The sequence below is a fragment of the Gavia stellata genome, chromosome 1, assembly GCF_030936135.1.
Source record: "Gavia stellata isolate bGavSte3 chromosome 1, bGavSte3.hap2, whole genome shotgun sequence".
Taxonomy (NCBI): Eukaryota; Metazoa; Chordata; class Aves; order Gaviiformes; family Gaviidae; genus Gavia; species Gavia stellata.
In genome coordinates, this window is record NC_082594.1 from 111165175 (window position 1) to 111652761 (window position 487587).

General features: G+C 37.6%; 1 protein-coding gene across 1 annotated transcript; it reads left to right on the forward strand.

Moving 5' to 3' along the window:
- Positions 1-8336: 8336 nt before the first annotated feature.
- Positions 8337-476510, forward strand: ROBO2 (roundabout guidance receptor 2). The gene is made up of 31 exons (XM_059820733.1): positions 8337-8391; positions 8802-9014; positions 58826-59152; positions 328042-328199; positions 330338-330458; positions 340343-340481; positions 355676-355803; positions 359116-359127; positions 373612-373736; positions 378322-378493; positions 384849-385054; positions 389117-389198; positions 389907-390072; positions 391776-391942; positions 397071-397192; positions 403818-404049; positions 410838-410962; positions 413836-414007; positions 419997-420179; positions 422302-422328; positions 429466-429508; positions 431078-431205; positions 435462-435743; positions 436118-436243; positions 440637-440793; positions 446760-447020; positions 450251-450468; positions 460011-460193; positions 464206-464376; positions 471515-471775; positions 476239-476510. Exons 1-31 carry the CDS (start codon positions 8337-8339, stop codon positions 476508-476510), a joined length of 5034 nt encoding a protein of 1677 aa, XP_059676716.1.
- Positions 476511-487587: the final 11077 nt, after the last annotated feature.

Here is a 487587-nt window from a genome sequence, read left to right on the forward strand (position 1 = left end):
AATATAGAAGTCTGACAAATATTGTTAATAATCCACTGATATGTATAACTGATGAGAACAGTGTTGACAGCACCATATTGCAAAAAAGAATCATAGCCTGATGGGAACTTTACAACCCACTGGTAGAAACATGCAACAGCCTCTAATGCTGTTAAGGTTGCCACCATAGTGATGGACCAGATTCTCAGGAGCTGACATCTTCATAAATCAGAAGCTCTGTGGTACCACAACAGGTCCTTCGTTCGACTAATATATGATTACAATTGAGGACTGTAGTACAGCAGAAATCATGCCAAGCAATAACCTATCCATGCCATTGACACTTTGGAGGCCAGAGATAACAAAGGGAACACAGTAAGTCTGGCTGCTTCTTCTACAAAACAATAACTATAAAATCCAGCTAAATTCAAAAGCCATTTAAGATCAAAAACCAATACTGTATGTGTCTATTAGAATTTTCAAGTGAATTGACTTGTTAATGACAATAAACTTGTTTCCTACATTATTAAATTAAACACTACCTATTGTAAAGAATATTTGCCCACCTACAAATGGGTATCTACATAATGGACACTTACATATGGACCTCCTTGTATGAATTTCTGCCCCATTAACTACTTATGTACATATATAGTTACATATTTCCATTTTAAAAGCTGTAATTAAAGTGTAAATATTGTTGGCTAATGTAGTTGGCTGTCAATACGTACTTGTTATGGAAAATGTGACATATGTCATTTAATAAGAGAGCATAACATGTTATGCTTATATAATTATGCATGCATAACATGTTATGCAATATAATTATGCAGGAATTGGTGTTCAGCTTAAGACTTATTTGTGCATTGTTGTGTACAGTTATAAATGTTGTGTTACTGTATAGCTTGATTTTCTGATCCTTGGAAGTCAGGGTGCGGTAACTACACTTATTTTCATATGAATCAGTCTAATCGCACTATGATGAAATACATTTTTCTAGTGAAATTTTCACCTTTGCGTCTCTCATGTAGGCGGGGTAAGATTTTATCCTCTTCCAGTTCTTAATTTTAAATGCTCATTCTTTTTTTGAATGATACAATGACTACCTTATGCCCACTGGAAACCTAAACCGTCTTTAGAAATTAAGCTTGTCGCTTAAGGAATGGTTTTATTTTTTGTATGTAAATTAGGGCAGAGTGCATTTTTGTTAATTTTTAATAAAAATGAATGTCTGGGTAGAGGACTACATTATCAAAGGAATAAACAAAATTACTCTTGGAGTCTTATTTTATTTGTAGTTGATAGAATATGTCTTTGATATTCTTGTTTATGTAGATTAGCACTTTATTCCATAATTGGTGCCTTCATCTGATTAATTGACTTTTCCTTCATTAGACAAAGAAATGCATAACTTGCACAGAGTCCTGGATATAAGAGAGGGAATGGAAGTTCCTGATGTAGCAGACAGGAATGCTCACAATCCTTACAAATGGGAGATGTACAGACATACTGATACAATGAAAATATTAGTGTATAAGGGGAAATTCCTGACATGGGGAAGGCTAGCTAGACATAATCTGTGGAAAGACTGGAAGGGATGCAGTGTGTCCTGTTGCAAATAATGAACTCATGCTACAGTCTACAATGTGGAGACAGACATAAGCTTGATGTGCAACTTACTGCACTTGGTAGAAAGGCTATTAATTTTAGATACTGCAGTTGCAAAGGGAAGCGTTTCCAATCACAAGAGAGCAAGGAATGCTCTTCTATTCCTGTAATATTCACTGTTCAGTCTACATAGGAGTCACTTAACAAAGGCTTCTAATATTGCAACAGGATTGGCTTAAATATAAGGAAAATCAAGCAATTATTTTATTTATAGCTTGTGTGTGCAGTTTTATGTAATTTTATAACAGATGTGAGTACTTACGAACATTTTAGTACATAATTCTCTACTAAGAAACCTTGGTGTTCAGTGTCAAACAAAGCACACTTGCATGCTCAGAACTTTGCCAGTATTGCTAGTCATAGAATCATGGAACCTTAGAAAAATATTGGTCAGAAGAGACCTCTGAAGATCGTCTAGTCCAACTCAAAGTAGGTTCACCTTCAATGTATAGGACGCTGTCCAATTAAGTTTTTAGTATCTCCAGTGACAGCGATTCCACAGCCCCCTTGGGCACCTGCTTGACTGCCCTCATGATAAAAAAACGTTTCCTGACATCTAACTAGAACCCTCCCACACTGCAACTGGTGTCCATTGCCTCTTGTCCCATCCCTTTGCACCTCTGAAAAAGAATCCGGTTCCACCTGCTCTATGCAAGTCTATACAAGTCTATACAAAGCCCAGCGGTTTTGAAACAACTTTAGTGCTTATGATTGTGACAGGCACTGTACTCTTCACAATAGAGGTTTTGAGTTTCAGCCACTACTACAGTAAGTCACAGACATATTTCTAATTTGTGCTATTCTTATCCCTTTAGTATAAAAATGTTGTTGCTTTTTACAATGCCAGCTCCGGGTATCTCAATGGATGGTGTGCTGCCATCTTTTACTCGGCAGGAAAACACAGACCTGTGTTTCACACAGCAGTAAACTTACCAATTCTTTTGTGAATGCCACAACTAGAAGCTTCCTTTCACCTCCCCCTTCTGCCCCCAGAAAGGAGAAATCTGGCCCTGGTTTTATGTATAATCCATTTTCAAATTCTTGTTTAACTAAGAATTATTTCTCTGCTTTCTTGAATTTTTGACCAAGCTGCAAAGTGTGAAAGACGCTGTATCTTTTTTTTATGGGTGGTAAAAGTACATGCATAGAACAAATGGGAAGTAGGATCTACAAAATCTTTACATGGTAAGATTATATCTATGATATAAATATTTGTGCTTATTGCCTACTCTGAATCTCAGTTAAAAATAAAAGAATCATGTAGAATTTATTTTAGGTGAGGCTGTTTTAAAAATTGTCAAGAAACTGTACCATCTTTCTGTTACCAGTTTTTGCACATTTAATGAGCTGTGGCTGCAAAACCTAAATTGAGCATATGAAGTATATCAAAAAACTTGTAATAATTTAATTTACAAAATATTTATCTTACCAACAGTATAGATCATTCTTATAACTGTGTTAAGCACTGTAGCTATACTAGTAATTAAAAATAATGCAGACATACTAACACAGTCTAGCAATGTAAGGACATTTCAAAATACGGATTTTAGTGTTTTTTGATTGGTATTTCCATAGAAACACTGTGAAGTCAGATGCCACAACTCAGGAATTTTTGATGTTGAAGCAGAAGGTGACCCTCTGTGCTGCAAGTAAGAAACACTTGTGAGACAGAGAAAGAAACACATGCTTCTGGCACCCATCTTTTTTTTTTTTTTTTATCCAGAAGAGTAGTTCTAGGAAAGTAGCTTAGTCAAAATTGTGGTAGCCAGGGACAACAAAAAAACTAATTTTCAAGGGCCTTCATGAGAGATATCTAGCCACAATGCTTACACTCTTTCTAGCAACATGTCTTCTTTTCCTGGACTGAGTTCCTAATTTACCTCTCAGTGTCCAGTCTTCCTGTGGAAGACCCTATTGACTGCAGCAGGAATAATAAACATGCTTCAGCATTTATAAGGATTAAAATGTATAAATTCTGTTCTCTCATCATGTATTCAATAGTCAGATGACATCAGAACTCGATGACCTGGAACAGAATAGCACAGAGGAAGACAAGAGTATGTTCTCTGGGAAAGTCCATGCTCATTGTGGCATTTTTTTCATTTTTGTTTTTGTGTTTCTGAGGCTGCCTAACATTAGATGTTCTGAATTATCCTCTGGATCCGCCTTTTGCTCTACTCCAGAGTCTAGAAAGACCAGCCTCCTAACTTAAATACTTACATTAGTTGCCTACCTATAAATTATATGGCCATCACATTATGTGTATATTTTTGGATATTAAAGATCTCTAGTCACTTTCAGCAACTGCCTGTATGAGTAGCTCTAGTGTCCAGAAGAAATTCTGTATGATCCACCTCAACTCAACCTCTCCTCGTTGAGAAGATAACAAGAGGTTTTTATGGCAACCAGGTAATAGAGTATATTATATACATTTGTAACACCATAAATGGTAAGGTTGATGATGGTAGAGCTCACCTGAAAAGAGGGCTAGTCTTAGAACACTTGTACTTTAAATACTGGATCTGATCTTTCATATACTAAATATAACTTTTAATGCAGATATATAAGTCTAGGAATCAAAGGTATGAAATACCAGACTGGGGAATCAATGAAACCTTTATTTGTACCACTTACATATGTCTAATCTTACTGCTGTTTTACCAAATTAATCCTGCCTCATTTGATGACTGACCTTAGTATGAATCAAGGCAATCTTACTGTGCCATTTCCCTGTTCTAAAGTCCCACCTCAGCAATACTCTTTGAACTGAAGCTTTATGTGCACTGATACTGACATGTCCTTTCCTCATCCTGCTCAGACAAGTATTTCATCAGGTGGCATATTGCTCATAGCCAAACAAATAGTTGGCACATTCAGTTCCTCTGTATAGACTTTGTTATTCAAGCAAAGAACATCTGTCTTGTTGGCCATGTTCATAGGAGGTTACTGAAAGACCAGACAGACGAGCATATGTTTTTTTATTCTAGTATCTGGACTGCATCTTGCAATGGAAACACTGTTCAAACTCTGCTCACAGGCCAGTGACTCTGGTCTGTGACATGTCCTGTGCTTGTAAGCCATAACACATGTGAACCTCTACTGTAATGCTCAAGCTGATCTCTAGATGACGTTTTATTTGGAGGGAGAGGGGGTTGACTTTTTTTTGTTTGTTTGTATACTAGCCAAACTTAGCCGAGTTTTCTGAATTTGGGCAAACAGCACCAATTCAAAAGCCAGTTTCCTGACTCTCTCAGACTCTGCTAGCCATTTTGGAGGACTGTTAACTCTTCTCAAAGAAAAAAATCACTGAAATATATATGGGCAAAATTTATGCTTGAAAATGCTTGATTAAATTTGGCTGAAACTTTTCAAAATTTTGCAAAGTGTTTAACAGTTGAAAAGCTGTATTCTGTGGAAGTAAATGAATAAAACAGTAGCACGTATAATGAATAACCCATTGATTTCACTGAGAATGTTTATATGAGTCATTATACACTTTTACAGGTACCTCTGTACCTAAGGGTTTTGAAGACTGTATATATCTATGAAGTGTTCTGGTCTACGTCGGCTATTATTAAATTTACCTTAAATTTGTTTGAGAAGCAGAAAAAGAATTATGCAGTGTAGAGCTATTTCCAATTTAAAACTTTGTAATAAACAAGTCAGCATTTTCACTATCACTGTGTCCTTGGCATGTCCACTACAAAGGGAAATATTCTTTAATATTTCGTAGTTTTTTACACATACTGCCATCAGGTGATTTATGGTTTTCTGGTTTTGCCAATTCACAAGCACACTAACAAAGAATACCATTTTGATCACCTTACCCTAAATAGCCGTAATTAATAGCTTCTTCACAAGGTAGTCTTTAGATGTATTAATAAATATTTATCTGCAGGGCATATTGTGAGTATAGGAGGACATCATTCCCTTATTTGCATAAAGAGGCTTTGGAGTTGTCATCTGGCTTTGTATGGAATAGCAATAATCTTCTCAGACAAAAAAACTACAAACACCTCACACTGTCACGTTTAGCAACAGTAAAATATTTGTCACTAATTACACAGAGGAATCAAGTAAGAAATAACTTGCAGTCCATTTATTTGAGTACGTGTGAGCAGCGTACAGTTTGCAGAAATATGGTTCAGATCCATGAACTTATTAAAAGCGAAGAACTTACTAAAAGAATAAATCTCTAGTATATGCAAAATAAAAAAGCAAGACTTGATAAGAGAAAAATATTTGGATTAGTTGGTTAACAGGTAAGAAGGTAAGTCCTTTCTGTTTAAATAGCCCTGCTCGTCTTAGTGCATCAAAGCGTGACTCCCACGTTTTTATTCACCAGTTAATTTTTATCTAGCGTGACTGTGTTAAAACGATCCTCAACTCCAGTGTCCCTCTAAAACCTAAAAATATAAGCTACCTAAATATGCCACCAACGTCTCTGAACAGGTTTCTTTGAAAAAGTTATGTATAATGCTACTCGTTTCGGGTTCTCTGGTGGAGGAAAGACTTATCGTCTACTGAAACAGCTCCCAGGGCTCGGGTAGCTGCTGAATTTCAGTCATTCCTGTCACAACACCCGCCCTTCGCGCACGGCCAGCCCTACGGGAGGCTCCCCGGGGCCGCCGGGGTACCCAGGCGCCGCAGCCGCTGGGCGCTCCCGCGCGCCGGGGGAGGGCGGGGGCCGCCGAGGGGCCGCCGAGGGGCCGCCCTTCCCGCCGCGCGCGGCGGCCTCCGCCGCCACAAAAGGCAACGCCGGGCACGAGGTGGCGGCCCGCGGCTTGCCAGTAGGGGGCGCTCGAGCTTCACCGTGCGGCGGTCCCGCTGGCCCGGAGCCGGCGCGCGGCGGCAGCGGCCCGAATAACCGTCACCTCGGGGCTGCCGCTGGCTTCTCACCGGCCGCTCCGCCCGCCCTGCTCTCGGCGTCTCTCTGCCTGGTCCCCCCTGTGCTGTTGTAACACCGGTCACTTTTAAATTCCGGTTTCGTTCACGTTGCTCCTTCCTTCGGGTTCCTGGCTCTTTTTCCTGTGGTGGTTTGGGGTTTTTTTCTGCCGTTTGACAGCCTCTGTGGTGCGTGTAGGGGAGAGGGGCTGGTCTCCCTTGTTCCTTGGGGGTGACGGGGCCCCTTCTCTCCTCTCCTCTCCTCTCCTCTCCCCTCCTCACCGCCCTCTTCGCCCGCCTCCGGGGATCGCGGTCGCTCCGCGAAACTTTCCGGCTGACGGGAGTTGCCCTGCAGCCGAGGGGCCGGGGGGAGGGCCGGGGAGGGCGCGGGAGACGCGAGGCGAGAGGTTGGTCGTTCCCGGTTTTCGGCTGAGCAAGCCCGCCAGTCCTACAGACTTTGTAGGTCACGCGTGATCCATTTTATTTTATTTGCCACTTTTCTTTCCTTTTCCACAGAGCGGGTCAACAGAGAAATCTCTGGGGAAGATCCTCTAAAGGGTCTCACACCCAAGTGTCTGTGTATGGGCGAGAGAGGGAATGAATAACTAGAGAACAGTTCCACGAAATCACTCACCGAAAAATTAGCTGCCCATTAAATGGGAAGCGGTGAGGAGCAGTCATGTGAATTCTACCTATGCCCAACTGTAGAGGAGAGGCGGGGGGCACCGCCTGCAGCAAGCCTGATTTCCAGCTCTGTGGCTGTTGCATATCGCCGTCCCCATCTCCCTACCCCGGGAGGAGAGGGACGCGTGGGTGTGGAGCACAGTGGTTTAGTCCACACCCCGCAGCCTCCCTTCCCCAGGCAGCCTCGGGAGCCGCGCTCATTCTCCTCCCTCTCCTTGCCAGCCGGTGTGTCCGCGGCGGCAGGAGGCGGAGGCGGCGGGAGGGGAGCGGAGCGGAGCGGAGCGCAGGAGAGAGGAGCGGAGCGGCGGACGCCGGGCTGCTGCGGCCGCCCGGGAGAGCTGCGGTGGCGGAGGCCCCCGCACCCCCTGCCGCACGCACCCGCGCTGCCGCCGCCACAACTGCACGGCAGCAGTCCGCCGCCGCTCCCGCCCGCGGCGGCACCGCGCTGGAGTTACTGCCCTCAAGCAGTTTCCGCTCTGGTTTTCAGTGAGGAGGGAGGTGTAGGGGACAGGGCTTTATTTTGAGGGGATGCTGAGAAAGCCGTTCCCCTCCTGTAGCACATTGCCTAGGCGTTCCTATTATGGAAGTTAAGTGAGAAACTCTGCAGCTTGAACTGATTTGGTAGAGAAAGAGAGAGAAAGGGGTAGGGGGAGGGCGAGAGGAAAGCAAAATAGCCAAACCAAGCCAATGATTTTCCTGCAAAGTGCCGGGAAGTTTGTGGAGCACTTTCTAGGAATCAGGTCCTTTCTCAGAGTCTCTCCTTGTCTTCCGAAGAAAGAGCTTGCTTTTGGATTGCCATGGATCCTAAAGAGAGTCTTAGACACACTTGAATAATTCGTCTGCTTGGGCTGGATTGGTGGGAATTTAGGAAGGAGCGTGTGTGCAAAGCAGAAGCCTTCGGAGCTCGCTCGCTGCTCTAATCTGTATGGATCTAAAAGTGTCACATTCAAGACCTTTCCATCTGCAGCTTTTGATTTCAAGATTTCCCTTTCCACTTTAAGTAGCTGCTAGGAAACTGAAAACTTTTGGACCTACCTCTTACTGGCTTTGGATACTTTTTTTTTTTTGATCTCTGTGGAATTGGTCTTGCAAGCGATCGGGATTGCTTTTAATATGTCAAAATGGGTCTGCTGACGCCACTCCTGCTTTTTGGATTTGCATTTTTTCAAATCTATGGTAAGTTCGCTTATTTTAGATACACCATTTCCGTGCAGAATTCCCCTTCATCTGAATCTGATTTGCGACAGCACATGGACGGCATTATAAGCTTTAACATTACACAGCCTTAAGTTTGTTTCTGGTATAAAAATGGTATTTCGGGGGGGGGGGGGAAGGGGGGAGGGAGAATATATGTTTCCAATAAGCAGTCCTTCCCGTCTGCTAACTTAATGGAAAAGCAGCTTATGAATGGAAGAATGTCAGCTTGAGGTAACGAGGAAAGAGTAAAAAGTACCGTGCTAAATCTTTTATTTGGGGCGGGGGGGGGGGGGGGGGGGGGGGGAAGCGGGAAGGAGAAAGGAAAGGCAGACAGCTGTTACAGCTGATACTACTTTGCCTCTTTCTATTGTTAAACTTTCCACGGGGAGAGCCAGGTGATGAAATAAATAGGTTAGCTCTGCCTCGGCTCCAGGTGAGGCGAATTGGCGAATTTCCAGAGTCCCTAAACGCCGAGTCCCTTTGGCGCTGGCGGAGGCTGCAGCAGGCGCTGGCGAGCGGCAGGCAAGCAGGCAGGCTGGGTGCGCGCGGGGCAGCGCCGCGCCAACCACCCACCACCACCACCACCCCGCGGGGCCGGACAGGTGCGGCGCGGCGCGGCCGGCCCGCCACCGTGGGGCTCCGCTGGAGGGTGGGGCGGGAGGGTCTTCCCATCATCTTCCCCCTCACCCCCTCATTGCGGGCTTTCTGGAGGGAGTGTTGCCATGAAGCTTAGCAACGTTTGGAGGAAAGGGCGGATTTCTTCCCGCCCCCCCGGGTCTGCTCTACAACACTTGCGGTTTTCAAGTTTTAAGTAATGGATGGGGAACTATAAATTAGCATCTTTGGGAAGTACACTTTAGTAGGGCGGAAACTTCAGTGCAAGGGTAAATTGTCTTTCAAAGCAGTGGTTGGCGCTGTACTGCAGTATAGACGTTAGATGCATTACAGTAGTTCAAGCAGACAACTAGGAAGCGAGTATCTGTAACAGCATACAGTTCTACATGACTGTGTGCTGGGAGCAAATGCTCGGCAGTCCTCCTAGTATTGAGTATTTGCATTTCTAAACAGTCTTTTAGTCTTTAGGTGAATTTAATGTCTGGGACCGTGGCTGGTTTTGCCTGTCTGTTAGAGCAAACTTTGTTCCAGGAAGCTACTGCTTATAGCATTTACTGTATCAGTCCTGAAGCAAGGACTCTAGGTTTATTGTTTGCGATCACAGGCTGCTTTGGATATTTCTCCCCTCCTCTCATCTTCCCCCACCCCCTAGCAAGAAAGGAGGCAAAATAGACGAGAAGAGGGAGACATTCAAGTACAGTTTTATATCAGTTGCATAATATGTTATGCAGTTTAATGTTCAGTTTGGTCTACCGATAAGAAAATTTCTGCGTAGTGCATGTACATGCTAAACAGTAGGAAATTTTAACTGTGAAAGGATTTAATGCAACATTTGTGTCTATCAGCATGGTCATACTTTTGCGGAGACTTTATTTTCCCTTTGCTTTATTTTTCTTACTGTAGCATATCTTGAGCCTTAACTTTAAGACCACCAGTATTGGAGATATCTTTGCATACAAACCGAAAACATCAGGCTGTAGAAATGTAACTATTAGTAAGTGTTTAAAATTGTATGTAGCTAGAAGGAATACAATTAAAGCACTCAGTGGAAGTGACAGAATGAATCAGAGGAGCTTGGTGTTACAGAATGTAATTAATGTACCAGGCTGTTTGGAGATATATGAAACAAATGCAATTAACCAGCTTGCTGGAACGACAGGAGCAAGACATAATTTATTCCGGTTTTGTCACAGGGAATACAAGTAGAACCTTTGTTCTGGTTTAGCCTTATAGGACAAGGGTGGGGGGTGCAGGTGAAGCACATAGCTGATTTACAGCTGGATCATTAGAAAAAAATGCCAAGAAACTGCCCAGAATACATGTGATCCTCCCCTCTTGTGGGAAGATATTGCAGAGACTGTCAAGTTTGCCTACATTAACAACTCTCTTAAATAAATAAATAAACAATAAACCTTGTGGATAGCACATCATGACCAAGTAGAGATAAGCTGTTATTGTCGAAATGACTAACAAGTAGCTTTGAAGAAATACTGGCGTGCAAGCTTGGCAGGCAGTACTTTTGTCTCTTTAGGAGCATAGTAATTACAATTACACTTTAGGGTGACATATCCCACCAGTTGCTTTGAAAATATATATATTAACATTAGCATTATTTGTAATGCTTTAATTTAAGAAAAAAGGCAAACCCAACAGAACACTTGTTTAATAGGTGCTTGGTTTGTTTCCCATGTTTGAAAGTTACCTCTTAGTGCATTTCTGGTTTTGAGGGTTTTTTTGTTGTTGGGTTTGGGGTTTTTTAATTCTCTTGGCATCAGGTTCAGACAGAGAGAGACACTGTAGCATTTGAGGTATGTTAGCCACCCTTTTCCCTGTGACACTAATTTTGTTCAGTGATTTAAAAGTGGTATTACACAGTGCATAGTGGTGTATGTTAAACGGATAATTTTTTCTTCTAAAGTTATTTTCTCTGTCCATGCTTTTATGACACCTGAAAATTGCAAAGCTCAATGAAAATGGCAGAAAGCATACATATATATGTATATTTATTTATTATTGTGCTTATGATTTTCCTGTAGCCCTGCCCATATTCTTGCAGCCTGTTCAGGGAATAACTGTAATTCTCTTTTTCTTCAGCGATTAGTCTTGGTTACTATTTTTGAAAAAACAAACAAAGATCAAACACAAAAAAGCCAAACAAACAAAAAACCACCCGACTAGACAGAGTCTGTACCATAAAATAAAACACTAGCTGTTGGAGTTAAAACAGCTGATTACATGTTTTTTTAATAGTGTTCAATTGATTTTTCTTTCACTGATAAGTGTGTGTGGGTTTTTTGTTATCTTTCTTCCAATCATTAGTAAAGCTTGAAAGAACGAATGTTAACAGGGAAGTTCACAACTGCTGTGAACACAGGTGTGTGGGTGCTACCACAGACACTAGTTTTAGTGGGCCAAACTCTGCCCTGGTAGGACTCATAGTCCTTTCAATGAAAATGACAACCTTTTATGTCAGGGCTGGCTTTTAGCCTTTGTCCCTTGAAAACTGCAAGTGTTATGCTCTTGAATGTGTGATGGTGTTAAAGATATGTGAGAATAATTCTGTAAAAGCAGCATTTTATCTCCATATTAATATTTTTCAAAAGCACTTATTTACTTAATGAAAAGTAAGCATTTGAAACGGTGGGGTGGCTCAAGTAGTCTATCTTTCTTTTCTTTTCCTTTTTTTTAAGTAATTTTATTTCTTCAGACCAGTGAGCTACGCATCTGTGGCCTTGTGCAGGTCTCGGTTGCCTATCAAAGAACATGGCTTACATATAAAGCTAGAGTATATTCTTCCAGTGAGTATTTGAGCTGACAGGGTCTTGATCTCTCATGTGAGTTTTGCTGTTGATGGATAACCTTTGCTTCTGTGGAATGTGTGCATTTTAATGCATTAAGAGTAAAATTCTGAAGTGAAGAGTTTGCATTTTTGTTTCCTTTAGCTTTTTCTTCCGTAGGACCCAATTCTGCAGAGCATTTAAGAGTGTGCTTCCATCACTTATCCAGAATCTCACTGAATATCAGTTAATAAGAATTTAAACATGTGTTCCAAGTTAATCATCTGCTTTAAAATTTTGCTGAGTAGGGACGGATTTATGCCCATGATGAAACGTTTTGCTGAATTAGTCTTAATATTTTGCTTTCTTTACTTCCTGTCTGGTAAGTCGCTATTGCAACAGCATATATTTATGTGCAAAATATAGGCAATGAGAAAATACTGTCATTGCACTTCCAGAGATGGGTATGTTTGAAAACTAATGTGACAATCCAAATAATTTGTTTTGTTCTTTTGCTGATTTGATACGCTGAAAAAGGTCTGATAGCCCACAATTCATTCAGGAAAGGTAGAATAGGGGTTTTTTTGAACTTTTCCATGTGTTGTACTTACTACAATAATCCTACCATCGGGAACTTTCTGGAATGATGAGGTTGATGTTGCTTAAGGAAAGTAAGTTTTAGCACTGTAGGCTAAAGATATGTAATCTTAAAAGTAGACAAAAGAATTTAAGTAAATTTTTACGTATGCATAAAAAGTATCAAGGAGATGCACCAAAAAATTCAGTGAGAGGAAATGCAGGCTTTGGCTAGTCTGCCCAGTCAACTCTGTTTCCAGAAGTTGCTTTTCTATAGCAATGCTATGTAGGCTCATAGCACTAAATTCAAGACATACCCTGTCCACTGCTGAACCATTTAGTGGAAAATACTAAAGAGTATGCAATGGCTTTTTAGCCATTTGCTACCCTTGAATTGCTATTCAAATATTGATCTCAGCTAAATAGATTGCTGACAGGTTCTGTGCGTTCTGTTTCAAGCCACCTAAGAGGAACACTGCTGTCAGGTTTTATCTGTTATCTCAGCTGGCATGGCAGAGGTTGCTTTTCCTGTGGCTGCCATCTGGCTCATCACCTCTCATACCAACCTTGTGGAGGGTACTTAGTAATCATATTGATGCCGTTTCTTGCCAAGAGACTGGGTTACTGGTGCTCTTTTTTCTACACTTCTATAGAAATCTCTTTATTTTGTGTGCAGAAGAGAGTAAGTATTCGCTTTTGCCAAATAAGTGTGTTGTTTTTTTGGTTCTGACTGAACAGACATTTCTGACATGGAACTGCTGAGTTTTTACACAATGTTTATTGTTATCCAAGCTTTTCTGCACTTGCACTTCTATACTACACATGCCTTGTATATTCCAAAAAATTCTTTTAAATTTTGGTACATAGAAGGATACAGAGTCTGATCTTAAATCACTACTTCAGAGAGAGTGTGAGGATATCTTTTATTCAGGACTAGTTATGTGGACTGTTAGTTATGAGATCTTTGAATGCAAAAAAATCACACAGAAATAAAGATTTGTGGATGTAGGTTTTAGTCTTACCATCTTTACTCTTACACCTGGCTTCTACTGTACAATGCAAACTGTGGACTCTTTGCCCTTGAAGTTATGTGTCCAGAAATAAGATTGAGTTTTCAGTGTTGTCCTCAGCTCAAACCTGTCCCTTAACAAAATAACTGATAATCACCTGTGGCTAACACTTTTTATTGTTATAGTGGATAATTAAACAAGGCCCTGTTAATTTAGGACCTGATTCAGCACCACTGAAATCTGTAACAATTTTGCTACTGATTCCTTTGTGCGAAAGACCTTGAAAGCCAGTGATGGTATCTTGACTTACTGTAAGTAAAGGCTCGCATCTTAATTCATGTAACATAATCTTGTTACAAGATGAAGTCGGCTTGTTGCTACATCCTTCCATGGGGATGGCTTCCAAATACTAGAGGGTAAAGTGCATCTTGCAGCTTCAGTCCTGCTTACTCCTTACTTGTTCCTATAGTGCTCTCTTTACTAGTACAGAATATCTCTTTGTAATCAGAAAGCTGCTTCTTATGCTGACTTGTGGATATAATGATATGCATTCTTAATATTTTTTTTCCAAGCCAAAAGTTCATGAAGTAAGCAATGGCTTTTTAATTCCATCTCTGAAGCTTATCTTGGCTTTGCTGCCATGGAAGAGATCCAAGATGTGCTCTTAATGTTATTAAAATAATAACCTTCATCAATAAATACATGAACAACAATAGACAAACTAACCAGTAGTACCCATGTAATAACCTGCTGATACCTATATTGAGCTGCTGTGCTCTAGTGGCCAAGCCTAACTGAGGTTCATCTTCATATTATGGACAAACATGATGTGAAGATACTAATTTAAACAATGATCTGGCAGAAGTAGCTTGTGCACATGCATTGAACTTGGAGTCTTTTCTACTTTACCCCAGCTATTTTTTTGGCTAAGCAAATTGTAAGCTCACTAAATAATGGTTATTATCTGCAGATCTCTGAGAGTTAACACATCTGTTTAACTGGGTTTTGAGCTAGCTTTCTGGTTATGTTCTAGATAGATTTGCAAACATCCTTCCTTGTGCTTAATTTCTCTGTGAGCTTAGTTGCACTACAAAACCATGTCAGTAAAAACCACACAGCTTTTGTTTTGATTAATGATAAAATTACATGTTTGTCCTGATATTTCTACCAGGAAACAATGTCTCTTTGGCTTGCTTATAACTGAAGGCCACCAAACTTCCAGTGATTCCAGTGTATATTTTGGAACCAGTTGAGATTGTGTGCACCCAGGTTCTATTGCAAACTTTTTAAGCTATTTATCTGTCCTGGTTATGGAGATACTCATTCAGCTCTACCTACCTATGCGAGTGATGACTGGAAGAACACAAAGCATTTTCAAATTAATTCCTCACCATTTTCAGGTTTTCATTGTGTAAGACACCATTCCAAGCTTGATTTGGAGCAACCTTAATGATATGTGATGTTTGCTTGCAGAATTAACCGTCTTGTCAGTGAATCTTTGTTGCACTCCTTCAGTTCCAGCAGAATTCTTCAGTCTGACTACAGTGAAAGACAGTGGCCTGCCGTTGTACTATTTTATGCTTTGTTATAATTTACTTTTATTTTCTCTTACCACTTTTTCTCAGATTAATTGGGAGAACAGTTTAATTGGTCTGATATATGGAAGTGAACTGGTGGGGTTGCCAGGAGTTGAAGTATGATCTAAGTCATTAGAATTTACCTAGATGATTATGTCACAATGTCTGTTGCAGCATATGGTCTTTTAGTTTTGTATTTATGCATTGCCTATATAGCTTCATTGTAGAGTGCCAGGGCAAGAAGACTCTCCCTGTAACATGCTTGTCATAAATGCAGATTGGGCAAATACATAAAGAATAAATGACCAGCAGCAAGTTGTAAAACACAGTAAACTCTGTAGTTCGCTTCTGTTAATCACTTGCCATTGACTGCAAGAGAAACTGAGTGGAAAAAATGTAACCTTTTAAAACCAAAATGTCAGGTAACTAACATCAGTCAGCTTGCTCCTGATTCATAGTGAATGAAGGAACTGTTCATGCCAGGGTACCAGGGGTACTTCTTTACTGCTGTGAAAATGTCAGGAGTTAAGGAACAGTTGTGAGAAGTATTTTAATGCTGCATGAGCCGTATAATCATGGATTCTCAAGCTGCCATTCTGTGCAGTTTTCGAAGTCCGCATGTCCTGTAGCCCAGATGACTTCATCCTGGCAAAAGAGTGGTCAACTTTAACAGTTTATGTTGTATCCTAAAGAGAACTCGGTATCTAAGGGATGGGCGATAGTTTCATTTGTATCAGTATTATGAAAAAAATCAAATGGCGTAGCAATGCTGTTGGACTAGGAGCTAGTTGGAAAAGGTGTGTTTTCTTCATGTGGATTTCCTGTCCCTAGTCTACTTGATCTTTTCTTTGGGATTGTCACTCCGTAGTAGAGGCTGCAGAAAAAGAATCTGTGGGCACATCCTCCTTCTTGCTTTCCACAGATGAAATACTGTTCTCAACGCACTATGTCACCTTCAAGATCTGGACATGCTTATTGGTCCTACATGTACATGTACACTAGCACGGCCCTGCTCTGACAGTTTTCTGGAGAGAGAAGTGACACTGTAAGCTGGGAGAAGGAGTGGGATAGTAGCCTGATCTCAGGTCCATAGCTTGATGTGTTAAAGGACTAGCCCATTTTGAAACAGGGAACGAGGGGAGAGAGAATAGCAGAGGAGCTGGGCTACAGAGTGTGTGGCTGGGTCAGGCAGCATAGGGAGTGAAAAGGGTAGAAAATACTACTGTCATGCTTAATATGATAGTGTTGATGCCTAATAACTTTAGGTTGTTTTATACACAGTATGTTTACGCTTTTATCGTTGCTATGTCATTTGTACATCACTTATCCATGACGTGAATAAACCTCTGTTAAGTTGTCTGAGTTCAGATTTGTTTGGAGTGGCTGCACGAAAACGCTAAATTGTGATTTGATACAGTGAACTAGGGTCTTTGCTGGCTTTAACTTGATGCACTGCAGAAGTGCTGTGATAGAGTGGCTGGATTTTTTGTGTATATGTTTTTAGGATATGTAAGAGAAATTCAGTGGGCTAACTAAAATAGTTGGTTTACGTCAAGGCAACAGCTATTAAACAAAGGACTTCCAGTGGAAAAAAAATAACTACCAGAAATACTGCAGGCTGCATTTTACCCTTGATCTATTACATCTGTTCTGTTACCAAACTGGATTGTAAAATATAATGCTTTGATTTTCAGCTAGTCAATGTGATGTATCTATTCAGATGTATGCCTGAATTATAAACTTCTGTGTTCTTTTTCCTTCTGCATGAATTTGATTCATTGTCTTAAACTGTGCAATGTGAAGTTTACCTAATGAGACCAGACAGCTTGTTCTGTAAGACCAAGTCTCATGGAGTAAAATCCCAGCATTTGGAATAGGGGAATTCGGTGATAAAATTATCTTTTAGTACTGTTGTCTTTAAACCTCTAAGAATAGTTCTCTCTGTGTGTACATCTAGGTTTAAAAAAAAAAGTTTTTATCTATGTAGAGATATAATTGTATCTCTACACACTTAAAATGAAAGAAAATTACTTTAGAAACTGTAATGAATAGAATTTATGTCCCTGAAGGCAAAACTGTAAACAGTAGTAGGAACTGTTAGAACACTGAATTAAGAGATGTGTGACAAGTAGACAAACAGATATTTAATTAAATATGAACCTGTGTAAACCAGAACTGTTTATTATTTACTGAATCTTTTTTGACCACTGCTCAGTTTAGGATAAAATGCAAAGGAACATATGTCTGGCTTTGTATGGCCCCAAATTTCTCAGTTTTCCCTTTCAGCAGACAACACGCCTTTTTTTCCTAAGCGAGTTTTGGTTGCTAGGAGAAGTGCAGTAGCCTGCCCTGCTCTTATCCAGCAGTAAAACCGAAGAGTGTATTGAGGTAAAGAGAGGGGCAAAGCACAGTATAGGCCATGAATCACAAGTTGTCTCTAATATGTCCACTTTGTTCCCACTTTTTCTTTGAAAACTTTTGTTTTTACTAATGGTGTTTCTTTTCAGCTGATCTCTCAAAGCCATTCGGAGAGCGAAAAAAATTGTGCTGTTAAGAGTCCACTTAAAGGAACAAAAAAAGGGAGGGGGAGACTTTGAGACTTATTCATGGGGCCACAGTGGTAGCAATGCACAACTCGATGAATAGCTTCAGTCAGCTGCTGTTAGAACTGGATGATTGATACCTTCAGGTTTTTGTAGGACTAGAAAGTACACAGAAAGTCTTCATAGTGGTCCTGCCAGTTTTAATGCAAGATACTGAAGTTGTTTACAAACTATCTTCAAACTTCAGTATATGCAGTATTCCTGAAGTTTGTCTGGAGAATTCAAATAGTAATGTTGCATGCATTTGTTTAAAATTAGAAAGAGATGCTACTCTTGCTCTAGTTTGTGAAACCCTTTATTCACTCTCTAAATTGTGCTTTTTGAATTAACTGTGTACTGTGGCAAGAATTGCTTGACCATCACCTCCTATAATGATCTGAAAGTCTGCTTAACCAAATGTCATTGGCTTCTTTTAAACCTTTGCAGTTAAAAATAGTTTTATGTAGCTAGATATTGTAACAGGTATAAGTGATTAGACAATATTGTCTATATTAATAGACTATTGAAATCACGAGAGTTATGGCAGATTTCACTTGAAATTGATTGCAGGATGAATGTATAGGCAAGGTATTCTTTCCTTAAGTGCTTAATGAAACCTAGCCTTAAGAGCAGCCTTAAAACAATGATTATATCTCTCAAGAAAGATTGCTGAAGAGGTCGAGTGTGAGTCCCATCGATGAGGAAATAGAACATGTGACTGCAGAGAACTGCGATTTGTGCTGTAGAAACAGATGACTGCCTGTGAACAGAGCAGGCCTCTGTATCATTCCTTAACAGGAATAAGTGGTGAATGGCTAAGGGTCTCATTACCAATTTAGAATATCTTGTTGACTCAATTTAGCGACATGCAGATAATAGAGAAATTCAATGATGATGTAATTGGAAAGAGAGTGCAGCAACTTGTACCGATTTGTTATTCCCATTTGAACAAAATAGGTTTCAGCCATATTTCTGAGGGTATTGGGTGACCTGGCAGTACTGGATTCAGTCCGTGTAATTTAATGGAATTTGTGTCTCTTTAGGTCAGGGCTGAATTTGTCCCCGGGGAAAGATGAAGATGGAAGAGTTGTAGGTTAAATTACAGGGAGCTGTCTCTATCTTACAGTCTGCTGACAGGGGTGGGAGTGTGTGTGTGGTTCTTTTGTGTGGTGGTTTTTTTTTCTTTCTGATCCACACAGACTTTAGGAGCAATTTAAATACCATCTACAGTACGACTGAGTCTTCCGTTACTTCCATGAAAGCTGCAAGTCCTGAGACCAAGGATTTTCCCTCATAAATTACAGCAGATGTTGCCTCAGTCATTCTTCAGTGTTAGCTCGAAAGTGCTGTTGTCCTTCCTGCTGAGAACTGTGTGGGAAAACAGACACATTTTTGTTACTGCACGTGTATATTGGTTAGCAAAATCGGATTAACGGTCAATATGTTAATATAAAGGATGTGCCCAGTACAACTCAGGAGCTCCATGTCAGAAGGGAGAATGAGATCTGGTCTCTAAGAACACAGCTGATGGTGGAAGAGGTGTGCTAGTGTTAATGGTGAAGGAAGAAGGGTAACTTGAACTGATGTTGCTGCTGCATCTCTTTACCTGACATTTAAAGCAAGGCAACTTTTGAGGTCCAGGAGAATGAGAATGGTAGAAACACGGACCATGAATCTGTCCTCTAGTAACCATTTTCCTTCCTGATACTTGGTAATCCTGCTGCACTGCATTATGAAAGAGAAAAGAGGTAGAGAGTGATTCTGCACTGCTGGATTTGGGACAGGGGCTAGGGGGGAACAGACACAGATGCAGTGAAACATTGAGCTATGCCTGTCCTTCCTGATCTTTATCCCTCTGTCCTCAACTATGTGTTTCTGGGAGTCTAAATATGCTAAGGAGGGATTCAGGAAAGAAGTGGTAGCTCTGGACCTGGACCTGTCTGAAACGGAGGAAACCTATTGTTGCATAGTGACACTCAGCTGTCTGACCTTCCTATTCTTGCATTTCCCTCTTCTTTCAACTTAGCAGGCCAAATGTAGCATCGTTTCTTCAGAGAACTCATCTGTCCCTCAGAGCCTGATTCATTTGTAGAATAAACTTCTTTCAGATTAAGTAGTATACATCTATTTAAGTAAGGACCAGCTATAGCTACAATATTGAAGTGGAGAAGTAAGGAATGAAGACAAGTGTACATACACTTTTCCTGTCATACAATATGGAACAAATCTATGGCCATTTCTTATTCTTTTTCTTTCTCCCCTCCTGGTAAATCTATTTCCTAGATTTTTGCTATAATGAAAGTTGTGTGTAGCTTGCTTGACAAGTTTCAAATATGAAATCTCCTCACTGCCGGTGTTTTGCATTTGTAATTCTAGAACATTTTCCTCTGCATAGGCCAGAAAATGAGAGACACCTTAGCTTACTACACAGGAATCACTGGAATGAAAATGTCTAGATTTATTCGAGGCCATGGAGGAAAATATGCTCTTGTGTTTACAGTTTTTCATTCCCTGTGCTGCTTGTCTGCTACTTCTGTTCACATGCTGTGTTTCTTTCATGTAGCTTGCCTCATTGTATTTCATAGTTGAACTCTTCTATCTTGTTTTCTTGACAATTGTTTATCTTCCAGCTTTTTTCTGTTCGTCTCAAATCTTCTCTGGTTGGTTTAGGTTGCTGTTTTCTAACCATGTTGCTTGAATATGAAGAATGGAAGGACTGAAATAATACGAAAAGTTGGGGGGAAGGCAGTGTTGGTGATAGAGGAACCATTATAAGAAACTTTGTTCTTTGGCAGGATTACTTGGTGAATTCTGTGTACATGGATAATCTTCTGTGGAGGTAGAATCTTCTGCCAGCCCTAACAAGTGCCTTGAGTAAATAACATTTTAAAAAAAGTTTACAGGCACAAGCCAGATTTCATGTGAAGTTGGAAAGAGGTACCTTCCTGAACATTTAACTGTGTCTCAAGTCTACCTTTTAATTTTGAAGCACATAAGTCTCCACTCTGTCATGGAGAATCCTCTCCTTCAGTCTAGAGAGAATTAGAAATAACTATGTTTAAGTGATTTGTTAGGTTTCCTATTCTTACAAATAGTTGAACTTTATCCGTTTGTAAAATATCCATGCATAGATGGACAATCAACTTTAAATATCTAAACTGATTTTTTAATATCTACGAAGTTATAAACAGTCAATTAACATTAAAAGGCAAAAGATACTAGGTAGGCATAAACTGAATAGTAACAGCATTCAAGGATATTATTGTGCTGGTACTACTGTTCAAATCATTGATATTATTTGAAGGCTTAATTTCTGTTATGTGTATATAATCTATACATGATATACAATATTATACATAATACAATATATACTACACAATACACCTTGTAAAAGAACTCTCAACTTACTAGGTAAGCTGGATGAAATACTTTCTGGATGAAAGTTTAAATTGTTCAGTTTTGGGTTTTTTCTAATTCACAGTTGATCTTAGTTGTATTGAAGAACAAATGTTATTTTTTGTAGTGGGTATGACTTGTAATGTATATGAAATCCTGACTCAGCAGAAGATGCTGGGAATTTTGTCATTAGCATCAGTGGGGACACAGTTTGGGTTTTGGAGTGTTTGGCAATGTGGGAGGCTAATGCAGAGAAGGAAGTTTTGTTGGTGGTTTTGTTTTTTATTTTATAATTACACAAAGCTTAAGCAATTGGCTTAAAACTAAACAAAAAAGCTGTAATCAGGGGGTTCACAGATGCGAGAAGCTTCACTAGATAACTAGTGGGAAGCCAAGATAACGATGCACAACACGTCCAGTGGTAATCAGTGTAGTCCGCAGCTCAAGAAAGAAGTCTGTAACACCATGAAAACAACATTATTTCATCTTCAAATGAAGGTCGGCTGTTGACTTATGGAGAGCACCTTCAGCTGTATCTGCCCTGAGGGCTACAACTTTCACTATTAGGGAAGCCACAAATCTATTTTAAAGAAAATTCGTAATAAATTTGCAAAGTAGAAAGGCAGATACTTTATCTGGCAACACATTTCTTCCATACCTCTTACTAGGCCGCTTGGTATTTCTAGAGCAGTGACGAGGATGAAACAAATTCTGACACTCTTTGGATGAAGAATGATGCAGAATTTATTGGTCGTTTGAAGGGGATGGAGAATAACTGTATGCAAGGCTTGGTCTCTTCTGCTATCTGCAATGGTACTTTTGGCATCTTTAAGGGCCAAAATCCATATTTTACGATATATACTATCATCAAAGTCTAGGCCAGACTTTGTAAAAGGTTACATGACATTAATCCCATGCTATTTCTGTTAATGTACTGTGCAGATATTTTTGCCCTATGGGAAATCGCCAAGAAAGCTTCATGAGAATGGGGCAGTGCCTCCTGGTCTTGTCTTCTAATTGGAGTGAAGGAATAATTCCTGACCACCTGATGTGTTTTGCTATCATGCCCAGGTAGAGCACACAGAGGGAAAAGGGTGGAGCATGAAGGAGCAGAGTTGGAGCCATGGCTCAGCATGCTTCTTGTCTATTACTTGCACTGTGAAACTTTTGCTGCTGCAGATGAGGAATATTTTAGCAATAACTAGGATAAAGCAAAGTGTTTTTCCTGGATGCCCAGAATATCCTTATACCAATTCAGGATTTGGGGTGTTGGAGGAAAGAATTCCAAGGTCATTTTTAGAGGGAGATGGATGTCTGAGAGTTTGAAACTTCTGAAGACAGATATCCATGCAGTCATAGATGCAATACATCTACCTTCCCGCCCCGCCCCCCCCCAGTGCCTTTGGAGATTAATTTCCTAGTGCTCCAGACTTTTGTTTAACACTTTGAACAGACAGGCAGCATTCTCACATTTAACAAGTGTGATATATTAAGCTGGGGAGAGAAAATGTAGAGAAGGTTAATTTTAATACGGACTTGCCTGGAGGCATGCTACCTAATGAATCACTAATACCACATCCTGCAGTGTTATGAGTGCTAGTGGTCTCCTGTCCAAATACAATTCTTGTCCAGCTTCCTTCACTTATGAGCCTCACAGGGTCATAATTCTTACATCTACTTTAGAAAGAAGATAGGTTACAAGTTGGACTAGCAGAGATGGAGCATTTTGAACAAGTTTCTTGGGAAGTGAGACTTCAGTGGAGAAACTGAAACATAGGAAAGAATAGTGCTATGTAGGAGCAAAAATGCTCAGCCTGTACACTGAGTACCTGGAGAGGAAATAGATTCTTTAATACTCTATGCTGAATGTTCAGAAGGCTTTTCAGATTGTATTTTGCTCGCATATATTAAAGGTTTCTTAAACTTGGTATTGAATTGGTTGCATGTGATATAAATAAAACCTAACTGGATGTTGTAAGCCAAAGAAATTAATCAGCCGATGATTCTGTTGCAGATATGCTTGGTACAACTGTCTTGGAGAACTATTAATAGATATTGCTTATTACTTTTGCTTGCATTTATTTTTGTTTTAAATAGCAAATAAAACTATTGTTAACAGACCTTAAAATCACTTGGCGGGTATTTACTTAGATCATTTTGAGGAAAAGAATGAATGTTCCTGTTAAAATATTTGTTAATAGTGTCTGAGTGTTGGGACAAGTAGATAAATTGTCAGTACAAATGACTAAAGACTTTTCTTTCATGTCTTCAAGAAAGAAATTATGTAGAGGGTTTATAAGCACTTTTCCAAGCGCTTGTACTATGAGTTACCTTTTTGTGGAAAAAGCCATATCCAAGAGGGGGGAAAAAAAAAAAGAATAAAAATTGGACTAGTAGTCTCGGTAAGTATCGATTGGCCTAAAAAAGCTTAAAGAAGTAAAAGCTTAGAGAAGTAAAAGAAACATAGTAGAAAAATAAATACCCATCTCACAGACGTATCATTATCTTCTTTTGCTCCTTTCCACATATGTCAAAATCAGCAAAAATATTGCTATAGTTTCAGTAATATCTTCTTTAAAAGTAGGTCTTGCTGTCTTTGTTTTTATTTTCTGGTAATGGAAGAGCTTTTGTTTTGTAAGGATTTTTGGAGGCTTTGCTTACTGCCAGTAAATATGGCAAAAATAGGATAGGAGATCAGTCCAATAAAGCATTTGAGTGTTCATAGAATGTATACCTAATATAAGTGTCACTGGCTCTTGTTCCTCTTCCCCCTCATGGGGGAAAATCAATACGTGTGCTTTGGAATACTTCCCTTGATAAAATGAGATAGATGATGATGATAGATCTGGTTAACTGTCTGGCAGCATGCCTGTCTCTTTGATAAACCAAATATTTGGAACTTTTAGAGAAATATTGTTAAAAGATAATATTCCTGCCATCTGGCACTTCTTGCTCACTTCAGTGAGATGCTTTGGAAGTAAGTGAGAAGTGCTTCTTAAGAAGTTCAATATGACAGAATTCAGAATACTGAGACCTGGTGAGATTCCTTTATTATATAAACAGTTAAAAAAAGTAGTAAGGAGGGGTGGAACAGTTGCTGATTTCTTGTGCTATAGAGTTTTAACTTTTGGTTGTGTAAGCGAAGAAATTCATAGTGTACCTTGCAATCTGTATTTATGTTTATTTTTAATCTTTCAAGTGGTTTGAGCAGTTGGACTAGCCTTGCAATAGAAGTTGCAGAATATGAGCAAACTAGATAGTAGGAAGGATTAATGAAAAAATCATTCTGCTAAGTTAAGCTTCATCTCAGCCTAGGTGTAACTAGGTATAGAAAGCAAAGAAGTTATTTATTTCTTTATTTTCAACCTAGATTTTACAGTTTAAGATGCAATTTCATACTTACCGATCCAAATAAGAACACAGGCAAAACAAGTAAACCTCCTCAGAGAGAGATTAGGTTTCAAAATCCCTTTAAAAATTATTGTGAGCATTCCATGTTTGCAAATAAAAATATCTTTATAAAAATAAAAAAAATTCGGTACTACATATAGGGCTACAGCTGGGTATATCCTCACTAGATAAGATCCATATCTTTGATTTTGTTTAAAAACTTAGAGTGAATGGAATGGAGTTTATGTATAATAAGTCTTAATTGTAATTCTGAGAGCTGTTACATAGCCAAAACAAAGAACCTTTTAGGCCACAGATAAACTAGGCACTTGAACAATACAAAATTCCCTCAATGTTTTTTTTATATTCAGATCTATAGGGTGCAAGTCCTGATATTTTGTGGCATAACTAGACTCATGTGCCTAGGCACATGAATGTAGCCTGTTCACTTGCTGGACACTAACATATAGTAATGTTAAAACACAAAGTGCTAAAAAAGAATTGGTGTTATATCTCAAAACCAGCACTGAAAATACCAAATAAAAGAAGATAAATCTTGACTCTCTTTGCACTCCATTCATTGCAAGACCCCTGAGGATAAAGGTATAGGTGACTATTAGATGACATTAATCTATATTCTCCATGAACTGTTGGGTCCCCGGTTATGATAAAATGTGGATAAGTCTAAGTTGGTTTATTATGGCCCATATATTGATGACATACCTCAGGATTTAATAGGCTAATACTGCTCTAGACATATCTTGTCACATTAATTTGCTTTTTGCAAAGATTGATAGACAGTGAATTACACCAGCTCTTGTATCTTGAGAGGATGCCATACATGAAGTAATTGTCCACTTCTGCATTGAAGTAAGTTTATGACACAAGACGTGTTGGACTTGACCCCTTTTGTATTCTTCTTAATTAGTAGCTCTTGGTCAAAACCATGAGGAATATTGTGGGCTCTAAACTGACAGAACTGTGGGATGTTCTTGCACAGTGTTTGCCTGAAGGCTGAATGAATGACACATTGGTGGGGTTGAGACAGCACAAATGCTGGCTTCATAAATTTGGGGGGATTTTTGAACCTTTAAATTACGGAGGGCTCTTGTCTGTTGAAATATTCTTTTGAGGAATTATTTTAATTCTTTCATTCACTAATCTGTGTTCCTTCATTTATTATTTTATTCCAATGAATTGAAAGGCATTTTGAAACACACACAAGCAGCACTTGAGCGAGTGGAAATATGATGTCGCTTATTGGTGTTATTTGTAAGCTAGAAGTGATCTCCTAATTTGAGGAATTTCAATCAATTATCATCATGCCTTGTATTGATTAGGTTTTGTTATTTTAGGGCAGCTGGCCGTCTTTTCTAACCATAAATAGGACTGTTGAAACTTAGCCACTGATAAAATGACACTAACCATTTTTATATGACATGGAATGCACACAGTTTTGGGGGTAAAAATGTAGTCTGAAAGGTATGATTTTAAACATGAAAGAGAGAGGTTTATATTTATTGTAAATAAGAGGTATGGGTGGACTGTTGGATGCAGTGGTGGCCTTTCACCTCCAAGGCAACAGTTTAAATTAATCCCTAGATCCTTAGTTAATTGAGATAAATGGCTTCAGCTTTGTCCCTGGTGTAAAGTAGTCCATATTACAAAATCACCATACATCTGTTTTTGCAAACTTGGCATAATTGGCATTCTCTTAGGACTGAATTGGCATTGAAAGTGAACTATTTCTTATTGCTTAGGAAGGTGTTCCCTCTAGGTCAGGGTAAATGTCATTGTTGGGTCTGTGAAGGAAATCTGCTCCTGCCTCTGTTAATAATCCATAGCTGAAAGATTTGTCAAAAATGTTTTAAGTGTTATAGATGTTCGTCTGAAAACAAAAAAACAACTTCAGAGTAAAGAAAGTAAATCAGCATGAGACAGGGACCTTATTTTCTTGTATCTGGTAGGAATTCAAATGTTCAGAGATATTAAAATTGCCTAACTTATCATTTGCTCATGACAGGTACCCTAACACTTCAATGATGGTCTTTTGAACTTTATGAAAGATGGACATGTGGAAAGAAATATAAATTCATGTAGACTACATTATTATTTACTAAGGACTAGGTTGAACTTGAGTGAAGGAAAGAATGTGTCTTTCCTTCTCCACTTTCCCTGGAGGATCTCTAGGAATCACAATACCTTCTCTTCTCTTTTATTGTGACGGTGGTGAGGCACTGGAACAGGTTGCCCAGCAAAGCTGTGGATGCCCCATCCCTGGAAGTGTTCAAGGCCAGGTTGGATGAGGCTTTGAGCAACCTGATCTAGTGGAAGCTATCTCTGCCCATGGCAGGGAGGTTGGAACTAGATGATCTTTAAGGTCCCTTCCAACTCAAACCATTCTATGATTCTATTATGTGTAGATGTGGCACTTGGGGACATGGTTTAGTGGAACACTTAGCAGTGTTAGGTTTACGGTTGGGCTCGATGATCTTAAAGGTCTTTTCCAACCGAAATGATTCTATGGTTCTATCCTTCCTCCAAGGGAAAAGCAGTATGTATGTACTGCTGTTGGCTGGAGAGTTTTTGTTTATTTTCCTGCTCTTGCTTTTATGTCTGCTGGACTGAAGCTTTGGAGCTAGAGTCCTGTACCTCACTTTTTTAGTTGGCAGAAGATCTGGAGGAGTGAAGAATCAAATACATAACTTTTAACCAGTGCCTCAGTTTTAACCCCTAGCGTGAACTGAAGTGTTGGGAGGTAATGAAGGAAGCTGTGTCTGCATTTTGGCCAACATGTTCTGTTTGGTGTTACCCAAGGCAGTGTTCCAGATGAGGGCTTAGTGTGCTAAGTGCTGTCGTAGCACAGGTGGAGAACATGCTTTCCAAAAATCTTTAGATTTAGACAAGAAAATGATCGCAGAAAGTATTTATGTAGAACAGAAATTGGGGAAAAATGTTCAGGAAGACAATGGGTCATATTCATTAAGTACTGTTTGCTCTCTTCTGATACCAAGATGGGAAGCAACTTCAAAACAGAGCGCTCTCAAATTGCATATATTTTTATATAAATCTCTTAACTTATTATGGAAAATTTTTCTTAAATTCAGGAAAGGTTACAGCATTTTTTTCATGCTGATTTGGTTATGTTCCTGTTTGAAAGCATAACACGAATCTTATTTGTTTTGTGTATAAAAAAATAGGTTTTGAAAAATTATTTGTAAAAAAAATTCTCTAGTTTATCAGATGTCTGTTTATATTAAGAACTTGAAAAATACTTTACATAGTAGTGTTTGGTTTATTTCTATAAAGTATACAGACATGCATTTATAAAAGAATCGGAGAAACTGCCTCATATGTGTCCATAGCAGGATTTTATATAACAAGTTAACATAGATGTCTTAAATCTTAAAGCTTGGGCTACATATTAGGTCAAATTTAATTATGTTTTTAAAAGTGTGCACCTTTTCTTTCAATAACAGGTGTCTGGGTGGATGGGAAGGGGGAAGAAAAAACCCCTTTTCTCCAATTGCCTTACTCTGCAAAAAAAAATGGAATGAACTGTCTTATCATATGATTCATGCTAGCTAGTTACTGTGATTTCTAGTGATAGTAGATGGATAGAATTTTGTGGTAAATTTTCTTAGCTGAGCAGTTTTATTAAAACACGCATCTCATGTAGTCTTTTGCTGTATCATGTGTAGAACTTATTAGCAGGAATGGCAGATGTGAGCTGTTCTAAGCCTTAAGTAGCTAAAAGGGATTAACTTTACACAGAGGATTTACTAATGAAGACATCACACTTAGATACACAGAAGGAAAGTGAATTGTTGATCAAGAAATCATTCTATCTAGTTGTCCTAAACATTTTCCTTATGCTACTTATAAATGTAGCATATTGTATAAATGTAATTGGATACTAGTCTCATATTTTGTCTTCATGCTTTTATAGTAGTTTCACAGTTTCTGGCAGTCAGAGTAAGATACAATCTACGGACAGGTAGACATGACAGTGAAACTGTAGGCTGTGATGGCAACTTGTGTAGTATTTGTTCCTCTGATACCTCATTTTCATATGCTTAGGGGTAGATCCTACTACTTGAGCCAGTAAATAATTGGTTTTCGAAGGGATGATGCAGTTAATCCTAATCTTCTCTGGGATTGGGACTTGGTTTTAAGAAAACCCACAACAAGCAAAAAGAAAAAAAAAAGAAAATTTTTTTTTATTGAATACTCCTGCTTTGCTTCTATTCTGTAAACTACCAGTTAGTTTCATAGCTGGAGGCCAGGTAAGCATCAACAAGGTTTAAAAAGCGAACAAAAAATCAAAACCCAGGTGAGAAAAAGAAGTTTCTCCACTGAAATGTAGGAAGACTTGGTGACAACTGGCTTCATAGTCAGTCTGTCTTTGAATGTTGACTTGTGTAATTATTAGTTGGAAAGGGCAGGAGGAGGTACACATGTGTGGGAAACCTCCTTTATTAAAATGGGGTTTTTCTGAAAGATTTGTGATCTTGTCAGAACACATTAACTTTGTAGGCAGAGATCAAGCAGGTATCAAAAAGTTAAGAAACATGCCTGTTGCCTCTGATTCCTTCACTTGCTTTCTTATCATATCAACTGCAGGTTCTAGTGAGATAGACTACCTTGATCTATATTTCAAATGCATCTTTGCTGCAAAAGGTTGAAGTAGAGTTTAAGGTATTTTAGACACACCATCCCAAGTGGAGCTGTCCAGGTTTTGACTAATAGAGCATGAGGTAATTTTTTGTGCTCTTTAAAATATACTGTTGTTGATTACTTGTTTTAATATATGTTTATACATATGCACATCCACATACATAATTATAATTATTAAATGAGGTGTTGTAATACAGGTGTTCTATTTTACTTGTTGGGGAAATATAAAGATGCTATTTGTTACAAAGAAAACCCTCTTAATAGGATCCAATATAAACATGAACAGCCACTTATGAAGCAGTGTTCAAATAAGGAACGGTAAAGCTATTGCTCTGACAACCGGAGTATTATCTTTAAAACCATGTAAGCTACTAAGAACCAGTCAGAGTGTATGTTATTCAAATGGAAGTTTATTCTAGCTTTCCCGTATATACTGGATATATACTGTAACTTTGGTCTCATAAATTATTAATGATGTTCTTATGTATAGAAAAGTACATGTGATACGCATTTCTTTTATAGATTATTACTATGGATTATTTCTCTTATAGATTATTGCTATTACTTCAAATTAATGAAAGTTCTTAGCCATTGCTATATATGATTAAATTTTTTTTAAGTCATTAAGGTGTGGCTGGGTCACACCAAGTTATCCCCTTGTCTTTTGTCTTATGATAGATAAAAAATGCATTTTGGAAAGGAAAAAATGGGGCAAGCACTTTGTGAGTCATACCCAGCTTCTAAGTGTTTGTGGCTTATTGACTTCCTGAGGTGCTGTTTTTGCAGTTAACTTCCTTTGTGAATTTAGCCAGGTGTTAGGTTTTTGGTTTTTGCTTTTTTTTTTTTGTTTTAACTCAACACTTATTTGATCTTTGCTTTTTGAGGTCTTTCTCAGTAGAAGTAAAAAAAAAAAAAATCATTCCAGCAAACCATTTCCTGTAGTATAAGCTGATATCTATCCACAGATAGTACTCTTGCCCAGTGTTATTAAAGAGTACTGACAGAACTGAAGGAATTGCTATAGACATTGTTTTTTCTTGCTACAGTCAAATGCAAGAATATTAAATAACAAACATAGACTTGGCACCTGTTGAGCAGAGCACCAAAAAGTTTTGAAATGCAGGCAATTCTGAAGTTTTTTGCACCACTGTAGTGATTTTTGTCTGCAAGTTTAGTGATATAACCATTTGAGGTTGTTGCATTTGATATTGATGTTAGCCTTTAGGATAGCTGATAAACTGACTTTCTTCTGGCAGTCATCATTAATAGGAGGCTCTGTGCTGTCCTGAATAATTTTCCTCACTATTAGCAGCATTGATCTTGCAGGTGCAGCAGCAGCTGAAGTTCCTTGAGGCAATCAGTGAATGAAACTGATTGAAACTCACACTGAACTGCAAGCCGATTGTTCTCATTTGATCGTTACAGCAATCACTTTTTTTCTAGTCCTTGTTTGTTGTTTCTTGAAAGCAGTTTATTCCTCATGCTTAGATATATTTCTCACTTATGCTTCCAAGGCAAGAAGTGAGAGCCTGGATTCACCAAGCTGTTCTCTGTAGGGTCAGTTCTACTTGGTAAGTCATTCTGGATGTGAAGATAATCTGTAAATTACTTTTGTACAGAGACGCAATGTCCTGATAACTCAAATATAATGAAAGCTGTGGGTTTTTTTGTTTGGGGGTGGGGGGAAGTGGTTGAAATAATTTCTAGTTGAAAAGCCACCTTTATCCAATTATAAATTAATATTGATGAATACTAATGGAGTGGGCTCCAGGAGAGCCTTTACATATGTCTTCTGCCTACTAGTAAAATCTCATGTTAGATGCACAAAAGCTATTAAGGAAGTGGGTGATTTGCATGGAAGTTAGAAAAATCACCCTATGCTTTTGTAGTGAGGACACCTTGCCTATTGAGCAGGCTTCAAAGAAAAGCTTGATACTAAAGTGGGGGAATAGACTGGGAGCTGTAGAGCTGCTGAGGAGCATAGAAGAGCTGTAGGGCCAGGGGGACGGTGGGCAGGGACAGTGTGTTGTGTGAGAGACTGTCTTGTAATATGTTAAATGCAGATCTTGATCTGACTGCGGGCGTGAGCCTTCCTTCATTAACTTTATTATCTAGTGTAAGAGTTGGCGACAGTTCATTTTGACAAAAATCCAATCTTGAGTTTTGGTGAAAAATAGCATCTTACTTAAAACGCATTTGAACTAGTATCCCAGCTTTCTGTTGGCCACAATGTTCTATCAAATGGTTCTCTTCACTGTACTACTAAGGGATTCATCAAGTGAGCAGTGCTTTTCTTAAAATTCTATGGGCTATGGCAGAACAATATGGAAGTTATAAGAGAAGGGCTAAAACCAGACAAAAAGTACACAGATGGGGAAAAAAATATTTATACTCTTGAGGGTTACAGTTACTGAATGACTGGGAAATTTTGTGCTAGGACTTGCACTCTGTTATGAGAAGGAGTGCTGGAAGAAGCTGATTAGGAAAGCAGTCTTTAAGTGCATAGCATTTGCTGGGCTTTATTTGCCTTTAAGGGGCCATCTGATGACAGCAGATTCTATTTGTCTTTTTTTAATCAACTCGTTTAAAGTCAAGGATGCTTGAAACTTAATTAGATGACTATTTTTTTTGTTTGAGAAATAGCATGCGGGCAGTAAAGCAACATTTGACTTTTCAGAAAAAGATTATAGGAACACAATATGTAGTCCTGTAAGTAAATATAAATTACAGAGTTTCCATAAATACTTCATTATCGATAGTGCTGTTGATCTTTCTAGTACTTCCTACGTTCTGAGATGTAGTATGAGACACTGCAGTTGTGTTTACAACACACAGAAAAGGCCTTGTCTGAAGTTAAGCCTTCTCTGATGAAGTGTGGAAAGCATCTTAGATTGCTAATTTTTTACCAAGCTACAATGCAAAGTGAAGTGACATAGTTTGGTAATCCTGTCCTATTGAAATCGGTTGTAAAACCTATAAATTGATTAAAGTACAAAAGGGCAAGACTTTCCAGAGTAACTGTATCAGTAAATAAAATAACTGGTGATGCTGTCAGTGTCTTGGTTATTCTATGAGACAAAAATTGTTGCATTATCCCTATAGATTATGGGGGATATGGATATAGAACACAAAAGTCCTGATGGGATACTAAGTTGATTTGGGGTATAAGCCCTGCTCTGAAACATCAAGGATCTTGATTTCTGATATCAGCCTACATGTCTTTTTCTGCTGCATCAATATTATCAATGTTCTTCCAGAATTATCATGCAATAATTATTTTTTTTAAAGCAAATAAACTGCTTTTATTTTGGTATTTTAGGAAACAGAAAATCTTGCTAATCCAGTGAGGAAACTTGTGTGTTTACATATGTATATGTGCGTATATAATATAAAAAAAATAAAGATAATGAATAGATATAGTTCCTGTATAGGCTTTTCACATCTCTAAAGGTATAAATTGGTTAAGGTGTTGTAGTAATAAAAACTGCTACTCTGGGAATTTCCATGTAATGTATGCAAAATTAGTTTGAAATTATGAAACAGTTTCATTTTGTGACTAAAGTAACATTAGAAACATAAAGCCTGGCAAAGTGAAATTGCCTCTCGATGGCTCTAGAAACCTGGAGCTTCCAGGCATTCCAAGAGGACAGAGGGTAAAGCTCAAACACAGCAGATCAAGAACTTGCAGGTAAATCTGGCCTATGACTGTGCAGCGGCACAGAAGGAGGAGAGTGGTACTGGCCACACATTATTGTAAGCCATCTGTGCATGCAGGGTATAGGTCAGGAAGACACCTTAGTAAGCTGACAATACTATTTGCTACATGGGGTTTTCATCAGTGGATCTCAAAATGTTTCACAAAGGAGTTGTGCTATCATCTGCATTTTAAAAATAGCAAAATTGAGGTAAAGGGTGAGTGAAATATCTGCCATGTAGCAGAATGATTATAGAGTCTGGAGTCGAACTCGCATGTTGGGTGTTCAGGAGCACACGTGACTGTACATGGGTGCTGGAGTGGCATATGTACCCTGACAAAATGAATTTGGCTTGGAAAGAATTTGATCAGCATAGAATCAAGCAAATAAATATGTTGCCATCCACAGGGAGAACAAAGGGGTGACAGAAATGGAGAATACTATTTTGTAGCTCCCACTGTGTTTAGCTGTCCTTATATATGATATCCTGTCTCGAAGTGACAGAATTTCTTGTTACTTTGATCCATAGGATAGCAAATCTGTGTGTACGGTGCATATGGTGCTATGCAACAAACATCAAAATTTGGTGCTATTCTATTTCAACACTCTTTCTGTGAGGAAATGTCCAGCTTGCCTGGACAAAAATAAGATTAATGAAAACAGTATCTAATGCCAGTTTAAGTTTGAAAATACTTCCAGGGGAGAACTTGAAAGCGAAATAATATATATGATGTTCAAGGAAGTTATACTTTCTAGAACATCAGAAAAATGAAGATCCAGTTTATGTTGCTCAATAACTGCTTTTTTTTGTTTTGTTTTTTGGTAGGGAAAGAATCACAGGTGCAGTTTTAGGGCACAATTTTTCCTGTTCTGTTACATTTTAATGTAGCCTTTGGAAATCATTAGACTTACCAGTTTTGCTTTGAAAGAACACATTCTGCAGGCTGTGATAATATCACTTCCTTTAGGTAGCAGCAGCAGGAAGAAGCAAAGACTAATGTTAGATATGTGTGAATTTAGTCCAGATGAAAATGTTCTTGTTAAGGATAGTCTTAAATGGACAATTTTACGCTAAAATAGGCAAGAAAACGATGATTTAGGCTTTCAGATCTGAAGTGAGTGAAGTTACATAGTTACTAATACAATGGGACCTCAGGAAGTTTGTAATATGGTTCAGAAAGAAAATGGGTTGTAATCCAGAAAAGTTCAATAATCAAATCATATGCATCAAGGAATAAGATTGCTCATCCTCGTACAGCGTACCCTACATAAGTTTGGGATACATGTGTTAAGTTAGCCACTGCAAGACAGAGGATACTCAGCATGAAATATCAGTGGTGTGGCTTAGTAGTAGAGCATTGCATTTTTAGGAATGACAAGCTATTACATCAGCTTTGCAAGAGAACAGTGAAGCTGAAACTTCAATTGAATGTAAACTTTGTGCCAGCTTTCTGCAGATGGGGGAACTTAACTTTCTAACATGTGCGTCTCTTGATTTTAAAACCATATTAGCAAACTAGGGAAAACTCAAAGGTGATGACAAGAGATTAGTGAGAACTTAAAAAAATTTTATGAGCAACTGAAAGGGAGTATGCCAGAGGAGATAAAAAAAGAATCAGGTGGACTGTTACTGTTGTGAATTGTAGGGGTTTTTTCCTCATCTTTTACATTTTTTACATGTTTCTTCATCTTCTCAGACAAAATACCTAAGATGAGGATTAAAATTTGAAGTATGCCTGTATCTTACAAAAAAAAGATGTAGTGTTGCAACTAATCTAACTCAACCTTGAAATTTAAAATTGAAGGTTCTAATGAAATTGAAACATATGCATGGAAATGCATAGTTAAATGTTAAAATGATGAGCTGTAATGATTACAAGTCTTTCAGAAGTGTAACGATGTGGCTCAACTGGATATAATGCGCTGGCATTAGGCACATGCCATTTTATTCTTGTATTCAGTGTGGGACCCTCTTTCTGGTAAGATAATGGAAAGTACCTGCCATTTAAGTCATTTTAAAGTGGACTGAACAAAGCTAGAGATCACTCTGTAGCTGATGGATGAAAATGCTTAATAGATAGTAAAAGAAAACATGCTGATTTCTGTAGTCATTCTTGATTGGTTATGTGTAGACAAATCCACTATATCCTAAAACATTATTTTAGGCATGATGTTACAGGCATTTAATATAGAGAAAAATGTGTCATACTGTAGTGATTGTTAGGCTGATAGACTCTGAGGAAGATGCAGGTCATGAAAAGGGCTGCTCAAGGCACAAGAAACAGGAAAAAGTTTGCAAAGCATTGGTTAGGTTTGTTCTGATTATTTTGAGAGAGAAGACAGGGAGTGGGTTTACTTTGTTTTTCTCCTCCCCTCTCTGCCCCCCAATAAGACTGGATGATTTTCTAACCATGAAGGCCATCTGTAGCTACACAAATAAGATATGGAGTGCTCAATCAAAGAGTGTATTTCAAAGTGTAACCTGATCACCTGCAGCTGGTTTTGCCCATGTGCAGCTTTGTACAGCTGCAGTGGGTTTGCTGTTTTCCACTCTCTTTACGTGTGATCATAAAGTGGGTGGTGTCCTTCGGGGCAAGATTTACAGGGCTAAAATTTTGAAATGGTCTGACTCCATTAAGTAGCTCTATATGCTGTACTAATTAATGTGCCACTCACTATGGGGAAAACCAGCTTTTTTATATAAATTGGTTTATATCTGTAATTGAAAAGTCAAATCTAGTACTTTATAATGTATGGGGGAATAAGTTTGGAGGAGGGCACAGAAAGGGAAGAGTCAGGGGAAAATACTTTAAGAATTTTTATAAAAAATTTGCAAGTGATTCTAAAATAACTGCATTAAGACATATGTTAATGGTACACAATGATTTGTGTTTTTACTTATAATAGTAATTATAAAATCTGCATATTGTAATTGTTTCAATTAATTTTTATACCACTTTTCTCTATGCTAGGTAATTGGAGTAATGAATTTTTTACCCATTAATTTTTGTAACATAAGAGATGGCTCAAAATTAACATAGATGTGACACAATTTAAAAGAGAGAATAGTGCACGGTGGCACTGTAACACTGTAACTGTGAGGTGAAAATACTAGGTGATGCCCTTTCAATAGAGACCATTTTTCCCCAATAGAATTGAAATCTAATTAAACGGATTTCTTTATCCCACATGAATTAAAAAAAAAAAAAAAAATCGGAACACACATTCAGGCATGGAAAGACCAAGGGAGCTGCATGATTAATCTGAAGTAAAAGTAAAGAAGTCTTTCATTATTCATCAGTTAATGACAGTTAGGAGCAAGCTGCAATCTTTCGATAAATGAGAGATGTAAAATGCTAGTGTGAAGCAGCCATCTTTCTCTCAAAGTAGAACACAAGACTCAACCAAGCTCCTCAATGAAAATGCTAATTCCACATGATTAATCCTTTCTTCTTTTCTGTCAACATGAATATTAAGTAACTTCCTTTCCAGGGTCACTGGTAACTTGTAACTGTTTTACTTCAGGCTCCCCTACCCCAAAACATGTAGCCTGACCTTAGCACTTAAAATGACCCTTATTGTTTGTTTCTGCCCCTTTGAACTATAGTTCTTATCATTCTGGAGAAGGGAGGCAAATGGCAGAACAAGCAGTCAGTGGCAATTACTGATACACCAGGAATAGTTTTTTCTCAACTGCTTTGCAAGTGGCAAAGAGGCTAAACTTGGGAACGGTTGCCTACGGGCAGTGTGATCCTGATCTCACCTTCCTTTAAGGCATTAGCTTCAGTGAAGTTAATGGTATTAAGTCAGCATTGGTTGCTTTTCTCTGGATGTTTACGAGAGTGGCTATGAGTATTTCATATGTCATGTTTGTGTGAGTTACAGTAAATACTTATTCTTGAAAACTTGTCTTTAGAGGCCAAATACTCTAAAGTATTGTACTGTCCAGTGTGATGCAACCATACTTTCACATGGATGTTCTCTCTCAATTCTATTTCAGCTTTATGTATATGCTAATACAGGCTTAAAGGTAAAAGACCCAGTATGTTAGTTGTCATGTACACAGAGGCATATTAGTCACTTTGATTTAAAATCTGAATTTAATTTTTATGGTGTTCATGTTATTTTACCTAAAGACTTGTAATTGAAAGACTTGATGTTTGGGTGACAGATGTTTCCCTTTTCATATGAAATAAGGCTAATAAAACACTTAAAATAGAGTATGCCTTATCTTGAAAGCCTTCAATCTTTCCTTACCTTGCATAAGGAAAAGAAACAAGACCTGGTTTCACAACTCAATCTTTGATGTAGTTCTTCATGGTGTGCTGAGTAAATTTGTAGCATAAAGATATTATTAAATCAATACAGGCATGGCTATTATAAAACCTGATTTAAAAGATGGCTGTGCCCTGTGGATGCATTCCAGATAATAACTTGACCCTCTTTTTTCTTTATACTATCCCTCAGTGACCTCTGCCACCTGCATACACTTTTGTTGCGTTCCTCTCAGCTCTTAATCGTGCACTAACACCAACTGTTTCCTTGGTGTGGAGGAGCTAGCAGATGTGGCACTGATGCTTCATAGGTTCTGTGACTCCTGTTAATGGTTAGATACACTGCCCCTCTTCTTTTTGTGAATATCTGTAATAACTCCAGATTGAGCCGGGTTAGCTAGTGTGTAGCGATGTCTGTTCTGGAGAGTGGAAGTCTTACGATATGGCATAGGTCATCAGTCTCCGGGTTTTTTTCATGTTTATTGTAAAACACAAACTGTTCAAAATTATGATAACTTTCACTTAATGGAAGTTAGGTATTCTTGTTTCAGTTTTCAAATAAACCATACACACCTGAGTTGTGAAAATAAGTGGCAGTTTGCATTGTTTGAGTAATCTGAAAGAGAAGAAAAATTTCTGCTTGTACTTCACTGATTGTAGGGTGGATTCAATCTCCCTGCGACAGGCCATGTAAAATTAGGAGTCTAATCTAAGGCTGTCAGGTTCCTTCTGTAGTCATTGGAGAGGCTTGTGCTAATAGTTCATCCTATTCCTACTGACCTTAAAAACTATGTTAGCACGGTATGACTCTCTGGAGCTGAATTCTTTCTCCATTTACTATCAAACAAGCCTATACGTGTAGGTTAGACAGCTGAACTGAGATGTCTGTTTAAAAACTCATTTCAGAAGAAAGGGTTGTTGAGAAAGGGCTGTTCAGGAGGAGGAGGAGAAGAAAAAAAAATATTTAAATTTTATTAAAATAAATTTAAGAATATACTTCTACCAAATCTTGAGTCATGTTGCAATTAAACTCATTCTTGTGCTCACTCATTCACTGATAATGCAAGTCTTGAGTGTAAATATGTGGTCTTGTGCTTACTAAATGGGTAAAGGAAAAAATACTAATGTTTTGTTCAGCCAAGTGTTTACAAATGCCTTTTATTATGAAATTGAGCTTTGTTTTATAAAACCTGGATCAAAGTTTTACAATTATATAGATAAGCATGGTATGTAGTGTAGATCTATCTGTGAACAAACTGACTTGAGAATTATATTAGCCTGCAAAAATTACTGTTTCCATTTTTTTTCAAAGCATTCTTAGTTCTATGTACTCTCCCCTCTCCTAAGCTTCTATTTACTACTATATTGCTTGAAATAGGTCTTTCAAGTAAATTATGTTCGTATTCGTAGTATGATAGCGTGCTATGGAGTGTTATGTTTAAGAGCTGCTAATAAGTGGGAGGGAGTGCCGCTGGTCAGTTAAGAGGAGCTTGCCTACTTCTGCTTAAGAGCTGAGTTTCAATTTTACTTCAGTGTAAACTGAATTTACAGACTGAAGTTTATGTTAGTCTCTGCTTAGGCTATTTACACTCTGTCAGGATATAGCTTTGATTATGGGGAGAAATCTGTTGTGCTTCTTTTATTATTTCTTTCACTGGTATTGTGGTATTACGTAGGAAGATTGGAATGTCTTGCTTTATCCTGTGTACTACAGTGCAGTCAGAAAGGAAGGTCCAGAGCTGTCCTGTCTGTTATGTGAAACAGCCTAGCAGGGCTCTAAAGTGTTAAGTTAGTTCACTGGAACTGTTTTGAGGTAAAATTTTGCATCTACTCAGCAGTTTTCTAAAGAAAGGACTAAATAAAAAGAAATACTCCATAGATAAGCTCAGAGAAACCTTTTATTACTTATGTGGTATGTGTGGCCACCTGTTTTAGAGAGGATTTGCATTTGGCTTTGGACAGTCAAATGTTCACTTGTACAATCTGGTACTTTTGCAAAGGGAAGAAGACTCTGCTAATATTTTGAGCTACAAGTTGGATTTGTTTTATGAATAAAGGGGTGTGTGTGTATCTATGTGTGTCTGTATTATATATATAAAAATATTTATATCTCTGTGTAAATACAGTGTTAAGTTCCATAAAGTTTTCTCAAACCGTAAGTCTTCTCTGTATGGAGAATTCTCTTATGGCATTCTTGTTTGTCTTTTTCCCAAATATATGCTTTATTGATGAAACGCCATTAAATTTATTTTAATTTCAAAACCTAAATATCAATACACAGGCATTGCATTGTAGTTTTGCTTATCTGATTAATAAAACTGTAGTGCCCTTATTGAAGCTACTGACTCAGAGTAGTGCTCTTGCATTACTTTTTATTAATAAAAATTAAATATTTTTCCCCTACCTATTCCTTGCATAGTTCCCACCGCTGCTAATCCTTCATTTCAAACCCAATTTATAAAACTGTTAAATACATTAAATCTATCCCAGTCTTGCTTTTCCTAATGATTCTGTCTCCCTCTAACAGATTTCTACGAACTGGTTTTAGGTTATGACACTAGAAATAAACACAAATGGTATGGATTTTTCCTGACCAGCATTTAGCAATGATTCTGTGTATATTGCTCAGGAGAGGCAGATGAAACAGGTGAAGCAAGGGACTAGATAGTCTAGTGTGATGAAACAACATGTGCAGTAGATGAGAACGAGGACTTTGGAGATGGGGACAGTTCAGTGTAATTCTACTGTATAAAGTATATCACAACCTTTTAGCTGAAAAAAAAATAACAACAAAGTTGCTTGGATATCCATCCTATCATGTAGATGAACCATTGATTGACATCTGTAAATATAGGGTTACAATAGATAGCAATAAACCGACTTAAAGGCATCAATTGGTTTGCCACAGGGATCTTTTTATTTGGGTTGTGTCTTGTTTAACATCTTCGTTAATAATCTGAATGAGTGGGTAAACTGCATGCTAATTAAATTCACAGATGATACTAAGCGGGGAGGTGTTGCAAACATAGGGTGACCAGATTTTCTAAGTGAAAATCTGGACCACCTGTCATGGCAGGCACAGAGAGGAAGGTTTTTAGCAGGGATGAGGGAGGGGGTGTGCACAGAAGGACTTGACAGCTTGTGGGAGGGGAAGAAAGACTGCCCACTCCACCCCCTCCTTAACCAAGCACACCCTCCCTTTCCTTCTCCAGCATCCTCTGGCTTGGATCCATTGTATTTATACTGTTTGCTATCTTCAGGTCATGAAAAATTTACTAGGTTCCTATTAGCTGAAAAGCGAAACCTCTTAATCAGGGGTAGATGTGATAGATTGAGAGGAGGGGAGGAAGCAATAGCAAACTCCAGGCAAATCATCCCAGTAAGCTCGTCTTCTAGATACTGAAAATTTGGATGACACATGTATGTATTTTTTTTTTAAGATGAAGATTGGAAGCTGGCCTTTCCATGTTAGGCTGATTTATATTGTTCTGACAAATGTGGAGCTACATATTTTATATAGAAGCTGTAATGGCAAAAGGGCACTATGCCTCCCTCTGAATCTGTAGACTGTTGTTTAATAGCTGATCTTATGCAAGTGGTGTGGGCCAACAGGAATGTAGCTCACGATGCAAGGCACTGAGTGCTAAGTAGAAATCTTCTTTCCTCCTCTTTCTCTTGCTTATGTGTGATAGAGAGGCTACTCTTGTGTCTTCTCCACTGGCCCTGTTCTTTCTTGTGCTTTCCTCATTATTTACTAAGTACCTGTTGTATTTTTATCGTATCTTTTCACTTGACATTGCTTGGGAAACATAAGCGGCACATTTAATACTTTCATTTCTGTCCTTCTAGGATTCTGAATAACAGGTTTGAAAAAACTTTGTCTATAACTTTGGCAGTTCTTGATCATGTGAACACTTGACTAACGATATACACTTTGTGCTGAACCTACCTTCAGCTTTCTGGAGATGATGTAGCGTTGATCAAGGGGAAGGATCAACATTGTATTCTTAATGAGGTAACCAGTTTTAAAGGAGTAGCACTACTGTTTCTGCCTTTTACTTTAGGTTCAGAATTTTTAACTGTCCTTGGCTGAGAAAGTTAGCTTCATTCTTAATTTTTTTTTCTCATCCTACCAATGATGTATTGGATAGCCTGTGGCCCTTACTGTCTCGGGGACAGTTTTGGGGAAACCTGAAGGACGCTAGCTTTTGGTAGTCACAAAATCTGGCTCTATTTGCATATGTAGTTGTAGCTGTGTAAAAATACATTTACTTTAGAGAGAGGGTTTGAAGTTTTGGGGTCTGGCAAAACAACATGCTTTCTAATTTTCTCAGTATCATGCATTTTTCTCAGAATTTTGTTTGGACAGCTCCCTTGCTCTCTGCAAATTCAACAGCAGCAATGCCAAAAATCATGCAATCCAATATTGCATGTAGATGTTTGTTATGTATTTAGCTGTAATCCAGTTCCGTATTTGTTACCTCAAACAATAGATGGTTCAAAGTGTAATGGCCATGTGACAAATGATGAGCATGTCATTCTGCCTTCTTGAAGGTTTTTACTCTTGGCTTTTGTTCCCTAGGCATCTTTCCCTGGCAGTGTTATGCAAATTAACCAATTAATGACAGACAAAATGGCCTTCCTGCATCGCCATGTTTGTAATAAGAAGGGCAATGCTGTAAGTCACGTACCTATTCAGCGTGCTCTGTAGGCCACTGCGAGGGCATGATTAGCCTGACTGTGGAAGACAATTGCAGAGGCATCTGCTCGGTTAATTTTGAGAGAAAATTTACCAGATGGAGGCTGAAGATTTAAGTGATTAGAAGGTAGTAGATTGGAATACAAATTGGATTAAAAGAAATTAGATTGATATAAATCGAATTGAGTCACAACAGTTTGTGTTGTTTGTAGCAAGGGGCAATGGATTATGGGAGAAGCAGATGCTCCAATGAGATAGGAATTAATGTGGCTTTGACGGTCCATCTGGGAAGGCCTGAATATCGAGTACATCCCTAATCTCTCTCTCCATTTATCAATGCCATAATGTTAATTAGTACTTCATTCATTAAGTTACTTACAGAGGAAAAAATCTCACCCCTCGCCCGTCTCTGCTTGAGGATTTGTTACTGTGCCAAGAAATGGAAATCTCTCTTTAGCTGAGCTAGTTACAGTTGACTGTTATGCTAGACCTGTGTCATTTTCCTCCAGCTTGCTGCCACTTTTGGTGTAAATAAAATTTATTGAGCTTTGTTTCACAAGAAACTTCTCTTCATAAATCCAGCAGCATAGTTTTTGAAGTCCTGTCTTGAATCCCTACAGCACACCAATCCCTACTATCAGTTATAAGTCTCCTCACAGTTTTAATAAGGTACTATATGTTCTATTTTATGTAGGTGCATAGCATTTTATTTTATGACCAAGATATAGCTATGACATTAATAGTGAGAGGCAGATCTTCTTTGGAAGAAAAACAAGAAAGTTTGCAAGTGTGTGTGCATGTGTGAGATCTCTGTTAAAAAAAGTTGTGTGGAAGAAAAGTGCTGTACCTGAAACACCTGATGTGGGGCTTGTCCTCAGGTCTGCAAAACTGGCTGATGACAGAACTGTTGGCTTTTAAGTGTATTTCTCTTACCTAAGCTGTATTCTAGAAGATAAATGTTTGAGTTTTTAAACTCTGAAAAGTAACATGAAATCATAACTTGAGTATTTTCATTAGATGGGGAAAATTACAAAAGGGAAAAAACCCCTATAAAATAGTTAACAAATATACCAGGATTGTGAAGGCACTGAGTTTAGTTCTTTTTCTAACCACAGTCTTCTGGAAATGAAAGTGAGATAATAAATTTAGAAGTATGCTTAGTGAAAATACAAAAGAGAAGACTTTTCTCTCTTTTCTCCCCCAAGTACATACATAGGTATGCTGCAGTGAAGTTGTATTAAGGTATTCACATAGAGTACAAACATTGGCAAATGTCGGTTTTCATGCAAGCATCTTTATAGTGTCAACCTTAAACTTTTCCATAAATATTTGATTTGTTTTCCTGGATGGCAAAGAATCTTTGATTCCTCTTCATATAGAAAGCTAGCTGCAGTCCTCTAGTTATTAATCAGAAAAACATTTAAGTATAAAAGCATGTTGCTGCTCTACTGATGGAACTTAAAATGTCAAAGACATCTACAAGAATGCCTCACATTATACCCATCTGTTCTGGAGGAAGTAGGTTCACCACAAAGTACTTTTGCAGAAAAAGATTCTTTTATAATGTTTGAGGCTTTTTATCTGTTAAAAAAAGCCATTAAAAAATCCCCTCTGTCTCCTGAAAAATTTAGATTTTTAGCTCTAAACAAAGAATGTGATAGGCATGGGTGGGCCAGAGGCTTGGAGAGAGCATAGCTGGAACAGCTGACTCAAATTGATCAAAGGGATATTCTGTGCCATATGACATCACGTTCAGTAATAAAAACTCATGGAAAGGAAGATAAAGGGGGTACATTCATGGTTATGGTATTTGTGTTCTCAAGCAATAGTTATGCATACTGAGGCCCTGCCTGCCAGAAAGTGGATGGACATCTGCTTGCTGATGGGAAGTAGTGAATGTATTCCTCCTTTTTTTTTTTGCTTATACACACAGCTTTTTCTTTCCCTTTTAGCTGCCGTTATCTCAATCCATAAGTCTCTTGCCTTCCTCCTACTTTCTCCCCATCCCATGGGAGAAGGTGGTGAGCGAGCAGCTGGGTGGGTGTTTGGTGGTTGACTGGGGTCAACCCACCACTATTTAAAGTCGGAATTTTATTTCATTAGTTTGTCTAGACAGCAGTCATCATATTTACTGAAGATAGTGATTTAAAAGTCAAAGGTTACAACCTGAGATGGTGGAATCTACTTCCTCTATATTTTCTGTTTACTTCCTCTACTACAAATTTACATGCTTATAGTAAACAATTTGAAAACTGCCTAGGAGTTTTTGTTTGTTTCACCTACTGTGGTGCCAGCCCCTCTTATTCCTGTGCCTTTGCATAGTGTGGTTTGCTCTAGAACAACATGGATTAAATAAATTATACACTGGAAAGAAGTTTTTAGAAGGTTTTGTCGTAGCAGTACACTTGCCATTCTATAGCTCTGAAAGGTGGTTTTTTATCAGTAATACGTGCTCCGTTACTAGAATCCCTATAAAGATAGGGTAGACAACACAGACTTCTGAGTTGGTGTCTTCAACTTTACTGTTTCGGAAAATCTCCCCCTTTTTAATGTATAAAGGATAAAATAATGCTGCAGAAAGATACTGTGAAAAGTGTATCCCTTGAAAGGCAAGATTCTTCCTAGCTGGGACTGCCACTAGCAACAGCAGGGTTATGTATGTATGGCTGGGTCAGAAATTGGTCCAAGAAAGCCACTCACTGGACTGGTGCCTTCAATCTAAAGTACTATGAGAGACTTTTTTGCTGTGTGCCAGCTTTGGGTGTAAATACATGAAACAGAAGAAGTGACAGAAAAATCAGTGAGAGCTGCTTAAAAAAAGATCCAAGAGTTGGCACAGTTACTGGGAGTGTTTGTGCTCTGTCACCAGGCCTAAGAACATGAAGTTCAATTTTGGATGTGGAAGTTGCAGAATTATATTTTGTAATCTAATGCGACAGATAACTGGATGGCTTCTGCATGAGAGAAGGAAAAGAAAAAAGATTAAACTTGTAAATAGTTGATGAACTGTTTTAGCTAAAGAAACGAGCCATTTTATTAGCTACAGGTATAATGGTAGCAAGGTAGAATAGTGACAAATTAAAATACGCACAATGAGGTATGTAAGGCATTTGTGAAACATGCATGGAGAGCAAAAAGGAAGGAAAGGGCACAAGGAAAGAAGTGTGGTGACTTTTATTTGGGGGGGGGGGAACATGTGAAAGAGGATGTTGGGGGCAAGGGAACTCCAAGTATTGTCTTAACAGAAGATGCTCTCCCAGGTGAGATAGAGATATATATGAATATATATATATATAAAATTGTGCTATAAATGCATCAAGAGAAACTAGAATTAAGATAATAAGATATTTGCACACAAATTTAAATGATGTGTTAAGTTTCTAATTATTACTGGTGAGAACTTCCTTATAGTTACAAAATGAGTCAGTGTGATAATCGTTGAAAAACTTGTGACATTTTGGTGGTTAAACCGTGTAGTGCACAAAAAGATGCAGTATTTGCAGTAAAATATTTATTTTTAAAAACTTAATACCTTTCCACCCCCAAACTTCTAAATAATGTAAAGGGACAAATGCATGCCATAAAGCACCAGTATAAAAATTGTGGTGATCTTTTGTGTTTGGGATGTAAGGTTTTATAAACATGACTTATATAGGTAGAAATAGTGACTGAATTTTCTTTAAAAGTTGGGTTTTTTCAAACATTGGGTGTCTGAATGCATCTTTAAAATGCAAGCTAGTAAAAGGTGAAATGAATACGCATTTGCAAATATCCCTCTAAGTCTTGTACTGCCTGTGCTTATTCACTTGGTTCTTGTACATTGACATAGGTAGCAGAGGTAGTTGTGAGGAAGTTTATACTGATTCCAGAAGTCTTCCACTTTTGAGCATATGAAGGTGTATTTACTCAATATGGGGTTAGAAAAAGTAGAATTTGAAGCTTTCTTCGTAAAGCTTGATCTCACAGAATCACTAACGTTGGAAAAGACCTGTAAGATCATTAAGTCCAACCATCAGCCCAACACCACCATGCCCACTAAACCAATGCCATGTCCACATGTTCCTTGAACACCTCCAGTGAGGGTGACTCCACCACCTCCCTGGGCAGCCTGTTCCAGTGCTTCACCACTCTCTCAGTAGAGAAATTTTTCCGAATATCCAGCCTGAACCTCCCCTGGTGCAACTTGAGACTGTTTCCTCTTGTCCTGTTGTTACTCATCACTTGGGAGAAGAGACCAACACCCACCTCTCTGCAACCCCCTTTCAGGTAATTGTAGAGAGCAATGAGGTCTCCCCTCAGCCTCCTCTTCTCCAGACTGAACAACCCCAGCTCCCTCAGCCGCTCCTCATAAGACTTGTGCTCCAGACCCCTCACCAGCTTCGTTGCCCTTCTCTGGACACGCTCCAGCACCTCAATGTCTTTCTTGTAGTGAGGGGCCCAAAACTGAACACAGTATTTGAGGTGCGGCCTCACCATTGCCGAGTACAGGGGCACGATCACCTCCCTGCTCCTGCTGGCCACACTATTTCTGATACAGGCCAGGATGCCGTTGGCCTTCTTGGCCACCTGGGCACACTGCTGGCTCATCTTCAGCTGGCTGTCAGCCAGCACCCCCAGGTCCTTTTCTGCAGGGCAGCTTTCCAGCCACTCTTCCCCAAGCCTGTGGGGTTGCATGGGGTTGTGGCCAAAATGCAGGACCCGGCCCTTGGCCTTGTTGAACCTCATACAATTTGCCTCGGCCCATGGATCCAGCCTGTCCGGATCCCTCTGCAGACCCTTCCTACTCTCAAGCACATCAACACTCCCTCCCAACTTGGTGTCATCTGCAAACTTGCTGAGGGGGCACTCAATCCCCTCATCCAGATCATCGATAAAGATATTAAACAAGACTGGTCCCAAAACTGAGCCCTGGGGGACTCCGCTTGTGACCGGCCGCCAACTGGATTTTGCTCCATTCACTACAACTCTCTGGGCTCAGCTGTCCAGCCAGTTTTTTTACCCAGCAAAGAGTACACCTGTCTAAGCCACGAGCCGCCAGCTTCTCCAGGAGAATACTGTGGGAGACGGTGTTGAACACTTTATTGAAGTCCAGGTAGACAACATCCAACTCTCCTTATTTTCCTGAGTCCCAGCAAAAGCTCCCCGTTCAGCCAGGCCGGTCGTCTTCCCTGCCAGCTTGTCTTATGGCACATGGGGACTGCCTTCTCCTGTGCCTTTAAGATTTCCTTCTTGAAGAAGGTCCAGCCTTCCTGGACCCCTTTGCCCTTCAGGACTGTCTCCAAGGGCCCTCTCAACCAGTGTCTTGAACAGGCTGAAGTCTTCCCTCCGGAAGTCCATGGTAGTGGTTTTGCTGACCCCCCTCCTTACTTGCCCAAGAATTGAGAACTCTATCATTTCATGGTCGCTAAGCCCAAGACAGCCTCCAACCATCACTTCTCCCACCAGTCCTTCTCTGTTTGTAAACAGCAGGTCAAACAGGACACCTCCCCTGGTAGGCTCGCTTACCAGCTGCATCAGGAAGTTATCTTCCACACACTCCAGGAACTTCCTGGACTGTTTCCTCTCTGCTGTGTTATATTTTCAGCAGAAGTCCGGTAAGTTGAAGTCCCCCACAAGAACAAGGGCTTGCGATTGCGAGACTTCTGCCAGTCGCTTGTAGAATGTTTTGTCCACCTCTTTGTCCTGGTTGAGTGGTCTATAACAGACAGCCAGCAGGATATCTGCCTTGTTTGCTTTCCCCCTCATCCTTGCCCATAAGCACTCAACCTTGTTGTCACAATCATTGAGCTCTATACAATCAAAACACTCCCTATGTTTTCATCCTTGGATTTTTGGAAAAACTTTTCTATAGCTAGTTGAAGCTTGCAAAGATAAATTATTTGACAAATGGCCAAGGTGTAATCCTTAGATTTCTAAACCAAGAGATTACAATGAGCTTTTGATATCTGTCATACTACTTTCAATTTTATTTTGAGTTTTGCTACTGAATTAAAATTGATTGGCTGATAGTTACTTAGAACTTTACAAAAGCTTATTTTAGGATGTTTGGGTCAAGTTTTAAATAAAGTATATATATTGTTTGCTTGGAATTCCCTAGACATCCACAACTGGTGTGGTTCAGAGGAACAGGGTGAGAGTATTTATTGCCAGTGTCAGCAGTGAACACAGTGGCTGCAGGGTGTAATTTAGAACACCAAAGTTAAATGCTTGCTGTGCTTACAGTAGGAATCAATCCCCCGCCTTCCTCAAAATATTATTTCAACACTGCTTCAGATGGGTGAAATTATATTTATTTCTGTCACTGTTGTCTAATGTTCTTTTTGTAATACTTAAAATCAGAGACCTGATTTCCATGGCATGCAAAATGTGTAATTGTTTACATCTGCTAACTTGACTAGGATTTGTCTAGGTTGCACTATGTGAGGATAGCTTTGTTGAAGTCTGAGTGGACCAAACTGTATTGCTTTTGACTTGCAAAACTTGTATTACCTTAACTACCTTGAGGTATGTCTGTCTATTTGCCACTTCAGGGTTTTTGTCTAGCTGTGACATACCAGACTTCTTATTTTCAGGTTTTAGGATATTGGATTGTTAGTAACACCAGAGAGGTTTTCATGAGTGTGAAGATGAAGGAAGAGATAAGAAAGTAAGTTTCCTTGGCTTAAGTAGCTCTATGTATAGTCTTCTGTAAAAGTTAGGGTGTCAGAACTGTCAAGCTTACCTAAAAATATTGTCAGAATTTATAGTACAGTTGTGTTGTGGAGTAAAGATGAGTTATTAATCAGACAGACAAGATTCATAATTGTTTCTAATGGCACAACATTGTGAAAATTTTGGCTTGTATTTCAAAATATTGATATGAAAGGTAAAGGTCAGATAATTTTAAGATTATTTGAAGAGGCTTCTTGAAGACAGGTTGAAAGTTCTTAATTGGTGAAGCACCTTCTTTGATTTTGTGGCATTTATACAACACTTTATTTACAAAGTTAGTCCGATTTCACAGATTGTGGCAATTGTATCCTAATCTGATAGCTATTTGAGTCATGATTCCTGAAGGGATCTGGACCAGACTGTCATTTGAAAGCTTTTTTTATAGGTGTTGTTTCAGTTTAATACTGTTAAAATTGATGCTTTAAAATAATTTATTTTTTAATAATCTCTTAGATGGTCATTATCATCTATCAATAGACGATGAGAGACTTTGGAGATCCTGTGTTTATCAACTCTTTTATGTAAAAGTATAAAATTTACTTGCTCCGAATTAGCCATTGGTTTTTACAGTAGTTATGTGGGAAGATGAAAAGCTTCCCTTTGGTTGAGAAGAAGCTGTTGTTAGTTCCTCAGTGTTAAGATGATAATATGCTAACTGTATAATAAGTTATTGTGTTGTCTATAAACAATGTCTGTTGTTTTTCCTTCCATCCTTGACCTGAAAAAGAGCTGAAAGATGTTTAGTGGAGTCAGGCATACACTTATGCTTTGTTTTGCTAAATTCCAGAGTGGTTTTGAAAGGCTCCCAAGGGAAGAGCTGTTGTGCTTGAGCTCTGCTGGATGAAAAGAGAGAAAAACCCTCTTGCTCTCTGATGCTTTTGTTACATGCCATGTATATATCATAGAATAATTTGGATTAGAAGGGAACTGTGGAGATCATCTGGCACATATATATGTGTGTGTGTATATTGTAAGTGTGTGCATTTCATATATATAAATATAGATGTGGTATGTATCTACACACAGAACGTAAATACAAAGACATATATATACACGCATAAACCTTTTCATTTGTTCTGCTTTTCATAGCTGGAAGTGTTCCTTTTCTCTCCCTATTATTTTCATTTTTAAGTGGTATTTATCATCTCATTGTTTAGAGTCAGTGAACATTAATGAAACCCACACTTGAATTGGAACAGCTATTTTAATTTCAAAGAGTTTTTTTGAGAAAGAAAACCTGTAAGTAAGGGTGGTTTGGTTTTGGTGGGTGGGTTTTTTTGGGGGGGAGCGGGGGTGTGTGTTAAGTACATAGTTGTCTGTTACCTGCTTCCAGGGAGCACAGCTATGATAGATATTTTCCTTCTTGACTGAACTCTAAACCATACTGCTATGCAATAAACAAATCAATGTAACTTTCCCATTGAAACAGTGACTTGTATTTAAAACATGACTTTTCACCTGGGGAAAAAATTATTCATTTGCCTGTGAATATGTACCAATTTTCAGGGATGTCATGCTTCCTCCTCTTCACATAAATGTACCCTAACATGCTATATTCCACTACACGGAGTGAGCTGGAATGCAGTAATTTTTGAGGAGTGGTAAAACTCTGTAAAAAAAAGTTACAAAGCAAAGAGAGCACAAGCATTGAGATGTAAGGTGAAAGAATGTAGCTAACCTATTTGCAATATGAGTGGTATTAATGTCTTTCTGAGAAGTGCTGTATGAAAAAGAAGGGAGGTAGATTTTCTTGTTTCATATTATGCGAGAAACGATCCATTAGCAAACTTCTTAATCAAGATGCAATTTACGCTACTAAAAACAGCACAGAACTGTTCAGCTTTGTGCTGGCTATTCTGATTTTTGGCCTGTAATGCAGATTAGGTTTTCTTATTATTCCCCACCCCAATATTGAAGTGTGACACTTTTATGTTGGTGTGTGAGGAGAAAAAAATTGAAGAAAATTGAATTAGAATAAATTTCCATTAAGTCTTTATGGCAATTTTGGAATGCTTCCCCTGAAATAAATTCATACAAGGAATTAGAGTGCTTATACTGTGGCACTGGATTATTGTCCACATTAAAAAACAAAAAAAATCAGAATTTTGTTTGCAGTGTTCCTTTACGATTAAAGTTGATTACACCTCACTTAGCAAAGTCACAATTTTATATAAGAGAAACTTAACAGAATCAGCCTTCCAATAAGATTTGATCAAATGTTTTTAATGACAGTTATTGATCTCTCTTGTCAGCGTCTCTTGCTATCCCTTCTTGGCAGACGTGCACTGTAGGAAAGGTGGCTTATCTGCAGATACATGTCCTGAGGAAGTTAGGATGTGTGGCTTAATGGATTAATTTTGCTCGAGGAAAAGCTTTCAGAGGACCTTGTCATAACTGACGCAGCTTAGAACAAAAACCTTACCTTGGAAAGGGTCATATCACTGGAGGCTGTTCCCATCCGCCAAATCTCAGGGGAGGAGGAGAGACTGTAAAGTATAAATTTTCGAAATGTAATCTTTATCTTGTCACTTTGCTGAGAGGAATGCGTCTAGGATAATCAGCCAGTGCATCAGCCTGTACTCCAGTTGAGTTTTCTCATTATCTTGAATTTTTTATACACTATCTTCTGTTCAAACTAGGATGTGACTGACTGGATCTCTATTTGAGATCTCTGCTTGCTTTCAGCCAGTTCTGTGGTTAAAAGGGTGGTGAAAGCAACATACTTATTCATTATATCTAACAGATATGTGTAATAAGTGTTTCTGATAAGTACTTCCTAAGTGGAACAGCGCATATGAAGAAGCAGGAAAATGAACAGTAACTGTGACTGTCTTTCAGTAGATTTAACTAAGCAGCTGCAGGAGTGTCTTTTTTCAAGCTTAATCTTATCTCATTCAGAAGTGTTAGAGTCTGCATAAGGAAAAAAAGAACCCAAGCCTGGCCATGTGACAGATCCTACATTGCAAGAAACTCTGCAGAAATTCTGCAGAGACTGTTGTAGCTATGCATCCTGTCCTTAAAGCACATTACTCTTTTAATTGTGATTTTAATACCTTAATTTCAGAATTTTTTTTCTTATTTTGTGCAGTGAAAATAACCCAAGATTCTAGCATAAAAGAAGGCTTTTTGGCCTTAAAATATATCTTTGGAGCTGTCCTCTAAGTAAAATCAAATATATCCGGGCCTTTTCCTTCCTGCATCTATTACTTTCTGTTGCAGGAGATTTTCTTTTTTTTCCTATTACAGTTTTGCTGTTTCTTTTCCTGATAAACAGGCCTTTTGCACTGTCTGAGGGAGAACATGTGTTGTTGGCAAAACTCTTATAAGGAATGCATTCGAAATGCTATCAAAAGCACAGAACAAGCTAATAATACCTCAGACACAATATTGATTGCTTTCATTTGTAGCAGGCGTAAACTTTGAAATGTCAGTTTGGCTTTTTTGGTTGATGTTTCTTTATTCTACTACTGTTTTATAGTAAAGCGTGTATTATGAACTTGTCTTTCAAGTTCAGTTGTCTTTCAGGCATTACTTTTTTTCTGAACTAAATACGTAATACACCTGTTAAGCATGACCTAACAGAACTATTGAACTGAAAATGTTTCAAATGTACAACACAAGAGAATACATCACATCATATTTTAAACTTCCCTTTGCTTAGCAATAAACTGAGAACAGTGGGGGGACAGAATAGTAGGTGGCAGCTCTGTAGCAGGAATGGTCTGGTGTGTGCAGTGTTAAATGGCTGTCAGTCCTGTTATTGAAAATCTAGTCCTGGCTTCCTTTTTTTTTTTATCCAAGTATATTAAACCTATGTCTTTGGAATGTTAAAAAAATCAAAATGTGAGCCTTCAGAAAGGATATAAAAGGAGTAGTAGCCTTAGATCAACTTAGGAAGAGCTCTTCTGTGTGTAGAAATTCAGGTAAGAAAAAGCTGGAAAAGAGGTGAAGAGATGCAAATAAAGGATATGTTAGACAGATGAATCACTGGTGGAAAGCAGTGACAGGTGGAGATAAAGTCAGAAAGGAAGAGGGAATATTGAGGAGGTTCTTGAAGGCAATTCCAAGATCTGTATTATGAGATACCGTATCACAGTACTAATGTTTAAACTGATACAATATTGTTTTTTTTCTTTAAAATTGCGCAGTAGTTATAATAAAATCACTAGCCTTTCTATTAACCACCCCTAGCCCAGTAGCCATGAACATTTTGGTCACTGGAGAAATGAATAAAATGGTTATGAATTTAGTCTGTGCTGTTGCTCTTCTTGTATGACAGGCCATTGGCTTTGTAGCTGCTTATATAAAAAGAAGGCTTAATAGATGAATTAAACTTCTGGTCTTGATGTGAAGCTAATAAATTAAAACCGTAGAAGCGTGAAGTGCAATAAATGAAAAGTCTTTTCCTTGAAATTTGGAAGATGGTGGCCTAGGAGGACTAGCAACTGAATTACCAAATGCCTTTTTCTGTAAAGATATGTGAATATATTATATATGCCTGTACACACACACAACAGAGCACATTACCCTTAGGGTAGAGATTGCATACAGTGGCTTTGTGGAAATGTAGTGAAAAATAATAGAATATTGACTCTTTGTTTTATTTTCCTATTCTTCTTGTTGCTGTGTCTCCATAGCAAGTCTGTTTATTCGATTAATAAAAATTCTTGCATCTAATTTATTTTTTGTGTTATTTGGCTATAGGATCAACGAGGCTAAATTGAAAATAATAGGTATTCTGTTTATATCAGTTATCAGTGTAGCTGTAACTATAAGGTACATTGGATCTCTAAGGAAACTTATGAGGAAGTCTGAGCATATTACAGCAAATCCATGAGACCTGGTAATCGTGAGAAACAGTCTGACTTAGGCAGAACACTGATGGTGCTGAACTGGTCGAAAGGAATGGGTGACCATCACCTTTTACACTTTCCAAGGGAGTAGTCTTGAAGGTGATTCTCAGGCAATGTCTTGTCCAACACATCTGAATTGAATTCAACAGGGGAAGTGGAAGAGCAGAGTGTCTTCAGACACCTAAAGTACAATATGCAGTCCAGATTTTTTTTTTCTTCTGTCAACTTTGCTCACTTTTTACTTTCTTTCACTACTTTGATTAGGAACTATGCAAGTACGTAAATTCATAAGACAGAAATGGAAGTATAAGAGCAGGTGGTGAATATATTTCAATGCATGTGCTGCATCTGGACATCTAAATAACTGGAGCTTCCTCTCGCCTTTTTGCGGCCTTTTTGTTTCCTCCAGCAGCTTCCTCTTGCTCAGCTCTGGTGTGAGGCTGGGCTGCATGTGTTTAGTGTCCTGACCTCTACAGACATTAGCAATGACTGATGCAGAAATGATTCACATAAAGGTAAATATGAATGTAAGAGTGTTCATTACCTGTGAAATGACATTATATCACAAATCTTTAAAGTAACCAATTATTATTATGAGAACTACAGCATTTCCCATTAGTCAACTTCTATCAGGTCAGCAGTTGTCAGTAGTTACCAAGCTCTGGTATCTGAAAATGAAAGCTGTGTTTGTTAGGGTGACAAAACATTGTCTTGCAGTATCTTAGACAATGCAAACTGGTAACTTGATGTTCACTTTAAAATGAAGATGACTTTTTAATTCACAAGTAAACATGCAACAAAATAGCATTATAGCTTAGTGAACAATTTAATACAGGGTTTCATGATCCATATTTTAGTTTTCATTAACTGTGGACTATAACTTAGATTTTACCATAGGAATTTCGCATACATTCTTTATGAAATATAGAAAAATTCTGCATTTAAGTAGAAGCACTAGTATCTACCAGTAGAAGCAAAAATGAAATAATAATATAAAAGCTAGACTTAGCTGATTCAATATTTTAGTCTTTATTTACTCCAAGCAGTGACTAGAAACAGCTTTTCACTGAAATAAATGTTGCTATTGGCTAAGTAGCTTTGAATGTGACTTTTTTTTTTTTTAAATATTGAGTTTTAGAATCTTTTTCTTTTAACTCAGTCCTGGCTTGTGAAGGTGAACAATGGCAAACAGGGTGAAGGTGAACAATGGCAAACAATTAGCAGTATAGTCTTACTTTGCTGTTTACCTGGGAAGAAACCAGTGAAAATATTTTAATCTGTTAAGGTGAAAAATTAACATGTGGGATAAAGCAGTGCATTAATACTGTTCTGATTTATCCACTGAGGACTATCGAACTTAGTAACTTAGGTTACTAATGAAATATTGCTTGACCACCTCGCCCATGTTAGGTTTTCTAGCTCTGGTATCATCTACTCTACTATGACATTTACATTGGTTCACATCTGTCCCAAAGCCATATTTTCTGAGAGAGTCTGAATTATTTCTACTAATAGGTTTCTAATCAGTAGATATCAGAAGCTGCCAAGCAGATGCTGCTTCCTTCCTTCTTTGCCTTATCCCCATAAAAAAAGCTGTTTGAAGGAGACAACATTGAGCTATCTAGTAAAGTAGTGTAAACAGATATGGTGGTTTTGGCTATAGCACGATCTTAGCAAAACTTTATCAGGAACTTCGACAGCAGTAAGGCAGAATGATTTTTATTTATTTATTTCCACCACCACCCCATCAAGGCTATTATATTGCACTAATGTTGAAATCCAAAGACTATAAGATTGTTTATACCTTCACCACATACTGAAAAACATCCTCGTCCATCTTTTTCTAGCTTAGATTCTCACACACAAAACTAAAAATCACACATATATTGCTGGGGTGTGTGATTAGCAGTGTTCCAGACGACACTGAGGTTATGCTGAATGCTGTACTTATTTTCTGTGGTTTTTGTGCTTTGCCTGATAGCATCAAGACAGAATTTCATTATATCTAATTCTTTTATAGTTTCACCTGTTGGGTTTTTTCTTGTTTTTGTATTAGTACTAATGTAGGAGTATCTCATGTTGTGGCAGATGCTAGAAGTGCAATAGAATCACTGCTCTTTTTTTGCTGTTGTATGAGATAATCCTTTTTACTGCTGAATTATGCTGAGTAATGAATTGTAATTGTGAATTACTCATTTTGTGGCAGAAATATTGGTAAAACATAAGATAAGGTTTTAAAGATACACCAGCATAAAAGTATAGAGAGGTAAGTAGAACAGAGATGGCTTGTGTCTTGACTTTTGTTGGAGTAATCTTAGTAACTTTTTGTTTAATGCTGCAGTATGAACAAGGAAATATTAATATTAAAGGTAAGATACTATAATAGACTTGCACAATATTTTTTATTGTGTGTTTTGGGGTTTTTTTTGAACAGTGGTTTTAATTATTCTGTGAAGTAATAAGCAAAAATTCTCTGTGAATTAGTTGGTGAGGCATATATGAAATGAATCTTCTCAAGATGTGTAATAACCACTCATCTGCAATAGCTATGTGAACCTTAAAGTACAGTAAGTATTAGACTACTCTGAGTATGTATTCAAGTAAGTGTTAATGCTCTCCACTTCATAGGTGCAGCTTCATGGCAGCTTTCAGTTAGTCATGATATTGTAGGATTTTTTCCAAAGGCGTGTTTTTGCCCAACAGCATGTAACAGCTAATTTGAAGTCATTGCAGCACATCATAGTAATGACTACTTAGGGACTTTTAAACTCAGGGGTTATTTACATGCTCTATGTATGCATGAGATATTCCTATACTGGAAATCCTTGAGTGAATAATGGAGAAGGAAGCTCAATGGGTAGTCCAGGGTACAACACCAGTTGCCTGCTTCAGTGCAACCACTTATCTTGAGTAGATCATGGTTCCATCTCACGCTCCAGTAAAAGGAAAAGTATCATCTTCTGCCCAGTTAGCTCAGGGGGTTGATAATTTTTCTGTTCCTTCTAAATTAGGTTGTATTTGTAAGAGTACTGGGGGGTGGGGGGGGGAGCCATAGTGAAAGAATCGAAACTCAACTAGGAAAACACCATTGGGGCTGTCACTTTCTGTCATGTAGACAGTGTCTATGTCTGCCAGAAGAGAGGCAACGGAGTCAAGTTTTTGGTTCTGCTTGTTCTTTCTAAATCGGAGTATCCTTCTGGAATAGCTGTAGGTGCTCAGTTCAGTTTTGAAGGAGGGAGTCTGCTGTGCTCTGTGATTGATTTCTTGTGTGTGTTTTTCTTCGCTCCTCTTAAGTGCACGTTGAAGGAAATAACTTGCTGCATGAGATAGCTGAAGGTACACCCAGTCATCACAGGAATGCCTGGTATGAGCCCCTCTCGGAACACAGCCTGAGCCTTTCTCCTTGCTGATTGGCATGATCTCTGCTGCCCTGTCTCAACCCTTTCTTGAGCACAAATTGCTTAATTAGGATAGAGTGAGGTAAACATTAATTTTGTGATAAACTTCAGTTCTGAAGAGGAAGAATTAGTCCTATTATGACCTGAGGAGGGATTTTGAATTGGGCTGTGTAAGGTGGAAAGTTTAACTCTTTATGGGAGAAAGCCTTTTTCAAAGGATTTAACATGACCTGTAATTCTCTGTAGAATGTACTACTTCGAGTTTTGAACATTGTTGACAAACTTTTGTGTATAAGAAGACTAATATTTTGGGTTTGCACTTTGCATTTTTCTGCTACTAATTTTGTTACACTCTACTAATCATTTATCAAAATTTAGTTGTACCTGTTCTCTTCTCTGACTTAAGTCCCTCTAAATTTTCAGAAACATCTCAGCTTTGCTGTTCTTATCAATACTGTTAGTAGGAATTTCTTAACACTAATGGGGTTTTGTTTGTTTCTTTTGAGAACAAGCAACAAAATAAGTTGGTAGACTTGTGTGGAGAGTATTATATATGTCTCTAGTCTTTGTATGAAGTTTGCTTTTTAGTCCCATGTACTGTGAAATTTTTAGTCTTTTACTTTGAAAAAGACTGAAATCACCATTAATGTTGTGTATGGGGTCATGGTCTAGAGATAATATAGGGTCTCCTGTCCGCCAGCACCTCTCTTCCTTATTTCAGGACTTGAGTTACAGGGTAAGGCTTCATTGGAGAAGGTGGACAATGTTCAGGCTCTGCTCCTTCCCTGCCCCAGGCAGTGGGAAGGCAACTGAGTGTAAAGGAAATACAGAAGGGCAGAGGAACAGTGTGTCAAAGTGGCTGCACAGAAAAGTACAGGGCAAGGCACAAAGTTGCTGTTGTAGAGAGCACAAAAATAGTGTTGTAGAAACTTCAGTGTTATCAATACCTGGTAGTCCTGATAGTTGTGAAGGCTTAACGATGGCATATTTGTCATCGGTGTTGTCAAGTAAAATATAATATTCTGGTGGGCAACTGAAAGAAGAAGGTGCTTTGGGTTGTATTACTTTCCAGCGATAGAGGGATTAATTTTTGTACTTAATTCTTAGTACTGAAAAAAATTTAAGTGGAAAAAGTATAACCACATTCTTTCCAAGGTATAGTGCACTCAGGGATAATCCAGGGTGTCAGACCCCTGGTTAGATACACTATGTAGAAATGCTGGAGCTGTAACTCTCAGTAACCATGCAACTAGGTTTGTGATCCAGTGTCGGTAGGAATTTAAAGATACTGCAAATGGGTTAGAAAGTACATTGGCAGATAAAAGGTGATGGACACCAAATAGCAAAGTGAAGAAAAGGATGAATGCAGAGAGAAGAAAAAGGGAAATGGACCTATAATGATTTCTCAGACACTGGTGTTTGCAAGGCACTTTCAGGTGCATGTCTGCCTACATTGTATTTGTATGTGTGTGTATATGCATGCAATCCACTGAAAATTTCTAAAGTGTGGTTGACGTTTGAGATTTCCAAATAAAAATAGAGCTCATGAATGACTTCAGACACTTTGAACAGTTAAAGATGCCAATCGCTGCACTAGAAATTTATGAAGGAAGGAATACTTTTCAGGTTTCAGTTGTGGGGTTTTGTTTGTTTGTTTTGGGATTGTTGTTTTTCTTCTGTTTCCATAACTGGGCTGTTTGTGGAAAAGGGATACAAAGCATACATGTAAAACTACAAAGAACTGTTAACCAATAGGTGGTAAGACACAGTGCTTTTGGATGTCTGTCTGTTGAGTCTGGCAGATGAGAGATGGTAGCCATGAGAGGAATCCTGAAGCACAGGGATCTAGAAGCAAATGTAAATAGAAAGATTATTGGAACAAGGAAAAGATTGTCAAGCATGTATGTGTAAGAGATCATCCTTTGAGCCCAGTCTGCATGTGGTATGGATTTAATAATGCCTTAGAGGTATATATCTGTAGTCCAACTCAGTTTTTTAGCTTTGAAAGTCTCTGATACAGACTGATATCATTTTGCCTGATATCAGATGTGTACAGGTTTTCATATTTTCTTTTCTTTGAAAATTTTTGTGGCATTAAAAGATTAACTTGTGAGAACTCTTTGCGAAGCCTGAAGTTAAAATAAATTGTTTTTTCCTCCCTCTCTCCTTTCCTTTTCCTCTAGGATCCCGTCTCCGCCAGGAGGACTTTCCACCACGGATTGTTGAGCATCCTTCAGACGTGATAGTCTCTAAAGGAGAGCCAACAACTCTGAACTGTAAAGCTGAAGGACGGCCAACTCCTACTATTGAGTGGTACAAGGATGGAGAGCGAGTGGAAACAGACAAGGATGATCCGCGTTCCCACCGCATGCTGTTGCCCAGCGGATCTTTATTTTTCTTGCGTATCGTGCATGGACGCAGGAGTAAACCTGATGAAGGAAGTTATGTATGCGTAGCAAGGAACTATCTTGGAGAAGCTGTGAGTCGCAATGCATCTCTGGAAGTGGCATGTGAGTAGCTTTATATGATTAGCACTGTGTAAAAACTTTATAGTTGCTTTTATGCTGTCATCCAGCACTTGCACACAGTCAGCAGTCTGGGAGATAACCAATGTAGATAAGTATGGCATTTTGTCATTAGCTATAGCTCTTAGTCAAGGCATTTCAACATGAGCTTATACAGTAGCAGTGACCATACAGAATACCTGATTTATACTGAAGCAAGGTTCTAGCCAGTGTATAATCATGATTGGCACAAACATGGACAAAGGCTAATCTTCCTCTAAAGAACAATCTAATTCTTAAGTTATAACTAAAGCTGCTTATACTGAAACTAATGTGGAAAAATACCTACCATTTAATATAAGGTGCACTGTCTGTTTCTCTTTATTTAGTCATCTGTTACCTCAACAGAAGTAGACAGCTTCTTGGTGACTCATGCTCTGTACTGCTGGAAACCTCCATACATACTCCTCTATCATAAACTTGATACAAGCCTCATTCATTATGTGAATGGCAAGTGAAATTGTTGGCCATTTCTCATATCATCCAGAGCAGTCTTATTCTTTATCGATCCTCTTTGTCTTAACAGAGAAGTCATCATGGCTCTTTCAGAGACCACCCAGCATGCATGATCTGCTTCTGGTAGAGTTAGCAGAGACATTCGTTATATTCACATGGCAAACAAGCTCATTATACCTAAAATACAATGTGTTTTATATTATTTTTTGTTGCTTAGTTATTCAGAATATCAACTAAGAGTAGCTGTGTATCTTCACATAAAGGTGTATTTTAGTAGATTTATGAATGTTCTTCTCTTGCTGGACTCTAGGTTCCCCGCCCCCACCCCCCACCCCCCCAGTTCTTTACATGGCAGTAGTTTCACTAAAATATGTTTGACTGAAGTAGGGCTTTAGCAGAAACTTGTATTGCCTAGCTGATAAAGAATTAATTTAAGTACACATTAGAAGGTATGTTGGTTTAAGGGGGGAGGAGGGGGGAGCACAGAAGAGAAATCTTTATTCCTGATGCAGTCTGCAGACTTTTATAGCTAATGTTATGTGATCTTGAGGTTTCAGTCTTCTCAGAAATTGCAGAAAATGCCGGTTTTGAAATATTTAGGTGGTGGTATAGGCCAAGTAGAACAGACTTGTTCATTATCTTTCACTTGTCATAACCTAGATTCAGAATTGTTTCAAACAAAAAATGAAAATGGTTTTGGCACGCATTCAAGGCACGAGTAAATGTGTATCTGTCAGTAAAAGTATCACAGAATGTTACTCAGTTTTGGTAGGTATTTAGGAATCAAGAAGATGATCAATTTAAGGAAGGCTGAAATCTGGGTGAGTATGACTCTAGACAAATTTACTGGATTATTTCTGTCTCTGTACATGTGGTTTTTAAACTGCTGAGAAATCCTTTGGGAGGCATAAACACTTTGAAATCTTTGTTGCAAACCTGTTGAGATTCAGACATCTCCTGTTGAAGTTCAGAAAATCGTTCAAGTTGTACCTGGAGTCATCAAATTAAAATTATTATTTTGAAATTTAAAGGTGCTCTATATTTCGTCAGTTTTCACTGATCCCTACTTCAGTGACTGCTGAGAGACCCTTGTTACAGTATCCCCAGTCTCTGGAGTAACTGTTTTAACCACTATAGCTGGTGGCAGGTCATGCGTGAACTGTATGCGAGATAGTAGAAGACTTGAAAAATAATAGAAGTGTGTGTCTTTGTCAGAGGTATTTTAGAGCAGGATCATAGAACGTGAAACCTGAGATCTGAAACCATAGCCAAAGTTTTTGCAATAGCAACATGCACCTGACACCAGATTATTTTACTGTTTTTATAGCTTTGAAATTTAACTGACTGAATTCCCCAATTAAACGGTTTAGCAGTCTAAAACAGGCACTCCTGTTCCACTTCAACAGTGCTTTGTCTTTCACAGCCATGGTATGGCTCAAGGATTACAGGAAGGTCTTCATTAAAGAAGAAAAACCGTAAATAATATGTACATTGCTTGTTTACTTAATTTTAGAGAAACTGCTGGTTTTAGGTTCACTGATGTTAAAAGCACGTGCCAATGCTCAACGTGTCTATCAAAGGCATCTTCTGGAGGATGATAGCAAAACTAGCCAGTTTCCCTTAGTTTTGAGACACTTGTTAATGTGATTTTTGGTTCTAAGTCAAGTTTTCAAATTACTTGCAGAGAACAATTATTTTAAGGCTTTTAACTGTTTTTCTAATGTCAGCATTTCCGGACTGAAGATAGGCAGGTCTGTAGCAGTCCATTTGCCTGCTAGGGAAATGAGTTGTTGCTGACAGCCTGTTGTCAACAGTGAGTCCTCACTCACCTGTTCTCAACTGCTGCTGAAAAGTGTAGAGTTGCCTGGATACTGCAGCCCTGTCCACAGGAGGTGGGACAGCCGTGTGCCATCGGGTCTTACTTGTGCTATCTGTAATGGTGTTGAAAAATGCTCGTTCCACACTAAGCCAAGCTGTTTTCATCACCAGAAAAAGGACAGTTGTCCTTTGCTGACAACAGGGTTTTGGATTATTATCTAACTGTAGGTGGCCTCAAATTGTGCCATTAGAGGCAAACTGCTGCTTTTTACAGGTTTAAAATGCTTGAGCCTGCTGTTTTAGTGAAAGAATCAGTAATTTGTTTTACTTTGCTTATTAAATTGTCAGTGACCAATAATGTTCATTTGCAACTTTTGAATGGTTTATGAAGAAATACTTATTGGTTTTATGTCTCTGTTAAGTGTGTTCATGCTTATGTATTCAGGTGATAAACAGTGTTAATTATGGTTCGTTCTCTTCTAGTTCCACACACACACACCCACCCCCCGTGTATACCTACCACAAAAGCACTGGGATCGAAAATCTTCTGATGTATTCATATTCATGTGTGAAGACAGAAGAAAAACTCTTAAGTGAAATTCAGTTGAGGCATACAGTGATTCAGAGCATAGTGTGGCCCATCTTGAATGCAATCATTTTGCCCCTTGTTTTTTTGGAGTGATTTTCTGCAAGTTGCTGAAGTCCCTAAGCTCTTTTTTGATCGAGTAGCAGTTAAAACCTTTCCCAAACATGATGAATTTAGGTACCAGGCCATCCAAAGCCTTTAAGTATGCTTTTAAAACCATGCCTATTCAGAGCATGTGCATACAATCAAGGGCAGATGTTTTTGTGTTGATTTATGTCCTCCAAAAAATTTCTCCACGTCAGTGAAACTGTGAAGAACTGTGATTTGGGAAGTTACTTAAAAAATCATTAACATACAGAATGTACTTTTAGAATTTTTTTGCCTTTAATTTAGAAAGTCTTTATTCCAGAAGACATTTAGGAAGTAATAGGAGTTTGTATATGAAGCCACAGTTTAGGATTGATAAGACTTATTCTATTTCGTTCTTCTTTTAATGCATTAATCCATAGTGTGCTTTGTGTGCATTACTTTTTTCATTAGGAGCTTCCTCAGAAGGAAAAAATAATGATAATGCTAGCAGTAAAACCATTCTTCCACTGCATGTGTGGCAAATTCAGATGCAGAATTTGTATATTTTATGGTTAAATCATTAAAAATAAATGTTCTAGTCCTAAAACAACTACGAAGAATTGTATTCAAAAGAGTAAAACATCGTTCTTTTGATTTTGTGTATTATAATTTTTTTATTGAAATTGAACAAGTGTTGGCATTATTAGAAATATGTTGATACTCAGATTTTCTTGGGGGGATTTTAGAAAGAGAACTAGGCTTGAAATAGTTTGATCTTTTGTGAAATTGCTTTAATATTTGAAAGCCAGAAGTTTTAAAATAAAAGCAGTTTTTCCACAATGTACGAATTGACACGATTGAACTTATGTGGTTGAGTTTTCCAGTGGGAATATCAGGAGACACATTTGCAATAGTGACTGTAGCTAGGATTTCAGTTGCAAGCACTGGGGTGCCACATGTAAGCAAGAGAAAGAGCATGAGGGTCCTCACACTGACTCAGGCTGCTTCTGATCTAGCCTGAGTCAGTGGCAGCCCCCAGAGAGAGCAGCTGTAGCCCCAGGTGTTAAATATGTGACAGCAGCTTGATCTATCGACCACTGTAAGAGGGGGCTTTGGCCTAAATGAAAATTCATGAAAAATTGATGAAGTCCCCAGATTATTTTTTTCCCTTTTCCTTTTCCAGTGCTGTGCCAATGCAGCGAGGAGAGATTAAATGAGGTGTTGAACGCTTTAGTGGCAAGGAGGTTGTGGTTCAAAGGTCAGGGGTCAAGGGAGGGGAAAAAAGACCAATTTTCTACCTTACTTTCCGTTAAAAGAAAGCGTGAGGCTTTTTAGATTAGCTGGGATTTGCTGCCATTTTAATGTAAGAATAAAGCTTAGGAATATTCACAAGTAAGATACTGTTCTGCATGGGTTGGCAAAGGGTAGGAGTATGTGGGTTGGTGCTAATAGAAAACAGTGGAAGACTCTGAGTCATAATTCAACTGGAGAACCAGAAATAGATTGAATCTTGTAATGGCAGTATAAATTTGGGCTTCCATCTTTCTGAGTCTGTGTTTGAACTGAAGTCATTTGGAGAAAGAAGAGGTCTTGCATTATTTATATGCCACAGATTGCTTGAATAACAGGCTTTGGAACACTCTCCAAACATAATGATCCTGTTTATGTTAGATCCAAAACTGAATTATGTTTTTATCTGTAACGAGAGGTTATAGTAGTTCAGAGTTTAGTGTGAAGAGTCACAGGTGTATTCCAAAGCAAGCATAAGCCAGATCTTAAACATGGGCAACAGTAATTTTATGAATACAACAGATATATTTTAATATTCGGTGAATAAAGGCTGAGAGGTATAAAATATATGCTATGCAATCATCTCTGTACCATAATGCTAATGACTATTTGCTGGAACATGTGCAAAAGGCTGCAATATGTTCATAATAATGGAGATAATAATTTCATTTGAGATATTTAGGGTAAAGACCACCTGTAAAATAGGATAAAAAAAGAGCACAATGTATGTGACCTGTAAAATGGGTGGATGATTTCTTTCATCTAGTCTCTGTTCAACATAAGACTTAAATATAAAAATTGTTATTAATTCTGTTACTGGCAATTTCAAAGACTGATTTGCTTTGGGGTTACTTTTGCACGTGGAAAGTACATCCTATTCATTTACTTATACCTCTCTTGCCCTCATCCTTCTCAACAGAGTGTGAAAAGCTTCCTGTCTGAGCTGGTAGTCTTTTGCTCTCATGAAGACAGAAGTAATTATTGCAGAAATTGAAATGCTAGAGACTGTGGTCCTGTGGATGAGCCATATCAGAACACTGAAAAGCATCATGCTTTTTCTTACTGTACATTTCTCTAAGAAGAAATATAACAAACCATGACTATTATTACAGCACAGTTAATGAAAATAAAATTCCCCTCATAGAAGAAAATAAATAAAATGGTATCTGATTAAATAATCAGGGAAAAGGCAGATCTCATAAGATGAGGGGGAACACTTCAAACCTCTGTACTTCTGAAGCTTGCAATAAGCAATTTCTGTTGATTAGGATGAAGCCATTGGGAATACCATTGTTAGAAACCATTACATAATACAGCATTTCTGTATAGGTCATAATTAATTCTTACAGTCACTATTAGAAATTAAAGAGGTTAATAAATACCAATGAGTGAAGCTATATCAGATAAATCAAGATCTGACTGATGTCTCATCACAAGGTTTCCTTTTGAGCCAAAAAAGTGGTTCTGATTATTTACTTTTTTAGTTTAGCTTTCAGCTGAGTATGTGTTTCTGCTGCTTCTGAATTCACCTGGGATAAGAAACCTAGATATTTGAGAGGGTGTGATTTTTGTACCAGCAGCCAGAGTGAACTAGAATTTTTATTATAGAGGTGCTTTTCATCAGGATAAACTAAACTGCGTCTCCTGTTGTTAACACATTTCTTAAAAACTGTTTAAGATTGTGCTTCAGCATTGATGCCTTCAACATGGACAAGAACAGTACTTCCCATGATCGTCCACTAGGATTTAGACAGGTGACTGCATTGTTACATCTTCATTTCTTATCCTTTGAGCTCTACTTGGACATGCAGGTTTAAATGTTTAGTTCAAGGCTAAAAATGCTAGTGACCCTTCACATTTAAGAGCTGTCACTCTGATGGTGGATCCAAAGATATTTAACATGATTTCAGTCATAATAACAAGCTCTACAGTGTCTGTAGGTTTCTCCAGACTGTGCTCATGTTCTCTGTTTTCTTTTTCTTGCTCGTTTCGTACTGTGGTCATCTTATAATAGATTTTCTTGGTAGGTCCTCACAGCACAATGAGCTATAAAGAGATACAAGGTTCACACAAAACAAGCAGGCTTGGGTACCAGAAGGGTGTTTGTTGTGAGCACTTAAGTTCATCTGGTCATGTGTGCTGAGAAGGGTACACCAGCCCAGCAAAAAGCTTCCTTAACAGCTGGAAGTTCCGTTACGTGAATTAATTCCTTCAGAACTGGTTAGCATGTCTTTGCAATGTGCTCTCTTGCACCGTGTAGTCATACAGTCTAATATCATCCCCAGCATTCCTGTAGCAGAAATAGTTTCTCACATCCAGAAATGGTTAGAGAAGCTTTCTGTAGGACCGCTAATTTATTCCTTGAATTCTTCTCCCCAGGATCTACCTTTTTTCCCCCACCTAAAAGAAAACTGTCAGTGTTACATTTTTAGAAGCTATTAGCAGTGCGCTCAGTCTGATTCTTCTTCTAATAATCTGTTGCACATTTCCTCATTTCATTTTTGTCGACTTCCTTCTTCTCCTTGCCTTTGATTTTATTTTTTAAAGCAAATCCTGCTGTTTATATCTTTGAATGCTCTACCTGATAAAATGTTGAAAGCTAATGAACTACTGATGACTTTACAGAAACCTTGAAGGAGATCAGCTATTGGCTGGTCTGTTAGTGTGTGTGTCATCATGTACTGATTTTTTTGGTTGACATTTCTCTGATTTTTAGTTCATCTGGGAAATAAAGAAGAACAAGATAACATTGCATTTTTACAACTCTGTTCCCTTTGCTCAGGAGCCTATAAGCACTATTTGAATGTTAATTGAAATACTAGCTATTGTTGGCATATGCTTCAGACATGTACTATTCTGCTGTGTCAGATAGGCTTAAAAAAAAGTACTCATTTGAAACAGTACTTCAGACCGTTCCTTTGCAAATGTTGCATAATCTCAATTCTAACAAAGTTCATTACTGTGGTAATTAACAGTAATTATTAGGTGAGATTGGTGGATGTTTTATATATACACATATATATGTATATAGCTTTTTATTCTGATAATTGTTATATTTGACGACGCCAGACCCTTATTCTTCTTCCTTATTTTTTTCTTTTCTGTCTTTGTTCAGATATGTTCTTCCCTCTGTTCCTGTTCTTAAAGGACTAAAATTTAATTATGGCTTTGGTGATACTTCCACTTCAAATGCTCCCACAGATGTTATACTTTGAATGAGTTTCTAATACTTGGAATTTATGTGGGACATGAAGTGATGGTTTTGTTGCACTCCTCTTGCTTGGATTTTTCAAGTGGCAGTGATGTGAATGTATACTGATACTTTGGAAATTGCTTCATCATGTTAGAGGAGGGAGGTGTACACAGTCACTTTCTGCTGTCTCATAGACCTATCTGCCACTGTACAAAAGGATGTAGAGATGTAAAGAACTGGATCAGTGAGTCCCCTGTATTCTACACAGCTGTATTCTGTAATTCCATTTAGAAACATTTCAAGCTGCACTTTGAAAAGCAGTTTGATTGCTTTCCCCTTCATCCCTGAGCTCACTCCGTTCCCTGTTTCTGTTGGAAACCTGTCTTGGAACTTGTCTTCCGATGGTGAGAAAAATAGTTCTAATGTTTCCAATGTAACCATAAACATGCTTTATTTATGTTTGGTTTTGTGATCTAACTTTCCTTTAGTTCAGTTCTTTTCTCTCCTTTGTATTTATAGACCACAGTGGTATCACTTCTCATCTCTGCTACTGCTAAGTTAAACAAGAAAAGCTCATGTCTTGGAAAAAATTTGCTTGATCCTAGTAGTCATTCTTCACCTGTTCTAGTCTGCATCCATTTTCTGAGACACGGGTGGGTAGATTACATATAATATTTCAAGACTTGTGTGCTGTGCATTGTGAACTAATGTTAATAACTGCCTTCACTGTTCCCTTATCTATCAGTCCTGTGGTCATGTTTAACTTTTCTAAGCATTTGATAGCTCATAGTCATTCTATAGTAATCTGATGCAGATCTTTCTCTTCCTCTACGATTTGTAACAGATGAGCTTCTACTTTACAGCAAACTTCCCTGTGATCAGTTCAAAAGCATATGACCTTGCACTTCCTATTATTATTCCACTTAGTCTAGTGTCTCCTACACTAGTCTTTGATGTCATCCAGTTCTTCCTGTTTAATGTGATCCTCCTGTTGGGTCCTGCTGGGCTTGTTGCCTAATCTTGTATGCTGAAGTAGAAGGTGGCCTTGGCGTTCAAAATTGGCAGTTTCTAAATCCACCTGCATCTTGCTGGAGGACTTTGGTTTTACTAATTGGATTTGAACCTGCCTCTTGCCCAACCCTTATGCAAAATCATTTGATGAAATAAATGGGAAAGAAACAAGTTTCTGTCAGCCTACGAACAGAATGCCAACCCAGCAATGTTGAGCCACATGAACATTGCCTGTTGGAAAGAAATCGTTTCACTGACTCTTATTCTGCTTCTGTTACGATCTCAAAACACCAATTCATACAGGAGAACCTGAGGAAAAATATCCTCAGTTCAAGCAGATAAGGTGAGTAGAAATCTTACAAAAGAATTTACATTGGTTAATACTTTGAATTATTTTTTAGATCATAATGTATGCTAAAAGTTCCCCATCTGCTATATATGTGAATGCACACAAGTATATTTTAAAAGAACGTAGGTGTGGAAAAAGAACAAAGGAATTCATTGCAACCCTCTGACTTCAACTTTTGGAATTATTCAGTGCTATATGTAGTGCACTTGGTGACTGACAGTATTATAAACCCCTAAAGCTGACAGATAATAGGATGATCACTTTGTATTTTAGCAGAGACAGATATTAAATGGAACTTCGAGCATGGTTAGGATGTAAGAATTCCTGTGTTCTGTCCAGAACAGCATCGTTGAGGTAGTTATATAAATGTTTTTAGTTTTTATTTTATATGGAAGAGACAAATTAGTGATGATGAAAGAAAGTAGTGTCCTCAGGACAGCTTTCAATTTATTTCCATGATAGATGCAAATTCTTCACAGGTTTTACATGCACATGTAGCCTTAGGAATACACAGATTATCAGCTGTTAGTGTGAAGAGACTTTTTGGCTGCAATATGGTCACATGGTGGTTTTGAGAAAGATACATTTTTATTGTGTCTTGATTTTGAAAACTTGGACTGTGATCTCAGTTTTCAGGAGACCTTTCCTCTCTTACATTGGAGACAGTGGCATAATGCCCTATGGGGTCACACCAGTTGGTCCATCTACCCCAATGGTCTATCGTGGATAGTGACAAACAAAGACACTGTTTAGGAGAACACATGAGCTTAAACACTTTAAGTGGCTCGTTTTCCTTATGGATTCTGGGGAACTACAATTGTTTTTCCTTCTTAGAATCAGAAAAAGGCAAATATTGTGGAGAACCTGTAGTAGTTGAAAGCATCTGTTATGGGTGAAACACTCACCTTAATCATAGAGATATTTACCTTTACTGCAGGATTGTCTTTATGAAAGAGATGTGTCTGCACCTCAGTTTTCTCTTGAAGTATAGAATATTTAGGATGTTTTTAAATTAAGTTGATAACAAAGCCCATATGAGAGCATAGTTTGGGTATAAATTGGAAGTTACTGAAGCAAACTGGAAAGTCAAATGAATCTTTTCAAGGTATGTCAGGATGGCTTTTTCTTCTAGCAAAGCATCTTGGTTACTAAAGATTAAATGGCAAAAAAAATTAACTGGAAATTATTTTTTGAAAGTATTTGCTTTTGTGTTCCATCTGCATTGTTTCTAACTCTGGCTTCTCATTTTTATGTATTTCTTCTATATTTCAAATTTAGGATCAGCAACTAGAAATCGTGTCTTCCTCAAGTAGTCTAATTCTTGGATTGATTAAATTATGTTCACTTTTTTGGATTGTTGGAGGGGGAGATAAGTAGCCTGCAGTTTGGACACTCAGCTGGGAAATGTGGTTCAAGTCACTCTAGGTGCTAAAGATACATACGGTAGAGCACCTATTCATTCAATTAGCATATATACAATTCTTATTCTACTGTAGAAGCAACTTAATTACCTGAAAAACCTGTAAATTCCACACCTAGAGATGCATGCCTAAAAGTCAGTGGTGGCAATATTGAACATCAGTCATGTTTTCTTTGAGATTCAGAGCCATCTGTTCAAGGTCATGTATCATGTTCATTGCAGAACCATGAGCAGAAGCCAAATCTTTTGATTGGTAGTATGATACCTTAAGAATATGAGGGATATTCTTCATTTTATTTGCCTCCATCTGCCTGCTATAAAAGACAGGTGACTTCTTTCATGATTTTGTTTAGATTGTGTTCCCATTTGAGCAATATCTGATTCTGAATATATTGCTTCCTGTAAATTTTGGACTTTTAAATAGAACTTATACGTGTTATGTAAACTTTGATTCTAACAATCTTATTGAAACATGTGGAAACACCCCACACCCTGGGAGCACTTAATATAAATAAACTTTTCAGAAAGTGGGCCATAAGGAAAGAAATTGCACAAATCCAAACAAAAGGGTTTCCTTTGTGTCTAAGAAACTGACATCTTACAAAAACAAAAAAAAAGCAAACCAACCACCCCCAAAAAAACCCCAAACCACCAAACACCACCACACCCACCACACTCTCCCCCCAAAAAAAGGCAAACAAAAAAACCCAACAAAAAAGGTGGTGGTGGTACAGTTTGATCTGCAAATTGTTGTAGAATTACTTCTTTCCCTACCAGTGTCATTAGTCTAATTGATACCTCCACTGAAGCCCATGCTTTTACATTTGTTGTGAAACTGGAAATGGGGAGTTTGGGACAGAGCCCTGGATTTTTTTTAATCTGGATTTTCTTATCTGATAACTTGGTCAGATTGTAAGGACTTGTTTTCACTTGCTAGAATAAAAGCTTGTCTTTGAGTATTCTTGGTATAATTCACTTGCTAATTTTGCCATTCATCAAAATATTTTGATTGTTTATCATAAATACACTGTGCATATGTGCAGAATCTAGGTTTATATGTCACTTTTCTCATTATACAACTGCATACTGAACAAATGAGAGCTTGGTTTCTGTCATATTAAATCCCTCTCACAGTTGTTTTATTCCAGTGTTGCAGAAGTGTTTAAAGATAGTTTAATAATACCAATTTTCTTCTCTCTTGGAAATAATTTCACTTTTGCAGTTCATTACTAGGAATGGATGTAAAAGTAGAGGTTAAGAGCAGTGAGAAAGGAACAGACTTGTATCTGTATGTCATTAAGTTCCTAACAGTGACATATAGAACTGGCAAACAAACAGGATACAATTACATTTATAAATAAAGTTATGGGAATATGAACTCTAAAATTATGAAGTATTGGCAATATTGGTTAGGACCTGTACAGTATATGGCTGTTTAATGATCACATATATGTTATGTATATTATAGTCTTTTATATATGTAAATAGATGTGTATATATGTGTTAAATACGTATACACTATACACATATATCTTTTAAAAAAGTCGGCTCTATCATTGATGTACATTAAAATTCCTAAGTAACGGACAGCGTAGGAGTTTTAGTGCAATCTGTCACTTTCTGTGCTTCAAAGAAGCTTCATCAGGCACACAGTGTGCACAATACAACTGCGCTATAAAATGTTTGTATTTCCATCCACTCTCACTGTATACCAGAGCCAGTCTATGACATTGTGTACTCTTTTTGCTCCCTTTCCATTAGGCCAGTACGTATGCAAATAGTTACAGAATAAATACTAAATTGATAATTTTTTTCTGATTTTTAGTGGTCCTTTCTTCAGCCTTTGTGCTTCCGGATATTTGTAAAAAAAAAAAAAACCAAACCAAAAAAACCCCAAAAAAAACCCAAAACCAAACTTTTTTCTTTTTTTTTTTCCTTTTTCTAACCAAGTAAACTAGGAAATCAAGTGCAGTGTAAGTAAGGACCTGTACTTGTTTCCATACATAGCATTAACTATAGGGAATATACATACACTTTTGCCAGCCATTTTTCCATTGCCTATCCCAAACTCCTCAGTTGAGGTGACCTCTGAAGTGCCTGCTACAGTGAGTGATGGAGTTAATGAGATCCAGCGACACCATGACCCTGACCCCCTCGTGGCCTTGGTTTCACTCATCCATCTTCCTAGCCCCACAGGCTGTGATGTGCTGTGTGGAGACAGGATTAAACAAGTGTGAATAAATAAGTTCAAAGCTTTCTGTCATGGTTGCCAACACAGAACATCAGGAAAATGAGACATTAATAACCCGATGCTGGGGAGGCATGTTGTTTTGCCATAAGAACACCTGGGGAAAGTACCACTTTCTATGCAATCAGTTTTTTGCACGCCAGGAAAAGTTTGCTTAGGACTTTTGTGATGGGTGCAAGATTTGGCCTGCCATTCTTCTTAGTCATGAAGCTGCCAGCAGTCGGACGAGAGGTAGAATACATCATCCAGAAAGGTGCTGAAAAACCTGCTGTGAAAGCAGCACCCTTTGCTTGTATTGTTTGTTATTTGGGCTTTGATTCATCAGAACTGATTGGAGGGCGTGGTTTTTTTGTGGTTTTAACCTACTCTATTTACAAGAAAAAACAGTCTGAGATGTATTGCCAAGATTATTCTCTAAGCAAAATCTTACAAGAGGAGTTTTGTACTTTGTCATAAACAAAGCTTTTTTTGATATAATGTGATTTTAGGTTGAATTTGTATCTGTGGGTAAGATGCTGAGATAAGATACCTTTTTCTGGTTGTGACTGTGGTTTAGGTAGTGTCTGTCTTCTCTTTGTCAAGACATTTTCTTTACTCTGTGGCACTTTCTGATCAGTTGACTAGTTGGTGATTAAATCCACTCATTTAGTCCAATGGGTCAGAGCTGTTGTGGTGGGTAGAAAATTACTGATGGATTATCAGTTTCATCACCTCTGACATCTGGCCGTAGTTCATCTGAGAATTCATAACACGTTTGCCTGAGCAATAACATGCTCAGCTACCTGTGAGGTCATGGATCTAGGTACTGCGAATGTTTTGTGTTCAGGACTGATAGGACAGATGTCACAGAAATTAGAAGCGCGTCATCTTTTTCGGTGATAAAAACACCCATTAGTACCAACTACTAAAGGGTGTGCTAGGGTCAGTAGCAAGCTTAGTAAGTCACAAAGCTGTAATTCACTGATACTTGTCTTTTCCTGGAGTGTTTCAAGAAATAAAAGTGCTCTTGAGAATTGGAAGAGCTTTGGCATTAGAGTAACTGGACACTTATGAGGCAGAAGATACGTAATGATTTTTGAAGTCTAAAACTAGTGAATTTATACTGAAACAGGTATCTTTTTAGAGACGGGTGTCTTTTTTCATTCCTGTTACACAGTAAATCTTATTATTACTGACTGACAGCCTATCTAAGATTAATTTTTTTCCTAGAGTCCAATCCTGAAATTACTGTAAGACCAGTTAGAGATGGTGCATTATTGTACTTCTAGGTTACAAAAGTCAGAGACTTCTTATATTGAAATTTGTGGCATTTGTGACAGAACAGAAGGATGCCCAAGCGATCTAGTGAACGAAGAGAAAGGACCATTTTAGATACCTGAGCATTGTCAAGGTTAGCAAAGTAACAGTGGCTGTCATGGTGGGGAAGTTATTCCTCAAAAAAATCCTCTAACATTTGAGATCCATCTCCTCAGAGGTTTCTGGGTTTGTTCTTGTAATTTTTATTTATATCTTATTAAACTAAAGATATTTCCACTCTTGTGGGAGTATTACTCTTCTGGTTTGTCTACTTGAACACTAAACAGAAGATCCCTCAAATATCTCTGACTTCATAGAGATTCAGGGAGCACTCATGCCTTCTGTATTCTGATCTTTAGAATACGAATTGCTATTTTTTTCTACTTACTTCTCCATGCTTTCTTGTAGCAATATCTATCCCCGTAGCATCTTCCCACCATATTTCTACAAATCATTTTCAAGTGTGGGGCATAGGGTGTTAAACATAAAGCTAGTTTGAGATTGCATATGTATTCAATAACCAGATATCCAACAGTTCTTTCATCAGTTAAATCTTTTCTTCCACAGAAAAAATTTGCTGCAATGTGGGAGTGGCTGGTCAAACTCCTGCACTTTAGCCTGTGGTTTCAATGAATAATTCTTGTGTTTCTCATCTGAGTTATGCACTTCACAAAAGGATTTGATTTTTTGTGCCACTTGTTGTGTACAAATAATAAGAGAGGAGGAAGATGAGGAGAGAAGGAATGGTAAAAGACTGGAATGAAAAAGAAAGGACAAAGATTTGTTAAGAAAAATACTGTTTGTTCTTCAGCAGTTAAGGCCCTATGATAAGATTTTTCTTTTTCTGGCTTTATTGGAGCGTCTTATGATACTTTATTGTTTCAGAGAGGAAAACAGCTAAAGTTGTTGTTTTGTCCTGATGGCATATCTTATTTTCAGTAAAGACTCAAAATATAAAACAAAATTAGAGGCCCTGGATAAAAGGGAAATACTCTCCCCTGTTGTTGAAATAACTTAATGTATGGAGCTATTTTGGAAGACAGCAGCTATAGAACATAGCTATATTCTTCTTGTTCGTTATGTATCATAGTTCACTGGAGAGACACTTGCAATATAGTTGCATTTATTTACTTTAATTTAAGGATGCTGCTATCCTGTAACTTTGAGTTTACTAGCTTTCCCTGATAATGTATACATCTTGAACATTAAGCGATACTTAAATGTCACTTTATAGGGTTTGAATAGTTATCCCTTCCTTAAGGCATATTTTGTAGTCTTGATAATGAAAGAGTAAGAGGTATAGCTTTTCAGCATGTGTTGTGATGTGCAGTGATCTTCCATAGTGGAACTGAACATCAACTTCGGCTAAAGTTACTGCTGCTGAAGTAGAACTCAGTGACAGAGTAGGTATTTAATAGCTACACAAAGGGGTGTAATATGAGTGTGCTGTCCTACTGTTGCCATCTCAAATATAGCATTTTCTTTGGGGAAATACTTGAAAATGGTATATTCAACATGCCATAGGTTACTTGCAGAGAAACGTCATTAAAACAGCTGAAAAGTTTATATCACACCTTATAGTCCACTTATTTATAGATTGATGAGTTGTTGGTGTTCCTATCCTAAAGTCTTTATTTTCACAAAGATGTATGTACCTACAAAGACTGTGTGTACCTACTTCTGACTTGGTGTCAGAAGGTGACATACAAAGCCCAGTCCTTCCAGCAGATGCTTCATTTAAAGTAGGTGAAAATGTGCAAGTGATTTCGGTCTAATTTCAGTAATAACTTTATTAAAAGAAATAAAAACAGTATTTATAAATAATAGAAATAGCACCAGCTTCTTAGCCCAAGTATTAGATATACATCATGTACTATAAAAGAAGTATAAAGGGAATAATGGACATGATTGCTTCAGAAACAAGTCAAACAAATGTCAGTTCCAAATGGCTTTATATTCAGGAGAATTATGAAAACTAACAGGGGAAAAAATAAATGCCTAAAGAGCAAGGATCAAACATGGTCTGTTTTTTTTCCCCCACTCCCCCTTCATGGCACTCTGTTTTCTATGTTATGAGTGACTATCTAATACTCTTTTCGGATGTTGACCTGAAGGATACAATTGAGCGTGATGATATATGTTGTAGTGAAGTGAAATCTAACATTAGTGAAGAAATTTAAAGGTTTTTTTACTGTCATTATTCTTCATCTTGCAAAATTGTCCAGACAAAGTAGCCAGAATGGGGTTTCATTGTATGTGGCTTTGAGCAAATATAACTTTTAATCTATAACCCACTGGATTTTATAAAAGTTGATGAGAGGGAGTTTTTACAGAAGTGCTACTTTCATCATTTAAAGTGTAATAAAGCTTCTGTGTTGGCATTATACCGACTATTAACAAATTTTTGCTTTATAGAAGCAAAATTGTTTGGTTTACTTCTGTAGTGGGCTAATAGTCATGTTTAAGGTTAAAGGAGTCATAACGCTTAATTCTTACAGTTCTTAATTTAGTGGGTTTTATTTCTGGGAGGCTTAAGAGCCTATTTCTTTTTCCTTTCCACTTTTTTAGATCTTTCAAGTAACTAATTCCTATCCTTCTTTTAAATCATAAACAACTTCAGGATCCATTTAATATAGCAGTTTCATAGAGACATCTTTTAATTCCAAATAGTTTACAAGTATGACATTTGAAACCTTTAATGTCATATGCAGCCAAAGGGGAAAGGTGCTTTGAGAGGAGGTAAAATGATTGATTTTTTCTTTTTTTCCAGAGGATTAAACTACAGTTTTATTATTAGTACTAAAATAAAAGTCAGACCCAAACCTTACAGCCTGTGCTTGTATCAGTTAACAAATGGATGGATCTTGTTCAAGCTCTTAAGTTCTTTCATGGCTTCAAAATGCTGTCACTATCAAAATAAGGCTGAGTAGAAACAGACTGCAGAAACAAATTTTTTTCTTTTTATTCAGTTTGTAATGTCCATTGTATAAAGTATCTGCTAGTAGAGATTTGATTTTCTCCTTTTAGCTACTATTCCTCCCAGGTTTTAATTAAAATGGATGAGAAAGTGCTATGGTTTCAGTTCTTTCTTCTGCTACTGACTTCTATGTAATACAAATCATTAGCCTCTACTTCATTCTCTCAAAAGACTTTGTAAGGCTAAGAATACTGCTGATGTGAAATGCTAAAATAATGCTAGTACAGTGGGTAGCTGTGAGACATTCTGTTCCTGTTGATACAAGAGCACTGTTTACCCATTGGATATGATGAGTGTTTAAATGCATGCACAGCTTTGTACACGAGTTGTTCTTTTAGCCCAGAGTGACTTCACATGCATATGACTGCTTATTTTCTTATGTGTCTGCAAAGGTACCTTTAGTTTCAACTGCCTACTTGATTATTTTTCTTTTGATAAGTGTTTTGAATACATCGAGAGGGGGAAAACAGTAAGAAAGCATTAATCTAGAAGGGAATATCCCAAAGTGTGGAAGAATATACAGAGTACTTGGAATTATTTTTAACCTGAGTTTGACATTTGGCTTGCTTTAGAGTTGATAATATCCTTTTGAGATCTCTGCCTTATAATCAACCTCATTAAGTCTTGTGACTTCTCTTGGTTCTTTTTATTGACACATAAGATGTATTATTTTAGAAAATGAATTCCAGCTTTTTGTCACAATTCCCTGTTAGAAAAATGAAGTAAGGTTCAACTACACATATGCTTATAATATGACAATAGTTCCACTCTTTCACTGGGGGAAGCATGCAGGAATTATCAAGTTAGACCCTAGAATTTGCATCAATTGTTGTGATGTCAAAGCTGCCATATTAATATTCTTAGTTTTCCATTTCAGTGATTAAGTATAATACAGATCAATCTAATGAGGTTTTAGGTACACTAAGTACTTGCTTTTACAGCTCTATGTTCTTGAGTTAAAAATAAGCTTTTTAAAACTTATACTCATATCTGATAAAAACTTGTAGTTTTAAATAAAAGGGGAGTTTAATCAGGAAGGAAATTAAGTACATAAGATTTGTCTGTTTTTCTTAAAACTGAGCACGCTATCTTTGTATTGAGAAATAGTTTTTAAATCTTTATAAATTTATAGTTTGTTTTGACCAAGTTTTTAGGTGGTCTTAGGTGGGCCTAAGAATCAAAACTGTTGTTACAAAAGAGATCTTTAACAGTTATTGGAGTAGAAGATGCTCATTGCACTAATGTCTAGATGTATTAATGTATTTTCCCACCTAAATACTGAGAGGAAAAGTAAGAAACATTCCTAAAAATGAATGCAGTGCTTAGATTGTTAGATTCAGTGCTGCAAAAACAAAGCCTTCTCAAATTTATGTCAGGAGTGTGAATTTTTTTTTATATTACAGTCTAACCCAAGGCTTTGTTCCAGTATACTGTGGTTTACTAATATTATGAGCATTAAAGTGTGTTTAAAAAAAAAAAAAAATTATGATCTCTCATCCTGACAGCACAACGGTCTGGTGAAATAATGTCACAAACCATGTCTGATGGATTTGAATTCAATATGGGTGGCCTGTATTTCCGTTTTCCTAACTTTTCTCCACCTTACTGGTCCACAGGCTGGTATAAGCCTGCATTGCTTTCATTCTATATATGCAACATAGACAATTGTGGATATTTTTGTGGTGGTCACCAGCCAGGAGCCACAGGAAATTGTGTACTCAGAAATGGTGGTGTTGGGGTTTTTTTTAATATAATTAAATCTGAAGAGGAATCAGCAACAGAGAATCAAGCCCTGTCTCCTGAACGTAAACTGTGAGCAGTTTTGATGAATAAACTGGCCTATCTTTCTAATTTACTAGTTTTTAAGAAATTTGACCACTCTATTTCCTTATGAGTCCCTGTGGAGATGCTTTTGAACAGAAGGAATTGTAGTTTTTAGACACTACATGAGTATTGATTATATTTTTTTAATAATATTTTCCTGCTTTCTTCAGAGCTTTAACAGGGTTCTAGTGTAGAAGAGAATTATTTTGCTGCTACACATTTTTATTAGGGAATAAGATACTATTGGTTTATTTTAAGCTATTTAACATTTTTAAAGAATCTTTCCTAAACTTCATTTCGGTAAGAGGCAGGTGTGTAAAGATAAATCAGAAGTTATTTTGGCTCATTATGGTGTGTATGTTTGAAAACTAATACAGCGTGATTTCTAACAACTGATACTTCTTTCCATAGCATCTTTGAAATGAAATAGCCTAGGAGTCTTGAACTATCTTTTAACAAATTTACTTTTGGGTGAAGGTTCCGTTAAAGAAAACTTAGAAATGCATGGAAGCAGGAAGGAGGGTGATTTGTGCATCTGATTTTCTATTTCTGGCTGTTTCTGACTTTTGGTTGGCATGCATGTTTGCGAGGTACTCATGGCTCCTGTCATGCCAGATCTAGGTTGCTTATAGAAATATCAAGTCCTGACTTGTTTGCTGGGGCACTTAAGTATGCTTGGGTGTCAAATCTTAGGTAGCAAGCCCCTCTTTGAATAGACTAGGTTAGCAGAAGCAAAGCCAGGGCAGCTTCATTTGTTATGTAACAATGTAGATCTGTTCTTTTCTTAATTTGGGTATGGCAGAGGCACATTTGCCTTGGTAATGCACTTGTTTTGGACAATGTAAAGTAAAATATTCTGTTGGGGGGAGGGGGCTGTGTGTGGTTTATATATATTATAAATCTCATTTACGTATATATTTATGTAGACAAAAGGTGGCCTGTCAAACATTAATTCTGCATTATTATAGTGGTGTGTACATGACCATGTACATAAGTTTTTCTGATGGACTACAGTCTGAGTCAGTGCCCAAAACAGATGGTGCTTAGTTATTTTTTGTACCTTGCTTGTTCAATGTTTTGCTCACACTTCAGTTGCTGTGTATTACTGAAGTCTTAATTAAGTGGGGTGGCATTTTTTCCTCTTTGAAGTTTTTAGTGCTTATCTTGAGTACAAGAAGTAGCAGTAGAAATATTTTGCAGACATAGACCAAAGGCCAGGGCTAGCAGTATCCTTCATCCTTTTATGACTCTCACATTACTTCTGGCTTATCCAGGGAATGGAAGAACTGTGGTTTGATGTTATGATCATTTAATGTATCAAGCAAAGACTGAAAGGGAACAGTGAAATTTGAACAGCGTAGTAATTCTGTCATAGCTCAGACTTATTCTGTCAAATTCTCAGACTAGTGGTCTGGGCCAGAGGACAGGTCAGTAAATTTTCATTCATTTGAAAGGGGCTTTGCAGTAGATTCTGGAAGACTAAAGGTCCTGTAGGAAATAGGTAGACGGTATCATAGTAAAATTATACAAAGAAATAATACAGGTAGTAATAAAATAGTTCCTTTCTATAATAATTTACTTAGCATAGGTTTCTTTCTCCTTTTGAGCAAAATTTTCTGTGTTTGTAAGAAATAAAATCTAAACTGATGACTCCATAGCTTTCTAGCAAGTAGGTTAATGAATACTTTTTTCTAAGGTATGTAAGTATGAGCTGAAGTATTTTGTCAGACCATGGTCTCCCTGTACATGCATTTTTCAGCTGTTATGCACATTTCACCTACCTCTCCAAGTAAAAGCAGTAGTGAACTATCTGTTATTTGTATCTGTGTTTACATTTACACACACACAGAGCCAGTGAACGCTGATAAGCTATCCATAGATCACACCAGAGAATCCAATGCACGTTAACAGCCTTGCAGAACTTTGAGAACTCCCATTTAATAATAAGCAAAACACAAAGGAATGCATGGATGTTTCTGAGCCTTCATGTTAGGAAGGTTCCCATTTTTCACTTGAACTCCTGATCATCTTCAGTCTTCAGGTAGGAAAGTGGCTTTAGCTTCAGCTTCTATAAAATAGCTGTTGTTATTGAATTTTATCTTGAACTTTTTTCCATATTTCACATTTTATCCGTTATGTCTAAAATTTGTAAAAGTTAGTTCCTTAAAACAAAAACAGAACTTAAACTGTACCTTTATTCTGGGTGTGTAAGTGTATGTGTGCCTATGTATTTAACACGAATGCATTTGTGTTTGTATACCAGTGTATTTAATTTAAAATGCTGAAGTATATTCATCTAAATCAGCTACTCAGGTTATTTCCTTTTGTTAGCCGTAATGTGTGCTGTTTGGAATTGTTATAGTTCAGCAAAGAGAACGCATAGTGCTTACATAATAATGAAACAAATACTTAAAAATTTTTAGAAAACTAATGTTATTTGCTTTTTTCCTATCTGATGAATCAAGATATAGATGTACGAAGCCACGTTTAAGATCACTGAATATCACTTGATACTTAGGCCCTGTGTAGAGATTTGATCCTTGGCATGGATTTCAGCAGCTCTAAAGCAAAACAAAAAAAATATATAAAACCCTTTGAAAACTTACCCAATGGGAAATTACTTTTTTTTTTTTTTAAAGCCTTATTAGGGCCATGAAAGTGGCAGTATGACCCTTGTGTGTCATGAGGAAACCCTGGTCACATTTAGGCAAGTGGCGCACCATCATTCAATCTCAGCACAGCAAACAAAGTATTCCTTTAAAAATTTGGCTATGGTCTCTGAAGAAGAGAAATTCTGGAGACCACTGTGAAGTTGAAGTAAGGCTTCCTATTGTGTATGCAGCTTCCAGCCATTGTACACATTTGACCCCCAAATGACAAAATAAATGAAAGCTGCCTTTCAAAGTAATGCAATCAGTTCAAAAATATTGTGCTAATAAAGTTATAAATTCTAATTGAAAGATTTATGGCAATCCATTTAGTTGTTACTAGGTTATTTGTGACAGACAGATGTAGAGTAACCTGATTAGAGTCAGCATTGTGATGACTTGTAACTGCAGAGGGAAATAAAGCTTTAAACCAATGTCATAGCCCATTCTCTGAGATGCATTTTTGAAGCTGATTTAAAAGAAAATATATGACCATTAAATATAGGTTTGCAGCTGTCTCAGATAGGTTGGCCCAAAGAAAGTGCTAAGATGACTGGCAGGTCTTTCTTTACCTAAGTTTTAATTAATAACTCAGTTTTGCAGATGGATTTAGAAGACATTCTATTGAAACACTATTTTCAATATAAAATTATTTTTACTAACAATTTTATATTTAATATCTCATGTTAGGAAAAATAGTCTTAATTCAGTTAATAACAGAAATGCTATTAAGGAGTTTATGTTTTTGGATTTGATGAACAAACTTTATGAAAATATGCTACCTATATGGACATTCCCTTGAAAAATGTAAAAGCAGTGCTTTTCTTCACATATATCTGTATAACTTTAATTGGAGGAGCTTAGCTTTATTGGAACCAAATAATAGTTTCACAGACGCTACAAAGATAAGGAAGCGAGCTGTTGTCTGGTACATGTTCCTAGTTTTAATACCTAAAATAATGGACATTATTTTCCTATTTTCTTTAAGATATAGTATATTCTTGTAGTGACACCCTTCAAATCATTCTACAAGTGAGAATTAATTCAGTTCTGTATTTGATTCGTTTGACCTATTTATCAGAAGCAGGATTAATTGGTGAAAGGATACGGTTTTGTATAATCAGGAATAAAATGTGTCAAGTTTTTGAATAATGCTGTAGTAATGTGTATTGCAAAGCGGTTCCTAGTCCTAATTTCAGTGCACTTGGATGCTCTAGCACAATACAGGAATAAAATGATCCAAGCTCAAGCTTCTTGGCAAGTGCTGGTCTTAGCCTTTCTGATTAATACAGGTCTTTTCCTGTAATATGTCAATTTATATTATATTCAAAGTTATAATCAAAAGAGATGTAGTGGTTAAAGTTGTCAAAGGGGACTATTTTGACAGAACTGCTTTTGTATTGAGAATTAAATGGTTGTTATGGCTCTAACCTTACAGAATAGTATGCTTTACATGCTGGCATTCATTTAATAAACTCTTTCTCTAATACTATAGGAGGAAATACTAATTTACCAGAACATCTGAAAATAGATGGCGAAATGTAAATCTGATCAATGAATGTATTATTAAATTCTGTGTTTATGTAGAGTAGGGAGATTTCTTTGGCAAGTTGCAATACTGATTAATTTCCTGTTAGTTTTGACTAGTAAGTATATTGAAATAGTAGGAAATACCAAACAGGAAGAATTGTAAAGTGTGTGTCTGTATTGATAAATTTTTGTAAATATGTGTATGTTTGTGTGTGGTACATATGTATTTATTATATTCCAGACTATTAGTGTCATCTTAAGATTGTCTACTCTTTTTTCCAAGATAAGACTACTTTCTGTTGTCTATCACCTTACCAAGGTGCGATCGCTTCATTTGAAAAGGCCCTGTTTGACTCTACCTTCAGGATGACTTCTTGTGAGTGTTGTGATGAGGAAAGCAAAGGGAAGAAACAGGGTAGACATCAGGTAGATTTGTAAAATCAGCTTTTTGTGAACCAAGATTCTCTGAATACCTCCTGCCAATGTCCTTCCTAAACTCTGGAAGGATTTTGGAACAGGTTACGGTCTCTAGATACTTAAGACCAAGGACCTATATATCAGAAAGTTCCCTTTCACTTTGCCATCAAAATCCACTCAAGAAATCATTTTACAAGTGTCAATTACCAGATTCTGAGATCCTAAGCAGTTAGGTACCCTGAAGATTTCATCAGTGTTATGTGTGTTCAGGCCTGGGTGAACAAGAGATTCCCAGCAGTTGCAACTTCTGTAACTTATTTTTAATGGTGTTAGTTGAAGCTCAGGGGCCTGGAATGGTTGAATAATTCCCAAAGTGATGGATTAGCATGCAGAGAGCAGTTGAGGTGGTCAAAGGTGCATGATAAATGTAATTAATCACATGGATATTACTGCTGTGTCTGTGGGGTTTCTAGGAGACTAGCATAAGCACATTTTGGAAACTGGCAGAACTTCTGTTTTTAATTTGAGAGTCCTTATTTTTAAATATTTCTTTAATCGTAAGTAGCAAAATCATTGTGATTAAAGCTATCAGTACGGCTTTGTGTAAAATATATTAGAACTAGGAATACTAGTGTTAGCCACAAACTATTGTAATATAAGAGCAAAAGAAGATCCAGAGCTTGTCATCTCTGTTCAGTTAACTTTTTTGTTCAGCTGGAATATGACCCTTGCATAAAACTGTGAACTCCGAATAGACTGTATTAAGAACTGTAATAATGAAATTTGGTATTTTCCAAGGCTTGTCCACTTTGGAATTTGTAGTGAAGCACAGAATTGTGATAATATGTCATAAATACCTAGATTCTTTAAAATTCTTTGGTCTTGGTGTGTTAGAAAGGCTGTTGAACTAGTCTTGAGATTAGTGAATGAGATCATTAGCTGATGTGCATGGACTCTGTATCATTGACTTCACTTAAATTTTGCCCTTATGCATGCATCTCTGATGGCCTGGCCTACTGTTGCTAATAAAACATATGGTGCAACTTCACTGCATCTGTGGCAGTCAAAGTGATCCGGGAAGGTGCTGGTACACAACTTCCATTAATTCCAGTGATTCTCGCTTTGAAAGGTCAAATCAAGCATCTTTTCTATGCATATTTTATCCCAGTTTAAACACACAAAAACCCCAGTCCCAGGTTCCCTATTAGGGAACTAATTAGGGTCTAATTCTGAATCTAATCAGTAGCGTACTCAAAATGCAGGATAAACATGTGGTATTTTAACTGGAAAGAGAAACTTTGTTTTGCCGGTTCTCATCTTAAATCTGTATTTTCCATCTCTATACTCTACTTCCTTGCTTCCTAATCTCTTAAGTAGTGTTTGTAAAGGCTCATGTTTGATTCACTGATATTGATGATTCTAAAATCTGGAAAACATTTCTTAAATGAAGAGAGATTTGCTGCAAACTGAATTTTGGGTCAGTTTGAATTTGGAGTTGCAGTATGCCACAATCTAAGTCATTCCTTGTCAATCTGCAAAGTGGCTGAGGTACTGCTGAACTGAAGATGGTTGTTCAAGTGTTTGTCTCAAGTACGTGCCATCGTTGTGCTGTTTCAATCAAGGATCAGAAATGCTGCATGTTGTTTTTGTTCACATCCCTGTTTGTCAACACTTCAGGAACCTTTTCAGTACCCTTTTCCTACTGCCTTCCCTGATCAAAGCATGACTTGCTTACTAGGATTTTCATAAAATAATCATATAGTAGCAACTCTGAGCCAGAAGACAAAAGGAAAGATAGTTGAAGAGCTCATTGCTAATTTCTCTCCCAGCGTAATCAAATCAGTACAGCTCTCCAGCCAGGACTTATAACCCTTAATAAGTCACTCTATTCGATTAAGAGGAATTGATTTTCTTCTACATCTTTCTATGTGATTATGACAAATATGGTATCTGCTGCTCACTTCCCTATCTTCCCTGCTAACGTCCATTTGTTTGCAGGGTCGGCAGGTAAACGAGCCAGAGAGATGACGCAGTGTCATTAACTGCAGTTGGTGTCATCACTCTGACAGCTGTGGAATTGAGTGGTTTCATAGATCAGAGCAGAAGCCGGTTGTGAGGGTCTCGCACAGCAATTACGTACTTCTGACAACTCTACTGACAGCCTTAAATGTAAGAAATGATGGGACAGTAATTTGTAATTGCAACTAGGAGAGCAACTTGCAATTGGTGGCGGTGTGGTGGCAGCATAAGGGCCGTAGTTTAGAGGTTAGCCAACATTAAAGCAGGTGGGAGAAGGGGAAAGGAGAGCTGTCAAGCTGCCATGTTTCAAAAGTAAAACAATGTTGACTTTCTCTTCACTAGGAGGTTACCAGTGGAAACATTTCTTGACAAGGTTACCTATTTGTTTGCTTTCTCTAAGCTTATTGGCAGTAGAAAACTTAATTGATTTGAATTAATTTAATTTTGGGGGAGGCAGGGGCTTGAGAGGGAAATTATGTAAATGTCAGTGCTGTTCAAGATAATTTTGGGAATGGTCACATAAAGGCACATAGAGGTTTGTTTAGACATGTTTAATTCTTTGGGCTATCATGAGTGCAGTCAAACAGCAAAAGAAAACATATCTGTCTCGGAATTTTTCTTTCCCCATCACGGTAATAGCAGCCTATACCTGGACAACTTTTCTTCTGAATGCCCTCAAGCTGTAGACCACATAGCAGGTGCAGGTGAACTTTGGGAAGAAGTGAGCCAGTCACATGGTTCAGCTCTTTCCTGTTTATTTTCATCTGTTAAAACTGCAGTAAAAATTAAGTAAAAACATAGCAGAATTTTATTTTTTTTCCACCCAGAAGTATTGCCTAACCCATAGCTGGGCATCTACTTAAGAAGCTTTTCTTTCAAAACTATTTAATTACTTTCTTGCTGAGCAAGGGAAACTAAACGACCATTTCAGTGTTGAATTATATAATCTGAGTAAATTAAGGCAAAGTTTTCAAAATCAATATGATCATATAGTTTGACATCCTGCATAACCCAAGACAACTTCTGTAGTAGGATCAATAATTTGTGGCTGGAAAGATATATGCTCTTGTTTTAGGGCCTGAATTTGGTCCATGTTATCCTGAATAAATATTGAATCCCTGTGTAGAGTTAAAAAGATTTCAAATGAGGGCAATCACATCCCCTGTAAACTATTTTAATATTGAGATGACTCGAAGATAAGCCTACTACTTCATGAATTTTAGTTGTTCTGTTCTGGTTAGGCTTCAGTTCATGTTTCTTTTAAAATTTATACAAACTGAATATTCTGAGGAGGAAAAGGTTTAGATGCCCAGACCATGTGGTATTTCTGAGATGTCATATGTCTTTTAAATATTGCAGCTGCTTCATGCAGTTGACATTTACTTTCCCTGCATGGCTATGTGGAATGGTGGTAAAATGGGGTTCAAATAGCCACATGCTATCTCATACTGTATAAGTGCAGCTTTCAAGCCCTGATTAGATGGCAGTCTGATGATTTTGGAGTGCCTGAAAGCTACAGCTTTTGGATCCAGAGACAGTTTTGAGGGAAGCAAGATAGATTAAAATTTTTCAGGTTTCAGAATATTTTAAGAAACTTGCTTCATTAAAACAAACAATCTAGTTACTTCCATTTCGGTAAAGTATTCCCTTCATTAGCTTTATTTGCAGTTTGAATTTTCTTAGATCCAACTTCCAGCCATGACATATTCAAATCCTGTAGTGGGAATGTCACCCTAAGGAAAAAGCCTTGAAAAATTGCAACTTGCATAAATATTTACTACCTACGCCATCTCTTAGATAGGTCTAGCACCCTGAATTTTTTAAGTATCCACATTCTAAATTGTGATTTTTTTTAAACTTCAAATTATTCTTTTGTCCCTTTTGTGAAAACTGTCAGAATTTTTAGTGTGCTTTAAAAGTGTGGACAGTAATATTGGGCAAAACATGACAGGAATAGAATAATCATTGGCAGTTACACACTGGGTAAACATCTTTGCTGCTATTCTCTTATATCCAGACATCATTTTAGTAATTCTTAGCTGCATTGTTAAATCAGGAGGTTGTGTTCCCTTGGTTATTTCCCTTTTCTTTATCTGTAGGATATAGTCTTCCATTCTGCCATTGTGGGGCTTTTTGTTTGTTTTGAAATAGGATCTTACTATAAATCTTGAACTGTGCCCAGTTTACCAAGCAATGCTTATTTGTATAGATTACTGGATAATGAAGTGGTAAGCAATGTGTGGTGTCTGAAAATTGGATTAGTAGTGACCTTCTATTTTCTTCTCGATTACTGACAGATATTGAATTGTTTTGAGGGTGTGAACCAATGCCAGCATGACTCCACTAGGAACTTGCTTTTTCATCGGTGATTCCCCAGTGATACCTCTTTTTCTGGATTTATCAATTACCAGTTTCAAATCCACTTAGTATGTGCCAGGTTTAATTTGTATGGTGCTAATTTTCTAATGCAAATATCATGTGGTCAGATGCTTCACTGACTATATAACCTCTTTTCTGTGAAAATGTGTTGCTCATAATATAGTGAGAAGTGATATAGTCATCAGCCTCCTTCTGAATAGCAGGTTCAAAGCTTTTATTCTGGATTATTGGACCATTTGGTTTCTTTTTTTTAAAAGCAGTCTTGGCTGTGTAGTGCAACTTTAGTTTGTAGGGTGTTCTCTCTTGGTGTTGCTTTTGAGTGTGCAGTGCGGCTTATGCTGTGAGAGAAACAAGACAGTCTGCTGAAGTATACCAGTGCTGGTATTTTGAGGCTGGCTTAAACGCATATAAAACCTGGTTGTTGTGGATGAGAAAGTGGAATAAACAGCTGTGAGAATAAGATGTTTCCCGATTTTAAAAATGAAGGAAATTCTTCAGCAGCTTCCTTTCTTATGGCTTTATCTGATTGCATTTATTTTGTTATTTTAGTAGCAATGGTTGCTGGAAATAAACATTTGATATTTAAATTATTATTTTGACCCTAAAATTATCTACTTAAATAAAACCTTCTTATGGACAGGTCCTTTCTCTTTAAGGCCTATAAAATGTTCCTCTTCAAGTCCTCTGCATGTTGTTTTGATTCATGCAATTTGGAGATGTTGGAATGTAGTTAGGGCCCTGGGGAACCCAAGGTTAGAGTAATATAGAGGAGGCTCTTGTTCTGTCCTGAATTGACTCTATCTGAACAGTACTTAGAGAATACGGAATGTCCCTGCACCAAACTACTTTCCATCTAGGAAACCTGTCAATGACACTGTATGACCTAAATTGTCACCTACCTTTTATATATTACAGTCTTCATGCTTAATATACTTGTCCTCTTCTCATCACCACTTGAACCTTAAAGATTTCTGATATAAAGAGAATAAGCATGCGGTTTACTTGCTAGAATTTCTGTAATAATGAATGGTTAAGAGCACTTGATAGTATAGAGATGATTGCATTACCAATACCTTACTTAAATAAACACTTTTTTCTGAAAATGTTAGCTAAAACGTAAGCCTCATCTCAGAGTAAAAATTCCAATGTCTTTTGGTAGAATTGGTCTTCAGTTGCTCTCTTAACACTTAGTGCTGGTTTTGTATTGTAGGTCTTGTAGAGTCTAATAGTTCACTGGTAATTTTCCCCCTTTGTTCAGAAATCCAGTAGCCAACTAGAATGAGTATCAACAATTAACACTCCTCCCCTTTCCCCTTGGAATTTCCACTAGGAGGAGGACAGTGTCTGTAAGCATCATAAAGACATAGCTAGGAGGCACTGCTTTTAGAGAAAGAATGCCCTAAATCCCTAGAGCCCCAGGGTGTGCTAAAGAATAGTGAATGCCTCCATTTTTGTACATGTGCAAAACTTCTTTTGTAGAAAGCTTTATTTATGTTGGAAAACAATTTCACACATATGAATACTAGAAATTATAATCAGTATAAGATTACAAAAAGCAGTAGCTCTACTATATCCTTGACTTTTAGGGTTTGGTTTTTTTTTAATTGAATCTAAAGTGAATCAAGATTGAGAATTTCTTTGCCACTTAATGGTCCTAAGCAAAACACTATGGTTGAGTTACGAGCCTTGAACGACGAGTTCAGAGTGGTAATGCGCTCTTCAGTCTAATGTAAAAAATGCTGCTATTAAAATAAGTCATGTGCTTAACAGAATAACAAAGGAGTTGAAGGAATGGTTGAAGAGCATAACTAGGTGGTGGAAGTCAATGCAGATCCTTTTAGACTTTTCTGTGCTTGCTGGCTGCTTTCTATGAGCTTATCTGATACTGGAAGTCAAGAGCAGAAGTCTCTGGACATTTGATGATTGTTCATGATACTTAATATATCTTTAGAATTTTGAATAGAAACAGTTGAGGATATAATTAATTAGTTTATGTTAGTAAAGTGCTCTGTAAATACTAGCTATTATAAAATAAACTGACAGTATAGTCTGGAAAAATGGTACAAGCATCCTCATTACTGTAAATCATTATGTTTGCTAACAGAGTTCTGCTTATTATTAAGGAGAATTTATAACTGATGAAGGGTTCAGAAGTGACCCGGAGCCTTGAGTCCTTAATTTATCACAGGAGCAGGACATTGCTGACAGAAAAAAAAATAAATGCTGTGGTGCTTCCAGTGCACCCTACCCTTGACCTAGAGGAGAATCTCTGGGTATGATCGGGTAATTCTTGCTCCATGCCCTGTAATTCATGACCTTCCTGTTATGATTACCAGTAAGGATATCGATTACTCTGTGCTGAAAGTTGGACTTTGTTAGTATTACCTGTAATGCAGATTATATTAAGGCCTAGAGAAATGGCTTCCCAACACTGTAAACAACGTAAAGGTACAACAAAAAGATATTCTCTGCCCCAGAGAGCTTAATTTGAACTCTTATGCTGTGGACACTGGCACTTTTACAGATGTGAGCCACTCAGGTTATTGTGGCTTGAATTGTTTGTTCATAACACCTGGGTGCTATGGTTAGTGTGGTTTTCATGAAATGTTTTCCCCTCTTACAGCAGGTGTTACTCATATTTCAGTTTAAATTATTACTGCACAGCAAGTCACTAATGTAAATACAAAAATCTGTAGCTGATAGTCTCCATGTGTAACCACAGGGCAAAGCTTTCTTAGGCATTCCTCTTCCTCTGGTGGCTTTAAAAATCTTTACAGTTTTCCTACTTCATCATAAAGTTTGATAACAGTAGCAGCCTTTCTCAAATCACTGTTTTTTTTATAATTATGAACAAAGATCAATTATTTGCCAATCAAGGCAGATTGTGACAGCCTCTTATGTGAGTGAATAAAGCTACTGTTGATGTGCTTGTCAACATTTTAAAAAACCCAAAAATAAAAATACAGAGTACATCTTTACTTCTTCATGGCAAGGTGGAAGTCCAAACCAAACAGAAAACAATTGGGAAGGACCAGTGGTTCAAATACATTGCCTTTGTCAGCAGCATATATATTATGTTGTGAATTATTTCTCAGTTTAAGTTCCAGGAATAAACAGTAATATCCAGGCTATTAAACATGTACTTTCAGTATGTTTTGCATTCTTGAAGAGTGCAAATGCCTCCATTAAAACAAGTCCTTGCAGGGGTCTTTGCTTGAATGCTGTTAGACAGAATGCATACCTAATTCAGAAGCCAGTTCTGATTAAAAAAAAAAAATAGAAAAAAAATGTGCAAGTCATAGGAAAAACTACTAAGAATAGTCTTCTGTTTCTTAGTTTTCATTGTAAGTGAAGAGTAAGTGCCATTGTGTTGTTGCTGCATAAGCATAATATCAGACCTCAAAACATGCAGTATTTCTTATTAGAAAAGGGTAAGAGGCTAGGGTTTCATGTAAAAGTGTGCTGTTTTGCTGTTAAATACCATGTCTACTTTTCTTCGCAAGCTATTGAGATCCAGCTTGAGCTAGCAATAAATCCACATGCAAGAATATATTCAGGTCTCTGATGTGATGCACCAGTGTGCAAAAACATCCATGTTGTCTACTGAATGGGTTTGCTCAATAACTGTAGGCAATATGATCTGTACAGAGAAAATAGGATTAATTAGAGCAGGAGTGAGAAGTCAATTATGACTGTTACTAATTTTGGAATACAATGTATGTTGTCATATTGGAAAAGCAGTTTGGAATAAGTCTGTCAGTGTTTCTCCAACTTTGCTTTGAAGAATTACCTCCAGAGTCACTAGGTTAAATACGTACTTTGCTTTCATTGGTATGTTGATTATGAGCATCAGGAATTCTGAATAGTTGCATAGTAATTTAGGAAAAAAAACCCCTCAATCAAATGAAGGAGAGAAGGAATAAACTGATGGGTGGGGAAAAAGAGAAAAAGCTGAAGTGATTGTAAATCTAAGTTTTCACTGATGGTTAGATGTTGAAGCTGTAATATAGATATTCTGGAAGGGGGTAAAGTGGTAAGACTTGGCATTGCTTTGTGGAGAATTGAGATTTAGCTCCATATTCCTCTTCCCCTTCTTGGACCTCTCCCAGATGTTAACCAATGAAGCTGGCAGTGTGTTCGGAGAAAGAGTGACAGGTTCTTACAGGAATTCTTAAACCTACTCAGTTCTTTCATCTGCTTATCCTCTTGAGAGCATTGCTTTGTGATCCTGTCTCTAAATCAGTATAGTCCCTGTACACAACTGTTGAGGGACTTAAAATGCTTGGTGTTTCCAGGTGATTATTTAATAAGTGGAGGCTTTAGTAACAAACGTGCTGCTTTCTGAATCTGGAATGTACAATGCTGAAAATGCACTTTGTCAAAAGTGAATGAAATCTTGGAAGCACAAGCAACGTAAAAATGTGGTCTTTATTTAGTGCCTTTCAGTCTTAATGTTCCTAGGTTGTATTTACTAAATCATTACCCTTTCAACTGGATCATACACTACAGTATTTCTCAAGTTATCAGTGGCATATGGAAAAACTTATTTTACAAATATCAGTATTAGAAATGTATGGACATGTGTATGAGTTGTATTTATGGATTGATGTACCTGAATCAAAAGACTGAAAGCAAATTCCTCTTTCAAGTTCTGAGCTTGATTAAATTAATTGATAAAAGACTACACGTGTCATTCTTAATAAGTTTCAAAGACAGTGAAATAGAAGAAAAGGTTGTAGATGTTGGGATATTAATAATAGCGAGCCTCACAAGTCATCTTGAAAATACACGTTTGGAGACTTAAGGAAAAAGAGCAGGGAAGCCTCTGTTTGTAGAAATGTATAGAATATAATTTTTGTATAAAATACAAAGTATTATTGGATTTGATGGTCTTAGATTTCCATCACTCCTGTAATTTATAAATAACCCTTTCAGTTTTTCACCTGATGTAGCATGTGGATAAATACAGTCAAACACTTGCCTGGCAATACACAGGTATTTTTTTGACACTTTTTTTCCATGTGAGTTATTCATTATGGTAATGGTACTTTGTGATGTGCAATTTCTGGATTTATGACCCATTCTCGATAAGCGTGAATCCAGCCTGCATGTGCATCTTTGATAAGGTTCTAATTGGATAGCAGTGACCTTTCTGAATGTAATTCTAGGAGGAAGATTAAAAAGCAGTCCAGAAAGTGACAGGTTTGGGACAATAACATATGAATTCAGCTCTGCTGGCAGGCATGAGATGTAAGCCATGATAAATTAGAGGCAGGCCAAGCAGGCTTGCTGAATGATTGCTCATTTCTGCTGCATCCTTAGGTAAAATCCCATGAGTAGCACGAATGGTGCCATATTTTCCCTGTACTCCAAATTCAGTGTTTACTGATTATGCATGCTACAAAATCATACAGTTAGTAAAGTTTCAGAAGGCACTGGGGAGAGCCTGCTGAGCATTTCACATCTGAATGATACTGTCCCTTCATGTGCTAGGGGAGTCATATACTTGTTGTCCTCATTCAACTATTTGGTAATAGCCTGCTTCTGCTTGCTGCTTCTGCTGGCTTTCTGCTCTAATTAAACTACATTTTTAAAAAAGTGATCAGCTTCATCCAGTGTCTGATTAAATAGCTTACAAATTGAAACTAAGATTAGTCAGCTTGACTCTTCATGCATTTTCTTTTTTTTTTTTTCCTTTGAAAATAAGACAACTATGAAGTTGCATTACAGAACTTGTTATACATTCATGCTTAGAGGCCTAAGGTAATGTAGGAATGCACTAGAAGTTAAAACTTAAAAAAAAAAAAAAGTTGCAAATTTATATGGGAAGTTCACTTCAATAAAAGTTTGATGGTTTGGTTAACTTGGCAATTATCCAGAAGAGTCACCAGGTGCTTCCTGTATTGAAAGACACCCTTTATTTCTGGATGAAATTTGGGGTATATTCTAGATGTCTCTTTATATCTGCTTTATTATTTCTACATAATATTTGTGGAGAAAACTTGACAATATAAGGCAGTGGAAGAAAGCAACAGAAACCTGTATATCAAGTTCTGTGTTGATTTTTCAGGTTTTATACATATACAGCTTAAGGGCCTTTTTTACTATTGTTCTTAATACCAGTTTTTGCTTTGTGACAAAAACGTTAAGGGTTTGAAGTCACTTTTTACCTTATGAGAAATGCCTGCTCTGTATGAAATCTGAGATCACCAAACTGAAGGGAAAAGTATTTGTCACTGCAGTAAAGCTAACTATGAATAACCTGTTTTTAAAGCTTTGTAAGCAATTGCTATTCAATCTCCAAACTGCATACTGGAGAATTCAAATGGACATTAGCTTTAGCTTTTGAATTAAAATGGAGGTGAAGGGAGAAAGAAGTTATGAATGTAAATAGGGTTCCGGATAACTATATGAATATCATAGAAGTTACTGGAGTTGTAAACAGGGATTTGTAGTTTTATTTAAGTTTATCAATTTAGCCATATGGGAAATAAAAAATGATTTTTATAGTTTGATGCTTAATCCTATGACAAACATATTTAAATCAGATCCCCCGGTACTAGTGATATCTGTAAGAGGGAGGTGTAATTATTTATTAATGCCTTGTTTTATTGGTGCATGCTGATAAAAGTGAGCTGTCATTACCTCTCTGATTAGTTTGTTTTGGTTTACCTTAATCTGTCTTGAAACATTTAGAAGATGGGTCATGGTAAGAAACTGTGGGAGGTTATAGCACATAGTTGTCATTTAAATCTGTCTGTCTAATGAAGATACTTAAAAGCAGATAGAAAATGAAATATTCTTTGCTTTAATAATTTGACAACTGAAATTGTCTAAAAAGAAAACTTTTTAAAGTGAAAGGCCACATTTTAGTTAACCTAGTAGAAGTGTTTTAGAGAAAGGTTCAAAAGGGGAGGAGTTTCCACTGTTTGTCTATCTTGCCAGCACAAATGTCTATGAATCAGTCAGAATTTGACTGCTTGCACGTAGGAATTAAACTGAGAGAGAGGTAAACTGTGCGTGTGAGAGACATAGGGCTAAAAATGTTCCTAGAATCAGCAGCAACCCCACTGGGCATGCATTTTAATAGTTACAGGTGAGGTGAGAATTCTTCAACATGTGATCTAAAGGCAGAATTGTCAAATACAGTTGCCTAAAGTTAAATAAGGTTCAGCACTTAAATATCAAGATCTTATCTACTTGATTTTCAGAAATTCTTTGCTCCTGCTAAATTCACTGTCCAATTCTGAGCATGGAGCAATATGGGTGCTTTTGCATCATGATATGTACCAAAAAATTGTGGGTTGTTTATCATGTGAGTTACACGTGTTTATTTTGTATTTTAAAGTTTTGAATATTTTCGGTAAATGGTCCTGGTTTTTACAGTTTCTGAGAACAGACAATTTGAACTAAATGGGTGCAGCAGTCAAGGAATGTCCTTCTCTACCTAGGTAGTACTCTCTGTCTCTACTGTTCTTAAACTGATATTTTAAAATATAACTGGAATATGTGGTATGATATCATGTAAATTTTGGTAACTGTTTCATAGTAATTCAGAGCAATGAGATAAAAGTGGCTGTTAATTCCTCAATATGTGTTAAAAAAATTAGATTAAAAACAAGCAGGTGTGCAAAAAATGTTGTACTTCTTGCTGTTGTAAATTGATGCTGTTGCACTTACTGAAGCTGGTGAGCTTGGTGCAGTTTCTGTAGTGACTTTAGTTCAAGCATTTAGGCTTAATTTCCTTGTTATCATACCATACCAATTGGTTGGTTTGTTTGTTTTGGGGGTTTTGTGTATTTTTAATCTGAATGAAATTGCCACTTTAGTATATAACAACTCTGAAAGTGGGCATGTGCTTTGAGATGGAGATAATGCTGGCTCACTGACCAGCATCTAAACATAATAAAGCAGAACCTTGAGTGTTTGTTGAAGTGTTTTGAAATGTCTTGACTCCAAGTCTAGTAGGATGAGAAAAAGCAAAAAGAAAAAAAAAAGCTTTTAAAAAGGAATAGCAGCATGTGGTGATAAGGTAAGACTGTAGTTGAAATCTCTTTCTGATAGAAGAGAGTCCATTTATATGCTTTGTTACTGGAGGATCTCGTTTTATACGGAAAACTCATAATACACACAAAGCTATTTGTTTTATTACAAAGTTTTCACAGTTAATCATCTCTTCACAAGCAGACAACAAGGCTTGTGGGTGAATACGTCCTAATTTGCATTAACAATTTCCCTGATAAGAAAGAGAGTCCGCGTTCCAGATGCTTGTTGCTTTTCTAGCCCCAGTGCTTTAATGTTCTGTGTGGAAAGGCAGCGTTTGTCCCCCACAGGCGAACTCCCATGCTGCTCTTCTGTAGAGAGCCAGGAAAATCAAAGAGGCACCTACTGACCCTACCTATTGTCTGGCCTTGTCGCCTTCTATCAGTAGCATGCCACAATCAGCAAGCTACATGTGTACCTCGTGCTTGCTTGGGGTTTGGCAGCCCCTGTCCCTTGCACCTGTTTGCTTATGCATGAGCTGTGCATGTTTGAATCCAAACAGCTGACGGAGAAGGAAGGGGAAGGGGGAGGGAGCGAGGGAAGGAAGTCACCGTCAGGCGCTTTTTGTCAGGCTGCCGGGAGGAGCCAAGGCACAATGATGCTGTGGAGGCAAAGGAAACATTGGCAGAGTCCACCAGTGTACTACAAAATGGGAAATCTTAATAGATGTGGACAGTTGGTCATGGCACATCGGTAAATAAGCTGTCTGAGGAAAGACATCTGATTTTTCAACTTATTTTAATTCTCAGTTTTGATCTCTGATGCAAAAAGATTGCGTAATATGTGGATGATGGTGGGAGAATCTGTACTTTTCCTGGACAGAACCTTACTTTTTTGTAAGAGTTCATAAAAGTGCTATTCAGCATGAGTAAGGATGACAGAATCTAGGCTGTTACCTGCTAACAAATTTAATCTAGCCAGTCTGCTGGGTCTTGCTGGCATATGTTTACAGTTGTTACAGAGGAAGATCCACTTGTTTTTTCACTACTGTGAGTAGGAGTCACATTTAACCTTGTTCACCAACTGCTTTTTAATTATTATTTTGTTAGAGATTTCTCATACGGAATCTCCTACATGAGTGTGTGGGAGCACAAGCACAAGCAAACAGATTCCACATGCTACTGTATATTTCTTGTCTTTTCAGTGTTTTGAGAAAAGTACAGGAAAAGCTTGTTCCAATTCAACTCAGTAAAAGTGGGTGCAGGGCCGTGTTCTTGCTTTCCCATTTGTACCTGCCCAGAGAGACTGAACTGTGCTCTGCTAAGCAGAGAGATCAAATACCTTCTCTCGGGTCCAACCTTTTTGGTGCTTCATTCATGCACTTCTTTCCTTCTTGCTTCAGGCTGTGCTTTAAAAATCATGCTTTCCCTCAGAACACTGTATATAGATAAAGTTTAATTTGGCTACTGTTACTTACGATATAGCTTTATTGAGGTGGGGGTGATTCTCTGCAAGTTATAGGAACATAATCTCTGTTCTAGAGTTAAATAACTAAATGCTGCTCTTTAATAACTATATATTAGCTATATTAGCTAATGTATAGCCTTGTACAGTAGACATGTCAAGTAATCTTTGCCATAATTCAGAAAATGCCTGAATAATTTTGGTTTCCAGATCACTTATTTCTTATGCATATCTAGGCTTTGTTAATGTCAACTGGACTTAAAATCCTAAAGCTTAAGTCTTTTATGGGTAGTTCTTCAGAGGGAGATAGACGTCTAAATAGCTTTGAGAACATAGGCCCTATGTGATTGTTGCCTTTGAAAGTGGGTTTTGGGATCCAAGAATACTTTTGCAATGTTGCTCTTACTCAAAGGACCCATGGATACATAGAACTACAGAAGAATAGGTAAACTGCAATTTGTCAAATTACTTTAGCTTAGAGCTACTATAAATCTTACTTGCCCTGTCAATGGAAATTTCTACCAAATATGTATCTAATTGCAAGCATTATAGTGATCACTCCTTTCTCCTCCCCTCTTCTTTTTTTTTGTGTGCTTGCTTTATATCTTGATGAGAACCAATGCAAATTTAAGATCACAAAGTTTTATGTTCCTATGAAATAGGAGTGTTTGCTTCTTTTATATGGAGAAGGGTCTTAAAAGCGATTTCCAAAATGAACTCCTGTTAATAAATTCATATTGTTACTTCAAGTATTCCTGTAAAACCCTTTCATAAGGTAAATTTTTCATGCTATAAAATGTAATTTCAGTAAGTACTTCAGCATATTAAAGTGGATTTATTTTATATAATTCATTATTGCATCAGAGAAGTTCCTGGGCTTTTCTTCTAGTGCGAATTGAGCCAGTGTTTCACCTCTAGTCTTTTGTCTCTTACAGCTATTATCTGACAAAAGGGGAAATAAAAAGAAAGAACAGGATGCATTCCTGTGGTCTATTTTGCACATTCAGTTATGGTAGAAAAAATGTGGTCAGTCCTGTAGTAAGCAGAGTCGCATTTGCAATTGAATACATATAATGAATTCCAGGAAGACACCACCTCTTACTTGTGTTACCCAATAAAGTCTTAGAGCTGTTGTCTTTCTGCACCCCACACAGTCTGAACAAATGACCACTTTCGAACTTTGCAGAGTTTCAGTGCTTGGTCAGAAGGTAGTACATCTGCAGGCCCTTGCATGACTAATTTTATGTCAGCAACAGATTTTACTGCCATTTAAACAAGAATTTATAATAACAGCTGTAAAGTTGCCAGATGGTTAGACTGGTAAGTTTTAAGGCCTCTAAGTTTAAAAATGTTTAGATTTCGTTGCATTTGCCTGTCTTCCTTGAGCACAAACACATTTAGATTTTTTTTTTCAATCAGTATTTACCACAATTTTTTTGGTTCCTCGTGCCAACCCATTGACTGTGAAACAGTAGATACTGTCTTTCAGTAGATTTTTCTTTTTTTTCCTTTAACAGCTATTTTGATCAGATTGACTGTATACTTAAGGAGTAGTAATACAATAACTCAATTCAAAGGCATTGGTATAGAACTTCCTTTGAATTCAATGGTAATAATTTATCTGTATTGTGACCCCTTACCAGTGGAACCACTACATACAAAACCAGTTACTTCCCTTTGGGAGTTCATGCAGCATTTAAATCCTGGCAGGTTTAGAATTTCCAGAGCTAATTTTTGCCATCTTTACAACCTTTATGAACTTATGTAATATGCCTCAAAGGGCCATGTGTTTGTCCTCTGTGGCACTCTTACCAGTGCTGCACAGACTGTGGGAGCTGTTGCAGATAATTTTCTATGAAGATATCCATGAGTCTCCACTAGTCTGAACAGAGTTTAAGTTCAATAAGCTTCAGAATTGGAGAAGAGTCACTATATCCCTGTGTTATCTGTTCCTCTGCTTCAGGGGTACAATTCCAAAGGGTACTGCAGTTATAGATTCAAAGACAAAATCAGACTTCAGGTTATGAAGATACAGTGTAATACTGTATGGGTTTGTTTTACAACAAACATTTTTCTACCTGTTTTTGTTTTGTTTTTCTGCTTAAAAAACCAAATACTCTCATTCAGATAAAGATTTTTCTTTTAATTTTTTTTAGCCAAGATACTTTGAGCCCACTCGACCAATTTATGTGAGTTTAAATCCTTTTCTCTTTTTTGCGTATAATAAAATGTAAATAACCTTATCTTCTAAAATGTTTCTGATAGTTAACATTCAGCTATGTTTCTAGCCATCAAGAAGTATTGCTTAGATACCTATTGCTTAGGTACAAAGACTGATACATCTTTTTTTCTCTTGCTGGGGAGCAAATGCAACTCTTCAGTGGTATATACAATTCGTTAGGACTTTAGCTTCTACGGTCTGGCATTTTTAGGTTTGGGGTTTTTTTTTATGGTTGCTTTAATATATATCTAAAAGAAGATTCAATTTAATGGAAGTAGAGAATTAGAAAAGGAGCACAATATATTTTTGTGTTCTAGTAATAGTTGTATTGTTCAAATGCAGTTTTTGTCGAAGTTAAGCAGTAAAGACATTCCTTTTGGATTCTTCTATAGGGCCTGACTAATTTTTTATTTTTCTGTATGTTTTGGGGTTATCCTTCAAGATTTGTAGATCATATTAAATTCATTTTCTCTCTTTGACACTGAAACTTTGTGTATCAACTTGATTTTGAAAGCTGCTTTAAACAGTCACATCATTTCTTAGATGGACTTTTTGCCTCTTCAGCTACAGTGTATCTGTGGGCTTGTTGTCTCAAGAACATAAGATCATAAAGTAACCAAGCATGCAAATGAAGCATTTGGAAGCCCTGTGAATTTTACAGATCTTACAAACATTTTTGTGTAGATAGTAGTATTTATTATAGATTAGCTATAGTGTCTTTGTGGATTACTTTACCTGTGAGATTTTATAGTATTTATTAACATGTTCAGAATATATGGAGATGCACTGATGATCTCCAATGTAAGACAATGTATTTATCAAGAGTCCAGTACTGGTCACGGGGTATATATTCCCACAGTTCACTGTTATTTTACACATCTTTCAATAGATTTAGGTCCTTTACTACCATTACTCAGCCTCTAACATCCCTCTCATCCAATTCACAGCTTGCACTTCCTCACCTACCAATATATGTGCTTGCTGCCTAAAAAGCAAAGTGTTGAAGGAGTGCTTTAAAAAGGATAGATTATCGGCTACGTTACATTCAGCTTTGTCACAGACATGATCTGTATAAAATATTTTGGTGACAGAATCTTTCATTTCCAGTTTATCTCTTCACTTCTCTTGTTGTTTCGACTGTCAATTAGCGTTCTCTTTTCTCATTTTTTCTTTACATTCTGCATATTTTCTTTTTAGCTTAATCACATCTAACTATGCTTATAGATAATTTGTGAAATAACAGGGAGCTGCATAAAAAGCAGGAAAGCAAGGGGAAAATGCTTTCACAGGAAAATGTCAAAATTGGATAATTCCTTTTCTCTCGCTCATCGGTCTGTTTTTTTTTTTTTCTTCCCCCCTTCACTGGATGTATAATTACCTCATTGTTTCAGTAATGTGAAACAAAAATTAGATGCAAGAGAAAAATCTAAATAGAAGGTCTCTAAATGCTTTTTTCAAAATGAAGAATTTAACTAAACCACTCTAAAGTCCCCTGCTGGGCTCAGGCAAGCTGAAATTAATTCAAGAAGGCAGATAAAAATTTTAACCAGCCCAAGTGGAGATGACGGATGTGACAGCTCTCAGTTAAAATGTCTTTTAGTGGCAAATGCATGTATATTAGTCAAGTGATGTGACATAACTGTCCTGGGTGAGAGAAGATGAACCAATGACCATTTGCATTGAGAACAAAAGAGAATTTAGAAGATTACAGTATAGAAAAGAAGAAAAAAAAAATAGTTAACATCCTCTTTCTATATGTAAACCTGTACACATGTGTGTATGAAAGAGGTAGCTTAAAAGATCTTGTGGGTCATGGAAAGTAATTTCTGATGAAGATTTTGAGTTTTCTTTTTACAGAAGAATTCAAAAATGACTGTAGACTTGTTTGAATGGGATCCATTCAAACTAGTGGTTTTTTCCTTTTATCTGTGCATAATTGGCAAAAAAAGCTGCAGTGTGTGTTATTAATGTATACATGCTGCATTTTAGAAGTTTTTCTCTTTTGAAAGATGTTTTTGGCTCTTTCAATGTGTTCTCAGACTGAGCAGATGTACACGTCTAATGCGAGTGGAATTTATTCAAGGATCATCCAAGGATGCAGTTCATTGTGAAAATCTACAACAGAAATAAATAACAACAGGAATGGACCCTTAAGAAAAGAAACTACCTGCAAAGAAAATACTTTAAGAAATCTTGGTCACTTTACCACATGAATTTTTTTTTGTAAGATATGATTTAGGAGCATATGCTACCAAGTCACAGTAGCTCCCAGTTAGAGCTTCCCAGGTAATTGAATTTCAGTACTATTCTTATTTTTCCACACTATAATTGAATTGCATTATCATAATTTTGTTATTCCAATGCACCTCTTACTGTGTACCTCAATAACGTTCAAGGCCGCATCTGGAACTTACTATCTTACATGCTGTAGGAGGGTAGGAGTAGAGGCACCGGAATATCTTTCTAATAACACTTGGTTGCAAAATAAGATGTACTCCCAACTGCTGTTATAGAGGGAATTCTACCAAAAGGTTAATGGTTGAAATCTCAAAACTAATTGGGCATTTGGGATGGTTACTTTTGGTATCTTTCTATGTGAGAATATGCATAAATTAATCCTCAACATCTTAATTTTAATACCACGTCTAAAAAAGGTTTAATGTGTTTACAGTTGTGACATTTTTAAATATGTCCCTGTGCAGCATGCACCATTATAGTATTTCACTTAAAAGAAGCAGTATTCGTTCAATAGTTGAAACTCTTTTAATAAAGTACTCTAAAACAGGGTCAGAAGGGTAGGGACTGTAAACCGCTGACCTGTTCAGAAATAAACTGCAATTCAGCAAGCCTATGGCAAGCTACTCATTAACCCTTAACAAGGGTAGCTAATAGCACAACCACCTTATTACAGCAATGTGTCTGTACACATTTGCTCTGCAGGGTTTTTTTATACCTCTTCTTCATGTTTTCTTTGAAAATAATGTTTAGAATGTTTTAAAAGTTGATCTGAGCTATTATAAGCTATTTTCTAGAGACATTTAGTCAAAAGAGGAGTATTTGCTTCATTTATTTTAATTAAAAACAAGCAAACAAACATGTTATGGGTTATTGGCTTTTCTTTATTCTGATACCCAGTGCAGGTGTTTACTTTGAGAAGATCAGAGTCTAAATCAACTCCTTTTCTAAAGCTACAAATTTTCAGGTTTTCTCAGTGTCTTCATGAAGGTCTGTGTTGTCATAGTTTGGCTAGATACTGGTTTGCAAATGGACATAATTTCAGTTCCCTGCTCTGTCAGCTATCCCCCAACCTTGAGCAAAGCTTCTGTAGCCTTTGTGTGCTTCAATAACCAGTCTGTAATATGAAGACATTAACTTTTCCCATCATCACAAGGACATTAAATATTAACTGCTTTTTTGAGTTATAATGTGAATACAGTTAATGTACACCTTTATAGACAGTATACAGCCTTTCTGGGGAAAGAGACCAAGGTAATTTCTGTAGGCTGGTGCCTGAGAGCTCAGAGTTTTCTGTTGTGTATCTGGACGCGACTGAGGTCTGGAACCCAGCAAGGATGCCTGCAAGTAAACCATTATTCAGTAAACTAAATAGTGAAGAAAGAGTATAAAATAAAATACATGGAGTAAATTGCACCAGAATAAACACCATATGTATAAAATATCTCTGCTTAAGAGTTTGATTGCTTCATTAAGTAAAGTAACTCTTACTTATTGTGCTTATCATGTTACATACCAGGATATTGTCTGCCTGTCCTGCTATGCAATGTATTCATATTTCAGGAGAAGGGATGTTGCCCACAGAGGAGATATCTGTTTGCCTGGCTTTCCAAATTATGTCTAGTTGAGGAGTATCTAGTTTATTTCTCTGTCCCCAGCATAGGGTTATTTCAAACACTAAAAATTATTTTATATGATTATTTGGTATATTTAAAATCCAAATGACACTTTCAAGTGAGTTAGTCTTTATCAAGATTAAAAATACAATTTTAAGACCTTTAAGGCATACATACCTGTTGAACACAACAATGCTGCTTCAACTGTTACATGTACTTGTACTTGGTGGATTTCACCTCCAAAAAAATGCAACAGATGCTGCCAGGGTACCTTCTATAAATAAATTTAAAAAAGCAGACCAAAAAGAGAGAGAGACAACACAACTATCCTAAAAAAGAATACAGGATTCTTGTCATGACTCTGGTAGCTTCAGGAAAGCTGAAGAGTTTACTGGACTACAGTGAACTTGCTGGTTAGTAACAGGTGACTTTCTTTTGGATGCTGAATCTTTTCCACTTGTTCTTGTGGGACTCCTAGTTCAGGCTGACCAGCCTGTAATGTGCTTGTCAGCTACAATGGACTTGTGTATCCAGAAATAGTGAAAATTGGTAACATTGACAGTCATGCTGAGAACAAGAACTTCACTGCAAGCAATAGTTTGAAGCCTATTGTGTAAATGTCTCTTCTTTCATGGTTTTTACTTCTATTTCTCTCAGTGTCAGTTTCTTGTTGGTGAATTATGATGAGATTCTTTTTTTTTTCCTCTTAACATAACTAATATCGTGCCATAGGGTTTGAATACATCACATTTATATGAATGAGATGTCTGGTCTCACAGTAGTTTGGGGCTTGGAAAGTATGCTAATATGTGGAGTTAACTTCTATATAGAAGTATATAGAGCTTAATATATAGAGTTAACTTCTATACAGAAGGATATAGAGTTAATCATTTTCTTGTCCTTGGTTCTAACAAAGTGATAATTTAAAAACTTCTAAGCTAAGATGACTTGGGGTGGGGGAAGAGAAGTTGTGTTTTTAACCATTCATATAGTTTTAGTCCCTGTAGGGAGATCCTCTTTTGTATGTTAGTATTCAATCACAAAGAACGTGACTCTGAAATACAAAATTCATGTAAATGGTTTAAACTTTCATCTGATTTAAGTAAAACCTCACCCCCCACAGTCTCAGTTTAGGGTTTTGTACCAAGCTCTACCTTACTATATACCTTTTATTACTTCATTGTATATAGGTCTAACAAATTTGTAATAACTTAAGGCATTGAAAAGAAAGAAAATTGGCAGTGCTTTTAAGATCTCTGTAGCACATTTGAACCCATGTAGGTCAACAGGCCTGCCTGAAGATGATTATTTTCAGAGACGACTGCCTAACTGAAAAAGAGAAGAACTCATGGCTGGTAGAAGATAAAGTATGTAAGGATAAGCCAGCTTCTCAAGAAATGAATTATGAAAACAGTATCAATGCTGTATCAGGCTGAATTAGGATTTCTCACTATTCTGTTGGCAGTTACTTAGTGATTGGTTGGAGTCTAAACCAGCTAAAACAAGATAGGCATTTAATCTATTTTTCTCTGTACTTGTAGCTTAATTACCAAAGTGACTTACCTTTTAGGGATCAGATTTGGGGTGGGGTGGAGATCCATTTACTTTCACACATGGCTTCAAATGTACTTGTAAAGTATGTATTAAGATAGTGTAGGAAAAATAGTATTGTTAAACTCGGTGCAAGTTCTTATGGAAGAGGAAGGTGATATTTATTTACGAAATGTTTAAGCAAGTTGTTTGTACGCATTCACACTTCAAAGCTACATACTCAAACGAACCAAGATGTTTGTGTCTAGTCTAATCATGATCACTTGTGCGTGACACACAAGACAAGGGATGCCAGTTCCTCTTGACTGACAACAACAAACTGGTCTTTGGACAGATCTTTGGTCTTAACATAAACATCACATTCCTCAACCTTATTCCTGGGAGCAGTGTCCTGGGAATAATGTCCTTCACTATCAATATAGACTATTCTTTTAAATCTTTGTTCTGCTTTTATTCTGGTGCTAACACACAAAGACTTCCAGTCTTGATTTTTTTTTTATTTTTTTTTTTTCCCCCTGGTATAAATCTGTACAATAACCTGTTAGGAAGGGTATATACTATTCTCTCCACAGTAACACTAATTTTAACTTATTGGAGGCCATGGGAAACATTATCTTCTGTAATGTTGGACTACATACACATCTCAGCTAGAAATGTGTTGAAGTTATGGTGATAAGTAGAAGACATACAAGTGAAATGATGAAGTGGCTGTAATTCAGTGTTCCTTTATCAGAAAGAGCCATTTCAGGTATGAAGAATTTCTCAGAACTTTTAACAGTTAACCTGAGGGTGATTTTGCTATTTGGCCTGGTAATAATAACAGGCAAAATATTAAAAATCCTTCTGCTCCTGATGCATTTAGTTTTAATTTTTGTTTGTTTCTCAAGTGATATAGATTACTTTGTTACAAGTGTAGTGCTGCTATTGTCACCCTTTTCACTGGATTAATCTTATAAAAAAAAAAAAATCAGAAAGTTAAGGAAGGGATGGATGTGCTAGATCACTCTTCTAGTCTATTTACTGTGTTTTGGACCTGACTGAAACTCTTAATTAAGCTAATGAGTTTTTCTTTTCATCTCAATGACAGCAGGTTAATCTTTAATTATTTAGCAACTTTGTTTTGCAACATAGGATATTTCCAAGTTACACTTTATTTTATGGGGGACATACAAGCTTTTTTAACCCAGATACTGATATTTATCCATTCTATGTGAAAGTCTGAGATATGAATTGAGGCTGGTGTCGAAAGACCTCATGGAGAGAAACTGATTCAGTGAAGGCTGCCCTGCAACAAAGAATTGTGCTTATCAGAAGAACATTTATTTAAGCAAATGAAACTACCAAACAAACAACAGATCAAAAGATCACTGTTCAAGCTCTTTTCTTTTTCTTTTCTTTCTTTTTTTTTTTTTAAAGCTGGACTGAAACTTAGGGTTTAAAGAGACGTATAAATTCGACTCTCATATTTGTGGGGTATAGCACCTCTAATCTCAGTTGTGGTAACTGGAATGATTGTCATGTCATAGTGAGAAACTGTGGAAGTCTGTATGCCATTTTGGCAAAATCTAGAGTGACATTTCCATTTATCTTTTTCGTCATTACATTTACCAAAAAGATTACTCATGAAGGTGTTTGTGACAGACTGCAAACAAAATTCTGTGTATTGTTGAACGTTCATCAAGTGAGTAATCTCATGAATGGAATACTTGCAAAGTTTATTCAAGCTTTTATTTTTGGCAAATAAAATATTTTAATTGTAGTACAGAGGCACAGATGGCTTTATAGTCATTGAATGAGTTGTCAGGTATTCATTCTTCATTATAGAAGGTTTAAAATTTTGATTACATTTTTGCCATATTCCAGTATTTCACTGGTCCTAAATTGTGAAAAGAAATTTGACAAAGTAAGCCTTGGTTTTATGTTTTTGGTTTTGGGGGAGAACAAAATGATAGATATCAGTTGCAAAGTATAACAAGCCTTCAACTACTATACTCATACTTCTTTACTAAAAAGGGAAATAAAATACAAGGACAAAAAACAAGTTCTGAAGTTACATGTGACATAACATATAAAGCTATAAATTTGTCAAACATTGTTCATTAACAGAGTAATAATATTATTATAATTGGGGGAGTGAATATATTTACTCTTATGATTTCCTTTATACATCTCGTGTTCAGTAGGACATTCGCATAAGCTTATTTTATGATGTTTGTAATTTTTCAGTCACCTGAGGGTACCTTGCAGTTGTGCTCAATTTTATTAACAGGGAAGTGAAGTACAAGGACTTAATCATCATCCAGCTGCTTACAAAATAAGAAGAGAGGCAATATTAATGTGTGGCGCAGCATGAAAGGTATAACAGATGGTTTTAAAAATCGTATCTGTTATGCCTTTTGGGTTCTGACATTCAGCTCTTCATGTAACTTAGAGCACTTGCTGGCTTGTTCACACCATAAACTTGTTCATGCCGTAAGCCTCATTGACCACCTTGAATTGAATCTCAACTTCACAATTTGGGAGATAAGCAGGTTCTTCAGTCTCTGGCATTATTTCACTGTTATCCTCTTAACTGTGGTGCAACTCACCATTAAACCGTTTAAGCAGATGCCACTAATCTTTGCAGTCAATTATTGGATTAGTAAAGATACAAACAAGAATTTTTATGCATCAGAATGTTCTGAATGGTGAAATATTGGCACTCATGAGGGAAAGCGGTGCTTGTGTTTAGTGCTGAGAGTTTTTGTGCTCTATGACAATGTCTGCTTTTTGTTATTGAGTTCTGAATGCATTTATTGATACCAACTTCAGACAGCATTAAGACACTGACTGCTTATTTGTCAGTGTAAGGAGAATTTCATTTTAAGACAAGGAAAGAAATTGAAAAGAATGAAGTTTTTGTTTCAAAGGTTGCTTGACATTGATATAACTTGTGTGTGTGTTTTTAATAAACTCCCATTACCCATAAAGCCCACTAAACAATGTTTTTACTCTTTTTCCAAAATCTTACTTGGCACTAATGTGTCTGGTATCTATTTCTCCTAAATAAGGGAATAGTCTTTGAGATTATTTTGGTTTATGGGGACTAAACTTCAGTTGTGTAGGTAGTTAGGAAGTTAAAGAAATAAAATATTATTAACAAAAGAAATTTGGGGGAAAATTGCACTTGTGGTAACTGTCCAAATTGTTGGTAGCATTGGTGTATGCTGGAAAAGCATTAATGGAAGATCAATCAGATGACATAGGAGTACCAGTGTTGAACAAATATTTGACTGACCTGTCCAGCTGTGAGGGAATAGAGACACAATAGTGTGCTATACTTATTAATATACTGCTAGGAGAAGTCAAATTAGCAGAAGTTTGAGGTGTGACAGCCATACTTTTGTAGTCTTAAATCAGTTTCTTGTATTTATTCAGTTGTTCCAGAACAGATTGTGAGGCCTTAATATCAGTATTCCAACAATCTAAATAGATTTATTCCTAATTATGTTAGTTTTAGTAAAACATAATCGATAGCAATAAGTGTCTTTTGTCTTTAATTTTTTATGACTTAATATGAAGTTATTGAGTAGTATGCAGAGAGATGAGCCCACAGTGGCTTCATGAAATGGTACATTCTCTCCCATGCTCCTCTTCATTTTCTCCTTATGATGATGGCCTATTACCACTCTGAAAGAAAAGCAATATGCTGTCTTATTTAAACACTCTTAAATAAAAGTTAATCTTATTCCTACAGATGTTTGCAGCAAATCTCTTCTATTTTTCCACAAGAGCACAGTCAAATATTTTGTAAATCTTGAAGCAAACTGGGAGGAAAAAAAATCCCCCTGGACAGCACATTATATCACAGTGACTTTAAGAACATTTAAAAATATGGATTATTAACTAAAAATGTTATTAAATGATTTTTGAATTGTGAATTATTGATCCGACAGATTGTGTTCCCTTTGCAGTCATTTTGTGAGGTTCAGAAAATCTCTCCTACTGTAGGTTGCAAATTATTGATCCAGTATCACAAGCTAGTGGCCTGTGATCATTCCTCTGTTTCAATAAATTCTTTCTTTGTAATATATAACTGTAGAGGTAGTGACTTAATGAATTCATCTTATAGAAGTTCATAATCTGTGTTTTATTGTCACAGAGTGTGTATAGCAATTATGTCATATGTTGTCATTGGTTATTTAGATATCTCTAAAAAACACTGTGGTGGGTTAACCTTGGCTAAAGAGTGAGATGCCCACCCACCCTCTCTCTCAATCCCCTCTAGGACAGGGGGGGAACAAATAGGATGGAAAAGCTCATGGGTTGAGACAAAGACAGAGAGATCACTTACCAGTTACCATCATGGGCAAACCAGACTCAGCTTGGGGAAAATTAATTTAACTTATGCCAGTTAAAACAGATTTAGGTAGTGAGAAAAAGAGGCAAGACATTAAAATAACATCTTCCCCCTACCTCCCTTTCCAGGTTCAACCTCATTCCATTTGCAACTCCTCTACCTTCCCCTCTCTGCAGTGCAGGGGATATGGGGGATGGGGGGTTGTGGTCAGTCCACAAGGTGTCCTCTCTGCTGCTCCTTCCTCCTCATGGTTTTCCTCTGCTCCAGTATGGGTCCTTCCCATGGGCTGCAGTCCTTCAGTGTGAACCTGCTCCTGCATGGGCTCTCCACAGGCTGCAGCTCCTTCAGGGCATAGCCACCTGCTTTACTATAATCCCCTCCATGGACTGCAGGGGAATCTCTGCTCTGGTGCCAGGAGCACCCTCTCCCCCTCCCTGTCCTCTCACCTCAGTGCTTGCAGGACTGTTTCACACACTTTACTCCTTACCGCTAGGCAAGATTTTTCTGCCCTTTCTTACACATGTGTCCCCCTCATGCTTTGTACTATCCTCTGTCAGGCCTGTATGCAACATACCTGTATACAGCTGGCAGAACAACATGATTTTTCAAACTGGTGAAGATGTACTCTGTTATGAATATAATTATCTATAGCAATTTGTTCTTATTTTTATTAATTTTGACAGCAGTTACTGCTTTATCAAGAATAAATGCTGATGCCTTGATTCTGAGTTCCATGTTTTAAAAGGCTTGGAGGAGCTGGGCATGGAGCGTGTACGCCATGGGTCTCAGTAAAGTCTCTAATAAGGTAACACTGTAATTTGTGGAACTTGTACCTGCTTTCATTGAACCCATCCAGGCACTTGGAGTAACTCTCTGACATGCATTTTTTTTCTTCCACAATCTGTTCTCCCTTCTTTCGCTGTAATTTTGGCATTGCACTATACTAGGAGGTTCCACGCTGCAGAATGCATTAAGGGAGGATGTTTTCCACCTCACGGTGAAAATTCTCCCAGGCCTTCAAAGTATTTTCCAGAAGGATGATACACTAAGTGTCTTATTCCCGAGTGTTTGTACATGAGATATCTCAAGGCTATGGTTTTGCATTTATTATTACCGGATCAGTATTCAGAGTATAAAATGAGAGCTCTATGCCATTTGGGGGGAGGCAGATGGTATCAGTTTGATGAGTTGTTACTGGTTCAGCACTAATGTTGTGTAACTGTTATCTATGTTTTGCTCATGATTCTGTGCCCTTATACCAAATGTACTCCTATTATGAAGCCAGTACTGGAATTTGCCTCAAAAATCTTAACATACTGGTGAAGGTTGTAATAACAAGCAAGACTGCTTCCCACAGGGAGGATTTGTGGAAGTTAGGAGGAAGGTGGAAATTAAAATCTTGTAGTCACTGGGATGGACTGCACTGATATAATTGCACTAATTTTGAAACTCTTATTGGTACGTAAAACTTTATATCTTTCAAACTATTTTGGTGTACAAAGATTTAAGCCTTGGTTTTCCCCTGAAGTCTATAAACCAGCATAAAGAGCCAAAGGTGTCTCATCTAGTCTCCTCTCCGTTCCCTGTCATGTCTCCCCAGACCTACACTGATCCGCTCTGATGTCAGAAAAACTGTATAGCCAGAGAGTTCCCCCAGACTGGGGAACTAATCTAGGTTAAAGGTCGTCTTTGGCGGGTGAGTGCATGTGTGTGTTTAAATTAGCCAAATTTAAAAGTTTGGCCAGATCACTTTTAAATGGCATTACTTCCCAGGCTGGTTGTGAACAGGTCACAGAAGTGCTTGTATTGGTCCAAGAGAGGGAAGGATGTGGGGCTGAGAGACTGGAGAGCGCTGGGCAGAGAAACTAGACTAGGACTGAGATGAGCCTGCATTTGGCAGTAAGTTTAACTCAGGTGTTGATAAAAACCTGCCCTTAGGCAAGAATGTGCAAAGAGGAGCTCAGAGAGGAGTTTCTTAGCATAAAAAGGTGCCCAGTTTGGCCTGAGGGGTGGACACACAAAGGGTGCTGTAATGCTAAATATGACTTATGTATTCAATAGGTTAATAAAAGAAGATAAAGTAATAATTAGTATGTTACGGATGAACTGTATGTTAGGGAGGGGGGAGGAATGACCTTCTGAAATATGTTACAAATTATTCATATATTTAACCAAAGGTTTAGTGCTGGTTCATCACTGTTTTCTACCTGCTGCTTATTCACAGCTTACCTTTTGTCGGGTCCTATAAATGTCATGAATTCATCAACATCCCTGTTAAGCCTTTTAAATGCCAGAGAATAGCAGTAGGTATTACTGTGAGGCTTTGGTTAGGAAAGCCTTTATGTTTTCTTTATGTTTTCATTCTTCTCGTTGAATTTCCTTCTGCTTCCCAATACTTTTGCTGTTAATCATTACTTAGTAGTCACTATTACTATAATGACTGTATTGTCAAAGTGCTGGTCAGCCCTGTCATTGCCTGTTGGCAAATGGGGGAGCATTCTTGCAACTGCCAGCATGTCTTAGCCTGTCCATGGGTGGTGAAGTCAAATCTTGGTGAGCAGGAATTTATACATGTAATTGCTTAGATACCAAAATAAGATGTCCTGATGTCAAGTGAAATCCTGCAGAATAATTATGCCAGTTTTTCTTGAGACTAGTGTTAGTAGCGGTGCAGGAATGTATTCTGCAATAAAGTTGTTTGTATTGATATATAATAAATCTACCTTTTAATGTTATTCTTAAGCTTCTTTTGTTTATGTTGTGGCAATAACTACAGGTCTACAATACTTACAAGAATCATAACCTCCTGTGCCCTATTTCAACACAGAGCACTACACAATATGTGCTCTGTAGTCTCTAATATTACTGTGTTCCTAATTTTTTTTAAATCTTACAATTATTCCCTTCAAAACCTCAACACTCATTGGTTGTATTAAAGGTGCTGTTAAAAACTTAGATAGCATCATAAATAGAAATAATGCCTAACAAACCATAAAAAAGCTCGTACCATATTTTGCATAAAAATATTGTATTATACAATATATAATAAAATATAATATATGGTATTATTTTACGGTACTTATACTTACATAATTTAAAAAGCACATTACAGAAAAGAGGGACTGTTTAGGTATCATTGGAGAGGGCCTAATGTGGAACTAATGAAAGCAGTTGATTTTAAGGAAGGATTTGAATAAGAAAAACCATGTGGTTGCAGAATTGAAGTGGGGGATATATCAAGCTCTTTTTCTTTTAAGCTCTCAGGAGCAGCATTCTAAAGCATATATTGCAGGTAGTCAGCTCTGAAAATGGAAGTTCCATTTTTGTGAAAAATCATTTAGAACCCATCTATTTATATTTCACAGAAGTGGCGAGCGCAAGACGTATAAATGATCGAAGATTGTGTGACTTGCAAAGGGCAAATGAGTGAATAGGACTGTCTGTTTTACTTCTCTTGGAAAGAGAGTTGCATTTTATAACCCTATGCTTAAAACTGTTTCATCTGCTGCCAAAAAATTAATTAGAATTAACACCCACTCACACACACACTCATGCTAGAGGTGGGATTTTTACAGCAGTTTAGGGGAATAGGGATAATCTTCATTTCGAAATGGAAGTTGGGTGCTAAGGCCTTTGAACTCTTAAAAGTATCTATTTTTAAATGCAGAGGGCTGACCCATATTGTTTTCCTAGTATGCCTAATACAGAAAGAAGGGGAATGCGGAAAGAAAAGGTGCTCTGTAATCCACTCTATAGGAACTGCATAAGGCCCAACAAAGGAGCTAAGCAAGAAACAAGAATATATCTGTAAAACTGCTATTTAATAATTGTTTGTCAGCAGAAAAGGACTGTATATAGCCCATTTCTTAGCCACACTAGGCTGCATCTAGAATACTCTTGTAGGCACCAAATACTTTCTGTGTCATTATAGCAAGTGGCTATAGAAACTCACTACTTAAAGAAGCATCTAAATGACAGGGTGTATTCAGTTTGTGTGGCAAGGTTTTGGTAGCCAGGGGGACTACAGGGGTGACTTCTGTGAGAAGCTGCTAGAAGCTTCCCCTACATCTGATAGAGCTAATGCCAGGCGGCTCCAAGACAGACCCGCTGCTGGCCAAGCCAATCAACGATGGGGGTAGCGCCTCTGGGATAACGTTTTTAAGAAGGGGGAGAAACAACTACACAACTGCAATTGCAGTCGGAGGAGGAAGGGGGAGCATTCATTATTATGTTTGTCTTCTGGAGCAGCCGCTACACATACTGAAGCCCTACTTCCTGGGAACTGGCTGGACATCACCTGCTGATGGGCAGTACAGAATAAATCTTTTGTTTTCCTTTGCCTCTGTGGGCGGCTTTTGCTTTTATTTAACTGCCTTTAGCTTGACCCACAAGTGTTTTTCCATCTTATTTTATTCCCCCTGCCCCCTGTCCTGTTGAGGAGGGGAGGGATAGAGCAGCTTGGTGGGCACCTGACATCCAGCCAAGATCAACCCACCACGCGTGTCAGACTGACGGCTTTTGTAAATCTGGGCAGGTACATTGAGTCTATTCTGATTTATGCTTGCTCTATAATGTTCTATGAGGCTGTGTACTTTGTAGTTACATACAGCACAACATGGTACTCTGTCAAAAAAGCAAAGGATTTGCTCTGACAAATTGTGTGATGTGTCCAGCAGATCTGAGAGGGTATCACTGCGTAAACAAGTATCCTTGAACCTAGGGAAGGTTTTGCATGCTGTTTAGCAGTACTCTTACTTAATATGCTTAAAGGGCTTCTTCATGTAACAAAAGTCTACCTGAAGACCAAGGAAAAACCCCATGCAGCATTTTCTTTCTTCTAGGCCTTTGTGTTTCAATGTTGTTTTTAAAAAAGTCTTGCATTGAGCTGATTTTTACTTAGTGCTGTCCAATAAGGAATGGATACTAACTCATCTTTCCTGCTGCATGGGAGCCAAGGTGTGAGTGGCAGCAGAGAAGACTGGAGAATCTAGAGACTTGGAGAATTTCCTAGGATTGATTACTTGGGAAGTTTATGTGTTTTTATTCTGATTCTGTTGAGTGACAAGCATCAGCCCCTTGAAAGAAAGAGCCCTACCTGACCTATTCTTTTTTCTTTTTAGTCACATACTTATATGTGCACGTTTCTGACAAACATAAAAAGTTATTTCATTTAGTTATCTGAAGAATTGTTTAAAAAAAACCAACACAAAACAAACACATTTAATACTAATACTTAATTTTATCCAACTCTACTGCATCAGCTTATAGTCTCAATGGTTTTATAGACTCATTTTTATCTATTTTACTGAGGAGAATAAGCTCTTAACATTCTCTTTAAAAAAACCCTCATAAAACAAAACCAACAAAATCATCTTATAATTGCATATAGTTAGATAAGATGTTTCTGTGAATTCCCATGAAACTGTCTGCTGGGTTTTTTTATTAGTTATTAATTGTTGTTGTTTAAATGCCTTAGCAGAAATATGCTTTAAAAGTGACCTTTCTAATAAGGACTGATAAAGTAGGATGACATTGCTACAACCTATCGACACTTACAGAGTTCCAATACATTGCCTGCAATGAAAGGGAGATTCTGGCCATAATATCAGTGTTGCATATCTTGGCTAAGAACTAATTAAGGAACAGGAATGTTTCCTGTGTGAAAATTTAACTTTTGAAAAAGTTGTTCATACTTTAAAGGTCATGTGAACTTTAATGACAAGGTTTTAGAAAAGTTTATGGACAAGCCAAGAGTATTGTTAAGAGAACAGATGTCGGAAACAGATGCCATACATTTGCGCATTTAGCAACACCTCTTTCTGAGCTGTGGTTCTCTACAGCACTGTATCGTAAATAATGTGTTGACTCCCTCTTAATCCTTTTGCTGTTTCACTGCAAGTCAGGCTGTATTAGAGTTCAGTAAAACGCATCATCATATCCAAGGGCTGAGCTGGTTAAAGCGGAGACACTTGCATATCCACTGAGAATTTCTAGAATTCCATCATTTCATAGCATGACTGCAAGTTTAGTTCTGAAAGATTGGAATTGGAGGGAGAAGGAGGTGGATTTTTGATTTTTGTTTCCGGGCTCAGTCTTACCTCAATCTATTCAAAGGGAGTGTTACAGTCGCTTAATACACAAAATAGCTTTCTTGATGGGTTTTTAGTGCAGCTGACTGGGTGGTAACCTGGGTGAAATTCCAAGGAAATCTGCAGGAGTTCCAATAGGGATGATTTTCAGCTTTTTATTTCAGTTTAATAAAAAAAATTTAAAGAAAGGCAGATCTGTTTATAAACAATCTCAGTTAATTCAACTACAGAATGAGCATAAACCTTTTTAAGGATTAACTAACATTTGTAGAATATTAAACTCAAAAGTGCCAAAGTACTTGGCTTTCTTTATGTTGATTCTTTTCTATTATGTCTTTCCTCTTGCCTCTTTTTCCTAATGTAGACGTTGGTTTATATGGACTCATACAGGCCATATATACATGTATATACAGGTTATATATACTCATAGTAAAGTTTTATTGATTTAACTTAAAGCAGTTTTAAAAGTAACTTAAGCTAAATAGATACCTCTGTTTAGATTTAAGAACATTTTATTTGGTTTACCTTGATGCCTGGTAGACTGAAAACAACCACAATATGCCCCTTTAACTGAAATGACAAATGTATTCTTTCATATATTCAGGTAATACAAAAAGGGCACCATAGTATTTCAGGGAAAAAAAAGGAGTATCACTTCAAATACATAAATCTTAACACTTATGCTATTCTTGATTTTGCCAAGAGGATTAAGTATAATACAGAAAACCAGCTTTAAACTAAGGTTTTTTGCTCACAAGCACATACGTGCAAACACATAAATACATCAGCTGAAATAAAATTCCAGTTTGTAAATGACAATGTGCAGGTTGACTTCCTAAGATGGAATTCGGTGTTTATTTTGGAGCAATTATGTGCATGGATTTGTATATGAACTCAAAGTGGAAAGCTGAATCTATAATTAAAACAGCATGCTATGGACTTACAGCTGAAAAGACTTTAGTTATGAAGTCTCTAGACTGGCAGAACCTGCATTTCTAGATGTTTGTATTTGCACCCCTGGTATATCTTACTGATGAAAAGGTATTTGATATAGCATGTCCTAGTTTTGAGATCCCTTTACATGCTATATGATACATGTCATAAAAGCAAGGTTCTGGGAGAGTATGATTAGTAAAACTACATCTGAGTTGCTCTGAGGTGGAAGGATACTCAATTTCTTAGCTTAATTGTACTTTTTACATGAATTTGTAATGATTCCCTCAAATTATGAGCATGCTTACTGCCTTATATTTACTTGCTGTGTAATGGTGGTTCTCAGAGTGGAAAATAACGATTTTTGATAACATTTTTGTTTCTATTGCGAAGTATTACCTCTTGTCAAGCTGCAATCAAGTGAAGTTCTCTCTAACCAATGCTCGAATGAACACTCCAGACCTGGGGTTTGTTATGATAAAATATTTATTTCAATTCCCCTGGAACAGGAAATTCAGGATGTTTTATACTCCATCCATCTTCTAACTAAGTAGCAGGTATGGTAGCTACTCTGTAAGGTCAGCCATGGTTTGACATCAGTATTTGGATGCGTGTAATGTCAGTAAACCTGTCAACAGTGTGCTGAATTTGTTTACTATTCCTAATGGGCCTGCGACACATATTCTGACTGCTATAGATGTATAGAAACAAGAGTCCCTGTTTTGATATTATGGATCTATAATGCTAAATACTCAAAAACTCCATAGGAAAAATAATTGTTCTCTATACATGTAAATACTCTTAGTTTGGAATTCAGTTTTTCAGCCAGTACTTTTTGAAGACTGCCTAGCATAAGAGACTCATCTGCAGTAGAAAATAATAAACATTTGTTCATTAGAAGAAGATTGGAAATGCTGCATAATGGAAGAGGGAAGCCAAAGTGTACAGTAAAAGTCCATAGCTATGAAACTGTCAGTAAAGCCTATCAGTAAACTCTAGGAGTAATCAACAGATAGCATACATGTTACGTCCCAAAATGAAGGTAGAAAAGCCAATCAGGAGAAAGATAAAGATAGTTTCCAGAGCGTTCATCTTTGTGTTGCCCTATTTGCATAGAAATACTGTTAACAGCAGACATCACGTGGCCCTAATGAAAGCAGGTGTGTTCCCTCGTGGATCCAAGCCAGTTGTGGGTGGTAATGAAACCAATCTGTAAATGAGATTTTTAAAGGGTACAATACTTCATCACTGGCACTGTTGTCAACGTGCAGACGGCCCTTCCCTCTATTTAGAGTGGAATGCGATTAGTTGCAGATTAAGAGTGATGACAGAATAGAGTTCAAAGCACACCCTCCGTAGTGTCAACAGGCCTTAATGATAACATAGTGCCGCTTCTCTTAAAGTGTTTCATGTCTTATTCAATGTAAATGGTAAAAATGTGGCATTTTAGAACCCATGATTTGTTTTTCTACTGATGCTGTCATAGTACGCAGCTGCTGGGAGAGAACCTGTTTGTCAGATCCCATTTTCCTCAGTGATTCATCAAGCAGTGGCAGTTCATGCATGCAGTATCAGAATGGGAATAAATAACTTGCAGCAATGCATTGAACAGTGTAGTGTTTTATTAATCTCCCACCTACTCTGATGCCACTCAAGGTTTCAGAGATTTTGGGTAGGTTCACCCAAGTATATGTTCAGTATTTTGCAAGTTGCATGGCTGTTTTGCAGGATCAAGACTTATGAAATAGGAGTATTAATGAGTTAATGGATGAGAAAAGCAGAACTACGTATTCCCATTCTTCCTGCTGTAGGAGTTTTACACTCCCCAGAAGCGCCATCGATGCAGCCTTTTCTCTTACTTTTAAATTTGTATTTTTAACAAATTATAGTCATTCTAAGAGGGGAAAAAATCAATTTAGTAACTCTTTGATAACTCAAAATTCAAAACTAATTCAAATCTAATTTACTCACATAGTACCTACTATCACCTTTAGCATGCAAATAGTGGCAATAAAACAAATGTTCCTGGTTCAGAAGGGTATTGGCACTAACAAAACATGAGTACACAAGAAGTTCTGTGTGCATTTCCAGCTGTCATAATATGATCTGGAAGGAAATCCAGATCTTGGGTGTGTTTTAGCTGCTGTCTTGGGAGAGTGGTGTGTGGCTTTAAGTTCTAAAGTATCTGAGAAAGAGTAGTTTTAAGTATTGTCTGTCTTTGACTGTTTAGAATTTGATGTGAAATGACTAGAAAAGGGGAGAGAGAGGGAAGAAAAGCATAAGGAAAGCCAAGTAAAAAGCCTGGCACATCATAGACTTCTCTTTTGAAAAGTAGGTGTTGACCAGTGTTATGGGAGTTGGGCGGATTTTCTAATGGGAAATATTGTGAAGGTTTCATACCTTCTGACTTTGTGTGCCTGAATTAATAGGCTAACACCCAGAGACTGTATAACCAGTCTTAGGTTCCCCTAGAATCTGCCTGCCTAGAGAGGGGAGGGTAATATTGTAGTTTACATGCAAAATATATGAGTTTTTGAATAAAAGGAAATGCCAATCTGTAGCTCACTACTTGGGGTGAAATTTAATTTTACATTAAAATCCTGCTTCGTACTCTGAGTTCAACAGACTCTGGCAAGTTCTTCAGCATGAAATGTGTTCTCCAGGGTCTGCTGGAAGGATAGGCAAAAAAAGAAATTATTTTCTTTTGAATCCCTCTTTGTCCTCAGTAACTAGCGCTCACAGAAATTGTTCTAGGGAGCAGTCTTTACATGGTCTTAAAGGATAAAAAGCTTCTAAAGTATAGTTTAATAGGAATTTAATTGGCATAATGATCATAGTTTGCAGTAGATATTTTTGTGATTATTCATTTTTTTGCTTCATATTCCAGTCTTTCAGCCCACCTGACTGTAAGATCAGTTGGATGACACAGTTTTCCACAATGTCCTGCTACTTTCTTCAGCCAAAACACAGGAGAAAAAAAAAAATCTGCTTAGGATAGTCCAAAGGGCACAGTGGTTGAACTTTCTTGCGACAAATATGATAGTATCCAGCAGGACTCTTTCTCTCTCTAGAGCTGTATAAATTAGCATAATATGAGTATAACCAACATAAGACCATTATTAATTAGTTTAAGAAACAATTATACACACATACATGTGTATAATCATAATTGACATGTGTATGTACCAACACATGTAGACGCCCCCACACAGAGTATACATTACTCATATAGTCACAGCAGGGTAAGTAATTTTTTATGTGTTTGGTTAAATGCAGTCAGGATTTTTTCCATTCTTTCACCTAAGAGCTCATTAACACATCAGCTGGAGAATCACAGGGAACTGTGATATTCCTTTCGGTGTGGCATTAGTAACTGCTTTCATGGAAAACTTGCTGGTAGTTTTCTGTTACATTTTGTCATGTTTTCGTCATAATCCTCAGCACTGTTCTGCTCTGGAGCATCCTTCTAATATGAGTAGTAGGTCAGAAAATGTCACTACATATAAGGTAATGTTTCATCAGTTCGTGAACGGAATTAATGGATGTGTTTGTGAGAATGAGAAACCAAACTCCAGTATACTTAAAGAGGGTTTACTCTTACATTGCTGATCTCATTAGGCATCTTTATCGTTGCCTTTAGTAGAAAAAGGGTCAAAGTGAAGCATCATCAATTTATCCAATACTGAGGAAGTTTGGGGCTGCTAGGTAGGTGATCACAGGATGCAGAGAAAGTAGCTTTTTGGTCAGAGAGCAGCAGATGTATATTGAAAATGAAACATGGGATCCTTTGTCTTCCTAACTACAACTCTGGGTTGTAGATAGTTGTATGTGGTGAGTAGTCTATCAACAGCTAAGTAAAAACTGCAAATTAGACATTACTCTCCTGTGGGCTGAAATCACTAAGTATATACTGTCTTTTCTCAGCAGATGATGAAATGTATGGGTTTCTCAGTTTTTTAAAAAATTATGGCCATGTAAAATATTATTAAAGCATCTTATGTGATTGAATGGTTAACGGATTACACAAGTAAGAGTACTCTGGACTGGGGAAGCCTCATGTGAAATCTATTTCACATAGTATTGTAGCACGTGGTCTTTGAAAGAGGTTGGCTTCAGAAAGCCAGTGAAGCATGACTATCGAGGGCATGCAGGTCCCAGAGGCTTTGAGCTGTTTGTTTACATTTTGAGAAAAAAACAAACCGCAACACATGATGGTCATAATAATAATCATGTATTTTTATTTGGATTTTTGTATCTATATCACAGAGTTGTTCCTTGCATGAAAGTGCAAACCCAGCATAATTTTACAATGCTTCATCTGCTAATGGAGCGATGTAAAACAACTTAAATATAGACGCACAATTGACAGGGAGTGTTATTACAGTTAATTTACCAAATATATTAAGCTTATGAATGCAGTCTTATATAGAAAATTCATAGTTTACCTCCCCTGATCTCAATTAACACCTCACAAGGATCTGACGATCTTTTAAGAGTCAGTGTTTTCCTCTTTTCTCCAGAGTAAGCTCAGTGCAAGAAGATACCGAGGTTCTTGTTCAAAACAGAGTTCAGGAACAGAACTGAAGGCTCAGGTGGGCCAGAAAAAATGCATGTGTGTTTTGCCACGTAACTCAGATAAATCACTATTGCGCACCTCGGTATACTGGGAAGTGAAATGAGGATCATGTACTTTGCTTTGTTGGAACCACTTGTAGGTTAGATGCTACCATGAATTTTTCCTTTCTAATGTTTGTAACTTAACTGATAATTACTGAAGAGATTTATTACTGAAGGCTTTGGCCTTTTCACCAGGAGCTGGGAGCAATAGTGTAAAAAGTCTATGCAGATTTCAAACAAAAGTCACAAGCAATTCACAAGGAGTATTGTTTCTGGTGTGTGGTAGTTTTCTTTGTTTAAAAGAAAAACAAATACAATACCTTGAGAATAATGAAATAGACCCTTATTTCTGAAAATAATCTTGTATGCATCTTCATACAATATTTTGCTCAGGTTGTTTATGTTGTAGATTTTATTTTTTTTTTTAATGTATTCTAGACAGAAAACATGACAAACGCCCTTGATCAGTTCCTATAGGTTTCTCTTGAGGCTTAAATCTTTTCTAAATCCTCTTGAAAAAAATATTTTATATAAGTTCTTTATCATGAAGGTTTTTCAATGATTTCTTTTGGTCAAACAAATCCTCCATATGGTGGTGTACCTGTAAATATTTACATTAGTAATTGTATTAATTTAGACTTTGTTTAGTGAAGGTGATAATTTTTAGTGTATCTTTAATAGAAAGAAAGGAGGATTTGCAAAGGCAGAGTGGAAATATTACTTCTACATCTTGATAGTTATAACTTTGATGCAAGTGTATGTCCTGTATTTTGTAGTCTTCCATTTGAAAAGAAAGTAACTCACCTAAGCAATCCTCCTTAAATGCATATGTATACCTATATATGGGTAGCACAACATTGGCTCATGTTATAGGTAGGTAACTACTGAAAATTACAATGAATATCCTTTTAATCCTTGGCCTCCCCATTCCCTTTATTTGTGTTATACATGTTGGCTTCATCTTAATTGTTTTAAAGGCATCCAGACGTTTTCTTTGTCTTCAAACCCACTCTCTGGAAATTAAGAACCTGCACAAAAGCCTGCAAATGTAACTCCCCATTAAAAATCAAACACCCATGAATATTATATGAGTGAGAATTGACCATTCCCACTAGTCAGAAAATATAATAAAACCAGCTGAGGTCTCGGGCAGAGGATTTTCATCACTTATTAATCCACCAACTTAAAATAGACGGAAACTGTAACAGCGGAGTGACTTATATCACAGTATAACGCCCTATGCCCTGCGTTTTATAATGCCATATATTTTTTAAAAATCTATAATCAATTAACAGAGGTCATTTATTCCTGCTGAAATTCTGATTTTGAACAATATGTAGTCCCATGCACATTAATTTCCACTGACATTTGTGTCTCCCTCTGCCTCTCCCCTTACGCCTCCATGCATCTGTGTTAAGGGAGCCAAAGTTTATTAGTCACAATAGGAGATGATCTTAAATACCTCTTGCTTTGAATTTAAATGGGGCCAGTCTAGCTACTTTGAAATTAAAATTAAATTCAAAATTAGTACCCTTGATTATGAAAGAGAGTGTGAGAGAGCAGTCAAGTGTGATTTTTCTGAACAAATTAACCTTCCTTGATAGTGCTGTATACAGTATTTGGTAGTTACTCACGCTGGACTAGGTTGTGAAAGGTCTTTTGTATACATGGACATATATGAAAAGGACCCATTTCCTATCAGCCCTCAACACAGGCTGCCTGAAAGTCACAGTGCTTAACTTCAGGACATGACACTAGCAGATTCTCCATCGATGTTTGGGAATGGGGTTTTACATATGCTCTTTGGTTGTACGAGGCACCAAGAAGAGAGAGCTTTGAGTTTGATTGTAAGAGGGTCCCTCTTACTGGTTCAAAAACTCTGGTGCCACATGATAGAAAAGTGCAGATTAAGTACAAATTTATGCTGCTAATTCAGATTTATCCAAACATTTTTGATAAGTGAATATGACAGCAGCAGGCAATTAGCCATATTGTCAGTCTTCCCACAATTGGCCTGAAAGTCCACGGCCAGTGCAGACTTCATATGGTGTGCTGTAGTGGAGTTAGCAGCAATGTGCCTGTGCTTGTCCATGCTGATCTGGAGCAAATGCGTAGTGTGAGCAGGAACATGGGTCTGCTATTAGTAGTTATAGAATTGTAGCCTCAGCGGCAGTATTGAAAGAGAATTACTGAGGTATTTGGGGAGATACTGTTGCAGCTGCCATTAGTTTAACATAATTGGACGTCATCTTGTTATGGCATGGCCTTGAAGACGAATGTGTATGCTTACTGAAATGAGAAATGAATGTTGGAATTTAACAGCATTTTGTATTTGCTGCTTCTGAAGGAAAACCAAAGATGTAACAGTTACCTCCAAGTTAAGTGCCTGGGTATCACTTCTGTCATTATTTCTATTTCACTGACAAACTCTGAGTAAGATTTTAAAATCTATTCTTCTTTTAATAACTCCTGAATTCATAAATGGTTCTGTGCATGGAGTTTGCCCAGGCTTATTTCTTGAATAAGTGAATTCATGGTGAAAAACACCCAGGTTTGGAAATTTTAGTTCTTAACTGAAACATGTTAACACCTTTTCAAAAGGCGGTTTTAAACTTTCTTGGAAGAGGTGTGCTGTGCTTTAGTGCGTAACTCTGTATTTTATCTGAACTGATGAAGTTAGAAGGAAGTTTTGGTAAGATACAATTCTCTTCCAAAGCTTTATTAACTCTCCTAAGTACAATATAATAAAATTAGAGAAATGTTTCATTTAAACTTTAAACCTTTCTAAAAGGTTTTAATTAGTAATTTAATGATCAATGTGAAGGAGAATGGGGCTGTGTTTGCTCATTAAATGAAATTAAATTAAATAACACATTTTGGTTTCGTAGAGTGTGCTCTTGTTGTGACAAGCGTGAATATGTTTCTAAGAGGGCTGATTAGCCTTTTGGCCTCTCTGCTTAATATTTTTGTCATTCTTCTATGAAAGTTCCTGTGTGCCTCCCATCAGGATTATTGGAATTTGGAACCTTATCTATAATTGTCTACCAATAGGGGTGACATGATGTCTCTCCACTGCATTAACTTTATTGTTCCCTGTAAAACATTAACACAGCAAAAATCTGAGCTTGTAAATGAGAGCCATGTCTTCATCTTGATCAGAGAAATGAAATTTGTAATTCAAATGAGAAAAGTTAATGAACTTAATGCACAGGCTGGAAAAAATGTTGTAATGTGCCAATTTGGTCTGCCTATGGATGCTTCCAAACATTCCCATTAAGGTATTGATTGTGTCCATTTAGCAAAGTGAAGAGGACAGTGAATTCCCTAATGGTTTACACATTACACCAGTAGTGTCTAGACCCCCAAACAAAGGAAACCTATCTTGATAAGCCTTCTATTTCCTTAAAAAATTGAATTTAAGAATGTACCTATTAATGCTAATATGCGTCTTTAGAAGGCCAAAAGCTGTTGCAGACAGAATAAGCAGCCTTTTGTGTTTATCGATATCTATGCAGAATTTAATGTTCCCAAGTTCAAATAATGGTGGAGGGTCTTAGCACTACAAATGATAATGAAGGTCTCCCATCACATAAATGATTGCTGTAGTTTTGTAGCAACATTTTACCTGAAGACAAAATGTTGTGATCATGATGATAGTTTAGAAATTCAAATTCTGCTCCTTGTACTTCCAGAAAACTTTATTCCTGCACTGGTTACCAACAGCTGTCATTTTATCTGCTGTCAGTAGTTGTTGTTGGTGCACAAAGGATGTTCAGGCACACTTACGTGCACGAAGTTTTATTAGTGGGGTCTGTAGCTGATGGTATACATCAACGTCAAAGTTATCTTAGGAGAATAAAAAACCCCAAAACAAACCAAAACCCAACCCCACCCCACCCCACTCCCCCCCCCCCCCAAAAAAAAAAAAAAAAAACAAACCAAAAACCAACAAACCAAGGAGAAAAAAAGAGGGACAGAGAGGAAAAGGGAAAGACCTCTTCCTAGTGGCTGCCTGGGAAGAGAAGCAAGTGTGTTCTTGGACAAGTGTCCTCTGCGATGCACCAGGTGGTTTCCCCAAACACTTTTTTCACAGTAAGTATATGGGCACCCACTCAAACTCTCGAGTGGGTGTTCCTGCTTGTGATACTGGTAGCCACAGTGAAAGCATGTGTGATCAGGTGCAGGTCTTGTATGGTGGTTGGTAGCTAAGCTTTGTGTGCTTGAACATGATAGGAACCTGCCCACTGGGTTTGTGACTCATGTCTGCTATGCTATCTGCCGTGTGCTAAAGCCCTAAGCTAAAAGACATGAGGGGAATGATGAAGACACCTTCATCTGGATTTGCAGGCTAAAAGTCAAGAGGCGGAGAGTGATTCAGGCATCTGTGCCAGTCACAAGAAACCACCTTAATAGTGGTCAGAATCTGTCGGTGCAAGACTGCAAGGAGAAGAGCAGTTGGGATGGTAGGAAAAGCACTGCCGCAGTATCCTCGGTGTGTGTGCTGATGAAAAGTCACAAGGTTACAAGTGAGAGTCAAGCTACAAAATTAGAAATGGAGGGCCTCTGGCTTTACGAATGTTAAGGCAGCGGGCAGCACAGTCACGCCTCCTGTGGTCTACATAGGAGATTTGGTACTGTAATAGCCCCAACTGATTTCTAGATGACTTGTGTATAGAAGAAATGTTTATGAATGAGACAGTAACAGCTGCTGACTTAGTGCCTCATGTCAAGTAATAGAGTGAAGTACTAATCTACAACTGCAGTTGCAGATTTGCAATTTTTTTGCAAGCTGTGAAGTGAGCCTCCCAACCACTATTTTCTTCCTCCCGTGTTGAGGAATTTTCTCTCAGAAGATTCATGTCCTATGAGTTGTGAATAACCGGTTTTCTTACATTGAAAGATTGTATGTGCCAGCTTGCAATCATTTTACTGTTTTACCAGGCTAATTGTCTACAGTTTTAGGTTACTGGGTGATGTATAAATGGTTGTGGACTTCGTGTTTAACAAACTGTTCTGATTGCCAGACAGCATTTTTGGTATATAAACACATTGTAGTTCATTTTAAATAAGGCCAGTTTCAACATGGTATGTACACATTTCCTCTAAAGCATAGCTATATATAAATGCAAGTCTACAAGGGATAAGTAGTAAAAAAAAATAGTGATTTTACATGTCGTGACTTAATTACACTGTTAAAGAAAATAACATTTAATCAAGAAAATAAACCTGCTAAACCTCCTGTGATCTGAAGTAAATACGCCAAATTAATGGGGGTAAAATATTTTACATGAGAATAGAGGACATTACAAAGGCCCGAAAAGCTGCTTCCTACATTTAAGTTTGAAAGACCTGGAAAGTGTTTGAAAGGTAGTCTGTGCTAAATGCAGACCTTGAGCAGCGGCACGCTTAAACATAGAACAAGTCAGTGTACTATTGATTGGAGTACGGTGGGATAAATGTGTGGCTTCTGCCCTTAATGGAAGCTGATTGTTCAGGGACGTGCAGGCAAGGCTGGTCGATTCTTTAGCTGTTGTTTACTGGGGAGGACGATATCAATTTTCCAGAGGGATGATTGGTGGGATGTCAAGGCTGTCACCCTTTTCTTCTCATCACTGACAGACAGCTGAGTGACAATTACAGTGATGGGACATTGTCTGCATTGGCATATACACCAGAGGATAACTGGCAAACAAAAAAAGGCAGCAGTGCTTTAAAAAAGATATAATCAGCAGTTGTCAGGACTAGTTACATATATGATGTCTGAATAACAAGGCCAGAGTGTCCCGCCTCAGACACTGACATACACTGTACTGTGTATTCCTCAGCTCACATAGAAAATAACCCTGGGAAAGTTGTTGGGCTGTTGCTAGAGGTCACTGGTAATCTAACTGGGAATTAAGCTTCAGGAGACTGTATTTTCATGTGGTTCTCCCTGAAAAAAAGAGAGCGTTGCTGCAGAACTTAAAAACAGTGGAGCTATGTACCAGATTTATAAGCTAAAAAGCCTGTTGAAGTGTATCCCTAGCTCCTTCTAGGAGTCTTGTGTTTGGAATTTCTTCAGAATACTGCCCCAATAGTTAATCAGACAGCAAACTGTGAGTGTGTACTTTGTGTTTGCATTCAGTATTTAACCTGCAAGTTCAGAACACACAGACTAAGCTAAACTTTAGACCTTGAAAGCCTTATTTTACACTACATAGATGTATACTAGGTATACATATGTGAATTAATATCTTATAATAGCTACAAGTCATTATGCAAAAGATTTTGTCCTGCTCCTATGAAATCCCAGGTAAAACTTCTTTGATTTCAGTGGTACATGTGGAGGACTAATGAATCTAGTTGTGCATTACATTAACAGCTGTCACTTCCTCTTGCTTCTGGAAGCTGAGATGAGTATGAGGCTATAGGAAAAAAAGAGATCCAAGAAATGACTTAGACATAGATGTAAGTGCTAGATTTACAGTGCGAAGCACATCTGGTTTCTCTCCAATCAGCTGTAATCTCCTCTTTACTGCTTTCCTTTCCACTCCTCCCAGAAGCTCTAGATTGAGTGGACCTTTTGAAAGGGTGTTTTAGATGTACTCTCTTCAAAGCTCAATTACTGTTTTGACAGTACGCTTAAGTTTATTTCAAACTTTTACCTGAAATATGAGTCCTGCTGAGACTTTTCTCTGGTCTGTTTCTCAAGATCTCTTGCAGGAGGCACAGGAGAGGGCAGAGCACTCAGCTCCCTGCATGCCACTTACTCTGAAACAAGGAGAGATAACGGAGGCAGCAGTTTTAGGAACGATTGTGTTCTTTTACCACAGGCCTATATCGCTGGTCCTGCTTATAATGGATTAAGAAAAAAAATGTAGTAGTGGTCAGTAGTTCAACAAAATTGTGCCTCTCCAAAGACAAATGTATGAATACACTAATGGAATGTGAATGTTGCCTCTCAGACCTACATATTATCAGTGGAAAAATGGTACAGAGAGTCTTTGCAATGAGGAATTGACAGTTTCAATGCTTTTCAGGCTAAGTGGTACGGTTGCATTAAACCCGTTGCAGTAGTGTTTGGCTAGCTTCCACACCTACTGAAATTCTAAGTGCTGGTTATTGTCTGTACCTTGTACAATATACATTTACACAGTCATAGATAGTATATGGTATGAAGGCCACACAAATGTTAATTTTCCTCAGTTTAGGTCCTTCTCCTTTTTTCGCTTTTTAATCTCTTTTCATGTGGTAACTAACTTCCTTTAATCTATTAGATCCTTTCTCTTTTCTATTCTTCCACATCTGCCATTTTTATTTTTTTCCTACACATTTTATATACATGCACGTTCTTTCTAGTTTTCGCTGTATAGTGAAAATTAGAGATTTTATGTATGCTTCTGATTCCCTTATGCAATTAGATCTCTCCAACAACAGAGTCCAAACTTTTGCAAAATTTTTTTTTGCAAAAAAAAAAAAGGTCCCTGATGGCAGCAGGCCAAGTAGGAGACACTGGTATGAAGCACGACTCTGTTGCACGTTCTGGATCTCAGTGGAGCAATTCCTAACAGAGGAGTTTGTTTCTGCTGCTGACAGCTCATGATGGAGACTGTTGAGCCACTGTGACTGCTACAGTAAGATCTTAAAGCTGCCCTCCGCTGATAGCACACAGGTATAGTGGCAACATTGTGGGGGCAAATAATCAGTCCAGTACAGCTTCCCTCATGCATATTAAGAGATATGTAGTTTTTGCCTTTCTGATACAGTGAGTCTATATTAAACTTAAATTAATTTGCTTGCTACCTGAATTTTTCTTGCCCGCTGTCAATCCTTCAGAATTATCTAATGACACCGCTGTTTGCGGAAGTTCACGTTTCTTTTGTTTTCTTGATTCTTGAATATCTAGTGTTCTTCCCCACCATGATAAGGTTGTATTGGTGAGGTTAGAGGAATCTTCACAAGTAGAGGTCATGATTTGAGACCTATTAGTTTCCAGGTACAAGGGAAATTTCATAATAAATTGCACTTTTGGAAGAATTGCCTGCTGTGGTAGAGATATAATAATATGACATATGAAGTTGGCTGTCTCCCAACTGAATGGCATTAGAGAATTACATCAGACACTTCTCTTTTTCTCTTGTTTCTGAAATTGTGTTTTCCTTGAGTGCTTTTTTTTGGCTACGCAATAGCATTTTTCAGGTTGATGACGTGAAAGACTATGATATAGCGATATAGGGATTTTTTGTATTTTTATTTTATAGGAATGATTCTTCAGCCTGCAGAAAAATACCGATGCATGTGATTAATATGGAAGGTTATTTTTGATGGGTCTCATGAAAACGCCAAATAAATGTGATTATTAATTTCTTTTTCTAAGCCACCAGCTAATTGATTTTGCACTGTGCTCATTAAAAATAGATACTTCGCCTTTCAGAGGACTGTCTGGGAAACCTAAGGCAGGGCACGACTCCTCTGGGACACCATCAACTGACCATTCCATCAGGCAGGGAGAGAGTGGTCATGGTGCTTGTCAGAGCTGAAGTATATTTACCTCATGTCCCTGCAGATAAACATTTGCAAGGCAAATAATAAATTAGCCATTAATCAGAAGAATGGCTGTGTTTGATGAACCCTGAATAGAGTGGAGATGTCAGGTAAAGAGACAGAGTAAACCGACATTGTAGACTGAGCCATGTGGAAATGGCTGCTAACAGTTTTGAAAGCTTTTTTGCTGCATTTTCAAGAGACTTTCAAGGTTAAAGTAAAAAAAGACCGAAGATACGAGGCAACCAGCGGTTAGTAGTTTTCAAAATGACAGTATTATGCAGTCTTTCTCCTCCGTTAGATCTGCGGCACTATTCCAGTGCATGGCTGTATGCGATACAGAAAAAAGATGATTTTACAGAAACGGTACAGAATGCCCTATTATTACCAAATTATTCAAGGCATGCGTTTGTTCAGACTTAATGATCTCAATACATCTTCAGGTGAAAGTTCAGATTTCCGACTGACAGTGTTTCTTAAATATTAATTTCTATTACATTAAGTAGACTTTTTTACAGCATTTACAGTGTAAATAAGTGTTTTTCTCAAAACATATTGGGAAAACAGTGGGGAAATTCTACTGTTATTATCCAGACAACTGTCTGGATAAGATAATAATCTTATTAAAGATTGGGTGTGCTTTAATGGCCATACTTGTAAACAGAACTGAAAATAATGGCAGAGCTTCGTAATCGCCATTTATGGGTGCTTAATTTGAGCATCATTCTAGAATTGCTAAATAGTCTAGGGAGACTAGGGAGATAGTCAAACTACTGAAAATTGGGCAATTGGTGTCTCAAAAGAACCAGCCCAAATGAGTTTTTCTTCATATGGTGTAAGTAGAGCTTATAAATAATTTGAAAAGGAAAATACGTAGGGATTCTGTAAGATTTCCCAAACCGAAATAAGGCTTGCAATATTTTTCTTCTTAACTGACAGGCAAAATTGCTATCCTTACAAATTGTACATCAATTGTTTAGTCACACAGTATGATCTCTGCATTGGACATGCTCTTAGCCTTCAAGTGTCACAAAACATAGTCTGAAACACAGATCTGAACCTTTTTTCTTGAATGCATTTTTTCTGAAATAGATTACAAATACAGTTGCAAGTTTTAAAAGTAATCGGAATGTTCAAGACCTTTCATTTTCATCTCCACTCATTCAGCACAGTATAGCTCCTAGAAATTAATTCCCAGGCTTTCAAAGGAACATCTTTGGATTCTAAGATCAGCTGTGTTATTGTTCATCTCAACGCTTGCCTTAGCTCTTGAAATTCTTTAAATCATTAATTTTGAATTAACACTTGTTCAGTTCATTAGCAGGACTTCAGGCAAAGACTTTAAGAAAAAATGTAAGCTATTGTATGTGACTATTTGCTTTCTCACAAAAGTAATAGGTTTGAAAGTAAAAGATTACTGATTACTTGTTTGTTGTTTGCTCATTGCACATGCAGATTACCTGATGAGACTTTGGTTAAGAAGCGTACCTTGTTGTCATTTTTCCTGTTTGAGACAGAATTTTTTTTTTTTCTTGGCAGTCATGTAGCTGACTTCATGGCATGATTTTCTGTATTTGGTTTGGAAAGTAACAAGCTACTTTTCTACAGGGTTGGGGGTTTTTTTGTTGGTTTTTTGTTTGTTTTTTAAAGTATCCTCCTCAATTGTGTTAAAAGCCCAAGATCATCTCTGTCTCTAAAAGGCTTATATTGTAACCTGTCCTGTGTATTAGGAAGCATCATTTTACTACTGCTGGAAATTCTGCTGCAGGTGAATGTCTCAGCGGGAGAAAGGTTTTCCTCCTACAATTCCAATTCTCTTGAAAATTGAAAATAGAGACTTTATGAGAAAGAAATCTCTGAGCAAGAAAGGTTGCTAACCTGTGCATATACAGTAAAAGTAAATTTGAGGGGTTTAGCTAGCAGAAAAATGAGGGAACAAAGATTCAATAAAAATGTTTTTCCATCCACATTGTCTGGGATAGCTACTGAAAGGCTTTTTTTTTTAAGTTAACTGTTGTTTAATAATATACTTGCCTTGAGTTCTCATGTCGTTTTTTTGTAGGTCACAGAAGATCTTTCACTTTATTAATCTGCCCACAGAGAGAGAAAGTGAGTGGAATTATTCTCAAATGTAGATGTTTTCTCTTATCTCTTGCAATCACAGCAAATCTCAACAGTCTTTTATATTATAATAACATACTATTCATTTCTGGTCAACAGTATGATTCCAAAATTATTGGTGACCCTTCAGATTTCAAATTTCTGTGGGTTAGCCAGGTTCTTAACCAAGCCTCAAAATGTGGAGCTGACCTTTACTACCTATTTTCAAGTACAGGATACTATTGAGAAAAAGAAATGTGTACATGTAATAATGGAAGCATGGCTTTGGAGTGAAATGGTGCCTCCAATATTTTTCATAACTCTGGTTTGGTATAAAGTATATTTTTTTTTTCACAATGTGTTGTAGCTAATAAATCTGTAATTTGGGCAGAAATAGGTGAGGCCCCGGAATGTGTATAAGAAGGTCCTCATCAGATAACTGTCAAAAAAATGACCTTTAAAAGATAAGTCTGTAGACGAGTGGACAGAAGACTCATGACTGGGGTGTTTTGGGCTCTCTGGCATTTTGTCTTTGAGAAGGATTTGAGTCCTGCCGTACCCTGACAGGGAGATTAAACGCTGTCTATTGTAACCCAATATTATTATATATTGATGCTGAAACAAGTGATGTTGATTGCATAAGAGTTTCTCGGAGGATTCCTAGGGTTGAACGTCCCTGAGCGGACAAAGGCAGAGGGTGCAGGAACTAAGGCATAGGCTTTGTGTTGCCCCTTGGCTGGCTTTAGGCATCTGCAGAATGGTTTTGCTTTTCTGCAGCTAGTTGCCTTGGTCCCTACCCTGTCTGTATGCTGTAAAAAGAGAACATGGTGCTGGACTGCATAGTATGAATCAGCTCCCTAGAAGGCAGATTTTGAGAGGCATGGCCTTTAAAATGATCTTGATTGCTTCTGACTCCTTAAGAATCTGTATCTCTTTGAAAACAGCAACTTAAGAATATATGTCACTTCAACTTGTTAACAGTTTTGGCTTTGGATTTCAGCCTCAAAAACAGGAATGGCTTTGATGGCAATAGAGGGAAGTTAATTTCCAGCAACTCTTGTTCTGATTAGTATCTCCAGTTTATAAGACTATCAAAACCTTTACATTATTTAAATTATTTTCAGATACTCCAGTTATTTTATAAACGTCTTAATTTTTAGCTGATTATTCTATTGTAGTTTGGTTGTTTTAAATGGATGTTGTTTTTCTTCTGAACTCTTCAACTTATTTAGCCCTTAGGTATTTTAGGCTTTTGTGGAAGACTGTTCACTGTTTGTTATGCAATATTTAAAATAAAGGAGCTTCATAAATAATAGATCTTGTAATTATTTTACTTGAAGGTTTTTGTGAAAAAATAGTCTGGTGCTTAAAAAAAAAAAAGTAAATGTGATTCTCTTATTTTGCTCCAGTTTATTTTTGATGCTTTATATTTTGGTAGTAGCAGCCCTCAGGAGACTACTGTTAAAAAGGATGTGTCTTGCCTGTGCAGTTTTAAAAGTATTTGGAGATAACTTCTTCCTGTGGCTTTTTTTGTTCTTTATTTAATCAATTACTTGGTAATGGTTTAGACACTAAATGGAATGGAAGTTTCAGGCTTTTTTAGTTGAATTTTGAAATCCTTCTCAGATTAACTGCAGCAGCCTTGTGCTTAGCTTTCTACAAACCCCTATACTCAACAGAACAGTGAAGTGTATTCATATGTAGATAACATGCCATGGATTTGTGATTGACTTGGTTAGGTTTCTGAAAATGGCCTTTAGCTTTTCTATTGTTCAGTTGATTAGCAAAGTTTAATAGAGGTTTATGTCAGAGAAGTCTGACCGAATGCTCGTAGTCTTGTCCTTTATAGAAAGATCTTTTAATGCTTTGCAGATCAGAAATTTGTCACTAAATGGAAAAGCAAGATTTTTAATATTATAATAGCATGACAAAAATAGTATGTACATTATGCAGCAAAATAGGCTTAGCCTTAGTTTGTGTAATTGGAATAAAAGTCTGTTGGAGGAAATTATTTGCTTAGCTATTCAAGCATGCCTGGGTCTTTCTTGCTGTAAAGGTACTTTGCACTGATATTAGTGTCTCAGGATCGCTAACTTATATATACATCAGGTAACAAGGGAGTCTGAAATTTGCTCCCTTAATTTATTTCAGACTTTTTGGTAATTCTCAGGTTTTGACTTTGTCACTCTTGTATTCTGATTCCATAATGGTGAAACAGAGGTTATAATTTTTCCCTATCTAACGAGTAGAGGAAAAGGACTATATTAGTCTTCATGGTGTTCTGAAAGAAGAGAGAAAGAAGAGAGAAAGAAGAAAGCATCTCTTCCTTTTCATATTCTCTCAGCACTTTTGCTGGTAAATAGGAGAGAATTATGATAATGAAGAATATCCTTTTATTAAGTCTTTGGTTATCCAAGTAGCAGGGGAACTGGGTTGCTGCTAATCTCGTGTGATGTCCTAGCTGTTAAAGTAGAAAATAATAGTATATATGTAGACAGGTAAATTATATAGTTACTTTGCTATCAGTATCACAATATTTTTAATACTACGGTATAAACTGGTACTACCTTCTTTCCCGTAGAGATCTCAGTGTGAGACTAACTGAGCACATCATAAAGTCTGTTCAGCCTAGTTGTGGATGTATTGCAGTTCTGGAAGCTTGGACTCTGTACCTGCTCTCGCCATCTGTGATTTACCTTTTGCTCTTTTCTTATCTCTGATCCTTTGTTTGTAAATAAATGTCCTAGTGAGTTGAACTTCTGTTAAGTTCATGGTCTTCCTTTTCTCTCATTCATGTTGCAAGTATAGTGGCATGGAATGTACCGTAGGGGGATATTACATTACCTAAAAAGCTAACGTGACAACACACAAACATTGGAGAAAGGCACAAGTTGAAGCTTCTGGGCTTTCTGAATTAATAAATCAAGGTATCTGTTCTTCTGCCTTTTTTATTTCTGGTCAGCTTTAGGAGAAGAGAGGGCACCATATCTTTGGGCTGAATTTGTTGAAATCATAATTCAGCAAATGAACTTCACTTCTCAGACTCACTGATTTTATTAGGAAATCTCCACAGCCAGTACTGCTTTCTTAGTCTGATAAAATACTGGCTTATAATATTTAGGCAGTCATTTCTATTTTACCTTTTCATTGACTAATCTGTAAGTTTTAGTAATGTTTAAAAAGGCAGACAAAGACAGTGTGGAACTTTCCACGTTAATTCAGATGGCTTTTTAAAATCTATTTTTGTTTTGGTTTGGTTTTTTCCTGATTAGCCAGTAACATGGTATAATTACACATATTGCTAACAAGGGCTCTGTAGGACAAACTCAGTAGCATTTAAAAGTTGCTCTGATTCACCACAATTTCACTTTCCCAGCAGTGAGTTTTCATAACGGCCAGTAAGACTAGTGGAAAACATATATATCGATTGGAACAGAGTCATCATACTTTTTCTTCTCTTGGTTTTTCCCTGTTGTGTCTTTTTCTCTTGTGTGCTCTAATACAAGCACTTTCTTTTGTACCTGTCACCATTACATGTAGAAAAAGGTCAGTAAAGCTTGTTAGGTACTGAATTACATTTTCATCCTCAGTCGTCTGATTACACATTTCAGTTAAAACTGTCCAGCTACCTTTAACACTAAAAATTTTTAGCCTTTTAACCACCTTTGGCTTTCCTACAGAAAACTTCTCAGCTTCATCACTATGTTTTGGTCTTTCCCCTTCACATTAAGGACTCTTGAATCATCACTGTGACATGTGTTGACGGGAAAAATAAGGAACTAAAACGAAGATCTTCCCCCTGTTCTAGGTGAGGGTCAGACCTAGCTGTGGGCAGAGAGGCAAGTTCTTAGATCCTCACTGCAGCTCAGCTGCAGGTTTGAAATGTCCCCTCAGGGGCACTGCAAACAGAGGAGTCCTGTCTCCCATGTGAAAACTCCAAACACTGAGCTCTCTCCGCCTAAGCTGCGTTGAGTTACTCGGCTCACTCTCATAAACACATTTGTTTCTCTTGCTGGTTTTGTTTTGAAAGGAATTTGCAACTCCTGTTTATTTGTTGAAAGACAAGACTGAAGTGCCTGTCTTCATGAGGAAGTTCTGTGCGGTATCTTCTGAACAGCGGGAAATGGATCCCAGCAGTGGTAAAACAAAAAAGGGGGGGGGGGGTGGGGGAAGTGATGTGGAGAGTGGTCGAAAGGTTGTTTTAAGTAACTCTGTGCTTACAGAGGCTTTCTCCCATCCACTCACTCTTGTTTTTCTTCGCTTAGTCTGAGGGCAGACTTTCCCCTAAAGCAGAGCGATAACTTCTAACTGGAGGGGCGGATCAGTTTTTCAAACCTTAGCCAGAGAAATGTTCAGCACTGTGATACATTTTTCCAACTTTTAATCTCAGCCTTATTTGAGATCAGATTTAGGCTATACAATTTGAGACATGCTTGCTTGGCTAGGAGGCAGCTAAAAATACGGCATTTTATGTAAGGCAGTTCTGCCTGCTGGCTTTACCCATACCATAGAGCAATTATAAAGTAGACGAAAATGTATACATCGCCCTATGTATACATTTGCCCTATTTCAACTTCTGTAAACTGGATCGGTATCTCCTTTGCTTATAATTTGTATGAGCTGTCCATATGTGGGATGTTTTCAGAGGCTCTGAAACTGTTGTTTTCCCTTGCTGTTACTGAAGCGGTGCTTTTGAATTACTGTGTATTCCGCACAAAACCAGAGATTGCCGAAAGAGTAGCAGAAGGGAATTTTTAGAAGGAGCAGGCCCTGACAGCTGCAGAACAGCAGTATATGTGGGTCAGTCTGTGCTAAAAGTTGCAGCTGAGGTGGACTGGGCTAAGGAGATAGAGTTGCTCTAACTGCAGTCCATTTGTAATTAGATAAGGAATACTGACAGGAACAGTGAGTTAGTGGCTCCCCTCCAACGAGAGCTATTGACTGAACATTAGGTTTTGCATGAGATGGTGAAGCAGTCAATAAAAGCATCAGGCCTTGTTTGGAGTAACACTGCCGATTACTCTCTAATTTGCCACCTGGAAGTGAGCCACAGACATTTCAGCCTTGTGTTTGGTGTTGATGAGATCTAGAGCGAACATTTAATCTTATGTTTACTAGCAAACCACATGTAACAGAAGTGCAGCACCACAAAAGGGTAACTCTCTGATGGCTTTCCAGCAGTAAAGCTTTGTTTTAGCTGTAACCCAGTTCAAAACTACAACTTGATAAGGATTGTTCATTTTGTAAGCTGTAGCTCAAGGCAATCTGTTAAGCCTTTGACGGGTGATTTTATTTTTTTTTTAAAGGTACCTACGATGTTTACCTTGTGACTAAAACATAGTATTAATTTTCCAAATTACAACAAAGTCTCAGTTCTTCAAAGTGCCCTAGGTGGAGAGGGACACCTCTTCACTTGTACAGTCTCACTGCTGTGGGTCCACATGGCTACAGCCGTCTGCCGATGGCAAACAGTTTGCAGGACCAGAGCTCTTCTGCCAGCCTCCTCCTCTTTGCTTTGACAGATTTCTTATCGATAGTGCTTTACCAATGCTGTTAGCTCTTTAGATTAATTCATGACATGATTTAATTTGAAGAAATACTTTCTCTTTTTTTTGGTCTAGAAAGTTATTGAGCCATGTATGCGGTGATATGTGATTTGCCTTATATCAGGACTGCAGGCTAACAACATTTAGCTGAAATATAGCTTCAAGTGTAAGCCAGCAAATGTGAAAGAAAAAAAAATACAGGAGAGGAGGAAGAACTGTAACTCTGACGTGATTTTTAAAAAAACCTTTCAGAAATGCATTTGTGTAACTTCACTGTGGTTCTGTTTTCAGGAAATTGGTTAGTTCAAGTGCCTAAAAGAGAAATCTCATCATATTCTACGGCCAGTGCAACTAAATACATAAGAGAGATTTGGTATGAAAATAGGTTAGCTTAGAAGACAGGGAGTATAAGGTTTTTAACTTCTTGGCTTTTCATGCATTCACACCAATATGGTTTTTTGCTACCTAGTGGTGATTTGGAGCCTCTGTGCAATGAAATATCCAAACTGTAAGTAATTACAGTAGGAAAGAATGATATGACAGACAAAGCAAACAGAGTTCCCCAAACCATCACTAACCCTAGCTGTGGTTTAAATGCTTCAGAAGAGATCAAGTGGCATCCATTCAGGAACTTACCAGTTTCATTACAGTTGACCGGCCTCCCTAAAGATGTCTTCCCTTAGGATTAGGCATGTGAGGAGGTGGTTTTTCCCATAATACCTGTGGCATGAGAATGAATCCAGTTTCTGCTCTTGTTCCATGGGAAAGCTGAGGAATCTGTCTACGACCTATGAATTCTGATTAACCGTACAGATTTATTAGCACTATGAGATTTGGTCAGGCTTCTTTGTGAGTGCCTATCTAGCACTGCTGACAATGGTGGCAGAGCTGGCATACTTATCAGGTGCTTCACTTCAGAACTGGTGTATTAGAGTGAAACCAGCTTGGAGCAATCAATTAGATGAAGTTCAGGAAAACAACATATGTAGGAAGAAGATGTGGTGCAATAAAAAGTTTTGAAAGATAGACTAAGCTCTTAGAAAGAGATTGTTGGAGTTTTGTCAGGAGTCCTTGAAGTTCAGGCAGTCTTCATAGGCTTGCTACACGTCAAAAGAGCTGACACAAATGATAATAAAAATAGCTTTTGCTTGCATCTGGTTTTATTTGCATCCACACCGGTCCATAAAATTTGTTGGAAGTCTTGGGTACACTTGAGTACAGGATTCAAATTCTGGGCACAGAATCTCGGAGCCTTCTCATGTGTTATTGCTGCCCTCTCCAAAAAAAGGAGAATAAATTATTTTTTATAATCCAAATTTTAATGACATTGACTGGGTTTAGAGATGCATTAACATCTAGGTTAGATCACTTCTGTGGCAGAAATTCCTGTCACCCTGGCAGCAAGGTGACGGAAGTTTGGCCCAGTTTTGCAGTTGGGCTTCAGGCTTTGCGTTTGTGTGTGATACTACTTTAGCTAAAAGCAATCTGGATTTGAAAATACTTGTAACATTATATAGCCAGTCTAGGGGTTCTGTTCAGGCTTAAACTACCCTATGCACTCAGTGACCATTCATGAAGAGATCAGTTTTCTCAGCCCTCCTGTAGGTTTGCTGATAGCCTCTGTCTGCCCTTAAAAAAGCTCAAGCCCTTTCAGCATGGGAAAACAGTCATCCTCTGTCCAGTTCATCAGCATAACTTCTTAATGACCGTTCTTGTATTTATCTAAAACTTGAAAAAAAGAAAAAAGTTTGTGTAACATGTGAGCCTTTGGTTTGTAATTTTTGTATATGTTGAAACCACTCAAACACAGTGACAGTCATGTTTCATGAAGCCTGATGTTTATTTTCATGTTTTGGGTGAACTGTGACTAACATGGGCTTTTCAGAGTTACTTTGGCAGAGATGTGTAAACTGGAAGAGCCTCCCAGAAGCTCTGCGTAGGGCAGAATACAAAGAGAAAAATGGCACAATTTCAAAGTGGAAAGCTTGTTTAGGTTGTAAACCTAGGAATACTTATCAGAAGTGGAGAACTGCAAAGGACAGATTTTAAAATCCAGAAACTTGAGAACAAATATCCTGAACTATTCTGGAGACACTGATATAGGGAAAGGAATGTTTCAAGGGAACAAGAAAGGAAACTAATGTAAGGAAATATATGCAAGTCTTATTTTGTCTGCTTCTGGAAATATTTCCTAATGTGAAGGCAAGAACAATTATCTGTATCTCTGCGCGTCCATTTGAATAAGCTAGTATAAACTACAACCTGGTGTTTACTAAGCCCATCCAGAGATGGGATTTGTGGGAGAAAGTGCATTTAATTTTGCCATTTACCATAGAGGCTCATCTAAGTTTGGTTATCATCACTAATGTTCTGGTAGCTTGGTGGGTGGGTTGTATGAGCTTATTTCTGTTGATGGCTAGCTCTAAGAGAGGGCCTATGCACAGCAATACACCAGAGAAGCCATGGACTAAAATAGCACTGCTATGTTAGAGGGAAACTTGAAGTTATGCTGGGCCTGCTTGGCTGGATGCCAACAGAGTCAAGTAGTGAACGCAGGGAGGAAGAGCGTGAACAAGCTGATGGTGTCTAAAACTTGAAATCATCTCTGAAACCCCTCAAATTAGCATTAGAGCCAAAGCCTACTAGAGTCAGCTGGGAGAAGAAAAAGCATTGATTTTATCAGACTTTGAACTGACTTACTAAAAATGCATACGTTTATAAAATTGTAGCAGATTATCTTCCTTAAAGTAAATTGTCCTGACAATTTTTGTTTGCTCTTTTTTCCTTTTAATTTAGTCCTTACTATGTTTCCCAGAGTGCTTAAAAAACCCTCAAAAAATAACAACAACAAAAAACCACACAAAACCCCTCAAAACAAACAAAAAAACCCCCTCTTCCCGTACAAAATGCTTTCAGCTAAGGTAATGAAAGCTTGTGGCTATTGCTACTACTAAAATAATTTTACTAAAACTATTAACAAACAGATCAATTGTATTTATTGTACTGTGTGTAAAGGTCATGAGAAGGTACAGAGGAGTAAAGAGAGATATTGGCAGTAAACAGTGTCCCACTCAAGAGAAGAGCCTTTTGCAGACAAAATTAGGTTGTGAGAGAGGCACAAGAGTAGGTTGACAGTTGGAGCTATGAAAGGACTAAATTAGAAATGGACTAATTCGGAGGTTTAAAGGCTGGAGAAGCCATGCTGCTGGTGAGATTCACAGTGATACTGTTCTCCATTTTTCTGGAGGGTAATGTTTTCCTCAAAACAGAATATCCCTGAGCTAGTGTGGGGGTTATTAAACTCATGCAGACATATTCAGCCTCTTATAGCTGCTCAGTGTAATGATTTAATTAAATTAATTAAGCCAGAACAGTACTTGAGCACTGAATAATTTATCAAAATAGATTTAAGGGAAGAATCAAAACAGTATGTCTCCACAGATTTTGTCTTGCATATGGGAAACTTCTTTGTCCTGTTGTGATCATCCTCTATAAAAATCGGGGCACTGTACAAAAGTCCTAAAAGCAGTCGAGGTGGACTTCACTAAAATTGCTGCTGGATGAATGTAACATGGTACTGAATTTAGAGGCAGGCTTCTAGGCCAAGACAGCTGTAATGAATGATAATATGAGAGTGTACGTGAAGAGATGTGACACCACATAGGGGGATGGGTAGCCTGCCCAGGCTGAGTTTTCTCAGGAGTAAATAATACATAAAGTTGTATTCACAAGCCTGTGTCTGTGGTCTGGGGGAAAGTAAGGGAACGTTGGCTGTAGTATGCTCCAAGAAGATTGGCAACATCACCTGAAAGTGCCACTGAGGGTGGGCAGGGATGACTGGTCTTTGTTAACCTTTTCAGGCCACTGCCAACATGAGTGATGTGTGCTGGACCATTGATTTTCTTGATGCTCAAAAGTCACAGACTAAAACATCAGTTTACATTAAGATATTTCTTCTAGCTTGCTGTACTTTGCTAGTATAAGATTTTTCATTTTATCAACTGGGTCATTTTTGTGTACTTTATAGCAGTTGATGTTTGTAATAAGACTTAATTGAATGGCTAATCATTAATTACATGCACAGTTGATCAACTGTATCTTGGTAGGGCCTATAGGAAAGAGGAGAAGAGTTGAAGTCCTGCAGGAAACCTTAATATTTTTCTCATAATAGATTGCAGCTCCATTTTTGTCACAAACATTTTAAACTTAGTGTCCTTATGCTGCTTCTGACGTTTTCTGCTTTTGCTGTTTTGTGTTTCTTTGGTTTTTTATGATTTTCCTGGGAGACTGGAAGAAATTGTCTGTGGTTTTGGTTTAAAAGTTGGTGCCTTCACCACATTGCCGTAGTGTGCTTTTGTTAGTATCCTGCTCTTTTCTGGAAGAAACTTCAACTATCTTTCACATTTAAGTTGTTTGCCTGCTTGTGTTTCAACAAATATATACTTATCAAGGGATATGCACACTAAATAAAACCTGCCAGTTCATTTGAAGGTCTGGTCAGTAAATAATGATGTACGCCAGGCAACAAATGTATAACTAGACAGTTTTATTATTAGAGCACATACCTTTTTTTTTTTACATTTTTCACAACATTTACTTTATGAAATACTCTTACTAGTCACTAGAATTCACTTGCCACTGACATACAGCTGCCTTCAAGGTGAAATATAACTCCGTAATAGCAACTGTACAGGAATTAAATATGTGTACTTAATAAATTGAACCTATAGGAGATTATTTAGGTACACAGAATGTAATTTGGTAAATTGGAATTTGATCTGGATCCTGAGAATAAATACTATAAAGTATTAAATAGCAAGAGGACTTCATAAAAAAACCCTAGGGCTCCTAGAAATGCAATGCTGCCTCACTCCAGCCCTGAGGTGTAGACTGAATACCACACTGTCTCTGATTCAGTCTCTGTTGAAGTTCATGGGGGAAAAAAATCCCTTGTTTTTAATGGGCTTTGGATCTGTCCCTAGGAGGGAATTGTGTCAGCTTTGAATCATCAAACCGCTTCCTGGTGCACCTGTGTTTTCCTTGGAGGACTCTTATGCAAACAGGGGAGGCATGGTCTTGCTCAAACCTGTGAGATCTGAGAAGATCAAAGCCCAGGGCAGGACAGCTCTAGCGGCAAGAGCAGAACAGAACCAGCTGCAATGCAATGGCTGTGCAGCGGGATTTCCCTTTGGGAAAACTCGTCTGTCCTCTAGAGGTGATGGGCATGAGGAAAACGACAGTTGAGGAAAGAACTCAGGTGATATTGGGCTGGATGCGGCCGCGCTATGGTGAGGGGAAAGGATGGACAGCTCTGTTCATGCCAGTTTGGGTTGCAAAACTAGAAGCGTGCAGACTGGACTGGACAGGGTTAGCAGAAAGTGTAGCCTTTGCACTTTCCTCCCTTTCCCCTCTCCCCTGTAAGTCAGTACCTCTCAAGCACTGAGAAAGTTTTTTGCGGTGGATTGCGTACTGAAAGATTAATAGGATCAGTTAGCTTCTACAAGTAATTGTGGAGTAAGAAATTCTGCTAAAATTTCAGATTCATATAAAACACTTTTAAATCTAGTCACTATAAAGATGACTCCTCAATATCAATCTCTAGGAAAGGTACTGACAATTTTCTTTTTAATCCTGTGTGACTGTGGGTTTACTCATGATACAAAGATAACTGTGGTGTTCTTATAGGGCTACTTTCTGCAGCCTTGTGATAGTGAACTGTATTAAATCTTTCTAAACAACCCTGTGCCCAGAATGCCGGTAGGTAATTAGGATCCTGTTTGTTAAGATTGCTGTAAAGAATAATTACTCTAGAGGCATCCATATTACTGGACAACACACCTGCATCTCAAGAGACAATGGCATTAATTGTAAAGTGTGTATTTTTTTTTCTCCTGTCACAACAGCTTACATCAGCCTACTTTGCAAAATCTAAAATCAGCACGCAATTTAGCTTTCTTTCAGTGCTTTGTGGACTGGAAACTGTGAGGATTTTAATTTAATTTCCTTAAAGGACTAAAAAAAACCCCAAAAAGCAGCCATCATTGTGCACTCTAAAGCCAGTTAAGTGTAGAAGCAGCATGTTCACTGGAGATACTAGTTTGTTCTTGTCCTGTATCCATCATATAGTATTTTTTTGGTGATGAGTTTGCATAATTCATACCGGCTGGCATACTTGTTTCAATAGCCATTGGATTTTATAGTTTATTAGTTGGAAATATCATGTCAATGGACACAGAACTGTTGCATTTTGTTCACCAGTGAAGCCTTTTGACACAGAGAGGGAAAAACGACCTGTGTCATCGTCATCTCCAGTATGAACGTATTGTGGGAATTTTAATGTGAAAGAGTGTAAAAATGCTATCAGAGGTGCTTATAATGTTGGTTACAGTACTAAATCATAAAACTGGAAATGTGTGGTTGTACAATATTTCTAAGAGTTCTTTTTTCTTAATCCCTCCAGGGCCCTGCTTTAATAAAGAGCTTTATATAATGATTTGTTTTGTTTACGATGCACAAAGGCAGTATCACACATTATTCTGATGAGTACAATGTTAGGAGCACATGAACTGTTTAAAATCCATTTGAGAATACGATCTACAAATTAAGACTTTTATAATTTTGTGGAATGTGCTTTTTGTACTGAGAGTGTCAGCTAGATAGCTCACCTGGAAAAAGTGCACCTGGAAGTCCCTATACTGCAGACACTTATTGTTATGAAGTGAGCCTGCAGATGGAGTGACTTTGTATTTACAATTTTAATAGTGTTTTCTTTAATTAATAATTAAGTACATAGTTCAGGTAGCAAAACCTCTAGTACGGCAATTGTTTCTAGCTGTAACGAGCTAATTATTGTGTGATTTTTTTTTATACGCAAAATGACATGTCAGAATCACGGAATGTGTTCTGAATTGCGCCTTTCTGTGAACATGTCCCCCCCCCCCAAAATGTAGGGCAATATAGTGCTGAAGATGAAATTGCATCACTAACTTGGTTTGCCTGAAAAGAGAAAAGCTGCTCTGTGCCATTGTAGCACTTTGTTGCAGAATGAATTCTTACAGGAGTCTGTAAGATTTCATTAAATTAGAGGTTTGTAGAATTTACAATAAGTACAAAGAAGCATTTAATGAAAAACAATAAATAATGATATTGTAGATTGTCAATAACCTTAATGAGGCCAAAATGAAGATAGTAATATATTTAGAACACAATGGTTTTGGGTAGTGAAACTATGAACTAAATTGTTTGTCATAAGCTACAATAAGACATTGTAGATATTTTAAAGACTTTTCAGTATAAGAAGATATCAGACTATCTGAAGTTAAACTAATGTAAATTACTTCACTGTTGCAAAAGTTTAAAATCTTACTTAATGGTTTAAGAACACCTACTAAAGTAGTATAAAATATACCTTTGTCATAAATTCTTGTGTGTCCAAGCCATATAACTTTGTCTACCCACAAAATGTTTCAGTGATTTTCATTTAAACTGGTGCACCTTAATGTGGACCCTCTGAAGTCACAGTTCTCATGTGTAGATTTAGCTTTATTTATGTGTAATCACTTCTGTCAAGTCCAAATAAACTTTGTTCAAATTGATTTAAGTGTGTCCACACTAGCTTTTTAACTCCTTTAACTCAGCATAATTATCACATCTTTGGATACTTCAGTTGAAAAGGGAAAGAAAAAGAAGAAGAAGAAAAAGATAAAGTTTAGCAGCCTGGATATTCAAGATATCAGATTAGGTAGCAGTACTGAACATCTCTTGCTCTGCACTCTTTGAATGTTGCTGGTTGTTTTTATTATGTTCAACCATAAAAAGTCAAGAATATTTATTTTTAACTTCTTTGTTATTATTGTTACTTTTACAATTATTAATTTTTGTCTCTAGGCAAAATCTTGGCCTCACAGAAGTGTGTAGGATTTGTTGCCAGTGATTTCAGCGGAGCTTGGATTTCACATTTAGTTGTGTTGAGTCCCTTGCACCTGATGTGATTTAAAGCTTCCTCCTTTGGTGAAAAAGATCTTTCATGCTTTCCTATCCAGGACACTTAGGATTCTCAAAAGACAACTTAGCCACAAGCACCCTTACCTTTATTTTCTCCAGGCTGAAGTTATGCAGGTGGAGGCAACTGACTGAAAATGATGCAGCTGGCAGCAGCACCTGCATCTCCAAACACTGAGCTGCCAGGACACCTCTCTTGCCAACACTGCAACCCTCTTGGGCACTCAAGCATGCGGTCTGGAGCTGCTGCCCTCACAGAGTGTAACCTTGTGCTCAAACTCCATGTTCACTCCCTCCGTGGGGGCTCTTGATCAGGGTGATCAATCCAATGGCACTTTGGCCAATGTCCATGTTAAAATCTAAAGCCTTCTGAAAAAAGTTGTGACAGATATGATGAGTTTTAAGAGTTGGTGAGTGAGCGGCATGGAGGAAGGTTCCTCATTTGCTTTGTCCTGGCTGCTATGCCCTTGCGTATGTGGCAGCTTTCTAGATAAGGGGCTGTTGCTCCTTCCCAAAAACATGCTGCAGGAGGTCTGTGGGGAGGCAGGGAGAAGGATGTCAGGTGCCTGATGGGCAGCAGAAAAGCAGTGAGTGAAAGGGCAGGACTTCAGGCTGGGAGTTGTCGTAAGGCCAGATCTTGGGAGTCATGGACAGCAAAAGGCTGCCCTACTGCTAGGTATAGAGTTTACTGCAACTGAGGCAGTCATTGAGCAGTGGATGCAGGGCAAACCTAAAGAAAATGACCTGCTCTTGAAGACACAGTTGATAGGGGAAGCGTTTGAAGCCTCCTTTTATGTCTAGCCTGCTTACTTAGTCATCAAATTTTTGCTGGTTTTTAAAAATTATTTGTTCTGGTATCAAATCCAATGAAACTTGGACTTCGGTTTTATAAGCCCTCTTGGTATTTTCATGGAGCTTTCTGTAAGAAAAAAAAATAAAAAATGCAGGCAGTGCTTCTTCAAAGCCCTGGCAGGCACAGGATCCCATTGCAAGAAGGCTTTTCCCATAATGGAACCTAACGACAGTATACTAAAAAAAAAAAAATAAAAATAATCCTGCCCAAAGAATTCATGTTACTAGTTCTTTTGAGGACCCGTGAAAAAGGAGGTATGGCTGTATTGCAAGCCTTGGGCTTTGCATTTTGTACTTTTCATGGTTTTTAGAAATCCATCTTAGCTATAGGCATTTTCTCCATTTTTGTTGCTCTCCTTCTTCTAACAAAATATTATTTATTTTTTCTTAGATCCCATAGGCCAGCAGCAAAAAGAGATACTAGTATTACTGTTGCTGCAAGTAATTCCATGATCTTTGCTATTAGATCAGCAAGTGACCTTATACACAGAAAAAGGTTGCTCAGAGGCTGTTTCCTTCTCTTACTACAAGGCTTCAGGGCTGCTTGTCACTATTATTTCTTCCTGGATGGGCAAATTGTTTCAGAAAGCCAATAACTGTCATAAGAAAATGCAAAATTCTTCTGTGCAGTGTGAATTTTTCAGGATTTTCCTTCTCCATTTCTTGATTTACTTACTTGTTTGTAATAAAATAGCTAAAATTAATAGTCCAAATATGTTTTCCAAGTAAGCGTGACGTGTTTTCAAGGACTGGTCACTCCCAGTATTTTGAATATAAGAATATGGGTTTGAAGTTATAATTGGTTTGTCCATTTTGCCAACTGTTCCTCACAATCTTTCCAAAATCGGACCATGTAAAACAAAACTTGCATAAAGGAGCTCTAAGCTGTTATCTTTCATTTGTATTATAGAAAACTCTTCACATGTTTCTAGGGAAGTAGTATAAATGCTGAAGTTTAGTAATTTAACATGGATGCACTTTTATGATAAACTTAAAAGGGAATGAAGTATCCTAGAAACTGGAGAAGTATGTCATTGTACAGCTCTGAAAGCTACTTTATGTTTCATTTGCAGCAGGTGAAGTTACATGTTAAGGAGCGTGACTACCCAGCCATACAATGCTTCCCTTAAAGAGCTGTGATTTGTAGCTTATTCAACCAGAAATTTCTTAAGACAAGGATAATCATTCTGAAAGAAAAGTACACAAAACCTGACCTACTACCCTCTTTTTTTTCTTTAAGCTTTTATCTCACGATTCATCTGGGGGTGTGTGGGGGAGAATTCTATCCACTTCTCAGACAGACTGTCATAATTTCTACTCAGAGTGCAGCAAGTATACACTGCTACATTTGCTATAGCACACAAAGCCATCCACAAGAGGCACATATCTGAATAGAAAGAAAGAAAGAGTGTTATTGCCACATGTGCTTTGGTCTTTGACCTGCCTGAAACCTATTGAAAGGAATCATGGGAAAGGGAAACAGAGAAGACAATTTCCACTTTTCCCCAGAAATGGTCATGTCCATTTCCAGCAGTTATGTAGACACTGTGCTGCAGGGGTAACTTGAGGAGGGGTAATAGAGAATTGACAACAAGCAAATAATTTTATTTTGCCACTGTTTCTGGCATAGCCATTCTCCTGCAAAGTATCCGAAAGCTGCAAGGTGGTCCTGCCCAGAGGTGTATGGTATTTATTGTTAAAAACATAGTGCTTCATTCCTCAGATATATTGATCTTTTAGAAAAAGATAGCTCTTACTGTGAATGAGGACAGCTCTTCTTTGCCTGCTCCAGGGTAAAGTTAATTATAGAAATGTTTCAGTCCCTTTGTGAAGGACAGGAAAAGAAATAAAGTGGAACTCTGAATAAGGATCCCCTTTTAAGTTGGAAGCTAAGTATGTATTCTTTATAGAGACGCGTAACTGCAGTGCTTATCCCTTACCTCATTGGTAGATGTGGGTGAGATATGGAATAAATTTCATTTTTATGCATGGAACAAGTATAGGTTAGGTGCAGAGTTAGAAGCATTAGTTAACCTTCAACATTCCTTTCTAGGAAGCACTGAGTTCTTTTTTTGTGCATGTCAGCTTGACACTGTTCATAACATTGTAACCTTAATAATTAGAATACGTATGAAGAAAAAAAAACTGGGGAAAAAAAAAGAATTAGAACAAAACCAATAGTGTGGGACATATCTAGCACATGGGACCATGATTCCAAACCAGATAAGATTTTTTTCTTTCTTTTTAGTATTGGAGAAAACAATATCTTTCATCCTTGAAAAGCATAGGCTTTCCCTTATTGCTTCTCTGCTCTCTCAGCACCTCCTGTCTATTTCTGTGGCCAGAAATAATTTTCAGGTCCCTTGACAGAACTGACTAGCATGCTCAGATTCTGCCCTCCTGGCCATCCTGCATCTTTTAGTTGGCTGAGTCCAGCCATGTCGCAGACTGAGGCTCTGCTGGAGTGTGAAGAAGTCCATTTGTGAAGAGAAACTGCATAACCAGGTTTGTGCTTTCCCAGGGCTCTTCCCCAGTGTTCCTTCACCAGAGCTGACAAATCCAAAGCCTTGATGCTTTTCATTTTAGGTTCAAGTCTTCACTTAGCACTTTTTCTGGTGTACTAGTGTTAAGTAAGGCTGCCTTTTACATGCTGTGACTAACCCCTAATATGCTTGGAGTTTTACTGAGGAAAAAAACCTACACCCAAACTTGTTACCATTTGACCAGGGAATGAGAATGCTGACAAAAGCATTCTTTTGCTGGGAAAGAATAAGCAAGGTTACAGTGGAATAAACTTAATCAATGTAAATTGTAATAATCAAAATCAAAAAGCAGTTTTTGATCAGAACCATTGTACTTTGCCATAAAGCTAAATTGTGGTTTTCAGCTGAAAATGCCCCGTCTTCAGCATTGTGCATGCCACTTCATTTTTTGCTATTTAAAACAATCCGTTATTTTTCTTCTAGTATAGAATAAATGAAAATGCTACCTTTATTAATTTCAGTAGTGACAGAATTTTAACCAACAGTACTTGGATAAAAAAGAGTTCCAGAAAATGAGCGTCTTTGCAATGCAGCTTTACCGTGTTGATTTCTGGATAAGAAATAGAGTTGTAATATAATTTTACATCTTTGGAAGAGGTTTTTGTTGAGGAAGCGTACTGTTTGCTTCTTTCCTTACACACGTATCTAACAAGCATAGAAAGTTTATACCATGGAAAAGCATATAAACTACTACAAAATGTCTTAGTTCATGCACCTTAACCCTGACTTGTAAACTACCGTATTTCAGCCCTGTGTCTCAACTTTGGCGGAAATTGCTAATTGTATAGTTGGTTCATGATGGGGCTAAATGTCCACTAGGGATTAAGGCGAGATCACAAATCTCTTAACTCATGACCTCAGATAGACGTGAACATTGGCCTCCAGAGACGAAAGGCTAAATACACAGCCTCACTACTGCCACTACTGAGGCATCGCAATCTTGTCCTCAGTAAAATCAAGAAATATCCGTGCTTTGTGTTTTTAAAAATTAGATAAGTGTGAATGCAGAGTAACTACATGGCAAAGAGAAATAAGAAAAAGTGGACCAAGAAAGTTGAAATAGGGAAGAAAGAAAATTTATAAAGCTCAGTTATGGAAAAACATGCCTTCTGCCTGTTGTGGACAATTCCATTTATTCATGTGAATCACAGGAGATCCAGGCAGTGACCAGTTTCTTTTATAGTTAAGAAACAAAAAAAGCACATGAACAAAACCCAAAATGCTGTCTGTGAGACTTTAATACTGAGCTTTTGAAACAAACAGAAAATGTGGGGTTTTTAAGAATCCTTGTTCCTGACAATAGGGATTACAGTGGATCTTTAAATTTCTTGCGTTGTGATATCAATAAGAGTGACTGGTAAAACGTGCTAAGCAGAGACAGTAAAAGTCATAAATGACATTTCCCTTTTTAAAAGGTGATGACCTGATGATTCAAGGCACAGTCTTGGAAATGACTAAGATCTTTGCTGAAATGGAGATGATGCTAACGATCTTAGCAATGAGTTGAACAAAAACTTTGGGAATTTTCACAGATGACATAAGTTTAGCAAAGTTAGCACAGTGTATTGTGTAAGAATTATTTGCAAATAATAATAATTTAAAAATATTTTAGCTTGTATGTTCCATGCAGAATTGATGGCTATACTAATTTTGAAGATGGCTATTATTCATCATTTTAAAATGTGCATTGAGCTAAACAAAAAGGGCGATTTACCAGGACCATTGGATTGGAGATGATGTAACAGTTTGTAAGGAATTACATTCTAATATAGAGAATCTACCAGAGTGTTTTCAAGCAGCGTGTGTTTTCCTTGGTGCGGAGGTACCACACAAGACCCTTCCTGTATTTGCATGTCAATGTGTGGCTGTCCTGGAAGGGGAGGCTTACAGAGAGGGATTGTTGAAATGAGCCTGATCTGATCCCAAGTCTGATCCCATTGCAGTGGTGGTGGTGGTGGGGGGTGTTGCTCCTTGTTTGGCATGAGGTAAGGCTGTAATTTAAACCAAAACAATGGGCATGCCCCTCTCATTTTTGTATTTAGAATGGCTGTCATGAGAAAGACTGCTGTGAATAGTAGAGGAGGTTTAAGGTAGCTATTAAAGATTTTTATGTTGTTAGGTTGAACGAGCTCTTTTGTAATTTGATAATGTTACTAATCTTGCAAGTCACTTTTTTTAAATAAGCATGATTAGCAATTTGAACCTTAATTTATGATTTAGGAATTTACTGTATCTCTCGTAGTAGCAGAGAAAATAACTTCATTAAATATGAAGAGATCTTCTTGAAATGTTCAAAACATAATGACTGCGTTTCTAGGGTCTTTAGGACATTTGCCAAACCAAAGCACTTCATCAGATCTGATTGCCATGGAAAGCAAGATTACAGACATTTCATATTTAATGTGCAGGCTTTTGTATAATTTTTAAATATTCCTTTTTTATTAAAAAGTCGATGGAGATAATAATTTGTCTTCCTGTCAAGCACCGAAAACTGTCTGAATGGATGGTAAATTCCTTTACAAGGAAGCCTTGTTTTGTTTTCCTAAGGCTGTGTGTTCCTTTAAAGTTATGACTTTTCAAAGAAATCCCTTATAGTGGCACTTACATTTTCTTAATGGAGGACGGAACCATCGTTTCCTTGTACAAATGAGATGAGCCTTGAGCAAGCTTGTTAGTTGTGCTAACAAGTCCATTTTATTAATTCTTTTTTTTTTGACAGAACATTCTCTGAAGATTGTGAAAATAAATCGATTCAGAATGGATAGAGAGTTATCAGGACTCAACAGGAAAATATTTAACCACATGATTAAGTCTGTTTTTACATACTAGAATGTTTCCCATCCACCTCTTGCTTAATTTCAGGTCTATGATTTAATCTTTTGAAGTTCAGCATACGGTTATTCCTCCTAATTGGGTCTATAAATGAAGCTTCTGATGTATATATTTTGGCAGTGCTTCATTTCCCTGTGACACTATGTTTCTGAAAATGTTCATGTTTTGCCAGCACCTCTACGGTTTGTGCCTACCATGTTCATAAATCTCACCATCCTTCGTATGCTCTTTACTTTGTATGACAACTGAAAGGATAACTTCTGAGGCAGCATTCACATGGTGACTGGAGCTTCAGCATGCATCTTTATTTTAATGTGAGTTATGCTATTGCATACCGTAGACAGCCCTTCATAACATCAGAAGTTTAGAGAAAGACGTTTATAAGGTATGATGCAGATGCCGTTATTTTAATGAGATACTACTCCTCTGGTATGTAAAATTGACATGAATATTTATCAACCAGACACAAAATCTACTTGCCCACCTTTCATTATGTTGATGAAATTGTAATGAGATTTCACTCGCCTGTCAAAAAGTTGCTTCCCTTGGATGAATTAGCAAAGAGAAATTTTGCAGCACGGTTTTGCACACAGCTTATTGTCTGGGTTTTCTATCTGAATAAGCACCTCTCTGCTTTCTTACTGAGACTTTACTTCGGAATGTTCTGTAGTTAGAAAGATTCACTGTAGTCGCTGCAGCCTGTCTGTAAAATAGGTGACAAGAAGGAAAGGTGTTTCAGACTGTGTTTAACTGCACGATACAAATGCCGTAAGCATGTTGTGCTCCGGCCTACTCTCTCACCGGAGGCTTGTTAGCCAAGATCCCAGTGCTAGCACCCCCTCTTTAAGGCAGGGTGGGTGTTGTCCTGATGAGTCAGGGGGCAGCCCACCGCTTGGCAGACCCAGTGGGTGATAAATGTCCAAAGCCCTCCAGGCTGACTACACATTTTTCATCATTAATCCAGCCTATTGTGAGCTGGTCACTCACATTGATTCCAACTAGAGGGCATCATCTGCCGTTAAGAGGGTGATGACTCGCTAAAAATGAAGGCCTGAAACTAATCAAATACAGTTAGAGCCTTTGCTGGCAGCTTGCTTGGATAGCTCTAGGGCACTAACAGGAAAGCAGCAGACATGTGGGCAGATCCCTTCAGGCACTGTGTGGCTTTGTATAGGAATGCAATGGTTTCCTTTGACAGCATGTCGTGTTATTATAGCTATTATTGAGCCAAATGCTGTTATGAAAAATTCTTCTGTCTCTTTTTGCAATTTTTTACTCCATGTTTTGCAATAAATACAAGCCAAAAAGAGGGGTGAATTTGGAATCATAACGTAACACCTGTCCTGTCAAGTCAAGATCATGCTAAATGATTGTGCTACAAAGAGAAAAGAATTCCCTCTGAAGAGATCTTTGTCTGCCTATCGAAATCATCTGCCTGTCTTTCTTTCTATTTAGTTATTTATCTAAAGGCTTCATTTCTTTTATTTAAAAGTAACACATATGCCCAGCTTGATGCCTTATTCAGTGTTTGTCTTTGAATAGTTATTTGTTTGTGTGCAGTAAGTCCAGCTGAGAAGTAGAGCCTGAAGATCTGTGTAAATCATAGCCTCAAGTGAAGCTAAATTTTACAGAAATTGTAGCAATTACAGAGTTAGTCTGTTTGTAAGCAACTTGTTCCTCCTGCAAGGCAGTGAGGTTTTTCCCCCATGGTTTTTCCTCCTCACCTCACTGACCGTGTCCCTCTTCTAAAAGTTCACATCACTAGATGTTCCCCTTGAAGGAATTTAACACTGCTGGGAGAGAGGCCTTTTCAAGAATGTATCCATTGTTGGCAGGAGGCTTTCCAAGAGTCCGCACTGCTGGCAGGGGGGCCCACCCCTCCTGGGATTGTTTTCTAGGGCTCTTCTACTGAGAGTTCATGTTGGAGAGAGTCAGTGTGTTTAATTGGTAGCTCATAAAGCTCTCTTGTTGTTGAATGCTTTGCCCACTGTAAAAGGTTCGTAAATACGTTGGACAGTGTTCTACTTTGTTTTTATTACAAGCTGTGCAAATGATGCCTAGTGGCAACTTTTCAGAATGTGAAGCTGTTGCTCATTTTGAGCATTGATTTAGTCCTCTTGTAAGCAAGTTCAGCTTCCAGGTCGTGTTTTCTTAGAAAGCTCTTTATGCTATGGGAGTAAACACTTTATGTTGGGAAGAATTGCTGAGTGTGCCAGTCTTGGCCATTCATTTAAGCATAATGCATTGATGAAGTAGTCTACTAAAAAAACCCCGAACAAACAAAAAGTCCCCCAAAAAACCACCAACACAAACCAAAACAAAACCCAAGGCTGGTTTCCTCAAAAACTGGGACAGCTGTTGATTGGAACTAAGGGGTGAGAGGAAATTCCCTGCTGCAGACTTTCTTAGCCATAAACAATCTCATTGAAAGCAAGCTAATTGAGGAGCACCAAATCTGCTTTGTGACTGGAATCAGTGCATGCTGGGGAGGAGCCGTCAGGGTATTTGCTTCACAAATGCACTACTGCTCTAAACACGAATATAGATGAAGCCCAAGGGTCAGATTTTTGAAAGGATAAGATGGATTTAGATAACCAGCTCCCACTGAACTCATCTAGGCTGCAAACTTTTTCTGCTAACCCAGAAGGTTCAGTGCCTTTACCTGTGCTGCTGCTACTCTGGCGACTCTTCACAGATCTGAAGCAGTATAGGATGAAATTGAGGGCTTTACTGCAATTATGGATTTTACCCAGGAAAAAGCAACATAATTGAATTACTTATGAGACTGTTCACATTTTTAAAAGTAAAAGCACATTCTTCGGTACTTCTTTGGATCGTTTAGTTTTGTGTCATGGCCATTCAGGGTACCCCTCATTTGAATAAAAAGGATAAGAATACTTGGCTGTTAGATGTCAATTTCAGCAATACATGTCTTTTCAGAATTCCAGACATACTTTTTATGGAAATATTTGTTGTTTGCATAACAGGTATCCTGATAAGCTATATAAAGAGTTTCCCAGATTTTCCAGGATTTTATTTCCTTTTCCTCTGTCAAATCCAGATATTGTTGGTCCAGAACAAAGAATATTCATGTTCTACATTGCTGGATTTCTTAAACCACTGTCTTAGGTTTCGCTTTTTGTTTATATTGTTCCAGCATTGTAGATGGTTGAGTATTTTTTAATATAGTTTATGACATATCAGTAATTTAATTTTGAGATTGTTACATGTATTTCTTGTCTATTCAGCATCTTCAATAAAGTGAGCTATTTTAATTTCTCCTACCCACAAGTAAATGAATGAAATATTACTTTGCTCACACATTCAGAGGCCAAGGAAAGATTTTACAAATAATATCAAAGAGAAGTCAGCCAACTGTGAAATTACTGATCATCTGGATTTTCCTTCTAGTTTTGATTGCATATAGTGAACTGGAATAAATGCATTTTCTGCAGTGTACAGCACTTCTACCTTATAGTAGTTTATACCAATTTGCTTCTGTTGATTATGTGTCCATCTTACTAGAGCAGAAGTAGTGTACTGGACGGTTTATAGCATATTTTCTAGTGAACCTTCAGGAGAGGTTATATGGGGCAGGAGAGGGGAAAAGCCTTGTTAATGTGTATTTGCCCTTAATGTCCTTAAGAAAAATACTCTGAGGAAAGATTTCCCTTCTAAAAATGGAAATAGCCATTCTTCATAGTTGTTTAATACAAATAGACACTACAAAATAACTGATGCGTAATAATCCTTTCGCATTTATAGTAGTGTATAATGAAATGATCTTTTGTTGAGTGTTCAGGAGTGCACTGCATGTACTAAACCTTAACTTCAGTTGCTGGTTGGGAAGGAATGAGCTCAGTCATCTAACAAAGTCTGCAGTCCTTCCAGTCAATCAGATAAGCAGAGCTAAGCCTTTCTTAAAGGAGTCAGGCTTTAGGAAGTTATAAATAAGGGAGCCTCAAGACCGATCTGTCATCATGCTTGTGTCAGTTTTTGGCTGCCCTGCGTTACATATGCAAAGGGTGATTGACTACGTATATGACGAAAGGGAAGTTTATCAAAATATCTGTGACCCTGTGACAACAAATACTTCAAGACTAATTTTAGAGTGCGAGTGGTATGTTTATAATAAAATGGGTGAGATACTGTGCTGTGGTTTCAGTCTAGCATGGCCCTTAAGAAAAAAAGCCGAAATACTTTCCTTAAAATGAGGTTGATGTTTTGTAGGCTGGAAGCTGCATTCATTGTATATAGAGACTGTACTATTTCCTTGGTGGTAAAGCTGCTTTAAAAAGCCCCTGTTGCTGATGGCTGAAAGAGTGTAGCGTGGGGCTTCGTTGGTTGATTACTTTTTTGATTATGTCAGCAGTTCAGAGCACAGCTTCATCATGTGCCCAAACAGTTCCACTGGCAAAACTGGGAGAGCCAAGAAACTGCAGCCCGGGGGACAGGAGGACGTAGCTGGGGGAAGGTGTAATGAGAACTTTGGAAACTGGCATTGTGGGCAGAGAAAATACCAGGTCAAATTGCACTCCGATATACTTGAAGTTAAGCATGTGCTTAAATATTTTGCTATTCTGGAACCTGTATTAAGTCACTTATGTACATGTCGCTGCTTGAAACAGTAAAGAACTGATGACTGTGGTGCCACAGCTCTTTAGTTTTTAATGCTGTGTTTGTTTTGGAGCATGTTTAGATTAAGTTTGTAAGTTAAGTTGGGTTAAATGTTATTTGATTTGATGTATTATAACCTCTTTAAGCAAGACTTTCCATTTCTGTGCCTCCTTTCCATTTCTGTGCCTCCTTTCCATTTCTGTGACAGACGGGGTTCTCCCTAGGCCTGCTGCAGTATTCTGCACTTGTTATTTGTTTTGCATGGATAAAGGGAGTTTGTACACACACTGAGGATACTCTTGCGTGCTCGTATAAAGCAATTGTGTCTGGTTCTGTGATGCTCGTGGACCATTCTTTTGTCGGGGAGTGAAGTGTGATTTCGCCGCACCCCAGTGACACTTAGAGGCTGTAGCAGGCTCTGGGGGCTTCGCCCACACCTTCGTTCTTGCTGCAGTGCCCACAGCAGATTACCTCAACTGCTCTGTGGTATCTCCTCATGAGGAGGTCTCTGTTAGCTTGGATCTCCTGGTGAAACTGATTCTGTGACCATGTGCTAACCTGTCTGAGACAAAATGAACTGCCTTAGCTTGAACAGTTTAGGTCTTTGCCAGGCTGATTTAATTTGACTGAAATGTCTTAAAGAACCATGACACTGTCTGTACTGCTAGAATCAGAAAATTGAGCTGTGTAGTGGGGTGTAAGCTGGTTGCAGTTGCATCTTTTGGCCCACACAGCCATTGGCAGGAAAGGATGCAAGAACAGCTTCTGAAGTCATCCTTAAGTGCTGTTCAGTACATTGGAAGTGTCAGACATTAGAGAGGACTTCTTTTGCATTCTTTGCTTCTAAAACATCAATATTTTGTGGTGAAGAAAATAACTTTTTTTCCCATAGTAAAGCAAGGGTATAGCTTTTGTCATGTGTTTTTTGCCTGCTGGAACCACACTTTTCATTCCTCTGCATAAGCAGGACTTCAGCCCAACTGCGAGTATTGCAAAGTATTGAGGACACATCTGCCACAGTGTTTAGCTGAAACTATCATTCCAGAAGAGAAAGGGTAACATCTAGGTAGCCTAATTAGTCACTTCAGTGGGTATGAAAGTGGGAATGTGCCAGGACCTCATGCCAGCAGTTGTTGCCTCATGTGATCTTAAACCAGCTTAATAATCTGCATGATTAGAGGAAGCACTTCTCCTGTATGTGGGGTGTAGAAAGAGATGCTCTGTGACTGTATTAGGGATAGTGACTCTAGAGGAAATAACAGATTTCCTCCTGGCTGTACACATACATCATATTACATGGTATTTGGAACAGATAGATTTCCTCAGAAAGTTTTCAGGGACCTAGGCAATTTGGCACTGAAGAAACAGAAAAAAAAAAAATTACCTTTTGTCCCCTGTATCATCCACATGCTGATGCTTGGATTTTGAGAAGTCCCATTTGGGCATAACACGTTAATATGTCATGCAAATTTGTTGTGTTTTAATCTATTCTGGTGTGTTTGCAGTAGAACAACAAAAGCTGGTAATGGAATGCAGTGATTCCTAGCACAGTGAGGGATAGGATATAATAATTTTCCATTATGTCAGCAAACATTGTGTCATAACAGATGTTTTAATTATGTTTTTAGATGTTCAGTAGGTACATATTGGTTGTGTTAAAACTGTTATCTCTCAGTTGTGTCTTTATATGACCATAACGCTCAGTATCTGGATGTAGGCCCAAGGCCATACATCTTGTAAAGTTTATGTGTCTTGATATGGCTGTGAAGAATGAAAGGTCAATAAACACTTGCAACTTTTCGGTATACATATGGTGTGGCTGCTGGAGCCAAAATGGTGTTATAGAGGAAATTTTGTTAAGATAGTTATGCTGAGAAAGAAAATATGGGTGGCAGTGGTATGTTCAGACTGCATGATGAACAGTATGTTTTGCAGGTGTAGAACTGAGGAGTCCTGCCATCTTTGGCAACACAGCCCCCTGAGGTGGAAGGGTGATACAGCTTCCCACGAGCTTGTTAGAAGAATTCCCCATGCTGTCTGTTCAGTTTTCGTATTGAGTAGGAACACACCAGGACTGTGTAAAGTTGTGTGCCATACAAGCTCCCTGTTTTGAGTGATTGTTCTTACATCGCGGTTTTGATTAATGACTATGCTTACTTGGAAGCTCTAAGGAAACAGAGAGCCTCAGCCTTTTGCAAGACCTACATGTGTAGTCTTTGTGTCGCTTTCCTCCCCGTCCCCCCCTCTGCTAGAGATTAGATTTTCAAAACTTTGATGCCTCTCTGCATTATTCAGCTGTCTCAGATGTACCATATTCCAGGGAGGAGCTCAGTTTGTGCACATGAGCCTGAGGACCAACACCTGCACCTTCATATCCTTCCTGGTCCCAAGCTGTGCCAAGCATCGATAGGTAACTTGAAGGCAGGCAAGTAGTGGTGCGGGGTGAAAGGTAGAATTTAGTCAGTTGTGTATAGACAATTATAAAATAAAACATTTCCTTCACCAGCTATATACACATTTTAAATAAAAGTTTAATTATTTTTTCTCTTTTCTGTGTTACTAGGTTTATGACTGTTCTGTCTCAGATGAGACAATTGTATTTTTTTTTTAACAGGAAGTATCCTTCTTTTGCGGCTACTCTTACATTGTCTCCAGTATGAATTAGTGCATCATGGAAAAAAAATCAGCTTTAACTAAAACCATGCAGACAAAGTTTTCAGAATTGTCTGATCTTTTGGACTTTTTTGCATGTATGAACTGAGGCATCTCTAAAGTATTTGGTTTGCAAAAGGGAGATGATCAGTACTTTTGGAAAATTTTGCCCCTTGAGAAAAAGGGGAGAATAGCAGGTGGGGGATCTTGAAGTAAAAACAGTCAAAATCACTGATAAATTAAAAATAAAAAAGATCGCCAATATGAGCCATACCCTTACAGATGAAATCCTGTTATTCTTGTTAACAGTTGAAATTGATCCCTCTGTAAAAAGCCCCCTCTGCTGTACTTTCCTTCCACTTGAAAGCTATTTTGAGATTTCAAGTGGAACTTAAGTGGTAGGGCAGTGGTTGGGCAGTCCTTCTGCACAGTTTTGAGTTTAATAGTAGCAACAGGAAGAGTTTCATAACATAGCACATGAATAGAAATTTAGTCCATGGAAGGCGCCTGTGTTGTCTTTTGTGAGCAATACAAATAAGAAAAGGAATATGAATGCAGAGTGCTTTTCCAAATACTGTTATGTTCAGACACGTGCAAATGCACTGTGATGAATATGATTAAATGAGAGGGTTAAATTATCTCTGCTTATGAGAATAAAGCAGTAATAAAATGATTTTTAATGCACACCAACATTATTACATACTTGTGTCAAGACATTTGTTTATAAATAAAGTTCACATACTCTTTGCATACTGCTCTTTGAATTTGCAGCGAAAGAAACTTGTTTTCTATTGATCAGAATGTTTTACCGTCCAATTAGAAAAAAATTGAACTTGATCTTTGTGCAATAAGTGTTCTTCTTAATTAGATACATGTCCACGTTCCAAGCTGTACTGCCCAGGGAACATCTAGTGTGGTAACAGATGACAGGCCAAGCAATGAATGAATCCACGTGAAGAGTGAGCTATGAGTGTCCTTTCTTCCTAGGAGGGGGCATTTAGCAGGAGAAGCTGGAGTGTTCTGCCCGAACGGCCTGCAGAGATGTGAAAGGCCACACCTCTGCTCCCCGCTTCCTCCTGCCGCAACTCCCCCAGCCTGATGTTCTCAGTTGCACTGAAACTGCTCTCTGGCTGGAATTTGAAACATTTTTATTAAAACTACTTTACTTAAAATAGGATTTTGGTGTTTCACGTATTATCTGAGTAGTCAAATTGTCTGACCAGTTTTTAGCAATCTGACTTTGAGTGAGGTGCATCGTTACGGTGGTAGAGACATGTGCCATGTGGCCGCAAACTTCAATATATGGTGAATTGTTTACCACCTTTTCATTGCCTCTGACCTGCTAAACAGTCCACTCATGAGAGCCTATTAGTCTTGACCTAATTAATATTAATGGCCTGAAGCTACTTATAATTCAGGTTTAAATGGGCAATCAATCTTACATTTGCTTGTGAATGGTGTGGGCCTCACTGCTTTGTGCCCTGCCCTATGTCAGTATCTTCAGTCATCTGGAGTTATTGTTATATTTGAAAACAAATACCTGCTACGTTTGCCGGTACATAATTTTAGCACTACATAGAAGTTTGTAACAGCATTGAAAAGAAATACGAGCTATACTTGTAAAGGATGCTCAAAAGGCAAATCCATTTTTCCAAATCTGACACTTCTAAAGTTTGACAACAAAGTCGATAAGGTGTAATACTTTGAGCTAGTGATGTCATTTTGCAGCAGTTGTCTTCATCTTTTGGTTTGGGACAGTCACTTGAGTCTTCCTCTTCAGACTTGAAGGTTTGTGGTTAGTGCCTGATACAGTAGATAAATAATCAAATACTTAGTTTAGAATGAGAACTGGAGAACTGAGAAGCCATGCAGTAGCAAGTCAAGAAAAGAAATAAATTATGCTATTTTGTCATTCTAGTCAATGTCGTGCAACCAATTCCTAATTGATAACAATTGTGTAAGCAGTATTTGGTGTGCACACCGTTGACTTCTAATGATTATTTTTACATTTCACATGAAGAACAGAAGTTAGAATTTCTTCAGCTCCAAAATGCCAATGGAAGCTGACTCTCCATTCCCTGAAATTCCCACCACAACAGTCTCTTTGCAATCCAGGCACTAGGGGACATAAACTGTTGTTCAGTCTCATACAGTCTAATAGAAGGAAAGAAAGAAGATTATTTAGTGGCCATAAAATCCTAAATTTTGGTTAATGTAGAAGAATTCTTTTATTCTGTAATCTTTCATTACATACAAAAATAGATTTTGTTCAACTGGTTGTGCTTAGGGTGTTTGATAATAGGGTACATCTTCTTCAAAATTCTCAAAATTCCACACAGATTTTTTTTCAGGAGATGTTTATAGTTCTGATAAGGGACTAAAATTTTCATTTCTGTTCCCTTCAGACATTACAGTGAAAGCTGAATCAGTAGAAAAAACACTTGAATTAGTAAACAGTAATAAAATGATAATTTAGAGATATTTTTAAAATCATAATTCCTTAAATGGGATAGCATTTTAACTTACTGTAGAGAATACCCTAACCCTTTGGGGTTTTTGTTTTTCTTCAAATATGTTTTAAAAGCATCTCACTCTATCATCATGTTCTTTTAAATATAATTTAGTTCTTGTATAATGCACTGTATCATCAGATATTCTGCATGTATGCTATTTATATACTGCAACCATTTATTCATGTAAGAGATGCATTAGAATAATTTTCCTGAATACAATGCGTGATTAAAGGACAACGTCAAAGTAATTTTTCAAATTATTTTCCCCTTTCCCTGTTGTTTATAATAGCTTTTTGGAAGAGTAATACTTCAGGCATATTCATTTGAAATCAAATAATATCTCAGAACATTTTCTAACTTGCCTTGGCTAATTTTGATGAGCTACTGAAGAGAGATTAATATCTGTTTCACTATTAAGACATTAATGAATTTAAAGTCCTGGGCACCCAACTTAGCCATTCATCTTTCCTAAGAGACAAATTATTGCATAACTTTCAATAATGCTCCAGAGTTTTATTACATCTATAATGAGAATACTTGTTTAAACAGCAGCATTTTTATTTTAAATGGCTAAGGGGCATAATCCAGTTGAAGTATAAATAACTCTGCAACTTGAGTGATGAGGAAGTTCTTAACATATTTTGATTAATAAATGTCTCAAGTCACATTCAGAGCAACAGCCTACCTATGCTTCTGGCTTGCCAGGAAGGGAGCAAGGACAAATACTTTTACGTTATGCTTTGAGGAGTTTCACTCAATTCCTGTGGTTTTTGTCTGGTTTTATATCTATGGCCGCCCCATTATAAAATGCTGAGCTGCTATACCCAAAATGAAAGGGGTGTTTGTCTAAGGTTTCTTCACTCTAGGCTGCTGGACTTTTTGCTATCTCTGACCTCTGAATAGCACACCTTCTATCATCATTTTGCTACCAGGGAGACTCTTAAGGGGTTACACTCTTCAGAGATATTCATGTATCTTCAATATGTCATAGATGAGTAAATGTAAAAAGATTGGAGCCAGAGTGAGCTTGATGTTTTATGCATGTGTGTAGTCTCTTGCATGAGGGATCTTGATCCTTGATGGATGCCTCCAAGCTGTTGTCACAGTAGTAGTAAGTTGTTCCTGCAGGTTCTGTAGAAACATTCATTGAATTTCTCTGCAACCTGGGAAAAGCTATTGGGGCCTGCCTGGATCTGCTTCTCTCTTCTAACATCCTTGGTGACAAGGGGGGTTAAGGGGTTACACAGGATATTGGATTGGGTGTGGAGGGATTCATGTGGTTTGGATTATGTAGTTGGTGTCTGTATTTTGTCCCTTTTGCTGAGATCCTTGGTCTCAGGCTTTGCTCTTTCTGCACACCAACGGTATGTTCTTAGGGTTTGTGTGGTTTGGAGAAATTTTATTAAAGAAAAAACTAATATGGATTGTTCATCTTTTTCTGTAATGTAGTTCGTCAGCATTATTTTGCTATTGTCACTGATTTTCCCCTTGTTTGTTTTTTTTTCTTTTATTCTTTATCTAGCTGGGTGTTGCAGAACTCAAGCATACTATGGTCAAAACTTAATCTGTTGTAGAATTGGCACTGATCTCATCGATAAGTCAGTTGAGTCCCAATTTGTTTTCTTTTTCTGAATATGAGGGTCCATTGCACTGCAGACATCTGGTGTTTTGGGCACTTAAAGATGCAGATCCCAGACAACTCTATTATTTCTGTTTAAATATGCATGAACTGTTGTTTAGGTAATCCACCCTGTCAAAATAGTATCAAGTGTAATGTATTGCTGACCTTCTGTTTTGCATATTGGAGAGGACTGGAGAAGTGTACTTATACTGGCAACTACATTGGCTGTGTTGCACTTTTTATATATTCAAATCTTTGGAAGTGTGAAGATTGTAGAGGATATAATATTTGTAATAGGTATCTTCATTTATTCATACATTTTATTTATTTGTCCCTAAACAGGATATGACATTAATCTTTTATAATGCAATCTTGGTCTTAGGTGCAAGAGAATGTAATGAGGTAACTTGGCAAGCTACAGCTCTTACTGGGCAGCTTATGCAAAACATATCATGAAGGAAGCACCTGGACCCCTTCCTGACCTTCAGTCTGGAGGGCTGCAAGAACCTGAAGTCTCTGTAGATGTAGTTTGGCTTCTGGTGTTGGAGGAAGCAGGCTTAGCATCACTGTGCTTTCAGAGGCCCCTGGAGATCATTTTGACAGCGATAGTCAGAGCAGCACTTCAATCTTGTACTTTCTTCTCAGCCAAGAGCGTCTGCAAGCACATGGCAAGGGCTGCCAGAGATAATCCTCGGTCAGCCAGCTAAAGTAGTTTAGTGATTGAATTGCTGCAGGACTCCCATGGAACAGAAGCCTCTTGGGATGGCATTGCACGCAATTTGTATTTCATGCAAAAAAGGTTCTGGGTTTACAGTCAAGATGTGGCAGTTTACCTGCCATGTTAACATACCCCTTTCAGTAGAAATTACAGCCTATGTCAAATAAAACGAATCATGTCTTTTGATTTGATCCATTTTTTTTCTTTTGGACAAGCTAAAGTGGAAAGTGATTTCTAAAGGGTCTTCTGAGATCATTCATTTGCCATCTCTACGAGTATTTTGTGTTAGCAGAATTGGCCTTGCCTAATCTTGATATGTTTACGGATTTCTCTGCTGTAATTATGGCAGGGAGACCCCTTGCAGAATCTGAAAAACTAGAATTTTGTATAAGCTTTGCAATTGGTTTTCTAAGGCTGAAATAAGATTGACTATGCTCATTCTGTTGGTTTTTGTTTGTTCTTAACTTTACAATGGGAAGTATTGCTATAATGACAGGTGTGATTTAAAAGGTACAGGCTTGTCTTCCTGCTGATAAATGTATTTTTTTAATAGGTATTTAATCCTTGTGAAAGGTGCTGGATTGTGACAGCACTTGAAGATTAATTCCTGTATTTTTCTGCAGAAGTTGTACAGCAGGAGACAGTGGCAAGGCATGCTTCTCTCACAAATATGTCTGAACCTTGACCTAGGGAGATCACCATTAGAGATGAGTCTCCATAGCCATTCAATCCTTGACCTCCCTGCCAAGACTCTATCAATGCTGCCAATTTATGATGTGGACCTTGGGCTGAGAGTACCAGCTCATTTCAAGTTGACTACCAAACTGGTTGTGAGTGATGGCAACTCGATAATGACCTGGAGGTGGTTTCAAGCCAGTGGTCACTGGGGAAAGGCTCTCATCCTATTACACATCTTTTGAGCTATCTAGCTTGCAGACCAGGTGCTCTTCATTGTCAGAAGGTACTTTCTTTTGTCCATATTCTGTGTTCATTTTCATGAGGCTTTCAATGGAGTGTTTTTACATATCTGAAAAAAAAGAATAAAAATTGTAGGGATTGCTTTTTCTTTTTTTATACCGGGGAAAATAGTATATGTATGTTAATGTGCATCTATATGTATGTGTGTGTGCGTGTTTATTGTAAATATGTACACATATTTAGACATCTTGCGTTAAAGTATTTTGCAAATAATTTATGAAATGCTCACTATAGATCAGTAGTCCCTATTCTGAATCTTTGCTAGGCTTTGTCCTGCGCTTGCTAGGTAACAGGAAAACTCTCATTGTAGCATTGATTCAGTCCCTTGTCCTTGTTGATATTTTCAGTAAGTTTCTTAGGCACACAGAAAAAGAGAACTTTGGCGTGATTATTCAGCCTTTCTTGTTCTCCTTTACATTAAGAGGAATAAGATCCAACTAATGCATTTTGCAGGATTTTTCTCTCCCTTATCTTTCCTTTAATAATTGATTCAGACCCGGCCAATTTTTTGTACAAACCGTAATGGTGTCAGAGCCCTTTTCCTCTTTCCCATTCTGAAGCATTTGAATAACATTGCTCATTTGGAACCTGTCTTAACCTCAGCAATACGCTTAGGCTATTTGAATTCTTGTTCTCTTCTTCCTCTTTGTTATTCACTGTACAATTTGTTTAATGCTGCTGTAGCCATGCATTACCAGTCAACCTTATATATAAATTCTGTAATAAATTAAATAAAGCTCTGTATGGGTCAGCTTAGACTAGCCCGATTAAAAAATGATTTACTAAAGAGATAGAGGTAGCAGGATGGTAGAACGTGCTTCTAAATCAATTATGAGTCCATTCACTGTCGGCCTATTGTGCGTAATAGTGTATTAAAATGCATTCTATATTGTTAAAAAAAAATTGACTCTTTCATTGAAACTGAATTAACATTTGCAAGCGCATAATAGTGTTTGGAAAGCTATAAACATTTAAATTCAATCCCTCATTGCAGGCTAAGTGTATACAGCTAGAATTGTAATATCAAGGTAAGTCTTTATGTTGTGCTCATTTCATTATTATAGCAAGATGTTCACTATACTAAAGGTAAGATTGGGTCAACACTTGTATTTATAAGCCCATAATTACAAGCGGAAAGCAGTACCACTGGACTGTAAAAGTGAAATTCATTTTGAACTGAAAATTAGTGTCTGTGTGTACATATATTTGTGCATGTATACATACACACATATAAAAACATATAATACTTGTTGCTAAATTTTTGAAAAATCTGCTTAGAGAAAGTGTTTCAGTCTGAGTGCATTGGCTGGTCCCATAAAAGAACATCTGCTAGCCGTTGTGGTGGAAGATCCATAGTTCCTATTCTGAGGTTCAAAATCCTCCTGCCTCCCAGCTGTATGATGAGATCGTACTGGGATACATCCTAAGTTTCCCCCCACCCAACCCTTTTCCCCATCTTTCTCTTGTGAAGGAGGAGAAGCAGAGTGCAATCAAACAGAAGCTCTGTTCTTGAAGAGCTGGAAATGAAGGCTGCACCCATGCTTGCATCTTGGCACAGACCCTGTCATCTGAGAGCTGCTTTCTTCCTTTTCCCCGGGTATTGCAGGTCTCAGTTCTTGCCAGGGACTGCCTGCAAAGAATTGCCATGGCATTAGGTGACCTGGATGCGTCTATGTACTGAATTCACGTGCAGCAGCCATGCATCTTGGTAGTCCTGTGGTACCACTGAGGCTGGCAAGGGACGCAGTGGAGTTCTGTTCCTCTAGACCATTCCTCTGCTGGGACTAATACTGTCTTTAGTGGGATTTGTGTACTTCAAATTCAACTAATTAATTTTTATGGGATAAATTCAAAGGGAGCTGAAACTACAGCTTTCATTTCAGTTTTACTTACATTTCTGCTTGCTTCTGTGTTTCCAGTATACCAAAATGAAATGAGAAGTTCTACAGGAAACAGACTAAGCAATGTCATCTGCAGAGTTTGAGAGTTTTAAAGAAGTTATATTCTGTTTTCTTTCATAGAGTGTAAATCCTGCCACTGGTGTTTAGTCCTTTTGTCATCTTTATAAACTGTATTTGCTTCCTTTGTGTATTAACTTAGTTCTTTGAACGAACACCTCCCTGCACACGCACACAAACACCCAAGCCCTGAAGTGTATAAATCCATAACAAGCAGCTGTTTGTATCTGAAGCAGATCAGTTTAAAACAGTGCTGCTTTTTCTGCCAATGCTGATCTGTGGTAGCTCCCAGTGCAAGAACTGAGCTTGTATGTTTATAAAACATTAGGCAAAGATGCACAAGCAATAGATTACAATCTTTTGTGACTTGGACAGCAGGTAGTGAGCATCTTGCAGAAGGTTTTATGGTGTCTAGTGTTCATACCAGAGTTTCTAGAAGTGCATGAACAATTCTTTCAGCCTTTAGAGTTTGCCCAAATTTGTTGTTCTGAAAGTCTGTGTGTAATTCGTGTTGACATGCAGGATGTTTGCAGAAACCTGTGAGAATTACCTAAGCATTTTTGTTACACTCATGAGAGACATAGGCCTGAGCTAGCATGAAGACTGATTTATTTCTCATTCCTGAAGAAATTTAGCTCTTCAGTTCTCTGAGATGATCAGTTGAAGCATAAATTCACTAGTGTATATTTGGGTAAATGGGTTTTGCTATTTTTTCTTAGGATTGGAAGAAATTTGTATAATGAGAAATATAACAGTCTACCAAAGGCTTCATACTGTAGAAGAGTATGTTAAGGTTTCAGGTTGATTTTTCTGTCATTTTATGGTAAGCATGATGTGGTCTAATCTCTTTATAATTTTACAGGATGGTTTTTAAAAAGAATTTAAATTTTGTGTGTTATACATTTATATATTGCTTTTTCCCTATAAGAAAAAATAAAGTTGTGACAGATTTTGGTAGGTTAGTTACTACCTGTTACTTAAAAAATGTGTGAATGTTTAACCTCAGTTCAGCCTCTAGGTTCATGGTGTGATGCAGGGGCTATCCAAATGAAATAATTGCTTTGTCTGCCAAATAGATTGTCTCATAAGAGGACTGAACTGTATTAAGTGATTTTCCCCTGGTGATTGGAAGTATCTCTCTCCACTGGTTCAGGTAATTCTGAGGTTATGCCTTCACTCTTTCATGCTAGACTGCTTTTCCAATAAAATAAAAAATTTAGAACCTGCTACATGAATGTAATGTTAACCTAGATTTCTCTAAGGACAAAGGTGAATGCTATAGGGCTTGCTGAAGGCAAAGAGGGAAATGATATTGAAAGGATATTAGAGATAGAACTGGATGCATGGGACTGTATAAAGCTGAAAGGTGCAGATTAGGGTGTATGAATTTTGTGTTAGTTTATGTTTCTATGAGACTCCTTGAGGCAAATCCTAACAGACTTTTGAAATACTTGGATACTACTGTCTTTTCTCCACGAGATATAAATTCAAGCTAATGGGTTTCTGGGGTAGAAAAATACAATCGTAGGCAGAAGCTGAAGAACTAATCATGGAAAAAGAAAAGCATAAAGATTGTCATAGAGCAGGCTTACACACTTCTATGCATTTTTTTAGGTCAATACTTGAGCAGGGCCGTGGCTGTCCAAACTATGCATGTCCAGTGAACAAAATGAAAAGATGCAGGAGTTTTGGTGCAATGAGAAATTAACTTTCTAGTTTAAAGCCTGAAGTGACCTGCCAGGCCCTGCAGTTTTTGACATGGAACAACCAGGAACGCCCAAAGGCACAGCTGGATTTTTCTATATTACTGTACATATGTAGAAATTATGTATGTAAATGTTGAAATGCCATTCATGCCTAGCAAACCATCATATTCAGCAGAGAAGCTGCTTTCATTGCAGCTAAACGGGGTGCAATCTGGATATATTCTGCTGCTGTAGCAGAATAAATGTACACATCTGGAGAGATGTTAGGATAGAGTACTGGTGGGAGGAGGGAGCGCATCAGTATCTATTTTATGAACACCTCATTCATGTGCAATTATGCAACTTGTGCTCAGTTGCATTGCAGCCTGCATCTGTTACTGGTGAATATTTGGTGCTTCATTTTACTACAGGGGCTTTGAGTGCCATAGAACTGTGGGGTCCCTGTTACACAAAGGTGCTCAAAAATCTATAACTCATTACATTGTGCATGAGTACTTTAAAAAAATAAATTTTAATTAAAATAATTCTGAATTGAAATAACATTAAATGTGTGTACTTTGGAAACTATCATGGAAGAGGTTTTGAAAGAGGAAGAGAGGAACAATTATTGCTGCATATAAAATAGAGTCTCTGTAAATTTGGTATTATATTTGAGCTCAAAGATAACAGCTAGAGAAAAATTTAATAATGAAAAATATTTAGTACTTCTGGGACCCCTGTTCATTCTCAATCCTTGGAAGAGAAAACTAATTTTATATTGTTCTAAATAAGAAAAAAATCGTACACTGATGTGACTACGTGGAAGCCAGAGCAGCTTCTTTAGGCCTAATGATTGAAAGTCAGAGATGAGCAAAGACAAAAGGGCTGTTCAGATGATACCACTGCATTACAGATGATAAAACCAGATCTAGGCATGGCAGTTGGGATTAAGCTTTTGGGAAATAATTAGGCTTTGGGGAAATAATTTTTGCCTTGGTGGTTTCTCTGTGTCAGAAGAGCTGACCTGGCTCCTCTGCCGATCAGCTGTGACCCATAAGACAGGTCCAATTTGGAGAAAAGCTGTGTCTCTCCCTCTCTCCCACTCCTATACATGCATCCACCCAGTAAGTGAAAGGGAGCCCGACTACTCAGAGCTCCCCTTCTTGGGCGCATTGATCCAGGCACACAGAAGAAAACATGGCCGATTGCCACTCATGTTACACCAAACATGTAAGTCCTGTTTGCCTGAGTTGCTGCTGCTGTCAAGAAAATCTTGAAGTCTGTTGCAGACGGCAGGTAAGCATCCTGAAATAATAATTTCCCAAATGCCAGTATGGAGAACATTTTAAATCTTTTGGCAAGGAAATTTCAGAGCAATTTCCAGAATATAACACAGTTCATAGGTTTTATCTGTTTTTAGCTAGTGCCATGGCCTGTGTTGCACGTAATTTTGAACAGTGTTTGGTGGGAGCAGCCTGTAGCACAAGGAATAAATGGTGAAAATGATTTTCCTTTATCGCCATGCTTCTTTTTATTTGGCTGAAGACCTTAATGACAGCTACTGTATCTGGCAGAGTGGGCATCAGTATAAGAGCATGCTAGTTACATTGCATTTTGCTGGTTATCTGGCAAACCAGTTCCTTTCAGAAACTGGATCATCCTATTAGCAGTGCAATCAATTTCTACTCTACCAGGCAGCTGTTGTCCAAGGATGATTTAAAACAGATGCCTATAAATTCCAGTGGTTCCCATCAATGCAGCCCTTCCCCTCAGTTCCAATGGCTGGGCAAGCAGGGCGAGCACACGGGTCATCGGTGCGTGGGGTTCCTGGAGGAGGTGGGGGTCTCACCTCGCACAATGTTTTGTCCTCGGGCCTGCTAAGGAGGAGAATTAGTGCGCTTTGGAGAAAGACACGTCTGGACTCCGAGAGTAAGGAGTATGATCATAGGGCAGAGCTGGCAAGGAAGAAATGAAGAGGGAGGTGGAAAAGGCCTGAAAAAGTCCTCTTGATAAGGTTTATGCAGAAATGCAAACAGACTTCCTCTCTCTCAGCAACTGCATGTCCTTTTTGTGTATGTACCAAAGGGTCTGCACTCATCTTTATATTTATGCTTCAGTATTTCTTTTTCTGATGCAAGTGGTGGTCAGGCATTGATGTTATGGGCCAGCTGTAACACTGTCTTTGTTGTTATAAGAATACATAGAAAAGCTGTTCTAGCTGTGATAGGATAGGATAGAAGAAAGTTTTGTAAAGTGCAATAGATTTTAGTAAACTACCTAATATGACTGGGAGAAACATGCAAGCTTTTTAGGCATAATATAAGCAAATAATAGCAGCTCTGTGAACCAGGAACATGAACATTCTCATTTTCTCTAAAGAAGCTTCAGTATTTTAGTGCACAGAAACTTGTTTATTGAAAGCTTCTATTTATCCGCCTGTTGTGGGCGGGCAGTCTTCGTGGCTTGTAGACTGCTATTCAGCACCACAGATGATGATGTTGCTCAGCAGCCATTAATATAGCTTTATCTATAATTAGTGAAGGTCTACCACCTTTCTGGCCATATGGAAAATGATAAGTTAGCTCCTGTCAGAACAGGAAAATAATTATTGAATAAAGTATGACTATCAAACATGATACATAATGGTTACCTCAGCAATACTTAGCTGGATAAAAGTTGCCTTCACCTTCTGAATATCACACATGAATAAGCTGGAGACAGCGAGGCACTTTCTCAGCTGTGCTGTCTCCACTGGGCAAGCCTGGCCAGGCAGTCAGTCCCATCAAGCCTTCTTTTACCGTTAAGCTCTGCAGTGGCATCTCTGAATCAAAAGTTTTCATCCACATGATTTTTGAGGTAAAGTGGGAAATAGGGGTAAGGGTGAAGTGAAAATGTAGCATTGGCTGAAAGTATTCAGTTTGCTCTTATAATTTTTTGTGGAAAGTGCATCTAAACAAAGTTTTGGTTTATTCTTCTCAGAATTTCTATCATACTTCTTACAGGAGAGTTTCTACCAGCCCTCTTGCATCGCAGAGCTTGCCTCCCATTCACTGTCAGGTCACCCATACAGATGCTCTGAACCTCCGGTTTCATTCAGGGATGTGACCTGACAAAACTGTTCAAATCTGAGTCGAAATTCCAAAGCTGATGGTGGGTGTTAGGCGCTGTGCAAAGCACATCACAAGTTTCTGTTGAATCGAACCTCTGACAGATGATGGTGTTGTCACTATGCCAGCAATGCCCCAAAACATTAATCTTTATGGCTATTTATTTGATAACAAAAAGGAGAAAATAATGATCTGTGTGTGTGTGTTAAACGGGAGAAAAACGGGGGAACTGCCACAGATCCTGAGGGAAATTCAGTGATAAAGATGGAGAAGTGAAGTTCTCCTTTCATTATTCCTGTGGAGGTTTTTGAATAAAACTAACTGGCTATCTCTGGTTTTCTTACAATTGTAAAGTATATGTAAAAACTTTATTCCTATTTGAAATGAAAGGCAATAGCATAATGCTCCAGAGCGTGCTGAAATTACTCCTATAAGCTTAGTGCTAAAAGTTAATCCATCCTGACAAGAGACTAAAGGAGGACTGTGCCAGTGGAGAATTAGGACTGATTTTCACATTTGTTAATTTCATATAATCTCAAATATCTGTACATGGATAGAATTTCTCAGTGAAGTATCTCCCCTACCACCGCCACCATAAAACCTTTGAGTTTGCTGTGTATTCTGCATGGGTATTTGCTACTTAAAATCAGCTTATCTAGCCTGAGGTCCATTAGCTTCCCTAGAGCTCTGGGACTTCGCCCTTTGCATCTGGAAATTAAATATTTAATATTGCTTTGTCTGTGCTTACTTTGAAAAGCATTCATCCTTCATTTGGGTACCATGTCAGAATTCATTGGGAAGCAACAGCTAATGTTGCCAGCTGAAATCAAACCTGACCCTCTCATTCTCTTTCTACCCTCAGGGCTCTGTTAGTGTTAGCATCTCAGGAACCCCTGGGGTTGCCATGATAAAATGAAGTGAAATTGGGACCCTAGTAGAAAGCAGTCTGATATCCTAAGTAGTAATGTAGAAAAGGACCCCTTATATTAGTTTGCTGGCAGTAAGATCCTTCTTGCTTGAACAATTACTGCAGGATAACATAATGTATATATGACTAAAAGGCGCATAGTGGGTGAGTCAGTTGGACTAAATATATAGGAAGCATTTTTCTTAGGAGCTTTGCTTGAAATGAACAATGCACATAGATATAGTTTATCTTGCCAGTTAAAAACGTGTTTCTTCTAAGAAGAATATGAGGTGATGTGACATGGAAACAGACAGGATGTGTGTGTTTTTAATATTAGAATTTAAATTGCATTTTTTGTTATCTTTTTATCTTTATCTCTCTCTAGTTTTTATGGTGACCTACCATGCTTTGCCCATGAAGTATCTTTCCTGGGATTAAATGTAGTGAATTTATTTCAAAAGATGCATAGTCAGTGGACAACTTGCACATCATATGGTAAAGATTCAATTCATGTCAACACTGACCATACCTTGTAAACTATAGGGCTTTAAATTGAGAATGGTTTGAACAGGCTATCCAAATGTTTAGTTGTGTGATATCAGCATTGGTATAAACAAGACAGTCATCCTGGTTTTTAGCTGTTTCATGTTATTAAAGTCTTGTTCAGAGCTTTTAATAGTAAGGTTACATATCTTTGGAGACAGATGCTTACATTTTATGAGACCTTGTTGTAAGTTATTAAATAAAATACCAATTTTTTTTTTTCTTGGTTTGGTAGTTGAAAAATGCCACTGTATCCATTCAGTAAGTATGTGCACGTTTGTTCTGGAATTAAAGAAAAAAAAGCAACAAAGCAAAACACTTCTTACAGTTTTGTTCTATAAGAATTATGTTAATGATTGATTAAAATTAATCGGTGAAACTAAGATTGGTGAAGGCATCAACTTCTGTATTTCATAAAAAATATGAAAGAACATTATTTCTGTATCACTAAAGGAGTACATACTGATGTAGTGCTAGTATTTTCTCAAAGCTCATAATGAGGTTTTAACAAGCATTTTATATGACATAAAGCACTCCTGGGAAACAAGGAGATAATGTTGTGTGATTACAGGTGGACACCGCGCTTCTGTGGTTTCAGATTAGTTCAGGTGCCCCTGAGTTACTGTGTGATGAGTGCTAATGTTATTTAAGAGGGTGGGAATATTTTAAAGCTGTTAGGTTGGTTTTTTGTTTTTATTTTTAAATTCATTTATTATACACATCTACATTGTTAGCAACTGGTTTTTATGTGTTTGTTTTACTAGTTCACTAGGACACATGTTTCATGTAAAATTATGTCAATATTTAATAGTGGAAGGATAAGATTTCTTTCAAAGTATTTGCCTTATTCTTTACTGGAAATAAAAGAGGAAGGGCTATAGCATGTCCTTATCCAGGGCTGGAAACAGCAGCTGAAATGTGCAAGGAGATTTTCTTCTCCTTGGTGTTCTCAGTGCAATGGAAGGCTTTGCCTGATGATAGAGGTTCCACAAGGACTGAAAGCTTCTGCCCTCTGGGGATGACCAGAGTGCAGCCAAGGGCCCCACTGACTTCTGTGCTCACCAGCAAAAACTGGAGAGTGGAAGCATAGGCAACAACTTTTAATAGTCTCACAGGTTCTTCAGCTTGTGTCCCTGCAGTATTTTGACCATTTCAGGAAAAAGGCTCTCTGGGCATTTACTTGTGCAATGTCCACCTATTCATGTTGTCCTACCCTTTCTGTCTCAGGCAAGGTGTAATGGCCTGTTTGAAGATTTAAACTTCTTAGACTTTATATATTTTTTCCATGGTTGAAAATTTTATCTGTTTTGCATGATGCATCTTTAACAACAACAAGAAAAAGTTAGTTGATTCAGAAACACCTGTAGCAGAGGGTGTTTCACCTCTTGAAGGTGAAATCTTCATTTTGTTCTTCAGTGAAAGTATTTTGTGGTATGCTAAAACTTAGTATTGCTAGTGCAAGCTGCTTAGGTACTTAAATCCTTCTCTTGAAAGATAGCCTTTGTAATAAGTTTAGTATAGCTGCTATTTTCATATAATCTTTTATAATTATAATGTCTTCAGTAACTCATGATTAGCACTGGTCAGTTGATAGGGAGTGATACATTCAGTGGATACATGTCCAAGGTCCAAGATCACTTGGCTGAAGAGTCTTCTGTAGGGGCACAACCTTTTCTCAGGGACCCAGAAATCTGGGCAGATGATAGAGGAGGGTTGGAAGGGAAGCTCCCAGTGGTGCACTGAATCTACTACAGCAGTTTTTCTGGAGGTCAGGGCAGATTTCACCTTTACTCCTGGAAACTCTGTGGGCAGAGGACTCGGTCTTAGCAGCCGTTGGACTTTTACTGAGCAGCTATCAAACATCAGGTTGTTCAATTCAAATGCCTGGTTTTCCAAATGGTGGTGGCTCCCCATTATGCTTGTCTGCTTCATTTCTCGTTATTTATTCATATTTGGTTTTTATATGCAATTGAAATATTGGCCCCCTCATCTTAAACAAGCTTGTAGTTGATTACATGTAACCCTTGTCAGTTATGAAACTGAACTGCAATGTTAACCTATGGTGGCATTTGAGATTACAAATTGGAATAAGAAATAGGAATGATAACTGTTGTATTTTTGGGGAAAGGTTGTCTTACTCATAGTAGTTTCAGTCTGGTGAATTTTTGTAGTAAATTCCCCTCAAGTAAGAAAAAAACCAAGCATCAAAATTAGTTAGTGAACAAGAATACCCTATTTCCTTCTCAAAAAGTGCTTCAAGATAAATTTGGGGAAATGAGATCATGACTTTAAGCAGCATAATGTTTCTAGTTTATTAATATGCCAAGGAACATGTCAAAACAAGAAATCAAATGCAATTTGCCAATTTCTTCCTATAAAAAACACAATACAGTGCTCCACACAATGTAGTAGGAATTTTAATTTGATCTTGTCCCTCTAGATTGAAGTCAGCCATCAAGTTTCCAAGTAAATTTAATACCCTATAAATGTGATTGATTGCTGATGTGGTAATCTAGTTACCTGCTGGAATGTTTGATAGCTGGAGAATCCATTTAGAGAAGAATAAGGATCTTGAGGTTAAGATACTGGAGTGTTTTCAAGAGGTCTAATTTCAATTCTTAGCTTTGACATGAATTCGGGACAAATCCCCTTCTCTGTGACTCTCTTTATGAAGCGGGGTTTTCTGTCTCCTTCTCTACCTGGTGGGCATGAATATGGGTATGAACGATATGGTCCCATCAACATAGATATAAGACATAGGGTTTTAACAATAGGATTTTCCTTATATTTTACAAAAATCAAGCAGGCAAATGTTACATGCGTCTTGTGTGTTATTTTAAAATATTTTAGCCAATTGGGGAGAAAAAGGAAATGAGAAACTCTTCCCAGCTTGATCTCTCATCTCACATATCTGTCTGCTCAGGATGATGATAATTGTAGCTTTGAGTCCAGTCAGAGGTTTAACAGCTTTTGGTACTGCCAGTTTCACACTTAAGTTACAGCATTTCATTAGTATTTCGCTCCCTCAGTAACAATGTATCTTTACATTTAAAATCTTCTTTAGCTTGTACTCACACATACAGGAGACTAATGATTTTAGCTTTTGTCCTTTTGTCCTTTTCCTCTGAAAAGGGTGAATGTCAAATGATTTCTGTGACAATTTATGTCAGACTTGTGCCTTTCTTTTTTCCCATTAGACAAATCCATCCCACTTATCATAATCTATGTTAAAAAAAAAAAAGCTCTTAGGTAGTGCGATGTGAGTGCATAAAAGCATGCAAAGACAATGCTGGTGTGACAGCTAATTAAACCCAGGTACCTTAATGCTGAGAAACAAACAGAAATCTTTAAAGTTACTGAAAACCAAGTGTTGTGAAGGCAAAACAGAATAGCAGAAGTCTTGTTCAAGGGACAGCTCAAAAGATTTATGGAGCACAAAGGAATATGAATGATTTCCTGGAGGAAAGCTGTGTTATGGCTCCCAAATGACAAGTCATTGTTGCCTTGGTGCTGGGAGACTTGCTACAGTTGCAAAGGAACTATAGTTGACTTTTCAGCTTACAGTACTAGATACCAACAAAACAGAGTATTTTAGGTCAGTCAGATCCCCCAAATTCCTTTGCAGATGATCCTTCAACCTGATCAGTTAGGTAAGTCCTTCAAACTACTGTTGAGCTTCATCAGACAACTGTGGTATCATTCACGTTTGCATATGGAAAAAACGAACTGTAATGTCTAATTTTTAGCTAAGGGTTCTTTTGGCCCTCATACAAATGTTAATAGCCAAGCAAAAGTAGTGTTGGGAAGAGACTGTACATTTATTGCTTATTTGCTCTGATCTGAATGCAGGTTTTAACCATATGTTTTTAAGTACAGATGTATTAATCCAAAGCCTTCACATACCGCTACAATACCTTCCTTTATTACCAAGAGATCTTATGAAAAAGACAGATGTTTTACAAAGCCCTGTCATATACTGTGGACTAATTTGTAGAGTTGTTTTACTTAATATTTTAAACAGAAGCCTTTTCATTTAAGTTCTTTCTTGATCCTGTCAACACTTTTGCTTTATGAGTTTGTGTGTATACACATGCTGGGCTCTCGTTTCAGTGAAACCTAAGCACATACTAGGCTACAGAGCAAGAGTGTAGTGAGCAGGCTGAGGGAGGTAATTGTTACCCACTGCTGCTCATCCTTGAGAGGAGAAGACTAAGGGGCAATCTAACTGTTGTCTTTGACTGCCTGGTGGATGACTGCAGAGAAGGCAGTCCCACTCCGCTTTGAGGTGTGCAGCAAAAAGGCTGGAGGCAATGGCCACAGGTTGCAGCAAGGAACATTTCAGCTAGATAAGGGAAAAAATCCTTCATGGTGAGAGTGGTGATTTGTGGCATAGGCAACAGAAATCTTTTTGTGATTCTATGACATGTATGTGTGCATATATATATATATATTAGTGATGCAGTATGTATTGCCTTACGGTTTGCTGTTGGCACAGCCTCTCAGGGAGTTAAACATATACAGGTTAAGTACAATTTGGAAGAAGTGGCATTTGCTTCAGGAAAAAATAAAAGTAACATCATACAAGGAACTAAAGAAATGCTTTGAAGTGGCAGCAAGATGTCATGTGCTTGGCAGTTAGAGATAACAACATTTAGGCCTTGTGGGAATATATTCCCTTTCCCCCTCCTCCTGCTCTGTTTTGCTTCTAGAGCATGCTTTTGGCAATAGAAAATGTCATTCTATGCATCATGTAACACTTTGGTTACAGTTCCTAAAATAGGATTCAGATGAGGGTACAGTCAGCATTTGAAACCAACGACTGTACATGGAGAGCAGACATAAAAGACTTGCACTGAAAAAGATGAACCCATTGCTGTTTCATTTTCAGAGCGTGTTGGCAAGAGTTGCGATCAGTGACATTTTGGGGGCAGTTCCTGAGAAGTATAGAACTCAAGTTGTCTTGCTTTGTTATTGCCACATCAACATTGACACAGTTTGTTTGTGCAAATGTGTTGTCAAAATGAAAGCATTTGTTTTAAATCAGTCCTGTTTTATTTCAAAAGTGAAAGAAGATTTTGGCATGTATTTCACAAAGCCATAGGAGTTGACGTCTAGGAGGCAAAGCAGCAGAGAAAGGGGGGTATACTGTGTTGCAGACATGAAGAAGCTGTTTGTACAATACATACAAAAGCCCAGGAATGAATAGAGAGTTTCTTGTCAGTAAGTTCATGACCATCTAAACCTCACTTGACTTAAAAAATTAAGCATGGCGCAAACTAGAAGAGAGACCGTGTTCACTACAGGCGTCTATTTGTCCGCAGTTTTGAAGAAGGAAGCAAGATGTGACTTTGGCGTGAATATCATGCTTTTTTTTGAGTTTGAAGGACGTGGAATAGTGAGATACAGAAAATGATGGTGCAGGAGGTTTAGTTAAGCATGTATGAGCTTTCTCTGGACATTTGCAGAGGAATGTAGTAACCTTTAACAAGTCCCGGGAAGGAAATAAAATCTCCCAAGTGAGGATGGCCCAGTTATATATAGCTACAGCCTGAATCCTACAAACATTTCAACAAATGCGTAACTTGAGCTCCTTGAAAACATGCTAAATTTCTGGTGGAATTGCCCCACTGCTCATATGTTTATTATGAGCATTCAGGCAGTATACCTTGTACCTGAGATGCAATCCTCATGTGTTATTTAAGAAATAACTATAAGACTATAAGGAAAATGCTGATTTTGTTGACCTTGGTGACAAAATCTGATTGATTTTATGGCACCCGGGATTCCACCTTATGTTAGGGAATTTCAAAGCAGCCTATGTGATTTACAGGTCTGAATTTTAGTGTGGTTCAGTGGAAGCTGCCCTTAATAAGCCTTGATAATCCTAACCCATATCCTAATTTACGTATATATTATGGGGTGCAGTTAAATTTGGAAGTAAAATAATAATTGGTGTCTTTACCTGTGAGGGCTTTAACTGTGCTTTCTCAACAGTCTTTCCATTCAACTTGGAAGATTTTTAAGTGAGATTATCTTTGTTTTCCTGTTTTATATAGTTGGAGAACATGGTATGTGTAGACCAGTCCGCATGCTTGTACAAAAATCTTCCTGACATAGTGATGCTACTGTATAACAGGATAGTTAGCTCCCATGCGTTTTGTGCAGACTGGGATCAATAATAATGCAACGCAAGCACTGAACATAGAACAGTGAATAGAAATCCCAGCTTTTATTTTCATAATAATAACCAAAATATCTGTGCAACACCTATAAAGACTTTTAGCGACTTTGAAATATAAGGCATGACATGTTGTTTTAATTTATATACAACAAACACCACATTTCTAAAGTTGCTATTTGGGTTTTTTAAAAGATGAAACTGATGATAGCTAAAATGAAATGAAGTAAGTTTTATGCATGTTGCATTTTAACAAGTCTGCTGTCTCATTGGAATGCACTGCCTTCTTGTGCTACATTTTATTTTTGGAATTTAATAAGGCGCCTGTCATATCTGCCTCAAGGCTAAAGAATATCATGAGGGAGAAATCCAAAGTAATGTCATGTTTGACTGACAGGGGGCCAATTTTAATTTTTTTATGGGAGGTGGCTGATATTAACAGGCTGTAGTGCTGAAGATGCATTGCTCTACCATCTGCTTTAAACACCCTGTGTTGATGAGCCAGTAATGACGTTGCTCAGTGACATTTATCAGGTGAATTTGGCTCTGACACTCAGTAGAGAATTTTCATTAAAAAATTAATTCTGTGCATTTTACAGTGAAGACCATTGTGATGATAGATTCTGGTACAGTGCCATGTATGTCCAGAAGCTGCTCTAATTACCTGAGAAACTTGGGAAAGCAATAAACTACTACTTTCTATTTCTTGTGTGTACTCCCTTAGCATATAATTAACACACTTGACTCACTTAGCTTAAATCTCTGAAGGTCTATGTCTATGTGATGATTACTAGCTCTTCAAAGTAATAAGCAAATGCACCTCAGTGGCTCAGTGGTTGGATGGTAGTGGGATCGGCAGCCTTTGTGAAGTGCAGTCTGACGGTGGCATTCCCTAAATGTTCACTGGAAAATCGAGTAAGATACAGTAATAGTGGAAATGGTACAATTTAGGCAAACATTTTAAAAAACCCAAACCTCCCAAAGGGAGATCTAATCAAATATTCCATCAACATCTTCAATCCAATGGGAGAAAAAAGACTTTTATTCACGAAGTCAGGATTTTGAGGCCTGGGCATTGCCTGAACTGGAGACTCTGTGGAGCCCTGATATTGATATGAATTAGAAGTCTTCTCTTTCAATATTTGTTGTAAAATTCATTAATCTTGGTTAACTTTATTTCTTATTAGCTTACGGTTAGAAAAAAAAATCTTGTCTAAGAAATTAACGCAAATTCCTTAAGAAGCAGAATCCCTTAATTAAGTTTGGCATTTAATCTCGCATCTTTTCCTGTTCTTAGACATGTCAGATCTGCATGTGTCCTTCTCCATTTCAGAATGACTTTCAGGTGACCTGGAGGGAACAAATAGTCTTACCATAGCTTTTCAAGACCCTACAAGTGCACCCTGGCAGGTGGTGGCACTTCCACCGACAGTCTTGGTAGAAAGAGTAAAGGCTTAATAAAACACAGTAAGTGGGATTATGGTTCAGTGTTCATTAATACTCATCTCTGTTAAGATAAATTATTTTGCAGTGCCTATTTGATTTGAATCAAGGCTGAACATAAATTCTACTGAATTTATTATAGCACATGATAAGGGGTTTGTGCCAAGTTTATGCAGCTAACTAGAAGAGATGACGCTTCCTCCAGCCTATAGTTAAAATGACAAATACAGAGCATTGCAGAGGCAGCATATGAAGCCTACTAAGGCCAAATTTACTATATCATGGAATATGACAATATCCCCTCAAATGATTGGGGAGATGGTATCTAAGCAGAGCAGCTGAAGGAACAACTCAACTTTTTTGTGGATTGAGAAAACACATCAGGCAGACTGCATAGCGTTATGCTGCTGATCATCAAAATACTTAAGAACAGCTTAATGTAAACCAGGTGAGTTATCCATTAATGTCTCTGGAGATGATTTGATTAGCCATTTCATCTAGTCAGATAATTTTGGATGACAAACATTCTGTTTAAAGTATTATGAGTAGGTTTTTTTAACTCATCTCTTGGGTGTTGTTGTGGTCAGAGAGGTTTATTATTTAAAAACAGACTATAAATATTCTTATCATCATTTTCACAGAAAATTTAAAAGTAGTTTCCAGACAGCTTTGTTGGCCTGTTGGGGGGGAAGTGGTTTAATTCTCTGACATTCTGCAGTGTTTCTCCTTCCTTCTGTGACACAGGAATATTTCTTCATTGTCTAGTTTAGTAATGTGAATACTTACAATTGTACTTGGCTCAGCAAATAATTTGCTGCAGAACTGATGATAGCCTACACCTGGCTTGGGAGTCATAAGCTAGTAAGAGCTGGAAAAACAATACTCACTTAATGGAAGTCATGGAAGAAGTAAGTTAGTGACCTTTGGAGAAAGGTCTGTTTTGGGAGCATTTTCACAGCAGGCAAGTACCATGTGCATTCATCACCTTAATGTGTACCTGCTTGCTGACCTACCCTACAGAGGTCATCTGGGTCAGGTCTTCGAGCAGCTTTTCTAATCGAGAACCCCTGGTAAGCATCTGCTTGATCTGCCCCTGGCTGCTATATGATCTCCATTTTCCCTCTGTGGCATGGCTCCCTCGCTCTCTGAAGTGAATGCCAGCCAAAGGAAAAACGCTGTATAGCTGGGAGATGGGGTAAGGCAGACGGGGCTTGCCCAAATGCAGTTTCCTCCTTCAGAGATATCTAGTTTCTAAACCCTCCTTTCTCTGCCCTTCTCAAGTGGAAATGTTTCCAGCTGACTGCCTTGTCCAGGTGTTAGTCCTCCTGTTACCTTTGAACCTTTGTAGTGTGCTGGACCTCCTGCTGCTGGTCAAGGCAGAGTTAAATAACCGTATGGCTGCCTGCTGCTGAGCTCAGTTAGCTCGTCACTCACAACTTGAGCAGATGGTTGTGCTGCTCAGCCTTGAGAGACAGTCTCTTTCTCTTCTAAGAGCAAATTAGCCCATGGCTGGAGACTCATGGAAGTGTTTTTGTTGCTTGCTTTTTGTTTCTTGCTTGTTTTCCCACATAAGGAAAGATCTGTGGGGCCTAAACATGAGTCTGTCAGAAGTAGCATGAAAAACAGCGAAATAATAGGTGACTGTCACAACAGAAACCTTAATTTAAATATTAGTATAAAGCCTAAGCAAGCCTGAGTGTTTTGGGTGTTTTTTTTTTTTTTTTACAAGTGTTCATTTTCGGCTATTGTGTGTTCATTTACTCGCCCACCTCTCAAGGCTCTGTCTGATTGTTTCAGGTTTGCAGCACATTGGGGTAAATGTCATTCTTCTTTACAGGGAAGCAGGTTTAGAGCCGTAAGGTTTTTTTAATCACCAGCTGCTGGTCATGAATGACAAACCATGACACAGAATATGTCTTGTTTGCTTGGGTCTTTCATTTAAAGGGAAGAAAAAACCCCACCTCTGCTGATGGAATGATTTCTGTCCTTTTTTTCTCCTTCCTTGTGAAAGGAGTAGTTGGTTCTCGACATCCTAAGCCTTTTTGACAAAATGGTAATTCATCACTGTTCATTTCAGCCACACTTCTGTAATCATTTCATACTTTTAGCAACAGAAAGGTAGATGAGGTGCATCCCTAGTGTCCTGCAATTGGGATTAGGGGCAAGAGGAAAATTACTTTCCTGAAGGCAAAACGGGTAAAGGGGATGTTGCCTTCTTCCTCTCCCCCCACTCCCTCTTTTTTTCCTCTCCCTGCTTATTTTCTCTGTGAGTACACAGCACCAGCAGCTGGCTGAGGCCGGATCTTCAAAAGAACGGGGATTCTGAGGAGAAGAAAGGGCCAGAGTAATAGAAGAGGAAATAAATTTTTCTTTGATCAGAAGAGAGCATATCTGAGTTAGCAGAAAGCCTTCTATGGACATCAGCAACTTAACGCAAGAACTTAGGATTTTATGATATTAATAGTTGAAGCAGTGGTGTTGCAGTCATTATAGTATAAGCATATAAAATAAATTAAGGGTTTTTAAATTATTTTCATCATGTCAGGGCTATGTGCTTGTGTGTGTCTATTTTTCCTGCATTTTCAGCTGTTGAAGTGAAGGATGCTTCCTTCCCCTTCCAACCGTGTTTCTCTTATGATCTTGAACTTCTAAAGAAATCTTGCAAGAAGCTTAAAACCTAGTGTTTGTGCAACACAAAATCAACAAACCATTAGTTCTGCTGCTCAAGTTTTCTATCCTTACTTGGTAGGCCATTATAATGGTATCATAGGGTACAAATAGTTATGAAGAGAAGCAGAAAAAAAGTCTTGCTTTACTCCAAAGGTAAGCATGCCATTGTAAAGGGAATACAGGAGAATGGGAAAAATGCCCTTAAATGCTTGTGGAGCAGCAGATTCCAGAAGAATTCCCTATGCAGCTGTCTGCTTCATAGTGGAAACAACTTGCATGAAGTAGAGGAATTGCACAAGAAAAAGGATTTTATTAGCATGGCAAGGAAATTATGTAGGCTTTAAAGCTTGGCATGATTGCTCTTACAATTTGTGGGATGAAGGATCCAGAGCATTTGGAGTTGGAAGCATCTAGATAAATGTTAGCTTGTGTTTGGACACCGTGGAAAGAACTGTCTTGTGTGTATTGAATTACTCAAAAAGCAGCAGTGTTTGGCTTCAATGAGTAAGTATTTTCTCATTCCCTCCTTTTTCCCCGTAGGATTCAAAAGGATAGGTGTTTATTATCAGAGATTACTAAGCTACATAGTGAATCTTCAGTAGTACTGGAAAGAGCTCACTGAATAACTACAGACTGGTTTAGATGCTAAGAAAGCTGTATAAAAAATTGTAATGTTCTCATTGAAATGAAGTTTCTCTCTAGGTAAAGCAGGCAGGCTAACCAGATGCACTTGCCAGACACTGCTGCCCAACAATTTTCTTGTTTTCTTCTCTCCGAGTGCTGGAAGTTTTAATTCTTTAGGGATAGCAATTCTAGTGACATGTATCCTTTTCTCCTTTTTTTTTTCTTCTTTTTTTTCCCTGCAGTTCCATTTACTGCTGTTGTTTCTTAATTCCAGTTTTGTAACTTTATTATCTACAAAGCAAACCACGACATTTCTCTTTCAATAAAAGGACGGGAAATAAAGGGGAAGGGTCTGAACAGGCAAATATTTGACAAGATAAACTAGTTGGGTTTTAGCATGAAAGAAGTTGTTAGTTTACAGCCCTCTCCTAACAGCATGAACACATAACATGTTGTCATAAAGTAGTATCTTCTTGGCATTTGCAACAGAGAAGCTGAAATTACACTGGTGCCTCAACATCCACTTCTCTACACAGGAAATCTTTCCAGGTTAGACTATGTGGACTAAGAGATCTGACTGATACAAGGGATAGCACCTCTAATGTGTTCACGGCCTTTTTTGCCATGAATAAGTGTCGATGTAATAACTTTTGGGAGTGTTTTCTACATTAGAATTAATGTTAGGGGATAAAAAAAATCACAGAGAGATTTCCATAACACCTCAAATGTCAAAGTCTTTTGCTGCCTTTCCCATTAAATTCCTAATACTGTCAGGAAGAAGAGTAGTGCTACTACCTCAGTTATACTAGCTTGGCATTATACCCTTATAAATGCATCGGGATGAACAACTCATGTGGGGCATATGTATACAATTTATTAAGCCTTGTTGTCTCTTTTATACCATACATGATATGAAATCACTGTCCTGTGAAGACGTTCTTCCACATGATTATTGATTCTTATGTTCCTGAGTAGAATTCAAAAACTCTTCTGCCCTTTTTAAAGTACCATTTTCTGCAACTCCTAATGAAGAACCATTTCTAGCTTAAGCCAATTCTCAACTCTTTTTCTGGCATGACAATGATTTACATATGTCAATAAAAAAACCTCAATAAGTTTAATAAATTTAATCTGAGGGCACTTATGTAGTAGTATCCTGATGTTACTAAAATTCATAAGCAACTAATAAATATACCAATCAACTAGGGAGTCTTGAGTCCCATGGGAAATAAGCTTTACTGAGTTTTTATAAAACTGAGAATTTGAGAGACTAAAAGGGATAATAAATGACCTGAAATAAAAAGTAAGAGGTCTTCTCTTCTTCCGTATAAGGAGGCTTGCTTCTCTCTCTCATTTGACCAGTTTCAGAACCCAAACCTGCCTTGAGCTTCTGATTCTTCTCCTCCTTAAAGGTCACACTGGATTTTCAACAGATTAAATTTATCCCATAATTGCCCAGAGCTGGAGAGTAATAATGTGTATATTGCAGGAAGGAATAAATATAGTCAGCTGAGAAGATAGGATCCACTAAAATATTTGTCCCAATTTCCTAAACATTGTATAAGTGATTGTACTGGAATGAGAGGATCTTCTGGAAGCTGCAGATATTTCAGTCTGCACAACAGGACACCAGCCTTTTGAAGTCTTATCAGCTGACTCCAGTTGACATGGTCTTCAGATTTCTTTTTCAGTTTGATTTCTAAATGGAATGTACTTTCAGTAGACATAGCTTCAATCATAAAAAAATGTGGTATCATAGTAAGAGTAGACTGAAATTTCCAGGAGCCTGAACTTTCCCATTACTAGCTGGGGCCCCTGCTGAATTTTTAATTTCTATTTGTGTGATTTTTTTTTTTTTTTTTTGAGGCAAAATTCCTCTGGAGCAACACTACAATAATGCAAAGTGTCAAATTGAAGTTAAATTCAATTTACAATCATTTACTCTTGCAATGCTAGTGTAATTTCAAATATAGGACGTGATCTAGTGATTGAGTCAGCATTTTTCTATTTTTTTATAAAGACTTTTGAAACAGGTATTTGTAATATCTATCAGATTATAAACATCTGTGTATTTTCCTTCTGTTTTCTGTTACCTCATCTGATCCATTTTTCGTACATAAGGAAAGGTACTAGTAAATTTTGGAATATAACTCAGAGGAAAACTGGAGGTGGTGAGGTAAAACTGAAAATATTCTGAACTCGATCAATGTTGAGGGTGTCCCAGTACTTCCCTTCTTTAAAAAGAATGAGCCTGATTTACAAATTTTAAGGTCTGCAAAACTTTTGTCTGATAAATTTGCTGCTATCTTTTATGCATAAGAGGTAGAAATGGACACCTAAATATATGGATTGTGTGTGTGTTTTTACATATAAAAAACCATGACATTTGATCATGCCAAAAAGACTAAATCTTTGGTTTACTCTTCTTTGGCTTTGTCTGCCACAGTTCTGCTGTTATACAGCACTCTGGTGTGGCCTGTCACCTGTTTGGTTGTGTCATGTGTGATCTTTCCTCTCTTCCATACTTTTTCCTTTGTGACTTAGATGAAAGTCACAAGACTTGGAATAAGGTGTATTTTTCAGATTGAGCAGGGATCACTAGCCTACTTGCTCACAGATATCTGGGTATTGGCAGGCAAAACCAATATTATACTATTGTCATTTATTTAAGAAGCTAAAGATGTGACTTCCTGCTACGAAAGCACATACAAAACTTGAAGTGTAATTTGTTTTCTTTTTTTTTTTAATGGTACTTGCTCTTGGAAATGAAGAGTCTTACTCTGCGAAAATAGGATCTTGGGTTTGCAAGCAAGTAGGTGAATTTATATATCCTATGTTAATAAATTGGACAGCACTCTCTGTTCTGTCCTGTTACTCTGTGCTTAACTTTGGCATCACTCTTTTGAGTAGCAAAGGGACTTCTGTTTGACCTCTGCCTCTGACCATTCCAGAGCCAGCACTTACGGCCACACGTGGAGTGGCAGCTGGTGGCTGCAAAATCCAGGTGCTGGTGTCGGGAATGTATTTTTACAGCTGTGCCATCTGGGTCTTTGGACATTTTCTCTTGTAGCGTCTTAGCTGTCTTCACTTCTGGCTTTGCCGGACAGCGAAACAGCCCATGGGTTGTTTGCTGGGTCAAACCGTTTATGATAGTCCTTTGTCATCCTTGATGCTATTTGTGTTGAATCACTGTTAAGTGAGAACGATTTAACTCTATTTATGCATCGTTTGAAAGAAACAGAACAGTTGGTCTTGAAATTCGGGAAGGCCAATGGGTGTGTTAAATATTATATAAACATGATCTGCTGTAGATTTTTTTGCTCTGAAGATCATTTATAGGTCCGAAATAGAATCACCATTCTCTTGTCTCGAAGCACTTCACATAATTGTATTATTTTATCTCTTCATGATTCGATAGTATCTCTGAAGCTTTTCCCAGAGCAGGTGATAGTTTCCTTAGCACCAAGTGTTTGATCAAAAGAATAAAGGTATACTGGATTCTTAATGAAAAGTAGTGTTTAAAAACGTTCTTCTAATATAATAAAAAGAAATATTCAGCAGTTTGTTCATCAATCAGGTTTGACAAAAAAAACCCCAAACAACAAAGGTAAATTAGGGTTTTCTGTGGTTTTAATTGCTTTCTGTTTTCCCCCACTATATTGGGGAATGTAGTTGTAATGTAAATACATTGCTTCAAAATTAAATAGGCTTCTATGACATGGAATTGTAAAATGTCCAAAAATTCAGTGTTATAGTGCAAGTGTTCTCTGTCAAGAAAATACGTAATTCAGAGATTTGGACCAATCTGGCAATTAACAGTGATTGAGAACTTTCCTCAGAGGAGAGCTCTCTTTTAAAGTACTGGAAAACTGCCTGTATAATGTAAGGTAATACGAAGTTATATATCATTGAGCTATCCAGATCAAGGCCCTCTTGAAAACTTTATGCTGCACTATAAAAAAATGCCAAAGCTGGCAGTGAGTAGCAGCATGGGTCATACTTGGATCCTGCACTGAATCCCAGGACAGGAAGGCAAAAGCCACCTTTTGCAGAGACAGGGACAACCTCAACTGTGCTTTGTAATGACAAAGAGAGCAGCTGAGCAAGCCTTTCCACACCCTGCTTCCACCCTGACCTGGACGACACTTCTTTGGGGTGAAAAAGAGGTCAGTTAATTTTGCAAACTCAACAAGCCATTCAATCCACAACTTGTGTGCTGTGACTGCCGAGGGTGCCAATTAGTGGCAGCTGTATTGGTGGGGTTTGGGATGTGGACAGCTGGCTGCTAGGAGCTGTACCCAGACAACCCTCTCCTTCCACGTGGAAACAAAAATCTAAAAAGGAGGACAGCAACATACTTTTTTCTTTCTGCATGATTAGTTTTATTTATTTTCATTTTCTCTATCACATTTTGGTACTTATTTTTTTACATTTCTCTGCTTATTGGCATTGTATCTATGTTATATTCCTTCCAATGGAGCAATGTTGATTGTGATATGTACTTCAGTATAGTATTCAAGATCTTCTTGTCTAGCGAGGGCATGCTCATTATCTAAGATGATGTGAAAATGGGCTAGATTAAGGAAGAAACTGGGAATCCTGTCAGAGCCCCAGTAAAACATGAGGAAAAACTTTAGTTAAAAACTTTTGAAGTGTAGGCTGAGCCAATAATTCAGTTCAGATCCTACTGATAGATCAAAAGTACAATTAAAATGTCTGACACTATCTTTACACTCAGAAGAGAGGGCAAAGGCTGTAAGATGCACTACCCTCCTGTCCTTAGACAAAGTCTGTCTGGGTCATGTTTAGGAAGCTACTGTGGAGAGGCTTCTTTTACTGTCTCCCTTCTCTAAGTTGGAATTACTTCATCATTTCCTGTGTGAATAAATGGAAAGTTTGATGTATAAAAAGCCTCTCGAGTCCTAACGACAAAGATTTTCCCTGAAATCTTTGCATTTCAGATTTCAAAAGTTTTTTTAAAAATCTTTGAAACACTCTGAAGGTGTTCTTTTTTCAAAAGGATCCTTGAGAGAAGAAAGAAGATACACCATCACAAAGCTGTCTGTTTTCTCAAATAATGAGTAAAGGGAACTGGATCATCAGATTTGTTTTAGCCTCTACAGCAATGTAGCTTAAGTAGAAACCATGAAAATACTTCTTTTTGGAACTTGGCAACCACCCAGAAAAAAAGTAATAAGTAAAAGTACACATTACTTCATCTATAGGAATCCCTATAAACTGTAGAAGCTCCTTTAGGTTGTTCTGATGCCAAAGAACGTATTTCAGACTTCATCTTATATACAAGTAAGATTTGCAAAGAGTTTACTGTTATTCAGTAAAATACCGTTTCTCTGACTGGCTTCATCTCAGCCCTACTAAAATATAATGCCTTGATGCTGCCTATGTGGTAATTTTCACTGCTCCAATTTTGTACAGTCTCTCTTTAGCTGGAAAAATACGTATCTTGAAAAACTGTTATGGTTACACTCACTAACTTTTGTAATGCATACAGCAGCTCTGTCATGGAAATAAATCTTGCATCAGTAAGAGTGACAGCAAACAGATGACCTTTTCATGAGTGCTTCAGCCTTCTGAAGTACCTGTGGTCAGGACTCAAAGGGAAGATCCTGTGGAGGATATTAATATCATCCAGAAAGCATTCTCAGTGTATGTGCATGTACATGTATATCTTTCCATCTATAGATAGGGGCATTGAGAAATGAGAATTTACATCCATAATCCTAACAAAAAGAGAGTTACAAATCCGGATGCTTCAACTGGTCAGGGCGTGACTGGCTGCCACATAATTTGCTTCCATCTTGTACTCACTGAGATACACAATGGTTCCCTGCACTGTTCTTCAACAAAATGCTCTTCTTCATATCCAGGCCTGTATCATATAGCATCCTGCTTCTCACTCATCACCTCACTTCCCTCTTATATTGTCTTCTCCATACTGGTGGTAATTTGAAGTCACTGGCCCAAGTTCTGTATGGGTTTATGATTGGACCTTGCAAGATGTTAGCAACTTTTTCGACACGGTGAGTGTCCCACTCAGAAAAATGAGCCTGTCATCTGGGGGCTTGGAGGCAATGCTAGCTCAAAGGTCTGCTTCCTGGCTCCTCCTCGTCCCCTCACTGGTAGAGCTGAAGTTCATCTCTGTTTTAGAAATACTGCTTATCCCAGAAAAATTAAATATTTTGCAGGAAAAAAGTATACATTAATTGATGATAGCACTTGGTTCTCTTTTCTTTTTTTTATAGGTATACATCTGTCAATTCATATACACATACTGTCTGTTTTAATGAGGGAAGGGTTAAATAAATACCTTCCCATTATTTTATTATGTGGGACACTGTCACATTTCTGCAGCTAAAATTAACATGAAAATGATTTTGTTTGTTCTTTGAAGACTGTGTATAGCATAGCAGCAGTGTTTTACTAGTGTTCTAGTGGCTATTTTAAGGTAACTAAGAAAGTTGAATCTGTTGTTAATAGGTGTATATTTACTAAGGAGGGGTCTGCAGATCCATTTCAGAGGGAAAAGTTAGATGTCAGTAAATCAAAGAATGCTGAAAACCACTGTGTTAGGACAGTGCACCTACTTTTCCATTGCCTTCTGCATTAAGGGCAGGAACTGGAGCAAAGGAAGGACAGAAAAAACACTTGCAGCAAGAGGACTTTTGAAAGTGCAGCTTTTGAGTAGGCATATTATAAATTATTCTATTTTCTACTTTATTTTGTTAATGGTTGAACTAATTTTATTTTCTTTTTGGTTAAGGATTTTCTGTAGGAAAGTTAAGTATTTTGCTTATTCTTGGTGTTGGTTTGGTATAGTCTCAAACTGGCCACAGAGTTTACTTTCTGGGTTCATTCAGCCTTTAGCATTCTTCTTGGTATAGTGTGGCATTTAATACTAGGTATCATGGTGAATGTTTTGTCCTGTAGAAAGCTGCTTACTGAGAATCTGACTGAAAATAGTGACTTATTTCATATAGTTCACCAAGCAGGAGTTATTAAAAGCTTTGTTTAGATAACGTAGTTAGATAAAAAGATGTAAAACTTAATACCTCTGTGTTTAGTGCTGCAATCCATCTCTCTTTGTACTAATATGAAATCAAATTACCTGAAAATATAAAAATGTAAATGCATGCTAAATTTTGATCCAATATGACTCATAAAAGCTGAAACAAATTAGTAAATCTGAAGAGGCACATGATTTATTTTAAGCATTATCTATAGTCTGGCTTAAGAGTAACTGGTACACTACCCTGTTAGATAGGTACTTTTAATTATCTTTGACCTGTAGGTAGTTGAGAAAGTGTCGTAACAGCAGCAAAGGGATAATTTTGATGATTCAGAGTAAGATCTTTTCTGGCCAACTGATCACACCCAAAAGTCTACTGATGTAGGTGTTGTCAACTAACATATACAAAGTTGGGCTGTGACGTAGGTAGAAGTGTGAAAGTTGGAATTGTCAAGGTCTGCTCTTCAGCAAAACATACCTTCTGCAGGCAGTAGTCGCAACATTGTTAGCTGACAGCATAGGATTGGGGACTGGGCATCTGTAAAAAGGCACAAACAAAAAATAAGACTATTAAAGACCACTTCTGAAATTCACATATTTTCAACTTCTGACTTGATACATCTCATCCATGGTACCTGGTAGGAGGTTGTATTTGCTTACGAAGGAAACAAGGCAGGCAGAACAAGCTGAAGTGTGTTTGTTAGTACATCTGTCTGCAACACAGTCCCACTGTGGAAAGGACTGGGTCAGTGTGCATGGAAGAAGTGATTATTATTATTATTATTATTATTAATAATAATAATAATAATAATGAAGTAGTTTCTTTGTAAGGGGGGTGGTCCCTTTAGCTCATGCATTAATGCCTGCGCTACAGAAGACTAGTAATTTATTGATGCAGATGGCTATGTAAAGTGCATGCAATTTGTGAGGGAGCTTGACCCTTGACTGATGGGCCATATGTTGCAAAGCCCCAGAGGCATCATTTGACTGAGTTCTCTTCCTCTCTCTGTCTCTGCACCTATGGTCCTTGTTCAATCACCACATATTGAACTATAGACTTACTAACTCCCCCAATAAATCTCCAACTAATGGCTCACAAAGGCTATAACTTAACCCTTTACATACAAGAGGGCACATAATTTTGAATTGCATTTTTCACACTCATTGAAATAAATATTACATGACCTAGCTAGTTATCAAGGACCAAGATGTTGTAAAATACAACCACCTGCAGGTTTGTCATTGTCTGCATAAACCAAATTCACTTGGAGCATTCTCAAACTTTAATAATGTGTAGGTGATGTTATTGAGAGCTGTGCCCTAAATGCACACTTTGGTTGTACATTATTGTTGAGTTGCATTTCTAAAATACCACTAGTGAAACACAGTGGAGTACCTAATGTTTCTAATTTACTGTTTTATCTTGTCTGCTACTCTTTTTATATTCTAATAGGGTTAATAAGAAGTTCTTCACGACCTAGGCATATATCTTCAGTTGCATAGAGATTTGACAGACAGTTATCCCAGTAGACAATCTTTCCATAATCTATTAAAATGTATCAACATTTTTCTCTCATACAAACCCCTTTCTTAAGAACAGTTAATGTATTCATGTGCAGTAAATTTACAGCTGCCACTTATTTCACATACTATCCTTAAACTGTACAATGCTGCAAGTCACTTCTCAGCTAGGCTGGCAAGTGGGGTTTCTGATTGCTGTCTGCAGTAGGAGCTGTAGGCTGCTATAGAAAAAAGCAGCCCTGTAAGAAAGGTTCTTGTTGCCATTAAGCTATTTTTATATAAGAAGCAGAATAAACTACACAAAGCAAGACACCGTGGTAAAGTCTGTGTAAGATTAGTACTGATATAGCTCTTTTAAAATATTAAGAAGTAACCCCATACACCTAGCTAATGTAGTTACAGGGATTCACCTTTAAAATGTAGACTTGAAACTAGACAGGCTGAAATTTTTCAGGAAGTTCAGAAAGCAGAGGAAGAAAACAGTTCCAGATAGATAATGACTATTCTCCTTTCACCGCAAAGTAGTGTGGGGTGACAGTTTAGCTGGGTGGAAGTCAGTGGGAGTATTAGCGTTGACTACCCCTAGGTCATGACTTTACCTAGAGAGAGCTAAGGCATGTGTAGGTAAAAGGACTTTTTTTTTTTTACACTGGTAAAGCCTTATGTAGTAGTTTCATGTGAGAAGCTTTTTCTGATTCTCCCAAGTTCATTTTGGCAAAATTCTGATTAATAATGAGGCTTTATGTGAATATGCACTATGACAGTGCTTAAACAGTGCTTGATTAAGTTTTTATGTATTTTTATGCTTAGAAAAGGCATAAAAACTTTCACTTAGGTAGTCATGGTTCTGTAGTTTAAAGTCTGTGTACAGGTGAATGCTTTTGTTTTGTGCATGATTCTTTGGAGGTAGAAAATGGAAAAAAAATCAGAGCAATCTGGAGTTCTTCAGTGAATCTGAACTAGTTATTATGGTGTGAAAAAAAAGTCAGCTCATGGCGAGCTGATGTAAATGAATAAATTCATTACTTCCTCTCTTAAAACTGCTTTCTTAGCAGTTTGTGATGGAGTCAGAAAGCGAGGTTATTTCAGCACAAACCACGTGCATTAATCATGCGCATTTTTGTTTTCAGTCATCTATATTAAGGCCCATAGGTTTGATGGTTTTATCCATATGGATCCTTTTTCTGTACTGTAGGCTCTGCACCATTATTTTATTATAAGTCTTCAGGCTTGAAGTATTCCATGTAACCAGAAGCCACTGATAAGCATTTCCTCCTGAGGTTATAATTTCACAATTAAAGTGATGATATTGAAAACATCAATGGCAGTGGGATTTACAAGGGCAAAGGTCTTTACCATTGCCTGGAATACCAGAAGCAGTTGAAAACATCGGTTTTCAAATTTCCTACGTATGTTAGTTCCCATGGAAGATTTGTACATGGGTTTCAGGATGTGTTCTGAATGAGTTGGGCTAGGCTATAATTTAATGTGCATTTTGTATAGCTTCGGTCAGAATTTGATCTGCATTTCAACACAGGTACCCAGGTGCGATTGTATATTGCACCCAGTTATATTTCTGTAACGACCACTTTTGTTCAGATTGAGTAGGCTTTGTTTCCTTAGCGTAGCCATTCAAATCAGAGTCCCATTCAAGATACACAAGCAGAATAGAACAATATAAGGAGAGAACAACAGGAGAACAATACAAGGAACTTATTTAGCGTTTTCCAGCTAAAACAAACTGGACAAAACTGTAGGAAAGTGTTCCAGTATGATGCAGATAGATCATCTATCACATTACAGTAGTATTTCTGAAAAATGTCAGTGTCAACAAAAAGTCTGGAACTGGATGGTGTGTAATATTAGAAGGCAGAGAAAGGCATTTGTTCCTGTTGATCATAAAAGGAGTTTTAGAAAGCTGCCCAGAGGAAATTGTGTTAGTGAGTGGGCACACTGATGAAAGTCATTACCCTCTTGAGTTCCAGGTGTCAGTTTGTATATTATCACTGCCATATTACATGTAGTTCCTGGATGAGTTTGGGGTTTTTGAGAGGCAAAACCAGATTATTTTTTCTGTCAACCATGTTTCTATCAACTGCTATTTGGTTTTCTGAGCCTTGGGTTGGGCATTAGAAATACTGGTTGAGAATTAGTGTGGGTTTACTCATTTTTTTAATTTTGGAAGCTTTATTTAGAAAAGGTATTTTCATTGCATGCTCTTCCCAGGTGAATGGAAATTAAGAGAATGAAAAAGATGAAATTAATTCCCGCTCAAGGCAGTGCAGTTTTCAATAATACTGCACAGCTTTTCCAGCTTAGGTGTCGTGTGCAGCATTTGAATTGATACACACCAATGGTTTGGATCCCTGTCTGAAATTGTGCCACTTGTGCTGCTCTGAGGGAAATTTTTTTACCAAAAAAAAAAAAAGATTTGAAGTTTGCACCAAAGCGGGCACCGGGAATTCTGAATTATCTTCCTACTTATGCCATGGTGTGCTATATAATCCTGAGCAATTTGCTGCTCTTGGGCATGCCTGAGTTTTTAATCTGAAATAGTTTGACTGTCTTGGTTTGTTGAAGTCTATTACCTACCTCCCACCTCCTTACCAGGCATATAAGCTAACAAAAAAAATCACTGCATAATTCCAACATAGTAAAGTGTAGGTCTAGAAATTAAGCTTATTGCTAGGAATATCTTGAAACATGGTAAGTCTGATACAAGTGAAAATTTATTGTTACCTGGTAGAATAAATCTTCTCTTAAAAGTTTTGTGGGGTTTTTTTTGTCTTTGGAAAAGGTAAGGAGAATAGGTCAAGCTGTTCTGTCCTGCAGCTTGAACCACTTTTACAATCAGGTCAGCTGAACAATTGAAAAAAAAAAAATCCTCCAGCCAAATAAGAGAATTGTCAGTTATGCCATTTTACATTTAAAGTAATTTCATTGATGCCATTGGAATAATACTGTCTAAAACCTGATGTAGCTGTCACCAAATTTTATGAGCTTGAAGGGAAAGGTACTTCGTGAACAGATTTTGAAGCTGCAGAAAACAGATCACAAAATCAAAGGCTGCACCTGGCCCTTTTGTTTAGGGACTTTTTCAGTCAGAGTAGAAATTTTTTGTATGAAAATCTTTTTTAGTAAGAGTGGTACACCAAGAATAGCAGAAAGGTCTCAGTCTTACACAACTATGATTTATTTTTGTTGTTCTTCATCTCCCATTATAGTTTATTCACAGCAAGCTTTTATCCTGAAGAAACAGTAATTGAATTGGTGTTGAAGAGAAAGTTGACACACACAAATAATAAAAAGGACGGCTTATGTCTCTATATATTTCAGATGCATTTTCATTGTGACCAAAGGCTCTAAAGACACAAATAGTAAATTTCAGCTACTTCCTTCAAGATTAATTTATTATACCATAATCTTTGTTTATGATACTGGCAGAATAGCTAAGTAATATCAAATAAATCAGAGTCTTTTACCATTATAACCTGATGCACTTTATAGTGTTGTATTTTCCCTCCCTCCATGAAATTTTAGGCACGCAATCTAGCACACTTGAGATACACCTAATGAAAATAAGACTTCTGTATTGCTAATGAAAGCTAAGAAAACCAAGTATTTTCTTCATTTACTTAAGAGATGGTAAGTATTGTTTGGTGTTATTCTGACTCCAGTAATGATACCACATGATTTCTTTCCAAAAAAGTCATCTTCACATATATAGATAAATTACCAGTGCCGCCACCTGTGTTTTGTATTTGCTGACTCATGAGCTATTAAGTGCACTTAATGGGGTGGATGTCAGGAAGACAGCAATATGACCACTTCTAGGTCATTAACTATGGTGGGTTTTTTGGTTAATCATTTTGTGTATAGGCTTTATTTTAATTCAGTACACACAGCCCAATCCTGCTTGCCATTTATTTCAAGAGGAGTATGACTGAGACCCATTGTCATCTCTTTCTCTGATTTCAGAGTTCCCTTTTTGCTGATTAGTTGCAGAGATTTTAATCTGCAATTTTATTTACAACAGTCAGAGCAGTCTCAGTGGAATAAGGGAAGCTCAGGGGGACTGAGTGGGTTCTGCAAAGTTGTTATTTGGTGTTACATATACTTTAAGCTGTGCTACAGTTAGCTTTTTGGTTAAAATACTGAAAGCACATAAAGCACCTACTGATATACTCATCAATGCTGTGATGCTTGTCACAGTATAAATAAGAAGAAATTTGTTTTCCTTCATTATTAAGTCAGCTTCCAGCATATTTTTCTTGGGTGAAATATAAAAGAAGGGTCCTATGTGTATTTGTTTGTGTGCTGGTTTCAAAACAGAGCCTTATCCCTAGATAGAAATTAATGTGTCAGGCATTACCCAGAAGAGTATTTATAAGAAGCAGCTGAAGAATTAAGGGAACAGCAGAGTTGCGTAAAGCAAACAAAGGTATGCTGTATGATTAAATCACTGCTTGATGTGCTATTCTAGACAGTTTGTTTGCCACAGAAATCCTATTTTTTGTGCTGGTCTGATTTTAGTGTTCCCGTGAAAAGTTGATGACTTTAATAAATGGTGGAAACCAACACAATAGGAAGGCAGAACAGAGAATTCATTATCTATATGTCAAAAGTTGTTTCACGGATGTGGGTGGTTTCTATATCAAGTAGTGGAAGCTTAGGAATATAGGATAATGTCATAGTAAAAATGTTGTTTTCCCCATTACTTTCCCAGTACAATTTCTCATTGTTTCTTCATAGAATGAATATATTCATGCAATATTCTACCCAGGTTAGGGGGGACCATTTTTGCCTTCTGAATGCCTTTATTAGTTAACATAATGCAATGCTGCTGTATTATTTTCTATGAACTTTCTTAGTCTGTAGTTCTGGGCTTCAGTTCTTTATTTTTTTCTCATTTAGTGAACTCATACATTTCCCTGCAGATAGCTTAAGGGAGCCTTTAAGCATTTATTTGGTTAATAATAGCACCAATATTGGAGAAGGAGTAGGTTAGGTGACTATGATTTTACTCTGAGCGAAAATGTTCCATTTCTGCAAACTGTTCTGCATTATCAATTTACGCTATCATCTAAATACTTTTAAATAACTTTTTAAGCTGGGGGGAGTAAAGGAAGGACAACTGTTGATAAAAGATTTTAATTTTTTTTTCCTCCTGCAGAATATTACCAATTTTTCTTCAGAGGAATAAAATGTTATGATAACAAAGAACAGGATGCATTGTCTTTTCTAATGTGTAGAAATGATGGAAGGAAAAGTAGGAAAACTGTTTAATGTTTCTGTTGGGTTGGTACCCAGATGATCTGTGCTTTGGGAAAAGATGTGAAGGTTTCAGTTGTGGTTCCGCACTTGTTTTTATTTTGCCGTGTTTTCAAGACCTCAAAAGAGTGACCTGTATAACCATTTGAAAGTCATAGCTAGAGGCAACATACAACCTCATGATAAAATGAAAAAGAATGTTCTTTTGCCAGTGTTGTTGTTTGCCTGATGGCTTGGCTGATAGAAGATGGGGCCATTCTGGATATCATGCTTTAAGTGACCTTGAGGAAGCTATGAAAGTTATGCTTCAAGGTGCTGAAATGATGTTGAGTTTTTGTGTGTTCTCTCTCTTGAAATGAACAAAGCAGTGCATTTCCAGATTTCTTATACATTCCCTTTCTACATATGGGTAAACTGAGGCACAAAGAAATTCACCTGCCTGTTTTTCAAGGGGGGGAAAAGCCTCAAAAAAGAATTAGGAATAGAGAATCTTGATCCTGCCTTCTCTATGTAAGAAGTTGATAGGCCACATTTAATGAAAGAGTAGAGTAAAGAGTAAAGCTTTCTTAATCCATGAGTTAAGAATGGCTATGCAGTTTGTGCATACTAATATGATTCTGTTAAGTTATTTCATTGGTGACAATTTGCTTACTGCACTTAAAACAATCCTTTTTAGTTTACCAAAAAGAAAAAAGTTCCACGATACTAACTCATCAGTTTCCAAGTCTGTTTGCTTACCTAAGCACACGTCCAAAACCATTTAGTTTTTAGATTAAGATGGAAATCTCAGAAGAATAAACTTATCTGTGGGTATTTCTGATTTCATTTACATTCAAAATGAGCTGACTATCAAGCTGCATAGAATCACTCTTTTCTCCATGTGTCAACAAGATTTTATGTGGGAGCTTGTTGAGAAGTTAAACCAAATTTTATAATTACCATGTTAGTGTAGCCCTAAAAGTAAAGCTTTTATTTTAGATGAAGACTTTTTTTTCTAAATGGACTCTGAAAAGGGAATTCTGTCTTATTTTTGTGGTGATGCAAAAAATTATTATTTTCCTTTAAGATAGTCTATAGGGAACAGTACATTATTTTTGTACTGATACTAATGCAGTACAAGTGGTCTTATTAACCAATAGGATTACTAGTGAAAGCAAAAAATTGGCCTTCCTCACACACACAAAAAAAAGTACTTTTCAAAGAGTACTCAGCCAGAAAATAACCCCTGCCAAATTGTCCCTCAAAATTGAGCAGCTTAGTCTCATGTCTCATTTGTAGCTCAGGAGGTGCTCCCTCAATGTTGTGCTCAAGTGTTTATGTGCCATTGATGTTGTAAGCACCTGACTGCCACTTGACGTTGAAGACTTTATACTTCATAATTAACCAAAAGTGTAAATTATGTAAATGGTTCATTCCTGGAAGTCCATTATTCTTGTAACTCAGCCATCTAATTAATCTTTGGTGAACAAAGAAAACAATGGGACTATGTCTGAAATTGTACTGAACTAGTGGAAATGAGATACACTTTTAGCATCTCGGAAGGAAGCTAAAACAGCTTGACAGAGGAAAAAGATAGCAAAAAGCAGCCGCTTTAGATGGTGGTTCAGCTGAGAAAGCAGAATCAGAAAACGGCAATTGATTCACTAACCATCACAGCATCAGTCCATTCAAGAGGCTCGTGAAGATCCCGTTGCAGGTCTGGATCAAAGGAGCTAAATTAAAGCAGGCTTCCTGGAAAGTAGCATTAGGGAAAGTAGGGGGGCATCTGAGTCTAAGAGCAACATTGATTCTGAATTTTTCATCAGTCACGTGAATTTAAAATCAAATTACATACCTATTGTGGCATTGTAATTCTGCATATTCCTTGATGCCTCTTTTTCCAAATTACAACATTTTCTTGCTGAATGTGCTGTTTAATAACAGGTTCCCAATGCTATGCATCCAATTTACCATTTCTTCTCTGAAAATTGCAAGTAGTTCCTTATTCTAAGTAAGGCAGTTTATAGTGGTTGCTCATCAGTAACGATACTGCCCAATTACATCAAATATATCTTCTGCTATCCTAAGAAAAGAGAAATATCATGGTATCATGAGTATCAATTATGTCATAACACTTGGTAAATGGCAAATTTGTAATAGGAGCCACATTATGCCTTAATGTGAGCCAATTTTACAGTGCATATAACTGTAAAATCTTTTCCTTCTTTCCAAATAAATTGTCTCTTCCGTTTCATGAGTACCAGTGTGATAATAGCTCTTGCAGTGAGGATGGCAAAAGTGCAATTTCATAGAGAGTAAATGTATGTCTTAGGATTCTTTGAGAAGCTACATTTTAATTTTTTTCCCTGAAAATATTTTATTTTTTGCCAGTAGAATATTTTATTTTGGAGACAGTAATTACTTTCAAAGCATCTGTCTATATTTTCCCAGACTTTAACATATGCATATTAAAATTGTTTATAATGAAGAGATAAAAACATTTTCATGCTAAGCTAGGCAAACTATGCAAGCCGTTGAACTTGAGCTATACAGCCGTTTTATGAATAATGTAAACTTATTAAGGTGACATAATTTTTTTGCTCACCTTACATAACTGATTGAATTTTGTGTTTGAAAAGACCTTGTCAAATCCATAGAATAAGAATATATTTTAAACTTAAAGTGTAGTAAAGAATAATTGGCAGGTCTTCTTACGTTGTTAAGTTGCAAGATTTCAATGGAGAGCAAACCAGTGAAGTTTTCATTTTTGTGGATAACCACCAGTAGTCAAAAGCAATTTAATAACAGTCCACTTACTCCCTTTTCAGACACACAGGAATATGCAACAGTCTGAAAAAAATGTTTTGTGTTTTATTGTTGTCAAGTGAAGAGACTGAGTTTTTTGAGCTTGACAGATCTAGCGGTAGGTGTGACAGTTCCTGGTAGGAAGCTGGGGCAATAGAGAGATCATGGGAATGTTAAGGCTGAATCAGGCAGCATGGTTCACAGCCTCTGACAAGATGAATTGTTAGGATGAAGGACCTAGTGAATAAAGTCCAGTCCTGGAAGTAAATAGACGTATTTGGGAAAGAAAATCAAATAGAGTGCAGCACCTACTTTCTGTTGCTTCCGAAAATATTTCTGTGCATTCGTGATGGAGCATGCTCTTTTTGGACTTCTAGGAAGAAATACACCTTTTTTGGGGTTTATTGGGGTTATTTTTTGGAGGTGTATGCAGACTACCTAATGCAAAGCTGTCGCAGTTGTGGCACTCTTTACGGTTGCAGAAGTGTGTTGACCTGCAGCCAGTGAAGGTCTGGCAATTCCTGCTGCAGGTGTATAATCAATTCCTAATCCTGTGTGTACCAGCGGGCAAGGGAAACAGTCATTATGTATGACAAATGGCTAAAATATAGAACTGGATTTTGTTGTATCATTTTTTTAGAAAACAAAGTCATATACATCTTATACAACCTCCTAGCAGCAGTTAGTTGCAGAGTTAGGTCTTCTGACTTCCAGTGCAGACTTTCATTACTGAAGGTGAAGAAATGTGGACAGATCAGCCAAAGAAGAAAGAAGCATCACATATCTTTCTATAACTATCAGAAACATGTGTAGTGATGGATGGTTGAGATTCTTGCTTTCTTTCATTTAAGAAGTTGATCAGTGTTAGTGGTAGGTAGAGAAACTAAGGCAATGGAGTTGATGTGTCCAGTTTGAAAGGGATTGTGACTGCCTTAAGAAGTCTATAGTTTGATGCATAAAAACTTCAGAAGTTTCTCCATTTCTGATGTGATTGATCAGGTGCAATCTGCTATTGAATTCATTTGCAAAATATTTCTTCAGAGTTAAGTCCTCACATAGTGCAAAGAGCTTAGAGTATACCAAAATATAAATAACACAATGAAAAAAGTTCAAGTTTAGCTTTCAGCCACTTTTGGCATCTTGTCAAGTATTTTGTTCTCTAAGATAAAAGATGTAACAAAACTTGTTTTTTTTGCTCTTCTAGGTAGGTGGTACCAAACAAAGTGGCTGGTTCTGCCCAGGTCTAGTAAATTCTATCCTCATGTTTGGTTGTTTAGAGACTATATACAAAACCCAAAGATCAAACCACAGAACTTCTGAGGTATGGAATGTCAACACACACAAAAAAAACACCCTTGGAAAAGTTTTTTCATCTTATTTTGAGCTTTCATTCTTGTTTTGAGTTTTAACATACAAAGCAACATTTTTCTGAAGTTTCACAACCATTAAATGCTTTAATTTAATTTTTTTAAAAAACAAATAAATAAAACCCTGCAATGTTGGTCAAAATGTTGCAAAAATTAATTGCATCACTTTTCTAGATATTTTGATTTATTTGTTTGGTATAACCATTTTTACACATACTTGCTTCTCATAGCGTGTATTAGAATATCTTTTGCAGTTGCTCAGTAAAGAAAAACATGGGTAGCTGAATAAGCTAAAACACACAATAAAGCCCTGCAATTGAAAAAAAGGAGATAAAATGGGATGAAAAAAAGGAAGCCTATCCACACAGCTATATAGGCTGATAAAAATGAAGTTAGATCCTTTGGGACTACTTGGAGAGCTACCAAGAGGCTTCAGAGAAACATTGATACTGGTTTGGGCTCTGATGGAAATACCCAGAAGTGGTGTCTGTTGAGTTGTGTGATGGGTTAACAGAAGTAGTTTCTGTGTCCAGATGTGTTATGGCATAATTTTCTGCAGTAGTAGCAATCAGCAATGTCACTCCGTATATTATATACTGTTCCTGATTTTAAAATTTGCTCTATAATTCTAAGCCTGCCTGAAATGAGAGGGGTCAGGATTTTGCCGTGAGAGTATCATCAAGGAGAGCTGAAGAAAAAAGGAAACTGAAGGTTTGGGGGAAGTGGGGTGTAAAAATCTCAAACTCCTGAAATTAAAAGGAAAAAAAATTGTTTTGGTAGAGTGGGATTTTATTCCTGAACTATAAAACAAACAAAAGAATGAAATAGGAAGTTTAATATACAATAATATTGGGTTGGGAAAGAATATGATGCTAAAGCAGGAAGCAGCATGTCCACCTATTGGTACATACTAAACATAATTAAGCTTTTAATTTTCTGGGCACTCAACACACAGTATCTTCTTTTGTTAAAAAAAAAAATATCTTATTTTAAAAGTTAATATGCAGTTCCCTGCAAGATGAAAAGAGGAAATTTAAAAAAAAAAAAAAAAGAAAGAAAAATAGTTGGATCAGTCACATAAAAAGTGTACAAAAGATTCATTGTCTGTGAAAAGAAAATTGTTTATTATTGTTAGCAGTGTTATGAGTCATCAGAAACGGTTATACCTGTACAGTGTTTCTTTTCTGTTTTTTTTCTCCCCCCCCCCCCTTTGCTCTTCCTGTGAGATTATCACACTGGTGTCTTACTGGCGCTTGTTTTCTTTGCTTTACTTTCAAATTTTTCTTCATTATTATCTAGCCTTCTGTGCTGGTTTTGGCTGGGGTGGAGTTAATTTTCTTCATAGCAACTAGTATGGGTCTATGTTTTGGATTTGTGCTGGAAACAGTGTTGATAGCACAGGGATGTTTTAGTTACTGCTGAGCAGTGCTTACACAGAGTGAAGGCCTTTTCTGCTTCTCACCCCACCCCACCAGCGAGTAGGCTGGGGGTGCACAAGAAGCTGGGAGGGGACACAGCCGGGACAGCTGACCCCAACTGACCAAAGGGATATTCCATACCATATGATGTCATGCTCAGCATATAAAACTGGGGAAAGAAAAAGGAAAAGGGGGACATTCGGACTAATGGCGTTTGTCTTCCCAAGTAACCTTTACACATGATGGAGCCCTGCTTTCCTGGAGATGGCTGAACATCTGCCTGCCCAATGGGAAGTAGTGAATGAATTCCTTGTTTTGCTTTGCTTGCCTGCGCGGCTTTTGCTTTACCTATTAAACTGTCTTTATCTCAACCCACGAGTTTTCTCACTTTTACTCTTCTGATTCTCTCCCCCATCCCACCAGGGGGGAGTGAGCGAGCGGCTGTGTGGTGCTTAATTGCTGGCTGGGGTTAAACCATGACACCTTCTTAAAAAGATTGGAGTCCAAACAGGATATGCGTGATTAAGTGTAAGTTTATAAAGCAGATAATTAATATGCACAGTCACTGTATGTAACCAGATTCAATATTCAATACACCATATTCTTACAAGCCATATATGTATAGTAAATGGTAGCACTTGGTTCTGTTCTCTGGTTGAACCATACCATGTATGCCAACATTTCTTGTAAATCAAGATGAACCATGATTAAATTACTTGACTCATTCTTAATCAAATAACTCAAACACTCTGATACTGACCATCACTGGAGGTGTTCAAGGAACGTGTGGACGTGGCATTGTGGGACATGGTTTAGTGGGCATGGTGGTGTTAGATTGATGGTTGGACTTGATGATCTTACAGGTCTTTTTCAACCTTAGTGATTCTGTGACAAAACTGGTACTTGATTCTTGCCTAAGTTGTAAATCAGATTCCACAAGCGTGAGAAAGAGATTGCTATGATTATGCAAGAGATTAATACTGGGATTCAGTTTCTTAAATTAAATTTTCTATTTGGATAAAAATACAGTTTTCCAAACTGCAAAATTCCATTATCTTTGTCTGCCAATTTCTCCCTGTTTGGTTGTAGACTTCGAGTCTGGTAAAAGCTGAATGTTGTGTTACGGGAAAAGACTGCAGAATGTAAAAAGTATGTATTCAAACCAACTGCCTAAAACATCCTTAAACACCTATAAATTTAACTGAATTCCATTTGTAGTTCAGTATCAGTACGTTGTGTGGTAAATTGCCTTGTAAACCCTGGTTTACAGTTGTCTTCATTGTCTTCCTCGATCCCATTTGCTCTTAGCATTAATGTCCTTCTTTGAACCTTTGATGATGTGGGTGGATGTTACTTACCTTCTGCCCTTGAGCAAAGAGGTTGGTTTTACAAAGATGATGTCCATGATAGCCTTTGGCAAATGGCTTTAACCTCATGTGGTATGCTGGGATCCAATGAGACTTTCCTAAGTTCCCTTAGTTAGGAAATAGTCAGGTATTTTCTGGCCATATAATTCTTAATGCAAGAGTATTAGGCAATCCTTGAGGATTTTGTTCTCTTATTTGCTGTGGACTCCTAACTGCACCTGAGCACATTACAGAGGAGCTGTATTAACAAAGGAAAGGTTCAGTTTTTGACTGCTGTCTTCTGCAAAAGAACCCTAAATTTGGTGAGGGAGGTAAGGGCCCTTGCTAGTGTCTTCATTGTAGTTGAACATAGCACAAGAAGAGATTGCAAGAACCAAGGAGCCTTGAGAGTCCAGGAAAAGTCAAGGGCATGGAATGTGATTGATTGCATGGTCTCCATGAGGGCAGGAGTCCTGAAGCTTGCAGCAGCCAGTGGGAATGCTGTAGCCCCAGTCTCCATCTAGACAGGAAAGTTTCCTGACAAGGGCTTAAAGACAGTGAGGAGCCTGGATTTTGTGAGTGAACTGCAAATATTAGTTTGTCTAGGTTATGGTTTATTCCAATGTATAGAGCCACTGAAGCAACAGACATTGCTGGAGAACTGACAGTCTTTCAGTGTCTTACTACAGATTTGCTTGAAGGTATAGCAGTTTTATTCCCACAGATAACTGGGAAAAAAATCCAGATGAAAAAAAGAACCACAAAATAAGCTTCTAATATACCTGGGCAAGTGTAAGCAGAGTAACAGGTTCTGCTGAGGGCATGCAAGGTAGATTGATGTGGGTGTTGAGACATGACTGCCAGTCACCCTCTCTTGATGTAGTGAAGTTAAATCTGGGATGGGAAGAGCATGGCCACTTTCAAGTTAGCTTGTTGAGTCATTTCATAGCACTTTCTTAGCAAAATGAGTGGCTGTTTCAGTTTTTCATCCATGAATGTGTAACAGAGGATGACAGAATATTCAAAGCTCTCTCACGGAACAAATAATACCACATTTGAGAATACCTTTACTTATTTCAGTGCCCTGTATTGGTCATTCATATTACACTGATTTGGATTGAGGATATGTTTAAGCAGTGTACTTTTGTGTATTGAAGTCCTCTTCTGTATCCAGTCATAGTTGAAAAAACAGTAGAGGTTAAGAAAAACACAAGAACCAAAAGACTAAAGCGGTGAAAGAAAACTTTAAAACTTAAAACATGCTGGCAATATGAGGCAACCATGTCCACCAGGTTTATTCTTTGTAATTTAGAGACTTAAGAGTCCACCTGTCTAGAATTTTGTTTGCACAGCTGTGATACTAAAGAGCATATTCCCATTTGCTTACTTTCCACCAGACCACTTAGGGATTTCCACTTATTTTTAAAGAGGAGTTGCTGTGGAATTGACAGTGGCAAGAATGCAGGGATGCTATTCTTTTCATCCCTTTTACCCTTCCCCTCTCCACCACCAAATCAAAGACAATAGTTTCACTATTGTCTTAAATCTGCAGAAAGCACAAATACAGGCATTCAGAATCTTCTAAAACCTTTCAGTTACTCTTGGCCTCTCCTCCAAGTTATAAAATTTACTTTTGATTGTGACAAGGTGCTCCAGCGTATATTTTAAAAAACCAAACCTGCTGATCAAATACTTTCAGGATGAATGTATAGAATTACTCACACAATATGCACAGCTGTGAATGTTTCACAGTTTTCAGGATGCTGTCTTCTAGGACCATCACTGTATCAGACAGAGCTCTGAACCTGCTCTTCAGGAATATCTGTCATCTGAGATGTTGGAGTGTCCTTGTTAATTACATAAAGCCTGCAAGAAAGAGTTAGGCAGGTCTAATTCCATCTGGGAGAGAAGAGTCAAACACGTATCCAATAGCTAGCTTATTATAGAACACTATGAAACATAAGGCTTATTTCAGGAACTTACTGAGATTTGTAGTTTATCTGTTATATAGTTAGGGTCATGGGTTTTTTCTTATTCATTTATTCAATTTTTATTTCTGGAGCACAGCAGAATCTACATTTTAATTTATTTTTGAACTGTCATCGTGATCATTCTAAGACGTAGTTGGATTGCATTCAGTAGCTCTATATTAAAACATGTAATGCATGTATTTATTGAAAGAAATATGAAAATGTATGAAAATATCTAATTGTGTATACTGTGTGGATAGAAAATTAAAGATGATAACCCCTTTTCACCATTCAACAGAGCGTGAAAGAGCAAGAGAGATTCAAAAATTTCATTAATTGCTGTAACATGACGTTACAAGCCACCTGCACTTCAAAGAATTTACAGTGAAGCAGATGGATTGATGAATATGCCATCAAAGATTTTGAGAATGTTTGTTTTAAAAATAAACTGCTTTCTAAGTCATTGACAATCAAAGCATACAATTTACAAAAATGTCACTGCTCTTTTTTTCTTATATCCCGCATACTTTCAAAAATATATCCTTGTATTTGGGAGTGGGATTCAGAGATGACATTTTCATAAGCAGTAGATCTGAAACAATATTCGTGTCATAAGAAGATTTGTAACCTCTTATGTTTCATGCATGTCTAATAACTGAGGGCAGGAGTGGAGCGTTAGTGGTTTTTTAATTTGGCTGTGTGAGTCTGGGGCTCATGAAGGTGCAGAATTTGTCTTCTTGACTAGACTGAGTAGTGTGGCAGGATGTATGAGCATAGCTAACATGGTAATAATCTATGCTGACAATTTTACAAGAATCTTAGTTTTTATTCACTTTTCAACAGAAAGGATGGAAATTTGTGCCACAATAAGTGGCTTTATTATTAGTACGGTGATACTCATCAGAGGGCCCAGGAAACAGAAGTCTTGAGCTGAATTAACCTTATTGCAGAGTTGTGGCTGACAACCTAAGTCCAGTCATTCCAATAATGAAAGTATTATTATTTGTATGAGATGGGGGAGATGTTATTGTTTAGAACTCAATATCAGATATCAGGGACATAGCAGAGGAAAAATAGTAGCATGTTTCCCCTCTTTTGAGTGTAGGCGTGGCTAAGTGTTCTTTTTCTTCTAGAATACATTGACTCGTCAAACTTCTTTCCATGGTTAAACATGGATTATATCAGAAACTTGTTAAATTACTTTTATACTGACTTTCAGTGTAAATTTCACTTTCATCATCTTCATTTCCTAAAACCATCATAAACAGAAAAACTCCGCTAATTTTTTAATCTGTTTTCGTACTGTGTTATAATGTCTGCTAGATGAGTTCTTCTAAAAGAAGAACGGAGATGCACATACTTATTTTCAAAAAATAATTTCTAATTCTGCAGCTTGATTAGATGTTGATTGCTTCATAAAGTCCTTTCCTTGTAGAGGGAGAGTGAATGAACATCTCAACTTCATTTGAAAAAAAAGTAGAAGTAAGCTTATTTCTTTGTTGTGAAAAATAGCTGAATGTTGAAAAATAGTGAGAATTATCTAAATCTACTAGAAAGAACAAAAAATTGAAAAGGAAATTAAGGAAAACCCTAATTATGGTCATTTTTATTTAAAACATTTTCTGTGCAGATGCTTGGAACATTTGAAAATGGAAATCAAAGAAAGGGAAAACAGTGATAAGGGGTATGAAAAACCCCAGCACTCTAAATTTAAATCTTTATTAATATTTAGTGTGAGATGCATTAAGAACATCAATCAGTCTTTCTTTTTGCAATCAGGTAGTGGTATGCTTGTCTAGATCTCCACTTTGGTAAAGAACACTCAGATGTAAAAGGATTGACGTGTCTGCAGATAGCAGGGCAATTTAGTCTACAAACCGAGTCACTTTCTCACTTTAGGAAGAAAGAGAAAAATGAAAGACAAAGACTCAAAGAAGATGAGGAAAACAGAGATACAGCTGTGTTGTGTCAGATTTGAGTTCTCCAAAGTTTAAAATGTACAATTTCACTGTGTCCTTTCCAAGTGGTTTCAATTGACCTTCATACATGGAACTCTAAGCATAATAGACTAAATATTTACTGAAGTCTTCAGTGATAAGTATTTGAACAATGCTGCTTTTTTTCTTTCAATACTAAATAATAGGAATACCAAAGAAGAAGAAATAGTGTGCTAAATAGTGACAGCGTATATCAAATACTTAACAGTGTAGGAAGTGTCAGAGAAATTGTTCTTTTTTTGTTTGTTTGGGTTTTTTTCGTTGTACGTTTTAGCACTCTAGTTGGAAGGGGAGAGAGGAAAATGAAATAAGGAAGAAAAACTTAATAGCTTAAAGAGATGTTTAAATGCAGAAAAAAAGCAAGTTCATTTCATTAGGTTAACATTTGCTAAGTAGGGATTTGCACCTTCCCTGGAAAAGAAAATGAAGGCATCTGCAAACCAAAAAGAAAGATTGAAAACCATTCCTTTCATTAAGCACAGAATTGTTTGTAAGACACCATTGTTCAGAGGCATCTTTGTACTCAAGAGGCTGGTGGGACTGTTAAACTGTAGATTTACAACAAAGTGTTTGTACCTGGTGCTTAGCCATACCCCGGCCATGTCAGCCTGTGACATAACTTTAGCATCAGAAGTGATTCCTTTTTTCTTGCATGAACTACTTATACCTTCTAGGATACAGGTGGAGTGCTAACTGTAGTAAAAGATTGTGTTTCTACTTTAATGGGAAATATTTGCCATTTTACAATTTACAACTCTCCTCTACAGTCTCCCTTACTGTTTTTCCTCCGTCTCCTAAGGACAAGAAGATAAAATAAGCTTTAGCGAACTATTACTGCCTTTCCATCTGCCTTTATATGAAAAGTGATTGAGATGTAATCACTGGGTAGTGGATTGTTTTTATAATGGGTAAAATCTGTCATTTGCATTTGGCTAGGTTTCATTAGTATTATTCAGTGTATGTCAAAGTAGATGTTATGATGTGTGTCTTTTAAATATCTGAGATACACAGAATTTGGTGAAATAACCATCTCTAAATAGGATAGCACTTCTGTTTTTCCCTGATTCTTAATATCTGAAGTAAGAATACAAATTAAAGCATGCCTCTATGCATTTGGAGGAAATCTGAGATTCTAAACACCAACAAAATCCCTTTGCGATGCAGACGTGATTGGAGAGGTTGGAAGGCACAAAATACAGGGGGAGTGTGTTATTTTCTTCTTGAGAAAGAGGGATTTGCAGTCTTTCAGATAGCAACTTGCCCAGATTTCACTATCCTGTCAGTACTTTGGAGTGTCAGTCTAAAAGATGACTGCAGTTCAGATGTGGTAACTAAGTGCTTTGATGTCTCTGTTCATCCTTTGCAGATCATAATCCATTTTCCTCCTCAGATCACCTCAGACTGTGATGTTAATCAGCATAATTTATATTCACTGTTTAGAAGAGGATCTGGGTGGTATCATAAATGTAATGGAATCTGCTTAAGTAATGTGTGATCATTCTATTTTGCATTTATTTCAAAGGCTTGCTTGTAAGAACATTAAGTTTTTGGGGAAGGTATTGTAATTTCAATGGTTTATCAGAATGAGATTAAAAGTGCTGTTAATATTTTAGGGCTTGGTGGCTACATTTTGTGACAAACCATTAGCTTCTGTTGAATTCAGTTGTGTTTTAGTGCATAAAACCCCTTTTAGTTTGTTTTTCCTGCTGATTTTTTTCTTATAATACTGAGATCAAGTATGTGACTAAAAAACTGGTCAAGCATGAAATTGTTTCTCAGTATTGTGGTAGATGGTTCAAACGGCAGCAAAATCAGGAGAATTGTGAAGATTTTTTTTTAAGTGACGCTCAGAAATATAAGAGCACTAAATCATAAAGATAACACATACAAATGTATGTGATGCTTGCTTGCTAAACTGTTAACATTAATAAACGCTGTCTAATCAGGACCCATGTTTTGCTTTGGCAATACCTGTAGCCATAGCCACAGGTGCAAGAACTGGTGTAGATCTTATGCCTTATGGCAACTGCCAGTGACAAGCAATTAGAGTTCATTATGGCTGTGCTTATGCTATACTAATTAACATTCCCATTGTGCTGTTTTCCTTGTTTGACCATGTGACAGCCACAGGCCTGATGGCCTCTGTGAAAAATCAGCTGAGGAATTGCTAGCTGTGGTAGAACTTGTACAAAATGTATTCAAACACAGATGGGATCCTGTCTTCTTGCACAGTGTAAGCCAGAGTGAACTTCCACAGGAGTTCCTGTGAAAGAATAGTAGTAAATGAACAGGAGGGCTAAAAGAGAATGATCTTGAACTTGTTCATGCCCATAATAATTTGCTGCATTTCTGCCTACAAAGACAAGCTATAGTAATCAGACGGTAAGCCAGTATATGATTGGATATGTGAGAAGAGTTCTTTATGGCTTGGTGTGCTAAGGAAGCTTTCTAAGTCACAGACTCCAGTCTCCTCTTCAGACTAGAAGAAAAGTGCTGTTAAACTAAATGCTTTGTCTTAAGTCGAAAAGAAACTGACTTTCCTGTTTTGGGACTTGCTGTGTCCACCTTGGAACGGGATCCCTGCAAGTCGTAAAACTGTCCCACGAGCACTGTGGCTATGGTCAGACTGTGACCCAGCTCTTCCCTAACGAATCCCTGGCAACATAACACTTTTGCATCTTGTAAAGGTCTGGAAGGAGACAGTGTACAAGGCTTGGGAGATGAAAATGAGATGAACGAGCCGAGTAAGTAGGTGGATGGACAAAGTTTGAATAATTTATTCTCAAGTGTTACATTTTTATATATTTAATGAAATAGAACTGGGTTTTGGTAAACGTTTTACAAGATTGCTTTTTTTCCCCACCAAGAGTTTGGTGGAATGCAGTGTTTGCTGTGGCCAGACACCAAGGAAGGGACAGGTGGCATGACTCAGTCATGATACAGTCAGATGATGGACAATTACCTCATTGTGCAGAAGCTCTCGGATGTGTGAGGCATTTCCCGAGCAGGGTAATGCACTGCTTGTTGGTCGTGACAGATAGTTTGGCAGTTTTACGGCCAGTCTCAAATTGAATACATTAGGTCTTGAAAACACATTTTCATTTGAGTTCCTGCAAAGGCAAAAGATATTGAATGGTTCTGACAGAGAACAAAAGACCCATTATATTAAGATCTTATTTGTCTCATATATTGCCTTTCTTCATTATTCATGTTTGCATTAGAGACAAATATGTCAAGGTGGAAGTTACCTATCTTTATTTTACTTTTTGTTCAGTTGCTAAGTGCCAGGTCTCTGGCAAAGGACACTATTATGAATAATGTATGAGAAACAACCTGAGTATGAGGATGTTATCCTTTGAAACAACTATAGCGGGAAGGGTTGTGCATCATTCAGACTGCAGTATCCTTGGCATACGAAACCCCAAGTAGTTTATTGCGTATGTTATTAGGGAGGGAAAGGAATTCTTTAATGCATCTGCTATCCTGGCAAAGGAATGGAGAAAGCAGGGACTATGCAAAATGCAAGTGATGACACTTTCTTTCTTCTGCCACCTTCTCTCTGACTTCTCTCTTTAAATTGGAAGTAGAGTTAGTTGGGAAGATTCTGGCAGAACAGTTTTTCTTCAGGACATGCAGAAGCACTTCGATTTCAAGAAGCTTTCAGTGCAACATAAGTGAGATTGTGGCCTAGTTTTCTGCCATTTTGCCTGGGGGCTGCTGGGGAACCCAAATCACTGTATCCATGGCCCTGAGGTATATCTGCTGCACTGCTAGCTTGCATATCAACAAGTCAGCAGCTTCTACGGCTGAAAAATGTAGGAGCCTGGAAGCCTTGAGGGCTTTGTGGCAGGCGCTATTGAGGGTCACAGTTTGAATCAGAGAGCTCATACACATTTCAAAATCCAGGCTCAAACTGGGGCAGTCTGTGTTTCTGGAGTCTTGACTTGGTGGGCTGACATTTGGAGGAAGAGGGCAATGGCAGTGTGTTCCCCAAGTCTCTGGGAGCAGAAACATCAGCAACTTCCTTTTGGAAAAATGAAATATTTTGATTTAATACCAATAGTAGCTTAAAATATTAAAACTTCTAGAGAAAGAAGATGAGCTTTGCCTTGCATTATATGTTTGTATTGTGCTAGGTGTGTTACCAGATTTTGTGGTCTTCTCGTGAGCCTTGAGGCACTTTGAGAAATATCCTTTACGCTTTGGGATAATATTTCCAGATTCTCTGTAATTTCTGGGGGAAATAAATCTGACCAATGGCTGGTTTTTATTAGCTGTTTTCCTACCCTGGAAGTGGCATTGGTATCACAATCCAACTCCTTCTTTCCGGGAAACTGATATTATGTGATTTGTATAAAAAACGATCAACATCAGATAATTTGGGAATTACATGTAACTACCTGCAGAGGAAATGAACTGTAAGAAGTGGAAAAACACTGAGTGTTTGAGGTAAAACAATACAAGTGACAGCATAGAGAAGATTTAAAATAGTGAAATGGATGGGAAGCTACAACGGTGCAGAGAATTCAAGAACAGCTTATGCACAGGAGACAGCAGAGGAAGGAGAGAGTAAGCGTAGAGATAAAGGAGATTGCAAGGTAGAAGATAGAGGTTAAGTAAAGGATAAGCAGAGGAAAATAAGAGCAAGAAAAGATAAAGAGCAGTAGATAGCTAAATGTAGGATAGGAGGGAATATAAAGAAGGAGAAAATTAAACAAAAAGGAAAGGGGGGCAGATTAAGAAGGGAAATTACAAGCGTAGTACTAAGATGCCTATTCCTTTTGTCATCAATGAGTAGTTAAAGCCTCTTTTTCCTTTCGGTCTGTGACTGCAAAGGGGGAGGTTTCCACAGCCTTTGATGAAGCAGGATGCAGAGGCAGGAAGTCTGAGAGCTCTGGGAGGAGACAGCTCACCACAGGCCTTGGTAGGCTACTGAGGACTTTGCTGCCGCAAGAACTGTAGGAACTGATTTACAGTATGAATTTTTCATTTTTAGAGACCGATCCAGTGCAATCCATCTTGTGATTGCACAGGGCTTGGGATCCTGCTGGAGTTCCCCCAAGTGTACGTGCAGAGGACATTGCTGCTTAGTGGTGGAGAAAATACTCAAACAATACTGTCTTTGCAATTGGGAAGATTAATTTTATGATATACACTGGCTAAAAGTGACGATGAATGTAATGTGCATCATAGGAGGGATATAGGGGAGGTTTCATGGAATGACAGAAGTCATGCAATTAGTGTTACTGTAGTGAGAAATATTCTTGAAGTTAAAACTTCATCAGCTTATTAGAACTGAAAGGAAGTCTCCTCTCCAGGTTTGTTGGAGACCTCGTGTGGCCACCACCTCATTGCCACATCCAGCTCACATAGCAGACTGGAGCAAGATCTCAGCGTTGGGCAGCTGCAAACACTTTTTAAAAATGGAAACTCATTTCTGTGTTATGAGGTAAACAATAATTTATACCTGCTGCATATTAGGGGATATGGTGTTTTGAAAGCATAAGTTTGTTTTGATACTGTGTTTTATACCAGTTAAAAAGGAGGAGCTTCAGAAATGTCATTTTAGCTCTAAAAATGTATTCAATTTTTTGGGAATAAGTGTGGATGGTCAAAAACATTCAGGTATGCTTTTAACTTAAGCGTCTGTAAAGTGTAAGACTATGGCATACAGGAAATGTTCAGTCAGCTGTGATAACAAATTTACATAGAAAATTGACTTTACCATTTCAGTTAAAGACATGTTGGTACATACAAAAAAGAAATATTGATGGTCTGAAAGAAATTTCTTTTAGATATCAAAAGACCAAATCTGAAATAAATCACACAGTATCTGTAGAATACATGTGTCAGCCAGGAGCATATGTATTTAACTCCTACCTGATAGACTCTTGCCCCAAATAAAGGAAACCTTATTTGAATTTAATTGAAATCGCTATCTCAGTAGGTAGTAATATAACCATCTAACCTTGAGTACACCACAAATTTTACAGCAGTATATCTTACAGCCTTCTTGTGATGTCATTCAATAGGGGAAATGATTTGTATATTTTAGACCTCAGGTTTAAAGTTATTAATGAAAAAACAAAAAAAAACCCCAAAAACCCAAACCAAAACAAAAAAAAGCCTCCATAGTTCACAACACAGAACAATTAACAAATGTATGAAATGGTCAGGTATGTAAGGTAGATAGTAGGGTCACTGCCAAGAAGACATTTAGATAAATCTACTTTAATCTCCTTAGCTAGTTTAGGTATAGATGCATTAATTAAATAAGGGTTTATAATACAGTTTAGTTTTGCTTATATTACAGTATTTGTCCAGGTGAATGACTGCTGAAAGAGGGAAAAAATATGCAGTGCCTGCTGTATGCCCTCACACTCCTTCCTTATCCAAGTTTAAATAATGTTTCTCCAGTTAGACCTAGAAATTGTGTACCTCATTAAGCACAGGAACCAACAATGCACATATGCCACTAGTGTCCACTTTCCTTTGGAGATTTAGGGTGATGAGAAGATAAAAGGTCTGCCTACCAGATGGAGCTTGTCAGATTAGCAATTGGAGCAGCGTAAAGAGCACTGTCATATTGGTTTTTTCTTTTCCTTTCCCTTTTTTTTTTCCTTGAGACACAAAGCAATCCCTTTATAACACACGTGCATATTTTATGGGGTTTTTTTAGGAAGAAGAGGAGAAAAAAAGGCCTCAGCAGAAGGTTGCTGGTGGTTGTACCACTAGCAGAGTAGCCATTGCCTTCAGGCACTTTCCTGCTTGCTTCATAATAAGGAACATTAGCAACCAGTGGCTCAGGAAAGGCAGAGTCAAATAAGTCTCTTGGGGACAAGTAGGCCACATGAAGTGAGAGCCATTAGACAAAGCAATGAGATTACTGCTCCAGAAAGGGTTTACTACGTATATTACCACATAGATTTTACAGGGCTGCCAGCTCACTCAACTTACAAATGTCAAACATGATTTAAAAGGTTATTATACTATCAAGAGAGAAGGAGGATGATTTTCTATCACTGAAATTTCTATTTCATTCTGTTGCATGTACTGCATCTCGCAGAGTCCAATACAGCCAAATAACTTGCTTTTATCTACAGTAAGTGTTTTATGGCCCTCAAATTGGAAAAAACATTCTGACTTTATTTGTATTAGAAAATTTATCTCCTCTCATCACATAACAGTGTGATAAATATTGCATGTAAATCAGGTATTGAGAATCCAAAGACTTGTCTTTTGGACTGACTGTATTTGTATGCTGTATGTTGAAAAGGGCACATAACCTTAATTACTGTGAAATTGGAGTGATATGTTTTAAAAGCAATATGTGTTTTCTCAATATACTGTAAAGCAGTAGGGCTCTTTAAATAGATTCAGAAATTTAGATACACTTGTCTCTAGTTTAGTAAATTATATGAAGGTTTTATTGTAACTGATCTATAAAGCAAAACTGGGAAAAAAAATGTTTTTTCATTTTATACCCCACGTATTTTTTTCCTAGCTTAACAGGGACTTCTGTTGGGGTGCGCATTTAATTGTATTTTATAGCCAGACATCAATTTTAAGCAGTTGCTTCACTATTAGCTACCCTGGTATCATATTTTGCTTCCCAATCAGAATTAAAATTGAAACTTATTAAGTACTGGCTGTTTTATACCCAGTTACTTTATGGCTTCCAGCAGAGTTGCTAAATTACACAATACAATGCATCCTTACTTCAATTTTTTACCCACCTAGAATCCCTTGCAATATGGGAAAAAAGCTGATTTGTATGGTCTGGATATTTAAAAAGATACCTTTTCTTTTTCTCCTTTCTCCTTCATCTTATTTCAGCTTCTCTGAAATAGTAATGATTTCTCCAGGCTTGCTTTTCACACGTACAAATTACCCCCATTCCCACAGTGAGTAGGAATTTCTATTTATTTGTATAAATCTATAAAATCTAATATTGCTAACTTCTAATCTTTGGCAGACTCCAGGTACAACAGTACATTGGCGTTTGTAAAGAATGATGGCATTTGCTGGAGTTTGTGATAGTAGGTTTTAGTCTCTGATATTCCGATTAATACAGATTATTTTTTTTTCCTCTTTTGTCTTAGTCCTAAAGCATTAAATTGAATACTCTGAATTCACACAGGTACATATGGATCAAGATTAAATTAAAACTTTTGGAAAAAGCTTACTGCTGAATCTCTGTGTGAAAAGCAGTGCTGAATTGTTCCAACATCAGTACATCTGTTATCTTCATCTGTCACTGGAAGTTTGAGAATCTTCATGTTGCAGTGGGCAAAGTGCCTAAGTTAGAAAGGCAGCAATCTTGAAAGACATAAGAAAAATCACCAAATTGCCCATAGAAGTAGCTTAAGAAAGGGTAATAATTAATCTTTCCCATCACTGTTTTTCTACAAAAGTTGTAAAAAATGTGTTTCAGATTTTTAAAATATTAATTTAGATGTCTGGAGACAAGTATGTTTTCTTTATCAACAAAATGTTTTACATTACATGGAGTGTCAGTCAGCTGGAAAAATCCATGTACTTCATTCTTGTTAGAACTTGATATGAAAACGAAAAACAGCAAGATGAAAATAAATTAGGACCGCAGGAATGAGCGAAGTGCTCTATTTTATCCTGCTCCATTGATGTTGAATTCAAGTGGCATAAACATGGCAACCTATTTAAAAGATTGCTTGCAAGATATAAATCGCTTGCTTCATTTTGCTTGGGTGTGGAGGACATAACTAGTTGAGTAATAATGATATTTTTGCACTTGTATAACCCTTTTTGTCTGAGTATTTCAAAGCACATTGTAAACATTGCCACATGAACTTTGTCAGCTTGTAAATGAGATCTCAGCCTTACAAACTGCGATAGCAAGACAAAGGAGGAAAGTGCCCATTGTGTTTTGTGGCAGAGCTTGAGAAGGAGCCCAGGAATCCTGACCCTTGGCATCCTGGTGAACCGTTAGAAATTAGGCAGATTGTAACTATCTTTAACAACATAGGGCCCCCATGTGACTCCAAGGTAGGCATTATGTCTGAAGCATAAAGGGAAATACTTTTCAGAAAGATGGACTTTTAGTATTGTTTCGATTTACCAACTTTTAAGTGGATGTATTTCTCGAACTACATTGTTAAGCGTCTCGTTGTTTCAAGGGAAAGCACAGAATAGGCAATTTAAATATTCTCAGAAGGCCAAAAGATCTCTTATGAATTTTTCTCTGGGAAAAGAACACAGCAAAACCCACCTGGCTTATAAAACTAGTTCATACTGGTTTTAAGTGAGGAAAATTCTTAATTTTTTTATAGGGCAACGATGTTTAATGAGAACTTGCTTATTGACAGAAAAAAATTAAGTCATTTATGCAAACTTAGTATAAAAAAAAGACTTGTTAATTTATGCTTCATTCGTATTCCCAAATAAACTTGGGAGAAACACCAAATCATTCTCCCAGACTAAAGGAGAGAGCAGCAGGGTTGTCTCAGTGGTGGTGATGCAGACTCTGTGCAGAGATTCCCTGAGGCCTCTCAGGGTAACCCTTGTGTGCAATTCCACTGGAAGGAGAAATAACAAAATTAAGAACAAGACTATAGGATGATGGACCTTGTTGCATTTTAGATAGTTTCACTGAATTGGCAGCTATCTGATAGTTTTCTGCTATGTATTTGGTTTTTGTGGGGAAGAGGGAAGCTTTTGAATTTTTCTATGAGGTGGTGATAATCCGAAGAAAGGAAAGTTAGAGCAGTAGTGAGACAGCAATCTGGTTCAAGTGCTTGGATATGGTCAAACATGTAACAGACAGAGTCAATTTATTACATTTTTTGAAAAATGTTTGTTTTCTGTTTTCTGTAGTTTGTCCTTTTATATGAACGCTTAATCTGACTGCATTGTAGAAGTTTGTTGCATGATGCTGGAGTCTGATCCCAGTTGAAACCCGTGGGTACTGCTGCAACAGAAACAATAATGAGGAATATGTTTGTCAGGTTTCCCTTTGTTTTTAATTGGATCTGTCAACCCCTTTTAGCTGGAATAGACTTCAGAAATGGTGTAGTTAGGGGACTCTGTATGGTCAATAGCTTCAAGGGATAGATTCTTCTATGAAGACTGGTAGCATTCATTACTTGGCATTTTTGCTTAGCACACACTTCTGCAAATAAAACCAAATTTTACTGTTTGTATGTTCTGGTTGTAGCAATTTATTTGTATAAAATCAAAGAACAACATTATTATGGTATCTATATATTCTGTGCACTACTTTCCAGACACTTACAACTTTGTTTCTCCAAATTTGTTTGCCATCAGGAATTGCCTTATATTAGGGGGAAGGAGACTGGGAGGTCAGTGGAAGAAACTGGGGAGATAAGTTATGGCTGGGGAATGTCCTTCCTTGCAGGGCTGCTTTGAACTGTTACTTATAAGACAGCAATTACTGCAATCAGTTTCTATTCTTTTTGAAATTCACTTTCATGGTTGCTTATATTTATTGATGTGTGCTGACTCACTGGGCTTATTTATTTATTTATTTTTACATCCATAACGTGTTCTTTTATGGACATTTTTTAAAAAAACTGTGATCAGGCCCTGATTCCACTGAAATAAATCACAGAACTCCCACCAGCTCCAGATGAACTTGGTATTTTACTCCTTTTCATGAATACCCACCATGCCAGCTTCTGTGGTGAGGATGGTTTCTGAGACTTCTTGCCCCATCAACTCAGGTCACTGGTTTCTGTACCATGACATTTGTTTAATGGTCAGTGCAGTAAACCAGTTCATTAAAACACTTTTGTTTATAAGTTGCTTTACAAAAAAAAAAAAAAAAGCAATTGTTGTGTCTCAAGAATCCCTATAAGCGGCAAGACAGATGAGGATAGGATAGATTTTTTGAGAGTTTTAGATGCCTAACATCTCTGTGATTTAAATAGGATTAGGCACCTATGTAGCAGATGAATGTGTAATGAGCCATAGCTTCCTACTATAGGGCTACATTATACCTTAGTGCATTTCTCCATCTCTAAAAAGACACGTAGAGTGGGATTCAGTTACCTAAATGTAGGCATCTAGTGACATTTGAGAAGTCCAAAGATGTTGTTCTCCAGTTGCTTCTCTACCAGCACAAGAGTCTGTTGCAGATCCTCTTTTTTCAGTCAGCCCTGTCCTCTAGAAATGTCTCATATAACCAGGGAACTGAGACCCACCACTGGTTTAGGATGAAACTCTAGGTTTTGGACCCATACATTTAGGTGTCTAACTGTAGGTGGCAATGAGTGAGCTAGGTGTCTAAGTGCCTATTTTAAACAATGAAGACCTGGTCAACACAGTTAATGGACTCAAAGCTACTAGGCCAGTCCTGTCGTTCTCCTGATGATGCAGATTTTTATTGACCACCTCTTCACTGCCTTGTAGTTAAAGCTTAGGCACCTACTTTATGTGTTGCCACCTGCATTTAGACACCTATATTAAGGTGTCTATAATGTGAAGCTGAACTCCATTAATTGCTTTATTGCAGTCTCTTTGGGCAGAATGGAAATCATACAGCTGTACCAGCGAATCTCAACTGTTTCAGGAAACCTCTTGTCATGAATGGTAATATAAGAAAAGGAAAAATACAAGGATGACATTCAGATCTCAAATAGAATTTGAAGAAATATTCGTTAGGAGTCAATGTATTGCTTTCTGAACTGAGACTATCAGGTAGAGAGGTATATATCAATCTGGAACTTCTTTTGGCATTTTCGTAGGCGGCTTTTAGTTCAGCTTAGGTTTTAGAGTTTGTCTGGAATTGTAAGCATGAGAAAGGACTACAGAGTATGCATATTAACATTAGTGTGGAAGCTTGATGGTTTATCTGGTTATAGATGTATAGAAAACATTTCACAATGGTCCAGAGAAAATATTTCAGCTTTAGAGAGACTATTGATGGAAACTTTTGTTTAATCCCAGAAAGTACTGACATGCTGGAGACAGTTCAGCTAAGAAGAGCACAAATTAAAGGGCTAAAGGCTCTAATTTACTAAGAATGATTGTGTTAAATATGAAAAGTTTGATGAAGTGATAACTAAGAGGGATCTGATAACTGTCTTTAGCTATTAGCGATGTAAGATGCCTAAAAGGAGAACGTAATTAGCCTGGAGGAACTGGAAGTAAAATACACCCACTAGGATAAAGAGAATAAATGGACAAGTCAAGTCATACACTTCTCGTGTCCTAATTGCTTTAATGTTCTTCTCCCCTACTTAAAGCTCATATTTTCACTTCCAGACTGTCAGAAAAAATGACTGCCATTTTACCATGTTAGTCTTCTTTTCCAGGACATTCACTGACTTTCTGTCACCCCTAATATGAAACACTTCAGTCTTCCCATTTTTGCTTTCAGTGCCTGTGTGTTGTGCATCTCTAGCCTAGATCCTGACCTTGAACATCTGACCGCTGGGACTTAGGTTCGTAAAGCCCTATTAAAATAGGGAGAAATGGGTGCCGTAGTAACTTAGAAAATTATACTTTTAGCTTTTATACCCCTTCTTACTTACCTTTTCTTCCACTTCTATAAACTTCAATGCCTCGTTTGTTGGTGTTTTCCTTGTCCTGCCTCTGTACCTCTTTCCATGCTGCTTTTTATGTATCTGTAGCTGTATCAAATTAGAGCTCACAAAAAAACCTTGGAAGGTTGGAAGAGGTGAGAGGGTAGCATATTTTCTGTTGCGTACGTGGCAGAATGACAGGGCACACAGTTAAAAACTGTCAGCAGATCAACAGTAATTTGTTAAGTTGCTGTGATTCAGCTGTTACCTGCACTCAACATTTCTCTCTAAATGCTTAACTCCAGCATGCAGGGCTTTACAAAGACAATAAATTCAGAGGAATGCAGGAGTGGTAGTGCTGCATTAGGAGGCAGAGAGTGTGAAATACACCAAAATATGAAAAATCATCAAAATCAGAATGAAAATGGTCTGTTTGGTTCCTTTAGTAATTTTTTTCACCACTCAAAGTATAAGATCCTAAGAACAGTTAACTTTTTCTGCATAGTAGTAAACTCATCTCTGGAACCAAGCAAATAATAACACTAGAATCTGAGTTTCACAGCTGCTAAGCCCATCAGATTTCAGTTGCCTTACATAGCTCCCCATGTGGTCCCTTTTTGTGCCCTGGATTTGCTGAGCCCATGCAGGGGACTTCAAATCTTTTGGCAATCTTGGCTGACTTACTTTTGGAAAGTTCCAGTAAGCTCTCATAATTGTCTCATTTGCTGTTTGTAGTCAATGCATTAATATTATCACTTCATGTTTTCTAGCTAAAGAAATTAGGTCCCATAATGCAACCTAATGCCATTCATACATATCTTAAATATATTTTAATACATCAGTACCTAAACCAGTAAATATAAAAACATGCTCTAATTATAAATTATTCATGTGTGCATTTGAAAAGCATCAAAGTGTTCTGAAATAGTTTCTCTGAACTCTTTTATTGTGTCAAGAGAAGGGCAAGATAGCAAAAAATTAAATTTTCTATAATGGGCCCAAGGAAAGACTTTTATAAAGTACAGTATGTGCTTGAATTGATCAAGAAAATGAAAGAAAAAATCCAGCTCTTGGCACAGCCAAGTGACGGGTTCTGTTACAGGGTTCTGTTCTTTCTGTTATATGCAACAAGGGGCTTTTAAATAGGCCTTACTGGCAAAGAGAAACAGCAGGGTGAAAGAAAGCTATAAAAAACTCTGGCTTCCTTTAGCTGAAAGAAGATAAAATTCATAGAAAGCTAAGCTATAATACTTGACAACCTAAACTATATCTGGAAAATGGGCATGGTTTCTCACTGTATGCGCAGGTGGTGTGTATTATAAGGGCAGATTTAGGCAGTCTTACTGCATAAACTCTTTCAGATTAAAATTCAGCGTTGGTCAAAAATAAAACAGGTGCCTCTTTAGATTTTACAAGCTTCTTTTGGATGCTGAACTTTCAAAATGTGCCTTTATATGCAGCGAGAGATAAAGTCAACCGAGCTTTAGCTCATGAAACTTCATTAAACAGTTCTAAATCGTGCCAGCTGAAGGGTAAAGAGAACAGTTAGACAGCAAGATTGTAGGTCTGCACAGCACTGCAGGCTGCTCTCTGCGTCCTCCTCCTAGCTTTTCTGCCTGCTGGATAGGAAAGCAGTAGTGAAATACTTCACTGTTTATAATGATGAAGTGCTTGCCCATGTCTCAGCAGGTTGCCAGGAAAAAAGCAGCAGCACAGGCCAGTTTGATAGGAAAGTTCACCCAAGCATTCTTAGCCAGAAATTCGGAAGTTATGATGTATGTGACATCTCTGAGGTGGTGTTGACAGATGAGTTGTAAAGGAAGAAGTACAATTGGTCATTAAGGTGCTAGGTGGTGGATCTAATGCAGCTCAAGCAGGAATAGAAAGTGGAGCTGCTTTTGTAAATAAATCACCATGTTGTGCTCAAACGCCATATATTCTCTCATGGTTACTCCTTGAGTAAGCAATTACTGCTAGGCAACTGTAGTAGAAAGACCTCCAGATTTTAATTCCATACTAGGAATCAAAGAATAATACCCAGATCTCAGTTGTATATAAAATAATGATTTCCCTTGATAGAAAGCATTGCACTGGTTTCCTTTTTTGAACATCAACTATTCTAGGTTAGCAAGACTTATTACAGATATCGAATAAGTCGGTTTTTATGTGTGGTTTTCATGGATTTTGACAAAGGAGAGCAGAGAGGCAGGATTAATTGACTCCCTGATCTGTGTGTCACAGTTCGTTGTGGACAGGGTTGAGAACTGAAGAGACTATTGATGTAAGGAAGAATTGTAAAGATCAACACCCATGCTTAGTTTATGCATGAACGTTAAGTCTATGTTGAAACAGACTTCCTGTGAGTAAGTCAGCCAGTGTGGAAACTCATTTCCTGGAACAGAAGGTATGTAAAATACTGCCCCTGAAGAAGGCATTTGTTTGTGACTGATGGTTTGACACTACATCAAACTTGCTGTAATATTTCTTCACAAGCAGCACATCCCATCCTTTGCCCATCAAACCAAAAGGAAAGAAAGAACATTTCTTCTGTTTGGATGATAATCCTGTTTACTGAAGCAGAAGAGTGAGGTGGAAAACTTTTTAAGTTGAAAAAGTGACTAATGTAGGATCATAATACCCGAAGTCCACAACTACTTATTACTAGACAAGAGCAGGTCTTTGTTTCAGTCCACTGGGAAGTACTTTTACATTTAAATAACGGTCTGCAATTTCTATGTATAGACCTTCAGTGGAAGAATATGAGGTTTCCTTAAACAGTACTGTGAATTTTATATGTGTTAGCTGGCCAAAATGCTTGCTGAAGTTCAAGAGAGAAGAATGTAGTGTTAAGGAAGCAACCATTATATATATTAAGCCACTTCTAAAGATAACAACAAAGGGATCTTTCCTAAGTCAGAGAAGGACAGCACAATTGCCACGTGTATCCTGTCTCTTTTGCGGACAAAGAATTTTACTTTTAAGCAATATCAGTGTTCAGATTATTGTTATTATTAATATAATAAAATAGAACTTTATTACTGAAGTAATAGTACCATTTATTATTATTATTTTTTATTAAATTATAAGAAGGAACATGTTTAACAAATAAGTAATTTTAAATTTTCAGACATATGCAAGCATAGGGTAGTTTTGCCGCTGCTGAGATACTTTTGGAACGTGACATCATCATAGAGGTCTGAGATGGCCAATTTTATTTGGGCAATGTCTCAGTTTTGGTACCAAAACATAGCGACATACCAACTGGTCTCTTGCTAAGTAAATTGCAGAGGCCAGGCATCATGAGCTGAATCATTACAGAATTGCAAAAACAGGTGTTCACGTAAAGAAACTGCACATGTTTTTACAGTATAATGACCACATGATAGGTTAGACTGTTTATTGAGTTTATTCCCTGGGGTGTACTCACTTAGTTGCCAAGGAATTTTATGAGTGAATTTAATGAACTTTTATTGGACAACGTACAGGTCTGCATCTACTTGCATGCTTATTTTATATATATTGTTTTGGAAACCAACATTGTTTGCAGATATATTAGAAAGGATATAGACATTTATATTTATGTCTTTTATCAGGGGTTAAGGCATGAGTTTGTCTCCCATTGCCTGTATGCATTTGTAACTATGTCAGAACTTAATTCTGATTTTAAGTCTACATGTTTATCTGAGGTCTCTCCAGAAATGTGAATCTGACACAGGATATAGAGCATTTAATCTCACAATAGTCATTAGGGTTATGACATTTAAGCAGTAAGCTTTTTGGGGTAGAAAACTGGGACAGATAGAAGGGAGAAGCTTCTTTGTGGCTGTCTATGCCATACCCTGTGTTTATTAGGATAAAATCTCAGTTTCTCCTTCAGGCATTAAAATTTACTTGAAAAATGTAAAGAATAGAAATGGAGTGGTGCTTTAAATTGATCTGTGTTACAAGATACATCTTTTCATTTAAGCAAAGGAGATATTACAGATTACTTAGAGTAAAAGGTGATTCAAAAAAAATCAGTAAGAAACTCTTAAATGCCAATATATTATATGTGGGATCATTTTCTAGATGACAAAATTTTCCAAGTCCTTAAAATTGCTTCAATATCTGTTATTAACCTAAATCTAATAATAATATTTTTAGTGGTTAAAGATGTTTTTAAGTGTATATATAGTACATATATGTACACATATATATGTATGCATATGCAAATAGACATGTACATATGCATACACATATATATGGTATTTATAAATCTAGTTCTTTGCTAGGTGTGGTATTTACTGTTCTGCTGTTTTCCAACTAAAATTGTTGTGGGAAGCACTACATTACCAAAGTTACAACTTCAGTTTGCCAAGGCAACCTTTCATAGATGAATTCTCTCAGGGTTTTACAGACCCTGGGAAGCGTGGAAGGGGAGAGGGGTGGTGGCTGTTCCCATACAGTCAGCCTTCTGTCTCCTCCTGTCCCTATTTCTGTGGCTCATACACACTGTTCCTGTTGAGTTTCTCACTTTTTCAGCTGTCAGAAGCTTGCTGAGTTCTGGCATTTCTGCAGGGTTTCCCCGTGCACCATGAAGCACACCGCTTTTTTGACCCGATCTTATGTTAATGCCAGTCAGAATAGCATTGCTGAGTACGAGTTGCTGACTTGAAATAAGATAGGAGCCACTTGAGGAGGAGGAGGATTCAGGGGATGAATGCTTTACAGGAGAGCAACTGCCGTATACTTTCATTATACAGCCATATGGAACTATAAGCAGAGAAAGATACAGCTTTGAAATAAAATTGGTTTGAGCCTTCTGTTGGTATTTAAAATGCAAACTTTCCTTTCTCCTTTCCATTTCTTTCAAATCTTTAATTTTCTGTTAACCGTGGTCCACCACAATAGTGTCTTAATGACTTTTCATGTGCAGTTGATACCAGCAGAGGAGTCCCAAGTCATCTGCTTGTGTCCGAAGACTTGCTCATATGGAATTCAGAGCTTTTCTTGGATGATGATGTTTCGTTTTCAGACAGTTTCAGCTTCCTTCTTGGGGCTTTGTTGGCTCTGAGTTGTGGTAGTTTTTTGAAAGTCTCTGTTTAGCAGGAAGGTCTGAATGAGATAAATGAGTTTTCTCAGGAGTCTGTTGGAATAATTTGATGTCAATATTATGGACAAGTGCACTAGGAAAACTGGCCCGAGTTGTAGTGCTTGAGATCAAAAATATCACATTCACTTGAAGTTCCTTCTAGCCCGGGCATCCAGGATAGCAATACCAACATCCCTGGATGAGACACTGTCAGTTCAGGTCTTTCTGTCACATTTAGTGAACTTTAGATCAGGTTTTCTTAGTTGCAGATGTTCATGATTGCAAAAAGTCATTCAGTTCCTGAAAGAGAAGCAGGAGGTCTCAGGCAAGATTCCTCTTCAAGACTTACAGCTCAACCAAGTCTCTAGTATAGACAATATATATATATAAATAAAAATAAAAAATATATAATATATTAAGAATCAAGCACTATGTTCTGTTTTGATTATGATGCTAATTTTCATAACCTTTTGATAGTGGTCCTAAAAAACCATTTCATTCTTTCTTAGTAGGGTCTCAAACAGGGCAAAACAGTTGCCTGATATTTGTTTGTTTTTCCTCTTGCAAGCAGGAAAACAAGAAATCCGTGAGTTTATGTCCTGAAGTCAGAAATACTGACATTTGCATTAAAAAAAAAATCTTAAAATACTGACTGGATAAATTATTATTGCACGCATTAAAGTGTCTGATTTCTGTTTCTATGCTGTGGTTTATTTTTTTCAGTTATTGGGTATAGTGTACTTTACTCAGAAAAAGCCAAAATAAAGTAGAAAATAAAAAAAAAAAAAAGTAAAACAGATCAAACCCCAGTATGATGGCCTTTCTCCTTAACTACATGTGCATCTCTTAAGGGTTTAGTATTAGCTCCAACAAGCTACTGCTGGGACCAATAGTGTTGGACCTTTGTCCTGTTGTATTGAGGGTTTGTTAAGGGCTTTGCCCGTTTTATTTGGCTTTTTGATGTTTATATGTAGCTTGATTCAGGATTCCACCTTTCTCCAGTGCTCATTAGTTGTAGTGGCCTTTCTAAACCAGGTCTTTTGGGAATGGCAGTGATTGTGACAGATGGTAGAGGAACAGAATTGCTCTGGGACGCTGCTTCTCGCTCTGTCTCTGTCTCTCTCTTGCCTTCTTTCCTCTTATTTCAGTCCTGATGTTGGATTCCCATGCATTTGCCCCTGGAGAGACACAAATTGCAGTAGTTACTTATGCAGCACTTTACAGAGTACTTGTAAGAATAAACTCTCAAGCTTCTCTTTGTCAAATAGAAATCAATTATGTTTTTATTTTTTTACAATTGGATTTCTCTTTTTCCTTCTGGTAAAAGGTAATGCAATGCATTGAGAGTATTGGAGCCTAAAGACACATCTTTGTAGAAAAGCATGTTACAGTTGAGCCAAAGCATTCTTCAGCTGCTTTTCTGGAGTTATTTGTAATTAGACACGCTCTGATGAAGAAAAGTGGTATTTTAATTCTGGTCTCTAAAGAGCCAAGATTACTTACAACAATATTCTCCCTATTTGTATGATCAATATAACCTCCCTATTTGTCCAGTACAAATGGGAAAGGCATGTCACTCTCATCTAAGCTGCAGAAAAATAGTGTTTTGTCTTGAAGAAGCAAAGAAAAATTCAGAGAAATTTTCAGCTGGGGAAAAAGGAAGAAAATGAGGGGGAAAAAAATGTCAAGATGGTGGGAAGCAAGGGTAAAACAGAAGAGGCATGAAGACTTATTATTTATGGGTTTTTTCTGTCTCCTGATTGGTAAAGTAAAACTTCAGCTTTTTCAGTCCGTCATGATGTGTGAGATTTTCTCAAGACATTGTAAAAAGCACAAAATCCCAAGACTTAGCATGGGAATGGCACCCCCTAATATTTTTGTAAATTCAAATACATGTTGGAAAAATCACATGGACATATCAGGAATGAATGTAGAAACACTTACAATACAATGTCACAAATGTTTGTGCCATTTGTAATTTTAAACCTAAATGCATTTCTTTCTCTCTAGCCTGCCTAGTACTAAAGGCCAGATTTCCTTTACTTTATTTAAAATAAAAATATAATACAGAGAGTACTGTATTGTCTCCAGTCTTGCTGAGGTGACAGGCATCTTCCCCCTCTTCTCTGTGTCTTTGCAAAGATTAATTGCCTCTGCAAACCCATGTGCATTTTTCCTTCAAAGCATTCTCCCTTTGATCCCTCTCCTCCTCAGCTGCCTATCAGCGCTGGACTTGTACAAGGAGAAGCCTAAACTGGATTTTCTTGTATATTTGTGAAATTCACTGTGTGAAAGGGTACAGCTTGCACGTTCTTCATTGCTCAAGGAGTATTATTGGATTAACTCTAATCGTGAGCTGCAGCGTATCCTGGAGAGGACCCTGGAAAAAGGGGAATAGTTCTGTAGTTTCAGGGTCAGTGCTCCACCTGTCTTGATGTTCTCTTTTCTTATTTGGGAAATAAAGCCTGCTTTTGTGGTCTCTTGTGGTCCTAAATCAAGACTATATTAATCAGTGTACAGTACTAGAGTGGATAATCATAAATTCATTATAGTGAATATTGCATGTAAATAAACTGTGTGAAAGAAGGTAAATGAATTACAAATACTTAGTTGTAGGTACTTACTGGAAAATACAGTGCTCTCTACTTGTCGTCTTCTTGCTTTGTACAACCTTGGGACTTAATCTTAAAGTGTTACTGACTGTATTTAAAATAAGATTGCAATATATATTTTCATATACTTAACCGTAGAGAAAATCCTGCCTTCTGCTGCAGATATAACCCTGTTTTCAAACTAAATAAAAAGAAACATCCATTATAATTCTTAGGGTCTTAAGGTCTTGCTTCATGTACTAAAAAGTTTGGAAAATGAAATTTTACTGTAGTATGACTGAACTCAAATCTACCTCCTTTTTTCTGTGGCAGATTTTCTGATTTGTTCTGTGTTGCAAGATGTTTCAAAAGTTATTCAAGTGGAAGCAGGCATGTGCTCTGTACGCCACAGCGTACAATTTTAATTTCATGGGGGGCAATGGTTTTTTTTGTTCTTTGCCAGGCCTTTTATGAACATGCTGCTGGATCCCCTGTCTATTAGCACCTGCTGTGCTAGTGATAGGGGTATGTATAATGGTATGTCTACCTTGGGAGATTATGGGTATGGTGAGGGCAGGGGACCAACAGGGAGGCCAATGTGTGTGTATACTTTCCAAATTGCTAGCTATGCCCCTGGCTAGATTGCACCGTTAAAAGTAGCACGCTGTTAACACCGGAATATAGAAAGTGAGGATTAAAAAATAACGTATCTCTGCATGTTAATGACTCTGTATTCTCTGTGCTTCCTAGCAAAAGCAGCAGAAGAATAATAACCTCTCTAAGGCAGAGCTATAGAGCCCAGTCTTTCAGACTGGCAACCATTCCTTGAACTTGGAAAGCAATGTTATCTGTTCTAGCCTCCGTCACCTTGGGTTTCAGGCAATACTATGGTAGCTTTATGAATTTCACCTTAGCAGGGACTAGTTATTAGGGCAGATGCAACCGGGGAGTTGACAACCTCCTACACACGTTGACTGGACTGACATTTGCTTAGCGGTAACAAGCTGCCATAGTATGGTGCCATGGGGGCCCTTGGGCTTGATTTAAGAGTGCTGACACCAACTGCTTGTTATTTCATATTTTAGAGCTGTCAGGGAGGCAACTGATGTCAGCATAAAATTATTTGATAGCTCTAAATCGTGAGTAAAGTATGAATCTATTGACAGCAATAAGCTAGAAATCAAATTGTTGAACCCCTCAATAGGGAGAAAATTGACAACTGAATGGTGTGCATGCACACACGTTATGGGTAGAATATGTCACTGTAGCCCATCCTGTGCTTTCGCTCTGAATCCATGTGTATGATTCTGTCTTTTAATATCCTAGTATAACTGCTGCTGTTATTGCTCAGTAGGTTTTCTAGGAAAATACCGCATTGCAGTTTCCATTGTGTTCCCACTGAACTTTTATTTGGCAAATTTGGTAATGGTAACATTCTCATCTTATATTGTACATATAATTGCAATTATGCCTATCTTCACTAACAGCCTTCTTGAAAATTTTGTGTTGAGAGGAGGCTTTTGAAATAGGAAGATAATAGTGGGCTGATAAGGCTCATTGTGAATATTTATGAAGCATACTGCATTGCAACCCCAAAAGCTGTATCAGTTGCTTTACCTATGTCCCACTTAATTTTCTTAGATTTATTCTGGTGTAACTCCATTATGTACAGTGAATCAAACTTGTAAGCTTCAGTTGTGGATTATCAAAAAAGACTTATTTTTTGTTTTGCCTCTACAGTGTTTCTTTTTTTCTTTTCTATCCCCCCATCCTAAGTCCATCACATGGATTTTGGGAGCTTCTGATTCTCTAATTCTGTCCCAGTATATACCAATTGAAAGCATTTAGTTGTGATTAAAGCAGATTGAATGAGATAATCCCTCTGAGTGAGCAGCTTCAAAAAGCTCAAACACAGCTCTTTGGGGACATGAACTAACTCAACACAAGCTAATTCCTGCGGCATCTCCCATGTGATGAGTTAGGCACACTGCTTACTTGTTTTGTTTACCAGATTCCCTTAGAATTTTTTTGTTTCAGAACTGAATTTTTAAGTAAGTTTTAGCAGTCATACAGCATGGAATCGTACCGTTTAGAATTCTTTAAGCTGTGCAATAAAATGGATATTTCTATATTAGAAATCAGAGTGAAGATGTTTCTAATGGAAGCAGTGATGCATTGAGTGATGACCTGCAGGGGAAGGGTAATAATATGCAAAGCACGGGAAATAGGATTGCTTCACTTTCAGCAATATAATGCTTTGGTTAGACAGTATCACACTCTACAAGCCCCACTGCCTGGCCTCATGTTTAATACTTTGCACTTTTTCCAAGTAACATTAGAATGGTAGCCAAGATTTTTAATCTGAGACCTTGTAAGTGCAGCTGGAGTTAAGAATGTTGTAATGTTGACAGCTTTTTCCAGTAAAGTATTTTCAGTTGAGATTATAGCAGTTGTTATTTGTTTATATTTAAATTCCTTTCCTCAAATGTGCTATAACCATTGTTTACGGGGACCTAAACCTTAAGCTCTACAACCTCTGTAGATATTAAAGTATCTGAATTTTTTCATTTCATCTTTGAATTATCGGAAGGGGCTTTTTTTGCCACATCTCTCCAGGATCCACAACTGATCTGATTATGCTGGTCATGTGCTAGCCATGAGGCTACAGTAGAAAGTGATGTGACTGCTGTCCTCTACTGTTCACTGTGGAGGACAGGCTCAGAATTAAAATGTTTGGGAATATAGGATACGTTACACATGTACGTGAATGTACATGTACAATGTACATGTACAAATTCAGTCTTTGCTGAATGCTGTGGTCAGTGGAGTTCAGTCCTAAAAAGCAATGAAGTAGTTGCTTCCTTCTGATCTTCACAGAATTTCTTATAAGATCATTATTACTCTATATTTTTAATGAGTTGATTTCCCACTTTTTTTTAAGACCCATGTGTACTAATTTCTCTGCTTTTTCTTTTATCTGAATGCAGTCTTGCCATGTAAACACTGGTAGAAACAAGGAAGCTGCTATTCAGAAATCTTTATTCTGAGTCAGGTGCAGAAAGTGAGTCTGTCATTTGAGGCAAAAACTTAGGAGGAATGAAAGGGTGCCTCTACTTCAGCATTTTAGTGTAGATCGGGAGTGTGTTGTTCTTCAAAAGTGAATCTTGTGATTATCCCCTGTTACTGTCCTTTGGTTCCTGTTACAGAGGGATGTTGGGGCACAGGAGCTATGCTCGCTTCAGAAGAGACTAAATCAAAACCTGTGTTTCAGGAGAAACTCTGTGTTCCAGCAGCCTGCGGACATTCAAAGTATGGGAGCAGATTAGGTCTAGTTTAAAATGGCTCTACCAAAAATCATGTACTGTGTGGATATTGGGTTTTTGGTGCCAAGCCTTTTATTCTACAGATCTACTCCTGTTATACTACAGTTCTTACTAATGGGGACATGACATAGACTAAGGTGGCATGTAACTGTGAAAGGGGAAACAAGGTGACAGTATGTGCTTTTTTCAACACATCCGGGTTTTTGAGTTCTGAATAAAACCACAACCATTGTGATAATTATATATATATATTTTAAAATTATTCTGCTATGGCAAAAATATGTGTGATTGAAATCTGAAACTTGATCTCTACATAGTCTCTAACAAGAACTACTTTGCCATGCTAAATTTGGATTGGGGAGAAATTGCAAGCTAACGTTCGAAGCAGTTGGAGAGACCTTGGCACATGCCCAGTTGGTGAGTGTTGATATCTTGTGTTAGCTCAGCTCAGTCCCCAGCCTTACAGCAGAGAGGTGGTTGCTGAGTCTGGGACACCTTGCACATGTGGGAGATTGGAAATATCTTCGCCAGTGCCACCTACCTCAGGTTTTTTACAGAAGAAAAACTAACTCATTAGTGATGAGGCAAATTCTGCTACATTTTGCTGTTGCTCATCAGCAAAAGAAAAACAAAGGGTTAGTTTTAAAAGTTGCGTAACTGAAAATGAACACACTTTGATGTACCTGAGTAAAAGCAATCTTGTATACTAATTGAAGGGGTTCCAGTCATGTGTTAAGTGCACTGTTCATCCAAAGTATAACTTGCCAATTCATACCACCTGCAGTTGTAACTAAATATATTAGTAATATGTGATTTTTGAATCTGGGGCTGATCTACTGGACCCATTTTACTGGAGATCATACCCTAGAACAGAGATGGCTCAATCTTCTGTGACCTATGGAAAAAGAAATTTTGCCAAGCAGGGAAGGAGATGTTGAGACTTAACTGATACCAAGCTCCCTTTGCAACAGGAAAGGGAAGAATCAGAACTGGGGCCAGACTTTTTTCTTACAGTGACACGGGAAGCTAGAAGAAGCAGAGCAGTTGTAGGCACTTTAGTAAACGCAGCTTTTCAAGATTCAGGCACAGGAAATGTTATTCCTGACAATGTTGTCTGAACTTGAAGTCAGCTCTGACTCTGTACAGATCTCTGTACTTCATGGTTTTGAAAGAAATGTGGGAGCCAGGAATAATGAATAAGAGAGGGAAAAGGGTTATTTGAAAGGGAAAAGTACCTTTGCTATAACACTTACCATATAATAATAATTCCCATTACATGGCTGGACTAGCTGTGAGGAAGGAGTGCGTGAATGGCTGGTTTAAACCATTTTCCTCTTTTTCACTTAGAAAGCAGTACCAATTCCCTGTCTTTATCTTTGGTGTATTGTAGGACCATTACAGAATGGAATTACTAGTCAATTGGAATTATCCAGGACTTTCCAAGTTTGACTGATGAAGCTCGCTATTTCAGAGACATTAAGTTAACACTTACACATTGAAGTTTGTCAGTGAGATTATCACAGGTCAGATGAATAGCATGGAGCAGTAGAGAAAATACTGGTGGGACTGAGGGGAATGGGCAGACAAAAGAGAAGGACAGCACTTGTCTGGATATGAAACAGTTATCCATGTAACTCCATGTATGACAGTTTTCTTTTTACCCTTGGGCTTTAAAAAAAGTCATATTTGTTTTAATACCAAAATACTAATGTACTTACTTTTTTTTGGTAATCAGTTACTAGACTGCCTAAAAATGTTCTGTCCTTGGCCTAGCCATGCTGATTTCAGTGCCTATTTGAATGGGCAAGGCATTAATCCCATACACGTGGACCATTCATCTTCAATAAGCAAGAACACTTCTGAAGTCTAAGGGAAAATGAGGTTACCTTACAAAAGTTTCTTTTTCTTAACATTATTTTATCTTTTCATGTAGTCCAGATACTCTAGAAAGGTAGAAAACCAGGAATACTGATTGTGTTATTTTCTTGAGAGACAGAATCATTCTCATTTGTCTCAGCTTGAGGATTGAAGTAATAAATCTCCTATCAAGTTGTCTTTATCATTTTAAGACCACAGGAAGATGAGATGGAGATCAGAAGTCTACATAATGCATCTAGGAAAATTACACTGCTGTCTCCAAGCTGAAAGCCCTTCACTTTGGAGGAGGAATCTAGTACTGTTATTAGTCCCATGGAATACGTGAACAAAGTCAATTTGATTGGGGGGTGGGGCACAGAATGGTTGGGTTTCTTCTGTTTTTAAAAGTTTTATGTTGCCCCCTGATGAGGTACCATATGTTGAAATAAGCCAAATTTAGACCTTCAAAGTAGTTTTCCAGAATATTGTAGAACACAGTAGATGGGCTGCTGCTCTGAACCAGCCTCTCCCAGCTCCTCTCTTTTTCCACTGGTTGTAACGGGGCTTCTGGAAGACAAACATTTTGTTTAGGTGTCTGTACTGACGTGTGGTTATATCACCGGCTTAGTTTTCCTAGTTAGCATTTTGTTTTGACAGACATATTTATGAAACAGAAAGGAGGGAACCTCTCTCTTCCATCACCACAAATTTTTAATGTAATGTACGAAAAGAGAATTACAGTTGTGGGAATTTAATTAGTTGAATCTATGGAATACCATTAGGTAACTGCTCATTGAATTTTTACCAGTAAGTGGACTGTAATATTACATGGATTTACCTGTAATACCTATCCTTGTAAAACCGAACTTTTTTATTATAATTTTTATTGTGTCAAGTTTCTTGTCTGACAGATCTTGATAAAGGCTCTACATGCATTGTTTAGGGAAAGGTTCTGTTTGGGGCTCCATTAATAATGGATATCATCCATCTGTCTCTCAAAAATGAATTTTCATGATCTCATTGTTTTGAATGTTATGGCTAAAGCTCACAGTTGTCATATGTAGGAAGAAGAATTTGCCTTAGTAGATTAGACCATTGGTCCATGAAATCAGGAATCCTGCCTGCACCAGCAGCCAGTTCATTGCTCTACATATTAAGGACACTATTCTGATCACTCAGTATACAGAATTTTCTCTAATTTAAATGAAAAAGCAGCATGATAGGGGTCTTTCATTTCCCTCCAGGATATTAAGGCACATTCATGGAAACGAGTCAGGGACAATACCACATGGTGTGCATATCCTACAGGGGGAAGGAGAAATCAGTAGAAGAGGAGTAGTGAGCAGTACAGACTGTCATATTGTACTGATGTTTTTCTTCATATTTCTTTGAAATCTTTTAATAACTGCATAAGTAGCTGAAGCCCTTGGGCAGCTTTAACTTTTGTGGCAGCAGTTCAGCAGTAGAACAGCCTGCGTGTTAGTGACCTTGGCAGATTTACATAAACCATATTTTCACCTGCACAAAATGTTCTTCGACAATTTTTCTTCTGCTTTAGGCATAAATAGTGTTTTCTCCAATGTCACACAGGCATGCTATATTTCGATTTCTGTGATGTTGATCACGAGGAAACTTCTCTGTTCTCTATCCATGCTAGGCATGCCATGCTCTGTTTTTTGTATTATTGAAGGGCTGACGTTGGATGCCTTGTAGTGTTATCTCCCTTCTCTCATTTTGGATGACATCACTTGGAAGGTTTTGCAGAAGTCATTTCATATTCTCAAACCTTGACTCTTTTGAAGTCAACAAAATCTTTATCATCTGCTTTTGCAGGGCTAAGTTAGGCAACCAGGAATTTTATCCCCTAAAGCAGATTATTTCTGATGGTTTTACTTAAGAATCATCCTCCAACGAAACAAGACCTGACAGATCTCTCTGGAATTTCTAAACCTAAACTTTCTCTGGAAGCTGCAGATACCTTGCTGTTTGTGGCTGGTAGCTGGGACAACAGGTAGCTCTGTGAGTGGTTTGTGAGGTGAAAGTTTGACAGATTCTTTGCCGTTCTTCTCTTAACTTGCATGTAATGATGAAAAAAGAATAGTCACAAAATAACAATGGAAAGAAAAAAATGTTGAAAACACTCATGCATGTATATATTTGCATAGCTGTTCCTAAAGGAAACATTCATATAGGAAACCTTGTGGATTTGAAAACCCTTCAAGTAGAGACCCTAAAAGTTACCGTGTGACTTGTACAAATAAATACATACCAAAAGCAGTGACTTACAACGGTCAAAAAAACCTGCCAGCAAAATAGTCAAATTGAAAAGTCTGTGTGAAGGAGGAACTGTGAGCGTGGGCAGTTTCTCTTTATGTCTTGCCATCCTAGTAAAATGGCAATAATAATATTTTTTACATCAGATAAATATTTTGTAAATAAGGATTATGAAGTCATCCAACACTAGGGTCACAGTGCCTATGTATGTGCTTTGATTAATAGATAAATCACACAAACGAAGTGGGACTGAATTAATTAGAAATGCTGCTCTCCCTGAATAGTTTGGTTTGTGCTGTTGTTGGCTATCCCATCCCATTCCATTTATCTGTTTCGTTTCAAGAACATTTTTAAACACAATCAGAACTCTGTGATAATTTCTCCTTTTTGATGGATTTAGTAGGTCGGTAACATTATCCCAAACCTGCACTTGGGAACTTCTTAGAAGAAAGTGTTAGAAAGAAAAGAGAAAGATACTGCTTTTGTAAAGAATCAGTTAAAGACAGTCTTCCTTTTCTTCCCCTCACTGGACTTAAAAAGTAGGTTTCTTGGATTAGGACATCAACTGATGTATATTATCAGGTTTACTTGCACTGACTGCAGGAAAGAGAATTTACAGTGGCTGATGATCTTGCTATTGAAATCTCGGTGAAGATCACCTCCCAAATGTCATCCCTGTGTCTTGTGATCTATATTTAATCTGCCTTTTTGGATTTTTGGCCAAGTTGCAGCAGACTAGTTAAACATATGCATTAAGTGGGCTAGTTAAGCATATACATTAAAAAACAACAATGAAAGAAAGGCATTATACAGTAGACATGCTGTCTTTGGAAGCATGGAAATGATTTTCAACATTGCAGTTCACAACATGTGATAACTTGGTGATTAGTGTCCAAAGGCTTCAGAAAAATAAACATAGCAATGTAATATTAACACAATTACAAAACAACCAGTACTTCATCAAGTAACCTCAGACCTCAATTTGATGGAGTTTCCAGTAACAAGTACCTCCTCCTGTGGAACATTTGTGTGTGCATTTGAAGTATCAAAATGAGCGACATTACTTGCTTTGGTTCAGAGGCTATGTTGAGCCCTGAGACTGTACTGGCTTTTGTATATGGGGTTGTGTTAGGAAATAACAGTGCAATATGATATTCCCATACCTAGAATTCTATCTTGTCTTGGTGCAGCAAATTGGCTTAACATTGCATCTACTCCATAATCACTTGTCAATTCACTAGGTAACCTGAAGTTCCTATTTACAGTTGTTTTTTGTTTGTTTTTGAGATATAAACATAGTCTATAAAAATATAAACAGTGGAACTATTAGACACTTTTAAAATGAGAATTTTTATAAAAAAGAAGACTTGCAATGCTACTGTTTCCTTTCAAGAATTGTATTTTTTTTCCTTCTCAACATCGTTTTTGCAGCCCTCTGGAGCTCTGTTGTTTCTGATGGATCTTATTCCAGTTTACTCCAGAGGAAGCATGAATAGATTTTAGGTTATTGTTTAGAAGCTGTCCTTTGTTTGCTGGTGTTTTTTAGTTAGGTAATGATTTTCTTTTCCTCACTGCTTTGCACAGCATAGAGGCTACTGGTTTTAACCAGTAGATAGCATGCAATCTCTTTGAAAGAAAGGAGAAATGACCAAGCCAGGTATGCTCCGAGACTGGGTTACTGTCGTTCATTGTCAAAAGCAAGTGGCGTGGGCTGTCACGCTGGTCCTTGCCAGCATAAGTGACAGGTGAACATCCCCAGGGGCTTTGGTGGGAGCAGCCCACCAATCATATTTCAAGGGTGCTCACTCAGCGCTGGAAAAACTAACCAAATAATTAAATAAACATCATTTTCCCCCGTTGTTCTTAACTGACCAGTAATTAAATACACTTGTAATATATGGAAATATATCTTTAATAAAGAGGCTGTGAGGTTACCATACCTCGGTGGGCCAAACGTGTAAATAAGGTAGGAGGCAATTTCAGTTTGTGGTCTTTTGCCTTAGGGAGTGTCTTTTAATGACTAGATGTGATGCCTTTTACAGTTTATCACTGATGACATTTTGAGGACATACACAGTTCATAGAACAAAGAAGAATAAAACTAGGGTATTTTTCTGAATGTGGTTTATATGCCCTCCAAGTGATAAGCCTGTTCCAGCAAACAGAAGTAAAGGGCTACTGTATAGTATTCTCCCTGAAGGTAAGAAAAAAAAAGCCTTTCTTAAGGAGAATGATGTGAGCTATGTGACAATAAACTGGTAGTAACCTAACACAAGAAGTTCATTTTAATAAATAAATATTACTTTATTATTGGTTTTAATTATTTTTTTATTTTATTATTTTATTTTATCCCTTTTTATATCCCTTATTTTATTTTTTCTGATCTTTAGATATCTGAATGTTTCCAGATTACCTATATATAATTTTTTATATATATATACACACACACACACGTTTTTTTACTTATGTATCAGAAAATCACACTGTGTCACATGTGCAGTGGTCCTAACTTGGAGCTCCAAGTAATCCTAGATGCATTTAGGTTAGTGCATGCCAACTCAACCCTTAGCTTAGTGAATGCCTGGAGAGTACAGACAAAGATCTTGAACCTGGCTTGTTTGCTTGTTTAAGGAACGAGAATCCCAGCTACTTTGGAGGGGTGTTCTGGTATTCTCAGCTAGTCTGGGTTTCCTCAGGACTTGGTTCTCAGTCATGTCATTTGTATGTCTCAGTCTTTCAAACAGAAAGCTTTTTTATCATCTCTGTAAAGAAGAAATGGGAATACAGCTGAAATATATGTGCAAATGTGTGTATATACAAACAGACATAATTTTCTATAAATGAATCTTCACAGGATAATATATTTATATTAAACTATCTGTAGATACAGTTTTAAGAGAAGTAGAGCAAACATTTTGACAGGTATTACGTAAATGAAATGTGTAATCACATTTGGGTCATATCACACCTGCTACATTGTGTGATATGTTCAAAGACTATTTGGACAGTCCTAAAACTCTTTTGTATTGTGTTACTTTAGATACAGCTTCATAGTTGCCTCCCACTTGTGTTTGTAATATAGCAGGCTTACCAGTATCTATTCCAAAGAAATTTCTCTTTCTTTGTGATGGGTAAAAAAGAAGGAGAATGAAACCTAAATTATCCTTCTGGTTTGGTGTGATCAGGAATTGATGGTGGCAATAGGCAACTAACTACCGGAGGAGTACTTTCCAGCTTTGTCTGACACAGTCACAGCAGTGACGCTTAATCACCAGAAGTGAGATTAATGTAGAATCTATTCAGTACAGTCATTGAATACTTGGCCAAAATCTATTCGTGTTAATAAAGGTTACAAACAGATATCAAAATGTACCTCTAACTTTCACAGTTACTAGGTATGTGTTGTTATTAATCAGACAGGTGTAAATATTCTGCTGTTCAAAACATTGAATGGCTGGTCTGAAAAAAAAAAAATTAAAAAATCCTCCATTAAATCATAAAGTGATTTAAAGGAAAAAAGTGTACTCATACTAGTAATAATGTTTTATTTCAAAAATTTTCCAGAGTACCTTAGCCAAAGCCAATGGCTCGCTGAATCAGCCACAGTAGACAGGAAGCTTACTGCTGGAAATACGTTCTCCATAATGGCTTCACAAGTCCTGGTACTCTTCCACCCTTGTTTTTCCAACTTAATGGGTGATGAATTAGGATTTGTCGTGGTTTAAGTCCAGCTGGCAACTAATCACCACACAGCCACTCACTCACTCCCCCCAGGTGGGGTGGGGGAGAGAACCAGAAGAGTAAAAGTGAGAAAACTCGTGGGCTGAGATAAAAACAGTTTAATAGGTAGAGCAAAAGAACACTGCGCGGAGAAGCAAAGCGAAAGAAGGAATTAATTCACCACTTCCCGTCGGCAGGCAGGTGTTCAGCTATCTGCAGGGAAGCAGGGCTCTATCACGCGTAGCGGCTGCTCGGGAAGACAAACGCCATTACTCCGAATGTCCCCACCTTTCTTCTTCCTCCCCCGGCTTTATATACTGAGCATGATGTCATATGGTATGGAATATCCCTTTGGTCAGTTGGGGTCAGCTGTCCCGGCTGTGTTCCCTCCCAACTTCCCGTGCACCCCCAGCCCACTCGCTGGTGGGGTGGGGTGAGGAGCAGAAAAGGCCTTGGTGCTGTGTGAGCCCTGCTCAGCAGTGACTAAAACATTCCTGCTTTATCAACATTGTTTCCAGCCCAAATCCAAAACACAGCCCCATACAATCCAAAACACAGCCCCATACTAGCTGCTATGAAGAAAGTTAACCCCATCCCAGCCAAAACCAGCACAGGATTTGACAGGATGAACTGAGTATTGCATTGCAAATATTGTTTAATTAGCCCTACAGTATTCGTTAATATTTTGTCTTGTGTATTCTGCACATGTGGTTGCAACCCCCCGGGTAATATTCAGTGTCACGACAGTGTTTCAGTAGCTGGCAGCTGTGGTTGGATTTATGCTCTTCTTGAGGAGGTATTCTTTGCTAGACCTGGTACCAGTCAAAGAAAAATGGCAGCAGCCAGTGCAGAGGAGGCATTACTTTCCTCTTTAGCTTTAGTGCAGTCGTTAAACCACAAAAGCTCGCCAAGGCTATAGAGGCTGTCAGTGGATACACTGGCCACATTTCCATTCTGAGACTTTCTCTCTTTCATTAAGTCTGATATTTTGGAAACAGCTCTGTTGCAGACCAGCAGCCTATGGCAGTGAGGTGCGGAGCTGCGGTTTCAGTTAGATACAGAATGTAAAAGCACAAAATAAATGTTTGATATCAGAAATGTGTTAATGAGGAGCTAGTTGTGAAGAGTGTTAGCATAGCCTCCACATCATAACTGAATGTACAATAATAGGATTAAAAGAAATAAGCACATATTTTAATTTGCCTATGAAAGCCATAAATGTATAAGGAAGGAAGGAAAGAATCAAAACATTTATATTCCTCATTATGTTCCCCTGGGATGTAATATCCTATATCTGATACTACCATACTTTAAAGGGAATCTGCCGATGAATTTTGTCAACATCTTTGGACAAACTAAGCAGCCAATAAAAATAGCAGCAGTCATAAACTCCATGTATTGCATCAGCTGCATTTCCAGATCTCCAAGCTCTGTAAGAGAGTAATGAATTTTCTTACTGAAAGATGGGGTACTGCATCAATCCCCTTTCAGTAAGTGTTAATCAAAAGTGGTAATTTGGTGTCGTTTGTTATAGTTTATTGCTCCACTTTTGTTTAAGATGGCAGGATGACAGGACCTCGAAATAATAATTGCAACAAGTTTTGCCGGTTCCCTCCACAAGCAGATTTGCTAATCCTTCTGGTCTCATAGCTTCACGTTCTAGAGGATCCTGCAACTTTTGCATTTCCACTCTTTTCTACCTTTTGCTCCTGCATGATAATTTCTGTTTTAGTTTTTGTTTCTTTTCATTTTCTTTTCACCCGGGTCCCAATTTGTTCTCTTTGTCTAATTCCTCTTGTTCCTGATAATCCTTTTATTCTCAAACCTTATTGAATCTGATTAGGTCAGACAGAGGCAGGGAACCTTTCCTGGTGGAAATCTCAAGTGCTGATGCTGCTCTGTCAATGCAATAACTTGAATCAGAATGGTACTGCGTGGAAAATATTTAGGTACACATGTTACCATTGACCTACCTGGGAATTTCAGTTAAGTGGAACAGAAAAGCTGGCCAGTTATGGGCTAACGTAAGGACTGTTCCAAAAATTAAAGGCTAAAGGGCACAGAGGGTACAGAAAGTGATGCAGTGACTTTGAGAAGAATCTAGTGAATTAGGAACCTCAATTGCTCCTTTCTTCCATGTATCCCTGTACCTGGCATAGCACTTGGAGTACCACAGCTGTCAGTTCCCAATGCAGTTGTATCACGGGCACACACGATAGTTTTGTCCCCACCAACAGCACAGTTCCTGTGTGTAATACAACATCAGTGATAAAGTGTGATGCAGTGTTTGGTAAGCTGTCATTCTCTGTGAAGATTTTTAATTTGCTTAACAAATAATATTCCTTCCACTGCAAAGTTGAGGGGGAGGGTGCAAAAGGGTAAGAGGAGTAATTTATAGCTGCACATGACCAAAACAAGGATTTTTACCTCTCGTGGAGTGCAAATCAAGTTAAATCAGTCAAGTGGCTGTTTCCATGCCAGCAAAGGCTAGCTGAGTCCTAGCCTTGGAGCGTACATCCCAACAAATCAAATGGTTTGCATTATGCAATAAATCTGTAGGTATTTGCTGAAGTCTAATTCCAATGTCCTTGAAATGCTCCACTGAACTTCTAAGATTTTAATAACCTCTTATTATTAGGAATATTAATGTCTCAGCTTAGATGGTGGACTGTGGAGGGTTAATTTCTATCCAGGTCAAAGATCACGGGTTCAGTCAACTGCCATGAGAATATGAGGGAAAACAGTAGAGACCTCTGAATGACCCCCTTTAAAGCAGGTAAACTTGCAAAAATGTTTGAGAGTAATTTTCTGTCCAAAAATAAAAAAGATAATGTAATTTCTGCCTGCAAAAAATGACAGCACTGTTGGTTTCTCTGTGCATCTCTCCCTGTTACTTAATCCTCACTGAGTTATGATACAGGTTATCAGAGAAATGGATGTACACATACAGTGTTCTTTGATAATGAATGCCCTTGATTGTACTTTAAATGTGCATACAATAGCCAGTAAGCTGGCAGTTTCATATATCTTCCAGTCCTCAGGAAAGCACCCACAGTTTTCTGAATATCTGGGTTGTGATAGGCAGAATAATTTCCATAACAAACGGTTCCAGTGTCATGTACATGACTGGAGTGGGGCTGAAGCCTCACCGCTGACTTCAGCTGAGCTGTGACTTTTTACACAAATTGGGGAACTGGCCTGTGACTGCCAAGAAAATCAGAAGTCCACAACATATGGTGCTTTTTTAGCTATTTGTGAACATTGTGGGAAGAGAGAGGAAAAAATACTGCCAAAGGATTCTAGGGAAAAGTTTCATTTATTTTATTCTTTTTAGAGTGGCACAGAACTTCATAGAAAGAATAATCAGAAATATCACTTAAACCATGGGAAATAGGGAACAGTAAGTGTTAAGACTTTTTGGGGGAGATAAGTGTTTTCTTATTAAATTGTTTTATTTGTTTTTTTTGTTATATAATGACTGTTTTCCTATTTATGTCATTGTAAATAGAAGTGGTATAGGTAAAGTTGTCTTTTTCTCTTTCTGTTTTTCAAAGAAGTGGGAGGTTATGAAAGCGAGTTTTATTGGGTAATTTATTTTCTTCTTAAAAAAAGGAAGTTTATCAAAGCTATTTTTGTTAGCATCAGCATATTATCATAGCAATTCTTCACTTTCGTAAAGCAGCTGAGCATATGCATAGATGAATCATGGCATGCATAAATTAGAATAGGATAGAAAAATCCACAATCCATAGAACAAATACAGTATAACATTTTCCTATCTCGACTTCAGTGCTATCCCTGAATTGTGAAATTAGCTCCTGACCCTTCCGGATAAGGTTGACCCCTCAGCTTCAAGGTTGTATGCTCATATTTGGCACATCAATAGGCATGGAAGAGCAAAGCACTTAATAATGCCTCTGTTTGTATTGCCCGTGTTAGTAAAGACTGAACTGAACATAAACAATGCAACGATATGAATACAAGGGCTTTCCCTTGATTTTCCCAATTAAATGAATTGAAGCGGTTTATATCTGTGTGACACATACAAAGAGATTACCACATGTCTAGGCTTAGAAGCCTCTGGGTAGGCTGAGTGTTTGAAATACATAAGCTGCAAAGGAGCTAAAACACTGTCATGTAAAAGGAATCTTCAAAAAGTGAAGTAACTTCTTACCACAGGTGGTGTTTTAAGGTCCATATTTACATGCAGAATAAACTCAGGTAGTCTGTTCATCTCGCTTTCCAGTATTTGAGGATTTGTATGTTCCTCCAGTCTTGTGAATAAATTTTGACTTGTACAAATGAATAATAAAGGTTTATTTAATGGTGATGTTGCTAACTTTTAAAAATCACTATAGGCAGAATGACTTAACAAAGCAGGTGCTTTCTCTTTCATATGTAGGCTTGGCATGACTCTGGCAAAGTCAGCTATTTGATAAATGCTGAAGCTCATTCAAGATTTGCGTTTTCTAATGACAGCTCTACCATATAAAACAGTTTTTTAGCGTGCTTATCTATGAGAGGAAATCTAATTTGACAAATCTACAGAGAAGGCCACATCTTGGAAGACATCAGAATCCAAGTACGGAGACGGTGTAGTCACTATAGCTTCCCAGCAGCCCAGCAAATGATCTTAGAAAATCTTCTGAAAAGATGTTCTTTCCAAATCTGTGTCCTTTCCAGGTTCAATGTGGAACTAAAATATTTGTGTAGGCATAGAAAAGGATGACTTAGAGATGAAGTTTGTTGCTTGGGATCAGTATACCGTATTGAAGAGATGGCGTTAAAGGAAAAGGTGTGCCAGTATAGTTTATTGTTGGTTTCATTTCAGCTGAGTACACATGACCTAGTGTGAGCATCTTTTTATGGCAATGTCGCCCTTTGTTTCTTCTATTGAGAAATGATTTCTTTTAGCTCATACTGCTGTGGCTACTCTTTATACCAGAGAACAGCTTTCCTTTTTGTAGCTGCACATCATGAATAACAGCTATACTTGGTGCCAAATGAGATGCCTTAATTTGTGAGCTTTCCATAAACATATCTGAATTGTCCAATTTCCTTCTCATTGCATAATTTCCATCTTGGCCTTCTGCCTGCTGATATTCAGATAAAGAGTGCATTCAAGTCATTTACAAAAATGCTGTGAAACTGTTTGAATGTAGCTTGCTATCAAACATAACAGGATTGTTCTATTTTTATTTATGTGTAATGTAAGTACTATTCACCATTTTCTTTTAACAGCTACTTTAACAACTGTCTTGCTGTAATGAATGGTAACAGGGAAAAAAAAGAGCATTAGAAGTTACCTGCTTACATGAATATATTCCATGTTCATGGCAGAATGGAACATTGATTTTTATTTATAGGTTTGTTTTCATGCTTTTTTGTTTGAGGAAACAAGCAAGATAGCTTAATGTTTCCTTTTCTCTTCCTTTTCTTTCATGTCCTTTCAACATGATGATGGATTCCTAACATGGATATCTGAACCTCTGTGCAAATGGATTGGCTTTCATATAACTTCAATAGGTAAGTGAATAATACCAAATTACTACAGTAATTTTGCTGCAATGTATTTATTTAAAATTTAGACTATAAAAGAATTAAAATTAATTTCCAAAACAGCAGTGAAAACTTGTTTTGTATTGAGTCAACAAACAGCAGACTGGGTTGATATAGGTGGAATCAGCCTAATTCTTCCTTTTCCCAGGGAAAACATATCTTTCCATATTTTGGCCTCAGTGTCAGGATAAATTTAGCACTTGCTTAACTAATTGCATTATAGCATTTATTTAATCTTCATGGTAAAATCTGAAGTAAGAGTTACAATGGAAAATTAATTCTTTGTCTCTTCAGCCATTAAATTACTGGAGTTTTGTTATCAATGGTGTTTATATATATTGAGCTAGGAAGCTCTTGATGATGAATGTGGTTGAGAAAGGGCAGCAAAGCAAGGTACATGAATGTGAAAAACTGTTTTCTGAAATCACTCTATCTGGTGGGTAAGTGTCTGTTGGATACCATAATACAGTGTCTGTTGACTATTACTTTATAGTTGTAAATATGACAATATAGATAATAGCAAAATGGTCTTCCTAAGGATGTAGACACTTGCTAAGATTACTCCATGTCCAGACAATTCCTGAGGTAGTCTTTCCTGCATGTATAGCAGAATGATGAGAATACATATTAATAAAAAAAAAAAAAAAGCTGTATTGTACTTCATGCCACAAACAACCAATGGAAGATTTTAAACTATGGTATTTAGTGTTATATTGCGTATCAATCTGGCAAGGATTTTTTTGTAAATATGGACTTTCTGTGTATTTGTGTAGTTTTATTTTGGCTCTTGTAGAGACAGGGAAAGAGTGCTGGGGCTATCTGTACATTTAAGTTGGCTTTGAACCTGAATTTGCACTGACATCCTCACCCTCAATCCCAGGCTATGTCCTAGCCTTGCCATGTAGGAGCTGACTGTGCCCTGGCAAGAAGGATCAGGAGAGGACCCTGGCAGACATTGGAAGGGTGACCTGCAGGAAGAGCGTGTGCATGCTTAGTTATAACTGAGAAATGGTTAAAACTGTGTTTCTTTAACATTTCTTTGCTGTTAATGTCACTTCACAGCTGAGATGAAGGATTGCAATTCAGATACAGGAGCAATAGCTCTGGAGGTTCCCTCATTTGTATGTTCTTCAAACATGGAGTGTAGGTGTGTTCCCATGATGGCACTTAGAGTAACATGACTCTGGGCAACATTTCTGCAGCTGCACACAACAAGCTGCAATATAATGCTGTGTGATACCGATTTTGTAACAATCTCTTGAATTTTTTAGACTACGGCAAAGAGAAAGATCAGAAAACCAAGCAATCCTCCTGTTGAGATTGTGATCTCAAAAGTATCAGTGTTTGTTGTTGTTGCCAAGAGCAAAATTTGGCCTGTGATGTTGCTAGGGTCTCTCAATTAGCACAGTTATTGCATAATCTTTGCTTTGCCTGTTTTCACTAGGTAGCCAGCATTTGGCAGAACAGATATGTCAGTTTGCATTATTACAATAGACATTTATGAGAGATGTTAAGAAGGAAAGGATATGCTTTAGAATACTGTGACAGGGAAAGCCAAGAAACTATGTAAAAACTGCTAGCTGTTACGCAGATAGTTTACTTTGCTGGTTTATACTAGTCAGATGTACAACTTCTGTGTATTTGATATATGTAAACAGGAAGAAAGAAGAGTCGAGTGTATTGTGATTGTCCAGGTACAGTACAATTACTCAACGTTTTTTTCTTGAAAAACCTGACACTACTGTACTTCAGACTGGAGTTGCAGGGTTCACCAGGGAAAGAACAGCTGGCTTCTTTATTAGGTTTTATGTCGTACATAAGGAGGCCATGTTTCCCATTGTCAGAGTGTAAAAGAAAATGAAAGCTCTGGGCATCATTAAAATCTTGGAAGTGTAGTATGTGTCAGTTCCATTCCCACAACACCTGGATCAAAAGCTTAGAGTGAGGCCACTTAGCAAACAAAACCAGACTGTTTTCCACACTTCAGATTTTTTGCATTAAGTTTCCAATAACTTTCTATTTAAACTATGTTCAAAAATATTGTCTTGGGTATTGTTGTACTTCTGAAGGGTACTGAAAAAGGAAAGTAGGCGACTGTAGAAAACAACTTCTGTATGTGCTTCTGAATATCCTTTCTTCTACACATTGAGAATTGATATTAGCAAAAATTTGAATTAGAAAAATATGTGCTTTTATCCAAAGAGCTAATAGAGAGATGTCTCTGGGTTTGTCATTTTGTATTTTTTGCATTTTCACATCTTCTAGAATGCAGTGCACATCACAGGTCTTGAGTTGCGCAGCTCCACCCTCACCATGAGGTTTGCTGAACTAGGTGGGTTATAAAAAGAGACAGAGAGCTGATGTGGTCGTCTTTAGAGTCTAGTAGTTCTGAAAGACTACGCATTACAGAGTAGAAAGGAGTCAGACTAACTTTTAGTGGGGTTTGTGCAAGATGATGACACAAGTTGTTATGCTAAGATTGAAAACAGTACGTGGTGATGTGACTATTACAGGAGAAATCAATGACTTCCATCAGTGTTCAAAATGCTCAGTGAGCATATATTAAATATTGTAGTTTCCAAAATTGTCTACAGTTCTTATCAACACAACAAATTAGCCATGTAACTAGAGAAACTGTTAGCAAGAATAGGAAAGTGTCGTTATCTTCCTACATCTTAGAGTCATATTTAAGATCTGGGGTGCTTTTTGCAGAAAATGTAGGATTGCGAACAATGGTTAGGCAAACAAAAATGAAGCTTATACTTTAGAAGTGTGCATAAAAGAGCATTGAAATAAGTAATTTGTTCAAAAGGGAAGTTGCAGCGGAACAGATACTTGCAAATAGAATCATTATTGGTTCATTGTGGAGATCAGAGGCGTCATTCTGAGAAAATAAGAGACAACAGGAAAATTGGGAAAAAATTGTAGAATTCATAAATTAGGCAGGGTCTGAATAGACTGATTATTCTTCCAATGTCACAAGAGGACTGTTTCTCATCTTGGAAAATTGGTTGAACAGGAAGAGAAAGCAAGTTGGAAGTGATGTTAGGACTGATCACTTTTGGAGAGAATTTGTGGAGCCAGTTGAAGCTTACTGAAGTAAGCTGGGGAAGCATTCAAAATGTTTGATGTTTATTGACATGAATCTTTTCAAGAAAATGTTTTTAACTTCTATATTCCTCCTAACTGTTTCCTTCCATTCAGTGTACAACACAAATTAAAGGATTTATAATTATTATTATTATTATTACTTCAATTAACGGCAGTCTGAGATTTTCCATCTTTCTCTTCATAGTGCATTCTAGCTTGTGTCATGGCCCAGCAGTTCAATCCCCTAACAACTTTGTAGCTGGAGCAGAACTTATGAGCTAATAGTATACCTGTGCTGCTTTTTGATTCCTGGGTCATTAATCATCAGATGAGATACGATTTCTGTTTATTCCTTTTCTTTCCTGTGGCTTGAAGTTCTACTGGATGTCGTCTTACACATTGGAATTTCTGTAATTCACTAATTTTATTTATATATGTGTATATACGTATAGATGTGTGTGTGTGTGCACATATGTATGTTTGCTTTAGTTGCAAAGTGTATTACATTTCATGTCAGGAACATGTTGAAGAGAGACACTGAAACATTAAGAATCATATAACATTGAATACCAAGATACCACCTGTTGGTTTTACCTTACAGCTGAGTCCCCTCTCTCTTTTCCTTTCTGCACACATCATTTTATTTTGTCTTCCAAATAACATTTTAGATAGGTTACTACCTAGCAGACTGGCTGCTTGGTAACTGTAGTCTTAATAAATAATTTATGAGATGCCAAAATAGTTATGAGTAAGAGCATTGAAACCCATTGGCTTCCTGCAGCAGTCTTAAATGCTGGTTTTTTTCCAGAGCCACACATGATTAACACCATGAAAATTTAGTGAGGAACATGTAATAATCCCCTTGAATGATAAACATCAGATTTCCAAAAGTTTGGGCAATGTTGTACCTTGTGAAGACAGTAAAGGACATTTCCTGTCCTCAGGTGAGAAGTTGTGATACTGAGACTGTGTTTAATATGAGGGATTTCATCTGGATCAGCACTGATACACATCCGTTTTACCTGGAAAGTTAAAGCAATAGTAGAAGCAGTAAATGATGGATTAGTTTTCGGGTTTTGATACATAAAGATACTTTCCAACCATTTCCCTCCAGTCATGTCTGTTTGCACATTTGTGTTTATCATAGGGAAGAGCTACTAAAAGTGCTGTAAAGACTTCAATTTCTAATTAAGGAAATATTAGTTTGCAATAAGCCATAGCAGCATTTATAGCATTCCAGCTAATCCACAGCAATATCTACCGCTGACCCTCATGCTATTTTGAACACATGGCATGAGGAAGCTTACTTAATTTCACCGGCATGAGTGTAGTATTTGCAGTCATGGAGTCAGTATGGAGTCACTAGTGTGTTGTAAATTCACAGGCAAGTCTTCTGGGCTATAATGTCTTCATTTAGAAAAGCCCTTTATCAGAATGGGGAGGCTTTATGAATTATTTTGCTCAGTCTCTCCTATCAGGGTTTTCTCTGGTCCGTTTCTCATTAATGGTCTATTACAACTTATATCAGCGCAGTAGATCTCTGCAAACTCCCACTATCTGCCATTATTTGTCGTGTATTTTATTGGCATCTATATTTAAACACTTAATGCTCTTCATTATGCTCTCAGGATCAGTAACAGCAGGCCATCAACGTAAAGCAGCTCAGTGCCATTAAAACTAAGCTACTAACTTATGTTGATCTAAAATAGACTTGAAGATGCAGATGTTGTTGTTTTACCCTCTTTGTATTGCTCTTTATTCTGTTTCTTTTGAACAGTGCATGTTTTTAAAAGCAAATGAATTAAAGCCCAGAGATTTTATTAAACATAAGCTGTTCTAGCAGGCTTAAATGTCTGGTTAGAACTGTCATATGGAAAGCTGACTTTTCGGAAATATTTTCTTTAAAAAGAAATGAAATTATTGATATTAGGTGAGATGAAATTTAGGAAAATGTTGAAGTGTCTACATAGCAAAATAATACTAAATGACAAGAAAAATGTTTAAACAGAATCTCAATTTTAGTCTGTTCTATGTTTGAAACTTCCACTCTGTTTAAAGAAAACAAACAGGGAACAAAAAAAAATCTGGAAAGTTTTGACTAACTCAGGATATGAATTTGAGAGAGAAATGCATTTCCATGTCACTTTTTTGAGGACTATCCTATTGTGGTCAAAGTAGGGCCTATAGAGACGTAAAGGACAAAGGCTGTTGCAGAAAGCCAGAAAACAGAAATAGCAGGAAATGAGTTTGCGCATGCCTCCTAAAAAAAGATGTCTATTGTTCAAAGAAACCATTGGAAGTGCTCTTGAAATGTACAGTATGAACATTGGAGCATGCACTGGATACATACCATGCTGGTTGTAACTTCTTTAAAAGATGAGCTTTTCCCTGAAATGTTTTTTTCTGGGTATAAAATGGGCATGTAATTAGCAAATGACTATATGCACTTGCCTTAGAAAACAGCAATGTGCTCTCCATACTGTTTTTATAGACACCTGAAGAATAAGCCATTTGATTTCTTTGGTGAAAGCCAGGCTAGTATGGAGGGGAACCACTGGTTACATAAGGCATGCATAAGCATATCGAGATAATAGATTTAGACTTGGAAATCTTAAAAAAACCTGATCACCATTGTTTCAGGTTTGGGATGTTCTTCTGTGTTTAAATAGTAGGGAGAGAGGTGATAACATGTTGAGGTATGTTCTTTGTTACCTTTGTAGGCATAATAGTGCTCAGCAATAGCGGCTGTAACATGGCAGAACAACATAGCTCTGCCTTGCTTGTGTCCGCTATGTGTCATCTTGCAGCTAAATTAGTTGTTTTTCTTGCCCTGCCCTGAACTTTTTAAAATGTTGGGAAATCTGGGCTTCTGAACCTCCTGATGTGGATTCAGGGGCCTGGTAACCCTAGCACTACAGGGGACTTCAATGGAATATATGACTCCATAAAATAATGTATTTTATAGTTACTATTTTTCTGTAAATAAAATAATTAAATTTTAGATTCTTCCCATTCTGTGAGAATTGAACACTTATATTAACATAATCCTTCCATTTTACCTCAATATTCTTCCCATTAAAAATTTCTTATCTTTTGCCATCTATAGAAGTTACTGAGAATGTAATCAGTTATTAAAATGCGTGTTTTCATCTCACTGATTTTTAGAAGGGGGACTTGACATTTGCATTCAATTTGATCACACCAAATTAGGTGCATATACAGGCTCTTGGACTGATGGGATCCTGTGGCACAAACCTCTTTCAGCTCCTTCTCCCAACCTTTTTTGAAAGAAAAGAGTGATGGGCTGATATATATATAGCAGTGTGTAAAGCAAATAGTTGCAGAATGGAAGCATCATATTTTAAAAGAAGTCATAAACTGGTATGGACTAATAAGTAATAACTGAGACTTTGGCACCTTTCTTAGACGAGCAATAAAAAGAACATTCAACATGAAAAATTAAAGGTGTTATGGAGATGTTGAAAGTGATTTTCTGTTTCTTACTGAGAGATTATGAGAGAGATGAAGGATTCCAGTCTTTGAGAACCGGAGATAGTAATTTCTCTAGCTCTGTGGGACATACTATGCTTAGGAATGAAACTGTGTCTAATAAAATCTGAGGCTGAAATATTACCTTTGGCTTCCAGAACTTTATTCCTTTTATCCTCTCAAAGGAATGCTCCATTCTAGTTAACCATCGGAGTACCAGGGTTCACCAGTGCTTGACAGATATTTGCGATATATCATCTGTGTATTTCTGTGTATGTATGTACCTCTGCAGAATTTTTCTGAGAGCAGGGATGGAGAGGGAGAAATGTTTCTTATCTGTAAAGCTGAATGATAATCTAATGAACATCTTGCAATAACAGAAAAGCCTTGCTGTATGTGTTAACCATAATTTTTCCTCCCCAACGTTTTGTTAAAGAGACTATTAAATCATTGATGAGTGGTAATATACTACTTGCATGTACACCTTAAAGGGTCATATGAATGTCAGACAATAATACTCCAGTTTGTGTACCCAAACTATTTCTAATAGATACACAGAAATTTTAACCTCCCATGTTGGCACAAAAGCAGGAATTCTGCAGGGGTGACAACAAGAACATAGAAAGGACATTAATTCTGCAGAGTATTTACTAGGCATATGTTCCTCCTGGCTTTGCCTGCTTTGTGAAAATGTCTTGCAAAGGACATATCCCAGTATTGAGCTATCTAAAATGTGAAAATAGTTGTTTAATTTTGAGACAAATGTAGTACATTTATTCTCAACTCATGCTATTTTGTGTCCTACAGTCTTGTCCCTTTACTTCCATACATTTCATTTCTAAATGTCTGTCTTTTCTGAAATGTGGTTAGAAATAACTTGCATGAGATTTCAGTGTAGTGCATTTTTAAAGTAAGGTTACTAGGACAATATTTTACAATATGAGCAGCTTCCTCTGTAAACATTTTAGAAGGTGTATTGGCTGTGGAATTACTGAAATGTGTTATCTCCATCTCTCAAGGATTACAAATACATCTGAATTACACTCCTTATTTTTGAAGCCTCATCCAAATTTCATTAAACTCAACTAAAATGTATGCTTGTAGGTCAGTTTCCCTGAGGCTGGTTGCTTAAGGCCATCTGAGCTAAGGACACACTTGTGAGAATTGCAAAATCATGGCCTCATCAGTTAAGTGCTTCTGATTCTGTCCTTGCTTCAGTGAAGGCTTACTTAAATTGGTTATGCATAAGTTAAGAATATAAACTGAAGCGGACATATAGAGATAGAAAGAAAAGTAGGGATGGAGTCTTTAAAGCAAAATACATAGACTTTTACCAGTTCCTGGTCTGGTTTAATCATTATTGTAAGGACAGTAGCCATAATTTGCTTTCCTTTGGGGTACTCGGTTCCATTGCTGGAAGTGCTGCTCTAAAATAGTTATATTCTTTGCTTGTGTTTGGAATTTCTTCCCCTTCAGATTCATTTGCCTCCATGAAATGCATAAGAAAAAGACAATGGTACCCTTTAAGCATTTTGCAGTCACTTTTCACAGTTGAAAATGCTTGTTAAGATCACCATGGCACTAAAGAATCAAGCCCCCCTTAACTACTTATTTTTCAACCCTGGATAGTGTATGTGACCAGCCTTTGTTTCTGAACCTGCCTGCCCTAGGGTTTAGAGACGAAGAAGACAAGGTACCACATTTAGTCAATAAGCCTAAATGCAGAAGCATGCTTTTCGTAAATTAATTTTAAATTTCCAAGTGGAAGAGAGCAGCTTATTATTTTACTACTTCCTTCTCTCCTGGAGTTGTAGACTTTGCTCCAAGGACTCTTCAGCTACATTTTTCTTTTCCATTAGCCAGCTAAGTGGATATATTTTATTCCATGAAGGAAAGAAAGATCCCTTCTAAAAAAAAATCTTGTAGGAGTTCCTAATTTTTGATAGTATTCTGAGAAAGGAAGGGGAAGAAATGGTGGGGAAGAAGGTCTGGGCTTATTTTTCTCCAAAGATCAGAAGTAAGGCAAGGTGTCTCACTAGATTTTCCTTAGTTCAACTGTCAAAGAAATTTTTCTGCAGTAATTCTATGTATTTATTGTACAGTGTCTAAATCATGGGTCATATGTGGCATTTTGTTGGAGTAAGTGCATAATTAAAGTGCAATGTATAATAACCCTAGAACTTTTTCAGTGGGGAAAAAAAAAATATCCACAGACTTGTCTTAATTTTAAGAAGAAAGAACTGAACACAGCAAACTCTATTAGACCTTTCCAATACTCTTTTACCATTTTTTTAATAAACATGCACAAACTACTGACTTATTTCTTTAACCCTTCACTTTACACTTTTATATTATAGAAATTGCTTCTCTTGCAACAGAAATAATTGTCCCTGAAGATGTGGGAGATCATCATTATGGAACTTTATAATTCAGTTATGGAATTCTTGATTAGACCTATAGTTTAATAGGTATTAAACAGCGACAGTTACTTTATTTATTGACAGCTTTAAGAGCAAAATTGCAGGGAAGTATATTTTGCAAATGAATTATATTGTTGCTGTTCAGCTACACCTGGAGAAAGGGAGTATCTGAGAGACATGTATTTTGATGGAGTAAGCTGCAGAAATTATAGCTTCGAGCAGTGTCACTGCAGGGCAGTGACAAAATTTGGCAGCCAGGGAGGAAGCAGAGGTGACCTGATGCCCCTCTGGCCAGCTGAACTCCTTCAGGACATTGGCGAGGCCCCGTCTCCGGAAGGGGTCAGCGGACGCCAGATAGAGCAGTCAGAGCTGGAAGCAGAGAGAGCAAGCTCCACAACAACCATGTGTTCTTGCCATTTGCAATAGCTTCTGCCTATACAGTGATGACGTCCTTATCAATTTCACAATGAGGAGGGAAAGTATATATTTAATCAAGTGGAAGGCTTGGTTATGGCTTTCTGATGCACATGCGTGGTCTCTATGCAGAGAGACAGTTGGAGGAAGCTCAGATTAAGATGAGCTATGTATCTAAATGCCCTTTACAGTCAATAAAGCCAATGGAGCCAAGAAAACATCTTAAAGCAGACATCTCCTAGCTGGCTTACTGAATCTTTCTAGACCCCTTTGACTATATTGACTAGATAACAGTTGACTATTGTGGGAGCTTAGGCACCAATCTCACACGCTGACCTCAACTTTTATCTGTCTAAATTTTGTGCTGAATTCTATCAGCTGATTTTAACAGCAGGATTCCATTGCCTCAGCGTAGGCTATTATTTAGTAGTAGTAGTAGTACCATTTTAGAAGCCATTGCATATTCACCTCTTCCACAACTTCCACCTACCCAGGAGTGGGTTTCCCTTAAATCATATCTGCCAGCCCTATGCAGATGTCTTAGATACCCCCCCCACCATATGAGATGGTACAAGGCATCCATATTTTAGGGAACTGTATATCAGCCTTATTCTTTTACTAGTAATTGCAAAGAAGAAGTAGTAGCAAAGTAAAAGCTAACTTGTCATTTCCATTTTTATAACTTCCAAATGCAAGTCCCTCACTGTTCTCTCACTGAAGATACTAGGTCTTTCATATAAGACAGATAACTTAAGTTGTAGGTATATGAATTTGAAGGAAGGCTAATGTATCGTTACTAAAATAGTCCATATTAATGAAGAAAAGATATCATAGGAAATATTAATTCTTTATAAGTAGGGGTGCTCCAAAACACAACTATTCTTAATCTATCTAGTTGGGGAACAGGTAGCTCAGAAACCAGGGCAGCATTGGCTACCTAGATTGTCCTCCAGTATCCTTAATCAGAAATAAAAATGTTATAATCATCATTTCTCCTAAACAAAGACTAATGGCATCCTAGGTTAAATCATTAAATGTTATAATCAGGGCAATAGGAAAAATTATAGTAGGTTTCCCTCTCCAGCAGGTGACTGTCCCAAATTTTATGTTAAGACTACTTTTGTCTTCATGTGGCTAGTTCCATAGTTCAAAGTAAAGGCAATGCTGGTTGTGCCTCAAAATGGGCAATAGGCAGTACATCACTATTGCATGCAGCCCTGGTCAGTGTATACATGCAGTTCTGAACAACTTGTAGCTATAAAGAAGTACAAATCAGGCAAATGTTTGCAGAAGTATAGCAATAGTGAATTGCTCTACATATGCAGGGACTTAGCACTGTGGGAAGGATGAAGCTTTAAGCTCACAGTATGTTTGAACGGGATGAGGCTACAGATGTATTTATTCACAGTGAATAGATATGTAAAAAGGAATCTTAAAGTCATTTCTGTCAGTTCTGTTGGAGTTAAACAAGAACACGGAAGTATATGAGCACCAAATTACATGGAGGCCTGTTCTCTCCCTCCTCAAAGGGTAATACAAATTCAGAAATCAGATTCTGGTAGCATTCAGGAAGAAACGACTGCCAACTGTTTGGACTCCTATAACAACTTAATAGAAATAGGATTAGATGTCTAGACATTCTTCATATATTTTACTTACTGTGAGTTAGGTTGATTAAAAAGTACAAGACAACTGTTTTGTTTATTTTAATTTTAAGGCATACTTGTAGCACCTCTGACTTTTCACCTTTTTCTGGAGCACCACACAACGACTGATTTTGTGTTGGTGCCACTATTAGACAAAGTTTCTGAACTTGCACGGGTTCTGGCATTTCCGTATACCTTTATGGTGTTTTTTAATGCAGTACAATGCACAAAGAACATTCTGTTCTCCTGAAGATCTTTTCAAAAGCCTTCTTTTCAGCTTTAGTATGACTGGTTTAGAGGTGGAAAGAGATTTAAATAGTCATTCTGATGCTGAATACTCTTTTAACATGTTGCAGCTGATCCTGGTGGAGTGCTGTGTACAACTTAAGTATCAACAGTGGGGTTTCAACAGAGCTCAGAGTTGCTGCAAATTTCAGTTCTTGGCAAGAATGTCAATTTTGTATGTGCCAAGTGTCTGTTATTTAACCAAGCAGAGGATATTGAGTTACTGTAGCAGAAGCAAGATGTATGATTCATGTTTGCATATCCTTCTTCAAAACAGAAACAAAGAGATTTCACTTTTAACACATCATGCTTCTCTCACTAGCCTTTTTCCATTCAATTGCCATAATTTGGCAACAAAAATTACAAGCATTAAGTATTCACTTCTTTAGTGAGACGGGTAGCAGAGCATGCTGTCAGGTACTAAACCGAACTGGGTAGGGCCAAAAACTGCAGCAGCATAGTATGCTTTTTAAAGTTGTAGAGTGATACTCTGTGTTGTTAAAATTCTGCCACTACCAAATACAGTTGATTTTGCAAAAGAATTAGAAAAATCAGATTTACAGAGCAATAATGATTTTAAATCAAAAGTTTTATTTTAGGCACTTATGCTGGTTTTGGTGGTGATGAGTTTTGATATGCTTAAGGTTGGGGGTTTTTTGGATAATTCCTCCTCCTATTGCTTTTGAAAAGATTGCCTTTTCAAAAGATATATTTGGGGGCAATTTGGATTTGATGCTGTTCCTTTAATGCTTTATTTTAAGACTGCAGTCACTGTCAGAACAGATCAGATCAACGCCCTGTTTAACCCGGTTTTGTCAGTGTGCCACTGACCACCGCTGACTGCAGCCGTAAACAGGGCAGCGTGTGCTCCCATCTGTGTCGCCTCCCTGCGAGGTATTCAACAATTCACCTGGCTGCTGCTGCCCGCCAGCTCTGCTTGCTCGCGACTCTTGGTCAAATGGTGTTAACAAGCTTCTTAGGACCTGATGAAGTTTTCTACAGAAATGCTAACCAGATTTTCCTGATTCAGCTATTCTAGCTGAGGATGGTTGTTAAGGCCGTTCAGCATATAATGAAGTGGGTATATGGATAATTAACTTTAGGACAGAGATTATTTTTTCTGTAAGAAAACACATCTGAAAAGAAACTTTAGAGTATGTTGTATTTTTGGTTCCAGATTAATTTTCAGGGGAGGCAACTGACATGAATTCAACATAAGTATCTCTGGATAAAAGTATGGACTGTAATAGCATGACCTGTCCTGTCTGCTCTATGGCCTTGACCCACTCGCAGGGTATGCATGCAGAAATAACTGTCACCCTTGCCTTGAATCCCTGGTAGCTTTGTGTGATCAGAGAATCATGCAGTCATCTGCACTGCCTCAGTTGGTGCCAGTACGTGTCATACACAAATAGGTCCTGGACGGGTCACCTGTGGATAAGTGACACTGCCATGGACCACAGGAGCGTATTAAAAAGTAACGTGTACAGTCTCTTCAGTTCATTTGTAGCTATACTACATTGATTTTTACTACTTTGAATTAAGATTCCCCGAGGTATTTGAAGGATTATTAGTGGTTCAACAAGGTGAAAAGTGCGGTCATCGTCAGTCTGTGTGATACTATTTCCAGTACTTCGTCTAGCACGCCTTTTTTTTTTTTAAAAAAAAAAAAGAAAGAATTCTGAATAATTTGAAACTCCCGTAAAGGTGAGTTGACTTAAAATTAATATAACAGTTGTGACCAAATAACAACACTTATTTTGCATTTCATTAAAACTTTGCAGTATTTAATGTAGGATTTTATAGTTCACCTTATCTTCCTGGTTAGCAGGAGGCTTTGGTTCCAAAAATGTTTGTTGCTGACCTTTGGGTCTAGCAAATAGGACAGAAAACATAATGAAAACCAGTTTGACACAGTATTCATATTCTATTTCAGGGGGGATCGCGTGGTGGCAAACTGGGAGAGGGGAATTGATGTGGAGAGGTTAGATTTTATCAGCCATACTACTGCACTGCTCATAGGAGTCAGGTGTCCAGTTTGGGTAAAAGAGGCAGCATTTTGCTTTCTGCATACAGTTTCCAAATAAGGATGTTATGAGTTTGCACAAAAGGTTCTTACTAATTCTTCCATACCCAAAGATTTAGGCTAAAATAATCTGTTCATTGATGTTACTCTTATAGAGTGAAGCAACCAAAATGGTTAAATGCTTTCTGAAGCAGTTGAGAGGTAGTATTGTGTATTTCAAAACTGGAAAAGGCGTATTCACAGGTAGAACAACTGCAGGCATCCATTTTTCATGAAGCATCCCAATGATTTTTTTTTGCCAAATTACTTCAAAGTTTTGTTGACCTTTTTTGTTACTAATATGCAAAAATCAACTTTTGTTTTGAACTTCTTGATATTGTTTGAAATAAAAATTATATCCGTGCTTATCTTCTGGGATTGTGGACAGCAATTGCAAATGGATAAAGCAAAAATGAGTTCTGATTTATCATGTACATGGATGTAAATCGAGTGGGTCATGGTAGGGCATGAGTGAATGGGAAAGCTTGCATTCTGGTAACGCCAAAGAAAATGATGATAGGCTTTGTTGTCTAACTAATATGAAATACATATGTTCTCTCTTTTGCATTCCCCTTGTGAGAAGTTTTCTTACCAAGCTTGGCCTTTTTTTTTTTTTTTTCTCTCCTTTTTGGGGTCTCTTCTAGGTTGTGTACCATTTTATCATAATATTCAAGCTCCTAAAATAATTTCTGAGGTTAGATTTTCAGTAGGCATGAACTGCCAAACTCCTGATTTGAATCTGTGTCCTTGAATCTGTCATGAAATTGAAGCTATAAGACATAATTGTATTTTTCTTGAGTATTTCATTCTGGGGGAAAAAAAGCTAGTTATATATGTCATAGTACTGAGATGTTTGGATTTGGATTCTTTTAGAGGAGAAAGAGGTATCGTTTTGGTGATAAGAGCTGCAGAAGTAAAGAGAAAAATATGGGAAAATGGTTTCAGTAATGCATAAAATTGAGGAACTGAAAAATAAAGGAACACAAAGGAGACAAGAGTTGAAAGAAAAAAATGATAAAGAAAACCAGCAGATGGGGATTTTGGGGAAAGCAAAGAAATAACAGAAATAACCGTGCTTTGTTTTCATGTACTGCTTGGCCTTAAAGCTGTGTTAGGCTAAAGTGTCCTTTTTATCAGAGCAGTGGGTGTTGCAGAGATTATTTCAGTGGCGAGTCTGTGCAAAGATGAATGTGCTTCTGTTTCCCTCTGCTGATTAGCACAGTCCCAAATGGCAAGTGTGATAAACCCTGGTCTTTTGATGCCCCTTTTTTCCCTTCAACTCAAAGACTTTGAGATCACAGGGTAATTTTTTTTCCCTAACAAGACACCGGTGTTTTCTCCTGAATTCTTCATAAATCAGGCATTTAAAATACTTAAGACAGTGTCCTTACATTTCCTGTTTCCATGGAATCTATAGGAGGTTTAAAGTATTTCAGGATGCCCTGCCAGCCCTTAAAGCCATTATCAGATTTTCAGTCTCTTGTGTCTCACTTAGATCTTCTGAGGTGTATTGCATAGCTGTTTTCAGTTGAGCAACTCTGCGTGAGGAGCTCTTAAATGATGCCTTCTAAACTTCCTGTATTGCTTTGATTTCACACTGAGTTTATTTTTTGCATCTTACTGACATTTGTCATTCCCTTGAGGCAAGTACTACAGCATATACAACACCCACAGCTAGCTAATCACAAGCTTGGACCTGTGACTACTTAAAGCGAAGTCTTTTTAAAGAAAAAACTGAAGAAAGTGTTCTTGTACTTAGTGCACTGAGAGCGTCAGGCAGCTGTATAGCCACTTAACATAAGGACCATCTTTCCGAAACTCCCGTTTCCCCATTTTTGTTTTTAGATAGCTCCTTTTAAACCCACCTGTCCTAACCTTTTCCTCAGCTTGTCCGGAGTCGCTGCAGTGCAGCATGCAGACTAACGGGACTGCTCATTAGTGCACCTGACAGCTCTGCGCTCTTGCCATGTGTGAAGACAAAATGTAGTCATGTTTAAGGCAGGACTTGTGCCATTTTCATTGGTGGAACCAGGCATTGGACCTGAGGGCAGACAAGTCAGAAATCATGGCTGACTGGTTTGGCATAACAAAGCAGTGCAACTCAATACGATAAACCTCCTGGCCAAGGAGAATATAGTGAACCTCAAATCTTTACTGTAAAGCTGATGCTTTTTTTTTTTTTACATGCCACCTTTGAATGTAATTACTGAAAGGTTTTTGTTTTTAAGAATCCTTTTCTTCAGCATGTATTTCAAGCATTCCCTTGTGAGCTCTAAATTGAGCAACCAGTAAGTTGCTTTATCATTATGCGGTGCTAAAGCATGACATAGCTTCTGTGCACTAACGTAATTGTTCTGTTTATTTCATTTTAAATGTTCATTTAAAATTTAAAAGGAGCATAAAACATAGCAAATAAAAGAATGCAGGAGACCAGAGTGTAAGAAAGGATAATTAGAGTGTCTAACTGTAGGATTAGAGAACGGATACTTGACTTCTGGAAGAGCAGGGAAATTACAGTTTGTGGCGGTGGTACTAGAGACAGAGCTATGACAAAGGTGTTTTGTCATGAAATATGGAAAGGCTATGCTAGACAGCTTGTAATTATGAGCAAGTTTCCATGTTTGGCAGCAGTACCCTCTGAAAATATTGCTGCATCCATCGTTTCTTGCCAGGCTATGGCACACCGGCTCCCTCAGGTGTGCTGGCAGACATGTTCGTGGCCCCACGCTGTGAACCACAGTTCAGTTCCACCGAGCAGTCACTCAACATATTTTTTGGGAAGGACACAAGAGGAGATTTGGTAGATTAGGTTGCCTGAGCTGTGTCATGGTGTGGTCCCACAAACTACTGCACTGGCACAACTGCGGTAGCAAAACGAGAGCAGGAATGGGAGGGAAGCAGCAGTTGTTGCACAAGCTCTTGTGCTGTTGGACTGAAGTGTAGATATTTGGTACTTTAGTGTCAGGATGGCCTTAAGTGGTCGGAATAGCATATTATAGAGTATTTCCAAAATCCTTTTCAGCTTCAGGCATGGCAGATTGCCAGGCTTACTGTTCACTGCCTTTTGGCATGAGGTCTGTTGTATGAGCAAGCACAAATTTGCAAAGAAAAAAATTAAGGTTCCCACCTCTTCTGCTCCCACCCGCTCACCCCGTTCCTTCTGCAATGCCAGGGCCCGCGTTGGGGGCTGGGCTGTGTGGGCAGCAGGGTCAGGGCTGCTGCGGCGTCGCAGGGACTGGCACCTGCAGCCCTGGCCCGGCTGGGGTGAGGCTGCAGGGCCAGCGGGGGACCTGGCCTTGCCGCCAGGCCCTGACAGCTTCTTCTTGATGTGTTTTGGATGCCTCTCTTGCTGCCTTTGTAGCATGCTGCGTCCGTATGGTATATAAGCGATCTGAAATCTGATTGTATCTATATATGAAGTTTTTTTTGTTTTCTCCTGCTCAGCTCCCTTTCTGAAAGAATTTTCAGAACAACGTAGTTAAGTTGTCTCAATATTCCCTGAATTGATTCCCATCATTTGTAAGAAAGGTTAGTTTCTTGTTCACGTGAGCCTTGTTGCTGACGCTTCACTGGGATAATGCTGTACTTGCTGTTAAAAACAAGACATAAAGGCATTGAATATGACCCAGCATTCAGCAGGAAACCTCTGAAGAGCATGCAACAGTTTGCTGGTGTGCTTTTGGAAATCTGCTGAGTAGCAATCACAGATTTTGTCAGATGAGGGGTTTTGCTGCTAAGTAACGCTCTCTGGAAAAGGACAAATAATTGTATGATAAGGTCCTTTTGTGCTAAATACTGTTCAAGCAGTAACTGTTATTCACATGCCTACCAAGTAAGAAAAAAAAGTTCTCCTATTCTTCACTAGAATCAATCCTGATTTGCACTGAAGCAAATGAGAGCAAAGCTGAAGCAAAATCAGGGCCAGAGCTGTTCAGGTAATTCCATAAACTTAAAGAACAATAAGAACGACACAGAACAGAAAAAGGATAACTATAATTAAAGTGTTAAAACATTGTTAAATATTTATGTTCTCTTTGTCTTACGCTATGGTAGGCTTCACAGGCAGGTAGAGTCCTTTTAAACATGGAAAGTTAAAGGAATGAGAAATACTGTTCACTTACTGTGGATGAAATCCAACCCTGTTAGAGTCAGTGGAAGTTCAGTTATTTAATTTAGTAGGGTCAGGTTTCCTCTGTTTATAATGACCTACTGTATGTTTGGGCACCCTTTCAATACAGGAATTAGCTTCCACTACTTAAATATTTTTAATGCTTGTGAAGATCAAGTGTAATCATTCTGCAGCTCTTCATATGTGCTGAATGTTAATTTTATTTCCTAAATTATATTATTTTCTGGTAGTCAGCTAGTGAAGACAGCAATAGGATAAATCCATTCAAAGCAACAATGTAACAGTCTCCAGCACAGGTTTTCCTTATATTTTATATCTTGTAAGGAAGAAATAGGGCTATTTTGCAAAACTGCAGGAGGAAAGCTGGGTTTCTTTCAATTTTCTGGAAGATACTTGTCTATGGATAACCGTTCTTACTGTGTTGAGCATAAATGCCAAATTCCAGTTTGAGATGGGACGTTATCACAGCTCTTGAGTTTATGTCCTTTTACAGCCAGCCTTATACAGTAAATTGACTGTAAATCAGAAAAAAACTCTCTCAGCATATCAAATGGAAACTGTAAAATTCTTCATGAAGGAATAAAATTCCTGAAAAGTAACTCTTAAATGGAAGGGGGATTTAGCAGTTTTAGTTCAGCATTAAAACAATGGAATTGCTTGTGTATTGATACTGCCGTGTTTAGAAAGCCACCGAAGAGTTAGCTATTGGCAGAATTATGCCTTGCAGGGTTTCGAGTCCACTACCCTATGATCTCGTCTGCATTTGTCATTAACTTGGGCTTTCTTACTGTCAAATCCCTCAGTGATGAGTTTCATTTCCTTCATACTAATTTTCCAATTTTCCTTTTTTTGTCAAGTGAGCAGTTTTACAGCATCTCAGATGTAATTTCTACATGTATTCTGTGAATTGCCAACTTTAATTTCACTTAACTATCTCTTTAATAGAATTTTCCCTACACCACAATTGTTTTTGTAATTCTAGATGGGTAATTATGAGCTAGATGGTAATACTTTGGGGGAGGCAGGAGAAGTAGGTAGTACATATAATAAGAAGGGATTTAAAAAATGCTATTGAGGTTGGCAGGGAAATGGAGAAAGGCAGAATCTTGTGACAAGTTGCTATGCCTTCAATTTAGCTTTAATTCAAATACACGAATCCCTATATGTTGCTTTTTTAATGTGATACAGTACAGCTAAAAATACACCAGTGATATGTACAAGAGGAATAAAAAAGGCCTAGCTTTTCCCGAGGGATATAAAGACTCTTAAGTCTTCCCATTTTCCTAGATTCTTGTCATCTGTGCACTCCAAATTAAATTGGAATAATAAATAAAAAATCCACTGTATAGTAGGGCAAAGGTTTCTTCTGTAGATCTGTCTTGTTAGCAAGCGTTATACTTCTCTGTGGAGATGCTTACTGATTCCTGCCGATTCATTATGGCAGGAGTGGCTCGTTAACTCTTGCCAGAAAGTCGAGTGACAAGTGTGGCTTTCTGGTGAAAAAGAGCAGAAGGGCTAAGCCTGACCTCAATGCAGCGAGTATAGATTTTGTTCAGAGCAATGTGGGATGCTGACACTGGAAGTAGATTTGGATTTTATCAAGCCAAAATTGTGTTTCTAAAAACTTCTCAAGCAGCTGCTCAAACATCCTGATCTAATGAGATACAGGCAGACAAACTGCCAGTTCAGCTAGCACGGGGAGAGGGCTTGACTGCAAAACTTGGAACAGCGCTTCCTGCTCCGTGTAACGTTTGTCCTCCTTTTGGCAGCTCGCTTGATGGGATCGTTTGACTTCCTGTATCACGGTGATTTATATAGGCTAGATCTATGGCACAAAGCTTGACTGTATGGAAACTTTGTGAGAGAGCATAATTTGATCTTGCAGAGCAGGCATGCGATTTGTAAGGTAAATTGCGATAACAGTTCCAGCTTTTGTAGTTCATTGATTTACTTACATAAATGTGTGTGTGTTTATATGTATGTAGTGTATACATATATATATTAGAGTGTATACACATATATATATGAAGTCCACACTTCTCACTTTTAGTCTGCTGTTCCTTCCGCATGTTTTATTACAGTTGTGTGCACAATGATGCACAGTGAAAATGTATTCCGAAAGGATACAAAGAAACCTCTCAGGGCTGACTTTGTATCTTGTTCTCATGCTTGGAGTTTGAAAGGAATTTTTCCTACAACAAAAGGCAAGTTTCTGGTTCTCTTGACAGTGTGAACATTGGCTTGCTTTCATGGGCTCGTCAAGGTACATTTCAACTAATAAGTCTACTGGCTTTTCAAGCACCCACGTGTACTCCAGCCTTCTGCTGCCTGTCTGTAACACACACTTTGAATGCTTCAATGGCTGAGATATTTTAGGTAACATTTGTAAGTCTGTGCAGTATAGGAGGCTTTTTTTCTTGTCCTGCAACAGGCCAAACCAAGTGGAGTAGCAGAAGTGCCTTTCATAGATAGCCACGTAAAGATGATACTGGCAAAGTGTAAATGAAATAAAATTAAATCAAACCAAGATATTTGAACTTTCAAAGCTGTAGTTCCATAGCTTGCTTATTGAGACAGCAAGTAGGGTAGCTATTTATTTCGATGATAAGATTGAATGGCTTTCTTAAAGTCCCAACATAGCTTTCAGATGTTATGGCCCATCCTGCTGTGTTCTAATAGTATCTGACCAGGTAAGATTCTTACAGTGCAAAAGCATTGGCTATTGCTACTCCGGTGCATAGCGGGAGAAGAAAGAATATGGTAGTTGCTTCAACACTTATCTGATGGCTACTACTATTAAAAAATTTCCATTAGTCCAGCAAATTGTAATTTTCCTCTCTTATGCTTTCTGTGGTCTATTTGATGATAGAATAAGCTATCAACAGATAAGCTGTTGAGAGAATGTGACTCAGCTTTCAATTACCCTGCATGTTGTAACATCACCTAGGAATTAGGTAAGGTTTCCATTAAAGTTGATGTAACGTATATGTTTAGTTACATGTAAATATCTAATTAGCACTATGCTAAATGGTTTCTTTCTCTTCTAACTACTACAAGTACACCCTGAAAATTACTCTTTTCCTTTAGTATGTTGCTTGTTTCAGAGCACCTTTTGCACATGTGCATTTCCAGTTACAATAATTCATACATTTTGTACACAGTTTTAATCACTTCAAAGTCTGAATCAGTCTTTTAATTATTAATAAGGTGAAATCCATTGATTTTCTCCAGTTGTTCAAACATGAGTCTGGCCTAATCCTGCCTCAGGCTTGAGGGGCACTGAGATGAACAGCAAATCCTTGAGCTAAACATTCATTTCATGGGATTTAAAGTGTGTGTGTGTGTGAGGAGGCATCTCTGGTTTTTTCTCCTATGACCTTTTCTTTTAGCTTTTCCCACTTTCTCATATGCAAGCATATATTTGAAAGCTGTAATTTTGTGATGACAAAAGTAAGTGAAAACAGAGTAGTCTGAAAAAATTGTTCAAAAGCAAGGTTATTGCTTACTGAAGTCTACCCAATTTATGTGACTGTGCAACTGATGAAAGTAGACCTGTGGTGCAGAAAGCTTTACTACTGAGACTAAGAAGTCGTATAGCTAATAAGTGAACCTGGGAGTGTTCTAGCACATAAAAATGCATAAGATAATGCAGGACTTGTGTGCTGTGTTAATGCACATGTGTATGTGAGGTTTATCCTATGATTAGCGTCAGATTTTCCCTTTTGTGTGAGGGACTCTTTTCACTAAAGCCTCTGGCTCAGCTGCAGATCAGTGGTTTGATGCAATTTGGTCACAGTTTATTTCTTTAATTGATCTGATCCTCCTTGTTCTTTACATATGACCCTAATTACTAAAACCTGGCATCCATCCATCCTACAGGAGTCAAATAATTTGTTTTACTCCTTTATCTTTTATCAGTTTAGTTTTGCTTCACCTCAGACTCCCTCATGTTGTATTACCATAAGAAGTCTCTTCTATGAGGTCTAAATCCAAGCTAAAGTAGCTTTAAAAGAAGAGGCTGGGGGAGGGGGGGCATGGGATAAAAGTCAACAAACACAAAATGTGATTAAAAAAACCCCACAGTTTATTAATTTAAAAAATATGCAATTTGAAGCTGTCCTTGATGCTTTTCTGGAAATCAGTGCCAAACTTCTGAGCTTTAGTCCATTGTTTTCAGAATTTTTAGTCTCTGAACAGACCTTTTTCAACTGCTTAGAGTACCTAATCTCAGGGACTTAATTCCCAAAATGTATAAGCATTTCAGAAAGCATCAGTGAATATAACAAGTTCAAAGTGGCGAGTATCAGTACCTCAGTTCTGCACGGGAAGACGGTATCCATCTTCTCTGAAGAGAAATAGTGTTTTTCACTGCTGCCACTAAAGGGAAGCCTCCTTTGGGACCTTGTTAGATGCTTTCATGTGAGGACCGTTTGACCCACTTCTGACTAGTGAGCAGGCTTAGAAGGCAGTAGTTGTTGGGGGTATGCCTTTGGCTGATCTCCTCCCCCTCTTTGCAGTGAGAGAAAACCCTCAGTGGAATATATTAGGGATAATAACGGGGTAAAAATGTCAGTTAAAGAAGGGTGATGGATGGAGGTCCTAGCCAGAAATAATAATAATAATAAACAAAAATCTTCAAAAGGTGTCTCTATTTACCACAAAGACAGCATCAGGATAACATCAGATGTCCGTTTTAAAACAAATGAAAAAAGAATACTTGTAGAACTAATATTTGTTTTTAATAACAAATAGTATTAGTTACTGAATATCACTTATCGTGGTCTTTTTAATTAAGCCCAAAGTTTCCTTTGACACAATGAAATCAATTTAATGAAATTGAAACATACATTGTTTGGAAGAAAATGGATTTGTTTTTGACTGCCTGTTGCCAACAAAGAAAGGAGAGGGATTGTTTGTGAAGAGTGTATGTTTAAGCTATCCGAGAACAAAGTGGTATAAAAAGCAGTGTTATGGTAGGGAAACCATCAGCAAAATAATTCAGAATACGTACCTGTAACAGATCCTTTTTATCTGATGTCTAAGGCAAAAGAAAAAACACAACTTTCAGCCATAATGCCATTTCTTAGCCAAAAAAAAAAACCTGTTATTTTTTCATCTTGACGAGTGGATTCCTTTGCCAAATACAGTAATTTTGGTGGGTTTCAGTAGGATAACTCCATTATAAGGCAGCCAATTTGAAACAGGTAATATCTGTTTTCTTTTAAGATATTGAAGATCCACAAAGCCTTTTTAGTTTTTTTGCATGCTACAACAGGCCTTCATGCAGGTACCAGTGTTTTCTGGATTACGAGATTATTGTATTTGTGTCCCTGGGAAAGCTAGTTTTGATGTATGATTTCCTCCCCAATCACCTCTAACTATGCAAGACTGCATCTACAGCAATGCATATGGAAGAGACCAGAAATAAGTAACTTTTGAAAAAATTATTTATGTTAAGCCATGTATAACTACATGAAATATGAAATATTTTTCTTTCCTGCCACTGGGGTTCCTCATAAATAATCTGTCTGGCTCTGTATAGAACAAAGTAACTGTATCGAGAGAGAAGCCAGAGAAAGCAACTAAATTGTTGTGGCAAGTAGAAAACAAACAAGAGAGAGCACTCTTTATAAAACAGAAAATTTCTGCTATTGCTTTGTACTTGGAAGTCCACTTAAACATTGGACCTTTAGATCATTTTTCAAGGTTTTGTTTGTATTATTGAAAAGAAACTGGAAACAAACTGATGAATGTTCGTAAGAAAAATTCTTCCCCAGCATCTTTTGAATGCTTGTCAGTACCTTTCAAATAAGGGTATGACTGAAAAACCAACCCAAAGGGATAAAAGCAGAATGCAGAGGCAATGTTAGGCCTAAGGAATCCAACAGGATGTAAGATGAAGACATCTGTAGCTGAATAAAGATGCCGCCTTTAGGAGATTATCCTGAAAATTATTGCAGCTGCCACCAGAGAGCAGAAGTGCCAGATGCTGCTGTAGCCCCCGGGGGAACTAGCTGTGTGTGATGACTTGTCGGAGACAGGAGGGTTGGAGGAACAGGCATCCTTCTCCAGATCTTACAATAAGAAATCAGACTGTGACAGCCCTACCCTTAGCCTTCGTCACCGGTAAGGGAATATTCGCTATAGGCCTCTTGCCATCAATTATCTTTTTTCGGCATTTGAGATGTGACTTGTGGGAAATAACTATGATGGTACTCTGTACGGATGGTAAAAGCTCTTGGTGTAGACTTTGAACTGAAAATGTGTGTTGCTCCATAAAGTGTTAGGATTTTTAATTTGTTGATTATATATTTCATACCTTTGAAAGCAAAGTAGAAGCATTTTTATAATAGAGGTGGGTGGTGTATCATGGCAGGAAAATTAAATATTTTTGTTTTATTAAGTATAGCGCTGTTCACTTTATATACAGGAAGCAAGTATGAAGCTGTGTCTGCTCTGTGAAACATTAGAAGTAAGATCAGGGAAAGCTGAAGAAGCTTTTCAGCAGTTGGAGAAACTGAGAAGATAAAGATTGTTCCTGCATGCAGGAACAATCTACTAAGAGCAAACTCCAGGTTTGTTTCAGCAAAGTTTTGTCCAAGCTTTCAAATGAGATTTTTCTGCATCTGCAGGTATCTCACACTCATCCTTTCCTTTTGAATGTAACAAATAGCATGGTAGCAAGTTAGCCCAGTATCTATAATCGATTTATTTACAACATTCCAGAAACACTCTGAAAATTATTGCTGTTATGAAGAAACAGATGTTTTTCTGATTGCTTCCTCAAATCTTTGAAAAAAAGGTATTTATGCTAGCCTTTGTCTTTATATAAATGTATTTTTCATCTCTTTACTAGCTAGCACTAAGGAACTGTAGTTTTATGTTTGTCTATTAGGGCAAGTACTAGAGTAATGAATGTAGTGGCATTAAAGCAGTTTGACCTCCTTTTATTGTTTAATGCTAAGTCTTTAAAAACAAAGAAACAAAAATCCAAACACCCATAATTGTGAAGAAAAGCTTGAAAATATGAACTCAGAGGCATAGAAAATACAATGTTTTATTAATTCTCATCTGTATCATGTATGGAACTTTTATATATAATATCTAATTTCACAATTTTCAAACAAATTCTATGATTTTGGCATGAATTTCATGATTTTGAAATGCTCACATTGACGGGGAAGTGCTGGTTAGTAAAGAGGACTTTCTTGCCTAAGTCAGATAACCAGAATGTTCAAAATTATTTCAGTAATAGTTCTTAAATCTGAATTTCCACTGCAGTAACTGCAAGTCATTCTTGGCCATAAGAACGTTACTAGTAAAAGCCTAACCATCTTATTTTTAACTCAATTATTTAAATAATAGAAGGAATCTTTCACACAAAGTGACAAAATATATTCTCTTCCTATACATATATTTGTTTTTCCTCTCTGTGTGTTTGTAGATAGTTAATGTATTTCCTCATTGCTGTGTAGTTATGTTCCCATGTGAAGGGCTCCTAAAATGATTCCACCTTCTTTAAACATTTTTGACACCACAGTACCTTTCCTCAGCTGTATATCACTGGGGAGCTTAGAACCAACAAGTGTGAATCAGTGCTTTCAGATTTATACCAGCAATTCTTTAATTGTAGTGCAACTGAAAGGATTTTTGTGATAATGTCATTTAGAAATTCCAAAGGATGCCAAAATAATTCAGGTCTGTGTGTCTCTGGTCTGATTTTAATGTACTTTTTATTAAAGGGGAAGTTTACATATACATGAAAAGTTCTGTTAATTCTTAATTTTTTTTCTTTTTTTGTCTGTTGCCTGCCCTCTATACTTATATTGGTATCAAACTTGATTCTGGTGTTACTAATTCCCTTTCTATTACTGTGTTCACATCAATTATTTTACCACACAGGCACTTAATCATGCTATAAGTAACTCTTTGCTCGCTTGTTCAACGCACTCAGCATGTTGAGCTCCTGATTTTAACATCTATCTCAGAGTTCACCATGTGTCATATGTCTTATAGACAGAGTTTATAGAAGATAAACCATTTGTCAGATAATAATATCACCATCCTATCCTGTTGACCTCACCCTTTGACCCCAGGATGGATAGATTGCTGTCTTGCACAGTCACAGTTGCTAAAGTGTTCTGTCCACTGCCAATTAGGATGGATGTTCTGAATTTTCCAACATATACAAAATACTTTAGCCAATCAGCAGTAGGCTATTGTGCCATTTGTCTTCATCTTGCCAACTTCATTTTATGTTGTGAGGCAACCAAGGAAAATGGAAGCACTTTTCTGGTCAAAGCCATGTTATAATGCTGTGGAAGCTAAAGGATGAATATTTTCTTCTCTGTTCTATGAGTGGTAATTAGTTCAACATAATGATGGCAGATCTCGACCATCAGGCTTTAAAGTGACAAAAATGAGAAACAAGTTTGTGTGTCAATCATTTTCACCTAAATGCAGTCTAGAAATTGTAAACAGGAAAAATCGTAACTCAGTGTTATTTGCATAGAGTTTGAGAAAGGCTTCATGTTTTTTATGTGTTATACTATTTTCATAACATCGATGTTAATCACATAGATTGTATTCTGTTCAATGATACATGGATATTTTGTTCAGCGATACACAAATTTGAACTCAGTCATTTCGTGGTTGATATACAATAACCATAGATAGCTAAGAAGAAAGTATTTGTGTACGCTTTCTGCAGGCTGATTTTACTAGAGGTTTTGGAAGAAGAAATACCATGTTTAACTCCTCAGACAAAAGAGTTGTCTGGTTCCCAAGTGAAAATAATTATGAAAACATTCTATAAATGATGCTGGCCTTAAATTATTTTATAATTATCCTGGCACCCACCCCAGAAGCAAAAGAGATGATAATGCAGTTCACCTGTAGATGCAATAAGTCCTTACCAGTTTTTAGCAGTTTTTGTCCACAGCCTTGTTCATGATCTGAAGCTTCTGAATGAACTTGAAGAGTAATTTTGAAAAGACTGCACTGAAGCAGAGAGTATTTGAGCTGACAGAAATTTGAATTTGCTTTGATTAGACTCTATCACTGAAGAAAAGCTAAAGTTTCTTTGTAAAGAGCAGATGAAACCAGCATTTTAAACTACAGCAAGCCTGTTTCCTGCTGCCGTTACCAAACAACATCTGTTCTTTGTTTTCTGGGCTTCAAATTTGTTCCATTCACATGTGTTTCTTAGCTAATCACTGGCAAAGTCTGCCAATACCCGCTTGAGGCCGTTCTGGACTCTGGAGTTACATTTCTATGTAGCGTGAAGTCTTTCACTTGCCACCTATTACCGTCTACATCAGAGCTGCCGAAAAAGAATGTAGACTTGTTATCTATAAGTTTAATGTGTTAGTCTAAACTCTCTTCAGCCTTAGCTGTCTCCTTCAAGCCTTGGTAGGTCTGTTGGGATGCTCTATCAGGAGGCCCTGGGAGAGGCTAAGCAGCTATTTCACAGCTGAATCTGCCCATTCTCTCTCCTGTGAGTCAGCAATAGTTCATGAGTATTTGCATCAGAAACTGATAGCTCTCATAAACTCATGGGCATCTGACCTGTATTGATCTTTAGAAAGAGATCATTGACCGAAGATAAAAATGTTGTCTCTGTGGAGAGATGTGCAAGTAAAATCTTGCCATAGATGCAAAACCCAGCTAATCCCTGTGCAGATAAGCACTTCTACATAACTCTAATCTTTTTGGTATCTCCCCCTACCCCCTCTCCAGCATTCCTAACTAAGCAATGATTTAGATCAATTTCTAGGGACAACACTAAGTGGTATGGAATCAATGGTAGGAAGCAAAGGCAGAAGGAAAAACCTCTGTTGGTTTGCTCCCCATCTCATTACCTCTGAAGGATTGTTCCCTATTGTGTATTTTCTAGTGATTTGTCCATTCTGCTCTTAAAAGATGCAGGGCCTGGGTTTCTACTACATCCCTTGAGAGACTGGTCTAATGTATCTTCCTGTCAGGAATTTTGATCGGTCTTCTTTCTTGCTCATAAGACTTTTTTTTTTTTTTCCTTCCTTTTTGTTTCCCTGGTCCCCTTAGTTATGTTTTAATAAATGTAATTACTATTTGAACATGTTTTAACATGAACAGATGAGCTTTTCATTTATAGCATTTATTTAGAGTTTTATTTGTACTTGCAGCTTCTAAATCAGGATTTAAAAAATATTTTTAAAACTCTTTTACAGGCCCTAAATAATCTTTTTTCTTATTTATCAAGTTTATCAGTACGTTTTTTTTTCTAAAAATTGTTCAGAAAATAAGGTAGGTTTGTTAGTGGTGCCCCAGCACAGCAGTATGGAGAGGATTTATAACCATCTGGCTGTTCCACTTGGCACATCTTAGTGTATCAAACACTATGTTAGACTTCCTGTAGACATTTCTTCAAATGTATATCCAACCTTTTGTGTATTAATGTTGTTTAGATGTTTTTGCATCCCCTTATGCCTACTTATTTTAGTTTATTTCCCCTGCAGTATGTTCTTCACTATTAAAACTGAGTATTTTTTCCCTTGCATTTCTAGGAATCATTCATTGTTTGTATTCTTTCTTCTATCCTAAGTGACCAAGCCAAATTTTCAAAGAGTTTGTGATTTCTGTGGCTTCCCTTTGAATTTATTGTTAAAGAAATTAGGAAAAATAGAAGAATCTTATTGTTGAATAGGTAAAGTTTTTAATAGAGGGCCATTTAAAATTACTTATGTAATAATGCAGGCACTAGAAAGAGTATGTTTTACAAAGTATTACTGGCAATTGAAGTAATAACTGTAATACTGGTTGTATTAATTCTTAACCCAGTCACCAAATTGAAGTGATCAGTAAGCAAGCCCTTTTGTTTACCAATATAAAAGAAACCCTAGTTACTCTTTTTTGGTCTTTAGAAAGTCATGGCGTGGGTTTAACTGTTTTTTTAGTTTTGTGTTCTGTGGTTTAAAATTGATCAACAGAATTTGATTTCCATGATTTCTTTTGCCTCATCCATTTGAATATGGTAGTAATATTACCCTGTCAGTAATATTAGGGGATTTCTGCTCCAGAATCCAATTTGAAGTCATACATCTCCATTTTGCTTATCTGATATACATAACAGTGAAATTTGAATATTGGCTGGATATTGCATGCGGCAAATCCTGTCCAATTTCCAAAAATCCATTACTGTATACAATTCAAACTGTTGATAATCTCAGCACTGCAGGTTTTGCATCAGTTAACAGCCAGGAAAACATAATTTCAATAAACATGAAGTTGTTTGTGGAGATGAGACATACCTAAATATTACATCTCCTATCCACAGAATTGGAAATCCAAGATCTAACTTTCCTAAACCTAATTTCAGGTAAAGAAGGAAGAACTGGCCAAAATAATTGAGTCTGGTTATATTACCCTATAGTTAGTATTTTCCCACTATCTAAATATTTCCTTGGACCTACTTACACTTCTGCTCTAGCTGTTGCTGTAGGAGAGGAGCACCCTGTGGGCATGTCTATGGCCAGTGAGGTGACAAAAAGTCCATGCTTGGATGCCTTGGACCACTCACTGGCACAGAGAAAATGTATTTTCAATGGTGCATCGTGTAAACTTAATCTGATGGAGGAACAAACCTAATTGTGCATGGAGGAGTAATTTGTGTTTTGAACTGAGACACAAATTCTGGTTTCCTTACAAGCCAAGATACTGGCAAAGTAATAACATGTGCAAAGATTGAGCACAAAGTAACAAAATGCACAGTATCTGTCACATCTAGCCAATGTTATTTTCATGCAGGTCCTCCAGAAAACATTGTTTGTACAAAAATAGCACATTTTAGGAAAAAGCTCCAATACAGCATCTGGACAGAAACCTGTGTGTTACTGCTATTTCAACTCTCTTTTGTTTATTTTCTCCTAATTTTCTGTCACTAACTAGCAAAGTGGCATCATTCAAAGTAAGACCAGAATACCGAAAGCTGAAAGGCACAATAAAGGCTCCTTGTAGAGTTCTGCCACTGACTTCAGTAGGAGTAAAACAGACCATAAAACCTTAATTTGAATTCACTAGAGGCTAATAAAAGCCTCGCAGATTTTAAATGGCTTGATTCAATTTGCTAGTGCAATTTGGTATTTTGGTTCTGACCATTTCTTCACGAGTATCCTGGTAAAAGTCAGGTGTTATTTTCTTGGGATCTATTAATGTACACATCTGTGTCACTAACTGTACAGTATAGAGAATCTAATTCCTTGTGCCAAAGATATTCCTAGTTTCATACTTAAAGGTGAATTTCTATCCTTTGGTTAATGCAAATCACTTTTTTCCTTTGTGAATTTCCTTATTTTGTTTTTTAACTCTGACTTGATCCTTTCCAAATGTCATTGTGCTATGTGAAGATCCTGGATTCATTAAAAATGTTCCATTGAGAACTGGTAGATATTTTACAAATGTTCCACTTGTTTCCAGGTGACTGAGAAACCTAGACAGGCAGCTTATCAGTCAGCTTTTCTTAAAACAGTCAGCCAGAGAGTTTTTTTAGTAAAACAGCATTTTAAATAGTTGTGGTTTTTTTTTTTCTTCTCCTTTGTTAAAATATTTTTGCTTAAATAGCAAAGCAGTGCATTGGGGAAAAGAAGGAAAAATAATGATAAATAAACCCCATAGTCTATCAGAAAATACAACTGCGTTTCTAAGATGTGCTCTTTGACTTGGTATATGCGTACACTGAATTATCAAGTGTTTTATTTTCTTACAAATATCACCTTTTGCAAATAGGAGTTTACCTACAAAACATACAGCTCTGCTTGTCTTAGAAAAGATTAGAACTGCAAAGAGATTTTTGCCAAAGCAGTTACCTCAAATCTCTGCAAGGACACAAAAAATGAAAGGGCGTTCTGTTTAGGAAATACTTAATTTCTCCAAACCCACATAGTGAGATCATTAGTTTGTCTTTCATTTGTACAAATGACCCTTCAGTGGCATATGGGCATTATTGTGGAGCACTGGGTCAGTATTACTGCCAAAGGAAAATATTCAGCAACTAAACCACCGCCTTCCATAGCTGTGGTGCCCTGAGGGTGCTTTGAGAGATTTCACATTGAAGTATTTTCTTAGCCCCTCCCTGCTGAGTGTGTGAGAGCTGATGAGATCACAGCTTGATATCAGATAACTGCAGGCCAAATTTTCTCTAAGAAGATAAATAACCCAGCTATATAGGTCGCTGGAAGAAAGCCTGACTTCTCTAAATCCAATGAAGGCAAGGGTTCACCTTATAGGTATGTGAGTAATCAATTCACTGTCAAGATCTATTTACAAAAAAGGGTTGTTTTATTTGAAAACATGCTTACTTTTCCCTACTTGCTGATGAAACTTTGCTTTAACATTTTCAAACAAGTTTTTAATGTGTTAAAAGCATTCAGGATTATAATTAAGCTCAATAATTAGTCTAGTAATACATATTCAAAGAGCAGACCATCATAAAGGACTGATTAGGTGATGCATAAATATATATGATAAAACTACAGCCCTTCTGCCCTTTTATACAAAATAGGATACCTGCATTCAGATAAACAGAATGCTTTTCATTTTTTAACACATGAACAAGCAAAGCAAATCACATAGGAAAAATGCAGTATTTTATAGAGAAATGTATGGAACTTTTAACATATAGATTGAAAACCTCTTGAGGTTGTCATTTGGGGAAAACAAAATCTTCCACTGTGTTCATTTACAATGAAAAAGTAGGACTTTTTTTTCCATTCACTGCATGTCTTGCAATATTAATTTTTTTAAGACTCAGGCTTCTTTATGGTTTGATTATAAAATCAATTACAGTAGGACACCCTGTGTGAATAGATTAATTTTTTTTTTATTTTTCCTTGCACTGTTGGCTCTGACCAGCAAACACAAATGTGTCCAGAGTCCTGAAAGTCCCTCAGAGCAATTACAGCTTAAGTATATTTTTAAAACAAACAAGTAAAAGCAACCCTTTGCAGCCTTTACAGCAATATTAGCCTTCTGCAAAGTGAAAGGGTTTGTCAAACACCCTTTGACCAACTTCCACTATGTATTCAATTTTTTATTTAAATGTTTTCCAAAATCTTATCAGGCAAGTAAGCAGTTACAAATTTTTGCTCAGAGCATAAGATGACACCACAAGTGAAATGAAGCAGTGATCTGGAATAGGCACCAGTCGCCAGTGAAATTACACTGTCCTGCCCTGAATAGCAGTTTTTCATCCGTTCAAAGAAAGTGAGATCCCAGGGAAAGTTCGCAGTTCTGCAGCCACCTCCAATAAGTAGCAAGTGGTCTGTGAGCCTTTTCAAGCAGGCAGTGTGCATTTCCTTGCTATTGTAAGCCTTAAATGAAGCAGCAAATAAAAAAGTACATTAAGGAATTAGGAAAACCCTCTGGGATGTCTCTTAAGAAGGTAGGGCAACCCTGGATGTTAGTTAAGGATGCAAATATTGTAAAATGCTGTGTAGAAAAAAGGCCATGATGCAAGTAGTTTCACAGAAACTTGAATTTTTATTATATGCCCTTCCATCCTTACGGTTACAGTAAAACTCTTACACTAACAACTTTATTTCATAAATTTCATTGACACTTGCAGTACAGATAAAATCTCAGGTCTTGAACTTTAAAGCTGAGTTAAGACCTCAGTGGATGCATTTGATTTAAGATTCCAGGGTTTTGACATAAATATTTCCTAATCCTTTATGCTGCGCTATAATTTGTTGCCAAGTTTTGTTTTGATCAGTTTATGTGTTACATTAAATCAAGGTTACCTTCCTAAAGAAATATATTCCTAATTTTTCAAATGTGTTTCAGGTCAGAGGAGCTTTGAAAGCTCATATTTTGTTTTGCTTTTATTAATAAAGTACAGAACAACTGAACAGGCATATTTTTAATTGGTTTCTCTGCCAGCAGACAGAGTAGTAGCACATGGCAGAGAACTTGGTTCCTTGGTTTGACTATTATGTTTTATACAGATTCTGAAATCAGCTTGTTCTTAGATTTGTACAAAATCTGACGATCCAGTAATCTTCAAGGCCTGCCAAGAGCAGATGAAAACTAATAAAACAGAAAAAGCAAGCAGAGTCTGAATAATGAAGAGTGTATGGGACAAGAAACAAGCCAACCTTGTGATCTATTTTTAAAATATATACTATATTCTGTCTGCTTTATTGCTGCTCCACCTCTGCTCCCAATTTGCTTGTGCTCTGAGCAGGGGAGCATGCGGGAGGGGATTACCTCTCACAATGGAGGAGCACAATGGTGTCTACTAGAACAGAGTGAAGATCCTTTTTTGTATTTTTCTCCCTCCATTCATGTTACCAAAGGCTGGGGGTTTTTTTCTTCTTCATGACTGATGTTGTCATAACCAAAGTTAAATGTTGATCCTTTGACAATCGGCTGATAAAGAATGTGCCTCTAAGACTGTTAGACTGTATGTGTGGAGCACACATGAAAATTATATAGTATCTAGTTAGCATTGCTAATCAATATGTAATGCATATCCTTCAGCTAATCTTTTTGAGCAATTAAAGCAAATTCAAAAGAGAGATTATCACGTGTAAACAATGACGGCTTAGATATCTTGCCTACTGGCCTAAGGTCTCGCCACAGATCCTGCAGAGTTTACCTTCTGTATCAGTAGTTAATTAAGGTGAAACATGAGGTAATTAGGGCTAATCCCAGTGCTATCCTGCTGGCCTATTGCCTCTCAGGCCATGCCCTAAACCAAAGCATTTTCACAGCTTGTGAAATGTCGCCATTTTCAGAGCAGATTTTAAAAATTGATGCTCGTGTTTATTACAGACAGTGTTCCTAATCCTTTAAGGGAGCTACAGTGAATATGGTCCAAGAGGAAAGAGGGAAGGGATGGATTCATTTATTTTTCTATGGGTTTGAAAACTGCACTGTTGATACAACTTTAAGCTAGGACATTCCTTGTAATTGACAAGGGATTAGGGGGATTAAATTTGTACTCTACATGTGTTTCCAACTGCTTGTGTGAAGCTTCTTTTTTTTTTTTTTTTCTGTTTTTTTTAACGCTTTACATTTGTCGACACAGGATAGGGATGCATACTTTTAAAAGATGAGTTCGTGCACAGACGTGCCAGTGTGATATAAATGAAAAGATGTATGGTGGTACCTGGAAGAGCTGCCTCAGAACATTAGGGGTGTTTTTCCTCAGGAACAGTTTGGCCATCATGAAAGAGTAGAGAGGACCTGCTGAGTTATGTCTGATTTCTGTCCTTCAGGATACATACTCCATTTGCATGAGGAATATTTCAGATGCTAGAGACAATTTTATTACTTAAAGAATGGGTTTAACTGCTCATTAGATATGACTAACTACACAGAAAGCCTCACCCTTTTAATAGAAAATACAACAGATTTATTTTAAACCAATAATAAAGTAAGTATTCATCCTAGAAGGCATTTTATTAGGCTTTTAAATTTTTAGCCTAGCTGTATGATCTTGAGTCACGTGTCAGATAAAATGACTTAGTTTTCTAATTAGCTGCAAGTTAGTATGAACACACTGTCAACCAATGACCCTTGTTTCTTTTGTACTTCCTGAGTGTAGTAACCTGATCCAGTGTTTCTGAGTTGTATCTTATGCCAGGGAAGAATTTAGGGCCCTGTACTCCTGTACTGCAGTCATCTTTGATAGGCTTGGTTCCATGCAACCCCTAAAGAAAAAAAAAAAATTAAAAAAAGAATGGGAAGAGGTAGTCAAAATGTAACATTCAGACTTTATAGAAGGGTATTTTTGCTCTCAGTTGACATGTATTTCTCTACTCTAATTCCAAAACTGACATAGATGTTGATGATTACACTTTGGTCATTCATCCCTGCTTTTCCAAGAGTACTACTTTGCTCAACTCTGCCATGCAGTTTCAAGTGTCTAATAGTGCCTTAAACAAGTCGAAGAGCTGCCTCTCTGACTCTGTATTAACAACTTGTTTGGTTGGTTCTTTAATACTGCCTTCCTCAGTTTTCAGAAGTCAGTGAAACTGAAACTGTCAGTCTTCAATTCAGTATGACTTCCCTGACTACTGGGGGGTTTTTTAAGTGCTGGAGCGTGGATGGATAAATTTCTTCAATTCCTTGTCATCCATTCTGTTTTTCTAGTTGGAATCTTTATCTTTCTGAGTGTCATAATCCTTACAGTTTAGAAGAATAGGTATTAAAGTCACAGGCCTTAGAACAAAAGGTTCTTTCTTAGATTTATTGGGTTTTAGACATTTAATATGTTTTTTACTTGATTTCAGCTTCTAAAACTGGAGGAGGGTCTTTTCTTTCTGCATAAATGCAAAGAGGATTTGCAGCATGACATTTAGAAGTATATTGTATGAGGTTTGCTATTGATCCCTCTGGTGGGGATGAGTGCTCAGAGGGAATAAATGGGCTGCTTTTATGAGGCTCCCTGTCATCATGGATTTAGCTGTTTCATTTGCAGATTCCTGTAAATGTTTGCCTGATTTATGGCCAGTAATTTTCATTGGAGAAGGAATCGACATATCATCAGCAAATGACTGTGCATTGTTAATACTTTCAAGTGGCATCTGAAAATGTTCATGCACTTGCATTGATCCAGACTGCTTCCCACTTTACAGCTGCAAATTTTTTAGTGTTTTGTTAATATTACATACATGAGGCTTGGGACGCGTTTCATTAGTAGGGTGTGGGAAAGTGTTAGAAGCATAAATCATATTTCAGATTCATTGTGTTGAGCGAAGTTTAAGCAAAAAAAGGAAGAGACTCAACTTCAGCATGTAGCAGTTCCACCTGGTAGCCTGAAATTAATTTTGTAGTATTTCACCGACACAGGCAGTTGCTGGAGGTACTTTCCTGGTTAAATATAAAACAGTAGCCCAACTCGTAAAGACTCGGTAAAACTTTTCTAGATTTAAGGATCTTCAACTTGTGTTCTTGGTCTTCAAAGCCTATTGATTATATTCTAATTCTTTAAACTGTTTTTACAACATTTTATTCTTTACATCCTGTTATTACTGGCAGTTAACCAGCTGAAACATCCCATAACTAAGGTTAGCACTTTGGTGCAGAAATTCACATGACTATGGTAGTTGGGGTTTTTTATAATAATCCATGAAAAAAAATTACTGAGTTTTAAAGCAGATATTAAGAAAATGTGAAGCCTAAAAGCGTCTCTGTTTTTACTTTGAGTCCTCCGTGTATGTGATATCTAAGTGTGAAAATACTGGCTTTGAGTCTTTACACTTACAGTGAGATTTGTTCTTCAGGGACGCATTCATATTAGTATGATGGCATTAGTTTATTTTTTTAATCTACTGGTGATATCCATTATTTTTATTTGCTGGTAATGCCATGGTAGTTGTTCAGCAGGTGACTTTTTTATTTATTTATTCTGTATGTTCAATGCTGGTAAGCTAGTTGTTGTGCTAGTAATATGGTTACTAGCTATACAAAGAACAGTGTACATTATTTTTTTGGGTACAGCCTAGGCTATGTCTACTTGGTGTAGCTATTCATTCCCAAAAGATCCAAACTCCAAGGCAAATGTACTTTACACTGTGTGTTTGAAAGCGCCAGCTACTTAGCTTGCTAGTATAGAGCTGCAGTACTGTTCCCTATTTTATATAATCTCTAGGGTCTCTGATACCAGTGCAGAACTGTGGAGTACTTAATATTAAATGTTGCGATATCAAGTACAAAAAGGCTTTATAGAAGCATGTGTAAAAGTGTGAATGGATACTACTGTAACATAACTAATAACAAAAAAGGGCATCTATTTCTGTGGGAAATCCTATATTGGCCTCACCATGAGCATGCATATTTAAATAGGAAGTTTTTGCAGTGCTTCCAGAATAAAAGACACCATCTAAATTCACATTCCTTTTTGTCATTATCATTGAATACGCATGGAGTAAGACAGAAATTAATAGCCATGAGAACAAATGTTAGAGAAGGATACATCAGGTGAATCACAGCTTTTTCTTAAGTAGAGTTGCTCCCAAGCTTGGCTGTACTATTTGTGATGAAAATTATTTGTAATATCAAAAGCAGGGTAAAGAGAAAGCAGGTTACTCAAGTAGTCTTTCACTTGAGCTTATCTGCTTAAATCCAATTCAGCATCAAGGTTATTACAAAATGAAGCCTTCAACAAGTAGGATTTGTCTTGTTACTGGGACACAAGTGTGCATAAACTTTTTCTGAAGACACTGATGCAGTCACCATTTTTGTGATGATCCCAGGAGGTGCCATAGTATGAATAAGAAGAGACAGGGAGGTAGGCTCTCTTTTCTGGAATTAGTCATCCAAGTCAGAGCCTACTTTTGTGATTCTTGGAGAGGTCACATTATCTGAGTGACTTGTAGGTGTTAATATTATACTGTGGATGGTTTTTGGTGAACAGATTGCAGCCAAACCAGCTTTTTCTTCTGCTTTTTATGGCCACTTTAGGTTGCCCTTTATTTAATGTCAGAAATAACAGTTTCACATAGATCATGGGTAAATGAAATTATGTCTGGCAACTAAGTGGTGGTAAAGAGGTATTTTTTTTATTGTGAATTTGAAGGAAAATGTACCTTGTTTGTTCTTCTGTTCAACTATTCCTCTTGTATAGCCAATGCTCCTGTGGAGATATCACTTAATTAGTCAGAAATTTGCTGCATGTTGGCTTTATTATTCCACGCCATGACTGCTCCACCTCTTTCTCACCACCAACCTTCAGCAAAACAAACCCCCTAGAAAGATGAGCTGCGGGAAGCGGAGGAGAGGATTATTCATTATTAGCAATTGTTATACAGAGAAAATATGATCTGTTTCAAGCCAGCCAGCTGCCTTGTACATTAGGAACTCTGTTTAAGAGTATTTTAACCTGTCATTAAAAAAATAAGCAAGAATGTTATATTTACAAAATAAAAGTTAACAGCTGGTTACAATGCAGATGAAATTGTGACCAAAGTCTGTGCATTTCTTCAACAAGGTATTCCTTCCGTTCGTATTATGAAAGTGCTGTATGAGAATATATTCACTTCCAAACAGTGACTTTCCAAACCCTTTTCAAGAAGTTAGTGTCTTTTTTCTATTTTAGTAATAGGAATCCTGAAGCACGAGTAAATAAATCTTCCCAGTGCCCAAGCAGCAGGTGAGCTGGCAGAAACAAGCTAACATCCACAGCTCCTCATTCACAGTCTAACCATTTCCTCTTGTAATGTACAAAAAGATAAATCATATTAATAATATTTTATACTTTACCAGGTATTGGAGGATCTCAGAGTTCTTTTGTAATGTTAATGAAAAAATGGCTTGCACTGCTCCTGAAAAAAATGCCCATGCCAGTATGTGAATCTGGGAGGACTGTGAAATTGTTTGTCCAGATGCAGCCAGTCATAGTATTTCCTTCATGTCTATTAGTAAACTAAATGATATTATGGTAATATCAGAAGCAGCTTATCTTCTTGTTTCTTTTTCAATATCTTTTACAATCTTGATTATCTGAAGAGACATCTTTAATTTTTAGGGCCATATATTTATCTGTACTATGACAGAGCTTTTATTAATGCCTGATGAAAATATAAAAAAGAAGCATAATTAAGCTGTGCTGAGTTATTGCTGGTATCAGAATCTTATGTTTATATTCTCTCTAATTAAGGTTTTGACTTTGCTGTCACTCATAATTTCTGCTAATATATGAAATAAATCATGTGGTACTTAACCTTAAAAATGGAAGACAAAAAAAAGTAGTTTTATTATTATTATTTCTGCTTTTTAATCCTTCAGTGAAGATGGAATGTTAACTTGGTGAAGTGGATGTATCAGTGGTGCTTTAAAAAATAATTGGTGTGAATGACTTTGAATACACCAGAATCACAAATTTGAGAGGAAAAGTGAATGAATGCATGAATGTAGGGGTTTTTTTTAATGTTAGGTTTCTGAGAAAACTTTAGATTTAAGCAAGACTGTTCCATTTTATTCAAATAAAAACTGAATGTCTTAAAGAATTAGAAGTCTAAGTTGAGCTAGTGTAAATAGTAGACAGCAGAAGTTTGTGAACCCTTCAAAAAATGTAGCAGTATGTTGGTTTCCAGTGCTCAGGAATATTCCTTGGGCCTGGTTAACATAGTAGCACAGGCAGAAGTTGTCAGTGTCACTGTGCTGGAGAAGGATTGCTTTGGGGTTTATGTTGGAGGAGGATTGCTTTGAGAATTACGCAGCTGAAACAAGCCCAGAGTGTTCTTGAATGATGGAGAAAAGTTCAGCTCTGACTTCAGTACATAAATCCAAGTGAAATGCAGTAGAGATGATTAAGCTGTACTGCTAACATATGTACATGAAGGTAACTCAGCCTACTCAAATCCTGCCTATGCTGGATGGTAACAGTCCGCACGGGCAAGCACTAGAACAGGTTAACATTTCAACGAATATGTCTCAACCATACTACAGAAAGCTTACGTTTTTGCAATACCTGTAGTTACATCATTTTTAGTAACTAAGTAGCTAATTTTTTTGGCAGCAATTCATGATGATTTGTTTTTTTATTAATAATTTTGGAGTATCTCTTTGGGGTCGCCTCTGGTCCTGAATAGCCTCTTCCGAACATCAGGAATTCCTTTTAGGGGAGAAGGCATTTTTGGAAGCGTGACATAAGTCTGAGCAAAGTTGTTAGAAACTTTATTTGAAGTCTAAGCCTGGAAATAATGCCAAGGTATTTGGGCTTTAACTGATGCGTTAACCCAAAACTACTGAGATTGTTTTCTGGAAAGAGGGCCTTGGATTACTCTAAATCTTCAGTTCCGGCTTCTGCTATTCTTCTCATTTTTTGTCCATTTGTGCCTATTTCAGCACCTCCTACAGGCTGATTAATGAAAACCCATTGCTGGCAGTCATGAAATATGTTGCATGTAGCATCCTCCCAGCAGGAGGAAATGTTGCTTGTTGACGGTTGGCTGCACGTGAGGGAAAGCAGCTACCCAAGGCTGAAACTGTGGACATTTCCTGCAGATAAAAGCTGGATGGTGAGTACTGGCAAAAAGAAGAATAGACAAAAAAGCACAGCAGGTTTTTGGATCCATAAAACATTTGCTCCCCAGCTGTCACACTTGCAGTCTCTGCATCTGGTGTTCTGTTGACTCATTTCACCTGAATCAACTAGCCAGCTTATATCTGTTTAAGTTTTCAGTTTTAACACATAACATGAAATCCTTTTCCTGAATACATCTGTACTGCGCCAAATTCGTAATTTTAATAGGCAAAAGAAATTATTTTGCTTTCTCTATTTAACAAACCTAAACATATGAATGCCAGATTTTATCTATTTGTTGGTGATCACTGTTTTCATTTGAGCAGAACTTTTTAGCACCTTTAACTCCTTTAGGTAGTTTTTAAAATGGAAAAAAAAATACGAGTTACTTAAACTATTATTTTTGCTGTTTGTGCCTTATATTCCTCAAGAATGATTATCATGCATGGTTGCACTAACTAGTCTCATAACACTGGAAGATCCGTACAGTCTTCCTTTGTAACAGAGACTAAAATGTAAAGGAGGAAAATCTAATCTGAAAAGTTTAAGAAGGAAATATTTATTGGCTTTTTCTTCAGATTTTTTAAAAATTCTTTTTACATTTGCTTTTAATAGGCAGAGGCTTGAATATTTTAAGAGTTTGGTAATATTAGAGGTCACCCCAGTGGGAGTAATGTAATAAAAAGAAGACTGGTGAAGACAAAATTGCATGCATACATATGCTCGGTTACCTCTGTCCTTTACTGAACCAAGGACAAGGACTGTATACTCATCCCTGTTGAGAACAGAGAAGATACAGAATCTGCCCTCAAGTACTCTGGGAGGTAAATTGGATTATTGTGCTGTGCCATTTTAGTGCCTGTGGTTAGCCAAAACCACCTTGTGATTATTTAGGCAGCTCTGTACCACGACTGCACACAACTATTCTGGACTAAATGGCACTAAATACAGGGGAGGAAGTAGGAAATATGAAGAGAGGAGGGAGAGTGGAAAGAGCGTGTTAGTTACTCAGACAGGTACCGCTGTGCACGCTAGCCACCAAACACTGACGTGAAGGAGAGGGTTGGGTGGAGCTGCCCTTGTCTCAGACCACGTTCCTCCTGGAGCTTCTTGCTCCATGCAGAGCAGCCCCATCAGCATGGTGTGGTCCCTACCAAATGAACAGGGTGACAGATAAAGGTAGAGAAGGATGAGATCAGTATCAGAGAACAGCAGGCACTGATGGGGTCTTGACTTTGTATTTTGCTAAAAATACGTGATGCATTTGACTGGATTAGAGTTAATAATGCTTCACAGGAGAACTGTGCTGTTGAAATGCATGTATGTAATGCATAAAGTAGCATATGCAGTTCAGATTTTCTTTCTCTGTAGCTAGAAGCTTTGGAGCTTATGTTATAGTCCTGGATGTTGACAAGTGAAGCTGAATGTTGATTAGACACTGAGAGAGGGGGAGAAAAGATGGGATTATGCAGGAAATAAACATTCTTACATTCAGAGTCATACTTTTTTGATTTAGAATGAAATGGAATTGCTGTGCTGTGCTGCCTGCCTGTCTTTAAATCTAGGACTTCACACATATGTATGGGTACACACTCCTACATACATGGTCATTTGCACAGGGGAGAATTAAAAATGAACCACTTCCAAAGGCATCTAGTTCTGTGTCTTTCAAGTTCTCTGGCAGTCTGAAAAGTAGTACCCAAGTAGGATTAAATGAAACCAAGAGTATTTCACACGTGGCATGTTTAAGGATCTTATTACATGTCTATTATTCCAAATCTAAATTGAAGTAAGAATCAAAACATAAAATCATCTTTTGCAATTTGTGACAGAAAGTCATTAGAAGAAAAGGAAAATGTGTATCAGAATATTGTGCAAAGAGGTAAGAGTGCTTCTGGACAGAGATAAAAAAAATAAAAAAATTCAGTTTATCTCTCGAGGTCCAGGTACATTTTTTCATGCACAGATGCATTCAGTTTTAGAGTCTTATCTCTTTTGTTTCCCCCCCCCCTCCCCCAACCAAAAGATTAGAGATAAAAATCAATGGGGTCATTTCCACTGATACATGGAACTTTCAAAGCATAACACTGAATGATAAAAAGCAGGTTGTCTATATTTGATCTATTGTTGCAGTGCATGGACTGTCTATGACCAAAAGAAGGAAGAGTAACTCTGAGAAATGTATAATTTTTTGCTAATGCTGTGAAAAATAAGAATTTGTAAAACCCATCTGTTTTAATCACACTGTAGAGGAGATTTTTTAATTAATTATTTTTAAGACAGAGAAATACGTTGCGTTGTATAAAGGTAACTTCAAATTTATGAGGTTCCAGAGTGGAAAAGACTTGGCAGGATACTTACAATTTTCAGATTGTTTGTTAGAACAATGATCTCAACGAAAATGTGCTTTCATTTGTTCTGCTGATCTTTTTCTTACTCTCATCTTGCTGTCACAATCTTCCCCTGGACTTTGCACAGACAAGATTATTTGAAATTACAGCGGGTCTGCATGCTCTTGTCCCCCACAAAATTTCACAGAAAAGAACCGCTCCAAACCAAAATCCTGCAACTCCTTACAGAGTAATGGAGCTTGGGCATTCTTCCACCCCAAGGGGTGAGGCCTCCAAGGGCCTTGATGAAAGAGCATCGGGAGGTCTGAGCAAGAACCGTTCTTGATAAAGAAGCATAAGTGTATTTGAACAAGTTGCTTTAAATTTCAAAAACGGCATAGCTGTGGTGGTAAGAGTGATGTCCTGACTCCTGGGGCTGATCACCTGCCTCTCAGGACCAATGCAGTTGGGCCATTTCTGTTAATGGGAGCTAACTTCTGCGAACTGTCGCAGGCCCCGAGGCCCCGTGGAGGGATGGTGATTTGCAGCTCTGCCGCTCCCGAGGCTGCTGGCCCTCGCCATCTGCGTGAGAGCAGCATATGCTATTCAGAGCAGCATGCAGCACAGTGGGACCTGCAGCCATGCCGCTGCTGACTGCTCACCTTCAGACATCTGCTACTTCCTACCCGGGAATTGGATATCCTTGTTCCACCGTGTACAGCCTTGCCACACGGCTAGTTCCTCTCAAAGCTGGTAGGAATACTCATGAAGTAAGATGTCATTCACTCTGAGTTTGTGTGATTGTATCTAGGCAAAAGATTAGTGCACAACCATCTCTCTTATCTATGCCCTTTAACTGATGGAAAGAGGCAACCTTTTTTTTTTTTTTGTAGCTCTTCCCTTCAATTTGTAATGTTTTATTAAGAGTAAAAAAAAAAATAAAGTGGGGTCGCTGTTCTGCCTACGATTTATTTTTTTTTTTTTCTCCAGGACTTTTATCCTCTTTATTCAGGTTGTCTTCAGACACAAGCAGGCACTTCTTTTTAATAACATGAAGCTTATGTTTTTCATCCTTCCTCAACAATTATTAAAGAGTTATGCTTTTCAATGTGAGCAGAGAGTCTGATGTAATTACATGACTCACGGATTAGCATTTTACCAAATTCCCTATGCCTCTTATGCAGCCTTTCCTAGACTTGAGTAAACATTGTGGGCTTGGGACCTGAATTAATGTGATACTTAAGGACGAGTTCATAACCACGGCTGGTAGGAAAGGACAAAGACAATGCGTTTAAGACATTTCTTGGGTCAGCAGTGCACTCACAGTAAACTAGAATATATATAAGTTTGCTTGTGAATTTCAATAGTGAGCAGTGGTGGGGCGCATTTCTTCTTCTGGGGACTGAACATGTTGTGTTTGAGTGGGTTTGTTCCTGCGGGTGCTGCTAAGCCTGGCCTCTCTCCATAAAGTATCTCAAGCCAGGCTCCTCAAACCAATAGTTTGTGGAGAGCAAGGCCACGGGTTTATGTAAAGGAACCTGGGAAAGAACAGCATGGAGGAATAACGTAGTCATGGGTACGGAAATTAGAGGCTTCAGGTGATGTTTAAAGATGCTCCCAGGTAAGCATAGGAGCAGGACACCAGGGAAGCAGTCAGCAGAATAGCTTTGACCAAGGGAGAGGGGGAAATACAAGAAAGGAGACAAGCCAGGGTAGGAGAGAGGAAGAAGTGGAGAGTAATGCCAGTGCCTAGACAGAAGTCTGTCTCATTGAACTCAGAGCAGGTTTTGCCTGAATAAAAGTTCTGTAACAATAACCTCCATTAACCTATAACAGGCCTAATGGTTTTGGACACAGTGCTCATAGCTGAGAGCAGTTGTGCATGATGAGTGGCAAAGGGTTTGTGGTTGTGCTGATTCTCTGTTCTTTCAATAAGGAACTTGATCTGAAAAAGTAATAGTCCAGAAAGAAAATGTAGGTTTTGTTGCTTTTCTGTTGTTCTTTTTTAAAAACACACACTTACTACTTCTCAGCAGTTTCTCTGTCTATGATACAGTGATGCTGATAGATTTAATCAGGTCTGCTTTGCTATAAATGACTGTAGTGGCAGATCATTTTAATATTATTTTGGCCAAGTTACAATTAGTGTATTGCAATTAAAATTTTGCACTGGATGGTATCAAACACATCTGATTGATAATTGCTAATGTCGATATCTTCAGAAACTTAAGAGTTATTATAAGGTCTTAACATATGAAAACTTAGCATAAAATTAAGTGTTACTCAAAATTATCATCTTAACTTAAATTGAAAGAGAGAAGGGTTTTAGCTGTATCCATTGGTGACATTGAAGTTTGACAAATTAATTTTATTATGTCTTTCATTTTAATCACTGTGTTTTTTCATTATCAATACGAAGTGAAAACTTTCTCTGTAACCATTGGGGGCATGATTTTTATGGAGTCTATTGTCCCCTGAATTTCTTTAAAATAGCCACCTACTCACAATTGAAGAGAGTTTGAAATCTTCTGTTTAACTAAAAAAGTCTGCATAATATTTTAGCAGCTTGTTAACAGGCCTGCAGACAGGTACTAATTACGCCCCAATTTACAATACATCAGTTTAGCACTATTGATCTGTTAAAAAAATGAAAGTAAACTGAGCAAAAGCCAGTCTTGTTGCTGAAGGAATGATGTATTGATTCCATCTGACAGTGCTTTGTCTACAGATCAATGTAGATGTGCAGTATAGACCAGAAGAATGAGACAGGGTCACCAAAGGTCAGTAAAAGAACAGGGTGTCCCCGATTATTGCAGACAATGAAATGAACATATCATAAAGTAGACCTGATTGGTATTTGTAAAGGAATCTACCAGTAACAGGTTTTGTCATGTAAGATAAGAATAATGTATTCTATTTTACAATTAGCTTTAGCTGCTATCTGTTTAAGAGAGTTAAGGAGGATTCAATGTCTACTCAGTAACTTGCTGACTGTGAGAAATCTTACAAGACTGAAATAATAAACTGCTTACAGCTCTGTGTTTGTAAAAAGTGAAAGCTACACTTCTGCGAGATGTTAGTCTTTGTCCAACATAATAGAACATTTTAAAATTCAAACATTCAGAAATTCTTAATCTCTTAAAAACTTCAGCCCCTTATTTTGATGTGTATAATTGCTGGTTTTGCAGTGCATAGAGACTCTAGTTCCATTACATTTCAGCTTTCCACACTGAAAAAGTAAGTAGGTATGTGCTGGTTTAATTCGACAACAGCACTGAAGTGTACTTGTACCACAGTGTGTTATTCATTCATCTATTTCCTGTGTCCTTGATGTCCTCTGAGATGAAGGGCTTTATATTTTAAATAAGGAGGAACACTACTATAATATGATTAATCCCTTACAGCTTTCATGCCTTCTAAATCCTTCCTCATTCTGCTTTAGAAATTTAACTTTTACTATGAGGGGGATGTCTGTTCCACACAAATCTTATAATTTAGGGCTTAATCCCAAAAATTAATGTTTAATCTGCACTGCAGTCTTGTTTTAAGAGCTGCTGAATAGGTCTCATTCAAAAAAATTGCTTTCAGAGCTTTCTAATCCACATTTTTACATCAATGCTATGATTTCCTTAGGTTTTACCATATTTTGTAGCTAAGTGTCTAACACTGGGTGATGAAAGGTTGAGGGTACATGTTCTTCTAATATAATCACAGAGGAACAATTCACCACATTGCCACTTTAGCCTCCCCTCTAAGGAATCAGATTTAGCACAGTTTAGAGTTATAGATGCATAGTCACTGTACCTCTTCAAAGCATATAAGCTGGTTTGGTTCAGAGCGGGCTTGCAGCAAGGGAAACAATATCTGCACCTTTTATCTCAATCCCCCTTTTTTGTCTTCTGGGACAAGATACTTTTCATGGAAGATGTGCTACACCAGCATTTAGTACAACTGCTTTTAAGAATAAAATTGGTTATAGTATGAATTATTCACAATAGAATACCTTGGGGACTTCAGGTCTTTAAAGATGGTCAGAGGTGATCTGCCAAGACAATGTAAAGGGAATGTGTAAGTTTTAACGAAAAATTTTTCTGGAACAGTGCTAGATACCAACAGTGACAATCTAAATGAATGAAAAATTGCTTAATATAATGCACATATTTATGGCAAAAATTCCTGTTCCTAGAATGTATCCTACCTCTACCTGAAAGAAGTAGATACGGAAACAATAGGTGAGTTTTTCAGAGAGCAGTTAGTTTTGTTTTGTGGTTTTCAGCCTAGTCATAATTGGAAAATCAGTTCTTATTCAGTCAAAATCCTGCAGAAGTTTTCAAAAAAGGAGGTAAAGACGCTGAAATCACTGCTTTGACTGTTGTTCAATTTTGAAGTTCACTGCCTATGCAAAGTCAGGCATAGTGTCTATTCTTTGTTTTAGTGATGTACTCTATTTGCCTTTGGAATAAACAGTGAATTTCAATTTTTTGGTATGATTAATCCTTTGTAATTTATATGCACAGTGTTCACCACAATTTGTCCAAGCATATAAGGTAGGCCAGAAATATCCATTCATTTGTCTCTTTTATGAGCATTACCTTATTAACCATGTTGGAAATATCCCAAATAATGCATTCATTAAAGGTACACACTGTCTGAAATGATCATTTCAAAATCTGTCTCCCCAGGGGTTTGGATTTATACATACTGAGTTAAATGATTAATGAAATTATGGCACATTAAGTGTTCAGTATTTCAAGTTACTGGGAAGTTTTCATCAACATTAAGAAGATTTTGATGTAAAACATCGCAGTCCAAATTTCTGTGTTTTCATTTGTAATTTCCTCTTTCATCTTGTTGCAGTCATGAACAACAATATTAACTAAATTCCATTTTGCAAGGTGCTGACCCTCCTAAAAACCACTGCCTTTTTTTAGGAGTTGATGGTTTTACTCATTTCACAGGAAGACTTGGTAACTTTTAGGTTTTAATCCACTGAGATCAAGAACAAGTTACCTAACAGCACAAAAATAGCAGTGCATTTTTTTATATTGTTTCTGGTGGAGGACTCAAAGAATCTGATCTCTCCTGTATAAACTAACAGACATTTATTTAAAATAATACTTGTATCTTTTCCTGTGAGGTGAAAGCAATTACTCTGGAGTTTTTGCCTTTAAGATTCACAGCAAATTTCCAAGACTGTAAGAGAAAGAAAGAACAGGGGCTTGACTTTCACTGTGAATGTGCACTGTAGGTGCTAACAGATATATATTGGATGAACATGTGGCATACATGCTCCGATACAGCCTTGAGCCTCGTGCTGCACTGCACTGAGGACTTCTGTGCTACAGTGATGGTTTCTGAGAGTTTTTGAGAACCCAAATTAAAATACCAAATTTCCCTAAGCAGTTACCAACATATGTAAAGTGTGAGTGGGTTAAAGTCAACTGTTGCTGGCTTCAGGAAACAGAACATCTTTCCAAATAATTTCGTAGTCTTTGGGAGGGTTTTCTTATTGATAAATATTAACATTACAGATATATTCAGCTTAATACTCTTCAGAATTACTAAACGTGTCCCTTTGTACCGAAGATGGGGTAATGTTCTTACTGAAGTTGGTGTCTTTTGTGTATTCAGTATCTTTTCGTGGCAGGTCACTGTATTTAAAAAAAAAAAAAAAAGAAAGAAAAAGGCATTAGGTGAGCGTTTTGATCCTGGTTTCTTGTGGAAACGAGGCTGATCAGTGTTAGTCACTGTGTGTGTCTGCCTGCTGACCTTTTTGCTCTCTGATCCTCATAATTTCAGTTAAATTTGACAGAGGTAGAAAAATTTTCATAGTATTAAGTCTATTTTTTGAGAGTAGATGCCCAGATTGAGAAGATATTCTCTACTCTAAAGAGGGGGAGAGGAGCCCAGTCTCTGCATAGAAATCTGCAGAATTAATTGTTCTTTTTAAAGGATGGAAATTAAACAGTGTGAGAACAGTAAATCCCAAACAACGTCCTGCTGAAACTGTAGGGAAGATGCTGGTGAGCAAATTCCCAAGCCCTCATATTATCCTGATGAAATTTATCAGCTAATATGATACATATTACCAAAAGAAAAGACCAATATTCTCATGGCATTACTCTGGCTATTGCCAGTACTCCCTCAGAGAATGTTCTCAAGTGGTTTGGGTAGAAAAAGACATTTAAGAATGTGGTCCCGTACATCCACTATGTGTAAATAAAGAAGAATACCTTACACTATTTACAGCTGGCTGAGAACCATTTACTTTAATAATGACAAATTAGTCAAATCTTGTAAATCATTAACAAGCAATTAACTTTCTTTCTAGAGTTTCAGCAGACAGAGCTGTTCTTATCACTGTAACTGCCTAGGAATTTTACCTACCTCCCAAAGCAGCTGACTCCTTTAGATGACAATATGTGATAAAGGGCTTTGATATGTCACAGATGTCTTGGGAAAGGAGACTGATACACACATTGGCCTTTTCACCTGCTACTGAGATCCTCTAGAACTGTTGTTGCCTTTTCTTTCAAATACAAGTCTGTCAGTACAAATAAATTTGTGCAACTTCAGTGGGAGCTGTACAGTCAATGCAATGTATTCATCCAGTACAGTGTATTCCTGGACAGGGAGGACAGCTATACCTTATGCCTCATTCTGTACCAGGATAAAAAGCATCTGGATCAGACAGGCTACTAATATAGTATGACGTTTTTACATACGAACCTGGACTGTACTATATCTTGCATAAGAGAATATATCATTATTGAGAAAAGGTTTTCAAAGCTTGTTACCTAGAAGTAAGCTCCTACATCTCCTTTAGTTGCAGTGAATTTAAAAATTGCTAGTCAACAGTAAAAAGGATTTAAACATTTATTTAGACATGTTGTGAGTATGGATTTACTTGATTACTTCTAGACTCCTGTTCTCTAGACTTCTGGCTTACATAATTTTATGGATCAAAAAACTAAGCCTCCTTTTGCAGAAAGTTATCTTTAAAAAAGCTACTATTGTAAGTTAATTAGTGAGTTGTGAGTAAAATGAATGTGTGTCATGTAAAATTATTTTGTTTAAAGAGTTATATATGTCTCTATTTAGTTATTTAAAGAAAAAATCTTTAAAAACACTAGTAGGTATAAGTGAATATTTTCCAAATTATGCTTTCCAAGGTGAAGTTGAAATAGGTCTCTTCTGGAAACGAAGTGGCAGCTAAGCTTATTTCTGCGTGGAGAATTACTATATGCTGTGACTTGTAACAAAACAAACATTTTAATACAACTTTTTAATTAGGTTGCCCTTCCTATGAGAGACTCCCACTACAGTATTAAGAAAATGTTATCAATCTTGGTGTAACTTCTAACTTCTGCCACAGTCTTGGGATTCAAAATCCCTACAATGCAAATTAAATTAGGAACGCCTCTCCCAGAGAAGATAGATAACCTTTCCGAAGCGTGAGTGAGACAAACACGCAACATTGTTCTCTGCTTTATCTTATCGGGGCCGTCTAATCCAGCCCAGGTCTAAGGAGTCAAGCCTCCACTGCGCCTAACAACAACCTCGGAACAATTTCTCTGAAGAAAATAAATGGGTTTCTTGTCAAGGCCATTGTAACAGAAGAGCTGGGGGCATTGATACTGAAGGGGTCATTTTTTTCCTGTTGTACACTAATTTGAGGGTGACATGTTGTAAATGTTGCAGTTTCATAAGTTGCATGAGACATCACTTTGTCTTTTCCCTTCCAGATATTTTCTAAGTGTGTCATCATCAGTCATGTATAAAGCATATAATCTTTTATCATCACTATGCACATTCTGACACTGTGGTGATTTAGTCTTAATACCAACCCTATTACTCTGTAAATGAAAATCCCATATTGTATTAGACACACAGTATCTCGTTTTCCTGCCTAATCATTTTCACTGTTTCTCTTCTCCATTGTCTAGTGTTGCTTGCATCTGTGTTCTAAGGCTTGTTGGTAAGCTGTTTCAAGGAGTAATTCAGGATGCTAATTTAACTGAAACCAACTTTACATCGGTGAAAGCATTATGGGCCAAAAAAAAAGAGGTAGATCAGTGGTTTTCCCACAGAACAGAGTTGTGACTGCTAACTATTCTCTAGAGAAGCCATTGAGAACGAGTGAAAGAATCGGACAGCCTTTACAGAGCCAGATCCTCAGGGTATTACTCAAGCAAAGTAACTACTGAAATATCAGGCCCCGAGGCTGAAGTCTTATGTGTATACATAGCTTTATGCACTGTGAGTATTCCTATTGACTTCAGTGGAATTACTGACAATGAGTATAGTTAAACATATGCATAAATCTTTGGGGCATACAGGTCTTTAGAGTTTTCCCTGTTTATGACTGAGCACTTCAAGGTTTATTTTGTCAAAGCTCAAGAGCAGCTCATTTATCCTCATTGTTAAGGCTTCTGGACAAAACCGGAGCACAGTGATTTGTGTTTCCAATTTCAACAGTTTTTTTAAATAGTTAAGAGAATAATCATTTTGCAAGCGTAGGTGTAACAATTAACGTGTGATTTCAGCCTTCTTATGAAATATAGGCAGTTCCTGATGGCTTAACTGGCATTTTGAGAGAGAAAAAAATAATGTAATTACTGAATTTGGTTTTAAAAACGTACAAATACACCCAGGTATATATTCACATACAGGCATGCGTGCACACCAGCACAATATTTGTACAATTTCCTTGGGGAGATGGAAGGTTTTTGTAACATACTGGGAAGATGGGAGGTTTTTGTAACGTATTGATTTTTACCTTTTCCCACATTTACTAAATGGACTAAGTAAATACAAGTCACTTACCAGTTCTTCTGTGTTCTTTTAAAACTTTGGATGAAACAAGGTCACCATACAGCCATTTTTAGGCAGAAGAGTTTTTTGAGAATGGAAATGTGAATTATCATAAAAGTGGTTTTGCCTAAATACTAAAGGAGACTTTTCACTGAAAAACTATGAGGTACTTTGTTTCAATACTAAAGATAGCTTTTAATTGAAAAGTATAAGTGAACCTACAAAGTGAGGTTAACGCTTAGTGGTATAATTTTATACATGCACTTTGGCAGTCACAATGGCTTTGATTCAACCTTGACTTCCTACAAGATCATAAAAAGGCCCAGAATAATTTGTTATAAAAGAAATGAGAAGTAGAGTACAAACAGGAGTTGCATAACAAATTCTGAAGATGAAATGGTAGCATTCAAAGGAAATGTAGCATTTTATGCCAGTGACATAATTCTCAGACAATGTTAAAATGAAAGAAATATGTCCTGCCGTTTGACCTTCCTCCTCCTCCCTACTGTAGCTCCATAAAGATGTTTAGAACTTTATACCTAGGTTAAAAAAGGTTTTAAGGAAACACAGTGTCCTGTACCCTTCTACAGGGTACTGAATTCCTAATCACCTTAAATGCTCTAAATAATCATGCCTGCTTCTTGCCAAGGGACACTGGTAAAGAATTGGTACCTTCATCTTCACTTTCAGAGGAGCCCCACACAACTTGTTTTTTGGGTAATCTTACATGCCAAGCAGCTTAAGATGATTGTCCACACCCAGTCCTGCCCCGTTTCATTTCTGCATGCAGCTGCTGAAGTATTGGAAAGCCTTTAGTGAGTGCAACTAAGACTCAATGCTCCAGTGAAGACAGCAGAAGATGCTGCTTCAATTAATGGCTTTCTGAATGCCACAAGGTGGGATTCTCCCTTTCATTCATGAGCTGAAATAACCGGGCACTACTGTTTTATTCTCGCTTGATATTACACTGTGAAAAAATAGATAAAATCTGCACAATCAGAACATTTTTTAAATAATAAAAAAGAGAGGATGTCATCTGAAGAGTGTAACACCTATGTAGGTTATAGAATCAATGAGTATAACTTAGAGTAATTAGGTCTGTAAGTGGATTCATCAAGTTGGTGAGATAAGCTTTTTGTTAAAGTAGATCTAAGGGTTCTTCATTTGAACTGAAAGATATCATAGCCTTTCTTTCTGAAGATCAAAAAGAGATCACTGAATTATTTGCTAATTGTGAGAAAAATTTATATTGATTTTTTGTGTGTGTGTCTGGCAGTTGGCCACTAGCTATTTCTCAGTAGCATTTAGTACTAAGGAATCTCTTGGGAAGAAAAAAAAAGAAAAAAAACATTATGTGGTGACACACAACTGGCAGACTGCATGTTTTGATGGCTTATGCTTTCTCTAGTAAAGGGTTGTCAGGGAGGAAGTAATATATACTAGCTCACAGTAATAGCCTAAACTGAAGCCAAATTCATCTCTTATGTGCACTCCATGTGCTTATATAATTTATTGTGACTTTTATTCTTATATCTAAGAAAAATTTTAGCTTATGACCTAGAAATTGAACCAAATTTCATGTTTGTTTGGAAAAAAATGCAAGTGACAGCCTCTGAAGAATATGTGATGTACACAAAATATAGTGTGTTTCTGTAACAGTGGGATACGTTATTTACTAATGCATTTAAGAATTTGTCCGTAAAATGGCATATTATTTTCAAATTTTTAAAAGTTTTAAATTTTGGTTAATTATAGTAATGAATTCCATTTGTAGCTGAGCTTTTCTTAATGTTGTTACACATGGAAATTCACATGGAAATTCATATATATGTGTATATGTGCATATGAGTTTTAGTTTTGGGGTTTTGCCTGTTTTACTTCAGAAACAGAAGTGGTTGCTGTTGACAAATGGCTCTCTGTATTCAGAGTTGTGGTGGTTGTAAAGCTGTGGCAGATTCACTCTTGTAGTCTGACTGGTATTGCAACAGTGAAGTGCTTTCAGAAAATAATACATGAGCAGCAGTGCATTAGTAAACAACAGTGACTTGATAATTTTGAGGAAATTTAGGAGAAGACAGATTCTGCTGGATGACTGCTGCGGACTTTTTATAGAGGGGGAAAAAAACCTAATCCCATATGTCCCCAAATAGGCATTAAAACCAATGTACCTCTTCTTTGACATCTGTTAGAACAGAATGAGTCCATTTGAAATCCCCCAAATACTCACATAGTGACAAAGTGTAGTAAATGAAGCAAAATGGTTTGGGGAAATGAGGATGTGTAAACAAGCCAGTCAGATGTCATTTACTTTCTTGGATCACTTTGGTATTTTTTTCAGGTCTGGCTGTATTAAGCCTTTGTGCACAAAACTGTATTTACTGCACTGAACATAGATTTTCCGCCTTAAAGGACAAGGCTGTTTAAATCACAGCTGTTTTGGAGCTGTTTCTCTCAGTTGTGTTTGATTTGCAATAGGCAGTGCACCCATTTAACAAAAACAAGTATGCAAGGTTCTTTACTGTTGTCACTAGTGACCGGGCTATTAGCAGGGGGGTCTTTACATACACTTTAAAAATATTTGTTGTTCTCTGTTAGCTGACACACCAGTTCGCTGCATGTACGTCAGGAGCTCATCATGTATTTTTTTGCTTTAGATGCTTAGTAATGACATTTTTATCACTTTTTGTTCATATGCCTTTTGACTGCAGCATAGCTGAAGGTGCCAGAAAAATCCCAAATAAAAACACACATAATGTTGTTTGGTAAACTCTAGCCATTCTCAATAATTGAGGACCTTCCTTTATATTTAGAGCATTGATTTCTTATGCAGTAGCGCTCCCCTTAGTTTTGAGGAAGATGTGGGGGAAACAGCTTTAGTCGATGATAGATCTATTTTTATCTCTTTACAGCACATTCTTGCCCATATTGTAGTTTATATTTTGGAGGACATTGGCCAGGAAAGGAGTCAGATATTGTGACATTTACAAACTAGTTTGTCCCCAAAATTAATTAAACTGTCACTCAGCAGAACCTGTGACTAGCCTGTTGTTGAGTAACCTTAGCTCACAGCAGAGTTTGAGGGTCAATCAGTATAACGTGATTTACCTCTGACTTAAGTGAAGAGTTGCACCAAATTTTGTGAATATTTTTCTTTTCTAATCTCTTCCCTCTTATAGATTAACACAACATAAATTAGAGTGCATTAGGGTGGGAAACAGCCAGTATTTATACAAATGACTCTTTCCCAAAATTATATCTAATACTTTATGGTTTTAAGGAAAGTGTCTTCATATCAGTGGTTTCACATATATTTACAGTTGTCATCAGTGCTTTCAGCATGCTTTGAACTTTTCTGACAGCACACTGTTTTTTAAATGCATAGACACTTCTTGGAACCTCTAGATGTGCTTTTTCATTTCTTCTGGAGAGCTGATGCTTTTTCATCAACCGAGGATGCAGAAAGCAGCAACCAAATCCAGTTCTGTCTGATACCATTTTCCTCTGCATTATCCACTTCGAGCAACTGCTACTTTTGTTTCCTGTAAAGTCATTACTAATGAGCTGTATGTGTGCATCCAAACTTAAAATCTTTAAAAAACCCCAAACACAAAATCCCAAGCACAGAAACAATAAGTTTTATACTTAAAATTTATGTTATATTTCAGCTCAGCTAAATTTTCTCCTATCATTCACATTTAAATTTTTTTTTTAATCTAACCTCTGACCAGAAGAGTTACAAGCACAGAAACAAAAGGTGTAACAGTAAAAGGATAAAATTATCACACAGGTGCCTCAGTAAGGAATGTTTCAAGTATATCTTTTCTTTAGCATTCTGAACTTTGATTTTAACTTAGGGCTTGATAGAACCATGATCATATTAAATTGTATTTTACTCATTATTTCCACTGAAATCATGGTACTTCTTGCAAGAAAAGTATTTCTGAACGTGACCAAAAGCTGAGGATTCTGACTGCTTGGTACATTTAAAGCATACTAGAGGAAAACAGTAGACTTGGTAGAACAAGAAGGTGGGCTCAGGCTCTGAGGATGGATCTGCCACTCGTGCTGTGCAACCATTGACAAGTGATTTAATCTTTCAGTGAGTCGTCTTTTCTTACATAGAAAAGCAATAAGAGTGAACTCAGAGATGTGAAATGGTTTAAATACTTGGGCTTCACTGTGAAAAAGATACTGATAATGATATAAACGTTAATGTAACTTGCTAATTTTATTAGTCAAAACCAATAGTAACCTTTTTTACCTACCACAATCCAATGTGAGAATTCTCATTGTATGAGTGATTTCCTTTGCACAAACCTATACTAATTTCCATAGGAGCTGTGTGAGCAGACTACTGCTAAGATAGTCTTTTGTGGTTTCAGGATGAAATACAATGATTTAATATCCGGTTCATATTAAATATTCTAAGAGTTTATAACTGTGGCGTTTAAAATATTTCAAAATATAGTTCTTGGGTTTTAATGATACTTCAAAAGCACCATAAATTTGCCAAAAGGACATTTGGTTCTAAAGTATGGGACACTGGGAAGCTGAGAGCTCCTTACAAAATCCAACCCTTAGGAGTGTTGTAATCAATGAGAACTGAAGACAGTAACAGATTATGTCTGTAGGCTTTTACTAATATGTGTTTTAGAGAGACAAGTGTGATAAGGAATATGCATATGTTATAATTACTAAAATACATATAATAAGAAAAATGACTTATTGACTAGGAAGTTTGTCTATGTAGGCTCAGGGCATGGTCTGCAAATGGATTTATAAAAGGTATTTTTACCCCCCAGTTGGGAACTGACCTTTCTACAATTCAGGTTTGGAGTGGGAAATTGGGTATTTTAACCACCTGGCAAAGATACATTGAAAATCATAAAATATGTATGTATTTCTTTTTAATTTCTCTTTAAAGGTAGGTCTGTATCTTTTATTAAAATTGCGGTTTAATCACGTCTATCACAGCTCAGTGAGAAGCCTCATAAAATCACCTTGCTGGTACCTTTTAAGACTAACAGCCTTGCAGGTTTTTGTTGTATTAAATTTCAAATGCTTATACCCTGTGAATGCAAGTGTTTAGTACAGAATCCATGTGCTTAGCTTGCAACATTTTAATTTATTTATATAAAGTTATTGCTGTGAAAAAATGTGAATATTTGTAGTCCACTGACTAGCTAGACTCTCAGACAAGAAAAGCAAGACTGCTGGTAATCTAGCCATCTCTTTTAGTAGTAAAAGGATGCAGTCAGGTTCCTTGAGACAGTAGCAACAGTAAATTGAATTAAAGATTCTCTATTTTTCTTTCTCTGATGGCTTCCCTCTTGTATTGAAAATTATTTTAGGAAAATAGGATTCAGACCCACATTCTGGATCAATAAATCTATTCTCCAGTTATTCTGGACATGACATTATATAATCTCTTTCACAAAATTTTTGAGTGAGCTCCATCTGAAAATCTGTTTTGATCTTCCACTATGCTTGTTAGAAAGTAATTTCAGGATCCGATAGCTCTAATAGTTAGGGGCTTTTTAATCTCCAACATAAACTTATTTATGGCCAACCAATGACTTTGTTTTCCCCCCCACTAATATAGGTCCTAGTTTAAGTAGCTTTTTTCCTCCCTATTTTTCTTTACAGGCACAGCTATAGATTTTGTATTATAACAAACACAACATTCCAAATTACATCTTGAAGACCACCTTGTATAATAAAGCAAGAGCTATAGTTAATTTAAATCCCAGAGAAAACTCTCCACATTTCATTTGTTACATTTATGAAGAATTTTTAAAAGAAATGTAGAATATTTCTGTTCCATTTCACTGAAAGGAGGTCCTACCGCAGAGCACAACATTGCTGCAAGGGCTTGAGCAAAACTCAGCCTGAATCTGATTCTGCTTCTGGAAAACTTCCATTAGCTTCAGTGTGGCAATATCAAGCCTCATGTTATTAGATAAGCCTATAATGATAAGAGAAGCCAATATTTTGGCTAGGTACTGTGGCTCATGCAGTGATAGGACTAGAGGAGGCAACAGATATGACTCGTATGGTGACCCCTCATTTAGCACAGAAGGGACAAACTGATAGAAACAGGTGGTGATGTATACATTTTCTGCATTTATAGCTGTTACAGAGGGTCAGAAAGCTGTTAGAGGATAAAATGGAGAGAAGTACCATGAGATTGAGACATACAAAAGACTTAAGTGCCACTCAATTGCCTTAAGGCATCCCCATTAAACATAATTACCCTACTTACTAAGCACCAATCATAGCTATTAAGTATCATCGGGTTTAAATTAGTTCCCTGGGAGACATCCCGTTTACACGGATTTCCCAGTTAAGCACAGGAAACTTCTTTTTTAATCAGTCCTTCCTCTCCTCCTCCTCCTCATTTTACCTGATGTAGAGTTGGCTGTTTCATAACTATTCAAACAAAAGAATTCCTGATGTGTTTATTAGGTGCACTAAGGCAAGAGAAATATAGTGCTTTGCTTACACTTCCAAAATAAAGAGCAGAAGGATCAATTCCTTCCATGTTCAGTGAGGACACTGCTGTGTTAATGACTGGAAGTGTTTAGGGTGGCCTTCCTCCTCTACATCCATTTTTCCTACATTTGTTCTCTTCTTGTTTTAAACAGTCTATGGGATGTCAGTGTCTACCCAGAGTGCTTATTCCTTTGACGTATCCATGGATTACTATCACATACATTCTCCTAGTTCATCAGACATGGTTATTCTGATTTGTCAGTCCTCGTATAAGTCAGTTCTTCCAATAGAGAATTGCAGCATAACTGAGGCTGTAGGGGACCCTCAGAGCTCTCTAGTCCAGCCCCCAGCTCAAAGCAGGTCTGAATAGGTCAAGTTGCTCAGGAACATGTCTAGCTGAATCTTGAAGTCCTCCAAGGTTGGAGATAGCGCAGACTCTCTGGTCAACTTGTGTTTGACCATCCTCATCAGCAGAATTTTTCCTTATAGCTTATCATAAGTTCTCCCGTTCCAACTTGTGTGTGTTGCCTCTTGTCCAATTGCCATACACCTCCAAGAAGAGTCTGGCTCCATCTTCTCTGTATCCTCTGGTCAGACAGTTATAGACAGCAATGAGGTCTCCCCTGAGCCTTCTCTTCTCCAGGCTGAAGAGGCCCAGCTCCCTCAGCCTCTCCTCCTATCTCCTGTATCCTGGGCTCTGTCCTCTCACCAGGTTGGTGGCCTTTGTTGGACTCATTCCAGTACATGCCTGTGTGTGTGAGTACTGGGGAGCCCAGAATTGGACACGGCACTGCAGCTGCATCCTCACGAGTGCCAAACAGAGGGGAAGGTTCACTTCCTTCGCCCTGCTGGCTGCACTCTTGCTGACACAGCATGGCATATGGTGGTGCAAGGGAGCACTTCTGCCTCACATTGCCTGTATGAGGTTGCACTCAGGTTGGTCTTTCTGCTGCCACCCCTGAATGTCTGTATGTGTATTAAGTTCATCATGTAAAGATGAAAGGAAAAAAAGTTTTGTTGAATAAATGTTTAATCTATGACTATATTTTATGAATTTCTTCACACTTTAGAATGAAGGAGGCATATCATCACCCTCTAACAATTCATGTTAACTATTACAGTAGCTGAGTCGTTGCCTTCAGTGGTCAAGATGAGGATGACTTAGACCATAAACTTTTAGTTCTAAAAAAGTAAGGCATTTAGTACCTGTTGAAGTCAGGGGCAGCGTTTCTAATAACCGAAGCTTGAACAGCCGTATATGAAATAAGTTATTTTAGCTGGAAGACCAGAAGGAGTCTTCCTTTTTGTATTTAAGCTTGCATGTATTTTAATAAAGAAAACTTTGCACTTTACTTTGAAATTGAAAATAACAGAACCAAAAAAACCCATGTCTAGATGCTTCTCATCCTTCATTGTCTTCTATATGCTGTGATTTTCATAAAATAAGTCTTTTTTTCCCCCTTTCTTACGTAGACTACTATAACTGCTCTATCTTCTTGTTTCTCTTCTGATCAGTGCTTTTTGAAACCATTATATTTAATTTTCCTGGACGTTTTTGCTAGCAGAGTTGGGGTTTTTTTATTTTCCAGTTGAAGAAAATCACTCCTTTTTCAATATTTTAAAAATTTTTGTTAAGCTTTCTTATGCTTTTTTGGGTTTATTCTTCTTTAACATCATGCTATAAAAGACTGCTTTGCAATGATAGCTGCTACAGTGTCTGCTAAATCTGTTCATGTCTTAGTGCAACACGAAATCTGGAGGGGCTTGTCTGCCAAACTGCTATTGTCTAGCTAGGAGTTTGCTGCAATTCTAGATTTCCCTTTTCAAGTCTTCCTTCTGGATGCCCAATAGATAGATTAAACAGCAAGTCTCAAAGGAGTACTTTAATTTAGAGAGTGTATTTTCAGTGGAAACTATTTTATATGCCAATTTTTCCCCCATATAGTAATGAAAATGAAACAAAAACAGTGGTTATTTTATGCCTGCCACATTGGCTATGTTACTGATTCAGATATGGATTAAATCCTTATCTGTTTAGTACCTACATTACTTAAATATTAGATGGAAGTTGACTAGTATAACTCTCATTAAAGTTATTAGAAGATTACTGCTTTCTAATTATGAAGTGATTATAATTTCTGAATGATTCACCACATATATGTGCCAGCACTTCTAGTTTACATCCAGGAATGGATTTCAAGTGCAAGCTACAAGAGGGATATTAAGGTGAGATTTGAGGAAAAAAAGGGCTGAGTTTCAGAACTTGGAAGGCAGACAATCTCTCTGAAATGCTGCCATACCCTGGGATATCTGGGGTATGTTCTGTCAGGCCCCTGCAGCATTTTAGGATAACGAGTGTTGTGTTTAGAATGAAATGAGAGATACTGTGACTGTCAGTAATACTGTTATTGGAACAATCTTGGGAAACAGTGGTCCTTAACTCAGTACTAAAAAAGTAAATTAAATAGTAACCGAAAGATAACATAATGCCCAAACAAGCATGTGTAAATGACAGATAATGATCACTTCTCTTGAGGAGAGCCCTGCCTCTCTAATCTACTATTGAGTGGCAGGGCAAAATTTAAAAACCATTTTGTGGTAGGCTTTTAAAATATGCATATCAGTCTTGGGGTGAAAGACAAAATACTGTCCTGGAGTAGGAACTAGGAAAAAGAACCAAAACTAAGATTAGAGACAAGGAATTATTTTTCATCACAATGACAAGATTAAAAATTAATTGCCTTGAGTTGCATGTTAGTTCCAGCGATATTTGATGTATGTATTAAAGAACTGGGAAGGAGGAAGAGGAGTGAGGGAAAAATAATAATCTTGCAAAAGATTTAGGTGCTTGAAAGGTGAAAAAATGGGTGAACTTTAGGAAAACATAACTGGATGAAAGACAGTTCTTCACTATTGAAAGGATCTTACAATAAGTGTTTCCAAACTTTTTTTTTTTTTTAGTTTCAAGTCTTTATGAACTTTCCAGAGTAGATAAAGATCTATACATGGTAAATTTAGGTCTACTGATGTATGCTAGTGAGTACACTCAAAAAGCACAAACTTAAGATCCTGTAAATAAACTGAAATATCTGTAATAGTGGGAAATGTACTACTTAGAGGAGAAAAGGAATGATGATATAGCTCTCTTGTTAGCAAGATAATGCCTTTACTTATAGGTATTATAATTTTTGTGGGTAAGAAGGCTGGTCTCTGGCCTAGGAATTCTGATGTACATTTGATATGCTTTTTATCCCACATCAAATAATTCGCAAGGAGCCCGTCCCTTCTACAAACACAGCCTTGCTATTTAAAAAGAGTCAATCTAACATATGGGCCGTGCACTTGCTCAGCCACTGGACTTAGCTGCTCTTCTTTCAGCTCTCACCTTCCTCACTCCCACTTTTGATCATTTTCTGTTCCTGCATTGTCTTGCTCTTCTGTTGTCTAAATCGCAAGGCAATATAATAGCTGTCAAAGTGGGTAGTTGAACACTCCCTAGCAGAGTGTTTCTGGCCCTGATTATGTGTCTCCAGATCCAGCCAACTATTTCCAAGTTACAAGGTGAAGTGATGAAACAAAAGGAGCACAGTAGCAATTTGCACAGTGCTTTACCCTACCTAGGATCTGTAGGGGGAACTGAATGCTGAGAAAAAGGCAGAAAGAAGGAAACAAAGTAAAAGAAGTAAAATAGATATTTATTTAATGGGTAACTTTCTCAAGTTTCTTTCAAGAGGCTGACAGGTCTGAATATAAGATGCACATACACCTACAGGCTCAGTGTATCAGGAGATGCGATATGGGGGCAGGGGAGCATCTTTTATACAGACGGAGAAAACTCAAGAGTCTCAAATCCCTCAGTGGGGTGGCAGTTGGCAAATAATAATTTTTTAATTTTTCTCTGGACATGTTCAGTCAACCAGTAATTTTTTTTTTCCTTGCATTTGTTTTGTGTCTCTAATGTTCTGGTTTTGGATGCACTGGTGACTAGAGAAGACAGGTGTTCAGGTTCTCCTATGCAATGGAGAGTACACATTTTTTTCATGAACAACAGAACTTGACGTCACTTGTGGCCTGATTTGCGGAACATTTCTCTCTGAATAGTACTGTAGTACTACATAACAGAAGAACGCACACATGGAAAACTCCTGCGCCCTGTTCTCCTTTGCACTTGTATCCATTTTACAAAGGGTTGGTCCTCTGATTTCAGTCCAATACTATTGTATTTCACTTTAGCAAGAGGAAAATTTTGTCCCTTTTCCAGTAAATAAAGTGTTCTTAGTATACTATACATTATCTTCATTAGCTGGATGACTCCTTCCAATGGTAAGCATCAACACATACATCAGTATATGTTTGGCTGGTTGAACACAGCTAGGTTTTAACTCAGCACTGCTGTTCATTCCTGCAAAATAAGCACAAAAGTGAATAAATCCAACATACTTCCTCATATCTGTGCATGCTAAAATGCTTTTCTATACTTACAGCATCTATTTCACAATTTTATAATTATTAGGAACAAAATAGTAATTACACCACTGTTTCCTTGGCCATGGGGAAACACCCCCAGTCAAAAATAGTGCTTTGGAGGATAACAGATGTTTTATCTCCTGGCCTCTGACATCAAAGGAAAACAGTTATCTGTGAGGCAGGAAAAAAAAGGTAATAATCAATTGTACTGTCATAGTTTATGAGCATGGCAATTGCTGACTCAGCTGCTTAATACAAAGCATCTGAGACTACCTGTTTGGGCATGCTTAAAATCTTTCAAGTAATGGCAAGATGTTTGGATTGAAATGCTAAAATTAATCAGTTTGTAGTTTTTATTTTTTTTTTTTTAACAAACTCCTTTCTACTGTTTGACTTCTCAAAAATAGAGACTGAATGCCTCTCACAGTGAATTTCATTTTACTGGCTTATCATACAAAAAACTATTTGTTTCCAGCAGAGTGTTTAATTAAATGGGTCATAACAGGTAGATAAAAAAATCTAAATGCTGATGTAAAGCAGAGCTGAGGTTTTTTTTCCTCTTTATTTCAAGTTCTGGTAAGTGTCAAAACACCTTTTTCCTATCCCAAAAACCTACAACAGCTTTTTATCCTTTCATTTACTGCTATTCCTCTTTTACCTGGAGATTTCTTCAAAGGCAAAGTGGATATTATGATATTTGAATACTTATACTAAATATGGAGAAATAATATAATTCTCCCTTAGTACAAGAGACAGTCTGTAGTCTATGGTCAAATGCCCTTGTGAAATAAGAATAAGACACAAAATGGCAAAGGCTTAGGCTTTAACACTCATCATTTTTCCATGGCAGATATAGGTTATTGGTTTCTAAATACTGAGTTAAAATAAAGTGTGTTACTCCTTTATATTTTTCTACTGAAAGAAAACAAACAACTCAATTCTGTGTTTCTTTAAAGTGACAGCTAACAAATAATATCCACAAAGTTGAAGAATTTCAATTAATTTTATTGAAACAGTTAAAATAGAAAAAAAAATTTAATGTCAAGCTCCATTGGTAACCGGGAAAACAGCATTTGCTAAATCATACAGGAAAGAATGGTATTAAAATATTCCATTACAATACTTTTTAAAACATTAAGAAAGGAATACTAAGAATGGGATGTGTTAAGATAATTAAAAATACTCTGTAAAAACACACATGCTGATACTTCATTCTTGTATAACTGGATCACCCCAGTGCTGCAAATACTGCTCACGCTGTGTTTAGACGTGAACCTAGAGAAAAACAGGATTGTTTTTTTCTACTTTCACATAGCCACTTGCTCATTAAATCAGCCTTTTCAAAAAAGGTTGAAGAACATACCCTGTTGAGGAGTCTATCTTTGTCTCCTTTGCTTCTCTTCTCAAGCCATTCTCTCTCTGTTTTCCTTCCTCTTTCTTAACTAATTCTTTGTGGTATCTGCATGAACAATATAGCAACCACTCTGAGCCCTTGGGGATGCAGTACAAGAATCAGGTAAGCCCAAATCTAGATCTCTACCCTGTGGCTGCCTCTTCTTCAGCGTGTCCACCCTCCTCCATAGGCGACAGCAAGTGGAGATGACATAGCACTGCAAGAGTGCAGCTGCAGTTTGACCTCCTGGGGAAACCCTGTCAGTTTGCTACAGGCAAGCAGGTACCGGCCTAGGATGCAAGTTGATGGTGGGGTGAGGCTGGAGCCCACTTTTCGGGAATTTGGGGTACACAGATTTTATAGAGGAAAGAAGAGTTGCAGAGTTAGACTGCAATTCAGGTTGGAGCATGGAGTTAAGTCATCAGGCATACATGCAAATGGAGCAGTGGGAAGGCAGAGTGTATGTGAGCACTGTGCTACCAGAGGAATACCAGAGGAATTTAGGGTAACCTAAATGGATGGAGAATTGCAGAATTTTTAATTTCATTGAAACATATATAACTGTGTGTTTAATTTCTGGAGAGGAATTTGGGAAAGAACTAAAAAGAAATAATTTTTTGCATATGGTTCAAACTGAGTCTTACTTCAGCACTCCCTGTGAAGGAGGCTGTTGGAAGGCTTTGACAGCCTTGCTTTAGGAAGAGCTTTGGTTTTTTTAGATAACTTTCTTGGGCCTTGTACACAAGCATTTTTCTTTCCATCTTGCATTACCATATCTTATTAGTGCACCTAACCTAACTCCACCCCCTTCTCAGACCTTCCAAACTCTTATTTTAAGATTACTGGATGGGTGGGTGTACTGTCAAGATTACTTGTATGACTATAAAGAGGTGCAGTGGAGAAACTATTCTTACATTATGGTTTAAAGAATAGTAATACCATTTTTTTCATGCCTTACTATTTAATGTGGAGACAGTAATCTATTTTGGGAGAAGGGTAGATAAAAATCTGATCATTTTAAGCATTGGTCATCACTCCAAGTAGCCATAAAATTGAAATGTTAATCAAACAAGTTATTAAAATTGCTAGTTGGATGTGTTCTGTGCATTTGGTACTGTAACTTCATTAACTGTCTACACTAATTTTTAAACAATCAGCTCAGTCCAGCTGTCGTCTTTGGGTACGTCTACATGACAAAGTCTTTAGTTTATGGTAGCAACATGATGTAAACTCTCCCAGGGCTCCTGGCAAATACTCCAGAGTTGCTACTGAGTACTAAAACTCATGCTGTTCATCTTGACTGTGTAGTTAACTGGGCCAGCTAGATTAGGCTAATGTAAATACATCGGGTTGTATTACACTTAGTTCTTAATGCATCTCTGCAGCTGTGCCCTGTAATTGCAGCTGGTATATGATAGATTCTTTGTTTTAGCTGTGCTTTATTCTTTTTATATTTGAATTCAAGGTAGGAGGCAGAAGTACATGGTTTTGGAATCAAATTTGAAAAGCACTTCTAACAGATACTGATAATTGTATGGTACTTTTGGCACTGCTAGAGGAAAAGGATGAACATAGCTGGTTGAACTGTATTTACTGAAAATAAAATGCTGTGAAAAGTTCTGCTTATTTTAGTATAGGGATTAGGCTCAGACAATGCACAAGCATTCGCACAAAAAAATAATTGAAAGTTTGGGTGTCAATTGTAAGATGCTGTTTTGGAGATCAGAAATAATCTAAATTGACTGCAAGTGATATTGCTGTATTTCTGGAACCTCATTGCTTTTATCTTTCCTGACTTTTTTCACCCCTTTATCTCATTAGATTGTTATTCCAGAACTATTTGGAGCACAGAGATGACCTTCAATAATCCTCCCAAATGTATATACCTTCATCCTTATATACAATTAAATGTCTCGTGTTTCAGTATCAGTATCCCATTTTGAATGGATCCTTGTAGCATATCTCAGCCATATTTATCCTTTGGAAAACAGTTTTGTGTTGTTCACTGATTTTCCTTTACTTCCAGTGTATTTCAGCTTTGAACCCATTAATACATGTATTGAACACCTGTCCTGTTTCAGATCCCTGAGGTACCCAACTCAACTTCTCTCTACTTGGAGAAGCTGCCATTAACTACCACTCTTTGTTTCCTATCACTTAGCTAATTTTTAATCCACAACAAGAATTTACCTCTTACTCTAGGGTTATTTATTTTCCTTAATAGTTTCTTGTCAAGGATCTTACAACGGGCTTTTGTCAAACTAAGTTAGTTATATCTACCAAATCTCCCCCCATTCTCCCTGTTTCTTTAACAATGTCCAACAGTTCAAACAAGGCAGAGGCAGTATTTTCCATTCAGGGATGTCCAGCTTTATCAATGTGTATTATATAAATGCTTCCTTGTTCTGATCTTAATCGTATGCTATCAGCTACTCTGCAGCTAAATAGAGACATCATGCCCACAATGTCTTTAGTTTCTTTTTCTTAAAGGTTACATTATGTTGCCTTTTTTTTTTTTGCCTTTTCTTTGTCTAAATGTATAGATAGATATGATATCTGCGACAGCACCTCTTCTGCCTTTTTATTTAGATGCACTCTTTAATACTCATGAATCACTACCATCACAGTGGGGCAATCAAGTTGAAATCACAGCTGATTTTCTGTTTTTCCTAACCTTTCTTGAAAATACTTTTTAAATGTTGTTTTTAAAAATATTTTAATTATTAAACATCTTTCAGGAATACCTATGGGATAAAATATGCCTGTCACTTTCCTTAGTGAAAATTAATGTAAAGACATTTCTCTTCTCTGCAGTTAAGATACTCCCTCTGATCAGCACTGCTGCATTATGCAGAGACCACACTCACTCATCCTGTCCCCTAAATTCTGTTACCACTTATGCCTTATTGCTATAGGTACAGTATGGTAGGAAGGGTGGAATTTACCAGAGCAGGAAAGGATAGGGGACATGTAGCCCATCTGCTTTGTAGCACTCCTAAGGGCTACTTGCAGGCTTTGCGTCGCATGATGCTGCAGCATCTTCACAGCTGTGTCACTCCCTTCCACATGGTAACTGCATGGGCCTCTGCCAATTTGGTCTTTATTTCCCTATGAGGCTTCAAATTATGCAGTAGTTTTTTACACTAACCATCAAATTTCCCTTTGCAACATGTATTATCGTCATTGCATTTCTTATTCTAGACTCTCAAGTAACATTTCTGCATGCCTTTAAACACAATTTGAACCATTTCATTTTAGGGAGGAGTGAAGCAACACTGACATATTTCTTTTTTCTTCCTAGGAGTCAGTGAGGCTTGTTCAGAGTTTGTGAAGTGTTTCAGAGTCCTAAGTATGAAAACATTTTAGATTTCCAAAGTTCAGTTTACCATTGCTAATAAGTTAGTCAAAAATATGATGATGATCACGTGTATTACTGAAGTTATTGGAGAAGTGCTGATAGAAAAAAAATATCTTAAAAGCTACCTCTCTCTATAACCCTCATGTATATCTCTCTGTGAAGTATTCAATCACAGATAAAAATTAGAAGCCCACATTTCTAGGTGACGGACTTATTCGTTTAATTAGTGAATGTCACACTCTTTGAAATATCACTTTGTTGTGCTAGAAGTTCCATAATAGCAAAGTTAGGAGACTCCATGGTTGGAGTCTTCATCTTCATCCTCCACCTCCCTTCCATCTGGGGAAGAATACTTTCTAATTACTCATTGTTTTCCAGATCACTCATGGTCTTTGCTCCCATGCTGAGTGGAGATTACACTCTCCTATTAGCCCTTTTAAGGTCCAAGGAATGCCAGCCATGCCATGTGTGAGAATCTGCAGGCACCATTCGCACTGCTTGAGTAGCTCTTGATAACACTCGCTATGAAGTCAATTAAAGACGTCAGGGGGTGGGCTGGACTGCTTCTTTTTACTAACAACTTTCATTAGGGGGTGGAGGATGGGGAGCTTGAACAAGTGATTTTTAGTACTTTAAATAAGAAATGGCAAAAATACGCAGACTAGATTTCTCCTTCATTTGGCATTCATTCCTTTCTCTTTCCTTCCCTTCCCTATTTCTAAAACAAATCTCTGACAGTTATGCCATTTTACAAAGTCTGAAAGAAGCAACAACTATAAATCTCAATAAAAGAAATCTAGACAGACGGTAAAGACAACAGAAATCAGATAAGTGTTTCGCAAGTGAAAGGAAGTCTTGGGCAGTCATTTTTCAGAGCATACTCAGATCACAGACAGCCCCTCTTGTCATGATTTGGGCATGTTGAGGACACTCTCCTTTCTACAGAAATTTTTAGTACTGTGCAGCTTGGGAAACTTGAGAGTTTATACATATTCAGGGGTATAAAGATATTTAAAGAATTAAGTAGAATGTGATGTAATTGTCCCTGTGTTTAAGTATAAGTTTCTAGCAGCTGTGAAACAGTATATGACTAGGGAGTACACCAGTGAAGCTGGTGTGTGGCCTTGAGCATGTGTTTTCAGTAGCAATGCTAAATACCACTGACAGTTAACTCCTAAGGTGTAAGAATAGGTGTTTGATAAAAGAAATGTAAAATATAGAATGAGGTACGTATAAGCTGTAATACTTAAAAATTTGAAACACATTTCATATTTTTGCATGTGTTTTGAAATAAAATTTGAGGGCAAGTATTGTCACTTACCCATGAGCCTCATTTTACAACTATGCAACAGAAATATTAGGAAAAGAGAAATGTAAAAATAGTTTTGTTTTTCACAGCGAGAGATCCAGTTTGTGATTCTTTCTGCTGTTTTGAGTTTTGGGTTTTTTGGGTTTTTTCCTTTTCTTTCTGCTGTGTGTGGTTTTTTCATTATTATTTTACAGATTTTCTAATGGGGTATGGGAGCACATAGTTCAGCTTTCCTCTTCCAAGGTTTTGCTTTGAGTAAAGATAGTGAAAGCCTGAGCCTTTAACTGAGTCAGGATATATATTTCAGCTCTAGGAACCGTCGTTATGATTGAGATTAATTCCAAGCAGGCAGTGGAAGGACTTCCAACGTTTTTGAACAAATGTTCTTCCCTGGCATGGAGGTAGTGTCACTCAAGTGTCTTTAGTTGTGACATGGTGTAAAAATGAAAACAAACCCCCAAAATCCCTATTCAAGTCTTCCATTTTCCTTAAAAGACCCACAGGATATTCAGGTGTCCTTTTGAGAAATAAATTCATTAGGCTGAAAGCCATCATCCATTTGGAAACAGCAACAGGTAGTATAACCTCAGCAGGGAGGCACTATGTAAGAATGCATTATACAGTGTTTTAACAGGAAAAGATTTGATGCTTTTTGAAATGACCATCGTGTCATACTCAAGAAAGAGCAAAACACTGCTTTTATCTGGCAGTTATTTTGCTACAAGTTAAAAAATAATCTGAAATGGTTAATAATGTTTAATAATCTGAAATGCTTCTTCAAGCATTTTCAGTTCACAGCAGCACATCACTTGCATTAAAGTTCCCATCCTGTCCTGCTGGTGAGTATGTCTCGTCTCACTATGTCTTCTCTCTCCCCTCAGCGGCAGTGGGATGCGGTGAACAAAATGACTGAGGCAGCAAGAAAGCCCTATTTCTCTATGTTTCTCTTTTTAAGATTATTATATCAGCTCTGAATTAAAATGGTATCAGTTTTGTTTGTTTATGTTTTCATAAAATTAACATAATGGAAGAGTTTCCGCTTTTGAGGTTTGGATATGCACAGCCATGATTTCACACATCTTGCACTAATATCGGATGTGCTTACATATTTCTGCCAAACATTGGATTTAATAGACTAGACATCCCTCCCATATATAGCAATTGAAAACTGAGACTTCAGTACATTTTTTTTACTTTTTTTACAGCTTTTGTTGCTGGTTGTTCAATTTACACAGTGCTTATGTAGGGGAAAAACTAGTAAATATAATAGGTAAATATTTTTTTTTCCCCCTCTGTACCATCTATCTTCTATTTTATATTTATGGTATCTCATTTAATTTTACCTAGTCAATACAAGGAAATACAATGGAGAGGGTTTTCAACATTAATACTTATTATGCCAGCTACTTATTTTCAGAATTATTTATTTCCAGCCATCTTGCTGAGTGTTTGAGAGAAATGACTTAACTTATCTGCTAGTGTGTGCAATAAAGATAAAATGAGAGATTGTTTACTTGGCTAAAAAGACACATTATTTTTTTTCTTTTGAAATAGCTGAGAACATGACATGTAAATTAGTGTAGAAACAGCAATGTGCATCTCCACCAGAAGGGTTTGATTTGTTAAAGGACCTGACTTACTCTATTAAACAACAATTTTCAGTGTACACACTGAAATCTCACTGAGTAACTGTCCTGGATTTATTTTTATAAATTTTATGAAGATACGCATTATAGAATTGTCATTTGGACCACTGTGCAAAGAACTATACAAACTACATAGAGGAAACTGTAAAAATCTATGAGACTGATTTGTTTAAATAATCAAAAAAGAGGGCAAAAGAATTCTGATCATCCATTTACCTCTGGGAACTGAGATCAGTTAATTGTCCAGACTCACCCAGGAAAACTATGGTAAACCAGATAACTTGGTTTCATTTTGTACCAGCCTGGTACCACAAGAATGCTATCCTATTACATATAAGTGGATTTTTTTTTGCTTGTTTGGGGAGGCAACAGTTGTTGATTCACTTAGCAGCTGCTGAAAATGTTAAATCTGATTAGTACTTCACTTTTTTTCTTTAGATTATTTTTGTTCTAGTCTGTTATTCCTTACTAATGGTATAGAGGTTGAAAGAGCACAGACCACTTTTCTCTGTTGTTCCCCTTACACTGACATGTCTAACCTGCTGCATCCATATTTAAGTTTAATTGTCTCTTTGGCACGCTAGTCAACTTTCACAAGTTGGAAAAATCCATATTGGGTGCATTGTTCTGCATGTATGTTAAAAAAAGAGTATCTACTTTGTAGAAGTGGAAATAATATTTGAAAGCCATAGAAAAGAGCAGTGATCGGTATTAAATTAATAGTTCAAGGAATCTTAAATGGTGTTACATTAGACAGTTCCTTGAATGACTGAAGGCTTCAAAGTTGTATTTTTCCCATCTAAGAGTCTAGGCTGAATACCCTGACAAGGTATGTCAGTTTTTCTAGTAATTCTTCTTTGGCAGTTAAAATGAAAGTCAGCAAAATATCTTCCACACTAATGTCATATGGCAACTAATGAACACTAGACACTCTTAGTGCTGAGGTTACTGAGAAGATGTAACTTTTATTTCTAGCTTTTGACTGTTTTGGTAATATGTTTTTACTTGCTACTGTGAAGAGATGTATTGAAAACAAGCCTGGACCTTCAACTTTCACATTAAATTTCTCTTAATCAGCACAGCAATATATTCCAATAGAAATTGTTAAAATAAATGTGATCAGGCTTATAAGCTAAGTATAAATCTATTAATCACATACCTAACGATAATAATAGCCACCATTATAGTGCAGATGAATCCTACTCTGATGCACATGCTTGGCCAGAATTTTGTTATTGGTACTCTCAACCTCGTGCTGTCAGTGAAATGAAGGAAGATGGCATGCAGTTAGCAGGACTGTGCAAGGGAAGTCCTTTTGCCTTAGAGCTAGGACACTCCCTGTCGAGACGAAAAGCAGAAAAGCAGGGGTGAAGCTGTAACACTGCTGTGTAATCAGTACCCCGGCTTGAGGGCTTCTGCCTTGGAACATGAGTTAGGGCAGATTCATAGTTACTCTGACATCCTCTAAAGCCACATCTAGGTCCCAGCTGACCTCTGCTCAGGTATTCTATCATGTGCAAGTGTATAGTAACAGTAAATGATGAAAATTATAGTAAGGCTTTGCACTTGAAAGGCCCCTGCATAATTCCTGGTTGTCCCTGGTGTTGAAAAAATGATTGGAGGGATATTATCTGACTTTGTTAGAAAGTCTGACTTGTAAAATATATTGGTGGCAATTTTAACTTACTCTTTTGAAACAGAAATTTGTCAAGGGCTTAGACTGTTATATCTTTTAATGTCAATGCAAGTATCACTGTTGCTTGATTCTGCAAACGGTATCAACATGAATACTTCTCCCAATTGAAAAAAAACAACAGGGAGTAAGCAATAACATAAAATTATTTTTAGAAAATGCATTTTTAATTACTGAACTGCTTAATTATTGAGTACTACTGAAAATATCCTGTGAACCTCATCACTATGCAAATGTATTCAGTTTTGGAAACAATTAAATGATAATAAAGCATTCTTTTTTTCTTTTACAACATATTACTGTAATGAAGCTGTTACCTCTCAGTGTGCATTTTAATGAGTTTTAAGTCACATTTTAATGAGCTCAACATTACCATAAACCCAAGGATTAGACAAAATTGAATTTATTGGGAAAAGGGAAGGGTTCATTAAGAGTTAATTATATAGTTTAAGAAGAAATATAATTCATTTTATATTGTCCCATCAACCAAGAATCCAGCAGTGGATCTATACTTATTAATAGGTGTAGAAATGCCATTATTATATTGACATAAAAACACGGGTTTGCACACTACTGCTTGGGTTTCCAATGAAAGTTTCTATATTGAAATCCCTGGGTCAACTTTGTTCTTAGCCAGCTCATTATTACATCTGAGGAGAAAAAATACCAAGCTTTGTACTACTGGTTTGTAATTCCACCTACAATTTTTATAAACATAACGGACAGTGAAAGTAAAGTTTAATGGATTTACCATTGCCAGTAGGATCTGAAGGCAGGTTATGAATTAAATGTCTTGGATTTATTATTTGTAAAAGAAAAAAAAAATGAAAGGACTGGTAGAGATTGAGTCCAAACTGCCAGCACTACTGACACGTCCACTCTAACTGTGATCTGTTGAACATCTGCTGTCAGGCTACTGGATGTCCAGAAATTGTAGGTAAATTCTCACACTCTGTGCACACAACAGCTTTGTGTTGGCTGTACTGTACATTCAGATGTGCATTCAGATGTTTAGGCCCTTCACAATGTGGAGTTAAACTGCTCATGCTCAGTAAGTTCAGTTACACGTTGGATTTACTGCTTTGCATTTGCCAATGTCAGCATTTCTGTTTAACTATTTGAAAAGTATGGAGGGTTGTAGCTCAGTGGCCTGAGATGTCTGGTTAGAAAAGAACACAAAACAGATTTTAAAATCTTAAGCAAATTATTAGTTGCGCTGAATTAGTATAATGTGCTCTTGTTCATAGGATAGCGCTGTGACCTGGTATTTAAAAAAAAAAAAATATGCATTTTATTGACGTCACAGCCTTTTAGTGGGGTGAGGGAAGCCTCTGGGGGATTTAAAGCTTTCATGAGTTTCAGTAAAATGGAGTTGATCTCCAGTACTCCACCGCTGTGGGGGAAAGAGCTTTTTAGCAAATGTCTGTTTGAGAGAGGAAAATCATGAGCTGTGATGAGCAATTAGACCTGTTGGAGTTCCATCACTGCTGCATATGCCAGACCCAAAGGTGTGCCCCGAGAGTGGCAATTCTGATTGCTGAGCTACAAAATGCTAAAGTGAATCTGCAGACCTACGCTGGAAGGATGATTCCTTACAACAGAAGTCAGGGTACTGGTGGCATTCAAAAAGGAAGTCTAATTAGTACCTTGGATTAAATAGGTGCTCAAAAAGAAGTGCAAAAAAGAGCTATTAAGCAGGTAATAAATTTTGGATATGACAGGAAGAAAGCAAAGTGGCACTGAATGTGTAATTATGAGCCACATTGTACTAAACTTCCATTTGTTCCGCAGCAGAAGTGTTTCCATCTCTTCTGAGTTGTTTCCAGCTGATCCATCTGCGGTTAAGTAAGGAAGGAAGCCTCGATGAACAGAATTAAATTGTAAAAATCAAACATGTACCAACTATTGGCTGAGCATTGTTTAGCACCCCGTGTTTTCTCCCCCAGAAGCTCACCTCTTCATGTGAATGTGGCAGCACAGCCAGGCATGTGGAAGTCTTCAGAGAGAAACTGAAAATTTTCTGCACCTACATCTGGAATTGTTCAAAAAAGGAGGAGCAGAGCTACAGAGGTCCTCCTCAAGGGAGAGTTTAATTCAATTTGCCTTAATTGAAGCTGCACAAGCAAACTACAGAATGTTTCCAGTTCTCCTGGTCTCAGAGAAATCCCACAGCAGGCACTAGTTATATGAGCGATTGTATTTTATATATTCCTTATTCTAAATATAGGGAAGTATAATGCATAGTTTAACAAAACATTTTCCTTGGTGGAAAATCTGGTTTAAGTAGTACTATTCTCTCCTGGCCACTTATTTCCTCTGCTTGTGATAGCTTGTCATTCTCTCAGTTGCTTGTGGATCCGGGCTGTGAACTGGGTCAGTAGAGTGATTGGGGTTAAAAATCCTTCAAACAGGAGATATTTTTTTTCTTTTTATTTTTTTTTTTCTAATTGGCATGGAAGAAAATGTTTGTACTACTTGGCCTAAAATCTATCCCAGGTGAATACTGTGGCAGGCTAAAAATTCCCTCCATCCAATCCTGACTAGTCTAATAATCTAATCTGCCTATTTCAATATTATACTTTGTCTACCATATGGTGCTTGAATACTTTATCTTGTCAGTATAGCATCTTGTTTTCTAATGCAATTGAAGAATGACAGTAACTATATAAATGTACACAAATTAAATCTTTTGTGGGAGCTACAGACACAGGTACTATGTGTCTAGTTAAACTCCTTGCTAAGAAGGAGTGAAATGAATGACTTAAGTGTGCCAGGAGGTTCCCATTTAAAATGATACCTATTTCAATATTTAGTTATCAAAAGTGCCTGTTCTGGAATAGATTCTTTGTTACACTAGTAGTTTATGTACAAAAAGCCAAAGGAAGAGGAAAGATTGTAAAAATGATTTTATGTTCCAATTGTGGGATTAACAGAGGTCTTTCAGAGACTTAAGAGGAATGTGAGCCCTTCATCCGAAGCGCTGCTCCTGCTGTTGAGTAACACACCCGTTAACGGTTGTTTTACAGGCACGTCTCAGATTGTTTCTTCTCTTTAGTTTGGGGTAAACAATTATTTGAGTTGTGCGGTTTGCCAGTTTTCTCTTATTTTAAAGCCATCAGCAGATGCATAGTTACCTTGATTTTCTCTTGTACTGAACTGCCAGAGGAATATTCAGCACCGAGGGTTTAGAAGGATGTGTGGCATGTGGGGGATTTATTTTGTTCTTCTGGTTTTATTGTACTGTTCATTTTTCTATTATGCAAAATTTGTTGTACATGAAATAGCACTTTGAGAAAGTCGTGTCAGTTAGAAAAAAAGGATTGTTTCACCTTTACTGCAATTCAAAACATAATGATACTACATTTTCAACAGTATATCTGGGAGCTGGTGTAACCAGTCAGCTGAAGGTCATTCTGAGTCTCAGGCACAGCATAGCATGACTGGAGGGTGAAGCTGGACAGCCAGATTCTGGTCTCCTTCTGGGTGCTGAAGCTCCCCTTTCAAAATTGTTGCTTCAGGCTACTACGGTTGATCTTTGCTCCTGCTTCTTTAATTTTTTTCTTTCCTCTTGCACAATGTAGTGAATAATAATGAGGGCAATGTGAACTCTTATATTCTTTTTCTCCTTTGAAAACAAGTAGGAGAGTTGTATTGCATATTGTATAGAAGTAATTCCTTATACTATTTGAGCAGATCAAAACTGCAAAAGATTTCCTGCAAATCACATTATTCTTTTCTTTGTTTTGCATAAAATCACAAGTCTTGGACTTCTTTTCCATGTTTAGACTGTACAAAACTATTGTTTTATGTAGTTGTTTGTGGATCATTCCCTAGTTGTTAGCATGTTGACAGAACTCAAATGACTCTCTCCCAAGAGCATTTAATACAGGGTCTACATATCACATTGCTTCTTCATTTCTTTAGAGCTCTGGGAACTTAAATTCATTTTGCAGAATGATATGATAAGTGACAGATAAATTATTTTGCATTGTTCAAGATAATCCAGAAAAAGATGTAATCTAACATTTTTGGTCAGCTGTTAAATTTGAAAGGAGCATTTTATGAAGGAAAAATTCAATGATGAAACTTCAAAAAAACCCAACACTTGAACACTGGAGGAAAAAAATATTCTTACTGTCCTCAGAGAAGGTAGGGTTGAAGTTTTAATGAACAGCGTCTGGACCATGCATCCTCGCTTTTTTAATTTATTGTAGAGTATTAAAATAATACTGAATTAAAACAATATGCAATCATAAGTGGTAGAGGGGTTTGGGGGGTGGGGTTTTGCTGTGAATTCTTGGAGATGGGGTGCCAAATATGGCTGGAGTAGTGAGCACACATACTGGTGACTTGTAGCCTTCTGCTGTCCCACTCCCTGTATACACAGTTGTTCCTTCACACAGCTCTTGTTTTCCACTAGGTTCAAATGACTGGGCATGTCTCAGTGACAGCTGTGCAAATCCGTGTTTTATGCAGTTTCCAGTCTTGACTTGCTGGGACAAATTCTAAAAAAAGTGAAAAGAGTCGAGCCTTTCAGAAGGTTAACGATCAAAGAAGGCACACTGGGGTCAGGTACGACAGGAAATGCCACTGCTGAGCCTGTGTGCAATGACGTGCCCATTTATGGGACAGAGGACATGAGGCCAGCCAGGCCTACAGAGCAGGCCTGTTTAGGTGGCATCTGGCAAGCATCCCAAACTGGCCTGTTGACATGAGGACAGTTTGCAGTATGGGAAGTGAAGTATTCAAGAAGCAGCAGGCGGCTCTCACCGGTTCTGCGCACCAGCTGTGGATGCATCTCATGCTCCATATCTGATGAAGTGTAGCTGCACAGTCCCCTTGCAATGGAGTTATGAAAGCTTGTCAAAAAATATGTGCCTTGCTACGTCTGCTCAAATATCTCATTTTCGATCCTGACTTCTGAAGGGAACAACACAAAAGCCCTGACAAAAAAAATCCTGCTCACAAAAAACTGAATAGATGAGTTTTAGCTTATAATTAACAGATAAAGCTTGATAGAGACCAGGGTTAGGGGAGGAGGTCAGGGGATGGAAGGAAGAGAATTCCTATGTTGGGCAACAGCCTATTTTGTTTGATGCTTTGCCTAATGTGGCTAAAGTATAGCAGTAATGTGGCAGTGACCCCCTGCCAAGATGGAAAAGCATCCCAGCTGTTGTATGTGTGTTGTGCATGTGTACACAAGAAGTTTATTAGAGGCTATTCACACTTCAGTGGAGCTCGGAGATTGCAGTCTGTATTATATTGGTTAAATGAAGCATATAACATTCTATATTTCTTGTACAAGAGATATTCATTCATTTGTATTTGTTTTCATGATTCTCATCTGTTCTTATTCCTTTGTTTTACTGAGGGCACATGTACATTTTAGGTGTTTTGGCTGGGCTTGAACTGTAAGCCCAGGGGACTGAAGCAGCTAAAGTGGTTGCAGGAGAACCAACTTCAGTCTGGAAACAGAAAAAATACAATTGCTCAATGCTCTGTCGAACTCTAGATAGTATTCATTAGGTGGAGCATAGGGCTGCAGGTACCTGGCAGCACTGCTTTCGTACTCACAACAGTAAACCTGCATGCTACTATACTGTGGTTTCCAAACATAGTAACTAAATATGTATTTTCTGGGGAACTTCTGTGCTGTACTCTGTATGTACAGTGCGGTTTCTGTGTGCTCTTCTGAAGCACTCAATGAAAACCTCCCACCTGAATTTTGTTTGTGTATCTCTGACAGTAACTTTTGGGTTTTTTCGGATGCCATTGCTTTTGAAAATCTGTTATATATTTCTAAATTGTTTAAGTTTGGGGTGGTTTTGTTGTGGTTTGTTTTTTTTTTTTTTTTAAATTTTGCTTATTAGAACCTAAGAATGGCTGTACTGCAGGAAAGCAAAAGTCTATCTAGTCCGGTCCTTCCTTTTTCTGATAGTAGCCTATGAGGGATTCTGGAGGATTGCCTCTTTAACCAAAAATGATCCTCCCTACTGCATTGCTGGAAGAGAAGCATAGTTGATGTGATTTGAACAGTCTTCTAGTGCTTTTGGTGAAACTAGTCCCATATTCTTGCTGCAAAGGTGACATGCTGGCATACAAGTGACAGTGAAAGTACACTACTTCAGTTATGATGTGGTGTTTTTTGAAGCTGTGCTTGGTTCCACATCTGATATTCATATTAGCTGGGAAAAAATAAATTCCTTACCCATGATTGTCTGAATATGTACTCCATTAAATGTGAAGAGCACGTAAAAGCTAACGTCAGACTTGAGTTTAAAGGATCATTAAATAACTATTCTAGTAAACTGCTAAACGTCTGATCCTTGTTAAATCTTAAGACTTACAACAGACCATGCACAGTTTTCAAAGCTCGTTGTCTGCAATTGTGGTACCAGTTCTTCTAGGAAGTCTCAGAACTTTTAAGCAAGTAATACAGTTTTTAGTTTCAATGAAATAAAACTCTGGGTAACATGTCTCTTGTTAGCATTAGCAAGCTGTGCAGTGCATTCATCAAGAGTGATTATGCTTTAAGAATAAGAAAAAAAAGAAATCTGCTCTGTAGCCTAGAGAAAATTTTTCAACATACTACGTTGTATATCTTTAGATTTCTGAAATTACCTAAATGTGGTCTTCAGGATATTTGCATTCATAAAGAATACTTGGTTATGCTTATTGCTTCCCTTTGCCTTTCTTGACTGTCAAAACACAGTGATGCTTTTGAAGATTTATGGCAGATGGGTAATGAGATTGCTGACTGTTAACTGCAGCATTCAGAATTTGTTGGTGGAAGGAGGCGGGAGTTTAAAAAAGAGAGAAGGTTATTGGGGCTTCATTTCAATGAAGACAGGTGATAGAATTTTGTTTTCAATCAGGAAGCTTAAACATAAATATGTTATGTTCCAAATTAGAAAAATCTCCACTCTTCATGCCATCTAGTAGTCAAATAAAATCTTTCAGAAAAAATTATGGAGATGTCAGATTGCATTCAAGTGAACACAATGAATCACAAGAAAGGCAAGGACATTATACAATTTTTCAGTAAGTGTATTCAGTCTGTATTGTATACGCTTAATTCAGCACAAATAGCTGCCTTTAAAAAAATCAGAAACAAATCATAAGCTAATGTCTGCAATAACTACCACTTGTATACCTGTGTAATTGTGTAAAAGGGAAAATAGGTCGGCTGTGCCCTTAATTGGGTTAACTGTTGAAGAAAGATTTCAAATTCTGACTCTTGTAGTGTGTGCTGTAAATAAGACAGGAAAAAGCCTATCTTCTTTCCTAACCTTTGTGCAATCAGCTACTTGGGGTACGCCTCAGACTGAAATTTAGAGGAAACAAAAAAAGCAACTGCCTCCCACTGACTCCATTTGGAATCTGTCTACTTACTTGTCAACGTCAGTTCTTGCACCTGATTTCTAACGCTGTAATTCTCTGTTCATTTGGTTTAATAGATTCTGTGTGTAGAAGCAAGGATCTCCACTTCCACTTTTAGACATTACTGCTCATCACAGTCCAAATTCTATAAATGTCTATATCTGTATGTATGAGCTGATAGAAGTTTTAGAGGATGTGTCAGAATGGGGTGGTTTTTCTACATTGTTCTGGTCTTTGGTGAGGCCTGAGAATAAAGAATAAGCTACCTTTAACTGCAACTACTGAGTAGGTTACTGAGCTCAGAGTCACATGAAATACTGAGTGAGAAAAAGGGATGAAGCCAAAGAAAGTTGCTGAATCTGCAAGGAAGATTCTCCTCCTTTTGTTTCTTGATGCAGGTATCTCCCTGCTGTTCTGTCCCTAACTTCGATTTCAAGGGACCCTACTAATCAAACATTGTTGAAGCTGCTGGACTCTTTGAAAATACCCTAACACCTCTGAAAATTAATCTTGTGGGTTAGGGGCTTCATTTTAAAGTAAGTCTGGACATTTTGCATCATGGTAAATTAGCTAGCATTCATGTCTCCTAGGCAGTATCTGTATCAGGAGATAGGTGAAGGATAGGAAAAAGAACAGGAGGAAAAAAAAATATAGTTCCTTATCACCTTTTTTCAAAAAAAGATGGCAGCTTTTCCCAGGCTGTGCACATGCAGAGGGAGCTCAGGAACTCCCTCGGAGTCTTGCCTAGGACTATTGCCTAGGTTGTGATTTTTTTTTTTTTTTAATTTTCCTTGCAAAATGTGACACAGGCAGTTGCTGAAACAAAGAGGTAGGGCAGTAGCATCCTCAAACAAAGTGTATTATTATTCTTCACGAGGAAGGTTGTCTGTGACCTCTTGGTTTTTTTCTGCCACCCTGTTTCAGCAGGTAGTGCCAGCTTGCTCACGGACCATTTCAGTAGATCATACACATTAGCCAAGTTCTAAAATACCCCCGTGCACCATACACTACCTAAAGTATAATAATCCTTTAATGTCTCCACTGCATGACATCTGGGAAGTTATTTGACATAATAATTCATGTTGATTATGCGTATCAGTATGTATCGGAGGAGAGGAGTGCCAGAGCAGTGGTGGAGAGATGAGGATTTAGGAAAATGCCTGTGGGGCAGTGCCTTGGATCAGGGGACACCTACCTGTGTGTGGCAGGTGACCAACCTGCCACCGATGCGGCTGTGTAAAATCTTTTTATGAGAATATTATCCTGAGATAAGCACAAAACAGAATAGGAGGGGGAAGATAAACTACCAGGACCCAAGTTACAGAAGCACATTAATATTTACTCGATATATCTCTATACCCTCTAGTCAGCACGACAGATGTAGCTGTGTTTTAAGACATTATCATTCATTGAAAAAGGCAAAAAAGATGGTCTTTCCCTCCCTCCCATCCCCGGTAATCTCAGATGTTCGCGGTGCGTGCCGGGGGGAGGAGGTGGAGAGCTGAGCGCTGGTGGGAGAAGAATGCAATTATCCCAAAGCCTCCTGACGGGCATCCACTTCTTCCTTCCAGCTTAGCTGCTCTGACCACAGGCTGGGGGCTCGTGGGACATGGACCAGATTGAAAAAGTGGAAGCAGACAGATGGTTATTTGTAATCATCATGTAAATGTAAATCCTATAAAAATGTTTTCTTTCTAAGGGCCTGAAAGCTGTTGTAGTGGAAAGCGGGATTAAGGCATGGATATCTAGCCTAGAATAATTTTGACCCTGCCACCTTCCCTCCTACCCCATAAACGTTGTGGCTTTATCTCTGCTTCCTTTAAACAAATTGCTGGAGCCTCAGTCGGGGAAATTAATTCGGTTTCCATGTAATTCCTGAGTTTATGAGCATCAGTTTGACCGAGGCCTGGATTTGGGCCTAAGCTGGCAGGTGCTGGTAAGCAGTTGCCTTGGTAGCGGGCACTTCTTTTTTCTTCTTTCTCCCTCGCTCTGGCAGGTGCGTGGCCTGCAAGTGTTTATCTGAGCACTGCTGTTGCTAGATGTGCTTGCTTTCCATGATTATGCTCACGGGTACCTGTAAATGGCCGCACAGGACTTTGCATGCCTTAAAGACTGACGTGACAGCTCACAGACATCTATCTTGTTTGAGCAGCATCAGCTTGTTCAAGCTACAAAGAGACCAATCAAACTTTAATTAACTTTTGTCCACAGCATCATTGTAGGCTGTGTGTGCAATTTAGCTGTTCTTTCCAGCTCTCCCGTCCCCCGGTGCCTTTCCAGACAGCGAGGCGTAGCTGGCCAAAAGCTTTTGCCCTTCCAAGGCTTTGCCTCTCAAAACGTGAGGCTGTTTGTGCTGCCGTCGGGCTGGCAGAGGGGACCTGCAACACCTATGGCAAGCACAAAGGGACCTGCATACTTTATGTTAAAATTAGAATGAAGCAAAATAAGAACGCGGGATGAAGAAGAGGAGCCTGACGGCAACGTTTCGCCATTTGTGTTTAATTTTTAAAACACTGGTATTCGTGCCCTGCCAAGAAGGCCCTGAGAAGGGCAGGCTTCTCAAGTGAACAAAGGCCTCTTGCCAGCGTGTGGAGAGGGTGATCTGCTCAGACTCACTAATAGTTATTTGGAAGTACCCAGCAATTGTGGATAATTGGCTGAGGAATATTCTTGCAGCTCTCAACCATTTTTCTGTTTTCACAGATGATTGTGCCATTAGATAAGGTGAATGCACTAAGCTGTGCTGCAACTTTTCCATTTACTGTGCTAACAAGCGTGAATTCAACTTCCAGTTGATGCTTCTTTCTTCTGTGGGATTCTGTGCCACCGGAGTGGGACAGCCGAGCTCACAAGCTAGCGCTCTGGGCTCCTGCACGCACCTTTCCTCTTCCCGCCTCCTTCTCTCTCGGGATGTTGTTGGGGTGTGCTGGGATGGCTGTGCTGATCAGATTAATGTCCGCTTTTTGTATCATCATTGTTATACTGCATTAAAAGCACTGAATCACAGGAATGGCAGCCTGCTCTTTAGCTTGTTTTTCTCTCTGCTTTTATTCTTACTCTTTTCCTTCCTTTACCTGGCTTTCACTCTCCCTAAACTTACAATCCTCTCTCTTCCTTTCTGAGTTGTTTTTTCTCTTTAATTTATATTCCACACATTTTTCTCTTATCTTTGTCTTTCTGTCCCTGCTTTATTTTTTTCCCTATTTCATTTTTCTTCAATCGTTTTGTTTTTCTCCATAACACAGAATGCTTTAGATGGAAATAGTGAGATATATCTATTCAAGATTCGTGTATGTGCTGAGGTACAGAGCAAGATTAAGTAAACCCCATAGCATCAATTTTGTTTTCCATTCAAGCCAGATTTGCAGTAAGACTCGGGTAAAGGAATGTGATAAAATCAAATCACCTCTTAGCCTCGTACTCTGAGGCTGATTGGAACCTACACAGTTGCTGGGATGATTCAGAGAAAGTTAATGTAATTTGCTGTGTATCACCCCAAGAAACTGTATTTGTCAGCTTCATATAGCAGTATGAACTGTTCAAGGAAAATGTGTTCCTTAATATTGCTGCCAGGAGTTAGGAGTCAGGAGTATAAAGTCATGTTGTGGGATCTGCTGATTTTCTGGGGATTTTCTGCTAATGGATTTTCCCAGAAATTCTCTAGTTGTACAAAGAATCAAGCCAATAAAAATTAATATTTATTTTGTGTGGAATACTAATGGAAGAAGTTGATGTTTATCCGTTTGCTAGTTATATGAAAGAGGGCATAGCATTGCCTAGAAGTATTTTTTTCTTTTTGTGTACCATAGTGATCACAGAGACACATGACGATGCTTCCTAGAATAGGTGATTTTGTAAGACTTTTTTTTTGGTTTCTTCCCCTGAAATTGCTGTGGTATTAGCTTTTTTGGCTTTGCAAAATGTTGTAACGCCAAACAGTCAGCAGGCCATGATCTTCAGCGTACTGTTTCTGTGTTGTGCATTACATAAGTTATTTCTTCCATTTGATCTTGAAACTCGATAAATTCCATTTCTGTCAATTTGATTATTGTGAATCAAAAATGTATAATTGATTTGTATTAATCAGAAATATTTTGGGGCTGAGTCTTTTGTTAAGTTACCTGTTGGGAAAAAAATGTATCAATTGGGTGTGTCACCTAAGAAGAATAGAAGTTCTTGCCAGAGTTGCATTTGTTGCCAACTGCATCCTGTCACTTTTATTTTATGCTTCAAGAGCAAGACCTAAATAATCACTTTTTTGTGTTAGAAAAGGAATTAACTTCCAATTAATTCCCTCCTTCCTCTGGGATCTACCTGTATATCCCAAAATGGGGAACAATAAAGGTTACCTCATATGTCATTTTGAGTGCCACATATATACAGCCCGCTCACCACAACCCATTCAGAGACCTATTCTTGTATGTATTAATCATATTTTCTTCTGGCTTATTATAGAACAGAAAAATATTCCATTCCAAATGTTAAAATGGGGCACATTTTATTAACATTGAAAGCAGTAAATTATCTCTGCTTATGAAATGAGACTGAGCAATTTCTGCTGAACTCTTCCTGACTTGCCCCTTTACTAGGATACAGTGTTTTCTAATTTCTCAGAGGGCCCTGGTTCCATTAAGGGCGAGAACTGTTTTAAAGCTGTAATGAAAGCCATACGTAGCTGAAATTCAAGGAGGGGAAATGCCCTAAATTCTATTTCAGTAGCTCATCTAGAGCTATTTTCAGTTTTATGTTTATAAGAATGTCAATTAACCTAGAGACTAGGACACACATGGAAGAATAACGATGAAGTGGATATCATTTTAACACACTGAAGCCAGCTAGATGGACCTAATCCTTCTTTCTAGAAGCTTGATTTACATAAAAAGCTGGTTTGTGTTGCCTAATTTAGTTCTCAAACATCTTGGTGATTTAAATGCTCTTTCCTTTCAATGTCGTGGGACAGCAGTGGTCAAAGTTGCAGAAAAATTTAAAAATTAAAGGAAGAAATAAATAGGCTGGAAGCACACTACCATCAGCTTGATTTCTGTGACACCTTTCAGAACTGGTGATGACTTCAGCATGCGTTTGGTGATAACATTAATAATAGTACTAATAACAATACCCTTAATCAAAGTGTAACTCTGCAATTTCGTATCAGTTGTGTCACTTCTTTACCTACTTTATGCTGAAGCTGGAGATCCAGGCAAGCCAGATATTCAGCATGTTATTTTCTGTAATGAAAAGAACTCAACATCAGACCTGCAATGCTACTTTTGCAAGGATGGGAAGTGACCCTGTCAAGGTTAAAGAGTAATGTGTGCTACAGGTCTTTCTAATTTAAGAGCAGAGCTGTGTTCTTATCTGGAGAAAAAACAAGGAAAAAAACCCCATGTATGTGAAATCTGCCTCCATTGGATAAAAGGTTGAACCAACTTCTTTTATGAGGTCTTTTATAGTAAATATAAGATGCAAAGTCATCACCTAATAATGGTTGAGACTTTTTTGTTTGTTTGTTTAATATTATATCTACATGTGTGTTTTTCCCCCCACTTACAGTGTCATCACTTCTAGTAATTTTTTCCTGCTTTCTCTCCTTTGTTTCTTCAGTGCTACGGGATGACTTCCGCCAAAACCCTACAGATGTTGTGGTGGCAGCTGGAGAGCCTGCCATATTGGAGTGCCAGCCACCTCGTGGACACCCTGAGCCTACCATCTACTGGAAGAAAGATAAAGTCCGTATTGATGACAGGGAAGAGCGAATCAGTGTGAGTACAACTCAGGTGGCTGTCTATAGACACAGGGCCTTCACTAAAGTCCTGCAGCTGAGTGCAGCAGAACTTCACAGCTTTATAGTCTTCCCCTCATCATTACTCTTGGCATTTTGCCTCTCTGAGCTTTCCCAGATGAGGGGGGGAACGTCGTTTATTCCTTCTGTTTTGGGTCTCCGACTTGAACTTCCTGAGGCTTGATTTGTATAACCAGTGTAAAGGAGGTCCATTAGAGCTGTAGATTTGGTGATGTGAGGTGCTCTGTTAAATGTGGGACTCAGTGGATGTCTTTGACTGATTTGGCCTTACCTTTTCGAGATCTCAGTTCAGTGAAATGAGAATATCAGACCTTATATCAGAGGGGTGTTTTAAAGATAAAATCAGTCATAACTATGAGGTACACAAATACTCCATGGGAAAAACCCAACAGCTTAGGAAGATATTGGTAATGTTATATTTAGTGTAGTAGTTGGGAATTGTATTCTAAATGAAGGCTGAAGTTACACTCTGAAGAATGATTGTTCCTGAATAGGAATACATATTGAGTAAATGAGTAACACTGGTTGAATTCTGTAACCGTTCATTCCATGTACTGAATGAAAAACAATCCATCAGAAATACCTAACTTAGCAAGTGATTAGAAATTATATCATGGCATGTGCAAGCAAAAGAGATAAATTAAGGGTGCAGGGACATTTGTCATTCCTAATTTTTAAATGCTTAGCTTTTCACTATTAATATTCCTTCAATGAAGTTTTATGTTGTATGTAATGATATGTAACTCATTCAGTGCTGATCTTATTCAATATGGAAGTACTATCAGGAAGCTTGTTTGTTGCTTTGGATGCCTAACGAAGTATTTCAAGCTAAACAATCTAAGTAGTTGCTATTTGTGGGTCAGGCTGTCTCTGCTAGGCTCTACTCAAGAGTAGGGGAAGGAAGAGTGGCAGGGAACTGGTTACGATTCCCTGACTCTCAAGTTTCTTTGGCTATATTCCTAGCTTATTCTGAAGCAGTCTATTGTCTAACTTTTTACACTGTCTGTGACTTCACAAGCTGCAAATTTGTTGCTTTATTTCTTTCAACTACCCTGCTTTTTTCACTCTGTAAGCACCCTTTGTAGCCAGGAAAATTTCAATTCTAATGGGAGTCAGGTGAATTCTCAGTTTGGGCTAAATTCACAGAATCACAGAATCACTAAGATTGGAAAAGACCTGTAAGATCATCAAGTCCAACCATCAACCCACACCGCCGTGCCCATTAAAACATGTCCCACAATGCCTCGTCCACACGTTCCTTGAACACCTCCAGTGATGGTGACTCCACCACCTCCCTGCGCAGCCTGTTCCAGTGCTTCACCACTTTCTCAGTAAAGAAATTTTTCCTAATATCCATCCTAAACCTCCCCTGGCGCAACTTGAGACCGTTTCCTCTTGCCCTGTCACTAGTCACTTGGGAGAAGAGACCAACATCCACCTCTCTGCAAACCCCTTTCAGGTAATTGTAGAGAGTGATGAGGTCTCCCCTCAGCGTCCTCTTCTCCAGACTGAACAGCCCAGCCCCAGTTCCCCCAGCTGATCCTCATAAGGCTTGTGCTCCAGACCCCTCACCAGCTTCGTTGCCCTTCTCTGGATATGCTCCGGCACTCCAATGTCCTTCTTGTAGTGAGGGGCCCAGTATGTTTGCATCAAGAAAAAGAGAAAATCTGTCTTAATCGGTGAACAAGGAAACTGTTCAGACACCAGTAAAATAAAATGAACTAATAAAAATTAAGTAAAATTGCCTTTTTCTTGAGAGAGATGTCAGGAGTGCTTTACATATTATCATGCAAGAAATACAAGCACTCTGCATTGCCAAAGAGGCAGCAAGAAATGTAATCTTTGAAATGTAAAGCATCTAATGCAAAACAAAGAAAAAACTGAAATGCAGTTAAAATCAGTCAGTAGAATAAAACGTGTTCTAGAACAGCTTAAAGATACTTAAGCATATAGAATTATAATTTTAAAGCTATACGTATATTTACAAACAAAAGTTTTAAATGCCTTCATTGTGGAACTTGCTGCCTGAGCAGGTAGCTTTCTTCTGATATCTTTTGTTTATCTAAAGTTAAAAATATATTCCTTGTTTTGAAACAGATACGTGGTGGGAAGCTGATGATCTCCAATACAAGAAAAAGTGATGCCGGCATGTACACTTGTGTTGGAACCAACATGGTGGGAGAGCGAGACAGCGATCCAGCAGAGCTGACTGTCTTTGGTAAAGCGACTCAAGCTTTTGTTTCCTTTTCGCTACAAATGTCATACACTGAATTGACTTGTGTGACTCATCGAAATATGAGACAAAACAAGGTTAATAAAACACAATAGCAGTGCTTAAGCTGCATTTCACAGTTTATGAAGAAGACCAGGTTTCAAAGGCTGCAATTTATAATTATGGAGCTGTGATGGCTCAACATTTTCCTTCTAAGCACATAGTTTCAATCTAATTGGAAGTCGTTAGTGATATGCATACACTCAGAGACTGTAATGCAGGACATAATGCTCTCCCTCACAAAATTGCCAAATGTAATTAAGCTACTTCTAATACAGTTGACAATGCCTGCTTAACAGAGATTTGGACCGGCGTTGCCTATTTAAATAATTCCTTATTCCTGTGGGGTTGTGAAATCAAACCTTTGTAGGAGAGCACAAAAGAGCTCAATTGATCAGTAAAAAGTCATTGGAGAAAATCCCGAGATCAACTTTTTGAATATATAGAGATATGTCTGTCATTGTTTTTTTAAAGGGCATGAAACAGCTTTTTATCCTGTAAGCCAGTGCATCATTTAGGTTTTTGGTGCTGCTGAATTAATCAAAAATGAATAGGTCTCCTGTGTGAAAAAGCTTCCAGACCTGATGGGCAAGGCAAGAAGTTGTTAGGAACACTTGCCCTATGGTTAGGGTCTAGAGCAAGAATAGAGTGATACCGAACCCAGAGCTGGATCCATCCTGCTAACAACTGGATAAGAAGCGAAGCTGCAAAATCCTGCTGGGGTACATCCTGCAGTCATGACATTTCTATTTACCATTAGCTGTGGCTTTGTAGGAATTAGTCAAGAGGTCTTGAGCAAACAAAGGAAAATCAATAAGGAAAAAACCCTCACTGCTGAAGAAAATACATACATGCATACAAAAGAGAAAGAGAAATAGTGTTAATGTTCCCTCCTGCTACACCTTTTTGATATCTTTGATACAACACCGAAATTCCAAACAAGACTGCTTATAATTCCAGTAAGACTTTTCATAGAAATCCTAAGGTCCTTTCTGAAGCAGGTGCTCCTAATATTTTCACCTTCTGCCTAATATGGCTGGAAAACCCAGTCACACATATTGCCATCTTTGTTTGCATGTGTGTGCAATTCAACATTTGTTTGTCTACTTTAAAAAACCATATTATGGGATTCACAAAAAGCATAGAAAAGTTTCTGCTAGACAAGATCTGTGAGTGACTGAGGATTTGCTGGTTTCCAGCATTACAAGACTGTAAAGATTTCCACTCCACTTAGTTTGTTGTGGATTCATGGAAGCATATGACTTTTAAAGACAGATTAATATACCTTGCAAAAAACACAGGAAGGATCTTTATCAAATTATTATGTCCTTTGCAGCCAATCTGTTGAAGTTGTGCCTTTATACAGATGTAAAAGAGACATGACATATCTTCTTCATCATTTTAAATACTGATAATCTCTGGTAATACCCCCTGTGGATAGCAAGCAGATTGCAGTCCTAAACTGCAAAGCCTTAAGAAATCCTTAAGAAAATATTTTGTTAAAAAGTATTGAACTGTAGGAACAAAAACTGAAATATGCATGTAATTTCATATCCCGCAGAGCTACGAAAAGTATTAGGTTTGTCTTGATATGTAAAATAATGCATAGCCAATTACAGTATTTAATCATAGCAATCAATTCGCAAAATACAGTCTAAGCCTATTTTGTGAATGCTGAACAAAATCAGCAATAAATGAAATTAGATATTTTAATTCTTCATAATTGTGTTAGACTGCCTAAAGAATATTGTATTTAAAATTCCTTTCTTATCTGGGTATATTCCTATCTAAAATTACTGCTCTATCTAGGTTTTCCCTTCCTATCTTTTTTGCTGTACAAGAATAGCATGCAGGAAGCAGGCGCTCAGGTTGTGATCTGCTGTTTGACAACAGGATTTGTCTATCCTGTGCCCATTTGCTGGCTGCCAGCTGGCCTTGTTGGTGTATTGGGCTCATTGTATAGACGTGTCCAGGTTAGTCCTGGTCCGCTCTGTACAGAAGAAGGTGGCTTGGCCTTGCCTTCCACCAGCAGAACAGTTGTATTCCATTCCTGGACTCCAGACAGAAGCTCATGTGCGGGTGGGTGCGTGCACAGTACACTGGAGAGCATTATCCATGATGTTTCCAGGAAGCAATGCATCTACCGGACAGTCCAATCAGTCTAAGCATACACAATAAATCCAATAAATCCAGCAACTCTGGGAAACGTCAGATTGGCTGTGCATGTTCAGATTGACTTTACTGAACACAGGCAAAACCACGGGTCATCTGTTAAGTCCACAGCTTTCCTCTAATACGACTCACAGGTCTGAGGAACATGGGAATAGTGCAAATGTTGAGAAAAATATGCTAAAAATATCATAATACTTATAGATTATTCATGTGCCCAACTTTAGCTGTTTTGAGCAGATCTGAAAATTGGCTTTATAATTAAAATGAAGATAACTTAGCTAAGAGACTTAGAGAATTTAATAAAGTGGCTGGCAAGCCTACAGCTGGTGCTGATTCTGGAGGGGAATGTGTATTAATTAGCTGATCATTAATGTCTCTGTTCCTTTTCCAAATAACAAACCCCCAAACCCTTTCCACAGAGTGAAGGGGGCCTTAGTAAACACACTACTCTACAGGAAAAGCAACTGTTTCATACCAGTTCTCAAACCTTTCCAGGAATCAGCCACTTGTTACTTTTGGCTTTGCAAGTTTTTCTGTAAAACCTGAAGTTAATTTCTGCATGTGACTCGTGACAGATCTCTGGCTCTCTGTACAGTAAATTTAGCCTGAGGCATTGCCTCTGGAAAAACTGAGTCAGTGTAGTGGTAACTGGTGGCCTGAGGGGAACAGCATAGAAGCCTAGCCTAAAAGATTACACGTTTCCTGAATTTAAAAAAAAAAAAAAATAAAATGGGCAATAAGAACCTTGGAAAGAAGTAGGAGGAGAAAATGAAAGTTTCCCATATGCAGAATGTACACACTTGGCTGGGTACCCACTCAATAACTTTGCTGAGAGATAGTTGTGGATAATACATGTAGAACTTTCACAAAACAAGTAATTTTTTTTTTCAACCCTGCCTGCATAGGAAACCTAGTTTTCAACATTTAGGCACTGCCAACAGCATATGGTTAGTGTTGGTGCAGGTTGCATTTCTTTTGTTCCCAAGTCATGATTCTTCTCCTAGCAGAAAATTGCCAAACTTTCACAGTTAAATATCATAAAGCAAACTGATTATATAAGCAGTGCTTCCCAAAATTATTCCTGTGTTTTGAATAGTGACAATGATGTTAGTCTTCTCTTTCAAGCACTACTCCTAGTTTTTGCCTTTATGAGGCTCCAAGGTGTAATCTTGGAGTAAAACAAGAAGGCAGGGTCTGTCACAGAGTCTAAGTTGGCCTTTAAAGAAAGTTAATAACTAATCCATCAATCCTAATGTTCACAAAAAAAGGCAGCATGGTACTTTAATATTATGGGCACACTATTCTAAAGGCCAAAATCAGAAGTTTAAGTGATACAAATTAGGCTGCTTTGCTTGTGTTTGGGCTTATAGACTTTGGCTGAACAGACTTAAAGCAAGATGCAAAACAGAAACAGTTTCATTCTAATTTGTAAGAAAGCTTGGTTTGTAAATACCTGATATGGAGCCAGAAATTAAATAAAGTAAGAAATACTGTTTAAGTTAACCTTTTATCATCTTGTCATACTACTGCACTGTTCTCAGATAAGTTTTCAAGTTGTTTTAACTATTTCAGACTCCTTTTTGTTCCTTTGGACTTAAAATGGTATGTTTGAAGAGAATGTACAAAGGTATATCTTGTATATTGATTCTGAAGCTCAGTGAAATCAATGAAAGCCTTAATATATCAACTTCAAGAGGCTGGCATCAAGCAGTGGAAAAAGATATATTTAGAAGAGCCTCAGAAGAGTATAAAACATAACTAGGAAGAGTACAAAAATGTTCAATTCAGACATATTAAAGATTGTTTTGGATTAATCTTTGATTTTAGCTTTGGTACCTGAACCTTTTTTTCAACTAATAAGGTCCTGTGGGATGAAGAGGTATTTTTGTCTGATGCTTGAAGAAGTATTTGTGTCTGATGTTCTCTAGGTATTGTCAGGCTGAAAGAGATACCACAGTTCCAGAAAGAGTACACTATGATGACATGATGTTAGAGGAAAAAAATCCAAAAATGCCTTAATGAAGATATTGTGCCGCATTTTACTTTCCTGAGCTCTGACTATGTGGAAGCCCTTAGCAGTGAGTCTTGTCCCATCATATCCTGGAAATTAGTCCCAGAAGCTTTCCCAGCCACATGGAAAACCTACTAAATTGGGTATACATTCACAGTTCAAGACAAAGAAATTGGCAGTGCATATTTTGTTCTTCAGAGCAAAGGTCCTCCTGTTTTTCTTCAAATCCTTGTATTTCCCACTTGCAGTGTACTTGTGGCAGTTTGCAGAAAGCCAGTTTGGCTTTGCAATATTTGTTGTCCACAAATACTGACAAGTTGTAATAGGATAATGACACCGCTGTGGAAAAGGATCTGATTTGGTCTCCAAAGTCTGTACCTAATGCTCAATAAAAACTGAAATTAGTACAGTTGTAGATGTATATGAAAGGAGAAAACCACTAACAATTGACAAAAATCATTCTACTTTATTTCTGTGTGTCCCTTAACAGTGCTCCGGGCCTTTACTGTGCAAGCTCATCACATCTTGGGTACTGCTTAGAGTGTAGAAGTTTTCAATGTCTACACAAGTGCTTATATCTCAAATGAAAAATGACCAAGTGCCTAAAAAGAGGCAGTAGAAGAATGTCTTTCAATATAAAACTATCTGCTTTTGCAATTGTATTTTCATTTATTTGGCCAACATAGGTAAATATAGTGTGATCCTAATATCCTGTCTTCTTCCACATCTTCATTTTTGGCAGAGAGCTTTACTTTACCCAGATCATGTTGCAGTTAATGAAATATCTACACTATTGACAGCATTCTGAAGTGAAACTTACTTCCAACCATCTAATGTTTCTTTTTTTCCTTTACATCAGAATGCTAAAGTGAAAAAAAAGCTTTTTATTTTTAAACTATTTTCTGTTAAATCCCTCCCCAAAGCCTGTTAATTCCTGTTTTAATACTTCTTTCTAGAACATGAAAACATTTTGAAAAAATGATGCCTTCTCTCCAGCAAAGACAGATAAAACAGTTCTAAATCAGATTGAGCCTCTACATTACGGGTACCATCAAATCCTTCACTCTAGCAGTTGCCTCAGCAGAGAAAATATATTAAGGTAGTTAGGATCATTTTAATTAGATTCAGGTCCCATATATGGCTGTCTAACTTTCTGAGGAACAGAGAAAGGGGAATAATACATCTGAAGGTCATCAGAGTCTCTCTAATAGACTATGATACTCAGATCAATTGTTAAATAGAGGAAAAATTGAGTTCTGGGGTTAACTTGTGTCAGCACCCAAAGCAAGGAAAGGATTTTCCTATGTTTCTGGTTAGGATCAGTTCTGTAGGTTTTCTTGCAGTGCATGTCTCAAGCACTGCAACAGATTGTAGGTGTGTGTCCAGATCGCATTAACAATCCCCTTTTATAACTGCAAGCATAGTTTATTCTGAAGTTATAAAGGTCACCCTAGTAATAGCACGACAGGTTGACAAGACATATAACCATGACCTATTTTATAGTTCTCTTCAAAGATTTTTAATATTCATCAGAGAAAGTATGGGAAGTGGGTACTTTATTTACTTAGTGAAAGCTTATAAAATAGCTATATTAAAATTTTTATATATGTCTATGATTTTAATTTATTACACTTTCAAGTTGTTTCTGAAATATACTGCATTCTGAATGCTGTTGACAGAGTAGCAATATTTAATTATACCACAAGGCTTTGTTTATGGGCAAACCATTTCAAAAGAAAAAAATAAAAATATTTTTCCTCAAGTTGAGCTCTGAAACTAAATTTGACCTGGCTGTGTGAAGAAACCTTCTTTATTTAGCATGCTCTGGCAAGCAGCTCTCTGTCTCCTGAGAGATTAACATTGTAAGCAAGTTATGCAGGTGACTCAAATCCAGTTAATCTCACATAAAGAATGTTAATTGCATTGGCAATGGCATTCACTCTGATCACTTTATAGCTGTATAATTAGCTATTGGACATATTCAAGGGGTTGTCTGAGTGATACAAATACAGGAAACAACATGAGCAATAACTTGTTCTTTCCTGATTCACACTGTGCAAAATGCAGAGATAATGGAAAAACGGAAATAGCAGTTATTGCTATTTGCATGTCCTTGCTAACTAGGAGCTGTACTTACATAGCCATTTATTTTCTAGCAAATTCTAAACTGTTTTGGAAAATACACAATTTTGAGAAGCTGGTCTAAAACAAACATGTACGTATACTCCTAAATTGCCTTATGACTTACAATTTCCCTAATGACCTTTGGGCCATTTACTGTCTTGTCAGCTAGGTTCTTCTCAAAATGTGATGGGGATTTATTTTCTCATCTCCTGTATAAGAAGCATTTACAGCCACAGGTAGCAATTTCATAAATATACATACATTAGTTTCTTAGCTATTTACAGGCAGCTTTTATAAACATGGTCTAAAATAATTTTTGTATGCAGACCAAGCCAACATACAGGCACATGCAGAGTTATTTAAATTCAAGGGTCTCTAAACCACCTATGAGACTGCTGATCTGGATCTAAATTTCTTGGTTTAGGATCATCTTTTGAAAAACAAATACCAAAATGTAGAGTGTATTGTGTATGAGCTCAGAGCAGGGGTTGGACCGAGCTCTTCTTAGGAGAGAAGTTGTGAATAAGATACTGTTGCGACTTACAGAAAATTTCATTAAAATATTCCCTTCTAGATCCACATAATTACAGACAGGCCAAGTGCATTGCTTAGCATTAAGGTTAACAACTAATACTTTTGTTAGTTTGTCCAGTTTTAATAAGTTTGTCAAACCAAAAGGCTTTATCCAAAATTTTCCATTCCTCATGTCTGCTTCAACTGATTTTGATTTTTTTCTAAATTGCCCAACTAATTCATTCTTCTCTAAGAATGTTGACGTTCCTGCAGTTTGGAGGTGAAAGGGGTAATTGGAGGGAAATGGGAAAGGATTTGAAGGAGAGGAATGGAGGAAGCTTCTTGTCCTGCAAAATGTGGATGCCTCATATTGAATAAAATTTGGTGGGAAATAGCTACACTATGCCAGAGATGTAATGTTTTGCTTGTCCAAATAATATTCACCAAATTTAGCCAATTATGCACCTCTAAAAAGAAATAATCATCAATTCATACACCAGAGACACCAAGTAGAATGCAGGTCTGAACAGCATTTTCCTTCAACTGCAGGTTAGTGCTGCTGTCACTCTCCTGGGATGATACTTGGTTACTTTAACTGATTTTTCTTGTGTTAATATTGTGGATGGGCCGTATCTGGGTGGCACAGAGAAAAGAAGCTCCAGTTCAAGTGTAGTTAAAACACATAGTGGAGAAGAGTCAGTTTGCTGTGAGGTACGAAGAAGTGAGAGGCATGGATAGTTGGAAGGGAGACTGGACTTGGACACTTGCTGGGTTCCAGCTGTGAACAGCAATATTCTGGGCTAGGAGGAGACAAATGGGCTAAGGAAGCAGTCTGCAGCTGGAAAGAGCTAGCACAGCCAGTGGCTGGAACAGAGGGGGACTTAAGGCACTGTGACAGGCTGGCCAGGACACATAGGTAAGGGTAGGAGCAAACCTAGCTGGAGATGGGGAACGGTCAGGAGACTACATGCACAGGGAAGGAAAAATCTGATGAAGCACACTTGGGAGCTGTAGCAAAGGTTATATATGGCTGTACACAGACCTGAAACAGGGAATAAAGACTGAGATTTCAACGTGTGGGGAGAACCTAGAACTGAATTTACTTGCCCATACGCTCCTGGAACCTGCAGGTCCCGGTCAGGACTAGTAATGGGACAAAAGCAATTGATTGGGAGAAATGGGGAGAAAAAATGTCTGCCTGTTAGACATGTTTTTTTCTGTAGCATCTGGAAAAGTGCTATAGATTCTTGAGCATGTCTATTCTTCTGCTGTCAAAATGTGTTTTTCCCTGCCACTAGGTCCCCCTGCTAGTATCATGGAATTCCTGTGTGATGCTGTCACCTATTTACATAATTCTTAACAGGTGGTTTTGTGTTCCTTATTTTCTGACTTAATATTCTGATTTGTAAAAATGGTGAACGTTTTATCAGCTGAAACTGAATTCAATGGAAGTTGAGTTTTGAACACAGAAAATGTTAAACTTAGAACAAAAATGACAGTTTTGTCTTAAGTTGAGCATCAGATTTTAGCAGATATTTTTTACTTTGCTTTCTTAGATCTCCATCACACTTCAGAGAGGAGCTATGAAAATAAGTGAATTGTTTATGAAGCATTAAGATAGGTGTAATGGAGGTCATGAGGAAATTAATAATTCCTTCTTTGAAGTGAAGTTTGAGTAGTATGACAGGAGGCCACCCACTAAATGGTACAACTAAAGCAAAATATTAAACACCTGCTCATTAAATGAATACCGACAATCTGGAGACGTTTGGGGAAAAAATAGTATGTGATCATATAATTGCAACCAGTCCCATAAGGCATAAATAGAAAGGGAGTGATTAAAGGGCATGTAGACAGCCTTAGTTCTGGCACTTCTGGCACTGAGGTGCTGCATGCTTGATTTTGCAACCTTATTAATGTTCTTTTTTTTAATTTGGATATAGTAAACGTGGATAGCCAACCCATAAACTCAGCTCTGTAGTTATCAAGAAAAACTGCCTGAGGCAGAATCTGGTATTCCTTACATCTGTGTGAATTTTGAATAATTTTTAAAGTGACATCATACCCTTCAACTTGCTGAGAATGAAATGCGAAATGTAGTGTGTAACAAGTTTTAAATGTCTTTATAATAAATCCCTGTCTTGAGTGGAAATACTGCTTCATATAAACCCAGTCTTATAATGGTTTGACTTGAGCATAAATAATTTATGACGATAAAAGTGTGGTACGGCTAGGAGAGGACAGAACAAAATTTATGTTATCCAAACGCAACTTGGAAACTAACCCCAGTGACATCCTTTCAAATGAAATTACCGGTACTGTGAGTTTGTACCAGTATAACTGAGATCAGATTGTGGCTCTGCATCTGGATTTTAAGCAGGCCTGTACAACATTATGATGATTAATAATATTTGTAGCTGTGCAGGCTAACATAACAAGGGTAAACAGAACTTATTATTCAGACCTTAATTTAGTTTTCCATGGTGAAGTTAGCGATGGGGATCAGGGAAGCTCTGACCTCTGTACGATAGTCCACAATTGCCTGAGATGCATAACATGGAGTTTACATTTTCCTCTGAAACATCAAGATATTGATTATTGCCAAAGGCAGGCTATCTCCATTGGCAGCTCCTGTGTCGCTAGAGCAGGCAGGAACTTTTAGATTGCGCTCTGTGTATGCAGCACTGCAGAGCCAAAATGTTCACACGGAAGGGCATGGTCTTCAAGCCTTCTCCACCGGTGTGGCTGGTGGGCTGCCAGTGCTAGCACAGGCTTCCTTCTGGTGGCACTCAGCTCTTGCATGAGGGTCGGATGCGACAGCCACCGCCTCTCCAGCCTGGCAGTTGTCTTCCGGGCTCTTTATGCACATCATCAGTTCCAATTGTCTGAATTTGTGGAGCTCAGCCTCCTTTCTTCATTCTGTGAATTGGTAAAGAGAAAGATGCTGAAAAGTCAAAAGTGTTCATTTCAGCCCTCTGACTCACTAAGGAATTTTAATGTCTCTTTCAAGAACGGCCCACGTTTCTCAGGCGACCGATTAACCAAGTGGTGCTGGAGGAGGAGGCCGTGGATTTCCGGTGCCAGGTGCAGGGGGATCCCACACCCACAGTCCGATGGAAGAAAGATGATGCAGACTTACCGAGAGGAAGGTGAGAGCAACATTCATGTTCCCCACACTTTCAAATTTCAATTGTTGAATAATGCTGCTACTACTACTTATCATTTGTTATTTGACATTATGGGCAAGATTTATTTCCCCTATTTTTGGTCTTTGACTCTACAAAACCGGTTCCAGAACCAGCTGAGCAGGGAAGCCCATTCTGGGTTGAATTGTCCAAGGTAATGGATTCCTGTGGAAGGAAGAAAAGTGATGCGTAGGTATTGTGAGCACATGGGCATTCACTGAATTTGCAGGAGAAAAATAAAGATGTTTTAGGAATGTACTAGTGATAGTAGCCTTCATAATAATGTGATGATACCAAAAGGGAGAAAACTGGGCTGGAGAGTTGCAGAGCTGTTCCGTTGTGCTAGCAGGATGAATTAGAAGCAGAGCGCTATGGTGGGCTTTGCTAGCTCCTTGGCTAAGTCTCGAAGAGAAACCATCCTCTTGAGGAAAAAAAAGAACAAACTAGCGAAAGTGGAAAACAAAGTTGGAATTTGTAACAGGCCCCTTGTGTTCAAGAAAGATTCATTGAATCTGGAACAAATGTGGAGAAAATTTCAGAATGATCAGGGGATGAGACTCTGTTGTATAAAAGGACATTAAATTAACTTGGCTCCTTTCAGCTAACAGAACAGAGTTTGGTCCTCGGTTTCTGAAACTCTTTCTAGTTTTGATGCTGAATCATTATTAGATTAAAAAATCTTAACACAGAAATAGGTCCGGGAACAGGAATTGAGAACCAAGGTCTCCGTAACCCAACCAATCCTTCTGGCCCTGTGAATCCTGATTCATTTTTGCAGTGTTTTTAAATTCAACAGGAGAAACGAATAGTGCCTTTTTTTTCCCCGCCACAGTTGATTGTTCTTTTCCATCAGCGTTGGTTATTCCTGGGATGTTGCTGATGGAATTTGAAGAAAAGGAAAAAAAATCTAGATCTTCTGTTCTTCAAACAAGTGCTTTAAACACTGGACTTATGTAGGCTGGCTGCCAGTGTTATTTCTGCTCCTCCAATCATGATCTTAAAAAAAAAAAGCAGCTGCAATGGTGTTTGTGGCTAGTTTGTGTCAGTGTATACTAAGTGTGCCGAGAGCTGGCTACTAGACTGGGCCTAGCTAAAACAAGTTAAACACTGGTATCTGCTTTCTTTATCATAGCATGTCTTACTTCTTCACACCAACAAGGTGAAAAATGTGGTAAGACTGTTATCTGGCAGTCTTCATCCACTTGCTAAATATGGCACTTAGTGTCACATACACTTTCATGAAAACAGATGGCAAAATTCCTCAGAGTCACACAGCACTTAGTCATGTTTGTGTCTTGGGTTAATATCCTCTGTTTCTCAATTTCTAAATCTTTAACAAAATCCCAAAACTCAAATTGGAGAATTTTAGTTTTAGTTTCTACATCCTCAAATCTGTAAGATGTCTTACGTGAGCATGAAATTCTTCAGTTAATTAATGTAATGTTACATAATCTAGAAAAAACATTCTATATAAGTAGAGATACATACATATATATATATATACAGAAATACTTACATTTTAAAATTAACTTCCTTGCAATTTAAAACAAGTTAAAAAATGACATAGCTTTTTTGCTAACTGTATTGATAGACATGTATGCATGTAATAAATAAAATATTATTTTGAAGAGCAAACTTTTGGATGGCAGACAAATTTTCCTCTTTGCTTGCTATTTAACCATGCATTGTAGAGTAGTCCATAGTAAATACATTGTGCTTCTGTGATTTGCTCTTACTATTGTGCTGCTTCTGTTGTTTTAAATCATGTCTACTTCTAGGTCTCATAAGCAGCAGTAATAGATGATGAACCAACAGTGCCTTTGATTAGGTTGCGCTTTTGTTAGGGTTTTTTTAAATTTCTATGTTCTTTCTTTTTCTTTTATATCTTACTGTGAAAAACACAGTAATATATGCTTTGAGGTCATTTTTTCTGTTCATTCATGATGTATTTCTAAGGAAGACGAAATGAAACAGGAAGCATAGGAAGAGTTTTCACTGGACTTTTAACTAAAAGAAAAGGTTCGTCAGGTACATTCTGACCATAATCAACTTCAGGCTCAGAAACTACTCACAATGTTTTGCAGTGTTTTTACACTGCTGTTTAACATTTCATTAACTGTGTTTTCACATCTTAAAATAGAAGCTTGGGTTATGTCTTCATTTATGTCTGTTTCCCAGAACATCACAGGGATGGGTGAGGAAGGGGCAAGGTTGCAGAATCCCATGCTGGAGACCACCTTGGGTGATAGAGGACTACCACTGCCACTGCCCATGCAGTGGGTTACCACCTCCTGAGCCATGCGGATTGTAGTCATCTAGTAGAGTCCAACATCTACAGTTCAAAAGCAAATACCTCTGATGATCAGGACTGTATGTCTTCTTTTTTATCATGTATCGTTTGTATAGCAAGATACATGAGCAGCATCTTCACTGTCCAAAAAACGGAAATTTCCAAACCATGCTGCATGATGCTTAATCAAGGAAGATAAACTTGGAACATCTAAAAGAAAAGCTATTGTTTTTCATGGATTTTTTAGTGCAAGGAAAGAAATTTGCCCAGGTATAGTCCGAATGAATGGATGGATGGATGAGAAAATGTTAATACAGAAATTTTATAAATTAAGAAGAGAATTTCTAAGTTTTTCCTCCTTGATGAAATGGGAGATTTTTTTTTTCTGAGGTAAAACCAAAACTAGCTTTCAGTTTCTGAGCTCCTGTATTTTAAGCATTTTAACATCTACAGTGAAATATGAAACCCTCAAGGAATTCCCTTTGTTATTCTTCCTACATACATAAATCCTTCTTCTGAGCAGATCTGTGGAGTTATTTGTCTTACAGCTTTTAGTATCAATATCCTGTTTTTACAGCTAACAACCTTCTTCGCACATCTGTCTGTTTTTGTTTTTTTCAATCATTTCCTTTTGGCTTCATCCCTAGATTACAAAACAATTATAGTAGGTACCTGTTTCAACAATTATTGCAAATTTATAAATTTGTCTATTGTTAGTTCAGCTTTCAAAAGTGTCTAGTTCAGTGATAGCCATGTGGGATAAACTAATTTTTTGTATGCATTTTGTTTCTGTAATTTTCTCCTGGTGAATGCCAGAATCGATGATATTGGATCCATAGTCTTTCAGAAATCCTCCTCTGTTCTTTCATCTTACTTTCTTTTAGCTTTTTTTAGCGACACATGTGAAAGCAAAGAGAAAAGTAATAACAGTAATTTCTAGTGACAAATATAAACAGCATTGCTCCACCGACTGGTGCATTGAGTAATAATTGGAAAATAATTTCAGGCTGTTACAGTTTTAATTATAAAGGTCCCTGGTGAACTGTAAGCATCTCCAGTTGCAATTGGATTGAATGAGAAAAAAAAGCAACTTCTAAAGAAATTAGTATGTTTGAAAATATGACTATTTAAAAAAAATTAATTTGGCCATTTTGTGGAATTGTCTATGTAATTACCCAGAAATTTATGAATAGCCATGATATAAAACTGAGAACAGATGGACTTAAGTTTATTCTGAGGGTGTAAGGCTTCATTGCAAATATTAACTATTTTGAAATGATGGTCTAAACCAACTATAATAGTCTATATTTTGAATTTAAAACTTTAAAGTGGTTCTTACAGTGGAAGTTTTCAAAATGTCTATGAAAAATTGGTCACTAACAGTCAAAGGATGTTACTATTCCAAAATCCTGTAGACATGACTTGAGATATCAAATACCTTGGTACATATCATGGAGCTCTTCTGTGTATGCTTGGGCAGGAATTATGAAAACTGTAAGAAGAACCAGATGGAAACAGTGTTGTGGTTTCTGTATGCTGTTTTCACAGTTCTTTTACATTGTTGTAATAATGAACTAATTAAATTCTTTAGACTTGAAAATTCTATTTAGAACCTGAACCAATCCCAGAAAATTAATAATTTGCTATTAAAAATGTTGATATTGCACCAACAGGGAGCAACAAAGTACAATGTGAAGTCTGGGGTGTGTAAAGATTTTTTCCAGAAGGTGTCCATTTCGAATCAGTGACCCAAGACTGAAATACATTGTGAATCAAGGGTAGAGGTGCATGGTGTATATTTTTTTTAAATTGCTCTAAAAATTCAGCATCACACCATAGCTTCCACAGTACACAAAGGCTAGAGAATAGTTAATCAAGTATGACTCATGTCAGTCTACTGGAGGTGAACAGAATATTGTGGGGTCACCAGTCTTATGCCTTTGGCTGAAATATTAGGTTCACTATTTCGCAAATAGAGGATTTTTTCATTAAAAGAGACCCAAGGAAATGGCACAAAAACTGTATTGAACAGACTCAGACAATTGTGGCTATGCAGAATGACCAGGACCTATTGAAAATTAAATAAAAGGTGTCTTTATGCATTGAAGTCTTTTTCCAGCCGCTCAGGGAGGTGGTGGAGTCACCATCCCTGGAGGTGTTCAAGGAACGTGTGGACAAGGCATTGTGGGACACGGTTTAATGGGCATGGTGGTGTTGGGTTGATGGTTGGACTTGATGATCTTATAGGTCTTTTCCAACCTTAATGCTTCTGTGATTCTGTGATGTCCAGGTAGCTTTTCCTTTGTCTGCTTGGCAGAAATAGAGATTATACTTTCCTGCTGAGGAGCTGATGGTCTTCTGGGTGGTGAGGAACTAAATATGGCCTGGATCAACTTTTAATTCATCTGCTTCTTAGTCCTGGTAACAGGATGAAAGTGGTATTATTTGAGAGCCTCCAGTATGAAAGTAGCATATCTATGACTAGCAATTTAATAAAATTTGAATAAGGTTTGTACAGTGGTTCATGTCTTCAAATTTTCTAGTGAAGCCGAAGAGAGCAGCTGCATACTCTGTAATTACATAGCAAGTAATACAGATTTTTTTTTTTTTTTTTTGAGGAAGTGAAGAGATTTTCAATTACAAGTTAAAATTTATGACACACTATAATAACTGTTTAAACCTTTTACACGGAAGAAGCTAGCAGTGCCAGCTCTTTGGGAAAGTGAGGTTAGCTCAGCAAATGTATTTTTCAGTTGCCTTGAAAATGACTGAGTAGCAATCACATGGGCCTTTTTTTTGCATTCCAGCCCAGAACAGCTGGTTTAGCTCAGTAAATACATCTTTAATGAAATTACAACCTGCTCTTGTAAGTTGCATTTACAGGCACTGTGTGATTAGATTAATATTGTACTAGAGATGAAAAGTGGCAACTGCACCAGCAGGAAGAGGTATTTGTTTTACATACCACCCACACAATGGGGGTGTAGGGAGAAAAACCAAGAGTGATGCTTCAGAATGAAAATGGTGTGTAGTTTACACAAAGTATATTGCTAAGTGTTAATAGATTGTAGGTTATTAAATGAAACAGAGCAGTTATACACAACAATGAAGATCATAAGCAGCACAGTAAGCTTTCTTATTTACTAAAGGTTAGGAATATTCATTAAAAATTATTTGGGAGAATGCATTCTTCTCTGTTCTTGAAAATTATCCATATATTTAAACACATTAAAGGATTGTCTTTATCTGCTAAGAACCACAGATTTTATATTTATTTTGATTAACTCTTATCAGTGACAGACACTGAGGTTTAACCATAACTGCAGTTGAGAGTTTAGACTTAACTTATTCTAAGATATATGTTTGCTCTAACAAAAAATGTCTGTGTAGATGTTAGTCTTGCTACAATTTTAAAACTGGCCTCTTTGTGCCTGAAAAGTAATTGCATACGCATAGCCTGAGCAGAAATACTGTCTGTCACACTTCTGATATGTGTGTTTTTACTGTCTTCCAGGTGCAAATCTTTGAAATGGATTTAAATGCAACTGACAGCAAACCTTACCCCAATAAACTCAGAAAAGTTAGATTTTTTTAAGAGAAGATCCAGAAAGGGCCTGATAGCCAGAGATGTTCTGCATTTGTGTTTCTTTGTGATCGCAGGATAAGGCCCTGTAAGCCACAGAAACAGTAATTTTTAAGAATAAACACGGTGCTACATAATTCTATTTATATTCTGTGGATGGGATAGTGAGGTATTTAACTACAGCCTCCTCTAGATACAACCAAGGGGAGAATGACCTTTCAATGAAATATGAGTTAATAACACTACAGCGCTGTGTGCTTTGGTCGAGTTAATCTCTGTGCAGATTGTAACAAAACGCAGTCTAATGTGTATTGAAAATTAATTAGAGTAAAGAGTGTGTTTTAGTAGTGTAATGGATATAATCTTTGGTTACATCAGCAAATTTCTGTTGCAATTAATAACAATTAATGGTTTTAAATAAAGGGTCAGGGAAAAAGGATGGTTTTCATGTTAGTTGTATCACATGTACTATTCATCACCTCTGGTTAGACCCAGTATGATTTGCATGCCCATCTTTTGTTTCCTAAGCTAAAGCATCAAGGAGAGATTAAGTCCCTTTATGAGGAGCATAGGGGAGAAGATTGGATGTTCTTAATAGCTTGTCAAAGGGAGACAGTAAAAGAAAGAGGTTTAATATGCTATTTGTATTCTTACGTACATCTGGAGGGAGTAGAGGTGGATTGCAGAGGATGTTGTTATCTTGGGTTTAATGCAGCACGTGGCTGGCACAGGGCAAGCTGCAGTGCAACTTGCAGAGAGTCCGTGTAGCCTAACTGAACACAGGCAGATTTCAGCAGAGTGCAATGTAAGCATCCTTTTAGCTGTTGTGTTGCATTATTTGAGGAAACTACTCCTGTAAAGCCAGAGATATCATTTAGAGATAGAGAGGTGATGAGGGGTAAAAGGGAGGCAGGGGTTGGTTTATTTTTCTGTATAACATCAAGATGATGTACCCTGGTGCTGATGGGGTACCCCCTCCTGTTGGTTCTTTTGGCTGAGAATCCCTCTTTGGTTGATATTTTGCCTGTCAGTGATCCCTTCATGTTCTGTAAGAGGAAAAATATTCCTTACAGTTTTCTGAGGAATACATGGCCAAATGAAAGTATAAATTAGAGTATTTTTTGACATTTAAAATCCCGCAAGGCATGGCATTGAATAATGTCCTGTAAACACATCATCCCACAGTTACCCCAGAGGTCTATAGTCTAATCCAGTAGTTATCTGCCATTCAATTTGTATGAAATATTAAATGCTGTGAGCAGAAGTCTTAGACGCGTGTCTCTGCTAGACTGATCAGCAGAGAAACGGTTAATAACATTGACATTTAAATTGGCTTCATGTTAAGTGTCAGTTCTCACCACAGAGCTGAAGAAGAGCTATTGTTTCAGGCAGTCTGTTTGCAGATGCATGAAAACAGTCTCCAGTTGCTTACATAAGGGTCAAGGTTGGGAAAATAGCTTTACAATTCCATGGACAGCAGCCATAAAGGAATTGTGTCAACTAGCATGTTTTCTCTTTATGCTATGTGAACCATTGGTGATCTATGAAGTGATCACTGGCAGTGCACTTGAAATAAGATTGTCACAAGAGAATGGTTTATTTATTATTCTCTTATTTAACTTCCTAGAATTGTTAAATTTCAGAGAAATAATGAAGTCACTAGCAGAGTTCTGAAACAAAACTTAATGCCAGTAGTGGTAGCCTCAAACATGGATTTCTCTGGATTTTCCACTCACAGAAGACTGCAGTAAATAAATGGTCTTGCAGAAAGGAGTCCTAAGAACACTTAATGTAGAATTTCACTCAAAATACCCATTCTAGTGCTTGAATCTTTCTTTAGTATCAGAAAAGCAGAGTATACTAAGTAAAAGCTTAGCAATCACATAGTTTATACATTGTATTTATAAGTTTTAGAATATTAAGGTAGCCTGCTTTCTTGAAAGTTATAAAGATATCAAACAGTTTAAGCTCATTATTTATCAGTTTATTGACTATTAAAATTATAGAATGAAAAGTAAAGATAGTTAACCATGCAGTTTCTCTGTAAAACCCTCAGGAGAGCAGGGAGAGGGAAGTTGGTAGTTACATTCAAGTGGGAGTAAGAGTCAAGAGCTCTGACCACAGCATCATTGATGCTACCGGAATGGTTGGCCTGCCAGGACTTCTTCTGCTTTAACACCTTCCATCCCTGCATGGGATACCAAAGTTGTCATCTCAGTTAGAAACAAACAAACAAACAAACACTGTCAGTTAAAATACTGCAAGGTTAAAGTTTTAACCGTAAGAACTACTTCCCACTCTCCTATGTTGAGAATTACTTAACATTAGCAAAATGTACTTTTTAATAATATGACTTCTGGCTCAACTGTAATATTGAAGGCACTTTCATTAAAACATTAACATGACTTCATCTTTAATTACCACTTCAAGGTTGGTTACTGATTCAAAATACAGATTAGAAAATATTTCAGTTAGTTCTCTGACAAGTTTATCATAATCATTCATCATGCTTAAGGCAAATAATAATAGACAAATTCTGTTTATTTCAAACGACTCATAATCTGTGTCCTCATGTTAAAAAAAAAGCATCAAGCCATATTTAGTGAGTGCAAGATACCAGTCTGAGCTCAGATCTTCTTACTGTGTTCCAGTCCTTGTAGTATCATTTCAATTTTTTAAAAGCAGAAATGAACAAAACCAGTATTTTGCTTTTCCTTAAAAATAATTTCAGTGGCATGTGCTAAGCAGATCACCCTAAGAATTAAGGGTGCTTTTCTGATGGATGAATTTATGACATAGGCATTAATAATACAGATCTCTCCAAGTGCCTGACAAATGTATCTCATCCGTGAGGGAAAGGACTACTTCTGGTGACAGGAGAGGAGGTCTCCATGCCAAGTCATTACATGGTCTCTTAGCTCATACTTCCACCGACATTCCAGTTTTTGAAATGTGGAGCTCTGTTTGGAACTAAAATCAAATCAGAAGCCCATTTTGGGTAATTATCATGTGGTAATTCCCTATGAGTACTTCTCTGTGCAAAGAGAGATGTAGAGGTAAAAGATGGAGCCTGCATCAGTTTAGATAGAGTTTACTGAGTCACTGATTCTCAAACATAGGTTTTGTTCTTAACTTCTGTGTGTTTCCAAATTATTTCAATGGGAATAAAAACGCAGTCTAATTTTTCTTTCTTGGGTCTCTTCTGAGCGCGTGGCTAATGATTTTTTGAGGCACTAGTTATGTGCATTCACATATGTATGTTTTTACATAAGAGCAGTACTGCATAGTGTAATGCTTCCAGAGAAGTTGGAAAAAAACACTTCTTTGGACATAGGTATGGTTTCACAATGTCAGTCCAGTGACTGTAACTGTTAGATACATCTTTTATGAGATTTAGGCCATTTTATTGAATGCCTTGGTTTAAGGCACAGTGCAGTGTGGGTTTGTGTTTTATATTATTGCAACTGAGTGTGCCCACCAGAAGAAATTACAAATTATCTACTGATAACAACCCATAAAAGATTTTGGACTAAAGCAGAACCTGCTGTCAGTATAGTTCAAGAAAATCAAAATAGTGAATAGTAACCTGTATTACTTAGCTCTCATTCTGGTTTGTTGGAATAAGGCCAGCGAACCATTTATGTGGCTTTTTGCATATATGCCTTGCACTAGGAAATTCAAGGTAATGTCACATTGCCTTATGCCTTTCTCTGGCATGAAGGGCGTAGCCAAAGAATAAATGGGAATCTGGACATGTAGATGGGAGTGGCAGCCATCCTGTCAGCACCTTGGGGATAGCTCACTGGTAGCTCAATTTATCATAGCTGTAAGCAGTGTCTTAGAGTCACCCAGCAACAAACAGCCTTGATTTCAGGGGCGCAACAGTAATTTCAGACCAATGCACACAAATGTGTATATTCCTGCTCTCTCTGTCGCTGATTCAGGTTTTGCTAGGGAAAGAAAATCAGAGACTCCTTTATCTTTCCCTCAGAAAGCTGTCACTCACATAGGTTTGTTCTTCTTTCTTCTTCCACTTACCAATGCATGGGACGGAAGTGAAAAAAACCCCAACATTTCTTGTAAGGGAACTGGCAGTAGGGGTGGCTGGATCCCTGATGGGAATGGAGGCTCTCTGTTCTGCTTCTGGATCATGCAAGGCTGAAGCAGGTATCGAGCTCATGCTTCCTATCTCACTGCAGCTTCTCTCTGTCTCCGTCCATCTGGCACAGATAGTCTAGGAGCCAGGGAAAAACTGTGGCACTATGCTGGGAGCTGAAGTGCCAGCACCACAAAAGAGAAGTGGAGACAGAAGCTTAAGCCTCCTTAACTACCTCCTGTTTACTCTGGTTTTGGCCAGTAGCATCTCTCTATTTGGGCTCCCTAATCATTGATGTTGTGAGTAATCTTGAAGCTTTGTGCGTGTTTTGCAAAATAGCCTGGCAAACAGGCAAAAAAAAAAAAAAAGCAAAGTAATTTTTGTGACATTTCTAAAAAAAAAAGGAAAGCCTACAAAGCTTCTAATTTTTTATTTATTTATTTACAGTAATGTTTTAGAAGAAAATAGGTGCCTGGTATAAACTGATGTAAATTTCTTGAGGCCAGTGGCATCAGTTCACAACGGTTAAGATGTGACGACTTCTCTTGCCAACTGCCTTTAGCAAGAAATATGTCTTTTTGAGTTTGATTTGTTGAATACAGTAATGCTTTCTCACAACTTGAAAATACACAGCTGAAGCAAGTACTTTCTTGTATTACCAGTTAGACCCACTTGGATCTCTAGAAATTTAACAACTCCAGCTGCAAACACGGTTTTGCTACATGTGCATGTGAAAAAAAAAAGAGGTGCGTATATTTTTATGCATAGCTGCATGCACTTTTTTTAAAATCTGGAAATCTAGGGGTTCTGTGAAGCACTCAGTAAAATATATATCGAATGGAAAAAAGCATATTGCTGAATCTCTCTAAGTTCAGTAAATTCTCTCTCTCTTTTTTTAATTTGATAACCATGGAAGATTGGTGGCTGAGTATGGAAAGATACACATTTGAATGTGGGGAAAAAAATGAAAACTGTGACAAAACCAGTTTAATTCCAGATTATTCTTAGATGCTTAAGCCAATGCATGAATCCAACCTCAGTACATTATTTTGTGATACTTAAAAACAGTTAATGTGTTTTGTTTTATTTGTTATTTGGTTGAGCAGATGGTAATGGTTTTGACACAATTCAGTTTTTTATTTTTCTTCTTTTCTTTTCTTGAAAAAGACAAGGCTCTTTTTCCCACTTTGTCACAGCTGGTTACCAATCAATCTCAATTCACGGTACAGTGATGATAGCACATGTTGTTCAGGGGCCAAATCTGATTGGGTTGCATTTTCAGCAGTGTTTCATATAAAAAAAAATGTGTCTGTATGGCAGTCACTGTCAGCACACTATTGTACAACTGTCATTAATCAAAACTAGCAACAATGAATGCATTCATATGTGCCAGAGACTGCCAGATTTCACTCAAAATCACCCAATTTCTATTAGAATTTTTTCACCAGCAGTGTTTTCTCATCTGCTTGTTGTTTCTCTGTTTCTTTCTTCCTTTCCAGTCCCCTGCACCCCTTCCTTCTTGGTTAATTGAAGGCAGACCTGCTCTAAATATTACTTGTAGAACAGAAATTATGTAACGTGGTGCCCAAAAGTGGCTGGTTTATATCTAGGCACAGGCTGACTAGCTGTTTAAAAGACCTCTCCCAGCTCAGTCTGATGGCTGAAGTCTAAGCTGAACTGAAAGGTTAAGCACCTCTGAATGTTTAACAAAGAGAAGTACTTAAAATCAATTAGTTGGCCATAAACATGTGAAACTGATGTCTGACGCCCTACGTTTTTAGCTGAATGTTGGCATTAGTTGGCTAGGAGTCAGCAATATTTTGGCAATATGTCAGAAGGTGTTTCTTGACACTGCACATATTTTGAAGGCATTGCCTTCTTAATGCACTGGCAACGTTAAGGACCAACTTAATGGTCTGATTTTCTGCCACTCCATCATCAATCCAGGAGTCTGGTAACCTCTGCCTGTGATTGGTATTAGCAGTCAGAGAGGCCCTGATCCTGATTCCCCAGTGTTCAGTAGCACTAATCCAGATGAGATTGAACTTCTCCAGAAACTCAGGTGGAAACACCTTGCTGTGGGAATATGAGGCTCTGGGACTGAGAGGAGAGAAGACACTGTTCAAGACTGAGCACATAGATGCTTGAAAAACTGAAAACATATTCAAGCTTTAATCCTTGTTACTTCGTGGTCCCTTTCTCACACAAGCTCCTTGTGCTGCTGTGAATCAGGCTAAAAGCCAGTTTTCTTCCTTTCTCCTTCCTGCCTGCTTCATCTGTCAAAGCTCTTCACTGAACTGTGGTGAATTCTGGGGACAATGTGGGTGGAACAGATGACTGAGGGGCAGCGTATCAATACTTCAGGACAGCAGATGGTTATAATGTCTCATGGGTCCATCTATGTATGAATCTAATTGCTAGATGGCACGTTCTGTCAGGGTGGTCCAAAAACCCAGTATGGCCTTGTTGGAGAAGCAGCCTGGGAGAGCTGGACCTCTCCTTGAAGTAATTGATAACTGGGCCATGATAGTGACATGTTTATGCCACCCTCCATTTCACAACCCAAGTGGGAGATGACGGCTGTACCCTCACTCTGCGTCCTGGCATGCCATTCAGCTGGCTCGTTCCCCCAGCAGCCTTTGCACAATTTGCATGATTGGCAGGTGCAAGGATAAAAACTGCTGAAGCCTCCAAGGCAGCTGGCTGGCATGCCGGCACCAGCACATTGGTGAGAGGAAGAAGAGCGAGTCAGCTGCCGCCTACAGCAGAATGGAGGGCCCTGTCCCAGGCTGCCTGCATCCCAGTTCAAGCAGCCACTCAGTCAGATACAGTCCTGCTGCCTGTCTGTTTTTATCCCAGCAGCAGTAAGTGAACCACAGGGATATTATTTGTCTGGGGAGGGGAGCAATTAAATAAATGCTTAATTGCTGCCCAGCTTTATAATTATGATTCTTACATCCAACTCATATTGATATTGCAGCTCATCTTAGTTTTCTCATCTTACAGGAGCTGAATACAACTTTATATTTTTAGTCTCCTAGGGCTGGCCTCATGTCAAGAAAATAAGGATTTTCTTTTGTCTGCAACTCTGTGGTCGCCAAAGACAAACAACTGCTCAGTCGTTGTGGGATATTTTGTCATATTCTTGAGAGTTTTAAGAGATACAATTTGCCTTTTTTCTCTTATGAAAACAGTGATTTCTATTTGCTGTTAACTAGTGCAGCACAGCATGCAAAATGACATAATTTGTGAGCAGTTGAGAAGAAATGTGCCTCAACTGCATATGGCTGTTGAATGTAGTTGCAATAGATCTGTACTGCTCCAGAAACTGCGTATGAAGTTCTCTAGCCTTATAACTTCCCCCGCCACAATGGTACTACACTAGCAAAAAAATTGTCCCTAAAATTTCTGAAGTTTGCCATGGCATCTACTTATTCTTCCCCTTGGCATATCTCTTACTCGTTAGTTAAACCTGAGGTACTGCATATACATATAATTAAGTGTAACTCCTAACAAAAGGGGTATTATATGTGTTTATGTCTGACAGAATGGTTAGCCTCAATTTGGTCTTTTTTAATTTATTTTTTGCTAATGATTAAAACAGACTTACTGAACATACAATGAAGCTGTATTGTATTGTGGTAAGTGTGAAAAGATATCTTGACTTCTCTTTATTCTTGGCATTTCTAGTAATGCTCTAACTGATGTTATGAGTTTTAATTAGACATAACAGAACTTTAAATGTTTCAACATACAGGATCCTTTGAGTTAAGATGCTTTAAAGTCTGTTAGCACACAGTGCTCTCTCTACAAACCTATACTACAGGAACCAATAGCAATGTATATTATGTACACATAAATTAATGTTTCAGATTCCCAGAGTATTTAAAAATACTCATAGAGCCTCACAACATTCCTGTAACTAATTGCATTACATTCTTATTCATCAAATCATTTAAGAGTGCTCTTCCATATGATTTCAAAGTTTGCGGAACAAGTCTACAAGGTCTTTACTGTATAACAAAAAGAATGTGAATTAGTTGTTCTGAAGTTATGTAGTGAGTGTGTATACAGTGAGAAAGAGTATGATGTCTCCTGAAGTCTCGATCCTTCTTTAGTTTCATGTTCCTGTTTCACTATTTGATACATGAGAATCTGAAGCTAACTCTAGATTCAAGGTGACTTAATTAAGGTATCATGGGCTTATTAGAAGAAATATTATTGAAAATAATTTTACAAGAGTGTATTTCAAGAGCAAAATATCCATGCTGAAAACCAGGGTTTTCATGATTTGGGAGGGAAAGAAATTTCATCCAAGATAAAGTCTCCCGTTGACTTTAATGAGCTTCGGATCAGAGCCTAAAATAGTTTGTTAAGCATGACTTCTGCAGGGTAATAACAATTTAACCGAAAATATTTTTCTAGGTGTAAGCACTCTAAATGCCTTAAGAATGAACGTTGACTGCATGCTGAATTACTTTGTATTATTTCAAGTTTTATGCATCCTCGTAGTTTTAGAATTATTACAACAGTAGAAAGAAGGAAGCGGACAAAGCATAATTGAATTGTTTCTGATTTCTTTTAAGAAAGAGAAAATGTTATTGTCCACCCTTAATGAATCAGTTTGTAGTATTTCTGTGAAATTGATAAATCTCCTTTAATGTGCCTCTTCAATAAATGTCACCTTTCAGAGCTTAAATATATTTTTTATTGTTTGTAATCGTGTAGTGTCAGATCCTACCAACATGCTCACAGTTTCCCTAAAGGGTTGCTGCTGTAGAGAAAAACTATATATAAAGAGAAATTTCCAAATCAGCAAAAGGTAAAATGTGGAGCTCACATAGTTAACGGCATGATAAACCTGAGCTGTCATGTATTGATAACGGATGTCTGATAGCTTAATTTTATCTTACTGCTCTAGATCAAGGACAAAGTGAACGATATTATTAATAAAGCCCTAATACTGAGTGAACATAGCAATACTAATTTTATGTAAAGTTTCTAACTAATGCAGAGTGCAATAAAAACGTCACAAAGATTAATGCTTGGTGGAATTATCTAATGCTAGATAATAATTTATTTTCCAAAGTTGGCTCCAAGATAGATTCAGACTGGCATATTCCAGGTGAGAGTTTTCATTCATTTCTGTTGTCTACGGAAAGAGTTTTGATTCTTTTTCTGTAACGCAGGTATGACATCAAAGATGACTACACTTTGCGCATTAAGAAAGCCGTGAGCACAGATGAAGGAACCTACACATGCATTGCTGAGAATCGAGTTGGAAAAGTGGAAGCCTCTGCTACCCTCACTGTCCGAGGTGAGTGTTCCCATGGAGGGGGGCCTGTGTCCTATATGGATAAATTGGTTTCTGATGAAATGGGCCACATCCTTACCTGGCATTGTTTGGGTTTCACATACCCTTTGCAATTGTGAGTGCTGGCACTGATTTACAACAGAATTGAAATCCTGGTCCTGTTGATATTTCAGGCAAAATTTTAATTGACTTCAATAGGATAGGATCTCCCTGCAGTTAGAGAGCTGTTCCAATGTTTTTTTTATTGAAGAACAGATGCATATATACGCATAAGCAAGCACTACATAACCGTGGGCATAGACTTTAATACGTGAGCCATCAGTTTAGGCTATTATTCACGTTCCTTTCTCTAATAAATATAAGGAGTATAGTAAGTAACTATGTTTATTAATGCCAAACATAATGCAGATAGTATTATTATGTGATTAGCTCTGCCATAATTAAACTCTCTACCATTACTCTTTATCTGAAAGATAAACCCCAGCCAAAGGAAAATGAAAATCCTAATTAAATTTTGTAAGTATTACAAGGTAAAGACTAACATATTGTCTCCTAAAATATTCTTGGTCTCTAGTATCCACTCAGTGTTTATGTGCTGCTGTTTGATGTGGCAAGGAGGCTTTAAGACCAGTAGAATAATGAGTTGCCAAAATGTCTTTTGTGACAGTAGATATAGACATGCTAAAGATTATGGGGAGGGAAAAAGTTTTTAAGCTAATATTTCCATATGAGTAAATAGAATATAATAGTTATTACTTCATTCCAAAAGATAAGCAGCAATTTGGCACAATGGATATCATGCAGACACTATTTCACAGTTTAGTGGTGCATGCTGACGGTTTTCAGTAGAGCTGTGAAAGGTTAATAAAAACATTTTTAGCTTTATCTGTTCTTCTCTTTTCATACACATTAAATCAAATGTTCAAAGTCTCAGTGGATTGCTTTATTAGAACTGGGGTCAACTGACCCAAGAGGCCAGCTTCCATTTCCATCCATTTAATGCATGGACACAGTTCAGTTTAATTTGCTGAATTCAAAGGGAAAAAAAAGCACCGAGTGGCTTTGTAGGGGGGGAGATGTTAGTATATAACAAAGAAAAGAGAGTATTGTGATAATCCATCTGCTGAAATATTACCTTGGTGTTCGCTTTAGACAATAAGTGATAATGCAGCTCTTCCTGTTTTAAGCTGAAGAAATAGGTTTACCTGCTACATGCTTGTGTAAGAGATTGTTCTTCCATTTTGTAATGTGAGAAAAATAGTCACTACAGCGAACTCCCAGAAATACTCTCACTCTGTTCCTTTGTCACAGGCAGAATCATGGTATCCCATAAATCTGGCAACCAATTCAATAGCCTTTAAACATTCCTAGAACTGTGTATACATTACTGGAGCAAGCCTTTTAGATTTGCTACCCAGACTTGTGATATAAACAATAGCTAGAACCAAGCAAAAAATACTTTGAAATCACTGAAGCTTGAACCTGATGAAATTAAGGTGAAAAAAACCTGAGGAAATATATAATTTAATAGATTTTCCTACAGTAAAAACAGGTTTTCATTATCTTGGGTATTTTTCCCCCCTGGGTTTGTCATTTATAGTCAAATTCATAGTGTTTATCCAACACAAAGGAAGCCACAATATTATAAGCATATTAAATGTTCAGGATATGACAGAAAATGAAAAAAGCCAAGAAATTCAATGGAGAAGGTTATTACTCTGAATTTTCTGAAAACAAAGGACTGGGCAAACACCCGTTGACTTTAAAGGGACCATGAACAACTGTCCTTTTAATTAAAAGAAGCCTTAATTCTGAATTCTTAAACTTTTGCCAGTTTTGTCTGAAACTGCTTTTACCATAGCCACTCATCTTGTAGAGGAGCAAAAACACATAGCACTTCAAAATTTACTGTGAGGCTGCCTTGGTCCTTGCAGGTGTCGTGTAGTTACAGCTACAAACCTGGCAACAACAGCATTATCCTTAGCTCCCTCATTCATGGCTTCGTCTTCTCAAAGCAGGGGATGAGGAGGCAGTCAGGGAGTTTGTGTTACACTGTCACAAACAATAACAGAATTTGAATTCTGTGGCTCAGCCTTCATGCCCTCTCTTGGAAAGGTGCACATCACTCTTATTCCTTATCTCTCTGCAGAAGAAGGAATATGTCCGTAATACTAGAAGACAGAAAGTCTTCAAACAGATGATGGGTGAGAAAGGGCAGCAGGCTTGAAACAGTTAAACGAAGTGGGCATGCCAAAGTAAGGATAAAGCCACAGAAAGGTTGAGAACTAAGAAGGTCCTTGCATGTTGTGTTACCTCTGGATCTGCATATCTTACATTTGACCCTAGCCTGCACATAAGCATACAGAGCTGGTTAACTTCTTTGAAAAAATAAAAATAAAAAAGAAAAAAAAAATTTGTGCTGTTGCTCAGAAATGTGTAACTACTTTTACTGCTAAAATAAGGGAAGTTGCAACCTGGAGTCAATTTTATGTCCAACTTTTCAGCTTTTCTGAAAGGGGATGACTACATTTTATTAACAGATGGACTGACAGCCCTCTTCCCCAGCCCAAGTATAATAAAGGGCTGTTGCTATAATCAAGAAATCACTTGTTGCAGCAGCAACTTTCAATCTTGATATCGACCTGAAACAGTATTAACCTGTCGATCATTCAGCAGCAATTTTTTTAGGAAGTAAGAAGTTATCTAAGCAGTAATTTGGGAGGTTCTGGGTTGAAATCCCTGGGGCCATTTCAGTCTGTTTGATGTATTTTCATCAGCACTATCAGTGAGGAAAAAGCCGTGTGCTGTAAGCTTTCAAGCCCATTACTGAATGAGAAAAACCGTCCTGGGCTTTCTGTAGCCCTTACTGCTGTACTGACTGGCCATGCTTAAAATTCAATTGGTATTTGACTCAGAAAGCAAACGCCTTGCATCTACTGGCATGACATTTGGCAGTCTGCGGCTTAAATTGATGTGTTCATCGGGATCTAAAAGTTTGTGCTAATGCAATGCAATTTTTCTTTTATCAGGCATTAACAATGATACTTGATGATGGCACGCAAGGATAATAAAAATGTTTCTCAGAGAATTGATCAGCTTGTGCAGATGCTATGCTCAAGTAAATGTGATAATAGTGGCACATGACTAAACAGTAACAACAGTAAACATTTTACTTAGGCTGTCATTTGAGGGGTTAGCAATCATGGTAGTATCCATAGTGGAAGGTAACATTACATGTCATGCATTCTGACAGATATTCTTTTCTTTTTTTAATTTCTTTTTTATGTTCTCACTACACCATTGTAATGTCAACAGCTCGCCCCGTTGGTAAGTAACCATCCTTCTATCCATTTTAGCATGGCTTCAAGCAATGCTTCATCTTTCATTTGCAACAGCATTTAACTGGCTGAAATTAGCAGCCAGTGCTTAATAGTTTTAACTGTCTAATGCCAGGCAAGTGATTTTGACTGACAAAGTGCTATTTATGAACTTTGTATTTTTTGCTGTGTCATGTATAAACACATTTGCCAAATCCCCAACAAATACCAATCAGCGAAATGGGGTGGGTGTGATGATACTGAGCCAAAATCACTCATTCAGATGTTTTTAAGAGTCTATTTAAGGGCCTGATACAAAAGCCATTGAAATCAACAGAAAGGATTGCATTGACTTCGGTGAGCTTCTATCAGGCCCTAAAGGATCAGCTCATTATGCTTTTATTGCATAGCAGTAAAAGCACAGGCTTTGCATGTCCCGTCTTTCTCGTATCTTTCAAAGAGTTTTGAAATTAAGTAATCCTGAAATTGAAGAGGGGATGGAGTAGATTTCCGTGCTTGTTAAGAAAGTTCATCATTGATTTTTGCCCTTGGGTCACCTTGGAGTGCATTTTGGAATGCATTGTATAGGATGCAGACGGTTTTGAATAACAAGTCCAGAGGAAGACAACCTCTGGATTTTGAATTCCTACACTGAAAATTTGATTCCTTCCTATATCTTTGAAATTACTTCTGAAAATTTAAAAAATTTAACTGAGCATAATGGAAAAATTGCAACTGTCGGTAGCTGAAATTCACTTTTGTTGTTCAGAAATATCCTGAACATATTATTTAATTTTCATTCACGGATGTTTACTCTGTGCCTATATGGATTTTCAAAATAATGTAACCAGTTGCACTGCTCCTCTGATTTTCGCAGTTTGTGTTTAGATGTATCTTTTAGAATAATAATATGGTTACTCTGATTTTTTGAATTAGTGTGAAAAGTATGTATGCTGTTTACGGAGATTGTTGCGGGGTTTGGTCTGCCTTTACGTAGTCAAAACTTATGTTAGATATGCATTTGACTAAAGTTTGTGAGTTTGAACTTGTCTCAACTTTTCACTGTTATGAGTTGGAGGAAGAGAGGTTGGAATAATTTAAACATAAAATCCAGGTTAGGCCTCTGTTTCCAGAACTAAGGTGATCCCATGCATATTAGCTTGCTTGAACTAGCATCCATAGAGCCAAGCCAAGCACCTCTGCAGTCACGGCATGGCTTATCCATACCTGGAGAATTCCCTGTGCAGAATGGAAATTCACTGTTCTCCATTTGGGATTTTGATAGAAAGCTTTAAATCCCAGTCACTGATGTATTACTTTGGCATTACGCTAGTTCTCAAGAAATTAATTCCCAGGAGTTGTAACAGTGTAAAACTGGAGTAAACTCGTAAGAAAATTTTCCTTTGCTTAGAAAATATAGTATGAATTTAGTATGCTTCTAAATGTAAATCTCTCATGTTGGGGGGCGTTATGGTTAATAAGGAAATCTTCATTCACTGAGAAAATGCTACAAGATTAAGTGTGTTTTACTTCTAGATATTTTTGTCACTTTGCTCACTCTTAGAAGAAAGGCAAGAAAAAAAAATCACAAAGTAGAGACTGTTGCAGACTCTGTGAAAGCCACGTAAAATAAGTGAGTGGAGATTCACAGGAAAATGATAGGTTTCAGCAGTGTTGGTGGTGTCTCATTTCAGAACACTGATTCTTTTTTAAGACTTTTCAGGCTGTTGAGTCATCCATGATTCTATCTCCAAAGCTTATACAGAAGCTCTTGGTCTCAAGTTACTTTATGTCCAGGTATATGATCCCCTTGTGTGACCATGCTGTGGTCAATTTGTCGTATTCCCTGCCTACGCTTTTTTATTTTGTTACAAGTGAACATCTGGTACAAAGAAAATTCTTCTTTTACATTATTTATTCAGGAAACATAAATTAGAATGGTTGACTTCAAAATAATTATTATATGGTAATATGGTCTTTATCAAATTATTTAATTTAACAATTAGCTTTGTGAATTGTGAAAAGATTGTTAAGTAAATAAGTCATACCCCAAAAATATTTAACATACAGAACTCTCATACAAGGGTGTATGTAGTGATTGCTATATATAAGCAGATCACGTTCTTTAGATCACTTTGATCTGATCCTGTACCTGTAGAAAAGGCAATGCTGTCCTTATGACTGTGTATGTCTATATCGTCTTTTGCTTAAGGACCTGAAATAAAACTGATTTCTACAGTTCATATCTCTGTTTCAGTTAAGAGTAGGCAAAGCAGGTGGCTACCCATCCTGTTTTTTGAAAATTTAAAGCCCAGTAAAGCAAAACAAAGTAACTCCCCTCTCCACCATTGGTTCTCCACCAAGAAGCTCAAATGATCTCCTGTCAAAATTGTCATTTGACAAGAATGGTGAGTCAAATCTTGTAGCATTTTTTGTTCAGGAAGTTAACTGGAATGCAGAGCAAAAATACCTCTCCTTACGGAAAGGAAGCTAAAGCAAACACTACTTAATGTTATTAAGCTCACAGCTCTCTAGGAGGATGACATTTTAACAGAAGTATATTTATATATTTATGTATATGTTAAACTGCAGGGCAGCAGTTTAAAAGTTTATAGTCTTTCGTGACACCTGAGAATTATCTATGTACCTCTACCTTTCATCACTACCTCCAATTCAAAGCAGACATGTTTTGTCTTTATTGTGTTTTAAGCAAGACCAAACCATTTTCTTTCAATGCCTTGTCACTGAAGAAAAGGAATGTTTTTTTAATGTTCCAGGATTGCAATTTTTGTTGCAAACTGAATAATTTTCATTTTCTATTCAGTTCTTACCTGTTTCAAATATTTATATTTTGTTAGTTGTGATATTTTTATTTAAATTTCAACTTGAGTGGAAAATTCAGGACTGGGATTACCAATAACCCTGTCAGGTTCAAGCAGTTATTAGCATATGGTATATACTACATAGACAAAATGAGGTATGGTTCTGCCTGAGGTGGATGGCAGCTGGTGAATTTAACAGCTCTATGCCAGATTACTCATCATGTTTGGATTTGCTGCTAGGAATAAATGTGTTGCCCATTTATAAAATAGATGTTCTTTTGTTTATAACCTTTTGAAAAGATTTCTAACAGGATTTCTAACAGATGGGTTTAGGAAACAAGATATTTATCCCTATTTAGACCATTTCTGTTGTTATTTCACTCATTAGATGGATTTTCCAGATAAGCAAGTCAGTATTTTCTTACTTCTACATTCTGCTGTATTCCTTATGGTAGTTGGGCAGGAGAATAGAAGCCCAAAAGTTGGGAGGAGCCCAAAAGTTTCATATAGTACCCCTGAAAGTAACACTGACCCTCTTTTCAAAAGCATTTGATATACTGCTTTGAGACAGAGGACCTACAGTTCAAATAGAAGATCTATGAAGATCTGTCTGATGTTTCAGTTACCTTTTTACTAATCATCCAAAAAGTCATTCAGATGACAGAATACTCAGTTTTCCAATTAATTTCAACTATGTCCAAGTGAAAATACAGTTCTTTGCATTTCAGTTCCCTTGCAGTAAGTCAAGTTTACTTAATTTATTGTCATATGCTATGACTCATCTTCCCAGAAAGAAGTGACATGCAGCAAATAGCTAGATACTTTTGCCACCTGGATAGAAATTAAGTATTTGGAATTAACTAAGGAAGTAAGGGGAAACCAGCCAAGTTACAAAAACTTCACTTCCCTACCATGTTGGAGAAGAGAGAAACAGATAAGACACCTGCCATGAATTTTCCAAATTTCTGATTAATTAAATACAGTCTATTCACATTTAAGTGCAATGTGACTGTATGATGCATTTCACTCTGCTCTGGGAAGTTCTCATGTCATAAATCAGCCTGCATGACTTAATGGTCTATTAAGAGTGGTGCAGCATGAAACATAAAATAGACAGGGCTGTATTTTAAACAAAGTTGTATTAGGTGTTGTGGCTTGAAATTATATTGTTCAGATGGTTCAGATTGTTAAGTGAGAAAGATCTCTCTCTATTCTTCTCCATTCTCACTCTTGCAGGGAAAGTCTATATAGGATGAATGCTTTTATTTTTAGTATATTCATGAAAATATCACCTTCACTTGAGACACTGAGGATTTAGATAATATCAGTAATGGCGATCGCTGTGCGACAGAAGAGATGAGATCATGCTTGGCACTATGGTGCCATCTTTCAGTGGCAGAAATCTCAAATCTATATCAAAGCGTGGTATGTTGCCTGTGTGCCTGCTGCTACCACCTATAGAAATTTTCAGAAAAGAGTAAGGACACCAGTGGACATTAACCTTTTGGGATCTGTTTCTTCCTTAGGTGAAAGAGTAGTGCATCATTCTTCCTTAAAAATAGGCAAATTCTTTAGATTAAAGACAAAAGGTTGCCATAGAATGAAATTCAGATTTCTTTGTATACCAGTAAGAAATTAAAATATGGAGTAATTTGTTCTGAAATTTCTTAGACTTTTAAAGACCAGTCTAAAAATCCTAGACCTTAGCATCTCTACTTTGGCAAAACTCCACTAGCTGAACTTACACTTGAATCCTGTAATGACTTCAGATATCATAGAAATATAATGTTTGCAATGTATGGGCCGGAATGGCTCTGCAAGTGGACACTGAGCACATTAACTACCAAGTGCTAGTCCACAAATCTCGGCTTCATTTCCAGCTGCTCCAAGTCTTCTTGGGTATGCCAGATAGTGATCAGAACAGAAACATAGAAGATCTGATAGAGGATTCTTCTCCAATAAGTGTGAAAGATGGCAGCGTATGTACTTGAGCTTTTAGCAAGTCATACTGTGACGTCCTGGCCCATTCCACTATGGTACCAAGTATGTGCCAGTACTCATGCTGTTTCTCTTAGAGAAAACCCAGTTACAGCAAGTGCAGGAAGTGATCAAGGGACTCCTTTTTTTTTTTTTTTTATTGCTGAACTCTAGCTTGGGAAAGTTTTGAAATGTTTAATGTGTAAATCTTTTTTAACTTTCCTGAAGCGTGCTTAAATCAGTGGGAATTGTTTTCTTACTACAGTGGATTCTGAGTCTCTCCATAAGTCTTTGAAGATTAGTGTATGAAAAAGTCTTTTGATGTGTTCCTACACCCAAACTTTTTCCTTCCTTTTTCTAAAAGGAGAAGTCGCTTACTTTTCCTTCAAGAGGAGCATGGAAGTCAATACGTTAATCCATCCACTTTTCCCTTTACATTCTTTTCTCAGTTGCTGCTAGCCATATTACAGTTTGGATATGAACTCGGTATTATTCAACGACTGTATATTCAAATGACTGTACACCTCATTCCTTAAATGTTAGCATTGTCAACCAGCATAAACAGTCTTTTTTCTTCCTCACACCTTTTTCTCTCTTTACTTTACAGTGGCCCAAATTGAGCAGAATATCTCCTCTCAGCTTTTTTTATTCTTAAGGGTAAACAAACCAGCAACTTGTTATCTTTCTCACTATATATGTGGCATATTAGCCTATCTAGGCTCTTTACTCTTCTAATCATCTCTTTAGCTCTTCTCTTCAGTATGTGAATTCATGTTTTTTTGAAGGAGATAACCAGATTCCACTCATTATTTTGATGAAATCTTACTATATCAGCGAGGGGTATGCTTTTCTGTTCTAAGCACATTACCAACAAACCTTCCTGCTATCTCCCATGACAAAAGGAATCATAGCAGGTTACATGTCTTTCTGTTGGCATAATTTGTTTTGTTTGCTAAACTCACAAAAGGTATAGTAGCACCAGCCATCCCCTAATGGTACAGTTTACATTAGCAAGTGGGCTAACGTCTTAAGATTTTAGGAAGGCACATCTTTTCTATCTGATCTGAGCAAAAAGTGTATCCTGAATCTCAGACACTTGAGGAAAAAAAATTAAAAAAGATTGTCTAAAGTAGAGAAAGTCCTGAGTAATGTAAGTTATTGGGCAGACAGAATCAGTGCTACCTCTCTTTATATATATCGAAACTAATTGAAGGACTTTCTAGAAGGGATTTTCCAGGAGCATCTGTAAGGTGCAGGGGCTGCTTAGAAGAGATGATTAGACAAGATATAATAAAATAGAGATGTATGACTAAAGAACAGCAGGCTAATGTTGAGATGAAATTCAAACCAGATATTTAAACTTAATGTTTAAATGTACTGTAACACAAAGAGGAGGAAGGGGTCAGGAAAGATGCTGATGATGAACTCAGAGCACTGGAAATGGAGGGGTGGAGCAGAAAGTAGATGCCTTTCTTTTCTGCTATGTAGGAGACAGCTGGATTTTTTAAATAATTTTTCTTGTAGTTTTGTTTTATTGTCATTAGTCCTAGGTAAGAAGGAAGAACAAATCCTTGGTAGTAATTTTTTTTTTTTTGTGCTTCAACTTCTGTAATAAAAATTATAAATGCAGATTTGGCAGTTATGTTAATTGAAATTGGCAGGAAAACTTTTAATATAAACCAGACCTGCTTTTTCATTATTGCTTATCTCACATCTCTTTTTTTCCACGATGCAGATTTATCCCACTTCTTTTTTTCAGGTCACCCAGGGATAAAAGAGAGATTTTATGTGTCAAAATACATAGGACAGTTAACGTTTTTTATTTATCGATTCACTAGACTTCTTTCACCTCTTGCAAAGAAAGAAAAAAATGCTTATCCTTCTGCACTTTCAGAGATTATCTGCTTCAGTGTTTCAGAACAACTGCAGGATAAAAATGTTTTTATATGTGAAATTCAGAACCTGAATTTAAATGGAAGATTAGAACAATTAGGCCAGGTATGAAGGAAGGTTTAGCATTCTCAAATGATTGCAGTGTGATCTTTTCACACTCTTGTATTTTTATATGGCTCATCTGAAAACAGCAAACAATACAAAACAAAACAAAAGGAATTTTTCACTTTCCTTGAGACAGGAGCAGTGTGAAGGACACTTATACCAGAACTGGTCCTGGTAATAATCTTGCTGAGACCCCAGTTTCCCCTGCTTACTACCTCTGCCCCATTGTAGCCTGATTCCTCTCCCCCAGTGCGTCCTTTAATTCAGCCTGCCAAAAGTTCTCCCCGCTTGCCCCCTGTGCTTCTAATTTTGTGTATTTGATCTATTGGTGCAGGACATATGAGAATTAATTTTGAAGCAGTGTGAATGTTAAAGATGGTATCTGAGCTATGGATTATAAATACTCCCCTAAGTTATGGGAAGCTGCTTTTTGGAAGAATCCAAACCAAGTACCTGCTTTTCCACCTTCACCTGTGTCATTTTAAAATAATATCACGGGTCTAGTGAGGGGCTTCATGAATCACTTGTTATCCCCACAACGTACCCATTCCTCGTTATTATTGACAGAACCGTCCACATGAAGAAGAAATCATGGAAGAAACAGAACACTCTAAATGAACACAGCAGAGAACATAGTCAAAGAAAAACCAAAATGTCCACAAAATGAGATCCATACACTTGTTTCAAAGTCCAGCTGCACTCATACAGACTAGGGAATAGTTACAGAGTCCTATGCTAACATGATACTCATGGGAGAGAAAAAAAGGAAACTCATTTCCCAGGCAACTCAGTCGTAACTAGCATTCTAAAAAGTTACTTCCTTCCCAGTTTGTGAACACACACCTAATCACTGGAGCACACCATGAGATTGAGAAGCCTTTTCACTTTAAAGAAAATGACCATCCTAAACTTCCATTAGTTTATCCCTGCTAAGAAATATCTGAATTAGTAATAGGCCTAAGCTGTCATCTTCTCAGGCTGCTGTAATGGCTCCTGTGTCAGAGGAGACAGGACCTTGATTTATCATTAGTCATAGCTAATAGTGCACTAATAACTTTGTGTCCTAAGAACCACACATCACTTTTGGTACCCATTAAGAAGACCCGAACTTCTGAGGAAAGAACTGTTGACTCAGCCCAGGTTTCTGGTGTTTGAGACTGGAAATATTTTCTGTTTTCCTCCATTTACTCCATCAGCAATAGTAGTCTTGCAAACCATCTTTCAAAACTCCTAGAATTTCCTATCTGCACTTTTTGGCAGCTCATGCTATGCGAAGGGCAAATGTTGCTACAGCAAGTTCTGTAAGGTCGGTCTTCAGTTTTCTTTTACATTTGTATCACAAAAGCATCCAAAAGTCCAATATCTACTAGACCTTCTAGACAAATTTAAACAATGACACACAAAGGTGGGGGATCATTATTTTCTTTCAAGAATTCCTGTACTGCCTTCAACTGTCATCTAAGCCAGTATCTGGAAGCAGCAAAGCAATCCTACAAAATAGTAGTCCTACTCCATAGATGATGTCAAGTGTTACCTCCCTTTTCAAAATACATAATAGTTCAGCTTGAGCTCTGGGGACTTCTGCTATCCTCTGTGTAAAGGTCTTACAGGCAAGTCTTGATCTGTATTTGGTAAGACTGGAACTGAGTTTGAGCTCTTAAAGTATCAACACATATCGAAGATCAGCTGAAGTGGCAACATGAAAATTGTCACTGTGGTAAGGGTTTGAGACGAGCATTGAGATATCCAGTTTCAAGTCTTTGAGGGCTTTGCAAAAGAAGATTGCGATGTTGATGGGGTTCTAGAAGTCAGATAATTTGGGGAAGGAGCCATTATCGTATCACCCTAACTGACTCTTACTTCCAGGCAGAGCTACTAAGTATTGTACTGGTGGTGACTTCGATTGTTCAAAGGATTATTATGAAATTAATTTATTGCTGCAAATATACAATGCTGAAAAAGACTGTAGATGGGAATATTAGGTTGGTCTGCTGTCTCTTCCCTGCTGGAAGCAGAGCTGAGTCTTAAAGAATCTTGGTGCTTTACCAGCCAGTGTGTTTCTGCTTGTTCCTCAAAGCTTTTTCCCCTATCAGTGAGCACTGAGTTTTGCTTAGAACGTTTACAAGTCAGCATCTTTCCCCTTGCCCCCCTTGAACCAGTCACAGAAATATGTTTATGGATAATAAACAATTCCAGGTTAAAATGAAGCACTCATCTTTATCACTTTAGCTTGCCTAAATAATCTTCACAATGAATTTCATTTGCAGTTAACTATCAGCTGAAATTAGTTGCAATTAAAGGTTGTCAAATCTGTAATTTAAGCCTTTAATATTTGTTGCTGTCACTCTTTTCCTGTAATACATTATTTTTTCAATGGGTCTGATCCAAAGACCACATAAGCCAATAGGAGAATTTCTACCAGCTTCAATTAGCTTTGAATAAAGCCTCATATGCCATGCTATGCGAGGACATTTTATCTAAGTATAAGTAATTAAAAGATTACTAAAGTTTTCATTATCTGAAAATCGTTTGGATTATGTAAAATGAGTTTGGTCTCATAGTGGCAGCCTTAGGTAATCGAGGATGTTTAGAAAAATGCAAACAACAGCAAAAACCCCACTGATATTTGTTGCTGTGGTTACAATTCCATTTCTGCTGACAGTAGGAATACTGGGCTAAAACTTGCTACAATATCTACTTTTAATTAAAATCACAGTAATATAATGTACGCACCCCAGGGCATGGGGGCTGAAGGAGGTGCTGTGAGCAAGTCATGATAATAAAATTCCCTTAGGATCATTGAATTCAATGTGAACCACAAGTCACAATATCAGCTTAGAAAACTGTGTCACTGGAAGAAAATGTTGCTAGTACTTGATATCGGATCAGTGTACTTTTTGCTATAAATTCACATTTTCCTGTGGTAATTTTCCCCTTCCCTTCTGAGTCTTCTGCTACTTTTGTTATCAGGTGACCAGAGTTCACCTAGGAGGGATGAACTCACTGTCTCAGTCAAGCTTCTGTACATCACTAGCTTTATCAGCTTCTGGTGACTCAGTGTAACCTTTAGCATTCAGTAACACTACTGGGAAAGAAATGAATGCAATCCATCCCATCAGATTAGAGATTCTGCTAACTATTAAGGTTGGAGAAGAGTTGAGAAATACCTTTGAAATAATTTGCAGTATCTGTTTCTCTTTTTTTTTTTTCCCTAAAGCTCTTTAACACTTGAGCAGAGGCTACCTTCGTATACATTTATTAATAGAATAAAAGATCCTTTCAGTCATGCATAAAATGACATCTAGAAAGAGTGCAACAGAATGTACTCTTCCCATTTTGAACAACATAAGTAATGCTCACTACTGCTTATGCTTTTCTATCTCCATTTTAATTCTTGCAGTAGAATACTGTTCTGTGCTGTAAAAACAGTTCTGAACATGATGTGATTAACCTTAGGGTCCCCCCATCCCCTCATCTCAAAGCCCTCTCGTACATGGCCTATGCTTTCTATTCATGTTCAACCATCTGATTTCCATATCATCCCGCTCACCCTCACAAGCGGCTATTAGCATAACAGAGCTTTAGCGTGACATTGATTGAAGCCCGCGCTTGCTGAATGCAGTATCAAAGCATAATTTGCCAGAAATCAAATCTAATTTACTGTGTACTATTTAAATTTCTCAAAAAAAAAAAAAAAAAAAAAAGAAAAGCATTTTCAATAGAAATATACTAGGTCTGTAGTCTTAATTGTTCTTTTTTCATACTTTTGTCTAGTCCCCTGGAATTCAAGCAATATCTTTCCTTTTAGAGCCATTGTCTTTGACTTTCAAATGTCAATTAAACAAGAGTTTTTCCACTCTGTTTATTCCAATCCAGTTAATGTTACATTTGAAACAGTTAAGGGTAATAGTTTGATAGGCACAACACTCAGTTTGCTGCTTCATAACAGGTTTTCCAACAGATCCTTCTAATGACCTTAATGTTTAGCTTGAAATAAGCATTAAAGTACCACATAACTTTAACAACTGAAGCATATCAAGCTTGTTGTTATTTCTCTAACTGTACCTTTTCAGAATATTTTAAAAATTCACCTTCTTTGAGAGAAGCAATAATGGCTTGAATTAGGTTTTCCAACGTTCCACTGAAGCTGGGCTTTGAGGAAGTCATGAGCTCAGTTAACCTTTCTGCAAAATGGGAGTAATAATTTTTATCTATCTTTATAAACAGCATCTATATATGAAGATAATGAGCTCTATTTTTAGGAAAAATGAAGAGCCCAAGTGCTTATTCTGTCAAAGAAGCCTAGCTGTCTCTGAGCCGGGTCGCATTGCATTCTCTGGGGATAATGGCAGTCTTACTGCTTTGGTAGTTATACTTGACCAAGAATTAGTCCTGCAATTATTAACTGTTACTTTCAGTTGTCAATTTGCATTATTCAACTGGAAATTGATAGGTAAAACGTTGTTTAAACGCTGCAAACAAGGTCATTTTCATCAGAGGCTGTCTATAAACAGAGCTATAGCTGAATATGACAACAAACTGGAACAAAATGGGGGTTTCCTTCATTATACAACCCTGTCTTTGAATATATTAAAAAAACACATACAAGGTTTTATTCTTCCAAAATGATGTTTTTCGTGTTCTTTAAAATTTTAATATTAAATAGTTTGGCTTAAGGGATTGATTTTGTGCTCTAATTAACGTAGTGACCAATAAAAGTTAGCTCCTTGTGAGATCAAGAGATTATATTTAAATAAAAGCTCTGATTCATTTATTTATTTTTATAGTGGATTTCTGGTAATTATGGCTGCAGAGAAAAGCTAGAAAAGATAACCTTGCATAACCATACATCATTGTTTACAGGAGTCTTTAGAAAGTCTAAACTAGTAGATATGAGGCCACGGATCTTCTGTTCACCTAGTATGGCAAATGCTGGAAAGGAACTTGGTGTGTGGCAGGGAGAGAACAGAACAAGGACAATCCACATCATTTGGATTATCTGGACTGAGCTACAGCCTTAATCCCTGCTTTTTTTCCTTGTCTCTTTTTGAAAAAGAAAGAATCAGTTTTCTGCTCTTAGGAAAGTGAGAGATGTTCAAGGTTAGGTGTATGCGAAAAACTGGAAACTAAGTAGAAACTAGGATGTTTATTTCTCATTGTTCCTTGTCTACCAAATTACCTTAATTTGGTCCCTGGAAACTCTGCTACAGCAACAAGTTCAGTGCTGTTACATCTGCTTAGAGCTTTGAATTACTGACTTACAGTACAGACTTGTGTGTGTGAGAATGTTTCAGATGAACCCTTAAACTTACCTACCTTGCGTTTATTCAGTTATGTGATTTGAAAGATAGGCTCATGGAAATGCCATGCCCTTCTTCCTTCCGTTCAGCTGTCTCAGACCACCATCTGCATAACATACCCCCAGTGCACCAAGCATGCCTACAAAGTGATCTGAGGCATTGATCATGCTTAGGTATGATCTATGGGATGGTCTTCTGACACCAGGTTTTTAGTGTTATGATAGAAAGATTATGGTCTTGAGGCCACCCATAACGCAGCATAGACGTAGGACTCATGCATAGTTCCTGTCAAATGCAGATATAACACCTGAAGAGGTTAGGGGTTTTCGGCTCTCGCTTCTGCCTGAGGTTGCTATTGATTCTATATTAATATCCTGGGCAATGAACTTCTATGGCTGAGCAGCAAACACTGAACTAATTCAGTGACCTTTATTAAGTGGGTTGTCAGAACTGTAGATACGTTAGCGTAAGGTATGTCTATAGGAATGGAGGTTTCTAATTCACAACTTAAAGGTCTTTCTCTCTTTTCCTTCCCATATGATTGAATGACCAAACACATGCGCTGATTACTACGTTACTGCTTTCTGACACCTGTAGGGATTGCATACAGATATGCTAGGTAAAACAAAGTGAGGGAAATACAAGTAACTTGCTGCAGTCCAGCACTTTAGGAATAGTACAAGGTGAGTTCAGATCCTAGAGTATGTGTAGCAACACCTATGCTCTTGTAGAAACCTTAAAACATATGGGTATAAACGGGCAGCAGCAGGGCACCTAGCCCTTCGTCTGCTTTGCAGTTCTTGTTTTAAGAATGTATTAAACCAGTGCTATTCAACTGGTGCTCTTTAGACTCCTGCTGATCTGTAAAGCCTTGGGAAGTACCTCATGAGGTAACTGTAAAGTGTATTTCAAAAAAATCAGATCTGCATACATTTCTATGCAGTTAGCAGATTTGTGTCTGTGCTGTCAGCAGGTGTAATCGGAAGCTGGGTCTTGATTGCTCTTCATGACTAATTAAATAGTTTTTAATTATAATGGTGAAAATATGGTTTTCTAAAACACTTAAATTCTGTTTATCTAAAAGCTTAGTGTTCCTAAACCATCCCTCTCCACAACCACTGAACCAATAGTGGAATAGAAGAAAATTAATGTGGGGATTTTTTTGTTATTATTTTGTACCTTTCTTCAGCCTACCACAAAAGTTAGCTACTGTTTTGATGAGAATATTTGGAGACACTGCTTACATTTTTAAGATATGCCAGATAGTATAAGTCCAATTCCAGTGAATTCCAATGTTGAACTAAGACTGGAAGGTTTGCATGTCATGCATAGAAAAGTCATTCGCTTTAATCCCATCATGCTCAACATAGTCGCTGATGTCAAGTTTTTTTCTCTCAAATCCTCCAACACTGCTTCTTCCCCACTTTCCTTCTGCACATTAACACCTTTTCTCTCCCTTCTTATTCCCACTAAACATTGACTCTCTATTCTCCATCAACACAAGTAAAACTACTCCTCTCCTTTAGAAATTGTTCACTTCTTACTGTGCTTCCTGATCCCCTATATCTGAACACTTAATGCCATCTACTTGAAAACAGCCAGTCCTGGTTCTCCTTTTTTGTTTTAACTTTCTCCTTTTTTTCTTTTCCTTGTCTCTTCCTGATCTCCTGGAATACCTATTCCTTCTTACTTATCGCTCACTGCTGCCCACTAACTCTTCAACTGTGGCTTCTTTCTTGTCTTTACACAAGCTGAAACCTGGATCTCCCCAGTTTGTGTTGTTTTAGCAACAGTTCTTTTTACAGCAAGTCCTCCTTCCCACTCCATTCTTGACCACGCTACCCCTGAGAGAAGTGAGGGAGCTCTTGAACTTCTGTCCTTCTGCTGTCATCCAGACCTTCCTCGCCTTTCTCAATCATTTTTAAACATCTAGAGGAGCAGACTGAAAAAGGCGGTCTGTATATCCTAATTCATACCTTGCAATACATGATAGCTCCAGCACAACAAGAAGCTCTGTGAAGCGTAGAGGGTATGAGAGTGCTGATATCTGCCCAGACGGAAGGTAGCATACATCCAGAGCCAGCATCATAAAGACCTGACAGCTGCCTCTTAGCATTTATTGTCATCAGAATTTACTCTAGCATGTATGGTGGTAATGTTTCTTTCCTTTTTTTTTTTTTTTTACAACTGGGGATATCATACTGATATTGCTGCTCTTTTTGTTGCTGTTGTTGTTTTTGTTTATATATTAGTTCTGTCTATACCAATTAATGTTTCTGGTGTTACGTCCCCTGGCATAAAACAAATCTCCTTAATGTTGTCTCTTTCCTTTAATATTCCTCATCTCCCCCTTGCAAAATATCCCACATTTACGCCATGGTTTTTCTTACATTGTAGCTCCCCCACAGTTTGTGGTGAGACCCCGAGACCAGATTGTAGCCCAGGGTCGAACAGTGAATTTTCCTTGTGAAACTAAAGGAAATCCCCAGCCAGCTGTTTTCTGGCAAAAAGAAGGAAGCCAGGTAAGTTATAAGCACCCTCTAAGTCTTTCAAGCCTTTCTAAATAGTTATATTGTTAAATTTTTAGGACTATTATTTATATCACCTTTCACAGATTCTTTTAATCTTTCACAGGAATTTGTCTTTTAAACTATCACTGTTCTCTACTGACATTTTTGTTGCTGTTTTTTTAAAATATTAATACTGTGAAGAACTTGAAGGCCGTTTAAGTTGGTGAAACTTGTGCTAGGTGCTGTATAAAAGTATAGAAAGCAATAGTATATATCTTACAGACTTTTAATTCTGAGGCCCCCGACAAACAGGTGGGTGAGACAAACATAGATAAAAAGGTATGACTCAATTTTTAACTAATCAGAGTCAGTAATTACAGTTCACAACCTGTCTAGACATGATCAAGCAGATATATATCTAGCAAGCTTATTTGCATTGGTGTATTCTCACAGTGCATACAGATATAGGTGTTGAACCCACAGATGCTTTCTTCAGTAAAGTTGTTTCAGGAAATTTCTGAATCTGGTTTTGGAAATACTTCCCTGATCCTTACTGTCATTTTTTGAAAGCAAAATTCCTGATGTAGCAGTCAATGTTGTCATCAGCCAGTACTAATTTCTATAGGTTAATATTTGAATGTCATGCCAGAATATTTTTTTACTGCTGTTGCTGTATCGGCACTATGTTAGAGCAGAAGTCAGCCCTTCTCACTTTTAACGTGCAGTTCATGTTAATATGTTAAATTTGAACGCTGTAAACTATGTGCCATATTCTCTTTTGCACCTGAGAAAAGATTAATAGGAGCAAACGGATGCCCAAGAACAGTGCCTTCTGCAGCTCCCTGATGAAGCCTGTCATGTCTAGGTCTGTCTATGTATCCAGACTACGTACCCTTCTCCATTGGCTAAGTTAGTCTTTTCAAAGCCCTGTGCTGCTTCTTCCCACACGGCAATATGGGAGTTAGTTCAAGTATCCACACTGTGCTATGCAGTGCAGATGTGCCTTTTGTCTAATCTGAAGGCGCTGTGTGTACCAGCTCAGTTAAAAAGTGAAATAAGGGCTGAACCACAGATCTCCTGCTCTGCCCCACCTGCTTCTCCTTCACATTCGTACGAGGTCAGATAACTGGTTCAGAATGACAGAACCAAGGGTGACAGCATTTTGTTCTCTGTTGCATTTGTGGCTTACAAAGATACAACACTATTACTTTATGAGTGTAAGCTTAGTCTTCAGTGTGTTTCTTTCAATGTAGTATTCAGAGAACTTTAGATCTAGCCTCCATGGATCACATCCTGGTAAGGCACAGCATTGCGAGTCTCACTGAGGTGAAAATTGTTCCAAGGGGAAAGTAAAATAGCATAGTGAAATTAAAGTAGGAAGTACTGATGTGCTAGCTAGCATTTCAAAACCCTTTCTTGTAGAGCATTTTAATAACATGGTAATGTTTATGTAAAGTGAGCTTATAGTGTCACACTTGAATCTAATAAAGTGGACATCCATCACGCTGTAATAAAGAGAAGAGCTTCTAATTAAAGTAGGACATCATTTGCAGGATTAAAGTCATTTAGCGTAATTGAAAAGTGTTAATACTCTATTTTATCCTCTTCCATTGGTATCACTTCAAGGGTAAAAACATTTTAAGGTGAAAATGCATCTTGTGTCTTTAATTGAATGTTATTACCTACTGATTGTACCATGTTGAAGCTGTTTAATTACAAACCTGGAAAATTAATTACTATATTGAGAACCAGATCCCTGAGGGTTAGAATGGTCTTTTTTGGCAAATAAATGCAACATAAAAATTGATACCTACATGATTTATAAGCAAACCTCAAAACATAGCTCAATGTGATTCACTACACCCTCATGTTAATCTTAATTGAACATCAGTGAAGTAACACAGGTTAGCGTTACCGTCTCAATATACAACTTGACAGATCTTGCAATGAGACGCCATAGAATAGGTGAGTATCCACATACTGTATATCATCATACAAATCTGAAGGGTGGTATTTTGGCCAAATTAGGCACTGTCCACTGAACATACATGACTTTTCACCTTTGTGTGCCCGGCTATAAGTTGTTGCTTGGCTTTACAACGCTTGCTTCTGCTTTTATTCGAGGAACTGTTTGCAGCACCACTGTTAGTATTCAGAGTAATGTTATGTAGTCATGTTAGCCCACTCCAGTTTTCATTGTGAATACATTTCTTGATCCTCTGTTTCTGAGCACAACCAGCTGGAAGGGAGGGGAGCTGTTCCCTCCTCAGTCATTTTTTGTGCATAAACAGCCAGACCTTTGTACTCAGTAGCCTTTTCCCCAGAACCTAACAGCTGCCCGCCAACGGAATGCACGAGGGCAGGATTCATGTAACGTTTAGACTCTCTAGATCGAATTCTTCCTTGAGATAAATTCAGTGGTATTACATCACGGATGACTCTGGTCCTCCTGTTTGCAACGCAGCATGCCACCATTGTGCCCAGATGAACAACCCTACAGCTAATTAAAACCAGTGAAATTGTAAACACATTTAAAAAGGGGTTGTACTTTAATTTAGTACAAGTTATAATTCATAGTTACCTGGTCTTTGAAGGGAGGAGTCATGAGACTGATGAGCTCCTCCTGAAGTGTGGAATATTCACTAGGATGTGGTCCTTCTCAAAAGCAGATAAGCCCATGCTGAAGATAAAAAGAAGGGTAACATCCCCTTTCTAATGCAGTGATGAAGAGGATTCTGAATCTTTTCCCTGTTAAGAATTAGGAGCTTGATCCTTGCACCGTCTTTTACGTTGTGTTTCTTTTTACACTTTGCATCACGAGTGATAAATGGAGTCAACCATATAAAAATTCTCTGCTTTCTCATAAAATTTAGTGGAGTTTTCATAATACCCTCATTTGGTAGGTATCTGTGCCAGGCAGAGGTTATTTTGAAAAGTTTCAAGGCAATTCAGAAAACAGGGCAATTTTTCGAGACCCACTTAGCCCTGTAGCCTGAAATTGTTTCAGAATTTTCACACTTGTTTTCTTATTGGATCTGACATGTTTACTGGGTGCATATTGATTTTTTGAGGAAAAATTTGCTGTGAAAAATTTCTTGAACATTGACATTGAAAGGGGGTAAGTGGAAAGACTCACCCTAGGGTAACAAGTAACCTAGTAGATTAATACAATCATAAGGATACCTGGAGTGTCGGATCTTATTTAAAATATATCTCTCTCCTTTTATGGCCAAAACCAGAGAGATAAAGGTGTGAGGTTTACGTCAAAGCAGAATTTTTTAAAATCGAAGTTTGTTGCTTGTCAGTTCCAAGTAATGTTTTATAAACCATTAAGGTCTGCTGCAGAAGAAGCAGATCTACAGAAAATTAATTTATTACCCTGCTCTATACTTCTATATTTTCTTTTTAACCCACATAGGCAAACTTAAAAGTTAGTAAGGAGTCATCATTAGAAAGCACAGCAGAGCTATGTAGAGCTGCAGTAATGACTGAAAGCTTATCACAGCAGGGTAACAGTGTGTTGCGATATTCCTGACACAAACAATTGTATTTTTTCAGAGAGGCTTGTTGAGTTGACACAAAAGCCAGACTGGAATTGCTGTTGTTTAATTATTGTTTAATCTATTCCCCTTTCTGTCTCATTGGGCAATGCTGCTGACCTTTCTGTTCACATTGCCTCCCTTTTCCTGTTCTTTTTTATTCACATCAAGAGCTGTGCCAGATGGTATAACTTTTCTTTGAAAACACAGCCCTCACCACTAAAAGCTTTTCCGTCCTTTTCTGTGTTATTGATTCATTCAGTCCTTCATCATATGCAATGACTGCTACATCCATTCCAGTTATTCTTATTGACATCTCTCTTTTCTCCAATCCAGCCCAAAGGCAAAAGCTAATCTCCCTGTTTTGTGCTAACTGATGATTTATCCTACATGAAATTATTTTTTTTCTCTGATGATTTCCACATCAGATTTATACACTTTCTCTTCACCCTCAAGGCTCCATGCTGCTTTTCTCCTTTGGTATATCTCAGTTTTAATTTCCTTGTACTTCTCCTTTAAGATCTCATGCTCTGCCAGCTTCTCCTACTTTATGACCTGTTTGTATCTTCCTCCCAGTTTTCCTTCTGTGCCACGCTCTTATTTTTTCCTTTGCCCAGAATATATTCACAGCCAAACAATAGTGCTATACTCCCTCAAGTCTCCAGGATTCAATTCTTTCTGCTAGTTTTCTAATGTTTACTGTAGTGTTGTGTCCTCCTGGTTTGACTGCCAAGTGTATTATTACAATTAAATTCAGAATGGAGATGAATGTGTCACAAATACAAATCACTCAAGTGTGATTGTTGGAAAATTTCTCCTCGCCTAGACCCCCAGCCAGAATACAGCACTGTGTGCTGTCAAAGGCCTGTTTCTAATTTAAACTGCAAGTTGCCCAAGGCAGGGAAAGCTAGCTCTATGTGTTCATAAAGTCATAACCACACTTACTTTTTCTTCTAGTTTATATATAGTTCTTTTAAGGAAAAATCGTTGCCTCTCTAGTTGAGGGAAAAGTGGTGCTTTTGTGTTTTGAATTGATGTGAGATGAATTGTCTTTGCAGAATCTACTCTTCCCAAACCAGCCTCTCCAACCCAACAGCAGGTATTCAGTGTCACCAACCGGAGACCTCACTATTACCAACATTCAGCGGTCTGATGCAGGCTACTACATTTGTCAAGCACTGACGGTTGCTGGAAGCATTTTAGCAAAGGCTCAGCTGGAGGTTACTGATGGTGAGCTATAGAAATTCCTATTGTTTTTTCCTGTCAATAGTATTTTAAAAGTAGTGTAAATAAAGGCAAATGAGATCACATAATTCATACAAGCAAACAGACAAGTTTCTACAGAAAATACAATTAAAAAAGTATGTCTGTCCAAATCTCCATGGTATCAAAAAAGCATCAAAGTCTGTTTTGCCTTTTGCTGGATTTCTAGACGTTCCTTAATAATACAAACAAGGTACAAACCAGTTTAAAATAGGGCTGGTGAGAATGCAGGCTTCTCGGTTCGCTAGAGCTAAGATAGGACTGCAAAAATATTGTGAAGACTGAATAGGTTTGTGATTAAAGCAGTGAGCTGGGAGGCAGAAAAATCAGGTTCAATTCCCGCCTCAGTCCCAGTCTTTAGTATTACCATAGGCAGCTAGTCTGGAGATGTGTCCTTAGCTCAATTAAATCAACACTGTTGCCTTGAATTTACTGGAATACTGTTGGTTTAGAACAGCTACATGTAGCCCTTTAGTCCCTGGGGCAATAAGGCACCAAGATATTTCCTTACCTCAGAGCTGTGTTCTAAGAACTCAGTAAGGTTAGATGTGAAAAGAGTCATGTAAATACATAGGTAGGGTTTTCAGGAAAGGAAAAGAAAAGCACTACATGATCTGTCTTGATGTTTTCCATTTAAAAATTTTGGGTTTGAAAGTTATCCTTCCTTGAAGTTTACCTTACTCCATCTACAAACATGAATCTTTTTCATATGTCAGGAATCCTGTTGATATCCCTCTTCATCCCATTGTGGATAGAAGGCAGTTTGCATCCTTTAATGTTAGTGAAGAAAACAACAGAATTCCTCTTATACTAGGAGATGGTTGCATTCCCCAGCATAATTATTCCTTATCTGAACTGACTCATTAAATAGCTCCTGACAGACTTTGATGAATTTTTGCCATTAAAACTGTTGTTATATGCAGAGGTCTACTTTTACTGTTCCCTTAGAGACCTGCCTGCACCATGAAAGTTTGAAAAGATGTCTAATTCTGAATAATCTGGCTTTTCACAAGAGCATATTCATCACAAGTGACAGGTAGAGAGGTTCAGGCTCATGTTATAGAGGTTTGAGCATTAATTTGATGCTTTTTCTTTGTTTTCCAAAAGCTGTCTGTATTTTTATGACAAGGGGAGATAATTTCTGCCTTATCCTTGCATCTTTACAAACACATTGCTTTTCTGTAAAGTAGTTTCTGGAGACTAAAGGCTAACCTTCGCTCTGCAGTTTCTTTAAGTCCTTTCTCTCATGGTCTATGACAAAATGATGCATTTTCATTCAATTCAAATTTAAATGTAGATTAAAAGGTCATTTAAAATTAATGGAAAGGCAGTATTTTTTAATATCTGTCCATAGTGCTTCCTGATTCACTGGCATGACTGTGATTGGAATAAATAGAACACACAAACATTGGCTAAGAGGACATTGAGCTGTTAATGGTTGCACCTGATGATGCTGTACAGATTTACTGCAACAGGGGCCGAGAGGATCAAATCAGGTTCAAGGATATTAGTGATGAGAAATTCTTCCTTTTGACAGACAAGGCCTGTGGCCCATCTTTATCTATTTCTTGTGTGGGGGGAAAAATAATAAATCCTAATGACCTCTTTGGAATTTTTGTTAGTTTATTTAACAAGTCAACAGAAAGCTCACATAGGTGTCCCTGCTAAAATGCAAACTCAACGACAATTAATTTTGATTAAAGGCGGTGTACATTCCACATTGCCTAGAGAAAGCACTAGCTGGTGGCTCTGCTGCTCAAGGAATGCAAGACCTGCGTTCTTTCAAGAACCCACTGTCAGCATGATCATTATAAAATAATACAAGGTTGCTTTATAGAAATACCATTTCATCCTTGAGTCAAAGGGCAGGTGAGGTCAGGAGAAAAGTGCCAGAACAATATTGTGGAACTGAGATTACATAAATAAATGTACCATTAGATCACAGAAATTTTTTTAATTGCTTTCCATTAGGAAGTTAACCATAAATGTCTAAATAATCTGTTTTGGTTTATGCTAAGCAGAAGTTATGGAAGCTAATGATTTTTATCAGTAGGGAAATCTAATTTAATGGTTTTAAAAAGATAATAAAAGATAAACACTGTGCATACTAGCTATATACTTAAGCAACAGTGTTCTAGTTTTTGGCTGGTGATTTCAGTTTTACTTCATAGCCCAGAATTTTTCTGTTTGGTTAATGATTTAATAATAGTGGTGAGCCATCTTTTTCATTTTGAACACATTTTTGTTTGATCCAGAGTAATTTAGATCCAATTGAAGTTCCAATACAGAATGAAAACATATGTCATGTGCAGAAAAACAAGTGCTTAATTATACCATATATAGCAGTGTTTCAGTTGTTACATTTTTGTACTTACAAGTCTTTACTGGAAATATTTTTAACTCAAGTGTTCACATGAGAAAAGATTACTAGCTGTGATGAAATGTGCTGAGTTGAGTGATAATTTTGCTGATTATGGACTGTGCTAAGAGCCTTCAGTGTATTTGAAATTCAAATCTTGTATTTTCTTGAAAGGCTATCATGTAATTCACTGTCTAACACACATCTGGAAAAGCAAAATCATTTTAAAAATTGAGACAATCTTAGCAACCCTTTCAAACTCAAGAATTGAGTAAGCAGCTCAGTCTTAAATGACAGATCATGCAAATAAACCAAATGCTTCCATCTAACTATGTCTGCTCAAGATAAAAAGAATAGTTTACAATTAGTAATTCCATAAATTTATCCATCATGCACAGAGTATTTTGGAGAAGATCTCAGTTTCTCCTAATCTAGTTATTATTTATATTTATTAATAAAAATTTCAACCACTGCGTGCTCAACTGTATGATCAGCCTACCAATGCTAGTTTACCCAGCAGTTGCGGTTTAGGATAAGTATTGGAATGAAGGAGCAAGATTAACCTTCCCCAGTGGATGGCAACATAAGAATGAAATGTTTTAGGATATTAAATTAATTTAAAAATATTACATTCCTGGGCTTTTGAATGAAAGCAAAAGGCTGGACCTAGAAGGAGAATTCAGAACAGCTGTCAAAAGAAAAAAAAAAAAACAAACAAAAAAAGAAGGAGTTGGTAGCATACCTCAACAGCTTCCTCTCCACTGATTTGGAATAGACACTTAAGGCATTTTTCCCAAAATCCTCTGCAATTTTTTGACTATAGATCTGTTGAATATTCTGGGATATGTCTCTCTCAAATCCTCCTGGAAGAATTTAATATCATTCACAGTTTACTCATCTGCAAATCTGGCAACCATGATTCCTGTCCCTGATCAAATGTATATTACATGTTTTATAGCAAGTTTGACAGTTTCAAACAGGAAAGGTTCAGAACAACTTCACAGCCTTCTCCAAAGCTCTTCCACAAAAAAGACAGAGGAAGGGTTGGTCTCTACTTTTCCACCTCTCAGGAGAGCACCCTGCCCTATCATGCTATTGTTCATCATGAGAATTTCATGACTTGTGTCTGATTTTCCCCATTAATTCACCAGGAAAACCTTTGAAATGTTGATTTTGGAAGTGCCAAAGTAAAGACTTCATTTTATCATTCTCTTATTTTAATTTCCTGTTGTAATTTGACCAAATTCCACCCAAATTTAAACATAGTTTTAATTGATCCAAATCACATTTGTAGTGAATGAACTGTTCATGGACAAATATAATTTGTTCTTTTCTGATACTCTGCTCAAAATTTAAGCTACATTTTATCACAAAAGGAATCTGACAATTTTTCAGTTATCAGCATATGTGAATATATGGTTGCTGACAAAGAGTTTCAAAACCATTTTTTTACATTAAATTAATTTTGAAATCAACTTCTCTTTTACTATGCAAACATATTTTAGCCACACAAGATATATCTGTAGAATGGATATAAAAGTTTCCTGCTAGGAGAAAACAACATAAAATTTAAATTAAAAAATTAAAATATTGTAAAATAAACTAACAAAAGCCCCAACCTTTTTGTGGATTGTTTTCATTATCTCTCTGTTCTTCAGAATGCTTATGATATATGTTTTTAAGTTTTCAATCCTTGTACAAGAGACCTATGTAGTAGGAATACAAGCACATATACACGTTTTAGAGAAGATTTACAAGTCATAGTTGTGAAGACAATACAGTCGTTCACAGATCAGTGGAAACCCTAAGTGTTCATTTAACCTTTAGCCTTAGTGTCATGGAAACCTGTAGTGGTCTTTCACCCATAACACCCTTGAAAATGAAGATTCTTTCTGGCCAGGAGACTTTCAATTACTCTATTGATCAGAGCTATTTAAAGGATTATGAGCTCCTCACTTGGGCTGTAAAAAAACTAATTACATGCCAAAGAACAATATCTGTAATGCAGTAGGTTTTGAAAATACCTACATTGCTACACATATGAAAGGCAATTAGGTGCAGCAAATAACTGCAGTGGCATAGTTAGCAACTTAAGTAATTCCTTTTCCTTAATTTTTAGCTACCTAGAAAACTGGGATTTGCTGTTTTACGTTAAATCTAAATGAAAACTTACACAGCTAAGTTTTCATTTGAATATACTCGTGCTGTAGGTATGCTGATAGTACATATGAGCTGAGATAAATTTTTATTTCACCAAATGGCTGAACTGTGTAGTCATAAGGAACCTTAATGAGATAAAAAAATTCATAACAAGGTGAAAATGCATTACATTTTCTCTTTTCTTATAATATACTGTTTCCTGTCATATCTCTGTGTTCAGTGGGATATTTCAGAATTTCCAAAATAGCTTTCACGTTCTGGTGTTAATAAATAATCGCTATTGGCTTTCTATTTTCAGTTTCAATTTCAATAGATGTGATGAACTCACACTCCAAGGAGCTACTAATACTAATGATTCTGTCCTTTGTGTATCTTGTTAATAAAAGAAGGTAGTTAGTATTTTTGCAACATTACAATTTCAGAAACAATTATTTTAGGTATAAAATGTACCACTAAAATCTCCCTAATATTTTTTTATTTATTAAATAACATAATAAAAGCACTTTGGTTCTATTGAAGGTTCCAGAGATTTGCATCTCAAATGCAACAGAAACCATATTGCTTCACAGTAATTTATTTTCACTTCATTGTTAGAGTCAGGTGTTGAGTATGGACTATAATGAACCAGATTCTCAGCTAGAATAAATGATTCAAACTCAATTGACATCAGTGGAGGCAGGTTAACTTACACTGGTTTAGGAGCTAATCCTGCCTGTTACTATATTTAATACCAATCATATAATTGTTCAGTTGTTCAAAGATTTAAAACAACAGCAGTGTGACAGGTAAATATATAAAAATGAATATGAATTCTCAGTTCCGTTACACTGATTTTATGCAGGAGTCATAGCCTTGTTTATATTCAAGTACTTCACATTCATTTTGTATAACACATTCTTTAGAAACAGGGAGTTATATATTGCGGCTCAACAGATGGCTCAGAGAATAGGTTCAACAGCAGAATTATTTATGAAAAATTGGTCTTTCAAGAAAAGTGAACATGAGCATTTTACCTCAACTTCAAGATATCTCTCTGGTCATAGAATAAGGTTTATATGCAGCCATGCACTTGCTCACTGGTAATGGAGTCCTTTAAGCAGTATTTCAAGCATGCAAACGTAAATTATTAGGGGAAAAAAAATTAAGAGAGTTCATGGCTTTAAAAGGTGATGAAATTATTTGATAAGCTGTTAAATGGTTTGATTGAGTTTGAATTTTTCTCCACTGGAAAGAGTGGTACAGTCATTTAGATCACTCAGATTATTAAAATGTTTTGTATATTGTTAAATACTTCTGCTGATGAAAACTTGCAAGTTGAGCATGAATGGGAGATGTGGTTGGTACCCATGCCAGAATGGCTATGGTGTTTCACTTTGAACTTTAACAGATTTTCTCTTTTAGGCCCTAAATCAGGTAAGCAGTTAAGGACATTTTGATGTGACATTAAACACATGCTTTAAGTGCTTTCCTAATTGGAAGAAAAAAGAGATGTACCTCTTCTTCTGGATCAAGGTCTTAATTTTCATCCTGTCTTAATTAAACGCTTCTGATTATCTTTGCTAACAGAAGTTTATATACTAGGTGTTATCTTGCAGTGGTGAAATAAAATACTTGTAAAAACGGTTTTCAAATATACCAGTTAATTGTTAACATGTATCTGTGGGTCTTCCAAAAATAATGTTTTCAGCCTCTTAGAGGCTAACTTAAACCAGTCTGTTAAAATTGGTACTGTGTCAAGGAAAGGGCTAGCTGCAGCATAGGATCATTAATGGTGTGGATGCCAATGTGCATGTCACTGTTTAGTCTTGACAGATAGGCCTCCACCCATCATCCTCCAGGGGCCGGTCAATCAGACACTGGCAGTGGATGGGACAGCTTTGCTGAAGTGCAAGGCAACTGGCGACCCCCTTCCTGTCATCAGCTGGTTGAAAGAAGGATACACCTTCCTGGGCAGAGACCCTCGAACATCCATACAGGATCAGGGGACTCTTCAGATTAAAACTCTGCGGGTGAGTAGCGATAACAAAACAATTGCTACAAGTGGTACGTGGCTAGTCTTGAGCTGTTGGTGTGTGTCTCAAGCAGCTCTGCTGTCTTGATGTCTGTTGTCTTCAAAATTAACTTAATTGTCTCTTTTACTATGAAATTCTCACCAAGTCCACATCCTATTTAATTCTTTGACATCGTGTAGGGAAGGGGCGGGGGGGGGGGGGGGGGGGGGGGGGGAGAAGTGCCAAACCAGCATCAGATATTTCTATTAGAATTCCCTAAAAGTAGAACTGATATTTAAAATCTTACATAAGTTGCAGTAAAACACATAAGTTGGGGACGGATAGACATGTAAAAGGACAGGCCTTCCTTATATTTTCAGTCAGTCTTATCATGATGCCATTGGCCTGTTGTCTCTGTTAAAACTTAGAGCAGTTCATTTTCAACACCTGATCATAATTTTCCAAGGAGCTATTGTGCTAGCAAGTGATTCTGGAGTTCATCAGGGATTGGCAGTGCACTTTCTCCATCAATAAGTCTTGGCAGTCTTGAGCTAGCTGATTTATTCCAATGTTATGCTTGCTGGAGATGTTCCATAAGGCTGTGGATGGGAGAAGACAACTAATACTGTAACATACATGCAGTCATATGCAGAGGGGTTTCTATTAAAAATGAAATGCCTGTCATAATATTTACACTTTGACACATGACATAATACAATATCTTAAAAGTACGAAGAAATCTTATAATATTCCAAATAGTATAATGTCAGATTTTGTTGATAAACATTGCATCACAAATCTTCGGGCTTTTAATTTTTTCCCTGTTCAAAGATAAGAATGCGTAGTTGTTTGTGTGTATGTGGACAAGCATGCATATGGAAAAATAGTAAGGCGAATGTAATTATTTGTCAAGAACTTAAAGCCAATTTCAGAAACCATTTAATTTCATCAACAGTAATTTCTGCACTTAGCTTTGCCATCCAAAAAGATGTCAATAAACATAGCTACCGAGGACAAGACATGAAGTGCGGTTTTGTTTTCTGATACCATCTCATCAGTGATCGTAGATGAATTGTTAACTTCCTTGGAAGAAAATGGAATTTATTAAAAAATTTATGCTAGCTTTCCTTGAGTAAACAATTTATCCTTCCTCCCTGGGCTGAAGGCAGGTTTAGGCCATGAAGGTTAATGCATTTTTCCTGTAGAGCTGGATTAAAGAGTGCGCTTGAATAGTCAAGATTCCCCAGTAGTGTTAGAAAGCAGCAATTAAAGGTGGAAGCCTAGTGATTTCAAACAAATTTTCTGGCATCGATGATGGGCTTCTGTGGAGTGTCCATGAGGCGGAAGCTCCTGGGATACCTGTCTGCATGCAGCTATGCAAACAATGAAATTGGTTCTGAATCGTGCCAGCACATTAATCTCACTGTTAGAGGCACAAGGTCTGTAAACGAAAGGAAAAAAACTGCTTGCAAGGGGAGAAGAAAACAGTATTAGTAGTGAGTGTGGTTTTGAAAGACATGAAGCTTTTATTGATCCTTAAGTGGCTCATTCACTAGTAACCAATTTTCTTTAAAGGCTCAGAAAGACTTTTTTTATAAACCCCCTCGATTGCAGTAATGTACACTGTTTGACTCATACTTGAGAACAAAAAACACACACAACCATAAAAATCAGATTTCTCCTGTACCTTGCAATTTTTACGAATTAAATACGGATTTAAGTCTGGAATGTTTAACTTCTCTCTCAGGTCTACCTGAGCAAGGACTATCAACACTTCCTAAGTAAAAAATGGCCACAAAATATGTCCAAGTACACTTGCATACCCAAGTTCAAAACAATATTAATCACTTGCATGTCCTCAGCCCTCTCCTCCCCTCACAAATAATCACTATTGCAATCATAAAAGATTTCAAGATATGGGTAAAGATGAGCCAGTACTATTTAAATCTTTGAGACCATCCTTTTCCGCTATGTAACTCTCTTTCTGTATGTAAAACAAATTATTCAGGAGTCTGCAGCAGTTACAGTGAACCATGGGCCACAGTCATAAACATGAACCTAGATAGTTTTCTGATGAGCCAATCTTCCCGGTTGCTCTGAGAAAGACAACTAAAAACTGACGTACATCACTCACTCAGCACTCTTTCAGACAGGTCAACACTGACGGAAAACTCCCTTCTGCTCAGTAGAAAGGTAGCGCACCAGATTTAGACACCTGCATTAACGAAGGAAGAATACTGTTTTATTGAATAGCAAAGATATTCTATTCACCTCCCCTGTTGCTTTTTTCACAGCACAAAAAGTATAAATAATTGAATTATCAATACGCTATGCCTGTATCTAATCCATCCACAGTATGGAAGTTAGATAATTCACCATAACTTGGAAGAGGCAGTATATCTCCAGCTTGCTTTGTATGTTGAGTTTGCCTTCTGCAAGTTACTCTGTTGTGTATACTACATACTTCATGAGTATGCCATACACCATCTGACACAGTAGTACACAAATGAAGTTGAGAACCATAGCCTTGAGAAATATTCTCCATTATCACATAATGAAGAATTATATATTTAATAAAAGCTCAGAAGCAGCAAAATAAAACACTACTTCAGAATGCAATGAGGCTTTCTCCTCTGGAAAATCTGTCTCCTTTCAAGAGTCTTTCTCATTTCATTAGCAGTACCTCTATATTTGGAGTCTCTGAGGCATTGTCAGAGGGGTTTGAATATTGCTTGTATTTCACAGCAAAAGAACCTCCTAAAATGCAAGTCATGCTCATTCAGACTGTTGCACTGGCATTAATCAGTTGCTTCCTGCCCTTAAGAATGGTACACTGCAGTCCCAGTGTATCTGAAGAAAATACCAACAAAATTCAAACATGACAAAGTTAAAAATCAATTAAATTATATATCAACAAGTCATCTAAAGAGCATTTCACTTATTTGCCTTGACATTCTTCTTGAAGAGTGAGGTATAAGCACTTTTGCTATAGTGCCAATCTGCATTTAGCAGAACACCCATTATAATTCCTTAAAGTCCAATAAAGCTTCTTGGATGAAGTCCTATTTCCGTCAAGTCATCTGGTGGTGGATATAATTCTTCTCTTTTATCACTAGAGTCATCGCTCTCCCTCTTCTGCTTCCATCTCCAGATTACCATGCTTTATACATAGTGGTAGGAGGGCTCCTCTGTATATTTTGTGCTTTGTGAAGTTACTATTTTCCACCCATGTCTGTAGTCTTCACTAGTTTTTGTCTCAGAAATCTTTAAATTTAAGTAAGGAATAGCAAAACACTTGTCAAATTTTCCAGTAGAACAGTTTATACAGCAATGATATTAATATTGACAATATAATTCAAAACGGTTTCCCCAAATAAATTGAAATATATGAAATGACCAGGGAATCACAACAGTTTCACACAAATGCATTTTTTTTGCTACCAAAGTGCCTTGCAAGCCTGAAATAAAATCCCACGTGAAACAGAAGAGAGGTAAGCATGGTCTAGGATCTGATTTAACTTTGCTATTTGAAAATGGCTTGGAGGACTGTCTGTGTAGAGAGAACCACTGTTAAGTCTCAGCAACAGTATTTGTATGTGTGGTGGCCTGTATAGAAATGACTTCATCTGTCATAACAGTCTAAGATGATGTAACTGCCTTCCTGGCACTGGAAACTGTATCTCTGGGTCATCATGGGATGATGAATGGTGAGATTTTATCCTCTAAGAAATTAATTGTTATATTGTTACCTGATTTCACCTGCATTTGTTGTAACCAATACAAAGATTGACACTGTCTAAAAGATCTGTTCTGTAGAACTTACATGCTGTACTGGTACCATTAAAAATATGAAGATTAGAATTAGAAAAGTATTAGAAGCAAGTAATCTTATTATAGTTCTCCGAAAGTAAACCACCATTAAATGATTGTTTGAAAATGTCCAGTGCCCTCTAGTCTGGTATAAAATGTAGGTTAAGCCCTTCTTACCAAGAAACATTTAAAAAAAGAAAATTAGAGTAAACTCTGTCAACTGATTCTAAATGGTTGTTAAAACCTCCCTTAACTGTTCTTTATGTTTAGCTGTCCGATACTGGGACTTACACCTGTGTTGCTACAAGTTCCAGTGGGGAGACATCTTGGAGTGCTGTGCTGGAGGTGACAGGTAAGTGATTTCCAGGGGCTGTTTTTCAGCTGGCACACAATGAAAGTGTAGGCTATATTAGAGCAGTCTGAGTCAAATAATCCATTCTAGAAATTCTGGGATTGAGATGGAGAAGTTTTAGGTGGGAAGGTTGGGTTCCTTCACACTCCTTGCATTTCATTGCTATTATCTTTAAATGCCCATTGACATTGCAACAATTTGTATTTGTCTCCAGTGAGTCCGGTATGCTATAACTCTTCTAAACAGGAGTATTAATAAACTGTGGATTCATCCAGTAATTGGCTTGGACAAAAAACCTATTATGCCTACACAGCGTCCTGTCAAAGTCCAATGTGCTCTCTGTGAGTACTGGAGTTCATCTGGAAATAGGAACTTTCTTAGCCTTCTAGTAACTGAGGTTTTGATATTTTATGTAAATTTCAGCAAAGCTGAGCTTTTTTGTTGTTCTTTCTTTTCTTTTTTTTTATATATTGATATATAACCTTTTGAGTTTTGTGTGTTTTTTCTTTCGGTAAATACCTAAAGAATGATAGCTCTTCTTCCAAAAATATACGTGGTAATGCAATTGTTGACTTACTTCTTTACAGATTAAGAACATTAGTTATGCTGATTTTGGAGATGTTTGGCATGTTTTTCCTTTTAATCTACTTTGATCAAATTTACACAATCAAAGATAAAAAGTAATTGTTTTATATTTGCCCCTTACAGAATCCGGTGGAGCAGCAGTCAGTAAAAATTATGATATAAATGACCTCCCCGGGCCACCATCCAAACCTCAGGTCACTGATGTTACTAAGAACAGTGTCACCCTGTCCTGGCAGCCAGGGACCCCTGGAAGCCTACCAGCTAGTGCATATATCATTGAGGCTTTTAGGTATGTGAATTATTCCACTTTCAATCTTCCTTTCTAATTTTGTTTAAACCCTGGTACCAGCTGTTCTCCTGGCATTGTGGTGTTCTTTTGGACTCTACACATATCATTAGAAGTTCATTAGAAGACTTAACTCCTATGGCAGGCATTGATTCTTATTTTTTAAATTGATTTTTTTTTTTCACTTTATCACTTTTTTCTAAGTGATTAATTAGAGGAGCCTCCAACTATTTCTTCAGGTCAACAGGAATATAACAGGACAATGCAGTCATTATTTGTTACTTTCCCCTTAGCATTGACAATCAGTGAGAGTCTCCTGTGGGAATACTGTAGGTCAAATCATTTGGGCCAGTGTTACCTTGACTATCATAGTACAAATAATCTGAAAATAAATGGATAATCCTGAAGCCTTGCTGCATACTTGAATTCCTGTTCTTGTTAAAGCAGCACCTATTAAAGAGTCAAAACACTTTAAATTTCTATTTTTTACTGTTTTAGATAGACTTAGATAGACTTTTAACTAAAAGGCTGGTGTTGATAATTTAGGTTTTCATCCTGCAGTCTGAAGTTGAAGAGAATCCAGCTGCTCCCTTCCACACAGCAGCATTTAATATGTGGTAGGAAAGAAATCCTGGGCCCCAGTTCAGCAAGATTGTTGAAGCATGGGCCATACCTCTTACATGTATCAGTAATATATGCTTCTGCTTAAAAATGTGCACATTCTTAAATGTTTTCCCTAACAAAGATGTGCAAGAAATGCCAAATCTTTTAGTTAAAATTCATGCAAGAACTTGTCACAATCATATGCATGCAAATTTAAGAAGTTATAGTGATAATACTTCATCCTGCTATGTTGATATGTAAAGAACATTACTGTATGTGAGACTGTTGGTCTTGTTCTGGAACTTGAACTACCCTTTATGCATTACATGAATGAAACAATTGAAACAACATGAAACTCATAGCTTTCCATTTTATTTTTCCTTTTAATATATTTAAAGAATTTTTTAATCAGTGGTATACAACAAAGCACTATAAAATCAAACTTTCTCTTTAACCTTTTGTGATATTTCACCCTAAATATGCTTTATTGGCATCCCATTAATAACTTTAACAAAAGCTAGGCATTTTCATTAAAAGCTGTTTTAATAATCACACTTGAAATCTCTTCATACAGTGGATTGTAATCTAATTATAATAATGTCCAATGGAAAATATAGTGGCAGAAAAATATTCATATACTTTCCTTCATTTACAAGCATGTTTTCAGACCTTTTTTTTGTAACTCTGAGTATGAATTTAGTTCAAGGAGGATACTTTTCTTCCAATGACCATTTATGGACATAATTTACTTAGCAGTATAGAAAATTATTCTTTTAACAGGATTTTATTTTCTAAGGTTTGTGTTCAAGTGTGGCCTGTTTATCATTCATATTTACTTTACAGCTCTCCACACTTTCCTTTTGCTGGTATTTATTTTAGAGAGATACCTTTTGCTTCTGTTGAAAGGAGAAATACTTTTGACAGCTGTGTTATTTTTTTTATCCCATCTTGATGAGTTAACTGAAACAAATATTTTTCTTTTTACCCTGCTTTCACTTTTCCCTGTACTTAGACTTGATATAGGGTTACCAAAAATAGGTCCTTTCACCTCTTTATTTTTCTTTTGCATTAGTCTGTAATCTTCAATCCTCTTCTCATTGCAGTCAATCTGTGAGCAATAGTTGGCAAACAGTGGCTAACCATGTGAAGACCACTCTCTACACTGTGAGAGGACTGCGCCCCAATACAATCTACCTGTTTATGGTGAGAGCTATCAATTCACAAGGTCTGAGTGATCCCAGCCCTATGTCAGATCCTGTCCGAACACAAGGTAATAGTAATTATTAAGGCTTATGTGCTTGAGCTAAAATAGAAAGAAGGAACTGAGAGTTGACCAATAGGTCAGTCTTGCCATTTGGCTTTAGCACTCAGGCTGAAAGAATCATGATAAATGAGCTTAACCAATAAAAATAAAAAACAGTCCAATGTTTACTGTATCGATCTAGAGTTTAGGAGAGACAGGTTAGCTCTTTAAACGTTGGTTCATTGTAGACCTTTTGGTTTGCAGTGCACTTAGACTTGGTGTGCTCCTTGATGCCTGGTTTCTTTTGACAGTAACGTGATTTACCCAAGCTTTTCAGAAAAGTGCTCTGAATACCATGCTCTCCTCAGTATCTTTTCTCTCCATGTCCTTACTTCTTGTCCATTATTGTAATAGGGATATAATATTAGAACAAGTGTTTATGACAGGCAGACACCGTGTTTAGCATTAGTTTTAATCAAGAGAATTGCAAAAGTGTATTGCTTAATCTGGTCCAACATTTAGTCAGAGAATTCATGTAAATTAAGGCATCTGCATGCTAAGAATATTTTGAAGTTATTCTGAGAAAAGTATGGGTCTTCTATTTATATACCTAGATTTCTGAGTTCTTCATATTAATTCACTGCATAAACCAAGAGGGAAGGCTGAAGTGAAATCCCTCATTTATAGGGTGGTGATATAATTGGTAGCTGTGATCCTCCATTGCTGTTGAATTGACTATTGAATTCTGTTCACATTACATCAAGCTCTAACCACGTATAACTGCCACAAAGAAATTTCGCTTCACAGCATGGATTTTTTTGACTTTGACAACACATTGCTTCCATACTTCATTAAAGAGTGTAGTTCTGTGTTAAACAGGTTGGAATACAGGAATTAATATTTTTTTGGAATCATAATTTTTTTGAGTCCAAAGTAATAGCTCCTCTCTCAGTTAATTTAGAATGAGATCCTCTGTCTCTGTTTATGGAATTTATAAAAGTGTGCATGGAGAATGCATCCTGTGTCAGCCTCCAGCATGTATAAGTGATTTGGGTCCTTTGCTGGTCCGAGATGGAGAGAGAGAAACAAGAGTAGGGTGGTATTTCTTTATCACATAACCATCACATCCAACCTCTCTCATCCCAGTCTATTTCTGAATAAACCTGTTGTTAATAATTATCCCCTCAAAATAGTCATCATTGCTGTAAAAGGAGAAACAGAGCTGCTTTCTGAAAAGCCGAAGGAGTGAGTTGGGCAGGGATTTCATGGCTTGACTATCCATGGAGTATCACAAGTTTTCTTTTCTTTCTTACTCTCCCATTATTATAGGGTGACTCATGCTTTTCATTGCACCAGCCTTTTAGTCTGAATAACTTATCACCTAGTTAAAAAAACAACTTTGTTTGGCATTTGAGTGTCAAGTATAGACTTTTTATCTGACATACTGACAAGCAATTTGATTTCAGTAAAAACATGTCTTTTAATTAGCTACGGCATGTGTTGCAGCTTCCATTTCCAGAAGCTGTTTAGCAGTCAAGCACACTGAGACATGTACAAGATTTATAGCTTCTTTGCAAGCCTGCAGTTTAATAGAATTAAATCATAAAATCAATTGAAAATTAACATAATGTTTTAATGTGATTTCTAATTATGCCTGAATTCAATTCAGGCTCACAGAACAAGCTGACACACAGTAGAAAGCATATTCACAGTGGCCATGGAGGAAGAAAAAAGCAGCTATAACAGTGCTATATAATATTAATTTGCAACAGGTGCCTGTGGTGGCTTTAATAGCTGAGCATTTAATTTCCTGGTATTAAGTATAATAAATGCAAGTAATAGGTTTTTATGCCTATTTTCACCAGTGGACTATAAGTAGACAACGAGGCACTATCAAAATGTTTACCTTATATGACTTACATCAAATAAGGACAATCGGTAATTCCTCTAAGAAAAGAGTTGATTTCTTGTTTGTGTTATTAACAGACCAAACCATATATTCACAGAATCACTAAGGTTGGAAAAGACCTGTAAGATCATCAAGTCCAACCATCAACCCAACACCACCATGCCCACTAAACCATGTCCCGCAATGCCAAGTCCACACGTTCCTTGAACACCTTCAGTGATGGTGACTCCACCACCTCCTTGGGCAGCCTGTTCCAATGCTTCACCACTCTCTCAATAAGGAAATTTTTTCTAATATCCAGCCTAAACCTTCCCTGATGCAACTTGAGGCTATTTCCTCTTGTCCTGTCGCTAGTCACTTGGGAGAAAAGACCAACACCCACCTCTCTGCAACCCCCTTTCAGGTAATTGTAGAGAGCGATGAGGTCTCCCCTCAGCCTCCTCTTCTCCAGACTAAACAACCCCAGTTCCCTCATCCGCTCCTCATAAGACTTGTGCTCCAGACCCCTCAGCAGCTTTGTTGCCCTTCTCTGGACATGCTCCAGTACCTCAATGTGCTTCTGGTGGTTAGGGGCCCAAAATGGAACACAGTATTCGAGGTGCAACCTCACCAGTGCCGAGTACAGTGTCACGATCACTTCCCTAGTCCTGCTGGCCACACTATTTCTGATACAGGCCAGGATGCCGTTGGCCTTCTTGGCCACCTGGGCACACTGCTGGCTCATCTTCAGCCAGCTGTCAATCAACACCCCCAGGTTCTTTTCCGCTGGGCAGCTTTCCAGCCACTCTTCCCCAAGCCTGTAGCGTTGCATGGGGTTGTTGTGATCCAAGTGCAGGACTTGGCACTTGGCCTCGTTGAACTTCATACAATTGGCCTTGGCCCATCGATCCAGCAACTAATAGTAAGTTCACTGGAAGCTGTTAAAAGAGAGGTTAGAGAAAATATATAACCAATTTAATTTTAGAGACCTTTTAATTGTGCTCAGAATATAGCTTCTTGAGCCAGTTTTGCTCAAGTCATGATTTTATTATTCCAGTACTTGACAATAGCCTTATAGGTAGTTCAACTGCTTTTCCACCAGGAGTGTCCTAGTAATGTGAAAATGATATTACAAGACATTACACTGTGAGCATCACATATGCATATGTTTCCAAGTGTACTTACCAGAAAACAGAATTCCACATGCACATCTTGATACTAATTTCTTACTGTTATTAGCCCATGTTATTCCCTTACGTCTGGGCATATGTCCCATGAAAATGATGAACTGCTGTTCATACAAGCACACTATGTAGAAATGTCTTTTCTCCTGAGGGGATATAGGTACTTTGTTGGTTGTATACCACAGGATAACTTCACCTAAAATGTAGCTATGGATAGCTGTAGGTATTTGGTAACAAGGATCGTAGCTTTTAGTGGACAGCAGCATAAATTATCATCCTGTAAACCAGCCTGAGTTGCTGTCTTACAGATTTATTTCATTATATCTCTCTGTTTCGTGGTCACTTTGAATAGGCATAATTTGCTAGACAAGCTCCTTCATCAACATCCATATTTGGATTATATTCTCTTTGGAGATCCACAGAGCCATTTTTATTTGAATATCAGTAGAAGCCTGTGGCAATATTGTTTGTTGGTGGCTCAGAACCCATAACAATCCAGACTTACGAAGCTGACATATCAATGATCAAAAACTACTTTCTCTCAAAATCTGGAGGCATGTCATTCAAACTCAGTTGTTAAATTTAGATGTTTAATTTTTAAGAGCACTTTTGGTTATTCTTAATAATATTTAGAAGATAGAAAGAAATTCCATGCTGCATGCTCTCATATCTAAGACCATCAGAGGGGGAAAAAATCCTTTTATTTATGTACTCTCTTCACAAGGACATGATGTTGATCCAAAAAGAATGAAAGTGTCTTTGGCTAGTGAATCCCATGGGAAAACCAAGCAGAATTCACAGATGCCTAGACAGGCATGACCATAACGTATAGGGTCTTTTTGAATATAATCTGTGCTTGTGGTCCAAATCCCTTCTTCTGGAAAAATTACAAGCAAATTCCAGCAGAAATAATCAGTATGTGTATTTCTAACAGGCATTATGCAATCCACACAGACAATTGACATAGTAAGGGCATCTGTAACTGTTGACCAAGAACAGTTTTGCAAGATCATTGAAAGGATCCAGACTTCACTGGCTCCTAGAAAGTACCTTCATTTCTGTCTAAGTTGGAGGGAAGGGACGTGCTAGGTGATAGCTGTAGCCCAACATTCTCCTTTTGGCACAAGGTAACAGAAAATGATGATTTCCAGGAATTGTCACTAAAAAGACACATTGCGCATCTCCTTCTCCATTTTCTGACATGTTTTGTATTTGCGGTTCCTCTTTAGCAAAGGTAATACAGCTTCATTCAGATTAACACAATGGCATAATCCAAATGTGGTCCCTAAGGACTAGGTACTAGGGCCACACGTGATGCTGGAGGTAGAGTCACAGTTTTCCATAGATGTATACTAGGTGATCAAATTCCTTCAGATTTTGACTAGAAGAGATAATTTCCCCACATACTTTGAAGGAATCTTTGACATAATCTTGAAGAGAAAATTTTTGTGGTAGAGTATTTTTGTTGGATTTTAGTATTATATTAGAATCGGATTGGCTTCATAAATTAATTCTTTGCACTAGATTTCATTTTCTATATCTGTAAAGGAAAAATTTGCTTTGCAGAAAAAAAATGCTATTTTTAGTGTTTGGTTTCTTGTGTGCATGGTATGTGGGGAGGGGAAGCTTAGTGAAAGTTTGGAAACATATAATGACTTAATGTCGTGTGTGCTCTAAGAAAATAAAAAAAACCACCACCCTGTTCATTTTCTTAAATTATACTAACCAATTTGGTTCCAGACATCTGGGCAACATTATTATTATCTGAGTATTTTGGAACTAGCAAATATTGCATCTCTCTCATAACTTACCACATCTGAGAAAACTTTGCCATCAACTCTGAATACTCATTTAAACATCTTTATATTTCTTTATTTCCTAAGCAGCTAAAGGTGAATGGTTTGTTTGCATTACTTGAAATGCTTTGGAGTTCATATTTAAACCTTAGTACTGTATTGTTTTAAAAACAGTACTATAAAGGGTGTTTAAATCAGACCATTAAGCTATTCAGTAATTCTTATTGATGCCATATATAACTCTTGTCATTAAAATAATGCTTTCATGTGTGTGCCTGCCCTGGCAGATATCAGCCCACCAGCACAAGGTGTGGATCACAGGCAAGTCCAGAAAGAACTGGGAGATGTCATTGTACGACTCCATAATCCTGTTGTGCTGACACCCACGACGGTTCAAGTCACCTGGACGGTAAGGTTTCTGTTATTATTACCTTAATAGTACTTTAATTTTGCCTATTTATCCCTGCAGTTTTTTACTACCCTGAAAAGCTCCAGTCTTGACTTCAAACATTATACAGGCATATATATGTGGTATTGAAATGGCCTTTTTATTTTCTCTTTCAAGTCAGGCAGGTTCAAAGTCCTCAGTGTTCAGCTCAAAGCAAGCTAGCTGTCTCACTAGAAAAATATTATAAAAATGAATGTGCTTAACACCATAATCTAAAGGATAATTGATCTGTGGACTCATTACTGTGCATGTCAAAAAATAATCAAAGTTAAATATCAAATGAAATTGCTGTATGAAAAAGCACTTTCCACTTCAAAGCACAGGGACCTCTGACAATACCCTATTATTTGGTAACCCTAAAATGCAAAAAATAGCTTTCCTATAGGGCACTTGTAGTGAACTCAGAAGCACGTGGTGCTGATCCACTATGTAGCATCTGGTTTTCTAGCACAAGCCTTACCCGCAATCAGTGGATATCCTTTCATTATGGAAGACCAGAATCTTTTTGGCACCACTTAACAACATTTCTTTTTGAGGGGTCAAACTACCGGGTAGAATTTCTGATATAGTATTTGGATTTCAAAATGCTATGTTTCCCTTCCTGAGGCTTGAAGGACAGGATTTGTAACTGTAGAAGGAGAGGGAGAGTTCCTAGGGAGCTGCATATCAGAAAAAAGCGCTTTGCTCTTGAGGCATCTGCCCCAGAGGAAGGAGAGCCACGGGTGGAAGAGTGAGAGAAATAGTACTGCACTGCACGTCACTGAAACAGTTGTATTATACAGGATTAATTCTGCTAAAGGGGTATTCACAACACTCAGGGTTTTTCTTCTACATGTAATATTGCTAAGAGGTTAATGTGTGCAGGGGATTATACAACAGGAGATAAGAAGTGTCGTGATAGATTGTGTATTATAAGGATTACTGTTGTTTTTGCACAACTCAGCCATATTTACAGGGGCTTATGCACCATCCCTGTTCTGACAGATTTCAATGGTTGGGGGGCAGATTAGAATAAATAGAGAAACCCACAAATTTGTCTTTCTTAGATGATTATTTAGAAAATGTGTCATTGCATTTTGCCATTGATGATGTCAACACGCAGCTTGCCTTTCTAAAAATGCTGTCTGTTTCAGCTACATAACTCCAGGACAGGTTGACTAACTTTTGTAGCAAATCCTTTTGCCCAAGCAGACATTTGCCCAAGCTGATGGGTCAGTAGTTTAGAAACTTTGGATGTTAGCAGTCAGTAATTGTAAACCTGGATCACATCCATGTGGTGCCCCTTCAAGTCCTTTCTTGGGTGTGAAAGCTATCAGAAACACAGTTTCATAGGCTTGCCCTTGCTTTAGCATATACTACAAAAGGAAGCCCCAATATAAACAAAACTCATTTTTATAAAATGTAACCAATGTCATGATATTATAATGAAATATATATATATTTATGTGTGTGTGTATATATATGGGAGTTTGTGTGTGTGTATCTATCTATCTATCTATCTAAAAGAGTCTCTTGGTGCCCCTGCTGCACAAGTAATGAGTGAAGAAAACATGGTAAGGTAAAGGTAAATTGTTAGGGGTGCTCTGGATATCAGCTTATTGGGAAGATCCCTCAAAGCAGTGGCCCTACACCACCTGACAAGCACACAGGTCTCTGTAGAGACCGTTCAGAATTGCCCAAGGGAAGAAAGACACAAAAAAAGATCTCCGGAACAGCTAATTACAAACTTTCCAGCAATCAGAACAAAACCAATTAATTAACCATAGTCTCTAGGAAAAAAGCCACTCTATCCAGAGAATAAAGTCCACACTGTTAATATAAAATGGTTAGATAGTGTAGCTGTCATACAAAAGAGCAGAAGTTCCCTGAGAGTCGTAAGACTCCTTGTGTTGACTTTCTGCAATTCAAAGGATGAATGCCGAGGAACATCCTTGATTACTGAGTTTCTGGCATCCTGACCCCCAGCAAATTAACACCAATTTCTCCCTTCTTTCTGAGATTGTTTTGGGTTTACTTTCTCTTTTTTTTCAAATTTGAGTTTAAAATTTCAGAAATAGTTCTCTGCTACTGTGTTGCAATTTTAAAATATACGCATACATATACACACATATTTTGTCTGCTTTAAAAGAAGGTCAGACTTACAAAGTCAGTGTTAAAAAACAGAAGAGGAATGTCAGAATTTAGGTTTTCACTGTCAGTTAAATTTTTTCTTTTTGTGCATAGTATTAAAGTGTAGCTATAATTATCTGGTCATATACAGGATCTCTTCTTCATGGAGCTATTCAACATTTCTTTTTGTCTTCTTTATTCACTGTGTGGTGCCCAGTCTTATTAATTTCATACCATTGAAACCTTGCATTGAATAAAAAAATATTAGTTTGTCTCACATTCTTGCTTATCTGTCATGCTCTCAACCGTAACATTTGGGTGCTTCACAAATAATAGTGAATTTAACATCACAGTGATAAAATGTGTCATTATCCTGACATTAGATTAGAGAGGTGAGGTGCAGAGATATTTATTGCTGATGAGACTGACAGAATCAGATATGCTCTTTGTTATCAAATGGCTAATTTTAAACCTTGGGCCTGATTTGTTTTTACTTTTATCAAATCGTTTTGCATTGCAACAGCATATGGTGTTCTCCAAGCACTTTTTTAGCTGACCTCAACTAAGGTCAGCACTTCTAGCCTCACTGGGCATTAAACTGAGAGTTTCATTAGTGGCCAAATGTGAAAAGTTTCCTAGCATTATAAGTGAGCCCTGTGGCACAAGCAGGAATAAAAATCAGTTCTTCACTATGGCAAAAGAATTGTTGCTTTGAAATCCTGACTGCCTTCTAAGAGGCTACCAGGCAGAAGGAAAATTTATTTACCTCTGACTTTTAATTTGACATTGATTTTAAATGAATGTACTTCACTGGAATCTTCAAAAGTCAACTCCTTTAGACAGTCTTCCAGAGTATCGTCACCTTTTGTCTTGTTCCTGTAGGACAGATAAATTCTCGTGCTGTTTGGATTTCCAGAGATTACTGTGGGTCTGTACTAGTGAGTTCATCACAGTGCACAAGGTAGTCTGCCCAGATGGAGAGTGGCTGTGGGTATTGATGTGGGAGCAGAGTATTTCTTAGGGTATTTTGGGATAGAAATTTACATACTCCAGAGCATATTGCAAAATATCTTTAGGGTACAGATTAGCAGGTTTGCCTGAAAGGAGCTTATATTTGCAGCATAAGCTGCGTTATGAGTTTCTTGCCATCTTTTTAACACCCTAATAGCCTAACTGAATGATCTCATAGCCATTGAACCTGTCTCGTGTTCAGCTGCGGTATGTGCAGATTTGAACATGCAGGGAAAATGAGTTTCCTGTTCTGCAGAAATGGAGAGCTGTCGTCAGTTTTGTAAATACCTCCAGCACTATGTATTCATTGTAAAAGAGGGTGAGAAGGAGCATGCAGGACCAATTACGCTTGTAGGTCGCCTTAAAGCATTAGGTCAGTGCTGAGCAGAACCTACCCAGTAATTGCTCTTTTCTGTCTTTTAAAGGAGCATCTGCATTTTCTGCCATCTGTCTTTTGAGGGAGAAAGTGTATCTTTAGATCAGCAACTGTTGCAGCTCTTTTGAGTGACTGTCACTGCTGCTTGTACAAATTCAAGAGTAGTTAAGAGTGTCGCAGGAAGACTAGAAATATTCTCTGATCCCAGCGTTCAACGCAGAGAGTTCCTGCAATCTCTGTAATAATGCTAAGTACCTTGTACGAGGAAGTGGCAACCATTTACAAAAAAGGAGAAAGGAGAATACCTAGAAATGATTACATTCTTTCATCAAATCACGGTGCAACTTCTGCAACTCTGCCTATATGTGAACATGTACCAAACCTATAGAGTTCTTTGATGCGTAGCACAGCTGAATGCAGTTTTTCAAAGCTAAGCATATTTTTAGTGGCCTGCTGTTGGCATGACACATAATTACAACATAACAAATATAGGAAATGATGATGCCACAGGCTTTGTATTATATATAAAACTGTGTGTGTGTATATATAGACATATACACATATGTATGTATATGTGTATACATACATATACATGTCCTATACCTCACAAATATCTCTGGTTAATCCATTTAATTATTGAAAAGTAATTTTTTATTAATCAGAAACCTCCAAACAAAAAAAAAATATCCACTTTTCTCAATAAGTGAAGTGCCTTCTGAGTAGTTTCCCAACATTTTGAGCATATGAAAGGCCCTGTTAATTCAGACTAGCTTTAAGTGGGTGTCAGAGATAGCTTTGTATCCTCTCCTTGATACTGAATGCAACTGGATGTTTACAGACAACATTAAAAATTACCCTGAACAATGGAATCACTATCAATAATCTGACATTTGGGCAGATCACTCAGCCCTGTTGTAATCAAACTTCTAATTGAAAGCTCTGTGAAACTTGTGTCGCCCTGAATCAAGCTAGTTTATAGCACCCATACACATGACAACCTTGTACTACTGTGTTCTGTTTTCATATTCGTTGTGTTGTTATGTCTTTTAGGTTAGGAACTTAGAGGTCTAGGAGGAAAAGAGGTGTATGAATAATTTGTGTATTACCTATATGTAAGCACATATGAAAGTGTGATGGACTCAAAATTAGTGTATTATAGGGGTGCAGTTCTTCTCAGTGAATTGGTGGGTGCATTTGTGTTTGTACCATGCTGTACAAAGCAGTGTCCATACTGTTTTGTAACAACACACCGATACTGTTCAGCCTAGTGAGTTCTGAATGTTCAGATATTCTCCACTAGGCAGCAGTCAGTAGAACTTAAAAGTACAGCAAAGACAAAATGGAAAGTTCTAACAAAGTTATGCCATCTTTCAGTGTAGCTTCTAACTCAGAAGTTAGGCAGGAATCAAACTCAGTGTTTGATTATTAAACATCATAGCCTTATATTGTAATTTAGGTTGAGAATCTGTATTACAAAGTGCATGAAAGCATTATTCTTGCTGAATTTTGTAGTAAACATGAGGTTCATAAAGTCTTTATGTCCGTAAAACATTTAGTTAATGAAAGTCAAACATGGATAAAAACAATTTGCTCTGATTTACAGACTCCCTTCATCTGGAAACAGCTGCTTAATGTTCTTCTTAAAAACACAGCTTGATTCTTTCGATATTAACAAGCTATTATTGTGAGTTATATCCCTCTTTCAGTGCATAAATTCACTTAAAGTGAATGTAGAGAAGTTTATAAAATGCAAGCTTAATGTTGTTGTAACATATGTTGCAAGGTTTTTAACAGTGACAGTTTTGATGAAAGACATTTCTGCTTTGCTCTCATAAATAAAGCTTTCTTCTTGCTTGCCCTGCTTTTTAAAGTCTAAGAATCTGTGTCCCCTCTGAATGCCTCAATAAACTGTAACAAGATTATAGGAGAAGCATAATAGACCCTGGTTTGTGTTTCCAGCCTTAAATTCGTTTATTCTTAAGAGAAGTCAAACAAATGTATCTCTAATTCTGAAATATCTTTGAGCTAGCAAATTGTCAAGAACAGAAAAGAAATCCTACTTGTTGAATCTTAGTTATAACCCAGAGATTTACCAAACAGCTAGTTGTATAATCTTGTTATCTGTGCTGCGCTTTCTTTGGCTCTTTATTTGATGGCTACAGAAGCAGCTGGATTTGGTTTGGTTTTATTAATCAAATTGTTTCGACTGTTTTTTCAGGCAAAATTCATACAAACTTCATAATAGCTCGAATCATTGTTTTGTGCCTTTTTTTTTTCCCAAGAGAAAAAATGCATGCAACCTCTCCAAGATAAAACGCATTTTAAGTTTTTCCTTCAAATAAAAATCCTATTTATAGCTATGATAGGTTAGAATTGTTAAACTTCTATGTATGGTCCAATCTTGAATTGTGCTTGCCTAGCAATCTATAAAATACAAACCAAAACCAACATTCCATCTCCATCTGATGGCCTGAAAGCATCACAACCCCAGGATGCAAAGAGACTGCTTATACTGTGAACGCAAGAAACAGCATATGTCCTTGGAAGTTGTTTTCTTTGCATCTGTCTTATGTTTATTTTAGTTTCTTGAGCATCTCATGAAAAGATGAGCTGTGAGCCAAGTAATGGACTAACTGAAAGCATGTAGGGTATCTTCAAAGACTTGCCCTTTTCTGAAAAGAATTTGTTTTTCTTTTCTTCTCATATTTCAGCACATCAGTAGCCAAGATGTGCTTAATAAGTTTACATGCAGTAAGCATTATGCCAAAATTCAATTTTCATGATTTGTTGCAGGGGGGGCCTTGTTTTATGATTTAAGGTGGTATTTGTCATGATACATAGAGCTAGAGAAAGTAAAATATAAAGAAATGTACTATAACAAATAATGTAAGAAAAATGTTCTTTATAGACAATTAATCAATAGTGACTTACAAGAAGGCGATTTGATTTTTAAATTCAGCATCTTAAACAACTGTTAATTTTCTCTTTTTCATGAGGACAAAAGTATTCTAGGCAAATGTTTTGTTTTCTCTTTCTACTGTTTCATTACTTTAATATGTTTATTGACGTATTATTTAATGCCATTTCTAGGTTGACCGCCAATCCCAGTTTATTCAGGGCTACCGAGTAATGTATCGTCAAACGTCCGGCCTACCTTCTCCAGCTATATGGCAGAATTTGGAGGTCAAAGTTCCAACTGAGCGTAGTGCTGTCCTCGTCAGCTTGAAAAAGGGGGTCACTTATGAAATTAAAGTTCGCCCTTATTTCAATGAATTCCAAGGAATGGACAGTGAGTCAAAGTCTGCTCGTACCACGGAGGAAGGTTAGTAAAATGGTCAGAAAAGCAACGGGCTTCCACACCTAGCACTGGAAGTGAAGTCAAGTGTGATCATTTTGGTTATTGTGTGTATGCATATGTTCATCTCTGTTTCTTCCACATGATTTCTGTTTGTTAGATATAGGGTTGGCATTAGAATTCGATATAGTATTCAGTTTTGTGCTGTAAGTATTCCATGAGAAAGCACTGGGCCAGCCCTATATTCTCCTGGCTGATAAGTCTTTCTAATGTACAGATGGCTTTGGGTCTTCCAAAGAGTGTGGACTGCAGCCGTTCTTTTATAACCAGTGTTGCTGCAATAAAAGACTGTGGTCTGCACTTTGAAAATAAAACTAATAAATGAAACCTTTTACAGATGAGTGTTTGTTATTAAGCATATCTTTCTGAATGGGTATGAATGTAGATGAACAGTTTGGTTTGGAAATAGGGACTAGTGAAGGACAGATATTTAACCAGTCTGAAGGAACCCCAGTCTCAAGGGCAAACCACTTTATTGTTTCTGTTGGCACACTGTTCATGAAACTGCCCTTTTTAGTCCTTCGGAGGATTTCCTTAAGTACTTTTCAAACCTCTGTGAAACATGCAGAATGCAGACATAGTAAACAGTTTACACTACTGAAATGCACAAGCATATAGATCTATAGCATGTAGCATGGTGTACTCCTTGCTGGGTAAAAAAACTGGCTGGATGGCCAGGCCCAGAGGGTTGTGGTGAATGGAGTTAACTCCGGTTGGCGGCCAGTCTCAAGTGGTGTTCTCCAGGGCTCAGTATTGGGGTTGGTCTTGTTTAATACCTTTATCAATGATCTGGACGAGGGGATCGAGGGGATCGAATGCACCCTCAGTAAGTTTGCAGGCAACACCAAGTTGGGCGGGTGCGTCGATCTGCTTGAGGGTAGGAAGGCTCTGCAGAGGGATCTGGCCAGGCTGGATCGATGGGCTAAGGCCAACTGTATGAGGTTCAACAAGGCCAAGTGCTGAGTCCTGCACTTGGGTCACAACAACCCCAGGCAATGCTACAGGCCTGGGGACAAGTGGCTGGAAAGCTGCCCAGTGGAAAAGAACCTGGGGGTGTTGATTGACAGCTGGCTGAATATGAGCCAGCAGTGTGCCCAGGTGGCCAAGAAGGCCAATGGCATCCTGGCCTGTATCAGAAACAGTGTGGCCAGCAGGAGCAGGGAGGTGATTGTACCCCTGTACTTGGTGCTGGTGAGGCCACAGCTCGAATACTACATTTGGTTTTGGGTGCCTCAGTACAAGAAACACACTGAGGTGCTGGAGCATGTCCAGAGAAGGGCAACAAAGCTGCTGAGGGGTCTCGAACACAAGCCTTATGAGTGGTGGCTGAGGGAACTGGGGTTGTTAAGTCTGGAGAAAAGGAGGATCAGGGGAGACCTCTCAACTACCTGAAAGGGGGTTGCAGAGAGGTGGGTGTTGGTCTCTCTCCCAAGTGACTAGCGACAGGACAAGCATCAGGGGAGGTTTAGGCTGGATATTAGGAAAAATTTCTTCACTGAAAGGTTGTCAAGCATTGGAACAGGCTGCTCAGGGAGGTGGTTGTGTCACCATCACTGCAGGTATTTAAAAACATGTGTATGAGGCACTTAGGGACATGGTTTAGTGTTGGACTTAGCAGTGTTAGGTTTACGGTTGGACTTGATGATCTTAAAGGTCTTTTCCAACCTAAACGATTCTATGGTTCTATGATTCTATGATATAGTTTTGCTAAAACATATGCACTCCAGGACTGCTTTTTTGTTGAAAAGTAAAGGGAGTGAGGTGAGATATAAGCAATTTTTATCTTTTTCTCTTAGAAATTTACAAGAAACCTACCTTTCTAACTATCTAATGCAACCTTTGCCTGGAGAATTTCTCCTGTAAAAGTAGAAGGATGATCATAACAATGAGAGTTCATCTTCTCTCTGTTTAATTGATTTCTTTCAAAGCAAGGGAAAGAAATACTGGGGAAGTTTCAAAATGTTCATGTGGTTTTGGTGGGTTTTGAATGCACTCTTTCCTTCCTGTTGAAGATGCATCTTAATCATTTACAGTAGTCTCCTGAGGTTTAGTTAAGTGCTGATTGCCAAGTACTTTTTAATTCTAGAACAGACTCGCTTATTACTCACTTTTCTCTTTGATTTGTTATGATTATTGCCCAAAAAGTAAGAAATCCTGAAGATAACTTGGTTGCCATTTGTACTTTATAGATGAGGAAATTCAGTGTCCTGCAACATGTAGAAGAGCATGTAGGACGGCATTGTTCAAGTCTGATTTAGAATTTGGGACTTTATGGTTTCCATTTCGTTGTTCAGACTATAAAGCCTAAATCAGTCAGTAAGGAATATCTTTGCAGCAGTCTGAACAAAGCTTTAAAAAAAAAAAGAAAATTGAAAAAAGCTTTCTACAGGTGAAATTGCTTTTCTAGAGTTAAAATGTAGGATTTTGTCCCCTCACTAGCAGATTTTCTTCTTGTCCAATTTCAATCGATTTTTGTTGTTTATTTAGTTCATATAACTGTGTCTTGCTAAAAGTGAATTAAGAACTACTGAAAAAAAGAGAAGATTTTGTACCTCCTATTTCTATAAAATACTTGAGGAATGACATTTTCTTTTATAAACCTCAGCTCCCAGCAAAGCCTGTCAGGTAATTTTCTACTTTAAAGGCCACTTTGTTCATGTGGAATAACTTTCCGCATAGTGAAGATTTTAAAAACTTTTCTTGCCTACAGTTATGTATAACTCATAACCTAGGATCTGCTTTGTAGATTAATATAACCTTCAAGGAGGCTGTTTACAAGTATCTCTCTCAAAAAAACATCAGCCTATAACACGTAGTATTATCGCCAGACAAATGTCAGCCGCTGTAAATAATTCTTCCTCTTGCTTGGGTGATAAAGTTAAGTACTTCCATGAGAAAATTAAGACCTTCAGTAGATGCAGTTTTACAGATATTTTCTTTAATTCCTCACATTATCTTTGTAATTATGTTGGTGTTCATATATTTCAAAAATAACCTCAACTAAATGTTTAATGACAGTGGTTTGCTTCTCATCCAATGAAGAAAGATGGCAGTCTATTTAAAGGTATCCCACTTGCTGTGTCGCCTGTGATTCCATTTTGAAAAATGAGCTTTTTTAGACTTGACTTTTAAAAAATGTCAGCTATACTATTTTTAGAAAATAATTTGGAAGAGTGATATGTGTGTTGGAAGTTTTTTTGTGACATCAAAACAAATAGCCCTGGTAAAGGCAAAGTACAACCAAAAGGTAGTGGCAGCTTTCTGCTGGATTGAATTTTGCATGCAAATGTTACTTCTGAGGCCTACTTCCAAAAATCAATTTTGCTGCAGTTAGACTTTTCCTCTAGATCAGACATTTGTCACAGTTCAGTATCCATCCATCTCCTGCCTCTTTGGCCTTGTGAAGGTAACAAATGGAATTCTGTTTGGCTGCGTCTGGAAAAGATGAGCAGCGATTTGGGTTCTTTCGTATCTGTAAGAAGAAGCTGAGCACTGGAATAATTGACCTGTCAAGAAGCAGGCAAGGTGTTCTCCACAAGCCAGCAGCAAGGGAAATGAGAAAACGGTTTTAAAAATGTTATTTTTCAATGTGGTCTATTTAATAACTGCAGCAGTGTCAGACGGGTGGCTTAATTTATATCATGGTGCCAGCTTACACAGTGATATTATCAGAGAGAGGAAGCAGAACTGTTATATACATATATGTGTATACACATACAAAAAGGAGCTAAATAAAATATTTTCTTTTATAATTTTCACTATTTCTTTCACACTTGCTCTAAAGATAGATGATTTTTTTTTTCAATTACATCTACTGTTTTAAATCTCTTTTGGAATAACTTTGTGGAGTAGTATTTGTTCTGCATGTTGTTTGTCGCTGTAAAAATACGATTGTTGGTAATGGAAGTCTCCTTAATTTTTATCAGCTGCTGTCTGTCAATTCCTTCTTGCCTTAGTGCAGTTCTTAAAATGGCACTTTCAGCTGCATTCATCAGCTGAAATTTTACTTTTGCTTCAAACTAACCATATATCCTCCAAAAACCAAGACACCCACTGGTAGAATACTAACTAGAATATTCATGCAGTTTAAATGCAAAGACAAATGAACACAGTATGTTTTTCTTTAATTGTTAGAGTACGGTATTCATTTTACATTTCTTTAGCATTTACTCTCCTCTCTCTCTGTGTCTGCGTTTCCAGGTATGTGTATATAAGAAATTGTATTTCTGAATGCCCTTTGTGTTTGAGGATGAAAGCAAATAGATTTCAGCAAGTTGTTCCATTGTATTTAAAACAAAAAATGTTAAGCTTTGCCATTTTTATGATTATTATTTTCATGTAAAATATTGTTCTAATTAATATCACACACATACATTTATTCATGGTTTTGTTGTTATTGAATAACTTGAAGACTTTTAAAATGCTAATTTTTTTACTGTGTGGCAAATTATTTCTCTTGCCATAAAATACACAACGCAACTATTAACTTCACCAATCTTATGCTTTGCACGATTTCAAGGAGTAGCCCAAGGCCACCTTTCTGTGCTTCACTTGAGTTGGCTAAGAGTCAAATTGTCCACAATACAGCTCCATTTCTCCCCTCCAGTACACTGTTTCTCTGTGTCATTCCAGGTCACAAGGATTCTACCAAGCACTATTTGCTTTGCAGCTGAACCCGCACCTGAAAGTGTAGTTGTCAAAACATGCAGCCTCCTGGGACAGTAATGCATGTGTCATTTTTCCTCTAAAATATTTTTTTCTGATATAAACTTGTATAGTCCCTTGTCCCCACCTCTGATACCCTAGTTTTAAGTTGTGTGATTCCTGCAACAAGCTACTCCAACTCTTCAGGGTTATGGGGGTAAGGATTTGAGCTCAGCTCCTTGTGCCTGTGCCAGGTCAAGTGCTGAGGAACATCTGAAGTGGGAATGCAGCCAGTCTCAAAGAGGCCACGGGGAACAATAAGGAAATCTTAAGTTACTCAGGAAACTTGAATACTCCTGATATCTGTGGCTGTGTTTGGTTCTGTTAAACCTGCCAGACTTTAATACAAAGATGCCAGTGGCTCTTTACTTTCCTGAGAAGCATGGTCCAAGGATGTTCTTGCAGTCAGGAATATCTGTTAAAGATAAAGACTAGAGTCCTGTTGCTATAGAGCTTAGCAGTGAAGGAGTCCTCTTTGGATAGGAATACTATAGACCAGGGGACTGGAGTCAGGGAGCCGTGACACACGACATGAGATGCCCAAAACCAGAGGGCTATCTAGATTTGAAATTGGGGCAGGGGGGAGTGATAAATATTTTAGGTTCTGGTACAAGGTCTACTATAAGTCTTCAAAATAAACTTCCATATTCATATTAAATGTTTTGAGATCATACTAAAGGCGATGAAAAATATGTGGAAGAAAAATGCCATAAGGAGTTATTAAACACAAAGACATCGCCCTAGAACAGAAAGTGTGTAAGCAACAGGCTTCTGTGAATTGGAAAATTGCCCTGGAGAGGTATGCTTGCTTTATTAGTTTACACTATCCCAGCCTCTTTCTATTAGTTTTGTTGAAGTCTGGATAGATGGACTGGGATAAATGGACTAGATGGATGCTAGGACCAGTTTAGTGCAGTAATCAATATTTTTTTTTCCCCAGGGACTATACCTTAATATAATACACTCCACTCTGGTGACTTAGCTTGCCACTGCGGAGGAGTTTCAACACTTTTCTAGAAGTAAGGGAGGGGAGAGGGTGGTCCGCAGGAAGTTTTAAGCGTCTGAGGAGGGAGGGACAAGTGCCACAGGCCTCTGCCGCGGCAGCTATAGCTATGGTGGGAGAGCCCCCGCGTGGAGATGCAGTAGATGCTCACAGAGGGGACTTTTCCGTAGCGGACCTGCTGTGCCACTTCCCAAACAACAGGTCCTGAGCCAACAAAAGCACCCTGCTGCTGGTGTTGCTGCAAGAGGGACTTTGCCAGCATAGCTCTGATCACTAACAGCTATGATTTTTTTTTTTTTCCCCAGACTTCTAGCCAAGGTAGCAGGGCTGGCAAGCAGTTGCCCTGTAGATATGGCCTTGATATGCAGTGACCAGCCAAAGAGCTGTGAATGGTTGAACTGAACAGGACACTGAAGGGAAAGCAGTTCGCCCAGGGAAAAGAGAACATAAGTATATACCTGACCTAACTTAGCACCTCCCCTATTCACTGGCATTTGATGTAAAGCCCTGAACGCTTTAACCCTTTTCCACCTAGGAGTTGCAAGGTTTTATGTTCAAAACTGTTAAGTTAATGTCTTCCTGGAGGATAAATAGTAAACAAAAAAAGATCCTTACGCTCCTGCTGCTCACAGTATTATTAAACCATGTGGGGAAAAAAGAATCAAAACACTTGTCAGGCCAGCTAAAGCAGTCTCACATTATGGCTTAGCTGATATATCCATAGCTATCCATGTATATTACGGAAAACAAATGCAAGCGTGAGAATAAATCCAATGCAAACTTAAGAAATGCTAAATATAAATAGATGAGGAGTGATTTGTATTGATTCTCCATTGCCGCAAATTCCACATTATCATTCAGTGCTATGCTTCTCTTCAGAAAGGCATTTTTCAAAATTGTCAGTGCCTAACAAAATGTGCATACCGGGACCTGCAGGCAGTGTGAACTTTGTATACTGTCTGCTTGCTTTTACACTGTTTCAGCAAAATTCATGCTCTAGCAAATGTATTAATGTCTTGCTTCTGTTTGTTCCCTCTCCTTGGTGTAGCTCCAAGTGCCCCTCCTCAGTCTGTTACTGTCCTGACAGTTGGAAACCACAACAGCACAAGCATCAGCATCTCCTGGGATCCTCCCCCTCCAGATCACCAAAATGGAGTAATCCAGGAGTATAAGGTAGAAACGATGTCTAATGGGTGGGTTGTGTGTTTAAGGGAACAGCCTGCTTGAATTACAGAACAATAGCACTATTTATGGATTTACATTCTGACAGCTTTTACAGCTGGCATATAATTATATGGAGAAAGAGAGCTGACTGCTTATGGATTTATTTTCTTTTAATTTTTTTTTATTTTAAGCAGTACTACTTTTATATTAAAAGCAAAAATACCATGAGCTAGATCTGGAAGAGAGCTGTAATTGCCAGCTAGTTTACAGTGCTTCTCTTTCTTGCTGTTCCCTGCTGTGGAACGAGAAGAAGGGGGTTTTTTTGTTAAGGTCTTCTGCACTCTCAAGACAGGCAGTGAAGCCCCTTTCTTGGAGTGCCTTCAATCTGGCAGAAAAGCTGGCAGGAAAGATACCTCTTTTTTCCCCTGCAAAAATGCTAATCCTAACACTTCAAGGTCAAAGTCAAGGACTGTGGCTCTGGGAGAATACAAGACTTCTTCCGAGTACTAGCTCTGTCAAGATTCACAACTTAAAGTGCTACGTTGTTTGCTCTGAGGAACAGGTTGAACACCACTACTGTATCCAGAGTTTATTATATGTGAGTTGCCTGCATTGGTTGTATTTTCTCCTTCTTTGTTGCTATGATGGCTCAAAGTATCCACTCCTTATATATCATCTTAAATTTTGTCGTAGTCTGTAATTGCCCACAAAGCTTTCTTTTGCACAAGTGTATTTTCACAACATAGAAAAAGTGCAGTGTGTTATTGGGGTAGAGGACTATAGAGAAAATGATTGGACAAGGTTCAGCAGTGTCACAGGCTTGTGACCATGGAACACACTGTTTGTTAAATAACTTTGCTGTGGCTGACGTGTATACTTCGTGTGAAATTTTTAATTGAAATACAGCATGGCAGCTTTCTTGACAGTCCCACAAAGGGTGGAAGTGGTGGGTGCAGCTTATTTCACACAAAAAGATGTAATTTTTTTCCCCTGCTGTACGTTGGGGGAATACACCATCAAGAAGGGAGAAAGTGCTTGACTTTTAAATCAACTAATGGTTCAACCTCTTCCAGCTTATCGCTTGGTCAGAGGGATGCAGTAAATGCTCACAATATTTATTGTTTAGCATAGCACTTCTTTTGGTTTGCTTTTTGGTCAATATCAAGATTTATTAATCCCAGTATTTTATTGATCTCATTTTCATATAAATTAATAATTATCTTTTGGCTTAATTAATCTTGATACTGACTCAAGTATAAGTCAATATTAACCATCAAGGGCTTATAGGCAAATAAGCAAAGCACACTCCTAAACCACAAAATATGTAGATATGAAACAAAGTGGGCTGATGGTTAATAAAAGCCATGTTCCAGGTGAGTGCTCAGACCTCTAGGCTGTTTATAAAAACAGCTGGAGTCACTACCTATTACACCGCTTCTGTGCTAGATTAGGTGGCTGCCTGATTAGTGAGCTGGCTACAGTGAATGTAGTGTGAAGAGTCTAATACTTCCTTGAGTATAAAATGACTGCTGAGGTTTCACAGTACATTTTCTAACAAATTGAAAGTAGATCTGTTGATTCCACTTCAACCATCAGAATGCCTGTAAATTAATTTATGAATTAAATGCCTTTAATTAGGGGCATCTCATAGCTGCTGTAACCTAAGACCAGCACAGACAAGGAGTGAAAGAATGAGTGCAATAGTTTCTCACCCTAAAGCATTCTGGCCTGCAAATAAGATCTACTTGAGCTTAGGAGAACAAGGGTTTCTTTTGCCCTCCAAATCTTCCTCAATGTTTCACAGAAAAAAGACAAGGTGTGATAAAACATTGGCCAGGGTCAAAACTAAGGCTAAAGAGAGCATTGCTGTTGCTTAGACACATCAGCTGGTTGCTGATAGTGATTCCAACAATAGTACTTTCTTCTGCTATTATAATTATGTAGTGTACATGTGATATCTTTATGCATCGATTTTCTTGAGTGGTAGTAAATGCTTTCTTTAATAATGCAGAAGCAGTATATGCAGATAACGTTAACTGAAGAAGAATCCCTTCAAAATCAAATCCCTTCAAAACCAAGAAGTCTTGGTTTTGAAACTTCTTGGGAAAAGCCTATGGAAAAATGCAAGAGAGAGACATAACACTCTGAAATCATACACTGTTTCAGACATCACAAAATGTCAACTGAGATTATAGAGTGTTTAATTAGAGAGTAATTCAGTCAGGACCTGATATCTGGATTCCTGAACAATTTAAGTAATCACAAAAGCAGCAGTAAAAAGTGTGTTTGTACTTATTCCATTTCAGAAATTTCACATATCCTTGTTGTGCAGTGAAAGGAAGTTGAAAAGAATTTTGAAAATTGTTTCTTCTTTAGTACTTTACCAAGCGTTTCAACCTATGCTTGTATTATTTGGTGTCCTTTTGCTAATCAGTGGGAAATTAAGAATAAAAAAAATGTGGGGTTTCTTTAGGAAAGGTTTGGAGGTAATCATATTACTGAACAAGATCTCAGTTAATGTTTAACACCTCTTTTTCACTTCAATGATTCTTGTCTGTGCTTCTGAGAAGTGTAACCGCAGAATTTGCACTCCATAGAGAGCCAGAGTCCAGAGAGGTATTTGCAAGGAGTCTTTGCAGCTGACTTGGTCCTATGCTGATCTGGGATAGTTTGCTGAGCTAAATCATCCCAATTCCAGCTAATCCTGGACTGTAACATTGTTAAGAAGTCACAGAATCACAGAATCACTAAGGTTGGAAAAGACCTGTAAGATCATCAAAATAAGTGATTGTCATGCAATACCCTGTTATGTCATATCTATGCATGATTGTTTATGAGTATGAAGAATTTCGTATTTTTTAACACATCAACTTTTGTCCCAGATCTGGTGCCTAGGTAATGAGACTCGATTTCATATCAACAAAACAGTAGATGCAGCCATTCGGTCTGTAGTAATAGGTGGCCTATATCCAGGTATTCAGTACCGCGTGGAAGTTGCTGCAAGCACCAGTGCAGGTGTGGGAGTAAAAAGTGAGCCACAGCCAATAGTAATTGGTAAGTGATTGTCTGTTTTATTGTTTTGTTTTGCCTGTTGCAACTTTCAGAAATGTTTTCGTAAATCATTTCTGGAAGCATAAAAATCCATGGAGCAAAAGATGAGATTTGAATAGAGCTAGTTCGTTAGCTTTTAACATCCCACTGCCTGCTGACATTGTGTCTTCTCTTTGTGCAGAGTTCTCGCAGCCATTGGAGGGAAATATGTGCCCGAGACATATGAGAAAATGCAGATTATCTAGTGAAACTGATTTAATTTTTTTTTTAAATGAATTTACCACTTCTGCAGGTTGACAGATTTATGGAACTAACAACTTGAGCTCCCTTTTCCTCCTGTTCAGATGACAGTAATATTGCCTTAGTCATACCGCTGGTGCCTAAGGCACTGTTTACAGTTGCTTTTCTGAACATTTGAAGGCAGTGTTTCTCAGGTATCCCAAGCAGATGAGCTTCCTCTGTCAAAGAATAAGTGGCCTCTAGCCCAAACAGAGAGCAAAGGTAGTATTATCATCCCTGCCTTAGAAATGACTATTTCTTAGTAGTGGTTTCCATGCTGAATTAATTTCCTGACCTGAGGGAAACACAGATTCTGTTTCTTCTGAAATTCTTCTCAAGTATAAAATATAAAGGCAGAAACAATATGGAAAGGGTAAGAATAGAAGTGACCATATTTAGCAAAACTGAATTGAGCTGTGCAGAGCAGCACCTCTTTTGAGTATGTAATAAAGGAATTTTGTTGTTTTTATCTGTATGATCTAATTTAGTTATTACTTAAATGGGCTTTTGTTTGGTTTTGGGTCTTTTGTTGTTACTAAATATTTTCTTTCTAGAAAATGTTGTCGACACAACGTCCCAAACATGGACTATTCTGTTATGTGTAGACCTTTAGAAAAGGCCATCCCCTAAGCATTGCTTAAAAGTTTAATGATATTCAGTTTCCCTACGCATCAAAACAGAAATAGGGGTACATCAGCTTTGAAGATATTGTCACTGGAGAAGGAATAAGAGTGGAGGTGAAGGTAGCACTGGTTTTAGACAAAGGCAGCCACAGAAACTCCAAAGAAAAGAGGGGAAAAAAGTTTCCTAGAACTGAAAGCAAGAAATTGATTTTTGAAAATGCAAGAAACATGTCATCTAATAGACCTGAATTTTGGACCTCTATGTAAATAACTGATGTTGTGAGACTAGTCTGTCATTGCATTCGCTTTGAGCAGGACTTCCTTTTCTTATTTTACTAGCAAGTCCACCTAGCTAGGTACTAAACACACTGGGCTTGTTCCAGCAAAACACTTAAGTGTGTTGCATTTTAAGCACGTGAGCAGCCTTGTGTCACTTAACGTGTTGTGAGTTAAACTTGCACCAAAGTGCTTTGCTGGATGATTCCCAGAATGCTCAGCCCCACATCTGGGTACAGCCCTTCATCCTGACTTTTCCCTTACAAAAAATGACTAGTATAATCAAGAGTTAAATGTGGAGAGATCTGTATTGTTACAGGAAGGAGGACAGAGATGTTAGGATGCAAATGAAGTGTGAAAGAAAGAAAAATGTTATTTTGCATTTAGAGACTTAATTTTGCATCGTTAAAGTTACAGTGATATTTATTTGTTCCTTAAACGATCCCAGAATGTCTGCTTCAGCAAGTCTGTCTGGTGGCATCTTTGCACATTTAAAGAGTCCTTTGCATGAAAAGTAAAGGAGAGTCTTTTTTGTTTGGGTTGTGATTCTGTTCTCATTTCTGTTTTCCCTTTTGGGAGCCCAGAGCTGGATGTGGTTATTACTTGTATGGTCTGTATCTCCCTTTTCTTTAGGTCCCATTTTTCTATTGCTTATGAATTGCTGGCAGTTATTTCTCAGACTATAAATTTGCTTGATAAAGGTAACAGTGTTTAAGTGATACCATTTCTGGAAAATTTGAGTTGGTACCACTTGCTGTTTGACTGGGAATCAAGAATATAAAAAAAGAAAATGATTTTTTTTAGGTAAATTAAAAAAAAAATTACATGGATTAAAAATGAGCTAATGAATAAACCTCAAAACATCATCATGAATGGGAAAACATTACAGATTGTATTATAATGGAGTCCTATATGGCCTGTTGCTTAGCTATGCTATTTAAGAGCTTGCAAACAGAATGAACGACTGCAGAAATGCTGAATTATGGAGAGAACAGGTCAGTGATGCAGAAGAGTTAATCCATGTTGCTAAACAGTACGACTTTCATTGTCGTGAAATACATAGTCCAGTGTATAAAAAGAGTTATTCTTAAACATAGGATATGTTCTTCTAAGAAGAAGGTTTTTTTCTGAAAATAACTGATTTTCATGGTGGATAATCAACTACTGACTTTCCAGACAAATTCTATATAACAGACCCCTGACAATCCAGAAAGTAAAACCAGGAGAATATGGAGCAGTAGGAAGTATATTATTTCTTTAGTTAGAAATTGTGTCCGTCTTACAGGAATCCTGTGCTCATACTTCAAGCAGGATGTTGAAAAATTTTATGGAAGACTCAAAGAGAATCAAGAATAAAATTTTTACGATCATTATTGATATGCTAAAAAATTTCACTTGGAAACCCAGAAATAAAATTGGAGATAACGGCAATGTTGGTTAATGGTATAGCTATTATTTCTCTTCATCAGTTGGCCTGTTCACTCTTACATTCCATCATTGGCATAATAATATGAGGAACAGCTGCAAACTTTCACAGTAATAGGTACAATCGAATCTGATGTATCTAATTAATTTTTGGTCCAACAAATTAGTTTTGTTCTTCATTACTCTCCAATGGGAGGAAGACATTATATTTCATTATGTTTTTGTCTCCAGGAACAATGGAGCGTTACAGGTCGCACACTTCCCTTGTCTATGATCTAATTAGTTGAACTGACAGCATTGTTACAGAAACACCTGCAGTATGTGAAATAGTACGCTGGTACCTTGGATGACATATTTATTACTTCTGCTTAAATATTATATAAAGAAATACAAAATTAATGTCATTTGTTTCTCCAAACCCCAACGATTATATTAATTTTATCAAATGCCAGTGGGTAGCATTCATCCGTATCCATTTATTTTTCAGTCATCGAATTCACAAAGCATATGTTATTTTGACATTTAAATGAGTTATTACTTTTACAGTAGTAATTGCTAGGCACTGAAGGCTAAGACCAGACAGCCGGACCACAAACTTTAGAAGGTAGTTTGGAGACAGATTGCACCTTCCACTAGAAGAGAGGGAGAGTGTGAAGTCCACTGAAAGCTCTCCCCCAGGCTCTCTACAGTTTGGTCTCATATCCTCCATTCTCAAAAGACTAGTTTCTGACCTTAGAGAAGAAAATGGGATCTTCAGACTTTTTGGAGGCTTTAGCAGGAAGCAGTTGTTCTTTTCTTGAGTCCAGCAGGGTCCTTTCCCGAAGCTGGTGACTCTGAAGCGCTTCCCTGCCCGCTCTTCTCCATGGCAGCACGGCTGCCTCTGAAGCAGCGCCAACATTACCTGTTTCTTTACTGTCCCACTGCTTTTACCTCTCCTCCAAAGGGCACAGAAATTAACTGAAAGTTAATGGCAATTAGAACAACATCAACTACCATGCTGATTTCTACTAGAAAATCCTGGAAGAACATGCCGGAGAGTGCCTCTTTCTATTAGTTTTACTCTCAGCACTTCTACTTTCAGCACTGGGGTGCACCTATGGATACGTTCCACGGGCAGAATATAAGGGGAAAATCCAATAAAGGAGCCACTGCTGCCTCCCTTCTTTTCCTTGTCACAGGTGCCCATTGAGTTTTATTCTAGCTTATTGCATCAGGACTGGAAACCATCCGGCCTTTGGCAGCAGCAAACAAAATAAGAAAGTATGGAAACAACAGCTGCAGCTACCAGGCCCTGACCCTGGCCATTATAGACTGGTACATGATACCAGTACTGGTATACTGCCTTTTTATACATTAGCAGGCGTAGTATGTCAGCATCCTTCTGTGGGACCTATTTTGTTTGCGAGAAGCCTGTTTTGTTTCTTACGCAGAACTACTGAAAGCAAGCCAAGCTCTAGCACAGTTTCAACAGTCTGTTTGCAAAAGCAGACGGTCATCATTACTAAATATTGACATGGTGCTGAAAGAGAGAAAGCTTAATAAAATCACCGAGATCATTAACAGTGTGATAGCAATGTAATGCAGCGCATCGCATTTCTTCCTGAGTAACTCAGTCCAGCTCTGAACACAACTTGGGGCCTGAAGCTGCGTCTTGGCTGGGGCAGTGCTGGGGCAGAGCCGATCCCCGCTGTATCGGGGCAGGCTGGGGCAGGGAAGGCATGCCCAGCCTGACGGGCCCTCTGGGACGGATCCTTATTCAGAGCTTGACTGGTGTAAGCTCTGGGTCTCCTGCAAAGAGGTGTATGTGGAAGTAAAACTGGAAGTGTCAGACTTCTGTCTGTTTTAGCCAACGACCTTGTTTGTTTGCTTTAGGCTGAATCTGGTGTGCTGACACAGGGGCTGTTCTGTTGAAAGACGTAAGCGGTAAATTTAACCATTGCTGAATTATAGAAGAGGAATATGTATGTTTTCACAGCAAGGCATAGTGCTACAATACTTTGAATAATTTCCTCTGAATGACCGTTTCAGTGTTTTACTGCCATATTCTATTACCTTCACGTGTGTGCAATAGACTCTCATAATTGAGAGTCATAGTATTTGCATCTTTTTTGTCTCAGTAGAGTAGCTACTCTTGCAGCTCTTCAGCATGCATGCAGGCATCTGATAATACTGCATAAACATTTCAAGGATTGAGCAATATAAATGCTTTTACTGGAAGTGATGGATAATTCTTCCACCAATTTCAAAAGTGCAGATGTGCGCAGTTTATATCAAATGTACATACAATCAATATTCATACTTTTTTGCCGAAAAATATGTTCTGCATTTCCTAATTTTAAAACTAACTAACCATTTCTGACAAGGGAAAGTTTGAAGTAAAGAAGTGCTGGCCTTAGAACTATATGCTTTAGCATTTCCTGAATTTCCATTCACATTTTTTATGAGCATTTGTTTTCAAGCCAGACACCAAGCGTTTCCTTTTGGAAAAGTTCCTTTTTAGAGAAAGAGGGGGAAAAAAACCATTGGGAGTATCTACTGAAATTTACAGTTTTCTAATGTAATATACACAATTTAAGATCCTACATAGCAATTTTGATGCATGTCACTTTAGCTGGTATTCCACATCATAATTCTTTCTTACAGGTTGATGTTAAGATTTTTTCATGCCTATTCTAGGTGAAAAAAATAGCATCTGTTGCTGTGATTGTTTAGCGCTTACAGTTAACTATGCAATTTTGTGCTTTGTGTCAAAGCTGGAGCACTTATGATTTGTATTGATTGTTTTCCCCATGAAATAATTGCTGGAAAATGCATCTTTGCCCCATTTGAAAATACATATATTTTATTTTTAATTTTAAATTTGGAAACTCTAGCATGCAGCAAAACCAAACGAGTTAAGTAAGAATTTTTGGCATGCTGACAACAATGAGAGAAGGAACTGTCTTTTGATGTTGTAGTATATTTTGTATTTGGATTTCTCATTTGGAAGAAGCTATTTATTGATTGCTTGTTTGTTTTTTTTTTTAATTGGTTTCCTATGATCCATTTTCTCATTATTGTATTCTGTCTATAATTATGTAAAAACAAACCAACAAACATGTATATTGTTAACAAAAAGGCTCTGGACTCTCATCTGTTAGATTACTTGGGAGAATGCTATAGAGCTATCTTTTCAAATATTTGTTTGCAAAATCACAATGGACTATGGATTTACTTTCTAGAAACATTGGTTTTCATGTGTAAGTTGGTACTCATTAAAGCTCTCCTACTGTGGATAATTCTTTTGAGGTGCATTACTGTTTTTTTTTAATTTTTGTTTGCAGTACTTTGTTCCTGTTTGTATTACAGAATCCATAATAACAACGTTCTGTCAAATTTCTTTTGTGCAGGAGGTCGCAATGAAGTTGTCATCACTGAAAATAACAACAGCATAACTGAGCAAATCACTGATGTTGTCAAACAGCCTGCCTTTATAGCTGGCATCGGTGGTGCATGTTGGGTAATTCTGATGGGTTTCAGCATCTGGCTGTACTGGCGGAGAAAGAAGAGGAAGGGGCTCAGCAATTATGCTGGTAAGAACAGTAACTATTTATTACCATCTCATCAGGTTCTATCATGAAGAGAACAGGTGCTGTTAAACCTACTTAAAAAAACATGCTGAACTTACAGCAAAGGTGGCCTGGGTGAATTTTGTATGCTTGTTTTAAATGTATGCTGTGAAAATGCTGGTGTATGAGAAGCTTTAAATGCATTGCTCGGTACCACATTTCATCATTATCATAAGACAGTCTTTATTTTTACATCTCCAGCACATCTAGCATAAAAAAGTACAAAGAGGATTAACTGTACCTCTTGCTCCTTGCTCAGAAGGCACTCTGTTAGCAGTCCAGCCCCATTTATGTGCTCAAATGTGAATTAGAGTAAATCCTTACAAGGAAGGTTAGAAAGAGTATTTGGTCTTCTCCTTCTTCATTCCCATGCATTTCCATGTCTTTGAAGCCATATGCATGGGAAATGAATGGAGGTACTTAATCAGTGACTCCGTACCTATAGCTGGAGGAGAAGAGAATGATGTATCAGAGAAGTGTGGTCAAAATTTACCTATGGCAGAAGCCATAAAAAGTCTTGGAGGTAGGACACCTTGGAATGCCCTCACAGTGTGATCCCTCTTGCATCAAATATGTTGCTCCAGTTACAAACTAGTTTTTGAAAACTACATTTGGAAAAATAAATACATTTGCCAAATGAAAATATTTTCTTCCTCCCCCAACCTGTTTGTTTTATTCTGTGCTTCAGGATTCTTATGGATTTTTAGGAAGTCAGGTGAATTACCATTAAATGGGTCACTCTGAAGCCTAATTTAACACAAAAAAGCTGTTCTTCAAATATTGGGGTAGGTTATCTTGTGGTACTTATTAACACTTAAAAAGAGAAAACATTTCCTTTTTGAGCAAGATTTGCACAGTTGAGGACACAGCATATTTAACATCGACATTATATTGCACTAAGGTTACACTAGTACTCTTTTATTTACAAGTTCTCACACGCAAACCTGAGGACACAGGTTCCCTAAGTGGCTGAGCATCTCTAACAACTTGCCAAAAACCAATGTTCATTCCCTGCTCGCAGCCAAACAATCCTATGCCTCCTTACCTTGGCATTAGCCATCATCAGACTCCTCCATGTCCTGACTGGGCTCACTAAACCAGAAGGAAACTATTCCATGTTGTTTTTCAATCCTTCCTGCTGGATTAGTTTTTCACTGGCTTCGTGAAACAAGGCAGCCCAAGAAGAAATTGGACGAGCAGTGGAAGCAGAGGGAGGAGAGACCCTTTCAGTGGCTCTTGGACTGATTCAGTTTCTGTGGAACCTCACCTTGCGTCACCGGGTGGCCTGTATCATTCATAGGTTATGCTTTTTGCCAAGGTGTTCTTTTCTTTCTTTTAACAGCAATGACTTTTACTCTCTGAGAAGTGGGGTGGTGTTAATTGAGAAACTAGTATATATCACACACACCTACACACGTGTTTATCTGAAATATCAGTCTAGATCCCAAGTTTTTTCATATTAAGAGACAGCTGTACCGTTATTCCTCTTAGGATACAGTCCTATACATAAACTTTGGACACAAGCTAAGACAACTCTTTTTTTTTTAAAAGCAGAATTATTAGCCCTGTATGTGAGTTGGCATGTTGGGGGGCAGAGGGGAGGAGATCGAGAGCAAAGCCTTTTATACCTTAAAATGCATACCTGTAAATAATTATAATAGTTATTATAAACAGTGTGTCTCCTGCAACTCATTCCTTCTCATGATGTTTTCTGCATCTAAGTGTGATGTGAACATTGCATCATGACACAGAATTCCCATCATCAGAATTATGAAATAGTGTATGCCTTCAGGAAGGAAAGTTCATAACAGATCATGCTTCAAAATTCATCCTAATGTTTACAATTTGGAGAACAGCATGTCCACAGAGAAAGCCTTCAAATGTGACTGTCAAAATTCACTGTTCACCTTTCCAACCATCATTTCTCATTGGCTGCTGGCTGGTTAGTGCTTTAAGCTCAACTGTTATGTCCTGCTTATGATATTCAACCACAACTGAGTAAATTCCAGAGGAAACTCGTGCCCTGCAATTAGCGCTTGTTATCAGGGTGTGTAACTCACAATGTGTTTGCTTTCTTGTTTTGCAGTTCAGTCCTTCACCTTCACCCCTGCAGGTACTGTCCATTAGTCTGTCTCTTACTTCACCAACATGTCATTGCAAACATTAGCTGTCTAAGTTTTTATGAACATGTGAGATATGCAGAATTAAAACCAAATACAAGGAGAAATACTTCTGCTGCCTATCTGTGGCAAAAATATAGCATTCATTTTCCTAGTGATTCCAGGGGAACATAAAATCTACCACCATTAATGTCTCTGTCATTATAATTCTTCATACTTCTTACTCATCTAAGTCCTTGAAATAATGAAGTTTTGAAAGTAATTTGAAGGACAAGATGATTGAACTAACTTAACATAAACAAGCATTAGTTGTGTATAACTGAATTTGATTTTAAAGCTCAAAAAAAGTATTTTGAACATTTTTGATGATCGAACTGGAGAAATGGAACTTTCTTCTACTTTAGCTGTTAGTTGTGTATACATTGGCCTTACCATGAGGTGTTCAGATCTTCAAGCAATCTAGTGGTTAACCTCTGTGTGCATTGCCTTTACAGTGTTTTTCAAATTGAAGCATTTGCTTTTTTCCTGCCTATCCAATTCAGAGCTGATGTCCTAGTTTTCATATCTTTAATAAACATAGCATACGGTAGACCATTATCGTAAGCATGATTAAAGATATGTGAAGAATAAACGATGTGTGGCTGAAACAGCAGGTTGCAAACAGCTTAGTCAACATATGGATAGCCAGGAAAAATAGAGTATACAATTAATAGTAATAATTAATGCAAATAATTAGCTTCTGCTCTCATACTTAAGCTCAAGATTCAAAAACTCAAAAATAATTATACCTCTGTGTTACAGTGTAAAAAGTTGATAAATCTCAGCATTTTCCAGCAGAATTCTGTAAAGTCTTTTGCGTGTAGCTTGGCCCCTCAGTTGCGCTTACCAAAGCTGTCTCTTCTTCTGTCCCCTATGCCATCCATGTGATAGAAGCCAGTCTTCCTACTGCACTGCTGAACCCGTCCTCATGCTCAGCTAGCTGCTTTCTTGCTTTTCCTTATCTTCAGCCACAGCTTGAGTGTTTAGCTTAGCAGGAAAGAGCAGATGACTGTAGAGGCAGATGAGCGAAGGTGGAGGTGTCTGCCCCAGGGGCCTGTGACATCGAAGTGTCCTCATGGAGAATCTCTGGGGCCTCAGGAATTGCTCCTCTCGCTTCTGGGCAAGTTTGTTCAAGTTAGAGTAAGTTGTGGCACAACACATCCTACCCTAAATGTTTTACTTGCTTTTCTTTGAGACACAACATAGGATTTTTTTCCAAAATGAAATAATACATCTTTGCATTTAGTTCCTATGATTATGCCACTGTCAGCTGTCTGTAACTGTGGTGAGTTTTTTTCCATTGTCTTTGTAGCATACATTGGCATGACACAGGGTTGTGCTGGAGCCACAGTGACTGTGCATGATTCAGTGCAGTTGATCCACATGTGCTGGGCAACTAGCGTATGTCAGAGGCAGTGCCAAAAATTTGCTTTTTTAAAAATAGTTTTGACATCTCATGGACTTTATAGAACCATAACAGCACATAGTTCTACTTCCTGGCCTATAATAATTTCTGGAGGCAGTGAGAACCTAAGTAATCCACTAGTCAAGTCCAAAAAAAAAAATCATTTATTTAAAAAAAAAATTGTTCTTATGAAAGAACATAGCCCATGTTTTTTATCTTTATACCCAGAGTTCCCTAAGAAACATCATTAGTTCCCTAATATTTGAATTTGCCATTGGTACTATCGTTTAGACAAACATATCTACTCTCGTGGAGGTTTGATGACACTCACAACTGTATGTCGTTCCCTTCAAGGTTATGATTCATAAACAGTTTGCTTTCAGATCTAAATATTTAGACAGTGGTACGTAGCTTTCAGAATCTCATCAGAGACAGCTGTCAATGAAGTTTTACTAAAGATTAATTTATCCTAATATACTCAGATTTTAGAAGGTGCACAATTTTTGTTCAGACATCTGCTTTAAATTCTGCCTTCAGAGAGTTGCAGAACATGCAGATTTGACTGTGTAATAAAGAGAACTGAATGTATTAGTGGGAGACTCATATACTTACTCTATTTCAGACACAAAACAAAAAACTATTTTTTCAGTTACTTCTGATGTAAATGTTTTTTGTTTTGTTTTTCTTCAGTTGTATTTGCATATGTGTAGAACTTAAAACACTAAAAATAGTTGTTTAAAAGTCTGGATTCTGCAGTTATATGATTACTTGCTAAAAATGTTCTTTCGGGTCGTATTCAGATTATGGGTCATTCACGGGAACTATTTGTTATTTGTATTCTGTTGTTAGGCTCCTAAGGGGTATAATTTCTGCTGTGTGACTAAACTACTGTAACGCTCTGTGTAGGAGAAGAGCAAGCAGCAAATGTCACGCAATTGGTAAAGATTTGTGTCAAAGAAGAATAATTGATTAAGTTATATTCATTAAGCTTTCTGCCTTTGTGAACATTTTCATAAGCACTGATCAATTGCTCAGATGGTCACAAATAAAGTGACATTGAAAATCATAGCTAAATCTTTTTACTTATTTTCAGTTGAACTGACTCCAGTAGTTACTGAGCCACAATTCTGTACATCACTATTCTTCCACTTCCCTTTCCCCCACCATGACTTACCAGGCATTGATTCTTGGTAATATCAGTACTACAAAACATACGATTTTCAACTATGTTTGTTAGATTACTACTGGTCAGTAGTAGTGTCATCATCTGCAGCTGTACAAGAAGTATACATTTTTGGGACCATAACATACTATCAGCAAAACCAAATCTGGCAGAGACACTAAATACAAATGTTACCTCTTCTCAGCCATCTGTTCTGTGATATAAAGGGTGGATTGGTCTTACTTTTGTGAGTTTCTGTAGAAGCTAAAGTACTGCTGTATTTTTATGGTTACCCTTTACTCAGATGGCCTGGATATAAACGTGCACTGTGGGTTTCTACATGATACAAGAAAAGATAGATGGCACAAAAGAGATATCTGACCACTTCTCGTGTAATATATGAATTGTTTCATTCCTGTATTACAATGACAGAACAGAATTTGTTTATTTTGTACTGGAAGTTGCAATTTTCTTTTCACATGTTGGTATAAAGACTTATACAACAAAGACATGGAATCCATTTGTAGAAATAAGAGAACTTCCATTTTTTTGCTTATCTTTCCTGTGCCTTCAAACTCATTGTTGTGCCAGTACCCACTCACTTGAATGCTCAGGTGTTTTCAAGTGTCTAGGCCATCAGTCATGCAAAGAAAGTAAATATGTATTTTCACTTATGAGTAGGTAAGATTATTTAGTGACTAGTGCTCCTTAGGATTAAAGATTTCATGAAACTGAGTAAACAAAAACAAATTAAAAATAGATAAGATAGAGAATTATGGAATGCTACACACTTTATGCGCAACTCCTGAAACTGTTAAATGAGGATAAATTATTTGACGGAATCATCCAAAGGTAGACAGAAGATTTGATGGAATTTTTATATGCAGATTATCTCTTCTGAGTTAATGCTTATTAAAAGAGGATTAATCTACATTCATATTTGAGGAACAGCTTATCAGAAAAAGGAAGAGGCTTGGCTGGCAACATTAAAGTTTTCATTTGCAGTAGGAAAATGTGGCCTACTAGAGATAGGCATACAGAAAGCTTTCTAAAGCTTTCTAAAGCTTTCTTGCCTCAGAATGTCAACTTACTATACATTTGTATTTTTCCAATTCTAGCTGGCACGAAGATTAAGTTTAACCTTGTCAGATAATATTAGTAAATGGTTTGGGTACCTCCTTATATATTTAATAAAAAGCATGTGAAAAGCTCCTTAACGTATGCTGTTCTTCATACAAATATATACAGTATAATTTCCTTAAATATTTATGCAGTTAAAATGCACTTTGGATTATATTTCTGCATTTTTACAGTCCTTGAAGTATAAGCTGGTGGGGATTCCTTCAAAATCTCTCTATGCAGAGGTTATTTTTTCATCTTCTTCTGAAAACCAATCTCACCCCTGCAGGTCTTCAGCCTTTTTAAGAACATATATCAGATGCAAAGAGTGCTGAAAGAGCTTTTTTGCTTCCTCGGTGATAAAAAGCAAGGGAGATGGGTGGGTCAGTGATAGGGACATCCTTCCCTTCCTCCTCTTACATTGCCCCTTGAAATTGCTCTGCTTCTTTTTGAAGTGGAGACAGGATGAATAAAGCCAGCTGTCTGTGTGTTTTATTTTTACAGTGACATCTACAAGCCTGCATTGCATTAAGTATGCTCCTGTTCAGGCATTTAGACTTGGTTTGTAATTGCAGAAATCAAACTGCAGGCAAAAATGCTGACAAAACGTACAGCAGGAATGATGAACATAGTGCTTGTGTTGGCAGCCTGACCATATCTTCTGTTGTTAGCTGTCTTTCCTTTCACAATATTGATGCTAAAAGAAAGTCACCTTCTCTATGCAGCCTCAGGTAGCCCATTTATGGATGGCATCAGGAATATGATTTTTTTTCTGTAACATCCTGATGATATGTCCACACTTCAAGAGGAATTTTGGCGAGTTGGTATTCTGGAGCCTTTTCCACCAAGAATAGTAACTAAAATACTTTCTTGTTTATTTTTTCATGAAGATAATAACCATCCGTGTACTGGTATACACGATGGAGGGTAAACGAAAGAACCTGTGTTCCTTCCCAGTTCCATACACATCACATAAGCCAGACACAGTCTTCCCCAGGAAAAGCAATGTCACTGCAAGACAAGTTCTTTTTTTAATAAACTAATCTGAAACTTTCTTCTAAAAACAGAGTTTATATTGGGAGGGTGTAAGATTATTTAATGTAGGAAAAAAACAGGAAACAGTTGCTACCACCAGGATACACAGATAGAAGAAAAAAGAGTAAATGCTGTGATACCTGTCTCTTCTCAACAAGCTCATATGCTACACCCAATCTGCAGCAATTATGGCTCTAGCGAAGAGGTTTCGATGTCATGTCTTCTTGATATGTTTCTCACATTGTGCCATGGAGTTTTTTCCATACCTCACTACACGGAAAGAAAAATGCGTCTGGCAAACATTGCTGCAATCTCCTATTAGTTCCCCCATTTTAGCTTTGCTTTATAAAGGTACACAAGGGATATAAATATTTTGAAGACCACAAGTATTGATTTTTTTTTTTTTGCCCTTTTAACATGCATAGTTAAAATCTCACACACCTGTATGTGCTATACAAGTGGTGACAATAGTACTTGAAAATTATTTCTGGTAGATGGTAGTCTACTGAATGCGCCTTTGTTTCTCATTTTCCTTAATTCTTGTTGCTTTGACAAAAGCAGAAAGTTGTAGAAATGGAGTATTAAATTTGAAGGGGAGGAGGAGAAAAGAAACAGCATCTAGTGTACTTTTGACCAACATCCTTTGAAATATAGCCAGGTAGTACCCACCTCTTTGCATATCCACACGTGATATCCACAGCACTTCAGATTATTCACTTGTAAGCAACGAGTGATACAGTCATTTGACAGCCTATTAGAAACAACGTGAATGGAAGTAGCATCGGCTCTAAAATTAATTAGCTGCAATGTTTTACCATGTCTTGTTTTCCAAAGCAGACTTTTATTTAATGCTTCCCATACTTGCATTTTGATTTTCTTTTCATTAATTGGTTTGATTACATCCTTTCAAAATTCAGCTATTAACCATTTTGATGTGACATATGACTGCAGTGATTTTCTGATATTGATATTAGTCTGTTCTGCAGTGAAGGGTAATTAATCACCCTACCCGAGCAGTCTTCCAGCAAGGCTTCCAGAGGGACCAGTTTTGTCCCCTTTGCTGAACGCAGACTGTGAAATTACCCTAGGAATTAATAAAGTTACAATGATTCTATAAGGTATCAGAAGTATTTTCCCAGGGGATTTGTGTCATTGCTAATTTTTTTAATGATCACAGCATTTCTATTGGGTGTAGTAATTTTGTCTGATTAGAATGGTGTATAATAGCCTAATCTTGAAGTAGCGTAGTTTGGACTAATATTTGGAAAATCTTGCAAATAGTCTGGGAGCTATAATTTGATGATGGGAATGTCTGTCTTACAAAAGTAAATAGTATTTCCAACAAAGGCCTATTTTAAATTAAACTGGACACAGACTCTCCCATTCCTCTCTGAAATTCGAGCCCTCATCTTGTCAGGGGCCTGTAGGGATGCAGGTGTTCAGGACATTGATATAATTTAATAGTCTGTCTTATCTATGCCTGACAATAAATAATGGGATATTGCCACTGAGAACCAGAGTAGCCTGTTGGCCTTGATTCAAAATATTTGCCAGTGCTTCAAAAAGAAACATCAAATGTTGTCAATTAGCATCTCACCAGTAATGTGGGTTTACCTATATTGCCCTGAAATGTAATCCTGTTAATAAAATAGATAGGTAAGAGATAGGCTGTTTTTTGTCAAACACCCATGAATAGAGCCATAAAAACAATCGTCTCCCTCTGACCGTACCCTTGGCATCCCCCATGGCAAGACTGGAGACACTTTTTCTTCCCAGTGATACTGGCGTGTATGCATTTATGTGTGGGTGCTGGTTCTTATACTGTGCTTTTTAATGGAAATGTTGCAACTGTATGCTTTTTTCCACCCCTTCAGCTCTAATAGAGCTGCCACCTCTTCATATTTGTCCTGGGAAATGGCATATTTGTGTGGTGACATTATATTACTGCATTACAACATGATGTTATTAACTCAGTGGTGCAATGTCATTATGTACTGAAGCGAAAGCATGCCAAGAAAACAATTTCATCACATGGCACAGTCTTTTAACGCAAAGTCATATGAAGGGGTCTGTGGTAAATTCAGGCCTTTTACCCAGGCAGCTGGTTTGCCTTGCAAGCTACAGAGCAAATTGATGTTAGTCAATGAGGTGCAGAGAATTCCTAAACAAATAGTAACCCTAACATGTTTGATCCTTTTCTCATATTTTCTGTACTTTATTATGTGATGATGCCAAGAGGCCTCCGATCTCAGACACTGAGCAGTTTGAATTGTTACTTTTAATTATTACTAATTGATTTTTCCCTGTCTTATATGTGTGTGCGTGTGTGTGTGTACGTTTGTTTGTTTTGTTTTTCCAACCAAAACACAGTCACTTTCCAAAGAGGAGATGGAGGACTAATGAGCAATGGAAGGTATGTTCCTTTGTATAAAGGTGTTTCCATCCTATTTATTTTTAAAATTAGGGATCTGAGAAATGCTATAGGTGATGTACTTGGGTAATAACCAATCATTCGGAAGATTGACAATGCTAGGAGGAGTTAAGTAGCTTACCACAAGGTTTAATGACCTATCTGTTGTGCACTTTGGAGGAATCAAGCCCAGATGTTTCATATCTCCCAGATGCCCTGGAAGAAATGAGTAGTAAATATCACAAGGAACGTGTTCATTTGTTACTGGGATGTTTATTGCATTAATTAGACATTAGCAAATGAAGTTGCTGTTGTTTAAGACTCCTTATTGGCTCCCCCTAAATTGCTGTGAGTGAACAATTACACTTAATCGATCACGAAATAAATGATTCATGGATGATGAATAGGCTGTAGATTGATAGGACTGGATTCCACAACTTTGGCTACTCAATTGAAATTGATAAAAGTTGATAACGGGCCCATATATCCTCATCTATTTTCCCTTTGCCAATATGGAGATTGTAATTAGGCCCTGGTAATAACTTCCAATCTCCCATTTAATCAATATTTTAGCAAAAAGAGATTAGGCCTAATGAGAGCGAGTAGATGTGGCAAGAAAGCGGCTGGGTCTTCTTATTGCCGTTACCATAGAAACCGATGTTTCTCTTAGGGGTTGTGCCAGGTGGGGGTCTATAACGTACAAAGGTTGGAGATGTTGCTCCAACTTCACGAGTGCATTAATAACCTAGAAAAGCTGCAGAACTGTGGATGGTTTTTTTGTTTTCGTTTGGGGGGAGGGGGTGTCTGCAGGAAATGATTTGTTTTCCCTGTTGAACACAAATAGAAAACAATCCACCTGCCTTGCTAAATTTCTGGCTCTTTATCCTGGGGTGAGGGAGACACTGTGCCTTGTGGCCTGAGTGTACCTTCTCTTTCAACATACTCCCTGTTTAATACTGCTCTCAAAGCTGGGAGTTACAGGGATATAAAAGCCACGCAGCAGTGGCAGATAAAGATAGCTGTGGACTTTCCATTAATCCGACTCAAACCTGTTTGCCTCTAAACCATCCAAGAGTGCTCAAAGAAAGAGTTACCAGCCTGTAGATGACAGCCATGCATTTGGGATGCAAGAGAAGGAAGAAATAGTAGCCCAAAAGGGCTGGAAAGTGGCCTGGAAAGTCCTGGAAATGGCTGATACGGAGCAATCAGTTTGAGTGATGGCTCCCTTGAGGTGGTAATTTATCAAGCAGCCCTGGTGTAGGATCCCGTGATGGCGCTGCCTAACCCCTGTTTCACACAGACAATGGAGTTCATTTGGATTCTGGCAGAATCAAGACGGATGCCTAGTCCCACTTCTACTGACAAAGTTGATTTGTATATATCCTTAATTAACTGCTCAAGGTCTTTAAATCATCAAAGGCTACACAATTTTAATTTGAAATAAAATAAAGTCTCCTAAACTGTTTGTTACCTATGGTGTTAGTTGTCTCACAGATATTTTAATTTTGTAAAAATATAGAGATATATATATATATATTTGTATGTATATCTTTTTTTCTTATTCTGCTTCAGTCGACCAGGTCTGTTGAATGCAAGTGACCCCAGTTATCCTTGGCTTGCAGACTCTTGGCCTGCCACAAGTCTGCCAGTAAACAACAGCACTAGTGGACCCAATGACCTTGGCAATTTCGGTCGTGGAGGTAGGTTTCATTTTATTAAGTCACCATATAGCGTACAGTAGGTTTCTGTTAGTTAACTTTTATGATAAACACTGTGTCATGTTTTTAACATTATAGTTCTTTCTATGTTTGACACAAGATTTTATTTAAAATTGACTTTAAAATGTTCATTTCGCTTTGTCTCTTCCCACTTCTTTAAAATGTAGGTCTGGTTTGTAATTTACCCCACAGTGGTGCGACAGGGTCTGCTTATCATCGCAAGAGAAATGCGTTTGTTGCTCAAGCTCATTCCCTTTTGTGTGGAGATGAGCGATCTGCTGTGCAGGGCAATGTAGCCAGGGATAGAGGATGTCCATAAGAGCAGAGAATTCCTCGGGGGTTGCAGGAAGGATGTTCCTTCAGCAGAAGAAAGACAGAAGAACATTGTTGCTGTCGCCTTACCCATACCCTTCCTGCTGAGGGACTGCTCTCAGTCTCAACCATAATCCATGAAGAAGGCCTCAAAGGTCTTCACAAACTTTCCTTCTTATTGGAGGAAAGAATACATAAAAAGGAACTATTTAGATTTTTTAGGGTTTTGTTTCCATTTTGAATTGAGGGAGGCCCTTTGGGGAGATGAGGTAATGATTTATAATTATGGTGATGAATCTTTAGAGGGGTTATTTTCTTTCAAACATTTTATTCAAATGGGAATTTCAAGACGTATGACTGGGATTTTTATATATCATAGTAATATTCACATCTCTGTTACTTCCTCGGTTTCTGTGATGTTATAAGGCAGCTAGTTCTGCATAGTGGTGTTCAGAACAAGACTTCCTAATGTAAATGAGTATATAAATATTTTTAAGACATAAATAAGTAAACAAAAATCAAGATGTTATATATCAAAAATACATTAAAATGCAAAAAATCTATAAAACCATCAAACTGATAAATGTGAAAAGAATGCAGTTCTGAACTGTACCAGAATCTGCTTCTGAAAACCATCCCTCACATTGGCTATATGTTCCATGCAAAACTTATTGCCTGTGGTTTGACTACTGTGACTTCAAATTATGACAAAACACTTCAGATTTATTTTCCATATAAAAATATTGTAAAGTTCTTGTCTTACAAAAATATTATCAAGGAAGCAAAACTTTTGATGATATTTAGAAGGCAACTGAATGTCTGCCAGCTTCTTCATTGTGAATATCTTGAAAATAAAACCCTTCAGTACTTTTCCATCTTTCCATAAGCTCACATAATAAAGAAAAATTAACATTTTCTTTTAGCATTTGGCTCTATACGACTGAAATTGGAAGCATGTTTTAAAGCGTATGGCTTCAATGTGGATGAGGCATAGGTCCAAATTTGTCCAAGAGATGCAACAGTTATATATAGAATTTCAGCAGCTTAATTCCACCCATGATCTTTACAGTTGAGCTCACACTTTTATTTTGGCTCTTTTGGGACAATTTATCCCTATCTGTTTCAGCAGTTGAGTTTGGATGCTTCTGCATTAAAGATGAATTAGAAGTTAGATGACTTTTAACATGAAGTAACTGTATAGATAGAACTCTTTTACTGGTTAAAAGGTCTGTGATAATATAAAAGGTCTGTAACAATTTTGAAAACAGTAAGGTAGCAATCAATCACTCTGGAAACTCAGAAGCTGAGGCAGGCAGTGCTAACATTGCCTTTGAGAGTGAAATCCATGTTATGTTCTAGATAGGCATTTGAGAGCAAGGCTGTGAGTGGAAAGCACAGATTAGGTTTGAAGTCGCGTACGGCCACAAAATGGAACTATGTCTCCCAAGGCAGCCAGAAAGAGCTTCCTTCAGGAAGTACTTCAGCACTACTTCATTTATCTCAAGAGTTACAAAACAAGCTGGATTTTGGAGAGTTTTTGGGAAAGCGTCCAGTGGGAAATGTGTGTTCATCTTTGGTCTGAAATGTAGAGTGCGTTTTTTTTGCTATGACAACTTGGTGGGAAAATCACACTTGATTTTTACTAGGTGATTATGGCACTTTGTAAAATGGCACTTTAATTGCTCTTTGAGTGCTCAGTGTATACATCTCATTGAGGTCAAAAAAGTAATCTGTGGTTGTACTGAAAATTCCCAGAATGTCTGGAGAACCTCAGCTTCTTAGTAAGAATGACTGAAAATTCTTGCCTGGTGGGAAGCTATGCAACTTTCCTTTCAAGTGTGTGCAAACGTGTAATTCTCCATTTTAAAATGACTGTATAGAGATGATACCTCTTCAGTTGCCAGAAACGTGCTCTAAAAGATAGATGTATGTCTGAGTACTTGAGAGATGAGCATTTTGCTAGTTTTTACTTCTGTGAGTCTGCAAATCCAACACAGACAGGTTGAGCTGAACTTACTTCATTTTACACATCAACAACAGAATTTATTTACTAAACTTCAATCCATTATACTTTGATGAAAGCAATTGTGGAAAGGAAAAATCTTTAAATTGTGGATGAAATGCAAGAAAGATGTCTCTCACATCTCATGCTGTATTTGCATGTAGATGCTTTTATGATTGTGTACTGCCCCTAGAAAGCACATTGGATATGTTGAGACCGATAGTAATAACCTGATTTTGAAATATAACCTGTAGTTTGCATTAATTGTAGGTTTTTTGCACTTACAGTTTATCTGCAGATATAAGTTAATACAATTAAGGCATTTTAAATACTTGATTGTGCCCATTTCCCTGTTGTTGTTGTTGTCTGCAAAAACAGATCACAATGATAGATCCAAATTTAATCTCTGTTTCTGCAGTCTCTCTACTAAGCACTTGTTATTGCCATATTTATTGTTAATATTATGTTGTTGCCCTGAGACTGCAGATGTTATTAGGGTCCGTATTAAAATGTTCGTAGTTGCACACATGAATGCAGTAGAAAATAGTTCTGTGGTCTAAATGTTTGTCTCAGGAGAAAAAAAAAAAAGAAAAAACAAAACAGTGGGAGGAGGACATGGTATCATATCTCATTGCTGGAAAAGTCTTGAGACAGTGAGAGAACAATTCTATTCCCTGAGGTTGCACAAAACCCATGTCTGGAACTGATCCTAAACCCTTGTCTAGGTGCAAGAATCATCTTTTCTCTCTGGGGCTTAAGGTATATAAAAATGTCTGTCATACCTAGAATGGGATCTGAACATTCTTACTATAGGAGTATGCATTCTCTCAAGAACGATCTAACAGTTGGAATCCATATCTGCTGTCTGACTATATAAAGCAAATGGCATATAAATGATGCATTTTTCTAACAAGTAAATTCCAGAATGAAGTCAACTTTTCAGAATCTAAATAAATTGTAAAAATAGTACCACTTGATATATTGACCTCAGAGAGAGCAGGAAGAGGGTTATCTGCTGAGCTGTGGTTCTCCTTGGGACATCATGCCAGTCATCATTAGATTCTTCACACTTCAGTAGTCTCAGCTTCTAAATCTAGTATTCCACCAGCAAAGGTCACTATAATGTTTAGTAAGGAGAGAGATTGCCAATCTAACTGATTAAAGGTACAAATTGCAGTGTGTAATAGGATTCAAAAGATGTAGAAAAGTCAACAGATACTTAGTTAAATATGCTGTACTGTTTTTCAGGTAAATGTACTGGAGAATTTGGACAGTTCTTCTCTGTTATCTTCACTGCTTTGCCATTTTAAGAGACTGATCCCTTAAATCCCTTCAGAATAACAGATTTGCTTTCACATATCAGGAACAACTTGGGTTTGTCAGGTTTTTCTTTTGTTGAAAAGGAGAAATGTACTAGCTAATGTCAAAGAGAAAATTAGATAAGCTGATGCATAAAACTTCAAGGAAGTCAAGGTGATGCCCTTAAAAAATTGCTTTGAGAGCTTTGCGTACATTTAAGAGTTTTGCTGCGTATTTGCTGGGAAAGTTTCCTCTGTGATTTGTAGATTCACTCCTTTCATCATTTCCCTGAAGCCCAGACAGTTTCATCGGTTCTGACATAGAGTGAACGATCGAAAACATTCTTCAGTAGAGAAATATTCCAAACTTCACTTTCACAGTTGAAGGTATGGGAAAAAAAAAGATGGTTTTAGGCAGTGAGACGTGAAGGACAAGTGGTAGGCCTGTCACAGATGCTGATAGCTCGGCGATGGTTGTACATCATCTTCCCTTCGTTGGCTCATGGACCTGTCTCAACTGAAATGCAAACGTGCAAAATGACACATTTATTTTTCATCTTAAACCTTGATACTTTCAGGCTTCCTGTGCATCAATGATTTGTTTCATTTCCCTATGTTCACCACAGATGTGCTGCCACCAGTGCCAGGGCAAGGAGATAAAACTGCTACTATGCTTTCTGATGGAGCCATTTACAGCAGCATTGACTTCACCACGAAAACTAGTTACAACAGTTCCAGCCAAATCACGCAAGCCACGCCATATGCCACCACCCAGATACTGCATTCCAACAGCATCCATGAGTTGGCTGTCGACTTACCTGATCCTCAGTGGAAAAGCTCAATTCAGCAAAAAAATGACCTGATGGGATTTGGTTACTCTCTCCCAGACCAAGGCAAAGGCAACAATGGTAATTACAGCTCTCATTTTCCAGAGCCTTAGGCTTTATACTGTATCATCTATGCATGAATTAGAAAAACCTTTTTAGTATGTGAGACACTGTTGGTATTTACCGTAACTAATGCTTACAGAGCTTGCATGCGTGCTGAACCTCACACAATCACAAAATGTATTGTTCTGTGCTTTTAGTCCTCTTTGTCCTGTGCTAATCACCAAGCCATCTGCCTTCCATTAGGCTAGGATAGGTATACATTTAAAAAAAAATAGTTAAAACTTGCTGCCCCGCCACATCTGCCATTGGCTTGCTAACTGCATGTGTTGCATGTGCTTGTGCTGCCAACTAATCACACGATGCCACTGTGACCTTTGCCCTTTAACCCTTAGCCTTGCTTTACATCCCTGACTACCGCGTGGCTGAGGGATTGGCTAATAGATTGCCACACAACCAGTCACAGGATTTCAGCACCACCAGCTCCCACAACAGCTCCGAAAGGAGTGGCAGCCTCTCAGGTTGGTTCCACCGCCGTGGGTGGGTGAGGGACGGAGGGGTGTTGGTGAGCAGCTGGCCAGCGAGGCGGAAAACCCCCCAGGTGCGCTTTGCAGATAGGTGTGAGGGTGCCTGCCTGCTGGAACGTCAGCCAACAGTGTCGTGTTGGCCTCTACTGAAAAAAGATGCCTTTTGCAAAAGGCATGAGATAGATAATTGGAGAATCCCCCCCAAACCAGTGCTTGTTGGCGCAACTGCAAACCTTGCCTTGAAACATCCTTTCCTTGACAGCACAGTTCATGGAGCAAATGTGTTTCCACATCAATTCTCAGTTTATAGGTCTCCCCACACTGAACTTCATGAGGAGATCAATATTTTTGTTGAGTTGTTAACAGATTCCCCACTCCCACGAGCTGTTTCTAAATGCTGTTTTTTAGTGAAGCAGCTCAGAAATAAATGTAGGGCCCTGCAAGATGACTGGGGTTTCAAAAATTGTGCCAAGTCTGCATACAAACTGAATGTAAATTTTATGTGTGTGCTGCATGTTATATTGGAAACATGACACATTTTCATTGGATGAAAATGATTGTAGTACATGTGGTTGTGTATTATATTTAAGCACACCTTTTTCTTGATTTCTTTAATGTTGCTTACTTGTTGCGTATGTTATGTATAACTACGTCATTTTTTTTCAAGACAAAAACTGAAAAGCCATCATTTAGAATGAAAGTCTGCTATTTCACTTAACCGAAATATGAGAGCTGAAGAGACTTAAATTTCAAATTCATGCTACATCCGTAGCCTTTTGAATTTCCACTGTAAGTTGGAGCAATCGTAACAGTAACAGATCAACCCTAGAAATGGCTTCTTTATGTCAATTTAAATGACTACTCAAATTGAATGTTGAGATTAGAAGCCTATAATCATTGGCCCATAACTTAAATAGCCAAATGTGTTTTGCAAGTCTTCTGGTCTCATGGGAACTATTAACTGATTTGAATGAGATAAAAAAATAGGTTTACGGCATTGACAGAGAGGTTTCTGGTAGCTGAGTTCATACGACACTTCAAGAAAGGTTCTTGTTCCTTGTATGTGAGATGTACTGGCAAGTAGCTTAGGAAATCGGCTTGCTTCTCTGGCTGCATGAAAATGAAGAAATTGATATGCTGAGGTACATACGTGCTAGTTATCAGTGGGCAGTATCTCACTTTAGATGTGTTGACAGCTAAAGCTGCCTAAGAATTTTCTCAGAAAATACAAAGTTTCATTGGAAAATGCCAGTTGATCAAAAGCTGGACTTCGAAAAAATATTTCAAGTGAAACATATTTTGTGTAGTGTTTCTCAGTTTGAAGTAAATTTTCTGACACATGGAAACTTAAGGTTAGTCAGTCTTTCTAAAGCCAGGGCGCTCCTTTTGTGATCAAAGCAGCTCACACCTGGGTGCCCCAATGCTCAGATGAGTGTCAGACTATTGGACTGCAGAGTCAGTATTTTGATCTCCCTTGCCCACTAATTATGTCTTTAGTACAGACTAATTATGTCTGTAATACATGAGAAACTGGGGGAGACCTTCAAATAATCTGATAATTAGAGCATCACTGGACTCAGAGACCAGGTTTGATTACGTAGTCCCCATCAGCATGAACAGGGACTTGTTCTCTCACTTCCTTGGTTAGTACTTTAAGTACTACTTATTATTCTGACTAAGTTTCTGTCTCTCTCAAATGGATATCATGAGAAATCCTAACCCACTGTGTAATGGAAAATAGCTAAAAACTCAACTGCTTTGTGAGGCAGGGAAATATTGTAGCTGTACTTTGCACAGCTCCCAGCTTATGTCAGTGCTATGATCACAGCCCTACTGGCAAATTCTTTTTCCAGGACCTGATTCATCTGGAGATTTAAACAATATAATTGAATTTCAGTGTGAGTAGATATTGAAACATCAAGCATCATTGCTATGGGGAAACAAGGCTTCAGTGCAACAGTTTTCAAACACACATCAGGCATTATGTATTAGGTGTCTGTTCCGCTAGTCTGACAGTGGAGTAACTCTGCCCATGGGGACAGAAGAGAAATCTCCTGCCCAACTGTACGGTGTAGGCTGTTTTCCCTACCAGTAATGACCGTGGACGTCCTTTCTTTTATCTCTTCATCTGAACAGTTCCTCAGCTCTCTGCTTCACTCTTTCTAATAGCTCCGTTACCTTTGACCGTTCCCTCCAAACCCCCCCAAATCCAAGTGACTGCATACTAGCACCCCACACATCCAACCTCCATTTTACCAGTCTCTTAAGATTACCAAGATGCTACACTTCCAAAATCTTCCTCTCCACCTCAGTTAATCTCTAAGCTCAAGTTCTTATCTGCATTTCTCTTCTCTGAGTATTCCTAGTTTAAGTCCTCCTGCAATTCACTCTCTCTCTCTCTCATATGCATGTACTTTCCTCCCAAAGCAGTCCCTCCTGCCTTAGCTCTTGTTGGCCTCTACTCCTGCTGACTTTTCAAAAATTCCCCCATGTCCCACAAATTAAAATTAACGTACTTCTTTGTGCTGTTCGGTGACCCTATTTTTAACTCCACTTTCTGCCACTACTTGTGCTTTGAAAGCTTCATTTTCCCTCCAGAAGGTTCATGTATTTGTTCCTCTATTGCCACCATCATTGGGGTTTCTTTTCTGTTGATGAAAATGTTCTTTCCCTTTTCAAGAAAACTTCTCTCTCTGCCAGGCTACAAAAGGAGGGAAGAGCCTGTCTTGCATCCTAATTGATGGAATATCAGCTCAGTTTGCACACAGTGAATGACAAGTGCTTGTCTGGACTTACTATAAATACTCCAAGACAAGGAAGGAAGAGCTGTAGTCTGGAATTGAGTAGTGGAAATCAAACTCTTGTTTGCAACATGCTGCCAGCCAGGCTGATTAGAAATCTTGCTGGACTTGTTGCCTGTCTCTAGCAGCCACAACAGGAGGTGAAAAGTGAAGTCTTGGCTACTTCTGAATCACAGAATCACCTTGTTTCTTCCCTCTCTATTCTTTCCTATTTTGGTCCAGCTGACATTTGGAGATAACAGAAGCAAGCCACTGTCTCTCGGACAAAAAGTCCCATGTCATGTGCTTGTCTCTATTGCTAGGATTACACCTCCTTCTGCATGTCTCTATGCCTAAAGCTAGAGCCATGGCAAAGAGGGTGGTGCCTGCCAGTGCACACTGTGCCACCCTGCCTTACAAGTCAGTTGTGATTTTTTTGCTTCATTACTGATGAGAACTTTTTACATTTTTTTTTTTTTTTTTTTTGGCTGAGCCTTACAAATCAGCAAGAGGTGTCAGTGGGTTGGATGGATTAGACTGTGCTTTCTGCAACAGGCAAGAGATGAGTGACTGCCATCCGGGTACCCCACTGAAAAAGCATATGACAGACCATTCTTCCACCCAACAATCCAGAGAGTTTGAAAGCCACAACAGAATGGCAATCAATAGATGGGTCTCCAAGCAGTCGAGGGATTTGAAATCTTATGCCATTCTTCCTCTTAATGAATTCCTGACAAGAAAAAGGAGTTAGGGCAAAATAAAAGAAGTGAAACAAGTGAGAAGAGAGCTTTTTCTGTAAGATCACTTTCCCACAAATGGAAGTGTCTCAACTGGAGAAGTGGGTGCAAGGACGATAAGAAAAAGGAAGAGGGCTTAAGCAAAATGCATTTGCTCACCTAATTTCTACTAGCCTCCTCCATTAGAGCTGTGCATCAGATATAGAACCTCTTCTCCATAGTGGCACGAGATATTTGAATCCTGTGAAACAGTCAGTCCTAAAACATTGCAGATGACTTCCTCATGTTTTAAAAAATGGGACTTAGTAAATTCCTATCAGCAAAACCCTGTTTCTTTTTGTTTTGACAACTTACACTTGTCATTCTGGCTGCAAGATATTGAGTCTAATGACAATTATTTTAGACTGTGTCCTTAACCTCTGTGTTTTCCACAGAAAGAGATTATGCAAAACAGTGTTATAAGCACATTGGATTCTGACATTTGAAATAATTTGCTATGGTCTATCATATTTTTATCTAACAGTGAATACAAGAAGTCATAAAGCAGGCACAAATACATCAGTAAATGTATTTCTGATATAGCAAAACATGTCTTTCCTTGGTTGTGCACTACTGTGGTGCAAATGTATGGAGTTTTAAAAAGAAGTGATTTTCAGCAATTATTCAGAATATTTTTCCATTCCATTCTATTATTATTTATAACCTTGTAACAGCATTAGCACGTTGATGCTGATTCTACTGAAATATAAATACATCTTCTTTTTTGGGCCATGCCATCTGGAATCAGAATTCTTTCAAAGAAATGTAAATAGCTAGCTTTTTCCCTCATATTATATCTCTAACATTTTATTTTTCTTTTTGGATTTGCAGGTGGTAAAGGAGGGAAAAAGAAGAAAAACAAAAATACTGCCAAGCCCCAGAAAAATAATGGTTCAAACTGGGCCAGTGTTCCCCTCCCACCCCCTCCCGTGCAGCCGCTTCCAGGCACAGAGCTGGAACACTATGGGGTGGATCAGCAAGAAGCAGGGTAATTTTTTTCATTTTCTTTGAAGAAAAATCTGTGGCTTGCAGAGATGAGGCTTTTTTTTTCAAATTTTGCTAAGTGACTATATTATTTTGTTTTGCTTAAAAATAGAGAGCGCCTTATCGTATAGACTTATTCAAGGCTATGGAGGAGGAATGTTTGAATAGCTTCTCTTGATAGTGACTGAAGATGGAAATAAAAGCGACCTTGCTTCATCATCATGTAGGACTTCTCTGCTTACTCGTGCTGAGAAGTATCTTGCTTCATAGGTAGCTTAATTGAATTCTGTTTGGACTGCTTGCAAATGATGGGACTCAAAGTGAGTAGGATGACATAATCTGGCTCCTTGTATTTTTTTACTGCTTTGATGTTTAAAAATATTAGAGCCAACAGAACAAAAAACCTCACACTAAATTGGATTAATTTGAGAAGATCAACCAGTGGATAATAATCTTCTCATCGGCTTTTAGAAGAAATTTCACATGCTATTTATAGGCGCTTTTTTAATCATATAAACAACTCTTGAGTTTCTGGAACCTTACACTTATTTTTTGATAGCTTAAACTTGTTCTCAAGGACACAAAATCACACAAAAAGCACTACATGAGAGGAAAAAGACATTTCCTGCACAAAGAACAATTGCGGACTTCTTTTTAAAAAGTGAAATTATATGAAATACCAGGTTATCAAACTCTGGAGGAAAATCAGAATATATATAAAAATAGTTTACTGTGAATAGCTCTGTTGGAGCCTTTGAGAATCATTGCTCTGTCAGGGATAAATTTCTGCCTGTTCAAATACATGGATTAATCAATATTTCCTAAGGATGAAACATATGTTTTAAAAATTATTGTAATAGCTTTATGGAATAAAAATATTTCAAGTGTTATCTCTTTTGTAAGCATGAATTGATCATCACTACTTTTATAATGAAAATCAGAAGAATTAAATATTAATATTTGAGTTTATACCAAGTCCTTTACCTCTTAAAATGAGTAATAACTAACTGTGTAAGTCAGTGGAGTTCTTTTTAAAATGGAGATCCATTCAGGCGATATTAGAATTAGAATTTCAAAGCAAATACAAGGGAAAATTAATAACCTTACTGATTTTAAGTCTTGTTTAATAGTCAAGGCTAAACATGCATATGATCATTATGTTCTGTACTCCATCATAAAAAGCTAAAATAAATTTAAGATGGTTTTGCCATATAATATTTGTCTTCATCAGTTTATGTCCTTAAAACACATGCATAGCCATTTCACTAAAATAATGATGCTACAGAAGGCAAACAACTTGGATTTTGTTTCAGGATAATGAAATAGCAAAAAAGGTAAATGGAAATACCTTCTAGAGAAATCCCTTGTGACACAGGGCTTGACTCCTCAGTTGCATAAAGTATCTGTTATTGAGCTGGAAGGAACGATGGTCACCAAGACAACACTGGTTATTTAAGGATAAGGTAATCACCAGTCTTCCAGGTTCCCAACAATTCAGACTTAGTTTTTCCTCTGATTATCTTTTGAATTACACTTCTCTTTTTTTTTTTTTTTGTAATATCCCATGAATAGTGATTGTAACGAGACCTTCTAATGTGCATTTTACCAAACACAAAAAACATTTGAAGATTAGACTTACAGTATCAGTCTTGAGCTACAGTAATTTGCAACCAACTTTGCTGAACCCAGTGAATCTGCCATGCCTGTACTTCCTGAGGATGTATCCAATACTAACGGTTGTTCTGTATTCAGGGGTTGATCTTGTTTCCGTGGTTTCCAACATGCTAAAATGGAGTGAATCATAGACTATATTCCTTATGTTGCCTTCAATATTGACATATTGGGTAAAAAAAAAAAGCAAACAATTTTTTTAAACTGTTCTGGTTTTCTTCATTTTCTTTGATGTATACTATGTATGACAAGTTCAATGTGTTTTAAATTTAGAATGAATTACATGCAGATGTAAATATATTATGAATTACAATTGAAAAATGAACTTCCAGTCAGAAAAACTGAAGACTTTAATAAAGTTCTCATAATGTGATATGAAAGGTGAACATTTAGAGCAATAAAATAAAGAAGCTGGTATCTAAACAGAAACTTATCTTTCTGTGCATGTCTTCTATAACTCTTGAATTCAAGTGTGAGTTTCATTGGCATGAGTATCCCAAATAAACTAAACAATTTTGATACCTTATTTTGCTTACTAGAAATTAACACTAGTGGCCTATTGGCTTATAAATTGTAAAAGAAAATCCACAATAGCAGCAAGTGAAAAAAAAGTCACCTAACTTAATCATAGGTAAGGATGAAAAAAAAAATACACTCTTAGTTCTCTCTACCATCTTCACGCAAGAACCGAGGTTTGCATTCACCTCCATTTTTCCATGAACTGCAACAAACATAGGGAAAGGTGAACATGTTAATCAAAGCAGCCATTTTCTATAATGTCATAGCTTTTGGGATGTCTTAAATTCTTATTTAACCTGTGCAGAAAGTCTGTTTATACTGCTGTTTCCTTAGCAAGCTCTTTCCTGTGAAACTTTCCCCTTTTCTGTGGCCTTCTACAAACTCTGTGCTTATTCCTTGTCATCTTCCTTGATTTTCCCTTGTATATACCACAGAGTCTTCGAAGTTTCTCTTTTCCTGTAGTAGCTCCCAATCAAGCATGTTCCCTTTCCCTCCCTTTTCAGAGAAGTTGCTTTTGATTGGTTTTATCTAATAAACTTGACATTAAGGAAATGCTTATTACTTATTTATTATCATCTACTTACATTTTTTCATGAATAATATGCATGATCGTGAACCAACCCCGGTAAAGGCAGTCTTCATATTTTTGTCATTGGTTATTTTTATTTCTTAGTATTGATTCCACCTTAAAATGGAATATTAGCTGCTGGATGTCAATATATTTGATAGTCATTTTCTGTTTTTAGAAAAAATAAAGTTGGTAATACCTTTTACATCAAAAAATCCTTTCTGGCATGGCCTAGAGAGGGAAGCTTTCTTTGTTGCAACAATGTGTGTAATGAAACAGAATTGTTATAGAATGTGCCCCTTATCTGTCACATCTATTTTTTATTTTGAAGAAAAAAATTCTGTCAATATAATAAACCAAGCTTTTAAATAGCAAAAGATTGCTATAGTATAAAAGTGCTGAGAAGAGAATAAAAAATATTAGAAACATAGAGAGTCATGTTTCTTACCCAGAACTTATTTAGGGACCTAATTATCATGAAATTACAATCAGAGGTCCCTAGTGAAGTTAAGTTCCTTAGATTTTAATAAGAAGTACTTAAAAAAGGTTGCATGCATTTTCACCAAGTTGTATTTACTCAGAAAACTGAAAAGAACATGAATGTGATCAATATTCACTATGCTGGTTCCAGAAGTTTCAATAACTGTATAATTTATATGAGGTGTACTTACTATGTAGTCTGTTAGGTTTGCTAGTTTTTTCTTGCAGATTTTTTTTTTTTTTTGAATGCAGGTTAGAACTGGTGGCTTTTCGGACATCTTTCATTATGAAGACAAAGGTTCTTGTATCTGAAATCTTGAATCTCAATGTCCTGAACTTCAGGCTTAGGCTCCTTTACATTTCAAACAAAATCTAGGTAAAGATAACGTACTTGTGCAGAATATTTTTACTAAGAAACCTTTTTACTGAGAATTCTTTTTACTAAGAAATCTTTTTACTATCAAGCTGAACATTTGGGGATTTGAAGCAAGTAGGGTCAAAAGGTGAGCACATCCAAAGCTCATTTATGCATTCTGAAAAGTCACTAAGGAGTATCTTTCTGCCCTGTCCCTTTTAAAGAAGAAGCCATTATACCAAAGCATGAGGTTGAGAGAGTAAAAGTAAGTGACAGAGCTGTTGCACTGTACATTTTTAACAGCATGAGTTAGGATGGTCCCTTCACCCTTTGGTGGCAATGTCATGAGTGAATATTGCAAGGAAAGACAAATTAGAGCTAGTCATATCTTAATTGTCTCCTAAGAAATTGAATATTTATCTTATAACACTTTCTTAAATCTCTGTGTTATGAAAATGGTAATGATCATTCCCTCAAAAGCTCCTAAATGCCAAGTGTTAGGATGCAGCATTTATTTGCACTTCTGTACACAAATATATGTTTGTGTATCTATATATGTTTATATCTAGATATAGATTTAAAGTGATACTGGCCTTTATTACAAGATAGGTCTTCCACAGACTTTTGGATGATTAAGTCGGGTTGTTTTAGCTATCTTGAATCTGTACTTTTAAATACAGACTACAGGCTTTTGAGTAAGGAAAAAGTAGTTCAGTTAATTTTAGAAATCTTTGGGTTTTGCTTAAAGTAAATGTTCTGTTTATAATACAAGTTTTGAAACTTCTCTGTCTCAGTGTTCCCAGACTTTTTGTAACCCAGCTTCACACTTGAGAAAATTGGCAGTCATTCATTTTTCTCTGGGGAATTGGTAATTCCTTCCTTCCAAATCAGGAGCCTTAAAGGAGTAGTTTTAAACTGGTTTGAGAAATTAATTGTATAACCCAATGCACTGCCTGCCTGCATTGCAGACACAAGGGGTGTACGTTGTTAGCAGTCCTTGAAGGTGGAAAGAAGATAAAATGACTTAGATGATGCTTGGGGAATGGCCTTTAGAGTGTAAGATGGTTTGACAGTGAAGGAGCTGTGAGAGCTTTTGGTTATCTGATTGCCTTTTGAAAAGAGCTGTCTAACCTGAGGTATTTTGGAATACGCTGGGAGTTAAGAAATGTGTGCAGATCCTCAAGAGATTGCAGACTGACTGGATGTTTTGAAGATGAGAAGAGTGGACAGTGTTGAGATTTGAGTGGTGTGATAGTCAGCAGAGCAGTGCACAACTGAAGTTGTGTTCGGATTAGGGAATTACTCTGAGGAGATAATGCACAGGGAATGACCACAGTCACTAGGGCCTACGTGTCTTGGGTGATGCTGGTGTCTCTAAGGGACAGAGTCCTGGGATGATACTGTAATACAACACTGAATTGAAAGGTCTGTGATGAGGACAGAGACAGAAAAGGACTGAATTGCTGGAAAAGCTTACATAAGTGGTAGTAGAATATAAAGCTCCTGTTTCTAGCCCTGATCAGATGTAGCATCACCTCTTACACCTTTGGCATAAGACTAAAAATTGAACCACAAAAACCTACCGGAACATCTCTTATATGTGAAGAGAGAAGAATTTGGTATTGAAGAATATTGGTAATTGTTAAACTTTTAATTTACTTTGGGTAGGTGTGTTGAAAATGTTCAGAAATTTAGCACTGTCTAGGTAAGTCCCAGTAAAGATTGGGTAGGAGGTGGGGTGCTACAGAGCTGTCAACATGTGTGCTAATATATCTTATCACCTGGTGCTGTGACACAGCATATGCTTAGGGTCAGTGCTGCTGTGACATGAATGTATTACACATCACGGTAGATACCTATATGCAGTGTGGCAAGACCTGAATTTATGTGGAAAGTGTAGCTTTTTATTTAAGCTACCAAATAAAAACAAATAGTGAATTTATAGACAAATAAAGGGGAGCATGGAAGCAAGGAAGTGCATAAGTGCAACTACGTAAAGCTCGCTCTTCCTTTTAAGAATGCTGCTATTTTCATGCCTAGGTCAATCTTCATGCGTTCTCCTAGGTTAATGATCCAGGAAGTGAGTTTGTTCGTTTTTGTTGATTGTGGTGTAACATTATGTAATCACCAGTAACAAATGAGATAATGGATTGATAATTTTTTTGTTGCACATCTTGTTCAAGTTGCTTAGCAGTTGTGGAAAAAATTAAACAGACTCAGTAAGGAGAATTTAAGCAATTATGACCCTATTTTCAATAAATGTTAAAGCTCACACTGTGTGCAAGGGTTCAAACTGTAGCAGAAATCCTGTATACCGCCTACTGCGCATAAGAGATGAGATTTGATATATACTAAGTTTACTTGGTTTTTATTTTAGATATGACAGTGATGGTTGGTGTCCGCCTTTGCCAGTTCAGACCTACCTACATCAGGGCATGGAGGATGAGCTTGAAGAAGATGATGATCGTGTTCCCACACCTCCTGTCCGAGGAGTAGCTTCATCACCTGCGATCTCCTTTGGGCAACAGTCAACTGCAACCCTCACACCTTCTCCACGAGAGGAGATGCAGCCAATGCTTCAAGCCCACCTTGATGAATTAACTAGGGCTTACCAGTTTGATATAGCAAAGCAGACATGGTAAATGTTTGAAGGGGGCACCTGATGTCTGGGAAATGAAAGCATAATAGTAATTTATTCCTTGATAACATAAGTATCGACTGTGTTCAACAACATTTGAGTAATGTTTCCAAAGCAGTAAAATGGAAGAAGACATAGCAAAACTGTATCTACAGTGTGAAGGCCTTAAACATTAGTAGGTGCTTTTTAAACCATAATGCTTGGTAATATGTTACAACTTGGCTAAAAACACGTGAAAATAATACTCCTCTACAGTTTTACATATATTCAGCTAAGTCGTTAACACCCATCTACTGACAACTTTTATACAGTTCAGAGTACTCTCTTTTCAGGCTAGCAAAAGACATAAATTTTTTAGGATTTTCAAAAATACTGAGGTTCTAAAGTCCTGATTAAAAATAATGCTAGTCACCTGAAATAGCAATGTAGCACCTTTTACTCTGCATCACATGAGAATGAAGCATTTGCATCTCTGACTGTAGTTTGAAATACCATGAAAATTTCTGATTCATAGGGAAAAACCCAGAAATAGCAGGAAGGAAGTTGTTAGAATTTACAAAAAGGATCTAGCATTTTAGAGTGCTTTATGCCTGTTTAAAGGAAGAGCAAGCAAATACCACAGTAACATTTCCCCTGCAAAACAAACAGAAGCAATCTCTTCAGGGACTGAAAAAGAACTTGTCAACTGCACCAGGCTGGGGATATGGTGAAGGTCAGTTGCTTTCCGGATGTTCCCTAAGCGGCAGTTGTCCTTTTACAACTTTTCTATCCAGACAAAGCCCACGAATCTCGGAGGAGAGGAGCAGAGCTCGTTACTGAATGGCGCGCTGCCAGCAGAGGAGCAGCCTTTCTTCGCTGGTAAATAAAGCCACAAAGTTATTCAGCTTGAGCTACCATAAATAGATCAGGCAGGTAGGCAGGTGCTGCCAAATCAAAGCCAGCTGTTTTCCCTGGACACCGTTGAAGCCTCGAGGCTTGTCTGCAATCTGCACTCAATCAACAGGGTACTTTGGTCCCGCTGCAGTGCCACGCTGCCAAGCATGGACCCTGGCCTGCCTGTGGGACAGACCCAAATCCCAGGCAGCAGCTAGACCTGGCCGATTGAAGGTAGCTGACTTCTGAGCCAGCACACAGATGCACACCCTCTCTGTACAGTCGATCACTGCTGCATTTTGCAGCTGTTACCCTTTCTACGCCCTACAAACTGTGGGTGCCAATCTGGGAGAGGATAATGTAGTAGGACTCTGTAGCAAAACCTCTTGCAGCTGACAAGGAAAGGTCTTGCTCCCTTTTTGGAGAAATGAAAATCGATTGGGAACTTTCATAATGTGCTTAGGAATATACAGAATTAAATTAAACTCTTAAAAAAATATAGAGGAGATAAACTCTATCTTCATGCTAGGACCTTATAGCAGGTATTGAGGTAAATATTGAGGGTTGCAAATACGAATTATTTTTGCAGTAGTTGTGACATGGAATTGTTTAATGCTTTGATAATGTTTGTCTGGATACATATCATGCTGTTCAGCAAATGCTGTTCAAAGTCAGCGGAAAGTCCTCCATTGTCTCAAGTGGGAAGGAAGAGTTCTTAGTTTTCTGTTCACAAAGTTAATCCGTCCAGTGTAGAGGGGCAGGAAACAAAACAAGATGAGACCTGTCAGATAGGTTAATGTAGGAGTAATAGAAGAGAAATATAGAGACCAGACAACTAGAAATTTTAAGAAAGAGCACATTAGAGATTACTGGAAAAGTACATAATCATTATGGCCTTGATCCAGCAAATCACTTAAGTATATGCTTAACTACAAGTACATGAGAAATTGACTTCAATTTTTCTATCACATGCTTAACATTAAGCATATACTTAAGTATTTTGCTTGATTGGGAGCTAATCACACTGTTTATTGAGGGTTAGTGAGATGGTAGTGCCCTTTAGTGCAGTGTTTTGAACACTGCATAGCTAAGAACCTGGTGTCCAGGCAGAAAAATATTCAATAAGTGGGTTGTATATCAGAAGGGAAGCATCTGCTCTGCAAATAAGCTTCACAATAAGCAATAATTTAAAGCCTGCACCAAGGTGGAGAGAGATTCCAGTGGTACATAACATTTACTATGACACTCTCAGATCCGATAGATTTCCTTTATGAAAAAGAAAAAGCTGTTTGAAAAGAGAGAATTACTGCACTTATCAAGTGTAGGCAGTAATACAGCACAAGTTTTTCATTGAAAATTATTAGCGCCAGGAAACCAAACAGGTGACAGTTGTAATTTTTTCTGTTATGCTGATGTCCAAGCAAAGGACCAGCAGAATGCTGGATCCCGTCCAGAGTGCTGCCGATTTGAATCAGGTCATAGGACCGCATGAACAGCCACCCAAGGATTCCCACATGCCTAAGTCAGCAATTTCAAGCATGGTACATACTCTTATGCCAAGGCCAGTCGTGCCTGGGTCCCCGGCACAGCTTACTGTGTACCTGTAGCGCTGTGGAGAATGCTGCATTGAAAGCTGATGGTTGTTCTTTTCCTCTCTAGCCTCTCAGAGACCACGCAAATGAAACTCCAAGTCCTGTGCTTGCATTTGGCCATTTAGCTACCCTGTGGGTGTTTTTTATCTTTGTTTTTCTTTTCTTAATTGTGATTGCTGCATGCAGTAATTTCACACATGCATGCCCTAATACTGCTGCAATTAAATCAATTAAACTACTTGGAATTATGCAAAATAAAAAGGCCTCGCTGATAACAGGTTCATTGGACTTGAAAATTTCTTCTGTCCTACTGGTCATTTCCTTGTCTTCAGGGTGAGTTCTACTTAAGGGCACTGAGTCTGTTTAAGCAGAAGCAGTGAAATTTAATTTTGGCTCAATGTGTAATTTGCAAGGTGGAATATTGGGTGAAACACTTATGTGCTAGGTTGGGACTCAGTATTGTGCTTTTCCATGGACTTCCTACCTGATTTATGTAGCCTCTGTGTACATTGTTCCTCATCTGTAAAAAGACAATCTTGATCTTCCCTATCTTACAGGAGGGGAAGTATATTTAAGACTGCAAAGTGTGCAGGTACTCTGGTATTAGAAGCTATGGTGAATAACTGAACTGACTTTTCTTGAGTGTGACCTAACAAGCACGTTTTGTAAATCTACTTCAGGACTTACTGAAAGGCTTATCTTCTATTGACCATGGGGTACAAAGTTTCATCCATTCTGATGACATTTTCCTGTTTGTTTGTGTAGGCATATCCAAAGCAATACACAACCTCCTCAGGCTCCAGTTCCACCCCTAGGATATGTATCTGGAAACCTTATTTCAGATTTGGAAACAGATGTTCCAGATGATGATGATGATGATGAGGATGATATTGAAGAAGAAACGGTAGAAATCAGTAGGCCGCTAAGAGGTCTAGAGCATACTCCAGGCTCCAGTATGGACAATCTAGACAGCTCTGTGACAGGTAACCAAACACAGTTAACAGTGACACCAACTTGTTCCTAACAGTAAAATACATGAACAATCAAACACTTTCTAAGTGAAAATTTATTCCACTCTATTTCTGTAACATTTAAAATGTGTTAATATTCAACACTAAAGTTAAAGAAGGATTTAAAAATACTTTGCTTTGCTGCAAAATGATAAGAAAATTCATGAATTTTAAAAAGCTTTAAAGACTTGAAAGAAAACTCAGTTATCTCCTAGCTTTCATGAAAAGTTCACTCTACTGGAGAAGCAAGCCAGTTACATAAAAAGGAGGGGGAAGACCTCTGCTTGGGAATATATATTTCATAAATCAGGAACAGCATAAAAATGTTATCTTAAAGCACTTTTAGATACGTTGCTGCATAGATGCTTTCATAGATGAACACAGGGAAGTTAAAAGACTTCAGAATAAGTGTAGTTAGATCAGCACAACATTTATTTGTAGCGTAAATACAACATTTATGTAGGAAAAATGTGTATTTTGAACCTACTTTGTATTGCTGAATTTAGTAATTGTTCCTTTTCAGTGAAGACATTTAATTATTCTGACACTCCTTCTTTCACTGCTTCTCGCCCTTTGCATGCCTTAGAAAGTTACAATAGGGATCATCAAAAGGGACCTAGAAAGGCATGCTAAACTAATGCACAGAATCTGAATGAATAAAATTGCTGTTGATGAAATGTAGGCAGTGAAAGATATTTTTTGAAAAATATAGATTTTATATGGATATAATGAACTTTTTGTAGGCATCAGCATATTTCCCTTTAGGTTAAACTTAGTCCTCTATATACTATACTGTATCCATAATGTACAGCTTTATTGGAGACGCAAATGTACATAGTGTCCATAGTTTATAAAAGCTAGTGGATGCTTCTTCAGTCTTTGATCTCTGCAGAAGAACACTGATTGTTAGTTGTACTTTAAGGGAGACTTGCTCAGTACAACTTACTAGCATAGTGCTGCTGAATTTCGTCTCGTTCTTCTGAACCCTGTTTGCACCCTTACTTAAACATTGCTATTCTGAAAACACTGCAGGAATATGACAGTGATGGAGCATCAATACCTATAATTTTCTTCCTTTTCCCTTGTTGAATTAAATAGTGTGTAGCTTAATCCCACTTTCCAGGTTTTCCTTCACCCTAGGGCCAGACTGCTTGCCAATCTAATTAAGATTTAAGAATTGTATCTCTGGTGCTGCCATTTGAAATCCAGATCCAATTGAAGGCCGTAGAGTTAAAGTTTAAATCCCTGAATTGAGAAGGTTAACTTATTAGTGCATGAGTATGTTAAGTCACTTCACTTGAATTTCTAGGGTAATCTCCTTCAGGCTACAATTCTGCATATTTTTGCATATCTCACTAATGGCTCAGAAGCCTTTACGTTAGGAATGCAGTAAGGGTTTTGCACTGGTAATACAGAAATAAATAAAAAGAATATCAGGTGGCTGTATATTTTCCATTTGGTATGTATTAATATGTCAGTGTTGATATATCTCTAAATCTTAAAATGAATGTTTTTCACATTTGCATTTTCGCCTAATATTTTGGACCACCTAGCGCAAAGTAAGGAAGAGCTGCATTTCTGCTCCAATTCATAGACTTCTGTGTTTACTACAATTTATCGTTTTATGAATAACATTCAAGCTTGTTCTAGTAGTTATAAATCTTGTTTAATTATCGGAGTGTTAAATATTTAATTGTTGGAGTGTTAAAAACTTCCTGGTGTATTTTTTTGGAAGAAATTGGGCAGAACATGGTAATGTAGACTGGGAGTGTACTTAAGGGGATCGAAATGCACTCCCATTCATTTCCACCACTATCTTGATGTGGCCTCATCCAGCTGAAAATTAAGGGTTTTCTTTTGCTTTTTCTTGCTTAATTACTAGCTGGATCTGTTCCTTGATATGGTTCACCGCATGGCAAGGTGTTTGCCAGCACTGCAGGAAGGGAATGTGCAACACGAAGGGAATATGCAGCTGGAAGGGAAGCAAAATGACAGACTGCCCCTATAGCATATAGCCAATACTTAGATTGACTTAAAACAATTACGGAACTATAGCCTTACAAAAATACAGCCAGAGTGTTAGTCTGAATGGTCTGTAAAATGGCAAACTGTTCAAATAACAAAACTACTTCTGGTTTCCTCAGTTACTATATGGGTAAACCCTCGATTTTCTGAGGGATTGTTTTAGCCTTGGTTTTTTCTAGGGGTGGAAGGAAATTGCTTATTGTACTTGGGCGAATTGTTTCAAAAGAGAATTTTAATTTTTGTGTATCTGTTTCTGTTAACTCTTCCAGGCTGCATTTACTGGTGTTAAGGAGGGTATATTACAAATTGCATTCATTGTTTCTAAGCTGTTTCTCATTCTTTAATTTGATTGCTTTTAGAATACTGTAGAACAACTAAATTGTTCTTTCTTGCACCCAGAATATATCAGCTACTTCTTTTCACATGGCTTTTAGTGACTTAAACCAGGAATTTACTAGCAATTTATATACTACATTTTCACTTCTTTAAACATTATATTAAAAAATGGAGGCAAATGAGAACAGCTGACCCAGATGAAGCAATATTTCTATTCAGTTTGAAGCGTGCCTTGAGAGTTCAGTGTTTGTGAGAAATCTAAAATGACATCCCTCGGTTCAGACTTCCTCCGAATAGAGTTGCTGTACAGTGAGCAGGGCGAGTTTCCTCACCCTGTACTGTTAGCATGCCTCAGCGATGACTTGAAGATACCCACCTCGGAGTGAAATGGTACTTTGTTCTTTATGGTTGAGCTGAGACTGAGGTTTTCATCCAATGCCAAATGTGGGATTCTCTGAGGGGAAACACTGGCACTGTGTGAGCCCAGCTCAAACTGCTAAATTCCTCTGAAACCACAGTGTTGCTCCTTTAAACTGTTTAAAAGTCAGGTTGTCTTCCAGGCCCTTGAGTTTCAGTTACAGCTAACTGAAGATTCAGACAAGGATTTAATCTGAGCTATTAAGCTTTTCTCTTTGCAGGTGGCAGAGACATAATGTTGACATGTATAATAAAGTGAAAAGAAGGGAGGAGTGCAGAGTAACTATATCTTAACATTTTCCAGATATTGCAAAGAAAACTCAAGGAGGGAGGTTTTGATTTGAACGTTTGTGGGATGGAATAAGAAATCAAAGCCAAAGTTTTGCTTCATTCCCAGCACGGTTTGTTAGGATACTGAGTTACTGATTCTGATTAAAAAAAAAAAAAAAAAAAAAAAGAAGAGAAGAAAGAACTGAAGAGCAGCTGTAAAACTTCTGCTCACTTGAGTTTTATTTCACAGTTATTTAGGGTTATTTTTGCTTTCAGAGACACATTGAAATATGTTTTTTCTTTTGCTTATGTTTAACGTTTGCTTTTACAATGTATTGCAGAGTTATGGCATGAATGGTCATGAAGAGTCTGTTGTATTATTCTATTAGACTTAATTCATTGCATATGATGACTGTATAAGATTAATTTGCTTCTTACTAAAATCACTAAGAAGAGCACTAGGTTTTGTCAGATCAAAGTATTATGGTTTGGGGGTTTTCTTTGCCCTCCCCTTATCTTCTCTTCCCCCAGCACGACCAGTGAAGCTGGTAGTGAGAGCTGTTATATCTTCAGTCCTGGTACATTTTGACTGAGGGGAGGGATACACCTATTAACTAGCATGGAAATTAGAACAAGCCCTTTTCTACCTGAATGATACAAGAAGAGAGATATTCTTGTAAACAGTACTACTGCAAACGGATAATGAAATTAATTTTTTTTCCATAGAATGATATAGATCTGAAATTATGAAGATCCCCATGTGCTGTGTAGCTCAGCAAGGAAGAAAATCCCTTATTTAGCATGTTTTGTTCTTCATTAAAAGAATCACTGATCACTGTCTGTATGGTAAAAGTTGTTCATTTATTGTGTCTGAGCACAAATGGAATAATTCTTGAAAACTACACAAAATAATTTTCATGAGCCATATTTTACCATGGCAGAGTTCAATATTTATATTGATTTGCTTAGGGATATGTATTGCAAAATATTCTATTTTATAAGCAGTTAGACAGATTGCATTTAATAGGAAGAATGTGTTTCATGGATTAAATATGTGCTCAGAAAATAGGAAACTGCTACTTTTTGTATCTCATAAAAATGGTAATGCAACAATTAGCGGGGTCATATTATAAAACACAGACTTTACTCTAGCTTAATGGATCTAGGGATATGCATTCATCAGCAATGATGAATTTAGCATAAAACGACATGTAAATGAATTGATGACTGATCATAAATTAATTTTAGTGCTGAAGAAGTAATAGAGACACAGCAAGATGCCACTTTATCATAGTATTTTACTGCTCAGCAACATTTGAGCAACTACTTAATGTTCTCTGTGCATTTCTTTTCTAAAAGCTTGAATAAATTTGAGAAATTTTTGTGCCTTTCAGCAATATGGAAACAAAAAAATCTAGAAAGATTGAAAATGCAAACACAAATAAATTTGGCTAAGTGACATAAATTAATTTTTCATTAAATGTTTATGAAGGGCATTAATTATAGTTGGACCTGTGAAGTGCCAAATATGTATATATGATTTTTACCTCCTTTTCTTTAGTGTTTCCTGCCCCAGAATAAAAATTTTAAAACTAAGGTTTATTTCAGTTATACGCATTTAAATACGTGGGCATTTATGGTGAAGTATAATGTAAAGTATAAGACCAGGTCTAATGTTTGAAGTGTGATTATATTTATATTCTGCATTCAGCCCCTTCCATTATTCTTTCTTATTTTAGTGGTACAATGACTGTTGCTCCTTTTATTCCATCACTTCCACCAAAATCAGTGGACATTCTTTCTTTATAATTATGACAGTAGTCAGACATATCCAAAAGAGGATGATGTCTTTCTCCTGTAAAAAGGTTAAAGGAATTCTGTAACTGATTTCAGCTGAAGTAGCATCAGTCTCCAAGGACTTCATCCGTACTTCACAAACCTAAACAGTCTAGCCGTGTTCCACCAAAAAACCTGCAGAGGAGCAGGGCTTTAATATTAGCATGTGCTTAATGGTCTTGTGAAGGAAAGCACATAAGCATATACATACAAGTCCCAGTGACATCATTTGTTAACTTTAAGCATGCATATAGAGTTTGGTATGTAGAGAAAAGTATCTAATGGAATTTTCAAAAGTGTTAGGTTTGTTGTGAGCAGCTTTTACTTCACAAGTGCGTTAGATTTTTTTATTTTAATAAAGCAAGAGTACACTTTGCAAAGAAAAAGAACATCTTTATTGCCTGCAAAACACCACTAAAAGCAGTAGCATGCAGTCTACAAGAAGCTAGCACCTCTCTTCATCTCACCTTTCCCTGGGAGCAAAGAAGCTTTCTGTTTGCATTAGCACCAAGAGGTATTTTATGGAGCAAGAAAACAGAGTTCAACTTTTCACAGAGTTGATTTTGTTCTGCATAAAGCATTTACTGCTGTTGTCAGCAAGAGTAAAATTTACAGTTGCCAGAAAGCGTAAAAACTCAAATGTGCTCTTGGAAAACACATAGTGAGCTGCATGTAAAGGAGACACTAAAAGCCTGTTTCATTCCATTTCAAAATGCACAGTTGATCTGAAAGGGATGTCAGCATCTCTTATTCTGCCTTTATTCAGAGAGAAACAAATGTACATCTGATTTGGAAAACAAGAGGCCAGTGGATGCATTTAAACAAGTAGTCACCATGTGTGCTATGTTAACGCAGCTGCCTGGTGGCCTGAGGTGCCTGGGCTGGGCTCCAGCACTCCCGTGCCTTCTGGGCGATGTCCGCACCTCTGGAGGGCAAAGCAAGCCGGGCTTTTTCTGCTGCAAGCTGGAAAAAATTGCTTATGCAGGGAAACTGAATAGCTCGGGAATCAGTAGAAAAAATGTAGAGGTTTCACCTTTAGCTACCTGGTCACATACAGCTGTGGGTACTGTATATGTCTCCTGGTAGCTTCCTGACTTCAGCAGTTATAAAGAGTTTTGTCTCTGCTTCCAGCAATCAGAAGTATCATAGAATCCTTGAATCATAGAATGGTTTGAGTTGGAAGGGACATTTAAAGGTCATCTAGTTCCAACCCCCCTGCCATGGGCAGGGACATCTTTCACTAGACCAGGTTGCTCAAAGCCCCGTCCATCTAAACTTTGAATGTTTCCAATGATGGAGCATCCACAATTTCTCTGGGCAACCTGTTCCAGTGCCTCACCACACTCATCATAAAAAATTTCTTCCTTATATCCAATCTAAACCTATCCTCTTTCAGTTTAAAGCCATTGCACCTTGTCCGGTCACTACAGGCCTCGGTAAAAAGTTTTTCTCCGTCTTTCTTATAAGCCCCCTTTATATATTGAAATGCCACAGTATGGTCTCCCTGGGGCCTTCTCTTCTCCAGGCTGAGCAACCCCAACTCTCTCAGCCTTTCTTCACAGGAGAGGTGTTCCATCCCTCTGATCATTTTTATGGCCCCCCTTTGGACCCACTCCAACAGGTCCACACATCTTTCTTGTGCTGAGCATCCCAGAACTGGATGCAGTACTCCAGATGGGGTCATTGTTTGCTTTAGTTGTCAACTGGGTTGATGTCCCAGTGAAGCTCACATCCCTGCGAGAATTGAGCTATGCTTCCAGCCTGACAGTCAGTCCATGCTAATGCAGCTGCTGGAGGAGAGGGAAAGGGGAAGCAATCCATGGGCAGAGTGCGCTATTCCTAGCCTTGCTAATGCTTGCTGTCCCTGGAATGCAGAGGAGTTCAGGAACAGGGCTTTCCTGTAGGATTAGCCTGAAGAATTGGCAGTCTGATAACAGGACTCTACTGATAATGAAAATTTAGTGATTTTTAGGAAAATCAGGCATGTCTATGACTGTGTAGAACAATAGGTGTATGCACATACATTGGAGAGAGTATTATGGGCTTTTGCAGATTTTTAGTATATTTCATAATTAGAATGTGGATTATTTTTTTGGACTGGATGCACTTCAGTTGAGCCCTTCAAAGAGTAGATGAAAAATAGCAACTGTTCCTAGACATAACCTGAAAGCATCCCATCCAAATTATCAAGTGTATTATATGTTGTGTAACAGCCAAGTGACTGGTTAGCAAACGGGTAGAGCAACGTGAGCGAATGGAAATTCAGACTTAAGTTCCTTTAAAACATCCATAGTCTTGTGCCTATGATACTGAAAACCATACCTATTCTGTACAGTATATGTTTTATATGTCCACATGTACAGAGTAGAATGTATCATACAAAACCCTTGGGCCCTGAAACTAATGAGATATGTTGAATTTTTAGCACCCAAGTATTCTCCTTTGATATCTGTAGGTCTAGTTATATTTTTATGTTTCAGCTTGTGCTCACATATTTGGCAGAATATGTCGATAAGCAATTGTTTGAAAATGTCCTCAGCTATAGCATTTCATTTTCTTACATCTTCATGAAGTGTTTTATCTGTAGTATCTCTTTTCGTACATCATCAATAACTGTTGCTAAGCCTTTTTACTCTCCATTCTCCATGATGTCCTATCGCACTTTGATTGTTAGTTCAGAAACTGTCTTCTCAGAGGAAATTCAGTTTTAGCCTTCCCTTGCTGTTATCTAGACTTTCTCACATCTGTCTGCATCAGGTCAAGTCTGTTTGGTAAATAACAATTTTATGTGTGCTCTTGGCAAGCAGAATCAAACTCTGTCACTCTCTGTTGCACTTAACGCACTTTCTGCCTGTCAGACCTCCATAGACCTCTTTGGTTTCTTTTCTTGTATCTTAGGAGTCCATGGACTTTTGTTATTATAGCCTGCCACTTTGCTGACATTAAAAGGTTTGGTCACTGCAGCATCACAAAATAATCCATTGCTCTTGGGCTTTGTGGTGCAGCATGCTACTGACTAAATTCCAGTATTCATTTATTGTACTCATGACTTATTTTTGCAGGATATTTTTAATATTTGACACCACCGTTAATTAGCCTATCAATTTGGTACTAATAAGCAGGTCATTATTGATTTACTAGTTAACAATTTTGAACACAATAATACTTTCTTGGACATGGATTAAAAAAAAGCATTGAAGAACATGACTTACACTGCTACACATCTTACGTACATATACATAAATTCAACTCTGCTGACTGAATAATTAAGTGAGGGTCATGATGTATCTCTCCACATGTGTCTTTGTATCTTTGAAAACCAGTTCTCTGCAGATTCTCATGAGTTCACTGGGCTTTATTTTCAGCATATGCATGCCACTGTTTTTGAAAAGCAGATTTCAGGTATTTCAAGATAGGTGCCAGCGCTATCTCAGAACAATACGCTATGCCTACACAGCACCATGCAATGCCATGCAGCAGCTCAGGTCCCAAAAGCGGTCTGGTAGCTCTGCACCTCAGCTGGACTTAGTAACTAACTAGCATGGCTGCCCTGTTCCCGGAGCAAAGCTAGGTACTTGGTGCTAGCTAAGTTTCCTTTGCCTCCTGCTCCACTGCACAGTGTAGAATTACCCTGTGACATTTACCCATGATTTTTGGAAGTACAGAACACCATCAACTCCATCTGAAGCCACAAAATAAACAGAATTTCAGTACTTTGAAAAAAATCTGAACTGAGCGATACCTTTTGAAAATGTATGGTACTGCCACATTGGGTAGCTGATCGATGCTTCATGCATTGGAAAAAATAAAAGAAAATATAAATGAAGAGCAAATAAGATGAATCCTTGCTTCACTGTTTTGCTCTTTACATTTTAGTTATGTCAAGATTTCTGTATTTCTTTCATGTGCTTTTTCTGGTGTCTGGTTTTCTGACTGCATTTTTATGGTGTTATTATCAATTTCCTCTCCTGCAGTGGTGGTAATCCATAGCTAGAAGGTACCATGAGGCCAGCATTGGCTTAGTGAGTGACTCAGTATTACATTTGAGTATGTATTTCCTCTGCTCTTGTATGTTAATTATTTCTAGCTCTTTAAAAAAGTAACTTTAATCCACTAGAATGAACTACTTCAGGTCAGCTGTCTTCAAGGCCATTCCTCATCTCTTTTAAGGTTTTGATTGAGAAAATGACATAATGCCTGTCTTGTTCAGGATAGCTCTTGAAGAACATGTCTGACTTTAGCCATGTCTACCGAGACTTACACTTGTGCTGTCCTAAGTTAAAACTTTGTTTTGCAAATATCAAACTAGATGCTGATTAATAAATCAAGTAAAAAAAAAATCACATTAATTTCAATCCCAGGGAGAATTTATTAACTTTCAAAATAATTTATTATGGAGCCTTCACATTTGTAGAGAAAATGTATCATTTTGTTTACAGGATCAAAGCAACACGGAGCAAGCTATGAATGAGATCCCACTTAGCTTTGATAGTGCTCTTTTATACCAAGCTCTGTCAACTGAATTTTGGGTTTCCTCTTGAGAAAGGACATATTAAGTGGGTCTTTAAGCTTTAGATGATCAAAAAATATCAAATGTGCACAACTCACTAGACCCCTACATTTGTTTTTAGGTTCAATGGTAAATGGATGGGGTTCTGCGTCTGATGAGGACCGTAACTTTTCTAGTCATAGATCTAGTGTAGGTAGCTCCTCAGATGACTCGATCTTTACCAGCGGCAGTTTTGCACAAGCACTGGTTGCAGCAGCAGATAAAGCTGGTTTTAGGCTGGATGGAACCAGCCTGACAAGAACAGGTTTGTAGACTTTCTGCATGAAGGGTGTCCCTGCCTATTCTTCTCTTCTTTTCAGTGAACCTGCATCTCACACTTGTCTAACATGCATGGAATAAGGTGGATGGAGATATTTTTATCAGTATATTATAAATGAAATCTTTCATTATGTTTCATTTTTGGTGATTTGAAGTAGTGACTAGCACAAGCTTTTAATCTGCACCTTCAGTCTGCTGCAGTTTCCCTCTGTGCTGACTCTGCTATAGATTTACTGACATATGCTCTGTTTAATATTTCGGTGAAAAGATCACTAATTCTGCCATGCAGCCTTTGATGATTTCGGTTTTTTTGCAAAATCTCCTCACAATCATTCACATTTCCAGTGATGAACATCATGTTTAAACTGTTATCTCCATCCCTGCTCTTCTGTTGCATCTCTTCTTGCAAAAGTGTATTTTTCTGTGAAGTTTTTCTAAGCATGGGGTGAACTGGTGTGCTTTTACTGTTAACAATACAAACTGTTTAAAAGCCTTATTAATAGCTGATTTAAAAACCACTTAATTTAATAAGTTAATCTATTTTGATAAAATTTAATTTTAATTATGCTAACTGAATCTGCCAAGTTAAATGTAACAAAGGTAAAGTGACTATTGCTTTTGAAAACAGCGAATTTTCTAACATAAATTAATGAAAAGTAAACATAATTTAGTTCGTATTTTTAAAGCTCCATATGTTTTATTCCTAACAAAACAAAAACTGATGTAGACCTTCACTCATGCACTATGGGCACATTTGGCCCAACTATGATTTAAAATATACTGTTTTGCTTGAAGAGTCTCCGAAACAGTCTTGAATGAAAGGAGCAAATCCTTCCCAACCTTTTTTTTTGGTGTTGTTCTTGGCCTCAGTAAAAGCTAATGCAAAGATTCACCCAAAGTTAATGTCGCTTGTATCAGGCCATTGAGAAGTACAGTTTCCACCACAAACACACACATAACAAAAGTAAAAGGATGCACAAACACATACACACTTTTTAATAAATATAATTTCCTATTGTAGCTATGTAAATGGAAAGTACAAGGAAAGGATGAGAGCCCTCTTGTCAGTTATATATTTCTAGCTTAATTAGGTCACAATTGCACTTAAACTTAATTACTTGCATATAATTCCTTGGACAGACTATTAGAGTTTAGGGTACAACAAAGTACCGAATGGTTGTAGTAGAGACTTTATGATTATTACCTTCTTACTCTTTTAATGATCCAGCAGGCAAAACGGAAACAAAATAAAACCCACGTGTAAACAAACAGCCCCCCCCTCTTTTCCTCACAAAAACCTCAGCAAATGGAAACAACTCTCCAATGTTTACTGCAGTTTCATGATGATATGATACCTCCCAGGGTAGCGTGGATCGATCAGACATGCCTATTACGGACCTGCTGCACCATGCAAAATGGTGTCTTGTAGTGGAGAAGCAGCAGTATTATTTCTGCTTATTGCTCTGAAGGGAGCCTGAAGGTCCTGACTCTTTACTCCTTTGTAGTCTGGGCAGTTACTTTCACCCATTCAGAACAGCTGTGAAATAGTCTCACTGATATGAAAGGAGAAGTCCAACTTGATAGCCTCATGTGGATGTGTTTGATGGCCAAGCATAAGAGGCACTGGTAAATCCAGGCCCACGGTGTCTTTCCTGCCAGACACTTTGATTCCAGTTTCCAGAAGCCATTGTGTGATTTTCCATGAAGTTTGGACAGTTTTCTGTTTTAACACCCTTGGGAAATTAAATACAGAATTAGTGGATTCATCCTTGTCTCCACTTCCATGCACATTTATGTGCTACAGAGAGTCTGACACTGCCTAGCAGTTCTTACTGGAAGGGCTGCGTACAAATGCAAGATGCTGTAATCAGTTATTAGGTGCATTGAAAAATGTGTTTTGGAAACCTGCATATCATTTGTGTTTGCCCCGATTCTGATTTAGGTCAGTGCTATTTATTTTCCCTCATTTTCATGGAGGGATAAAAGAGAGAATGTTTGGTGTTTATTTCTTTTTCAAACCAACATTCTGAATGAATAATCACATTTCTTTAGTCAAGAGAATAAGTGTGAAGAATGTTCATCCTGCACTCAGTAGTTGCACTTGCATGTTGCGAGTTTATTTTTGCAAAACATCTGTGCAATGTGCTGTGAGCTAGGATGGAATTTCAGGCTCATAGCTGAATTTCTTTGCATTAGTGGTCTTTTTTTATTTTTAAATGAAATTTTAATATTTTGCCTGTGTTCATCTACTGTTTCATCCTTATCTATGAAACAAGGGCTTGATCACTTGTCTTTGTCTGGCTGCAGCTGTGCCAGCTATAGAGGTTAATGTTTCCAGCCTTCCCCCAAATGCTTATTACTGCTTTCTCCCAGCTCCAGAATTAGCTGCCTGGGTGGGCGTTCTGTAAATCATTTCGGTTAAAATGAGCCAGGTTAGTAAAGGCATACTTTTCATACCGTTTAAGTTCAATTGGGCATGTTTTGGTAGAGGAGAGTTAGGGAATGTCCACATGAGGGGTTCAAACATGATAACCTCCAATAGCTGGCAGTGACATCCAGCTGGGAGACAAGCCTGCCTGAGAGCAGTGTCCTCCTCAGGGTGCACATCAGTCAGAAGGTAGAAGATCAAGCCTGAGACAGCCAGGAAATCTCTGAAGCAAAGTACTGAGATTTTATTCTAACATGTGAAACACCATGTTAGAGATATTATGGCTACTTTTTTCAATTTCCCCTCTTTGCACTGAGCGTATTTCAACTGGTGTAGCGGGTAGCATATTACTCCTGATTAGGCTTATCTAGATCAGGTTGTATGTGACGGCATGTTGGAAGTAAGTGCATTTGTTGAAAGGTTTTGCTAGAAAACATAACTCACAGCAGGGCAGACCCTGCTCTAAGTTAACCAGAAGATAAAACAGCTCCTTACTAGCTTGAGGTCAGTTGACCAGAAAAATAACAAACAGCCATTTTGCCACTTTCCATCAACTCTTACACCATTTGGGCCTACAGTAGCACTGAAAGAACAGAAGTCCTGACTGGCTTATACATTTTCCACTGAAGATAGGATTAAAAAACATAAAAATTTTAAGTACCAGTTCTAAATGAACTAAAATGTTAACATCCCCAAGATACTTGGCAAGAATGACATACAGATGAAAAAAATAAGCGAAAGATAGTGATCTTTAGTTTTCATCAGTTATTACACAATAAGCATAGTTAAGTTAACTGAATAAAATATCAAAATATGAAGTGAATGTAGGAAATGAACTGTCCTCCTATTGTGCCTGCCATGATGCTTTTAATTACCTGCTCCACAGAGCAGCATCAAAGATTTTTTTTTTAAGAGAAATCATGCAGCTTGATTAGTCTATATACATATAAAAAAATCTGAGGAATAATTCAATCAGAATATATTACTTTTTTAACATATAAAAATACTGCAAATGAACAGGAAAATTTTAGCATTTAAATATACTCCCATTTTTATTTCTTGAGAAAAGAGAGCCCTTAAGTATACAAACCTATACTGCTACATAGCTTGCAAAATCAGTTATGTTTATCTCACTGGAGTTACTCCAGATATACAGTGCATATGGGAGCCCCTAAAATGAGAAGCTGGCTCGACAAACGTGAAGGTGGAAGGCAGGAGGAGATAAATTTGATATGATTGCAGAACTGTTTTCCTTCCCTTCTCAAGGCTGAGGAGTTGTTATGACACATCTGTTCAGCACACAGAGCAGGTAGGAGTTACATTCCATACAGTAGTTTTATCACAACAGATGGAATGATTTTAATTATAAAAGTTAAAGACAAAAGAATGCCAAGTTTCTCACTTTGCTTGTTGTGGTGTGTCTTAAAACAGTTGTCATCAGTGGGTACCTCAAGGGGACCCTTGCTTGCCTCTGAGAATTAGACCAGATTTAATGTCTCGAAACAGACATTAATAGAACAGCCCATTTCAAGGCAATAACATTTTGTCATCTGGTTTCTCTTTTTTTTAGGCAAAGCATACTCTTCCTCTCAGAGACCTCGGCCAAGCAGTCCTTTTTCTACTGACAGCAACACCAGTGCAGCTGTCAATCAGAGTCAGAGGCTGAGGCCCGCTAAAAAACACAAGGGAGGACGGTTGGACCAACCCCCCTTGCCTCATCGTAGGGAGGGAATAACAGACGGTAAGTGTTGTGGTGTGAAGTCCCTGATTACAACCTGCAACAAGCAGGTGTGCAGAATGGGAGAATGTAAATCAATCTTTTAAGGAACATACGTTATGGTGAATTATTTGTTTGGTTAAGTGGGGTCCCCAGGTTGCCATGTGAGCAATATTGCAATGGTAGCTGTGTGAAGCTTGGTTAAGTGAGTCTTTGAGGAGCTTTTCTTAGTTTCAGCTCTGAACATGTTAGTATCTCTTAGGTTTTTTCAGATGTCAATATAAATCTTACTCAAAAATGACTGCGTTGCACGTGGGTTGACATTTAAAAAATGACCTGTGGGTAATTTTGCATAAAATGAAAGTAGCTACCACCAGCAGTAGCAGTATGCCATGAATTCTTAAGGAGACGCATAGAGCTAGTCCCATAATGCCCTGTTTGGTTTGTGCTGGTTTTGACGGCCACCCAACACCTATAGCAATACATGCCATGCTTTTCTTATGATTCTGCCTCATGCCTTGTCCGTGCTGCTTCATTCCTGACGTCCACTGACCTCAGTGACTTTGTTTCCCTCTTTGACATCTCCTCTTCTCTTTGACCATCGATTCCCATCTGGATACTTCAGGCATGTCTGTTCTGCTCTTCTAATGCCTAAGCTGTCTTCCATTATCTTTGTCTACTCCCCCCTGAGTTTGGCAAGAGACGAAATTGCTGCCTGTTACTCCTTGAGGAGGACTGGATAGGAAGGTGGCTGGCTGCTACCTCCCTTTCATGTCTTCTGATCTCTGGCCTGGTCCCTGTAGGTGTTGAAATGATAAGAGGGGAGCAAGCAAATGGAAAATCAGCATTAAAGGAATGACTGAGGATATCTGTAATACCATTCAGATGGAGACATGATCACTTCCCTCATGCTGACCCCTCTTTCAGTGTTCTAAGCAGGGAAATTCTGAGAGCTAGACTGTCCTACCTGCCTCAGTGGTCCTCATAACACTATCTGGACCACAGGAGTGGGTGTGATGCCAGTGAGTTTATCTCCTGACCTTAAGTACATCTTGACAAATCTTCCAGTGTATGGGGAAGGTGTAAAAATGAAAAAATTACTTTAGGTTTTAGTATAAACATCCTCCTTATTCTAGTAAAAATTACTTGAGAATCATAGAGTCATAGAATATCTCGAGTTGGAAGGGACCTGGAAAGATCGTCAAGTCTGACTGTCTTCATTATCTTCTTTGGACAGGTAACGTAATAAATAGATTTAATAGAGAGTATATTTAGTTTCATTTATTTATAATGTGCTATTTATTACTCTAGGTACATGTATAAAAAATATTAACAACTTGCAAGGTGGATTGTAGCCACTAAAACCACCAGAACTCTCCTCTCAGTCATGTTATCAGGTGTACAGAAAACAGTTTTGCAGTATGCTCTGACAGATTACTTGTTTGTCAGACCACAAAGGTGGAGCACAGATTCCAGAAGGGTGGAGCACAGATTCTGTAAGTGAAATTCTTCACTGAAGGGGTTATCATTTCATTTCATGGTCTATGGCTCATCCTCACTGCTATATTATTTGGGAAAACAGCTTAAAGTAGCTTAGACTCCACTCATACGGATCTGAATTAGTTTAAACATTAATATCCTCCCCTTATGGATACGTTCCAGAGGACTCCCTACTACACAGATCCATTAAATAGGTGTGTCTATGAGAATAATAACTGGAATTGTGGGTTGCTTGAGGTGCTGTCAATACTCTTTTGCATACCTCAAGTTAACCCTTTCACATGGCATATCCTGTCACCTTGGACTATGAGCCTTTTGGACCACAAACTCTGTGTACATGTGAGTTTGTGCTGCACTCAGTATGGTGGGACCTTAATCCTTCTGCTTTTGAGTCCTATTGCTATAGAAATGTTTAACAATAATGTGGATACCAGAAAATTAATGGGAATCCAGTTCAAATCATGAGACAGATGGAAGTGTGACTCCTCGGGGAGTGACTCCATCATAAAATCTGGCATTGTTTTAAATTAGTGAAAGAGATCAGATTTTAAGATTTATTTTAAAAAAGAGGAATCTTCTACTGTCTTTTATTTATTCTTTATAAAATACTAATCTTACTGGAGTTTCTTTCACATAGTTGAGTCAGAATACCAATGATATACCATTTCCTTCAACAATCCGCCTCTCAGAGGCAGACAATAACCATAACAGCTTTTGGACACTGTTAGCTTAACATTAGTCTGTTATAAACCTAGTTAAAGTGCTTACTGTATGTTCCAAAAATTTATAATGTCCAGGACAAATAAAGGATCCTTTCCCATCCTCTCTTACCACAGGAACAAACAAACACAAATTGTACAATTTTTTCACTTCAACTCTTACTGAATATGAGTTATTAAAGTGCAATGGCAAGTCTGAGTCATAACTAAATTTGCAAAAGAACATTTGTCAATTAAGGAAGCTAAAGATTGCTGCTGTCACCTGTGTGTATGTAAACAAACTGAATTTAGGAATCTCTGGTGTACAGAAATTAAAAATGGTAACCGGCATTTGTGTGGAATATTGCAATGAACTTTACAAAGAGAGACTATACCACTATGCTTAAACTATGGTTAGAAAAAGCAAGCAGGAGAACCTGGGATAGATCCAGCAATTCTGATCCCTAATCCAGGCTAGTCTCTTCAGCCCTGGGCTGTCCTGATTTCAGTGGGAAGCATCACTATACATTTTTCTCCTGGTTTTGAGATGCCTCTAATCCATTCCCTTGCAACTGCTTCCTCTTGGATTTGTCATATGAGAACATACTTGCTTTGTCAGTCGTCTTCAAATTCCCAAGCTGGATGAGTCCTAGCATCCTGTGTTTAAGTCTCATCACATACTGGATATCCGTCATTTTAAATTTCTGTTGACCAAGTGAGCTCCAGGCATGTCCTTTCTCTGCCCTTTCCAGTACACTTCCTGAGCACTTCCCCTTGTTAACTGTAACCATGTGGGGCAGTGCAAAAGACCGAAGGAACTGTAGTATTTAACACGTAGCACACTGATCCCCAACTATGTAAGCATATGAGGGTACAACTTTATGCTTACTTTTGACAGCAATCCACACAAATCCCCTAAAAGCCCGCTGCGTCATTTTCTTTGGTCGCAGGTCAGAATCCTCTAGAGACTGACTCTAGATTGAGTCTTCGTATTTGTCTTCCTGTACAACTTGTTTTTTAGCTTCCCCATCCTAAAAAACCCCAGAGACAACAGCAAATCCAGAGAGGAAGACTACCTTATGAATCCCTGAAATTATGAAAACCCTTCATTCTGAGCTCACAGTCCACCACGAAAAACAAATAGGAGGTTTTTAGTTCTAGTGCTGAAGGAATAACTTGTTTTCTTGAAAACAATGTATTAATGAATGGTGAAACAGGGGAATCTGTCATATAGGTGGTGGCATGGTAACTGCATGACTGAAGTTAAAAGCTCTTCCTTAGTTGAGCATGATGTTTAAAGAGGAGGCAGAAGGGAAATATAGTTAGGGTTAAAAAGGGAGAATTGGAACTTAAGATTTCTATTAGCTTTGCTACTACTTGCTATCGCGTATTACAAATCAATTTTGGCTGAGGTAGATCACTGTAGAGAAGATGCTTACCTTCTGATGCTAGGAAGTGGTTCAGAAGCTTATTAAAAGTCACGGTAGTTATCACCCCTAGAAAAACAAATCACTGGCACAGGTAGAAAGGGATGTCCTTGTACTTGTTGGTTCTGTAATTTGCTGCTTTTTCCAGTTAATAATGAGAGGCAATGCCAAAGCTTGACTGGTGCCTGAATCATTTGGCCAATGCTCTGCCTTCTAAAGGAGGGCTGGAGTAATCCCAGGCCAAACATCTGTCTCTTATCAGGCACTCTGATGTCCTACAGCTTCTCAATCACAATCCCTCCATTACTAAATCAATAAGACCATCACCTTCCCACCAATGCACTTATAAATTGCCTTGCAAGTTTGATAATTCTGCCATTAGAAGCTGCAAGTGGTAGCCTGGATGACATCCCACTGGCCTAGTAAGTTACTAGCTTAATGGGGGTGTTTTACCTGGCACTTGGAAGACAAATTTAGATGGAAGTACAGTGATAATCAGCGATACTACTCTGGGTATCCTCACTGAAAATCCTGCTGAAGTCCCTGCATTTCTAGATTCAAAACTTCTCTGAAGTGATTGACATGATGGAATGAGTTGGCTTGCCTCTATGTGGTAATAAGTCTGCCTGTTAGGGATTGAGACTACTAACTTGTCTGATCTCTCTTACCCCTTTACTAGCAACCAAAATGCCAACCATTAGCCATCATGTATATGCATACTCACAAGTGTGCGTGAGACGTGCACAGCCACATATGGAAATGTTGGAGAGGAGAGGAGAGGAGAGGACTGTTCTCTGTGTCATTGGAGGAGGAAACTCATGACTCCAAATACATGGGGTCTTTATATAGGCCCAAGCAAGGTAACAGAGCATATTTAGTAACTTACCTAAGGCAGAAGATTTGCAGTACAGGGTTTAAGTTGTAGAGCAAATAAAAAGCCACATTTCCAAATGAAGCTCTCTTCCAGCTTCTTTTATTAAAAAGGAAAGGTAGGTGTTACTGTGACAATCCACCTGAGTAAGAAGGTGAAAAAGCAAATGGTTTAGTCAGTTGGTGGTTGGCTAGAATTAGTAATTTTTCTTACAGATCTTCTCAGACATGTCTAACACAGGTCAGGCTGGAGCCAGCTTGCATTAATTCCGTAGTACCTGTAATTCTTCTAGAATTGTGTGAAACTTCATCAGAAGCTAAATTTTATTTTTCATTTCAGTACATCCACAGGTCTAAACCACCCAAAGAACTTTATAAACATGGGTTTTCATTTTACTTCCATGCATCAGGCAATCATTATGCCCATTTTGCGGATGGATAAAAGCAAGAATCAGGTTAACAGTAAATCAGCAGCGTAAGTCTACAGTAATTCCAGGAGTTGCAGCTACCTCTAGAACATGCAGTACAGTTTACATACAAACCTTCTTTCTTTCTCAGTATCTAATTAATACCAACTATTAGATGGCAATTTCAGAAGAAGGGTACTGTATGTTAAGAAGTTTAATACTGCAATAATTTTAACTTTTTTATTTTGCTATGATACTACTTTAAAAATTTGTTTATGTTGAATGGTAAATATTTTATCTTGGAAAATTACATTGTCAGATGTCATGTTATGATTGTGTTTATTAGATTCAATGCATCTCCATAAAGTGCTTATAAATCACAACTTCAGTAATCTCTATTTCAGGTTGCATAAGCAGATGCCAGTGTTGTGGTTCTGTACATTAACTGGTTATGATCGCAATAAAATCAATTATAAGAAATGCCATTTTGGAAGCCAACACTATAAAGCAATTTTAACATTGGCAGGCTCCCATACCCTCCTGCTTCCACCTACAGTAATTCAAGTATAGTCATTGTCATAAAAGGTCGCAGCTATATTCATAACTAAAAATTTCTCCAATAAATTAGTGCTGAACATAAAGCATACACCAAGCTCACTGACAGATTATTATAAGGCTGTTCTAGCCAGAAGATAGATATCTTAATCTGGGGTATAGCACTTCAGCTGTGAACAAAGGTACGGGAGCAACATCAGATACAACTTCTTTCCCTTGTAGACACAAATAACCCATACATCCTCATTTATCTGGACAATGCTGACTGGAATGACATCTCAGCAACTTTGGAAGCATTTCTGCTCCATATATGAGATAAAAGTATCACCTCTAACAGGAAGAACATGAAAAAAAGTCTGTGTAGTATTATATAAAGCTGTATTACAGCCTTCAAAATAAATTCACTCCAAAGGCCTCCTTAATTTCAGTTTTGCTAGAGTTATAAACATAGTCTTTCCTGCAGGCAAAGCCATGCCTTATATTGAGCCAAGTTCAATTCCTTGACAAACTTTGACAACACTGTAAGGTACAAAAGACTAGAAAGCAGGACAGACCCATATCTAATGTTAACTAACATAAGTTTAGTGAAGTTGGTGGGGCTGTACAGTTTTATTTGGGCTATGCACTGCGCAAAACTAGAAATATCAACAAGTGTTCTTCATATAAAACAGGTATCCTAGATGGGAGAGTTTTCACTAAAATACTAAAGGCACTTCCCTTTTCTGTTTTGTTTTTTTTTTTTTTTTTTTTAACAATCTGAGGCTTTTCTAGACCATTATAAGTCTGTCGTAAAGTTTACAGGAAAATCTTACATCTAGAATTATAATTATTCAGATTCTATAATTACCTTGGGTCAAGGACTAATAAACAAAATGTACTTTGGCCTCCACAAATGTGGTTAGAAGCTTGACCTTCAATTCTACAAGCATCTTAGTAGTCCAGGTCATAAACTGGAAAAGAACAAGAGTTGTTAGAGACCAGGCAAGCATCTTTCAGTGTTCAGCTGAAATTGTGCTTTGGTTGGTTATATTTGCAAGACTGCTACACATTAAGAGTGTCCATTCTCTTGTCTGTGAAGACTCTAGCTCTTGGCTGAACTTTCACATAGTGTTTGAATAAAATCCTCACCTGTTTTTTGGTGGTCCCGTTTAAACATGCATTTTTCACAGCTGTCTTGATGCTTTTTCAATGAGAGTTGGTTTTGTCAATAATTTTTCCCCAAAATTTAGTGGAATTTTATGCATTTTGATAAAGTTCTATATTTAGATTTTGAGTTTAAGTCTCAAGCTGAAAGTGAAGCCCGAAAATGGGGGCGATGAAGCAAGGCCCAATATGATGGGGGGAAATTACCCTGTCAACTGGCACAGATCAGTTTTTCATAGCCTTTCTTAATTGTTTGCTGTTACTGAAAGAGCCAGATGTAGTACACCCCACAGAAAATAAATCCCATGCTTAGAAATGTCAGTCAGGGCTTAGAGTCTATTGATTTTGATGGAAGTTAGAAAGAGCTAGCAACACAGTAACCTGAGAAAAAAACTAGCGGAAGGTAAAAACTCGTTTCTGATTAACATGAATTTTCCTCCTTTTAAAATCAGCAAATGAAGTGATTCATGCCATTTGCAAGGGACTTTTCTTTTCAGCATCAAATAGACCTTCTGTTTCAATTAAAATATTAGTTCATCTAAATCTTATTCACGTTTTTTAGATCTTCCACCACCACCCGACCCGCCCCCTGGTCAGGGTTTAAGGCAGCAAATAGTCCCTGGCCAGCGTGGAGGCTCAGCAGAGAGGAAAGGAAGCTCTCTTGAGAGGCAGCATGCACCGAACGTAGATGAAACAAAGAGCTCCCTGGACCGGCAAGCTAGGACGTCACTAGAGTGGCAGCGGCAAACCCAGGAGTGGATAAGCTCTACAGACCGCCAAGAGGATTTCAGGAAAGCCCAACACAAACAAGCCTTCGGATCAGGTGTGTGTGTGCTGCACCAGCCGAGGCAATGCAGACGGCTTCTTGACACTTCTCAGCTGAGGGTTTCTGTATCTGGCAGGAGTCTAGGATCACCTCATGCCCCTCTGTGCCAGCACTGGTGAGGCTCAGGCTGGACAATAAGAAAAGGCAAAGTGAAATGAGAGCTTGTGATCCAAGTATTTTCCCTCCTGCAACAATGAAACCTCATTAGCACCTAACTCGGTGATTCTTTACACTGTTCTGGCAATTAATAATGTTGTCAAGCACAGCGGTGGAAAAAACAGGAACAGTTTCAGACAGGCAGGGAAGGACAAACACAGTTTTAGAGTATGTTCTCTTACATGTGTTTATTTATACATATAGGGACAGAAGTTCTAGTTCTTTCAACCTGCTTCTAAATTGGCAACCGTTCTTTTTGTATGTCTGCAAGAAGGCTGATCCTTCTGAGCTACTGACATTCCTTCCAGCTGTATTTAAAACACTGTCTTCTCCTTATTCAAGGATAGGACAAAGTAACATTCATCTCGTAGGCCCAGCAAGATGGCAGCACAGGTTTTCACCTATATGCAGGACCTGCTCATTGCTGAGTGCTGACTTTTTATCTCCAAAATGGATTTCAAGTCTGTAAAAATGTATGGAGGAAGGGGTGCTGAGCTGGAGCTGGAGCTCTACAATATTTGCAGATTCCTTCTCTCAACCTGACCTCAAGTAAAACCTGCTGTTTCAGGTCCACTTAGTAGGGTATTTTCTTTAACCCACTAATCACATGTTATCCCAGTGCTGATGAGAGTGATACAAGAGGACAATTAAGAAGATTTAAAAAAAAAAAATTATAGTGTACATGGAGCTTTCTGTATGGCTACACTGTTTCTATAAGTGTGTATGTAGCTCCCGCAGTAACACTAGAGGTACTCATATTATTGATCTTTTTGTTGATTTTATTCTACTTGCAATGCTCCTTGTTTATCTAGCATACTAGTATCAATGACATTCTAAAAAAACCCAGTAGTATGCAGGCAAACCTGTCATGGGGGCAGGGTTTACTGAATAAAGTCCTCCTAGGAAATACTGCTACCCATATTTAAAATGTAATATTTTAAAACAATCCATATTTTAAAATATAACAATAATGGTAGTGTTAAAACCCTCTAATCTTTCAGCTGCATAAACAAGTGAGTGGTTGTTCCTGTTGTGAAATGATGATGCGAAGTCGCAGTTTAAAAATACTGTGTGAAATTCATGCTACTTGGTGAAATGACAATTTTAATTACAATGTACAAATACACAGAAAATAGCCCGAATATACTTTATACATCTAATTTCTTTGTAAATTATTATTAAGGATGCTTCTCTGACCTCGTTTGCAAGAACTCCCCTCCTTTTCCTCTCCTTCATAAGTGTACAAATAGTAGTTGTCAGTTATTCTGTGATACAGAGGGCATACAGTAGTAAAATTGCCATCCTTGCAGGACTTGCAATCTGTCCTTAATAAAAAGAACTTGATCTTGACACTTCCAGTGCCCTACATGAGCAATGAATTTAGGGCTGGAGTGATTACAGGTATCTTGTTCTTGTCAAATTCAGGATGACCAGAGCAATTGCATATTCTTTATGCATGACAAAGGATTCCTCTAGGAAATATTACAGTTTTACCCTGGTAGGAGGCGTCCATGAAGTTTGTGGACAGGGTGGGCCAGAGCTTCCTGTCTGTCTGTCTGTCTTCTCACCCCAGCTTCTTGCACTTCAGTTTTCTTGCTCTGTATTTTTTTCTCTGGTAGATTTAAAAAAGGCTACTCTTGTGTGTGATGCTTGTTTATATTACTAAATTTTGGGGTTTTAATAATATTAATTGTGCTTCTTCCCTTTTCCTTTATTAATGACAAAGATCTCTGGAAATCTGTTCTGTCCCAGTTTTCAATATATTTCCAAAAGGAGTTATTTTTAGCTACCAGCTTATAGAAAATAGCTGTTTTGCTGCTTAGGGGGTCTTCATTCAGACATTACCAAGCTGTGAGTGAAATTTTGAAAGCAAGATCTTTGAATAGAATAAAAATGTCTAATTCTGGGAACCATGTTTCCACTGGTTGCTTTCAATATAAACAAGACCACTGAGTTCCTGCCAATGGCTTCATTGTGGAACTGCAGTTACAGCACATCAAATATGACATTCTCAGCTACCCCACTAAAGAAAGTAGTGCCAGATCAAGTTACAATAGTTTTGATAATATTAAAAGCCTTTTGGTTATCTTATCGGGTATAGAAACATCATTATGCACATATATCCTGATTTCACAGGGACTAGAATTACAGCTTTGAATTAAAGGCTCAGTATTTCAAAGAGAAAGGCATCAGCAAAGCCTCCCCATATTCTTTGCAGGCCTGGGGCATGGGGCACTGTTTTGAGTGTTTAATAAATGTGAGCCCATTCTAAGGACTTCAGACAACTACCTTTCATGTGCTAGAATGTTGTGAAAAACTTAGCCTTTATTTTATGTCACAGTTGCTTATTTTATGGATTGCGTTTATTTCTGAGGGCACAACAGATAATTTAACACACCATATGCTCTATAATGATAATGCACTTTATATTTATTCATGGTCGTTTTTTCTCAATATTTCACTGAACCCGAAGGGGGCCTTATCCTGAGTCCACAAACTAGAAAAACAAATCAATTGACCATATATGTCATCTTCAAACTCTTTTGCAATGCTAGTGACTTTTCTTTCCATCCTTTAAAAATGTATCCAGCTTTCTGCTAAACTGATTTATGCTGCTTGCTTTATTGCTGCCTTAATGCAAGCTGTTCCATATTTCAGCCAGCCTTTGGAAACCAGGTTTGCATCTGATTCTGTTGTTAGGGCTTGATATATAAAGAACAGGTAATGGCTGTTAAATACCATTTTACTATGTCTTTTAAGCATTTCTTTATATTTCAGCAAGGACAGCACACGGTCATAGCACAAAACATTGATAATGCCCTTATGTCCTGCAGCGCAAATATTCTGGTCCCTTGGGCAGGGCCAGAGGGAGATACTTTGGCAGAGAAAGAAGGCAGCTGCCTGCCCTCTTCTGCAACAGATTTACCTTACAAACGGGTTGTGTTCAATAGCAGATCACATGGGGGATTCCCATGTCCTACTCACTTGTGGCAGTAAGCACAAAGAATGTGGTTTCTTCCACAAATTCCTTCTCATTTAGCATTTGCCTAAGTTAATTAAGCCTCTGCTGCAGCCTTTGCATAGGCTTCAAGGTTGTGAATAAAAGCATTTTTATCCCCTCTTTCTTTCCAACCATCCCCACCTACTTTTCCTTCTGTGTTCCTGCCCTCTGTTGAAGAAAGTCTGTTTCTCCTCATCAGATTGTTTAAGAGTGGAGACAATGGGAAAAGCAAAATAAAAAAAATGCCTTTCAGCCCAGATTCACTTTAAAAAATGTAAGACTCAAGCAGGAGATATCCCACTGATTTCAGAAGGGGCAATTCCTGTGTTTGAGGTTAAGCCTATATACTTGTGTTCTTGAATCAAAATATATTTAGCAAGGTCTCTTTCTTCAGGTTCTGAGACTGAAAAGTGGATCATACACAGCAAAGAAATAAAATGGTGCTTCTATTTCAGTGTTAAATCAGTGCTGCTGTTTTGCTTCTTAGGTTAGGATTATTACAACAATATCTCCTGGCAACTTTAATCAGATGTGATGTCTTGCTTTACTTCATGCTGTATGAAGACATACAGTCTTATGCTTTATTGGTATTAATCCTGCACTCGCAAGCAGTTCATTATTACAGGTCTTCACAAAGGAAGAGGCCAAGTGAGCAAAAGTAAGCCTTTTGCTCATAATGGAACATGAAACAAGCTGCAGGAAGATTTACTCACCCCAAATATTACAACTACCAATATTATGTATAATATAATATTTTCCAATGTAATTCACAACCAGTTAAAAAAATCTTCAGTGCACTTTGCATTATTAGAAATTACAGAGCTGCTGGAAGATAATTAAATTAGCTGATATTGTAGTTCTTTACCTAAATTGATTGAGATAATGTTACCATAATTTAAGCTAAAGAAAAGGAAAAAACACATTCATGTAGGCTTGAAGCAAATATCTAATCATAGCTGCATTGTCTTGGAAATTGTATGTGCATCTGTTTTTATTAAAGTATCTATGATTCACGATCTATTACTTCATAATGAATCTAGACTTTTTATAATTAATACAAACTAACTTATGAGTTTACATGAAAACCAGATTAAATTCATGCTGGTTTCTTTGTCTGTGGAATACAATACTGAGTTGAGTATTTTCTTAGGTAAAATTGCCGTGCTATAAGGCAAGACAAAAGACAGATATCTGCGGGGAGGAATGAATATGATGTCCGTATAAGAATAGTTTGATTATTCCTATTTATAGGAATATATTTGGTATTTATTTTGTTTTGGTTTTTTTTGTTTTGCCTTTCTAGAAGAGGCACTCGTACCATATAGTAAACCCAACTTCCCATCTCCTGGCGGCCACAGCTCTTCAGGAACAGCTTCTTCTAAAGGATCGACCGGACCTAGAAAAGGTGAAGTCTTGCGAGGGGGTCACCAACGAAATGCCAGTGACCTTCTCGATGTAGGCTATGTGGGATCAAACAGTCAAGGACAGTTTACTGGTGAATTATGTAAGTTTATCTCTAGCTACAGTCCAAACTCTCCAATAGACAAAAAGAGAGAAATTATAAATCTGTTGTGAAGAGAGGAGGAATTTGAGTGTGATAATCAGATTAGATTTTACTCAGACCTTTTTGCCTTCTGAGATGATTTTCCTGTAACAAATGTAGTTCTTCTGTTCTTTGGTTTGGACCAGTTCAAATCTGTGTAAGCCATGCCAACGTTATCTACATAGTACATCTTTCAGTGTGTAATGCTAGTGAAACACTGGGAAAACTGAAAAGAAATTCCAGTAATTTAGAATTTTCTTGGCAAAGTGTAGGGTGCTTGTCTTGGAAATGCCATTGGCAGTTTTTCTCAGAGGAGTGAATGAAAAGGGTGCTGAATTTGTTGGGCATAGTGGCAAGCTTGTGATGCCTTCTCCTTAACTTCCTGCTGCTTGATGAGCAGTGTTCTGCTCTTTTTGCCCTTAGATGGAGGTCCTCTTTTTTCAGCTGTGTAACCCAGTTTTTCAGTTGCATATTGCAACTCTTTCCTCAACTTACCAGGCCAGGGGAATTATTTTCCAAACTTTTTTCTATTATCACTCAATATCTGTTAAACCTTGTATAAAACCACGTTAACGCTGTGCATGTGATGGTAGTTCTAGATGGTAGTTCTAGATGACAAAAGGTTTTACTCTGTTGTTTGAAGTAGCACCTCAACATAGCTAGCTCAGGCATACTGGTATGTTTACTGGTAAAAGCAATGTAGCTGTTGGCATGTCTGCCTCCTATTTGCTGCAGTCAAACCCTCAGTACCTCCTGACAGTTACCATTACTGCCCAGTAGCTTGTAAGAGAGCTAATGGTGATGATCCACAAACCCTTAAATGAGCTATCTCAGATATGGTGTTGGTAAGTGCTGAATTTTAGCATCCATCACTTTTCAACTTAGAAGCAATTAGCTCTCTTCTCCCATCCTATTGAATATTCATCCTGTGCTGCAGTAATATTGCCATAGGCTTTGTTTTCTGTTTTTTCTCCTTATTACAACCACTTTCTCTCTCTTTGTTTCTCTCTATAGAGTAGTTGAGAAGACACATTGCAAGCTGCTCTGATGGACCATCAGGTCTGAACTCATGGAAGTGATGACACTAAACAGTGCAATGAACATTTTCTTTATTTATGTACTATTAAAAGAACTGTAAATGCAATGTAAAGACACACAGCCACACATATCCCACAGATACTTTACCTGTGTTCTTCTCTTTAATACACCATCCACCTTAAACTATTCCTTGTCAGGAATATATAAAAAAGAAAGAAAAAAAAAAAATCACCCTCCAGGATGAAAAGGATTTCCTTCTGTATATAATTTCTTTTGTTGCATTGCTATGCAAGCTCACCTTCTTTTTAGCTATGTTCATATTCATGTCTGTTTTTATTGGTCTGTTGTACTATATGTGAATTAATAGGCTGTGGTGCCATATATTAACTTTTAATTGTGTAACTTTTATGTTTAAAGTTTGCACTGCAATTTTATTTGGTGATAAGCACAAAACTCTACTCCTCATGACATGAAGAAAAAAAGAGACTGAATGTGTGAAGGTTTACGTACTGTAAGCTACTTTGGATAATGCTGGATGTAAAGGAGTATGTTAGGTGGTTTTCCATTGGGGTGTAGAACTGAGAAAGTGACAGGCAAAACTGATGTCAGTGAAGACATTAGAGACAAATTTAAACCTTTTAAAAGCAAGCAACATAGTTGCTCTTCCTATTTAAGAAGGGGTCAGAAGTTGGAATTGTGAGATTAAAGAGTGAATATGAAAACTAAAGGTAGCATGAGATGGCCTAGACCCTTTCACTAGAATGATGTCCTTAGTATCTGTTTTTAGCCATCCCATGCCACTAAGTAAAGGGGAAGAAAAGCAAACCTTGCTACAAAGAAAAGAACTTAAGGTGTTTCACTAAAGCTGGTTTTATATTGCAGTTTTAAAAGAATTATTCCTATTAATTTCTCCAACCCAAAATATAAGACAGAGATTTCCCAGGAGAAACAAACAATATAAACTCAAGGAATACCTAGTAAGTAGGTAAAGATGCAATCTATTATTAAGACATATTCAGGCTGCTTCCAAAAAATTGAAATGTCAGAATATCGTATTTCATCTTTCCAATACATGTAAAGTACAATAGAGGATAGAGCTGCACCACTGAAATTCATGACATTAATTGTTTTGATGCAGTCTAAACAAACCTTTGTGTTCTGTTACCTGAGGTCTGCAAGAGCTGAAGCTGGATCCACTAGATTAGTAGTAAAATGTTAGTGTTTGGAAGGGAAGCAATGGTCAAATTATTTTCGGCTTGCATTAAGTACATTTCTGGCAATACAATACATCCAAAAAGTTGGATGTAAGCAGAGAAAATCTTTGACCTGTGTTTTAGTGAGTGGCTTCAAACCCTTCTATGGTGAGGAAATAACGCATGTTTATACACTTTTTGAATAAACCAGACTCTGTAAGTGGACATTAATGACAGCATCCTGTCTCTTCATTAGTTTTCATGACTTTGTCCAAATCTTCTGTACCTCTCAAATCGCAATGAGTAAATTGTCAAACTTTTGTTAGAATATGGTATGTGGATAGCCCACTCATTTGATGCTTAATTTAGACATTGCATCCTACAGCTTATTTCTGTTAGTTATCTGACCATGAACACAAGTTTCCATTTGAATAGCCTTTTCATATAACCAGTCTATGTTGTTTTATATATTGCCTTGGAGCTCACCAGTATTAAGAACACTTTTAGTAATGGCAGAATTTTAGAAAAGTAAATTACAATGCTAAATATATGTTGCTTTTCATTCCATTAACTTGTTCCATGATAAGATAAAACACTACAGCCATCACCTATAACTCAGCACTATTGAATATTAAAAAAATGCTAGTTTTCTTCCTTAAGGTCAAGACTGTTATTTAACAGATTACAAACCAAAAAGTTGAGGAAAAAATATATGCATTTATTTATATATGTGACCAATGAATATATGTAATTTTCCTGCTTGTTAAACCACTATAGTTAAAACCATTTCTTAAAAATGTTCAAGCAAGATAAAGAAGGCATCATATTTACATATGTATGTTTTTTATTTTGGTATTATCATATGAAAGAAGACTATTCAGGGTACAATTCAAATTTAATTCTCTGGAAATGTTTAACTCGGTCACTGGTAGATTTTTTTTTTCTTTTTAATTTGAAAGCTTGTGCTGAGCTTTGGTGGAACACCTTACTCACTATATTCTATTCAAAATTCAGTATCATTAGATGTTGATAAAGCCATCCCAATTACTTTCAAATACGTGTTTTATCTCTTCCACTGGAAAGTAAATGTGTGTCAGTATTAAAGCTGTGCAGTACCATGATATTCACTAACTTGTCCATCTGCTTCTGTACATTTTTGTTCATTAATAATTTGCTTACAATATTACATAAGGTGTTGTTGTGTATCGCAAAGTGTCTCCATTATCTTACAGGTGATGTCTCTTCTTTTTTTTCCTCTCTCTTTTCTATACAGTGTACTTCCAATGAACCACAGTACATATTTTTTAAAATGCCATTTAATTTACTATTTTAAAAGAAGTATTCTTCTTTTTTTAAAAAAATTTGAAAACATTTATTGTGAATAACGTGTTTAAAGAAAAGGGATGTTGTGGCAGCACTTAGAATTGTTTTTTTAATTTGTTTTTTCAAAAAACTGTTTATTGGCTACAGTTTGTTCACGAAAAAGTATGACCTCTTAATGTGTTTCATTGGTATTGTTAGTGCAGCAAAGTTTAATTGGCATAAAAAGTTGGTTAATAGTACTGTTGAAGTGTGTATTGTATATTTACTGGGGAAAAAATAAAACATATTCACATTTCAATTCTATGTTAAAAAACCTCGAGTAAGGAGTCAATATGTGAAAACCCAAACTGGGAAAATCAGGCAATAATAACATAGACTGAGCTATAATCATCACTGTCCACTTACAGTAACAAGGAACATTTTATACGCTGATTTTTTAACTAAGCTAATAGCTGTCTTATAAATAGGCCAGCGGTAAACATTGCCTGTCATAGGGATTTCTGTTTAAGGTCCTGTCTATATTGGGAATAGTTGTACCAATGTGATTACACTGGTACAGCTACTCAAGTGATACATCCTCTGTTTGTAGACATACTATCTCAATGTACAGTAAGGACCGCAAGCACACAGCTTACTTGGCTTAAAGCCCATAAAGTAGTGGACGTGTAAAACCTGTGTTCAGTGGGTCTGAACCCTTGGACTTGGGGTTTTGTACTGGTGGAGCTACTGCCAACCCAGTACAGAATATCCCCAGAACGTATAGATAGATGCTAGGTCAATTTTTCTCAACCTTTCCATTAACTATATGCTCAATTTTACATACAGGAGGGCTGAAGGACCAAATCATAAATTGTTACATGTGCTTCAGTGGTGTATTGCTGTATGGGCAGCCATTTCAGTGATGCAAACAACAGACTTTTTTTTTTTTTTTGTTATTTATTATTTCTCAAGTCCCTATCCAAGTCAGTAAACCTTCTGAGTAATTTTTGGTTGTCACCTGAAATACAACAGAAACACCATTCCTTGGGAAAAGTACAAAAGAAAAGGAGCATGGAGTGTATTAAGTGTATTGATTTAACTATACACCAATGCAAAAAGAAGATATGACTGTTTGAAACAATAATATGGTTACTTATGCTTGCCTCAGCCTGAACATTGCCAGCCAGGAGAAAACGTGTGTACTAAGGCTGAGAAAGAGCCCTCACAACTGACAAAGGAAAGGTAATTGGGTTGGGGGAGATTCTGGCAGGAACTTTTTCTTTTTTTAAAAAAATATAGGCAGCTCCTTTGGCTTTCCTACAATTTATGCAGTTTGGGTTTTTTATGATTAATGGCCTTGTGGAAGTTTAGCAGGGGAACTAGAAGGAAAATTTGGCCTTCTTTTATAAAGATTGGGGGGAACTTGTTTGCTGAGGGGAGGATTTTTTAATTTCATTTTTATTTTTTTAACACAAGTTTTGTTCCGTCTATCGGGAACACATTAGCAAAAAATAAATTATATTTTAAAACCAAGTGGGCAATGGACAATTCATTTAGGAGGCACATTCAAACAGCAGGAAAGATGGCAAAGAATAATACTAAAAAAAAGAATACATACATTGCCTCAGAATCAGCCAAGTTCACTACAGTGTCACATGCAATTCTGAACTGTTAATAATACGTATAAGCTTAATTGCTTTTGGTTTCCATGCCAAAATAAATTATCCAAAGTCCATAGGAGGCCTAGATCCTCAGGATACTAAATCTGGTGCTTGAAATGTGTGGTTAATCCAAGACGGTGGGACTGGAGTATGTTCAGGGCGTACGAGCCCCCAGCCCTGGCTGCTTGCACCCCAGCAGTCTCCAGCTGGGAAGTACAGGTGACTTTAGGCTCAGCAGGTTCAGTGGGTGCCTTCACTAGGCACGTTGTCAGGCATCACATATGTAGAGGCAGGGTACTTCACCGAGGATGGAGTTTTTCAAGGCAGGGAAGGTCTCTGATGAGTTAGGCATTGTGGTGGTTCACATTGGGAGCACTTAGTCAGGCAAGTCTCACATTTTGGGACCACCCTCTCCAGTCCTTGTCTCAGTGCTGTCCTGCTATGGTCTGTGTACTCAGTGCTGCTGCTATCCCCTGGGGTGCCTGGCATGGGAGGTGCAAGAGAAGAGGAGGCATGGTGGTGCTGGAGGGCACATAATGCTCGGCATGCATTGAGTGGCTGGATATATTCCTATTAGTTAAGAGGGAACCAGGGAACACAGTAGAGCAGTGGTGCCAGACATCTGCTCTGCTGTTTCTTTCTCGTTCCCTGCTTCTGTTTCAGACTGACCTCTTGCCCTGACAACTGCTCCTCCACCCAAAATAACAGGTATGACTTAGAGACATCTCATGGGACCTAAAAGAGATGTAGGGCCATGCCTATGTGCTGTGAATGTGGTCTGAGGATTTGGGGAGAGCTAGCTCTGAGCTCTAGTCTTGGTGTGAGGACTAGATTGTTCTTTAGCCTGCCTTTATTTAACTATGCAGCTACATGCAAAAAGACCCCAGCAGAAAACAAGTTCCTAGAGCGCACCTCAACATTGCAGCATCTCTTCTGGCATGTGACTACTCATTCAGTCTGTCCTAGACCATCCTGAGTGTGATGCTGGCTTCTCCTGAGGACTGAAATGGCTTACACTGATGTTTAGGCAAGTGAGGTTGTTCCTCTCTCTCTGCAGCAGAATGGGGGGAAAAAAAAAAGCAAAACCCCAAACCTGTCACTTAAACACGAACCTTTTAAAACAATCCTCAAAAATCCTAGAAAACAAAGCCTTTCAGATGTACCTGTTTGGGGATTTTTTTTTTTTTCCTTTTCTTTATATTTAGTCTTAGCTACCATTGAAATGACCTATGTATTTTTTCAGAGCTGCTACACTCTCCCTCCACCCCTCCCATTCTACAGTACTTATCTTTCAGCTGTAAAGAAGTTATGGTAGAGAATAATTACATTTGTGTACTTTCCGTGTTATAACTTTTGACAACAAGGTGAACAGTTGCATTCAGTTCAATTGATCAAAGCCTGATGGGGATGAAATGTTTGTAGCTTTTTTCTAAAAAGGCCTGCTACTATTTGTGCTGATATTTGTTCCCCATTTATGCTAGTCAGTGCATCTTTTGCCTTCAAGGATGCCATTAGTAATTCTCATTTGTGTTCAAAAGCAAGAATCCATTGTGCAGCACTTGGAGAGCTACTCGGATGCAGGTAAAGAATACAACAGCTTGAGCAAGTGCTAATTAGAACCAATTAAACTTAATTGACCTCCTTTGACAGTAAAATGCATAATAGAACTTGCTCTGTCCTTGCAAAATGGAGATCTTGCCTCTAAGCGTGAGTGAAGCATGGTTTCATGTATCAGCCTGTAGTAATTATGCGGGTATAACAACCAAGAAGCGGCTTGCTCTGATTTGTTCTAATAACTGAGCTATACTGTATCAGGGTGATGCAATAAAAGTGAGATTTCTGGTTCAGTCTATTTAAAAACCTAATTTTTACAGAGCAAATGAGCATCCCAGGTTACCAATACTAATCTCTAGGAATGAGTTGGCAGAAAAATACAGAGTTCCTTTTATAGGTAAGTAATGGTGAGAGCATAAAAAAAGGCAGTTATATGCCTGTAAGTTGGAAATGGCTCTGATGTGCAGAAGATGTGTCTATCCGGAGTAGTAAGTGTAAGCTCTGGTGTGCCTGGATTGGTGCCTTGTCCGGTGAATGATCTGCCTACAGTTTAGCATGGCTCCCCGCTGCACCTTGCAATGACATTGCCTTCTGCAGACTTCTGCTCGAAAAGGGGCACTGGCATCCATCCATCTGAGGTTTGGGGTGCCATGGGACTGGGGCACAGAGAAGGTGTGTGCAGCACTACCATGGGGCACCAATGTGGACGTAGTCAGAGGTATCCAAATAAAAGTACAGAGAGAAAGAGCAGGGGAGAGAATGAAGGGTAAGAAATGTAAAATTGTATGAATTCAAAAGCATCAGTGGTGAGTGGTAAATTACACATCTCTATGAAAAGCTGAAAAGCCATTCTCATTAGTAAAATGGAATTGATCCAGTTTCAATGACCATGCTTTGCTGACTTTTTCCTTAGCAGGAACTGAATGCGACTGATTTTGCTGCTAACTTGGCCTTACTATTAACAGCAATAAAGGTGTTAGTCAGGTGGAGACTTTGATGTGACCAATAACATCACTCTCCCTTCAGGGAATGTTCGCATGCTGGCTTGTTAATGAATTTCTTTCCTAATGAGTATCATTAAAAACCCTTTGATTAGCTATTTGTGTGAATGCCCTTCCTTTTTCCTCTAAGCTGCTACTTGCACTAGTGGCAGCAGGATTTTGCCTGAGGCAGAAAGCATGCAGCTGTATTCCTCACCTCATGAATACAAGTCTGAGGCAAACTGCAATAGGAAAGAAAGAAAAAAAAAAAGACCCCACAGGTGAGTTGAAGTTGTTTTCTACACATGTACAACCTGAGCAGGCCACTAGCATTCAGATGAGAATGTCATTAGGGGAAATGAAGAGCAATAGGTAGTGATGGTGAAGCATGTAACAATAATTTACATACACCTCGAGTGCTGACAGGCAAAGAAACAAATAAAGCTATAACCGGAGGAAAGGGAATGCCAGAGAATAAATGGACCGCAACAAGCAAACAAAAAATGCCATGTCATAAAATGCAGCAAAAAGCCTGGAAAACAAAATTAAAAACAAGCCAAGGTATTTCACATCCCAGACCCCTTAATGAGGTATTGATGGCATAGAAATTGCCTAGTCCTATGCAAGACAAAAGGAAGACTGAGAAACACAAAAACAATTAGGAAACAGATTTGGCCAGCTAAGGTTTAATAGAAAGAGATGTGGCATAGCAGAGCACAATTAATCACCAATTGCCTGAAACACTTTCTTCTCCTGAGCTACTGCAGACCTGTCTCCCCCACTCCCAGTCTTAAAATGACAGGCACCTGTTCCAGTTTGTATTCAAAATAAATCTCTCTCTGCCATCCCTTCCCCAATCCCCCAAATCTCCCAGTGAATTACAGATTCTGCTAAACAAACCTTTTGCATTTACTCTGGTGTCATACACTTCACACTAGCTTCAGCCTACCCACCCCCTTCTTCCCTCTCTTCTTTTTTCCCATCAGGCATAAGCTTCATCTACATATTTTCTACCTTGTTGTAAGGCATATAATGAGGCTTTTCTATTTTTGTCCTTCTTTGCCCAGAAAGCTGTCTTAGACGCGTCACACTTAGAGATTTATACTAGTTCACTTTCATGTTTGATCTATGTGGAATATGAAGTTTAAGTTTAAACTAGGTCATTGGGTGCCTTTAGAGCATTTCTAAGTAAGGGAGCCATTGATGAGTCTCGATTTGAGTGTTTCAGCCCTGTAAGCGGAGTCTGAGAAACTCGGGGTGAACGATCACAGTTGCAGAAGAATTACGGCCATGTGTCGCAGCCGGTGTCTACTGTGCCATACGTGATTCTCTGCGTCAATGTGCGTGTATTAATAGCAGCACAGTAATGTACCTTAATACATCTGAAACAGTAAGTAACTCTGAATAGTGACAACCTGCGAGTAAATCTTGGGTCTGGTGAAATCTGTGGTAAAATTTTAGCTTTTTCTTTAATCAAAATGAAGTATTAGTTTCCAGGGTAATTTCTGTGGTGTAATAGCAGATTTTTGCCTGTCAAAGGACTGTCTTTCTATTCTGTGTAGCTTACAGCCCTAGGACATTCAAACATATTCTGAATTTTTGCACATGAACGTTTATGTACGTAAAAACCTGTTGCCACACACAGGGCTTTGAATTCCCTTCTGTCATAGTCCGTATGTGCTTTTGGATCTTTCGGAAGTTACCCAAATACCGAGTGTTTTCACAAGCACTTACTGCTAACTAAGAATATTCAAAGAACAACCCTTTCCATATTTTCATATACTGTCTCATGGAGGCCATTGAAAGAGAACAGGTACCAATTTCAGCTTTTGGTTGCTGGTATGTTACACTTCTGTTTTCACTGAGGGATTTAGGGGGCAGGATTTTCATAGAAACTGATGTCAATTAGTTAATTGGAAACTAATGGTAAAGGTACTAGACCTGTGAGATCCTCTGAGTACCCTTGTACTTTAGGTGAGGCTAAAACCTTTCCTTACTTGTGCAGCAGCTACTTTTTCTTTAATTAATTCGATCATAGAATTACAGCATTTTGTAATATTCCTGGTAGAGCTGTCTGGGTGAAGAAACTTCGCTTTGAAACTGAGTTGGTCTGATCAGAAACTCCTGCTTGGACCAATATATGGACTTCTGTGGGACAAGTGAACTTGTGCAACTGTGCTCCTACTGCCTTTCTAGCAGTAGCAGCACTGTTGCAAAAAAAAAAAAGAAGCTAGTAAAAACCAGGTAAACTCAGCATCCTTTAGTGAGTACTTGAGCTTTCCTTTACTTTGGTGTCTGTTCAGCATAAGCCGGGAAATGTTTGGTACAGGGATGTCTTTGTGCCTGCTGACACCCCGGCACCTCTCGCCTCACCGGTTACACTCAGAGCTGGGGCAGCCACGGGAATGGAGGGCAAGGAAGAGAAAAGGAAAGGGAGGGGAGAATAAGAAGACATGCAGTATTTCAACGACAGTTTTCAGGACAAAAAAGAATTCTTCTATTTTTTTCCAGCCAGTTCTGTAGCACATTGTGGATTAGGTACACAGAGATACTAGTTTTGCTCACTGCTCATTTTTTACTTCAGATTTGGATAAATGTAAATAACTGTCTCAGAAAAGGAAATTTCAGAAATTAACCATTGTTAACTGCCAGAACAATGTGGGGCTGTCCTCAGTGCAGGCCTCTGACCATCAATATTAGGATGTGTCAGTAAATTGATTATCATTCATACGCTGTTCCTAGTGCTGACAATAATAACGACAGAATACTCTTAATTGGTCCCAGGGAACAAAAATGAGACACAAAATTCTCCCCCTTTTTTTTACGGTGAACAGTTGTTTGTTTTTTTCCCAAGCACCCAATATTATCATGGTAGTCTTAAGGGTGTTCGGAAGCATCTTATGCTCTTCACTTTCTTAAATCCATTTATTAAATTGAACGCTGTTGAGCATGAGGCTGACATTTGGTGATTCTTACGCAGTTTCTAATAGCTGCAGGGTGCTCATTTTTGGAAGCAGTTTTATGATTCTACAAAATGTCTCCTCTGCTTTTGCTGGCACACATCATACCATATAACTGAAGCAGAGCTGACAGGACAGCATGTCTCTATTTAGCAGACCATTGTTTGTCATCGAACTGATATTCTTGGAGTTTTTTCAACTATAGCATTGTTGCCAATGGTTAAAATTTCAAAGCTTCATAAATGACTGTGCACAGGAAGATTAATCCAGCTGGCAAACTTTCTACTTTTAAGATATTTGTAAAAGTCATCAACAGGGGAGCCAATAATTTTCACTCTCTGATGAAGTCTTCATTATGGAGCATCTGAAACCTTGTTATAATGTGGATGACTTTGACATTTTATCCGCAGTTATGTGCTTG

Excerpts from the sequence above, each read along its gene's own strand:
- ROBO2 (XM_059820733.1), top strand. The coding sequence starts at position 8,337 with ATGGGTCTGCTGACGCCACTCCTGCTTTTTGGATTTGCATTTTTTCAA. Across the intron at positions 373,737-378,321 it reads GGCAAAAAGAAGGAAGCCAG|AATCTACTCTTCCCAAACCA; the intron begins GTAAGTTATAAG and ends TTGTCTTTGCAG. Across the intron at positions 390,073-391,775 it reads TATATCATTGAGGCTTTTAG|TCAATCTGTGAGCAATAGTT; the intron begins GTATGTGAATTA and ends TTCTCATTGCAG.